Below are 576716 nucleotides of genomic sequence, written 5' to 3'. Positions count from 1 at the left end.
ATTAGCTCTTTTGGTTTTTCCTACCATCTGTATGCCGATGACACCCAGTTGTATCTTTCCACCCCTGACCTTTCTCCAAGGCTTGAACAGCAAGTTTCATCTTGTCTCACAGCTGTCTCGCAGTGGATGCACCATCGGCATTAAAAGCTCAACATGTCCAAGACGGAGCTTCTTGTCTTTCCTCCTAAGTCCACCCTTCAACACTCCTTTTCTGTCTCTGTGGACAACATTTCTATTCAACCAGTCCAGCAAGCCTGCAGTCTTGGTTTTATCTTTGATTCTTCTCTGTTGTGTATCCATCAGATCCAGACCACAGCCAAGGCTTGTAGATTCTTTTTGTACAATATTGCCAAAATCCGACCATATCTCTCCGCCTCTACTGCCAAGATCCTGGTCCATGCCCTAGTGGTCTCACGACTTGATTACTGTAACGTCCTCCTGGCTGGGCTTCCTCTTTCTCACCTCCGTCCATTAATTTCTGTCCAGCATTCAGCTGCATACATTATCACATCCGCCCAACACTCTGACCACATCTCTCCTGTGTTGGCATCCCTTCACTGGCTCCCTCTCCCTTTCCCCATTCAGTACAAGCTCCTGTTTTCGACGTTTAAAGCCCTCCATGGGCTGGCCCCTCCTTACTTATCAGACCTTCTTTCTCCTCACCTTCCCACTCGGGCCCTCTGTTCTGGTACTCAAGGTCTGCTGTCCCAGCCCAGGATTTCCTCTGCCCCATCTCGGATTTGCCCCTTTTCACTTGCTGCCCCTCACTCCTGGAACCTTCTTCCCCCGCGAGCAAGAGCCATCACTTCTTTAACCAGCTTCAAAACGGAGTTGAAGACCATGCTGTTCAGAGAAGCGTTCCCAGGCATTGCATAATTGTCACTTGCTATTTGATGTTCTTTTGTTGCCTGTTTTATTGAATCATTTCCTGTATTGCTATGTATTTATATGTATTATCCTACTAGAGAGACAGGCTAGCTCCAACAGGCCTCCCTGGTAGAAGATTAACCATCCACTAGAAGCCAAGCCCTCCCTCCAGTCCATCTCCCCTGATCCAGGCCTCAGAGGTAGAGAAGAACTGCTGGCCCTCATCCCCATCACCACTCTCTTCTCCTTTTGTGTCGTGTCTTTTTAGATTGTAAGCCTGAGGGCAGGGAACCATCTAATTAAAAGATTGTATGTACAGCACTGTGTAAATTTACAGCGCTTTATAAATAAAGGTTAATAATAATAATAATAATAATAATAATAATAATAAGTATAGATTGTAGGAAGCCAGGGACCATCAGATGGGTTAGGTTTCCAGTTCTTTTGAAAAAAAATGGAAAACAGGGCTGGCAACAGGTGGAGTTAGAGAGTATAGTTTTTTATATATATAAGCCTGTTAAATCTCTGTTTGTTTGGGTTTTTGGTTTGGTTTGGGGGGTTTTGGCAACCAGGAAAAGGAAATGGGGAAACTTGGGCTTTAAACCAGTTGAGCTTTCTTGTTATAACTACAGTTATGTTTTACTGTGTAATTTCCCTTTTTTTAAAAAAAAAACAACTACTACAGTTCATTTTTAAATGCATGATTTATTCCTTTAAGGGACAGTGAACGAAAAGCTCTGGTCTGATGTCTCCATGAACAGGACTACTAGGAACATTATCATTATTATTCTGTATTCCCAATAGGGGTAAGAGATGGGGAGTGTTGAGTCCTTCCACCCTCTGGAACCTGAGAAGGATTAAATATCCAAAGAAGGGCTCAGTGGCAGTATTACTGTGCCACTACACCAGAAAGAGGAGGCAAGCCTGGGTAGATTTTAGCCACATCTCAGGTCCCTTTTCACCACACGTGGGATATAGATATTTTTTTAAAAAAATAAATAAATAGCCATTTGTTGTTTTCCAATGTTAGTCAATGAGAAGCATGACATTTTAGATTTTAAAACTGAGATTTGAAAAAAAATGGTCTGTGAATCAGTCCAAACTGAACCTTTTCCAAATTGCTAAGTCATGGTTGGAACTAAATCTTGTGTTTGGTGTGTACTCCTAAGTGGCACTTCAGTTTGTCCTCCATATTGGCAGATTAGCCATTCACAGATTGGAGCATCCACAGATGCCCCATCATTGTCATTGGCAGTGTATGCCACACCAACCTGGTCACATGTCTATTGGCACTAAAGGGACAGGAGGTCCTGTGCTTTTTAGTGTCTGTGGAGGGGTCTGGAATGGAACCCCCACTGCTATAGAGGACCAATCTGTACTATATTCTTCAGACCTCATTTGCAGTATGGTGCACTTGCAGTCCCAGGCATTGTAGTTTAAGAAGAACCTCAAACAAACTGGAAGAAATCTGAAAGAAAGCAACAAAGACAGGGTAAGGTCATAAAACCAAGACCTATAAGAAAAGGCTGAAAGAATTCTGTAGGTTTAATCTAGACAAAGAGATGATCAAGCGGCAATGTGATAGTTACCTTCAAATATTTGAAAGGCGGACAAAAAGAACATTTCTTGTGGCTAAGGTTGCCAGATCAGCACTTGGCCAAGCCCTGCAGTTTGAGAGTCAAAACCTAAGACCTAGATATGACCACAGGATGTGTGCCCTGATGATGTTACAAGAGTGATGGCATAAGGGGCAGCCTGGGTGATATAATTAATCATGATATGGTAAGCACCAGCACCAGGCATACTACAGAATATGCCATTCAAATAAAAATCATCAAATCTAAAAATAAAGATACACACACACACACACACACACACTTTCAAGACAATGTTCTCACCCTGAGATTCCTCCCTCTTGCTCCAAGAGACTCAGGGCCCTCACAGACCCCATAAGAATCCAGATGTAGTAACTTCCCCAGGGCCACTTCAGTTGCCCAACGCCTGATTTAGGCTAAATAGTAAGAAAATCTTCTTGATGATACAAACTGTTCACAAATGTAACACATTGACCTTCATAGTGGTTGACTCTTCTTGTATTGATATTTTTAACAGAAGATGGATGGCCACATTTGGAACACCACAGAAGTGAATTGCCTATGCTGTCAGTAGTTTGGACAAGATTACCTCTGTGGTTCCTCCCAACTCTACAATTAGGTGAAATACATTAACAAACCTTTCCTGCAAATGTTTGTCATGAATATTTGCCAATCATTTGGCATTTGCCATCCAGTTAAAATCAATATGTAGCAATGTGTGACAAAGACATATTTGACATCTGTCATATAATAAATAATAATAAATAATAAAACTTTATTTATATCCTGCCTCTCTATCCATGACAATCGAGGCAGCTGACAGATTAAAAGATACATACAAACCCCCATGTCCCAATAATTCCCACCCTTCCCTAAAACATCAAATTAAACAATTAACTATTAAAAGCATAGATTAAAATAAACATGAGTGAGTGAGTAGGGCTACAGCATATTCAAATGGACAATTCAGTTGGTTGGTGGCCAGGTTAGCTATTCAGGAAAGGCCATATTTCTGCCATATTTGATGCACTAGTAATCAATAAAGTTGAATATGTGATTTCTGGTATTTCATTTCGGAGGGTGTTTGTGTGTGTGTGACTCAATATTCACAACATTCTACTCATTCTCAAGGTGTGTGGATGCAATAGGATTTCTAATACCAGTTCCCTCTTTGTCACTTTGTCTTCATTTGCAGCCATTTGCATGTGAACACAGCCGTGTGTGTGCATAGTTGCAGACAGATTTGGGGCCAGGTCATCCCTTTTACTGATTTATCATCTGCATGTGAGCTGATAAATAATTTCTATTTTATCAATATCTAACATAGGATTCAACCATTTTTCATAGTCTGACAAATAATAGTCATGTCAGTCATTTGGAGTATTTGATTTTATAAGTAGGGTTGTACTGATCCTGCAAAGTAGGAGCCCTGTACCTTCCTCCCAAGCGCATGTGGCCATCATTTACTAGCTCAGTGAGAATTCAGGCTTCAAGTTAACCGTGTCTTTGTTTTTAATTCACATGTTTCAGGCATGAACTGATTTTACATTCAGAATTGGGCTCAAATTATGGAACTTATCGCTTGGCTATTAAAACCGACTTACCTCTATCCAGTTTCAAGCTTAATGCAGGCAGCATCCTTATCTTATCAGAAGGTTTTTGCTGCCAAATTTGCCATCCAAATACAGCCTGGATCCATCCCCACTTCCAGGAGCGTTCCACCGGCCATTTCTTTAAATCAGAAAACTCTTGGATCCAAAAAGAGCCACTCGGAGCATTCCTGGAAGCACAGATGGACCCGGGCTGTATTCGGGCAACAAATTCAACAGCAAAACCTTCTGATAAGATCAGGATACCATCCAAATTAAGCTTTAAACAGGATAGAGGTAAACTGGTTTTAATAGCCAAGCGCTAATCTTATAAATCAAGCTGATATTGCTACTTGATATGAAAACTGGTTTGAAAGTTGCCATATATTGATTGAGCAGATATTATAGTATTTCCTAAAAGAACTAACAAAATTGGTCAAGAAATATTTTAACAATAACAAAATAGTGAAAATCTTACCAAATTTTAAGGGTTGAGAGTTGTTTGTTTTTTAAAAAAATCCTGATACTTGGAAATGTTGACGAATTCATGTCATAGAAGCAAAATCGATTCAGATACTCAGTACTCACACCTCATTTCATTTATAATCAGCCTATGAAAATCCTCCAGAGAGGAAATTAATTTATTGCTTTCTTAGAGGTTTTTAAAGGCCAACCTAGGGTCTTTTCTTTTAAATCTCTTTAGCTGCTATAATATTGTCTTCTCTGAGGTTGCTGTAAAATACTTCACAAAGGTGATATCTATCTGTTTAGAGTAAATTATAATCTGAGCATGCATTTCTTTTGTTTTAAAAAGCATTTATACTTTTAGAGAGCCAATATCTCATTAAAAATAGGATCAGATATACTTGACAAACACAAGACAAATATTGGGTCATATGATCATGTCTAGAAAAGCCTGGGGGGAATTCCCAGAATCCCCCCAGCCTTCATGGGCCACTAATGTGATAATCAGGGGGAAAGAACAACTACCCCTTAGACATTTTTTTTGGTTTAAATAATTGATAGGATGTCTATTTGTAACAGAGTTGAAGTACATTTGCTCCTAGAGAATCTCAAAACTACCCTCAGCTGACTGGATGTGGGACTATAAGAAGCAGCATGAATAAGACTCTACTGAACTAGAGGCAGTCAGCTGAAAGGAAAAAAAATGTATGCACCAGATGACACCCTCCCTCTTCCCCCACCCCCCCACATGCACTGAAATAAATCTACCACCAGCAGTGTTTTGCAAGTAGTAGTAGCAGTAGTTAAATAGGACTCTGCATGGTGTAGTAGTATGAGAGCTGGATTAGGGCTGTGGAAGACTATGGTTAAAATAGCTCAGCCATTACAAAACCATGGGCAACTCACACTCTCTCTGCCTTACATGGAGTCAGCTTGACAGCACATAATAACAACAGGGGACAGATGCTAGCATCCTGTTGGCACACTACAACAGCAGTTGCACTTTCTCCAAGCTCATGCAGCAGAGGTGGGGGAAGGCAAATAAAATCTGCTGAGTTCAACAACCCATTTCTCAGGCTGCATCTGCTCTGCAGAAATAATCCAGTTTGACACCACTTTAACTGCCATGGCTCAATCTTAAGGTATTCTGGGAATTTTAGTTTGTTGTGGCACCAGGGCTCTCTGTCAGAGAAGACTAAATGTCTCACAAAGCTACAACTCCCAAGATTCCATAGCATTGAGCCATGGCAGTTAAAGTGGTATCAAACTGGATTGTTTCTGCGGTGTGGATGCAACCTCAGATGCCTAATACATTTCATATCCACTGTGCCCATGAGCTTTTTCCTTCTGCTGCCACCACTTAATGGTGGCTGGGTGTTAACAGTGTAGTATACCAACAGAATTTTATGCCCTAAAAGTGACTCTCACTGGAGTCAATGGGAAGAAACAGAGAAGCAAAAGGAAGATAATACTTTAAGTCCCATTCCTCTAGACCACTAATTATGATATTTGCTCCACCATAGAATCTATGCATACACAAACATGCTTGCACATGCATGCATGTGCATGTACACATGTACTCCCATTGCTGTACCCATAAAATTTGATGTTGAATATTAACTGACTATTCTCTGTATTGTTCTCAACTGTTGGTACAATATTTGATGTTGCTAATAGGCAACATTTCACTTCATTATTTAATATATGCATTTTTCCCCTTTAATAGCTAACCAGACATAGTGCTAAATCCTCATACACCAGTATGAAACGTTTTAATCCTGCAGTCATATTTTATTGCAGAATGCATAAAGCAGCCTGCAATATGAGTGGTATGTGGTATTGTCTTCTTCACAAATGTAAATAGTTATAGCAAATTTCAGACACTTAAAAAAAATTCAAACAATAGTATCAAAAATCTATACCTTAGTCTCATTGGAATACCCATTGGGATATGTTACAGCCAATGTAACATATTTGGACCAAAAATTATGTTTCAGTCAGTGCAAGATGTTTTAAGCCCGATATATACAGGTTAAGGGTTGGCATTTGGAATGCAATTGTGTGGGGGTTTTTCTAAATGTATCTAAAAATTATAATAGAATAGCATTTTGATATGCTATTTGACAGGTGATATGTAATTGCAGTATATAGAAATATTCCAGAGATCATAGGCCATATTGTTTAGAATAAGATAGTTGACATAATACAAGTTTAAATCAACACATGCCAACTGTGAAGGGCTTGAACACTGAAGTGTTTTTTTTTTAATTCCAAATTTGAGATTTCAGTTTCGAGGGCAGCACAAAATTCTTAGTACTTGTGATTTCTTAATTTATTTATTTAAGGTGACTATATAGTTAATATTAATCTCAGAGCAGTTTACCCTGCAAACAAAATCATAATAAAACAATAAAAATAATAATACAGTGGTGCCTCGGGTTACGAAATTAATTCGTTCCGCTGTCAATTTCGTAACCCGAAAGGCTTTCGCAAGCCGAATCCCCATAGGCGCTAATGGGGAAAAGCCGCGATTCCGTGTGAAATCGCGCAGAAAAGCACCAAAAGTTTTTTCGTAACCCAAAAAAACTTTCTTAACCCGGAAAATTTTTTTTAAATTATTTTTTTTCGTATCCTGAAAATTTCGTAACCTGGGTATTTCGTATCCCGAGGTACCAATGTAAACCAAATAAGGGTAAATAACAATCAACATACATTTAAAATATCAGTTAAAACAAATGAGTAAAAATTCAATCCCACTGTTCAAAACTATAGCTTCCTAATGCCTAAAAGAATACCTAAAAGATAATTGGGCACCAGGGAAATCTCTTGGGAGGTGTACCACAAGGGACAGTGCCAAAGTTGGGAACTTTGCTGCTTTGCAGACCTTTTCTGCTACCCACTTAATCTCTGGTGATGGTGGCACTCAGTGGTAGATCTTAATGATCAGGTAAATTGATATGGGAGAAAACAATCTTTAAAATACCTAGGTCACAAGCCAAGAAGGTAAAACTGAAAGGTCAACACCAACAAAATGGGCTGAGAAATAAAACAAGAATCTCAAGATCTCTGAGATGTATGTGCCCAGAAGGCTAACTCAGTCAAAATCCTAGCTGTTGTATTTCAGACTAATTGCATCTGCTGTACCTTCTTCAAACAGTGCATCATTACAGTGGTCTAGACCATTTAGATCACCCATTGCTAGACTGTCCCCATGCAGTTGAGGCTGTGGTTGATACACTAGATCATGCTGGTAGAAATAATTTCTACTTACCTCTCAAGTGACAAAATGGGACTAAGGACTATCTCCAAACTACAAATCTGATCTTTCAAAGGGATTGTGACCCCATCTCATGCAAAAGAAACTGAGGCCCTAAATAGACCAGCAATAAATGCCGGCATCAGAGCAAAGTGGGGGTATCGTGACCACACGTCGTGAGTCCCCAACTCTGCCCCCATGGTGGCATGTCTGTAAAGCCTGAGTTCCCTCTCCTTCCTAAGCTAGGAAGTTATCCACCTAAAGTACACTCATCTCATTAGGAATTAGTTTCATTTTACTGTCCTTCACTCAGTCTCATTTAGTCCCTCTACGCTAAAACAACACATCTTCATACTCATAGATAAATCCAAATTCTATTTTTAATCCACTCTACCTTCTCCCTCATTGTTTTATCGATTTATCAGTCCACCTCATTAAGGTAGAATGAACATTTCCACAAAGGATGACACACTTATGTTCATTTGCATGTGCTGAGTCTTGATTTTGGTGTTTTTCAGGACTAGTAGCCAAACTTTGTTTACTTTCAAGGTTTTGTCTTCCCTGTTGAAGTTGTCCCAGTGTTTGTGGATTTCAATGGCTTCCCTATGCATGCTGATCTGATGACATACTTGTTTTTTTCTTCACAGTGACACTGTTTCCATGTATAAAATGCATCATGTGTAGCAACTCACAAATATGGGCATATTTTCATTTTTTTAAAAAAAATAAGCCATCATTTACTGTGGCTCAAGTGGTTAAAATGCTGACTCTGTTGATTGCAAGATTGGCAGGTTGGCAGTTCGAGGCCCGGGTGCTGCATGATGGGGTGAGCTCCCATCACTAGTCCCAGCTTCTGCCAATCTATCAGTTTGAAAGCATGCAAATGCAAGTAGATAAATAGGTACCACTCTGGTGGGAAGGTAAACAGCATTCTGTGCAATCATGCTGCCACATGATCATAGAGTAGTCTCTGATAAAGTTAGCTCTTCAGCTTATTCACAGAGATGAGCACCACCCTCTGTGGGAGAAAATGACTTGACAACCTTGTCAAAGGGGAATACCTTTACCTTTTACATCAAAAATATAGTTAACTAATTTACTAAATAATAAACAAAAACATGCAATCCTAAATATACTTGTCCAGAACAAAGACCCACTCAGTTTAACAAGACTTCCTCCCTAGTAATGTATTTAGGATTGCAGCCTATCCAACTAAATAAATACACAATTATTTTCCATCACAAGCATGTGCACAAGCCATAGTGTATTGCAATGCAAGCAATTGTATAGTCTTTACCTTGTGCTTTAAAGTGACCAGTAATCATTGTCTTTTCTTGTAACATCTCATTCTGGCTCCCAGGTTGATAGATTCCTCCAGAAGCAAATCAAGCATAATAATAATAAAAAAATGAATAAAATCCCCAAGGGTGAAAATGCTTCAAAAATCTTGAAAATCATACCTACTTTTGTTTGTAATGTGTGAAATTATTACAAGTATGTTCACTAGGAAGACTATTGATGGATGACTCACAATTTAGCTAAATTCAATAAGCTACACACTGTGCGTATCCCAGTGGGTGAGCCATGCATTTTGTATTTCAAGTATCGAGTGTTTGCCAAAAACAGTATTTTAAAAAGTAGGAAAAGAGCTCATGAATAGGGTAAGGCTACCCACAGGCAGCTCCTACTTGTCCTCTGACCACTTACATGGGATTTCATGAGCCTGCTGGAGTATTTAAGGAGAAAAGAGTGCTTACCACAGCAACCCTACCTCACAGAGTACACAAGCGCTTTCCTGGAGGCATTGTGCTGCCTTTAAATATATACATCCCAGTACTTAATGGGAACCTTTAAAAGACTTGCGCTTTAAGACCAAAATGCACAACAAACATTTCCTCCCAACAGGATCACTCTTTAATCATTCTTAAAGGTAGTCTCCATGCCATTGCCAAGTAGTAGCAGCACTTTTCTCAAATGAAACATGAAGGATGTTAAAGGGCTGTAAACCAAGGGGAGCACAAGAGACGTAGAGCCTCCTTTAAAACACATTTTAAAATGAGTTATTCTGACAGAGGTTCCTGCATGACGGTTAAATACTACAACCAGAGGTGTCCCAAATTTAGGATGGGCCTATGTAGGCAGGGTTCATGTGGGTGAATTTTATTAGTGGTTGTACTTTTTTCAGGGTTGAGGGAAAGCAAACAAAATCTGCTAGCTCCAAGCAGCCTGTGGGTTCCTCCAAATGGGGTGAATATGCTTGGAGGTTGCAGTATTTGTTCCTGTACTTCTCTCTCCCCCCCTCTCTCTCTCTCTCTTTATGTGTGTGTGTAAATCAACAACATTTATGTTGTCCCAGACTACTTTCTGACCATTCCTAGGAGCAACTTCAATGTTTTATTCCCACCCTCAGATGGATTTGTTTTTAATTCCAAGACATGTTGGTCCAAAAATCAATAAATCAATCAATCTACCTTCCTTCCTTCTTAGAATTATAATGCTATAGTGCATCACGGCAACAATAAAATGGTACTTTTGCACCATAGTACTATAACTAAGGAATTTTTTAAAAAAAAAAAAAGAAGCAGAGGAAGAAGATTTTCACTTTAAAAGATTGCAAATCATGCCTCAGTTTTTTAAAAATAATAAAATTGGAAGGGCCTTAGTGCAGACTCAAGATATCACTACAAATGCCCCCCTCCACACCCCCAAAAATGGAACAGTGGATATGGAGGTGACATTAATCAGCAAAACCGAATGAGCTATACTATGAAAATTTGAACTTTTTTAGACAAGTCTGTACCTCCAGTCCTTGACCTACTTCATGGAATCTGCATCAGCACAGCCTTTTCCTTTTGCTGCCGCCGTGTTGCTATAATTACACTAGAGTAGCCCAAGGCAAGATACCAGCCATAATATGATACAAAATTCTCTCATGAAAATATAGAGTTCCTTAGCCTGGGCTAATTCTGGACTGGAGCATGGGGAGTGGGGGGTACCCATCATTCTAGATACCCACTGTGTCCCATGAACTGGTGAAGACCATATAATAGCAGATAAAACTACAGGTATACCTCAGTTAACAAAGTACATGTGTTTCTGGGCATTACTTCTTTAACATAAATTGGATACCAGAGCTAGAAATACTATGAAAAGAATAGGGATAGGTTCCCACACCACAGAAAAGAAGAGCAACCCACCATGTTTCAGCAAATTTTTTATTGAAAACAACCAATATGCACATGGGAAAAGAACAAACTAGGTCAGGTAAGCCTTGCATAAGTAAAAGAAAAACTTTGTAGAAATCACTTGATGTTAAAGAGGAGCACAAGTCTAATTTTCACTTCTTTTGAATGTTCTTGTTATGCTGGTTTTATTTTAAAAAAATATCTCATTTGGTGGACTTTTTTAATTAAAAAAACCTGACATTTTAAAAATGAATTCTTACTTCAAGTCTGAAAATACAATATACAAATATCCGAATAAATAAAACTGAAATATATAAGGAGTGGTCACAGGTTTAAAGTCCAATCCTATGGTTCACCATTCTGTTTCAGCGGCATATGGGAATCTGGTAGTGAATGTCTCTGTCACTTCCAAGTGTTAGTGATCCAGTAGATAGGCTCAACTTTTCCAAAGGAGTGGCACTGTTGATATTGCACTGCACCTACATCTAACTGTGGTGATGTCTGTGCATGGGCCAGGATACTCCAGGAGCAACCTAGCGTATTCTGGCCCCAAAGCTTCTCCAGTTTCCCCCATTGCCTGAGTCCCTCTGTTCTATGCTGATCGGCTGTTTACATGCACATCTCATTATGCTGCCCACAACAGACATTGTCACCACCACAGCCTGAACAAGATACTTACCTCAGTCACATGAAGTGACTGACATGTGGTGGCGGTGGCAGCAGGTGGTACAGTGGGATGTGTTGCCCAAAATCACAATGCAGGGCTCTGGATCTTCCAGAAAGATCTGGAGCAACCAGGGAGTTTTTAAAATATGTTTTAAGAGAGGTATACCCCAGGACTGGCACTGAATGGGCCAAACATTGTCCAGTCTGCACAAGCAGTGGGGTTTCGGCCATGCATCCTTCAGACATCCCACCAAGAGGATGGGGGAGGCCATTTTATTTACCATGTGCAGACCAGGCCTGTGTCTCCCAACCAGGGATGAAGCAATGGGATTTACACAAGTGAGTCTATTTTACTTGGAACTAGCAGTTGGATTTAGGCATCGGTTGCTAGTTTTCTACCTCTGGACAAGACAGCTGAGCTCTGTGGGAGACCATTGCACAATGCTTCTGGGATCCTGATAGGTTGAGAGATAAGAGATAAATGTTTTAAATAATAGCCCAGTGTTGGGGTACTGCAGGCTAGCAATGACATTGAATCGGTCTTTTTGACTCCTAGATATTCTAGTTAATAGAATAAGCCAAGATGTGTCCTTTTCTGTGAGAATGTTATGCAGTTTCAAGTGAGTGTCAGTCAGCATTTACTATGATGCTGAAGCCAGCCTACATTAACATATTGCCCAGTTATCATCAAGAAAAAAATTACAAATAACCCAGCAGTAATTCTGGTCATGTTAACATGATCCGTGGTGTACCTCCTATTCTGCCTCAGCATGTTTGAATGAAACAGTAAAAATGCAACTCAAGCAGTCAGATTACACATTGTGATTTCAAATATGCTTCCAACAGAATGTGTCAAAAGCAGTAAATTTGCGTGTACAATTTTTTTAACATTAAGAAAGATGTAGACTTATTTGGCCTTCCTTTCATTATACTATGAGCCATTCCAATGTTAATATTACTTACAAAAGACTGCATTGCCTTTGTACCTGTGCAGCATGCCAGTAATTGTGCTGCTCATCACTGTTCAATATTTGTCAAGGGTGTTTGATTTAATAATATCTAGAACAACAGCCAGAGTATCCATTAGTCTGATTGGAGACCATATTTGTGTCTAAGCAAAGTTGTGCTTAGAAAGAACTGCTTTGAAAAAGAGATACAGTGTATGAATATTTCATTTGTACATGAATATCCATCAACACTTTATTGGAGAGGTTGTAAATATTCCCCCAAACACATTGTACACCAGCTTCCCCCAATTTGGAGTCCAGAGGTTTTGGATTGTAACATCTATCATCCCCAGACACCACGATCAACAAGGTGTCTGGGGTGGAGGAAGTTATTGTCCAACAAAAGTGAAAAGCACCAGATTGGGGAAGCCAGTTGTGTGCCCCTTTCTAAAACACAGATGTGTATAGAGCAGCTCTCTCCATCCTGGGGATTGTAATTTCATGAGATACTTTGATTTTCTATCAGAAAGCTTTAGTGTATCACCAAATCTCAGGGTTCTGTAGGATGCAACCATGGCACTTAAAGTGGTACCAAATTCTATAATTGTGTAGTTTGGAAGAGAATTTAGTAAAACAATTATAATATAATTCTAAGAAACGTAATTATATGTTCTTGGTGCCTTTAAATTGTGTCATCCTCAGTAATTCACATTAAAAACTCAATCAAAACAAATTAAATATCAAATTTTAAAGCAGATATTAATGATTAAGATTGCTTTTTCAAACTGAAATCATTATGATTCTGAATTCCACTTGTTAACAGGCAAACTATTTATTTGTTCTCTTTTACATCTGCTTTCCTACAGTCTTGTACCTAGTCCTCTGAAGCTGAAAAAGCTATGTATCTGTGTTATAGTGAATGTCAACAATTTGTGGAATGACAGTATTCACAGTGAAAAGTTTTACAAATATCCCAAAACATCAGCCATTAGCAAATTATCAGTGTGACTGACAGATTCACTTAATTCACATTTGACATGAATTTATACATCTGCACTTCAGTATGTGAAGTATTCATACTACTCCAGTATTGGGAATGTCTTACATGGGGAAAAGTTGCTTGTAAAAATGTTTGCATTCAGCAAAAATGTAAACAAAAGTGTGTGCTTTAGGAGGAATGCATAAGAAAATGTGTACAAAATTCTGTGCTGGGCTTTTTAAAAAAAAAAAAAAAAAGTTCACTAACTGATGCAGAAACAGGATGGAAATAAAAGGTATAAAAATCAAAGACCAAAAGATACCAAAATGGACAGATTTGTTCATTTCTATACTGATAGCCAAATAAACACTTATTCTGTCCATTATTATATTTATATCTGTCTTATTGTAAAAAAAATAGTACAGTAGTGAACAATAGTAAAAACAATTAAAATATGTCAGTAAAAAATATCTATAGCATCCAACCTATCAGTTTGACCTTTAGCTGCAGTGCAGCCCATTTTAAAAACTAGAGGCCAGTCTGAACAGAAAGCTCTTTGCTAGCCAGCAGAAGAAGAACAGAGAAGGGCAGTCTAATCTTCTGCAGCAAGGAATTCTATATCCTGGGAGTGATCACCAAAAATACTTTCACAGTCTCAGTAAACATGCTCTTTTGGGCAGTAAGACGAAGAGAAGAACCTCCCTTGAATATCTTAAATCACAGTCAGCTTTGTACAATAGAAAATGGTCTTTCAAATAAATTTTAGATAATAACCAGCTCTTGAATTATGCCCAGAAGTAGACAAATCGGCAGTGAAACTGTTGTAACAAGAGTCCAGGATCTCTATAACTGATGCTAGGTGACTGCAACATTCACTGGTAAATATGCAAAACATGCTAAACTGCATTTTTGTTTTTGTTTTTCAGAGATTCACAGTATTCATAATCCACCAGATTTTGAACAAAATCCAAGGACATATTGCGACAATAGCTGTATGAAGCCACCCATTCATCATGTCAGCTTTTACGTCTTAGAGCTTATCGCATTAACAAATAAGACAGTTTACCTCTTCCGGCTTGAATTCAGGATCCAGGATGCCCCTGGATTTTATCATACCTAAATCACTGCTAATCTAGCCAGAGTGCCACCACCCAGATGAATCCCGGGTCGAAGCCTCGTTCAGCTGGCCAATTTTTGAAGTCGGAAGCTCCCGGACTTCGAAAAAGTGCTGGCTGAGTGAGGCTTCAACCCAGATACATCCAGGAGGTGGCATCCCAGCTAGATCAGTGGCAATTTAGGTATGAAAATATCCGGGGGCATCCTGGATCCTGAATTCAAGACAGAAATGGTAAACCGGTTTATTTGTTAATTTGATAAGCTCCTTAATATTTTAGTATTATTAGTAGTATGTTTTTGTGATGGTTTATTGTTTTATTTTTTATTTTATTTTTGTTGAATGTGCTGCACTTGTTAAAACTGCAATGGCCATAGGACTGATGTAAGTAAAATTTGATTTGATGTTAATCATGGTTTCTTACAAAGCCCACCAACTTCTTTGTCTGGCAAAGATGGCCAAGAGATAATGGGGAGGAAAGGCAATGAAAATTTATTTCCCCATTTACTGCCATAAAGTAGCCCCTTTTGAAATCTGGGTCTGTCTCTGTTGTGAATGAGGCCCTTAGACCTCTTTGTAGGCAGGCACAAGGTGTCTAGATGTCCTCCTTTTTCAGGACATGTCCTATATTTCAAACATCTGTCCAGGAGGAATTTCAAAATGTCTTCCATTTTGACCATGAGTAAGAAACCCACTGAATAACACCATGTTTGTTGTTCTCTTTGGAAAAATTTGTCTCCTAGGCAGCCTGTCCTTGCTGCAGATAGGGGGAGAGGATGGATGAAGGTAGATTCAGTCAAGGGTTTGTTACTAGTAAAGTACAATTTTAAAGCATTTGTCTTGCTCAGAGTTCTGTAAATATATTGCAAACCAAAAAGGCATTTTATTGAAGCATGTCAGTATGGGCCAAATGAGATCACCTGTGCTGGAAGGAAGAAACTCAGTAAATAAAATCCCATAGCATGACTACTTAGTTCAATCCCTTAAGGTTAGGCCTCTTCTGTTCAGCTAAGAAGGTTTACTAAAATTTATTTAAGTTTCCACATGTAAACTGTAGCCAAGACCATATATAAAGTTTGCAGAACAAAATGCTCACCATCATGACTACACCATAATACTGAATATGGGGCAGTTAGAGGGCTGTAAGTCCAGATTGCAAATTGGAAACTTCAGTAGAAAATGCCAACCAATATCTTTTCTTTTTTTATTCAGAGACATTAAACATAAATGTCAAATTTTTGTAAGTAAAGAAATTCATGGGCTTATTATTTTGTTTTATGGAAAATTATGGGCTTATGGGAACATACCATAGTGGAGGGACTCACAGAGAAGCCGTCAAGTTCTCCATTTAAGAGGATCTCAGATAAGAGGATTGCAGAGTATCCTCCCTCTGCTCCTTCTTCCATTCTGGCACCTTCCAGATGTATGCAAGTACAGCTCCCAATGTCACTTACATTGGAATATGCCAGAATAAACTCAGTGAAGTAGCAAGTCCAATTTTCACGATGGTCAAAATAAAAATGGACTTGCTACTTCATTTGCATACACAAAGGATTTTGAATTTGAATTGACATTCTCACACACCAATAGCATATATATGTCTGTCCCTGGTTTCCATTCCACTAAGGGGCTGTGCAGACAGCCCCAAAAGGGCAGCCTCCAGCCAAACCTTTTAACAGCCAGATCAGGGCTGCTGCAACTGCACACTGCAGCCCTGAAAAAAGCAGCTCCTTTTTGCACACTGCAAAGGGTGCGATAGCTGTGGTGCCGCAGCTTTATGGCACACCTTCGGTGCTGCATCATGAGGATGCAGCGCCAGAGAAATGCTGTGATGCTGCACGCTCTGAGGTGTGGTGTGCGGTGTCAAGCTACCCTCTGGGCAGAGCCAAGGCATGCAGCATATAGACACTACACCCAACTCCGCCCCAACCCAAACTACTGGTCTGCACAAGACCTAAATGCATTTGAGGAAGTAAACTGAAATCTACGAAAGCTCATGCTGCCAACTTCTTTCTTTCAGTTATCTTTGAATTGAACCAAATACGTAAGCCACATTCCTTGCTTATACATCCCATTGTATAGCCATCACAAAATATAGAGGGCATGTCTGTCTGTCTCTCTGTCTGTCTGTTGAGGTTGTGGCTTTTTAAGATAGGTTGGATGATAAATTGGCATAGTGTTATTAAAACTGATACTTAGCTGTAATATTAGCATATTAGCTTAAAGTTCTCTTTTCTCCCTCCCCCCAGCCCCCACCCCTGGAAGCTACACATCTCCAGTTGTATAAACTGGAATGTTGCCTGGCTGCAGAAGGTCACAGAATTATGTTGAAGTGAGGAGGGGTGGGCAGGCTGGCTAAATAAATAAATAAATGCCCATTTCACTGTGAAAGGAATGATTACTTCTGGGCTGCTGATTATAGCTGGGTAAATGATACTCAGAGGCGCAACTCTAGCAGTGACAATTGTGGAGAATTAACTGGGGTTCTTTGGCGCACTCTTAGGAACAGGAATGACTCATGGAATGACTTGTAGTGGTCTGAAAACTGTTGCCATCCCTTTCGGAGGAGCACTTTACTTGATTTCCTACCCCTGCCCCCCCTCCCCAAAAGCTGCAGAGCCATCAGGTGCATTCACTACTTATTACCTGCCTCCCAAATGGATGGATCAAGCCAGCAGACTATGAGGAAACAGTCAAAAGAATCAAAATGCTCTTAAGAGAAATGTGTAGATTCTCCTAACATTCTGATGTAAAAAAAGAGGAGGGGGGATTTTCTGTTGCCAATTTTCTTTTACAGAAACAGTGTTTCTAAAATGGATTAGGACAGAGGAATACCCCAATGCATACTCACCATAAGCTTTTGGAATCTAGGGGCCCATTCCCACTACATTTTGATGTGAAGCACGATGCGGGCTATATGACCATCGTTCACATTTGAACCCGCTTCTGATCCTCATTCGATCAATTAGCAGAGGAAAAGTCCAGGGCAAACACAAATAGCCCAGTGTTTCCTCAAACTAGTTTTGCAGAAGTCTTTTTTGTAAAATGCAATTCTGAAGCGTGCCCAATAAGTGGGAACACCAGTCAGAATCGTGGGTTTTTTTTGGGGGGGGGATAGAGTTGATCGCAAAATCAATCTATTGCAAAAGCCACCACCGCCACTTCTGGGGCTGAAGGGCCTTCAGGCAGCGCCACAGCACCACCAGAAGGCCCATTAGCCCCAGGAGCGGCGGTGACGGCACAGCACAGACACTGCCACCACTTGGCTGGCCCCGGGGCTGATGGGACCCGTGATCCTCCCGGGACCAGCAGCACTTCTGATCGTCACCAGCCTAGCCCCAGGACTAGCTGCAGCAGCCGGGGCTTGTCAGGCTGCGAGGCAGCCCTCCAGAGCAGCGGCGTAAGCCCTCTTCTTCCATAAATGTCCTCGGTCAGCAGTAAGGAAGGAAGGGGGAGAAGGGGAAGGAAGAAAGAAACCCCGTCAGTGCCAGGAACCGGTGGCGGTGGCTGTCCTCGGCAATGGGGAACCCAGGAGGAGGAGGAGGAGGAGGACACAAGAAATTTTGTGTGTGTGTGTGAATACAATTGATCACAAATGCACTCTATTGCAAAAGCAAGTAGTTGCTTTTGCAATAGATTGATTTTGCAATCAATTTTACCGCCCCTCCCCCGCGGGAAGGGGTGGGGGGGGTGAAGAGCTGTCACCTTCCCTGGCTCCTCCAGTGGGAATGACCAGTGTTCCCAGCTAAAAAAGTGGTTCCAAGCAATATCCCTTTTCATAGTCTGAACGAGGGGCCTTTTGGAACCGCTTTCATTAGCGGAGCGGAGCCAGGTTCCAACACAGATTTTTCCACAAGTGGGAATGGGCTCTAAGATATTGATCAAAGAAATACCTCAGGTTTCACTTAAAAAGGAAAAGGATACACTTGAAGACCATTTGGAATGCTATGGGTAAAAGGCTTTCAAAATCCCTACAGCCAGTTTCTCAACCACATCATATCTCTTCTATTTTCAATTAACTTCCCTCTTTGGATAAGATCTTTGTGTACAGGTTGTTTTTTTCCCATCAGAACGAAGGATCTCAGCATGTTCACAACCAAATGTTGTGATTAAAGAACAATAGAAAGAGATCTTCTTTTTAGATGTCAATAAAATTAAATTTAACAACAACAACAACAACAAATAGCCTGTAGCTAGCAAAAGTTTATGGCAAAAATACATTTGTCTTAATCTTTAAGATGCCAGAGAGGATTGTGTTGGTTTTTCCAACAATAATACAAATGGCTTTCTGGAAAAAAAATAGAAAGGCAGACAAATACACTGGAACTGCAACAAACTTGGAAATAATGAGTTACTGCCTTGTTCATGCAGAACAAAGACCCATCCAGTGAAACGTTCTCTTTACAATCATGCCCAGCCAGGGATCTCTGGGATGCTTACCAACAGACTTTAATGGCAACCACCCTCTGCTGCTGCCTGTCCTCAGCACCTGGACTCAAAGATCTGTCAATTCTCAAAATAGAAATCCCATTTAGATATCAAAGCCCAGAGAACAGTAACTTTGGCTGTGATTCAGTAAGGTCAAAACACTCATGAAATGGATTGATCCATCATCTGTTTGACATTCTCATCTTCCAAAGAGGGAGGTAGCCAAAGCACCCTCTGCATGAGCTGTAACAGTGGCAACAATGTCAGTGGCAACAAACTGTGGTAGACAGCCCCAGGGACCCAATGCACTTGCACTCAATTGTTGGAGGAGGAAGCCATTTCCACACATCTCCTGGCAGAGGCTGGCTTTATCAAGAACTGCTTGATTGTTCAATGCCTCTGATAACTCCTCAGAATGAAAATACTATGGGATGAATGGCTTGGGAAATCGCCTGTGCCACGCACAATTTCACAGCTCCCTGGCAAACGTGCAGTGCAGCAGACTCCTGCAAAACAGTTGCTTTGTTAAATTTACAACAAATACAATTTGCTCAAGGCTTGAACACATAGAACTGAGCTAGTGGAGGAGGGGAAACACAAAATCTTACCCACTGATTCAAAGGGGAAGTTCAAGGTCATTTTACATTCTATAGGGCACAGAGACCCTCTTGCTGACACTGTTGCTGTCATGGTAAATGTATGTTTGTTAGGCTCAGCTCCAAATGATGCCAATAAGAGTGCACCCTTCCATAATTCCTAACTCATACACACTCAGAGAGTAAACCAGGAGTGGTATGACTCCAATTTTAATTCTCCAGTGTGCCTGCCACCTGACAGCTAGCAACACTGACTTAAATAGATACTTCATTACAAAGAAGCACATTTCCTATGGAGTATGTTTGCAGTATTTTATAGTTGGATTTAAGAGATCAGCAAATCCAGTTCAGAATAGATTAGAACCTGTTCTATTTTAATAAAACAAACCCTATTGTCATTAAGAAAAGTAAAACTAGGAATATTTGTTATGAATTCCAGATATCACTAGCAGCTTGAAATGGAGGTTGCGGCAATCTATAAAGCAATTTAACTGAAGTGCTGTGCTTGAAACCAGTTACATGTCAATCTGTTTCCATCACTAAACAGGCTTTATTCCAAATGCTTAACTGGGTTTATGTAGAAGCAAGCAAGACAGAAATAGGACATACATATTAAAAAAAAAAAACAAACCTCAGAAAGGCCTCCCACTCTTGTGTGAGATGCCCTGATATTGTCTTTCAGTTATTCCATGTCTATCACTAAAAATTAAATATTTAAAACCTAAATGTCCTCCTACTTTAGCATAACAAAGCAGTTTATGACATAGAACCAAGTAGGCTAGATTTCCTCCACTCTCTACATGTCCAGCTTCAGATTTATTTGGAATGGCCAAGATCCTAAAGCCTAGTATAGCATGGTGATGTAGCAACTAAATTGAGCTTGGAAATTACTTTTAATAAGAATGATTAGTAGCAGTACCCTGCAGCTGAGCATTGGCGAAATGCAGCTTTGGGGCCTACCTCCTCCCTTTCTGCAATCTGCAAAAACAAAAAGGCCACAGTGAGTTAGGCTTTCTTTTACAGAAAGAGCTCTACTAACCTTCTAGATGTCCACCAGAAGCACATGCAAAATACTTAGCAAAGCCTGTTAATTATTTATTCCCTATCTTCTAAATTTAAAGAATATGTTCTGTTTTGATTAGCTTTTCTTTATCCTTTTGTTTAATGGAAATATTGTCTGTGAAGCAGACACATGATCAATCTGAAATTGGGTTCAAGTTAACTGTATCAAGTGTTATTTTAATACTTTTACATTATCACATCCTCATTTTGTATACCTTCTACCCCCACCCCTAGAATAACTAATCCTTTAAAACAGAGGCTGGGTGAAATCCAATAGAATGCTAGCAAAGTGAAAGTCCCTGCTACAACAATTGTTCAGAATTACACTACTGCATAAGCACTTGTGGAACCAGCTTGCACAACAGCTTGTGGGACCAATTGCTTATAAAAAGTGTACTGGATGTTGGCTTTGCACTCAGTCTGAAAATATGCACCTATTTCCTCACTAGGCGTTGTGCTAGCACAATAACATTGTTGGATACAGACCCCTGACTTTTCTCAGTAAAAGTGTACTTACTTACCTACCCAGCTACCCACCTTGCTCTCTCTCACACACCCAAAGAATTCCCTATCTCCAGCCATACTAATTTTTAAATGGCTCCTATCCTTTAACCTTCTTGATATTAAATATCTCTTCAATGCATAATTCCAATTCTCCTGAGATGTTATTTAAATTCATTTTAATCCCTCTTTAATAAAACAAATAATTCCTTTCAAGAACCTTATTTATCTGTGGTCTCTGAATTGGAAGTATCGGGGGGGGGGGGGGTTGGTGGTTTTTTTCGGGCTATGTGTCCATGTTTGAGAAGAGTTTATTCCTGACTTTTCGCCAGCAACTCTTCTTGAACATGACCACGTAGCCTTAAAAACCCACAAAAAAAATCTATGAATGCCAGCCATGAAAGCCTTCGACTTCATATCAGTTTTTTTTAAAAACAAAATTTTATTGATTAAAGCCAAAATCATATTTTACATATATTCTCTCAGACATTCCATATATCCATCAATTGTTCAAAATTCTGAATGCAACTCATCAAAGTTCTTTACATATCTCAATATTATATTTAAAAAGCATAACAGTATCCAAATACATAACCAGCATCAATATATATCTTAATCTGTTGAATTTGTATTTGTGTTTGTATTCTTCTTTTTTATTATCCATTTATCCACAAATAATAATAATAATAATAATAATAAAAACAGAGATTTATTTCTAGCCTGCCCTATCACAGAGAATCCGAGCGGGTTACAACAATAAAATACATCAAAGCTACAATAAAATCCAAGAAGAAAACAATCCCTATACCCACCCACCCCCATTGCCAAACTGTTTTTAGGCAGTTTACAGATCGCCCCTTTGGGGCAGCCTGTACCCATCCTTTTGCCCGACGGATTGGGGCCTCAGCTGCCACAGCGGCAGCCCTGAGTGTCAGGACCATGGTAAACAGGTTTGATAAAATAACATGGATGTGGCCACTAGGGGGAGCTGTTGTGGAAGTTATTTACAGCTCTAGTGGCAGTTATGTGTGTCAGCATTCAAACAGTGCATCATTGTAATGTTGATGCAACTGTCAACTGTCGTTCTCAACTGTCACTGAATAGGCTGTCCCAGCTCCAACAGGGCTAGCCTGAAGAAAGATGCTCCTCCCTCCATAACTGTCATCCTTCGGCCTGTGAGGGAGAGAATAGGCTGGCCCAGCTCCATCAGGGCTAGCCTGAAGAAGAAAAGCCCTCCCTCCGGTCCATCTGCCTTGGTCCAGGCCTCAGAGGGAGAGAAGAATGCTGGACCTGATCCCCCCCCCCTCACCATTCCCTTCTCCTTTTGTGTCATGTCTTTTTAGATTGTAAGCCTGAGGGCAGGGAACTGTCTATTATCCCCTCTGTTGTAAACTGCTCGGATTCCCAGTGATTGGGCAGTATATAAATAAATCCTATTATTATTATTATTATTATTATTATTATTATTATTATTATTAGTTGGTCCCTCAGAGAGAGTGTGTCAGTTATGACAGTTGGTGTAAGAGTAACTGCCTCTGTTTTGTTGTTATGGTTGTTTGGTTGGTAAAGTAACTTATTTATTAAAGTAACTTATTTATTAAAGCCCTCGTGTAGAGTGAAGGCTTGAAGTGTTCTTGTCTTTATTTCTCAAGCCGGGAGCTCAAGGCCGTTTGCAGTGGTGAAGGAATATTTTCCTTCTTGGCCTTGATACCTTTGCAGACATCTCTTCAGATTCCTTCTCCCTGGCGTCCTGTCAACGTGGTTCAACTCTGTAGGTGGTCATGGTGGACACAGAGCGTCTTTCCACGCCCTAACATTGAGGCCCCGATCTGCCGTTTTTCCAGGCCGCGGGGAAGTGGCAAAAAGCCGCTTCCCCGAGGCCTGGAAAGGGGTGTCCTTAGGGCTTCAAGCCCCAAGGACACCCTGACATGGCAGGGAAAGAGAGAAAGGGAGCACTCAGCCCCTTTCTCCTTTGTGTCGCTGGAGCAGCCATGTAAAGGCTGCGCCAGCAACACAAAACTCAGAAGGAGCTCCAAAATGGAGCTCCTTCTGCAGTGCCAGGATGTCACATCTGCACCACTCCATTTGGAGGCAGCACAACTGTGACGTCCTAATGGTGGCGCCCATACAGAATGGGTGCTGCTATTTTGTATGTACTCTGTACGTACTAGGGTTCGGGGCGTCTGAAAGAGATGCCCCCGGGCAACCCTAGTACGTACAGAGTACATACTAGGGTGCCCCTCTATAAAGGGCCTTAATTCCCTTTTCCTCTTCTCTATACTTTCTTCTAATCTTTAATTCTATTTCTACATTCCTGTACCTTCTTCTGCTCATCTCTTCTCATTTTATACCTTGCTCACTCTATTTCTTCATTCTCATCACCGTCTCTCAAACCTTCTATATGACATACTTATAGGAAATATTAGGTTTTTGAATGACAACAAATACAACATATACGTGTTTAGTGGGCATGCAGGCAATACAATTGTATGCAGGCAAATGGGGCCATATTTCATAGCAAGGCCTATGAAAACAGTTGTGTGTGCATGTAGCTCCCATTTGCACAAATGGCAAAAATCAGGACTTCAGTGGCAGAGCAGCTGGGACGTGTGACATTATACGGTTGGGCCAGCGAGTTTGCTTCACTTCCCTCTTCCACACAAGGAAGAAATGGTTAGATTCGGTGGCAGTTGATGGCTTCCATGTTAGTGGAATGGTAAGCCCACTCTGGCGTTTAGTCTGAATTTTAAAGGCACTAGCCATGGTACTGAGTCTGTTTGGAAGATAGGTAATAAAAGCTGCAGCAGATTCACTTCCCCACAAGCCAGCAGAGAATAATATCATAATAATGTAATATCATATAATATTTCCATGTTCTACCTTCATCCCAGCAGCTTTCAAGCTCTGTGAGGGTTGCTGCTGCTGTTTGCGCTTACCAAATGGATGGGGGGGGGGGGGGGCTGAGTCCTCTATATACCCCCGCCACTGCTGCTTGTCATATCAGGGTGCCCTGAAGAAATGAGCAACAGTGGCGGCAGGAACATGTAGACTTGAATCCTCCCCAAACACCCCACTGTCTCCCGTCTCCACATTCCTGCTGATGCCATCACTTGATTCTTTGTGGCATCCCAAAAACAAGCAGCAGCAGCAAGAACATGAAGGACTTGGCCCTCCACACACACACACCTGCCACTGCCACTGCTGGTCTCTTCAGGGCCATAAATCTTTACTTGTTTTGCTTTCTACAGCTGTGTCCAAGTCATAGTTAGAATTGGTAAGAACTGGTTGTTCTTTCCCACATGGAACCCACTAATCAACACAGCCATTTATTCAGAACAGCAGTCACCATGATGCCTAAGTACTAGATCCAGGGAGGGATCTTGTGGGTAAAAGGGGTAGACGAGTGACAGGAGCCCTAGAGTTGGAACTGCAGAGCCAACATGGACAGGGATTCTGTCTCAAATTCCACTGTCCTAGCTCCTCATCTATTTAATTTATTTGTAGCAGATCTCCCAAATTTCATGTCATCGGTTGACACCCATCCTCCTATGTTAGGAAATCGCCCACTTTTAGTGTTACAATATGCTGATGACACTGTATTATTGTCGCGGACTCAGGTGGGCTTAAAGAGAGCCCTGAATAGATTCAGTGAATATTGTGTTAGGTTTCACCTACAGATTAATGTTAACAAATCAAAGGTCTTGGTATTTTCAAAAGGATTCACTCCAAGGAAATGGAAGATGAATAATCAATCTATAGAACAGGTAAAAATGTATACATATTTGGGAGTTCTATTCCATTATAATGGTCTTTGGGTAAAGCAGAGAGAAAAGGTTATACATTCTGGGAAAAGAGCGTTGGCAATGTTACAATCCTTTTATTATAAGAAGGGAAATCAAGATGTCCTTGCAGCCTTGAAAATCTATAAAACCAAAATTAGACCTCAAATATTATATAGTATATCTGTATGGGTAACAGCTTTCAATAAGGAGGTTGAAAATGTACAATCTCGGTTTTGTAGGAAATTGCTATCTATTCCGTCATGTGTTCATTATTTAACGCTATATGACGAGCTTGGTTTGGTTACACTTGAAACCACTGCCTGGTTGATGGCATATAAATATTGGCTTAAAATTCATTATAGACCAAATAGATCTAGTTTAATTGGGTTTCTTTTATCTGATAATTATTATACTAGTTGGTCTAAAGCCTTTGAAGACAATCTAAAATTAAAGGGTTTAAATCTGGACTCTTTACTCCTTTTGACGGAGCACGAGTGCTTCAAGACAATTAAGGATTGTTTGCTGAGTTGGGAACATAAGGAAATTTATTCTACCTCTCCCAGAGTATGCTCCCCTTTTGTATTTGGCATTTCCCCCTGTTGTGGTGAGATACCAAAATATTTTCAATCGTTGTCCCTTCAGGCTGCGAGGAAAGCCTTCCTTTTTGCAAGGCTGAACATCCATCCGTCATGTGTTACTAAGGGGAGATATATGAAAATCCCATTTGTCAATCGTCTTTGTATATGTGAGGCAGTTCCTGACACCCTCCAACATATTGTTTTTCTTTGCCCATTATATCAAAAACCGAGAAAGAATTTGATAAAGAAACTAATGGAAATGAACTTCTGTGTAATGGATATAACTTTAGTGCATTTATTGGAGGATAGCAATGAGCAGATTACACGAGTGATGGCAAATTTTCTAATGGAGGCAACAAAAATTTGGTATAAATTGAACAACTGTAATCCATAGAATTACATGTTATACGGACGGAATTTTATAGTATTTATGTTAATAATTTTAGTTTAAAATTTTAACTTTGTATGATGTTTTTTTTTATTGAGATGCCTAATAAAGGTTATGGTATGGTATGGTAAATTCCACCCCCCTTAGGATGGACTAAACCTCAGTTTAAAAGAAATCAGGTCACTCCTGTCACATCTTGAGTCTGTGATATTATCTGCAAAAGCAGATTAATAAGAAATTGTTTATTGGTCACTTTTTTCTCCTGCTTCCATATTTAAATTTGTCTATCAGCAGATTACAGTTCTCTGAAATTTATTCATCACTTTACAATGATTTGCAGAATAATGTCTGCAAACAAATTTTGCTCTGCAGCTTGATTGTGCTATTTTTTGAAGATACTACAGTAGTAGCAATTGAGCTTGAACTGAACCCCTTGTGAGCACACTCAAAACTAATTTGGTTCCTCTGACTACTTTATTGCCCTTTCATCACCAAATGTTAGTGAAGTTCTTCCATTATAAAGATGAGCAATGAAGCGGAAAGTGTTTAGCAGAAAATACCAACAAAATCAGCCTACACAGTTGTATAAGACCGTGAAGAGGAGAGATTGTTTTGCGGGGGGGCACAATGGAAGCCACAAATAGGGCAATACCCCAAACCCACATGCCTAAAATAATACCAGCACATTTGATATCACTTCTAAAGAGGCCTCATTTGGAAAGAGAAAAATATTGGACTGGATCTAAACTTAAACCCTACTCAGTCATAATTAAATCAGCATATGAAGAGGGATCACACTGGCCCTGCCCCCTTCCTTCTCTAGCTCCATTTTTTGTAGGCAGACTGGCTCCTGTTAGTGACATTATTGCTGTTAATAGCCATAAAGTTGACTTCAATTTACTGTGACCCTATGAATGAGAGACCTCCAAGTCTCTCTGTTATCAACAGCCTTGTGTGGATATTTCAAACTCAAACAGTGACATACACAGTTGTAAGTTTTGGAGAAATTATTCCCACATTGTGCATCAGATATATTGAGCTGACAGTGGCTGAGTAGAGCTATGCATAAAGAACCATTGTGTATGCAGATGTATAAAAGAGTACATTTATCTGTGGCTGTCACTGAACATTGCACATTCACAGTGGAGCCCATTCCTGAACATTTTTTGTACAATGGTGCTATTCTAATACCTTCCAAATTGTGATAATCTGTCCCCAAAAACAGTAGATTTACTTCTCTTGCCTTCAGGAGCCTCAATTCTTCCCACCCAAAACTAACAAAAAATCAGCCAACACTGAAAATGATTCCATAAAAAAGTGGTAGTGCAGCCTGCTATGGTCATATGAGAGTAAAAACTGGCCCCTCCAAAAAAATAGTTGCTGTTATGTTACTACATAGAGAAGCCAGCCAAGTGACCAATGCACATTAGGGGCAATACACATCGGTCCCATTATGCATCAAGACATCAGCTAGCAAGTGCCAGTGAGCACTGGGACATACTTGCCAGTGTCCCATTATACATTTTTAAAAATTAACTAAGGCCTGAAACAGATGGGCTGAAAAATGCAATCTACTCAACTCCCTGACCATTTGGAACAAATGGAGACCCATCCTTGCTTTTGACTCCTCCCCTCTCAAACCCCTTTTTTACATCCACATTTCCCAAGAGATGACCAATTTCCCTAAACAAACAATGGCAGCAATGTGGTATTTACCGTATTGCAGATGTAGTTTTTATTTTTTCTTTTGAATTTTATTTATTAAAATTTTCAAATATATAAAAACATATTCATGACATAGTTACCAGCTGATTATATATTATAAAGTATAAAATATAACACCCCCCTTAGAAATTTTTACTAATGATTTCCTTCTCCATTACCATGCCCCTAATCTACTTGTCATCTCCATTCTGATTTTAAATATAACTTAGGTTTTAAACCACAGTCTTTCTAGAACAATTTCTTTCTTTCTTTTTTAATACTAAAATTTTTTATTGGTTTAAAAAGACAAATACTACATAGACAAATAAACAAATAAAGATCAGCTACAGTGTCCAAAAGCTTTCTGAAAACAATACAAATATATATATAGTATTTACAATACATAAGAAACATAAAAATCTTCCTGCTATTACAGTCGGACCTGTATTATTCTCACACTTCTTAAGAGTTAGTTAAGTCTTCAAATATGTTCCCCCTGTTCTTACTTTCCTTTTCTCATGATGAGCTATCATCTTTTTTTAAAATTTCAATCTCATTTTGCTGAGCAGGGGTATCCACTTTTCTTAATGAGTTTCGCCTAGCAACAGAAAAATTTCTTTCATATCTGAAAATGTAAAATAATGAATTAACCAATGTGAAAATTAAATCGTATTTCACCTTCTTTAACTGTACCATTTATCTTAACATTTTTACAATTATGGTTCATCAAATCTTTCACCTTATCATTGTTTATTCCATTAAATTTTATTTCTTTACCAATCTTTTAGTATTTTAATTGTCTGTTTTCCCCAATTATTTTCTATATATTCAAATGTCTGTTTCCATTTTCCCAAAAAAATTGTCATTTTTTCATTTCTCATTTCATTTTCTTGACAGTTTATCTAGTTCTATTATTTCTTGCAATTTCAATACCCATTCTTTCACTTTTGGGACCAGTTTACTTTTCCAGGCTTTTGCATATACCATTCTTGCTACACATATCATATAAAATATCACACAACCATATTTCTTTTCTAAGTCATCATTGAGCATATTTAACAAAAAAATTTCTGGTTCGTTCTCTAGATTTATATTCAATATTTTGTTAATCGTTTTACGGATTGTTTTCCAAAATCTCTTTGCCTTTTTACACCCCCACCATAGATGAAATAATGTCCCTCTCTTTTTACCGCATTTCCAGCATTTGTTGTCATGTTTTCCATAAATTTTACAAAGTTTTACAGGCGTGAGATACCATCTATAGTATAGTTTGTAACAGTTCTCTTTTATATCTTGACACAGAGTATATTTCAATCTTTTAGTCCAAGATTTTTCCCATTGTTCCAGATTCAGTGGTTTCCCAATATCCTGTGCCCATGCAATCATATTTGTTTTCACTACTTCACTTTCTGTATGGTATTTCAAAAGGCATCTATACAATGCTGATATTGTTGTCCCTTTTTTTGCCCATAAGATTTCTTCTAGTTCTGATTTTTCATTTGTTATTCCCCTATTCTTTAAATCTTTTTTAAATTGTTCATTTAGCTGGAAGTACAGGAACCAATGGTTAATTTTCCCCTCTTTCTTTAATTCCTCTAGCGATTTCATTTCCCATTATGATTGTTTCATAGGCTTTAACAAATCTATATATTTTAACCATTTTTCCTTTCTTAGTGGGTCAGTTCTTAGAAGCGCCTCATGGGGAGAGCACCATATTGGGATTTTATTACAGATCAACTTCTTATATTTCATCCAAATTGTATGAATTGCTTTCCTGACAGGGTGATGGTTAAAATCTTTATTCATCTTAATTTTATCATAGAACAGGAAGGAGTGCCACCCGAATCTTAAATTTGTACCTTCCAGTTTCAACAATGGATTATTATTCAATTCAAACCAGTCTTTTAGCCAGATCATCCTACTAGTCTCATAATACAAATTCAAATTTGGCAACCGAATCCTGTAGGTATTTAAGTCTTATACGTGGCTTCTTTCCTTCCCACACAAAATAATTTATATCCCTCTGCCATTTAGAAAAGACCGCATTGTTTTGAAAAATTGGGATGCACTGAAAAAGAAATAATAATTTGGGGAGGATAGACATTTTAACAGCCGCTATCCTTCCTAGCAGCGATAGTTTAATATTTGCCCAGCTTTTCAACTCCTTCTTAACATTCGTCCAAGTTTTGTTGTAATTGTTTTTAAGTAAATCTGTATTCTTATTTGATAGCTCTATACCTAAATATTTTACCTTTTTATTTATCTGAAGACCAGAATTTTTTTTCAACTCTATTTCTTCTTCCCCTTTCATATTTTTGTTACTATTACTGTTTTTCCTTATTCATGTTCAAACCTGATATCATCTCAAATCTCTCTAATTCCTTTTGTAAGATTGAGATATCTTCTAATGGGTTACTAAGTGATATTAATGTCGTCCGCAAATGCACGTAACTTAAATTCGCTGCCTTTTACTTTAACTCCTCTTATGTTAACCTCTTTCCTAATATTCTGCAATAACAGTTCAAAAACCATAATAAACAAAAGAGGGGAGAGAGGGCAACCTTGCCTAGTTCCCTTTTGTATCTCTATCGGGTCCATTCTTTCACTATTTACAATAATTTTGGCATGTTGCTTACAATAGATTGCCATAGTCCATTCTATAAATTTCAGACCCACTTCCAGCTTTTCCAATGTCTGTCTTATCAGTGGCCATTTGACATTGTCAAAAGCTTTCTCTGTGTCTAGGAAAACCAGGGCAAGTTTTTTCTCATTGTGGATTTCATGGTATTCTAGAATATTTATCACATATCTGATATTGTCTTTTAGTTGCCTCTTAGGTAGAAATCCCCGTTGATCTTCATGAATCCAGTTATCTAGACAATTTCTGAGCTGTTAATATCGAGGTAAAGATCTTATAGTCCATGTTTAAAAGTGAAATCGGTCTAAAGTTAGCTAAAACTGTGTGGTTGTGCCCTTCTTTTGGGATCAAAGTAATGGTCGCTTCATCCCAAGTGTGAGGCAATTCTCCAATTTTGATCTTATTCATTGTTCGTTGTAGAGGTTCAGCTAAGATGTCCACAAATTCCTTGTAGTATTGGGCCATAAAGCCATCCGGCCCCGGTGCTTTCCTCGATTTTAATAGTTTTTATAGCTTCTCTGGTTTCCTGAATTGTAATGGGTTGATCTAACAGTTCTCGCTGTTGCGGTGTAAAAGGTGCAATGGTACTATTATCTAAGTAATCTTTTATATCTTTAGCATCGTTATTTTTACTTTTATATAAATCCCCATAATACTCCATGATCATTTTCTTAATTTCTTTTTTATCTGTGGTATGGTCTTCACCTTTTTTCAGTTTATTAATTACCAACATTTCCCTTTTCTTCTTTAGTTAACAGCCAGCCATTTCCTGGCTTTGTTTGCCTGTTGGAATTGTTTCACTTTTGCTGCTTTCATTTTTTGCTCTAGCTCTTTAATCCACTTTTGCGAAATTTGTTGTTTGAGACTTTTGATTTCTAATGTTAGCTTTTTATCCATTTGTCTTGTTTGCAATTCCAGTTCTTTTTTCTTGATTTCATCAATAATTTCTTGAGTTTCCATTTCCTTTTGTCTTTTTACTTCTGCTTTTTTCTGGAACAATTTCTATCTAGAAATAGTAATTTAATTTATACACTCATATATTGTATTTAACATTATAAAAGTTTCCACTTTTTACAATCACCTTGTTTTGCAATAGTCCATAATTTGAAAACTTTCTCTCTCAATTACATCTATATCCTTATGATTTAAAAGGAAAGTCAATTTATCCATTTCTATCATTTCCAAAAGTTTTAATAACCACTCATCTATCTCAGGCATTTCCTGTTTTTTCCAATATTGGGCTATTATCATTCTAGCCACTGATATAAATGTAGTAAAACTCACCAATATTTCTTTTCAATATCATGAGGAATTTTGTTTAACATATTCAATAAATATATTTCAGGCCTCCTTTCATATTTTATCTATAACATCTTCTCAATCCATATGTGGACTTGCTTCCAATATTTTTTTCAACTTTGGACAGCACCACCATACATGAAACCAAGACCCTCTGGCTGCTTGACATTTCCAACATAAATCAGAATCCTTCTTGTAAATCTTTGCTAGTCTCTTCGGGGTCAAATACCATCACTGTTCCATTTTCCAATAATTCTCTCTTAGATTTTGGAACTGTGTGAATTTCTTTGATTTCTTCCTTGCATAGTTAGAGCTTTCCAAATCTTTACTTTGTCCACAATCGGATGCCCACTTTATCATCATCTCGGATATAAGGTCTTGTTCTCGTTCATAGTTTTGTATACATTTATAGATTTTTGATGTTGTTTTATTTTCTTTACTGAAAAGATGTTTATCAAATTTCAAAGAATCTTCCCTAGCTCTTCTGTCTTTATGTCCATTTTGAATCACTCCTTCATTTGAATATATAGTTGAATGTAGTTGAATATATAGGAAAAAATGCACCTTAGGCAGATCTATTTTTAAATGGAAAGCTTAAATCCATAGACACCTTAAAATCCTCCCTTCAACCTATGTGCCTCACCTGGTTTCAATTATACCAGCTTACATCCTTTATGTCAGGTCTGGCTTCATCAGGAGAAACCCGTGTTCTCTCATCCCATACGAAACCTTCTGTACTAAAAATAAACCTCACATTAAAAACATAGCATATATGGACACCTCAGGGACCATATATATGGGCAAGGCCAGGCTGTACACAATTTTTGGCAGTCTGAAATGAAATTGGTGATTCCAGATTCTGTAGGGTTGCGCATCTGGTCCTCACCCTCATATAAATCCAGATCAGCATCTATAAGGGAAAATTTCCTTAAAATCATACACAATTGGTACCTCACTCCTGTCCTATTATCTAAAATGAATAAGAACACCCCACCAAATTGTTGGAGGTGTTGCAAAAATAAAGGGGCATATGTTCACATGTGGATTGAATGCCCCAAGGTAAAATAATTTTGGGACATGGTTTACATCAAATATCACCCACCAAGCTGTATATTTTTGTCCTGCTTTAATTTTGCTTTTGATATTTGTAAATAGAAATATTAGCCTCAGACATAGAAAATTGATTGCTTTCTTCATCACGGCTGTGTGATTAATGGGAGCCAAATGTTGGAAACATGGAGACTTAACTATGGATGATTGGTTGGGAAAAATATGGAATATGTGGCTGATAGAAAAACCTGCTAGAACAATGAAGTTTTGTTATGGACAAATGAGACCAGGCACATTTTAAGAGGACTTGATACTTTTTATTAACTATGTAAATGGCCATCCGCATCGATTTAAACCTCCAGACTCACACAACATCTCCTGGAAAGACATCTTACAAGTGGACATGGCATCCTTGCTAACAAGTGAAAGGGGTTAATTAATAGACTCTACTGCACAATACTTGTTGACCAATTCCACATCCTTTAGCTTTATTTTATTTTGTTCTGTTCTTTTATTTTATTGTACTACACCGATGTTATGTAATGTTATCTTGAATGGATTTTAAAATTTAATTAAAAATAAATGAAAAAACAAAAACAAAAAAAAAACCCCAATAATATTCAGAAAGTTGAAGGCATTAGGAAAAAGAAGAAGACCACATTACAGTGGGGTTGGCTCAGTCAAGGAAGCCAATTCCCTGGGTGTGTAAAACCTGAACAGGGCTGTTGATGACTGAAGCTCTTGCAGGCTTTTTAATTATATAGTCACCTTAAGCTGAAATGACTTGATGGCAAACAACAACAACCCTGTGTATTCTTTACATATTACATACAGATATAGCTAAATCAGTGATGTCTTAACTGCAGAAGATTCATAAGTCAATTACAGTTGGCCCTCCGCAATTGCAGGTTTGACTTTTGCGGATTTGATTATTTGTGGTTTTGATTAGTATGTTCTCTCTAGGAATCTCTAGTTCCTCCAGTGCAACTCTGGCAGACGTTGACTATAGAGTTGTGCTGGAGCACCTAGAATTTCTAGATAAAACATTTCTCCAGGCATTTGTAGGTCCTCCAGCATGATTCTATGATCAGCCCCTGGCAGATGTTCACCACAGAGTCGCGCTGGAGGACCTGGAGATTCCTAGAGAGGTGTTCTCTCAGGTAAAAAGAATAGCTTTTTTATTTGTGGTTCTTCCACATTCATGTGAGTCCTTCACCCCTAACGTCAGTGTATGTGAAGAGCCCACTGTACTGTAACAAACTTTCATTACATTTAAGCTACTTTTAGCTGCATATCAAGATGAAGAGAATATTTTCATCCCCATCGTTCTCTGTTTCCCATTTTTCTGTATGTGTAGGTCAAATTTGCTATGACTGAATTGTAGTATCATATTATTATTCTATTTACATATTCCACCATCCTCCCACTAGAGGGAATTAAGGCGGCTAACAAAATTTAAAACAGTCTAAGTTAAAGCAGTATGAAATATTAAAAATACAAAGCTTAAAAACAATATAACATATAAAATATGCATATAACATACACCTCTCCATTGACGCCCCCTTATCGTGGGGGAGAGGCTTACATACCCTAATGAAATTGTGAGCTATGCTGGCTGTGGTATAATAGCCACCGGTAGGGCCTCCCATGCCAGACAGGTCACAACCAAACGGTCTGACCAAGAGCGCCAAAGGGAAGGATGGGCTCTCTAGCCTTAGGGCAACCATCCTAGGAGAAGGAAAACTCTAATCCCAAACCCAGGCAGATGGTGCTCGTCTAACCCTGCAAGGTCAACCATATAAGAGAAGGAAACTCTAATCAAACCTACGACCCGAGGACCTCACTGCCATTGTCCATGCTTGTCAAGGCTTCAGCAGACGAAACTCTGGTTTAAAGGGTGAGGCCAGTTGTGTGCACGCTGCGCTCCACCAGAAAAATCCATTGCACAGGCTCGAAGGATACATCCAACTTCCAAAAAAGCCCTGTAGCAATAGGTGAGGGACAAAATGGCAGGTGTAAAGATGCACTGGAAATCGCAGACCCAACCCTACTTGCAGGCGGTTCAGGACTTTAGTCACTTGATACTGACCCAGGATATCACAGTCTTGTTCAGCAGCATCCTGAATGACCAAGCAGCCTTTTTTAAGGAGAGCACTACTTCCTCCATATGGAGAGGGGCCTAGAAAAGGTGGCCTAAAGAAAGCTCATCCCCATCTACCTGGTTGGCTAGCCGTGGCCAATGGGCATCTTCCAATGCGGTCAGTCAAAGACAAAGAAACAAAGGCACACACCAGCCTCCAAAGGTACAAATAGACTAACGCTTGCATGCTGGAACATCAGAACCATTCAAGGTTCTGCAGATAGTGGACGTCCTGAGTGTCGTTCTGCTCTGATAGCCCATGAACTGTCACGACTTAACATTGACATTGCTGTTCGTCTCCACAAGGAAGGCAGCCTTAAAGAACATGGTGCTGGCTACACACTCTATGGGTCTGGCAAACCCAAAACTGAAAAACATCTTTCAGGTGTAGGCTTTATGATCAAAAACTCCATTGCCTCCAAACTCGAAACCCTGCCAACAGGACACTGATCGCATTATCTCCTTAAGCCTCCCACATGTTGTTCTCTTTAGTATATATAATAAAATAATAAATAATAAAACTTTTATTTATATACCGCCCTTCCACTGATCAGGGCGGTGAACAGCATAATAAAAACAATACATACAGTAAAACAAAATAAAACAATCATAAAACCCCCGGTCAGCCTTCCAACTTGCCGTCAGCAAAGAGAGAGGGGCCATCTAGGACTTCACTCGGGGAATGCAGTTCGAAATAGGAGGGTCTTTAAATATGCCCCAACTATGCAAGCCAACCCTGTGGAGAAAGACAAATTCTACTCAGACCTACGCCACCTTATACAAAAAGTCCCTGCAGAAGACAAAATCATTATTTTGCCATGTAAAAAAAGCAGCCTTCTGCCTCACATATAGTCAACTCCAACAAAGACTCCATGACATTCAGAACAAGTGGTGGATCAATTTAGCAGAAAAGACACAACTTTGTGCAGATCTGGGTGATTCCAGAGGATTTTACAAAGCTCTTAAAGCAGTGTTTGGACCTACATATCAGGTCCAAAACTCCCTACACAGTACAGATGGTCAAACATAAATTACAGATAAAGCTTCCATTCTGAACCGATGGGCTGAACATTTCCAAAGCCTCTTTAGTGCCAACCGAGTAGTCCAAGACTCAGCTATTCAACATATGACACAACAACCGATGAAAAATGAATTGGACATAGTTCCCACTTTGGAAGAAACCCTTAAGGCCATACAGCAGATGAAAAAAGGTAAGGCAGCTGGGATTGATGGAATTCTACCTGAAGCTTGGAAACATGGAGGTCATGTACCCCATGCTAAATTCCACGAGCTCTTTTTGAGTTGCTGGGGAAAAGGTGAACTGCCATCAGATCTCCGAGATGCAGTCATCATCACCCTGTACAAGAAAAAAGGAGCAAAATCCGATTGCTCAAACTATGAAGGTATAACACTGCTCTCCATCGCTGGAAAAATCCTTGCAAGGATACTGCTGAACAGATTAGTTCCTGCTATTGCAGAAGAACTTCCCCCTGAAAGCCAATGCAGCTTTAGAGCTAAAAGGAGCACTACAGATATGGTATTTGCCCTTAGACAACTGCAAGAGAAATGTAGAGAGCAGAACAAAGGACTCTATGTAACATTTGTCGACCTCACCAAACATTCGATACAGTGAGTAGAAAAAGTCTGTGGCAGATCCTGGAACGACTAGGATGCCCCCCCCGCCAAATTTCTCAAAATGATTATCCTGCTACATGAAGGCCAGCAAGGTCAAGTCAGATATGGTGACGCTCTCTCGGAGCCCTTTCTAATAACTAATGGTGTGAAACAAGGTTGTGTTCTTGCTCCAACTCTATATACAATCTTCTTCAGCATGATGCTCCAAAGGGCTACAACAGATCTCGAAGAAGAAGACGGCATTTATATACGCTACCGTACTGATGGTAGCCTGTTTAACTTAAACCATCTGAGGGCTCGCACTAAGACTCTAAACTATCTAGTCCATGAGCTGCTTTTTGCTGACGATGCTGTCCTCGTTCACAAAAGAGTCTGGAGTAACAAACACCTGAGACTAAGCACAAAAATCAGTGTGTTTGGAGCCATTGTACTGTCTATTTTCCTTTATGGGTCTGAAATATGGGTCACCTATCGCCAACACCTACAACTGCTCAAACGCTTTCATCAGTGCTGTTTACACACAATTCTAAATATACACTGGACTGACTATGTGACAAATGTTGCTGTCCTTGAGCAAGCAGGGATCACTAACATTGAGGCCATGCTGCCCTCGTTGCCCATACAGAAGCAGCTCCTCAGCACCTAACATCTTGTTTTGCTACAGCTGCAGAGCTCTTTGGGCTGGAAGCCAGTCTGAAGAAAATGGACGTTCTCTACCAGCCTGCACCACAGGAAGAACACTACCATCCTCACATCACTGTAAGCAAATCTGTGCTTAAGTCCATCCAGCAGTTCACTTACCTGGGAAGCATAATCTCCTCAGACGCCAAGATTGATAAAAAGATTGATCACAGACTAGCAAAGGCATATAGTGCATTCGGAAGGCTTCACAAAAGAGTCTGGAGTAACAAACACCTGAGGCGAAGCACCCAAATCAGTGTGTATAGAGCCATTGTACTGTCTATTCTCCTTTATGGGTTTAAAACATGGGTCACCTATCGCCAATACCTACGACGCCTCGAACACTTTCATCAGCGCTGTTTACGCACAATTCTAAATGTACACTGGACTGACAATGTGACAAATGTTGCGGTCCTTGAGCAAGCAGGGATCACTAGCACTGAGGCCATGCTATTGAGGACGCAGCTGCGCTGGGCAGGACACATTTCTAGGATGAAGGACCATCGCTTCCCAAAAATAGTATTCTACGGTGAACTTGCAGCGGGTCAGCGTAAGAGGGGCACCCCAAAGAACAGATACAAGGACTCCCTGAAACAACATCTCAGGCTCAGCCAAACTGATCACCAACAATGGACCTCCCTGGCCTCACATTGGGAGGCATAGAATCATAGAATCATAGAATCATAGAATCATAGAATCGTAGAGTTGGAAGAGACCACTAGGGCCATCCAGTCCAACCCCCTGCCATGCAGGAAATCCAAATCAAAGCATCCCTGACAGATGGCCATCCAGCCTCTGTTTAAAGACCTCCAAGGAAGGAGACTCTATCACCTTCCGAGGAAGTGCATTCCACTGTCGAACAGCCCTTACTGTCAGGAAGTTCCTCCTAATGTTCAGGTGGAATCTCTTTTCCTGTAGCTTGCATCCATTGTTCCGGGTCCTGTTCTCTGGAGCAGCAGAAAACAAGCTTGCTCCCTCCTCAATATGACATCCTTTCAAATATTTAAACAGGGCTATCATATCACCTCTTAACCTTCTTTTCTCCAGGCTAAACATCCCCAGCTCCCTAAGTCGTTCCTCATAGGGCATGGTTTCCAGACCCTTCACCATTTTTGTCGCCCTCCTTTGGACACGCTCCAGTTTCTCAATGTCCTTTCTGAATTGTGGCGCCCAGAACTGGACACAATATTCTAAGTGGGGCCTGACCAAAGCAGAATACAGTGGCACTATTACTTCTCTTGATCTAGACACTATACTTCTATTGATGCAGCCTAAAATAGCATTGGCCTTTTTAGCTGCCGCATCACACTGTTCACTCATGTTCAACTTGTGGTCTACTTGGACTCCTAGATCCCTTTCACACGTAGTTTCATTCAGCCAGGTGTCACCCATCCTATATCTGTGCATTTTATTTTTCCGCCCTAAGTGCAATACCTTACATTTCTCTGTGTTGAATTTCATTTTGTTAGCTTTGGCCCAGCTTTCTAGTCTATTCAGGTCATTTTGAATCTTGATCTTGTCCTCTGGGGTATTAGCTATTCCCCCTAATTTGGTGTCATCTGCAAATTTGATAAGTATGCTCCCAATTCTGTCATCCAGGTCATTGCTAAAGATGTTGAATAGCACTGGGCCCAGGACAGAGCCCTGTGGGACCCCACTGGTCACTTCTCTCCAGGATGAAAAGGAGCCATTGTTGAGCACCCTTTGGGTTCGGCCGGTCAACCAATTACAGATCCATTTAACAGTTCCTTTGTCTAGCCCACATTTTACAAGCTTGTTTGCAAGGATGTCATGGGAAACCTTGTCAAAGGCCTTACTGAAATCAAGATATACTATATCCACAGCATTCCCTTCATCTACCAAGCTGGTAATTTTATCAAAGAAAGAGATTAGATTTGTCTGGCATGACTTGTTTCTCTGAAACCCATGTTGACTTTTTGTGATTATTTCATTGCCTTCTAGATGTTCACAGACTCTCTGTTTAATGATCTGCTCCAGAATCTTTCCTAGAACTGATGTCAGACTAACTGGACGATAATTGTTGGGATCCTCTTTTTTCCCCTTTTTGAAGATGGGGACAACGTTTGCCCTTCGCCAGTCTGCTGGGATCTCTCCTGTTCTCCAGGAGTTTTCAAATATGATTGCCAATGGCTCCGATATTACTTTTGCCAGTTCTTTTAATACCCTTGGATGGAGTTCATCTGGTCCCGGAGACTTAAATTCATTTAGATTAACAAGGTGTTCCTCTACTATCTCTTTACTTATTCTGTGCTGAAATTCCCCTATTCTGTCCTCTGCTCCATTATCCTCAGGTTGAGCACCCTTTGCCTTTTCTGAGAAGACTGAGGCAAAGAAGGTGTTGAGTACTTCTGCCTTTTCTCTATCTCCTGTTAGCATTTTGCCATCTTCTCCACGCAGTGGCCCTACCGTTTCCTTCTTCTTCCTCTTGCTGCGGACATATCCAAAAAAGCCCTTTTTATTGTTCTTAACCTCTCTAGCAAGCCTGATTTCATTCTGCGCTTTAGCTTTTCTGACTTTACCCCTACACATGCCTGCTATTTCTTTGAATTCCTTTTTTGTGATTTCCCCCTTTTTCCATTTCTTATACATGTTCCGTTTCAAACTTAGCTCGGTTGAAAGTTCCTTAGTCATCCAGCCTGGTTTCTTGAGACACCTCCCGTTTTTCTTTCTCACTGGAACTGTTTGAAATTGTGCCTTCAGTATCTCCCTTTTGAGAAAGTCCCATCCGTCCTGAACTCCTTTATCTTTTAGTATTTCTGACCATGGAATCGCCCTCAATACTTCTCTAAGTTTACTGAAATCCGCTCTCCTAAAGTCTAGGATGCGTGTCTGACTCTGCCTGGCTTCTCCTTTCCACTGTATTACAAACTCCAGGAGAACATGGTCACTTCCACCTAATGATCCCACCACTTGCACCTCATTAACCAAGTCATCCTTGTTGGTTAGGATCAGATCTAAAATAGCTGACCCCCTTGTTGCCTCTTCCACCTTTTGGACCATGAAATTGTCTTCCAGGCAAGTGAGGAATTTGCTAGACCTTGAGGATTTTGCTGAGTTTGACTTCCAGCAAATATCAAGATAGTTGAAATCGCCCATCACTACTACATCTCTCTTTTCTGACTGTGTGGTCATCTGTTCTAGAAAGATATCATCCAATTCCTCAGTCTGACTTGGGGGTCTGTAGTAGACTCCCACCGTAACATCCTTGTTGTTTCCCTCCCCTTTGATTCTTATCCAGATGCTCTCCACCTGGCTTCCAGGATTGATGTCCAGGATCTCTTCACTGGTGTAAATATCTCTGACATATAGTGCTATTCCTCCTCCTTTCCTGTTTGGCCTATTTCTCTTAATAAGGTTATATCCCTCTATTTCCACATTCCAATCATGAGACTCATCCCACCAGGTTTCAGTGATGCCTATTATATCATATTTGCTTTGTTGACTAGGAGTTCGAGTTCATCTTGCTTATTTCCCATGCTCTGTGCATTAGTGTAGAGACATCGCAGACCATGGTTCCCTTTTACTTGCTGCCTGTGCAAGTTTTTTTGCCTGCCACTGTTGGGTCCTTGCACTGTTTGCCTTGTTTCCTCTATGTCAGTTTGACTATTTTCGCCATCCCTTTCGCCTTCCTTAATATTGTCTCCCTTCCCCTCGGAACTCAGTTTAAAGCTCTCCTGATCAAGTTCTTGAGACTGTTGGCAAAAACATTTCTTCCAACTGGCATGAGATGCAACCCGTCTGTTGCAAGAAGTCCCTCCTCATGGAACCGCAGCCCATGATCGAAGAATCCAAATCCTTCTCGGCGGCACCATCTGCGAAGCCAGTTGTTCACATCTGCTATTTTCCTCTCCCTTCCTGGACCATGCCCTTCAACTGGCAGAAGAGACGAGATGACAACCTGTACATCCAGTCCTTTCAGCTTCCTACCAAGCGCCTCGTAATCCCTTTTGATGTTCTGAATGCTGTGTCTTGCAGTATCATTAGTTCCCACGTGGACCAAAAGGAAGGGGTATTGGTCAGTAGGCTTGACCAGTCTTGTCAGCCTCTCTGTCACATCACGGATCTTTGCACCTGGAAGACAACACACCTCTCGAGACATCTTGTCAGGCCTACAAATCACTGCTTCTGTACCCCTCAGCAAGGAGTCCCCCACTACGACCACACGTCTCCTCCGAGGCTTAGCAGCGACTGTTCCCTCGGGTGGGACTCTCAGGCTCCCCTGCTCTGTCCCTGAAGTCTGTCCATGCTGCTCTTCTTCATCCTCCTTGATAAGGGAAAGAGCTTCGAATCGATTCTCTAGCTTCAAGCTCCCCGAACAATTCCTTCTTGGCTTACTTCTCTTTGTGACATTCCTCCAGCTGTCTGCCTCCTCTGTTTGGCAAGTGACCTCTTCCACCCTAGCATCTTCCTCTGCGTGGTACTCATCTAAGATGGTTAGTTCTATTGTGTCCAGGAAATCCTCTTGTTCCCTAATATGCTGAAGTGTAGCTACTCTGGACTCCAGCTGCTGCACTTTCTCCTCCAAGAGTGCTACCAACTTGCACTTGGTGCATGTGAAGTTCTCCACTTCTGTAGGCAAGAAGAGAAACATCCCACAAGAGTTGCAGGTGACTGCAGCAGATCCCTCGTTGTCCATACTGCAAAGTCTTTAGTAATAAATATAACAGTCAATCTATTGGGAATACTTCTTTAAAGGTAAGTACTGGCTGCTATCTTACACTTAAAGGGAAGGTTCTGTTTCAATATCCGATTCTAACCTGATGCCACTTGAGCAGAGTTGTTGAGTTAAAGAAAACTAAAATTCTGGACTGTTCTGGAAGGCTCTGGAAGGTGGTATATAAAGCTAGTCTGCTAGCTCCGCCCCCTTGTGACTCACAGATGTGACTCACAGAAGCTCCGCCCCTTCAGCAACGAGCACACGGTCTCAAGCACACCGTCTCAAAATGGCTGCCAAGCAGCTCCTCTCCTTCTCCTCTCTCTGGCCGGACTGTTCTGGAAGGCTCTGGAAGGTGGTATATAAAGCTAGTCTGCTAGCTCCGCCCCCTTGTGACTCACAGATGTGACTCACAGAAGCTCCGCCCCTTCAGCAACGAGCACACGGTCTCAAGCACACGGTCTCAAAATGGCTGCCAAGCAGCTCCTCTCCTTCTCCTCTCTCTGGCCAGACTCTGGAGACACACTATCCACGATGCTGCAGCCTTTTTCAAAAGCTCACGCCAAATGAGTCTCGAAGAGAAACAACAACGCAGAAAGAACCACAACCCGGAAACATCACCCAAGGAGACTGTCTGCTGTGCTTTCTGCTACCGGACCTGTTTATCTTGGATTGGTCTTTTTAGTCATCATCGCGCTTGTAGAAAGTGTGGGATGAGTCCTTCCTGAATCTTCGTTCACGAAGAAAAGCCAGAGAGAGAGAGATAACATTAAAAATATTAAATGCTTATTTTAATTTTTCTTTTTAAAAAATCAAAGCTAGACCATTGCTTAGAATTAGCTTTCGTAAGCCTCTTCTCTCTCTGGGTTTTCTGAAATGATAATTGACTACACTAGACATGCACAGTCACAATCAAGCTTAAAATGTCATTCTTTGCTGTAGGCATATTTTGGAGCAAAAATATCATTCTAGACAAATATTGATTCCATGGATCATGTGGGTATGTGATACAATCCACACTTTCATAGTTGAATCCTGAAAACTAGGCATATGACAAAGAGATGCAAGGGCTACCATTACTTGTTTAAAGATAGAAATAAACAGGATCTGTACTGTAGTTTCACTTTCCTTCATCCTGCTTAAAACTGAAAATATCCCTGTCATGCAGACACAGAGATCCTCAAGACCCAATAAAGATTAGTGACATTTTCAATCTATGTTGGCAGCTCCCAGAACTGAAGTGGGTGCATTCGTGATGTACCTGAACAACAAAGATTCAACCCAAATTCATCCCGGATTATTTTCACCATCTGAATAAGGCCTAAAATCTGCCAGGTTCAGTCCTGACATCTCCAGGTGACACTGGGAAATGTTGGAGAGTCACTATCAGCCAGTTATAGACCAATCATCTGAGGTAGTGTAAAGCAGTTTCCTATTTTAATTTATTTCTGTATCTGAAAGGAATGTTGCATCAGTTAAAACGTGATGGGGCAAAAGTAACATTTTACTCATTGTGTTATTCTAACACATGCACATTCTGTTTCATTACTGCATCTAATTTGGTTGATACCACAATATTATTACATTGATCACTGTTTCAACTTAGATTAATTTAATTGATAAAAGTCTATGTCCTTGCTATTATAAGAGACAATTAGCTCTCATTAGTTTACATTTCACTCATTTTCTTCTGACTGATTGCACTACATACTGATACTTGCTAATATCAATATGCAATGCAATCAGTCTGAGGAAATGTTGGTACTGTATCACTAAAAACTATCACACTTATCATTCTGATTGTCTCCAAAGTACCAATATTTGCCTACAGTTTAATAGTTTCATAATGCAATATTTGGTATTAATAATCATCAACTGAAGGTCACATCCTTAATCACAGTTGCACTGAGCAAAAAATTAACTAGTGAGGATTACAACATGTTGATAAATTGCCGACAGTTTCTCTGTATTTTTCAGTATAACCTTCAAATAACAGAAATGGGAACTGGGCTTTGACTTAATGACTTTTTGCTTCCCTCCTCCTCTTTCATCAGTTTTCTTTCTGGGTTTTGAGCATTCCTCCCACCCCCATCCTTTTGTTAAGGTCCTGCAGCAACCATATGGAGAGCTTTAGCTGAGCAGGAACATGCAGCTGATGCTTTGTACTAGAGGTGAAGAGGTTACTCGAATTGTGCTACTGTTAATTTGCCCTTTAAGCAGCTACAGCAGGGAGTCTATAATGGCAAGAAACAGAGCATGGAGATTTGCCTATCAGATTATTATGTCACAAACGCTAAAGATTCAAAGGAAAGAAAGGGCAAATAGCTTTTGTAACCAATTTAACATAATCCACTGAGAATTCAAGGACACCCATTTGTAAATACAGTGTAGGTTTACTCAGAAAATATGCATTCTCTATTTACATTTCCCATCAGTATTCTCTGTCATTGGAAACGGAGGTGCCCATGAGCCTCAGCAAGATGCTTACCGCCTTTAACTGTGTGTGTTTCCGTATGTGTTTGCTTGAGAGAGAGGAGATATAAAGTCCTCTGACCATACCAAATATTATTTTTGCTGTAATAATGGCAAGAAACATCCCGAACTGTATTATTCTTGAACAATTCATTCAACAGTGGCAAGCTTAATGCAACCTTCACAGCTGGTTTCATGCAAAACCACAAAAAGGAAATATTTAGTGCTAGAAAATAAGAAAGCATAAAATAAATAGCTTTTAGTTGGAGCATTAAACACACAGTTTCAAAATAAGGACTCCTTTTTTATAGAGAGCAAGTACAAATTAGGTTTGTGATTCCACCCTGAATAAATGACAGGACGTTTGAATGCCACCGTTGCTAAAATAATCTATGTCTGAATCAGGGCTTCTGTCAACTGGGCTAAGCCTTTCGACAGAAACTAATTGCTGCAAACACTAATTTTCAAGTTCCTTTTGTCTCCTATAGTAGGCACCTCTGGATGCAGAAGGTACCCAATTAGTAGAATTCATGGGCCTGATTGTGTATTGTGGGGCAAGTGTGTGAATAGTATAAACAGTGCTGATTACTATTCCACTGTAATGGCTGATTTTTTATTTATTTATTTTTTTGATTGCTTAATAAGGCCATCTATTCTACATCAGTCTCTGGCAAAGCTGCTAGGGAAATCAGTTAGGTCACTTTTTCTGGTCATACTAGCAGAAGAAGCCTTGTGATGCTAACAGATGACTAAAGACATAATTACAGGCTATTTAATCACATCTGTTTCCCCACTTAACATTGTTTGCTCAAGTTAGAAGTAGTGTTTTTTAAAAAAAAACTCAAAAGGACAATAATGGCAAACAGACTAAAAAAATTACTGTTGCATGGTTAAAACTCTAGGGCTTATTATAATTACCGAAAACAGAGTTTACAGTGATTTTAAAAGGCATTAATTTATATTAGTGTGTTTCTATACACACATTGAGGACGGCTGGTTGTTTGTGAAGTAGGGAGAGGAGGAGTGTATTCCATTTACACACATGCACATGTGGGAGATGCCAAGTGAATTTTTAACTGAATGAATTTTATTCTTATTCTATAGATAAAGAGAGAGAGAGAATTGTTATCAAATGGTATATCAAGTTATGGTTCACAGATTTTACCTTGACAGTTATAAAGATGATTCCTTTTGCATCACATTTAAATCAACAGAGTAGAGCCATAGATTCTGTTGGTGCAAGAAATAAGGACATGCTCCAACTAGCAATGACAGCCACCACTGCTTCATTCAGCATAAGGGCTGTGCCATCAGTATGACTTCTGTGATGCATGAAAGCTTCCTATATACAGCTCAAGATTGCTCTCTGTGGGGCCTTTGCGTAAGAGATGTGCAAGTGGTGATCCAGAGCCAATAACACCACTGAAGCTTGCAGCAATTAGCTAAAGTAGCACAGTGATTGATATGCTCAGAGAATGGGATGAGATGAGATAAGATCCGGATACACACACACACACACACACGTATGTATATATATTATTGTGCCCTGTGAATACACCTCTGCTCTCTCTCCTTGAACTTGTGTGTGTGTAATAATTTCTTGTGTCTGGCAAACACATCTCCTCTTTCTCTGTCTGCTTGAACTGGTAGATAAAACCCCTTCCTGAGGGTCTTCTCACCCACTGAGCCAAACCAAAAACTCATAGGAGTTATACAGGCCACAACCTGGTGTGTTCTGACCTCAAAGGTTACCAGCATACTTCCTCCTTGCCATCTAACACAAAAGGGGAAAGTGGAGGAGGAGTGAATTATTCTCAGCTTGTGCTTGCAAACACAGGGTGAATGTGCCCAGTTCCTTGCTAGAACAGTAAGTAGTACACAGGGAAAATCCCATTGGTTATCTACAGTCACAAGAATTCCTCTCGCCACAGCCCACAGGGAATGTGGCTTGGGAAAGGGAGCAAGGGAGAGGGTGGAAGGCCTCTGTGAAATAAATTCTGACCTTCCAGGGCCTGGATTAGTCAGGCAACCTGGCCATCACCCACTTATCCTGCTATATTAGGGGGGGAAATTAAACAATATGGAATCAAATTAAAACAAGAAACAATTTTTAAAAAATCAGTACATCGTTAAGGTGCAGCCCTCCCCCCAAAAAACATAGCTAGATACATACTGGGAAAAATATAGAAATTTAAAATATTTAATATATATTACATACTTGTAAACTTAACAATATATGGTCTCATCCTGGAGTATAACACATAACGTTGTCCTGCACTTTGGAACACACCAACCTATACATTCTTAATTGCCACCTTAGATATAGCTCACTTTTATTTTGAGAGGCTCAAGGATACAGAAAAAGAATCATCTTGCTACATTGGTTCTGTTCAGTCATGCCCATATACTGTATACTGTAATGCTATTTTTTATTTTAATTTAATATACCATTGAATTCTTCCTGCTGTTGTAAATCAGAAGAAATTCAAAGAGCCTTGCTTTTGCAAATCCTCTGTAAGAATTTTGAGAGATGTAAAATAAAAGCTAGCAAAATTTGCAAAATTCCTTAGGTTTGTTTCTTTAATTAAATATTTCAACTGAATTTTTGCATAAAACAAATCCAAAGTAGAATTTAAAATGTCTGGCTGTGGCCAAATCTGCAAAAGCATTTTGATGGGGCTTTGGCTCCATCAAAATGGGAAAGAGTGAAATTGATAGACTCATATATCCCTTATTAAAAATGCTTGTTAGTAAGTAATGTTTGAGAGCCAGCATGGTGTAGTGGTTTCATTGTTGGAGACCAGGGATCAAATCCCCATTTAGCCATGAAAATCCACTGGATGACCTTGGGCTAATCATATTCTCTCAGCCTTAGGGAAAGGCAATAACAAACCTCCGCAGAATAAATCTTGCCAAGAAAACCATGAAGTCAACTTGAAAACACATAATGACAACAGAAACAAATGTGGTGTTTCATTCAGGGTATGGCATAATACTTAAGTTTCCTCCTGCTTTCCACTGCTATAATAAAGCAGTTGAGATATGAATCCTTCATTTAAAGATCATCTCAGTCATATACTGTGGATAGGTTACCACAGGCTGCTGCCACATTGCAGAATTAATGTAGTTTGACGCCACTTTAACTGCCATGGTTTAATGCTATGGTATCCTGGGATTTGAAGTTGTTGTGGCACCAGAGCTCACTGACAGAGTAGGCTAAATATCTCAGAAAAATACAAATCCCAGAATCCCATGGCAGTTAAAATGGTGTCAAACTGCATTAATTCTGCAATATAGATACAGGACCTAAGCAGAGCAGTAGAGGATAGGGGGTCTTGGAGATATGTGTTTTCCCACCAAGTTTTGTGTTCAGTGTCATTAAAAATTATTCTTGTTTCCTGTGTTTTCCCATTTTTAAGCTTAGGGTCTGCTCCAGCGCTTTGCAGAGACAAAAACACTTCAGACTGCGCATGGATTTGCTTATTGTTAACTTGGAGATATAGAAAGGTAAAGTGTTCTTTTTAAGGTTCGAAATCCATTCTGCCTTTGCAGTTTCCTCTGTTTGTATGCTCAGAATTCATTATGCTAGGTGCATGCATGTATTTGGAGAGTTTTCCCTCTCATTCTCCTTAGGTTTTGGAACTCTGGGAGCAACCTATATACACCAATGTTCCCCTTCTAGTTGGAACCCTCTATTGAAACACTATGGGGCTGTGCAGACAGTCCTGAAGGGACAGCCTCCAGCTGTCCCTTTTACAGCCAGATTGGGGCCACAGCAACCGCATGCTGTGGCCCCAATCTGGCCTTTGCAGGGCTCAAAAAGGAGCTGCAAAAAGTGGCTCCTTTTTTCACCCTGCAAAGGGCATGATTGCTGTGGCAGCACAGCTTTATGGCACTCTTTCGGCATTGCATCGTGCAAGCGCAGTGACAGAGGAGCGTTGTGACACTGTGCACCATGCGGTGCTGTGTGTTGTATCACACTGCCCTGGGGGCAGAGCCGGGCCATGCCAGTCTGCACAGGGCCCAAGTGACTGTTCACATGTGTTAGAATTCAAAGATATAGCCATGTTAGTCTGTAAACTCAGTTATGTAGATAGCTCTTGTAGCACCTTTGAGACTAACTGAAAGAAAGAAGTTGGCAGCATGAGCTTTTGTAGGCCTAAGTCTACTTCCACAGATGCATTTGGAGATATTCACATGTGTGTCCCACTGTGCCATCCAGCACAGCCGCCACCACAGTGAGTCATTTACTCTGAGGTCAGAACAACATATCCAGTGTCAGTCACATGGCTGGATCCTGGTTCTGCCCAAAGTGTAAGCAAGTCGCCATGGCACAGCAGGACATATTGTCAAAAACCATCTGCCATTGCAACAGAGGGTTCTGGATAGGACAGGATGATCTGGGAGAAATAGTAATTTTTAAAAACTTTTCTAAGGTGTGTATATGGTGGACTCGGTGCTGAACTGACCAGATATCATCCAAACTGTTCACATCAGAATTGGAATTTTGGCCAGGCATTACCAGGACTCCCCAATGAGAGGATTTGGGAGGGCATTTTGTTTGGCCTATGCAGACAACCCCAGAAAGGAAATGGGGATGGGGCTTGGAAGCTACTTCAAAAACATTAATTCCATCAACTTCAGCTACCACTAGAGCACTAACTATTTGTCTGAGGCTAAATCAGGCCCTTATACTTTTTAAATCATTTGATGCTCTGCCTACTTTAGCATGGGGTCCATTTGTCTCCTCAGAAATTTAATGAATAAGTAATTTGGAAATATCGCTTGATTAATGCATCACTCAAGTAAGACACAGAAATATCATGGTTCATTCAAAGGCAGAGTTTGAAATCTATTTCACTTTCCCAGCAAACATGACTGGGAGAAGAAGCAATTCAGACTCCCAAATCATGACGCAGATCCAGAGGATGGAGTGGGTCAGGTCTGGATCAATTTAGAATGGATCAGGGCATGATCTGAACTGAGGAATTGGCCCTTAAATCTGATCAAAGCCTCCACATGTAGCCTGTGCTGATCTCTTGAAGTATTTTATGCTTATAGGAAGTATTTATATTACTATACTTCAATAAACACATTTCTAGTGTTACCTTTTGTAACTTGTACAGTTTCGTACATATCTGCAACAATGATATAATGCATTTTAAAATACAACTGTACTCTGTACATGGAACGAGTGTTGCTTCCATAGGTATGACTGAATCATTTTAAATTTGCTGAGATGTGACTTCTCATTCTTTTTGTCAACCTGACTTTCACTAAATCTGGTTCACACTAAATTACAGAATTAGTTGTGAGAGAGTGCTTATTTGGCAATATGAACATTTGCTTCCACACATTTGGCTACATCAAAGAACAATCCTTGGGCCATTTCTATTTACAACTGACTAGCATATGAATAGCTGTTCAATTATCAGATATTAAAGGTTAAACTGCCCATTTTCAGTATGATTAAGAATCAAGCACTTGGATGAAGAAGTAAAATGCCCAATTAACAGAAATTAATATCAAGAATTTCTTCAAGAATATCTCCACAAAGAAGATAAGAGCTGGATTCCCACTGGGTCTTGCATCTTTGTAAGTGGACTCACATATGCAGGAATTAGATTTGGGCATTTTTGTAACATCCATATCCAGTAGAGGGCTGCCATTACTGTAGTACATAGCAGAGCTGGCAAAGTAGCCAATGTGCAATGGAACTGATGCACGATGGGATGCGCATCACATCAGTCACAATGGTCATTGCATCCATTCCAATTCATATCATAGCCATCCCAGTGTGCACCTCATCTGTCCCTCTTCTTGCTACTGTTCTGCCTAACAATGTGCTTAAACTCACCACAACCACTGTACTGGAACTACGACTGAGCAAAAGAGAAATTCTGCTTGTGTTACTAGATCCATAGCTGATGGAAATCATCAGTAGACATATGGCTTTTTATATACAGCCTTTGGAGTTGTATCTACACATGTCCTATAATCTAAATTATTTTAAATTATTTTAACTGGTCTTGTATGGGTTTAATTTATAAATGATTTAATATATTTTCCATCTTTTAAAATTATTGTCATTTATTATTTTAAATTTATTTAAAACTGCTGTAGGGAAGGTCATTGTAAAACTAGCAGAATGAACAAGATGAGAAAAATCCCACCTTTGATTGGTTCAGTAGCACTGAAAGGAAGATGGCAAATTATGGACTCAGGAAGGGGCTCTACAAGGTGGAGCACTGATACTAATGGAGGGCAAGGATATGGATGGAGGACAAGGATTACAAGACCAGAACAAGTAGGAAACAGAGATCTGGATAAAGACAGGTGAGGAAAGACAAACAGGAATTTACAGCCATCTTTGCATCTTTGTTGCCAACATTTAGTATATGGAGTGATGGCAAGCAGCATTAGAAATCACCAAAAGAGAAAGGATAATAGAGACAAAGAATCAGAAAGTATTAAAATCTAATCAACTCACCACCCCTACTTTAAAAACACGCAAACAATTAACCCTGAGGCAGTGGTTCTAAGGTACATACTGGACGTCTGTTCAGAGTGACATGCTCAGAGTGTTCCACAAAACAGAAGGAAATAGGAAATATAATGCATACATGATGTTTGATGAGATGTGATGATAAATGATCTCAGATGTTTCTGAGCCATGCAAGAAACTTTACTTTCTTAAGGAAAAGGAGCAGAGGGTTATCAGTGAGACTTCTTTCAGTGACGCCATTCATTTCCAGAATCAATACAATATGCATTTGTCATAGGAGTTGTGTAAGCAAACTCTATAATTTTCAAAGTCATTTGAACTCTCTTAAGTACAATAAAATACAACATGAAAAGAGAGGAAAATTACTTCATAATTTTTTACATTAAAAAAAATCTATAGAGAACACTGGTACCTGAGGAAGTAAAGCAAAGTTATAGTTTTGAAACCTATAACTTGGGAGTAGGATCACTAAAAACAATAAGGCTCCTCTGAAGCAAAGGGCTGAAGCATTACATCTAAGTCAGTTTTACATAACCATTGTTGAACAGAATAACTATATAGGTGGCACCCACAGCACCCACACAATCCTAAAAGCACAGAATGAATGCTTTCTTTTCTATGCTTTAAAAAAATGAAGAGAAAAAACCTCTCTCTCAATCCATAAACGGAGCTGAAGAAATACAAAATCCATTAAAAGCATTCTAGTAGAAATTCACAGCATGCCTTCTATTTAGCTGTTCCCAGCTAAATAGCTTTCAAATCATACAGCAGCCAAATTACATATCAGAAAACTTAAAATATTGACCTTGTTGAAGTTTATTTTATTTCACAAGTTTATCTCAAAATGTCTGTGAGAGCAAAATAACACAAGCCTGATTTTTATACATATTCCAAATAGGATTTGAACTATAAATGAGTAGAAATTTGGCCAGTATCAAGAATGAGATGGTCTATTGGCAAAGAACTGTCAAGAATCTGAAAATCCAAGAAGGCAGAAAGAATATAGGTCACCAAATGCCACACAGAGGCTCAAAATGAGATGATACCTCTGGGTAGGATTGAAAGCAGGAAAATATCATGCCTTTGACAAGGCAAAGAGCAAAAAACATACATGGGAGGAACATCACCATCAAAATGTGGAATTCACTTTGTTCTTTTCAGTTAGTTTTATTTACATTGTTATTTTTTTAATCCCACCTTCATACCCACCAATTGTACTGATTTGGCAGGGACAGTCTAATTAATCGTCAGTCCTCCCAATTTTTCAGATTATTTTACAATATCCCAGTTTTTCTTTCCTCTTTCCATTTCCTACAATTTTTCTCCCCATACTTCATTTACTTCAGTTGCTGCAAATTGATTTCAAAGTACGAAAGTAGTTAATTAACTCAGCACTTAATTAGCTCAGAAGAGGTAGGGGCAGAATCTTGCCCTTCCCAGGAGTCTCAAGCAAAAGCAAACTGCTGCAGCCTCTTCTAGCTTGTGTCCCCCCCCCCCCTCATTAATGTCTTCTGCAGTTTTCACCTCACTGTAATGTTTTCAATACCATTGACCATGGTATCCTTCTGGATTACCTCTCTAAGATGAGACTTGGGGGCACTATTATGCAGTGGTTCTGGTCTTTCTTGAAGGGGCAAGATCAGAAGGTGGTGTTGGGGGACTTCTGTTCAACTCCCTGGTTGTTGGCCTGTGGAGTTCCACAAGAAAGAGCCTTTTCAGTGGCTCTAGAATGCCCTTATACAGAAAGCTAGACTGCCCCCCTGCCTGTTTCCCTTTCACCAGCAAGCAAAAACATTATTATTCAAGCAAGTGTTTAATGCCTTAGCAGACAAGGCTTTTAATATAGATGTATGTTTTATCTGTTTTAAGTTTTTGTATGTAAGTTTTCCCATCCTGGAAGAAAGTTGGCATACAAATAATATTTTAAAAAAATAAATAAAAATAACACAATTTTAAAATGCTGCATGGCCCCATGGGTCCCAGGTTTTATCTGTGAAATGTTGGCGGGTATGCACCTTTCTCCTTTCCTCAGTAAACAGTGGGAGGCTAGCTCATTACTCTCTCATCATGGAGGCTGTAGTCCCAGGTGATACAAGTGACAAGGCAAAAATTCTTCAGACCAAATCTAATGCTTGGAATCACAGAATCATAAAGTTGGAAGAGACCACAAGGGGCATCTAGTCCAACCCCTTGCTATGCAGGATTACACAACTGAAACAATTATGAAAGATTCTTATCCAACCTCAGCTTGAAGACTCCCAAAGATGTAGTAGAGTGTACTACCTTCAGAAGAATTAGGTCCCCCACCCTCAGAAGCAATCCATTCCATAGTTGAACCATTCTTTCAGTAAAAGAGTTCTTGCTAATCTTTAAATGGAATCTCTTTTCTTGTAATTTCTTGTAATTTGAATCTATTGTTTCATGTTCATGTTCAATTCTATGATTCTATGTTCTAGTCTCTGGAGCAGCAGAAAACAAGCCAACTGCATCTTCTACATGATATCTTCTACGCTGACCTGCCCGTATGTCCACTGCTGCTGTAGGTTGCTTGCTTCTGATTATCATAAGGCTGGTGCCTCATTCTGACAGCGGAATGAGCAGCCCACAGCAATAGTGGACATGCTAGGTGGCTCAGCGGGATGCCCATGCAGACAGCTGCCCCAGCGTGAGAAAGAAGGGTTCTGGGTCTTCTTGGAAGATTCAAAGCAATAGGTAAGTTTTTAAAATATCTTTTAAGGCTGTTGTTCCTGGGTTCTGATGTGAAACATGCCAAACATCATCAGGACTGCTCACATCAGAACCAGGGTTTGGGATACAGATTGTCTGAACAGGATGACTTCATAATGAACAAGAAATAGGCCTTTTGGCCATGCAGACAAGGCTACAGTTATTCCTCATAAGGCTTGGTTCCCAGAACTTCTCTGGACACATTCCAGCTTATCAATATGCTTCTTGAACTGTAGTGCCTAGGAAAAGATACAGTATTCCAGAGGAACAGAGTGGCATTAATACTTCCTTTTATCAGGACACCATTCTCCTGTTGATGCAGTCCAAAACTGCATTGGTTTTTTTGGCTGCTGCATCACTGTTGACTCATTTTATTTGGAGATAGTTGGAAGGTATGCAGACAGTTTGTTGTTGTGTGCTTTCAAGTACCATATATACTCGACTATAAGTTGAGGACAGGTTTCGGGGCCAAAATTATGGATTTTCATATGACTCATGGATAAGTCGAGGATAAAACCTAGGGGCATGTAGCAAACAATGTAAAGGACACAGTTTACTGTCTTCATACAGAAATGTCTTATTCAGATCCTTCTCAGCCCGCTTCCTCTTGGCTCCCCTTTGAGACGAAGTATCAAAGAGGTGCTACCACTGCCATTTTTCTGCCCAAGCATTCAAAAAGGCCAGAAGTGGCATCATGGTGGAAAGAGTAGAGGGTGCTTCTTTTGGGTGCTCCCAGGATGGAATAAGCTCTTATCTTTTGCCATTGTACTCAGGGAAGGGAAAGAGTTAAAATCCAGTACTTACATTGACCCGTGCATAAGTTGACCCAGCTTTTTGAGATTAATTTTTGATTAAAATTTCTAGACTTATACATGAGTATATTCAATAATTCCTGAGTTATGGCAATACTATCATGGGGATTTCTTGGCGAGATCTCTTCAGATGTGGTTTGCCTTTGCCTTCTTCTGAAGCTGAGGGCAAGTAGGGGCCATAGAGATACCACATCTCCTAAACTAGCATAAGAGTTTCACAGGAGCAACCCCAGTACAGGTCCCAATTCATCACATGCCAGAAACTCATGGTTGTGCTGTGAGGGCCCTCAACAGTCATTCCATGATGGTGGGGGATTGGAAAAGCATCTACTATGACCCATAACCTGATTCAAGCCAATATCTTCCACCAGGTTCTACCAGAGACTCAGCAGACGATGTCATCAATCTGTGTCTGTTATGGAGCATACAAGGACACTTCTAAAATCCTCTGACCTCTCCACTAGCCACAGGATGGCCATTTAGAAGGCCTATTGCTGCAAAACCATGAGTCCTGGAAGCAGGGACTTTGGTTTTTGGAAGGGTGGAGCAGAATACCAACCTCTACAATGACCAAAGGATGACATATGCAGGCATAAGGTGGACTTATGCTTGCATATGTCTTTTATATTCTCTTCTGATCCATCCCCCATTCGTCTCACATACCTTCCTGATTGAGAAGGGCAGGGTTTAAGGAAAGAAGTGAAGCTACCCTCCGGACGGCATGGGCTAGGCCCCCTCATGCCAGAGCTTTCCTCCCAGTTGTACAAGAATTCCCTGTCTAAAATCTCAAGTGATCCTGTTTACAATATTTCATGTATGATTTTCAAGTTAATATGGAATAAGCTGTAATTTTAGCCGTAAAGCTTTAAGAAAAATAACATTTACTGATTAATAAATGTTTGCCTGATTAGAGATTCCTACAGGACTCATTTGTCTGTTTCCTTTTATACACCCATCAAACACTCTTCTGTGCTTATTGTCCTATGCCCTTCTCTCTCCTTTTAATCTTCTTCATATTTCTACAGCTAAAAGGCAAAATGGAGCTGGTTATTGAGACAGTAACATGTATTTGTGTTCTTAAACGGGCAGCAGCAGAGCCAGAAGATAATAGATGCCTCATTTATTCAGGCTTTCAATAAACATATTTAATTCCCAGTGACAGCTGTCTCTGCCACATTAGCATTGCAAATCATCCCTGTTTTGTAATGGCCTTCTATTGAACATGATTCAATTATGCATGATCCGTAGTAAGGCAGGACACGGTCTTAGTATTTATGGCTATATTTCTCTAAGCTGCTGCTCTTTACACTGCTCTCATTTAGCTGTCTGTTTACAACAGTGCTTTCCTTGAACTACACTGAACTCCCTGCACTTTCCAGCAAAATAAAGGAAAATTAATATAATTTGTAAAGCAATTATACGTGTAGACATTGCATGCCTGACATTCTTTGCATATCCATTCAACCCAAAAACACTTGTTAAACCAATTGTTTGTTTCTAGACCAAAAACATTCATAATTTGAAGCCAGTGAAGGCTTTTACAGAACATTAAACATTTAGCTTGCCCCAATCAGAGCCAGTAGCATGATCTCACACTAGATATAATAGACTGCCCCTTGCTCTGTGTGTGTATGTGTGCACACACATGTGCAACTGTGTCTGAAAATAGGGAAGAAGAGGAAATAGTTATTCAAAGAAAACACTATTGATGGACTTAATTTTTCCAATTCATTTCATTTTTTTTAAAAAAAGTTGAGACATTGAATAAAAAATGTTCAGTGTTAAAGAATAATTCTTTTAAAAAATTGTGCAGTGGAAAAGGCTAACTTGAACACAACAATACTGTTGTATGTGCTCTTTCTGTAACAAATCTTACTTGTTTTTTTGTTTTTTTGTTTGTTTACAGTATTTATACTCCACCTTTCAGCCTTAAAGGCTCTCAGAGCGGCATACAATTATTATTATTTTTAATTAGACAGTTCCTTGCCCTCAGGCTTACAATCTAAAAAGGCATGGCACAAAAGGAGAAGGGAATGGCAATGGGGAAGGGGGAAAGTCCGGCAGTTCTTCTCTCCCTCTGATGCCTGGACCAAGGCAGATGGACTGGAGGGAGGGCTTTGCTTATTAATCTAGGCCAGGCCCAATCGAGCTGGGTCTGCATCTCTCCCTCCATGATAAATTGGTCTGTTTTTGGTGATGGAACCCCAAGCTAACATCCTTTCCGGTCTCCATGACCTCTCACTGAAATCATGCTTGATCTGAACATAATATCATTCCACAGGCATCGTAGTGGTAACTGCCATCTTTTGTATTGAATCACAGGGTTGTTGTTATTTGTCATCATATGAAGGAGGTTATTCATCCCCATGTGAGTAATCATATACATGATGAATGCAGCTTTCTTTGGGTTCAGCCACATCGGTTTAGGAATATTGCCAGTATGATCAGCAGCATGAGCAAGATGGAATTATCCTCATATGTTCCTTGAGATCCCTTCACATGTTTGAATGATACCATAGGAAGACTACAGAGTTGCACACCACAAGTATACTGAAGGCATTAAATGCTATTCTTGTATTCAGTTACATATGGTAATTTCATCTCTTCATGGAACAAAAGCAAAAATCCACAGTAGTGACCAATTGTCTCTCTCTTTTAGGGACATCCTGCTAATGGGACCTGATAAGAGTGGAAAATTTCAAGAGTTCTTAAGATCCACAAGGTTACACAATTATGTTATCACTGGCCACAATTTGTCAGGGACAGCCCAGGATATCCTGGTCCACCAGCTGCCTCATTCTTCCCATATTACCTGGGCTTCCATTCCTATCCCATGGCAGCTTCTGCATGGGCATCCTGCTAAGCCAACTGCTGCATCCACCACTGCAATGGGTCACTTGCTTTTGTGGTCACACTCAGACAGCCCAAGGTGGTCACATGCTGGGTGTCTCATTCTGACCTCAGAACAAGCAGGGACAACACTAGGGGTTGTAGTAGGGCAGCCCATACTGGGTGATACCCAGTTGGGCCCTCCCACCTGCATCATCCCCACACATGCTCCCTGTCCCTGTGCCATCCCTGTGCACTGCTCCCTGTCCCTGCATGCCGGTCACTGTCCCCGTGGGCCAGTCACCATCGCCAGTCATATATGATATCACATTAGGTAAAATCATAATTACATTGGTAATTGTCTATGGCCTGTGCATACCTATTTAGAATCAAAGTTCAGCTATGTCTGGACCAGGAATTCTCAAACTATTTACTAGACAAATAAACACAAGTGAGCAAAGGCTAAAGATTCATTTATATCTTGGAAGCAGAGGTTTAACAAAACAAAACAAAAGGATAACGTTCAGAGACACATAGCTGAAAAGAAAGGGACCATCAGAAAAATCTGAAAATTTTAGCAAGAGTGGGAGATCACACTTCTCATTCAGGCCTCTAGGGACCAAATATTTTAATCCACTCTACCTCCCTTTTCAAAAGAATTTCTTATCCACTTTCTCTGTTGCCAAAATCTGAGTTCTGTTGCAGGATGGCCTGTTCCTTTGTTCCTGTAGTTGGAAGCACAGCACTTATTGCATATAACAGATAAAGGAACTAAACACTTCTCTGTGCCTCTCTACACTCATCAGTAAATAGCCATGGTGGGCATCGAAAAAGTGGGGCTGGGTAGAAAGGGAGGAGACAGGCCATAGTTCCACCTGATAGAACTATTAGTACAGCTTCCTGATCCAGGACCTGTTAATGATTAAAACTACAGGAGCCCTATCCTATATTCAATGTGGCAACCCTAGTTGTGGTCCATGAACCAACTACAAATCCACCTTTCAGCAGCAGCAGCAGCATCTAGCAGATGTTTTAACAGATAACACCGTAGTACTAGCAGAAAACCTCACAGACCTGGAACACCTACTAAGGAAGATCAAAGAAGAAAGTGCAAAGGCAGACTTTATGGTGAACATCAACAAAACAAAAATAATTACCACTGGGAACCTTCACAAGTTCAACTTAGACAATGAAGAAATAGAAATAATAAAAGAATTCCCATACCTGGGATTAAACAGTGAAAGAAATTGAGACTGCAATAAGGAAATCAGAAGATTAAGAATGGGGAGGGTGGCTATAAAAGAACTAGAAAAGATTCTAAAATGCAAAGATATACAATTGAGCACAAAAGTTAGAATCATACAAGCCATTGTATTCCCTATTACCATGTATGGATGCAAGAGCTGGACAGTTAAGAAAGAAGATAGGAAGAAAATCAATTTGTTTAAAATGTGGTGCTGGAGAAGAGTGCTAAGGATCCCATGGACAGCCAAAAAGACAAACAAATGGGTCCTAGAGCAGATCAAGCCAGAAACCTCCCTGGAAGCCAAGATGACCAAATTGAAGCTGTCATACTTGGGGCACATCATGAAAAGGAAGGACTCATTGGAAAAGACAATAATGCTGGGAAATGTGGAAGGAAGTAGAAAGAGAGGAAGGCGACATGCCAGATGGATGGACTCTATTAAGGAGGTCACAGGTATGGGGTTGCACGAATTGAGCAGAGCAGTGGAGGACAGAGGGTCTTGGAGATGTCTCATCCATAGGATCACCATGAGTCAAGATTATATTGGTATAATGTCTCTGTTTTAGGGGAGGGAGGGAATAATTGAGATATTATGTATTGTATGGATTCTTTTAATTGTAAGCTGCCTCGATTGTCTTTTTGACAGAGAGGCAGGGTAAAAATAAAGCTTTTATTATTTACTATTATTTATTATCATTATTTATTATCTTGTTTACTGAGAAAGAAAGAAAGAAAGAAAGAAAGAAAGAAAGAAAGAAAGAAAGTCTGGTGTGATCTTAATTTTAAAGTAACCCATTCTACCTCTGAGAGTGTTCTTTTCTAAGTGGTCAAAGACTGACTGTTCAGTTCTAAAATCTGTTTAGATTTTCCTAAATTGAGCAGAGGGTGGCTGCCTGAATCCTCTTTTGTCACCTTTTGAAGATGGGGATAATAATTCTCTGCTTCTGCTTTAGCATAAACTTACCTGTTCTGCCAGAATTCTCTAATATTATAGACAAAGGTTCTGAGATTACAACAGAATTTCCCTTGGATTGGATGCAATTTATCATGCTCTGAAGGTCTGGATGCATTTAATGTAGCCATATGTTCTCTTAACCAAAATTCTCTTAAACCTTAAGCTGCCTTGAATCCCATTTTGGGAAAAATGTGGGATATAAATCCCATAAACAAACAAAGAAACCACCTCTTTACCTACCTTGGGCATCATTCTGTTTATGCCAGACTGAGTGCTATTTTCTTTGAGATAAGAAAGAGTTATTTAGCCTTTATTTTGCTGTCTTTTCAAACACCACTGAAAAATTTCCTTTCCAGTGGGTACTATTCTTTTGTTGCTGCTGCTGTTGTTGTTGTTATTGTTGCATATTACTTTATTATGCCTTATTTTATCTATCAGACTAACCTTTGGTGATAATTTGCTTTTAAAAATCTTATATCTTTCTTTTATTTGGTTTTAATGATGTTTGATTTTTTTAATTGAATATTTTATTTGTTATATAACAATAACATAAACAACACAAAAATATCAAAAGGCCTTGAAGAGTCATATAAAAGCTGTGCAGAATAACAGTCTGAGTAGAGGCAGTATCAGTAACCAAGATTCTAAAATTGTCACTCAAGCTTTGCTGGTTGGTGGGTTCAGAGTTAGAGTGTCTTTCCAAAGGATAATCTGGTGGGCAGGAGGTCCAATGTTGGGGGAGTTGTTGTTAATGTAGTCAATAAAAATTGACCAGTCGTCAAAAAAGGTGTGCGGTTTCCTTTGTCCATTACAGAGTCTGTCAGTTATTTGTACATTCCCTGTTTTCCAGTTTCTCTTGATTACATTCCTAGCCGCTGCAACAAGAAATGTGATCCGCTTGCAATGTTTTTAATGGCTGTTTTCTTTACAATAGATGAACAACAACAAAGACTTGGACAAAATGTTACATTTTGTTTTGCAATAGAAGAAATTTTTGCTAGTATAACATTCCAAAAGTTTTTGATTTTTGGACCGTTCAGCCACATGTGCTCAAAGGAGCCAACAGTGTCACAGCCTTTCCAGCATTTTGGTGAGACAATCTTCATTATCTGAGATAATCTCACAGGAGTTAGGTACCATTTATATACTGTATTTTCTGGCGTATAAGACTACTTTTTAACCCAGGAAAATCTTCTCAAAAGTCGGGGGTCGTCTTATACGCCAGGAGTCATCTTATAGGGCGGGTGCTGAAACTTCCAAGCTGACTGGAGAATCTGCGGTTGCCGCATATGGTGGGGGGAACTCAAAATGGCCATGGCCACATCCCCTCTGTATGTGGCGACCATATGAAAGCAGGAAGGGAGGCGCTGTACAAGTACAGTAGAATAAAATCTTGGAGACAGGGAGGGCTGGGCAGGCAGGGAGAGCTGACCAATCAAAGCAGGCTTTGCATACAACAAGTTTTCCTGCTAAGTACCTGCATGACATAAGCATTTGAATTAAAATTACCATATTGAAACCAAATCTGATTTTTTAAATTTTTAATTGGTGTGCGTTGGAAGAGGGGTAGTCTTATACGGCGAGTATATCCCAAACTCTGTATTTTAACTGGAAAAGTTGGGGGTTGTCTTATACGTCCAGTCGTCTTATACGCCGGAAAATACGATATTAATTTTAGAGTCACCTCTTTTGATAATGCTGATCTTGATTTATATGTAGGTGAGGTCCAAATTATTCCCATGTGGCTTCAGAGATATTCAAATTCAGGTCCGATTGCTACATTATCCTGGCCGATTGACTACAGACATAAATAGATTGTATTAATTTTTTGTAAATTACAGTTGTCTCTCCCTTGCAACCACACCCCTTTTCTATGCAAAGAGTTTCGTAGGTCACCTTTGTTTCGTAGGTCACCTTTGTTTACTGATGTTTGTTTATGTTTTTTTAATATTCAAAACCATTTTTAATGACTAGGTGTATATGCATCTTGACATTAAAAAAAATCAAATTCTCAGATATATTTTGCCCTTTCTGAAAAAACATAAATAACTTTACTAAACATCACAATGTGAACATAAAATCGCATAAAGGGAGCTATACAGCATTCATGAGGGGAGAATTATTGTCACATTAAAATGACTGTTTATTGCCAATTGAGAAAGGAAACTAAGTGAACAGGTTTCTCAGTGTGACAGATACTAATGAAAACTTACTTGTACTAATTTGGCATAATTAGAGTAAATTAAATCATTCAGTGTGGTAATTGTAAAAAAATAGTCATAACTCGTGCTCATGAATACTCAAATGGTTTCCATATACTATGTTTATATATAGCATCTTATGCTAGCATTAGCATTACACATTCAGGCTGGGCCTCAGTATGAAAAATAATTCAGCAGTAGTAGAACTAAAACAATGGGGAATAACAGAACTGCATGTGCAATTCCGCGTAACAGAACTGTCAATGAACAAAGTCCATTGTCTTCTTCCTTAGATGGTCATATCAGAGATGCATTGTATGGCTTCTCCCTTCTTATTTTTAATATCCAGATCAATCCAAAGTGCTTCAAGCTGTGCTGTTTCTCTCTTCATTGGGCCGATGATTTGATCCAGAGATGATACAGTGGACCCTTGCCTTACGCAGGGGATCCGTTCCAGACCCCCCTCCTCGCGTAAGGCGAATAACACGTATGCCCAAGCCCCATTGAATATAATGGGGCTCACACACAGCAGCACGTGTGTGCCATGGGTGCACGCGCCATTCATCGTATTGTATTGGAGCAGAAATTGAAAGCCGTGTATAGTGTGCCCGCGTATGGCACGGGCGCACTGTATAAATCAATCTGAATCCATCCAGTTCATTTTATTATCTGAGATTTATCCAAACTGACTGCACAGGCTTAGATAATACTGGGCAAAATGGTTCATATGACTGCATAATTCAAAAATGATAGTACCTTCCCTGGGTGTTCGCTTCAGTACACATTAGGGATAAATGAAAATAAAACCTATTATTATTAATGAAAATCAGATCTTTATCCCAACAAGATGTGAACCAGTTGAATGCCTTGGGAAGCTCTCACCACAAAATGAAAGCCAAAAGGGAAGGACAATTCCAAAAACCATCTCCTCAGAATGGTATGCGAACACATTAGTGTTATCCAAAATGCGAGTGTCCCAAAAGGGCACCTACAATTGTATTAAATGGGGAAATTAATGTAGGTCAATAGGAAATAGCGAGAGCAGTTCAGGTAATACTTTAAAATCTGGCATCTAGCCTATGTACAATGGTTCCAAACCAAAGAACTCCAGAAAGCAGATTCCAAATACCACTCACACATTCATACAAGAACTAACGATGTTAAAGGTGGTAACAGAGAGCAAATTGGAGGGTTTAGCAGAACGCAATATTTTACTAGGTTCAGACATGGAACTCCAATTGAGAGAAGTGGTGAATAAGTCTGGCTCAGCACACAGCCTAGAACATGGGTTGGTCTGTGTGTGTTGAGGAGTCAAGGGAGAAATGGACAGGGTGGCTGTCTGAACTCAACCAAGACCAACTTGTGATTGCCCAAAAGAGCATATTTATAGGATGGAATGTATCTCAGTAGTCTGAGTGGATTTTTCCAGGAGGAACAATGGCCAGAGGTGTATAGAACTGGCAGGGCAATCAATTCAAATGTCTCAAACAAAGAGATGCCATCTCTAGAGGGAAGTGCCCTTTGATTCCCAACATTTTAGCAAGTACCCAGTGCATAGCCCACCATCACACTCCTATGTGAAGGGATTGTGCAGACTGCATCCTCAATGAGCCTATCCTGTCTACATGTGCTAGTGCTTCCAAGATGAGCCCACTGGATCTCCTTATTTGGGCACCCTCAGTGGCTATGTGACCCAAACATCCTTTTTAATTTTAAGCTAATACCAAAGTGTGACTAGGGTTGAAAGAGAGCTGTTCCATGGAGACACATCAGTCCAACTGTTACTCAACTGCACAGACTTGTTGTCAGTTTGCTGGCTTAATATTGTTGGTAATAAAAGGCTTTAATGACCTTGGTCCTGAATAACAGAAACATTTGCTCTCATATGTTCTTCCTTTTTCTTTCAGATCTGAAAATGTAACCTTGGCTTTCATACTCTTATTTGCAAACCCTTGATTCGTTCAGACTAAAAGCAAGGTCTTTTCAGTGGTGGTACCTTTCCCTTAGCACCATCTATTGTCAGTTGAATACTTGTAAAGTGTTATTTGAAGAGCTTGTCACCAGTGAATATGGCCTTCATACTTTAGGTCATAGGTTTTTCATTAGTTATTGATATATACTCTGGAAGCCAAAATGACTAAATGGAGGCTATCACACTCTGAACATGTTATGAGGAAACATGACAATTTGGAAAATACAATAATACTTGATAATATGGGAGACAGTAGGAAAAGAGGAAGGCCACATTACAAATGGATTAACTCAATAAATGAAGTCAAGGTCCTGAGTTTGCAAAACCTGGGCAAGGTTCAAGATAACAAGATCTTTCTGATGTCTCTCATTTATAGGATCACTGTGCTTTGGCAACAACTTGATAACAGCAACAGTATTTTTTGAATAAAATTTGTTAGAAAACATCTGGATGGATGGATGGACCAACAGATGGACATATACACAAGGCCATGTAAAAAAGATTTGGGATTGGTTACCACTGGTTAAATTATGCCTTATTTTGAAAAGATGTATTAAATGGCAGCTAGACAAACAGAGAGACTGACAATTATGTCTAGCTGAGACTTCAGAGGCAGTTTATTATTTTATCATCAGAGAACAGTTTTTATTGCTTTTCATTAACTTTTAATTAATTTCAGGGCAGTAGCTAAGAGGAACAGAAGCAAAAGATTCTCTGACTGCAGCAGGTACATTGTTAGCAGAATTGTAAATAATTTCTAGATGGCCTTGGAAGTATATGCTTCAGCTGCACCTTTCCTTCACCTCTGGATGATACCTCAGTTGGGTCAAGGTTCATGGTAACAGAATAAGCATAATTGAAAACAGATACAGGCTGCTTGACTTTGTGACTCCAAAGTGACTATCCAGAGTGGAAGGTAAAAATCCAGAGAGTAATTCAGAATGATACTTCTAGCATTATAAGCATTCCTTGGCCCTATAAAGGTAATCACTTGCTCTATATTTTAGACAGAAACCGACATTCTCAACATTCAAATATCTATTCTAGAATTTCATTGTTGCAAATCATGCAACACCAGTGTACAACCTGAGTTTGAAAAATGTTTGGGGAAAAATCCTATTTTAAAAAAAAGTCATATTTCCTCTGGAGTAATTATACTCCATTTTGCAGAAAGTCAAAAATGGGTGCAGGGTGAGAGTAATGGGAAGAGATAAAAACACCAAGGAAGATTTCAAGGATCTTTATTAACTATGTTAATCACCATTCCTATCGAATGCAGCCTCCTACTTTACAGATAGATCTCTGGACAGACACTCTACAGCTGGCCAAGTCAGATGCTCTGGCTCTTGCTGAGAACCAATTTCATGATTCTGGTGCAAAGTAATTATTAATCAGATGCATAGCCTTGGCCCTTCTAGTTAATTGTTGCTGTTGTTGTTTTTGTCATTGTTTACAGACTTTGTGTGTTTCATTGTAAAAACTCAATAAAAATTTAATTAGACAAAAAAGCACCCGAGAAGACAGAATATTGCAAGAATGTCCTATATCTGTGCCTAGAGCAACAAACAAGAAACAAGCACTGTCAAATATGTGTACTTAGCTGTAAATGCCTTATGCACAGAAGCTACCAGTCATCCCAAGCTGAGGGAAATGAACTTCAGACCTTCCAGATGTTTTGGATGGCAACATGGCTAATGATCAGGGATGCTGGGAGTTATAGTTCATCACATCTGGGGGCACATATAAGATACAGAATTTCTGAATCTCCTGATATACTGGATCAGTGAGAAAGTGGCTGAGAAAGCAAAGTTTGTGTGGTCTAGTGGTTAGAGTGTTGAACTGAAGTAGGAATGAGAATTGTGTACCTTCTGGATGTTGCTGGTATATGAATCCCGACAATCCCTCCATATATTATGCTGGCTAGGGCTGTTGGGAGCTGTAGTTTAACAACTGAAAAGCTACATGGCCACACATTCAGCCATGACATTCACTGGCTAACCTCGAAACAGTCACTATTTCTCAACAGTAGACATTCTGAGAGTGGGGGCTATACATTCTACTGTGAACTGTCTGAAAAAGCAAAATAATGATACAATTTATTAGTTATTAAAATGTATTTTAAAATAGGGAAGGGTACTTACAGGAAACAAGAACCTAAAAAGAAGAGAAAGTGGGCTATATAGAGAGGGTATCTATTTTTACCAGGAAACTTGGGGGCCATTCTTATTACAGAATTATAGCACTGTTATTCCCCTTTAACTGACATGGTTCCATCCAGAATGTTCCTCCCTAAGCTGCAAATCCCAGGATTCCATAGGCGAGAGTTATGGCAGTTAAAGTAGAATAATTGTGCTATAATTCAGTAATAGTGTTATAATTCTGTAGTATAAATGAGGCCCTGGACATGTTTTGAGAAGGAATCAGATTCAGTCTGTCCAACTTTATATGACTGTCATGAACCACTGGTGGCACATACTACTGATAGCACAAGAGGGAAGCCATGTGCAGCTGCAGAGAGTTCAATAGGAATGTGGGTTCTCTGGAGCCACATATTGGATTGGCTGCAAAGTTTTTATCTCTGCAACAAAGCCAGTCCCTAAACAGATCTGAACTTGAGATGCTCTGGCTGACAGTAAGGAGCTTATCACATCACTTTTAAAACCAGCAGTGGCGGAGTAGTTAAATGCCTGTACTGCAGCCATTCACTCAAAAACCACAAGGTTGCGAGTTCAAGACCAGCAAAAGGGCTCTAGCTTGATTCAGGCTTGCATCCTTCCGAGGTCGCTAAAATGAGTACCCAGATTGTTGAGGGCAAATTAGCTTACAGTTGTAAACTGCTTAAACACTGCTTAGGCAGTATGAAGCGATATATAAATGAAGCTCTTTGAAATGTTCAATCAGACAGCATCCTGATGTTATCAGATGGATTTGGCTGCCTAATCTGCCACCCAGGTGCATCCCAGATGCATCCCTGCTTCCAGGAGGGCTCCTCCCGGCTCTTTTAGGATCCAAGAGTTTTCTGATTTAAGAAAATAGCCGCCAGAGTCCTCCTGGAAGCGGAGATGCACCCAGGATGAACCCAGGCGGCAGATTAGGTGGCCAAATCCATCTGACAACATCAGGATGCTCCCAACTTTAAGATTTAAGCCAGCTAGAGGTAAGCGGGTTTAACAAGTGATGCGATAAGCTCCTGTATTGCAGGGGAGGAATTTTTACCAATCCACTCCTCCATCTCCAACCTTATATTCACCACCCCCTGGAGCTGATGGAGAAAGGGCAAAGGGCATAGAGGGCTGCAAGAGGAAGGGTAATGGAGAAAATCATGAAAAACAAGGTCTCCATCCAAGTTTATATCTTCTTGTTTGGATGATTGCTGCAAGAGGGATGGAAGCGTATTTGAAAATATTTAACCAGCAATTGAAAAGGAGTTTTGCTTAATATCAAAAACTCCAGCTAAAGAATCTAACATCAAGAATCTTTGCAGTTCAGGATTTTTCTTCATGAGAACTCCCAGATGGGGGTAGCAGTTGTACAAAAAACTGCATTTTCTGCATAGAATCCTTGTTTTCTGCACTGAAAATGTGCAGAAAACAAGATTCCTGTCTCAAAAATGTAGATTTTTTTCCAGAAGAAAAGTAGGGCTTCTCAATGAAGAACAAACGTTGAGAAAAGTTTCAATGTTTTTTCAATTTAAAACATTGAAAATTTCAAACTTCAGAAGTTTCAAACTTCAAATAACATTTGAAAACAGCATATTTTCCAACTTTCTTGCAATAGGAAAAAATTGCTAAGGTTGCTCACTGCTTCCTTGAAGAATGAAATTAGCAAAGGTTTACATCCCTATCCTGCAGCACTTTCATTTTGAAATTAAAGAGCAAACCAGGTGCAACACAATTCTCCTGCAGATCTATTTTTAAGTTGAATACGCTAGTCTGTGAAAGGAGATGAAATGCAAATATTTTATATACTAAAAGGTTTCAGGGTCATCTCAATTGTACTGCAGGAAAAATGACCCAACAATAATATATGAGTGTTCCAAGTCATATGCTTTGTGAAAAGCAAGAGAAAAACTCAAGAATAATGCCAGGATAACTTTAGCTGGAAGAGAGGTGAAAGAATAACACAAAAAAGAAATGACAGGTAAAGAAAATATTGTGGTTGAAACAGCCCCCGAGGAATGGAGAAAAGAGAAAAGATTCCATAATAATGCCTTTAAAGAAATATATTTTATTGACCAGTGTTGCAGTGTGAAGCTATGCCAGGGAAAATATAAAGAAATAAACCTAAAGACATAATACTACAGTGAAAGAGAAGGAATTAATATTTTTTTAATAATCAGAACTATCATTGAATTAAAAATAATAGTAATTTAATTGATTTATTAGTAGCTGAAATTTACATATAGGGGAGATACCAACCGTTCTAAAGAAATTATTTTTATGCATGTATCACAATAGAAAAGCCCCTCCACATCTCATACACAAAACAGGAACTTATCACTGGCAGTCTTTATAAACACTTGTGTTAAATATATAACTGTACCTGCAAATTTATTTTTAAATGTTCAATAAAATGGGGGCACCTAGAATCATAGAATCACAGAATCCTGACACTAAAAAAGATCACAAAGCCCATCCAGGCCATCCCCTTGCCATGCAGGAATACACAGTCAAAATACTCTCAACAGATTACCATCCAGTCTCTATTTTAAAACTGCCAAAGAAGGAGGCTCCACTACATTCCAAGGCAGCATATTCCAATGTCAAACAGTTTTTACCATCAGGAAGTTCTTCCTAATTTGTTGTTGTTGTTGTGCTTAAATTTATTTGTATCCCGTGATTTTCCCAGAACTGGGACTCAGTGCTGCAATGTTTAGGTGGAATCTCTTTCCCTGTAATTTGAGTCATTGCTTCATATCTGAGGACATTTTTACAAGAGGCCAAAAAACAGGATTTTAACAGTATAAAATAATAATAATAATAAATAAAAATTGTATTTTTACCCCACCTCCCTAACAAAGATAATCGAGGCGGTTTACATATTAAAACTCCATACAAAATCCCAAAGCCCCTTCCCTCTCTTCCCTAAAACAGAATTAAACAATGAAATATTAAAATAATCTACAATATTAAAATAATCTATAATAAAGTAATCCGATTAATATAAACAGTATGGGATTAGGCACAGGGCAGTCAATGGGGTAAGCATATTAGGTGTGTAACTGGGATTGTTATTCAGGGAAGGCCTTCTGGAAGAGATCCGTCTTGATGGTCTTTTTAAAGCTGTCTAAGGTGGGGTACAGACCGCCAGAAAGAGGCGCCAGGGAGGCGCCTCTCTTTGCTCCGCAGCAGCGCCACAGCAACCAAAATGCGCGATGCTGCTGCGCAACAACAAAGTAGCATTAAAAAGTGGCTCCTTTTTGTGGCGCAGTTGTGCTGCTGCAAACCTACAAAGACGTCCTGATGGCATCACAGCTGCACAGCACTGTGCACACTGTGTGGGTGGGGCTGCGCAGCTGCAATGTCCTCATCATGTGCTAGGGTTGCGGGGCATGTGCACACGCCACCCTGAGGCAACCCTAGCACATCATGGGTGTGCCGCAAAGAGCCCATCTGTACAGGGCCAAAGCTAGTAATAAGACAGAGCTCCTCCAGCAGGCCATTCCACAGTCTGGGAGTGGCAGAAGAAAAGGTCCTCTGGGTGATTGCAGTCAATCTGGTTGCAATAGTTGCCTCCCAGAGGACCTAAGTGCATGGGGTGAATTGTACAGAAGGAGGCGGGCCAGTATATAGCTTGGATCCAAGCCATGTAGGGCTTTAAAGGTCATAACCAACAGCTTGTACTGCACCCTAAAACCAATAGGCAGCCAGTGAAGTGATTTTAAGACTGGTGTAATGTGGTCACTTCTAGATTTTCCTATGATCAACATGGCTGCCATATTCTGCACTAACTGAAGTTTCCAGACTAAGCATAAGGCTAATCCCATGTAAAGCACATTGCAGAAATCAAGTTGTGAGGTTACCAGAGTGTGTACCACAGTTTCCAAGTCCCTTGGTTCCAAGAAAGGACGCAGCTGGCATATCAGCAGAAGCTGATAGCAAGCGCTCCTGACTGTCACATTTATCTGATTTGTCATCTGGAGTGACGAGTCAAGGAGCATCCCCAGACTGTGAATGCAATCCTTAGAGGAGAGTGTGACCCCCATCTAGGACTGGAGGTTGTATCATAGTACCTGGATTAGGACCCCCTACTGTGAGTACCTCTGTTTTGTCTGGATTCAGTTTTAGTCTGTTTTTCCTCATCCAATCCATTACCACTTCAAGACATTCATTGAGAAGAGAGACGCCATCAGACGTTAAAACTGAAGACCGAGACATGGAGAAGTATATATGGGTGTCATCAGCATACTGATAACACCCCGCCCCATGTCTTCAAATGATCTCTCCCAGTGGCTTTATATATATGTTGAATAGCATCAGGGACAGGATGTCAGCCTGAGGGACACCACAATTAAGCTACTTTGCTTTTTTTTTTTTTTTAAGGAACAGCTGTCCCCGAGCATTTGTAAACACCAGTCAATAATCCAGGTTTGCACCCATAATGGATGTAATCTGCATTACCAGGTGACATAGCTACAGACCTGTGTATAAGTTTCTGGAATGAAAAATCTGCAATCTTGACCAGGAAGCTGAAGGAACCAGTGGCCAGACATTTCAGCTGGGAACATCACAGCCTCTGATTTGTCTGTTTGATACTGAGGTGCCATCTCCTCCAGGCATTTTGGACAATAGGGAGAATATTGAAAATAGTGCCACACTGGATGCAGGTCAGTTTCATTTTTAACAAATGAAGAAAGTAAAAGCTGAAAGAGTTTTGGTTATTTTGTATTTTTTCAGTTCTGTTTGTTAATCACAGAAAGGGGGGAGGGAGAGAGAAAGAGATTAGCTACATTCTTCTGGGATCCAGGACAAACTTGGGATAAGGGCTACTGGTGTGCTTTTTAAACACACACACACACACACACACACACACACACACACACACACAGAGAGAGAGAGAGAGAGAGAGAGAGAGAGCATGCACCAATTGAAATCAGTGCAATTTAAATTAATTGTGACAAGCAGGTTACATAAATTTCAATGCATCTATTGAGTAGTGGCTCTTTTGTACAACATAATTATAGTGCAATAATGCCCCTTTAACTGCCATGGCAACATACAGTAAATAAATAATATATAAATTACATCCTGTGGAATCCTGGGCCTTATAGTTTGGTGAGGCACTAGAGCTCTCTGAGTTCTAAATGCCCCTCAATAAACTGCCCATCCCAGGATAGGATGCAGCCAAGGCAGTCAAAGTAGAATCTTAGTCTATTAATTAGTAGACCGAGAAAAGAAAAAGATATGTGGAGGTTGTCAGCCACCAGTCAAATGGCACAGGGTTCCCAGGACCTGTGGTCATTTAATCTCCCCCTCCTTAGCTGGAAAGCATCTAGCACAACAGAGCACAAGCCTCCCTCCAACACACACACACCTACAACATGGAACCTTATTAATACATAGCTGAATTCTGGAGAAAATACATGGAACTATTTTTTCTTATGAGTGACAAACATATGTGCAACAAATAACAGTTACCTAAATTGTTTCTAAAAGAGAAAAGTGGTTGGGTTAGAAAGGAAGAAGACAACCTTGGTATTCATATATGCAAAAATGTATTGACAAAATGTTCCAGTTCCCAACACAGCAATTTGGAAAGTTACTACTGACAATAATAACCCTGTGGGAACTATTTCAATCTATCAGCAATTTGTGTTTGTGCATTGTGTATTCTAAGGAAAAATCCAGTGCATTTTTGTCAGAAATAACTTATCTTTGCATTCTCCTTTCTAAAGCTCCTCAGAAGACAAAATAACCTAAAAGAAATTACTATACTAATTTATCCCCTTGCACATTCCAGTAATTGTCACATTGTACTGGCCACAATTAGACTGAATGACAGTCTTTTCTCTGTTGATCATAGGGATTTCTTATATACACACAAACTGCAGCACAATATCAATCTCGTTTGGCTGGTTTTTCAACCAACAACTGTGGCTGATTGCAAGTCATTTGAAAATACTGAGCCATGCATGAGCATGACAAAAGTCAATTTAGATGGATTTGCGGGAGCGCAAAGACCTACCAATGTAACACAATTCAAAATGCTGCATTTTGGCAGTATATGTTTCAATCCATAGCCCCTGCTATTTCATTAAATGATGTAAGGAGGTCAAAAGTTTAATAAACTTCAATTTTATGTGCATATTGAGTAACATGTTATATCTCATCCTAAATTAGCAAAGGTTGTGGTGACAATGATCAAGGTCAGTGGAGCAATTTATAAGGACAGTCCTCAGCTCTGCAGGAGCAAAATTAATCACTTGACTTTGGATCATGTCTTAGGACTATTAGATGACTTTGGGGATATAAATATACATTTGTGGGGTTTTTTTAAAAAAATCCTCCCTCATCTCTTACAGGCCCAATTGAATTCACTTCTCAGACAGACCATTAGGGCTCATGTCATGTTATACATCTCATTTAATTTTTGAAGTAGCTTCCTTTATAGACCTTCCCAAAACACTTCAAAGAGAGTGTCACCCACAGGAAAAAGAGAGAAAGGGGAACAGCTTAAGGTCACATTTAAATAGAACAGTGGTAAAAGGGGAAGACAAAAGGGAGTTCTTGATGGAGGAGGCAGTTCAGCAGAGATAGGAAACCATCAGCTATAGGAAATAATATAGAAAGAGGGGTCAAGTTTATAAGAAGGTAAAAATTACTCTGGATCAGATCAAAGGCTCATATAGTCCAATACCTTCCTATAGAATAAGATAGCCAGATTCAGAGTATGACGGAAACATAAGAGTTCTATTGGACAAGGACAAAAGCACAGTAGCAGAAGCATGCCTTCCATGCAGAATAACCCAAAAGATCCAGAGAGCAGGTAATGGGGGAAAAAACTCTGCCTAACATCGAGTATGCAAAGGGATCAAAGGGATCTAGTAGCACCTTTGAGATTAACAGAAAGAAAGAAGCTGGTAGAATGAGCTTTCATAGACTTCCTCAGATGCATAGGGTAGAATGGAGAGTTCAATATATGCTGGTTGTGTGGGAGCATTGAAATTCAAAACCTTGTTTTTATGGAGATGAGGTGGCATGTTCAGTTTTAATTATGGCAGGAAGAAGGATGTTGCCTAAACCCAAGGAGAGTAGATAACCATATGAATGAGTATTTGAATGTATCTGGGATCCAGAGAGCAGATGTGATGAACTGGACAAGGGCACTCTCATAAGGATGGGGAGTTACATAGTGTAGAAATGTGTGTAGTGTGCCTTGAAACCATTATCTCTGTTCAATCTATTGCCAATGGTCTGCTGATGGAAGAAGTAGGCTCAAGTCTACAAAAGCTCATGCTACCAGCCTCTTTTTTTCAGATAGCCTCATAGGTGCTACTAGATCCCTTTGCATACTGGTTTTCCACACTAACACTGCTATATCTTTGATATCTGCCTGACACTAAATGAACTGCTAGAGTAACTCTTAGGGGGCTAGAAGGACATATAATTTGACTTGGGGTAAAGTAACTTCGTATTTTGCTATTGTTTATGTCCAGCATCTGGTGAATGGAGTATAATGTCTCTAAATATGTAGATTCTATTTTTAATTAGCATTTGTCATGATTAGTTCTTACAGATGATTTACAGAATAGTTAAAAACAATAAACTATATATAAAAGTGACATCTCCCTCTAAGAAGAAATCAATTGCTCTGAGACCAATATTTTTATAACTAATCTATTATCCAACAAAAACTTGCCTGTTATTTTAAAATGTCAGCTAAAGTAATAGTTATCTTAGTAGCAAGGTTAACTTCTGCCATCTAACATAAACAACTATTACCATTTGAAGATGTTATCTTACACATAATGTAGCAAAAATTTTAAGTATAAAAAATTGGTTCTGATTATCTAACAGATAGCGTAAATAAAAAACATCAGTGTCCTAGAAATTTAGTTAACAGGTTTAATCAGCTGGTGACGAATGTCTTTATAAAACTGACAATACAAAATTACATGCACTGTTGTTTCTATAGCACCAGTATCACAAGGACAGACTCAGCAGGGAAGGGGGGGGGGGGGGTGTCAGTCAAAGTACTGCCACAGAATAGAGACAAGGGAAATCTATAAAGCCATAGTGGGAATGTGGATTGCATGAAACATCTCTTTTCACAGTCTCATAAAACCACTGCACAGCCCTCTTGATCAGTTTGTGTGGTGGTGTCTCCCGCACTTTGCCTGCCCATGCAAACCCACTTCCACAGTGCCATTTTAGGACAGGCAGACAAGAGTACATAACGGCAGGGGGAAAGTGGCAACAAAAAGTGGCTTTCATGTTTTGGACTGGGCTTAAGCTTTGTGAGCTTAGTTGCACCTTGGCTGGCAGACTGGAGCTGCACTTCTGCCTTTGCTTTCTTTCTGCAGGTAGGCCAAGAGAAGAGGTAGCAGAAGAATCATTGTGGGGAAGAGGGGGGGAGTATCAAGGTCAATTCTTGGAAAGGATTCTTTGTCTTTCAGCTGAGCAGGACCCCTTTTTCCTAATTCATTTCAAATTTCTCTGCATCCCACATCTCTATGGCAGCTCAAGCTTTTAACACCTCAATGACAACTTGCATCTACATTACACTTAGCAACACTTGTGTCTTCTCTACGACTGCTTTCTCCTTTTAAACTAAGAGGAAAAGGTCAACTTCATTTTCTTCTATAGAGAGGTACACATCCTGTGCTTTTCCAGTCATTGTCTTGTCTTTTATTTGGTTCTTTCTTTGCTAAAAGATAAATAGCCATTCCTCTAACAAAGTTGTCCTCTCAACCAAAAAGAAAACCATTTATGAACTGATTGTGAAAATACCTCAATACAGTTTTAATTAATTTCTGTTTTTACCACATGGGAGAAATCACCAAGTATAAAAAAATCAAAGACATGATATAGTTAAAGTTATAAATCTGTCTAAAATGATCCAAGGAACCAGAAGGCAGAGGGACAGCATTAGCTGTCTATTATCTAGACTGATACTTGCTCTCAGTTCCTCATTTGTGTCCTAATACTAGCAATGAAAAACACATTTTTCCATGAAACTAGCATGTCATGAATGCACTTAGCTGTCTTTATTAAACTGAACTGCAACAGAGGTGGCATCAGGATGCATTCTTGATATTGAAATCACACTACATTTTACTAGGATTTTACAGTTCTTGAGTAAATTCTAGTGGGACCTTGAAGGCAATTGCTGATCAATTGAAATAACCAACTTTAGCATAGTGTTAGAGAAGTAAATCAGATTATCACTTCAGGTTAATATACAATTACTTGAAACGGTTATCCAAAAAATCCTGCAACAACAACCACCATAACTTTGTACAGGGTGTCTTATATATAAATAAGTCAACTACTGTAAGCCATGTTATGTGAAAAATTACATATATAAGTGATTAACTTTATTTAGCATTTATTTTATAAATGATAAATATTACATATAAGATCATTTCCAAACTTTTACAGATGCAATCAAAATAAATACCTCATGGTCATCACTGGACACTCAGCAACTATTCCTTTTACTATTTATAACACAGTCCTTTTGAGTATCTACTCAGAAGTAAGCCCCACAGAGTTTGTGAGGCTGACTGGCAGGTAAGCAGATACAGCATTACAACCTTATTTTCCTGTTTTGGTATACACTAACTGCACAAACTGCTTTTATTGGTGACATTTCCAGTACATGAACACATATGCCTAATCATGCTATGCCTTGTCCCAAAATTTTGCATTTTTGCATATAACAAAATAACTGCAAATGTCAGATATTAGAAGAGTTGAAACACTAATTTCCATTTGGTTGTCTTAAGACCCCCATCTTTTATTCATAGCGTCTCTCATGGTGCTGGAAGGCAGACCGTGTTGCTATAGCAATGCCCTGCATATCCTTGTGGATAGCTTACAGTTTCACTTTTTTTAACAACAAAGAGCCATTGATAACACATGTTGCCAAAGGTTACAGAAGTTGAATGCTAAAATGGAAATATTTCTCTTTTATAGAGTTGCGCTATGGATGTGTCCTGCAAATTCAAAGAAACAGGTAAGGGTATGACCTCTTTGTGAAGAATGATGAATAGTTTGGTTTCATGACATTATTCAGAATGAAATGCAACCTTGGTTTTTATGATTTCACTGAGATACATTCTGTCTCTCAGAATGTACAAATACTGAAACATTTTTTTAAAAAAGGGAACAGGGATAAAATAACCCTCCATTATTTTCAGCCTCTCAGATAATAAAATGTTATCTCAGTATCCAAGGAAGATCTAATGAGAAACACACTCGGGTCTCAAAGCAGTCTCTTAAGAAATCTTGAACTATACAGAAGTAATATTAAACATGCCTGAAGTGTGTCCCCTTAGACCCTATGGTCTCTGAAACATTTTTGACATCCTAATTGATTGTTCTCCAGTCATGTTTTGTGAAACTGACAGCAAAATATTCTCCAAACTGGCTAACAATCAGATAAGTGACAAGAGAAGGTAAAGCATATCAGTTTATGACTGTGGAAATGAAAGAGGATGAGATCCAGGGAAAGAAGGAAAACAACTCTGTAGTACAAATATCGGGTAAATGCAAAGTGTGAAATCTTTACTAACTGTAGCATTTTGCCTGTTACAAATCAGAAAGGGAATGTGCAAACTAGGAGTTAGCAAGAGGTGTTCTTTGTCCTTGATCATTCTGTAGCACTCCAAAGCTGGGAAATGCTCTTTTACCTATTACCTGCCTGCCTCCCTCCTCTCTCTGTTAACTATAAGCAGTATATAAAGTCTGAGAAGAAAATTGCCCTGTTGGATCAGAGGAAAATACCATTTAGATCAGCTTTCTGTTCAATGGTAGGCAACAAACAGGATAGTAACACACCTTTTAAAAAGCTGGTTCTTTTCCAGAAATATGATATTGTGTATTGTATGCTTACAAGAATCACGAATCAAATCAAAAGATGTAAAGTTTATTACAAATAAGAAGCTAGGTAAAGAATATGCTGCATCTTCAGATAAAAGGGAAAAAAGAGTGATAATATATGTAAATAGTCAATTAAGCTGAAGGGAAATCTTCAAGGATAAAGATGAACATTTCATACGGGTTGAAATTAGTTGGAATGGAAAAAAATTATTGATAAGATTATATGGCCCCCAGGAAAATAAAAGTAATTTCTGTTTGAAAGTTCATAATAAATTATCAGATCAGGAGTATGATAACATAATTATATTAGGAGATTTCAGTGGGGTAATAGATCCCAAATGGAATAGAGAATTAACTAAAGGAATTAAAGAAAACCAGGGGAAAATACAGAAATCCTTTTTTTCAATCTAGTAGAAGACATGGTGCTGGTAGATGCATGGAGACAACTGTATAAACAAAATAAAGAATACACTTTTTATTTGGATAGCCATAACTTACTAGCAAGAATAGATCTTTTTGTAATTTCAAAAACACTGATAAATGAAATGAAAGAGATGGTAATCCTATCTAGGGCAATATCAGATCACAACCCACAAAGTTTATCATAAAAGGAGCATCCCAAAGGGATAAGATGGAGGTTAAATGAAAACCTGTTGAAGGACCTGAAAATGATAGAGAATGCAAAGGAAATGCTGATAAATTATTTTTTAGAAAATATAGATAAAGATACAAAGATGGCTATGATTTGGATAAAGATACAAAGATGGCTATGGTTTGGGATGCTAGTAAAATGGTCTGAAGGGGATTTTTCATTCAACAAATTCAATATTAAAGAAAAAGAAAAGAAACTTATTGAAGAAATTAATGAGAGAAAGTCTAAAAATAAATCCAAATAATAAGAAAGGCATTAATGAATTGAAGACACTAAAAAATTCAGGTATCAATAGAAATGGTTGATGAAATTGAGGAACAATTAAAAATGTGAAACAATATAACTTTGAACATTCGAATAAAACAGGAAGATGGCTAGCGACTAGATTAAGAAGAGAAAAAGAAAAGTAACAGATAGGATAAAAGAAGGAGGTGAAACATAAACACAATTAGATAAGATTAAACAAGTCTTCTATAATTTTTATCAAAAATTGTGTGCAGAATACTCCTTCAACAAGATGAAATTGGAGGAGTATTTAGAAAAAGAAGAAATAATAAAATTGAACGAAACTCAGAAAGAGAGAAAAAGAGGCAGAAATTACAGGTGAGGAAATTTTGGAGGCCATAAGTCAAAGTAAAGAGGGTAAATCCCCGGGGACCAACGAATTTCCAACATCCTATTATAAAATATTCAAGGAAGAACTATATATTCCATTACAACTAACTATGAAACAGGGCAAGGAAAGAAGAACTGCCAGAATCTTGGCGAGAAGTGGACATAACCAAGGAGAACAAAAACTCAGAAGATCCATCAAATTATCGCCCCATATCATTACTTAACAATGATTATAAAATTTTCTCAACAATGTTAGCAAACAGATTAAAATCATGTCTAAAAGCAATTATAGATGAAGATCAGAGAGGATTTCTACCAGGTAGGCAGTTAAAAGACAATTTGAGACATGTTATAAATATTATTGAATATTATGAGAAACATAATGACGAAAAATTGGCATTGTTATTCTTTGATCTAGAGAAAGCATTTGATTCAGTTAATTGGAATATGTTAATGGAAATTTTGGCCAAAATTGATTTTTTTAAATGGATTAGAGAAATATATGGAAAGCAAAGAGCCCAAATAATAGTTAATGAAGTTAAAACCCAGCCAATACAGATTGCCCCTTGTCACCCTTGCTTTTCATAGTGGTAATTGAACTATTAATTAGGAAAATTAAGAAAGATGATAAATTACAAGGCGTAAAAATAAAAAATATATATAACTAAAAAACCAGAGCATTTGTGGATGACCTGGTGGTTAATTTGGAAAGCCCATCTGAAAGCATTGAAATATTAATGGAAAAAATGAAAACATTTGGGGAAATGTTGAGCTGTAAAATAAGTAAGACCAAATCTGCAATTATTACTAAAAAATATAGATCCAAAAGAAGAAAAATACTACAGGAGAAAGTTGGAATTGAGATTAAGCAAAAAGTCAAATATTTAGGGATCCAAATCATGAAGAAAACAAATGAATTATTTGAAAATAATTATGTTAGTCTATGGAAGGAGGTAAAGAAAGAATTGATGAATTGGAAGAAGGCAAATATCTCACTTCTAAAAAGGATTTCGGCAGTAAAGATGTTTATTTTACCAGAAATATTTTTATTTCAAACCCTACTAATTATAACAAATAAACACTTTAAGGATTGGCACAGGGATATTTCCAAATTCATTTGGCAGGGGGGAAAGCACCTATAAAAACATTATAGAGACACAAAAAGAAGAGATGAAAATAAATACACAAGAGGAACTACAAGAAAGAGGCTTCGAATTAGGATGGTTTCAATATAGGCAAATATATGAAAGAGCCATGATGGACTTAAAACTTTATGGAATAGAAACCAATTAGATGGAATATTGGAAAGAGACAAGAAGAAAACAATAGGGTTGTTCCATAAATTATTATTAAAATTGGATATGGAAGAAGAGGTAGTTACAGATACAATGGTGGGGTGGGCAAGGTACATAGGACATCCAATAATTAATGAGAAATAAGAAATGAAACTGGAGAGCTATTTACTTGGAATATTTGAAGAGGAATTGAGAAGAGACATGGGAAATGTTTGTTCTACTTAATCGCAATTGCTAGGATTATTTATGTGCAGCGATGGAAAAAGAAAGAAATTCCAAGTAAGGAAGACTGGATGTGGAAATTATATGATATTATTGAAATAGATAAATTAATGTGTTTGATGAGAGATAATTCCCTAGAGAAATTCAACGATGAATGGGGTAAAATGATTAGCTTTATGCAGTGCTTCTCAATTATTTTCTGTCATGCCCCCCTAGGAAGAAGAAAACATTTCGCGCCCCCCACGCGACTGTAAATAGTATCATTTGTCTATAAAATTGTTATAAGTACACCTCTGCATAACAGAGCCTCACACCCCCCTTTACGGAGCCTCGCGCCCCCCCTGGGGGGCCCGCCCCACTATTTGAGAAGTACTGGCTTTATGGGAGTATAATGGGGAGACATAGCAACTATAGGTTTAACGCAATTAACAAGTTAATAACTTACAGGACAAAAATTATAGATATGGAATAGCATACGAAACACAGGAGATTCAAGGATCAAATAAGATATCATACAGAGAAATATAACATAAGAATTATAACAATGTGGGAAGATAGTGGACAAATAAGAAAGTCATTATAAATATAACAAGAACTGAGGCCACACCATTTTTTATTCATTTATTTTGCCCCCAAATGCCACCATAAGTCATATGGCAGGCACAGTTGGCATGTTGACGGGAGGGAACTGGACCATTTTCTAGAGCCAGGTGTGGCTTTGTTTCCAAAAGCGATCCAGGAGCTGACCTCCAAATCACATTCTTTTGGTAAATGGTTTGCCAAGTGCTTAAATGAATGAGAGAAGGTCCAAATGTGGTGAAACTGCCCCCATGTTTACCATTGGGGAAAATTTAGAGGAGAAAAAATCATTTTAGAGAATGTGACAGAAGGGTACACCACCTCCAATGTCCCTTGGGGACCCAATGTGGCCCCTAACCCTGAGAAGTTCATCCCTGCTTTATAGGAACATTGTCTGGCTGCCTTGCTGGCTGGCTAGCTTCTAAAACAGAAATTCTTGTGAGATGGCAATGATACACTACATCATTTTATTGCAGGTCTCCTTGTATTCTCTAAATGATGCAAATGGACATGATATATTCAGGCCTATTGTGTGTGTTGGAGTTGTTGCTATGTAAGGTGTGGGTTACCTCTATGCTGTTGTCAGCTGATGTCATGAGCTGCTTCCAGTCAAAATTAACAGTTATAGCACTGTGATGCCGCTTTAATTGTTGTGGTTCCATCTATGGAATCCAGAATTTCACATTTGGTGAGGTGCTCAGCATTCTTTGCTAGAGCTCTAATAGACTCCCCTGAGCTACACCACTAGAGCTCTCTAGCAGGGGATATCTCACCACACCACAATTCCCAGGATTCCATAAGATGGAACCATGGCAATTACAATGGGATCAAAATGTTATAAAAGTGTAGTATAGATACACCCCTCAGTATTGTTTGGATTTGCCTTTAATTGTTGCCCCATGTGGTGAGTCACCAAAGGTGTAGCTAGAAGTGGGCAAGGTGAGGGCTTTGCCCCTCTCAAATAAGAATTCTCTCTCCCACACACACAAAAAATTCCTTCAGTTCCTAAACTGCAGTAACTTAAAACATGAATTTAGCATTTAGAAATACAGTCTGAGCATCCAAAGAAAAGGGACAGGCAAGACAAACAAGAGAATGTGAACCCAGTAAATATATTCAGCTTCTCATTCTCTGCAATGCAAGAAATTTGAGGAAAATCTAATGGGGATAGAATTCTTATTGGGTGGGTTCAATGCCCAAGCAATGCCTTCATTTGCACCCTGGTTCAGGACCGGATTACTCTCAGGCCCTGCACTGACTCCACCCAACTATAGTGGGTCCTCTTGAGAAGAAAACAGGATAAGAATTTCAACCAGATGTTTGGCATCTGAAAGAGAAGTCACTCTACTAGAATGTGACTTCAGTTACCCTCACACAGAGTGGGAACTGTGTGTACTAGTCACAGCAAAAATACTCTAAAATGATCTAGAACCATTAGTCATGAGAGATAACACTGGACTTAATCCTGAGGAATGCCTAGGGCCTATTATGATGAGGCTCAAGTGTTCATGAACCAAAGTGGTACAAAGACTACAGTGTTGTTAAATTCAGCATGTAGTCGAATGGATACCTGCCAACACAATCACATCTGATTTCAAAAGAAGAGATTTCTTTGAAATGAAAAGAGTGATGAAAAGGAAGCAGAAGGAAAAGTCAAGAGGATCAAATCTCTCCAGGGAACTTGCTGGTTATTCAAAATGTTATAATGGACGTTCAGCTAGAATATATACAGCAAAGGTATCACCACATGGAAGAGGATGCTACAGTGGTTAAAAAGCAAAATCAGGGGTGAAATCAGAGGCAAGGGACTGAAAGTTTGCCTAGAAGAGCAGCACAAGCAAAAAAGAAAAAGAAAAAAGAAAAGAAAAAAAAGACAATAAGATGCCAGAAAGAATTAGAAGAGTACTTCGTTAAATCATTAAGGCCAACAATAAAACATCCATTAAATAGATCAGAAGTAGGAAATCAGTTAGAGAGACAGACTATGAAATGACAAAGAATTTAAGGTATCGTATGGAGGATGAAGAAATAGTAAAAACAGAATGAAATAGTGATGAAAGTATATTAAGTTCTAGGCCTCGTTGACATATTTTAAAAGTAACAGCTCACTGGATTGAGATGATATCAACTGAAATATAAAATTTGTGATCTGACAGAAATATTTTTTAAAAAATAAAAACATAAATGAAGTCAGTAAATTCAGTGGCAGCTGGTGGCTTCCATGTCAGTACAGTAGTGAATATGCTCACAGCCTTAGTCCTAATGTCATGCCACATCTGATTTCATTTTTGGCCCATTTTCTTACTTTTCTTCATTTGGAGGTTTCTAGAGGGTGGAGAATGCCTATTAATAATATCTATATCCACCAGGTTTTGTATACTTATAGCTGGCTGGTGCATTTTAGAACATACTTTTTCAACTTCCCATATACTGTATGCCGATAATAATAATAATAATAATAATAATAAATAAATAAAAACTTTATTTATATACCGCTTTTCCGCAGCAATCAAAGCGGCTCACAGTAGTATCAAATATACATAACATCGAATGAAATTACACAATATATAAAATACAAAATAAATAAAACCATGAATACATATGTAATTGAACAACTTTCTTAAATTCACATGTAAGGAACATTAATAACATCTGCCAGTCATAAAAGCATCTTCAACAGGGAACAGTTTCTACAAGGGGTCAGAAGGATATGCAGACCGGAAAAGATGGGTCTTTAAGGCTTTCTTAAAGGCATCTAAGGAGGAGCTCAGCCTTATCTCCTCCGGGAGCTTGTTCCAGTATGTGGGAGCTACAGAAGAGAATGCTTTTTGGCGAGTTGATGCCAATCTCGTCTTAGGGTATTCAAGTAAGCATTTCCCTGTAGTTCTGAGAGTGTGGGGCGGATTGTATGGGGAGAGGCATTCCCTCAAGTAACACGGGCCCAAGCCATGTAGGGCTTTATAGGTAATAACCAACACTTTGTATTGAGCCCAGAAGCTAATAGGCAGCCAGTGAAGAGATCTTAATACCGGAGTTATATGATCTGATCTAGAAGTTCCAGCAACCAGTCTGGCTGCAGCATTTTGAACTAACTGAAGCTTCCGAACCTGGTACAAAGGTAGCCCATGTAGAGCGCATTACAGAAATCTAATCGAGAGGTTACCAGTGCATGTACTACTGTTTCAAGGTCCTTTCGGTCAAGGCAGGGTCACAGTTAGCGTATCAGCTGAAGCTGGTACCAAGCACTCTTGGCCATCGCATCTACTTGAGATGATAACAGTAGAGATGAGTCCAAGAGTACTCCCAAACTGCGAACTTTGTCCTTTAGGGGAAGCGTGACCCCATCCAGGACTGGATGACAAATTTCCCTGCCTGGACTTGGTATTGTATGCTGATGTGTTTGCCTTACCAGAAAATGACACATGGGGTCATAAGTGGGTAGCTTAATGAATATTGAATGAACCCAGTGTGTGACTTCAAGGAAATCATTTGGAAAGAAACCAAAAGTAAAATAACAAATATTACCAATGTCTTTATTTAATTCTAAGGTGCAACTAGACCTTAAATACCATGGACAGTTCTGATAACTGAACCTCAAAAACTGTTATTGAGCTGATGAGGGCTAATCAGATGATCAAGGGGCAACTCTTTTGAGATAAGCTGTAATGTTTTAGCTTTACAAAATGTGAGTATGGGAGGACATGACAAATGCCTGTTAAATTATGCTTAATATGAAGAATGTGAGTAAGAAGATGTTTTTGTCCCTTTCTGATAATACTAGAATCAATGAATATGAATAGATGAAGATTCTGAAATAGAAGTATGTCAGAATACAGTTAAATGATGGAGTTTGCTATGAAAAGATGTAGATGGCCACCTACAGAGAGCTTTTTATAGGTTATTATAGACCAGTAGTTCCCAAACTTTGATCCTCTGGCTGTTTGGGACTTTAGCTCACAGAAGCTCCAGCCAATTATGGGAGATGAAGTCCAAAACTGCTGCAAGATCAAAATTTGGGAACCACTGTTATTGATAAATAATAATAATAATAATAATAATAATAATAATGTTTATTTATATTTCCCGCCTCTCCCAAGGATCGAGTAAATCCCAAGGATCCTCTCCCAAGGATCAGTAAAAATGATACAATAATACAGAATACGATCAATAAAACACTAATACTGAATTAACCGACATTCCTATTAATTCTCTAAAATAACAATTCATCAGTTCATCAATAGTGTTATGATGTTCCAATAAATACTTCCCAGATGTTCTAAGTGTGCAGAGTGGATTGTGTAGGGAGAGGCGTTCCCGCAAGTAACTTGGGCCTGAACCATGTAGGGCTTTAAAGGTAATAACCAAACACCTTATACTGTGCCATAAACATGAGGATTAGACTGTGAATGACTCAAAGGGAATAAATTGCCTCAGAAGGTGGTGGACTCTCTTTCTTTAGAGTTCTTTAAACAGATGTTGGATGACCAACTTTCAGGAGTGTTTGATAGCTGGACAATGAGACAATGGGCCTTATAAGGTAGTGTACTCTCCTTTTTTAGAGACCTTTAAACAGAGGTTGGATGGGTGTTCCTACATGATAGGAGGATGAACTTCATGACCATTGCCAACCTTACCAACTCTATGATACTAAGGGTGCTTCCAGAAAATGCATCCCCAGAAATGGTGTCCCCTGGAACTCAATGGGAACACAATGGGAATGCCCGGCGGCGGCGTTGGCATTCCGCTGTGCGGTAAAATAGCGTTCTGGGCCCCATCGCGTCCCGCCATTAGAACACACCGGGGAACGTTTTAACCCCGGTGTGATAATCTTCTAAGAGTAGCTGCATCAGTTTGCTTTTCCCTGAACCTACAGGGAAGGATAAGAATTCAGCTCTTCCTGTCCTCCCACCCAATTGTATTGAGTACAAACTACTTTTTTTTTCAAATTCAGTTTGCAGCAACTGAAGTAAGAGAAGGATAAATTGGGAAACTGGCAGGAGGAGAGAGAAACAGGGACATTTTAAAAGCAGCTAAAAGGAAGGAATTACAGACGATTAATCAGGACACTCCCTGACAAACAGGCACAGTTGGAGGGTATGACAATATTGGGCTAGCAGCCCATCTTCCTTTGAGAAGTACCTGGGTTCTCCCACCTACTCAAAACCAGGAGCTAGGATTTACTTTATCCCAAGTAAATGCACATATTCAAAATCCCTGAGCAGACTGATCTTGGATTAAGCAGGGCAAAGTGTTTTGCTGGGCTGATGCATGTGATAAATGGAGAGGAGAGGGGGAGCAATGCTGTTCAGAAATAAATTAATGCAATGTGTTTTAAAAAATCCAGTATGTTGCAAGAATGAACTGTGAAATCAAACACTTTCCTAATGGTTCAAAGTAACTACTATAATTAGAGACGGCAGGAGATGGCATACACCTCACAGTAGGCTATATACTGATGGCCTAAGATATCAAAGTCCTGACATTTAACAGCAGAAGTAAAACTGTGAAACACATGCTTTCCCATCGTTTTGAAGCCTGCCAAAGTATATATTTGTTTTGATGGTTATGCTTCAACTGCAGTAGCTTTACTGTATGTTTATAAGTGTAATTTTCATTGCTCTCAGAATAAAGTGTATCTGATGTTCATAATTTTGACCCCAAGTACTTCTTTTGATTGGAGTGGAATGTCCATAGCTGTGCCTGTTGAGTACTGGCTATTTCACCCAGTTCTATCTTTACCATGAAGCAACATGAATCAATTCACTTCAGGGTGTACATGCTGGAAGAGTTTTCATATTATTGCCTCAAATCGCTAGCCCTGTATGTCATATTGAAAACAGAACACCAATGGAGGTATCATTTGAATGTTAGATGGAAAAATCTTTTGAGGCCAGGACTGATTTCAGTCCTACACATTCCTAAACAATATAATTTTATGCATTCACCTAGAAGCATACTATGTACATAGTTTATGCTTTGAATACAAAGATTTTAAAGGAATTAACTTTTGTAAAATCTAGTCTTTTAGCCCAGTGAATCAGACCCTGTCTGCACGGGCCAAATAAAATGGCCTGCCCCATTGCTCTCAGCAGGGAGACCTGAAAATACACATCCCAAAGCCCAGTTCTGATGTGAATAGACCAGAAAACAGAAAGCACCAGAACCTGAGTATACTCCTCTTTACACATTAAAATAATCCCATTTCCTCTGGATCTTTCTGGAACATCCAAAGCCTTCCATTCTGTTGCAGGGCAGCTGTCTCACGTTGCTGCACTGCCACACATCACTCACTCTGAATTCAGAACAAAGCACTCTGAAGCAAGCAATTTCCTCAGCAGAATGCCCATGCAAACCAAGCCCCCACATCAGAACTGGAAGGCCAAGCTAACAGGGGAAGGTTGAGGCAATTTCACGGCCAGGATACTCCAGGCTGCCCCCAGAGTATCCTGTTTAGTGTAAACAGGACCTCAGTACAGAGAGTGAAAAAGAAAGGGACAAAAGAGGAAAGGAAAATACTGAAAAAAACTTGGGGACCAAACCACTATAGATAATAAAATATAATCAGTTATTCTGATTTCCTAACTGTAGCAGGACCTCTTTAGTAGTGCCCATCTCAGTTATGGAATGGCTTCTCAGTTTGCATGGGCATCCTGCAGAGGAAATTACTTCCTCCAGAGTGCTTTGTTCTGACTTCAGAATGGCTTCTCTAGAGAGCACCCATGAAGGAAATAGATAAGATCCTCAAGTGTGAAGAGATATCATTAAATACCAAAGTCAAAATCTCCCAGGCCATAGGACTTCTGATTTCAGTATATGGAGCGTATCATACAGATTTACCATTCCTGAATTGAATTCTAATTCAGGCTGCATCCGGATCCTATCACATGGATTTTTGCCGCCACTGCCACTAGGTGGATGCAGCCTGTGTAACTTCTGGATAGAATCCAAATTCAGCTGGTCAGTTTTCAAAGCTAGGAAGCTCCTGACTTTGCAAATTGGCTGGCTCAACTTGAATTCTATCTGGATGTTTCATGGGCTGCACTCACCCAGTGGCATCGACAGCAAAAATCAATGCGATAGGATCAAAATGCAGCCCGAATTAGAATTCAGTTTGGAAGTGGTAAGTCAATGTTTAAAGCTGCGCAATAAGCCCTTATGTCTGTGAAAGATGGATAATGAGTAAAAGTGGCAAAAGTAAAATCAGCTCATTTGAAATGGAGTGCCAGAGATGTCTATAAAATGGGGTGCTGGAGAGATCTCATTCATAGGATTACCATAGGTTGAAGTCAACTTGAAAGTAAATAACAAAAACAAATGTTTACCTTTTAAAGCTTTATTTTGTGAACTACCCAGAGAGAGCTTTGATTATCAGGAAGGAAATTAATAAATTAAATATTTTTTAAACATAGAGTGAATCAAGAAGCTGGCATGCTCTTCCACAACTCCCAATCATCTCAATGAGGTTTCAGACAGAGATTTTCCCAGTGGCGTAAGTGGCAAATTAGAAACTACAGGTTTAAATTCAACAGTCTGCCTCTTGCCTGTGATATCTGTGGAGAGGCTATTTTCCAGAAGTTCAAAGAAAAGTACATTTCAGGCTAGAATCATTTACAGAATTATCATGGGATTTATGGGGCTCAATAATCCAACCCTACTTGGACTCAGTAGGGCCTATTTCTGAATAAACATGTATAGGATTGTTCTGTTGTTTCTGTACAAATGTTACAGTGTTGTCTTTTTCTTCTCAGAAAGGGACCCTCAAGCAAATAACTATTTAAAAAATAGGAACAGCAAGAGGAGGAGGAAGAGCAGGTGGAGGGGAGAGAGAGAGAGAGAACAACAGCAGCAACAACAACAGAAAAACTGGATGAACATTTCCCTTTTAACCCTGACAGAATTGACTGATCTTACCTAGGAGAAAAATGTTCAAGAGGGGAAAAAAGCATGCCGATCAAGGATACTAAAAGTTATACTTATTAAAAACTCATTTAAAAGTAAACCCTTGACATGATAACTACTATGAGAGTACAGCAGGCCATCAAAAATGGCACTAGTAGCTTTCCGTTGACCACTTTTCACACTCAAAAGGAACACTCACAGACGTAATTAATTCAAGTTCTGGAAGCTTTATCTTCAGTTGCAATGTGTACAATATAATACAATACACACACACACACACTCGTTTCCATCAACTTCCAACCTACTACTCTGACATTTGCTCCAAACAACTCTCCAAACTAGCCCAACTAACCCACATGTGTGACCAGTCTCTTGGTCCACTTATGCTTGCTGTAACTTTGCCTCACGCCATGTGCTCCTGACTCAGCAGTCTGTAGCAGTCACACATAATATATGTCACCTGTCAATCAAAATATTTTTCTTTTGTTTCAAACACAATTGCTCCAAAACGTTCATAGTTCATCAGTAACATCATCCAGCTGTCTCATCCATGCCTTTATTTGATTCAGTGACACACAGAAAAAGCCTATTCTGTTGAGCTAAGACATTCACAAATGAATCGATTCAAAATGATTTGGTTCCAGCTGGCTGAACAGGAAATTTGAATCGATTCTGATTCACACGTGGTTCACACTTGCGCAGATTCGATTTATTGAAAAAGAAGCTGAAAAATCAGTGTCAAAAAGACGCGAGTTAAATGGGTCTAGCACATGGCCCCCCTCTCGGAGGGGATATAAAGTGATTCAGATTAAGTGGGAATCAGGGTCGTTTGAACCGGTTCAAACCAGTTCACAATCCAGTTTAAATGAGGCCTTAGATCTCTGGCAGGTTCATATCAGGAGATGCTGTCTTTCCAATAGTCTGGAACCAAGCTGTAAAAGAATTCTACACCCCACCTCCCCATGAAATGTTCTTTCTATCTGTACATTTGTAACAGTCCAATAACTAAAAAATTAATATGAGCATTTAGAAATACCATTTAGTCATCCAAACAAAAAGGGCAGGCAAAGTTGCCAAGTGAACACAGCAAATATGAGAGGTCTAGTTCTGAATGATTTTCAGTGTTTCATTCTATGCAGCATGAGAAGTTTGGGGAATGAAGAAAAATTTCATTTGGGGATCAGAATTTCTATTGTGGAGCTATTATCATTATTATTATTATTATTATTATTATTATTTTCTTATATCCCGCCTTTCTCCGAATATAGGGAGTCAAGGCGGAGAACAGCAGGTTTAAAACAATACAATTTAAAAGCAATACAACATTAAATTGTATAAATATAAAAATTTAAAAAACAAACCATTTTAAAAGTTAAAACAGTTAAAACAGAATATGTTAAAATTACAAACCTTAAAATTTCATTAGCACAACATTCCCAGCCCTTATCAGTTTGCAAAGGCCTGCTGGCACAAGAATGTCTTTATCTGCCGCCAGAAGGACAGCAGGGATGGAGCCATCCTGGCCTCTCTAGGGAGGGAGTTCCAAAGCTTGGGAGCAGCCACTGAGAAGGCCCTCTCTCTTGTTCCCACCAAATGCACTTGGGGGGAGGGGACAGAGAGAAGGGCCTCTCCCGATGACCTCAATATTCTGAGGGGCTCGTACAGAAAGATACCATCCTTCAAATAGCCTGGACTCAAGTTGTATAGGGCGTTATATATCATAACCAGCACTTTGAATTATGCCTGGAAATGAACTGGCAGCCAATTGAGCTGTTGCAACAAGGGAGTTGTATGCTCCCTGTAGCCAGCTCCAGTTAACAGCCTGGCTACAACTCTTTGGACTAACTGAAGTTTCTGGGCACTTTTCAAAGGCAGCCCCATGTAGAGCACATTACCGTAATCCAAAAGGGATGTAACCAAGGCAAGCACCATCATGGCTAGGTCTGACTTTTCCAAGAATGGACATAGTTGGTGCATGAGTTTTAGGTGTGCAAATGCATTCCTAGTCACTGCTGATACAATGACCTTATTTTGGCCCCTATAGCAAAACTTTGGAGCTATCTCACACTGGAATGAGGGCGGCTGTTCTTAAGAGAGCAGATGTTGCAGTAGTCTGATTGAAATTCAGCACATTTACCACCAGAGTCTTAGCACTGTCTGGGGAAGTAGGTTTCTGGACTTTAATTCCTAGAATCCACTAGCAATCATGGCCACTGGCCATGTTGCCTTGGGGATTCTGGAACTTGCAATCCAAAAACCTAACTTTCCCAAACTCTAATTCTTAATAGCTAAAAAGAGCCCTATGAGAAATGAGAAATGCTGAGGGACTGTGTGGGATGGCATAGAGTACCCTAGAAGAGGTTATGGTTGTTGACTTCTATATGTTTGAATATAAACATTCTGCAATGCAACATTTTGGGTGTATCTACACCTGCCACTTAATCTGGGGTCAGTCTACAGCATTTTGCCTTGGACAGGATTGAGACCAACCATGATGGTGACGACATGCATCAGACCAAATCAGATGCGGCATTGTGTACATAGGCTAGCCAGCCTTACTGGCCTATTCTCTTGTCCCCACCACTCCCTCACCAGCCAAGCAGCTCCCTCCAAAAGCTTGGCCAGCACCAACACTTCTGCTGAGGTCAGAATGGTGTACCCAGACATGTGATCAACAAGGAGGGATTTGTTTTACCCTTTCCCCATTGATCACGTGGGCTCCTCACAGGGAGCTGCTTGGTAGGTGAGGCAGGGGTGGTGCTGGTTCTGAAGAGGATCCATCCTCTTCCCTGCACTGGTCAATGCAGGGTAAGAGAGGTAACAGTGGTGTCCCTGACTGGAGTGTCACCCAGTGCAGAGAGGTGGGGCTTCCAGGGGTGGGGCCAAATGGGCACTCCCCCAACACGCTGCTGCGGCACATAGAATGGTGCCATGGGAGTATGGTGGGGGGTGCACTCAGCCCTCTCAGCAGCCCCCTGGCCTTCCGAGTGTCCCATGGCCACACAGGTCATAGAAGGCAGCCACCTGCTCCCCCTGAGGTGTACTACCCCACCAAGTGACACCCCCTCTGGAGTGTCACCCAGTGCAGTCCATACATACCCCACACCCCCTAGTGATGCCAGTGAGAGACGATATTGTATTTGCTGACAGAAAAACTGGATCAGGCCAAATTGGATCTGATCCAGCTGTCCAGATGGCCAAGAGAACCAGAGGCAGTCCAGAATTTCCTAGAAATTCTGGAGCAAATAGCAGGTCTTCTTAAACTGAATTAACATCTTAAAACAGTGGTTTTGCTGCAGTTGTGGCCATACATCATCTGGACAGATTGCACTGGGACCAGGGTGAATCCAGTGTATATCCTTAGTATAGACAAGCCTTTCATTGCAAGGCTCCATTGTCAATAGCTGTTATGATAATCTTGTAGAACTTCCTTGTTCTGAGGCAGGATAGCTCTGAATATCAAATGCTAGGCACAATTAACAATAGAAATCTTTTGCTGCCATATCCTCTAGTCCACTTCTGCAGGCATGTGGCTGATCACTGTTGGAAAAAGAATCCTGGACCTTTGGTCAGATGCAGCAAGGACCTTGTTGTTTTCTTATGTTCTAATGTTGTAGTCAGTTACACAGCCAAATATACTAGTATTCCTCAGACAAATACAGTATACTAATTTTAGAAACAGTTAAACCTGCAATTAAATATAGCACTGATTTCTTGCATTGTCCCAATATTTATAATCTGATCTTACATACATGACTCAGAAGCAAGTTTCATGAGGTTCATTGGGTTTTACTCCAAGGTAAGTGTATAGTGGATGGTGGCCTTATTCATTTTAAAATTAAATAAATACTTTCTGGCACCAATTTGGTAGAAATCTATAATGGCATATCAGCAAGCTTTTTTTTGAAAGTATGCTTCATTTCCAGTTGTTGTTGTTGTTGTTGTTGTTGTTGTTGTTGTTGTTGTTTGTACCCTGATTTTCTTTCCAAACTTGGGACTCATAGCAGCTTATAGTATAAAAACACAATAAAATTAAAAACCTAAACTGACTGATACATAAATGCCTAATTGTGATACAAATGTGGAATGGATCTTTTCAAAAATCCAATTAAAGGAATGTCTAGTGAATTTCTGAGTATCTCCAGGTAAATGCCACAAGATATGTGGTTCCTCTGCAAAAGAATTCCTGCAGCAGTTCTCCCGTATTTATAGGTATCCCGCTTTTCATTCAAGAATCAAATAGCTCTGGCTGGTCAATGTCCGCCTTTGTCCAATTGTGACCTACATGTTCCTGTGAGGGACATCTTTGTCTCACTTTTCTTTGGTCACAGAGTTCATGTACATCAATAGGCTGAGACTCACAGTCCATTAACAAGAGTTTTCAGCTCAGCCCTGGGCCACCCAGAAGCCCTGGTGCATGTTCTCATTGAATGGCTTCACTGGTGGCCCATTCAAATGCGCTAATGTCGGGGGGAAAGGCCTGAATGGAGGAGCCAATGTACACCATTGCTCAGGCAAAGTGACTGCAGCCTCCAACAAAGACTCCCCTGTGGCGATGTTAAGCAGAGTTATCAATAGTCCTGAGGCAGAGCAAGAACTAATGCTCCAATCATGTCATCAACAGGTGGCCCAGATGCAGCCACTTCAATGAAGAAACCACAGGACAACATTTACTGGTAATTCTATCCTCTTTCCAATTCCACTGTGCAGATGCCATCTCTCTCTCTCTCTCTCTCTCTCTCTCTCTCTCTCTGCCTCCGCCTCCCCTCCCCGTGCTGTGTCAGACCTCCTTGAACTGAGTCCCAAAAGACCTTTTTGTTCCTCTTGCTATTCACACAGCTTGTTGGGAACCGCTCATCTAGGATCGAGCCAGAAAATCTTACTTTAAAAAACAACAAAAACTGGAAGAAGATGTGGTTTCTCAAAATAAAAGTTGCCACGATATTCTTGAGTATCGGATGCACTCTCCTGATTAGTAAGGGGGGGGGGGGGGGACATCAGATTAACAGTTGAAAAAACCCTGACATTTAAAATCTAGCAAGCCAAACCAGCCATTTCATTGTAGAGCTTGTGAGAGTTACTTTTTAGAAGAATGTTGATCCCATTGCATTTTATATTGTGTAAAAGGTAATGCATGCTCCCCACCTTGATCCATGGGAAGGGATAGGTAAGATATTATTATTATTATTATTATTATTATTATTAGTTGTTGTTGCAGTAATACTAGTAGTACTAATCATAATGTTATGAGAGGAACTTGTATTACTTGTTAAATTGCTCGTTATGTTTCTGGAATTTTTTCAGTCTTTAGAACTGATATTGTACATCTCCCCACAGAAAGGGAGTCCTGTGATTTTATAAATTCCTTCTCCAGTGGCACATTCGGTTGCCATGTTACATACCATTCTTCAACCAGAGCTGTGAAAATTGCCTTTCAAAGGTAATTTGTAATATAACTTATTACAAGTAGCTTGCTGCATTTTTGTTGTATTTTTTTTAATTTTCTGATACTTTTTATTTACCTTATAGGGGGAAACCCCTTCAGGACTGAGGACTTGTTGGTGGGGGGAGGGGGGATCCTGTGAAAATGCTTCAAAAAGTTCCCTTCAAACATAATTTGGAAAAGTAATTAAAATTGTTCCTCACTGTGACAATGAAGTAAGTCCATTCCTCCTTGTTGCACTGCTTTTGAAATGTGTTTTAGACTTTGTTGTTGTTACCAAAAAGGGTAACTTGTCACAGATAATTATGCTGCATGTAACTTGTTACTTTCAGCCCTGCAATCTCTAGCAGCAGTTATCCAGTGATAAGACTCTGAGAAGTCCCACTAGCTAGCCTGAAGCCTCAGGTTGACATTCCTTCTCAGGTTAAGGTGAAGCGAATATAGGTCAGGCAACAATGGGAGGAGTGAGGTGGCAATGCAAGACTGTTGGGAGCTGAGGAGCTGGATGGATGGGGGACAGCTATTACGCAGAGAATAACTGGATGCTAAAAGAGAGAGAAACAAAATCTTATTTACAGTATGTAAATAAACTTCAGTCCAGTGGTGTCCCTAAAGTTCATGTCACTCAGTGCAGTCACTCATTGGGGCGGGGGACTTATGATGGCGAGACTTCCAGTGCATGACTTCTGGTGCACTTCCGGCATGTATGGGAGCATGCACGCATGTGTCTGAAAAGCTCCTGTGCACCCCATGGAGCAGCCACCACACCTGGGGTGGACTGGGGATCAGGGTTTCCACCCCGGATCCCCCCAGACAGAAGCCACCATTTGCAGGGTGCCTCTGTGCAAAAAGGCCCCATGCAGGATCTAGGTAGCCTGAAAAGGCCCCACACGGGGTCTGCACCACCTGAAAAGGCCACGCACAGGGTCTAGGTGGCCTGACCTCCCTTCTTGGGTGTCATCCCCTTCTGGGTTGTCACTCGGTGCAGCCCGCACCCCCCAGCGACTGCTGCTTCAGTATATTTCCTCAGATGCTTTTGGTGGAGGAAGTGGACTCAAGTCTATGAATGCTCATGCTGCCAACTTCTTTCTTTCAGTTAGTCTCAAAGGTGCTACAAATTCTCTCTACATACTGGTTCTATGGACTAATAAGGCTATATGTTTGAATTCTTATTTACTGTGCATAGTTTATTTTCCACCTTTCCATCCAAAATAGATTTCAGATTTACTACTGATAAATTAAAAGAGCCAGTATGGTATAATGGTTTGAGTGTTGGACAGCAATCTGAAGAACAGTGTTGGAAATCTGGCTCAACTCAACCCTTGGGCAAGTCACAGCCTCACAGCCCCCTCTGAACAAATCATGCCAAGAAAAACCTGTAGTAGATTCACCTGAAGTCTGCCTGAAGTAAGAAAAATTTTGAAGTTACACAAAAACAACAACAACTGAAACTGAAACATAAGGATTAACTGAAGGCAGCACAATTAACCCTTGGCCAAACTGGAAAAACTGTGCTACCCACAGACCCTTTCAACATATACAGAGGGCCTTTGTTATTCTCTCTGGCGTTTGGTTCCAATACTCCTGTGAATACCAAAATCAGTGGGTGTTCTAGTCTCATTAAATATAATGGATAGTAAAGTACCAGCATATTTGAGCTTAAAGCTCTTACTACTACTGACTAGGAAGAGGCATTTCAACCTTTTAAAATACATGAAAAACTCATACAAAGACTGGGAAACTACCACAGAGAAGAGGATGCACAAGGCCTCAAGATAGGAGATAGGACAGCTCAACATTGGCAGGCAGGTTGTTACTAATTTTGCCTACTTGCAGGCAGTTGCATGGGGGGCGACAAATTGCTTTTCTCATCCATTATCACTGAGACAAACTTAAGCATGAAGACTTCTATAAGTTCAGTGTGTATGTAGAAGTGTCCTCCATGTATTCAAGATATCTTACTTCCAAATTGCAGTCAACCTTTATTATCCCTGGGAGGGTTCAATGTCAATCACTGTTTTTACATTTCATATTGCTAAGTGCTTGATCATTAAGTGCACTTCTGGTTGATAATGCCTAGGGAAGTTCAGCTACATTGGTGATCCAATTTCATTTCAAATCCAGCCCTCAAGCCTTCAAGTCCCCTTATTCTGGGGTCCATGAAATGTGGTCATCTTGGGAATCTGAGACTCCCCACCCTTGCTCTGCAATCCCCAGTTCTACTGCATCCACTGATCTGAAGGGTCTCTCAACCTCCTAGACCAGCTTTGTATGGGATATAGGAGTAGGCAGAAGAGGAGGAATCAGCAAAGGCTGTCTTCACCCCCATGTAGTCATCTAAAAAACCCACTGGATAAAAAAAAATCCTACTAGTAGAAGGAGCCCTTCTGTCTGGTGGTGGGGGAGAGGGCTGTTGGTGGATTTAATTCATTGCCTGTGGGAAAGTGATGAAATATGCAAGTGCAAATTTAAAGAAGACAGTTGGAGATGCTGGAGTGAGTGGAGGGGTAAATGTGAAAGTAGATGTGAAAGCTATGGGATTTCATGAGGTCATGTAGGGTCAATAGGTAGAGGAAAAACAGGACAGATCCAAGGACGGATCTTGGAGAAACTGAAATGGATGATTGCTAGAACTAGTATGGATCTGGGTGGCTTAGTTGTTAGCCAAGAAGATGGTAGAGGAAAAGGAACTAAAGCTTTGAAAATCTGCATATTGTATTTTTTTCATCAGGTGTAAGGTTTTTTTTCAAGCTAAAAAAGTAATATATAATGCAAAGAACTTCTTCATTTTGAGTTTCCATTTCAAAAAGACTGTCTTTAGAAAGCTGGTTATTATTCCTAAGGCCTATTGAAATTGCATTTGTGACTTCAAAATGGATTTTTGAAAAACTGGCACAGTGGATTGACAGGAAAGCAGCTGCACTGCAACAAATGAGAGTGAAAATTAATAAGAGACCAAGGCAAAAGAAAGACTATTGGTTTTGCACAACCACAGCAAATTGGCTGGATTTAGAAGAGCACACTTTGATCTTTCCTAGACTAATTACTGCTCCATGTTTGAAGGTTTTGTGCATTCATTGCCCTTCATCGAAAAATGAAACTATTCTAAAGCATGGCTGCAATACAAATGAAAAGGTGACACCCAACAAATAAAGTGTGGCAGAGGTCACCCAGCACAATAACTGTATAATGCAACTTAAAAATACCCTTTCTATATAAACAATGACATATTTACAGCACTTTTAAATAAGGAATTGACATTAAATAGTGTGAGAGTAACAAGTAACGTAAGTCTGCTGAATGAAGAACCGTGAGCTAAATATTTCAAAGATAGCATTTGTAAGACAAATCTTTTAAATGTAGCAGTGCTGGAACATTTATTTTATGCGCATCTCCAATGTATTCCTTTCATTCACAAAATAAGAAGTGAAAAAACTTCCCATCTTGGGACTGAACACATTTAGATCTACTTAGCTTTAGCAAGATGTGATATGCTTTCCACACAAAAAATATTTTAGTTTTTTAAAAAGTTGTAAATATCCATTGACAAGTCAATTGTGACAATTTAGAATCATCTTTAGGAAAGTTCAGTAAATTGAACATATTAAGGTGAATATCAGACCATAAACCAATATAGGTATATGGTTGGGGAAATTACTCTCTGGGACTTACTGCTCTCAGAATCCTATGGTCATGTTAGCTGTGGGATACTGGAAACTGTAGTCCAAAAAATAATTGCCAAACTTGGAATTTAATCTACTTTGACTAGAAGTACAATGTGTTAAATATTATTATTTTACTTTTTAATCCCATCTTTCTATGACTGAATGAAACTCAAGACACTAATAACAAAAATGCAACATTCAGCAAAATAAAAGACAATTCTTTAAAAATTGTCATTAAAAGATCATCACAAAATAACATCATCAAAAACTCATATCAAGAATAATAGACTAAAATGCCTTAGAAATTAAACTATTCATTGGATTGAAATACCTATAAGAGCCTCTTTAAAAGCAAGGAAAGGAGTGGACTGATGAATCTCTCTTCAGATGCTGGTGTACAATTTAGCGCCACAACTGAAAAATCTCAATCTCATATTCCCACCAGTCGCTTTTTGGTTGGTGCTTTATAATAACAATGAATAGGTTGTCAGAAACTGGACACAGAATTCCAGTAGGTTCATATGAGAAAAACTATTCCCAGCCTTTTCCTCAAACACTTGCTGCCTGGTCTTTAACTGAACCACATCTATTGTCAACATATGATTTCCACAGGGCCACACAAGGAGGATTCCAGTCTCTACTTTCGCCTTTTTAAATATATATATACGTGTGTAGCTATTAGAGTGAAATGCCCAAAGTACTGTAAATGTTCTTTTATTGAGATGTGAATGTTAATCATTGCAAATCAATTATATAAACACCCCCAAGACGTATATTTCTTTCATGGGGTATACACCAATGAATGCTTGAAAATACATTCACGATCCTTTGTCTGTCTGCCCAGAAGTTTATCCCACTGGACTTAATTGAGTTTAGTCCTAGATAAATGTGACTGGGATTGCAACATTAGGTAATCACCAACATTCACCATTGTATCTGAGTTAAGTATTCACATTCACATTCACATAAATTATGTATGAGTTATGTATTCACATAATTAATCTGAGATTGTTGGCATTCCAACATGACTGGCAACATTTTGGTCATTCATTGTAATTTATGTCGTGAGCAAGAAATTTAGTGTGTTGGTCCCAGTGAAAAGGAGATACATACAGGTGAAATGATATCTCTTATTGGACTCAAGATGTTAAATAGCACAATTACTGCCTCCTGAAGGGCCAATTTTAATCAGTATGGACAAATTTTAATTGATGGGGTTGAATGTTAAGGGCATACTTGTGTATTTTTGAGGCTAATTGGGTTACACTGTATTACTGCAATGGGGAATAGATAATATTAAACATGTCCTTCCTGTCTAAGAGCAAATGGTATTTTGTTCGTAAAACTGCAAGTTACCCCATTTTATCTTTATCTTTAAAATGTATCTATATTGAGGGTTTGATTATATGCAAATTTCATTAAATTTAATCAATTTATTAATCAACGTATCTGCTAAAAGGTGGATGAGTCATTGGCTGGCAACGCTAGCTATAATCCTCCAGTACATCTTCAAAACTCCCTGTCCCTTAAATAACTTCCATACACAGGCTTTATTCAAGAGTCTAGCAAAATGGCTCAATGTACTTCATACCTCCCAAAACTGTGCTTTTATTAGGATCACCCTAGTGCAGCTTGTGATTTATTTATTTTTATAATGAATCAGCACAGGTACCTATGATGATAAAGCAAGAGCAAGTGAAGCAGGGCATACCTGATTGCTGGAGTGGAATTCCAAGCAGTTTCATCCAGCATGGCTAACTGTTGGGGAATGATGAGCTCTTCAGTTGAATAGCTGAGGGATCAGACCTTGCCCACTCCTCCTGTAGAGACTGTGCACACACTGCTAGTCCAGAATGTAGTCAATGCTGCATGGCCACATCACCTAGAACTGCTCCAGATTGTATGTTAGCCACTCAGATGCTAGACCCTATTCTGACAGAGATTCGGCACCAGGAGAGTTCCTGTACACCTGAAGTAACTGTAGAAGGAGCAGTCAGAGTGGATTTGGAAGCTCCACAATAACAGACCCACCAGCTGCCTATGGACTTGACACTGATACTATTTGAAGTGGCAAAATTGAGACTTGAGAACCTCACACCTCCCTGTTCATTGAAAGGAACATTTTGCCACTTCTATTGTTGAATGGCAAGGCCTCAGGGTTTCTATTGAATTAATGATCCATTGTCTGCTGGGAAACCCCTCCTCACCCTGGGTGGTTTTCATTTGCATTTATTGGGTCTTGATTTTGATGTTTTTCAGGACTAGTAGCGAAAGTTTGGGCCGAGACAGACAGCCCAAAAGCGGCATGGCCACGGTGATTTTAAGGTTAGGGATTGTGCACCAACCATACAGTCCTTAACCCTAGAACGTGGAATCATGGTGGCGTCCCATCCACACAGGTGCCACCATGATGACGTCACTCACACATCGCGTCGAAATGGTGTGGCACGGGCATGACGGCCATGTCAATGATGCAGAGGGGAAAGTCTGCAGTGCCGGCCCCACCGAGGTGCACTGGGCGCCTAAGGCATTTTGCCGATTCTCTTTGGCTTGGAAAAATGCCAGATTGGGGCCGCAGGGGCTGCTGGTGATGTTGCCCTGGCCCCAATCCGGCACGAACAGAGATAGCTGCAGGCTGCCCCTTTGGGGCGGTCTGTAACGCGCCATAGTTTACTTTAAGGGTCTCCTCACCAGTTTCCCTATTCACCACCTCCAAATGATCTACAGACCAACCAAGAAAATCCAGCAAATGCTGTGCTCAGTGAAGGACAGGAAAGATCTTCTCACATCCACAAGAGTTTACCACATACCATGCAGCTGTGTACAAGTCTACATAGGGCCCACCAAATACAGTGTTCAAACACAAATCAAGGAACATGAGAGACACTGTAGACTGAGTCAGCCAGAAGAATCAGCAGTAACAGAACACGTTATAAATCAATCCTGGACATAAAATACTGTTTGAAAATACTGAAATTCTGGACCATGCCAACATCTATCAGGTCAGAATGCACAGGGAAGCCATTGAAATCCTTAAACACCTGGACAACTTCAACAGGAAAGAAGAAACCATTAAAGTAAACAAAGCTTGCTAGACTGTGGGTCTGAACAGACATAAAGCTGCTTCGGGTCACTTTGAAAGTGTGCTCTTTAAATAACACACGTCTATTAAGAGGCCAGAGGCTGCACCAAAGCTGCGCTGCAGTGCTTAGGACTGGAGCATGACTTCCAGCCTCTTAGGACACATGCATCATTTAAACAGTACACCTGTACCTCCAAAGTGACCTGAAGCAGCTTTATTTTGGCCTGTCTGTTCAGGCCCATTGTCATGTAAACGTTTGAGACCCATCTTTCCTCATAGTCCTTCTCAATGTGTTGGACTACAATCCCAAATTCTTAGACAAACCTTGGGGGGGGGGGAATTGTTTGCATAATTAATTAACTTTTAGCCCAGTTAGAGCAAAATGTCACTACAATCAGTATCTGCCTTAATGTAGAACAAAATCCTTACAAGCATACTCCCATCTTTAATAGACATATTGGAAAATCTTTAAGTTAACTCTGTTTCCTTTAGGTTGCTGGAAGAAGAAAGAAGTCAGAACCCGCAAAAAACCATCTTCATTCTCTACTGACCCAACAGATGATCCTCTATAGAAAGGCTAGAAAGGCTGGGGGGTTTCAGATTGGAAAAAAGGTGAATAAGGGAAAATGTAGCAGGGGTGTATTAAATTCTGCATGATATGAAGAAAATGAATACAGATGTTTTTCTCTCTCTCTCTCTCTCTGGAAAACTAGGTCATGAGTTTGTCCAGTGAACCTGAATAATGGGAGATTGAGGGAAGACAAAAGGATCTGTATACAATGAATTGTTCAGCTATGTCAAAATTGCTTAAACTTTGTTTCTGCAGATATAACGACTGGCACCAACTTTGATTGCTTTAAAATGGGCATAGATAAATGCATAGGAAGTAAGTCTTATGCCCTATTGCTCATCGTGACTATATATTGCCTCCAATTTTAATATGACTATGCCTTTGTGTATCTATTCCAGTTGATGGGGAACATGAGTAGGAGGCTGTATTGCACTGATGGGCTCATGGGCTGCCAGAAAGCATCTGCAGGACACTGTAATAACTAAATGGTGGAGTAGATATGCCCTTAGTCTTATCCAGTGGGGCTCCTCTTATTGATAGCTGGCCAGAATCATAGAATAGTAGAGCTAGAAGAGACCACAAGGGCCATCCAGTTTAACCCACCCTGCCATGCAGGAACTCACAATCAAAGCACCCCTGACAAATGGTCATCCAGCCTCTGTTTAAAAACCTCCAAAGAAGGAGAATCTACCACACTCAGGGAAGAAAGTAGGTGAAACCACAAGCCAGCAATGAGAAACATTTAGCCTTCTAGATGTTGTTAGACTGCAAGACCCATTGTCTTTTACCACTGTCTATGTGGACCAGGTTGACAGGAGTTGTAGTCCAACAGTATCTGAAGAGCTACAAGTCCCCCACCCTTGTTATAGGCCTTGATTAAATGTTTTTGGCAGAAATCCTGCTAGAATCATGCAATACCATAACTACAGGTGTATTTTGTGTATGTATAATGAAGATACAGAACTCTCACCTATCTGAAGAAAAAATATTTACACATTGTCATGTGATATATTATGCAGAAGCTTATTTTGCCCTTAGTGCACAAGTCAGGATGCTTATTTCCATTTAGGAGGAACATAATTTATGGAGCTACCCTGAGAATTCAAGGACACTATGCATGTCCTCTGCACTCTTTCTAGGCTGCGTGGTCTTCAGCATAGTTTTGATCCGTTAGGATTAAATATTTAATGTGATAAAAAGAGCATAGGTTAAATCTGAATGGGAGATAATAGTTATTTATCAAGTTTAAGATTTTTTTCCCCCATTGGGATTTAAAGTACATTTCTGTTTGTTGAATAGAAATGCGAAATCTTCTTGCTTCTGTTCTGTGCGACTAACTTTCCTCTTTGATAGAAAGCTATTTGTTCATTTTAGAAAAACCTGCAAAACTTTGCAGTAAATAGGAACTAAATTTCATCAGACCACAGATTTCCTCCTCCTCCTCCTCCTCCTCCTCCTCCTCCTCTTCCTCCTCCTCTGTCCAGCCCCCTCCTCAGGAGAGGCTGAGAAGCAGAAGAGCCCTGAGGGGTGAACACTTGCTCATCCTTCTCCTTCATCCAGCCCTCTTGTCGGGAGAAGACCAAGCAGTGGAGAAGCCTTGTGGGGCAAACGCTCACCCATCCTCCTTCTCCTCTGCCCAACTCTCTCCTCAAGAGAAGGTTGAGTAGCGGAGGAGCCTTGAAGTTGTTCCACATCTTCATGGACCACCTGAAATCCTTTTGTGGGCTACAAATGGCACACGCGGCATATGTTGTGTAGGCTCAATTTACAAGAACCATTAACATACAGTACATTTCACAGATGAAAACTGGAACACATATGATCAAGCAACATCAGAATGGGGTCAGGAATGCAAAAGTTATTAATGAAGAAGCAAACACAAGCTAGGTGGAATTGCAACCCTTTGCTTTTGCCTAAGCCTACTGAGAAGGGCAAGATTCATCTCCCTCCTCTCCTCCCTGCTTTTGGAAGCTGAGTTAATTGAGGAGAAACTACTTTTGCATTTTGGACTCAGTTTGCAAAATGTCAAATGTTAGTAATGAGGGGGGAAACACAAGATAGGAGTGCTACTACAGTTTGCTTTGGCTTGAGCTCACTGGGAAGGGCAAAAGGCTGCCCTCTCATCTCATCTTCCCACGATTGAGTTAACTGAGTGCAAACTACTTGAGGACTTTATATTCAGTTTGCAAGAACTTAAAATAAGATGAGGACAAAGGGGGAAATGAACGGAAGACAGAGAAACTGGGATCCTTTTAAAACCAGCTTAAAAAGTGGTGCAATAGAGGTTTAATCAGGACGCTCCCTGCCAAATTCCAATTTGGAGGAGAAGCATTCAAGCTTGAGGTGTAACTTGTGACCTCTCAGTCAATAAAGAGGCTCTAATATGTTTCAAATTATTATCAATTTGAGCTGAAATTGGACATCCTCTACAGCAGGGTTCTCAAACTTTGACCATCCAAAACTTTGATTTGAAATTCCCAGAATCCCACCCAAATATCCACAAAATGCCATTCTTTGGTGAGCCGCCATGGATATGAAAGGCCAACTTTACTCCAAGTCCCCTGCAAGAAAGAAAGAAAGAAAGAAAGAAAGAAAGAAAGAAAGAAAGAGACATGGTGGTAACAAGAAAAATTGTCAAATGTGTATTAGAACAATCTCTTTATAGCCCAACTCGTCCCATATTAATTAATACTATTTTGAAATGTAGTATGTCATTCATGAATTTACAGGAAACACAGACACACTGTTTTATTCCAAGCAAACATATCCTTGCTTAAGACAATGTTGTTAGAGTGAGCAAACACCTGGTAAAAGGTACCACATGTTTAGTAGCTCTAGTGTATCCACTGCATTCATATACAGTATTGATGTGGATTACATAGTGCAAATGCAACATAACTGCCCAAAGAACCAGGCTCTTAGTATAACATATGTATTTAACCTTGGCATTATAAACCATTCAAATCCTGAATACAAAGCAACAGACTTATGCCTGAATTTTCATTGTCAGAATATCTTAAACGTGTTCATTTCACAACTGCCAGTGAAAAACAGTAAGCTGTAGTTCAAAGCCCTTTTACCATTAACTCATTCATAATGTTCAATATATTCTGCTTGGCAGAAATGCTGCATTTGTTATTTAAATGCCATAATCAATGTTGCCATTTAATCTGTCTGGAACTGCCTTTCAACAAACATAGTTCAGCAGTTTATTGATTTAAATCATACAGCCAGCCCTTCTTATACACAGATTTTTTATACACGGATTCAAGCATCCACGGTTTGAAAATGTTCAAAAAAAGTATAAATTTCAAATATCAAACCTTGATTTTCCATTTTTTATAAGGGACATCATTTTGCTATGTCATTATATTTAATGGGATTTGAGCATCCACAGATTTTGTTATCCACGGGGGATCTTGGAACCATCCCCCAGCGTATAACAAGGGTCCACTGTATTTAGATATAAACCCAAATCCATTTATTAGTACCAATCAAGGTAGACTCACTAAATCAATATGAATTTGGTAAGTCAGCAGTTATGCAATTTACATTTATTAAGTTGGTTTACTCTGGTTGAGTCCTAACAACATACCCTCCACTTTTCACAGATGAAAATTGGAACACTTGCAGGCAAGGAACTTAACTGTGGTCAAGCTGGTTATTAATAAGGAAGGAAAGGCTGCAGCAGTTGCTTTTGCCCAATCCTAGTGGAATACGGAACTAGGAATTCCTAGTGGAATCCTAAGGGATGCGCTGGCTTAGTGGTCAAGCTGATAATTGGAACATTGGAAGCTGGAAGTTCAAGGCCGAGTGCTTCATAATGGGGTGAGCTTCTGTCACTAGTCCCAGCTTCTGCCAACCTAGCAGTTCAAAAGCATACAAATGCAAGTAGATAGATAGGTACCACTTTGGTGGGAAGGTAACAGCATTTGGTGTGGTCATGCTGGCCACATGACCACCAGAGCAGTCCTCAGACAATGCTGGCTTTTCAGCTTAATAATGGAGATGAGCATCACCCCCTACAGTTGGTTATGACCAGACATTCATATCAACAGACTACCTTTACCTTACCTTTAGTGAAAAGGACAAGCTTCTTTCCTCTCCCCTTGCTGAGTTAATTGCATGCAGATACTTTTGTAGCTTGAATTCAGTTTACAGCAATTGAAGTCAGCTGAAAACAAGGGGGGAAAGTAGAAGGAGCAAAAAACTGGGACATTTTTAAAGCAGGTTAAAAAATGAAACAACAGATTAATTGGGACTGTCTCTGCCAAATCAGAGCAATTGTAGGATATATAACAATAGGATTTAAGCCTTTGGCAGAAAGGAGGCCAACTGAAACTCCTGTGGAAAGGAGTTCCACAGCCTGGTAACAGTTCCATTAGTAATGCCTAATAAAGATGATTCAGTGTTATGACTATAGTTTCTTTACCCCTGCTACCAACTATTAACCAAAATAGACTGAGAGAAAGCATGTTGGGGTGAAATTATGTTACATCATATACATTTTCCTTTATCAAAGAGGAGATGGAAGACAATGCGTTGTGGGACTGCTGTTGCAAGTGCCAACCATGTGCTATCTACAACTCCTATAATAGAAAACTCAGCAAGTAAATACTAACAGAATTATAAACAAAAGAGCCACTAAGAAATAGAAGGATGATGATGATATGCTAGGGGAAAGCCCAGAGTATATAGATATACAAAACTGTTTGTTTGTTTGTTTGTTTGTTTGTTTGTTTTGGGGGGACTAAGAGTATATCCAGCACCCAAATAATGCCAAAACAAGCCAATGAGGATAGTATATGTGGAGGGGCTAAGAAATTCTGGGTATCTGTTGTGGCAGAAGAATGAATCCAAGTGAATATCTAAACCAGACTTGGAGTGGGGAGGGGTGAGTTTTTTACTATCATCACTTTCTTTCTTTTCTATACACTGTCATATACACACTTCTGTTAATGGTGGAACTGTAAGGCCATGCCTGCCTAACATAACATATAGCAAGTGATAGAGGACTCGGGCTTATACTTGTCTTGTAATCAGTTTATTGCTTGAATCACTGTGTTCTACAACTGCTCTCCACCTTTCATACTACCTTTTTCGTGTGGAGGAGGTCTTCATCTCCTCTCATCTTCATCGCATCCTAGCACTCCAGATAGAAAATGTAGTTCTCAAGGGAACCTGACATTCATATTTAGGATTAGGGCTGGGCCAAGATATTTTGCTCCATATGGTTGAAATACTGTGACTGTGTTGCCCAAGTCCAGATGTATAATATACATGCATAAAAGCCTGAAGTAAAAAATATCATATGTGCCTATTCCTAGGAGTAAAAATAGAATAATACCAAATTAAATACTATGTCGTGTTGGACTAAGATACTGGAAAAGGACAGGTTGCTTACCTGTAACAGTATTTCTTCGAGTGGTCATCTGCGAATACATACAAATGGGTTTTACTGCGCCTGCGCAGTGCTGTTCGGAACCTTCTGGAATCACTGGGCAAAGTTTACTTTGCAACATATAGAAACTTTTTGGCGGTAACTCCGCCCACCTGTTATAAGGCCCCTGCCTTCCCGCTCTTTCCCCAGTTCCGCAATTTTTCCGCCAAGCAGGCGATGGAAAGAGCCAATAAGAGCAGGACACTGAGGGGATGGACGGGTGGGATTTGTATGTATTCGCAGATGACCACTCGAAGAAATACTGTTACAGGTAAGCAACCTGTCCTTCTTCTTCGTGGTCTCTGCGAATCATACAAATGGGTTTAGACTGACAAGCTTAGGTATGCGGCGGAGGGAGTGTCCTGAGACCATAGCTATGGTAAACCAAAGGCATATTTATTACAATAAACACCTTGAACCATAAAAGGAGTCAGTCTTTTTGTTGATGCACAGACCAAACATAGCAATATCATTGCTAAACCTGAGAAGAGAACAAGAGGTCGTGCAAGACCAATCCCATGGAAATTGTGCAAATTATCATTCAACAAATTGACACAGTAACATATGTACATAAGTGCTAAAACACAACCATCAGTAGTGCAATTAATGCAACCCTGAGACCAACACAGCCCTTCCGAAAGCTGCGTCTCGAATGGCTCTGGTGTCCAACCTGTAATGTTTTACAAAAGTCAGAGGTTGGGACCAGACAGCGGCCTTGCAGACATCCTCGAGGGGGATCCCTGACAGAAATGCAGAGGATGCTGCCACCGACCTCGTGGAATGGGACCGAACCCTACCAGGGAGAGGCTTGCCTAACAGTTCATAGCAGAGGTGGATGGTACCAGCCACCCATTTGGAGAACCTCTGTGCAGACACAGGCAACCCCCTCTTCGGTTCCGAGTAGCATTGGAAAAGTCTCTCAGACCGACTGGAGGCAGCAGTTCTGTCAAGATAGAATGCCAGAGCTCTCCTGACATCAAGAGAGTGCAGGCGCCGCTCTTCATCCGACGTCGGGTTGGACGCGAGAGTGGGCAACACAATGTCCTGGCACATGTGGAAAGCGGTCACCACCTTAGGCAGGAAGGTAATGTCCATACGGAGAACCACCTTGTCCCTGTGGAACCTCAGGAAAGGCTGGTCCCTCCGCAAAGCACAGAGTTCGCCCGCGCGGCGGGCAGAAGTGATGGCCACAAGAAAGGCGGTCTTCCAAGTCAATAGTCTCAAGTCCGCTGTGGCCATCGGTTCAAAGGGCTTGGACTGGAGGGCGGACAGCACCGACTCCAAGTTCCAAGCCGGTGTCGGCATCGAGACAGGAGGGTAAAGGTTGGCACAACCCTTTAGGAACCCCTTCACCAAGGGGTCCTTGAAAAAAGACACCCTCCCCCCGAACTGGTATTTGGCACAGATGGCAGACAGACAGCACTTGATGGATGCGAGGGAGAGCCCTCCATCCAAAAGCGCCAGCAAAAACTCCAGCACCACTGGAGTGGACACCTGTGCAGGAGACAAGCCCTTTTGTTCAAGGAAGAGGCAAAATCTCCTCCACTTGAAGGCGTAGGAACGCTGAGTAGAGGGTTTCCTCGCAGCCAGGATTACCGACCTTACAGCCTCCGGGAGGGAGGTCAGGGTAGGATTCTCCAAGCCACCAGCGGTAGGCAGTCGATGTCCGGATGGAGGATCCGTCCGTCCCGGATCGACAGCAGGTCCGGGCGAGGCTCGAGGCGAAGGAAGCACCTCCTGGAAAGATGCAGAAGGGATGCGAACCAAGGCTGTCTCGGCCACCATGGCGTGATCAGGATCGCGTCCGTATGGTCCAGCATCATCTTGGAGACGACCCTGATGATGAGGGGAAAAGGGGGAAAGGCATAAAGGAGCTCCCCCGACCACAGGAAGGCGAACGCGTCCCCGAGGGATCCGGTCATCGGCCTCCTGGAGCAGAACTGGGGACAGTGGCTGTTCCAGCCGGTAGCGAAGAGGTCGATCTGGGGGGTTCCCCACCTGTCGAACAAGACACTGACCGTTTCCGGATGGAGCCTCCATTCGTGGCACACCGAGGGTGATCTGCTGAGGTGGTCTGCCAAGTCGTTGTCCTCCCCTGGCAGGTGGATCACCTGAAGGAGGACCTGTCTCTGTATACACCAGTCCCAGATGCGCAGGGTAATCTCGAGGAGAGTCTTTGACTTGGTGCCACCCTGCTTGTTGATGTAATACATCACCGTCGTGTTGTCCGTTCTCAGAAGCACCACCCTGCCTGTCACCGCGGATTCGAACGCCCTCAGAGCTTTTTCGACCGCAAGCATCTCTAGGGCATTGATGTGAAGGAGACTGTCTGAGTCTGACCACTTGTCCTTGACGACTAGGTCGAGGAGGTGGGCGCCCCAGCCCTCTAGGGATGCATCGGTTGTTAACGTCACTTGTGGCTGCGGTTGGTGAAAGGGCATCCCCGCGCACACGTTGTACTCGTCCAGCCACCAAGTCAGGGAGGCGGCCACCGGCCTCGGTACCGTTAACCATCTGGACGGGGAATCCTCCATCGGAGAGAAGACCGACAGAAACCAAGCCTGGAGTGGGCGTAGGCGAAGCCTCGACCACGGTGTCACGAAGGTCGTCGACGCCATGTGTCCCAGGGTGACCTGGACGTCCCTGGCCCTCACTCTTCTGTGGGAGATGCAGGGGCTCAGTGATGTCACCAGTGCTTGGAAACGGTCTGCCGGAAGGAAGGCGGAGCATCTCTCGGAGTCGAGGATGGCACCGATGAATTTGACCTGTCTGGACGGAGTGAACTGTGACTTGTCTCTGTTGATGACCAGCCCGAGAGAGTTCAGCAGCCGGGCGGCGAAAGCAATTGCCTCTTGGAGGTCCTGCTGGGAGTCTGCGACAAACAGCCAGTCGTCTAAATAAGGGAAGACTCTGTAGCCCTTTTGGTGGAGATAAGCTACCACCGGGGCCATGCACTTTGTGAAGACCCGTGGAGCTGTGGCAAGACCGAATGGAAGCACATTGTAATGGTAAGCGTCGGAGCCGATGGCGAAGGCGAGGAATCTCCGGTGGGACTCCCAAATTCCGATGTGGAAGTAGGCGTCCTTCAAATCGATCGTCGCGAACCATAGGCCCTGGTATAGAAGAGGCAAAATGGAGGCCAGGGTTACCATACGAAACCGGCGATATTGGAGGAAAAGGTTTAAGTCTCTCAAGTCCAAAATTGGTCTAATGCCACCATCGGCCTTCGGTACCGTGAAGTACCTGGAGAAAAAGGCAGTATGGAAGAAAGCAGGGGATAGAGGGGAGATAGCCCCTTTATCCAGTAAGGCGCGCACTTCGTCGAGAAGGGTGTCCGAGGGTGGGGTGGAAATGAAAGCTCCGGTGGAGGGGAGCTCTTCGAACTCGAGGGTGTAGCCCCTTCGGACGATGTTTAGCACCCAAGAGTCGGAGGAGATGGAAGCCCATATGTTGACAAAGGGCCTAAGAATGTCCAAGAAGCATCTAGGGGAGGCGAAGTGCGCGGGGAGGTTTCATGCCCTCTTCTTGGATTGGTCAGGGTCTTGCCGTCGGTTCCTGCGGTACCGGGAAGACTGATTGCGGCGGCCAGAGGATGATGGGGACTGGGACGGATATCTCTGGCGCTGAGAGCCCTGTTGTTGAAACTGCCGGTCCTGGTAGGAGGACCTGTTGAATTGGCCCTGCTGCTGTTGCCAAGGGCGGAACCTCCTACGGAAGGGAGCCGGGGCGGGGGCAGACATACCATGCTTTCTCGCCGCCGCCTTGAGCCTGAACTTTCGGTTCAGCTTGTCATCCGTCTCAGCATGGAAGAGACCCGAATCATCTATCGGCATGTCTTCGATGGTGGACCTGACGCTGGCATTGAGGTCCGATCCCCGCAACCAGGCGTGCCTCCTTAGGGCGATAGACGCCGCCATGGCTCTGCCCGAGCACTCTACCACGTTTCTGGATGCAGTGATGAGCCATGCGCCGATGGAGTGGGTCTCATCCCTAATTTCAGTGAGGGTTCGCTGGGCTTCGTCCGGAACGTCGGGCACAATGGGGGAGATGCCTTCCATAAGAGTTTGTATATATGCCCCCATACACGCGGTGTAGTTGGTTGCCTTCACCACGAGCGCCGCGGCCGCATATGCCTTCCTGGCTAAGGCGTCGATCTTCTTAGCCTCCTTGTCAAACGGTACCGAAGCCTGGCGTTGAGTTGCGGTTTGTTGAGCACCCTCAACAATGGCTGAGTTCTGCCGGGGGTGGGAGGTGAGCCATGGTGCCGCCGGAGCAGAGACCTTGTACAGGGACTCAATCTTGCGCGGTGGGCCTGAGAGCGAGGAAGGACAGTCCCACGAGCGTCTGACCAGGGCCTCTAGGGACGGCATGAATGGGACCAACGGTGTTGAATGGGCCCGACTGCGAACCCTGCGCTCGAGGGGGTCTTTGGCCTCTTCTTCAGGGAATGCAAGGTCGATGTCCAGAGCCCTGGACATCTTGATGACATGCTCAAGAAACGACCTAACGTCGTCGGTAGGCGAGGCTGCCTCAGGATGATGCAGAAGTTGTGGGGAGCTCTGGGCCCGGCCGTCCTCATCCGAAGAATATTCTGAGGCTACGGGCTCTGGTTCGGAGTCTGACGCCACCAGGTCCACAGTGGTATACGGTCTGGAGTGTTCCACAGGTCTGTTTGCACCCAGAGAGGGAATCGCCGTCGACGGGCCTGGTCGATCGGCGCGCCCATGGCGGTGGCGTTCCTGGTCCCGGGACTGGTCAGAATCACGAGGACGGTCCCGACTTCGGGCGGGCTTGGCTAGAGCCACCTCTCTAGGGACTGGGAGGAAAAATTGATCAGTCTCCGAATCATAGTAATACTGAGGATCAATTTGAGTCGGAGAACGTGAAGCCAGCGAGGCCGGGGAAGGAGATCTCGGTGGATGGTCGGCAACGTCCTCGTCATCCGAAAGCAGAAAGGGAAGCGTTGTCGAAGCCGATTGCGCCTGGGCTGGCACAGCCTGGGCGGTGGCGTCCCGGTCGTGGGCCCTCGCCGGAGGGTGGTCAAGGTCCCACGCGGGCGGATGGTTGTCCACCATCGGTGTGGCCAAGGGATCAGTGAGTCTTGGAGAGCCGGGACACGGGCGGTCACGGCGGGACTCACGGTGGGGTTTCCGGGAACCGGATGCGTCGTCCGAGCGCTTCTTGGAAGGGGAGCCTGAGTGAGAGCTGGGCTTCGAAGTTGACTTAGCCTTCTTAGCCGAAGAAGATGAAGACGTGTCCGGCTGAGGCTGCCTCTTCTTGGCAGACTTGTGATGAGACGGCGCATCCGGAGAAAAAAATTGGATCGGGGACTCCGAGATGGTAGCCGCACGGCCGGCACGATCCTTGGCACGGGCGGTGGAGTCCCTCGAGCCCGAGGGTTCCTCGGAGACGGAGCTCTTCGGTGCGGGGTCATCGGACCCGACCGGTCTGGATTGGTCCGACGATCCGGACTTGGATTTGGGCCTCTTGGAGCCGGAGGATCCCGAAGAGGACTTCTTCTCCAAGGATGCCCGGGGCCTCCCCGATGTTTCGGAGGGAGCTCCCTCGTTGCGGCTGGGAGCAGAATCCGAACCCACCGACCCCGGCAGGCGGGGGTGTTTCGAGGGTTTGGAAGCGGCATTGGACTTAGTGGAGCCCCGGGCCGGCAGACGAGCAGTGTCCGAACTCTCGGAGTCCTGCGCCAGCGAAGTAGAAGGGGGCGCACTTGAAGGCCCACTACGAGCCTGGGGAGCTGGGGCAGAGGCCGAAGGGGCCGAGGCGGGCCGAGAGTCCCCTTCCCGAATCTTGCCCTGGGCAATAGCAGACGTCAGCCGCGATTCCCGATTTTTGCGGGCCTGAGACGACATCGACTTACAAAGGCTGCAGACCCTGGGGTCGTGGTCCCGGCCAAGGCAGAAAAGGCAAGACGAATGAGGGTCCTGAACAGGAACCTTTCCTCTGCAGATGTCACACTTTTTAAACGGCGGAGACATCCTGAGGGGTCAAGGAAGAAGCGAAGTCCAAAAACAGTCCGAGGTCAGATTAACGAGGAAGACGGAAAAGCCAAAGTCAAACAGTCCGAGTCAAAGTACCAGTGAAATCCGAAATGAGCACAAGCGAAGTTCCAAACAGCAACTAGCGCAGCGGAAAAAGGAACTGGGGAAAGAGCGGGAAGGCAGGGGCCTTATAACGGGTGGGCGGAGTTACCGCCAAAAAGTTTCTATATGTTGCAAAGTAAACTTTGCCCAGTGATTCCAGAAGGTTCCGAACAGCACTGCGCAGGCGCAGTAAAACCCATTTGTATGATTCGCAGAGACCACGAAGAAGAACCAGGGTTTGACTCTTTGTTCAGCCATAGTTACCCACTGAGTAACTATGAGCAAGTCATCCTTTCTCAGTCTAAAAGCAGAATGGCAAACTTCCTTTGAATAATATTGACAAGAAAACCCTGGGATAGGGTTACCATAAGTCAGAGTCAACTTGAAAATAATAATAATAATAATAATAATAATAATAATAATAATAATAGGATTTATTTATATGCCACCCAATCACTGGAAATCTGGGCGGCTTACAACAGAGGGGATAATAGACGGTTATAGTACAAAATAGTACAAAACAAATGATAAATTAAATAACAATTTGATGCACTTTGATAACATCACCTTATTCTGCCTAATAGTAGGAATGACATTTCTAAGGACTTAAATATGTATTTTTTAAAAATATTTTTTCTAAAATCCCCAAGTGCTATGTTTCTAAATCAGATGTCAAGATGACAGTAAGGAAAGAAGGGAGGCCTCACAGCCATCTCCCTGTGAATCACTCCCTGTGGCACTTTCCTTTCCCATCTGTTCTCAAGTACAGGCAGATTAGGGCTAGTGTAACAGAATCCCAGGTTTGAAGGGATGGGCGGGGGGGGGGGGGGGAGCAAGTGACTGAGCTCCCATAAACCCCTGATGATGTAAGCAGAAGTGTGATGGGATCCAAATTTTGGAACTTAGAAAGTTTTCAGGTGAGTTTACCAAGTCAAGGTCTGAATCAAACTGAATGCCCATCATTATAGACAACTGGTCTATTGCAGAAAAACTAGTTTTTTACTCTCAGTCCCCCCATGGTGAAGAGGTGGGCTTGGACTTGAAATAATCACACTTTTCAGTTAACCATTTTGAACAAAAGACTACAATTTATTTTAAAACCTATCTACTTCTTACAGCATTTTCTCATTTCGAAAGAAATTAAAATTTATCCTCCCTGTTTCTGGCATGTCTATAAATTTCATGACAAACAATTCAGTTTTGGATTGTTCTCTTTTCTCAGCTTCTTATATATTCACTTTCAGAAAGAGTTACTTATTTTTAACTAGAGTGCAATTTCAGTTTAAAGGCATTGGAATAGATTTTCTTGGATGAGTAAAATAGCAGTTATCAAGCTCAGAGACTTTAGAGATGCAAGTATTGGGAAAACCTGTCTGTTTAAGCTTATTACAGCTATGTAATTGTGATACAAACAATACAATTGGGGATTTTTAAGTATAGGCAAAAATGACAGCAGGATCCATGTTCAAAAAGCAACAAACGAAATGAAGCGATTCCTCAAAGGTGCTAAAACCCTGATATATGAAGTACTCCAGAAAGTTTTTCAAGTACTCCAGAAAGTTTTTCACTGCTATGTTTTGACTATAATGTAGCTCTTCAGCAGAGACAATGGATACTTCATATGTTCTCCATGAGTTGTTGTTTTTTCTTTCCTTCCTTCGAGAAATGTTTCTTTTGCCAGGCCTTTGGAAATGACTCCCTTGTTTGTTCTGCTGTCTCTAGAACTAGAGAAGCTGCCACCACCACGAAAAATGATGTTTATAAGAAGAGAAGTTCTTGAAAACCCTTCACACAGAGAATCGCCTCTGTAGAGGTGGATATATGGACAAAGATCCAGCAGAGGGCTTCTATCAACAGACCAGCAGTATCTAGCAGAATTGGGAAAGGGCAGTTGTCCCACCCCATTGCAGCTTTTTAACACATGCACCCTCAAAACCTGCTCTGGAGGACTTGGAAAATTCTTTGTAGTCTGATTTTGGGCACCATAGAGTACTGTGGAGGTGAGGCAATAGAAAGAACATTCTGCAATGACTGCTGGTGGAAAGCTCTGTTTGCATTTAGACCTTTCACCAATAATAGGTTCCGTGACTCTGCTCTTTAATTGTGCTAGCATTCTCTTTACCTTAGTAGCACCTTTCCTCTTCAATGACATATGTTCCAGCTGAGTTTCTGTTGTCATGGTTTTGAACAAGCCCCCGCCCCCCAAGCACTGATAAGAAATCTGAGCCATTTGTAAATATTAATTTTACTTTTGTGGTAACATCACAGAAATTAAAGGTTAATAATATCCTGTTGGGGACTTTTTGTAAGTCGATGTACATCTTCAGGAATTAGAACTTGGCAGTTCTGTAATAATGTGCCCAGTAAAGGGCTGCTTCTACATTATTATGTACAGGAACCAACAAAGTGACCAATGTGCATTAGGACCATTGTGCATCCATCTCATTGTGCATTGGGATACCAAACAGGGAATGCTGAAGCACATCAAGACATTTATATGTCCTGTTATGCATCCTGGTAATTAGCTAACAGAGTTTCTTAGTGTCTTTGCTATGTAGCTAAGTACAGTGGGCCCTCGGTATCTTCTGGGATTTGGTTCCAACCCCCCCCCCCCCCATAGATATAAAAATCCATGGATGTTCAAGTACCGTTATATAAATGGTGTAGTTAAATGGTGTCCCTTATAAAAAATGGCAAAAATAAGGTTTGCTTTAGAGAATTTACAATATGAATTTACAATAAATATTTTTAAATATTTTCAAGCTGTGGATGGTTGAATCAATGGATAAGGAATCTGTGGATATGAAGGGCCAACTATATATGTAAAGTTAAGTAACTTGCACCATGATAGAGGATTCTGGGCAACAATTCCCTAAGGTTTTTGTGGGTTTTTTTGGGCTACGTGGCCGCCCTGATCGTTTGGAAGGGCGGGGTATAAATAAAAATTTTATTATTTATTATTATTTATTATGTTCTAGAAGAGTTTATTCCTGACGTTTCGCCAGCATCTGTGGCTGGCATCTTCAGAAAACGTTGGCATGGAAGAGAGTTGGATATACACACACACACACACACGCACACACACACACACAGAGTGTGACCCTGGGTAGGGAGGAGTGATCTCCATGTTAATCTGTGTATTGTTCTGTTGTTGATGGCCAGGCCTCAAGGTGAGAGGGTATGCAAAGAGGATTCCCTAAGGTTTAACTGTATGTTATGGACTTGGCAGGGGAACATTGTTGCATTTATTACAGAAATTATGATAAAGTATGGAAATGTATAATAGATATAATAAAGTAAAGATCTGTTAGGGGGTGATAGTATTGAATGTTGTCAGTGGTGACATTGAGTGGGTGCAGAGTTGCAGAGGGTGACACCCAGAAGAGGAGTGCTACCTGGTTGGGCTCTCCTTCCCCTTTGGTGCAGGAGGTGCAAACACATGTCCTTCCCAGCTGCTTGGACCTTAGGCTTCATCCCAAGGGATAAAGCCCAGGGATGGGGAAGTGGAAGGAGTGCACACACACCCTTCCTGGCTGCTGTGTCCATGGGCTTTCTCCCAGGGGAGAAAACCTGGGGAAAGGGGAGAAGGATGGGTGCACATGCACCCTTCCTGCAATGGGTGATATCATAGTTATGATGCTACTGATGTTGGGCATGACTGGTGATTGGCTGAGCTTTTGAAGGGATATGTTAAAAGGCAGGTGTGTATGACTGTTGGAGAAAGAGCTGTCAATGATAGGATTAGGAGTCTGTCACAATTTGGAAAGGAATTAGGTATGAGGTAGTTAGGATATGAATGAAAGAGAGTGAAAGTTGTGTGTAAGAGTTAGTGTGAGTCAAGATTTAGATGTTTTAAATAAGTAATCTGCGATGTTGTGTTCAGTTTCTGCTTAATAGATCATTTGGGTATTATATTTTTCTGCCTCTGAGAATGCTACACAAGAGGTGTCTGTGGTGACAGAAGTTAAACAAGGGTGGTAATTTACAGTGGGGAGATTAAATGAATAAAGTCTTGCAGAGGAGCCACATGGGCATCTAGAAAGTCCTGACACTGGTTAGCGAAGGTGAAATAAGTTGAAGTACTCACAGTTGGTGACAGAGGTGGGGAAAAGTGGAAGCCCTCACAGTCCACTTTTTAAATAAGCAGGTAGGCTGGGAGCCCTTTGCCCCAAACTCCAAATCTGGAGGGGAGAGGAAGATATATGGTGTCCTTACACAAAAAGGCAATTGTGGAAAAGATGCTCAGGGAAGGAATCTGTCCCAAGGTATGGACACACAAAGCTCCAATGCATTTTGTCATAGTTTGTTTGATATTGGCCTCCCTTGAAATAGGAATGTTGAGAATAAAAGATGGTAAGCTCAAATGTTTTTATTTCGCCAACAAGTTCAAAGTGCCAAAATATTGGTGGCAGCTGCTACCCAGATCCCATATGCTCAGTTGCCTTCCCACTTGGAAAGATTATTGGACAAGATGCACACAAAGCACCGCTCATCTTGAAGGAACAATGCAGTTCAATGTTCAGCTGAACATCAGGGTTGAGAGGATGGCAAGCAGTCAAATTGCATCCTAGCAACTCCAAAATGCCAGGCTAAAAGCAACTTGGCAGTATATTAGCTTCCTAATTCTCGTGCTTAGAGGAAGACTGAGCTCAAAAGACTTATGGGGGGGGGGTATCAAGAGCCTGAAGGCTGGTATAATGTTTCTTAGTCTGACAAATACAATTAATAAAGTAACAAGGTAGTTAAACTTATTTTACTAAATTAAGGAAAATACCCTAATTTATATATTGTGGGGAAAATACTATTGATTACATTACAGTACTTTGTTTTATGGTTGTTTCTTTTTAAAAATCCAAATGTAAATTTCTCCCCTAACATCATTCAATATAATGTCATAGCATATTACTAGGAATGATACAGGAAATAATGTTTTCATTGCAATCTTATTTCCCTTTCTCCTTTGCTGTCTTCTTGCATTGTCCTCCCTGAGGGTTTTTCACTTTGTGGCAGGTAAGGACTGTGCCAAACAGTAGCCATTGCAGTGAACAGAACAAGGGACTGCCAGCAGCAAAAGGAACAGAAGGGAGGGAGGTGCAGAAGGAGGAAGTCCACGGTGCTGTTGATAATGCTGCTTCATCGTGCTACTGAGAAAGACACAGATCAAAAGGTGGATGACACAGACAAGAGGAGGAAAGAAGAGTCAAAGAAGATACTGGGAGAAAGAGAAGTGGCAGGAAAGAGGAGACATGAGGTTGATGAAGGGGAGAGAGCATGTAGAGCAAGGGGGAAAAGACAAAAGAGTAGACCAGTAGATGGACACACAAAGAGAATCTCTAAGACGGAAATGAGAAGAAGACTTGGAACTGTACAGACTGCCCCCTAAGGCATGGCCTGCAGCTGCCCCTTTTAGCACCAGATCAGGGCCGTGGCAACCGCATACGGTAGCCCCAATCTTGCCTTTCCGCAGCACAAAAAGGAGCCACAAAAAGCAGCTCTTTTCTGTGCCACAGAAAGGGTGCCATAGATGGCAGTTTCATGGTATTTTGATGCTCCTTTGGCGCTATGTCATCTAGATGCAGTGCCAGAGGAGTGTCGTGACGCTGCCTGCTGTACAGTGCAGTGTGCGGCATCATGCTGGCCTAAGGGTGGAGTCAGGGCATGTGTCGTGTGGATGCCACATCCCAATTGCTCCCCCAAGCTGGACAAAGATGCCGGTCTGTAAACCCTCTAGGACTTGGAAGGTCAGCTAGGGAGGACGAGACAAAATCCTGAAGTAGAAATATATGTAAAATACTAAAGTTAGGATTGTTCATGCTTTAGTATTCTCCATGGCTATGTATGGCTGTGAACACTGAACAGTAAAAAACAACAACATGCTGATAAGAAGAAAATCAACTCATTTCAACTGTAGTTATGGAGAAGAGTTCTACAGATACTGTAGATGGCTAAAAAGGCAAATGAATCCTAGCAAATAAAGTCTGAACTATTCCTAGAAGCCAGGATGATTAAACTGAGACTATCATACTTTGGACACATCATGAGAAGAGAGGACTCACTATAAAAGAAAGTATGCAAAGGCATCTTATAGTATCTTTGAAACTAAGAACTTTATTGCATTATAACAGTATAATGGCATACCAGTGCAACAGCACCAACTGCAAACCTACTGAATTGCATGATGCTGTATGTGTCCTAGTGTCATACCATCATACCATCGTGGCAAATTAGCATTTTTGCCTGTTGAAAATAATCTGTTAATGGCTACCTCTTGTGCTTCAAAACCTTTTTGGGGTGTGGAACTCTGATCCTGCTTCTTTCCATAAGAATCCCATGACTGGCTGGGATGTGGGCAGGTTGAGTGTGTGGCTAGCTAGTACCTCCCCCAGAATTCCCCAGGAGATTTGAGCTGGTGATACACAGGCTACTTCTGGTGATTGTTCCAGGAAGATCACGTCAGTATGTTGAAACCCCCACAATGGTGAAACACTATGGAGAATATCACACAGGAGACTTACCATGTGTAAACCATCAGGAAATCATCAGAAATCTTGGGAGACCCATGATCTGCATTTACATCCGTGCGCACTTCTCCCATGAGTAAATGTCATGGAGGCATTGGCGCTCCCTTGTCCCATCAGTAAAGCATTCTTGGAGCCCCCATTTGGCAATAACGGGATCTTCTGTTATTGCCAAATGGTGGCTCCAAGAATGCTTTACTGATGGGACGAGCAGGTGCCGATGCCTCCATGACATCACGGAGAAGCACACAGGGGTGTGAACGCAGATCACGGGTTTCCCATGATTTCTGATGATTTTCTGATCATTTAAATGGTAAGCCTCCCATGTGATATTCTCCTGTAACACTGTAACATCATGACAGCAAAGCATCCCCTGAAATACTTAAATATGCACTGTAAAAAATTTTTTAAAGAAGGCATTTACAGAGACATTCAAATGAAAAGGTGACAACAAATTCTTTCATGAAATAGAGAAGTGGTGGGGGCAACATGGCCACCTTCTTTTCATGTTCAACTTCTTGCAGTGAAACATCTCACACTGTACTAAGCATGCCAGCATGCTGGCAATAAAGTGGGGGGAGAACCAATTATGAAGCTAAGAGGTGGGATGGAATGGAGGCTATGACACTACTGTGTCTGTATTGCAGAAGAGAAATCTGTGTGGAGTGTTTTAATTGCGAGATTACTGCGGAAAAGAAGCAAGGTGCAATGCAATTCATTTCCATCCCATGAATCTTGGCAGTGGATCAACACACCTTAAAGGCAAAGTGTAGTAAAGATCTAACTGAAAGAAAGAAGTTGGTAGCATGAGTTTTCGTACATTTGGGCCTGTTTCTACAAATGAATGTTTTGCAGTGGAGACTCCAGAGGCAGATCTATATAAATCATTTGTGTGAGCGAATGTCAATTCAAATTCAAAACCTTTTTGGTATGGAGATGAGGTGGCAAGTACTGTTTTAACAATGGCTGTGGGGGACAAAGGCAGCAAGAAAGCTGTTGCCTACAGCCAAGGTAAGTAGATTGTAATGGAATGTAGTGTGGGAAACAGAGATGGGTGGGATGAATGTGCCTTCATAAAGAAGGAGGTTAGATAGTGTTGAAATATGTGTAGTGTGCTGGGAAACCATTATCTCTGTTCATCCCATTGCCGATGGACTGTAATCTGTGGATACAGTCCAGTTCTGCTGTTTTTCTTTCCAATATTCCTTTGAAGTTCTTTTGTTCCAGAACCGCTGTTTGGAGGTCTGAGATGCAATCCTCAGGGAGACTGAAGTGTTCTGACACCAGTTTTTGTGTATTCCCACTTATGTCCATTTATCCTCTGGTGCAGGGACTGGTCTGTTTGCCCAATGTTGGGTGCTAAAGGTCATTGCTGACATAGTATGGCATAAATCACACTGGAAGATGAATTGATGAAAGCGCCTCTAATATTGTGGATGATGTCATTAGGTCCTATGATGACATTTCCTGAATAGATGTGTGGGCAGAATTGGCATCTGGGTTTGCGGCACGACTTTGTACCAGTGTCCACATGTTTATTGTGTGTCTTCCTGTAGGTAAGTAGTTGTTTGAGGGTTGGAGGCTGTCTGTAGGTGAGTAAAGGTCTGCCACCAAGAATTTATTTATTTATTTATTTTACTTCATGTGGTGGGAATTGTAGTTTGAGCATGCATGTAATTCCATGAGTTTGGCATCCCTGTTTTATGGGACTGAACAGATGCAATTGTATTGGTGGGCTTAGCTGTAGACTATGGATCTGGTGATGTGTTCAGGGTGGAAACTGGAGGCATGTAAGTATGCGTAGTGGTCAAGGGGTGCTTATATGTCTGTTTTGTAGCTGTACTGTCGTGTTCAGAAAGTGAACTTGTTCTGTTGATCCAGGTAGAGACTGATGGTGGGGTGAAAGTTATTGAAACTTTAGTGGAATGTCTTAAGTGAGTCTTCTCCATTAGTCCAAATTATAAAATAATAATAATAATAATAATAATTATTATTATTATTATTATTATTATAACTTTATTTGTATACTGCTTTTCTTCAGCGATCAAAGTGGTTCACACTAGTATCAAATATACATACATCGAATAAAATTACACATTATGTCAATTACAAATAAATAGAACCATGAATACAAATGTAATTAAACAAACTTCCTTAAAATCACATATATGAACATTAATAACATCTGTCAGTCATAAAAGCATCTTCAACAGGGAATAATTTCTACAAGGGGTCAGAGGGATATGCAGACCGGAAAACATGGGTCTTTAATACTTTCTTAAAGGCATCTAAAGAAGAGCTCAGCCTTATCTCCTCCAGGAGCTTGTTCCAGTATGTGGGAGCTACAGATGAAAATGCTTTTTGGCGAGTTGATGCCAGTCTCGTCTTAGGATGTTCAAGTAAGGATTTCCCTGTAGTTCTGAGAGTGTGGGGCGGATTGTATGGGGAGAGGTGTTCCCTCAATAACACGGGCCCAAGCCATGTAGGGCTTTAAAGGTAATGACCAACACTTTGTATTGAGCCCGGAAGCTAATAGGCAGCCAGTGAAGAGATCTTAATACCGGAGTTATATGATCTAATCTAGAAGTTCCAGCAACCAATCTGGCTGCAGCATTTTGAACTAATTGAAGCTTCCGAACCTGGTACAAAGGTAGCCCCATGTAGAGCGCATTACAGAAATCTAATCGAGAGGTTACCAGTGCATGTACTACAGTTTCAAGGTCCTTTCGGTCGAGGCAGGGGCACAGTTGACATATCAGCCGAAGCTGGTACTGAGCACTCTTGGCCATTGCATCTGTTTGAGATGATAACTGTAGAGATGAGTCCAAGAGTACTCCCAAACTGCGAACTTTGTCCTTTAGGGGAAGCGTGACCCCATCCAGGACTGGGTGACTAATTTCCCTGCCTGGACTTGGGGTACCTATCACGAGTATCTGTTTTCTCTGGATTCAGCCTGAGTTTGTTTTCCCTCATCCAGCCCATTACTGACCCCAGACAGGCATCCAGAGGAGAGGTGCCATCCTTAGTCACTATATCAGTTGGAGGCATGGAGAGATAGATCTGGGTGTCATCAGACGCCTGCATCCACGGGGGAAGTGCTCGCCCGCGCCTGTGCCCGCGCGAGAGCACCACCTGAGTGCTGGGACTGAGGGCAGAGAAGGGGGAGGCACCGGTGGGAGCGGCGACCTTAAAAGCCGGCCTGCCAGCTCCTCGGAAGACGCCTGCATCCACGGGGGGTGCCCGTGTCCACACCCGTGCGAGAGCACCACCTGAGCGCTGGGACGGAAGGCAGAGAAGGGGGAGGCGCTGGTGGGAGTGGCGACCTTACATCTGTCGGTCTTTTAATCAATCCAAAAGATCTGGACTTTGACAGGATTTTTGCTGAACTGGTAGAGAGTTTAATACAACAAAGGCATTATAGCTCCTTAACCCTATTTAGATGCCTCATGGGCTTCTGGAACACAATCTATTAATTATGAAAATAATGTTAATGCACCTCAGGTAGTGAAGCAGTTTCTGGGTGCAGAAGTTAGGAAAGCATTGTTCTAGGTTGGCCATGAAGAAGTTGCCATATTGTGATGCCATGCATGTGCCCATGGTAGTACCATTAGCTTTAATGTATATGTTGTTATCAAAGGTGATGTAATGGTGTGTGAGAACAAAATGGCAGATCTTGGTGGCTAGGTCTGCTAAGGTCCCATCTGGAATGATGTTACATCATTAGAGGGAGAGTGGGGCCTGCCAGCTCCATCAGGCCTGGCCTATAGTAAGCGGATGAGCCCTCCCTCCAGTCCATCTGCCTTGGTCCAAGCCTCAAAGGGAGAGAGGAAATGCTGGACCTGATCTCCTTCCCCATCACCATTCCCTTCTCCTTTTGTGTCGTGTCTTTTTAGATTGTAAGCCTGAGGGCAGGGAACCGTCTTATTCAAATTAATAATTGTAAGCCACTCTGATAGCCTTTAGGGCTGAAGGGTGGGGTATAAGTACTCTAATAAATAAATAAAAATAAAATGTTCCTGATGGCTTGTAGTCTATCCTTATGTGAGATGTTGATATACAGGGATTCAGCATCCATAGTGTCTAAGATGGAGTTTCCTGGAAGGCTGTGGATGGATTATATTTTCTGCAGGAAGTCAGTGGTATCCTTCACATAGCTGGAAGTGAATGTTCCAATGCTAGAGACAATAAGTTAGCCAGAGTTGCCCTGTTTATGTATTTTGGGTAATAGAATGTGCCTGGTTCTGGCTCCTGAGGTGCGTCCATTAGGATTGGTTGTGCACATCCATGGGAAATTCCCTGAATAGCTTGCATAATTCCTTCCAGTGTTCCTCTGTGTGATCATTAGATAGGATTCTGTAAAATGTAGTGTTGAACAGTTTCCTCTCAGCCTTCTGTATGTGTTCAGATTTGTCCATGATAACTACAGTTCCTCCTTTGTCAGCCTCTTTGATGGCAATATTAGGATTGTTCTTGAGGCTGTGTATGGCATCTTGTTCCTTGAGACTGAGATTCTGTTGTAAATTGCATCTCTTATTGGTTATTTCTGTCTGGGCATGGTGGCAGAAACATTCTATGTAGAAGTCTAGTTCCATGCAGCAATCATAAGCTGGAGTCCATAAGAAGTTCTTTTTATGAGTCTGAGATATTGTTGTAGTGTCTACCGCTGTGTTGTGGAGACAGGGGTGATCCTTATGTGTTGTTCTCCTGACTGGTGTCATTATCCTTGAAATATTCTCTGAGATATAAAGGGAGGAAGAAGATCTCTAGATCACCACAGAAATATATCATTAGAAAAGACAATTATGCTTGGTAAGGTAGAAGGCAGTAAGAAAAGAGGAAGACAGCATTCCAGATGGATAAACTCAACCAAGCAAGCTACAGACCTGAGTCTGCAAGGTCTGAGCAGGGCTATTGGTGATAGGGAGACTTGGAGACCTCTCATTCATAGAGTTGCCATAAGTTGAAGTTGACTTGTTGACAGTTAACCACAACAATAAGGATGGAGAAAGGTGGCTGGACAAGATGAAAGGTGAAGAAGACACAGGGTGATGAAGAAGGGGAGGAATGAAAACACATGGAAAGTAGATGAATTGTTGGGATCATGATGATGTATTAATATTGTTGTTGTTGTTGTTTGAAAGATTGGAGATGATAAAGAGAAAAAGAAAGACCAGCTGGACTGGCTGATGAGAAAGGAATGAGGGTAGGTTTTTGTTTCTGTTTTTTTATTTTTATTTTTAATGCTGCATTTTACTGCATTTGGCCAGAAATACAGAACGGCATACTGAAATATTTTTTACAACCCAAGCATGCTGTCTGTTTGCAGCAGTTGAGTACCTCTTCATTATTGTGGGAGTGTCATGACAGATAAAAGACATAGTTATCTTATTACAAACTTGAGAACCCGGTTCTTTTGAGGCAAATGTGGCCTCTCGTAGAATTAATAATTTCGGTTTTGGAAGAGACGTCTAATGACTGGACTGATTGTTTCTTCAAAATATTTCTGAGAATTGTTCCATTGATAATTGTTCTACTTATCATTGTTGATGGGGTGGGCTGTGCTTCAATTTTTCAAAAAAAATTAGGATAAAAATTATAGATTGTTGTTGTTCATGAACCTTTCCTGCATGGATGACTTGGTTAATGGGGTGCAAGTGTTGGGATCATTAGGTGGAAGTGACCATGTTCTCCTGGAGTTTGTCATACAATGGAAAGGAGAAGCCAGGCATAGTCAAACACACATTCTAGACTTTAGGAGAGCGGATTTCAGTGAACTTAGAAAAGTATTGAGAGTGATCCCGTGGTCAGAAATACTAAAAGGGAAGGGAGTTCAGGACGGATAGGAGTTTCTCAAAAGGGAGATACTGAAGGCACAATTTCAAACAGTTCCAGTGAGAAAGAAAAATGGGAGGTGTCTCAAGAAACCAGGATGGATGACTAAGGAACTTTCAACTCAGCTAAGTTCGAAACGGAATATGTATAAGAAATGGAAAAAGGGGGAAATCACAAAAAAGGAATTCAAAGAAATAACAGGCATGTGCAGGGATAAAGTCAGAAAAGCTAAAGCACAGAATGAACTCAGGCTTGCTAGAGAGGTTAAAAAGAATAAAAAGGGCTTTTTTGGATATGTCCGCAGCAAAAGGAAGAAGAAGGAAATGGCAGGGCCATGGAGAAGATGGCAAAATGCTAACAGAAGACAGAGAAAAGGCAGAATTACTCAACACCTTCTTTGTCTCAGTCTTCTCAGAAAAAGCAAAGGGAGCTCCACCTGAGGATAATGGAGCAGAGGACAGAATAGGGGAATTTCAGCACAGAATAAGTAGAGAGATAGTAGAGGAATACCTTGTTAATCTAAATGAATTTAAGTCTACAGGACAGATGAACTACATCCAAGGGTATTAAAAGAACTGGCAAATGTAATATCGGAACCATTGGCAATCATATTTGAGAACTCCTGGAAAACAGGAGAAATCCCAGCAGACTGGAGGAGGGCAAACGTTGTCCCCATCTTCAAAAAGGGGAAAAAAGAGGATCCCAACAATTATCGTCCAGTTAGTCTGAAATCAATACCAGGAAAGATTCTGGAGCAGATCATTAAACAGAGAGTCTGTGAACATCTACAAGGCAATGCCATAATTACAAAAAGTCAACATGGGTTTCAGAGAAACAAGTCATGCCAGACAAATCTAATCTCTTTCTTTGATAAAATTACCAGCTTGGTAGATGAAGGGAATGATGTGGATATAGTATATCTTGATTTCAGTAAGACCTTTGACAAAGTTCCCCATGACATTCTTGCAAACAAGCTTTTAAAATGTAGGCTAGACAAAGTAACTGTTACATGGATTTGTAACTGGTTGACCGACCGAATGCAAAGGGTGCTCAACAATGGCACTTTTTCATCCTGGAGAGAAGTGACCAGTGGGGTCCCACAGGGCTCTGTCCTGGGCCCAGTGTTATTCAACATCTTTATCAATGACCTGGATGACAGAATTGGGAGCATACTTATCAAATTTGCAGATGACACCAAATTAGGAGGAATAGCTAATACTCCAGAGGACAGGATCAAAATTCAAAATGACCTGAATAGACTAGAAAGCTGGACCAAAGTTAACAAAATGAAATTCAACACAGAGAAATGTAAGGTACTGACTTAGGGCAGAAAAATAAAATGCAGAGATATAGGATGGGGGACACATGGGTGAATGAAACTACATGTGAAAGGTATCTGGGAGTCCAAGTAGACCCAAGTTGAACATGAGTGAACAGTGCAATGAGGCAGCTAAAAAGGCCAATGCAATTTTAGGCTGCACCAATAGAAGTATAGTGTCTAGATCAAGAGAAGTAATTGTGCCACTGTATTCTGCTCTGGTCAGGCCCCACCTAGAATATTGTGTCCAGTTCTGGGCACCACAATTCAAAAAGGATGTGGAGAAACTGGAGCGTGTCCAGAGGAGGGCGACTAAAATGATGAAAGGTCTGGAAACCATGCTCTATGAGGAACGACTCAGGGAGCTGGGGATGTTTAGCCTGCTGAAGAGAAGGGTAAGAGGTGATAAGATAGCGCTGTTTAAATATTTGAAAGGATGTCATACTGAGGAGGGAGCAAGCTTGTTTTCTGCTGCTCCAGAGAACAGGACCTGGAACAATGGATGCAAGCTACAGGAAAAGAGGTTCCACCTCAACATTAGGAAGAACTTCCTGACAGTAAGGGCTGTTGGACAGTGGAACAAACTCCCTCGGAGTGTAGTGGAGTCTCCTTCCTTGGAGGTCTTTAAGCAGAGGCTAGATGGCCATCTGTCAGGAATGCTTTGATTTGGATTTCCTGCATGGCAGGGGGTTGGACTGGATGGCCCGTGCGATCTCTTCCAACTCTATGATTCTATGATTCTATGTGTATGTATTGTTAACCTTACTTGTGCCATTTAAGTGAGTCAATGGGTTAAAAAAATTGGGTTTTAAAAAATCTATATAGCTGCTTTCTTATCTCCCAAGTGCAAAACTGGCACCAGAGAAAGTAATATCATGGAAATGTGTTTTCACTTCATTCTCATAAGGGTTTTAATGTTATCATATAACATAAATGTAAACTCCAACAATTATATATTATAAAGTCCAATTTTCAATGTAAATGTATTAATATATTTTCATTGTTTTTTAGTGATTAAGAAAAAAATTCCCACTAACTTTCCACTCTTGAGGTGAAGTTCAGTGATACTGATATTAGTAGTGCATGAGATGTCAGTGAGATGCATTAGAACAAGTCATTACAGAAATGAGGCAACAAAATTTCAAAATACAACACAGTTGCTAACATAATATTTATACAGAGAGATATCTGAATAGCAAAGTTACTATCAACCTATTTTTTCCATGTATCTTGATATGTTAGTGATTTTGCTGGACCTTCAGTTGACTACTTTCTCACATCACCCATAAAAATTCCCGAACATAATGTTTATTGGTTCTGCAATTAATTCAGAAACACTATAGGTCAAACTCGATGAGGTGCATGGCATACTTTGAGAAAAGTGGTGCAGGACACCTGAAACGTGAACTCATTCTTCTTTCTGTATTCCCTGGGAAATTGCCACTGAACTCAGGGACTCTTGCTCCTGCTGTATGAGTGGCAACTCAGCAGATAGTTGTGTTTCCAGAATATACATCTGCACAAACGATTGCATAAGTAACCTTTTGTCAAAAGACAAACATTCTCTATGCACAACTCCTGTCAAAATTTATGCTGAAGAATATCACTTCTCTCTCCCTCCTCCATATAAGATCCTATCACTTTGCAAGGGTTAAGCACAGTCATTTTCAAATAACTAAATTCTAATGCAAGTTGCTTTTAAATCAAATTAAGATCATGTTAGCCCACTTGATAAGATAAGACCACCATTTTAGATGAGAGATGGGCAATTTTTACACCCTCCTGAGTTTATTGGAGTGCAGTTCCCATCAGCCTCAGCCAGTATACCCAGCGGTGAAGGATAATGGATTCTGCAGTCCAACTTCAACTGATGGTCCACAAATAACCCACTTCTGTTGATGATGAAATTTAGGCAATATGAGCAAAGAAGAAGAAAGACTGGCATACAGTACAATAACTACTGTACTAGGAAATACAATTTAGCTGTTGAACATTGCACTACATATGGTCTCACAGAAGAGTATGAAAAGCTTGTAAATTTGTGAAAATTTTTCACAAGCATTTGAATAATTGAAAGAAATCTTACAGATCTACAGTCAGTTTTCTCACTCTTTGGCTAAGTTGAAAACAATTCTTAGATGAGCAGGAGAAGTCTGCTGTTACTAGAAGGACACCTTTGAATGCAAATCATACTTACAATCCTCACCAGTGAGCCTTCCCCAAAAGCTGCATCTCTGTACAAATAGAAACAGGAGATGCTATCAAAACACAGCTCTAGATATATTGTTGTTGAGGATGATGATTTGTATCCCACTTATTTAAAATGTAATTAAACAATTTTCAAAGTTAAAACATTAAAACATTAAAATTAATTAAAAGTCTATACAAACGCTATAACAGCATAACACATAATTAAAACCCCATCCCATTTACTTTCTAAAGGTCTGATGGCTCAAAAGATTTTCAATTGTCAACAGAAAGAGAACAGAGAGCCATGCTGGCCTTCCTAGGGAGGAAGTTCCAAAGACTGGAAGCAGCCACCAAGAAGGCCTCAGTCTGTGACCAATACTCAAATATATGCAGAAATATCACTTATAAAATCCACGGCAAAGACTTGAATGAGAACAGAATGCTTCCCAGAAGGAGAAACATCAAGGCAATTAATGTAATGTAAATAATAATAATAATAATAATAATTATTATTATTATTATTTAATAATTATTATTAAATTAGTTACACTCTAGAGATTTTTTTCCCTGCCCCTTCACTACTTGAGATAATTTTGGAGCTGTTTTTGGCTCACAATAAACAATAATTTAACATTATTATATTTACTGAGTATTCTGTACCCACAAGACATTTAATTGCTCTTATGGTTTAAAAAAATCAAAGAAGAAAGAACAGCAAGTATATTATTTGCAGACCAAAATACTACAGGAAGTTTTTTTTTTCTTTTAATAAATTAATTGTAGTAGACAGCTGAACCTCACAATGCTGCTGTAGAGAATTTGAGGTAAGGATCTAAAACCAGTTGTTTGTCCCAACAAAGGTAGACCTGTTGGAACAATGGGATTTACCTAAGAGTTGACATATTCATCAGTAGATTCAATGGATCTACTTCCAATGCAGAAGAAAGTTGTTCTGCCCTTGTCTAACTGTAGTTCATCAGAGCAACTCTTGCCGTATGTTTCTTTTTAATTACATACTTGTAGCTATGGTAACTATAAGTATCATCATTTTCTGTTCTTTAGCTTCACATTGTAATTTTCTTTCAGTAAAGAGAAGCAAAACTAATCCTTTTGTGGAACTCTGGATTTTCTCTCTCTCCTGAATATCCCTTAATTAGTATGCCGTAGGATTAAATCCAGTTATAAATTGTTTGCAACTACAAGAAGCCAACTAATATTCAGCAGATATGAGGGATGTGAGCATCCAACTCTGCTGTTCAGATATTCTGGCAGGAATCTGCTGCCATCTTCAGGCTTTCACTAGAATGCAACCATAGTCTTGCATGTTAGTATTCTGGTGATCTTGTTTGAACATGACAAATAACAATAATAATAATAATAATAATAATAATTTATTTATACCCCGCTCTTCAGCCAAAAGAGCAGGATTCTACCATACTCCAAAACATAACATAACATATGCCCAAAGAAAGCAAAACACAATCAAAATTGGCAATCATGTACCTTGTTTTCCATACTTTAAAAGCCATGTGCACTTTCTGTATATCAAGCAAATTTAGGGCAAAATAAAGCTGCTTTGAGTCACTTTGGAAGTATCCTAAGAGGCTAGAAGCTGCGCCAAAGCTGCACTCCAGTCCTTAGGACTGATTTCAACTGTCAACATTAGAGTTCAGTAGAATCGGTTTCTGCTAAGATGTATTTAAACCAAGGATGGGAAAAGTCAAACTCATGGGCTATGTTTCTGTGACTCTTGGTACCTCCAGGAGACCCCAGATGAATCCCAGACCTCTATATATATTGTTTTATTTGGAGAGGGATTTTTTTTTGTCCTAAAATTGTGAAAAGGGTCTCAAAATTTTGCTCTCCCCACATTTCTCGACCCCCAAGTGAACAGCCAAACAGAAAACAAGTCACATTACACCACCTACAGTTTTGGTGCTACACTACATCCTACCATGAAGGTGAAAAATGACCCCAGGAGTTAAGACAACTGCTGTAGCTAAATCAAGTGGGGATGCAACTGCTGAGGGTTTGTGGGCCAGATTGCCCCGCAACCCTTCCTTTGCCCCACACCATTTAATTTTTTTTTAACTTTTAAAATAAAACCCCAAATGCCACCCACTCCCTCTAGAGTGCATGGATGACAATTCTGCCATGTCCCTCTAGCTGTTTTAGAGGTGATTTTTTAAAAACAGGAAGTAAACCAGAAGTCAATGTACTGTTAAATTTCTTGTTTTAAATTTCTTGTCCATTAAAGAGCCTGGGCTATAAGAAACATGGTGAAATTGCACCCTTCCAACCTAGAATGGGTGGGGACAATTAAAGTGTTAAAAATTCCAAAAACATTTTTTTAAGAAAAAAATGGAGCCCTGCTAGAGGCTTGGGCAATATCAGAAATGGTATTGGGGAGACCATAAAGCAATTCAGGCTGCACTTTGTCTTTCCCTATACTAGAAAAATATTTTATCTAATAGCAAGTACATTTCTATACCACTTATTAGTGCACTTAAGCATTCCTTAAGCGGTTTACAATGTGTAAGCTAATTGCCCCCAAGAAGCTGGGTACTCATTTTTGCGACCTCAGAAGGATGCCAGGCTGAGTTGACCCTGAGCCCCTGGCTGGGATTGAACCATGCAGTTTGTGAGTGAGTGGCTGTAGTACAGGCATCAGCATCACTCACCTTTTTCTGCACTGCAAACAAGAGCATTAATCCTATTGGAAACTTTCTTATCTGGTGCAACATACAGTATAACAATCCTGTATAGGTAGCCAGATGTTAGCACTCCATAATGCATGTCTTGTAGTCTTCTTTCAGTTCTGAGAAATTTAGAATCTGAATCAGTGATCTTAGAATAAATTGGCACATTATCCTGTCCTCAGTCTACAGTTTCCAGATTCTGATTTTTATATACAGATGTTTGTACGAAATAGAGATGCACATATTTGAAGACTTCATCAGCTTTTCTGTTACAAACATAATACCTTGGCACACATCTGCTTCCTTAACTGAGATATACCTGTAAAATCAGTTTTGTTTTGTAAGAAACAAAAAGGTAACAGCCACATCCACTCATCCCTCCACATTTGTGGCTTTGACTTTTGTGGATTTGATCATTCACTGATTTTATTAATATGTTTTCTCTAGGAATATCTAGGTCCTCCAGAGCAACCTTTAGAGCAAATCAAGCCTGAATTCTCCCTAGAAACCAAGATGACTAAACTAAGACTGTCATAATTTGGACATATCACAAGACAAAACCACCTAAAAGAAACAACTCTCCTGTATTCATCTATTTGTAATCTTTATGGTTGTAAATACATTGATTTACAATGTGGTTTCTTCTGTTAGATTCAAGGAAACCCACAGTGTATTAATATGGTATACTAAATTAGATTATGATCAGACATGAACAGATTTTCTCTTAATTTCATTTGCAAACTCCAAACAAAAATGCTAGAACTAAGCTTTTTGGACTATAGCATCTTCTACACAATGTTTTCTTCTGAAACCCTACATCAGTGGTGGCGAACCTATGGCACGCGTGCCAGAGGTGGCACTCAGAGCCCTCTCTGTGGGCACATGCACCATTGTCCCAACACAGTTCACTAGAGTTTGTCACTAGAAAGCCAGAGGGATGTGGCACTTTGCGATAAATAAGTGGGTTTTGGATTGTAGTTTGGGCACTCGGTCTCTAAAAGGTTCACCATCACTGCCCTATACAATTTACTTAGAAGTTAGTACTATAATTGGCAACAGGGTTTACTCTAAAGAAAGTCCACACAAGCTTGCAGCCTTGGACTCATATGGCAAAACTGACTTGTTTCTCCATTAGCAGTCTATTATGGTGTGTGTGTGTATATATATATATATATATATATTCCGTTACTCTTAAAACTTCTACAGTCTAAAAAGAGCTGCATAATGACATAAAAAGCCTTCACAATTATCAAATCAAAATGCATTCAACAGTTTATAGCACAAGACATGCCACTTGCACTCATTTAGAAAACTCAAGCCAAGTTTTCTATATGGGTCTGCCCTGGGAATCTATTCATAAACTCGTTAGTGCAAAATAGCACAATTTGCCTGTTGAGTCTGTTCAAATTAACCTTAGGGGATTGATTGCCACATTGTGCAACCACCAAAATGGCATACATAAACCCAGTTTATGGGCAGACAAATATAGCCTCTGTACTTGAGGATTATACTTTTGACCACTAAACAGTCCATGGAAGAGAACATAAGAAAAGCCTTGCTGGATCACGTCAAAGGCCCACAGTAGTCAACTACACACTTCTGGAAAGTCCACAAGATTGTCTTGAGGACTATCAGATTCTACTGATGCTTTCCAGTACATTCTATTCAGAGCATTGTTGATATATCTGAAATTATTACTAGCCACTGAATCCGATGCTCCATGAATTTGCATAATACTGCTCTATTGCAATAGTAATAGCAGCTTCATTTATATACAGCATCATACTGCAGTAAGCAGTCTCTAAGTGGTTTACAACTGTAAGCTAACTGCCCCCAACAAGCTGGGTACTCATTTTAGTGATTTCAGAAGGATTCAAGCCTGAGTCGAGCCTGAGCCCTAGCTGATATTGAACTCGCAACCTTATTGGTTTGTGAGTGAGTTGCTGCAGTACAGACAGTTAACCACTATGCCACCAGGGCTCTATCACATCGTGTGGTAGTGAATTCCATCATTAAACTATGTACTGAACATAACTTCGCAAAGGCATTTTACCAATACCATGAACAATACTCTTGTCACTTTCCAATGATTTACAACTGTTTTCCAGCAATGGCCAGATACCACAGTAGCAGGAACCTGAGGCAACCATTTAATGCACAGTTCCTTGTTAAATGCTGATACACTGCAAAAACTGAAACAATCATACCCTGCCCATCAACACCTCTTTGCCACTTCTTAACATCAAAATACTAGATGCACCATATTTTGAGTCACAAGACATTTCTGATGCTGGAATTATGTGGAACCTAAAAGCTACTACCTACTTCAGACACTTAACAGCTTTATAAACTGTCAATTCTGACCTCATGGAATGTCAGAAGCACACATTGTTTTTTGGTAGCTAGATTTTAGAGCAATTATTCTCAAATTTAAGTGCTATCACAAGACAGCTGTAGGGATACCCAGAAGACTGTGACAAGCTAACATCTTGCCATCTTTCCCCTCTCCACTCATCACAAATACAAAATTGCTAAAGACTCAATACCACCTAAACTGAGCCTTATGACTTTACAGAAGATGCTGTAGTGCACTAAAGATCCTCAAGCCAAGAAGCTGAATTATTTGTGTTTCAATGGTCCAGCCTGTAGAAATCCTGTTCTTATCTCGCAGGATTTGAACAAAAGATACTGAGCTTCAAGAGAGTTCTGCTCCCAAATTAACGCTGACATCCTTTTAGAACCATAACTGCTTGAAAAATGACAAAGGATAATATTCCTGTTTGTAGCTGTCTACATATGCCCATACATTATTCAACTTTTACTCAATTATTCAAAGGTGTGCTGTAAATCAAATTTCATTCTGTTTAGTTTTCAGACTTCAACATACTTCTGCAATTGGAGGTAAAACAAAACATTTGCTTCCCATCTAAACAGTTTAACGAGATGAGCTTCCACTATATAGTTTGGTTCACAGAATCTTGTGTAAACTTCAAGATCTTGTAGGAACAAACATTTTCTTGGTAAAATCTCTAGTTGCTTACATACATTTGTTGTACTAGACAACACGATTGCAAGGCTATATTAGAAAAACACACAATATATACTGTTTGAAATCTCAAATTTTACAGGAAAGTTATATGACAGGTTCATTTATTTATACACTGGGTTAAAAAATACAAATATTTCATTACAAAAAAAGCTTTATCAAACTGTATACATACCATAGGTTTTGTCAAAACCAACCTGTCATATTTTTAACCTTTATATACATTTGGCTAACATAGGTGACATGCAGAGTAACAAGAGTACTGCTCCAGATTCATTTTAGAAGCCTAGAATTCTACAGGTTTTTGGCAAGTCAGTTTTTTCCATATCAGCACATACATTTTCACCTAAACATGTAAGCTGTTCATTTGAGCCCGAGGAATAAGAACCAATTAAATTGGCAAGCAAGAGGCACCAGTTCACTGACACACAGATATGTCAACAATCCCAGCCACAATGATGAGGGATAACATGAGTATATAATATATAATTTCAGCAGCAAGGGGAACTCTACGATTCACCCTCAATGTGCACCCCAACTGGGATGTAATGCATATTAATACAACATATGGTGGACAGCTACAGGACCACTGTGTTTCCAATCAATTGATCTATGTGGGGAAATACCCTGCTAATCCTTCATTTCCCAAGCAAAAGAAACATGCCATTACACATTAAGCCTTCTCCGCACAGCAACCTGTTCTCCTTTTCAAGGTAAGAATCTGAAGCAAGACCAAATTGTCAAAACCGAGGCCGCTGAACTTTCTTTTAGCACTCCTCCCATCCAAGATAAGGTGAGCTAAAATTGAAGGGATGAATCAGAAAAATATTTGCTTGCCATCTAAGCAGTTTAACAAGATGTGTTTCCACTATATTTGTTCAGGGCTCTTCCACAGGTTGCTCTTCAAGCAGAACCAGTCTCCAGTCTAAAAAGGCCATTTCTTAATAAAGTTGCCCATCAGTGCTCAACTGCAATTACACTGTTTGCTGGAAATGAGGTTGGGGTTACTGACAGTGGTTTGTTTTTACATATTGGGATTGCAATTAAGGATTTCAAAGCAGCGTATAGCTGCATAAAATTCCAGATTTAGCACCAACCTAACAAGCACATAAAACACTTTTGGCAGTCTTTTCCATGGATGCAGGCTTTCTTCAAAGGCCCATCCTAATGGATATTAAAGTGCACATAACCACCAAGTAATGTCTTCTGCCCTTTGCCTGACCCCAACCGCTTTATATGCTTTAGACATGAACAGTAAAACCTAAAGATTTTACACCTGATGCTAAGCTTTCAGATGCAAACATTCTAAGGATCTGAAGCAGCAAACATTATAATTCTGTATCCAATGTACAATTACACTTCATTTGACTATTGATCAATTTTGTTACCAATGGGTATGCAGTAATACTTTTGGTTACTGTTCCATGATTTACAGGACAGGTATTCTTACCAGGATTGGGATGGTGATTAATACTAAGAGAAACAGTGTCATCTCTTTTGCACCATTTTATTCCTAGCAATTTGATGCCCACTATTAACTGTGTTGTGTTATTAACATCTATATTAATAACAAAACAGTTATGTTTTTTTTTTATTAACAGAAATTTTTAACAGTGCTAGCTAGAGCAGCTACTGAGGGGATCAACTTTTGTTGCTGTCCATTTAAGAATATCTCACAATTAGAATACATCAAAGGAACATTTGCACAAATAACCTGTTTCCAGGACAAAATGTAAGAGGAACTGTTAAACATAATGATGAACTTCACAATTACTACACAATCTTATTTTTTTAAAAAAAGTAATATCACTTTGTTTCCATTTTACATTAATGGTTTTAGATTACATTCTTGGAAGCCTGTGTGCCCATATGGTGGAGAACCAGACACACAGCCAGACAATGTTTTTGACAGCATCCTCACTGTGCTGTTCACGTATTACCAAGCAATTTTAAAACCGCTATGTCCATTTAGCTGTAAGAACAGCTGCAGAAGAAACTGACGATTCCTGCTGCTTTATGTACACTTCTCTCCCATGCATACAGTTTTTTTAATGACTGCAGACTCTTAGTCAGATATTCCCAGACTCTCCAGTAGACTATTTTCTATCTTAGGCGGTGGATCCAAATTAGGGGCAAGACGTCATGTTCAACCTGATTATGTGTCACTTATTCTATGACATCTGTATGAAAATTACTTACACTACTACAAATACACAGATACTGCCACAAAAATAGATGAGACCACAGAGTAAATACATCTTTCATCTCATGGCACTTCAAGCAGGATAACACTGTCTGGTTGGTTTAATGGTCAGTTGTGATTATGTTTGATTGAATATTTTCCTTTTTGTAGCTGAGAAATATACAGTTTGGATTTGCTTCCATCAGGCCTCTTAAACCACACTTCATCATGGTTAATTGTTGTAATTATGGCACTGAAAAGAAAGGAAGGGGGAAAGAAATCAGGAGCACATTAGTGTCCATATAAAACTACAGTATCACCCTAAACTGCATTGCCATTTATAAACATTACTGTAATTATTGGTAATAGAACACACAAGCATTACAACAAGTGCCTCATTAAATTAGGGACAGTTAATAGAATACTATAACACTGATACTAGAGGAACACTAAACATTACTGCATTTGTTTATAAAATAGTCACTTCCTTTAACCGCTCATTTTTGTTAAGAAAAAAAGAAGGGAAGGGAAAGAAAGAGAAGGGAAGACAAGACAAGCACATTTTGTCAGAAGAGTGAGTGGCTGGAAGTGATTTACCCACTGCGGGATTCTCAGAGGCAGCTTTGGTCTATTATATTGCAGGTTAACAACAATCCAACCAAAAATGTGCAACTATATTAATCAGACAGGCTTTACATACCCAGCATAATTGACTCTGTGTTTACCATAATTCTTATAAAGTGGAACCTACGGGAAAACTTGAGATGTCTGGATAATTTCACCCATTTCAATCTTCCCCTTGGCCCCTCCCCAGTTCCATATATATGCCCATCACATTCCTGTAACTGACAACTGGAACCCAGTACATGGAAGCTAGAAATCACATACTCAAAGCCACTGCTGCTTCTTTTTACCAGGCTGTGCATTAATTATGGTCAGGTCAGCTGGCTCTGCTTCTGGTTCCATTACTGTATCAAAAAGAAGAGCTACAGCTAGAAGCAGACCCTTCACTGCAGTTTCCCTACATGCCACTCTACCTCTTAATGTCAAGGTTGCTTCTGCACCAGCTGTTCAGCGGGCCATGGGAAAAGGCAGTTTACACAAGGACAACAGTGTCCAGAAAGGATAGTTACCATGCATCTTTTTTTCTATCTCATTCCACCCACAGAGCACAGCTGTGCAGTGGGATTGCAGATGAAACTTGGGCAATGGCAGCAGTGTCTTGGACATACCTACATTCGCCCTATGACAAAATATGCTGCCTTGCAGTTGCAAGGACATACTTGGCCCTGATGAGGTTCTGCAAGGAGTGTAGTATTTGTTTTATTTAATTGGCTTTCAGAGGATTTGTTAACATTAGCTCTGAGAGTATTTCTTTTAACTGTATGTGATCTGTCAAGATGCTGAGGTCTCTGGAGAAAGTGGTCTTTAAATAGTTTTAAATAAATGAGGTACAACTTCAAGCAAATTATCTTCCTTGTGTGAAGCTAGGAAACAAAGTCAGGCAGGAGTTTATATTCTGGCAGAGACATCCTTGTGAGAAAGTAGGAAAGCAGGAGTTTCAATTCTGGGAGAGGCTTCCATGTGAGGAAAATAGGAAAGCAGCTGGCAGAGGCTTTCTTGTGAGGAAGTAGGAAAACTGGAGTGTACATTCTGGGAGAAGCTTCTTTGTGAGAAAGTAGGAAAGCAGGACTGTTCATTCTAACAGAGGCTTCTGTCTGAGAAATTAGGAAAACAGGAGTTGAAATTGTGGAAGAGGCTTCTATGTGAGAAAGTGGGAAAGAAGATGTTTAAATTCTGGCAGAGGCTTCCTAGTGAGAAAGCAGGAGTCTGAATTCTGGCAAAGGCTTCTTTGTGAGAAAGTGGGAAATGGAGTGAGGCAAGAGTTTAAATTCTGACAGGCTTCCTTGTGAGAAGGTGAGAAATTGAGTGAGGGAAGGGTTTACATTTTAGCAGTGGCTCTGTGATGTGAAGATGGGAAAGAGAATGAGGAAGAGGTTTAAATTCTGACTGTGGCTTTGTGGTGGGACTGAATCCTTAGGGGAGGGAGGCTTGCCCAGGCCTTGCCTCAGACTGCTAGGGTACACTGCATTTAGCACTAACAGTTGACATCTTTGGGTTACATGTTCTCTTACATAGTATGACAGACAGATTTAATGGATTAGAAGATGGAGTGTAGTGAAGGTGTAGTGTATAAGTGTTGGACTATGACTCTAGAGATTGGGATTTGAATTTCCACTTGGCCATGGAAAGCCCTGGTTAACTTGGGCAAGTCACAGCCTCAGAGGAAGGCCTCAAAGAAGAAAATAGCTGATGAAATGACTCTTCTGAACAAATCTTGTCAAGAAAATCCATTGGTTTGGTGACAATAAAGCAAACCTAAGTCAGAAATGATTTAAGGCACCCAACAGTGAAGACTTTGTTCACACTTTCAGAGGTGAAATGGCTGGATGCAGCCTTACTACACAACTTGAATGACAGAGCTGTAGCTTCAACCCACTATGTTACACTGCAACAGCACTTCTGATACTCTTGCTAAATATTCAATTATGAAGTCAATTACTAACTTACAAAAACTGCATCTACAGGAGTTAACGTTGACTAGGTGACTGGCAACAACAAACTAACTACCATTAGGTTTCCTTGAGACTTAGACTTTTAAGCGACTGAAAGTAGGAAACCCAAGAAGATGGTGTGTAGCAGCAAGAAAGAGAAGATTCCGCATAGATATAGCAATACATAACCCACCGCAACCACCCAGGCTATTTTCTTCTTTTAAGTACTGTTCTGATAACATGTTCCTGATCTCAGTCAAGACAGCAGCACGGGACTCTTATTTCTTCCCCAAGATGGGGGAGATAGCCTGGGAGATAGACACAGAAGATACAGAAAGAATTGGAAACTGCAGAACTTTGAACCCTTGCCCAAATAGACAGCCCTCGCAAACATGTTACATCAGTCTTCCCTAAACCGATGCCCTCCAGGTGAGTTGACATATAACTCCAATAAGTTTCACAACCAGCTATGTTACCCTATGGCATATAACACATCTGGAGGGTATTAGGTTGGGCAAGACTGAGTTAAATAATAGCTATGAGGATACCCCATCACATAAATAAAACAAAATCGAGTTTGCATTTTAAAAATATTTATAAGAAAAGTTGTGTGCACTACCTTTACCTTGTAGGGCACTCATCTTTCCTGTCAATACATATTGTTTGTCCACGGCCATACCATTCCCCATTGTAGTAGAGCCGTCCTTCTTCTGATCTTGTATTATGTAGGTGCTTTTCCAACTTGACAGGGGCTAAAAAGAATCAGTGTAGACAATGTTGATGAACCACAATATTAAATTTAAGATCTACATTTCTATCTATCTCTTTTCTTGTTCGTTTAAAAAGTCAACATATAGGTAGATTTTTTTTTCTGGAAATATTAAATAAATACATTAATTCACACCAGATATGAGGTAGCTAGGTGGTGGTCTAAACAGCACTCATTAATGCTTCAACATCATTGTTATTTCACTGGTTTTGTTATACATCTTAAATAACTGTGTGTCATCACCAACATGTCTGTAAGTGTACACAACTTCCCTTTTCAGGCTCTCATAACTGACAAAAATTCTTTCTGAGACACACAGGGCAAAACCCAAGTGTCTACCCAACCATTGTAACATAAGTGATTAAGAACTTGTCATATTCATCTCTTAGCATCAGAGCATTAGAATAATTGGATTGTGATACATAATAGATCAAGATAAAGCAAGTATTAAGCACAATGTTCTTACGTTCTGTTTTCACTCTGTGTGGCCCCAATGTAGCCATTGCCTGAAATTAAAAAAAAAAGTTTCAAGAAAAAAAACCTTTATCCTTTTAAGTAAGTCAACTTCTAAAGAAGCTTTGCTTTAAAGACCAAGTTCATGACACCTCTTACAAGAAGATAAATGGAAGTGCATACAACAGTCTCTTACAAAACCACTCCAAACCAAAGGTAAGTAGGTAAACAAATAGGGAACAATATCCATGTCTACAGTTTAAAAAGATACAAGTTTCTTTCTTTGTACGGAAGTAATTTTGTAACCAGTCATTAAGAACTCTTGCCTACTTTGAGACAACAAAATATAGCATTGTCAGGTATCTAAGAAGAAATACTGCATTATGTTTTCAGAATCCTCTATATGTCCCTCAATGAACTTGGCTTCCTCCATTGCTATGGGGCCTGGCAGCACGCAGCTACTTTCTGAACTACATGCTGAGTACCTTACCAAATGTGTCCTTTCTTCTTTAATGCAGGGCCTGCTTATTTCATATTGTATATGGGCTGGCAAAGAGAACTCAATGTGCTCCTCAACTTTAGGATAGGCTAACCTTTATTATCAAGTAGCCCGTATAATGTTTCAAACAAAATCACCATTTCAGTCTTTCTGTCCTACTGCTTACTTTTTTAGGACAATGGGCAAATTCCTACACTATTCTGCCAGCTGCACTTTTCTACAGCTTTCAAAGCTTCCCCAGTAAAAAGTTAGCAACAGCTAAGATGACCAAAAATCAAATCTCACACATGATGACATAAAGCATACAGTTTCAGAACTAGCCAGTAAAATGATTTGGTGACAGTGACCATTTTTGTGAACTACTCTTACTTACTAGCTAAACCATAAGGGTAAAGTCTGTACTAAACAAAGTTTGTGAATCCTATTAGAAATAATCTATCATATAAACATAATATAATCACACAAAAGCTACACCTTTCATCTTATTATTAGGTTTAGCCCCTTTACAAATTTCAGATCTTGGAAAAGTTTCATTTTTTGGACTATAGCTCCTGAAATCCTGCAAACTGGCTGGGAAATTCTGAAAGCCATAGTCTAAAAATGGAACTTTTCCAACTCTGTACTTTACACTCTACACAAAAGAAAGCTACATGGCCATTCTTTCTAGGGCTGTCCCAAGACATTTTGCACTTAAAATGAAATACAAAATAGTGCCTTCCCTCCCTTCTCCTTTCAGATCTCTGCTAAACACATGGATATCAACCCTTCCCTTTAAAAAACAAATACAAATAGAGACATTTAAGCATACCTTTCTTATTGTTGTCCAGTCTTCAAGTATATCAAGATCCTGTAGCATATACACTATATAGGGCCGTTAATATGTTAAGGGACTTGCACATCTTCAAATGAGATCAAAATATACATTCTAGCAGAACACTTAGGAGCATGCTTGGTTATAACACACACATAAAATTAAAACAGTGTTTAGGTCCCAATCACAAGTCACACATCTGCAAGTATCAGCAATGCCACTAATTTATACCATTTATTATAGCACTTTATACATTTCACAGAAATTGTCAAATATTTCCATAAAATGAAAATACAAATATAGGTAAAACAAATCAGATCATAGCATGCATTTTGTAAGTGGTCTTTTATTTGCTGAACTTGCCCAAGTTTAAGGCAGCAATCTTCATGTTCTATTGGACAGACTATATATGCATAGCACAGATAGATATCTGGCACCTGCATGGATGGTGCAGTAGCGTGCAGTTGTGTTTATGTTCTTATTGTGGCCTTTCCATAGGTAACTGGTTGGCTACAGTGATAAATGAATGTTGAACTAGAAAGGACAACGATCTAATTTGCAAGGCTCTTCCTATGCCATTATACAGATCACAGCCTCAGAAAACACAGCACACTTTTCCCTGCTGTCTAGCTGTCCATCTTACCCACACAAATTGCATTCTCTGCAGATGTGTGCAAGTAGCTGTACCCAGCTACATTGCCCACCACCAGCTCTGCACACCTGCATAGCATCTTGATGGATTCCACAACTACCAGAACAGTCTTTCACTCTGAAAAGACTGCCATCCCAATTCTCTCACAGGACTGAAATGTACAAGAAATCTATGTTTTCTTAACAAACCTAACTCAGGCTAAAGAGCAATACAAATAATTGAGATATACCAAAAAAAAAAAAATGAAGGTCAATTTCAGCATTTTTAAAGCAAGCAAGAATGCAGAATGAAACAGAACCTTAAAGGACATTTCACTATTCACTGCCATTGTTCTAATGTTCACTCTTCTTGTTTAGCTTATTCCCAAGTGTAATTGTTAGGTTATGACAAAAGACACACCCACGTGGCAAGTGTATACTCCTCATGATTTTTTGTCAGCCTCCAGACCATTGTTTTGTGTTGCTTAACTGAAGTTTTATGAACTGTCAATAATTAGTCATACTATAATTAAGTAAATTAACTATACCCATTCAGTAAACATAAAAGGATATCTGAAACAACAACAGGTTTCTTCTTATCTGGACTAAATGGATCTTTCCTTTTTTTCCTAGACTGAAGTTCATCATTCCATAACTCTAAGGAAACAAAAAAAAAATGCTGCTATTTAATTTTTTTTTAATAGTACAAAGGTCTACAAGTTCAGCATCATCAGGAAAAAGAGACCTACACATTTAAAATATATTTTAGCACTGCTACCACATTGACCAGCTGGTGTTATTTAGATTTCGAATGGATGTCCATTAATAGCATCAATCAAAAGCAGGGTGGAGAAGAAATAACTGGTGAAGTTTTGCAGTTGAGTGTTTAAACAGTATCTCTGACTTGCTTCACTTTAACTCATCATCAGCCAAAGGCTATGACAAATATATTAAAAATATACAAAGTATGCAAATATACAAATCCAGCAAAATGGTATAACAAACAACAGTCTTTAAAGCCACTAACTGTCAGCTCCCCTCACTCATCACTCAGATATTTAATTATTTGGGGACTTCCAGTGGTAATGGCGGCGTGAGAAGTCTCCTCTAGGAAGGCTCCGGAGGACACTTACGGCTTGTGGAGACGGGGGTAGAAGGGGTAAGGTACCTCTACCCAGAAGATTCTCCCTCTCTTGAAGTGGGAGGCAGAGGGGCTCGGCAGAAATCCCCCTAGACCCATAACGAAGCGACTTTTAGCCCAGCGATTTGAGGGCTGGGAAGCGCGCGGGGGCTCGAGCAGCCACGTCCGCAAGCAGAGGTGTCTCAAGCCGCGGCTTGAAGACAGAGGCGCCGCTGCCACTTTACACTAATTTGTGGAGAACTTACTTGAAAGAAAGAAACCTATCTTGGAGGACACTTTCTGCAGGAGGATCCAGCCCCACAAGCTTGAAGCTTGGTGCAGAAAGAAGCCGAGTTGCCGGTCTTGAAGGAGTCCAAAAAAAGAGTGGAACACTGCTTAGTGCAGACCTGCTCTGCTTCCCCTTTCTTTCTGTTTCTCTTCTATTTTACTTTGCCTCCCCTTCCCTCCCCTCTCCCCCTCCACCCTCTTTTTCCCTGGCTCCCTTTGTCTTTTTGTACGTGTGTCTCCTACAGGTGCTGTACGAAGACCAGGGAGACTCTGGTAAAGCGGGAGACAGCCCAAGGAGGGAAGCGAGGAGACTCGGCGTGGAGGAGAGGCGAAGGGAGAGGAAACACTAACCAGAAGCAACTCTAAAGCAACTTTAAGACAACCTTAAATTCAAAGAAGCTTTTTGAGAGTAAGTTGAGGAAAGGAGGAAATACAGGGGTGGTATCTGCTCAGACAACATTGAAGGGAAGGAATACCAGAGGGGAAACCTGTAAGCCGGTCTAAGGAATAGTGGAGAAAGAAGACGAAAATGGCGGCCATGCGTATCTAGAGCGTCTGAACTTGTGAGCGGGAGGGAGAAGAGGAGACAAGGAGAAACAAGAAATTCCCCTACTTGATCCCCAAACTTCATTTCTGGGACTTTTACAACCAATCAAAGCTATATAAACTAAGGGAAGATCTGTAAGAAAACTTAACTTTTATCTTCAATTTTGTTGGAAACTAACCTGTTTCCATTCACTGTTACATTTACTGCAATATAGTATCTATTCTTGTATTCATTAGTATACATATCAGTGTATCAACTCTAGTCTTAAAAACAAAGTTTACTGTAAAGCTTAAATGTAATGAAATGTGATTGAAGGGTGGGGAGATGGGGAAAACTGCTGGTGGGAAAGACTTAGGTTAAATCAACCATACAACTTTTTAACTGTCGTCTGGTTTGTGTTAATTAACCTATATATTTTTATTAATCAAGCTTGGCTCTCCTTCCCCCCCCTCCCAATCCGTACTTTTTTCTTTTTTCTTTTCTCCTTCTCCCTTTTCTCTGCTTTTTTCCCCTTTTCCTCTTCCTTCTGCCTTTAGCTGGAGTTATATTGGCAAAGATTTAATAGGGTTTTTAAAACAAATCCCTGATCTTACAAATGGGTTCTGTACGTAATTAAAATAAGTAACAAAGAGATCTATTTAACCCCCGAATCTAATTTAACTTAGGCTACCATATTAACGGCCCTCTGTTTAACATATTAAGGAAATTTGAATTAAATTAAACTAGATTAAACTAAACTAAATTAAATAAAATTAAATTAAATCAAAATTAAAATAAATTAAATCAAATTAAATTAATTTAAAATAAATCAAACTAAATTAAGTTGGACTGAACCAAATCAAATTGAATCAATTCAAATCAAATCCAATCAAATAGGAAAGGTTTGTTTTGTACTTTTAAGTTGCTATAAAATAAACTTTTAAAAATTAATTAACGAACTATCTATATAGTAACCATTTGATAATACTTATATTGATGGATTGACTGAATAACGTTTATATCAAGAGGCATTATCAAAGTGGGTGCTACAATCTAATTTAAGTATAGTCGATAACCTTTGCTATCGTCCTTTACTACCAATTTCTATTCTCCCTTCTTCCCTCACTCTTTAAGATGGCGTCAGGGACACGCAAAGCCTTAGCCTCCAATCAAGGATTATTAACAAACCAACGCAGACCATCGATGGAAAACACATCCAAATCTATGGATTCATTTGAGACCATGATGGAGGAAATGAAAAGGCTGCAGGCCGAAACAAATGCAAATATTTTTAGATCAAGTGAAGAAATAAAATGTGAATTTAAAATGGAAATGAGTGAAATGCGAAAATGTTCGGACAAATTAACTGAAGACATGAGTAAGGTAAATGGGAGGTTGAAGAATTTAGAAACACACTCAGGGAAAATGGAAAAGAAGATCGTGGAGGTAAAGAACGAAATATTAGAGGACCAAGGACAAATTCTTAAACTACAAGTTAAACAAAGGGAAAACTGCCTTAAACTGAGAGGCCTGCTCGAAAAACCTAACGAAAATCTTTACGTAGAACTAGCGCCAATTCTTGCAAAATTTGTTGGAGAACCTGAAGCCCAATTCCCTTGGGAGCTGGACCGTATCTACAGAATAAACTCCCATATAGCTAAACAAAGGAAATTGCCCAGGGACGTAGTCGTTTATTTTGTGCGGAAGCAGACACGAGATCTGGTCTTACAACAAAGCTATAAAGCCAAACTTTTAGTCGACGGTAAAGAAATTTTGATTTTAAAAGACATTCCCGGGAAGATCCTATGAAGGAGGAAGGACTACAACTTTTTAACTGACAATTTGAAGAAATATGGGATCCTCTTCAAATGGGAGGAGATTGAAGGAGTTCAGGTCTTTTGGAAGCAGAAGAAAACAAGAATTAACTCAGTGGAAAAAGCTAGAGATTTTTTAGAAGAAATTCAGAAGGACTTGGAGAGGGAGGGGGGAGGGGAGAGGGGAGGAGGGGAGTAGCAAATGAAAGACCACAGACTAGACGAGACATTACCTAAGAGGAAAATGTGTCAGAATCCTATCTCCCCGCCCAAACTAAATTAAACCAAATTAAATCAAACCAAACTAAGAGGTTTTTATCACTTTCAAATCATAATACACTTAATGGAACATTATTTAATGTAATAGAAAGCTTGGATTATCCAATATCTCTGATTTGTTTGTTTTTTCTGTCCTTTAATTGATACTTCACTTAATAAAACTTTAATCCTTTCTCATTTTTACGGTATACTGTCGTACTGGCATTCCATTCACTCGTTACATTATATAGTAGTGATAAGTAATGAAAATCTTATCTTGGAACATAAAAGGCCTCAATTCACCTCAAAAAAGAAATAAAGTATTTCTCTTTTTGGAAAGAAATCAATCAGATATTGTCTGTTTACAAGAATCTCATATAAGAACCAAAGATGTTAGGCTGATTAGAAACAAAAAATTGGGCAAAGAATATATCTCTTCCATTAATCAAAGTAAAAGAGGTGTCATCTTCTATATCAAAAATCACACAGAATCGAAAGAAATTCTCAATGACAAAGATGGCCGCTATTTGGGAATAGAAATCTATTGGAAAGGGAAGAAATGTCTTCTGTTAGGTATTTACGGTCCCCAAGACAATAAAAATAAATTCTATAATAAATTGCAAAAGACACTAATGGACTTAGACTATGAGAACATATTGGTAATGGGAGATTTTAATGGGGTAATCCAGCCCAAGATAGACAGATCTTCAGGTAAACATATCAAAGATACGCAGGGGAAATTACCAAAAAGTTTTTTTGAATTGATGGGAAATTGCGGCATGATTGAGGTATGGAGACACTTATATCCCAAAGAGAACTGTTTTACTTTCTTTTCCGACAGACACCAATCACTATCAAGGATAGACATGTTCCTGGTAACTCAAAATCTGCTAATAGAGGTCAAGAAAATGGAGATATTAAATAGAACTATTTCAGATCACAATCCCATAACTTTAAATTTGAATGATTGTAACAAGATCAAGAATTGGTATCTGAACGAAGAACTATTGAGAGATGAAAAAATTGTAGGAGAATTTAAAACAATGTTCCAGCAATTCCTAAAAGAAAATAAAGACAAAGAAGTTCAATTATCTACAGTATGGGATGCGGGTAAGGCAGTGATCAGGGGCTTTTTTTCACAATGGAACATAAGAGTCCAAAGGGAAAAAAAAACAGAAGATAACGAAACTTAATAATTTGCTTAAAGATAAGGAACAGGACTTACAGAAATTCCCGAGAGATAAGAAAACCCAAAGAGAAATTAAAACGATAAAGAAACAATTAGAATTGGAAGCAACGGAAGAACTAAACAAAAGACTTAAATTAACGAAACAGAGGTGCTTTGAACACGCAAATAAAACCGGGAAATGGCTAGCTTACAAATTGAAGAAGGAAAAAGAAAAAAAAGCCATAAATAGAATCAACTCAGGTAAAGGAATAGTTACCCAGCAAGAAGAAATCAAAAAAGTTTTCGTCGAATATTATCAAAATCTCTACAAAGAAAATCAAAAAGATCGAGAAGAAATCAGAAAATATGTAGCCTCATCAAGTATTGGAATTTTAACAGAAAACCAAAGGTCACAGTTAAATCAACCAATACAGATACAAGAAATTTGGGATGCAATCGATTCTAGTAAGCTAGGGAAATCACCAGGAAATGATGGATTGACGGCAAGATTCTACAAAACATTTAAATTTGAACTGGGACCCATTTTACAAGAAATTATGAACAAAGCTTTAGATGAGGCAATACCAAATTCCTGGAAAGAAGCGGAGATAATCATGCTCCCAAAAGAAGGGAAAAATAATTTGGAACCAATGAACTATCGCCCAATCTCACTCCTAAATAATGATTACAAAATTTTTGCCACAATTCTAGCAAACCGTTTGAAAACCTGCCTTAAAGATACAATTGATAAAGACCAAAGGGGATTCCTTCCACATAGATTTATGAGAGATAACTCAAGAATTTTACTAAACATCTTGGAATATTATGAGCGTCATAATGATAAACAATTGGGACTACTGTTTATTGATCTAGAAAAAGCCTTTGACTCGGTGAATTGGTATACCCTTGTAGAAGTGTTAAAGAAAATTCAAGTTGGATCAAATTTTATTAATTGGATTACTAAAATATATAATGACCAAAAAGCTCAAATCAGAATAAATGGTGAAAAATCTAAATTTATTGATATAAAGAGGGGTACAAGGCAGGGTTGCCCACTCTCTCCCCTTTTATTCTTATTAATAATGGACCTGTTATTAAAAGAAATTAAGTCAAATGACCAAATAAAAGGTACAAAAATCAAAAACCAGAGTTATAAAACCAGAGCCTTTGCAGATGATCTGATTTTATTTATGGAAGAACCGACTGGGAATATAGAATCGGTTATGGAAACTTTGGACAAATTTGGCGCAATGACAGGCTGCAAAGTTAATAAATCAAAATCAGCTTTTCTAATTAAGAATATGAGTGAGAGAGAACAGAGGCAACTGGAAGATAAATCAGGCATTAAAATTGAGAAGAAAGTGAAATATTTAGGTCTTCAGATTTCAAATAAATTAAACAGTTTATTTGAAATCAATCATAAAAAAGTTTGGGCCAAAATAAAGCAAGATTTACTCAAATGGAACAAACTAAATTTATCAATTACAGGAAGAATTGCCAGTATAAAAATGATGGTATTACCTAGAATTTTATTCCTGTTTCAAATGCTCCCTATTATTACATCCGACAAACCATTTAAGGAATGGGATAAGGATCTGACGCAATTTATTTGGAAGGTTAGGAAACCCAGAATCAAGTACAAAAACTTGCAAGATCTGAAAAACAAAGGAGGATTAGGCTTACCAAATTTTAAACTATATTTTGAAGCCTGTGGACTTTTGTGGCTTAGAGAATGGATACTGTTGGAAAATCCTAATCTTCTAGAAATTGAAGGGGATGGTAATAACTATGGTTGGCATGCCTATCTAATCTATGGGAAAGACAAATCAAACAAATCTTTCAAAACACATTGTATCAGAAATTCCCTTATTAAAATATGGAACAAATATAAATTAAGAGCTTTTCAAAATATTGAGGGCTGGGTTTCACCCCAAGAGGCATTTTATAGAAAGGAAATGGTGATAGACTGCAAGTGGTTTAGATATAGGGATGTTTTGGAGAAAAAAGGAGATGAAATATTCTTGAAATCAAGGGAACAACTGAACAAAGAGGGTTGGAGAATCAATTGGTTTGCATATAGTCAAATTGTTTCAAGATACAAAGAGGACCTTAAAGAACACAAAGTAGTAATAACGCAAGGGAACTCAGAATTAGGAAAACTCTTGCTGGAAGACAACCTGAAACTAATTGGGAAAATTTATAAAATTTTACTATCTTACGAGCTAGAACAAGAAACAGTGAAAGAGAGCATGATTAAATGGGCAAAAGAGATAGGCCACCCAATATCTCTACAACAATGGGAGATCTCTTGGAAAAACAATTACGAATTCACAGCGTCACAGAACTTAAGAGAGAACTACTACAAAATGCTTTATCATTGGTATATAACTCCAGCTAAAATGGCAAAAATATATAAAGTTAATAATAATTTATGCTGGAAATGTAAAAAGGAAATAGGAACTTTCTATCACTGTTGGTGGGGGTGCAAGGAGGCCAAGAAATTTTGGAAATCAATAAGTAATCAAATTGATCTCATAATGGGGGGAAAAATACAACTGATACCGGAAACAATGTTGTTAGGCATCGTGGACGATAAGGTGAAGGGCAGTGAAAGGAAAATCCTATACTATTTAATCACATTAGCTAGAATAACCTTTGCCCAGAAATGGAAGAATGCAAATTGCCCGGTGATAGAAGACTGGATATTAAAATTGTATGACGCTATTATGATGGACAGATTGACACAGACACTCAATAATATTGGTAAAAAGCAGAGAGAGGATGAATGGGAGAAGGTAATCAAGTTTTTAGAATTAAATTGGGGAGAGATAGCAGTAATATCACTCAAATAAGAGATCCAGACTCGGCTAGCATTAAGGAATATCTGCAATTGGTGAAATTTTAATACTAAAGGGATTTGGGATCCACTAACTAGGTACATCTACAGAAAGTCAAGAATCATGAAGAAGACAGGTAAAGAAGATAGGAGGAAGTCAATATATGTGTGTATTGTCAGGATGAGAGGAAAGTATGACTGGGAAGTAGAATAAAGGAGGACTGAAGTATAGGAAGAGAAGGTAAGGGTAGTAAGAAGTAGTTGAAGGGGTATGTAAGTGTGGAAGGTTCGAGTAGGTAGTTAAATATAATAGAAGGAAGATAAGGAAAGTAGAATAGGATAGAAGATACAGAAAGAAAAAGAGAAGTGAACTTAAGAAGGAAGTAACAAGGAGAGGATGAAAGAAAGATAAAGAGTGGGGAGGTAGGATGGTTTGGTATGAAATTATGGGAGAATATAAATCTGAAACAATCTGTATTAATCGATAAAGAAAAATTGTAAACAATTGTAATTAAGTTGTATGTTTGAGTTGGTATTATTGTATGATATTGTATTATTGTATCTTAGTATGTTTTTAATAATAAAAATTTAAAATTTTAAAAAAAAAGATATTTAATTATTTGTTCCCAATCTTGTATATATTTATTTGTACTTTCCCAATTTCAGCAGGCATATTATTTTATCCATTTTGGCCATATCTATCAATTTGATTAACCACTGAACTGTTGGAATTTCTCTATTTTTCCATACGTGGGCACATAAGGTCCTAGTGGTGACATGTAAAATATTATTTTTCCATTTTGTTTTAAAATTTTCTGTTCTGTTATTCTTAAAAAGTGCAATTTGGGATTCATTTGAAACTTTATTTTAAAAATATTTTCTCTATCATTTGATGATTTGAAGCCATTTTTTTGCTTTCAAGCGCATTCATCAAGTATGATAGAAAGTACTTGTTTCTATCTTACACTTCCAACATTTACCGTATAATTTCTTATACATTTTAGATTAATTTTTCTGGAGTGAGGTACCACCAATAGTGCATTTTGTATAAGTTTTCTTGAATACTTTAACTTGAGGTATATTTTATTTTATTTTTTTTTCCAAACTTTTCCCCATTTTTCCAGTTCAATTACATCTCCAATATTTTGGACCCACTTAGTAATCCTTTATTAATTCCTCCTCCATGTCCCATTGCAAAAGTATGACATATAGCTTTGAAAGTACCTTTTGATAAATCTTGAAGACAATTTATGGCAACTTTTATCTAACTCTTTCTAATATCTTTGCAGCCACAGCAAAAATTGTCACTTTGTCTCTTACACTGCTGTTGGTATTTTCTCAAAAGAAACTGAATCACTTCTAAAATAGAATTCCCACTTCGAAAGGTTTCAAAAATCACTTGTCTTGGGTTGCTATAAAAGTAGTAGACAATATAGCATCTAACACTGGCCATGGATACACAGGCTGATTTCAAATGGCACCTTACTGAAGTGTTTGTCTAGAACTACAGTTGGCAGAATTTGAAATCAGTTTAATTTAACTCAAATTTTGCTTTTATAATATGGTCTAATTTTCTATGTTGGCACAGCAAATTTCCCCAGAAACTGGCAAAAGGTTAATATCCATATTGTATTTCCTTTGCTCATCCTAATGTCAGAAGATTTAACCATTTTCCATCATTATCACTATCATCACCACCACCATCTTGCACAGCCAACCAGCTGTTTCTAACTGGAATTCTGGACTATCAATGATTCATATTCTATGCAAGAATGCAGGTTATCAGTGAGGGATCATCGAATAATTTGATATGTTCCAGTCCATGCTGGTTGTTTTACCAGAGATAAATCTTAATTCAGTATTTCTCTCTGACTATCTAACAAAGCCATATGTGCTTCCAACTGTATATTGGGGGAGCCTTCCAAAGCTTTTGAAAAGTTTTAGAAGGATCTTTCCATCTCAAGGCTACTGCCTAATGCATTTGCTGTTCTCCTCTAAGAAATGCACCCTATGCTATAGGGACAAGTGTTGACTGCTGCTCCTAGGAAAAGCTTTAGAAGTCTCCTCTAACGTGTAATGGGGACAGATTCTTGAACAGAAATCATTTTTATAAAATGAAATCATGAGAAATTGCCTTTGATATTTTTTAACCTAGCTTTGTGTGCATCTCTATTTTCTAGTTATTGAAACTACATACACCACCACCACCTTTTTTCTGTGAAAGTTGACTGCCATACTTGAGGCTCCACTTAAGACCTGAAGGGAGAAACTTGAGACTTGGAAGAGAAAAACTTGAATATATCCCTGGCTATGTTAGAATATCAGGGAAGAAACTACTGGAATACATGAAAACCAGATTAGTTACAACTTCCCATAAAGCTCTCACAGCCGCAGCCCTGAACTATGGAACAACTTGCCGGAAGAGATCCGCCTTATTACTATACTGGAAGCCTTTAAGAAGGCACTTAAGACAGATCTCTTCCGGCGGGCCTATCCATTTGATCTGCTATAATTGATCCTAAAGAACACCCCCGCTTCCGACTCAATAGTATGGGAACAGACGACGATTAGATATTTTAATGATTGGTAGCAATATTGCTGACCGTTTTATTGTTTGTATTTTTAGATAACATTGTATTTGCATTTTGTATTGTTGAATTATTTGTTGTAATCCCACCTTGATCCAAAGGGAGAGGTGGGAAATATAAATAAAATTTATTATATTTATTATTATTATTATTTCTCAGGAATTATTCAAGTGTGAAATTCTCACATGAACAACAGGTTGGACTAAATGCCCTCCGGAGTCCCTTCCAATTCCCTAGTTTTATGATTCCATGAACTAATGTAATTCATTATTTGCTGCCTATAATTAGTTCAAGTTATTTATAGCATCAACCAATAGAAAACAGAGATGAGTTTAAATCTATTCTCATTATGACTCTTCAAAGTGGTGGTGGGTTTTAACAAACACACCTGGAAGGCGGCCGCTTTTTACTACTTTAAAAAAAAAAGGCCCTTCTAATGGTAGATGGAGAAGGGCTCTGGCTGTTACCAGCAGTGCTTAAGGAATGAACTGCTACCCTATTAAAAAAATAAGCAGCTCCCTCCCATAGTCATAAAACAAGGTGAACTGAGATTTGATTTTTTGCCTGCAAAGTTGGTACACCTGGGGCTTATGACAGTGTAAATAATTTTTCCAATGTTACATATCCAGTACCTGTGAAATATCTGCCAAATGGTGCAAGCCCCACCCCAGCACCTTCCACAGCTTCTAAGCTGTCCTCCTCTCAACACACTCTCTATGCCTTTGATCGCAGCATAAGCATGTTAGCAGAACTTTATGCTTTGCCAGTTTCAAATGAGATTTGTACATTTCAGTAGAGTTACTAAAAGATAGGAGTGGCAAACCCAAGATCTAATTGTCAACAAAAATGAGACGGCTGACCATCTGCCTCAGGGAGATACTGTATTCCAAGGACAAACCTGAAAGTGTGTGGGGAGAGGGATTGTTCTGCATCCTGAGATGACAGGGTTGCATCTGGCAATTTATTGATCTGGACATTCTTCTATGCATTCACCCTCCACAAGCACTTAGTTACCTGAGGTAATGTCAATGCTATGTCGGTCTTCTTCAAGCCGTCTGATTTTCTCTTCCAGCTCACTCTGAACAGTGTCATACAACAAGAGCTTTTCACTCTGAAAGGCAAAGTTAACAATGTAGTCAAACATAAGCCAGCTGAAAGCATGCACTACATCTTCTTCTGGATTGGACACTCAAGATCTGTGCAAGCAGCTTCCTAAACAAAGGCCTTATGTACAAGATAGATTCTTTCATTATAGGTCAGAGCACAAGCAGCAATGTGGAAATGCTGGCATCTGATACTATGAAGAAAGGTCATCACTTCCGTTACATGAAGCAGATGCAAAATATACAAACAGGGGGCACATCTTTTTGCAGAAGATTCAAGTGGGTATGTAACACTGCAAGAGGGATGCGTTACAAGGCAAAGAGAGGAGTCTTTCTACAAATTGTTTTGAATCTGCAAAGCACACGTTGTAGACTGATACATGAGAAAAAGAACCCTCATGGTGAGTAAATAAGAGACGTATACGAGATGAATGTAACCAAAATACCCAGCCCTCTCAAATTGTTTAAATTGATTTTAATGTATGATGCTCACAGATTTTTAGATAGGATAAGTATTTTTTAATGATGGAGATTTTACTCCCAGAATACCTGGTTTTACTTTCTGAATGACATACAGCATACTCAGTCCTTGGGATTTTTAACTTGGGGGGGGGGGATTGTACCCTTGCAATTTTCTGAGTTTTCCCAAGCATGCAAATAGGTTCCTTCTTGGCTTCTTTTCTCTTAATGCCAGGCAAGGAACAGTGCTATTTTATTACGGTGAGCTACTACTGTGGGCTATTATTTATTAATTAAAATATTTACAGCCCACCCTCTATCCTAAGATTTCTGGCTGGCTTATAATAAAGTCAGTTTTAACAATTTAAAATTCATAGCAATACAACTCACTTAAACATTATAAAAACATGTTAATGAATTGAATAATTGAACAGTTAAAACACACGTATTCAGTTAAAATGCATCTAAAAGCATGCACCACCACTGGGGGGAATGAGGTGGGGCCATCTACAGATGCTCCAATCTGCAGGTGGCAAGCTTGGGGAAAAGGAGAGCTGACTGTATTACAATAACTATCAGTATGCACCATGGGAGTTGGGAATTATATAACTGTGTTAGAGACCAAGGTTCGGTTCCCAGGTCAGTCATGAAACCCACTGGGTGACATTGAGCAAGTCACATGGTCTCAGCCTCAGGGGAAGGTAATAGTAAACCTCCTCTGAACAAATCTTGCCAAGAAAATACCATGATAGGGTTGCCTTAAGTCAGAAATGACTCGAAGGCACATAGCAACAAAACCTTGTTTTGAATCAATACTTTTTGATTTTCAGGGCTTTGTGAAACTTTTGTATTCAGTTCTTCCTGGCTCCTCCGAGTAGCTTAGTGTACACCTAGTAAGTCAAGTATTTCAAGATCAAACAATTACATCTTGAAACTGAAAGTCTATACAAAGGATACAGCAAAAATATGATTCAGGAGGGATTACAGAACTGAAACACATCAGTCACCTGTCCTACCACCACTCTAAACGTAAAGAAGTTGTTTTGGCTTTTTGCGCCTTCATGTCATTTCTTACTTGCGGCAACCCTAAGGCTAACCTATGATAGTGTTTTGGGGCCTGAGAGTGTGTGACTTGCCCAAAGTTACCCAATAGGATTCAATAGCCAAGTGGGGAATCGAACCCTCGTCTCCAGAGTTATAGTCCAACTCTCAAACCAATGTTGGCTCTCATACAAAAATTAGCTGGAGCTATTTAGTTCATCTGCCTTCCCAGTGTAAAACTCAGTACAAAAATACGATGCTTAGTTTTCAATTGTAAACAAAGATCCCATTAAGCTGATTAAACAGGTTTCCAGCATATCTTTCAAGGCACACCAATAGTGAAAGCACTGCTCTACAGTTTTTATGGATCATAACCACATCTATGTTCAAAAATATTTGTCAGCTCCCCAGTTTGATTTCATATATTTCCTCATACATTAGCCCCAACAATTACAGACAAATGAAACCAGATCAGGATAAAAACAGTACCTCACAGTGTTGGCGGGAGGCTTGAATTTCACATTCATATTTGTTTTTCACAGACTCTAAACAGAGCTCTCTGTAGATACCTACAAACAAATAATTTTTTGTTTAAATTTTTTAAGAGACAAAAATAGGACCACAGACCTCAGTGAACCTGGCAATGCATTTCTCACTCCATAAGCTACAGCATATTAAACTCTGAACAGATTCAAAAGGCAAACATCTGATGTAGAAAGAAGTCTCATTCCTATATTAATATGTCTAATGCCTGGACAAGTAAAATTCTAACCCTATAGAAAAAATCTCCACAGGTTTTAAAGCATCCTGTATTTACTCAAGCAATGTGCAGAAATCTATAGAGCAAAGGCGGGAAATTGTGGTCCTCCAAATGCTCTAAACTGCAATTCCTATCAGCTCTAGGCCCAGCATAAGGATTATGGAAGTTGCAGCCCAACAATACCTGAAAGGCCACAGTTGCCCACCCCAGTTATACTCCTTAATGAATCTTACCCACAAAGAATGCTTGCAGTTATTACTGATATGACAGCATTGTTGTTGCTGTGTTCCTTCAAGTCATTTCTGTATAAGGCAAACCTATAACAGGATCTTCTAGTGTGTGATTCACCCAAAAGCACCCAGTGGGTTTCCATGGCTGAGCAAGGAATTGAACCAGAATCATAGTCCAATGCTCAAATCACTACACCACACTTATTTAAATTAATATCAACACAGTTTTCAGTAGTGCTATAGCAAAACGGTATTTCACAGCTGGCTGGATGCTAAGGGGAAACAGATTAAGCCTAGTGCTAGCAAAAAACTATTTTCCCTAGAAGAAGACTCATCTTCAGGGATGTTTTTTTTATATTTATATTTGGCATTGTTGGTGTTAACTACCCTCGAGTCGATCTCAACCCATGGCGACCCTGCTGATGAGACATCTCCGAGACCCTCTGTCCTCCTCTGCTCAACTCATGCAAACTCATGATCTCTTTAATAGAGTCTATTCATCTTGCATGCAGCCTTTCTCTCTTTCTACTTCCCTCTACCTTTTCTAGAATTACTGTTTTTTTCCAATGATTCATGTCTTCTGATGATGTGTCCAAAGTACGACAACTTTAGTTTTGTCATCTTGGCTTCTAAGGAGATTTCTTGCTTGATCTGCTCCAGGACCCATTTGTTGGTCTTTTTGACTGTCCACAGAATCCTTATTTTTGGAATCCTTAGATTTGGCATAATAAAGCATTTATGTGTATTTTGTATTAATATTTGGGATAATAAACCATTTAATAATGTATGAGCTGTAGAGATTTGTTCAATGATATCCCTATGCACTGCTGGTCCCCAAAGCTAACTCTTTCAAAAGAGCCCCTCAAGTTATCTCACAAGCTACACATGCCCCTTCTAAAAACCCAAACTCAAGCATGCTTCAGAGAAAACCTCCAATGCAGCATGAGAAGATACTAGCTAGGAAATCAGTAAAAATCCTAGGTGCACATGTGCAAGATACTGAAGATATCTCTATATCTTCAGCTGTGGCTGAAACCACAACATTTAGCAATGTTTATAAACAGTTTACCATTTGAAGGTTCTCCCTCAGCTCCAGAACTGCTTTTTAAAATGTGTATCCACAGCACAATAGACATTTGATACACAATCTGAGGAGACTACAAATCAAAAACTGTGTTTCTAGCTTCAGTGAGAACTACAGAGAAAGTCTGCTTTATATGTCTATGGCTGATGAGAAACATAAATGTGGCTTCATAAAATATGTATTTATTTTATGTGACTCTACTAAGCTCTTATAAATCCAGTTATGAAACTATTACTTCACTCTGGTATGAGTCTACCACACTTACCCTGATCCAATACCATCTGATTTTGGAAGCTAAGCAGGGTCAGGACTGATTAGTACTTGGACAGAAGGCAAGTATGAAACAGCATGTAGGGACAAGGAAAGAATCCCCCTCTCCCTTAAGACCGTGGATAATTAATGTCACATAAGAGTTGACAAAGCTAGGCAAGTTTAAAATGCCATAGGTTATGCTGCTGGAAATGAGAGGATTGGACCTTTGTGCTTCTCCCATCAATACTTCAACCCTGCCCTTCTTAATCCACAGTTGCCCATTCCACGTGAACCAGGAAACTGTATATTCATGTTCAACAACCATCACTTGATTTATACCCTGCCTTTTCCCCAAGACTGGGGCTCCACAATGATTTTAAACTTTGGTTGAATGCTTATTTAAGATTGTATTCAGTGAATGCACATACAAAGCCACAGTGCTTTGGACACAGTACCTTTGGACACAACTGGAAACTAAGATCATAACTGTATTAGCTAGTGTAACTACGCCTGTGGCGATGGTGGTGGTGCAGGAGAGACAGTATATGCAGCAGCCCATCACTGTAGCACCATAAGGCAAGGCAAGGGAGAGGACAGCAGAAAAAGCTATTTCTATCAGGAAAAGAAACTGTCCTGCCAGCTGCCTGCAAGGCACCTTCCCTTTGTGACTGAGGTGGTTTTAATTGCCATCCTACCCACCACTATGCACCCTTCAAGATGGTGCTGACGTAATCAACAGAATCCTGGCCTAAGACAGCAGAAGCCAGATGTCAAAGCCAACAGACAAGGAGAGGTTGGTGGGAGGTGAAAAATGGTAAACTAACATTCATTCTGAGTTTAACAAATTAGTTTATTATGCAAGGTAGAGTCCATCGGAAATGGCTCTTTGGGCAGTGAAGCCATAAGAACAACTGAAAACATATACAACATGTGTCCTTACGTCTCTAGGACACAGAACAAGCCTGCATCCTGGTATAGACCTCCATCTCTACCCTACCAAAAAGCTTACTAGAAGTTATGAAAAGAAGCATTTGAGAGTTTAAAATGAACAGATTTAAATGTTTTTGTTAGCATTTCACTTCTACCCAGGCCCTGCAGGATGCACCTAATTGAGTCAACAACAACCACTTCATGCACTTACCTGCCACTTTTGTTCGGATTTGCATGTTTTCTTGCAGAGCTGCCAGTGGTTCCAAGTACTCTGGTGCCTTTCCCGCAATGACCTCCTGCAGTTTTGCATCCACTTGGCTTAATCTCTCCTTGTAAAGTCTTAACATAATGAAGATGAAGATGGAGTGCATTATATTAAAAACACGCAGAGAACAGTGTATATTAACATTTCTAAGAACCCCTTTCCCCAGTTGCCACTGGCCATAACTCAGCAAATCATTAAGCCTGTCGAGACAGTAGAAATTAACCATAGTTAAAAACAGACTGTGCTGTACCATAAGCTATGCCCATTTACACATCATTTTGGTTGGATCCAGATTTAACACAAGGATAGCTGGAAAAGCTCCTTCTCCCTGAGAATGGCATTTGATCCAGCAGAGGGATTGTCCTGGTAGAATGAGATGTGGTGGTGAGTCATCCTTTTTACTGTAGTGACTTGACCCTCTCAAAACAAAACAAAACAAAACCCAACTCTAAGAGAGCATAAATAGCTCAGGAATGCTATATAAATAGCTTCCAACTAGCAAGAGCATCCTTTGAGCAGAATTCTATTGAGAAGATGCTCCTGCCACAAACAAACAAAGTCTAAATCTAAGCCTATGGCTGAACTACTGCATCAATGAGTCAAAGTGCAACTTTATATTCATGGAGCTGTACCTTGGTTATGCTGTATATCATGTGCCTTCAAGTCATTTCAATCTTATGGTGACCCTTAGGTAAACCTCACCAAGGTTTGTTCAGAAGGAGTTTGCCATTGCCCACCTCTGAGACTGAGACAGTGTGACTTGCCCAAGAGACCTAGTGGATTTTTATGGCTGAGTGGGGATTTGAGCCTTGGTCTCTTGGAGCCCTAGTTCAACCCTCAAACCACAATATGATGTTTGTTGACTCTCTTTGATTCTGCTAGACCATCTTGTTAAAGATGCAACGATGTACCAACATGCAATCAATACTCCGTGTGCAACAATGCACAATGATGTGCAATGGCACCATATGGATAATTCTACCTTCAGCTGAATATGGACTCAGCTAGGGAAGTACAACTGCATATGTAAGAATTTACAAACTGATAAGATGCCAGCCAGTTACTTGAGGCTTAGCAGTTGGTCTCAGGCAGCAGACATCATCAAGTGTCATCAGTGGGAATGGAAGTTTCATTCATTTATTTTCTTGGGTTTTTTTTTGGGGGGGGGGGGGGTTGTTTGTTTGTTTTGTATTTATTTATTTATTTTTGTTCTTTCAGGTAGGAAGATGCATTTGTGAGATTTTCTGCGTTAAGACTCAATCTAACTTGCCTGCTTATGGATATTTACACCTGGACTTGCAAAGTTAGGAAGGTATCATTTGCCACTTTGCAACACCTGGGCAACACCTGGAAATTAGATTATATGCATCTTCTAAGAGCAGAATCCTTTTTGAAGCATAAGGCAGATTGTGAATTTAAGCCTACAACAGAATTATCTGAGATATTTTCATGTGATCATTGTAATGTCATAGACTGGTGTTGGAAAATGTTGTTTGGTTTATTGATTATATATTAAACCATAAGGTAAGAAGCTGTTGGGGGAGAGGAAAGTATAATCTGCTGTGTTATGTTTAACTTCTGTAAATAAAAAGTTGTTTTTGTTTTATACACATTTGGTTTCCAGAAACACTATCTATCAGAGATCATGGATTCAGACAACATGTCTGTAGTGGCAGCATTCAATATAGAGGGGTGGTATAACCTTCATAGGTATCTTGAGGGAATTTAGATGGTCTCACACAAGGGGGACAGGAGGAAGTCATTGCCACTGGTGGCAGAAGTAGAGATAAGGAAAGTCCTCACTCTTGATAATTGTACTGAACACTATGGAAGTCATCATATTTGATGGGTTAAAGGGTAGACAAGCCACATTTGACCACAGTGGTGTGATTGCCTGAGAGGAACTCTCACAACTGGTGCCACTGGTAGGTTTGCCCAAGTGGAAAATCCCACAATTGGTGAGACTTGAAAACTCCCACAGTTATACTACATGGCTTGTGTAAGGTAGCAATTGAGAATGTCTGTAGACATTCCCACAGCCCTACAGCATGGGTATAAACATATGTACCAAACTATTCAGACATAGAGCTGAAACCAGGAATGGTCTTCTGCTGAAAGGGCTCTGCTCATAGATGGTTGTCCACCTGATTTCCAGAGATTCCCTAGAACTATACTTCAGTCTATTAAACAGGGAACACAATTATCTGTAGACCATTTTAGCTGAGGGAGGTGTCATGGGGGCAATGAGCATGAAAACTCCCTTCTGCCTGCTTGGTTGCATACCCCTAATCTGGATCAACCCACTGCTTCCACGGAGTTTTAGTTCTGGTTGAACACAACTGTAGTTTGCAAAGTGCTACAGTTCAAAGGTGCTTTGCATGCAAAACCTCCCAGACTTGACATGCAGTATTGCCAAGCAGGACCAAGAAAGACTCCTGTGTGAAACCCTTGAAAGATATTGATTGGCAGTCAGTGCAGACAATATTAAGGCTGCAATCCTATACATAACAACTTTGCAGAAAGTCTCACTGAGCGCAGCAGAACTTATGGCTGAGTAAACAGGCACAAACTGTACAGTTCAATTGTATAAGTCAGTTTTAATTAGCTTCCAATTAATTTTTTTTAAATTGAAATTTTAAGGTGCATCAAGCAGAGATACGCGTGAAACAACAGCAAAAGGAGAAGCAGTTATACTCTGAGAATTAAGAAGCAGGGTGCTTCTGGGAACATGTTTAGCCCAAGAATTTGTTTGTATTGCTCCAGAACAAACCTTGCAGTTCTTTACCATATGATCAATTTTATGGTTTTTCTCCAAGTTTTCAATGTTCCATAAACCAGAATATATGACTTATATTTGGGGAGGAGCCTTCATGTTGTAGATATTCTTAAACAGCAGGAAGTCAGAAACATTTCCAATTTTACATTTGCAGATCCAGAGATCTGCTGGTAGATTCCAATCTGCCATACACACTCTTGTTTTACAGAACAAATGGGGAAAACTATGGGCTATATGTTGAACTGGCCCCCATGGACCAATGTTTTGGGGACAAAATGCCCCCAAATACACCCAACATCTTCTAGAAAGTTTATGGGGCACTTTCTTCACCTTTCTGACCTCCCGCTGTGCTATTTTAGACACACATCCTGTTGGATAAAAGACTTTTCCCAGCCCTAAAATGGCCCAGAACAAGGTGAAACTGCGTCCAACACCTGCTAAGGGTTCTGGGAGTATCTTTGAGCAAAAAACATTGGAAAGAATGCGGGGCGGGGGGGGGGGGGTTGGCACTCCAAGGCCCCTTTGGGGTTTCATATTGCCCCATAGCCCTGACAGTTGCCCACCCATTTCATATACAATGCAATAATAAGCCAGAATTACAAATAGAATGGAATGCAAAGAAAATGCTAAGTCACTATCTTACTTACTGGTCTTTAAGATCTGTAAATTGTTTTTCAAGATTGGACATCTCATCTAAACACTCCATTCTTCTTCTTTCGCAGTCCTCATCATCCATTTCTGAGAAGAGAATCAGGCTTTGTAAGAATACATCAGAAGAACTGGTTTCTCTCTTTAAACCTATTTTGCAGAATTTATGGCCACACTGATCAAATTAAGACAGCTAACGTTCTGAATGATGAGGCTGCAAGAAGTAATCTCTGACAGCCTTCTTAAACTGTTGAAAAACAGATCTAGCACATGAAATCAAAATCAAAGGTTGACTTCTTTTATATAATTCATCTTGGAAAGGAGCTCAACTTGCATTTGCTCAAGTTTTGCACTTCATCTCACAACAAAATATTTTAATATTTTAAAGTATAGTCTAAAAGGAGCCATGTTGTTAATATTAGATAAGGTATTGGCCTTGGTAAATAAATTCATATCAAGACAATTTTAAATCTCTCTTTTAATATTAATGTTTTTTCTGAAAAAGAACACATACTAAATGGTTGTATGAACACTGAAAGTTCTGTATAACAATTTGCTACTAAATAATTTACTTTATAAAACCTAGGACCAGGATCCTAGTACCGTGGTGCTGAACCTATGGCACACGTGCCATCTCTGGCACGCAAAGCTATTTTGGAGGGCACACGGAGAGACGGGAAGGCAGGGCCTCTTCCTCCTCTCCCCCCCACCTTCCCAGGCCTTTAGCTGTCTCCGGGGAAGTCCCACCCTAGAAGTTCTGCCCCTGGAAGGCAGACGTCCTGATCCCAGAGCATGGAAGTCCCAGCCCCTAGAAGTCCCACCCCCCCTGGAGGTTCCACCCCCAGCTCCAGGTAACACTTTGTGTTTGGGCACTCAGTCCCTAAAAGGTTCACTGTCCTAGGACACAACCCCATGTGCTGTGTAAAAAAGCCTGCTTAGAAACAAGACACAAACTAGAAGATAATTCAATTAAATATTTTAGTGTTCAACACTTTAAAGCAGCATAATTCTGATATGTAAATATTTACTTAGTGTGTGTGACCTGTTTGTAGCACTGGGCTGGAAATGCCATCAACAGAAACGCTTTCTAGAGTTCCTGGACAAGAGAAGCACAATCCTAGCAAAGGCATACTATCTAGACTGGCTTAGGAGACTTTGAACAGAGGGTGGAATGTTACAAATACTCTGCACTGCACATCAAAATAGCATGATTAGAGAGAGAGAGAGAGAGAGAGAGAGAGAGAGATGCACATTGCATTTGACTAGTGGTATATATGTCAATGAATATTTGTGACTCATCATGACAACCTTGGCAGCCATTTTGTGACAGACTCGCAGAATTCCACATGTACCAACTGGTCTAAAGAGGTCGAGGATCCTCAGGAAAGTTGTTATGCTCTTAAAAGAATTGGTGCCCAGGCCTATGAACAACAAATCTAGATATACTTTAAATATGGTAATATATCTAGGTCAGAGCTTAGAGATTTGTGGATTAATGCTAATGCTATATGATGTTAGCATTGCTAAAATTGCTAAGAGCCCAAAAGTGGCTAGCACCTGCCCACGTATGCTGAAAAATAATATTTTAAAACAACATGAAACATTAATCATTACTCATCCGGCTAATAAAGCTGTCATTTAACAAGTAAAAATGTCAACTTTTAACATAATTGTTTAAAATAACTAATGACTACTGGGCAGGAAAATACTTTACTAAATATGCAAATAATTATTAGGGTTTATTTAAATTTCAGAGAGGACAAAACAATTTATTTTTCACCCAAATCTTAACAAATAAAATAAATTATTTTATTAACTTGCATCACACTCTGACATCATCTTAAACCAGTAATTCCTCTCCGGTTACAAATAATTTGCAATTTGGACTGGATGGCCCTTGTGATCTCTTCCAACTCTATGATTCTATGAATGGTTAATAGCTTATTTCCATTAGCCTCTCTCTCACACATCAAATATCAAATTCTGCTGCAAAGGCAAGTTACAAAAAAAGCAAGCCAACCAAGAACAAATGGGAGGGTCATCCCATCACTCCCTAATCCCAACTCTTATCCAGATCCAAAATATAAGCAATGATACTTTAACATGTTACCTTATTCTCTAATTAATATTACCACAGTGAATTAAAAATAAAAATGAAGTGATGCACAATTCCAGTGTGTGTATATTTCAAAACAGTAGGTGGATAGTAGAGCTGGAGGAGGTAAAGAGTACTGCTGTTTAGATATTGTAAAGCTGCAGCTCCCATCACTCCTAGCAAGTAACACAATATTCATCCTTGAGGTTGAAGAAGGGACAAGAAGGTTAGTAAGAATAATAAAAAGGAAGTACCCAAGTCATGGTCTGGGATTTAACCCAAGTCATGCTCTGGGATTTAACCCAAGTCATGCTCTGGACATAGGGATAAGAGGGAGTTAGGACTGGTCAATATGGACAGAGGTCAGAAGCAGGTGAAAAGGGAAAGCTGGCTTACTCCTGGAGTTTCCCAAAGGTGGGGAGAACCCACTGACCACACTACTGGCTCCCACAATGGCTGACAGCTGATACACAGTCTACACAACATCCTCCCCCCTGCTGTGAGGAATGACCTGCCAAATGGAGCATTCACTGCTCCACGATGCACCATTATTATTTTTTCAATTCTATTCCAAATACATACACAGGATTGCATGGATGCTCCACTGGCATGTGCCAATCAGCCCCCATGCTACCTAGCTGCCAGCCCACTGGATACCCCACACATAGCTGCTCAATCACACGACTTGACTGACTGACCTGCATATCCATGCACCTAAAGACACACAGGCATAGCATGATCACGCCACCCCCACCCCACCCCCACCCCCGTTACACAGACCCTGTATCCCGTCTCCCCATGGCCCCCTATTGGACCAGCCAGTTTGTTAATGTTTCTAGTAAATCCATTGTATTTTTGGTAAGCAGACTCTTTGTCATCATTTCACTCCAGCATCTGGTTCAGGATACCAAGGCGTCATACTTATGGTTCACAACACTATTTATCGTCTAGAACACCAAGGTGATATATGGAATGCACAGACTGGGTGACTTTTTTAACAGTTAGTAAACAAGTTAATGAAAGAAGGGGGGGTGGCTATCAGCCATATTATGATACTATGGCCTCATCCCCTGGCCAGAATAGAGGAACAAATGCAGATTTTAAGCTGTTACCCTAGATAACTACTTCATTGCAAAAATGCAGCTTCTGTTGTGAAGCAAACATTTTGTTCTGAATGACTGAGACATGTTGCTTATTTACTCGGGAGTAAGTGAAAGGAGATCACAGGATGCAGACAGAGAAATTTTCTAGCTTACTGCGTTCCACTCTTATAGTGCTGCTATTCCACTTTAACTGCTTTGGCTGCCTCCTGTTGCATTCTGGGATTTGTAGTTGAGGGAGAGGCATTTAGAATTCTCAGCTAGAGAGCTCTTAGGCCTCACTGAATTACAAGCCTCAGAATACAACAGCAGGCAGCCAGAGCAGTAAACATGGAATAACAGCACTATAAAAGGTAGTGCAGTAATGTGGTCTGTTGTTATTTTTCAAAAGGAGATATGCATGTGTGTGGCATATATGCATACTGAGCAAATGCTAACACATATTGGGGGCTGGGAGAGAAAAGGAAGAAAAGTACTGCAAATAACAATAGGTTTGTTGTGGGTTTTTCAGGCTATGAGGATGTATTCTAGAAGAGTTTATTCCTGAAGTTTAGCCAGCAAGATGCCAGCCACAGCTGCTGGCAAAACATAATAATAATAAATAAATAAATAATAAAGTTTTTATTTATATACCGCACCTTCCTCAGATCAGGGCGGTTTACACAAGTTACAATTACACATACAATGCATTAAAAACAAACACCATACAGTATACAATAAAATAAAGGGAATGGTGAGGGGGGAGGGAATCAGGTCCAGCATTCTTCTCTCCCTCTGAGGCCTGGACCAAGGCAGATGGACCGGAGGGAGGGCTCTTCTTCTGGCCTCTGATGGTACTGGGCCAGCCTTCTCTCTCCCTCAGAGGCCAAAAGATGACAGTTAGGGAGGGAGGAGCCTCTGTCTTCAGGCTGGCCCCTGATGGTACTGGGCCAGCCTTCTCTCTCCCTCAGAGGCCGAATATCAGGAATAAACTTCTAGAACACAGCCTCATGGCCCAAAAACCCCACAAAAAAGTAGGGATGCCAGCCATTAAAACCTTCGACTTCACAATAATGGGTTTGGCTAAAGTCCTGCAAGGAACTATGGGTTTTGTCACGATTAAAAGACTCCTCCTTTCAGTTGAGTAGAATGCAATCTAGTGACAGGTAATACGCAGGAGTTCAGATTTTTCACATGGCAAGTACGGAAAATTACCCCACTGAAAAGGGCTTCACTGAAAAGGGCTTCACTGGAAATCTGCAGAAATGTGCATTATTGCATGTGTGGTCATTCACAGGGAATGCTGTGGATATAGTATATCTTGATTTCAGTAAGGCCTTTGACAGGGTTCCCCACGACATTCTTGCAAACAAGCTTGTAAAATGTGGGCTAGACAAGGCAACTGTTACGAGGATTTGTAATTGGTTGACCGACCAAACCCAAAGGGTGCTCAACAATGGCACCATTTCATCCTGGAGAGAAGTGACCAATGGAGTCCCACAGGGCTCTGTCCTAGGCCAAGTACTGTTCAACATCTTTATCAATGACTTGGAGGAAAATAATTGGGGGAATACTTATCAAATTTGCAGATGACACCAAATTAGGAGGAATAGCTAATACTCCAGAGGACAGGATCAAAATTCAAAATGACCTGAATGGACTAGAAAGCTGGGCCACAGCTAACAAAATGAACTTCAACAGGGAGAAATGTAAAGTACTGCACTTAGGGCGAAAAAATGAAATGCACAGATATAGGATGGAGGACACCTGGCTTAAGGAGACAACATGTGAAAAGGATCTAGGAGTCCAAGTAGACCACAAGTTGAACATGAGTCAACAGTGCCATGCGGCAGCTAACAAGGCTAATGCGATTTTAGGCTGCATCAATAGAAGTATAGGCCTGTTACAGACAGGCCAAAATAAAGCTGCCTCAAGTCACTTTGGAGGTATGGTATTTCAATGATGCATGTATCCTAAGAGTCCAAAAGCTGCACCAAAGCCACGCTCCAGACCTAAGGACTGGAGTGCAGCTTTGGTGTGGCTTTTGGACTCTTAGGACTCATGCATCATTGAAATACCATACTTCCAAAGTGACTCGAGGCAGCTTTATTTTGGCCTGTCTGTAACAGGCCATAGTGTCTAGATCAAGGGAAGTAAAAGTGCCACTATATTCTGCTCTGGTCAGGCCCCACCTGGAATATTGTGTCCAGTTCTGGGCGCCACAATTCAAAAAGGACATTGAGAAACTGGAGCGTGTCCAAAGGAGGGCGACTAAAATGGTGAAGGGTCTAGAAACCAAGCCCTATGAGGAATGTCTTAGGGAGCTAGGTATGTTTAGCCTGGAGAAAAGAAGGTTAAGAGGTGATATGATAGCCGTGTTTAAATATTTGAAGGGATGTCATATTGAGGAGGGAGCAAGCTTGTTTTCTGCTGCTCCAGAGAATAGGACCAGGAACAATGGATCCAAGCTGCAGGAAAAGAGATTCCACCTCAACATTAGGAGGAACTTCCTGACAGTAAGGGCTATTCGACAGTGGAACACACTTCCTTGGAGTGTGGTGGAGTCTCCCTCCTTGGAGGTCTTCAAACGGAGGCTGGATGGCCATCTGTCGGGGATGCTTTGATCTGGATTTCCTGCATGGCAGGGGGTTGGAATGGATGGCCCTTGCGGTCTCTTCCAACTCTATGATTCTATGATCTTCTTTGCAGGGATTCTGATGATTGTATATTTTTGGCAGAGGGAGGGTGAACAGATGCGAATAGATGTGAATTTGTGCAGGAAACTGAAGACCATTTACTGTCGATGCAAGTGTGAGAAAATCCACAGCAATTCACAAAATACACTTAACGTGTAGACTAGCCCTATGAGAGAAAATATAAGGTGTATTATAACGTTCAATCCCTGCTTCTGAAGTAAGAGGAAAAAGCTTGCACAGGGATGGGAATGGAGAAACAAAACTACAAAACGTTCACTCTAAGAATAATAATAATTATTATTATTTTATTTATTTATTTATATCCCACCACTCTATGAAAGGATCTGAAAAATAATCTAACAAGTTCAAGAGGAATCATAGAATCCTAGAGTTGGAAGATAATACAAGCACTATCCAGTCCAGCCCCCTGGAATTCACACAATCAAAGCACTCCCAACAGATGGCCATCCAACCTCTATTTAAAAACCTCCAAAAAAGGAGACTCACCCACACTCTGAGGGAACGTATTTCACTGTGAAACAACTCTTACCATCAGGACATTCTTCCTAAAGATGGAATCTCTTTTCCTGTAGCGTGCATCCATTGCTCCTTGTTCTGTTCTCTGAAGCAGCAGAAAACAAGCTTGCTCCATCCCCAACATGACATTCCTTCAAATATTTAAATATGGCTATCATGTCACTCTCAAGGACATGGGAATGCCACTACATTTGATAGTCCTGATGACACACCTGTACTTAGGAGAAGAGGCTACTGTTAGAACAGAATCTGGAGAAACATTGGCTCCCAATCAGCAAAGCTGAATTTGCAGGATCTAAGCAGAGTAATGGATGATGGGGGATATTGGAAATGCCTAATCCACAGGATCACCATCAATCGGGGTCGACTTGGAGGCAGTTAACAACAACAACAACAACAAGATGTTGTGCCTTAACTCACTTTTCCAGGCTAAACAAGTCCAGTTCCTTAAGCCACTTCTCATAGAGATCTTACCAGATCTTTCACCATTTTGGACACCCTCCTGTGGACATGCTCCAGCTTGTCCACATCCTTATTGAATTGAGGTGCCCAGAACTGGACACAGTATTCCAGGTGAGGCCTGACCAAAGCAGAACAGACTAGTACTATAACTTCCCTCTACCCAGACATTAGTTGTGTCCCCTCCACCCACCCACCCACCCTAGAACAGCCATGCAGAAAGGGGAGGGGCCAGGTGAGAGCGGCCCCTCATAAGCCGGCTCGCTGGCCTCCCCGGAGATGACGCCGCCCACCCGCCCGCTTCCATCTGGGCTGCGGCCCAAGGGACTCCCTGCTGCCCCGGAGGACGCCGCTGCCTTTTTCCACCTGGCAGCAGCCCGGTGAGGACTCTTTGTTGCCGCCGCGGCAGTGTTTTTGAAAGGGGAGGGGCCAGGTGAGAGCGGCCCCTCATAAGCCGGCTCGCCGGCCTCCCCGGAGATGACGCCACCCGCTCGCCCGCTTCCATCTGGGCTGCGGCCCAAGGGACTCTCCTTTACCCCTATACCATCGGGGAGGAGCGCCAAGGACAATTGCCTGGCGCCGCCGTTGTGGCCTTTTTGGAGGGAGGGAATTTGAGAGGGGGGGGTGCAGGTTTTATTGTCAGGGGATTGTTTTTCTGCATTGTATTATATTGTTTTTTATGCATTGTATTATATTGTTTTTTATGCATTGTATTATGTACTGTAATTTTACATTGTTGGCATTGTATGGTATTGTGTACTGTTTTTTCCTGTGCATTGTTTGCTTTGTATTCTGAGATTCTGTTGTAAGCCGCCTTGATCACGCTCCTGTGGAAAGGCGGGGTATAAATAAAACTAATAATAATAATAATAATAATAATAATCCACAAGGAACAAGTCCCTTTAAACCTCTGCTATCCTGCCTGCCCACATATCCTTCTATGCAAAGTGATCATGTAGCATCTTTGAGCTTTTAATCTTAAAGACCTATTTGCACACTGCTATTCCTGACTAACAGGGCTGTGTCTCTGAATTCTACCCACACATCCATGTGTCAATGGATGTGAGGCACCCCCAACAGGCTGAACAATAATAATAATATTTACAGTTGGCCCTTGGTATCAGTGGTGGATCCATTCTGGACTCGTGTGTGGATACCAAAATCTGCAGATGCTCAAGCCCGCGTTGCCCCCAATGGCAGCATGTGCATACAGCCACCATTAGGGACAGCCATCACTGTCCTGTGGCGGCACGTGCATTGGCCAAGCTGTCATTGGGGCCAATGGAATTTAATGGTGGCATGGCTGCATGCACACACTACCACAGGACAATGAGGGCTGTCTTAATAGCAGCGCAGCTATGTGCACCCGCCACCATTGGGGACAATTGAAATGGTCAATTATGTACTATTTCATTGTCCTTTTTACAGTGAAGCCCATAAAGACCTAATCACCCCAATCTTTCTTAATAAACAGGGGCGATCTAAAATTTTTGTAGTTAAAATATCTTTTGTCCGACTGTAACTCACAAATACAGTGCGCCTTTTTTTACGCGGGGGGATCCGTTCCAGCCCCCCCCCCGAGTAAAAAAAATGCATATGCTCGAGCCTCATTGAAAATAATGGGGCTCGTGCATGGTGCGGTGGCATGGTGGTGCGGCGGCGCGCACGCACCACGGGCACACACCCCATTATTCTTAATGGGACATGTCGCCCCATGTGCTTCCACGGACTCCCTAGCGGCTTTCAGCATATGCTGAAAGCCGCATATGGTGCTTCCGCGTATGATGTGGGCGCACTGTAACTTGTAAAGTGGCACAATTTTGTGCATCTGCAATTACTTGCAGAAAAAGCAAAATTAATTCTAAGTTAGCAGAGCATATTATGCCTGGGTTACCTTAATCCTATCAACAGAAGTTGTTCCTTATTCTTATTTTAATTCATTTTATTGTTGACTTAATCTGTTTTATCTTCTCAGTGGGCAGATTTTATCCTCCTGTAACCAACCCTAAGAATGTATGGTTTTACTGTATTGCTTTTTAATTTAATACTAACGTATTATTATTAATACATTATTTTTAACCTTACTGTTTCAATGTTGTTATTTTTGTTTGTTTGTTTGTTTGTTTCTTTCATTCTGGTCTTTGACAGTAATAAAGTATATTCTATTCTAATGTGGGCTTGTCATCTGTGGATGCTTGAACCCACAGATGGCAGGTCCATGGATACCGAGGACTCACTGTATTTCTTATCCACCTCTCCCTACGGATCAAGTGGGGGACAACAACGAACAACAAACATCAGTTAAAACACACATGAATTTAAATAGACAAATAAGATGTATACATATTAAAGCAAACCACATTTAATATTTATTATATTTAAAAAGCCTGCCAGAAGGGATTGGCCTTAATGCTGGTTTAAATTCAGAGCATTGAGCTGTCAAAACTCTTCTGACAGGTTATTCCACAGTCTAGGGGTGGCTGAAGAAAAAGTACTCTGGCTGACATTTGACAACCTTGTCCTGGCTGACAAGAGCAAACGTCCGCCAGAGGACCTGAGTGTGTAAGGTGGATATTATGGGAGGAGATGATCCTGCAGATAACCTGGAAACAAACCATTTAGGCCTTTAAAAGTAATAACTGGCAGCCAGTGGAGTGATTTTGATATTGGTGTAATTGTTTGAGTGTGGGGCTTTGGTGGCACAGTGGTTAAATGCCCCCTGACCCTGGGTGTTTTCATTTGCACTTGCTGGGTCTTGCTTTTGGTGTTTTTCAGGACTGGTAGGCAAACTAGGGCAGGATACAGACCACCCAAAAGGGCAGTCTGCCGCCGCCCTAGTTTGCTGCGTGAGGGAGCCTCAGCAGACAAACCACGCGGCTCCCTCACGCAGCAAAAAGGACCCGCAAAAAGCAGGTTCTTTTTGTGGTGCCGTTGTGACGCCGCAAGGCACCAATGGCACACTTGTGGCATCATAAAGGCACCGAGACGTGCGGACACTAGGCGTCCATCACGTCAAAATGGCGGTGTCCATATGTACAGGGCGCCGCCATTTTGACGCCCTCGTCACATGCGAGGGGCGTCTGAAAGCGCCGCCCCTCGAATGTGACGACGGTGCCCCATAGGGCCCATCTATCAAGTGCCTTGGTTTACTTTACTTTCCTGCTGAAGTTGTCTAGGTGTTTCTGGATTTGAATGGCTTCCCTGTGCATTCTGACCTGATAGTTGTTGGCATGGTCCAGAATTTCAGTGTTTTCAAATAGTATTTTATTCCCAGCATGGCTTGTAACGTGTTCTGCTACTGCTGATTTTTCTGACTAACTCAGTCTGCAGTGTCTCTCATGTTCTTTGATTTGTGTTCGAATACTGCGTCGAGAGTTTATTCCTGACATTTCGCTGGCATCTGTGGCTGGCATCTTCAGAGAATGCTGGCATGGAAGTGAGTGGGGTATATATATGCTGTGTGACTCTAGGTTGGGAGGAGTAGTTTACATGTTAATCTGTATATTGTTCTGTTGTTCAATGGCCAAGCCTGAGGGTGGGAGGATATGCAAGGAGGATTATTGTCTCTTTAATTAGGGATCATTGTCTGCTGAGAAACCCCCTCACTCTGGGTGGTTTTCATTTGCATTTGTTGGGTCTTGATTTTGGTGTTTTTCAGCACTGGCAGCCAAATCCTGGGTGGTTTTTATTTGAATTTTTATTTGGATCAGGGCTTTTCCTAGCAGATAATGGACCACTAATTAAGCAGACACAACTCCTCCTTGCATATCCTCCCACCCTGAGGCCATGCCATTAAAAAACAGAACAAGACACAGATTAACATAGAAATCACTCCTTCCAACCTAGAGTCACACAGTACATATACATACCCAACTCTCTTCCGTGCCAGCGTTCTCCAAAGATGCCAGCCACAGATGCCGGCGAAATGTCAGGAATAAGATCTTCTAGAACAAGGTCACATAGCCTGAAAAACCCACAAAAAACTATTAGCACTGTAACATTGACAGCAAAAGATGTCAGGGATGGCTCTTTGGGGGGAAATCACGTAATTACACAAAACGATTCCACATGATGCCACACAACACCTGCCATTAAAGTGGTCATGGATGCCGGCCATGAAAGCCTTTGATTTTACATTATACAGTGATAGGTTTCCAAACCTGGTGCAGAGGTAGAGTGCAAGGCACAAGTCCAGTGTATGGCACAGATATAGGATGGCGGACACTTGGCTTAAGGAGACTACAGGTGAAAGGTATCTAGGAATCCAAATGGACCCCAGGTTGAACATGAGTCAATAGTGCGATGCGGCAGCTAAAAAGGCCAATGCGATTTTAGGCTGCATCAACTGAAGTATAGTGTCTAGATCAATGGAAGTAATAGTGCGACTGTATTCTGCTCTGGTCAGGCCCCACCTGGAATATTGTGTCCAGTTCTGGGCACCACAATTCAGAAAGGACATTGAGAAACTGGAGCGTGTCCAGAGGAGGGCAACTAAAATGGTGAAGGGTCTGGAAACCATGCCCTATGAGGAACGACTTAGGGAGCTGGGGATGTTTAGCCTGGAGAAGAGAAGGTTAAGAAGTGATATGATAGCCCTGTTTAAATACTTGAAGGGATGTCACATTGAGAAGGGAGCAAGCTTGTTTTCTGCTGCTCCAGAGAACAGGACCCCGAACAATGGATGCAAGCTACAGGAAAAGAGATTCCACCTGAACATTAGGAGGAACTTCCTGACAGTAAGGGCTATTCGACAGTGGAACAAACTCCCTTGGAGTCTCCTTCCCTGGAAGTCTTTAAGCAGAGGCTGGACGGCCATCTGTCAGGGATGCTTTGACTGAGAGTTCCTGCATGGCAGAATAAAGGGGGTGGACTGGATGGCCCTTGCGGTCTCTTCCAACTCTAGGATTTTATGATTGCAGCCTTGAAGGAAAGTTTGGACGGTGAGGAGGAGGAAAGAGCGCTAACTCTTTCCCAGTTTCAAAACCACATCTTCCCCCAGGGCTGTGCTTACAGACAGAGTACCCTGAGAAACCCACGCGTGGAGTGTGTGTTTGTGTGAATTGGGTGGAAAGGGCTTCTGGGGAAGTGAAAGGAAGCCTTCCAGCTCTGAGGAGAAGAAAAGCCCCTCAGTGTTAGGACTCCCAGGACAGGGCTTGAGGAGGAAAGCCCCCCACGCGTGACGTGACCCACTCGTGACGAGGGAGAAGGGGAAAGCGGGGCTCCAGGCGTCTCGGGAGAAGAAGGCAGGCAGCAGGGAGGCGGCTGGTGCTGCTCAATCCCCCCACGCACCCGCGGTCTCGCGTGGACCCTTTTCCCGCCTCTCACCGGAGCTGTCTCCCTCCTCGGAGACGGAGGAGCTCTCGGACTCCTCCTCCTCGGAGCTGCTGCCCTCGTTTTCCCCGTAGTCCACCTCCATCTCGTCGTGGTTGCTCTCCTTCTTCTCCCGCGAGTGGACCGGCATCGCGCCGCAGCCCAGCCCCTCCACGAAACCCCCGCCGCAACCTAACCCGCCGCCACGGCCACGGCGCTCGCTCATTGGTCGGCGGCGCCCCGGGGGGAGGGACGCGAACCCCGAACGACGCGCGGGGCGGGGCTTCTTCGCGCCGCGGAGCATCCTGGGAGCTGTAGTCTAGAGTGTGAGGCGGGGGAAAGGGAGAGGATGAAGCAGCGGTCCCCCAACTGCCCCCTTTAAGGGATTTTGGACTTCAGCTCCCAGAAGCCTCAGCCATGTTGGCCAATGGTATGGGATTGTGGGAGCTGAAGTCCAACAGCTCTTAAAGGGGACAGTTTGGGGACCATTGGGATAAAGGGAGGGAAGGCGACGCATGCGCTGAAAGGCTCCCTTGAATGAGGGGCTTGTTTAAAAGTGGCTGTGTTTTGTCAGGAGGAGTTGGAGAAGCCTTTCAGGGCTGGAAGAACAGTGAAGGAGGAGCCGCCTCGCCTTTCCTCACTGAAGTTCAGTGGTTCACAAAGTATAATGTTAAAACGATAAAAAGAGCTAATTCAAACACTAAGTACATTATGATGTTTTGCTTTGTTTTAAGTGGGGGCTGGAGAATTATGTTTAATTAATGCCATTGTGATATTTTATTGGTTGTTTTGCCCCTCGATCCTTCTATAAATAAATTATATTACTATATTATTATCATTATTATTATTATTATATAAAACACCCAGAACAACCAAAAAGAATGGCACAAAAGATAAGCTTGCATTCGTTTAACAGCAGCCTGGAATGACTGGGCCTTTATGTTGTTGTTGTTGTGTGCCTTCAAGTGGTTTCCAAATTCTGGTACCGAACATATTGTAAGGAAAGCAGGCTTGGACACAGAAGAAGGAGGAGTGAAAATAGGAGGAAGGAATATCAACTATCTGAGAAACACAGATGCAACCATAGTACTACAAGAAAACCTGTAACACCTGGAACAGCTACTAAGGAAGACCAAGGAGGAAAGGCCTGTTGTTGAACAGAAAGAAAACAAAAACAATGACCGCTGAGGACCTTCACAAGTTCAACCTAGGCAATGAAGAAATAGAAACAGTAAAAGGATTTCCATACCTGGGATCAAACATTGATAGAAATGGAGACCGCAGCCAAGAAATCAGAAGAAGATTAAGAATGGGAAGGACAACTATGAAAGAACTAGAAAAGATTCTAAAATGGAGGCTATACAACTGAGCACAAAAGTTAGAATCATACAAGCCATTGTATTCCCTATTACCATGTATGGATGTGAGAGTGGATGGTTAAGAAAGAAGATAGGAGGAAAATCCATTCGTTTGAGATGTGGTGCTGGAGAAGACTGCTGAGGATACTGTGGACAGCCAAGAAAACAAAGAAATGGGTTCTGGAGCAGATCAAGCCAGAAATCTCCCTAGAAGCCAAGATGACAAAACTCAGGTTGTCGTACTTTGGGCACATCATCAGAAGGCATGAATCATTGGAAAAAACAGTAATGCTAGGAAAGGTAGAGGGAAGTAGAAAGAGAAGAAGGCCACATGCAAGATGGATGAACTCCATTAAAGAGATCAAGAGTATGAGTTTGGAGGAGTTGAGCACAGCAGAGGAGGACAGAGAGTCTTGGAGACGTCTCATCAGCAGGGTCACCATGGGTCGGGATCGACTCAAAGACAGTTAACAACAAAAAAGGCAAACCTATCCCAGTGTTTTCTTGGCAAGTTTCTTCAGAGGGGGAGTTGCCATGGCCATCCTCTGAGGCTGAGAGAGAGTGATTTAACCAAGGTGTCACCCACTGGGTTGTTATGGCATTTCCAATGCTCAAACCACATCTACCCTGTGGTGGCTTTTGTTGTGTGCCTTCGTGTCATGCATATGGCCATCCTAAGGTGAACCTACCGTGGGGTTTTTAGAGGTGGGTTGCCTCTGCTTTCCTCTAAGGCTGAGGGGGGAGTGTGATTTGTCCAAGGCTGCCCAGTGAGTTTCCATGATGGAGCAGGGATTCAAACCCTGAGTCTCCTAGCCCAACTCTCGAGAAGTCTACATAGGGACCACCAAACGCAGTGTTCAAACACGAATCAAGGAACATGAGAGACATTGCAGACTGGGTCAGCCAAAAGAATCATCAGTAGCAAAACACATAAACCATCCTAGGCAGAACATGTTGTTTGAAAACACTGAAATTCTGGACCATGCCAACAACTATCAGGTCAGAATGTGCAGGGAAGCCATTGAAATCCACAAACACCTGGACAACTTTACAGGAAAGAAGAAACTCTTAAAGTAAACCAAGTTTGGCTACGAGTCCTGAAAAACACCAAAATCAAGACCCAGCAAATGCAAATGAAAAGCATCCAGGGACAGGAGGATTTTCCAGCAGACAGTGGATCATTAAGTAAATAAACACCCTACAACCTTGCCATTCAATAACAGGACAATGCACAGATTAACATGTAAATTGCTTTTTCTCAACCAACAGTATATATACCTCTCTCTTTTCCATGCCAGCATTCTCTGATGATGCCAGCCACAGATGCTGGCAAAACATCAGGAAAAAAACTCTCCTAGAACATGGCCACATACCCCGAAAACCCACAAAAAATTCTTGAACTACTATTTAGCACTGAGACTCCTTCTGTTAGAGAGTAGAGGGGAAGGATGCCAATTTCCCCGCTACGAGGAATCCTTCTGAAAACTTCCTCCACATTGATTTCCTTTCTGAGCTCTGCACATTCTGCAGAGAGAGCGTGGGAGAATTTGCCAGCAGGAGAAGGCAGCAGTTCCTGCCGCTTCCCTATTATATTCACTTTCTGTAGACACTTATGACAAATGGCTTTGTTGTTGTTAACTGCCATCAATATGACCTCAGCTCATGGCAACCCTATGGATGAAACATCTCCAAGCTCTCCGTCCTCCATTGCTCTGCTTAGGCCCTGTGAGTTCAGCCTATGACCTCCCTGATTGAGTCCATCCATCTAGCATACTTCTGCTCCCTCCTACCTTTCCCAGCATTATCATCTTTTCTAATGGGTCGTCTTCTCATGATGTGGCCAAAGTACGACAGCCTCAACTTGATCATCTTGGCATCTAGGGGTATTTCAGGCTTGATCTGTTCAACGATCCATTTGTTTGTCCTTTGAGCTGTTCACAGTATCCTCAGCACTCTTCACCACCACCATATTTCAAATGAATTAATTTTCTTCTTACCTGCTTACTTCACTGTCCAGCTCTCACATTTGTACATGGTGATGGGAATACAACGGCTTGGATGATTCTTGGACAGAAGGCTTACTAGAGGCAACATGGTCAAGGATCCCATGCATGTACTCAACTGTGATTCACATGCTGCCATGTGGTGTGACAATTGGAGCTAATGCACCCAATCCTCCACACTATCCAGTGAAAGAGGGAGGGTGAGAGCAAGTGGCCCTTTCTCTAAGGAGCACCTATGATTTCTTCTGTGTAACTAAAATCAATTAATCCAACTGCATTACACGAAGAAATAAAGCCAAACAATTTTACAGATTTCTATATTTCCTCTTGCCACTCACTTGTCCTCTCTTTGGCAGCAGTGCAAAATGCAGGTATTGCATTGATATTCAAAGGAGCATTTTAATTCTTACTCTGAGAGGAGAACAAACAGTAGTGGGGATTCTCCTCTGTGGACAAAATCCCCTTGCTATGCCAACCCAGAAAGACACCCCATTGAGTGAGAGGCATGTATCTTTATTCATTTGCCCTCATTTTGGGCAATGCAGCAGGAAGGCACAGTGGATCTATCTGGAGAAGAGAGCAAAAGAGGACAATGGCCTGACCATCCACCTTCTGTCTGCTGCCCCCAAATATGAGCAAATGTGACACTTCTATTCCTACAATGCCAACATAGCTTAGAGACAGTTGGAAACCTTTTGGATATCTTGATAAGAATATAATACCATCACAACATAATACCATCTCAACATAATTTGCTCAACTGAGGAGGAAATCAATACATCAAGTCCAGGGCAACTCCAGGGCGTAAAGTTATCCTCAATAATATAAAGCATGTTATCTGAGAAAAGCACTCATATCTCTGATACCTCTAGTTATGCATTGTAATTCCATCAAACCTTTTTTAAATCCTTTTTTTTAAAAGGTCATCCTCATTATTAAATAGACAGTATTTTAAATTTAGCAGTTTATCCATTGTTTCTGTAGGATTAATACAAATACATTATCATCTGTGTACAACACCTTGGTTTCAAATAGGACCATATTTACTTCTTGGAATTTGTTTCTTATTTACCTAAACCATTATGCTATGCTTTCCACACATACGTTAAACAGAATCAGCAATGTTGAATCATAACTCCATGTTGTAATGTTATTTTAGAGAAAGGAGCGTTCCATTTCAATATTCACAGCTGAGGCTTTATAAATGACCTGAATAAAGAATGGCAAAAACCAAATCATTTCAGGGTTTGAGATTATGAAAGTATAATCTATTCAATATAGTATGCAAATCATTTTGAAATATGACTGGGATAATAATACGATTACTATGCTTAATGGAATGAATACTCATCTAGCATTGAAGTCTCCAGCCAGTATAACATCCTCCTCCATCCAAAAATAATTTTTTATAAAAATTAAGGTACAATAAAATTGGGATTGGCCAAAGTATGGAGCATAAGTGCAGCCCATTGTTCATAACTGCTCTCTAAATTCCCTTTCAGCAAAAGAAAACTACCATCTTTGTTCTTAGTCTTTTTGCACTTTAGCAACAGATAAATTCATTTTTATTGCTTTTTGCACATTAGCAATGAAGAAATGCATTGCTTTATGCTTAATCATTACTTCTTTTCTCTTAACTTTGGGTGGCTGCAATATATCAAGATATATACAGTGGGCCTCCACATTTGCTGAGAATATGGCACAGGACCCCCATGAATGTTAAAATACTTTTTTTTTTTAACCTGAGAGAACACCTCTCCAGGAATCTCTATGTCCTCCAGCACAACTCTGTGGCCAACATCTGGCAGAAGTTGACCATAGAAGTGCACTGGAGGACATACAAATGTCTAGAGAAGTGTTTTCTTTAGAAATCTTTATGTCCGCGAGTGTGACTGTATGGCCAGCTTCTGGCAGAGTCGTGCTGGAGTACCTAGATATTTCTGAGAGAACATATTAATCAAATCCATGAATAATCAAATCCACAAAAGTCAAAAACCCAAATGTGGAGGGCCACCTGTATTGTTCTTTTGAAGACCATTTTTAGATGTACCAATTATATAGAGTGGTTAGAACAAAAGTGGATCACAAATTGTTTTTAACGATTTTCCAAACTGGGAAAACAGGCTGTGATCTAAGCTGACAGCAACAGACAAAATAAGGATTTGGGGGCTGTGGTAGATAGCTTGTTGACCCAGTGATGAGCTGCTGTGAAAAAGAAAGAAGGATAGGAAGTAAGTCCACAGGGGGTGGGGGGGCATAATTAGAAAAAGAATAAAACATAAAACTGCCAATGTCCTACAGCCCTTAGACAAGCCTATGATCATATGCGGAATATTGTGTACAGTTCTGACACGACGACAGGAAAAAGATATGGAAAGAGACAGGAATGGCCAAACAAAATGGTAAAGAGACTGGAATAATTCCTCAGGTGTGGTTAAATACATGACTAGAGAGACATATGATAGAACTCCAGGAGCAAAATCCCAGGGATGAAAATCCTGTAGCAATATACCGTTTCTGTAGTTCTACTCCAATTTCCAAAACACATTCTGGTATACAACAGAACAGTCTGTTTTGACCAAAACACATATCTATCCAATCAATAAGATGGTAATTGAAGTCATCCATTTTTATTTATGTACTTATTTGGTTTAGGGTTGCCATAGTGCCGGACCTCCAAACTGGGAAAAATGTAGGACAAAATTTTCAAATGTAGGACACACAAAAAATGTGTCCTACATTTGAAAATTTTGTCCTACATTTTCCCTCGCGATCACGGCGGGGAGCAGAGGCCAAGCGGCGAGGGAAAGCCTCCGCTTAAGGAGGCTTTCCCTACCCGCCTAGGCCCCGGGCCTCGCCGCGATCGGAGGCCAGGATCGGGGCCTCGCCTTGTTCCTGGCCCCCTCAGGGACCAGGAAGGAGGCGAGGAGAGCGCCGGCCATCGCCAGGGCCTCGCCTCGTTCCTGGCCCCCGCGGGGACCAGGAAGGAGGTGAGCAGGCTGCAGGGAGGCGGGGAAGTTGGCGCAGCTGCGCCCAAGAGGCGCCGCCTCCCTGCAGCCTCCTCTGCCCCAGGCCTCGCTGCCCTCCTTTTCCTCCGTGCGGCCATGCGCGGTGGAGGAGGAGGAGGGCAGCAAGGCCCCGAGGGTTGCCTAGCAACCCCACTGCAACCGGGCTTTTCCTGGTTTTTGGCTGCACCCGTGCCGTGACCGGGCAGGTGCCGCCAAAACCGGGAAAAACCCGGTTGCAGCCGGGTTATGGCAACCCTAATTTGGTTATATTTATATTCCAACTTTGCTGTTTTACCACTGGTTCTTTGAAAAGGAGTGTTGATTCTGAAGGCTGAGTGAGGATCTATTAAATCCAAAGCCAGCCCATTCCTTGATACTTCTCCAGAATGTGGCCTAGTGTGAGTATGCCAGCCCTGGAGTTAATGTATTTATTTCCTTCTTAATTGAGAAGATTGGAAAGGGGAATATTAATACATTTGACAAAGCAGCTTTCCCTCCAGAGGAAAATGCTTCCTATATTTCAGCCTTGCAGGACAAGGGAAGTTACTGTTTTATTTTATCTAGCTTTATTTCTCCCTCCCTTATCTACATGGGATTGCTTGGCAGTTCTTTATCCCTTCTCAATAATTCATTCACACCTTTTTTCATTTGCATATCCAACTATATCCCAAAAAGTTTATAATCTGAGTGACTAGTGTTCCCAGTTTGCAAGGCCTGGAACCTCTTTGTTGGTCCTCAGCACGAGTGGAAAGCATCTCAGAGTAAAAGTGCTACCTTAAAAAGTGCATTTCCTCATTTGTCAGACTTGTTTTGTTTTAAACTTGAACGGCATACACTGTGCAAATATGGCTGTTACTTAATATATCACACTCAATGACTTCACCAAGGTCCTACCAAGGTGACATCACAATGGGCCATTCTTAAGTCTAAGGTTTTGTCCCTAAAATCACAGAATATGGGATAGTCTTGACCTGGCCACCTGAATAAATACTGCTTTATTTAACCTTTAGAGTTATGGGTTGACAGCACATCTAACTTGAATAAAATAATATGTATGTATGTGAGAGAGAAACAGATGCTTTCTTGAGCTTTTTTCATAGGACTTTACCAGGCTACTAAGATGCCACAATCATGTTGGTGTAGGAAATGCAAACATACTGATTTGGGAATAGTTACTTTTGCTCAACTCTTTGAAAGTGCCATGTTGCTGCTATAGTCCCGGGCTCTGCCTTCTGCATGCTGGCCTTCGTAAGCCCTCCTTCTCAGCATGCCTGTAACATGCCAGTTGGGCAGTTACAGCGATTCAGCAAAATAAATAAAAGGAATTTTAAAAAGGAAAGAAAAACTGCCTGCTTGGGAATAGTAAGGGGGAGTGGGAAAAGGGGAAGAGGAACATAATAATACCCACTCACACTGTGTGACTGCCTGCATATGAGAACTGCAGCAAGAGAAACTTATCACATGTGATTCAATAATGGAAAAGCAGCATGACTGGGAAGTATTGATGGGGTTTGCCCATCAATGAAAAGGAGTGAGTGCTCCAGGAATGGATGGAAGACAAAGCAGCTACAGGGCAGCCATGGCCTCCTGTGATAAGGTACAGGCACAGCCCAACTATCCCTCTTTAATTCTGTTTTGGAAGCCTCATGTGATAAAATCCACAAATTACTTCAGTTCCAATGGTCCAAAACACACGGCAGAAATAATCCAATTTGAGACTGCTTTAACTGCCATGGCTCAGTGCTAAGGAGTTTTGGGGACTGTAGTTTTGTGAGCTAGAAGCAATTGCAGGGGTAAGAATTGTTAGTCCTCCAGATGTTTTGGGATTGCAACTCACAACATCCTTAACCATTGGCAATAATAATAATAATAATAAAATTTATTTGTATCCTGCCCCTCTGAGAACAATCGGGGCGACTAACAAAGTTAAAAATACAAAACATATAAAATCCCTGATACCCTCCCCTCCTTAAAAAAGTATTAAATTCAATGCAAATTTAATTTAGGAGTGCTAGAGGATACAGTCCAAAAGGAACTGGCCACAGAGCATCTTAGACAACCTGATTCCTTATTTTGTGTTGTCTTGCAGCACAGCTGGTGGGTGAGTAGGTATTTGTGGATCTACAGAAAACATAGGTGGAATTTAATGTATGTGTGTATGTTGTGTGCCTTCAGGTAGTTTCCGATTTATGGTGACCCTAAGGTGAATGTGTCATGGGGTTTTCTTGACAAGATTTGTTCAAGTGAGCTTTGCCATTGCCTTCCTCAGAGGTTGAGAGTGAGACAAGTCCATGGCCGAGTGGGAATCGAACCCTGGTCTTCAGAGTCAAATCACTATGCCATGCTGGCTCAGGACAGAAAATTGTTTGACATAAGATAGAGTGAATAAAATAGGAAAGGGGGCATATCATGTAAATGGGGAGAAGTGTAGACAGAAATGTATGCTTTTGGCAGCTATTAATTGAAATTCCAGATGCGTTAATCTATAACTATAAGAAATGCAATGGTACCTTAAGAGATCACCTTGGTTTATTTTGTTTGTTTGTTCTTGCAGGAGCTGAATTACAGTGCTAGATAAGCTAAGAGAAAAATGAAAGGCACTCTGGGTAGAGCATACACTCCGACTGCTAAAAAAGCACTACATTTCGGTGAAAACAAAATAAAAATGAAATAAAAGCAGTTATGTTTCTCTTAGTTGTGTGCCAATTGTCCATAAGTCTGACAAATACAATGTTGTTGCAGTTGTGCAGAATACACTGAGGTCCATTTTGAGCCCTCCTGTGTTTTTACGCTACTAGTTCTTTTTTTTTGTTTCCATGGAAAATCCAATATAGAGGGGGGGGGGGGGAGGGTATATGTAATATCTTCTAATCAATAGTGTTAAGGGCCCTCCATCCAGAAGCACCGTGCATGCAAGCTTCTTTATAAATATAATGGAATGAGAATCTAAGTAAAAAAGCATGCATGTAGGGATGGATGTCCAGAAAGGAAATGTAGAGGTAGTAACAACTGCTCAAACTACCTCTAAGTTGTAACCACATCCTTAAGACACAATGCTAATTTGCCCTTTCTCCCCAATCCTACAGACTCCCAGCAGTGAAATAGTAACTCAATAACTCAAATGTTTCCTGTTCATGACCTTAGCCTGACAATCATTCTGCTTCAAAATCCCTACAATTTCTGATTACAGGCATCATAAGCAATCTTTTTGTTTTTCAAACCCCAGGATGCATTTCTAAAAGCTGTACTCAAATTCCATGAATCGTACTAAAACAAGAGTCTTGCGGAGGAAAGTGTCTGACAAATATGGGGCCACGACAAGACACACAATTAATCTCTTCACAAAAGTGTTTTACTTTCATGGATGCAAAGGAATTTTGTTGCGCCTTCGAGGCTAACGGAAAGAACATAGCATTGTAGTTTTGTTAACCTTCTCTGTCAGAGCGCTCTGGTGCCATGACAAACTATATAGCATTGAGCCATAGCAGCTGAAGTGGTGTCAGACTGGATCATTGCTTCTGTGTGGATGCAGCCTCGTCTACCGAAACTGAGGCTACCGCCTTCTTTCTTTCAGTTAGTATCCAAGGTGCTAAAAGATCCCTTTAGTACAGACACTATTTCCCATTGCTATATGTCTTTGAAGTTCTACTTTCAAGGAGTTAACACTGACTCCTTATAATTAACACCCTTTGCTTAATCAACATTTCATCTCGGGCCAGGTGTCACTTTCCTCTGCGCTTTAGAAACAAACACACCCACAACAACCACCACTGAGGCTGCGCCCACACTGCAGAAGGAATCCAGGTTTCCAAGATGCAACAAGATCCCTTCACATTCTCATTTTCCAGACTATGCAAGAAATAATCCAGTTTGAGACCACTTTAACTGCCCTGGCTGAATGCTAGGGAATTCTGGGAACTGTAGTTTTGTGAGCGATGCAGCCTTCTCTGTCAGAGAGCTCTGGGGCCACCGCAAACTACCATTCCCAGAACTCCCCCAGCCCTGAGCCATGGCGGTTAAAGTGGTGTCAAACCGGATTATTTCTGCAGTGCCGCCCTCAGTCAGAAAGCTCCAAAACATACTGCAGAAATAATCCAGTCTGAGACCGCTTTAACTGCCCTGGCTCAGTGCTGGGGAATCCTGGGAGCTGTAGTTCCCTGCGGCACTAGAGCTCTCTCTCTGGCAGAGAAGGCGAAAGGCCTGACAAAGCCGCGTCCTCCCCAGCCAGGCTCCCCTAGCATTGAGCCAGGGCGGTTACAGGGGTCCCAAAGCCGGAGATTAGTGTGTTTGCGACCAAAGAGAGCAAGAGCCCGCTGGCCCCGCCCTCCTTCTCCCGAGTCGCAGAGCGATGACGTCGCAGCGACGGCGGTTGCCACGGCGACCGAGGCATCCGCGCTTGACGGCTGTCGTGAAACAGCCGAGCCAGAGCGGGAGGAAGGGAGGGAAAGAAAGAGGAGGAGGAGAAGTGCTGTGGGGAAAGGAGCGAAGGCGGCGGCGGCTGCTTCTGGGGGTGGCTTGCGAGGGCGCCGCTGGCTATGTAGGGAGCCCTCCTTCCTTGGCAGCCCGCCGCCGGAGGAGGAGGAGGAGGAGGAGGCGGGAGCAGCCGGGGCCCCGCGGGCGGGATGTTCTCCAAGAAGCCCCACGGCGATGTGCGGAAATCCACGCAGAAGGTGCTGGACACCCGCAAGGACCCGCTCACCCGCCTCAAGCACCTCCGCGTCGTCATCGGTGAGAGGGGAAGGGAGGGAGGCCCGTGGAGGGGAAAGGGCCCTCCGTCTCCCTTCCTTCCTTCCGAGGAGGCAGGGAGGGAGGCAGGGAGGGAGGAAGGAGCTTCCGCGCATCCCTCCGCATCTGGGGCTCTGGCATCTGATAATTCACTGGTTTTACTCGTCTGTAAGTCTAGAAACTTAGGTCAGAAAATTGACCCCAAAACCTGCGTCGCCTCCTTTCTCCGCGGGTCAATGCAGGCGCTCTGACTTAGCAAAAGGGAAGGTCCCTGGCGAAAGCGAGAGTGCAGTTTGTCCTGGAAGTACTGGCCTCCCTCTCTTCCCTCCAACATCCAGCCTTTAAAGTGAGCACAGAGTTGAATTTTGTATGTTCTTTGGCGTCGTTTCCTTTGCTTCATCCTTTACATCCCTTATTACATGCCCCTAAGTTTTACCCTCGACTTAGCCTCATATAAAGATCCACAATGTTGGCCCCAAACTCCCCCCGACTTATACATGAGGTCGACTTACAGTCAAGTATACATGGCATGTCCTCCCTAGGAATATCTAGGTCCTCCAGCACAACTCTATGGCCAACTTTAACAGTTTTAAGAAAGCAGGGCGGTGGAGGAGCCTTCCAGGGAAGCACTTGGCTCTCCTCCTCTGGACAAAGCTCATGCTGCCAGCTTTCTTTCTCTCAGTTAGTCTCAAAGGTGCTGCAAGATCTCTCCAGACTAAAAGATACAAGGCGGTAGCCTGAGCTTTCCTAGACTTGAGTCTACTTCCTCAGATGGATATTTGGAGTAAAGGGTCCAGAGACTCACTGGAAGAAAGAAGTAGGTAGCATGTTTTTTTTTTTTTTTGTGGGTTTTTCAGGCTGTGAGGCCATGTTCTAGAAGATGCCTGCCACAGCTGGTGGTGAATCGCCAGGAATAAACTCTTCTAGAACATGGACACATCATAGCCCAAAAAGCCCACAAAAACTATGAATGCCGGCCATGAAAGCCTTCAACTTCACATTGGTGGCATGAGCTTTCCTGGACTCAGCCCTACTTCCTCAGATGCATGGGTTGAGGTGGAACGTCCAGAAACTCACTGAAAGAGAGAAGCTTGTAGCATGAGCTTTCCTTAAGCTGACCAGAAATCCTCCTTTTGCAGGACGTGTGGGAACCAAAGAGATGATGATGTGATGAACTGGCCAACAGAGCCTGTGTGAGGTTGGGAGGTTAGGTAGTGTTATAATGTGTGAGATGTGCCAGGAAACCATTGTTTCCATAGGGCAGGGGGATCACTAAGGGGCATTTAAGGGACTATTGACTTTAGATAAACCTGAGCATGGATTCCTGTTGGGAAGGATATTTGGTTCATGTATTTTTGGTTCATGTTTTGGGCATGGCATCGAAGGCCCTGTTTTGCATAGTCTGGTGTAATGTTTCACAAACACAAGAGAAAACATGCCATCTCTGCAGTTTGTTTTCTTGTCCTGACCTCAAGAGTGTCTCAGGGAGAGTCTGCTCCTGGGAAATGAGTTGCATTCCTGCTTGTGCATTTTACCACCCACTAAGTAAAGACTAGAAAGTGGCCACTAGGATAGGTCCTTTCAGCGAGATTATATTTCAGTGTTAACTCCTTTGCTCTCCCCACTCTGTTTCCATAGTCCATTTTTATTAAAGTATGTGTTAATAACCTTGTTTAGAAGAGTATTAGTCTTTTCTAACAATATTTATAGAGGTTTATGGCACCTTAAAGGCATTTGTTATGATATGAGCTTTCTTGGACTAGAGTCCACATTGCTATTAAATCTTACACCTTAATGAATGCATTAATCTTTAAATTGCCACAGTATTTTGCAAGAAGGGGAATTGGAGACACATTGTAATAAATTCTGTATATTACAGAGCCAAACAAGTGTGTATGTATGTGTGAATTACCTAGTCGTCTGCCTTGAGGTAAGGAGTTATGCATCTGTAGCATATATTCTGATATACCTTTGGTATATCCAGTTATATGGTTTTTCAGGAAATTCTGAAATAGAAAAATTTCCACTGCTCTAAAAATGGTGCGTGGTCGATATTAGAATATTCATTTGACTTACATTTGCTGAGCAAAACTTGTATGTTGTCATGGCTCATAAATACTGAAGTATTCATTGCATGTGCTTCCCCATGTAGTTTGTCATATTCAGATAATTTGAAACCTTTATGTGGACATTGTTTTTATTAGAATATTTTTCTTTAATTTTTTGGATCAACCTGTGTTCATTTAAATATGAGCAGTGAAAACTGCTGATGCTAATTTGAACATACCCAATAATCAGTGCATGATATGCTTTGGTTGTCCTCTCATCCACTTACAACACAGTTTAGCTTTTTCCATTGAGGCACTTCTGTTTTCACTGGTACTGTCTTTAGAATTAGTTGCATGACTGTATAATGACTTTATGTAAGCATCAATTCATTGTTCCTAATAAATTTTATGAAGCAGTAAAACAAAATTTTACACTAAAAAAACCAAGCATTAGAAGGTTGTCTGGAAATTTTCTGCTCCATATCACTGGGTACATATAGTTCAGTATTGTTTACACAGACAAGCAGTGCCTCTCCCAGGGATTCTGACACTAGTCTTTCCTAGGCCTTTCTGGAGATACTAGAAGGTTTTGTATGTAGAACATATTTTCTGCCACTCAGCTACAGCCCTTCCCTACAATGTTGTGTCAATACAGTAACGTTTTCTTTTCTTTCTTATTGTTAAATAAGATTCCATAACTGTCCTTGAAAGGTATCCAAGTACAGATTTCCATATAGTCAGATTAAGGATGCTTTCTAAATGTACTTCACTGAAATAATTCCTTTGTTATTAGTGAATGTAATGTTCAGTGCTCCTTCATTCTGAGTTCATTTGGAGATAGAATATTTGTCAATGTATTTTCCCCAGTTCCTAAAATTAGCTTTGCTGGTACTTGTCTTTGCTTTCCCCTTATTTTATGTCATTGGTGGCATAATCTGCAAATTTTCACAAATATATTTCAATTACATTTATGATGGTAGTTGTTATCTGTGTGTCCTGCTTAAGGCACTCATTTAATGGGTAAATTATGTGGCCTTATCTTTAAATTAACAGGTAATTAAACCATTTAAATCACTCCTAATATGAATGCTGAATGCAGTTTTTGTAATAAAACATTACCATTGCTACCGCCCCTTTTTCTGAACTGTTTGACTTTTAGATTGTTCATAGAAGTTTGTGTATTTTGCCTTTTCTGTATACCTGATAGTTATTCTCATGTTAATAAGTGTATTGTGCCACATGTTTTAATATAAAAGTTAAAAACACTTATTTTGCAGAGGTCAAAATCTCTGGTGAAGGTACTGTGGTACAACATTTTATGATGACATGAAAAAAACCAAACAGACCTGATTGCCATACTGTCAGCATAAATTCTATCTATAAAATGTACATGTGTGCAAACAAAATTGATGTCATGAAAATTGCATATACAACCTTTATTTGTTACATTTGAACATCATTTTATAAAATAATCTGTAAGAGACATAAAAATACTACATTTAAAAAAAATTAACAACATGATAAACTCCTAACACAAAAGACTAAAACAAATGTTAGGGCCAGTGAAAGCCAATTACATAAATGAGCTCAAACAAAACAAACTGGCAGTAACCATCTTAAATGATTAATGAAATATTTAAAAGGTCTGGAAGAATTAGTTCAAATGTCTTAGTTGGTTGAATGTGTACTAGGTATGGGCTGAAACAGACCAGCCGCAAAAGTCATCTTCTGTGTGGCTTCGGTGGTGTGGTGTTTTAATGCCACATGCCCTGAAGACACCCAGCCAATTACATGGGAGAGGCTTCCAGATGCTGTCGGGGTCATGGCGTTTTAACCCACATACTGTCGGAGTGCCTGGAAGTTATGCCAGGGCTGCCTAAGGTGACCCAAACCTGGCTCAAATGGGACCAGATCTTTCCCACTCCTATTTGGGCTGGCGGCAGAGGGCACCTTTGGGACCGTGGCGTGTGTTTGCTGCAGTTGCAAGGCATCTTCAGCGGGGAGTGGCTTTAAGCCGTCCCTTCCTGCCAGTCTGTTCAGGCACTAATTCTGTTCTAGGAGAGCATTCCACAGTGCTGTGCTACTGAAATGGTCCTTTGGCTACGCTTTGGAGTTCAGGTTTAAGGAGCACTAGGAAAAGCACTTCTCCTACTAAACTTTAGACATGGATAGGTATATATAGGAAGTAGTCTTCTTTTAGGTCAGTCTTCTCTGATTTGGTTCCATCCAGATAGTTTAGGATACAATTCCATATTTTGATCACAGTCCATGCTGACTGGGAATTGTTGTCAAAGCTATTGAGTGTACTGGATGTAGTCTGCATACTTCACGTATTGAGGTACTAACTAAGCCATGTAGGGCTTCTACAACAGCTTGTACAGTACATTGTTTCCTTATCATTAACAAAATCTTAAACTATATCCAAAAACTATTCAAAGATATAGTCTTGTTTTCATGATTCAAGCTAAAAATATACAGTGGCCCCTTGGTATCCACTTGGGTTTGGTTCCAGGACTTCCTGTGGTTACCAAAATCTGTAGATGCTCAAATCCCATTAAATAAAGTGATGTAGTAAAATTATGTCCCTTGTAGAAAATGGCAATATCAAGATTTACTTTTTGGAATTTATACATTTTTTAATATTTTCAAGCTGTGGATGGTTGATTTGGTGGATAAGGAATCTGTGGATATGGAGGGTCAAATATGGAAAGGAATCCTGTGGCATCTTTTTAGATTGTAAGCCTGAGGGCAGGGAACCATCTGACTAAAAAATTTATGTACAGCGCTGTGCAAATTTACAGCGCTTTATAAATAAAGGTTAATAATAATAATAATCTTTGAGACTAATTGAAAAAAAAAGAAATTTATAGCATTCATTTTTGTGCACGCCAGCCAACTTCATCTTTATATCTTTTTATGTCTAAAAACATAAGAAATACATTGAAAAGGACTGTGACAGTATAATTTATCCATTCAGTATTATAATATCTGCTTTTATCATGTTGCTGTGTTTCTTTTGTGCCTTCAAGTCATTTTTGACTTATGACAACCCTAAGGTGAACGTATCATGGGGTTTTCAGGGGCTGAGAGTGTGTGACTCATCCAAGGTCACCCAGTAGATTTGCATAGTTTATCAAGAATCGAACACTGATTTCCAGAGTTGTAGTCCAAAGCTCAAACCACTGTACTGGATCATGGTATATCCAGCATGGTGGAATAGTGTTTTGAGCATTGGACTATGATTGAGGACGAGGGTTTGAATCCCTGCTCAGCCATGGAAAGTCACTGGGTGACCATGGGTTAGTCACACCCTCTCCCAGCCTCAGAGGAAGGCAAAAGCAAATCCTCTCTTAACACATGTTGCCAAGAAAATCCCTTGATAAGTTCAGTTTGAAGGCACATGACAACAACAAATATATCATATCACTAGCTAATTTAATTGCCTGCTTTCAGAAATCTTGGATGGTAGATTTACAAAGGATCTTTATGAAACAAAATGTTGTCCTCATGAATCCAAAGTGAATCTAAGGTTTGGCAATCGTGAGAGTTTTGGGTGTCAAATTGCACCTTCAGCACCTGCAGTAGACTTTACAAACCATAGAAAAAATGCAGCAGAGATACCAGAAGTGACTGCAGATGTATTCTGGTTTGGAATATCAGGGCCAGATTTGAACCCTCATCTGAGCACTTGAAGCACAACATGGCTGGTTCTGAAGGCCCCCGGAGTGGCAACCCCCCTTCCTATTATTAAAAACAAAAAACGACAGTGTTCAGAGGCTTGAAGGAGTTGGAAATGGTCCTCTACCTTCTGGTTACACTGTGATTGCTGTATTTCATCGATTCTAACAAATGTCTGCTTTCTATGGCCCGTTACAGAAGGGCATAAAGTACGGACTGGGTCCGTACTAGGGTTAGAAAGGGGTGTCCCTTCCGGATGCCCCTAACCCTAATACGGACCTAGTCTGTACAAAATGGCGGAGTCCGTCCCACACTGGGGCCGCCATCTTGACGTAGCGGACGCTTTGTGTCCGCACGTCATGCAGCGCATATGACGCCACGAGTGCACCATTGGCGCCTCGCGGCGTCATAACTGTGCCGCAAAGAGAAACGCCATTTTGGCACTTCTTATTTGCGGCGGGGAGGAGCCGCACGGTTTGGATGCTGGGGCTCCTCAGCGCTGCAACCGGCAGCAGCGTGAGACCGCCCGTTTTGGGCGGTCTGTAACACGCCTAAGTCACATTTGGGGATGTTGAAAATTTAATTCTTATTGTTAAGGTTTATTTTGTATTGTTACTTCTCCTATCCTGGTCCATGCCTTAGTGATCTCACGACTTGATTACTGTAACATCCTTCTGGCAGGGCTTCCTCTTTCTCACCTCTGTCCTTTAATCTCTGTCCAGCATTCAGCTGCACGCATTATCACATCTGCCCACCGCTCTGACCGTATCTCTCCTGTGTTGGCATTCCTTCACTGGCTCCCCCTCCCTTTCCGCATTCAGTATAAGCTCCTGCTCCTTACTTATCAGACCTTCATTCTCCTCACCTTCCCACTTGGGCCCTCTGTTCTGGTAGTTAAGGTCTGCTGTCCCAGCCCAGGATTTCCTCTGCCCCATCTCGGATTTACCCCTTTTCACTCGCTGCCCCTCACTCCTGGAACCCTCTTTCCCTGCGAACAAGAGCCATACCTTCTTTAACCAGCTTCAAAACGGAGTTGAAGACCATCCTGTTCAGAGAAGTGTTCCCAGGCCTTGCTTAATTGTCGCTTGCCTCCCTGGATGAAGATTAACCATCCATTATGAAGCCAAGCCCTCCCTCTAGTCCACCTGCCTTGGTCCAGGCCTTGGAGGTAGAGAGGAACTACTGGACCTCATCCCCTTCCCCCCCACCACTCCCTTCTCCTTTTGTGTGGTGTCTTTTTAGATTGTAAGCCTGAGGGCAGGGAACCGTCTAATTAAAAAGACTGTATGTACAGCGCTGTGTAAATTTACAGCACTTTATAAATAAAAGTTAATAATAATAATAATAATAATAATAATAATAATCTTATTCAAATGGTGGATGATTGACCATAAATAAACAAGTTTATTTGTCTATTTGCATTGTTTTGTATGTGTAGATAAAAAACTCCGCAGTTTGTTCCTTGTACTATGATTTCAATACTAACATTTCAATTTTGAGTTTTAAAGAAGCAGCTTATTGGGTAGAAACCAGAGGGCAGTTCTGGTGTTGTTGTTGTTCTGTAAACTGTGTGGAGGAGCTATTGGAAGACTTTGTACAAAGCATGCATCTTTGTTCATGAGACCTTGTGCAGTAGACTGCAAATTGCCTTGTGCTATTGTACTCTTCAGACACTGTTCAAGGGTTTGTACCAGCATACATCTTGAGATGTGCATGAAATGTCAGTACCATGTGCTAATAGGCTCTTGAGAACATTATGCAAGATACAGTGCCTTGTGCTAGTATTCCGTATGAGATGTTGAACAGGAAATTGCACAATGCCTGAGGCTACCTGCAGTATATCTCTGGATTTCAGTTCTGTTTTCTCACAAAAGAAACATGTCTTTAAACAGAGGCTGGATGGCCATCTGTCGGGGATGCTTTGATTTGGATTTCCTGCATGGCAGGGGGTTGGACTGGAGGGCCCTAGTGGTCTCTTCCAACTCTATGATTCTATGTGCTATATCAGGAGAAGCCCATTTGATGATTGAAAAACACCTGTGGATCCAGCCACATTGATTGTAGCTGGATGGTGGTTACCTGTTTTTGATTTATTTTATTTATATATTATATTTATATCTGGCCTTTCTCCCAAAATAAGATCTAAAGTGGCTTTATCACTGAGCAAATTACTTTTAAAACATTTCTCTTCTGCTCTTCAGGTGCAACCTTTCAAAGTAGTTAACATAATAGAGCCACAAAATATTTCACAAACTATTTTTAAAGCAGGAAATTTCAAAACCCATTTCCAGAGCAAAATGCCTGGGTGTGGGAATAGGTGAGGAGCAAATACCAAAATGTGCTCGGAACATGTATAAGAAATGAAAAAGGGGGGAAATCACCAAAAAGGAATTCAGTCAAACAGCTAGCATGTGTAGGGGTAAAGTCAGAAAAGCTAAAGTGCAGAATGAACTCAGCCTTGCTAGAGAGGTTAAGAACAACAAAAATGGCTTTTTTGGATATGTCCACAGCAAAAGGAAGAAGAAGAAAATGGTAGGGCCACTGCGTGGAGAAGATGGCAAAATGCTAACAGAGGACAGAGAAAAGGCAGAATTACTTAACACCTTCTTTGCCTCAGTGTTCTCAGAAAAGGCAAAGGGTCCTCAACCTGAGGAAAATGGAGTAGAGGACAGAATAGGGGAAATTTAGCACAGAATGAGTAAAGAGATAGTAGAGGAATACCTTGTTAATCTAAATGAATTTAAGTCTACAGGACCAGATGAACTACATCCAAGGGTATTAAAAGAACTGGCAAATGTAATATCAGAGCCATTAGCAATAATCTTTGAGAACTCCTGGAAAACAGGAGAAATCCCAGCAGACTGGAGGAGGGCAAACGTTGTCCCCATCTTCAAAAAGGGGAAAAAAGAGGGTCCCAACAATTATCGTCCAGTTAGTCTGACATCAATACCAGGAAAGATTCTAGAGCAGATGATTAAACAGAGAGTCTGTGAACATCTAGAAGGCAATTCCATAATCACAAAAAGTCAACATGGGTTTCAGAGTAACAAGTCATGCCAGACAAATGTAATCTCTTTTTGATAAAATTACCAGCTTGGTAGATGAAGGGTATGCTGTGGATATAGTATATCTTGATTTCAATAAGGCCTTTGACAGGGTCCCCCATGATATTCTTGCAAACAAGCTTGTAAAATGTGGGCTAGACAAAGTAACTGTTACATGGATTGTAATTGTAACTAATTTGTAATTGGTTGACTGGCCGAACCCAAAGGGTGCTCAACAATGGCTCCTTTTCATCCTGGAGAGAAGTGACCAGTGGGGTCCCACAGGGCTTTGTCCTGGGCCCAGTGCTATTCATCTTTATCAGTGACTTGGATAACAGAATTGGGGGCATAATTATCAAATTTGCAGATGACACCAAATTAGGAGGAGTAGCAAATACCCCAGAGGACAGAATCAAAGTTCAAAATTACCTGAATAGACTAGAAAGCTGGGCCAAGAGCTAACAAAATGAACTTCAACAGGGAGAAATGTATGGTACTGCACTTAGGGCGGAAAAATGAAATGCACAGATATAAGATGGGGGACACCTGGCTGAAGGAAACTACGTGCGAAAGGGATCTAGAAGTCCAAGTAGACTACAAGTTGAACATGAGTCAACAGTGCGATGCAGCAACTAAAAAGGCCAATGCAATTTTAGATTGCATCAGTAAATGTATAGATCAAGGGAAGTAATAGTGCCACTCTATTCTGCTTTGGTCAGGCCCCACCTGGAATATTGTGTCCAGTTCTGGGCACCACCATTCAGAAAGGATGTTGAGAAACTGGAGTGTGTCCAAAGGAGGGTGACTAAAATGGTGAAGGGCCTGGAAACCATGCCCTATGAGGAACGACTGAGGGAGCTGGGGATGTTTAACCTGGAGAGGAGAAGGTTAAGAGGTTATATGATACCCCTGTTTAAATATTTGAAAGGATGTCATATTGAGGAGGGAGCAAGCTTGTTTTCTGCTGCTCCAGAGAACAGGACCCGGAACAATGGATGCAAGCTACAGGAAAAGAGATTTCACCTCAACATTTGGAGGAACTTCCTGACAGTAAGGGCTGTTCGACAGTGGAACACACTCCCTTGGAGTGTAGTGGAGTCTCCTTCCTTGGAGGTCTTTAAACAGAGGCTGGATGGCCATCTGTCATCAGTGCTTTTATAGAGATTTCCTGCATGGCAGGGGTTGGACTGGGTGGCCCTTGTGGTCTCTTCCAGCTCTACAATTCTATGATTCTCTACAGCTGTATAATTCTATGATCTATGATTCTCTGTGTTTTCTGGATCAAAAGAACACAATGCATCTAAATCATGTTTATTTACTGGGACGTTTGTGCTGTTGAATAGTCTGAGATTTCATTAGAATGAACCATCTTGTTCAATTATATGGAGTCACAAGTTACCTTATCCATAAGACCTAGAGTGCTTTTTGCCAAAATCACATGATAATAGTGAGATACAGTTAAAATTGAGATAAAGTATGCATGGTCTAAAACTGTATTTCTGTTAGAGGATTAATATTGTTCATATTGGCGAGTTACAGACTGCGCAAAACGGGCGGTCTGCCGCTGCCGCCAGTTGCTGCGTCCGGGAACCGCAGTGGCCAAACTGTGCGGTTCCCGGGCACAGCCAGAAAGAAGCACCGAAATGTTGCGCACTCGCGGCATCACTTCCGCCACGTGACGTCCAGATGCTATGCATCCGCGACATCAAAATGGCGGCCCCCGTGTGGACGGGCGCCACCATTGTGTACGGACTCGGTCCGTACTAGGGTTGAGGGGCGTCAGGAAGTGATGCCCCTTCTCAACCCTAGCACACCCCTTTGGTGCGTCTGTAACTCGCCATTGTCTTTCAAAAGAAGAATAAAAATATTTCCAAAAGAAGCGCAGATTTTTAACATGTCACTGGAAGGATTTATAATATTTCAGTCTTCTGCAGTAGTTAAATTTTCCATTTTATACATAATGATCAAATAAGTAGGAAGTTACAGTTCTCAGTAGGGTAAATGTACTGGTAGTCAGCTGTTTTTGTTTGAATGTGACTCTTTGCTGTATGCACTGTTAGTTCAACTAAAGAATTGTGTTTTCAAATAAGTTAAGAAACATAGAGAGAATATAAAATGATTGTTTCATAATTGCAGTGTCACATATGAAGTATCAGTTTATGGGAAATACCACAAATATGGCTTTTAGATCAAAATAACAGACCAGTTGAACCACATAACAATATACTTACCAGTAGCTGTTAGCCAGATGCCTTTTATCATTGAGACAACACATAGTACTTCTGCATTGGGGCTATAGTTTCAGCTCAGAAGCTCCTGGTTTTGGATAATGTAATTATGAGCTATAAACAAGATTTTAAAAGTAATAAGTTTCCAAATTCTGCTAATGGATTTCTGTTGGGATCTTGTGTATAGATATTAATCAAGTTTATATATTAGGTGTTGGATCCTGGATTGCAATGAATGTGACCCACCTCACATTGCTGGATGAAAAAGGCAAAGATGTCTGGCAGTTTTTTCTTTTCCTTTATGCTTTCAGAAAATCTACTCCAGTATGGGATGTGGTGCTTGAAACAACCCTGTCTTTGAAACATCAGGTTTTTCTCCCTACATTTTGGGGTCACCTTTGTATCCCAGGTCATATTGTTCTTTACTGAATAGTATTTATTACTATGCTTAACCCACTGGGTTGTCTTGGGCAAGTCACATGCTCTCAGCCTCAGGCAATGTCAAACCTCTGAACAAATCTTGCAAAGAAAACTCCATGATAGGTTTGTCTTAGGCTTACCATAAATCAGACATGACTTGAAGGCACACAACATTTCTAACTTACTCTAGATTTCAGGAAATGGAAAGGCTTGACATAAGCCCTTTTAGCAGTGTCTTGGGAAATAGAATAGTGTTATATTTAATAATAAAATTTAGTCTGTCAGGCCTGTATTCTAGTTTTCAATAGACTACCACAGAGTCCAGGTGAGACATAGGTAAGGCGATGCTCACATGGACCAGAGGTAGGAGATACAGTACCAGATTTGGTGAACAAGTTCATAGGCAGGTGGTGTAACCATGAACAGGCTGGAGGTCACATACTTGAAGAGCAGGGCATACCCAAGAGTGTAGCTGCTTAGTAGGTCAGACTGGCCAACTAGCCATAAAAGAAAAGCATAGCTTCATATCTCCATGGGTTTGGGATATTAACTAATCATTAGGGTGTGGAATGAGCTGACTGTAGTCAGGTCTCTCAAGGGCATCCCTCTTTAAAACCTGATTGCCTTGCTGGTTGAAGTCCAGAGTCTTGGTGAAAGAAGAAGGGCACTGAAAGCTAGCCATGGGAGAAATGGCCTCCATGCCTTACAGTTAAGAACTTTTCCAGTAGTAGAAATTGCTAGTGATCTAATTTAGCATGTAAACATAGTTAATGTTTTATTAGCATGCATACATATTTACTGTTTAATAAACAAAACTAAAATAGTATGTTCATTTATATGGGAGTAAGTCAGAGGACTTAATTACTGGTAAACATGTTTTGTGTGTGTGTGTGTGTGTGTGTGTGTGTGTGTGTGTGTGTTCATGTGTGCACACCTTCAAGTCACCTGTTAACTTATCACTCTCTGAATTTCATAGGATTTTCTTAATCAAGAAATTCTTAGAGATGGTTTAGTCAGTTCTTTCCTTCAAAATGTAGCCTACAGCACCTGGTAGTTGTTGGCAGTTTTCCATCTAACTAGAGCTGATCCTGCTAAGCTTCCCAGATCAAATGGGATCTGCTGCCTTTAGGGTACTATCTTTTAAATGTTATGTTCAGAACCTTGGGGACTATTATTTTGGAACATGTTTTCTCAGAAATAAGCCTCATTCAGTTTGCTTAATCACTTGTACATATGCATAGGATTGTAAAGGAAGACATAACTCTGTAGGCACATTTCCTTTACACAGTTCTGTTGGGGATAGGTGGGGAATGAAAACCTGAAAATTTTACAAATGTATTTCCAGTGGATATTCACATTAAAAATCATACTGTACTTTGATGTTTGATATGAATATAGTGCACCAGTGCTATATGCGGGCACATTATACACAGCTTCAAGCTTACACTGAAGGCACATGACAATAAAGTGTATGGCGCATGCGGCACTGCAAGCATGTGTCCCATTGTTTCCAACGGGGCACGAGCATACGCAGAATTCCTCTTACGCGGGGGATCTGGAATGGATCCCCTGCATAGGGGAAGGGCCCACTGTAGTATCATTTCTAATTTGGCTTATACTGTGTTCGTTTGTAGTGATGTTAATTTTATGAAAAAGGACAATCTAAAAGTGGAATATTTCCATTTCAAGAACATTTTCCATCCTGTATCATTGGTCCAATAGCCTTTTGCTTAACAGTTCTGTGACTTGGAATAATTATTTCTGCAATAAAAATAAGTTGCTTCTGGAGCTTTCAATCCAGTTTTTAAAATTCTGATTGTTTAATCACAAGAATTATTTACTTGATTATTTACATATGCATGAGGGAAAACAGTATTATTGAAGCAAGAAGACTGTGATGGTTTGATTAACCAATGTAGCTCTAGTGGTGTCCCTTTGAGTGTCTTGAACTGTTTGTGATGTAATATTTCTGGCCTGTGTAGTGAAATGTTGTCACATTTTCCCTATTATTTGGACAAATTATGTAGACTTTATATGACAGAACAATGAAGTTTAGATATGAATAATTTGGATAAACAGAATGTTGACCTAATATACACCTTTTAGAAAATGATTTATTTTTGTGTTTCCTTTCCACTGGTGTATCTGTTTATGAACTGCTTTCAGTTTATCTCAGTAATTATTTAACATGATTGAGTTTTTCAAAGGGGAAATAATGCTGCAATGTTAATGGAACAATGTCATAATGTCATGGGGAATCTTTTACATTGTATAAGAATTGTAGGACCAGCTAAAGTTTTGTCTAGGATACTTTTGATACAAAAGGGTTTTTAAAAAATTAGGCTGGAAATGCTAAGTCATTGTGATTGTTAATGTGCTTGCTAAGTGTTCAAAGACTGTAAGACAATCCTTGCTTCTCTTACACACACTGGGTAGAAAAAGATGGAGGAAAGGAGTATCTTCAGTTGCATCAGTTGAAACTATGGTCTTATGCACTCTCACTAGCATTAAAATATTACTGTCTTTTGAATATGGGCAAAATTATTTACAGATGTACCTGAGTTAACAAAGTAGGTGTGTTCCTGGGCATTATTTCTTTAACAGAAAGTTTTATATCAGAGAAAGAAATAACATGGAAAAAATAGGGATAGGTTCATATGCCATAAAAAAAGAGCACTTCCAACATGTTTCAGCAAACTTTTTATTCAGAACTAACAATAGGTCAGGTAAGCCTTGCCTAGGTAAAGAAAGCCATTTTGAACCTTCTTTCAAAATGCATCAAGAGATGAACTTTTTCTTTCATCAGTGCAACTTTTCATATGATTTCCTGCTTGATGCCCAGACTTATGAACCTGTTCTTCTATAACATGCTGGGGGTAGCTGGTGAAGTAGGCTCATAATCTCTCCTTTTTTCTCTCTGTTTGACTGTTTGCACAGGCTCAGTAAGGAATTCCAGAGGCAGCTGCTGTTTACCTTGCCAATGGTAGACAAATGCTGTAGATTCAGTTACAGTAGAAAAGTCCCAGCTCAGGCTTTGTTTATTTCATTGTTTACTGCACACAATGCACTCCAAAAGTCTGTATTTCTCCAGATGTCTTTCACCATCCTCATAATTCTGTTGCTGCTAAAAAATATTCAGCTACACAGAGGATGAGTGAAGAAAGCAGGCTAAAGGGACCTAAAATCCATTGTAAAAAGGAAATTCACAGTCAGAAGCTTTGTTAAGTGAGGCATGTTTGTTTTCCAGTAATAAACATTGTATCTGTACACTGTACAGAGAGCAGGCATGTGATAATCAGACAAACATATAGTAGTGCAATAACAGTTTAGTATTTGCCTCTTTCCTTTTCAGAAGCAGTTTTCTCTACAGTTGGTCATGGGGAGCAGTTGCTGCTTCTCTCTAGATAACTGAGAAATTGATGTCCTGTGTTATTTGGGTGCATCTGTTAGGAACATTCTCTTAGGTTTGATTTTGATGTGCACTCTTTTGTGATAGACAAATGACTTTAAATCCACCCTTGCTTTACTGTTAATTGTCCTTTTGCCTGCTGGTGAAGGCACATTTTAGATAAAGCGTACAACTAAGGAAGGGCAAAAAGCATGCACATATTTTTAAAGTCTTAAAATATATTCCTAGAACATGTTTCTAATGCCTCCTAACATATTGAAATAAATGAAGGCCTCTGGTTGTTGCCACAACCTGCTTGGAACGCTAAAACACTTCAGTCTTTATTAAGAGCTTCATTTTCCTGTTTACCAAATTCTGAAGCCGCTTCATCAAAGAATAATAATGGGCGTGTTGCCATACATGCCAGAGGAGTGACGCCAACTATACCAGTCAGTTTCTGGAAAACATCGTCTGAATCTTATTTCGGGTTTGCTTCACCTTGTTATACAGGCAGACTGTTTTTATAGTTATCAAAACTCCTACCAGTCAGCAGTGATAGCAAATGGTAGTAATCTGCTAGATTATTTTTGCAGCAGTAAATTGCAGTCTGCCTTTCCCCTACTTTTTTCAATTGACATGATAAAGCATAGATAGAAAGCATAGGACTAAATACCCTAAAGACATCGATCCTGGTTAGTACTTGGATGGGAGATCGCCAGCAAATACCAGGTGGTGTAAGCTATATTTCCAAGGAAGGAACTGGCAGCCCCAACTCTGAGTATTCCTTGCCTAAGAAAATGACAAAATTAATAGTGTTGCCATAAATCGACGAACGTCTGGAATGCAGATACTGGGAGAAAGAGAGAGTGCATAGTAGCAAATGTGTGTCTGCTGTTTCACTTGCCGCTAGACAAGTATAGGCACACAGCTGTATTCCCTGGATAGTTATTAATATATGAGACTAATGTAAACACAGAGTGACTTTGCAGTATGGCTCGTTACTTGGCAAAAATGGAAAATGACAGGTTTAGCTCTATTTAATTTCTCCTCCTCATGTGATTAATATGTGACAGGGAGAATTGTCCTTTGATGAAGAACCCTGATTACAAAGAGCTCCCTGTTGCAGGGGAGTCCCATGCTTCTACACATTTGAATAACTTTCCGAGTACAGTCAGCCCTCCATATCCACAGATTCAACCATTCATGGTTTGTAAGAGCTGTTCAACAGTGGAATACGTTGCCTCAGGGTGTGGTGGGTGCTCCTTCTTTGGAGATTTTTAAACAAAGGTTGAGTGGCCATTTGTCAGAGGTGCTTTAATTGTGTCTTCCTGCATGGCAGGTGGTTGGACTGGATGACCTTTGTGGTTTCTTCCAACTCTATGATTGTATGATTTTGCTATTTCATGTAAGGGACACAATTTTACTATTTATAGTAAAATGTTACTCTCTCTATAATTGGACTTATAGTCACTGTATATAATGGGAATTGAGCATCCATGGATCCAGGAGGTCCTGGAACCAAACCCCAGTGGATATCAAAAGCCCACTGTATAGCAAGCTCCTTCACAAACTTTGCTTCTCACTGTAGGAGTAGCAAGGGTAGCTGACACTGGTATAGCTTGTTAATTGGGTGGAGAAAAAAAACATAAAATAAAATAAATATATACAATAGATAAGTAGTCCACTGAAAATATATGATCAGCTGACCAGTAATTCCAACTCTTCAAATGAACATGACAACAAAGTCTCACTTTTGTCAGCAGAAGCTAGAATAATGCAACATGATATTTAGAGCCTATACAGACAGGCCAAAATAAAGCTGCTTTGAGTCACTTTGGAGGTATGCTGTTTAAATGATGCCTGCGTCCTAAGAGGTTGGAAACCACTCCAAAGCCACACTCCCATCTTAAGGACCAGAGCACAGCTTTGGCACAGCATCTGGCCTCTTAAGATGTGTGTTTCATTTAAACAGCATACCTCCAAAGTGACTCAAAGCAGCTTTATTTTGGCCTGTCTGTACAGGCCCTTAGTTAGCTCAAAGTTGTATTCACATACCCTGAATAAAACTTTGAATTGCTTAAATGTCATGCTGCATTACACTAGCTTGTGCTGACAAAAGTGAGACTTTGTTGTCATGTTCATCTGAAGAGTTGGAATACTGGTCAGTTGATCAGTCAGATATTTTCAGTGGACTACTTATTTATTGTATTATTTATTTTATTTTATGCTTCCTTTCTCCAAATTGGACACAAGGCAGCTCCCAAAAGATATTTTAAAACCGTAACAACAATATGATTTTAAAACACAGTTAAAACGCCACATTAATATGACAGTTCAAAAATATAAAATTCTTAAAAATACTAAGGGAAAATTATAAAATCATTAAAAACACAGCAAAGCAAGTACTGAATAACAAGCTTCTCTGGGCACAATTTTGTGTTAAAGGTCTACTTTAAAATAAAAGTTTTTGCTTGCTGGTGAAAGTAGATACTTATTGTTTGACTGTGTTCAAATATTGTCCAATATTCCAGAAAGACAAAAACCAAGCTTTGTAGAGAAACAGCTTAACCTCCTTATTTCATTATGGTTTTATTTTTAACAAGTCTTGAAAAGAGGTGATAGCAGCCAGAAGCAAATTCACCATGGAGCACATCTTCTTCTAATGGTTATTGCTATAAATTGTAGACATCTTCAAGGAACACAAGCAGACATCAGCAGCAATTTCATTTAAAATGCACTCTGGTTTCCTAGATAAAAGCCAAAGGGAACTGTTCTATAGATAATCTGCCCAATACAGTTAAAAGTTACCCTGATTCATTATTATCCTCATTTTTTAAAAAAAAAAATTCCCCACATTATCGCTTAACAAATTTGCTGTAGTAATTAACATAGGTATAAAAGCTGTTCATGGTTAACCCATGTTTTTGAATAAGTAGAGTTACTGTAATAGTTTAAAATTAGCAGCCCATCAGTTATCCACTTCTCTTTCTCTTAAAACTTGTAAAATCTCTCACCCAAGGACAGGTTGAGTCCCCATTATCCACATACTTGGGACTAGACTTATTTTGGATTTCAGATTTATTTATTTATTTATTTATTTATTTATTTATTTATTTATTTATTTATTTTGGAATGCTGTACAGTCAGTCCTCCATATCCATGGATTTTTTATCCATGGATTCTAGCATCCACAGTTTGAAAAAAACCTTGATTGTGTTATTTAATGTAATGCCATTGTATTTAATGGGACTTAAATTTTGGGACACGGATTTTGTTATCCACTGGGGGTCCTGGAATCAAACCCCAGTGGATACCAAGGGCCCACTATATTTGCATATACATGTGATATCTTGGAGATGGGACACAAATCTAAATGTAAAATTTATTTATGTTTCATATAAGCCTTATATACGTAGCCTGAAGGTAAGTTTATACAATATTTTAAATAATTTTGTGCATAAAACAAAGTTTGTGATGAACCATGCCAAAACAAAGCTGTCACTATCTCATCCACCAAAGGGGGGGGGGGGGATTGGTTTTTACAATATTTTGGAATTCTGTATAATGGAGATTCAACCTATATATCAAAATAAGACTTAAATGGTAGCCTACTGGCTATTAGAAACATTAGTTCTTCGCCTTTGAAAGAAGAAGACTAAAAAGCCTTGACATTAGATATGTTTTCAGGAAGAGCACTGCCCTCCTTATTCTTATTCAGGGTTATGTAGTTTGATGTGGCACCAGACCTCTCTGACAGAAAAGGCTAAATATCTCACAAAACAACAAATCCCAGAATTCCATAGCATGGAACCATGGCAATTAAAATAGTATCAAACTGGATTCCGACAGTAGTTTTCATTTTTTAAAAATAAGCTACTGAACCTAAAGATGTGGGGGGCTAGGTTGAAGTGCATCCCTCACTGTGTGGCAATGGGAAAGGTTTTGGAAAACCGCTATTAATATCTACATATGCCTCTGGATTGTTAGGATAAACAAAAGTTCTTGCCAAATACACTGTGGAATCTTGTTAACAGCTCCTTAACACAACATTTCTTCAGCTTTGAAGGCCAGACCTATCCTTTGTATTGTTTATGGTCCTTGAGTTCCTTCCTTGTCATTTATGTCTCCTTTATACAGACTATTTTTAAATTAATTAATTAATTAAATAAAAATATTTCTACCCTGCCATTTAGTGCAAGTTTTTAAAGCGTCATTTACAATAAAAATGTTAAAAACAAATTAATTTACAGCCAGCCATCATGGTCCCTTGTGAAGCCTATGCAAGACCCCAATACCTGCTCTTATCCCCTCCTGACTTAAGAGAAATAAAAGAAAGGCTGGGGAGAGAAATGAACAAGCATGGGGCACCTCTGAGAAGGACGTGTTCATTGTGTCTCTGTTCTTGATCAGCCATAGTGGTGGGACTGAGAGCAAGGCGTGTGAGTTTACTTTTAGAGCCGTGACAGATTTGTAAAAATATAAGTGAACTTTCAGACTAAGAAGCTATAACATGCAAATCTTAGCTTAAATATTTAAAATGTTGGATTTTAAATGGAATAGTGTTGTAAATGAGCAGTACAGACATTCTTAAATACTGGAGATGGGTTATTACTAATAGGGTAATATCTCTTACGTTGCTATCCCTTGGTATCTAATTTTTGAGGGTTATCATATAATATCTTGTGTCATCCCATGCTATAGTTTTATTTTTAAGTTTTCTCCTCTTCTAGAACCAAGAGGTCTTTAGAATGTTTGGAAAAATAAAAATGGACTTTATGTGATGTAGTAGTTAGACAGTTGAAGTGGGACTTATGAGATCCAGGTTTAAGTCACAAAACTCACAGAATGATCTTGGGCCATTTACGTGACCTCTTAAGCCTACTTAACAGGGTTGTTGTGGGTGGTGAGGAGCAAGAGCAAGTTATAAATGTAACAAAACAATATGGCATTTTTATTAAAACATCACTTGCTGGTCAGCATTCAGAAGTCCTGATTTGTTACTGATAGTCTAAACACAACGTGTTATCTCTAGTTAACAACCATAAACCACCCAAGATAACTATGGATGTATTACTTCCTAATGACATGTGTTCTAGTATTCATAACTGATTTTTTGTATAGCCTAATTGTTTTCTAAAAGTATCTACTTCAGGAATAGATAGAATCGTGCAACAAAAAAGAAAAATGGCAAGGGTTTTTGGGTTTGTTTGTTTTTTACCCCTCAGTGTTGACTGAAATTTGCTTAGATTTGGAGGCTGTCTGTAGGCCAATAAAGGTCTGCCTTTTAGAGCTTGTGAGAAGGTGCACTATTTTCAGGAATAGGTTGCAGTTTTCTGATGATGTGTTTGAGTAGTCTCAGCTGAAGACTGTGGGTGACCACTGGAGTGTTCTGTCATTGGGGTCATGCAGATGGATCAGCACAGGACTGCAATGACAGCACAGTCACTATCCCAATCCAGGCTGCTGTCTTAGTCCCAAACAGGACACCAGCAAAGAGCAAACCTTCTCTGCTCCTTTTCCAGACGGCTTTTTGTGGCTGGGCACTCTCCTTGCACGCCTTCTGACCGCGTCATCGAAACACCCCCACAGCGACCAAAAGCCATGTTTTCCTGCCTGTCTGTTTTGGACCATTTAGTGTGTTTGGTCTGTTTTGTAATACTTGGTTGCTGGCTATTAATCTTTGTGTTACTTCAGCGCCATAAGTGGGTGTTGTAGTTGGAGAAATGCCTATTGTAAATCCAATGTTTTGAGTCTTTTGTCTTGTACGTCTGAGCAGATGCAGTTGTATCAGAGGGCTTCGCTATAAACAATAGATTTGGTAGTGTGTCCTGAGTGGAAACTGGAGGCATGTACAGTATGTGGAGTGATCTGTGGGTTTTTGATAGAGCAGATTTGTCCATTGGAAGTCCATTGTACAGTTCCATAGCGGTGTCAAGAAATTGAACTTGTTGTGTGGATTTTTCCAGGCTCAGGTTAATGAGAGAATGGAAGTTGAAGGAGAAGGGATAGGCCACGTAAAAGGACAGACTCCTCTGCCTGGCTGAGTGAGTGGCTGGAAATGTTTACAATATTATTGTCCAGGTTGGTGGTCTTTGTGCTGTGGAGCAGAGACAGGTTTTCCCCCTCCCCCTTTTCTTTAGAGAAGCAAAAAGTATCTTTAGAGAAGCAAACTGGTATTTCTTTCTGGAGAAATTCTGTCTAGCGTTCTGTTGTGCAGAGGTCTGTTGGCTTTGTATGTGTGGTTCCAGATCTGAGATTTTCTTTTTGGTCTTCCCATAAGTAAAGAGAAGATACAGTATAGGATACTCATGAGATGATTAAATAGGTTCCTGGAGAGGATGTTGTATAACTTGTCACTGTACTGTAATTTGTATATGTTGCCTGTAGTAAATTTTTCACCTTTAGTCACTTAGGAATGATGTCTTGATGCTCGCATTTACATGAGCACTCTGGTGGTTTCCATTCTAGTAGTTTTGAAAGATGTGTGTTAGTCTCTTGCAGCATAAAAAGAAACAGGGAGTGAGTTGTTTATTTTTGGTTGGTTGGATTGGTTTTAAGGCCAGTGACCAGGGATTTCTCATCCACTAGAATTCTTAATTTAATGTAGAACAAGCTTCCTAGCTTTGCCCTTTTTTAAACAATTCTTTACCACTGTTGTTAATGGTCACTGTATATATCTTGTGTTGTCTTGTATTGTAAATTGTTTGATTTTAAATTGAGCAGTCTTCCAGGTACAAATACAAGATGCTGTACCTGCCTTGTATTATCTAGAGCTATGCCATAGACTTATTAAAGATTTGCCTAAAGCATCTCATGGTCTTTCACACCAGTATGTATCCTGGATCTCATAGGAACAAACCTTTTTGTTTTACTAATGAAATTTAAATTTCCTGAACTTTAAAGTACTTTGTTTCCAGTACCATATGGCCAGAAGGAGGAGTGGCCTCCTATATAAAAATGTGTGTTATATTTTTATCTGCCCAGTGAGGCCCCTGATGTTCCAGTTCTAGTCTTTGAACAATATGTAGTGCATTGTGATATTTATGGATCTGTATTATTTTCATCTTTTCATTCTTTGTATTTTTGTGTATACAAAAATTGGATTTTTCTAAATTAGCCAAAGATGACACATAAGTAAAAGTACTTTCTTTCTGTATTGTTTATTACTCTTATGAAGCATGAAAAAGTTAAAATATGTCTTCTTAATTTATTCTTATTTTGTGCCATGAGTGATTTGCAAACTTAGCCCTTTCAGTATTTAGAAGATCAGATGAAACAGATAAAATGTAAATAAATAGATATGCAAAGGTATTATCTTTCTTCGATTAGTATGATAAATTTAAGTTAGTTTGGGAAAGGCAAGCAGCTAGTGTCTTGTTTAAGGAGTATACTACATAATTTTTGGATGATGAATAGAAAATAGTTTGCATCTGTTCTCTCTGTTGCCAGTGGACAACATAAATCTCCTGTCCTCTGCTTTCTGTTGACTGTTTGCATCATCATTTTGAATATGGACTTTGCAGTGCTCAGATGTTTCCCCTTCTTTCCTGTAAAGATAGGGAGAAAGTGTGGGCTCTGCAGTTCCCACCCCACCAGGAGTGGAAATTGCACCAATTAGATGTTGTTGAATTGCAGTAACCAACTGCCCTATCCAGCATAGGCAATGGTAAGCAGTACTGGGAGTTGCAGTTCAGCATCTTGAGAGAAACAAGATTCCCACCTCTCTTATAGCGCATCCTTCTAGCTGGACTTAATAGTGGTTATGTGCCATTGAAAATTGGGTGAAGGAAATTTTTAAACTGTTTCTAGCTTGGATGGTTATTGTAAGAACTATAAGTTTACATAGTATCTGAGGCTGCTCTCACACTGAAGAAAGAAAGCACTCTGATATCACTTTAACTGCCATGCTCAATGCTATGGAATTCTGGGATTTGTAGTTTAATGGGACACTAGAGCTCTTTGACATGGAAAGTTAAATAGTTAATAAAACTACAAATCCCAGAATTCCATAGCATTGAGTTGTGACAGTTAAAGTGGTGTCAAACTCCTTTGTTTCTCCAGTGTGGATACATGCTGAGCCTGAGGAGTTTATCAGACAAGGGAAATTGGAAGTTTAATCCAGTGGCAATCTGAACGCAATCATGGGGTTTAACGTTATTGCGTGATAAACTACTACATGCAATTTCGGGCAATGGGAAGTCAATCTGAATGCAATCACGGGGTTTCACATTATTGCATGATAGACTACCACATGCAATTTCGGGCAATGGCAAGCTATTTTTGGGCAATGGGAAGTCATTTCGAACGCAATTCCTCACGTGCGATAAACTCCTGAGTTACTGTCTTCCTTTGCCATCCCCTTCTCCTTGTTTGGTTTGTTCTTTCATTGTAAGACTGGGGAAGGGACTAGTAATTTCTTGTTATATGCCTTCAAGTCATTTCACACTTACAGCAACTCTGAAATAACCCTATGATGGGGTCTTCTTGGCAAGATTTGTTAAAAGGAGTTTGCCATTGCCTTCCTGTGAGGCTGAGGTTGTGTTACTTACCCAGGGTCATCCAGTGGGTTTACATGACTAGCTGGAGATCTGAACCATGACCTTCAGAGTGGTAGTCAAATGCTAGAACCACTACACCATGCTAGCTCTCTAATACCAATTTATTCATCTCCATAAACTATTCTAGGAGGTTTTTTGGCCAAAGATTTGGGTAATAATGCTCTACATAAATTAAAAATAAAGATATCACAGAATAGAATATTAATACAATCCTAACTTTAAAATCTAACTTTACAAACTTTAAATTCTAACTAGTTAGAGCATACTTCTCCTAATTTCATGCTTCTCAGAATTTTGCAATGCTCAGAAATTCAGTATAGTATAAATCTTTTATAATTCTGTTTTATATTTTTAGAAAACATGGAAAATAGATTCCCCCCCCCCCCCCCCCCAATTTTGGGTCTAGCATTGCTTCTGGGAGGACAGCTATACAATTTCCTTGCCCTGGCTGACAGTTTGCACCAGAAGGCATGTCATAGCTGTGTGCCAGAGGTGCATGTTCCAATGCAGGCTCTCCACCGGTATGGCATTGGTCTTACACCAGCTGCATCATGGGCTACCAGTTTGCTTCTGAACTCAGTTCAAAGGATTGATTTTGACCTACAAAGTGCTAAACTGCTTGGGGATGGAGCATCTGAAAGGCTGGCTCCTCCCATATGAGTCTGTACAGAATCTGAGGTCATTACTGGAGGCCCTGTGGAGTGTCCCACTACCTTGTAAGACTAGGTTGATGAAGACATGAGACAAGACTTTGAGCAGTGTTCTGGCTGTGGACATTGCTTCCAAGAGACAGGCTAGTTCCATCCTTCTTGAGCTTCTGGTGGTTCTAAACGTTATATGGTTTTGCATGGCTTTGGGCCTTAAAACCAGTTGTGCAGTTTTTAACTATTTTTAAAGAAATTGTTTTAATATGTTTTTAATTAATGCTTTTATCTTTTGTTCTATACATGGATAATATTCTAATTAATATTTTATTTATTGTACATAGATGGGATGAGAGGCCATAAATAAACAAATATTTAGTAGTAGCATCTTAATTTATTCAACCATCCATGGCTTGTAAAAGCTGTTCAACAGTGGAATATGTTGCCTCGGGGTGTGGTGGGTGCTCCTTCTTTGGAGATTTTTAAACACAAGTTGAGTGCCATTTGTCGGAGGTGCTTTAATTGTGTCTTCCTGCATGGCAGGTGGTTGAACTGGATGGCCCTTGTGGTCTCTTCCAACTCTATGATTGTATGAAAATGTTTTGAAAATGTTTCAAGTGCTGGCAGCAGCATTCCTCTTGGCAGCCACCAGGAGGAATACCATTACTTCCAGCAGCAAAACAAAGAGAAAAACTACTTCCACTACCCAGTAAACTTGAAATAATAATAATAATAATAATAATAATAATAATAATAATCTGTGAAATTAATCTCAGACGGAAAGATAAGAAAGATAAAAAGATCAAATAATATTACCCTCCTGATAAAATACTAAAAAACTGTTGCACAGATTTGCTACTGTAAAGGGCAAAGAGGATGCAGATTTATCTCAGTCCTGTATTTATTGTGAGGTAATTATACAGTTAGTCATTTAGTTATTTTTGTATGGGCCTCAAAAGGATGCCAAGTATGCTAGTAGATGATAGCTAGAAACTTATACAGAACCTTTCTTTCATTATTCTGATTTGCATATTGTTTGCAACATTCTCTTCTGATTTAATTCACTGCCATTTTGTTTTACATTTTGTTACTTTCAAAGTATCAATTTTTGCTTCATGCCCTTTCACTCACAATAAAAAACCCTGTCTCTTCCTTTGTTTCACTCTCATTGAAAGAAGCACTCATCAGGTCTTTTAACCATCTATTCATAGATAAATATAGAAACCATGTGTAATAATTTTCTGAAGATGAGAATTAAATGTTGTGCTGCAAAAAATACATTGATTAGATATTTAAGCCTCTCATGTACTGAGTACTCATTTAAAATTGGTGCTATTGTAGTTTCTTATCCTTCAGACTAGTCTAGTGAAGAAGTGCTCAGAAACATCAGTGGTTCAAAGAGTAGCAGCCAGACTGTTAAATGAGACTAGCTACAGGGAGCACATAACTTCCCTGTTGCAACAACTCCACTGACTGGCTATTTCCGGGAACTGGTGATGGCCTATAAATATTTATATGACTTGGGTCCTGGCTATTGGAAGGACTGTATCTCCTCTTAGAGTTAATGTGGAATCTTGAAGGGGAGAGAGGCAGGCCAGCAACAACAGGCCTTGCCTGCAACGACAAAGAGGCCTCCTTCCGACCACCATCTTGAAGGGGAGAGAGGCAGGCCGGCAACAACAGGCCTTGCCTGAAAGAAGAAGAGCCCTCCTTCCGACCACCATCTTGAGGGGGAGAGAGGCCTATGTGAGAGTGCAGATGAGCTGAACTTTCCCCCTTCCCTACTGTCATTCCCTTCTACTTTTGACCATCCATTAAGAACCCAAGCCCTTCCTCCATTCCATCTGCCTTGGTCCAGGCCTCGGAAGTAGAGAAGAACTGCTGGACCTGATCCCCTTCCCCACCACCTCTCCCTTCTCCTTTTGTGTCGTGTCTTTTTAGATTGTAAGCCTGCAGGCAGGGAACCGTCTAACTAAAAGGTTATATGTACAGCGCTGTGTAAATTTACAGCGCTTTATAAATAAAGGTTAATAATAATAATAATAATAATAATAATAATAATAGTTTGAGTGTTGGACTATAACTCTGGAGATCAGGGTTCAATTCCCCTCTCTGCCATGAAACCCATGGGTGACCTCGGGCAAGAGGCAATAGCAAACCTCTTCCAAACAAATCTTGCCTAGAAAACCTCATGATAAGGCCACCATAGGTTGGAAATGACTTGAAGGCAAACAACAACAATGCACCGAGCAGAATCGGTGCAAGTCCGAACTACAGGGTATTTCGTAATGTGAATGGGGCTGTGTACTGTGTATGGCTGTTTTTATGGTTTGAATATTTTTAATGAATCTTAATGTTTTTAAAGTTACAAGTTGTTTAATTGATTTTTATAATAAGATATACATACACTTTTTGAATTTTTTTTGTAGTTATCAATCTGTTTCATTTTAAAATGTTATTAGTTGCCTTCAGTCTCATTATAAATGAATAAATACATACCGATGAAGTGGACAAGATTCTTGGAAGTGTTAGGAAGACGACATGCTCTCTCAAACCCTGTCCTTCTTGGCTGACCGCCCAGGGTGGGAATCCTGTAACATTGTTGTTACAACGTATAATCAATGCATCCTTCAGGGAGGGAAAATTTCCATCAAGTTTAAAGCTAGCGACAGTTAAACCGTTGCTAAAAAAATCCCTCCCTAGACCCCCTGGCAAGGAATAACTACAGACCAGTCTCATTGTTGCCATTTCTGGGTAAGGTGATCAAGAGAGCGGTCGCCTTCCAACTCCAAGCAGTCTTGGATGAAACCAATTATCTGGACCCATTTCAAACTGGCTTCAGAGCGGGATACGGAGTTGAGACTGCCATGATCGCCTTAGTCAGTGATCTCCGTCTGGGCATCGACAGGGGATGTGTGACCTGGTTGGTGCTTTTGGACATCTCAGCGGCTTTTGATACCATAGACCATGGTATCCTTCTGGAACGCCTGAGGGAGTTGGGTATCGGGGGCACTGCACTCCATTGATTCTCTTCCTACCTCTCGGGCAGATTCCAGATGGTGCAGTTGGGGGACACTTGCTCCTCTAAGAGGGAACTCACATCTGGTGTCCCTCAGGGAACTATTTTGTCCCCCACTTTGTTCAACATTTACATGAAACTGTTGGGAGAGATCATCCGAAGACATGAGGTGCGGTGTTATCAGTATGCCAATGACACCCAAATATGTTTCTCTGTGTCTTCGACTGATGCAGTGACTAAGGATGGCGTCTCCCCTCTGAATGCCTGCCTGGAGTCGGTAATGGGCTGGATGAGGGAAAACAAACTCAGTTTGAATCCAAAGAAAACGGAAGTATTGGTGATAGGTTCCACAGGCCTGGGGAAGGAAGTTTATCCACCTGTCCTGAATGGGGTCACACTTCCCCTGAAGGACGAAGTTCGCAGTCTAGGAGTACTTCTGGACTCATCTCTGCAGTTGACATCTCAAGTAGATGCGACGGTCAGAAGTGCTTGCTATCAATTTCGGTTGATACGCCAACTGTGACTCTACCTGGGCCAAAGGGATCTTGAAACTGTGGTACATGCTCTGGTAACCTTTCATCTAGATTTCTGTAATGCGCTCTACATGGGGCTACCCTTGTACCAAGCCTGGAAGCTTCAGTTAGTACAAAATATAGCAGCCAGACTGGTCACCGGTACATCTAGGTTTGACCATATAACACCTATTTTAAAAAATCTTCACTGGCTGCCTATTTGCTTCCAAGCGCAATACAAGGTGTTGGTAATTAGCTATAAAGCCCTACATGGCTTGGGCCCGAGTAACTTGAGGGACTGCATCTCCCCATATAATCCGCCCCGCACACTCAGAACAACCGGGAAGAACTTGCTGGAAATTCCACCTTCTAAATATGTTGTTACTTCCCAGATGGCCTTTTCAGTGATGGCCCCATGAATCTGGAATAGCCTTTCCGAGGAGCTCCGTTTGACGACCCACCTAGAAACATTTTTAAAAAGGCTTAAAACCTTCCTTTTTTGTCAAGCCTTCCCCCCTGATAAATGAAGTTGTGTATGTTGATGCCATTGATTCCCTGCCTTACCTTGCTGTATGACTGTGTTTTAAATTTTGTATAATTGGTTTTTATCTAGAGATGTTTTGTAACGTTTTTTTATGGTTGTAATGGTTTTCTATGGCTGTAAACCGCTTTGATATGTGGAAAAGCAGTATACAAATAAAATTTATTATTATTATTATTATTATTATTATTAAAATGAATAAAATAAATAATAGTAGTAATTATTTATAGAAGTGATTACCTGAAATCCTAGACATTTTTATTGTTTGTTTTACAATACAGTCTGCTCTCGGTAATTACAGATTCTTCATCCATGGATTCAACCTTTCGCACCTTGAAAATACCCCCCACCCACCCACTCCCCACACAAAATCCAAAAAGCAAACTTTGGCTTTGCTATTTTATATCAGGACCATCATTTTACTAGACCATTCTATTTAATAGGGACTTGAGCATCCACAGATGTTGCATTGATGGGGGTCCTGGAACCAAACCCCATTGTAACTGTCATTGTCATTTATATATTCACTATTCAACAATGTTAAATAATAAATGTGTTGCAGTGTCATGTAATACTGAAATAATAATCTGTTTTTTTTATTTTGCAGAGAATGCAGAGTCTATAGATCTTAAGCAGTTTTTTGACCAACATTTTTCACACATATATTATGTGTTCTTTGAAAATTTTGTGACTATTGAAATTGGTCTCAAACAGAAAGGTAAGAAATAGAAACCAACCCTGTACTTTTGATTTGGAGTGGATTTTTATTTTATTTTATTTGTATATGTTATTTGAATTGCATCAGGGTTTTGGGTTTGCATTGTCCTAATTTCCTTAAAAATGTTTTTAACCTTGGATTTTTAAAATACTTTACTTGCAGTTGTTAACACATTCAGATATAAACTTATTTTTAAAAACAAAGTTTCTAAATTTTGTAGATGTGATAGTCAATGTGAAACATTTTTCATTTTGAGAATCATTTCTATTTGTTCTCTGTTATAGTCTTGTTTGAGCTAATTTCCAAACTGGATTGAATTTTTCATCAGCCCAGTTTAAAGTTGTACTTGGTGCATATTTGTTTGACAATATTGCCATGTCACCCAGATTTGGGTGCAAAAATTACATAGTTAAGAAAGATAGACAGTAGTCAGGCTATGTGGTGAACTTATTCTGACAGCTAGTCTTCAAATGTCATCTCAAATAGATCTGCAGATAATATTGTTGAAATGTATTAACCAGTAGTGAAATTGCAGTCTGTAGATGCATCACTTGAGAGTGCATCTTAATATTTTTTTTCATTTATTACGTTTATATAGTGATACCCCATCAATGCATTCCATTTAAAATAATAGCTAACAGTGGCCTGAAACGCATGTGCCAAAAAGGGTGGCTTCCGGATGCTTCAGGGATAGGATGTACAGACAATACATACCCACAGATTGTCTGGAAACTGCTCCGGGGCCACCCAAGGCTGCCTGAAGCCTCCAGAAAAAGGAGTGGGGAAAAAGCTGTCCTTGCTGATTGCCTGTTTGGGACTGCACCACTTTCAGACCGGTCTGTGTGGTCACCACAGTCCCCGGCCAATTGGGGGCCGATCCAAGATGCCAGTCTGCTTCACTCCAGTGTATTAGATAGGATCCAGAAGATAATAGTCAGGAAGGGAAGAAGAAGAAGAGGACGAGGAGGAGAAGGAGGAGGAGTAAAATCCATATTTCATTTACTTCATCCTGTTATAAAATGAATGGTCAGTATGGGGGACAGTTCTGCAAAGGACATATAAATGGCACTTCCTAGTCAGTCTAATGAGAAGTCCTTATTGTCTTTATTTTACCTTTGTGGCAGCAGGTGGCATGGTCATTAACAGAATCACCTTTGAAAGCGGAGGAGCCAGATAATACCTGGTCTTAACTTGGGCCTTATGTCACATTTCTTCCTTTGAGTCATGAAATGAAATGAACACATATTTCAAATCAAATCCATATTTATTATGAAATAACTATGTAAACATATCTTATTTCCTAAATTTAGGTCACAAGTCACAGAGGGAAGAATTAGATGCAATACTTTTTATTTTTGAGGTAAGATTCTTAGTTTAACAATTTCTCATTCAAGTAGAGTGTAAGTTGTTTATTCTCTTCATCGTCTTGAACATATTCTTGTTCTCTTAGTTCAAACTTGTAAAAGTAAGTTGGAAACTCCAAGGATTAATTTCTAATATGTCTACATTTTCAACAGAGCTCAGATTTATAGTTTAAGTTGATTCTCTTGCTTTATATTACCAGGTTTGGTAATGTGAAGTTTAGTAATATTAAGATAATCCTAGATCAAAGTACCAAACATTATACAGCATGCCTGTGCCATACACAGACTCAAAGTCATGCGGATGGCAAGCCCCCATAGAATGAATGGGTGTGTGTGCTTGTGGCATGTGGGGGCGCACCCCACAGGACTTGAGGTCCTGCATTTTTTGCCTTATGCGGGGAGTCCAGAACGGATCCCCTGCCCATGGCAAGAATGGACTGTATTCCCAACAGTCATTACTAGCTTGCCAAAAAGGGGGGGGGGACTGTGAAGGTGGCTTTAACTGTTTGTAACATGGATTTTCAGATACACCAGTGGTATATTCACAAATCCTATGGTTTAATTCCCTTCCATATTGCAAACAGTTGTTAATAGAATTTCCCCCAAAATTTGAAAAGCAAAATGCCAGGCAATATGAGAGAATAACATTCTTTATAATTGTCTGAGCAATATACACACAGATGTCAGGTGGGAAAGCTCCCATTCCTTTCAGGCATTAACTTCTCTAGATTGTGATTTCTTTCTGATGTTCAGACCATTGTCTGCTAATGGCTGGAGTTTAAATAAATGGAAAAATGCACATGTAATTTTTCTTGCTTACAACCTGCTGTATGTAGGTGGCATTTTAAAACATTATTTGGAATCTAACATCAGCTGAACATTCTAACATCTTTGAATTCAACAAATTAAGTTCTATAAACTTTTATAACTCTATGAAAGAAAACTTAGTGTCTGTCTGCACAATAAAACATGATTTTGCCCCGTTTTGAAGCCTACCTATTTAAACCTTACACATGGCCAACATGGGAGGAATCTGGGATAAAGCCATGCTTCAGACATATTTGCTGGAGCAAAATAACCCCTGGTTTGCTCCAGTTCTGGCTGGAAAATGTAAACTGTTACACCAGTGTACAGACTGCATGCTGGTGTGGAGACAGGGAATGGGCTGGTGAGCTGCTGACTCCCATAATTATTTTATTGCCTCCTGCAAATTGATTGCACATACACACAAGTGGTTAGCTGCACCATTGACTCATTGTTCACACCATGAAGCGGAATGACAATCAATATGAGCCTGTCGTGAACAGTACATTGGATTTAATCATTACACTAACAAACTGGCTGCTCCAGCAGGAGCCATGGGAGAAGTGTGGGGGGGGGGGGGGAGAAGGGGCATGTACAGTTTAGGAACACTTAATATTTTAATGTTGTCAGATTACAGTCAGCCCTCCATATTCATGGCCTTGAGACTCACAGTTTTGATTATTCGCGAGGTCAAGGCTGCTAATGTGGGCATTCCTCCTCCCTTTCCCTGCCTGATTTCTTCTTGGGCTGCCCAGAGAGACGATCAGTGAAGAGAAGGCAAGAGGTGCCTTGCCCTCCCCCCCACAAAACCCTTCTCCTCCCTGACCCTCTCCCTGGGCAGCCCAAAGAGAGGATCGGGGAGGAGAAGCATCTTGGAGGGGCCAAGGTACCTCTTGCCTTCTCCTCCTTGATTCTCTCCTTAAGCTGCCCAGGGAAAGGATCAGGGAGGACAAGGGTCTCAGAGAGGACAAGGCACCTCTGGCCTTTTCCTCCCCGATCCTCTCCTTGGGCTGCCCAGGGGAAGGATCAGGGAGGAGAAAGATCTCGGAGGGGCCAAGGCACATCTTCCCCATCATCTCCTTGGGCCGCCCAGGGAATGGGGCAGGGAGCCAATTAAAGGGACAGGAAAGTAAGAAAAAAGGAGTGCTCCCCTGCCCCTCACCCCCCTGCTCACTCTTCCCTTTAAATTGTTTCTAAGTGGGGGGTGGAGTTATTCACGATTTTTTCATATTTGTGAGGGTCTCATTCCCCTAACCCCCGCGAATATGGAGGGAGAACTATACAGTCCATCCTCGCCTTACATGGGGGATCCGTTCCAGATCCCACCGCGTAAGGCGAATTTCACCTATGCTCGAGCCCCATTGGAAACAATGGGGCTCGTGCATGGCGGCGCAGTGGCGCGGGAGCGCACGGGGCGCAACAGGCGCACGCGCCCATTCAATTGAATGGGACGCGCCACCCCTTCCTCCCCGCGTGTGCCCCGCGGCTTGAGCGCGTGTGCTCAAGGCCGCGTATGGCGTGCCCGTGTATGTCGCAGGCGCGCTGTATATTATTATATATATTATAAACTATATTAGATTGTAAGCCTGAGGGCAGTGAACCGTCTATTATTCCCTCTGTTGTAAACCACTCAGATTCCCAGTGATTGGGCGGTATATAAATAAATTCTATTATTATTATTATATATGCTTTTTTCATTCCTTATTATGTTGTGTCTTTCATTAGAAGTTACCTGACAGTGAACAATCCTTTTGTTTTAATAACTTCACTGTATGTCTGTTCATTTTTGCTTTCACAGAAAATATTGCAACTCCTTCCAGAAAGAATTCATCAAAGATGGCAGTTTCACAGTATTGGTATGTATTAGCAACAGTATTAGCATTTTTACTGATTACAGTCAGCCCTCGATATCTACAGACTTGACATCCACTGAGTCAAGCATCCACAGATGGCAAGTCTGGGTTGTCCACAACGGCGGCACATGCATGCAGCCACGCCACCATTAAATTCCATTGTTCCCAATGGCAGCACAGCCACATGCATGTGCCACCACAGGACAACAGATTTTGGTATTATTCTTAACTGTTAGCAAAATGATAATGGAAAATCTGCTTTATGAATGAGGAACTACCGTTTTTGTAATTTGGGGTGCCATGGGATTAAAGCAGAATGGAGGGCAGAATGATCCAGGGATTGGAGAGATTTCATGCCTTCATGTTTAGATTTTATTTCTAATTTTGTGACTTTGGCTGACTGCTTGTATTCCATGACTGTTATCAAACTAATGAACAGAACATAATCAGTTGTGGTGGGAAAGGGCAAACTTGTGTGGCAAAATGCACTTGTGGCTTGTGGGCTACTGGCTGAAAAACAGCAGCAGTGCAGAAGCTGGCCATTCATGGCTTACTAGAATGTTACTCAAAAGTATTTTTGTTTAGTGTTGATTAACAATATAATTTTACATATCTCTAGTCAAAAATAAGCCCCATGAAGTTCTTAGAAGTGTAGACCAATATAAATAAAGGAAGATTTTGTATGTATATTCCATGCATTAGTGTACTGTTAAACGACTTCTACACAATAACCTCATCAATTGTGTGAAGCCATTTAACAGTACTAATGTGTGGAACACACACATTTAATTTAAAATATTTTTTTTTATCAGAATCTTTCATAATTTACTAAAGTTTCAAATGGACAATTACCTTTTTGCTATAATCATGAATTATGGCTTTCTCTTGGTCCCACCACCACAATTACAGTTAGTGAGAATCCAGGAGAGAGATTTCTTGATTATTACCCCCAGGCTTGGAACTCTATACCAAGGGAGGCTGAATTGGCCCCTCTCTTTTCAACAGCAAGCAAAGACCTTATTTAAACAGGCCTTCAGCTTTTGACTGGTTAGAGCAGTTCAACATGTGTGCTGTTTCTTATTGTACAGAGGCTTTCATGTATTTTTAACTGTTTTAAAAAAATTATTTCAGGCTCTTTTAATGTATGATGTAAGCCACTTTGGTCCCTTAAGGGAGAAAAGTGGGGAAGTAAATAAATAAATAAATAAAGTAAATAAGTAAGTAAGTTTAATTTGGATTCTCACAAAATCCAGCCAGTGCTACAGTGTCTTCTACTGAAGATTTGATTTTTGATGAAATACTTAGCTACTATCTAATGCAGTGTGGTGTGTGCAAATACTTTATTTTTATAAGGAGAAGTCTTACCTGATTAAGTGGACAGAGTGGTGATCTTTTCACCCTTCTGGCATTGAGTCTGTTGCCAGAGGATATCAAGCTCACCAAAAATAATATAGAGATTGCCAAGGACTTGTTAAGAAGTCTCTATCAAGTCTGACCGAGAACTCTCACATTGTATATTAATGAGAAGCAAAAATACTGAACGTGTCATTCTCTTTTCAGGTTTAATTTTAAAGAAATTACTTCATACAGGGAATTCTTTAAAGGTATGATAACTTTTAGGAATCCAATATTTTAGGGGAAGGGGAGGTAGGTGGATAGCATTTGCAATATTGGGTCATATATTTTGATAGTTTATTCAACATTTTGGAAACTTACTAATTGAATTGATGGGAACTATTTGAGAGTTTTTAGCACTGAATTTGTACCACTGCTGAAATATTAAACTTTATCTTAATAAACGTAAGATTAAAATATTTTGTCACTTCTGTTTTCAAGATTCGTCGTGAAGGTGTACGTCTCTTCCTCTTATGGTTGCAAGCACTTCAGAATAATTGTAGTAAAGAGCAGCTCTGTATGTTTTCCTGTTTAATACCTGGATTTCCACCACCACAGTCTGAGCATGGGCCTCGAACTCTAGATAATCTCATAAACCCTGTACTGTATGTTCAAGAAAGTAAGTACATAATGGTTATATTTATGCAATGTATTTTTGATTAGCAGTGCAATTCTAATCATACTGACTGACTCAGGAGTAAACCCATTTATGTTTAATGTTGGGAATAGTGATCGAGAGCCCAATGCAGTGTTTTGCAGGTGCTTTTGACCCATGAAAGGCATTGTTCTGGAGTTAGTGAGCCTTTTGTAACAATGGTTCCTTCTAGGGGGAATTTTATGTAGCTCAGTTATTTAATGGGTTTTGCTATGAGCAACCCTTCTGGAATTGTTTCTCATTTTTATACAGAGGTTACTGGAATAGAAGAATGCAGGCAGAACTCATCAATTGAATTGTATTTTATTAAAGGAAAAAATACACACACACATTCTTACACATGCGCAAGCACACAGACATACACACATGCGAGCTAAGGAATGATAGGACAGGCTTCACTTAAGAGGATAATTACCCAAAGACATGGGTGTTCCAAAGATGTGATCTCATGATGAATGTACAACTCAGCTGCTTCTTGGAGGGCAGCATGATTTGAAACCAGTTTGAAATACAAGTAGACATGAGGTTACCCTGAAGCTCCAAGCTAGCTCCTTCCTTCTTCTTCTAACAAAGAAAATTTAGGATCTGTTATAGCATAAAACTAGTTTCAGGCAAAGATTGTCTATCATACATCAAAGGCCAAATCTGCATGGTAAAGGATTACTAAGGCCCCATTCCCACTGGGCTATAAATCGAAAGAAGAATCGGATTACAGGAACATCGTTCTCATTTGAACTCGTATTTGATCCTTGTTTAAGGAAAATCGTTCTCATTTGAATCCGCACTCGATCCAAATTTGACCAATTCCTCTAGCTAAAATGTGAATCAGCAGTGGATAACCCAGGTTATCCTGACACCACTTTTCCAGAGATTTTTTTTGCAGCTGCTGTGTCGGATCCGTGGCAAATTGATGGGAACGTCAAGGATGTCCGAATCGGGGGAGGAGCAATGTTCAAGGGGCTGTCCTGGGGGTGTCATCAGCTTTGTTCTTTCCTGGCATTCCCGGTGCCATTTTCCTCCATTCGCGTAGCCTTTCCTGGTGGTGTGTCAAAAAATTTTTAAAAAGAAGAAAGTTAAACTGGTTTTTTTTTTTTTTTTTGGAGAGGGAGGGAAAAAGAAAGGAAAGAGGAGAAGGAATATGGAGAAAGGGAGGCTGGCGAAAACTTTTTGTGAGTGGAAAGGAAAAAGAGAGAGAGAGAGAGAGAGAAACCCCAAAACCCTGAATGTGGCTCCTGCATCCAGCCTTGTTTCCTTTTTTGAGACAGAAAAGGGGTGATGGCTTCTGCATATTGGGGTGGTTTGAAGAGAAAGGGTCCCCCTGCTTGGGAGGACACCTATAGAGGCCAGGAGCCTCCTCACTCAGGCTCTCCTCAGCTTTCTGCGGGCTTAATGCGAAGGAAATGCCTTCCCCCAAATCCTCCTGAAGCAGGAATGCTGGACCTGAGGCTCTTGCTTGCGAGGAACACCATTGGGTTGCAAGTGGGCGCCTCTGCCTTGGAAAACCAAGAGGCTCCCAACTGTAATAAAAGGGCCTTAGGCTGTCTAAGCACCCCCCAAAAAAATTAAAGGGAGGAATGCTAAGAAATACAACTCCCTCTCTCTTTATGTACCTATCCAACCCCTCAACTTTTTTTCTCTTCAAATTCCCCACAGAGCCATCCTTCTCTCCCTCTCTTTGCAAATAATAATAATAATAATAATCGAGTGTGTAAAACCTTTTTTTTTTTTTTTTTAAAAAGAAAGTTAAATAGTTTTTTGGAGAGGGAGGAGAAAAGAAAGGAAAGAGGAGAAAGGATATGGAGAAAGGGAGGCTGGCAAAAACTTTTTGTGAGCGGAAAGGAAAAAGAGAGAGAGAGAGAGAAAAAAACAACCCCCAAACCCTGAATGTGGCTCCTGCATCCAGCCTTGCTTTCTTTTTTGAGACAGAAAAGAGGTGGCTAGCTGCTGCATATTGGGGTGGTTTGAAGATGAAGGGGGGATAAGAAGAAGGGGGGATTAGATGTCACTGTGACATCTAATCGCCTAAACACTTGATTGACAGCTTTTAAAAAAAAACAGTTCCAAAAAGGCAATGGGAACGGGGAACAAAAAACCCCCACGTACAACGGAGAAATATCAATGGGAACAAGAACATGAATCAAGAAAAACCAAGTCCGTTTGCTCCCTTTTGTAATGGGAACGATGGACCTGATTCGAATACGACTCAGAAACTTGATCTAATCCAGACTCTCAGATATATACGTTGCTTTATATGCCTAGTGGGAATGGGGCCTAAGATAGGATTTCAAAGATGGGGAATAGAGTTGTAACTTAGCCCTCTCTGGCTTGGGTGCAGAAAATAAGCTGTTGTAAATCAGTTCCGGTCTTCTGGAACTGTGAATTCTTCCCTATTGCAGCTCCCAAACTATCTGATCGATCTCTATTTCAATGCTCACTTTTGGGTCCATGGCAGCTTGGCTACGTGACCAGGTGGGATAAGCCTCATGGCTGCTTGCAGTCAGAGTACATTCAAGCCATGGTAAGGGAACACACACGCGCACGCACACACACACGGAAGACAATTTTCATAGCATTTCTCATAACACTTTTTTTCACTCACCTCCTCCATGGGTATTCACAGATTGCACTGCACCAGTTGTTCTGTAGGCTAATGTGTATGTCTTTTGTGATGATTCTGCCCACCTCCATGCCCTGGCTATCACTTCACTGGTGTCCAGATCAGAAATAATTTGAGAACTTGCACCTTATTGAACAGTTGGATTGCTACAAGGCACAGAGTCCTGGCTGTCAGTTTGTAACAGCAGTTTGAAACATCCAAGAAGAGAATGAGGGTGGGGCAGAAATAGGGCTCACTAAACTCTGACGATTCCTCCATGCTTGCAATGGATTGGAATGTATTATAAATATTTGTGATTCAGACTGCTTTATAGTGAGAACAAGGTAAAAATAAATGTCTTGTTTAATTGTTAACTGATTACTTATAGCGTTCTTCTCTGCGTAGTTTAGGGGTCACTGGGAATAAAACATTCTGAGTAAAGATAGTTATGTCATCATGCACATTAACTAATAGTAACAGTGTGTTTTAATGCTTTCCTAATGAAACATATGAGATATGGCAATCTTTATGCTTATTTTATAAACAGCACAAGTGACTGCAGAAGAAATTATTCCTCTTGTCCCTCCACAATCAGGAGATAAAGGACAAGATGATCTAACAAGCTATTTTTTAGAAGCACTTTTGAAATACATAGTAATTCAGGTATGTTTTCTTGCCTTCATTTTCTGAGATAATTGATTTTCTAAACAGTATATAATTTTATTATGAAATAAATAATATTTATTTAATTCCAGCCTGAATTCCAGTTGAGTTTTTTTCTATTGTCAAAGAAAGTCATCTGTTTAAAATTATTTTTATATTTAGGCAAATCTAGGCAAAGAAAAAAACTAGTTATGTTACTAAATACAATGAGTTGCATACAGTCTTAGGTGCATGCAACTTGGTTGGCTGAAGTTCCCTCTCTCGTCATGTCCTCATCAGTTCCTCCAGTGCTTTGAAAATGCTACACACAGGGCTGGAGAACTCTATTCAGTGGAATCACCTCTGGTGCAGGGCAAAGACAGATCCTCAAATAATCCTATCAGCAGGAATTTTGTAAAAATGCAAGAAGTCATGCAGTTTGTATTTCATGAGATTGGATTGGTGCTACCCACAATATTTAGAAGTGGTGAAAATCTTTTAAAATGTTTGCTTAAATTTCATAGAGAGGGATCTAAAATTTCTTGAAAGTCCCAAACATTACTGAATTAAGCCTTGCTTTAATGAACATGGCTTTTTACAGAACATTTCTCAGGGGAAGGGAGAAGGTGCAAGTAAGATAAGAGCAGAACTTCACTTCAGTAGAGTGGAAAGCAAGGAACAGTTCCCTCCCCCCAGCTCCCTTCCCCTTTTACTGCATTGCCCAGTAAAGTATCTATGTTGGATCCAGAACTGTTATAGTTTTCCCTGATTTTGGAGACATAATGGAATGCAGAAGAGCTTTGTATCATTTAGATCCACAGCCTCTCCTGATATGTCCCCTTTTTGTGTTGTCTGGTGGTGCTCTGATTAAATCCTGCAACCTGGAAGAGTGGGGGGTTTGTTTTTGTTTTGTTTTGTGCAAACTCTTTCTCCATTCTTTAAGGGAGACAGGAGAAAACCTCTAAGGTTCCTGAAATGCCCTTGAATGTCATGCATGATAAATATCAGATAGCATTTGTGATGAAAGGAGGAAGGGCACAAACATGTTTCTGTCTCAAAACTAAATTGACTGTTGGTCAAGTTTAATCTTCCTTCCTTTTCTGAAAGAAACAATATATATGTCTTTTTTTTTAACACACATATGTATACATATATGAAACAAACTGTCCTGTGATACTTTAAATTCCAATAAGTGTTATGCTGACATAATTTTTGTAGAAAAAAGGGCTGTAGTTCATAAAAGCTTATTCTGTTGTAAACTGTATTAGTCTTTCAGGTCGTGCCAGACTCTTTGTTAATAATAATAATAATAAAAATATTATTATTATTATTATTACTATTATTTATATCCCACCTCTCCATGTGACACATTAAAACAAACAGTCCCATATTCCAGTATCCCACCCCCCCTAAAATACAATTAGATCATTCAATTTAAAATATACCGTAAAATAACAAACAAACAAATAAGATGAACAGTGGCACTGGCAGAAACGGGTACAACATTTTTGGTGGCTGGTGCTCTATTCAGGAAAGGTCTACTGGAAGAACTCCGCCATAACAGATGTTTTGAAGCTGTTTAAGGCTGTAATGTGACGGATCTCATCCAGCAGGCTGTTCCATAATCAGGGAGCGAAAAGGTCCTCTGGGCAGTTGCAATCTAGTTTAAATGGATTGTAACAAATTCCTACCAGAAGACCTGAGTGCATGGGGTGGATTATATGGAAGGAAGCGGTCCTGAAGATAGGTTGGACCCAAGCCATTTAGTTGTGTTTGTTTCAACAGAGTAACACAGCTGTCTGGGAACTTCACATAATGCAGTGTGTCAGAGATACTTCTTAATATACTGTCTTTAGTTTTTTGTTAACTATAAAGTCACTCTTAGATTCAGGCATTTAGTGTCTACTCCAAAATATCTTCCTCTTGAATGGACCATAGGTTTTATAGGCGAGTAAAGCCCGGAACCTTTGCTGTATCCAATTTCCTTCCCCTTCTAATATTGAAGGAAAGAAATGACAGTAAGGTACATTTTACTATAACTTCTAAGTTCATTCTAATATTAATTTTGTAGAAGCAGGCAAGAAAAAAGATGATGGCGTATGGCACACCAACCTGCCGCAGCATTAGCCATTTCTCACATTTTCTCCTGTTTTGCCTTCCGGGAAAAGCAGGTGGCAGCAGAATATGAAATCCTCTGTCCCATCTTGCATACGAGATTTTACAAGAAGAGACATTTTGCAATTAAGCAGACATGAAATTATAATTACTCCTCTATTTCTTTTCTTCTTACAGTGCAAACAGATGAAAATGCAAATAGAAACTGATAAATGCTATGTGGATAAGAACCAGTGACTTTGGCCTAATCTAGTTACTAGTTCCAGCTAGAATAGATCATTGGAATCCGTTGTTGAATATTGAGACAATATTTATATAATTTATCTAATGTTTCTGTTCTAGTTGCACCTAGCACATGGATTTAGGCCATAATAATATCCTAAATAATTCATATTTTTGGAAAATACTGCCAAACTTTGTCTGCTTCTCAGATTAATCCAGAATTCATGTTGTAGGTCAAAAGTCTGGAATGGAAGAACAAAGAAAACCAGGAAAAGGGATTTTCATTCTTATTTTCACATTTTAAGAAATATTACTTGCCTTATATTTTTCCAAACACGTGCAAGGAGAGCAGCTTGTATAACCCTGTACTTGGTAAGCTTTTTTCACTATCTTTCAGTTTTATTCTCTATTTTGTAATGTAAATACTCTGGGGCACAGAGGATTAGCATTTCATTCTCATTCCTTCTTCATGATGTAGGCTGCATCTGCACTGCAGAAATAATCTAGTTTCACACCACTTTAACTGCTATGGTTCAATGCTGTGGAATTCTGGGAATTGTAATTTGTTGTGGCACCAGAGCTCTTTGACAGAGAAGGCTAAATGTCTCACAGAACTACAATTCCCGGAATTCCATAGTAGCAAGCCATGGCAGTTAAAGTTGTGTCAAACTGGATTATTTATGCAGTTATTTTGTATTTCTACTAGAATTTGAATTGAAGTGTTCCAACTTGTAATGTACAGCAACTTTCTACACAACATTTTTACTGGGCATTGTATAATATTGTACTCTTTTATACTGCTTTATGCTGGTCATTTCATTTCATTGTATTGTGCATTGTGGTAAAGTTTATAACACTGAGTTTCTTTAGAAGATAATTTTTTAGATCATACTCTTTCTGCTTGTGCTTGAGTAAATTCTCTTTTTCCATCTCCTCGCTTGATGTTTGTAGTTTTGTTTGCTTGATAGAGAATGACAGCACTGTGATGTATATAAAATGAGGCCACTAATAGAAGTAGCATCTACTCAACCACATAGACAAGGCTTTTTCTGTCTGCATTTGGGTAAATTCCTTACATTTCCTAGGACACAGGGCGAGGTATAAATATTTTAATAAAATAATTTTAATATTTAGGTAATGTTGGAGGTAACTCATATTTGAATTTTATTTTGCTTTACTTTTTCTTTTTATAAATTATGATAAAATGTTAGGATTCGTTGCACTCAGGTAAGAAAGTTCTGGGAGTTTGGGGACCATTTTATGAACCCCAGGATCCACTGGGAGTCACATCAGCTCTGAGAATTAAACAACTATTTTCCTTGCTTTTGGCTTTTTAAAACTGGGATTTTTCACTAAAACAAGGAATTGAGCCACACTTTAAAAAAATAAAGTAATTGGCCTCTTGAAGTGGAATTCTCCAGGTTGAGAAGGTTTGAAATTGGGAAATGGTTCTTGGTGCTCCAAGGGCCACAGAAACAGCTTGTGGCTTGCTGGCTGTAGGATTCCCATCTCTTGATTTACATATTTCCATTAATCTTATAAACGACAGTAAGTTCAGCCATAAATTGGTGTAATCAATGATAAGATATTGCAAATGAAATATTGGCTATTGTTGCTGGGAAAGGTATTTGATTTTCAATGAGAAATATCTTCTACCTCAAGTCAGAGAGGACGGCAGGTTGTGTATTTATGATATCAATAGGCCATGCAACTGATAGTTCTTAGAACTTTATAAACTAAAGATTTTTAAAAATTTGAAATGGTTTGGCACAAAATGCTAATTTCAGTCACCAGTAAGTGTAAACTGAAATGCTAACCTTAAAAAATCAAAGGAATGAGTGGGAAAACAATAATCAACACTTGTTCTAAACAGCTACTCCAACCCAATCAATGGAATTTGTGATTAATAGTTACAGGTGTTGTTTGAGAGTGTTGCACTTTGGACTACCTGTTTATAGGTTTATTAAATATTTTAATAATGTTTAAGTGGCCAAGAACCCAATGTAGGTGCTTGGACTTTGATCCAAGACCATTTTAAAAATCTTTTTTTTAGAAGTCTGAAATCTGTTTTTCTTCCCTACAGAGATACCACAGATGAGACCAAAGCCACATTACATAATGATCAAGAAAGATGCTGAAACCAATGAAGCAGTATATTGTACAAAGGAACCTTTCCTTAAAGCTCGTGTTATTGTCATCCGATGGTTGGTGTCTTTCTGGCTTGAGCCAAAACCTCATACAGGTCCTCAAATTCCTGGAATGGAAGGTGAAACTGTGCCAAAGAATATTCAGGTATAGCCAAGAAGGTGCTGTACGTGGCAAATCCTACTGCTTTATTTCAGTCCTTCTCCTTTCAAGGAGTTCATGGCTCTCCTCTGGATTTATAATCCCCTCAAGAAATGCTCTCTGAAGCCTTCCTGCAAATTGCCTTCCTGTTATTTGGAGGTCTGCTGCCTAAATTTAGAAGGGCAATAATCTCTCCAGGATTCAGTGGATGGTATATGGAATCCAAGACAGAACACCCTACTTGGCAGAGGCAGGACGCTGGTTTATAGATGACAGAGGACTGTCCCAGTAGTACGTGGTGCTTTAGTGCTTACTACAGAGCAGAACCTCTGCCTTCATTCTGACCTAGAAACCAGGGAGGGCAGGAGAGGATTCCTTCCTGAATTAGAATGTGTATTTCAAAACCACTTCTGGTGTCTCTGAATTCAATATAATGTCAAAGATGAGATTTCTCTCCAGGTTGAGGGATGGACAGGGTTTGAGTGACCACATAATCTTATGTAGCATATTTCATCTCCGTCTCCAATTTTTTTCCCTTGTGGAACTACCTACTTCAACCAGAGGTCTGTAGAGTTCTGTACAAGTAAAGTGATGTAGTACAGCTCTCACAGTTAATAACAGACATTTTCTCACAATACATTTCTCGCTTCAGAATAAAAGCCACCCAGCCATCCTGTTCTGTCCTTTTGGAAGCCACTTTAGAAACAGTGAAAATAATCTTAGTGTTTGTATGTGCTTTAGAGTGTTCAGAACATTCACAGACTTTCTCAGTAATCCTTACTTGGTCCTTGAACCTTGGTGGATAAATATTATTCCCAGGGGTGGGGTGTGTGTGTGTGGTGGGGGTGGGGGTGGGGGTGGAGCCATGCTGAGGAAACAATACTTGATTAAGTCTTCCACATGAATTCATACCTGGAGTTGGATTTGAACACTATGCTACGGTTGCTGTTTGGAGGGACAGCATACCAGCATTTTCAATGTTTATTTGCATAATTTGGGGAAGACTAATTGTATACTTTGAGAATCAGATGACAAATTTTTCCCTTCATTTCTGGTTTCAGAGAGCAGCTGCTAGTCTGGCTTCTAGAGAAGACAGCAAAAATGATAATACTGATAGACCTGATAGAAATGTAGAGCCAGAACAGTCTCATTCTAACACAAGCACATTAACTGAAAGAGAACCTAGTTCCTCCAGCCTTTGCAGTATTGATGAAGAACATCTTACAGACATTGAAATAGTCCGCAAAGTTTTTTCTTCTAAAAGAAGCAATGTTAACTTTCTTACAGAAATCTTTCGTCAGGTAAGTAATTCCTCTGTGTGTGTAAAACTTACTTTGGGCTAATAACTTAACATTTGCTTCATGCTGCACTTAATAAACTAAATGCAAACTTTTGGTGGTGGAACTAAAACTTAATTCCTTTCCCCCAACCTGGTCCAAAACATGCTTTACCACCTAGAAAACAGCTAAGGTTTTCTGAGCCTTCCAGCTTCTGCTACATTGCAGTGTTCCTGTAACACAGTGGTTCTCAACCTTGCTAATGCTGCGACCCTTTGATACAGTTCCTCATGTTGTGATGACCCCCTACCATAAAATTATTTTCATTGCTACCATCAGAAATATGTGCTTTCTGCTGGTCTTAGGTGACAAAGGGATCGCAACTTACAGGTTGAGAACCACTGCTGTAGTAGAAGCCAACTGTGAATCATTATAATGAATATAGGCTGATTTCACTGTGTGTGTGTATGTGTATGTATAAAATATTATATATTATATACTATAGTTTTCAATAATTTGTAATATAATATTTTGTCCTCGGTTCCACTGGTGTTAGTGATGAAACCTCTGACTTTTTTGGCTGAGTTGATCTGGTATCATGGAATTTACATCATTGTTACATGTATAATCATCCATATTAAAAACCATCAGAACAGAGGGTCCTTTAACACTTCTAACTGTTCTCTGAACTTTTAACTAGGGAATCCTAGTTAGTACTTGGATGGGAGTGTGCCAGTGATATTCCAGGTGTTATAGACTATTTTTCAGAGGAAGGAACTGACAAAAAACCCTCTTGAGTATCCCTTGCCTAAAAAAACCCTAAATAAATAAATAAAAAGTGGAGTAAGGCGAGGTTGTCCATCTCCCCCTTTATTATATATATTAGCAATGGAATTGTTTGCAAATACGACCAGGGAAGCAGAAGAGATAAAGGGATATAATATAAGTAAAGAAGAGATAAAGTTGAATGTATTTGCAGATGATGCTCTGATAGTGACACAGAAACCATGTCAAGCTGTGATCAAATTATTGGAACTATTTTAGAAATTTGAAAACATTTCTGGGCTTAAATTTAATATGGATAAATCAGAGATAATGTTTATGAACACAGATTGGCGGGAACAAAAATAAATTCAAACTGTATCAGGCTTGAAATTGGCGTTAAAATTTGAGATATTTCAGTGTAAATTTATCAGTTAAGTTGGATAATATTGTACAGGGTAATTATAATCAACTGGAAAAAATTAATAACCTAATCTCCAAATGGGCTAGTAAAAATTGGAAAATGCTAACAAAAATTAGGATGTTTAAAATGATTGTATTACCAAAGTTTTTATATTTATTTCAAACTATCCCAGAAATAATTCCTAGTAAAGTTTTGAAGAAACGGGATAGATCAATATTAAAATGGATATCAGGGAATAAAAAAGTCAGATTATCTAAGGCTTCATGAGAATGGAATGTTCCATCACTAAAACTATATTTTGAGGTGATTCAATTGCTAAGAATGATAAAGGTAGAATATAATCAAAATACAAAGTGGGTTAAATTAGATAGACAGAGCAATCAAATGGATTATGTCTCTATCTTCCAGGGCAAAAATATGGGGAAAGAAAGAAAAAGAGAAAATAATTGGTCCAAGGATGGTGAATTATAAAATATGGGAGAAGTGGAGTAAGAACCTGGGTATAAAAAACAGGAAGTGGTTACCAACTGAATATTTAAATAAAAGTAACAATGAAGACTTTGGAAAGATATTTTAAAAATTATAGATCACGGGATTTAAAATAATTGGAGACTTATATGATTCAACAGGGGCATGAATACAGGAAGAAAAATTAACTATATTAATTGGATATTAATACTGGATTCAAATAAAAGGGATAATAAAATTGTTAGATGAAATACAATTGAATATTATAGATCAAAATGAATTTCTAGAAGAAATAATTAAAAAAAATAGAAGGTGGAAAAGGACTAATAGGGAAAATTTATAAGATTATGTCAACAACCCAATTTAGAATGGTAGAGGGACTGATAATGAACTGGGAAAAAGATTTATTGATTGTTACAGACAAAATTAAAATTTGGCTATAAGAAATTGTTAATATTAAAAATAAAAATGTAAAAGAATAACAAATGAAAATGATTAGAAAATGGTACAGGGCACCACATCAATTAGCACTTATAAATGATAAATTTCAATCAAAATGTTGGCATGGATGTAGGGTTAAGGAAATTTACTTACATATGTGGTGGGAATGCCCATTTGTTCAAGAATTTTGGACAGAGATTAAGAAACTGATAAATATAATAATAGGGATAGAGATATAATTAAGCAAAGAAAACTGCTTAACTCTCAATTTAGGGGAATTAAGATTGAAGAGTAATCAAAGATATGTAATAAAACAATTTCTAAAAGCTGCTCATGCAGTGAATGCTTATGGATGGAAAAATAAATCAAATTGGAATAAGTCTTATTTGTTTAAATATATAAAAGAATACATATTTAATTTTCTTGGGAAAGAAGACTTAAATATATTGGGGAAAGCAATAAAGAATCATGGAAAGATAAATAGGAAATTGTGATTAAGAACATAGAAGGAAAAATGGGGTATGAAGAAGTAAAAAATATAATTAATGATATTTTCCACATCTCTGAAAATGATTGTTAACTTGATTGGAATGTATTTCCCTCAATGCTCTTTTTTGGGAGGGGGGAGAGGGGAGAAAAGTATATTATGAAATATGGATTGTACAATTTGTATTATGAACTGTGTAATAAAAAATAATTTGAATAAAAAAAATGTCCTGGAAAAAAAAATTCATCACTAGTGACTATAATTTCCCAGTCTGTGGACCCTAGCAGAATACCCATCATGTACCTTAATGCTTCAGCGAATTACATTGCTTACCTTTTTAATCCAGAGATCATTTCTATCTGCCATATGCAGCAGCTCATTTACACTTCCCCCATAATGTCATTCATGTTACATGTAAGTGGAACTTTAGATATTGCAGATAATCACAGGTAACATGGCACAGACATAAATGAAGGGGTCAGGACTCCTCAGTTTAGTTTTACCAGCTTGCTGTTAAGCTTACCCAGTTAATTTTGTTTGCTTTGTTTCCACTGCTCCAAGTTTCTTAGAGAAGGAAGCAGAAAGATCTCCTATGCAACTGCATATTAGACTGTGTTTGCAATTAGTATTCTGTTTTCCTGAACCCACATATTTTGGGGTTTTGGGTTTCTCTTTTTTGCTCTTACTCCTTCAGAAGCAAATTAGACCACATGTTCCTGCCCTCCTCCCCTTAATGGAATTCTTTTCAGGTACTTCCTTTGAAATAAAGTAAAATAAAGAAATACCAGTTGGATAGCTTCTAAATCAGTTATTTGTTATGAAACATCCCCCCAGGCATTTTTATTGCCCATATGTGAAGCAGCAGCCATGAGGAAAGTGGTAAAAGTGTATCAGGAGTGGATCCAACAAGAAGAGAAGCCCTTATTTATGAAGGAACCAGAAGAAATTGTGTCATCTTCACATGTAGACTGTGATGAAAACACTGGAGAGCATAATTCATCAGAGAAAGGAAAAGAAAGGGAGGAGGTAAAATATTGGAATTTCTTCTGTTTAATTTGTTTTCTCTTTTTCTAAAGTAATCAGTTTAAGTAATTTATTTCCTCACAACATTTTTAAAATTGTAGATGATGGGAAAGAGAAATGAGGGATGCAAGGATGCAGGTTAAAAACATTATTGTGGAAACCTCACTTGATTTTCCTTAAATATGTTAGAATACACCAAAGAAAGTTTCATCTTCCTCATAGCTTGTTGAAAACAAAGGTTATTTGGATTAATTATATTTTAACCTGGGAATCAAACTATATCATTGTTACCCATTCAGATTCTTAATCCCCCCCCTCACTCCTGCACAGTTGGTAGTGCCTACTCAGGTTATTCCATTAGCGGTTAAGACGCTGACTCTGATGATTGCAAGGTCAGCAGATCGGTAATTTGAGGCCCAAGTGCTGCGTGATGGAGTGAGCTCCCATCACTACTCCCAGCTTCTGCCAACCTAACAGTTCGAAAGCATATAAACATGCAAGTAGATAAATGGGTTACACTCCAGTGGAAGGTAACATTGTTCTGCATAATCATACTGGCCATATGACCATGGACTTACCTTTGACAATGCTAGATCCCTTGGCTTAGTAACAGAGATGAGCATCACCCCCTACAGTCGGACACAACTAGACAATCTTCCCAAGGGGAAACCTTTACCTTTAAAGCACACCACATTGGCATATGTCCAAATCTCAGACTTGTTGATTTCAAAGAAATGGACTCATAAACAGTCCTGCCTATTGGCTTCAAGGCCAAGCATCAACCATTTTGAGCTATGAAGCAGTGTCCAGTTTGATACCGCTTTAACTGCTGTTTCTCAGTGTTAGGGAATTCTGGGAACTATAGTTTGTTGTGGCACCAGAGTTCTCTGTCAGAGAAGATTAATGTCGCACAAAATGACAGTTCCCAGAATTCCCTGACGTTGAGCCAGGGCAGTTAAAGCGGTGTCAAACTGGATTATTTCCGCAGTGTGTTTTGGCCCAAAGAGCCCTAATGCAGACTGTTATCAATGGTTCACCTCCAAAATGGAACAAGTGCATACAAGGGATAGCAACCAGCAAAACCTGAAGTACTATATTACCTAAAGCAGGTAATTGATATTTTAGTTTTTGGTTTTTGTTTTGTTTTTGTTTTTAAAAGCTAGACCATCACACCACACCTCTAGGTTTGAGGAAAGAAACCATATCTTCATCTCCTGTTGGCATGTCATTCTCCATGAAATAATGAAAGGAGACAAAATCCCACATGCTATACAATGGTCAAGAAGGTTTATTTCTTGAAAAAGCCCAATGCCTTTCAGCCTTATCACCAATTGACCTTCTTTAGGAGTTGTTCAGTTCACAGAATTTTCTGGAGTTGCAGTCTGCATTCTCTATACAAGCAGACCTTTGATTATTACAAGAGATATTATACTCCATCAAGCTAGAAAAGTATACATGAGATTGAGAACATAGCTATGTAAATTCCTTCGTGTATGTTTTAGGAAACGATGGGTAATTCTGGACCTGTTCGAAACTCAAGCTGGACAAGAAATGGATGTTATCAAGAGGTTCCCCAGAAAATATCTGACTTTGATGTCATAGAGCAAGGAATACGAGCTGGAGTACAGGCTGTTTTGCAGGTAAAGAATATATTTTCCTTACATTGTCTTGTACAGTTGGCTCTCGGTATCCGTGGGGGATCTGTTCTGGATCCCTCTGTGGATACTAAAATCTGCAGATGCTCAAGTCTCATTGTCCTCAATGGTGGCATGGCTATGTTGCTGTGCCACCATTAGGAATCATAGAGTTGGAAGAGACCACAAGGGCCACCAGTCCAACCCCCTGCCGTGCAGGAAATCACAATCAAAGCATCCCCGACAGATGGCCATCCAGCCTCTGCTTGAAGACCTCCAAGGAAGGAGACTCCACTACACTCCGAGGGAGTGTGTTCCACTGTCGAACAGCCCTTACTGTCAGGAAGTTACTCCTAATGTTGAGGTGGAATCTTTTTTCCTGCAGTTTGCATCCATTGCTACGGGTCCTAGTCTCTGGAGCAGCAGAAAACAAGCTTGCTCCCTCCTCAATATGACATCCCTTTAAATATTTATACAGGGCTATCATATCACCTCTTAACCTTCTCTTCTCCAGGCTAAACATCCCCAGCTCCCTGAGTCGTTCCTCATAGGGCAAGGTTTCCAGACCTTTCACCATTTTAGTCGCCCTCCTTTGGACACGCTCCAGTTTCTCAAAGTCCTTTTTGAATTGTGGAAAAATGAGACTTTGCCACCCCGAAGCCCTGCTTGCCACACTCACTGTGGTAGGTGGCAGAGGCTGCCTCCTCCTCCACCTCCGGCTCTTGCTGCCGCTACCACCTTCTCCTCGTCCTCTTTCCCTCACCACCTCTTCCTCCTCCTTCCCTGCTCTTCCTTCCTCCTCTTCCCTGCCCCTGCCTCTTACTCCTTCTCCCTCCTCCTCTCCTTCCTCTTCCTCTTCTTTCCTGCCGCCACCACCTCCTCCTCCTTCCTTTTCCTCCTCTGCTGTCCCCCCCCCCCCATGGACTTTCCATCTGTGGATACTGGGATCTGTGGGTGGCAAGTCCGCAGATATCGAGGGCAGACTGTACAACTTCCAACATTTTCACAGTGTACTTGCAAGTCCTGTAGACATTGCTTAATTTTATGCATACAAATACAGGGACGGAATAGTATAGTGCTAGGTAATCATTCCATTTTGACTAAGTTAACTTACTGAGTTAATATTTATTTATTAAAGCATTTGAATTTTGTCTTTTGATAAGACATTACTTTGGATTTTTCTCTGCTGAAAAACTCTTCTTCGTTACATTGTACAAAGGGTATTGGCTACTTTGTCTTAAACAATAAAAAAAACCAAAAAATTCAGGTTGGGAATCCACCACCACCCACAGATAACATACTATGGAGTGAAAGAGGCTGCTATCAGAAACAAAAATGTGCAAACTAGTGTGCCTTTGCTTTGTTGGATCTAAGTTATTCTTTGTAAATGGACAAAACAATGTGACTAGGTGCAGGTAAATTGAAAATTGTAGCATATAAGTTATATTCAATTGGTGGTGTGGGAGGGGATGGTTGAACTAACCAGGACCATAGTCCAAGGATGCAACGGACCAAACTTCACCTTCTCAAATGGCTGTTGGAAGAAGGTAGGAGATATCCATCCAGTAGGGCTGTGTGCTCTTATATACAGTTGTTCTGGTATAAAAATACCACCAGTGGTATTTATGCCAGTAGTAGGCCATAATGAGCTGTTTCAGGGAGCATGGAAAAGAACTTGTTATTCTATTAGTGCTATCAATCCTCCTCAAACTCAATTGAAGGGTGGAATTAAAATTGGTCAAATTGGACAAAAGATGCAAGACATTACACACCACCTCACCTCTATACCTTGTTAGAATAAGTTGGACAGGATTTTTAAGTGGTGGAGAATTTACTTCACTCCCCCATGATTTTTCACTCAGTGTTCTTGTATGTTGTTGGTGTAAGTTATGATGCTGCATGGCATATTGCTTCTGAAAGTGAGGGAAATTTGCCATATGGTTGGGGAGCAAAGCTGCTCTTCAAAGTTCAACAGTCTTACCAGTCATTACTCCAATTAAAATTTCTTAATTGGGTCCCAAAAAATACAGTTCATAATGACTATAATATGACTATTTATATGTGATATCGTTAAAAAGTTTGCAGTAGAGATTACCTTAGATAAGTAGTTGTGCATAATTCAGTCTAGCAAGTAAGATTAATTGTAATGAGTGACTACACTCAACTAAATTCAAGTGGCCTCAGAGGGAGAGAAGAGGCAGGCATAGCTTCATCTTGCCAAGGCCCAGAAGCAGATAGAAGACCCTTCATCCCATCTGACACTGCCCTGCAATCAGCAGTATCTTCTGGACTTTATCCCCTCCCTCACTGCCGTTCCTGTTTCCTTGTATTGTGTCATATTTAGATTGTAAGCCTGAGGACAGAGAATTGTCAAATAACAATTTGTAAACCACTACGAGAGTCTTGTGGCTGAAGAGCAGGATGTGTGTGTGTGTGTGTGTATTCTTCTCATGTGCATCTAGGCAAGTGCTTTGTATGTGGTGGAACACAGATATTGTTCTTGCTCTATACATACTTCATGGTGTGTCACAATTGATTTCATTTACAAATTATACTTTATTCAGTTAATCCTTATTCCATTGTTTCTTCTTCAGTAGTGATATGCTTAATCAGTTCAGCAAAATTCAACTGATTTCTTAGACAAATGTTTCTTTTTTTTTAATTACAGGTTTTTATAACAAATTCCTCAAATATATTTCTTCTTGAGCCAGCAAATGAGATTAAACCTCTGTTGGATGAACATACAGACATGTGTAAACGCATTCTTAATATCTACCGTTACATGGTGGTGCAAGTAACCATGGACAAGAAGACTTGGTAAATGTTCTATATTGTAATGGTGTCTTACATACATATCCCACTCTTTCTGCAAGCATTGTGTAGGGGTTAGCCCTGCTTAACCAAGGAGTGTACCCTGTGCTTTTTGTCAAATTACTTCTGTTTCAGACCAATGTTATCGTGTATCATTTCAGAGGTTTGTTGTGGAGGGAAAATGTGATATCCCTTTGTCTATTGTTATACCACAGACATATTCAGTTTTCAGTCTCAAAGGACAGAATTTTACCTAATAAGAGCTAATACAGGTATCTCTGTATGAATGTCTGTGTGTTTTAGCAGAAAACTGCCTACAGTATACTTCAGTTGGAGAAGAATGCCACGTGATCTGGAACGTAATCAAAAGATAAGAAAATGCACTTGTACTCTGGAGGTGATTCTTGAAAATAAATTGATTCTTGAAAATAAATAAACACTGTGCATTTGTACAGTAGATGAGACAAGTACATTAGATGAGTCCTGACTACTATAGTATCCATAGGCAGGATTTTGGAAAGATAGATTTTTATTGAGTAAGAAATGGCTCACTACACATCTCTAGTGTACAGCTCCGTTGTGAGCTACTCAGATTTGATTGGTCACTTGATAAGCTGAGTGGGTATAGGGAGAAGTTAAAAAGAAGCCCAGATAGGGTTCTTAATTAGACTACCTTTGTGTATGTCTCCAAGGCAGGAAAAGAAGGCAATGACTTTAGCTTCCAGATAAGCTTCATACCCTGATAGACAGATAATTTGTCCTGAAATGCTGCCCAAAATGCTAATTTATGCTGGTACTGTTTGAGTCTCTCTTCTCCAAAATGCTTGGGACCAGAACTGTTTTGTATTTCAGATTGATTTGGATTTTGGAATACTTGTATTTACATATACGTATATAATGATGATGATGATGATGATGATGATGATGATGATGATGATGATAATAATAATAATACATATATAATGAAATATTTTGGAGATGAGATCCAAGCCTAAACACAAAATTTGCTTATGTTTCTTGAATACATTATATAATACTGTGAAGGTAGTTTTATACAGTTGGCCCTCTGTATCAACAATTTCGTTATCCATGGATTCAACTATCCACAGCTTGAAAATATTTTAAAAATAAATAGAAATTCCAAATAGCAAGCCTTGGTTTTGCTGTTTTATACAAAGTACACTATTTTACTACCACATTGAATATAATGCAGCTTGAGCATCTATGGATTTTGGTATCAACAGGGGGTGGGGTTCTTGGATGCCCAATGAATACCAAAGGCCCACTGTACAATATTTTTAGTAATTTTGTGCATGAAATAAAAGCTGTATCTCCACTGCAGAAATCCATTTTGACAGTACTTTAACTGCCTTAGTGGGTCTTTGTTGTAGAATTCTGGGAACTGTAGTTCGTAGTAGCATCAGAGTGTTCTGACAGATAATGCCACATTTCTCACAAAACTACAATTCCCAGAATTCTATAGCGTTGAGTCATGGCAGTTAAAGTGGTGTCAAATTGATAGATGTTATGAACGTTTGTGTACATTTAACCATCAAAAAGCAAAGGTAACTAACTCAGCCATCCATGAAAAATGTTTTGGTTTTTGAAATATTTTGGATTTCGGAATTCCAGATAAAGGAGACTCGACCTGTGCTGGTAAGAGTACAAGAAGATATTATTATTGTTTATTTTATTTTATTTTTGTTTATTCCATTTGTATGCTTCCTTTCTCCCAGAAGGGACCCAAGGCAGCTCACAGACAAAAATTAATTAAATAACTGTGGATGCTGTTAAGATTCAATAAGAGGAATAAATCAGTTGGCCCTTCCCTTATGCAGGAATCTGTTCTAGACCACCACCACCACCCCCACATAAGGGAAATACCACGTATGCTTGAGCCCCACTGAAAAGAATGGAGCTTGTGCATGCGATGTGACGTAGTGCACACGCCATTGCTACTTCTGTCGCATGGCTTCAGTGTAAGCTGAAAGCCACGTATCGTGCGGACGAACTATATACCTGTGTAAGTTACAGAAGCCTATATTGTTACAGATGAGAAAGGGTTATAAGTTAAGTTGTTTCTTTAACAGAATTATAAATATGATACAATGGATAGAATTCTGTATAAGTGTATAAGCCTTTATGAAATGTGTATACCAGGTGTCCTCTGCCTTTTGACAGTCAGCTTTTTAATCCACTCTTTCGACCCTTTTCAAGTAAGACCAGCACCCATACATTCAGTGTGTGGACCTCTCTTTTGAACTATTTTGTCATGTTTGTAAGACCTTCCATGTGCTTTTGCACATATTCACAAGTGATATATAGTGTGTCTTTTATATTTGTGGTTTTGTTTTGTGTGTGTGTGTGTGTTTTCTGTTTGTTTGTTTTTTTGGGTGGCCAAAATGCATTTACAAGACTTGAGTTCCGCATTTTGATGATTTCCGGTTTTTGACAGTGCTCTGATCCCTAACCTGTCAAACAAACAGGAAATGCCTACATAAAATGCCTTATTAGACACTAGAAAATTATGGAAGAACCTGAGGATGAGGAGGATAATACAGTGGGGCCTCGTTATCCACGGGCTTGCCATCTATTTAAGCATCAATGGATGGCAAGCCCCTGTTGTCCCCAGTGGCAACACATGCACACGGCCACACTGTCATTAGGGACAACAGCACTTTGTCTCCAAACAACTGAAATCCCATTGTCCCTAATGATAGTGCAACCGCATGCCCATGCTTCCATTGGGGACAGTGGGGGCTGTCCGTAATGGTGGCACAGCTACGTGCACACACCGCCATTGGGACAATGGAACTTGAGGTCCCATGGTTTTTGGTATCTGTAGCGGGGGATCCGGAACAGATCCCCTATGGATACCAAGGTCCCATTGTAATTATGGATAAGAAGCCATGATTTAGATAGAAGGATGATGTTCTTATATGTGTTGATTACTGTGAAGGACTTGCTAGGCAGGCTTGGCCTTGTGATTGGAATTGGCAGGGCTGACTTTGTTAAAGGAATTGTAATTGGCTTCCTGTGAGGGGGCTGTGGGGGGATTAAAATGCCTTCTTATACACTCAGGGAGAGTGTTAAAAGGATAAAAGCAGGGCAGGTGTCAGAGACTAGGGACCTTCTGTACATGAGAGGTAAAAGATAACCTCAGGCACAAAAGAAAGATCCTGTCATAATTACCACTACTGGTTGCGCAGAGATGACAGTGCAATCCTTATGAAAGTCCCTATGAATGTATAACATCTTGGTGGCCATACAATATGATGTAATGGTGCCTTATGTGAAGTATAATGTTATATAAGGAAGCTTGAGCATCTAGACATTGCCATGTCTGTGTTTCTCCCTGAGGGGAGTGTGTGTGCGCGCGTGCGTGCGCGTGCGTGCGTGTATGAATAATTAAAATAAATAGCCTAAAAAGTACTAAAAGGGCCTGCACAATTCCCATATAAATATCCTGAAATTCCAAGTCCTATAGAATGCTTAGGTAGAGAGTGCTGTTGTTCATTTGGCTTGTCTGGTTTAACCATTATCATGAGCCCTGGTGGTGCAGTGGTTAAATGCCTGTACTGCAGCCATTCACTCAAAACCACAAGGTTGCGAGTTCAAGACCAGCAAAAGGGCCCAAGCTCTACTCAGGCATGCATCCTTCCGAGGTCGCTAAAATGAGTACCCAGACTGTTGGGGGCAAATTAGCTTACTTGCTAATTAGCTTACTTGCTGTTCACCGCTATGATCTTTGGAATAGTTGGACACTCAGTGACTAGAGGTTGATAGAGATGACCTGTGAAAAAGTTAAGAATTAGCTAAAAATTGAAGAGATAGGGGTAGGGAACCATACCTGATTTCATGGAGGAAAGGCAGTAGAATATAAATAAGATATACAAACAAATGTACCTTGTAAGTAATATATTCTAATTTCCTAGCATATGAAGATTACCTACCATATATACTTGACTATAAGTTGAGAAATTTATGCTCCAAAATCGACCCTAAAATCCTGGGTCAATTTATATATGGGTCAATACACTAATATTACTTAGAAAGATGCTGAAACAAGCAAGCCTGATGTCCCTCGGGGTGCCTCTCTCTCTATGTATGTATGTGTGAAAGAGGTTCCTAGTCCTATCTGCAAGGCTTCTTTTCGCATGGAAGCAACTCCCCATTTAACACCACTTGCTTCCTTTCCCAGTCTAATCTGTAAGGCTTCTCTTCCCATGGACAAAACTCCCCATTTAACACTACTTGCTTCCCTTCCTAATCCGATTTGCAAGCCTCCTCTTCCCATCAAAGGAACACTCCTTTTAACTCCACTTGCTTCCCTTCTCAATCCAATGTTAAAATCTCTCCTCCAGCACCTGGGAATCGGTGTTAGTTGGTCGGGAAAGGTTCAGAGAAGGAGAAGGAGGGATGGAAATGGTATTTTCCTCTTTCCTTCCTTTCTTATAGTCCTGTAAGTTTTACCGTTGACTGATCCATGGGTCATAACAAAATCCATTATTTTGACCCTGAAACCTTCCCTCGATTTATATATGAGGTCAACTTGTACACAAGTATATATGGTATGTAGCACATTTTAAGAGAATTAAAACAGATTTTTAAAATTATTTTATAATCTCACTTTACATTCCTGTGCATACAAAATATGTAACATTTCAGAAGATAGCAGTGGCTGTAAACCCTAAGAGTAAAAATTGATTGGGCAGGCAATTCTGTTCCAAGTTGAATTTGTCTTGTTGCTGGGCATTTCTCCCCCTCCATTTTGTTATGAGCCAAGTACTTCATCTGTGCAACTTCTCTCTCCCCATTTCTCTCTTTCTTCCCCAGGCTTTTTGTAGCAAAAGAGAATATAAGGATGACGTTATTAAATACAATGTACCCCACATCTTCATGGTTAGACAGTGTTTTTCAGATATGAAGCCAATCAAATCTATTTTTAATGTTGAACTGGAGTAATTTCAAAGTTATAGAATCATAGGGTTGGAAGAGACCACAAGGACCATCCAGTCCAACCCTGTGTTCACAATCAATGCACCCCCAACAGATGGCCTTCCAGCCTTTGTTTGAAAACCTCCAAAGAAGGAGACTCCACCACTTTCCGAGGGAGTGTGTTCCACTGTCAAACAGCTCTTACTGTCAGGAAGTTCCTCCTAATGTTTAGGTGGAATATCTTTTCCTTTAGCTTGCATCCATTGTTGCGTGTCTTATTCTCTGGAGCAGAAGAAAACAAGCTTGCCCCATCCTCAATATGACATTGACATTACTATCAGTTATGGCTTTAAGGGGGTGTGTTGGATCCCAGTAGCAGATACAGTAAATAAAAATGGTGTGCATGGGTAAAAAATATGTATGAGCTGAATAGTATATTGTTTTGACTAATATTTGTTGCTTTGTCTAATACTGTGTTGCAGGGAACAGATGCTGCTTGTGCTGCTCAGGGTCACAGAATCAGTACTGAAAATACCATCTCAGATTTTTCTACAGTATCAAGGAAGAAAGAATTCAACTTTAGCAGGAAGGCTTGCAGGACCTCTTTTCCAGGCAAATCAATACTTATTAACGTTTTAGTTGTTCTGAGTTTTATGAGGTTGAGTTTCACATGGCTGAGATGACTTTCATTAAGCATTCTTCTCAGCTGAGTTAACTATTTGTTTACATTATCTAAATAAACTTTCAAACCAAGCTCTGTCAAGGTGGCTAGCAACAATATAATAATAATAATAATAATAATAATAATAGGTCTCATAATTATTAAAAACCTTTGGCATTCTGAACATTATTTTTGGCATTGTGAACATTTTGGTGATTCCTATTCTCATTGTACTGTCAGTTTCAGTAAACTGAGAATTAAAATTAAAAACATTAAAACAAAACACTGAGTTAAAATGTGCAAAAAATGATTTTTGACAATTTAGCAATGCAACTCTATTACATTTTACTAAGTCAAAAGTGACCAAGAATGATTTGAGTTGTGTGCCTCTGTTCTGTTGCTTTAAAATAATTTTTTAATTTTTTTTATATGTCCTTAGACTCTTATAGTAGCTTGGATCAAAGCAAACCTAAATGTGTACATCTCCCGAGAACTCTGGGATGACCTTTTGTCAGTCTTGTCATCATTGACTTACTGGGAAGAGTTGGCCACAGAGTGGTCACTAACCATGGAGACGCTGACGAAAGTATTAGCTAGAAACTTGTACAGTCTGGATCTCAGTGACCTACCACTAGATAAATTAAGTGAGCAGAAACAAAAGAAGCATAAAGGCAAAGGTAAGGCACATAGTATTCAGGAAGTGTGTGTGTGTGTGTGTGTGTGTGTGTGTGTGTGCGCGCGTGCACGCGCGCGTTATATGCCTTCAAGTCATTTCCGACTTACGATGACTCTAAGGCAAACCGATCATGGTTCAGGGGAGGTATGTCATTGCCTTCCCCAAAGTAATCTGATTACCAGTATGCTTGAGCATTTGTATTTCAGATTTGGATAGGGTAGAACAATACAAAAAACCATTTTCTTACAAAATATGTGTAGCAGAAATGCTGAATATTCCTTAACAATATTTCAATTTAACTAGAAAATTAATGTCGTTTTGCTACTTTAAAATTACTTTAATTCATGTTTGTCACCCAGTTTTATCCTCCTTGTCCCCATTTTTTTGAAAATAGGTTAAACTGTCCTAAGTGTTAGAAAATGTTTGCAATGTCTTCAGAATTTTAACCCTGAAAAAAATCATACAGATCTTGAAATTAAACAAATAATCATCAACATATAGTGCATCCAATTCAGATTTGGTTACCAAAATGAATTCTTCATTAAACTTAAATGAACATTTAAGTTGCCTATAATGCAGAATAGAGATGTTCAGAATAAGTTTGTATTCAACTGTTTTTATATTATGATTGTTTAATCCTGTTTTAACATTGGGATTGGGGAGTGGGCATAGGGATTGATTTTTTTTCTTTTTTGGATTTTATTGTAACCTTGATGTATTTTACTGTTGTAACCCACCCAGATTCTCCATGATAGGGCGGGCTAGAAATAAATCTTTTAATTATTATTATGACATCAAAATAGACAGAAAAAATATCTCTTACTGTGTTTGAATAGCTAAACATACTTTTCATACTGTAAAGAATTAGTTAAACCCTTTTTTGTAGTAAAGACAGTGGTAGTAGAGGGAAATCAGTTTTCTTTTTAGGCATTTGGTTTAAGAGAAGCAATTTAAACTGGTAAAAATATATACTGTAGTAATTTTAGTAGGAAAAAAGCCCTTGTGATATATCATTGGAATGGTAGACAATATTAAATAGTGATAAAATAACTTTTTCATTGACTTTACTTATTTTGGATCTCTCAATATAACTTGATTTTAAATGCTATTTTTGTTATAGTAGTATTTGTGTAGTGAAATTTATGGCACTGAGTAATGCCACTGTGTTAAAGCAGAGTAAAAACAAATCATTATCACAGTTACATTATCTTCTTGGATGGATGGTTTCATAATTACCACTAATGTGTTTTTTCCCCTTCAGGAGTTGGACATGAGTTTCAAAAGACATCTGTTGATAAGTCATTTTCAAGAGGCTGGAGTCGTGATCAACCTGGACAAGCGCCAATGAGGCAGCGCAGTGCAACAACTACTGGATCTCCAGGAACAGAAAAAGCCAGAAGCATAGTACGACAAAAAACAGTTGGTATGTTCTAAAGACGACTGATGTTGCATTGAAGGAAAATGTACAGACAGAAACATCTGTTTGCATATAAATTACTTTTTACATATACTTTCTTTGTGGTATCATTAGCAAAATATAGATGTATGTGTATTCATTGCTGACTGTTCAGACATACTCAAACATACAGCCACTGTGCTCTATAAGCCAGGGATGGGGAACTTGCAGCTTTCCAGATGTTGGACTCAATCTTTCATTATCTTGAGTCAGGAAAACTAATGGTCAGGGATGATGAGCACTGTGGTCCATCAGTATTTGGAGATTTACATCTTCTTCACCCTGCTCTAAAACATTAGATAAGCACCACAGAAGAGTTGATGTTTATTCTACCAAAACATAGATTTGGACTGTTAGAAGTACCTACCACAAAAGTATCTACATCAGTCACTTTACTGTTAGTTTGTAATTTGATTTTTTATTTTGTCTTATCCTTGATATAGTAGTAAGATACGATATAAGACAATACCATATCAGAAACAGAGACTAGCCATAGTAAAACTCATTGGTTGCTTAAAATAAGCCACAAGTGAAATTTATTGTAGAAGATGCTTAATTTTTAAAATTCCTAGTATGAGCACATGGTCTGAAATTTACAAACGTATAATGGTTATCTTGTTTAATATTGTTGAACTGCAACAATTCAGGAAGCCTAGTATTCAATATAATATTTGCTGATACATGGGAAATTACTCACATTCACAATTTCACTGATTCCATAGCCATTAATGTCTGCAGAAATTCTACCAATTGAAACTATTGAAATTTTTACCCATTGGGATAATGTCAGAAGTGTACTGTTCTTGTAGAAATAGGATAAATCCTGTTCTAGGCATTTAATTTTAAAGATATGGAATTGGTAGTTTATTCCAAAGCTTTCAAAAGATATTCATTGACCCTTGTGCCATGACAAGCTGCTGTCCACTCGTTGGACTCTGTACTCTTTTACTATTGTTCATTTGAAATTATTTTTAATTTAATTTTTAATAATCATAACATTTTAGCATAGGCCCAGTACATACAGCCCTTTGTTACGCCCTTGCCACGTGCTAGGGTTGCCTGGGGCAGAGGGCCCACATGCCCCGCAACCCTCGCACATGACGAGGGCGTAACAATTGTGGTGCCTCCATACATGGGCGCCGCCATTATTACATAAACGCCACAAGGTGCTTACATACTGAGTGCGCCACTGGCGCACTCGGTACGCCACCGCTGTGGGGTAAAAGGAACCCACTTTTCACGGGTTCTTTTTCCTCCACAGGGAAGCCGCGTGGTTTGTCAGCTGCGGCTTCCTTGCGGAAGAAAAACAGGCGCCGGCAGGCCTCCCTTTTTGGGAGGTCTGTACCGCCCCATAGTTGGACTTTGTAAGTTGGCTAGAGCCTAACATGATGATATGAATCTTATTTCTCTTGCACAGATTATTGCAAGATCTTGTGATGTAGTATAAGCAAATTATGTTTGCTTACCAGCTGTAGATATATACATTAAATCTTAAAATAGCTGTACTGTAGCCATATGAGGCTCATATAGACATTTGATTATCAACACCATTTGTCTTAGTCTAACACCATATCCACATTTTGGGCAGTTATTTTTTCATCAGTGTTGTTCCCAAGTGAACACCCAAGTAGTAAACATACCTTTGTCCTCCTTGGAGAGACACGCAAGGAGATTTAATTTATGTTAACATAGAACTATGCTTGTATGCATGGTGCATTTTTTGTTGTTTTTGTTTTCTAGCCTTAAAGCAAAGAGGGATAATGTGTGGCATTTCAGATATTATTCGACTGCAACTATCATCAGAATCACCCAGAATCTTTTTATAGTGCAATCTGCTATGTCCTGTCACTGTTCCGGAGGCTGGTGCAATAGTTTTCTTCTTTTCTTGGTGTTCACAGCTGAGACACAAATAAAAACCCTGTTCCTCTAAGTTCCATCTTTAAGACCTACTGTAGGCTTCCAAACTAATCTGGGAACAGCAGGACAGTGCAGCTTTGAATTCAGTAGATGCTGGTTCAGTCCTTAGTTTCGTCTGGTAGGATAATGGAGCAGAGGACAGATTAGGGGAATTTCAGTACAGAATAAGTAAAGAGATAGTAGAGGAATAACTTGTTAATCAAAATGAATTTAAGTCTCCAGGACCAGATGAACTACATCCAAGGGTACTAAAAGAACTGGCAAATGTAATATCGGAGCCATTAGCAATCATATTTGCAAACTTGTGGAAAATAGGAGAAATTCCAGCAGACTGGAGGAGGGCAAATGTTCCCATCTTCAAAAAGAGGAAAAAAGAGGATCCCAACAATTATCGTTCAGTTAGTCTGACATCTATACCAGGAAAGATTCTACAGCAGATCATTAAACAGAGAGTCTGTGAACATCTAGAAAGCAATGCCATAATCACAAAAAGTCAACATGGGTTTCAGAGAAACAAGTCATGCCAGACAAATCTAATCTCTTTCTTTGATAAAATTACCAGCTTGGTAGATGAAGGGAATGCTGTGGACATAGTATATCTTGATTTCAGTAAGGCCTTTGACAAGGTTTCCCATGACATTCTTGCAAACAAGCTTGTAAAAGGTGGGCTAGACAAGGTAACTGTTACATGGATTTGTAACTGGTTGACCAGCCAAACCCAAAGGGTGCTCAACAATGGCACCTTTTCATCCTGGAGAGAAGTGACCAGTGGGGTCCCACAGAGCTCTGTCTTGGGCCCAGTGCTATTAACATCTTTATCAATGACCTGGATGACAGAATTGGGAGCATACTTATCAAATTTGCAGATGACACCAAATTAGGAGGAATAGCTAATACCCCAGAGGACAGGATCAACATTCAAAATGACCTGAATAAACTAGAAAGCTGGGCCAATGCTAACAAAATGAAATTCAACACGGAGAAATGTAAGTTACTGCACTTAGGGCAGAAAAATAAAATGCATAGATATAGGATGGGGGACACCTGGCTGAATGAGACTACATGTGAAAGGGATCTTGGAGTCCAAGGAGACCACAAGTTGAACATGAGTGAACAGTGCGATGCGGCAGCTAAAAAGGAAAATGCAATTTTAGGCTGCATCAATAAAAGTACAGTGTCTATATCAAGAGAAGTAATAGTGCCACTGTATTCTGCTTTGGTCAGGCCCCACCTGGAATATTGTGTCCAGTTCTGGGCACCACAATTTAAAAAGGATGTTGAGAAACTGGAGCATGTCCAAAGGAGGGCGATTAAAATGGTGAAAGGTCTGGAAACCATGTCCTATGAGGAACGACTCAGGGAGCTGGGGATGTTTAGCCTGGAGAAAAGAAGATTAAGAGGTGATATGATAGCGCTGTTTAAATATTTGAAAGGATGTCATATTGAGGAGGGAGCAAACTTGTTTTCTGCTGCTCCAGGGAACAGGACCCGGAACAATGGATGCAAGCTACAGGAAAAGAGATTCCACCTCAACATTAGGAAGAACTTCTTGACAGTAAGGGCTGTTCGACAGTGGAACATGGAGTGTAGTGGAGTCTCCTTCCTTGGAGGTCTTTAAGCAGAGGCTAGATGGCCATCTGTCGGGGATGCTTTGATTTGGATTTTCTGCATGGCAGGGGGTTGGCCAGGATGGCCCTTGTGGTCTCTTCCAACTCTATGATTCTATGATTCTATGACTAAGGAAAACTCATTTCTAAAATCCTGGAGATTTGTTGTCAGTCAATAAAGGCAATAATAAGCTAAATGTAACAGTGGTCTGACTCAGTATAAAGCAGCTCCCTAAGTTTTACATATAATTTAATCATCCTTTTCCATCAATGGTCATCTTGATTGTTAATAAAAAAAAAATTACAGATTCTGAATAGGTCTCATTGCATATACTTATCAACGTACATTACTTTCAGTAAATATTCTTATAATTGTTCATAATGCTGATCTTTCTTCCAACTTGTAAATACCACATGTTGTTGTTATTATTATTATTATTATTATTAACCTTTATTTATAAAGCGCTGTAAATTTACACAACGCTGTACATGCAATCTTTTTAATTGGACGGTTCCCTGCCCTCAGGCTTGAAGCATGAAGGAAAAAAAATATTAAGGCATTTCTTCTTATTTATTTCTTTTTTAAAAAAAATTGTAATTGTTACTAATGAAAATCATCATTAGCATCATCATGAAATAATGCATTGATTATAAGAATAAACTGTATTTATAAAAAAGGGGGAAGGGATGGCAGGGATGGGAATTGTGGCAGCACCATTTCTAATGTCAGCTTTGTGACCATTGGTCCTCTTGTGTAGAGACTGTCCTGATTGTCTAATGTAGCATTTAGATTATCATTACAGACATAGGATAGCATATTGGAGGAAGAGAAACTAAATGCATCTCTGATATTGCTGTCAGAGTAGATGTGGGGACTGAGTTGGCATCTGGGTTTGTGATGTAAGTGAGTAATTGTCTAATATTTGGAGGCCCTCTGTAGGCCAATAAAGGTCTACCTTCCAGAGCTTGTGAGAGCGCTGTGTTATTCTCCAGAATAGGCTGTAGCTTGTTTTGAGTGGTCTCAGCTGGGGACTGTAGGTGACCACTGGAGTGTTGGGTGATTTGGTGTGCTTGGTCTGTTTTATAGTAGTTGATTATTGTCTATTAATCTTTCGCTTATTGATTTCTTTCCTCACTTACTTTGGTGGGTATTATAGCTTGAGAAATGGCTGTTGTAAATCGAGCATTTTGAGTGTCTTGTCATGTGGGTCTGAGCAGATGCAGTTGTTTCAGAGTCTTTGGGTATAAACAATAGATTGGTAGTATGTTCTGGGTGGAAACTGGAGGCATGTAAGTATGTGTAGTTTTCGATAGAGCATGGTATCCATTAGAAGTCCATTGTGCAGTTGCACAGTGATGGCAAGAAAAAGAATTAGTTGTGTGGACAGAAGTTGTTGAAAGCTTGGTGAAACTTCTCAAGTGATTGCTTTCTATGTGTCTAGATAACAAAAAGGTCATCAAGAAATCATAGGCAGAGGAGAGATTTTTGAGTGCATTTGTTGAGAAAGAATTTTTCCAGGTAACCCATGAAGATATTTGCATAATGTGGTGCCATATGGGTGCTCGTAGCAGTTCCACTGACTTAGAAGTACATATTATTCCAAAATGTAAAGAAACTATTAGTAAGTACAAAGTGGCAGAGTGTAGTGAGTAGGGTTGCTGGTTCATATTTTTGATGGCTTGTAGTTCATTCAGGTGTGGAATGTTGGTGTATATAGATTCCATATCCATAATGACTAGGTTGGTGTTTTTTTTGGGGAGGTTATGGCCAGACTGTATTTTGCTCAGCAGTCAGTGGTATCCTTCATGTAGACTGGCGTGTGGATGGCATTAGTTCTCAAACTGTTATGTTTACAAAGTGATTTAAAGTGTTCCAAGTATTTTACTTGTATTGTCTAGGTATTACCTCTATAATAATACTGTACGGTCAGTATTATTAAAGTTAGTGATTAATTGTTACCCTCAGTCATAAATGTAGAATATATATTTCCATTTCTAATTTACTTTTAACGAGGGCCAAGTCATGATTTTGAAGAAGCTTATGCCTGCTGTACTAAAGATAGCGTAGCTACCAGTGTTACTTGAGCATCCCAGCACATCCTAATTTTGTGCTTCTTTTCCTTGCCTGATAATATTTTAGGACTAAAAAAAACCTTAATCCGTCTCATTTACGTTTGTAGAACCTCAGTGATTGCCTTTTTCTGCCAAGTCACATTGCAAACTATGTATGTATGTCTGTGCTCATAACTTAGAATTATATTTATTCTTTGCACTATCTGTGCCTTACACATATTAAATTTTGTGCCTTTGTTTGGAACATTCTAGATCCAGGAGAGTCTGCTTTCTTTCTTTCTTTTTTTGTGTTGGGATGTATGCAGTAGAATGCTTTTTTTAGCAGAAGCTGGTTCTTTAGCAGGAGGGAGCTGCGCTTTCCATTCTGCAGCGACCCTCCAAATGCTAAAAACATGCCTCAGAAAGCTAGGAAACTCCTCCAAAGCAGAATTTCCCCCCTAGTTAAGACTATTCTCCCCTTCTTGAAAACTCTTGACATCTCAGTAAGGAAGTAGGGATTGATCAAGATCCTATTTTGCACTGAAAAGTGTGAAAAATCCTGCCATCATATTCAAGGCAAAAATACATTTCTGAACCTTTGTGTTGGCCTCTAGTGCACCAATAAGAACTGTGACATTTGGCTTCATTTCACTGAAGTATTCTGGAGATTTCATTGCATGTTAATTCTTTTTATAAATGATTGTAAAAGAAAAACTGGAAAATTTGAGAAGTACTTGATGCCAGCATGGTATAATGGTTTGAGTATTGGACTAGTACACTGGGAGACCAGGGTTCGAATCACTGCTCAGCCATAGAAATCCTCTGGGTGACCTTGGGTAAAACACACTCAGAGGAAGGCAAAAACAATCCCCCTCTGAGCAAATCTTGCCAAGAAAACCCCATGATAGGGCCACCTTAGGGTTGCCATAATTCAGTAATGACATGGAGGCACACAACAACAATAAAACTTGTTCTCATTGAAAATTTATTCTAAAAATAATCTCATCAGGAAAACTTGCACATTATTTTTATTCCTTCCTTATAGAGAAGAGTACATTTTATGAGATTATTCCTTATGATGTTAGAAAATTATATGTATAGTTCATTTTTAAACCCTTAATTCTATAGAATGACAGCAATTTTATCATTATATAAGAGTTCACCACTTCAAATTTGCCCTCATCTACACCTAAAATACCTACTATGAATTCTGTGGGTTTGCCATAGGTTGATGGGTAACTTGAAGGCACACACACACTCCCACATAAATTCTGTGTCCCAGTTATCCCTAAGGCAAGTAGTATTTAAGATCAGCATGACTTCTCAAAGCTTAATTTACAGCTTATCAGGCCATACAGGACAGCTAGATCACACAACAAAAACTATTATATGCTACTTTAATTGTATAAAACTATTGTTCACTGCTCTCTCTTTCCAAATGGATAGAGTAATTGTCAATCAGCAAGATTTACCAGGTCATTTTAATTTTATTTATTTATTGAATTTGGGATGCTTATGCTCTGCCTTATCAATAAAAAAAAAGTTAAATTGTTCATTAACATTATGTGATTCTATGCCTTGATCATAAGAGTATAAAATTCCTGATATGAAAACCCTACGACAAGGTACCAAACCATTATTTAACTTTGATTACCATAAACTTCAAAAGAGGAAGGGTGAATTCCATGATACAGTTTAAATCCGTGTTTCTCTGGTTGTCTGTTGTAGGGTGTCTGACAGTTAATTGGTTTTGCCACGTATGCTAGGGATTGGTACCATATTTTTGTCCATTGGCTATAACTGTTTGTTTTTTCCTGGAAACTTGCCAGGGTATCTGCAGCCAGTGACATGTGGGCTGGCACGAGTCCACAGACCACTACTTTGAGTAGCACTGATTTAATCTATGTTTCTCACGGTTTATCCTATTAATAGTTGGGTTAGTTGCACAAAGTGGGATGTGTAAGTTTTAATTATACTTAATCCGATCATGCTGTTTAAACCTAGCAAGCTTTCATTCAGGATTCAAGCAAGGTCTTCAGGCAGAGTTGTTACAATAAAAATGTAAGAAAAGATGGTTATAAAGGCTGAAAACAGAAGAGAAGAGAGTGGTTTGTAGATTATGAATGGTATTCAGTTGCAACACCTCCTTTAGCTCTGTGATCAAAATATATAGACTTAGTTACTAGTTCTTTTTCCATCTTGTATGCTACAAAATGGATTGTTGAACATTTTCCTTTTTGTACAATGAAGAATAATTTGAAATAGATTAATTTTGATCCTGGAGATGATTCATGAGATTGTTGGTGGGGAATATCTTTTGACAGTCATATACAGTCTGCCTGCCAGTTTGTGCTTAGATGGTTGTGTGTATCCACTATCTACATCTACATTTAATACCATAAATAAATGCATCAATAGTGTGGGTTTTGGTGATCCCTTCATTGTCCTTGGCAATAAATTTCACTATGCCAGCATTTCTGCCAGTGTATGCTGCTTGAGGTTTAGTTCTCTGTCTAGAGAAAATATGATCAATGCTTTCAAGCCATTGTTCTAAGTCTGTCTTGGTCTAGTAGTCATGTGTATGGCCCCTGAGTTCAGTTCTATGTAGTGATCTGAGATACTGTATTTCCATCTCTTACAGATGTACATACCTTAAATCGTACTTTTACACCTGACTTTTCTCTTTGTAGATGGATATATTTTTCAAAGAATACAGATGATCAAATTGTCAATACTCCTTGTATATTAAGATTTTTTTACTATCCCATTTTATTTGGCCCCTTAGCTTGCAAAGCAGGGGTAGGCAACTGTGCAAAGTTAGGGGGCCACATTAGCTCCACAGTGAAGCTCTTGAAGGAGGCTTTGGACAGTCATTTACAGTTCAGAAGGGTTTGGGGGATCAAAGTATAAAAAGTAGGAATGTGTATTTGGGGGAAGAGAGACAGGTTTGACAGCTGAGAGTTGACAGCCAGATGTGTCAGGGGAGAGAGTCAGTTGGAAGTGATTGTATACTGGGTGTCTGAATTGATTGAAGGAAAAGGTCTGACATAAGAGGCTGAATATTGTTATATGCATGCAACTAAGAAATGGAACCTGTTAAAGTATTTTCTATTATGCAGGATAAAATAAACCACATTAATTATCTTGTTATTTTGTTTGACTGGCTTCCTTAACTCTAAACCAAGTGTAGGCCACACTTACCAGAAAGAACATAAAACAAACACACACACTAGTCCAAAGGTAGGTCACCTGGAGGTAGGGTTGCCATAAGTCTGGACCTCCAAACCGGGACATATGTAGGGCAAATGTAGGACAACATTTTCAAATGTAGGGCACATTTTTTAAAAATGGGGGACACGCGAAAAAATTGATGATTTTTAAAAAATGTAAATATAAATGCATGTTTCTTAGGCATGATCAAAATACACTTTAAAAATACACTTAAGAAAAATAAATATTGCAAAAAATACACTTTAAAAATACATTTAATTAAAATTAATACTGGAAAAAATACACTTTAAAAATACATTTAATTAAAATAAATACTGGAAAAAATACACTTTAAAAATACACTTAATAAAAATAAAAATAAACACTTTAAAAACAGCACACTTAACCAAAATAAATACTGTAAATGGGCACCCACCTCCTCCTCTTCTTCCTGCTCCTCCTCCCTGGCACCAAAAAAGGGCAAAGGAAATGGCCCTTTCCTTCCCCTCTGGCTGCAGCCCGGCCCAACAGAGGAGGAGCTCCTCCTTCGGAGCCTGGCTGGCCAATGGGGGCAGACTAGGGCTGGAACAGCCCAGCCCCCTGCCAGCCCTCACAGGCTCCGGCACTGGAGGAGGGGCGGGCTGTTCAGCCCCAGACTCAGAGGAGGAAGTCCTCCTCATTAGCCCTGCACACGGCCCTGCAAGTGCAGAGGCCTCATCTTGAAGGGAGGGTAGGGCAAGACAAAGAGCCCTTTCCCCATCCCTCTGGCCCAGAGTCCTCCTCCTCCTCCTTTTCTGAGGCTCTGCCTCCTTAAGGGGCCAGCTCCTATTTTAGGCTGGCGCGCGGCAAGGGCCAGGGTCGCCGAGGAGGAGGAGGAGGGTGGCCGGCCAGCCAGCCACGCGCGGCCCTGAAAGGCAAGGGGGACGCGTGGGGGAGGAGGAGGTTGGAGAAGGAGGTGGAGGCGGGTGGCTGGCTGGCTGGCTGGCTGGCCGGTTGCATGGGCGGCCGCGGCCAGAGGGAGCGCGCAGGGGGCAGAGGAGAAGGAGGAGGCAGAGGAGGAGGAGGAGGCGGACGTGGAAGTGGGTGGCCGGCCAGCTGCATGAGCAGCCGCGGCCATAAAGAAGGCACGCATGGGGGCGGAGGTGGCCGCAGGCGGGGCAGACCCGGTTTTGGCACAAAACCGGACCGTGACCGTGCCAGCACCCCCAAAAGCGTGATTGCCCCGCCTACAGCCGGGTTATGGCATCCCTACCTGGAGGCCTAGTCACCCTAATCCAAGGAGGGGTTTTAAAGGGGACTATAAGGCAAACTGAGAGTGGCAGGCATCCAAGTCTAGGAACTGTAGGGCCAGTATAGGGAAGACTTACCTGTCTGATTCTGTTTGGCCTTTTAGCTTGTAAAACAGAGGTGGGCAACTGTGGAAGACTAGGGACCACATGAAATTCCCAGGAGACCCTGGAGGGCTGTGTGTCCTTGCAAGTTTTTAAAAATCCCTCCAGATGCCCCGCTAAGGACATGAGGGAGGGGGGCTTTGTAGCCATGTTCTTAGCCCCACTGAACTATTTGTAAGACCCAGAGGAAGCCTTAAATAGTAGGAATGCCTTCCATGCCCTTAGAGGGCATTTAGAGGTGAAAATTTGACCTTTGAAGGGCTCTGAGGCCACAAAAATGCATTTTGTCCACCCTTACTGTAGAAGAACTTCATGTGTTTTTAAAAATGGGAACATTACAGTGGGTAATTCTGGTTCTATTTGTTTTTAGTGTGGTCTATGTTAAATAGAGTGATTGATCTCACTCAGAAGTTGAAATGTTATTTGGTGGAAAGGTGATATTTGTTGCAGACAAGGACATTGAGGCCTGCATGCCAGTATCGTTGGAATTATCCTATTATTGGCACATGACCTCTAATGTGATTGATGTGCCCAGACCTGAGTAATTGATACACACATACAGCCTCCCACTCTGCAATGAGGCTTTTCAAAATATCCCATTAGTGACTATGAAGATTTCTAAAAGCCCAGTTGTATTAAGGGAGAGATGATTTTTGAGGGAGGTGAGTTGCAGAGCTGGGGCAAGCTAACTTTTCCCTGCCTAGCAGTCATTTCTTCCTCAGAAAATGTCCCCTGTGTTTCAGTGAGACTTTAAAAATCCTTATTTCACACTGTTAGACACTCTTTGCAAGCCTCATTGTGCCAAGATTAGAGTGTCACAGCTTTAACAGGAAGAGAGGCAAACAGAGCTGCAGTTTGGGGGGCATGCCATAGCTGCAGGAAGTGGAGGGTTAGACTTTATTCTTCCTAGAACATCTCTCCAAATAGTTTCCCCACATTGCAATTTGACCCAGTAGTCTGATACCAATAACTTCCCATGGTACCAGTAGACTTCTTGAAAGCCTTATTTTATCAAGGGAAACCAGTTTTACAAACCCATATTTATACAGATTGGGGTGATCTCTTATCATTGACTGGAGATAAAGGTAGTAAAGAAGTTGTTGGGTCAGATGGGGCCCTCCTGGGGTCTATATATGACCTGTAGCCCAAGGGGTCCCTATTCTTGATTTATTGTTAGATCTAGACAGCAGTTTTTTAAAACTCACTTTTAACCAGATTCTTTGTCTTCATTTCATTGTTTAGATGTTAACGCTCCAGAATCATTGTTAGATTAGTTAAAGAACAGATTAGATGGGCCTGTAGCAGCTGCCTTTTCACTCAGCATATTAAAGGCTATTCTTTAACCCAGGGATCTGCAACCTCCGGCCTGCGGGCTGGATCCGGCCCCCGGAGGCCTTCGTTGTGGCCCCCGGGGATGGTTGCCGCCGCCGCTGCCAGGTGAAAAAATAACGGCGCCCAGAGCGGCAAAAAGCCGCGCTCGGCACCGCCATTTTTTCGCCCAAAATGGCGCCGAAGTCTCACGCGACCCCGGAAGTTGAAAGCTCCACCCCGGCACGTGGCCCCGCACCAGAGGGTGGAAGCTCCACCCCCGGCACGCAGCCCCGCCCCTGGAGGGTGGAAGCTCCACCCCCGGCATGCGGCCCCGCCCCCGGAGGGTGGAAGCTCCACCCCGGCACGCGGCCCCGCCCCTGGAGGGTGGAAGCTCCACCCCCAGAATGCGGCCCCGCCCCCGGAGGGTGAAGCTCCACCCCCGGCTTCGGCCCCCCAGTCGCCTGAGGGACAACAACCCGGCCCCCGGCCCAAAAAGGTTGCCTACCCCTGCTTTAATCATTTCAGTTACATGAATAAAGCAAGGATGCAAACTCATACATCCTTTCATCAGATTCAAATTGAATTATAACGAAGTTATAAGAAAATAGGGAAGTGGGTTGTGCTAGGTTAGATGCATCATTAACACCTAAAATGCTACAGCTAATAGTACATTCTAGGTTCACCTTATTTGTTTATGGCATAATTAAGAGCTCTGATGTGTTGCTACAATAGTATAATTTTGTAATATTTTTAACTGCCAAGGCTCTATTTAGAATAGATAACTTTAGAGCAGTGTTTCCCAACTTGTGCTCTGTGGAGCCCTTAAAAAGTTGGGAGCCCATGCTTTAGAGGGAATAGGCAATAATTTAGTTGGGAAATAATTCATATTTTTAAAAAATATATTTGTATACCGGGCAATTTTAATTTTGTATTTTAAAGCAGCTTATGTTTGTTTTGCTGCATCATTCTGTAGCATTTCCATTTAGGTGGCATATTTTGCTATTTTGCTCATTGTTGTGGTGTGTTTTATTTTATGCTCCTCTATCATTTTGATTTGAATAGTATATTTAATTTTAGTTTACAAAGGCATTCACTTTGAACAAAACACAACTCAAACTGTTCAGTGTTCTAGTTTTGCAGCCAGTTATCTGTGCTGAAAGAGGTCTGGTAGGAATGAAATGGAATACATTATTTCTGAATACCACATTTACTCTTAAGATAACTGAAGTCATTCAGGAATTTTATTTGTGTATGAAAACTAATATCATAGGCCAATCATAACTAGCTATTGAGAAATTATTTGCACAATTATAGTGGCTGATGAATCTGCTGCCGTAATTGGTGAAGTCACCATCAGCAAATTTGGTTGTATTCAAACTAAATTTGTTGCCGTTAAACCCCACTAATTTCAGCTGCAACCAAATTATATCACAGGAACTAAGTTAAAGTCATGGGGTGACCTGTTGATTTAAATGGAACCTATGTTAAACTAATGTCATCTGTAGATTGCCCAGATCACACGTTATACTCCCGATATCAAGGATGAAGAAAGTATGGTCTTCCAGATATTCTTGGACTACTCTAGCCATAGCCAGTGATGAGGGTTGCAGTGATGAGACTACCTTAACTTCTGGTGGACCACATTTCCCATCCCTGTTGTGTACATACATGTATTCATATGGACAGATGGAGCCCGTAAGTAGTGAAGTATTTTTGAGTGTTCTCACTCTGCCCTTGAAATCTTGAGTTTTCATGAACAGAAAAAAACCAAATTGTTTTTTTCTCGCTCATTATTTAAAAGTTAATGCAGAAGATCTTCAGTTTGGCTCCTATAAATGATGCTCACTTTTAAAAAACTGTGATAAGATCAAGGACAGAATATGTGCTTTATTGGTGTAGAATTGCACACATGTAATTGCTGTGGCTGTGAATTTGCTGTTTTAAAACCCCAGTTGGTCAAAAAGAATATATTTTAGGTTTCAGTCTTCTACACACATACCTGTTAAGTTCCATTAATTTTGTGGAACTTTTTTCTGAACAGACATTCATAGAATTGGTTTGTTGGTGTTTTATTTTGAATGCAAAATACTGGTAATTGTGAAAATATAGGCATTATTTCTTGTCTTGCATTAAAGCTAATTAAAGTCAAAATGTTTTATGTGCCACTGATTATTTTTTCCTTACAGCTCTGCAAATATTCTGCCGTGCTGAAATGTTTTAATTTAAATTCTCTTCCTTTTTATCTTTGTTTTCTCTGTTGCTGCTTTTTTCTGTGACACAGCCTTTCATTATAGTCACTCTTCTTTTTTTCCTTCCCCACTTCTTTCTTTTCCCTTTTTTAAAGCCATGAGAAGCCGATCCATTGGTGAATGTGCTCTACCATCGGCCTATATACGCAGTGCTAAAAGTGCTCCTGTTCTGATCCATACTTCCAAACCCTTCTTGCCTGATATTGTTCTCACTCCCCTTTCTGATGAGCTTTCAGGTAGTGCCACCTCTGCTAATTTCTGCACCCCCTTTTCACTTTTTTAATCCTTCTGCTTTCAAAAATCTGCATAATCAATGCATTTTTCAAAGTAAAATATTTTGGGGTGGGGAGGAAATAGGGAAAAGATTAAGAATTAATATTTCGAATTATGTTATATGCTACATTTACAGCTCATTCTGGAACTGTGAGAAGCTAGTGCTGTGCCAATTACACTGAAATAATGCAATTTTCTGCCATTGCAGCTGAATTTTAAAAAGGTGATTTGACACAAGTATCTGATATTTTTGAAATACATTTTCTTCATGGAATGGCAGGACAGGAGAAGGAAGAAGAAAAGGTTTATCATAAAGACTCTTCCACGGAGATGTTGAGGATATTTTCTACATACTTTATGGTTAACATCATTGCTGTTTCACTATTGTTTATTTTAGTTTATCAGTATTGTGGCTTTTTTTCCCTTTGACTGCTTGTTCAAATTAATGTCTTGGGAAACATGTCAGTAAATGCATGGTAACTATGCATGGTAGTTATAAAAGAGAAGACTTGCATTAATAGAAATAAAATACTTAATAATTGAAAGAAATGTTGCTAAGAAAACCACAGTAAAAACTCAACAAAAGGGGAACTAATTATCATGTATGACTGTTATTTGAAAAGAAAGATATATAGGTTCCTTACATTGCTAGCAGTTGCTAATGGTGGAATGGGCAACTGCAGAAAAGGCCAATTTTTGCCCTTTGGTAGCACTTTCAATTGAAAATTAGCTAAAGAGTCAGCCCAGAAGTGACTGGAAGTGTCTTCATATTTGAACTTCTGAGTACTTTGGACAAATTTTCAGATTTTGATTATTTGGTGTGTTCTCCCCTCCTCCTCCCCCCCCCCCCCCCCGTTATAGTTAAGTCCAGCATGTTTGGTGTGTTTTATCGTTTAATACTGCTCCAGAAAGTGTTTTGGGGCATTTAATCATGATATTTAATCATGGGGAGTCTGGGTACTAGGTGGCCATAAAAAGGGGTTGAAAACATGTGGCCATTCTTTCCTAACATTTATAGTTATGAAATCCTTTATCATATCTAGAGATTTGCAAAGCTCCAAGTAAAGCATATTTCAGTAAGTAATTGTAACCAGTTCGCATTTAGTGTACTATATAGTTAACCATCTTGCTTAATGAAGAATTAAGGTGACCTCATATTTTTCATGACTGAATGTTATCTTTTGCTCCCTTGAACCCCCAAATCCATCTTACCATGACACCATTATTAAGCCAAACTAGAGGTCACAAAACACAGTTCAGCTTTTCAAGCTCCAGAACTCTTCTTCTGGCAAGGTGGTGAAGAAAGCAAAAAGAGAAGGAGGGGAAGTTGTTGATGTTCAAGCCCAGGAGATTACATCTAGTTATACAAGTGCTTTTAAAAAAAGTGTTTTCTCTTTACACACACTGACTTTTTCTCCTTGTCCTCTATCTAGATGGAAGTATTTTAACAGCATTGGTACTGAGATGTAAAGAAGGGCTGGAGAAACAAGTCTTTAAGTGCCAGGTTGCAGTAGTTTGTCTGCAGCAAACAGTGTTTTAGCTTGAGATAGTCCTTTTGACACAGACATGGTTCCTCCACCCCTGCATCATTTAGGAGATTGAAGGGTCTATGCCTTATACTTGTTTGTCTGAATCTATTCAGATTTTCTGGAATTCGCTGTACTAGGCTCCCAAAGTTGCAAAACCAGTTTTGTCCAATAGTCAGCGCAGCATCCATATTATTATTATTATTATTATTATTATTATTATTAATATGGATGCTGCGCTGACTATTGGACAAAATAAGTAAAACTTTTATTTATATCATGCTTTTTGTGAAAACAATCAAGCGGCCTACAGCATATTAAAAACATACAATAATATTCCCCTTGAGTATGCTTAAGCCTTGGTCTATCTGGAAAATTAACAGGAGAATGGGTTGCAGCTTTATGTTAGTATTCACAAATAACACAGATAAATGTGCTGTCTTCAGCAGCACAGCTAACATAGACACTGAACGGTCTGAGCACACTTTTTATAACTAAATGTTCACTTTTAGAACTATACCAAAGCATTATAGGTGCATTACAGACTGCCGAGAAGTGGCGGTCTGCCGCCGCCGGCGGTTGCAGAGTCCAGGAACCGCAGCAGCCAAACAGCACGGTTCCCGGATGCTGCCAAGAAGGAGCGCGAGAATCGCGCTCCTTCTTGCGGCCCAGACGAGACGCCGCGAGGCACTAATTGTGCACTCGCAGCGTCACTTCTGCTGCGCGACGTGCAGACGCACAGCGTCCGCTACGTCAAAATAGCAGCGGCCATGTGGAATGGCCGTCGCCGTTTGTTACGGACTCTGTCCGTAATAGGAGTAGGGGCGTCTAGAAGTTTTTCAAACTGGGACGTCCTGAGGATGTCCGAAATGGCGGTCTGTAACCCGCCATAATCACTCTTTTAGCTTGTCTCTTTACAGGTATTCCTACACCAACATTTCTTTGGTATTAGATAACTTAATCAAGAAAATAATACAGCTTACATCTTCATCAAGAAAATAATACAGCTTGTGGAAGTTTAGGTTATCAGCAGTTGCTTTGTGCAGCAGAAGCCAAGAGGGGGACTAGCTTTGTGAAGAGCAAAATCTGGTTCTTTACTGTCCCAAAGCTTCTGTTTGGCCTCCATTTGGTTAATCAGCTAAGAAATTTCCACTGTGCCCCATTTATATAAACAGCTGTCTCATCCAATCAAAACAAATATATTAGATATTAATATTACACATGACATGCCAAGTACAGTGCTGCCAGCACACATATTTTTCATAATATACTACTAATTAGTAAATGGGTTTCAGCTTAAGGAGTTCAGGCAAGAGTAACACCAAAACTAGCTAACTAGCTCTCTTGTTGCCAGAATTAAGTGACTGAAGCTGTGGGCAATGTCAGGTTAATCACAAACACTCTTATTTATACCTATGTCCACATGGTGTCTTGTGTATTGTAGACAGGTTTGTACATCCTCAGTATCTTTGCTTGGCACACTACATGTGGGTGGGATCATTTCATCATCTTCCAGCTAATCTGGCAGTGGAGCTCGGTTACAGTTGTCCACTAAAACTGTCGGTTCTTGCTTCTTCAGGCCCATTATAGCAATAGTTCTTGAACTAATCACTCTCGAAAGGGGTTAAGGTGGTAACTATTTGGTCTCAGTGGGTGTCTTGTCATTATTTTTTCTTGCACTACCAGAGTCCATGTGGCAGAAGACAGTTTCTGGATGGCCACAGTTTTCAGCTCCATTTGTGCCCACTCGGTTCTCATTTTTTCTAACAGGATTAAACACTCAGCATCATTTCCCGAGATAAAATGTCCTGAAAGGGGGTGATCATATGCATCTCATATGTGAAGTTATATGGATTTCTCCCATCATTGGGTCTATGTATGTTATTTAGTCCCAATTGAACTTCAGGAATAATAGTATACCAGTTTTTAGGCCAGTTGACAAACAACTTGGTAACAGGTAGTGGGTTTTTTGGGGCGGGGGATTGTTTTGTTTGTTGTTGTTATTTTGATCTTACTGAGTTTTTTTATTCCATGTGCCGTGGGTGCTCTAGAGGTGGCACCAGAAATCTGCACAGCCTGTAATGCTTTTTCTGACCAGAAGGTGAATTCTGGTTATCAGGAAAGGTCTTGCCTACCCCTAAAACAACCCAGTGGGGTAAAAGAAAAGTGACAGATGAACATATCCACCACCTAGAGGGGAGCAGGGAGGCATTCTGGGTGTTTTTTTTTTTTAAAAAAAACCACACCTTTTTCAAAAGGAAATTGGAGGGGTATTTGTAATCCATGGACTACAGTTTCACCACCTGTGCTTTATCATGAAGTGAGATGATTCCAGATTGCATATGAAACTATCAAGGGTTACTTGGAAGAAAACCCCATCCCAGTTGATCCCCCATTTTTAAAAATATAACATCAATGTTTTTGTTGTTGTTGACGATGATAATGATGTTATTCCATCCCAGTAACCATTGAGAGAACCTTAAACAACCTCAGGATATCACAGAGCCCAATTTGAATGTCCCAGTTTACCTTAAAATTAACAAGATGCAGATTCCATGGCTTGTACAACAAGCACTTTTGCCCTCCCCCTCTTGTGTATTTGCTTCACTTACCATCTTGCTTGATGGAAAATTAGGGAGAGCTTGGAAGCTTTAACAGTACTTTTTGATGCTTCTGTTGGCCTAATACAAATACTAATTTGGTTGTGGTTTTTCTTGTTGTCAACATATGTTCCTCTGCTTTCTGTTGAATCCTAAAATATATTGTATTTATATTCACAGTTCAGTTGCACTGAATTATGCATTGTACACTAAGATTCTGTGTTTGATCATTCCATTCAAAATACATCTGTTTATTAGTTATTTAATGAGTGGTCTTTTTTGGCTGCAGTGCATACACCTGAGAGCTGGGATGGCGCAGTGGCTTGAGTGTTGAAGCAGGATTCTAGGAATCCATGATTCAAATTCCTGCTCAACTATGGAAACACACTAGGTGAACTTGGGCAAATCACGTCCACCTAGCCTTAAAGGAAGACCATTTCAAACTGCTCTGCATAAATCTTGCCAAGAAATGCCTGTGAAAGGATTGCAATAAATTGAAGTCAACTCAAAAGCACATAACAAATCAAACTCTAGATTGAGATACCTAGATCATGATTACATATACTGTTATCAAGCCAAGTGTCACCCATCCTATATTTGTGCATTTCATTTTACATTTCATTTTTTTTATTTTTCCATGTACTGCTTTACATTTTTCTCTGTTAAAATTCATTGGATTAATTTTAGCTCACTCGTCTGCTTTTCTCTTTCTGTTAATCTTGGGCTTAAAGCAATTTAGAATAAGCTCTATAAGGTTTCATATAGGTTTCATGGATGATATCCAACTTTGTATGACAGAACAAGAAACTGCTCCTTTTCTCATAAGTGACCACATGCAGTCCCTACCCCACACCCAATGGACTCAGCGCAGTGCTTCTCAAAGTAGCGGATGCTGGTTTCTAAAGATTTTCAAGGAAAGAAAGAAACATTGTAGTCAGTGGGCACAGATATTTATCCTTGGCAAACTGGGGGTGGCAGAATTGCCAGACACATCAGATAATGTAAGAAGCACTATATTTGTTCCTTAGCCATTCAAAACAGATGGTGAAAGGGTTTCAGGGAGGGAAATTGTCCTGTTAGTCTTCTGTTAGTGCAGCGGAAGTGATTGCTCCACTAATACTTGCTTCTTTAGTTTTCTAATGCACTGTACAACTGTAGGACAGGGACTCTCTAGAACCGTAAGAAAAAGGTCACTTGGTTAACTTAATTGAGAGTCATCAGAATCATACCACATTACCCCTTGCTTTACTAAAACAGCAAGAGCAATATAGCTCCCTGAATAAGTCTCAAAGAATTCTAGCCTTTAAAAAGAGTGCACGATTGCTGAACACATCATAGTTTTAAAAATTCAATATGACAAGTGCCAAAAATATTTATGTATGCATTTATTTTTGCATGTAGGTTCTTTTTGTGCTTTTGCACAGATTTGCACTTTTCAGTTTTGGACATATGATCACAATGTTTGAAAATGTATTTTCACAAATATGTGAATAAGTTTCTTCATGTTGTTCATTTAAAGCAAATAATGTTAGTTTTTTCATTGTAGGGGCAGTATTGCTGAAATCATTCAGCTTGTGAGTGGAATCTTAGTTGCTGGATAGGGCCACATAGGAAAAGGCGGAATATAAATTTAAAAAAACACACATTAAAAATGCTTCCTTAGTTTGCTCTCCTGCCACTTTGAAGCAAAACTTTAAAAACACTTGAAAGGCACTTTCTTTCAAAATCTAGATTCTGAAGAAACACCTCTGTTTAAAGCTTTCATCAGATTTTTTAAAAAACTGTAATAATAAACATAGCAGGGACACATTTTCAGGATGGCAGTTTGAGTTATCTACTACTGTTGGGTTTATCCCGCAAATGCCGACTCGTGCTGGCAGAAGCCTATGTTCTTTTTCAGTTTTTACTGTTCAAGCTCTCTGCTGCCTCTCTGTCAGTTTTATTTTTCTTGCCTAACTGATTAGACGTACTTAACACCTCTCCATTAAAATAGGCAGTTAAATTAAACAGGCAGTATTGGAGAATCCAAGAATGAACTTCCTTGGTAAGTATAACTTCTCAATCTGCCACCATACAGACGTGAGTAAATGTGTGCAGATTAATATACCTAACGGTCTGTTTTTATTACTCCTCCTGCAGCAGCATCCCTACATGAACCATTGCTAAAATGGAAAGGTCCATGTTCACCTCTGGTGTCTGCACTCAGCCTGTTCCAAGGGCCAGATGGACATATAGCAGAGGTGGGGAAAGTGTGGTTTGTGCACCACCTGCAGCCCCTAGGGCCATTTTGGCACACACACCTGGGTCCCTTGGGTTCCAAAATATATTTTTTCCCAAGAAACACTTTCCCCATTTTTTCTTCCAATTACCTCTGTGCGGCATAGAGGCATTTTCACTATATTTCTGAACAGGGGCTCTATGTGCTCTTAGGCCCAGGAGAAGGCTTTTTAAAAAGTAAATGGGAGGTAACCAGCAGTTTAAAAATGGCTCCAGGAGCCTAGAAATGTGGCAAAAATACTCTCCCCCACCACACACACTGCCTAAAAAGAGTTTGGGGGCCAAAAACCACCTGATTTCCTATTTTTCAGGGGGATGCATTGGGGAAGTCTAGTGCTCCAGTGGCTCCTGGGGAGCTTCCTAGCCACCCAGTGTTGCTTACGTCTGGTACATAGCTTTCCATTTCTAGTAATGGCACAGAGACTGTTTGGTATCTGTGCAGAGAGAGCAATGCTGTTTGACTCCTATGATGATCCTTTCAGTGTATAAAATTTCAGAGGTTTGTATAATCTCATTTTACTTGTAAGAGTGAGAGCACACCCTCTTAGAAAAGAGCCATGCAATAAGTAATAACAACTTTTCCTCCCACATAGAACTAGCATATTTTAATAAAAATGATAGAAGTTCTCCTATGTCAGGTCAGGCAAAAGCTTTTTTTCAGTGTCTTAACCCCTAGATTTAATGTTGGCTTACTTGTACTTCTGAAGGTGCTAGAAAGTTCTTAGGCCAAATCAGGAAGTGTCTGTTAAGAAGAGAGGGAGTTACTACTTGATTAGAAGTTGGATACATAAGGAAGTGACATATATTGAGTTAGAGCATTGGCCTTTCCAGCTCACTATTGTCTACTCTGAATGGTAATGGCTCTCGAAGAGGTCATGCAGGAATCTTCCCAGTCTTACCTTGAGATGCATGGGATTTTTTGCAGGGAATACATGTAGTTGAGCATGTGTTCTATATTTAAGCTTTTCCCATAATAAAGTTCCCCAGGCTGGAGATCATCCTACAGTAGATATTCAGGTAGAATGACTATAGGGTGTTGAAGGTATCTCTGACTCTTCTGGATTAGAGAAACTTAAAACTTCTTCCTTCTGTGATTCCCCTCGCCCATCTGTTAAGAGTTACAATAGAAATAGCTGTGTGGAGTGGGCAGGAGTATTGACAAGCTTTTTTTATCAGGAAGGGGGCACACTGCTAATGGGGGCATTGTATTGCTAGATTATTTCATTCAGCCATTTAGAATGCTAAGCAAAAGTAGTTAAGGCTCTCTAATAGATGTTTTCCCCTCATCTCCTTAGTGAGTCTGATTCGTTGTTTTTCATGCCTTTCTGAGCTAGTTTAAGATGCTTAAAACAAATAATACATAAAGCAAGTTAAGATTTAAAATCCAAATTAAATCATAAAATTAAGGCATCATTATAATGATCCCAAAAAGAAGGCAAAGTGGTCCACCTAGTGAATTCACTAAGATTATTTTTAAAAATTGTAAGTACACTAACTGATGACTTGCAACCTAGGCATGCCTGATCAAAAATAGATGGCTGGCTCTAAATAGTTTACTTAAATCCTAGTCATTGTGGGTTGGAATAGGAACATAGCTAGCACCCATCATTGCAAGCTTAGTATCCAATGTGCTTGGTACCAGAAGTGTTGCGGTTTTTGGATTTTGAAATACGCATATATGTACATAATGAAATCTTGGAGATGAGATCAAAGTTGAAATATGACATTCATTTATCTTTCTTTTACACTTTATACACATAGTCTGGAGGAATTCCAGATAAGGGAGGCTCAACCTGTACAATCTGGTGATACACAGCATAGTAGGAAACTCATCAAAAAAAGGATGCAAGAGCATTATGCTCTGTGGGGATATTAATGTAATTAGAGCTTTTCTAAAAGTGTGTTTTGGAGAGGAAAAATATTTATCAGAAATAACCTCTTCTTCGTAGGGCTTTTATAGCCCGACGATTCCAGACAATGAAAACCAACTACATTGAAGGGAAATATAAAAAGATTCCCAAGGAGTAGCGTATTTGCATTTGTGGAAGTGGGGATATTGAAGAACCATACACTATATGCTACACTGTAAGATATATAAAACCCCAAGATATAAGTTTCTGAAGAGAAGTTTAGAACTTATATCTAACCAAAATGATATGGAGAAAATCACTTACTTGTTAGCTAATACAACTAAGTCTGTCATGTTCAACACTGCTAGATTTGCTGTGACAGCAGCTAAACTTAGATTACACTTTGAGGATAAAAACCTGCATGGGAATCTGCAGTAAACAGATTATATTAATTTGAATAGAATATGGAAAATTGTGATGTTTTTCTATGAAATATTGTTGTAATTTTAGGGTAAACATATTGCTCTATATGTTATAGATCTAACTGACTGTGGAAGTTTTAAAGGGATTTAATTATTTTTGTAATTTGATGACTATAACCTGTATTTGGTTGTCATGAATAAACTGAAAACTGATTTCTCTTATTGCAGATTATATATCTGATATGAGTTTCTTTTTAGCTACATGCCTTGCCTTGCCTTGCCTTGCCTATAATATGCAGATTATCCAGTTGTGATTTAGGGTGCCATGTTATAGAGGTTGAGTATCCCTTATCCAGAATTCCAGAATCCTCCAAACTCTAAAATTGTCCCCATGGGTGACTGAAATAGTAACATCCTTGCTTTCTGATGGTTCAGTGTAAACAAGCTTTATTTCATGCACAAAATTAAAAATATTATACAGTGGGACTTTGATATCCATGGGGAATCTGTTCCGGACCCCCCACACACACACACACACACAGAGATACCAAAATCCGTGGATGCTCAAGTCCTGTTATTCCAATGCTTGCACATGCACGTGGTTGCCCTGCCATTAGGGACAGCCTCCATTGTCTCCAGTGTCCATTAGAGGCAACGGAACCCAGCCAGCACTGGTTCCCCATGCAGGGGTACAGAGGACAACCCCCCCCCCAGAGCAGGAGCAGGGCCAGGGCCAGTGCTGTTCCTCCATGACACATCATTCCCTAGATCCAGAGCCCCCCCCCCCCCCGGCCCAACACTCAGGACTGAACCACAGGCCCAAAGAGCCAGACCCCAGCCCTGACTCCAGCTATGGCTCCCAGCTGAAAAGGCTCCAGCCTCCACTCCTGAAGCCAACTCCAGCCCAGAAGCTTCGGAGGGGAGGAGGGAGGGAGGGAGGGAGGGAGGGAGGGAGGGAGGGAGGATGGAAGGACTTCAGTCTTGTTGTCCCTAATGGAGGTGTGGCCACATGCACACGCCGCCATTGTGGACAACACAGGCTTGCCATCCTTGGATGCTCAAATCCCCAGATGGCAAGGCCACCAATACTGAGGTCCCACCGTATATAAAATTACCTTCAATCTATGTGTATGAGATATATACAAATCATAAATGAATTTCAAATTTAGACTTGGATACTATCTCCAAGATATCTTATTATGTATTTGCAAATATCCCAAATAATCCAAAATCCAATACACTTCTGGTCCCAAGCATTTTGCATAAAAGTGACTAAATCTGTACCTACAATGCCTTGCCGAAGTATTTACATACTATACCACCTTTGATTTTTCTACATTATGCTGTTTTACAGCCTGGATTGAGATGAATTTAATTGACGTTATTACTATATGATGTAATACAGGATATACCTCCACAATCAAAAGATGCAAATTATTTTCATTGTGGCGTAAAAGTAAAATAAAAATAGAATCTGTAACTTGCTTATTTCATAAGTTTTCATCCCTTTGCTGTGACACACCTACCGTAAATAAATGCCGGTGTAACCTACTAATTCCAGAAGTCACATAAGTATACACATAGGTTCAGTGGAGTTCACCTGTGTTCATTTCCAGGCTCAGATTAAGCGTGTGTTTCTGTAAAAAGATATTATGAAGTTCCAGGGAAGAATACTGAAACAGGAAAAGTCTCCTCGTATCTGCAAGAGCTGGATTGGGCAAATGTCCTGAGAATAGGAATCCTCATTGATTCACATATAATTAATGGGAGTAACTGCTGCTTCATTCTGAGCTGGGAAGAACAAGCTTGAGGAAAGTTGTTGCTTTGTTTTAATCATAGTCCCCTCTGTTTAGTTTTAGGATTTGATCAGAAAGTTCCTTTTGTCATGGCAGTATTGACTAGTTTCCAAGCCCCCAAATCCATATAAGGAGCATCAGGTGGTATACAAATAATGCAAAATAATTTTAGCACAGCTATCTTTGGATCACGTAATCAGTGTTGGGTTAGTGGAAGGATATGTGCAATATACACAAGTAAACTATGTCTTCTAAAAAAATTGATAGAGACAGTAATCTGTGCTGGCTTCCTATTCATCTTGTTTCTCAATTTTTTAAAGCTCTTGGGAGAATGTCTGTGTCCTGATCACTGACATGTAGAAGTAGGTCACTGTGAAACAGAAAGGACAATTAAAGATTTCTGATTTCGTGAAGAGGAAGTTTGACTGCTCTATGTGATCAAAATTTTGAGAGCAAGTATGCTCTTCAGGAGAGGTCCTTCTTTTGGTTTTACTCCTTTGAGAAATATGTTTAGCAAGGATACTAGAGAAGATTTTCTTGATGGTCACTTCCTGACTGTGGAACACTCTGACAAGAGAGATGAAGACTGAAAGCAAGACCATGGTAGCATGAGCTTTGGTAGACTTGAGGCTGCATCCACACTGCAGAAACAATCCAGTTTGACCCCACTTTACTGCCATGGTTCAGTACTGTGGGATCCTGGGATTTGTAGTTTGTTATGGCACCAGAGCTTTCTGACAGAGAAGGATAAATACCTCACAAAAGTATTGGTACTTCTTCAGCATCTAATCTAGGCACTTACAACCCCTTAATCCTCTGCTGTTATGTGAAGATGAAGTTAGTCTGCTCTATGTGATCAAAAATGTCATCTTTTCCTTATGTGATACGTTTTCAAAACTTTTAATCTGTTTTTAATTTATTTCCATTTGAAACATAATGGTTTGTTTCATTGTTTTGAAAACTTTCCCCAAATAATGAAAGAGGGGGACTATTGGTCCCAGACATTCAATTATATTACAGAGCAGCTAGTATCATTTGGATCCAGGATTGGTTATTACTGTATTAAGGAAAACAAAAACTATACTAATCGAACAACACAATTTATGCTATGGTTGGCACACTTATGCCTGGTATGACAGACACAAAATAGATAAGGAATTTAGTAAGCATATATTTAAAAAAAGCTTTGCTCACTAATTGGTTTAAAGTAAAATCAAAATTTTATAGGGGAATTCCCCATGGGAATCACCACAAGAGGCTTTCATAGGCCAATGAGACAAAGAACAGGGCTCACTTATAAAGATATTTTGGACTATGATATTGAGAGCAATATTATTTTAAGACCCAAAGAAGCGTTAGAGAATAAAGCAGGAAAAAATTACAATGCTTGATGATATTTAAGGAGAACTCGGTAACATTAGGTTTGGAGAAAGAAGAAAATGAGCTAGATCTAATATTAAAGAAGGATGAAAAAAAAATAAGGTCGATAAAATTTATAACGTATTACTAAAAAATATCTAGAAGAGGAAGAGATAAAGGACTAGTAAAATGGGCACAGGAGATGGGACATAATATAGATATTGAAAAATGGGCAAAAGCAAGAGCTAAAACAAAGAAATTTACCATAGTCCAAGACTTAAAGGAAAACTACTTTAAAGTAGTTAACAGGTGGTACTTACTCCATGTACACTAAATAGATTATCTAAACAAAGTAACAAAAATTGCTGGAGATGCCACAAAGAAATTGGCTCTTATCTGCACATGTGGTGGGAATCCCCAATTATAAAGACCTTTTGGACAAAGATTCACTCAGAAATGGGGGGGGGGGGGGGGAGCTAAACTTAGAATATGGTATGGACCCAGAACTATACCTTTTAAATATAACTTCAGTATTAGGTGTGGAAGGAGAAAGGAAATATTGGAGAATAGGTTTGTATTTATTAACTGCTGCAAGATTGATAGTGGCAAAAAACTGGGAATCTCCAGATATGCCATGAATGGAGGACTGGGAGAACAAAATATGGAAAATGAAAGAACTAGACAGGTTAACAGCAATTCTAAATAATAAAGATCTAGATAAATGGGAAAAAGAATGGTCAATATTGACAAAAGTAGCTGAAAATGATTAGAGATTTATAACATGCGAAACAGACCACCCATGTTTTTACTATAATGTTTATAATGCTTGCTTTTCTCTTTCTTCTTTTTTAGAAAAAGTCATTATTTCGACTTATTCTTAAGATTTTCATTAGGTGGTTGTGCCTGCTAAATGGAACTCTCTGTCCCAGACAAGAGATAACAGAATTCTCAATAAGTTTAATAGAAGAGTGGTAATAGTAAGAGGATAGGGAAAGATGCAAAATTGAAGCTGCTATAGTGACGGATTTCACGTTAAGTTGGTATAACTGTGTACAAGTGCAATTATTGTTATGTTGTATTTGTCAAATCTATGAATTATAATTTAATTTTTTTTAAAAGGGCCAAAAAAAAAAAAAAAACCCTTTCCCCAAATAGATTGATTTTAGTTAGATTCTGTTTTAATCAGTATTGTAAGCACCCTTGGTACTGTACTGGGAAAAAGTGGGATATAAATAAGTACTGGGAAAAGGGTGGATTATAAATAAGATAAAATAAAATGAGATAAATTGAAGGTTGGGGAAATCTTACCATTTGAACTAAACAATAGCAGAGTACTAGAACAAATCTACATATGATTGCCAGCATTATTCTGAAAGTAAACAACAAAAATACTTGCTCATAACCTTCACAGAATCTGTTCCATGCATGTATTTACTAACTTGCTAATTTTTGGCACTTAGACCCTGTCTTTCTGGAAATACTGAAAGTGTGTGTCAACTAACGTACTAAAACAAAATAATGTACAGGTGTGTGTGTATATAGTATAATATAGTATAGCATGTTGTTTTGCTTTAGTAAATTGCACGCACACACAATATAAAGAAGGTCAGCAACACAATTTGTCTGAATAATGGCATCTCAGTTGTGTAACTCCCTTCTAAGGAATGTCAGGGTGTTGCCATCCTTTTTGCACTTCTTTCAGGTACACAAGACAGTGCTGTTTTGTATGGCCTTTGGACCATAAAGCCAAGGATGTCTTATCTGCTTTGTAAAATCCGTTGTGCATTGTGTTGGAGGCCCTTGTGGGTTGAGGCACTCAACTAGCATTTTAATTTTTAAAAATACATAAATGATTGTATGGAGGAAAATACATAAACTGCTCAAGGCAGCAGCAGTATAAGAAAAAAAAGATTTGCTGAAATAATGAGGGTAACTGGAGCACTGGTACCCTTAATTTATTCCAATTCACCTCTTGGAGAATTGAAAAGTTGCTGGAATGGTTCACTCTCCAGATATAAAATTCTCTCTACATTTGCTCCTCCTGGACTGTATAGTTTAGAGATTGTGAATGGCTGCTAAAACACCTTGTTTGACCTTCTTTTGTTCATGAGATTTAAGACACTGATTTAAGACAGAGAATTTTATATTTGGAAAGTGAACCATTCCAGCAACCTTTCAGTTTTTCAAAAGGGCTTTTTCTGGAAATCATGTACTAGAGTTCCTTTCTCTTTTAAGTGTTTACCAATTTGTAAATTTAAATACGGCTAGTTCTTATTCTCTCCTTCCAACACTATTCTCTCCAAAGAGGGCATATTACTTTTGACTGGTATCTAGAACACCAGGGGAAAAGGAGAAATACTGTAAGTAATTCTTTTTTCTTTTTCTTTTTTTTTTGGGGGGGAGGGATGTTCTTCCAGTTGGTAGTCCAGGCCACCCTAATGGGGAACAGGGGCTACATTGTTAAATCAAGACATCGCTTTGGCCATTTACGGGGGGGGGGGGTATGTAATCAACATAAGCAGTAGGTTCTAGGTTTGTCAGATCTTTGAAAAACTGCCCCTGCACGACATAGTTCTAAGTGTCTGCTTTTTAAAATCAAATGATGCTAACTGGTTAATAGGATCCCACTTGAAGTCTGAAAAGTGTGTGTATGTTAGTGTTTCCTGCTTAGCTTTGTTGAATTAAGGGAACACTGCCTTCTGTCACTTTTATGGTTTAGCACAAACAATTAAAACAAACAGATCCATGGTTTTTAATGCCTATGCTTCCTGTTTTTATCTACATAGTTTCTTTATCTATCTGCCTCTGTATTCTGAATCATCTTAATCATCCTGCTACAATCTGCTGCCCTACAAATGTACTAGACTAGAATGCCCATCTTCTCCTAACCATTGGCTGGAGTTTATGGAAGTTACAGTCCAACACATATGGAGGGCACAGCACTGTGGAAGGCTGATGTAAATTGTGTCTAGAAATGTCAGTTGTTGGGTTAAATATTTCCCCAAATATGCAGAATAACAAGTAATTCTTTTTTAATGAATCTATCTGTGAATTAAATTTATATTTAGCAATTCATTGGCACAGCCCTAGCTTTAATAACATTTCCAATCTCCCATGATCTTGCTGTCTGTTTCAATGCATGTTAACATTTTAAGACTCTGTTCTAATGGTCTAACTCAGATATATCTCACACTATACTAGATACTTAATTTGTGTGTAAACATGAAGATGTGTATATGTTTAACAAAATTTTAGTTTTTGATAGAGAATATTTCCTTATACTTAAAGAAATATTTTGCCTTTCTTTTTAAAGCATATTACTACTTCTTAGCAGTGAACGAATAAAACTGATAGAACAGTTGTGTAGATATAATATATGCTAAGCACATGCTTTTTCTACAGACATGGATGATGCTCAGATCCTCCCACGTCCACCTCGCATCAGACATTTTTCACAGAGTGAAGAAACTCCTAGTGAAGTTTTTGATGCACTGAATGAAGAGCAACCACTTCCACGAAGTAGCAGTACATCTGACATCCTGGAACCATTCACAGTTGAACGAGTCAAAGGTGCAGTTCCTGTCATTGACGGTTCATCCCATCATGCTCCAAGCTTGCAGAGTTCCACAGAGGCCTCTTCAATATGTAGATCCACTGAAAGTCATGTTACTGATGCAAATAGCAGAGAGTCCTCTTTGGAAGTTGGGGATAGTATTTATGACCATCTCTGTCATTTAGTAAGCCCAGTTGAACTTTCAGATACGGCCTTTGAACAAAATGAGTATGTTGACCTTGAAGGTGAAGATGATCTTCTTTCCTCTCTGAAAGAATATCTTAAGGATAAAGAAGAACTTTGTAGTAGTGTTGAAATAGATAAACATGAGCCTTCTCTTCATGAAGTTGATACAGGAATAACTAGGAGTGATAAATTGCCATTGGATGGAATAGAATATACAGACCAGACTGTTACATGTACTAGTATTATCACTGTTGCAGAAAGTGCTGATAATCCAGAGCTGCAACTGGAGCAAAACCAAAGTGGCTTTATAAGTAATATTGCACCTACACAAGTAGACAGTTTTACAAGAAACCAAGCTGATAAAGCGAAACAGTTAAATATTGATAAACACATCCAAAATCTGCCTGACCAAGGTTCGTGTAGCCCCGGTAACCAGGAAAGGAAGAGATACCTATACCGACAAATTGCCACTGATGTAGATGTATCTGTGGAAACAGTATTAGCTGTAAAGAATAAAAATGCCCTCTTTAATGAAAAAATAACCAGCACAAGTGTTATGCATGCAAAGAAAATACCACATAAAGCCTTAGTTAACCCTGAAATGCTTCACGTTACAGGCATGAGCAAAGTCTCACCCACTAAAAGAAGTATATCTGAAACAGTAACCCATAAGGCTAAAATCATGAAAATAGCAGCTAAAAAGCGAAACAGTGTCCATGTTACTTTTAGGCCATCTACTGAATCAGTTCAATTTTATAATCCGCTAGAAAACAAAGAGGCCCCATGGAAAGCACGACTCCGTAAACTCAGTGGTTTCAGTAGTGGGAGCAGCGCCAGCAGCACCAACAGCAGCACGAGCACCAGCTCATCTGCTGTGGCTGTGACAATCAGACCTGGAATATATAGGCCTCTAGATACAGTCAGTGCAACTTCTGCTAATAATAAACAAATTAAAGAATCAGGAGACGCTCCAGCACCCACCTTGCAGAAGGAAAGTATTGGAATAAGTCAGATGCCTGATCGTAGCCCACCTAAACCATCGAGTCAGGAATCAGGACTACAGCAGGGCTCCCTGGGTGGTGTTTATAAATCTGTTGTACATGCTCTTTCGAAGCCGAAGGCAAATGTTTCCCCACAGAGGCAGAGCAGAGTGCCAGCAGAGGCTCCACTGAGGGATCTGTACAGTCATGTAATGGGCTATTTTGGAAAGAAAGCTGCAGGTGAGCACTAACAGCGTGCAGAGCACAAAAGGATAAGAGCAGCACAAGTTTGGCTTAATGCACCTGAAGCAAGCTCTTTATAAATCAATCAACTGGCTTTGGGATGATCAGTGCTTTTCCTGTTTGGTTTTGCATGCGCATATGGCCAGCTGAATTTTCCCCCCAAGCATAAGTTACAATTATAAACTTTTAAATTACTAATTATTCTTTTAAAAACCTTTAATGAACCACTTTGCTGCTGAACAATTAAGATAGGGAAGAGGAAGAGATACTAAATAATCCACCAAGGGATCCTGTCCATACCAGACTTTTCCTGGCAGGCTTTCAATTCAATCTTGTAGATATAATTGGCATGTATATGCTTTCTAATAATAAAAAAGTAGTTGTGATATATCAAGCATATCGTCCTACTTATCATTTATTACAGTTGAACCAATTACAGGTTCAATTAGTTTCTTCTTCCTCCTCCTGAAAACAAACAAAGAAAAAAGAAAGAAAAAAGAAAATTGAAGAAAATATTGAAATTTCAATATTCCATCATAACATTCAGGTTTCAATTTTGTCATTCTTATTTGAGCTATTTCAAAACATGCTTTAGTGCTTTCTCTGTGCATTCATTAGAATGGATGCGCTGTTTTTGTAGCAACATTTGTCACTGCTTTTCTTTCCCTGGGATCATGAAAGTGCATAAAGGTACCATGACAGTTCTTCTTGAGCTAACTATGAGGCCTCTATGTGCTAATTGAAGTGGGTGAGTCTGGCTGTCATTCTAATATCACCATCTTATTTGACATGTTAAGTAACCTCTTAAGAGCAGTAAATTAACTTTCAGCAGTGAGGTAGGTTTTTTGCCTTTTTTCCCCATTGTATGCTGGCATGATTAACGGAATGTTGTGTAATGCATCCTGCACTGAGATGTTAATGCCATCTGAACACAGCCTTTGTAAGCATATCACAGTGGATTGGGCCGTAATACTGTATACAAATTCTTTCAGACTGACTTACTTAAATATTATATTTATTACAGTCTCTCTGGGGAAAATGTGCAGTTTGGATACTAAAAATATCTAGATAATATTTTAAAATTAATGCCTCAAGATTTTAATATCAAAATCATATATCTCAGATTAGCATTGTGACTTCATAGTCCTTTGAGGGGGTAACTGTTTATCAATAAAGAGCAAATTGGGGAAAATTGGAAACTTCAAGGTTAAATTACCAAAGTTTTGTTTAAGATTTCTCATCGATCATTGATCATTTTAAAAGTTTCTTATTCATTTTTATCATGTCATTTTTCATTGTGTACTATCGTATTTCAATGTATTCTGTGTATACAGTACTGCAGTGAAACATATATCAGTGATACCTTCTATGTCTACATTTTTCATTAGCACACATAGGCATAGGTGTAGTGGGTATTGCACAATTGGTGATATGGAGGAATGAAGAATGTATGCTTAAAGCAAGCATTAACAACTTTAAATAGTGCTTATCTGTAAGCTTTCTTGCTCTTTTCAAGGTCACACTGGAAATTGACTAACACTTGCTCAGTGGTGATAGTGGGATGAATGGTTTAAGGGGTAAGGTAGACGTACTAATTCCTAAAAGTTTATTTAGGAAAGAAGATATTTTAACTGCATGGTTAGCAAGTAATATTTTGCATTTCTTAGCTTATTTCAATACGTTTACAATATTTGTTGTTGAAAATGTGCTTTACTATATACAGTCATTCATTTGCTTTTAGCCAATAGAGAGGATATGAGCCAAAAGCAGAACCCTCTTGGTAGTGATAATGGCAGTAGCAATACAAATATTCCTGATCTCATGGATGAATTCATAGCTGAAAGACTACGCAGTGGCAGCACTTTGGTAAGTTTTTGCCATTTTCCTTTAGGTTAAAATACATGATAATGATGAAAATGATGTTTTGATGATTAAATTGTAGCATGGGTATGCATTAATGGCAAATGATAAGGTGACATTTCTTGAGCAGATAACTGCCACTCTCCCTTCTGCCTATGTTTAATGAGTGCCAGGCCAAACTCAGATTTGATACTTGCTTTTTCCTGTTTTCAGAATTCTTCCATTCTCCTCCAGTTCTCAGATTTACTGATATGAGGGTGAACTGAACATTTCCTCACCTGCAAATCTCAGGATTCAGGGCTCAATTCTGATATAAGCATTACAGTGACCAGTGAGAGAAGAAAGCATGGACAATATAGATTTCTAGAAGGTGGAAAGAAGCAATTTACATAAAATTAGTGTCCCTGGCACTATCCAAAAGTAGAGATAAACATATTGATGAGGACTCCTTCCTCCCTTCCTTCAGTTTTCTGCCTAGAACAGAATCATTTCTAAGAACTCCCTATCTATTCCCCAATCTGGCCAACTTTCTCATCCCTTAATGTCTACTAGTCCACTGTACCGTTTATTATAACTTTCTTTTTATGAGGGATATTTCTCTTGTGTTTGCATATACAGTGCACCCTTCTTTACCCCCCCCCGCGTAAAAGAAATAGAGCATATGCTCAAGCCCCATTACAAGTAATGGGGCTCGTGCTTGCGGCGGTGTGGGGCGGTGGCAGCGAGCATGTGCCACAGGCACATGCAGCATTGTTTCTTCCGGTGTGTGCTGCTGCTTCTTTCAGCACTGCTTTCAGTGTATGCATATGCTGAAAGCAGCATTTAATGCACTCGCGTATGATGCAGGTGCACTGTAGAATGTTTCTTATCTTTTGCTCTATAATCTACCTTACTGAGAATAATACATTCAAGTCGGCAGAACAAAAGTAGAAAAAGTTTAATCATTTGGCTGCTTCTCATTTCTCATCTGTTTCTCATCCGTTTCTGAAGAAATAATTATACTGTAGCCACAATTGCATTGTATTCCACAAGATCCAGGAAATCAAAGGAAAATTCAAAGCAAGGATCAAGATGTTCTGTGACAATAAAAATAGCAATTCAAAACCAGGAAGAAATAAAAAGACGGTGGATACAATACACACAAGAGCTATATAAAAGAAATGGGGGGGAAATGAAAGACACATGGAATGAAAAGCAGTATTCTAAAAAGCAAAGTGGAAGCTGCAATAATAGAAATATGGGAAAACAAATAATCAGGAACAGATGATAATCCCAACCAAATTGCCTCAGTCTATTCTGACAGAATCAACTCTAGTGCTAACTAACATATGCCAACAGATATGGAAACAGTGGCCAACAGATTGGAAACGATCAATATATATCCCAATCAAAAAAAAAAAAAAAAAAAAGGAGACACAAAAGATTGCAGCAGCTATAGGACCATATTGCTAATCTCACATGCAAGCAAAATTATACTCAAAGGTCTGCAACATAGACTTCAACCATATATGGAAAAAGAAATCCCATAGGTCTAAGTGGGGTTCAGGAAAGGAAGAGGCACTAGGGACCATATCAGAAACATACCAAGGAATTCCAAAAGTAAATCAGCATGTGTCTTATAGTCCATACCAAAGCCTTTGACTGCATAAATGACAAAAGGCTATGGAATGCCCCTAAAGACATGGGAGTATCAACACATCTGATAGTCCTGATGAGAAATCTGTACTCAGGACAAGAGGTTACTGTAAGAATAAAACATGGAGAAACAGAATGGTTCCCAGTTGGCAAAGGGGTTTGGCAAGGCTGCATCCATTCACCCTATTTGTTCAACTTATATGCAGAATATATTATACAGAAAGCAAGTTTGGACATAGAAGAAGGAGTAAAAATAGGAAGAAGGAATATCAACCATCTTCTAAGTTATGCAGACAATACCATAGTACTAGCAGAAAATATCACAGATCTAGAGCAATTACTAAAGAAGACCTAGGAAGAAAGTGCAAAAGTAGGTTTACTGCTGAAGATAAAGAAAACAAAAATAATGAGTATACAGGATCTACACAAATTCAACCTAGAAAATGAGGAAATATAAATAATAAATGGGTTCTCCCACTTGGGATCAAACATTGACAAGAATGGGGAATGCAGTCAAGGAATCAGAAAAAAGCCTAAGAATAGGGAGGACAGCTATGAAAGTACTGGAAAAGATTCTAAAGAGAAAAAATATACAACTAAGCACAAAAGTTAGAATTGTACAAGCCATTGAAGCCCTGATTTAGCCTCTCTTCCATGCATGCTCGATCCTAATAGTACTGCTTATCCCTTTAACCTCTCTCCATCCTCCCAAAAGAGTGACACCTTTAAGTAGGGACAGTGGTCACTTTAGAGAGGATTATGCATTAGATAAAATATTGGTGGAAAAGAAACCCGGAGGGGACCTTACAAGCTAAAATTTTCATCCTTTCATCCATTCAGGGGTTTACATGGTCTAAAGATGATAGGCCATATAGACCTCAACAGAATAGGTATAGATTTTTATATAATTTTTATAGAAATTAGCGAGACACCGCAACTATACTGACAAGTTGACCGCTCTGGTAGGAGACTGATACCTGTTGTTTGATCATGTTTAGAGCATAACAACAACAGACCAATGGTGATGCAGACAGTCATCTGTGTTGTCTATTTACTTAAATGTTTATATCCCAATCTTTATCCAGAGATCTCAGGGCAATATACAGTAAAACCAATCTAACAAGTTTAAAACAGTATGAATAATTCAAATAATTTTAAAAGGCAAAAACACATAAAACAATCAACAGATTAAAATACAGATTAAAAGAGTCAAATAATTTTAAATGAATTCATGTACTTGGAAACATTTTTTTAAAAAAACAAACCAGTTACTGTATATACTCATGTATAAGTCTACAAATTTTAGGCAAAAAATTGACCCCAAAAATCTGAATCAACTTATCCATGGGTCAATATAAGTACTATACTTTAACTCTTATTTTTAAAAAGGAACCATCACCTGGTGAAAGTCAAAAGTGTAATCTGTTCTGGAAGCACTGACACAGAGCTGTGCCCGTCAAGCAGACCTGAAACTTCAGGCAGATGTATATATGGAGAGGTCCTCCCTCAAGTATTGAGGTTCTGAGACATTTAGGGTTTTAAATGTCATCACCAGCACCTTGAATTCATGCCAGAAGTGTATTGGCCAGTGAAGTTCCTTTAAAACCAGTGTTATATGACTTTTGTATAATCTTTCAATCAGCAGTCTAGCTTTTGTATTTTGCACCATTTGTAGTTTCTGAATCATATCCAGCTGAAGCTGCATATAGAATTCATTGCAGTAGTCTTAACAGGAAGTAACCAGTGCATGGAGTACTGTGGCTAAGTTATCCCTGTGCAGGTAAGGCTCAAGATTACAAAACAGAATCTGCACAAATATCACTAGATGTTTTTCTTTTCCATCCTCCCTGGCTACACTGGAGAAATAAAATGTGAAGCAAGCAATCAGATGCCTTGTGCACATTATTGCTGTTCAAAAAGTACCTCTTTAAAAGTTCTTGGGAGTTTTTTCAGTTTTTCTTGTCATTTCCAAGCAGCTGCCATCCTGCATTGGACAGCATGCATATTTGTCTCTAATTTCCATTTTCACAATTTTCATTTGTATTGGAGCAACTTCTTAGTTTCAGTAGTTTTTATAGAGGCTTACTTCATGTCCCAATGATTCCAAGTTGCAGAAGGTTCCTACAATTCACTTAAAAGAATAGCCACTGCCAGTTCAGAGCACATCTTGCCTCAGCTCACAATAATTTTGATAGGTCTGGCTATACACTTCTTTGTTCAAGTGATCCAGTTGTATTGGCACCTAGATAACATTCTTCTAATGTTGGGCAGTTCGGGTGGGGGGGGGGGGCGTGAATCTAAAACTGACATTGCAGTCTTTCCACTGCATGAGTTTCTGATGAAGTGGGAAAAGAGGGTGTTAGTTCCAATCAGAACACTGACACATTTGTGCCCCCCTCCTTTTTTTTTCAGGGAAGTGAAGCATATTGGACAATAATACTTTGTAAAGTCTAGAAGTGTTAACATGTAATGGTGGTCTTCTGACTGGTGCTTTCCATGATGGGTTTTCAGAAAACTATGCTAATATGATGCTAATGTTGGGCAAATATGGTAGCGATTCATAGCACATTGAGGAAAATCAGTCTACCGTATTAGCTTGAGAAGCATTGATCTGTTACATTTCTTGCATCTCCTCATTCCCACCATTCAGATTTTGCCATGGGGCTGTCATTATTAATTATTTGTCAGCTTGTTGTTCCAGATTTTCTCTTTTCTTCACACTAGATTAAAGTTGTGAACCTAACATATTAAAAAGACAAGCTCCTGCATTATCATCTGTCTTATCAACATCAAAACACTTGTCGTTCTTTTTACATCCTCATGTAAAACCGTTTCTTGAAGAAGCTGGTTTTACCAATCTGCCTAAAGTTCACAGATTTCTGCAGCATTTGTTTTGAAGGTACTGACCCAGGCTCCATTTGAACATCTCAGAGTCATTATTCTCAGACACTAACAATGAAAGTAATATTTCTCATTGCAGTAACAATGACAAAAACAGGGCCAGTGTGTCCACTCCATCAGTGAGGGATCATTTCTGCATCTTCAGTACAGACCAAGTGTGTATACATTTATGTGCTGCTTTTCTGCCAAAAGATTTCTCATCTTACCACATGTCTCAACTATTTTGCCTACTTTTTGTACCAAACTAACTCAATTTACAGAAAAATTATGGGATAATTAAATGTAAAACGAGGTTTAAAACTCTGGACCCCTCCCATGAGGAAGTTCTGGAGGACAGCTGTTTGAATCCTTTGCTCCTAATTCTGTAGGACAGCATGTACCTAAATTGACAAAAATTCCATGATATAACTTCTCTGTCATAGTAGCCAATTCCACACTTAAGGTTTCTGGATTATCAATTAAATAGATATAATTCCCCCTTGCATATCCCCCACCCACAACAAACCTCCAGGCTGTCCCATTGAACACAGGATAACACACAAACTAACCCAAACAAGGCCATCAACCTCTGAAGATGCCAGCCACAGATGCAGGTGAAACATCAGGGATAAATTCTTCCAGAACACGGCCACATAGCCTGAAGAAAACCACAGAAAACTGTGAAGTCAAAGGCTTTCATGGCCGGCATCCCTAGATTTTTTTTGTGGGTTTTTTAGGCTATGTGGCCATGTTCTAGAAGCGTTTCTTCCTGATGTTTCACCAACATCTGTGCCAGCCACAGATGCTGGCAAAACGTCAGGAAGAAATTCTTCTAGAACATGGCCACATAGCCCAAAAAGCCCACAGAAAACTATTTCTGGATTTTGATAGGCCCATCTTGTATGGATTGCATCTCTGCAGCTTCCACAAAATAGTGATTGCTGACATTACTATTTCATTGAGTGATCATGCTTTCTCTGTAGACGTGTATTCTCTACAGTGTATGTTTGTATGATTTGTCTTGTACTTATCTATGTTCCTCATAGGTTCTTTGCTTATTTTTGTATATGAAAACTGAAAGTTGTCAGAAAAAGTTTTAAAATATAATGTGATTCTTGACTCTGGGCAGTTTTGTGAGGCTTGTCTCGCTGCATCTTGAAATATGAGCATTAACACTAAGTGGCTAAGATTGTAGGCAGTGGACATGCATGGCAGTCTAATGTTTAATCCTGACAAGGCCCCCTCAGCATGGTAAATTTAGGAAACAAGACACAAAGGAAGGCTTCTGCCTCAGCCTAGAGATCATTATTATAATTATTATTTAATTATTAAAATATGTATATTTCACCTTTCTGTTACAGCTGAAATGCTGGTTTTCTGTTGTTGTGAATATCTGACTTTATCATGTACTATGGAAAACATATTAAAAGAATGAACTAAAAAGCAATTATAAAATTTTATTTAAGTCACAAAAAAACTTCGTGCAACTCTGGGAAGAGTTTCAGCTTCAGGGTACTCAAAACATTGCACTTCATTCTTAATATATATATGTTCCTGCTTTCTGCAACCATAAGTTGGTATACTTAAATGATTATAGCAAAAAAACATAAGGCATCCATTTGAAGTCTAATTCATTATTTGACATAAAGGAGATTAATCTGAATGCAGTAATATAGTGCATTGATTAAAAATAAAAATATTTGTAGAAGTGCATTTTAGGGGAAATTAAACTTGACTTAAAATTTTCTGCAGCCCATGTTTTTGAAATATAAATATGCATTTCTTTTCTGACCGTGAAAATATGTTTTTTTTAAATTATTGGAAATATTTCTTCAACTAGAATGTGACAAGACGAGGGAGTAGTCCAGGAAGTCTAGAAGTTCCAAAAGATCTTCCTGATATATTAAACAAGCAGAGCCAAATGCGTCCTGTGGATGACCCAGGTGTGCCTTCTGAGTGGACGTCTCCTGCCAGTGCAGGCAGCAGTGACCTTGTCAGTTCTGACAGCCATTCTGATTCCTTCAGCGCATTCCAGTATGATGGCCACAAATTTGAAAGCAAGTATTTCCCCAGTTAAGACCTCCATAGAACCATATATCTACACCATATGTCTACTGCATATTCATTTTTGTAATGAAGAGTTTTATACAAAAACCTTGAGAAGATTTAGAGCTGTAACCAGGTATGTGTCTTTGCTATTGGAAGACTCTTTGATCCAACAGAGGATAACCACTGGAATATGGAACAAGGCAATTTTTACAGATTTCTTTTCTCCTTAGAGCCCATCTCCCACTATTACAAAGTGTCTCCCAAACCTCAGGAGCGGATTTGGGGATGAAAGGAGCAGCAGAGCTCCGTAATCCTCCTCCTCCTCCTCCTGATTCTTGTGACAGGAGGCCTCTCTGGATCAAAAAACCTTCCATCAGTAGAGGCACATCACTGGATATAACTCTTAATATGAACAGATATTATTAGTACATTAATGAAGTAACCTGAAGCACACAGTGCGTGGACCATGGAGAAGCTCTTTGAATTTTGTGCATTGAACACAGAAATCTGTACAGGGACTTGTAAGCTCAAAGTGTATTTAGCTGAACATGTAAGTACATTTAGATGTATATTTGATGCACAGCTGTATAATGCAATCAATAATGCAAGGAAGGATATGCATGTATACCTGTGTCCCATTCCAAGAGACACCTGCATATGTCTTCAGGGTTATGGATATGTCACTTGTGCTGCCTTGCCTATAGCCACATTAGTTCATCTGCAAGAATTCTGGCATTTAGTTCACGGAACCCAACACCTCAGAATGATCTTTGACTATGGGAAAGCATTCCAGTCTGCTAATTTTATATGTCTAACGCAGTTTCAAACCACCATAATGCCTTGTTTCAACTTAGTTCCCTTGGTCCAGTTCCATTCCAGCCCACCCCCACCACATTTGAGGTAGTGTTGTTTGAATTTGCATTTGACAGTGATTGAAACTCACTAATATTAAATGCAAAATGAAAAGGAGCACACATGGCTTTTCTTTGAGAAATCTACGTTTCTGAAATATTTCTGAGCTGTGATTTTAATCTGAGCAATGGGCCTTACTGCTTATATCTGTGTTTTAACTTCTGCAGATTTCAGCTTGTGTCCTGAAGGTGGCACAACTTCAACAGAGTCTGATGCAGGTTTGGGACCTCAGCAAAGTGCTGAAGAGCAGGAAGTAGCTAGTCTAACTACACTCCATATTGATTCTGAGACCAGCAGTCTTAATCAACAACCACTGTCTGCTGAAGCAGCCACGATTACAGGTGAAACTGAATAGAGAGAACACTTAACAGCAGAAAAATCCACACTTCTCACAGTTTTATATATAATTCAGCCAACTTCCAGAAAATTAATCATGCTAGTTTGTTACAGTAGAAAAAACAAATTATTGTGGTATCTTAAAGATTAATAGATTCATAGCATAGTATTAATAGACTCATAACATATAGAATATGTCAAGGTGCCAGTTTCCTACTTAGCCACATTAGGTGAAGTTAACTAGGATGAGCAACAACCATGCCACCACCCCTTCTATTTAAGAACCAGGAAAGTTCAAATGAGACATTATGAGACATTTTTTAAATTTCTTCCCAACAAAAAGCAGTATTTTTTAATTATTTTAATTGTACAGTTTTTAATTCTGTGAAGCCACTTTGAGTCCCAGTCCTGGGAAAAGAGCAGGATACAAATAATAACAACAACAACAACAACAACAATATCAGTTCCTCACTGTCCCAAGCTAAAACAGTATTCAGAATTTAGTACTGGCAATCAAGCAGTGAGATGCTGGAGTCAGAACTGTGCTCTTCCTGTTATCATGTGCGCGCATACACACACTACATTATATGGAGGAAGATATCAAAAGTTCTGGGGGGGGGGGGAAATAGGAAAAAATAAGGAGAAACTATTTTTTTAAAAAAGAAATTCTCCAAAACATTTTCTCAACCCTCCCCCCCCCCCAAAAAAAAAGGGGGGTGAAAATGTTTTAAAATGCTTTATTTATCATTCTTTTAGAAATGATAAATAAAAGGTTTAAGATAAGGTATTCATATATTTATTCTGCCTAAATGATTTCTAAAAACTATGTAAGAGAAAGACATGACTGTGTTATGTAAGACAATGTATAGTATTTGATCTTGGTATCATTTTCTTACTTTTTTTTTAATTGGAATAAATGCTTTATGTTTGCTTGACAGTATCAAAAATTAACCAAATAATTTCCTTGATCTTAATAATGTTGATTTTTGTTTGTTTGTTTTGTTTTAACTGTGTAGTTTTTTGCTTGCTCCAAATAAAGTGACAAAACCAAAGATATTCCTTTACAGTTCAGGTTGTTGTATCTCCATTTGTAACTATATATATATATATATATATTCACTTTGGCGGGTTACACACCACCATTTAGTACGTATTCTATACGTACAAGATGGCGGTGCCCTGTTCATACGGGCGCCGCCATATTTACGTATCGGACACTGTGCGTCCGGACGTCGCACGGCATCTGTGACGTCGCGAGTCCGCCCCAGGCGCCTTGCGACGTCATAGAGGCGCCGCAAAAAGAAGCTCCAAAATGGAGCTTTTTTTTTTGCTCCGCGTGGGAGCCGCGCGGTGTGGCTGCTGCAGCTCCCTCACGGAGCAAATGGTGCCGGCGGGAGACTGCCACAAAGCGGTGGTCTATAACCCGCCTTAGTAACTACTGTCTGACAGAACTAGATTTTTAGTATACCTGTTACAATAATTTTATGCCAAACAAAATTGTATAATATACAATATGTTCCTAATATAACAAAGTAATTTTCAATCTGTAAAGATGCTTTTACCACATTTTCAACAATTTTTCCTTTTTAAAAAAACAACAAAAGGAGGGAACATCTAGGTTGTCCCCCCTCACCTCAGACATTTTAAATTTCTGTATGGAGACGCATTTAGTTCCAAGATGAAGAAATAAAGGAAACAATACAAACAAGGCAAGTAGAAAAACAGAGACACCATCAGGGATGAATACAAGACCCAAAAAAGCAGCATACCTTAGTTCTCATATTATCTCATACACACAGATCCTCTAGTAAAGGAATGCTTGCATCACCAGTGCAAGCAATATGGGAAATTCAAGAATAGAAAGGAACAAAGAAGCCATGTTTAGTTTTATAGGAAAAAGTGACCATAGTTAAGGTAAATTTGGACTCCTACTGGCTTTAAATATTCTAGGATACTAACCGCCAGATTTAAAAATGGCTGCACTACAATTTTTGATGATGATGATATAGTTGCCATTTTATATGTTGAGTTTGCTTCTTTTTTTTTAACTGCCGCAATGCAGTAAGTTCAAATTTTACTGACATCTACCATAAATCCAATATCTCTTTACTGAGTAGTCACAGATAATAATAATAAGAAAAAGAAGAAGTTTTATTTTTATCCTGCCTATCCCATAGGATCAAGGTGGGTTACAACAATAAAATACATAATTACATACAAATAAAATTACATAGTCCCCTTAACCCCTTTATTAAAACTAAACTACATAGTTATGACAACAAAATTATAAAATACAGTTAAAATCCCTTAAAATAGTCATAATTTGAGAGAGACGTCATGGGGCAATTCATATCAGTGGGACTGGGATGATCATTCAGGGAAAGCTTTCCGGAAGAGATCCGTCATGATGGCTTTTTTAAAGCCGTCAAGGTTGGTAAAATGTCGGATCTCTTCCAGCAGGCCATTTCAAAATTTAGGAGCGGCAGATTAAAAGGCCCTCTGGGTAACTGGTCTTTATTGGCTGCAGTAAATTTTTCCAGAGGACCTGAGTGCACAGGGTAGATTGTATGCTCCTGCAAATAAGCTGGACCCAAGCCATGAAGGGCTTTAAAGGTTATTACCAACACATTCCACTCAGCCAAGATACATACAAAGACTGGAATTTTTTTAGCTCAATGTATATAATTTATTTTATTTTATCTTTGTACTATAAAATTTATAACATACCCATAAAAACAGTTCCCAGGAAAGCTTAGAGCATAAGATAAAATACTGTATTTTCCGGCGTATAAGACGACTGGGCATATAAGACGACCTCCCAACTTTTCCAGTTAAAATATAGAGCTTGGGATGTACTCACCGTATAAGACTACCCCTCTTCCAACGCACACCAAATAAAAATTTAAAAAACATCAGATTTGATTTCAATATGATAATTTAAATTCAAATACTTATGTCATGCAGGTCCTTAGCAGGAAACCTTGTTGTATACAAAGCCTGCTTGGACTGGTCAGCTATCCCTGCCTGCCCAGTGCTCCCTGTCTCCAAGACTATCAGAGTGGTAGCTGCTTTCATACAATCGCCACATATGGCAGGGATGAGGCCATGGCCGTTTTGAGCTCCTCCCACTATATGCGGCAACCGCAGATTCTCCAGTCCAGCTTGAAAGTTTCAGCACCTGCCCTATAATATGACACCCGGAGTATAAGACGGTCCCCTGACTTTTGAGAAGATTTTCCTGGGTTAAAAAGTAGTCTTATACGCCAGAACATACAGTAATGTGTTTTTAATAAAATACAATTAATTTTAAAATGTATGTGAACATTAAAAACTATGTAACACACAGAAGTAGTACATGAGAACAACATTAAACCAAGTAAACTAATTTCAGAGCAGGAAAACTATTTGCAAAGCCTGAGAAAAAACATTTCCTGGTTGTGGAAAGGTAACAAAGCAGGCTATAATGATTCCTCCTGGGTAGAATATTTGACATCCAGGACACCACCATCAAGAAGGCCTCTGTGGCTTTGCTACCTGCCATACGTCAGGTGGCAGAGGTACTGAAAGGGAGGGTCTCTGCAGAAGATCTTAAAGTGCTTCCGGGGGCGGAAGCAAGCGAGTATCAGTGTGGAGTATGAGCTCGTCCCGCTCTGCTTGTCCATCAGCGGCTTACCTCAACAAAGGGAGAAAGCCGAGGCAGAGAAGAGCTGGGAATTATGGAAGGGGAGACGGAGGAGAGAGATGCTGAGGCAGGAAGAAAGAGAGAAAGCCAAGGCGAAGAACGGTAGAGAGAAAGATGGAGAAGGGAGATGCTGAAGCGGAGAAGAACAGAGCAGCCGAGGCAAAGATGGAAGGCTAAGAGTAAGAACAGTTGGGAAGGAGACGGAGGAATAAGCCAAGGCAAGAGAACTGCAGAGAAAGAGGTGGGATAGAGAAACACTGAGGCAGGGAGGAACGAAGTAAATTGAGGCCAAGAGCAGCTGAGGAGAAGACGGTGGAAAGAAACGCTGAGGCAGGAAACAATGGAGTAGATTAAGACAGAGTACATTTGAGAAGGAGACAGAGAATAGGAACGCTGACGTGGAGAAGAAAGGAGCGGGCTGAGGCAGGGAAATAGTGGAGAAGGAGATGGGAGAGAGGAATGCTGACACAAGGAAGAAAGGAGTGGGCCGAGACAGAAAAACAGCGGAGAAGGAGACAGAAGAGAGGAATGCCAACGCAGGAAAGAAAGAAGTAGACCGAGACAGAGAACATCTGAACGCCAATGCGGGGAGAAGGAGACAGAGGAGAGGAACACCAACGCGAGGAAGAAAGGAGCAGGTCAAGGCAGAGAAACAGTGGAGAAGGAGACGGAGGAGAGAAACACAAATGCAGGAAGAAAGGAAAATGGCATACAGCACAAAGCTAAGACACAGCAGAATCCACAAGGAGTAATTAGTTCTAGAGGAGGATCAATAGAATCAAAACAAACAGATATAAATGTTATAATATTGCAAGAACTAAGGCAATTTTAAAAAGACTTTAAGAAAGAGATGGGGGAAGAGATGAGAGGGGAACTAAAAGATAATAGAGAAGAAATAAAATCAGCTCTACAGAAGGAAATGAAGATAGATAAATTGACTAATGAAATGATGGGAATAAAGACAGACAGATGAACTGACAGCCAAAGCAAAAGAGTTAGAAAAAAGAACAGAATGGATTATAAGAGAACAACAGATAGAGAATCAGAATGCCCTCTTACAAGATAGCAGATACAGAGAAAGATGCATTAAGTTAAGAGGAGCGATAGAGATACAAAACAAACAATTACTAGAAAGGAAGATACCAATATTGGCACAATATTTGGATACGCCAGACGAAATGATAGCTCTGCAGATAGATTTTTTTTTTTAGGATTAATTCCATGATAGCTAAAGAAAGAAAAATCCTGAGAGATATTGCTATCTGTTTTACAAATGTAAGAATAAGAGATAAAATATGTCAACAAAGCTACTCTCACATTTTGACGACTGACGAAAAAGAGAGCGAAATTTTAAAAGATATATCCCCCCCAAACTCTGAAAAAAAGACGAGAGTACAAATTTCTCACAGGAATACTACAAAAAAATTATGTAAGATATAGGTGGGAAAAAATAGAAGGCATGACAGTTACATATAAACAGAGAAAATATAGAATAGACAGTGTAGATAAAGCCAAAGACTTTCTCAGAAAATTTAAAAGCAGGAAAAAAGATTTAGGAGAAGGAGGAGGAGAAAAAGAAGAGAGAAAAGGGAACATAGACGGGAAAGATCTAGCAAACCCTGAGGAAGAAGAAGAACAATTATCAGAGAGAGGGGAAGGATCAGATATAACTAATATTGATCGAGAAGAAGAAGACAGCTAGAAAGGGATTTAGTGAGGAAGAGAGGGAGCAAAAAATGAAACTTAAAATAGGATCATTAAATGTTAGAGGATTGAATAAAGCATATAAAAGGAAAATAATATTTCATTATTTGGAAAAAAATCAATTTGACATTTTGTGCTTACAAGAAACAAAAATTAGAGAAAACGAAATAAAATACGTACAAAATTACAAATTAGGGAATTTATTTTATTCAGTTGACCCCAAAAAAAGAAAAAGAGGGATTGCAATCTATGTTAATAAAAGATATGAAGCAAAAAATTATTTTGTAATGGATATGGCAGATATATAGCTATAGAAGTTGATATTAAGAGTGAGAAATTGGAAATAATTTGTTCATATGCACCCTTAGAGCAGAAAGAATATTTTTTTTTCTAATCTGAATAAGAATTTGACGGCAATGAATGGAAAAAAACACAATATTAGTTGGTAATTTCAATGGAGTAATTAAACCTCAGAGAGATAGAGAATCAATTAAAAAAATAGGAAAAAATCAAGGTAAATTACCTAGAAGCTGCTTTGAAATAATGGAGGAACAGGATATAGTTGATGTTTGGACACATTTATATGGACAAAAGAAAGGGTATACATACTACTCCGATACACATCATTCAAGATCAAGAATTGATATGTTCTTAGCAACAAAGAATATATTACCATGGATTAAAACAATGGAGATAGATCCGAGGCTAATATCCGACCACAGTTTGATAGAAATAGAAATAGAAATGAGACAGATAAAAGAATGGATTTGGAAATTGGATGAAAAATTAATCAAAGAGGAAAAATTTATAGAGAAATTAAAGAAAAAAATAAGACTGTTCTTTAAAGAAAATGAGACGAAAGACATACCTATAAAAACAGTGTGGGAAACGTATAAAGTAGTAATAAGGGGTCAACTAATTAAAAGGGCTTCAGAAATTAAAAAATTAAACAAAGTAAAAATCTTACAAGAGAAACAGGAACTAATGAGATTAGGGAAAAAATAGAAAAAAAATAATCAAAAATTGAAAAGGCAATATACAATATTAAAGCAAAAAAAATGCAAATTCAAAACGCAGAAGAATTGGACAAAAAAAACTAACAAAATTAAACAAAACAATTTCAAAGGGGCTAATAAATCAGGTCGGTGGTTGGCTTACAAATTAAAAAAAGAAAGGAAAAAACCTAATAACTGAAATAAAATATAAAAATGCTATAACGAAAAAACAAGAAATAAAAAAGTGTTTCAAGAGTATTATACAGAGCTGTTCAAAGAAGAATTAGAGGATACAGAGATAGAAGAAGAAAAAATAAAAGAATATCTAAATAAAAGAATGATTAATGAAATCTGCAGTGTAACATCCGGTCTGGGGGCTTTATTTTCTTTTTCGGCTTTTATTGTCTGCCTTATTTCTTCTTTGGTGATGGATTTGTTCAGTATCTCTTTCTGTTCTTGTGAGATTTCATTAATAATTCTTTTATTTAGATATTCTTTTATTTTTTCTTCTTTTATTTTATAAAACCATTGAAAATTATAGACCGATTTCCCTAATGAACAATGACTATAAAAAATACATGTGGATATGGGCAAATAGACTAAAGAAAATCTTGATGAGCTATATAAATAAGGATCAAAATGGATTCTTGACTGAGAGGCACCTCAGAGACAATATGATATTGAATATTATCACATAAGAAAACTACAATAATACTGTTGGATGCCAAAAAGGCATTCGACAAGGTTAGGTGGAAATTTATGTTTGAAGTTATGAAAAAGATGGGGATGGGGAATTATTTTTTGGACTCGATTAAGCACATTGATAAATAACAGAAAATACAAGTAATAGTAAATGGGGAAAAAAACACAAACTTTGAAGTAAGTAAAGGAACAAGGATGTCCCTATCCCCCTTACTGTTTATCACGGTGTTAGAGGTATTAAATAACTTGAGTAGAGCCAATGGAAATATAAAAGGAATTAAAATCAAAGTACATGAAACTAAATTAAGATCTTACGTGGATGACATGGCCCTGATATTGGAACACCCCTTAAGAAATATAGAATATATATTGGCAGAATTTAAAGAATTTGGACAAATATCAGGATTTAAGATAAATAAATCTAAGACAGTGATGATAACCAAAAATTTAAGAAATGATGAGGAAGAAGAATTGACAAAAAGATCAGGCATACAGATTAAGAAAAAAGCGAAGTATTTAGGGGAATGGTTGTCAGATAAGAACTCCAGTCTATATGAGTATAATTATAAACCAGTGTGGAAAAACAAATTGTATTAATCTAAGAAAATGGAACAAACTAAATATGGCGCGTTACAGACTGCCCAAAACGGGCGGTCTCGCGCCGCTGCCGGTTGCTGCGTCCGGGAACTGCAGCAGCCAAACCACGCGGTTCCTGGGCGCAGCAAGAAAGAAGCGCCAAAATGGCACTTCTTTCTGCGCCCCGTAAATGGCGTCGCAACGCGTGAGGCGCGCACGCGCGGTGTCCAAACGCTATGCATCCGCGATTTCAAAATGGCGGCGCCCATCTGTATAGGGCGCCGCCATTTTGATGCACTCGTTACGCGTGAGGAGCAAGGCACATCAGGAAGCGCCGCCCTTCACGCGTAACGACAGCGCCTCATGGGCCCATCTGTAACGCGCCTATATCTCTTTTAGGAAAAGTATCGGTTATAAAAATGAGTATTCTGCCAAGATTGATTTTTTTTGTTTATGAACTTACCTATTGTAACAAATAATGGAATCTTTTCGGAATGGAACAAAGAATTGGGACGATTTGTGTGGAGAGGGAAAAAGCCAGATTTAAATGGAAAATATTGGAAAAAAAAGACATCAATAAGGGGGGAGGGGCTTTAGTAGATATAAAATTGTACTCTCAAGTATGTGCTATGTTATGGAGCCAAAAATGGATAAATTTGATGAGAAAGATGTATTAGTTTTAGAAGCAGTAAAGCTAAAACATGGATGGCATGCATATATAGGATATAATAAAGATAAGAGTGATAGAGAATTCAAAAACTACAAGATAAGAAAACAACAGATGCAAATTTGGAACTCAATTAAGGGAAAGATATATAATGGTATTCCATTATGGATCTCAACACAGGAGGCTTTTTTAAAACAAGAATATAAGAGAAAATTGGATAGATTATAAAAACTTATTGATAATAGAATCACAGAGAAAGATTAGGATAAGATCTAGAGAAGAGTTGGAAGGATTAAGAAAGAAAGTAAGTTGGTTGGAATATCATCAGATCAAATCAAAGTTTAAGGAGGATATAATGAAAGAAAAATTTGACATACAACAGAACCTAATGGATAAAATCATTTGGATAAAAATATAGGTAAAGTGTCAAAATATATATAAAATACTGAAACAAAGAGAACTAGAAACAGAGACAATAATTGATGCAATGGTGAAATGGGCACAGGAATTAGGTCATGTTATTTTATTTGAGAACTGGGGGAAGGCTTGGGAACAATCAAGCAAATTTACAACATCACAAGATCTTAAAGAAAATTATTTAAAGGTTAATAATCGTTGGTATTATACACCCTTAAGAATAGCCAAAATTTATAATTTACAGGACAAAAATTCTTGGAAGTGTCACATGAAAATTGGGTCATACCATCATGTTTGGTGCTCATGCCCAGAAATAAAAAATACTGGGTTGAAATTCATTTATAGAATAAATAAAATTAGGACTTTCTTAATAGCAACAATGTAAAATGAATAGTGTTTTGTGGGTTTTTCAGGCTATGTGGCCATGTTCTAGCAGAGTTTCTTCCTGACGTTTCGCCAGCATCTGTGACTGGCATCTTCAGAGAATGTTTGCCTGGAAAGGACTTGGCTATATATATTGTCTGATCTGGAAAGGCAGGAATGATTTGCACGTGTATTGTTGGTTGCTAATGGCAGTCCTCAGGGTGTGAGGTTCTGCACAAGAGGACTAATGTCTGCACAAGAGGATTAATGTAAAATGAACTTTGTTTATAGAATGCTGTCTTAGAATAGTTTTATAAATATTATCCATTGTATTAGCATTAACACTACTTGCAAATCAAAACTGAGCAAATGCACATATTCTGATAGTTAAAATGTCATTGCAGGTTCTGAAAGTGCTTCGCCAGTCCAGTCTGCCGTTGGATCACGGTCCCAAACTCCATCTCCTGCTACTCTGAGTGCAGATCACAATGAACAGAAAGATCTACAGCTGGATGAGAAGCTCCACCACTCTGTTTTACAGACACCAGATGATCTAGGCAATATTTTAGATACCAAACATAAAAATACCTTTCCTTTCATTTTCTGTACAGGACTCATTTCAGTATTGGGTAGCCTCAGGAAAGGTGGTTTTGAATTATTTATGACAGGTTTTAAAAGTTGCTGGTTTATTCCAAATTGTCTTGTGGTATGTAAATACATGATTTAAGTACATGAATAACTCAGCACATAGCCTGTTTGCATGTTTAAAAAGCTAGGTAAACACAACACAGATTAGAAGAATGAGATCATTGTGGGGTTGTTGCAGCTGTCTACCCTGTATTTTGAATTATCCTATTATTGATGCATATGTGTATACTTACATTTACATCCAGAAAGTTGAATTAACACTATACAAGCAAGGGATGAAGATAACATCTGTTGAGTTTGTGCATAAGCTACAGCTTGGAAAAGTTATTCTCCAAATAATTCAGAACAGTGTTTCAGTATGAGTCCAAGATCACACAATTCCATTGCTCCTCTGCACCTCCACAGAGTGACCCTTCATGGTAAAAACTAATACCACATTTTCAAGGAAAATGCAGTTGGAGAATTCTTGGGTCTGTAGTGTTAATTAATTTTTCCAGGCATTGCCATGAGTTCCATTCAGGTGATCAAGATGAATACAGTATATAGAGTGGGATGCAATGCTGCTTACATTTGCACCAGTATCCCCATGCCTGTGAGACAAAGCGTTGAACAGAGATCTGAAGAAGATTCTGAATGTTTGAGTTTGTGCATAAGCCACAGCTTGGAAAAGTTATTCTTCAGACAAGGGAGTTCCAGAGGGTGGGAGCAACCAGCAAGAAAGCTCTCTTTCTGATGAGAGGGCAAATCTCAGAACCGTTTGAGTTCACCTTTGTCTCTGTGAATCATAGTTTGTTCAGCATTGTGCAAATCCTGGCTGATGAACTAGTGCTAGAAATTAAGTTTTACTTCTCATTAGCAACTTTTACTTTTTCTCCATCTATTCCCAGGGGAGTAATGTGCTGATGGTATGTTTTTCTCTGGTTACAGAAACTAGTGATTTCCCATCTGAATGTTGTAGTGTGATGGCAGGAGGAACCCTGACAGGATGGCATGCAGATGTAGCTACTGTAATGTGGAGACGAATGCTAGGAATACTAGGAGATGTCAATTCCATTGTAGACCCTGAAATACATGCTCAAGTTTTTGATTACCTTTGTGAACTCTGGCAGAATCTTGCTAAGGTATTTGGAGAACTGAGTGTTTTTGTTAATTCAGTCTGAAAAGTGTTTACTTTTGAAGTCCATTTGAAAATATCCTCATTTCAGTGTCCTTTGTGTTTCCAAATTATTTCAGATTAGAGATAATCTTGGAATTTCAACTGATAACATGATGTCTCCTTCTCCACCAGTTTTAATTCCTCCTTTGAGAATTCTAACTCCATGGCTTTTCAAGGTAAATTCAGGATGATCTGCGTTTTTAAAAAAAAGAAGAAGAAAAAGTAATTTTCTAAATTGGTTGAATAGAAGTATCAGTTTAGAACAGTGCTAATATTTCGGTTTCATTTTTTAATATTAGGCAACCATGTTGAGTGATAAATACAAGCAAGGCAAGTTGCATGCTTATAAACTCATTTGTAATACAATGAAGCGAAGACAAGATGTTTCTCCGAACAGGGACTTTTTAACGCATTTCTATAATATAATGCACTGTGGCCTGCTCCATGTTGATCAGGTAAGATATTTTCCTGCCCCCTCCCATTTCAGTGATGCTTATTGTAACACATATTATAAGTAATGTATTTCAGGATTAACAAAAGTAATCCTGGTTTGGGTTCATTGATTGTAAATTGTGTTATTTAAATCCTTAGTTTTCAGTTTTCCTGCTCTTAGGGAACCTTTTCTAAATGCATATCTTTACCAGTAAATTGTGACTTTTCAGAATGCATTTTGAAAACTGCCTTAGAATGGACTTTCATCATGGCTTAGCTATTGCAAACAGAAGATGAAGTGGTTAATCTGTGTTTGATGTGTGATATTTTGGATTGGTTGTCGGGACTCCATATCAGATACAATTTGGAAAATTCCTGCATATGAAAACTAGATATCTACTATAGTATAGTATTTCTTTTCCTAAGGTTTCATTTCCTATGTGATTTTTTTTTAAAAAAACTGGGAACTTCATTCAATTATGTGTGCTGCACCTGGTATCTATAAAGTAGTACAGTCCACATTGGGATTTACTGCCTTATCTGTTTGTGACAACTGGCCCAGAATTTTATAGTTGTAACTCATAATTCCACATTATACGTGACACATTTTATCTCATGCATACAATTTCTATTCCTTGAAAAACAATCTAATTACCAATTTATAACAGTTCTGGTAAAGCAATGCCTTTTTGGCCTAATTACCAAGAATCTGTCATACTGCTGAATAAGATAAGTTCCCAGAAATGTACAGGTCATTGGCAAATAATGAGACTTTGGTTCCAGTAATCCTATTCAAATTTCATCTTCTTTTAGAGAATGAGAAGAGATCTACATAGCCAAAGCTTTATTTGTGCTACATTTAAACTTCCTTTTGCTAACTAAATAATTATAATCTACAGGATGTACACTGTCCTGTGGCTATATTCCATTTATGCAAATCTATGAAAATATTTTAGAATTAAAAATATATTCAGGGTAATTAAAGATTATTCCATGCATAGGAATCTACATTATGGTTAGATCCTGCTCTTTCTGATAAATGAATTAAAACTAGAGAATGAAATATTCTCTAGCAGGTGCAAAAGAACAATCCACAGGATTAGAAACATCTAGAATAGTGCCAGAATAACATCAAAGCCTAGGATGAAGAAATATAGTTAGTGGCCCAAACCAAAGAAGGTTTGCTTTCAATTTCAAAAGACAATTTTTCAAGATAAGTCAGTGTTGGATAATGAACTACAATTTGTGGGTGACCACAAAGCACAGAATAAGAATTTAAATTATCACCATTAGAGGTCACTATAAAGGTATATGAGTTGCATCCTAATATAAAAATAAGCATAGGGCTGCTAACAGTAATTTAGCCAATAACTGAAAATATTCATTAGAATTCATTCCTGGTTACACCTGTAGTTATGTACTCTACACATTTGCATAAGGAAATATGAATCACATCCTTATACATGCAGATCTACATTAAGTGTGGGTAGCCAGCTAAAAGGCCAGTCAGCACATGGATACAGTAGGGGGACCAAGAAATTTTTCATGGACTACATCCAGAATCAAAATTGCACCGAGTTATAATCATGAAAAATTGCTACATCTGTGAAGATGTTGTGCCAGTAAGGTGGAATGGATTAACGTGGCATAGCAAACACACTCTATTTTAGCTTTTTTCTTTTTTTCACCCCAATTAATAAATTGATACAGTAACATTAAGAAATAAGCTTTTATAACATCTGGGATAAAGGGATGCTCTTATAATAATGTTATTGTATTATCAAACTTAAAATACAGAAATTGATCAAAAATAATTGGATCAGAACTTGGCATAGGCTTCGGGTGGACCAAAGGGGATGGTGTGTGCCATGGATATGTAATAAAAGAATGCCAAGTCAGGACAAATTTTGTCTGTTTGGTCATTGTTTGTAGAGGCACACAATTGGTATGTCAGCTTCTTTGGCAAAATGTCTTGTAGCACCTCTGAGTGAAAGAAAATGTAGCATAAGCTCGGATGTATCTGAGGAAATAAACTAGGAAGCTTATCGCACAACTTGAAAAGGCGACTTACTGCTACCGAATTGAATTCTAATTCGGGCTGCATCTGCATACTATTGCACATGTTTTGCTGTCAACGCTGCCAGGCAGGAGTATCCTGAGTAACTTCCAGATAGAATCCGAGCTCAGCTGGCCTCTTTTCAAACCTGGAAGGTTCCCGGCTTTGTAAATCGGCAAGCTGAGCTTGCATTCTAACTGGAAGTTACCCAGGATGCACCCAATGAGTGGCAACGGCAGCGGCAAAACACATGCGATAGTATCCAAATGCAGCCTGAATTAGAATTCAATTCGGCAGTGGTAAATCGCTTTTTTAAGCTATGTGATAAGCTCCCAAGTCTACGAAACCTTATGCTACAATTTTTTTTGCTCAGTTAGTCTCAAATGTGCTTCAGGGTCACTTGGCACCACAGAAATTGACCTTCTGATTAGCATTTGAAACAAATCTTGAATTATTTAGTCCCAAAATTTTTCAACTTTCACAATAATGAGAAAGGAGCCCTTCTCTCTACATTCTTTCCAGTAGAGTGGTGAAACAGAGTTGCTTCTTCTGAATAACATTAAAGAGAAAAATACCATCTATGACTAAGTGTATAAACATTTTATCTAGCTATAGCAGGGAAAGATTTAAACAGAGGGAAAAGTAAGCAATCTGTTTATTAGTTACATGTTTCTTTTTTTCCAAGGATATTGTGAATACAATCATCAAGCACTGTTCGCCTCAGTTTTTTTCACTTGGTTTACCTGGTGCTACTATGCTCATCATGGACTTCATTGTAGCAGCTGGCAGAGTGGCAGCATCATCTTTTCTCAATGTAAGTTGACTTTTTAAGTTTCAGCTATTACCATTATTTTATACAAAGACAGAAACAATCTGTCTTTGTTTAAATCTCTGAAATGTGTTAATATTATTACAGGTTTTTGTTTGTTAAGATCCCTCTTGGTAGGGAGGCTTTTGTCCTGTAAGCAACCCAGCATTTAATGTATTAAATAAATATACAATATTATAATTTAAAAGGTGTGTGAAATATATACAAATTACATATTCTCACTGATAAGTTTCTTAACACATAATCTTTAAAACATTACATTTTTATATTCTGTTGTCTCTTCGTATCCACAGATTCTGCATTCATGGATTCATTCATCCACAGCTTGAAAATATTTCCAAGAAAAACTTGATTTTGCCATTTTCCATAAATAACACCATTTTACTGTGCCACTGTATAAAATGGAACTTGAGCATCCAAGGGTTTTGGTATCCATGAGGGGGCCTGGAACCAAACCCCAGTGGATACCAAGGGCCCACTGTATTTGTCTGTATTATTATTTATAGAATTATCAAAGATTCTGAGAAAATGATTATCCAAAGGGGGGTGGGGACTAAATACCTATCCTGGGTACTTGCTCTCTAAATTGAAACAGTTTAGAAATCAGCAGAATGAAAGTTGAAAGCATTAGCAACAAAAGGGGCGAATTAGGAAAGGTAAACATTTTGGGGTGAGAACACGGACATGCAATTACGCAGAGAATTTAAGCTTGGTGATGGAGACAAAACTTAATTCATAGTCTGTTCATATAATTACCAAGATTTTTTTTTATTTTTAGGCTCCAAGAGTAGAAGCACAAGTTCTCTTAGGTTCTCTGGTTTGTTTTCCAAATTTATACTGTGAACTACCAGCTCTGCATCCAAACACTCCTGACATTGTTATGTCTCAGTTTACAGAAGTTAAGGTGGGTTTTCTAATGCTCTGAGATTTTTATTATTTTCTTGGTTAAAGACATCTGTTTCATCTGAATTACCAGTTCATAACACAATCAAATGCATGTTATGTGCATGCCTGCACAGAACTAAATCCTACTGACAGCATTTTGATGCAACAGTAAACTGTAGTTTATCATTACATGAAAGGTGGCAGGTTTTAATGTAATAAATACTGAGTTTGTGTTGTTTCTTTTCTCTTCTTTTAGAAAGGGACATTACACATTGGGGGTCGTCATTGCAAGGGAGAGAACATTTTTGCAGCTAGACAGTGATACTGTAGCCAGAGCTATAGCAGGATGTAAGGCTGAGATACCAAAGGATAACTTGTTTGCTAGAACAGTGCTTTTCAGATTACATGATATGGAAGGCCAGCAATTAGTACTTTCCAATGTGCGTCATATTTGTGCCCATTGGCTACAAGTACATCTTTCTTTCCGGTAAACTTGTCAGGGACCAGCACCAGTCTGGGAAGCACCACTTTAAAGTAACACTGCCCTAGAACATCACAGTGATATGAAAACTGAATCTTTCCAGTATAAACCAACCATGTATTTTCAGTCCTTCCATCCATTTCTGTGATATGATAAATTTTATAGTCCGTGACTGATTTTGAGCAATCTTACTTTAGGAACTGATCATCAAAACAATATTAAGTTCTGCAAGGGAGGAACCATCTGGACCTGCAAGGTATGTATAGAGGAGGATCACTGCAGAGAATTTGTTAAATAGTTTAATTCATGTGTTCAGTTAAATGCTTGAAATAAGATAACTTGAAATACATGGGTTCTAAAAATCATTGTGACATAACCAAACTTTTTAAAGAAGTCAGAGGAAGAATATATTTAATGAAGAAAATCACGGAAAAGTAGTACAGTCTGCCCTCTGTATATGCGGACCTGCCATCCGTGGACTTAAGCATACGCAGATGGCAAGCCCATGGGGGGGAGGGGGTTGGCTGAGGAGGAGGAGGGAGAAGGAGAACGAGGAAAGGGAAAAGGAAGAGAAGAGGAGGAGGAGGAGGGGAAAGGAGGGCGAGCAACAGGGCAATGGAGGGGGGTAAGAGGAGGAGGAGGAGAAAGTGGAAGATGTGGGGCGGAGGAAGAGGAGGAAGGAAAAGGAGGAGGAAGAGCAGAGAAGAGGAGGAGAGAGGGAGGAAAGGGAGGATGAGCGGCGGCAGGGCAATGGAGGGGGGAAGAGGAAGAGAGGAGGAGGATAAAGAGGAACAAACAGGAAAAGCAAGAGAAGGAAGAAGAGGGAGAGGAGGAGGAAGAAGAGGAGGAGGAAGGAGGAGGATGCGTGGAGCCCCAACCAGCCTCTCACTTGGTGCTACGGCTCTTCCTCTTCCCTCGCCTTCTCCGCCTTCCTCCTCTTTCCCCTCTGTCATGCTGCTGCCGCTCATCCTCCTTTTTCTTCCTCCTCGTCCTCCTCTTCTCCACTCTTCCTCATTCTCCTTCTCCTTCCTCCTCATCCCTGTCACCTCCTCCTCCTCTGTCAACCCCCCCCCCCCCCCGCAGGCTCTTTCTCCTCCTCCTTCCTCCTCTTCTTCGCTCTTCTCTGGGGAATGAGGGCAGTGGCTATTGTGTACTTTCAAGTCTTTTCCGAGTTATGGTGACTCTAAGGTGAATTTATCCTGGGGTTTTCTTGGCAAAACTTGTTAAGGTTTGTCCTTGCCTTCCTCTGTGGCTGAGAGAGTGTGTCTTGCCCAAGGTCACCCAGTGGAGGAAGAAGTGGAGGAGGTGGCAGGAATGAGGAGGAGGAGGAAGGAAAAGGAGGACAAGCGTCAGCAGCATGACAGAGGGGGGAAGAGGAAGAGGAGGAAGAGCCACAGCAGCAGCAATGGGGAAGAATAAGAGAAGGAGGAGAGGAGGAGGGAGAGCAAAGAAGAGGAAAGGCTGAGACAGGCTGCAGGAATAATCCATCTTAAAACCGCTTTAACTGCCTTGCTTCAGTGTTTGGAAATCCTGGGAATTGTAGTTTATTGTGGCATCAGAGCTCTCTGAGAGAGAAGGCTAAATGTCTCACAAAACTACAGTTCCTAGAATTCCCTAGCATTGAGCCAGGGCAGTTAAAGAAGTCTCAAACTGGATTATTTCCACAGTCTGTTTTGGTGCTAGGAGGAAGAAGGAGGAGGAGGCGGGAAAGAGAAGAAGGAGGAGGAGAAAGAGATGCGGCAGCGGCAGAAGAAGGGGAGGAGGAGGAGGCAGGGAAAAGGAGGAAGAAGAGGTACCTCTCCTCGGTGAGGGGGAGGGGGCAAAGTGGCATTGTTCTCAATGATGACATAGCCACGTGGTTGCACCACCATTGAGTTGTATAGGACTTGAGCATATGCTGATTTTGCTGTGTGTGTGTGTGTGTGTGTGTGTAATGGATCCCCCGCATATATTGAGGGACCACTGTAGTCTATATCATATATGAATGAAAGCTTCTGACAGTGTATATGGTGTCCTGTCAAAAATTTGCTCCAATTGAAACCTCTGACACTAGTTAGAAGGTGATTTTTCCTGCCAAAGTGCTATGATTGGGTTAGTCTTTGGATCAACAGGAAAGATGGCAAAGGGGGCTGGAAGAGGTATGGGTGAAAATCATATCCTTCTCTGTTGATAGTTGATATTGATAGAAGTCTTGAAGGACTTTCCATTGCTAGAAAGACACTATTAGATATAATCCTAAATATCCATATTAAGGGAAAACATCCATTATATTTACCTGAATGAACTCTTATATACAGTTAGTATTTTTACAGACTTTATATTATCAGTGTTAATCTCTAAATTGCTGTCTTAACACTGTTTTGTAGATGTGTTGCTCTTTGTAGCCTTGGCATATGGATCTGTGAAGAACTGGTACATGAATCTCATCATCCTCAAATCAAGGAAGCCCTGAATGTGATCTGTGCCTCATTAAAAGTAAGCATGTAATTTAGGGCTGGAATCCTGTTGCTGGACTAGTATAATGTTCCCTTATATTAGCAATTACACTTTACCCAGGTCTCACAGCAGCCAAGAAGGCTATAGGATAAATTGTCATCCTTGCCTGTAAGCTGAGTAGCCACCAGTTTGGAACAGCCTATTTCTTGAATGTGTGGCTGCGGGCAGGAAAATACAGTGTCTTCAAGGACACATGCTTGGGAAGGCTGGCCTGGACAATTGCCTGTTTAGGCATCTATGGTCTTCTCACCTGTCAGAAGTATGCTGCCACTGCCCATGTCCAATAGGATTTATAACGGGTTTTGCTATTGAAATACTTCTCCCATATTTGCTATAGTAAATACAACAAGTAATTTGGTAACTGTACCTTGATTTTCAATGCAGTTTTTAAAAGCAAGAAGTAGAATATTTAAAAACACCAAGTATTAAATAAACTGAATAATAAGCAGGTTTCATCAACATATTTCAATCTCATACTTGCATAGTTACATTTAATTTATGAAAGCAATGATAATTAACTCCAAACAATATACAGTGCACCCTTGTTTTATGCAGGGGATCCATTCCAGACCCCCCGCCCTGCATAAAACAAAAAATGTGTATGCTTGAGCTTGCGGTGCCACTGGAAGAAGCGGTGTATGCTGCAAGCAGCATATAATGCACCCACGTAGTAGTAGTAATAATAATAATAATAATAATAACATTATTTGTATCCCGCCCCTCTGAGAACAATCGGGGCGGCTAACAAAGTTAAAATACAGAACATATAAAATCCCTGGTACCCTCCCCTCGTTAAAAGAGTATTAAATCCAATACAGAATTTAAAAAAACAAACCATACAAGTTAAAAACTGACCAAAAGGTCAACAACATCACATCAATAATCAGTCATTGGGATCAGCAGTATCTTATTCCCAGATGTTTTTTAGGCCGGGTTCTCTATTCTGGGATGGCCTGCTGGAAGAGATCTGTCTTAACAGCCATTTTAAAGCTGTCTAAGGATGTAAGTAGATGGATCTCATCCGGCAGGCCGTTCCACAGTCTGGGGGTGACGATGGAAAATGCCCTCTGGGAGGTAGTCGAAAGCCTAGATTTTTGTGGCTGAAGTAGGCCTCTCCCAGAGGAGCAGAGTGCGCAGGGAGGATTGTAGGGGAGAAGGTGATCCCGAAGATAGTTTGGACCCAAGCCATTTAGGGCTTTAAAGGTGATAACCATCACCTTGTACTGGGTCCGGAAGCTAATGGGCAGCCAGTGGAGGGACTTTAGAACCGGGGTAATATGGTCGCTCCTGGATGTTCCAGAAATTACTCTGGCTGCCATATTCTGTACTAGTTGCAGTTTCCGGACCAAGCACAAGGGTAGCCCCTAGGTCTGCATCTGCACAGACATCACCAACAGATTCTTCAAAGCTGAGTAACTTGGCAGGAAATACCCCACTTACACTGCCTATTGCACATTCTGGAGCCCACTAAGCTACATCTTCTTCAGTTTCTTTCTGTCCTCCAAAAGAATTGGTTGCCTTGGATTGCTCTGAGCTGAGTAGCGTTCCTTTTTTCTTGCTCTTGTAGCTTATTTTTATTTCTTTTTTATTCTTTTCTTGTTTAGTTTCTCCCCACTGTGTATTAAAAAAAAGTTGAAACTCTTGTACAGATAGTTCCCACTGAGGCCACCCCGTGCTTCACCCTTCTGGGCCTGTATTTTTATTTCTTATGGCCTCCTCCTCATTATTCAAGCATTGCTCTTCTTGCGATGAGTAAATTTATTTTTCCAAAACACACTGAATGCCTTTTTTGTTTCAGTGAAGGGCATATTGTTGATCATTCTCCGATTTGTAAAGGATTTACTGCCCAAGCCCTTAAAAATCAGGCACAGTGCCTAAAGGTTTTTTCTTGGGAACAGTCCCTGAAAGTTTCCACTGAAGTTGTATCCACAAAGTCTCAAAGGGACTTGTGGTTGTAGGAATGGAGAAGGCGTAGACCATCCTCTTTGTCTACCATCCCACTCTCCAAGACTCAGTGGATGTTTCCTCACCAACATCACCTGTGCTTTCCACTTCGGTACCGACTGTCTCCTTGATACCCACTTTGGTACCATCATCCATATCTATCCTCCAACAAAGGACAAAAAGAAGAAAAAGAAACCGAACTCTCCTCAAGCTACGGTTTTTGCTCCCATACTTGACTCCAGGATTGATTTGGCACTGCTAGCTCCTACTTCTCAGGATGTCCAACTGTGATGCCTCCTGTGTTCTTGGTAGTCACTCCTCCAACCTCTTCCTCAGTTGTTCGACACCACTGTACACCTCAGGAATGAGCTCCTCATTCCATTGCTCCAAGACCGAGACCTTCCTGTCCACATTATATACGTGATCGCTCTCTCCACATTATATATATGATACGTCTATACGTGATCGTTCCCCATTTCCAAGGGAGCCATCTGTGTCTTCTTCTCTTTGATGAGATTGCTCATATTGAGAGGATTCTGCTTATACATCAGTTTCGTACTTAACTTGATACTGACATGAAGATCTGTGAAAGGAGTGTCATGCATCATACTAATCCTATTCTCCTTCCTATTGGGACCGATACAACCGATGGAAAATTCAATCTCAGCGTCAATACCCTAGCCTCATCTTGACATCATTTACTGTCCCTGTACTAAAGAGGACGACCTCTGCCTTCTCCATTCCTACGACCACCAGTCCCTTCGAGAGTCCCACTTTCTCCAGCATCTCGTACAATGATAACCATCTTTCACCTGCCGCCTTCCCCACCACCTGTTGTTTCATTGATACCATCCCCTTCAGTACTGTACTAGATTTCATCAGCACCGTTCATGCCGTACCTCACTTGACTTCATCTGTACCATCCATACCATACTCGACCTCATCTGTACTGTCTGTACCATCGTTACACCAGCAATGTCCGCACTGTGAAAGGCCTTTCTCACCCAACACAATCTCCGATTTCGACCACTGAACTTCGGACTCAACCCATCAACGCTGGATCCGATGTTTATGACTCCAACTCATCCTCACCTACTTCACCCTCTCCAGTCATTTCTTCTCTTTCAGCTGCTGCTGAGGAATCTGAATTCTCCTCTCCATCCAAGGACAAGTGCTGAGGATGTCCAAAGCTCTCAATATTGAAGTCAAGTCTCTTCCAGCCCAGGTGACTGACCCTGACTTTGAAATAGTGGACTCTCATGCTGCTACTCCTGCCATGGTTCCCCTGCTGCCTATTTTGCATGAAGTCATGAAACACTCATGACAAAAACCTTCTCTTCCTCCTGCATCACAGAAGTTAGAGAATCTGTATAAAATGCAGCCTGATAATGTATCTTTTCTGTTTACCCACACAGCTCCAAACTTCATTGTGGTAGAAGCACCCCAGTCTAAGTCCTCTGGGAAAGCCTATTCTGCACCAGTTGATAAAGAGGGTAGACACCTGGATGGTTTTGGGTGCAAGTTTTATTCTTCTGCTTCCCTCTCTATCTGTCATGGCCAGCCAAGAGCAGGAATCAGAGGATGAGGAGGAGGATGCAGCTCCTCTAGTGCAAGGGGAAATGGAGGCTGCACCAGGTGCTAATCCTGCTTTGCCAGGTCCCAGCTGCGCTCTCCCAGCCCCAGAGGAGGAGGCTCAGCCAGGTCCTAGTGCTGGTGGGATTCCTGCTGTGGTGCAACAGCCTAGCAGTGACTCTGGGGAGGAATCATGCCTGGACGTGCCTTCCTTTAAGCAAAGAAGAGCTGAGAGTGCTTGCAGGCATAGATCCAGGAGGATTGCAGAGAGGCAATTAGCAAATCAGCCTCAGGTGGCACGGGGAGAGTTTCCCTTACTTAATGAGCAGAGAGACACCAACTCAATGTCAGAGTTTATTGCATGATCCTTTGGTGTGGCTGCTGCCTGCACCTTGACTCTTGACTTTGGAACGGACTGGACTATTGCTACCTTCTGGCTGACCTGATCCTGGACTGGACTGACTATTGTGACCTCTGTTATCCTGACTTTGGCTTGGCTTTCGGTTTGCTTCTTCTCTCTCTTCCTGCAAGGTTTGTGGACTACTTCCAGCTCCATAGTTAATTGCCTTCCTTATTGGCATGTGTCTGTGTGTGCTGGCTGCAGTCCTGGACACTATCAAAGTAGCTAACATTCAGGCTTGCATGGCTGCCTGTCAAAAATTCCTGTGGGACAGAATAGCAGCCTTTGTTCCCAGTCCCCCAGAAGCAAGTGTTGGCTGCCCAGCAAAACCAGTCTGATAGACATGATGTGCTCTAAGGTACTCTCTGATCTCCCAGATGAAACTATATGCAGAGTTGAGGACCTTCCATTTGATAGAGATGGCCTATTCCATTCTACGACTGATGACTTTTATTGTATTGTTTTTAATGTATTTTAATTGTATTGATTGTTCCTGTTGTACACCGCCCTGATTTCAAGAAGGGCGGTATAGAAATAAACTATTATTATTATTATTATTATTATTATTATTATTATCATTATTATTATGACTCCTTGGATCACCTCTCCGAAACTTGCATCACAGCCTATATAGCCAGAAGCAACAACATCACTCCAAAAACCAGATTAGAAGCTTCAACTGTCTCCTCAACCTTTCTCTCGCTCCAGGACCCCTGCTTCTTGCCCTGGCACTCAAACCTCCTCCTTTCAAAGAAGGGCCTTCAAATCCTCAAAATTCCAACTCTTGGCCTCTAAGAAATCTTCCTCCTCTTCTGAGTTGCATTTTCCCCTTCTTCCTGAGGACACCAGCACACCCCATCCAGGACCTCCCATACATAGACCCCTTATCATTTTAGGCCCCCATGTTGTACCACCATTACTCCCACCTGGTTAGACATCACCACAGACTCTTTGGTCTTTACCATCATACACATGGGTTATTCCATAGAATTCTCAAGTATTCCTCCCATTGGGGCACACACAACATTTTCCCTCCATTATTTCCCCCCGTTATTTTACCACCAAGAGAGATGGTGGTATCCAGCCAATATTGGACCTTCAAGAGGTCAAGAATTGCATCAAACCCAAGTGATTCAAAATGGTCACTCTTCATTCCATTCTTCCCTTCTTGAGAGTCAATGATTAGTTTGCATCCAAAGGATGCATATTTTCACATCGCGATCTGACCTCAATATCACAAATTTCTTCACTTCATGATAGGTGATCCCCTGAATCAACACAAAGTGCTTCCATTTGGATTCTCCACAGCTCCAAGAGTGTTCACCAAATGCATGGCCATAGTGGTCTCACATCTACAAACCTTAGACATCCAAATCTTCCCTTACCTATATGATTGGCTGCTGGTGCCCACTTCCCATATGTCTCACAACATCCATACCACCCTCACCTTCCTTCACAACTTGGACCTCAGGGTGAACCCCAGCAAATCTGTCTTAAATCCCACAAGGGTAATTGATTTCATAGGGGCTACCTTGGACTCCTGATTGGACTTGCTTTCCTACCAAAAGATTGGGCAACCACTCTGATACACATGTACACTCGATACTGAGCTCTCAGCAGTGCACGACTCAGACAAGCAAATTAGGCTTAAACTCATCATAGGCTGTCATACTTTGGACATACCATGAGATGACATGACTTATTGAAGAGGGATAATAATAGTAAATGGAAGGCAGTAGGAAAGGGAAAGACTGTTCTACAGGTGGATTGATTCAGTGAAGAATGTCAACCCTGGATGTTGCAAGATCTGAGCAGGACAGCTGAGAACTGGGGTTCTTGGAGTGTCTTATTCATGGGTCAGCTGTGGTTGCCATCAAGTTTGCCATTAATGATCAACAACATAGCAAATAACTATTTGGCTCTGCAGATGTTTGACCTACAATTCCTGTTTCTTACTTTAACTATTCTGGATGCAGTTTCTTAAAGTTGTACTTCAAAACATCTGGATGGCAAAAGGTGATTACATTTGCATTGTACGGTAGACAGTTTCTGAAGAGCAACTTCAATACTGGGCTCTGTATTTGGCGCAAGAGACTGTGTTGAAATTTGGCTTGTGTGTTCACATATTGTTGTTAACTGCCGTCAAGTCAGCTTCAACTAATGGTGACCCTATATGAGAGACCTCCCAGTCACTCTATCCTCAGCAGCCCTGCTCAGAACATGCAGACTTGTCGCTATAGCTTCCTTGGTTGAGGAGGTCTTCCTCTTTTCCTACTGCCTTCTACTTTATCAGTCATTATTGCCTTTAGTGAGTCATGTCTTCTAATGATATTTCAAAATACAACAGTCTCAGTTTAATAATCTTAGCTTCTTGGGAGCTTTCAGGCTTGGTTTGCTCTAGGACCCATTTATTAGATAAAATGCAGCCTTGACTAACCCCTTGTCAGTTGGAAACCATTCCATTTCTCTGTGTTCTGGCCTGATGATAGCCTCTTGTCCTGAGTGCAAGTTACACATTAGGACAATCAAGTATTGTGGTGCATCCATTTCTTTAAAAGTAATTCATCATTTTTTGTGATCTACACAGTCAAAGGCTTTGCTATAATCTATCAAGGACAGACTGATTTTCTTCTGAAATTCTTTGGTGCACCCCATTATCCAGTTATGTTTGCAGTATGATTCCTAATGCCTCTTCCTTTCCTGAACCTAGCTTGGACAGCTGGCTTTTCTTGGTCCATATATGATAAAAGTCATTGTTGTAGAGTTTGGAGCATCCCTTTGCTTGCATGGGAGATTAATACAGTGGTATTGTGTTTACAGGAATTCCTGGTATCCCTTTTCCCAAGGATTGTATCTCAAGGATTGTAATGTATATTGAGCATTTCCAATCTTTGGGCCATTCTGTTGTTTTCCATATTTGTTGACAGATTTTGGTTAGAACCCGTTGTTGAGGTTAAACTGGATCGGTTTGAGCTTGTGAGTACCGATGATGTGGACAAAATCCTTGGAAATGTGAAGAAGGCGACATGTCCCCTCGATCCCTGCCCATCATGGCTGGCCATCCAGGGGGGTGATGCCTTGATGGCATTTCTTAGTGATGTCATCAATGCATCCCTTAGGGAAGGTTGTGTTCCAATTTGCTTAAAGGAGGCGGTTGTTAGACCGCTCCTGAAAAAACCTTTCCTGGACCCCCTGGATATGAAGAACTACAGGCCTGTATCCCATGTGCCATTTTTGAGCAAGGTGATCGAGAGGGCTGTCGCCCTTCAACTCCAAGTCATCTTGGATGAAACCGATTATCTAGACCCATTTCAAACTGGCTTCAGGACAGGATATGGGGTGGAGACTACCATGGTTGCTGTGGCTGACGATCTTCGTCTAGGCATTGACAGAGGAAGCATGACCCTGTTGGTGCTTCTAGACCTCTCAGCGGCCTTCGATACAATAGATCACAACGTCCTCTTGGAACGCCTGGGAGAGTTAGGAATCAGTGGTACTGCACTCCAGTGGTTCCGGTCCTTCCTCTCGGGTAGATTCCAGAGGGTGATGCTCGGGGACAGTAGCTCCTCGAAAACGGAGCTTAAATGTGGCATCCCTCAAGGCGCCATACTGTCCCCGATGCTATTCAACATTTATATGAAGCCGCTGGGGGAAATCATTTGCAGACATGGGGCAGGGTGTTATCAATACGCTGATGACACCCAAATATATTTCTCCATGTCCGGATCAGCAGCTATGACAACAGATGGCATTTCTCCCCTCAATCAGTGTCTTGAAGTGGTAATGGGCTGGATGAGGAAAAACAAACTCAGGCTGAATGCAGACAAAACGGAGGTACTTACAGTAGGGGCCCCCACACCAGGTATAGGGTTGCAACCTCCAGTCCTAGATGGGGTCACACTCTCCACAAAGGACTGTGTTTGCAGTCTGGGGGTGCTCCTAGATCCGTCGCTTCACATGAGAAATCAGGTGAATGCGACGATCAGGATCGCCTGTTATAAGCTTCGGCTGATACGCCAGCTGCGCCCTTTCCTGGAAGTAAAGGACCTAGAAACTGTTGTACATTCACTGGTACCTTCACGACTTGATTTCTGTAATGCGCTCTACGTGGGGCTACCCTTGTGCCTAGTCCGGAAACTTCAATTAGTGCAAAATATGGCAGCCAGGCTGGTCGCCGGAAAAACTAGGAGTGACCGAAGAACACCCATCTTAAAATCTCTTCACTGGCTGCCTATTAGTTTCCGGGCACAGTACAAATTGTTGGTTATAACCTTTAAAGCCCTACATGGCTTGGGTCCAACCTATTTGAGGGATCGCCTGCTTCCATATAATCCACCCCGTACCCTCAGGTCCTCTGGGAGGAACCTATTGCAGCCTTTAAATACCAGACTAACTGCTACCTCCCAGAGGGCCTTCTCTGCAATTGCTCCCAAACTATGGAACGGTCTGCCAGACTAGATCCGTCAAATTGCCAGCTTAGACAGTTTTAAAAAAGCTGTCAAGACAGATCTCTTCCGGCAGGCCTTTCCTGAATAAAAGTGCCCGGCCACAGAATGACTGCCCCTCACATCATGTATCAGCCCACCGCTCTGTCCTTGCTGTATTTTTATTGTGTTTATAATAGATGTTTTAAATTGTAACTTGTTTAATCCTCTTTTAAGGGGGGGAATTTGGGACATAAATTTGTAAATGTGAATTTTAACATGTTGTAAGCTGCTTTGATTGTCTTGTCACAGAAAAGCGGGATATAAATATAAGTTTTATTTTATTATTATTATTATTAGAACTAGAGTAGATTCTGTCTCTATAGACTGAAGTAGCTCTATTGATATGCTATCTGTTCCTGGTTGTTTATTTCTCCCTTGTGCTCTGAATTCATTTTCCAGTTTCTAAAATAGTAGGCTCATCTTCAAATGGTTCTTCCTTGAATGAATCTGTCATCCTTTCATCTTTTTTATATAGTTCTGTGTACTGTTTCCATTATCATTTTTATTTGTCCTTAATCATTTAATGTGTTCCTATGCTGGTCATCAAGCATCCCCACTCTTGGCTTAAATTTCCCATTGATTTGCCCAATCTTGTGGAAGAGGCCTCTTGTTCTTCCTTTTTTGTTGTGATCTTCTGTTTCTCTGTAGTGATTATTATAGTAGTTCATCCGTGTCTCTGGGCACATGTCACTGAACAATTGCATTAATTTTTGCTTCTCATCTGTTTAAAAAGTTTCATCTGTCATCCATGGAGGCTTCTCTTTCTTTTTGGCTGCAAATAGTGTCTTTTTACATTCCTTCCTGACAATGTCCCTGGTTTCAGTTCAGAGTTTTTCTGGCTCCCAGTCAACTAGGTTTAATAGCGCTTTTTTTTTTTTTTACATTATCTTTAAATTCTTCAGGTTGTGTTTTGGCAGGATGGTTAGTTTAGCATTCTTTGTTGTTGATGATGTTGTTATTGTCATGTACCTTCAAGTCATTTCCCATTTCTGCCGACCCTAAGGGAAACCTATCATAGGATTCTCTTGGCAAGATTTGTTCAGAGAAGGTTTGCCATTGCCTTGCCCTGAGGCTGAGAGCATGTAACTTGTCAAAGGTCACCCAGCGGGTTTCATGGCTGAGCTGGGAATTGAAGCCTGGTCTCCACAGAGTCATAGTCCAGCACTCAAACCACTATGCAATCTGCCACAAGCTGCTCCTGATCTTATTTGTACAGAGAGAGTAAAGGTTCTCCATGTTCTCCTTCCAATTATGTAGTCTATTTGATTTCTGTATTCGTCATTGTATGAGTTCCATGTATACAGTCACCTCTTTGATTCTTCAAAGAATGTGTTTGTGTTGCCCTCCAAAATTCAATCAATAGCTTTCCTGCTTCATTTGTTAATCCTAGGCCTAATTTCTTACATTCTTTGATTTTCATATGTTTCCTACTACTTCTGCATTTCAATTACCAATGATTAACAACAAGGCCTGTTTAGGTTATGTGATGGATTTCCTCCTGGACTCCAGCACACACTCTCAGTTTCTTCTTCTTTTGCCTTTGTAATTGGAACATAAATTGGATTATGGTTATATTGATGGGTTTTCCCTGAAGTCTATTGGCCTAATTTGGTCAGACTTTGCATAATATCCTTTGACTGTTCATCCTACATCTGTCCTCACTATTAATGCCACCCTATTTCTTCTTAGATTTTTATTTCTTGAGTAAAACCCTGTGTAAATTATGTGATTCAAAATGTCCCTTTCCTGTCCATTTTATCTCACTCACCCTGATTATGGCAATGTTTATGTATGCCATTTCTTGTTTTACTATATCTGGCTTTCCCTGATTCATACTTCTCACATTCCATGTTCCTATGTGTTGTGCAGCTTTGGACTTTCCTTTCACCTTTGAGCACATGAACAGCTGAATGTCCTTTTGACTTGAATCTGTTGTGTCATTAGCCACAGCACTACTTGTAATGTCTTATACTGTACCCCAGTGGCTCATTGAGTGCCATCTCCCTTGTGAGTTTCATCTTGTGTCACTATTTCTTGTTTCATTCTAGATTGTCTCATCACATGGTTTCCATGGCAAAAGACATTTTAAAAGAGTTTGCCATGTCTCCTTGTGCACAGTACTAACAAATGTTAACTGAGGTGCACTGCTGTTGCCTCTGAGAGATCCTCCACCAGAGTCACCCCTCACTACTGCCCAATAGCCATTTGGCACATTGCAATCCAGAGCTGCTTTTCATATGTACCTCTGTATGTTGTGTTGTATGCCTTCAAGTCATTTCCGACTTACGGTGACCATAAGGCAAAACATAATAGGTTGTCCACTGACAACATGAGTAAGATTGCTGTTAACTATTAATCCTCACAATTCCAGTAAATTTGTTAATTATATATAGGCCTACATTAATATTATTTGAAGGGTGATGTATACTGTATACACCAATTTTAGCTATTGTGTCTCTGGATCTTCTTATTTTGCAGAACTATATAATGGGTTCAGTAACAAAAAGGTTTAAGAACTCGCTTCCAGATAATGCTATTTGTGGGTTCTAACATTTTTGTTAGGTAAAACACCATGGTCTGTTCTATTATAAATGTTTTCTTTTAATAGAAAGCAGTTGATACTCCAGGTTGGTTTACTTAAGTCATGTCATGGAGTGAGTATGCTTTCTCTTGTCTAAACTTTCAACAGTGGTTCAACTTTACCTATTGCTTAAAAAATGATTCAAGCAATAGAGTCTTTCTGTACCATGGATAAGGTTTTGTAATAACTCAGAACCCAAGCTACTTTGGAGTGGCACATAACATAGCCTCTAACTGCAGGAATAATGATTGGGATCTTTGTGCTGAGGCTTTCAATATGGTCACGATACAAAAGTTGTGGCTTCACACTGTCTAGAGGAAATAAACACTGCCTGTACTTTGACAGAGCAGCTTGGTTGGAGTTCAGGAAGTGTTGTTGCATCTCTTATAGGTCTGCAATTTGCTTTTGTCAGCTATCATTCCATTTCAATAGTGTGCGTACTATACTTGTCAATAACACTGACATGAAACATAGCATTTAGTACCTATGCTCATTCATGTCTCTCTGCAAGAAAAATAACCTATCCAAGAGTCTCTGAATAAGGTGCTCTCTCTGGCTTCCAAACAAGAGACCAAGGTGTTTTTCTTCTGGATACATAACTGTATTTGTGAACTTTAAATCTCAGTTTAGAAAATGAAGGAAAAGGACCAGTTTTCCTCCTCGCTCTGAAGCATTAAAAAGAAGCATAGTGAACTAAACACTAATATTTAAATATCCTTATTTATACTACTGCTTTGTGAATTCTATCATAGAAAAATACCAGTAAGCACAAGTTGTTTACTGATGTTTTTTGAATGGTTGTCAGTTAATTCACATATTTATATGTCTTGTGCCTGCTCAGAAACACTATCCTCAATATGACATCTATTCAAATAATCACCCTTCAAATAATATTAATGTAGGTCTATATACTATTTGTAAATTTACTGGAATTATGAGGATGGTTAGTTAACAGCTTTTTGCTACTTAACCCATCATATATTTCTGCAGTAAGAAGGTCCAGAAACACAACAGCTAAAATTAGTGACACAAATGCCTAGTCATAACCGACTGTACAGGGCGGTGTTCATCTCCATTACTAAGCCGAAAAGCCAGCGTTGTCCAAAAATGACTCCGGTGGTCATGTGGCCAGCATGACTTTACGGAGCGCTGTTACCTTCCCACCAAAGTGGTACCTATTTATCTACTTGTATTTGCATGCTTTCAAACTGCTAGGTTGGCAGAAGCTGGGAATAGTGACGGGAGTTCACTCCATCATTCAGCATTTGGGCCTTGAGCTGCCAACCTTTCAGTCTTACCATCCTCAGAACTGGCATCTTAACCACTAAGCCACCTCATCCCCTAATTGTGTATAGGATTGCAGTTTTAAGAGTATTTGATAGAATGAGAAAGCGACTTGAAACAAAATGAAATTCAATAGACAGAAACAAATAAAAAAATCTCTACTGAAGAATATAAAATCTAATGCATTGATGATAGATTTACCAATGCATATCCAGAAGTTACAGAAAGCCATTGGTCTGTGACTGGAGATCAGGGTTTGAATTCCTGCTCAGCCATGAAAACTGCCGAGGTGACCCTGGGCATGTTACAGTCTCTGATCCTCAAATGTAAGTGGGATACCTCTTCTGAAGAAATTTGCAAAGAAAACTCCATTATAGGTTTGCCTTGGGGTCGCCATGAGTCGGAAACAACTTGAAAGCACATGATGACGACAATGCAAAAGTACAAATGAAAAGGAGCACTAGATTGTAATCAGTCATGAGAAACAATAGTTTATTCTACACTAATCCAACCTCTATTGCACTGTATCCAGTTCTAGGTGGCATGTTTTATGAAAGAGGTAGACAAACTGGAGGCAGCGAATGCAGTCAGTAATATAAAAAACAAGATGATATGAGGACAAGCTGAAAACTGGGTACATTTAGCTTACAGAGAGAATATTCAGTGTACACATGACAAAGGCCCAGTACAGACAGGCCTCGTGGCATGTCTTGATGACATGCTAGGGTTGCCTCGGGGCGTCTCTTACAGACGCCCCGCAACCCTAGCACATCTTCCATACATAGGGTTGCCATTTCACGGCAGTGGGCAGGACTTTCCCACCTTCTAAGGGGCGTGCACGGTCCTGCCCCACCCCGCCCTCCCCCCATTCCCGGGTGGCTGCCCGATTCAGTGCTACCAGCGCTGCTGCCTCCCTTTTATACAGTGCTGAACCCAGGAGTGCAGCAGCAGCCGGGCTGGAGCTAGCAGGGGGCGGGGTCTGCTGGTCTGCCCTGCCTCTATTGGCCAGCCCTCTCAAGGAGCCAGCCCTCTGCTTCCTTATTTGGGCATGCTCCAACTTCCAAGCGGAGAGGGCTTTGCAGGCAAGCTGCTTTTTGTTCTTTTTTGTCCCCTCTTTCCCCTCTTCCTCTTCTTCTTGTTATTCCATCTTTTTTCTCCTCCTCCTCTTCCTTTTCTTCCACTCTTCCTCCTCTCCTTTTTCTTCCTTTCTTCCTACTCCTCCTCCTCCTCTTCTTTTTCTTTTTTCCTATTCTTCTTCTTTCTCCTCCTTTTCTTTCTCCTTCCCCTTTTTTCTCCTCCTCCCCCCTTCCTCCTCTGCTGTTGTTGTTGGTATTGTTGTTGTTGTGTGCCCAACTCCTTTCTGACTTATGGCAACCCTGCCTCTAGCCCCCTTATTTACCCCTCTCTCTCTAAGCCCCCCTCCTCTTCTTTCAGGGGTCCAGGGCTTCTCAAGGCTTTGCCCCCATTAGAAAAGAAAAAATACTTTGCAAGGGATCTGACCCATAAATCCCTCCTAAGTTGAGACATACCTGGGGAAAAAGAGGGGGTGATGGGTTTTTGGGGGGGTTGGAGGGTGCAAGGAGAAGGAGGAAGGGGGGATTGCTAAGAAGGCTTGGGAGTGGGAAATGTAGTTTGCAGTGGCACAAGGGACTGCCTGTGGTCTTGCAAATGCTATGCCTGCTTGGGAGTGGGAAATGTAGTTTGCAGTGGCACAAGGGACTGCCTGTGGTCTTGCAAATGCTATGTCTGCTTGGGAGTGGGAAATGTAGTTGTAGAATTGGGTGGGGGGGTGTTTGGCCAGAAAGAGAAGTACATTTCTGCCATCTGTCTAGGAATAATGCCAAAATGTCCTCCATTTTGAGCATGCCTAAGAAACATGCATTTATATTAACATTTTTAAAAAATCATCTTTTTTTATGTGTCCTCCATTTCTATAAAAATGTGTCCTACATTTGAAAATGTTGCCCTACATTTGTCCAACATTTGTCCCGGTTTGGAGGTCCTGATGTATGGCAACCCTATCCATACATCAAAATGGTGGCACCCTGTACAGATGGGCGCCGCCATTTTGAAGCAACAGATGCCTAGCATCTGCATGTTGCGGTGCCATAATGACGTTGCGAGTGCATTATGGTGCTGCAAAAAGAACCTGCTTTTTGCAAGTTCTTTTTACTCCACAAGGAAGCCACACAGTTTGTCCACTGTGGCTTCCTTGCGGAGCAAATCAGGGCGCCAGCCAACTGCCCTTTTTGGGCGGTCTGTACCGGGCCTATATTTCTCAAATAGCTTTCACGTATAATAGTGTAATAGTAAGAGAAGCTTGTCGGTTACAACTGGTGACTGATTCTTTTATTTCAAGCAGAAGCTAGACAGCCATTGTTTGTCTTGCTCCAGATTTCTTGCATTGGAGAGTAGACTGAACAGCAAAATCCCATCTACCTATATATCAGAAGATTCAAGACAGATTATTCAGTGGTTTTAGAAACCTCCCATCATAAAGATTTATAGGGGGGAAAAAAGTGTAAAACATGCCACTCTGTGTCACTTCCTTATAGGATCTGCTACGAAGAAATACACAGTTGTCACATTTCTTTTGCCAGAAGAAGTCTAAGCATGTTTTTAGTTCGTCCACTACATTCACTACAAGATATGTAGCATGATTCTGCCCTCATGTGTGTTGTTGTTAGTTGCTTTTTAGTTGATCTTGACTCATGGCGACCCTGTAAATGAAACATCTCCAAGCCCTGCTATCCTCTTATCTCCCTGCTCAGACCCTGCAGGCTCAGGCCCATGGTCTCCCTGATAGAATCTGTCTATCTAGCATGTGATCTTCTTCTCTTTCTACTTCTCTCCACCTTCCCCAGCATCATTGTCTTTTCTAATGAGTCATGCCTTGTCATTATGTGGCTCAAGTATGACAGCCTCAATTTAGTTGTCTTGACTTCCCAGGAGAGTTCTGACTAGATCTGTTATAGGACCCATTTGTTTATCTTTTTAGCTGTTCATGATATCTTCAGCACGCTTCTCTAGCACCACATCTCAGATGAATTAATTTTCTTCCTGTCTGCTTTCTTCACTGTCCAGTTCTCACAGTCGTACATGATAACAGGGATTACAATGGCTTGAATAATAATAATAAATAATAAATTGTTTATTTTTATACCGCTTTTCCTCGAGATCAAAGCAGTTCACATCTACTAACACTATGACATATGTCATAATACAATATAAAAACAATTAAAAACATTCAATTAAAATTACAACTATTCAATAGAATTATCTAAAAAAAACTATAAACTATCAAAATATCTTAATCTAATTGGGGAATACTTTCTCTACAGAGAGTCAGGAGGGTATGCTTGCTGGAAGAGATAGGTTTTCAATGCCTTTTTGAAGGCTTCCAGTGTGCCGCTTAAGCGGATCTCTTCCGGGAGTGCATTCCAAAGATTAGGCGCTATCGCTGTATAAGCTCTTTGATGGGTTGTTGCCAGTCTCACCTTAGGGTGTTCGAGTAGCAATTTCCTCGTTGTTCTAAGGGTGCGGGGTGGATTGTGTAGGGAGAGGCGTTCCCTCAAGTAACTCGGGCCCAAGCCATGTAGGGCTTTAAAGGTAATGACCAACACTTTGTACTGGGACCAGAAGCGAATTGGCAGCCAGTGAAGGGATTTTAACACGAGTGTTATGTGATCCGACCTAGATGTACCTGTGACCAATCTGGCTGCAGCATTTTGAATCAACTGAAGCTTCCGAACCTGGTATAAAGGTAGCCCCATGTAGAGTGCATTGCAGAAATCCAAACGAGAGGTTACCAGTGCATGAACTACAGTTTCTAGGTCCTTTCGATCCAGAATGATTCTAACTTTAGTGTTCAGCTGTATATCTTTGCACTTTAGGATTTGGTTTAGTTCTTTCATAGCCCTCATGTATACAGCCCTATTTTAAGACACAACACAGAAGGAGAGAGAGAAAAGGAAGGAAGAAGTGTGCCCGCGTCATATGCAGCTTTCAGCATATGGTGAAAGCCGCGCAGGGCACAAAGAGTGGCACGTCCCATTGAAAGTAATGGTGTACATGGCGTGCGTGTGCACCACCGCACCATGCACGAGCCCCATTACTTTCGATGGGGCTCAGGCATACGCGGTTTTTTATGTGGGGGGGCGGAACAGATCCCCCGCATAAAAAAAGGGCACACTGTACAATGTTTCAAACAAACACAAAATAATAAAATAATATACAGTTTTATATTTATATTCAAGTATTGTGATTATTAAGTCCTGATTATTAAGCTTTTGAAAAGAGAAGGGGTTGTAAGGGGTTGTACACCTGTCTCTGGCCATTGCACGTCATACTCAAGTTAGATAACTGGATGTGGTTAACCTTTTCCTCCTATCAAAAACGTCTATGTGCATATAAAAGTGGATGTCAGGGAGAAGAGTTCCATATCTCCCCATATGAACCTGACAGAACTTTAAGATCATCAGGGAAATGCTTTCTCACAGTCCCACCACCATCACAGGCTCACTTGGTGAGGACATGAGAGAGAGCCTTCTGAATGGCTGCTCCCACCCTATAGAACTCTCTTCCACAAGAGGCTATGCTGTCCCGCTCCCTGCTTTCCTTTTGCCAGCAAGCATAGACATTTTTATTTAAGCATATTTTTAATGGTTAAGTGGGAAAGGTTCTCGTTTAGATGCATGTTTTATCTGTTTTTACCTTAAATTATTAAACTATTTTATACTGTTTCCATGTGGGGATTTTAAATTGTTTTTAAAACTTTTTTGTAAATATTTTTAATTTGTTGTTCTGGAAACTCCCTTGGATTCTGCCCTTTGAGAAAGGTGGCATATAAATTAATTAATTAATTAAGTAAGTAAGTACATAAGTAAGTAATTAAATAGTTATTCATGGAAATGAGAGCAACCTTTCCATTTGACAGACATTCTAGGCATCCGCAGTATGTAGCAACCAGTCTGTCATCTGGATGCTTCATGACCAAGCATTACCCTGTGAGTGTATAACTGAGAGGTATCTCCATAGAGTTCATCACTGCTGCAACTTTGGAATGATCACAGATACTGAATGAAAAAGTTGGCTATTGCATCAAGGGGGAAATTGAGTTCCGTTCTAGTCCAAAATGAATATATCTACCTCTATATGTGACAATAGAAATAGTAAATAGAAATAGTAAGAGAGTTCTCATATCTGGGATCAAACGTTGATAGGAATGGGGACTGCAGCCAGGAAATCAGAAGAAGATTAAGCATGGGGAGAGCAACTATAAAAGAACTAGAAAAGATCCTAAAATGCAAAGATACACAACTCAGCACAGAAGTTAGAATCATACATTCCCTATTACCATGTTTGAATGTGAGAACTGGACAGTTAAGAAAGAAGATAAGAAGAAAATAAATTCATTTGAGATGTGGTTCTGGAGAAGAGTGCTGAGGATTCCATGGACAGCCAAGAAGACAAACAAAATGGTCCCAGAGCAGATCAAGCCAGAAATCTCCTTGGAAGATGACAAAACTGAGGCTGGCATACTTTGGACACATCATGAGAAGAAATGAATCGTTGGAAAAGACAATAATGCTAGGAAAGGTGGAGGAAAGTAGAAAGAGAGGAAGGCCACATGCTAGATGGATGGACTCCATTAAAGAGATCAGAAATGAATTGCCATGAGTTGGACAGAGCAGTAGAAGACAGTGGGTCTTGGAGGTGCCTCATCAACAGGGTTGCCATGGGTCAAGATAGATGTGAAGGCAATTAAGAACAATAGCAATAAATATGTGACAAGTAGCTTTACTATTTCATCTGGTCTGATCCTGAAGATGTAAATTCCTGAATTGTGCAGAAAGGAGTTGTAAATCGCTAAATGTGTACTATTCTTTTCTACTCTCCTGTTATTTATTTAGTTGTTTACTTATTTCTAACCTGCCCTGTATCAAAAGTTCTGAGGATAGCTTAAAAGTAAAATGAATACAGACAGGCTAAAACAATTTAAACCAGTAGGAATATTTTAAATTAACTGAGAACATACTAAATATAAATGCACATTTAAAACAAATTTAATGGATTAAAACAATTTAAAACTCTCCATTAGCATTTGAGAGAAATCAGTGAGATTCAAAGGCTTTGATAAAATTTAACTATACTTCTTAAATATATTTGTAAGTCATTGCTTCAATAAGTCAAATCTGATCCCCTTGCAGGAGGGAAATAGAGGTTTTCATAAATTAGATGTGAGAAAAGCATGCATATTTTTAAATTAAATAAGTTGATTACTTGATGACTAAGTTTTTGCAAATGGTTAGCTGTAAAATTTAGAATATATATATAAAATAGTAAATACTTTTTCCTGGAAAACACATTTGCCTTTGACATGTAGCTTGACCTTCACATGGAATAAAACATCCTCTCCTCTCTTCCTCCCAAAGTGGAGGCATCTAATTGCTGACAATCTGGCTTCATAATGCTGTTTCCATTGTCAATATTTTTCTTATTTACCTTTAAACTCAGCAACACAGTATTGTTAGATATACATCTCCAGCTTCTTCTTTTATTGTCTGTGTTGTGTAGCATATGTTTGTTACAAATCCAGTTTCTGAAGGACACCTCCAGTTATCTACATTTGATTTTGGTTCCTGTGATCATGTTGTTTGAGCATCTGAGTTTTTTTCTTTGATGTTCATTGTAATATGTTGGAAGCCACCCAAGTCCTTAATGTGTATTCTGCCTGCTGCATTCTGCTTTCCCTTTTCTTCAGACGCCTTTGGTACAGCATAAGAGGCTTTGTCATTAAGACAAGTGTTTCAGTGTTAGGTTTACAATACCAGTTATGATCTTGTAGCTAAAAGAAGAAGAGTTAGATATTTTGTGTGTTTTTGTTGCAGTAGCACTTTCACATGTTTACTAATCACTCTCTCCATTTGCCAAATAAAAATAAAAAAATATAACATTTAAAAATGTAAACATTAAAAATTATTAAAAATTAAAGTTGAGTCTTGGTTATTCCATGGTATCAGTGGTACTATGAAAAAACTAACATTGGTTTGCAAAATGGTCTAATCCAGTGTCATGCTACCACTTCACCGTAGTGTGGTGGAACTTTCTTAGCTATCTGTTCTGAAAGTTTTTTCAGCTCTCTAGAGCAGGTTTTGAGGGCACACTGGAGGAGGCAGGAAAAGGCCCTCCTGATTCTCCTGTCTTAATGGCTCTTGCTCAGTGTGCTTTATGTTTACAAAAACCATGTTTTGTTGTTGTTGTTTGCTGTCAGGTCAGCTTCAACCTAGGGCAACTTTGTGAATGCGAGACCTAGAGAGCACCAGTTCTCAATTGCCCTGCTCAAGTCTTGCAAACTTAGGGCTGTGGCTTTCTTCATCAAATTGTTCCATCTGTATTGCCACCTTTCTCTTTTCCCACTCTTTCCTATTGTACTAAGCATTGTTATCTTTTCTGGTGAGTCATGTCATCCAATGATACATCCAAAGTATTACAGTCTCATCTGGCCTTCTAGTGAGAGTTCAAGAGTGATTTGCTTTAGGACTCATTCATTTGTCTTTTTAGTAGCCCATAGTATCCATGGGGCTCTCATCAAGCACAACATTTCAAATGTGTTGCTTTTCTTCCTGTCAGCTTTCATCACAGTCCAATTTTCACAACCATACATAGAAATAGGAAATAGTATGATATGTATTATTCCGACCTTGGTATTTAATTACATCTCTTTATACTTGGAAATCTTCTGCTGCTGCATCGACACTGTAGAAACAATCCAGTTTGGCCCCACTTTAACTGCCATGGCTCAATGCTGTGAAATTCTATGGATTGTAGTTTGTTGTGGCAACAGCGCTCTCTGACAGAGAAGGCTAAATATCTAAAAAAAAACAAAAAACTACAAATCCCAGAATTCCATAGCGTTGAGCCATAGCAGTTAAAGTTGTGTCAGCCTGGATTATTTCTGCAATTTAATGCAGCCTTAGTCATCGTCTGGTTTTTTGACTATGGTCATGAATTAGGTTAATAAGTGAGCCAAGGTATAAAAAAAAACTTTAACTATTTCTATATCTTCATTATCCACTTTAAATGTATGTAAATTATCTGTGGTCATTATTTTTGTTTTCTTAATAATCCAGCTGTAACCTTGCTTTTGGACTTTGTTCTTCAATTTTCACTAGGAGCCATTCTAGGGCTTTACTGTTTAATGCAATTGTTACTGCATATCTTAAAATACTGGTGTTACTTACCCCAATTTTTATTCCTCTGCGTCTAATCCTGCTTGCCACATTATATGTTCTGGATATAATTTAGATATGGTAATAAAATACAGTCTTGTCTGGGCTCTTGCCAATAGGTAAACATTCTATTTCACCATATTGTGTCCTGGCTGTGATCATTTGTCTAGAGTACAAGTTATGCATCAGGACAATCAGATGTTGTGACATGCCTGTTTCTTCTAGAGTGAGCCATAATTTGCCATGAGCTACATAATCAGAGACTTTGCTGTGTTTGATTTTCTTCTGAAATTCTTTGGTTCCATTATCCAATATATGTTTGCAATGTGATTCCCTAGTGCTGCTTCCTTTTTTGAATCCAGCTGTGACATCTGCCATTTCCCATTCCTATCTGGTAGAAGTCTTTCTTTTAAAAGCCTGATTATCTTTGCTTGAATGGGAGATCAATTCAGTACTCTAATGGTTATTGCGTTTCCTAATATTCCCTTCCTTAGGGATGGGGATGTATTCCAAATATTCCATGCAATCCATACACTATGAGGTTATTCCCCACATGCCATCTGACTAGGCCGGAGTCCAAGATTCTTTTTCTGTTATGTCCGTTGACTTCCTTACTTTCTCTATTAGTTTTTGTTATTTCCTTCTTTGCCAGCTCAATGTGTTTTTTCCTTCACCCACACACATTAAATTGAGGAGCAATTAATATTAAGAAATGGAGGGAAATCATAAAAAGAGAAGGGCTACGGGCAATGAGGCAAACAGATAGACATGGAGCAGCACTTTGGGCTGGCTTGGGGGCAGTCAGGGCATAGTGTCTACACAGTGCACACCCTGGCTCTGCCCCCAGGGCGGCGTGATGCATCACAGTGCTCCTCTGGCACCGCATACATATGGCACCGCATACATATGCCGCTAAGCTGCAGGAACACAGCTATAGCACCCTTTGCAGGGCACAAAAAGGAGTCACTTTTTGCGGTTCTATTTTCGCCCTGCAAAGGCCAAATCGGGGCCGTGGTGTGCGGTTGCCTTGGCCCTGATCTGGCTATAACAGGGGCGGCTATGTGTACAGTCCCTAACTCACTAACTACTACCCAGCACTTTGCAGGTCTAGAAAATAATAAGATTGCCCAAAATCAGATGATTGCTAGCAACTGGGTCTCTGAAATTAAAGAGGATGGATTATTAAAAAGAATTTTTATTACTTCAAGTGAGTCAGAGGACATGATAGTGCTTCCTCTGCCACAGAAAAAGAAAAGGGAAGGAAGCAGAAGCAGATGGCAGAGAATGAAGTACTTAAAAAGACTAAATAAATAAATAAGTTAAACAAAAATGTTTTTAAAAATCTGAGTATACACATCAATCAGAGTCAGGAACTCAGGGTTCTGTTCAAGAGAAAATTGGACCATCATTTCATGCTGCCATGTTGAGAATGGACTTTCCAAAACAGAGGAGGAGAATTTACAGGCAGAAGCACCCATTGGGAATGGTCAGGCAAATGGAGCTTCTGCGCAGTTGCAGCAGATGAGTGGCAGTTCAGAGCAGCAGCAGTAGACAGGAATAGAATGCTACAGGATTCTAAAGACACAACATTTTTTCATAGTACATTTAAAAACACTTCTAAGGTTGTGCTGCCAACTTCACAACCCGCTTCACTGAATCAACAGCAAAGTAATAGTGCACATTATAATTAGCATCAATTTACAATTCATGATTCAAGACTCAGTAAGCAAAGAAATTAATTCAGCTTTAATGTAACAAAATGAATTGCAATTTAATAGCAATAGCAAGTACATTTCTATACCACTTATCAATGCACTTAAGCACTCCCTAAGCAGTTTACAAATTGTAAGCTAATTGCCCCCAACAATCTGGGTACTCATTTTAGCGACCTCGAAAGGATGCAAGCCTGAGTCGAACTTGAGCCCTTTCGCTGGTATTGAACTCGCAAACTTATGATTTGTGAGTGAGTGGCTGCAGTACTGGCATTTAACCACTGCGGCACCAGGGCTCTTCATAATACTGTAGTAGGTCTAGCATCAAATATGATGAATTACAGTTTAATGAAATATCTAATGAATTTTAAATTAATTTTACAAATTAATTTTAAAAACCAGACTCAATCACATAATTTATTTACAATGAATTATAACAAAAACTTTCAAAAATTGATGAATTTAGTACCAGACAGTACAGAGGCTAGAGAGCAAGCACAAGTAATTTAGCAGATTCAAACAGGAAGAATAGAAGTAGTAAGGAACAAAGCATGAAATCAACAGTGATAGAGAAGTAATTGGGTGAAAAAGTGCATGAAAAAATGAAAACACTTAGGAGATGTTGAAGCCTTTTCAGTCAGAAATGTAAGATTACAATAGAAAATAAAGAAATATATCATTCACAAAATAGCAGTGAAGAAGGTGATACTGATGCAGATACAGATGATAAATTACATAGTTTTTTTGCGGTGAAGAAATTTAAGAGACTTTTAAAAGAGTGATCTAAAGATTAAGCATAGAAAGTGGCCAAAATGGAACACATGTAATCACACAGGATGACTATGGAATGCACCAGTTTTAAAGAAGCCATTGCCGAACATCTTTAGGGAAGTAATAGATTTAAAATGGGATACCCCATTAAATACTAAGGAATTCTATGTTACAGCCAAAAGTTATATTTGTATAAAAAGGTGGATATGAAATTCCCTAAAGTGTTCCTAGTGGATAGCCCAATCACAGTGCTTATTTGGGGGGCCATTGTCCTTAATTTAGAACTGAGGCAGTGCTAAAGAAGATGCACAAGGCTTCAGGCTTAGTGATTTGGAGTTCTCTGTGGACTCTATGACTCACATAAAGGGGTTATCCTGCGCTGTCACTCTGCCTCTTTTGGAGTGTTCTAAAGCCTTATGAAGAATTTTGGCTACAGCCCCGCCCACCTCTACCAGCCCTATATAAGGGGCTTCCCTTTGAAACCTGCTAGTTCCTTTTTGTCCAGCACTGCAGCTGCCTCATTAGGAACAGCATTCATATACTTGGATTATAAAATGTCTTCTGCAGTCAATTGTCGATGTGAGATTTGAGCCATGCTAGCTCTTGGGACTTTTTTTTGGTACTGCTGACTTATTTTAAGAAGTGCATTGAATGCAGAGCTAAGATTCCAGGTCAAGATAGGCATTTGAGATCCCTTCAGTGTTTGGTCAAGTCCCATGTCATTGCCTTATATGTACACAGTACAGCATTTTCACTGCAGGCCAGATGTAACAGAGACCATTGCCCTAAAGCTCGTCGATATGAGCAGGCCTTGAAACCACAAAAGCCTGTGTGTCATGAGTAGCCTTCAACCAAGAGACATAGCAGGCCCTTGGCATTGATCCCCAGCATTGAAGAAGTCAGAATTGAGTATGGAGAAGGAGGTCTCAGTCCCAGCGATGTCAGTACCACTAAACGGAAGGCCCCAAGTACATTGCTGTATGCATGCTGACACCCAAGATGTTACTGGGGACAAGTCATTTTATTGTTAGTCAACCATAAGTAGATCTCTCGAAACTGAAGAGCAGGCTGGCTTGAAATACAAGCATAAGACAAAGAAGAGATAGAAAACACTCTTCTCCTTGGCCTTCTTATTTGGCTGAAGCTATGGCTGTACCTGAGCCATCTACTTATCTTCAGGGCGTTGCCTCAGAAAATTTTTTTCATGGGGACATTATGTCTCCCTTGCTGGCTTCTCCAAAACTGAACTGTACAATGGTGTCAGAAACTATTTCCATTCAGGACAGAAGGTTGGATGACCATGTTTTCGAAGGAGAAATACAAGAATCGTTTGTTATTACAGTTACAGCTTTTCCTTCCCCAGCTCAAGTTTCAATTTGAGAGAAACCTCTGCCAGTGATTCCATATCTGTGTTAGCACAGACACTGGTACCATTCCAGGCTATGCTCTTATTCTAGATTGGACACTGATTCAGCTTCCTTCTATTGGTATTACCGAAGTAGATGACACCATCGGTCCCATCCACAGACTGTTCATAGCTGTTGATACCGTGGCTATAATAGATACAGGTCCACTTCCTGTGAATCCCACTATTCTGAGATAATAATAATAATAATACGTTTTATTTGTATTTTCCCGTTTCTCCCGATGGATCGAAGCGGGATTACAATCAGGGTATATAATACAACAATACAGATACAAATGCAATTACAAACAATTCCAGTAACAATTATTAAAAACAAAGTATAAAAACAATCATCTGTCTAAAAACATGCAATATGCAATCCTAATTAGCATCTTGAGGTAGGCTCCTGTTTGGGAATGATATTCTATTACAGAGAGTCAGGGGGGTATGCTAATTGGAAGAGGTGAGTTTTCAGCGCCTTCTTGAAGGCATCCAGGGTAGATATATGTCAGATCTCTTCTGTAAATTCTCTTTGGTAAGTAGTTGTTAGTCTAACCTCGGGATGCTTGAGTAGATACTTCCCAGTTGTTCTGAGAGTGCGGGGCAGATTGTGCAGGGAGAGGCGTTCCCTCAAGTAACTCGGGCCCAAGCCATGTAGGGTTTTAAAGGTAATAACCAACAGTTTGTATTGGGCCTGGAAGCGAATTGGCAGCCAGTGAAGAGATTTTAATACAGGTGTTATGTGGTCTGACCTTGAGGTTCCAGCAACCAATCTGGCTGCAGCGTTTTGGACTAGCTGAAGCTTCCGAACTTGGTACAAAGATAGCCCCATGTAGAGCGCATTACAGAAATCTAAGCAACAGGTTACCAGTGCATGTAGTACAGTTTCAAGGTCCTTTTGGTCCAGGCAGGGACGCAGTTGGCGTATCAGCCGAAGCTGGTACCAAGCACTCCTGGCCATCGCATCCACTTGAGATGATAACTGTAGAGATGAATCCAGGAGTACTCCCAAACTGAGAACTTTGTCCTTCAGGAGAAGTGTGACCCCGTCCAGGACTGGATGGCAAATTTCCCTGTCTGGACTTGGGGTGCCTATCACGAGTACCTCTGTTTTCTCTGGATTCAGCTTGAGTTTGTTTTCCCTCATCCAGCCAGTTCTTCTTCTATTGGTGACATTGTTCTGCGTTCTGTGTACTTGCCACTATAGGAACCAGGCTTCCTCTCCACGACCTTCCACGCACAAGAGACAGCATTCGGACCATGTGCACTCTGCTGCCCTGGCCTCCATTCAGCAAAGTTGAGCATCTGTTGACCAGAATCATACTGTGTCACAAGCCAGGCCTTGTCTCAGCCAGCTCAAGCCCAGGATACTAAATTGGGTATGAAGGGAATAGACCATCTGTCTTTCTTCAATGTATGGGACTGACAGCTCTGGTTCTGATTCTGATTCAGTGTTGTGCTAACTAGAAAGTATCCTCTGATTGAGTAAGGAGGCATGGACCCTTGCTCCCCAATTGATGATATCAAGTTGTTTGTCAGTCAGATGCTCCACATGGCCAAGTCTTTCAACAAGGTCCAGCAACAACTCAATCAGACTGAGGATCTAGTTTTCCAGCAGATCCATTTGCAGTGGAAACCCAATCCAGTTTTCTAGCAGATCCTGCAGCTTTACCAACACTTCCGTATCTTACTCAGAACATTTGGAAGTCTTGGTCAGCACTACCATCTGTTCAATCCACTTCCAGCAAGTTGAGACCTGACAAAAGTCATCACCAACCTGTGTCGGGACTGAGCGAGGTTATGACAGGACTTTCCTTATATGCTGTGGTTACCTTTACCTCTTATCCATTGAAGGCCACTAGTAATTGATATCTGCCCTGCTTTGCCCCTTTAACACTTTCTCTAAGTGTATAAGGGCTAGGGTCCCAAGTGTCTTCCCCAAACCAATTTACAGTTGGCCCTCCAAATTTGCAGCTTTGACTTTTGTGGATATGATTATTTGTGATTTTGATTAATATGTTCTCTGTAGGAATCTCTAAGTCCTCCAGCACAACCCTGCCAGAGGTTGACCATAGAGTTGTCTCTAGGCATTTGTAGTCCTCCAGCATGATTCCTTGGTTTATTTCTGGCAGATGTTGACCATAGAGTTGCACTGGAGGACCTGAAGATTCCTAGAAAAGTCTTGTCTCTGGTAAAAAGAATAGTGTTCTTTTATTTGCAGTGTTTCCACATTCATGGGGATCCTTCACCCCTAACCCCAGCGAATGTAGGGGGACAACTGTAATATCTTAGGTAGCGTGCTTGTCTTTGTTTATAATGTCTAGAATTCACTCAGACGGAGACTTCTATTATAAAACATAAACAGTAACTTTATTAAATAACATAAAGCAAGAAAGTATCTTACATAGACTACTTCATCTTAGTATGGTTACATTAACATATTCCTGCAGGCTTATCACAGTCCCTGCTAGACTTTCTTAAATCGCTCCCTCTCCTAGTCAGAATCCCTCTTTGACTCTCACTGACTCCCAGTCATATTCCTTATCTGATTCTAACTGAAGAATATCTGTCAGTCACTAACTCCCACTTTTATACATTCTAATTCCTCCTCAGTCCCTCTCACAGTCTCCCTGTACTGTGATTGTCTGCCAGGAAGCCGAGCCTGACTACTAGCTCTATCACGGAGGTGCATCCTGATTGCCTCATGGTGGCCAAGGCAGTAGTGGTTCACATATCTTGTTCACCTATCCCAAAGAGAGTAAATTCAGTTGCCACACAAACTAGATCTTCTGACAATGTACAACACCCAGGTCAAACACCCTGATCTCAATACTCTCCACCTGTTGGCATGGAGGATCCTGCCCTAGATGCACCAGTTGCAGAGAGAGAAGTTATTGGTGCTGCCCATTGACCTTCAACCAGGTGGTCATATTACTAGTGGAAGATATTTGTTTCCTTCCTACTTCTACTGTCTGGATGCTGTGGCTGAGACTACTGTCATGCATGTGTTGGACGTTTTACTGTTCTTTTCGATCAAGGTCTTTTATTTTTATTTAGTTGTTATTCCAGCACATTTTCAGTCTCTTGGTAAGACTTCTTGTTTTACACACCCTTTGATTAGTTTTCTTTAAAGGATACAAAGACCTTCATCCTCTGGTGTTGGGGCCAACACCCCATTGGGTTTTTGGACTTGGTGCTTGGCCAGCTTTGTGGGAGACCCTTTTGCTTCAGTGGTAACTTGTGATCTGTGGCTGCTGTCATGGAAGACTGCCTTCATATTTACCATTGTGACTGCTGAGAGAATTGTTAAGCTTTGGGCCCTGAGGGTGGATGACCTGTATCTTCAGTTCTATCCATACAGGGTTGTGCTGTGACCTGACATCATCTTCTTGTTAAAGGCGGTGTCATCCTTTCATTTGAACCAAGACATTGTTTTACCTTCCTTATTTCAAAACCCCACTTTGGACTGTAAAATACATTGGTGTCACCTTAACACACAGAGGGCATTGGCCTTGTATGTGGACAGGACTGCAGCCTTTCTTACTGATCCCAAACTAGTCTCTTCCAACTGTTATGATTCTGTGAGGGTCCTGGAGCCAAACCTTAGTGGATACCAAGAGCCCACTGTGTGGTGGTCAGCTTGAGATCATTATTTAGTTTTGTTTGCAACCCACAATTGTTAACTGTACTTCTGTAGACTTTGATGTCCATCTGTTTAGGTCTTAGATGTAAAATGAAATGATCAGTTTCAGATTTAAAGCTGTTCAAGAAATAGATAATACGTTTTATTTCTCTCTTGACAAGGGGCTGTTTTCTCTTTGAGTTTTTCATTATCTTCTGATTGTGTAACAGTAGTGAACTGGTAATCTGTCACATAGTGTATCCTAATATTGAGATCAATTTATTTCTAAACCTTTCTGTGTTTTTTACAGTTTCCAAATAAAACAGTGGCACATGTTGCTTGTAATATGCTTAATATGCTGATTCATTATGCAGATAGACTGCAAATGTACCAAGCTGATTCACCATTAAAAATTATTCAAGTAAGTAAAATAACTAATATTTGAATTTTATATATATCTAATGCTCTTTAGAAATATGATTCACAAGATTTTCAAGCTGGCAAAAGTTAAGTATGTATATCACAAATACCTTTTTGCAAATTCTCCTATATGGTTTGTTGTGATCAGAATGCATTTGCATTGTATGCATTTGTCATGTTAGCCCTGTCAAGTATGAATAAAGGAGAGAGTATGAAGAAGAATCTGGCATTAATTTTGAAAATATTATTGGCAGGCAAGGCTTCAATTCTAATAGGTTTCTTCATATTATATAATGCATAGTTTTATTGAAAAGCTAGTCTGTTTTATGAATCACATTCATTTTACCACCTAGGTTTCCGCAAACTTTAAATTGATTCAAAGGAACAAATACCTATAATTACCTGAAAAGTCACTATGTACAGAAAGATTTGCTGTTTAATTTTACTGCCCAGCTGAAAACTTGGGAGAGCTCCTTCAGAAGGAAGGCACAGTATGCCATTGGATATTCCTGAAACAACATTACCCTTGAGCAGAATTAAATGTAGTTCTGTGAATCTTTAAAGATTAGTTTGTTCATTTGTTTTACATAGTATAGCCTCTGTGGCTACATTCTGAATGAGGAGAAGAATATTTTAACCCATCTCTTTCCCTTTCTTTAAAAAGAAAAGAAAAGAAAATTGTCTGCTCCTAAGCTGGTCTGGGTGTTTGTATTGATCAGTAGTGAGGAATATTAAGCCGGGCCAGGGGGAATCTTACCAGAAAAATGGCATGAGGTCTTAGCAGAGAAATATTACGATTACGAAGCCTTTATTCCTCTTCTAGCTTTCAAGTTTGCAGTCTCATTAACTGCATTATAACTGAACCAAAATGTCTAAAAAGAATCACAATATTCAATGTAAGTCAATTACCTTCCGTTAGTTTTTATTAACAGTAAAGCCTATAGTAATTCCCTACGGGTCATGTGTCTGCAAATATTGGAAAGTCGTGTATATATGACCTCAAGTAGTGTAGGACAGTGAGGATAACTACACTTTGTCCTGCATTCTCAATAAAAATATGTCAAATATTTAGAAAGCAAGCCATAGACGTCCTTCATCTGTGGTTGTAAATACTGTTGAAGAGAATATATTAGACAGTTCTGATCAGAGTAATTTAATATAGTGATTCACATCCTCTAGCTCTCTAAATATTTTGAACTTCATCTTCAAAAAGTCGTAGTCATTATGGTCATGTATTCTGGGGTTTAAGTCCAAAACAGAGCAGTGCTTCTCAGTCTGTTCAGTGTGGGTGTCCAGCTATTTACAGTATTTCCCCCCTAATATGCCAGGGATTAGCACTAGATTTGTGCCCAATGGGTACAGCTGTTTCTTTCTTTCCTGCAACTTGCTAGGGACTAATAGTCAGTGGATCAGGAATAGGCACTTTGGGTAGCACTGTTCTAAAGGACCAGAGGCCCTATACAGACCAGCACTGTGTGCTGGCCTGTGGGCAGAGTTAGGGCGCAGCACCTGCACACTGGACACCCTAACCCCAGGGCACCATTTTGGCACACACCTGTCTACATGGCGCGCGCCATCATGATGCCCCTCTGGTGCTGCATCCACATGATGAAGCACTGAAGGGACGTCATAAAGCCGTGCCACCGCAGGTATGGTGTACCTTGGAGGGCGCAAAAAGGAGCTGCTTTTTGTGGCTCCTTTTTGCACTCTCCAGAGGCAATATCAGAGCTGTGGTTTGAGGTTGCTGCAGTCCTAATCCAGCCAGTAAAGCCCCAGAGTTTGAGAACCACCAGTTTAATACATCAGATAGCATTTTTAAAGTACACTTTAACTCTTATTTATATAGCTTTAAATGCAAGTAATATTTATGTAGCCTATAAATTGATATAAAATTGAAAAAATGAAAAAATTATAGTTTGCTACCATATTTGATTGAAGATAAATTTGAATAAGTGGACATGGAATTCAGGATGCATATTTTTATATGTATTCTTAATTCTGGTAAGGTGGAATACAGAATTAGAAGCAACAAGGTAGAATCCTCATCTGGCTAGGAGACTAAATATTACTTGTTGGGTAAAACCATTAAGATGATTGCATTAAAACCATCAACGTAATTTATTTTTAAAAAATAAATCCAATGGCATTTTATGTTTCCACTGTTAATATGTTGCAGGTAAATAATAATAATAATAATAATTTGTTTTATTTATATACCGCTGTTCCAAAGATCATAGCGGTGAACAGCAAGTAAGCTAATTAGCAAGTAAGCTAATTTGCCCCCAACAGTCTGGGTACTCATTTTAGCGACCTCGGAAGGATGCAAGCCTGAGTCGAGCTTGGGCCCTTTTGCTGGTCTTGAACTCGCAACCTTGTGGTTTTGAGTGAATGGCTCTGATTCTCCAATCTCCTAGTTTTCTGTGTTTCTCTGCTGAATACAGAAGACATAAAGCATCTTCCTGCTCACTCATCATAGAAACTAAGTGGTTTGGTAGACAATACAGAGGGTGCTCAGTTCCTTTACTGCCAGCTTACTGCATTTTAGCCTGGAAAATGTGTTACTAGCCTATTTTCTACTCATAAGAGGGGCTGACCAATGAAGCATGGAGTATTCCTATCTGTCCTTTCTTCAGTCTCTCTTATGAGTAAAAAGAAATGAATAGAATTGTAGACTACTAACCTTTCTGGTCTAATTTACCAAGTCATTGCAAACACATTCTGATGTAGCATCAAGCAAATAGATTTGCATAATTGTTGACATCTCCATGGTGGCTGAAATATCCTTTCTGTTCTGCATAATACTTTGCCTAAGAAACTGTTTTTGTGATGGTAGCACTACTGAAAGCCAGCATGCCATCATAGTTTGACTGTAACTCTGGAGACCAGGATTCAAATCCCTGCTCGGCCATGGAAACCCACTGGGTGACCATGGGCAAATCACACTCTCTCAGTCTCAGAGAATGGCAATGGCAAACCCCTCTAAAGAAACCTGTCAAGAAAAACCAGTGATTTAGGGTTGCCATAAATCAGAAATGACTTGAAGGTCCACAACACACACACACATCAATAGGGTTCCTCAAAAGTAACACTGGTTCTATAACGCTTTTATCACCCGCTGTTTTTGATGTTGTATTGTTGTAATTTCCATTATATTTTATCCCAGTGCAAGTTTTGCTGGCTTGCAGAGCTAATGTAGGGCATCTGCAAATCAGTAAGTTTCACAATAAATGTGGAATAGATTCCTCATTTAAGATGAAACTGTGAGTTGCAGCTACTTAATATAAAGTACTGCAAATATTCAGTTTTCCCAGTTACATAAATATGAAGCAAATAGCATAATAGACTACAAATAGTGACAACAATCATCTTGCTACTAGAAACACATAAATATGTTTGGATAAAACAAGTTAAATGCGGAGGAATATTTTATTATCCTTCAGGGGAATATTTCTAATTTTGCCATAGGCACTGGAAGCAACTAAAATAAAGCAGACCAATTCCAAGTACATATTTTGAAATAAATTATACTGAAATCAAAGGGACTGATGTCTGAGTAAATGTGCTTAGGATACATTTTACCAATACTGATAACAACTATTAAAGACTGCAATCCCAACATTACTGAGACTTATAAGCAGCTTCAAATCTGCAGCCTAAGACTTCCAAGAATTTAACATTATCAAATGACTTGCTAAATGTTGCTAGAATAGTCAGCACATTGAAAAAATGGAATAATTCTTCTAACAGTATAATTCTTCAAAAGTACAGAAAAAAATGGTTGTTTAATAGTACATGAAAAACACATATTTACATTTGTTAATTTACTAGCAAAGATTAAGTAAAACAATTAATTATGATTAATTAATTATAAATACCTGTAGACATATTCTCCACTCTTGTTGTTTTGTATGCCCACAAGTTGTTTCCAACTTATGGTCATCCTAAGACAAACCTATCATGAGGTTTCTTGGTAAGATTTGTTCAGAAGAGGTTTTTGTTAGCATTTGAGGCTGAGAAAGTGTTAATTGTCCAAGCTCACCTACCCAGTGGGTTTGCATGATCAAGTGATAAAGTGAACCTTGGTTTCCAGAGTCATAGTCCAAAACTCAAACTACTGTATAGATATTTTAAATTGATTAGCCCAAATCATAGGTAAATCATTAACTAGCGATTTAAAAATCTCTTTCACAATATGTTTCTATATAATACTTATTATCCACAGATCCTGATAGCTACCATCACTCATCTCTTGCCCAGTACCGAAGCTTCTTCATATGAACAGGACAAAAGGGTAACCAACATTTTATTTTATTCACTTCTATTCTATTCTGTTTTTATGGTCCCTTGTATATTTTAGATTGTGATGTAAAGGTAAGCAAGGACATATTGTTATAGTTAGAAGTATAAGCATATGTTTTCAGCTTTTTGTTGCTTATCTGTAGTACAGCTTACATCTCTGCTGGGTCCGATATTGGAAAAAAGGCAGGAAATAAATAAAATAAATAATATTTCTTATGTAAGTATTTTCCAGTGGCCTTGTGACGTCAAAGGCTTTCATGGCTGGCATCCATGGTTTTTTTTGTGGGTTTTTCGGGCTATGTGGCCATGTTCTAGAAAATTTTCTTCCTGATGTTTCGCCAGCATCTGTGGCTGGCATCTTCAGAGAATGCTTTGCCGGGAAAAAGTTGGGTGTATATATACTGTGTGATCCTGTGAATGTAGGAGTGATTTGCATGTGTATTGTTCTGTGCTGATGGCTGGCCTCAGGCTGGGAGGCTAATGCAAAAGAGGATTAATGTTTGCTAATTGGTGATCATTATCTGCTGGGAAAGCCCCTGACTCTGAATGGTTTCCCATTTGCATTTGCTGAGTCCTTATGTTGCTATTCTTCAGGACTGGTTGCCAAATTTTGTTCACTTTAAGGGTTTCTTCTTTCCAGTTGAATTTATCCAGATGTTTGTGGATTTCAATGGCTTCTCTGTGCATCCTGACATGGGAGTGGTTGGCATGGTCCAGAATTTCAGTGTTTTCAAACAGTATTTTATGCCCAGGATGGTTTTTGGCATGTTCTGCTACTGCTGATTTTTCTGGCTGGCCCAGTCTGCCATGTCTCTCGTGTTCCTTGATTCTTGCTTGCACACTGCGTTTGTGGTCCCTATGTAGACTTGTCTTCAGCTGCATGGTATGCGGTAAACTCCTGCGGCTGTGAGAGGGTCTCTCTCGTCCTTGGCTAAGCGAAGCATTTGCTGGATTTTCTTCATCGGTTTGTAAACCATTTGCAGGTTGTGCTTCCTCACCACTTTGCCTATTCTGTCTGTGACTCCTTTGATTTATGGTAAAAATACCTTCCCTTCGGGTGGCTGCTTGTCTTCACTTCTCTGGCTTTTCCTGGGCCTGGCAGCCCTTCTGATGGCCTTGTGACATTTGTGGCTTTCTGCTGAAATTGAATACCTGAATATACTCAACTATAAGTTGACCTCATGTATAAGTTGAGGGCAGGTTTTGGGGCCAAAATTATGGATTTTGCCATGGCCTGTGGATAAGTCTAGGGTAAAACTTTAGGGATCCTTCAGTGTGTGTATGTACGCGTGTGGCAAGAGAGACTCTAACTAAGGCTTTTTGCTTCAGCATTTCAACTTTGGCTTCAGCTTTCACCCAGACAGTGCTGACAGGAGAGGGACTGTGTTTATTTGTTTAACAGCAGTTAACCACTCAGGACTCTTTCTCCTTGGCTCAAGAGAAAAAGAAACGCTCTTCCCACTGCATGGGGAAATCTGAAAGAGCTACTATCATGTTACCATACTGATCTGTAAATAAGTCGACCTGCTATTTTGGGGTCAATTTTTGAGCATACATTTTTAGACTTATAGATGAGTACAGTATATACGGTTCTTTATCACCAACGATTCCATGCAGCAAACAAATCTTTGGTAAGATTTGTACATTTTTATCACTGTTACAAATGCTACATTGACTGACTTTGTCCATCTGCTAAATTCAGCACGTAACTGTATAAAAAATGGCAGCTGTTTGTAGCCTGTTTGTAGAAATAAACTTTGCCTTACTATAAACAATTTGAGACTGAATATTTGTGTTTCTCCAGCTCTCCACAATTCTCCTAGTGTTGGTGTTGCTTAAAATTTTTTAGCTAGGGAAAGGATGAGGAAGAAAGAGGGATGCTGAGTGGGTGTAAAAAGGAGCTTCACTATCAGACGCTTTATTAACGAGTATTCCTGTATTGGCAGTGAGCTTCAGATGTGATTGCTCCTGTAACTTGGCTTCAGTTTTTTTGAAAGAGTCCACACCCTAAAATATAGGATTTTGCCATACCATTTATTTGATATAAAATACAAATTTTCTGGTCCTCTAGCAACGAACATCCCTTAAAATAAGGAACACTTAGCAATCTAGTGTAATAAGATAGGCAAGCATCATTTAGCAGTTGCCCGTTCAGTGTGCTTACAAGACATTCAAAATTAGGCATATTTAATTCCAATTGTGCTTATCTCTCCACAGAGATAAAATGGGCTTAGGTTAATGTATACTTTGTATTTGTGCTCCTTCTTTCAAAACTGTAGGACAGAACACAAAACAATCCCATTTGGAGAGAAAGGTGGGATATAAATTAAGTAAATAAATAATGTGTCACTATTGACTCTTGAGATGGATTTCTCTTGAGGCTAAATTTTAAAAGGGAGGAAGAAAAATAGAGAGTAAAGTAGTCTGGTCTACATGATCTTCTGTAATTTAGGAATTCTTCTATTACAGCTGGTGGTATCTCTACTTCTGTGTCTGTTGGACTGGATAATGGCCTTGCCTTTAAAGAGACTGTTGCAACCTGTTCATAGTGCAGGATCTGAAAATGATAAAACTGAAAAAACTCTGCTCAACTGTATATATAAGGTACATTATTCTTTCTCCCTCCCCATTTTGAATTGCTTTGAAGTTGTAGTTTTTTAAAAACTTGTGATTAACTCTTCTAAATTTTTCCAGTGAGAAGAAACAAGAATTATTTTGAGTTAAAAATAAAATCATCTCATTACATTTTAAGCTTACAAAACATTATTTCAGAAGGCTTACACATATAAAGAGCATCTTTTAAAAAATCAAGAAGAAGCCACTATATAAACAAGACCAAAGGTACTGACAATGAAATAGAAGTATCTGTCAACATACTTTTTAACACTGAAATGTATTCTGTGGAGCCCCACCAGTATGACAATTTGATTGCTCAATAAATGGTGGTGATTTCTTAACATGACTAGAGATCTCAGATCTCATGGTCTGGAACCTCTTATCTCAAGAGAGGGAGGAATTTTAGGGCAGAAGCACTGCCTTAACAAGTGTGTGTATGCCTCATTAATTAGACATGGTGTTTTTTATTTGAATATCATACCCTCTCAAATTGTGGTTGATATTTATTATACAGTGCACCTGCACCATACGCGGGTGAGCTATGGAACAGATCCCCACGTAAGGGGAGGGCCCACTGTATTCTGCTTATTGACATCAGTAGGAGTGCCCTTTGTAACAACATCCTTGTAAAATCACCAGGAACTGCCCCTTCAGTCACATCAGAAGGGGTTGTTGCTGGGTCTCAGGAATTGCCCCTGAAAATACAGGGCCTGGGATAGTTTTTATCTGGCAACCCTAGATGTGACTCTCCCTGAATGTCTTCTACCAGACGTGTAGAGATCAGAAAAAGGATTGTTTGACTATGTGTCTTGCTTTGCAGTTCTTCTGAAGTCTGACAAAGCAAATTTATATTTAATTATTTATTTATTTAACATTATTTTTAGGTTACCCTAAAAGACTGGGACCTGCAGTCCACTTCATCTCCTCAAGGCATTTTTTGAACCCCTAGTATTTTTCAAAAACTTTTCCACTCAAAAAACTCCACACACCCTCCTAGCTGTGTATAGGAGAAAATACTGTTATATTTTAGGCCACTCGGAGGTGTTTCAGGCCCAGGAAAGTTCTTCAATTAACAAGGAAGTAAAATGGAGATTTGAGTTCTTCTGGTGCTAAAACAGCCAAGTGGAGAAGGTAGTGAAATTGTTCTCCACACTTTTCAGGATAGTGGGGGATATTAATCAGAAAAAAAATTAACAAAATTCTGGGGGAAATCAATTATTACCTAAAATCTGGTCCTCTGCACACTTCCTCTGTATCAATATCAAATTGATATCAAGAGGGATTTTTAGAATATGTAGGTGCATGGGCACCTCACTGTGGGAAACTAGTATTACCATATAAGGAGATCTGGGAGGCTCATCAAGGAGGATACCAATGATCAAGATCCGAATCTGCAAAATCTCTGCACTGATAGGAGACTTTGTATTTGCAAGTGAATAGAAATCCAAGTACAATCCCTCTGAGAGCAATACTCCCAGCATAGATGGCCAAAACATCATCCACTTCCCTGCTCATTCTTCTCTCCTGGAAACTTTACTCTAATCCCAAAATGTGCTCCAAGATACGTTTTGCTCTATAAGTATATCTGCTCAGGCACCCCCATTTTGGTCTCATTTGTGGCCAGACAGGCACTCTTTCTGTATGTCACCTGACTCCTCAGCATAGCTGGCCACACTATGATCCACAGGCAGCAGTTGAGCCATTTCACTTCACAGTGTCTCCCAGTTGGAGCTATGCTTCTGGAATCGGTACAGTATCACCCTCTGCAATCCCTTTAAGTAACTATCTGCTATCACCTTTTATATATCTAGTTCTTGGATATATTGTTGTTGTTGTTGTTGTTGTTAAGCTTTATTTACATACAGTACAATCAATTACAAATGAATAAAATAAAATAAATCTGCCAGTGGTGTACATTCTAGGTAAAAGAATTAAAAGTTAATACATATTAATACATATAAAATTCAAAACAATAAAATAAATGGATGTGTGAGTGAGTGTCTTTGCGTGAATGGTGATTCCCCTTGATTACAAATAAAACTATATTTAGTCTTGCACTCTGGAGTTCTGTTTTTCGGAACTTGTATACACAGGCCTGATCCCTACTTTAAGTTACCTGAGCTCTCTCATTGCTGTCTTTTGAGCTAATAAAACTCCTCATTTGAATATTAATTGTGAGTGCCCTCTTAGGACCCTTGCATTTTGGGTAACCCATGGGGCAGTGTGGTTCCTAGTCCCTGGTAGCTGCTCAACCTTTCTCTATAACAAGGAGTATTCTAAGAAATAGGATAAAAATACAATAAAGTGAAACAAGATAATTGAAAAGTCCTGATAAACTAGATTAAAGAAAACACAGCACAAAGAATGAAAATCAACAGAGCTTTTTAAAAGGTCTTAAGATCTACAATATGATTTTATAATCTTGTAATTATAAAAAAGTCTTTTTCTGCCATTGAAAAGACATTAAAGTAGTTACAAGATGCAAGTTCTTAGGCAAGCATTGCATAATCTGGGTGGCATTACTGGCAAATATCCTTTATTCATATGATGCCTAAAGAGGTAGAATATTTTTTCAAAAATTGAATCCATGGAAAAAAGATTTTTTCCTACTTTGTTTTTTGGGGCAGGGTAGCCAAAAATAGTTGGAAAATTGAAAAAGAAATAATATTGGCACTCTTTACAAACTGAATGACACTTTGTTATTTTACGAACATAAAATTAACTTAAGGGTGAAACAGTGGCTTCAAGCCACCCCTGACAAAGTCAGTTGGGACTGCAACAACTGCACACCGCAGCCCCAATCCGTCTTTTTGCTAGCCGAAAAAGGAGCAGCAAATAGCTGCTCTTTTTTTGCACTGGCAAAAAGCTAGCTTTTCCACTCTGCCATGGTGGGAAGTCGGCTTTAAGGTGCTATGGTGGTGTGCTGTGTACAAACGCTGTGTTGCTAGACTACCCAGAGGCCGGCCCCTGTGTAAACAGAGAGGCGGCTTGAAACCAGCTTCCAGGCATCTTAGGGACATGCATTGTCTGCACACCATGTGCCAAGCCGGCTGGAAGCCAGCTTTTTATGTCAGTCTGTTCCAGCCCTTAGTTTGGCATAATATGATCATGTTTGGTATATTAACAGAACAGGGCTTTTTCCGGGAAATAATTGTGAAATAAATTTATTTTTTAAATATTTATTTATTTATTTACAAATGGACTACAAGGTTTCGGCCTTTAAGGAGTATCTGTACTATAAGGAAGCTTTTTGGTTTTCCTTGTTCAAAATCAAGCCCAAAAAAAAAAGTAAGAATGGAAGAAACTATCAACACTAATAAAATGAAATGTGAAGCAGCCATAAAACACTCATTCCCATAAAAAGAACTGAGTAAAGAAAACCAAGACCAAGAGTTACAATAATGTACACTAGTGCTTATCAAGACTGTATGAAGTAGAGAACTGGCATTATTTTTTCTAACGTTAGAGAGCCTAATAGCACGCTTGTGCTCACTGGCTACAACTGTTTCTTTTTATCCTGTAAAATGAAGACTAGCAGCTGATGGCTTGAATACCAACAATGCTCTGTAAACGACCATCACTTTTGAGCAACACTGATGTACATAGTCTAAAAATCATAGAGTTGGAAGAGACCTCAAGGGAGATCCAGTCCAACTCCCTGCCATGCAGAAGTACACAATCAAAGCACTCCCAACAGATGGCCATCCAGCCTCTGTTTAAGTCAGACAGCTCTTACTCTCAGGAAGTGCTTCCTAACATTAGGTGGCCTTATATAAAAGTCTCTTCACTTCTTAATTTTTAGAACTAATGTGGGGAGAACAAATATTCTAAAAGAAAACTTTGCATAATCTCCCCCCCTAATTTTTCAAGAAAAATAAGGCTTTCAGGAGGGGGGGGGACATGAAAAACATCCCCCTTCAAAAAAAATCTATCCCCCCCCCCCCCAGGTTCACATGCCTCATGATGCCATTCTTCACTTGGCAGGAGCCCTTAAAGGGCCTCAGATGATCTGGTGATCTAGCTAGTACACATGGAAAGAGTCAATCTTAATTTCCAATGTCCAAGAGTCTTAAAGGTCAAAACCAGTGTTATGAATCATCATGAGAAGTTTCCTCAGTATGTACTTACCTGTTATTTGGAATAGAGTGAATAATTTCAAGTAAGTATTTCTTAAAAGGCAACAAATTTTTAAATCAATACATGTCTTTCAGCTCTAGGATTCTTGGATTCTAAATAAAGGAAAGCTTTTTATAAGATATTCCTGCCACCCCTGCTCAACAGATTGATGACTACTTTCTTTTATGCTTGTTGTATATGAAGCATATATGTCACAGATTAAATATTCTGTACTGTCTATATACATCCTGTATCCAGTATATGGCAAAATTGCAGTTGACCAAACCTTAATTTTAGCTTTCATACCTGTAACACTATTTCCCTGGGCTTCAGTGAAATTCATTTTTATTCATAGGTTCTTCATGGATGTGTCTATGGATCTCAGTGCTTTAGCAATCCAAAATATTTTCCTGTAAGCCTCTCTGATTTGGCATCGTCGGATTACGATCCTTTTATGCATTTGGAAAGTTTGAAAGAGCCGGAACCATTACATTCACCTGATTCAGAAAGGTCTTCAAAACTCCAACCAGTAACAGAAGGTTTGTTTGCCTTAACAAACTCCTCCTTGTGATCAAATTATGAGAATTTCTAAAACTGTAGTGTTTGTCTGAACACTGGATTTTGAATTTAATCGAATGCTTTTATAGACAATAGATAATATTAATCAATGCACAATAAATCAATTTAATTTTGAGTAATTAGTTTTTTCCTGAAATAAGTCCATTCTCAACCTAAAAATCAATTTATATAGATTTTTCCCCTTCTGTACATTGATAAACAAGTAACACAATGCATAACTTGTGTGTTTACATAAATTATCCTAATTTTACTTGTCCAAGCAACATACAGATACAGAATGATTGAATAATAATAGAACACAATTTATATGTGTATGTACTATTTTTTTAATCATTACAATTTCTCTTATGCAGAAATATTTATCTGAACCGTACTTGTTTGCTAAAGAGCTCTCTGTGCTGGCAGTTTGTTGTTGTTTTTTCCCCCTCTGGAAAACAACACTTTGAAATAAAGGTTTCCTGAAGTTTTAAGTTTCATTTTTCTTTTAGTAAATATGAAGTGGTCTTGGTGGAGGAAAATTTGGAGAAGATGGACTTTAATACAGATACCAAATATTCTGTGTAGTGTCATTCTCCTTCTATATTAAGCTGTTCCCTTTAGGCTTCCTTAAAGGTATTAAGGACTAGATAAATGCAGAACCTTTTTGTAGCAGCTGTGTGCTAACAGCAGGTGATTTTGTGGTCTGTAGTGACTCCGTGCTGTTTTTTTTATGTGGAGAAAATGGCTAATCATTGTGCCCTTGTCTAAGGCATGTTTCATCATCTTCAAGTACTTTTTTGGCCAAAGAATTCTGAACACAGAGCTGTCCTCTAATAAGCTCACTATTGGATTGAACAAATCTGATTTGAGAACTATTGGCAGGAGGAGCGGTAATTATTAAATTTACTGAAGAATGAAGAAAGGTACTGTAGTTGGCTTTTTGTCAAATGGCTGTGGTCTTATTAGCACAGAGTAATCATCTACAGGGTCAGAATGAAAGAAGCATTGAAGGATTCATTCTGCCTAATTACAGTTTCACCTATACACATTATGCAAAACTAATATTTAAAGTATTTGCCAAAATTAACTTCCCCTACATGTTCCATTGCAAGTGTAGAGAATTGCGGTAGCTTTTTGTGCTTTGCTGCTTTTGTATGCTGTAATAATGTATAATTATGGGTTTGCAGCAAATGCTGTGTGATTTGTTTAATCTCACAATTTGAAAAGACAACCTTGAATAGGTTTTTTTTCTCTTTTAAATGAATGTCTGTTGCACACAACCCTAGTATTGCTATCCTTCATTTGTACATTTCCTCACATGACTGGTTCTTGTGATTTCTTTTTATAATCCTAAATAACAGATTTCATTTATGCCTTGCTATGTTGTCTTAGACAAGTTAGCAACATCCCCTCCCATTCCCTTAAATTATTTCCAAGGATAATGCCTGTAAATCTTAAAATTGGATGAGACACTTCCATGACCAGTTGTTCCATGGATTATAGCACTGGCCTAGATGTACTAAATACTAAGCATTTTCCTTTCCATTATTCCATACCTCTCCATAATTGTGCTATACAGTGAATGGAGCTAGTTTCTTTGGTAATCAGGGGTGATATAATGTCAATAAACAAAACCCTGCCCTAAACATAAGGATACTCATGATGGGGACCTGGTTCTTTGATTTCCTTCCCTACCCTCAGCGTGTATGTTTTCTTCTCCCTTACTTCAACCAATCTGGTTGTCTAGCCATTTTACATATGTTAAACAGAAAATATGTGATCCTGAATATGTGCAAGAGTGGCTTTCACCAATTTAGTACTTCAGGTTCCTTTGGCAGATGTTGCATTGATAATTTGGATGGCCTAGTCCCAAGATTTCCAGTTCATACAGATTTATTAGATTTTCTAGAGCCCAGAATGCCTTCTCTGCAAAATACTGTTTTGGCTACAAGCAAGAAAGCTTCAAGTGTGGTTTCAGCATACAGGGATGTATTATGTTTGAGCCTATTATCTAGGGTTATATCACATCATCATCTGTCTCTCTAGTTTCATTCTACCTTTCATTTTCCTTTATCATCTGCAGAAGTTTCAGGACATACAGTGTTTTGCGAAGTATTTGAGGCTGTAAAATAAGAGTGATAATCCTCATCATCACCCCCATAAAATGATGCATTACTTTAAAATTTTAAATTGCATCTGTCTTTCTACAAAACTGGAAATGTAAATGGGGACAAACAGAAGAAAGAGCTTCAGTGGCTGCACTAAATAAAGTTTATGAGGAGATTGCTGTTGCTGCTTCTAGATTAGTGCTTCTTGAATGTTAAAAACACTTTGTAACTACTTTTGCCATTCCTATGAAGGACCCATACCACATTATTCCGTAGTTAGCATATCTATCAATCTAAACGATTTTAAGTATTTCTGACTCCTAAAATGATATGGGTGTAAATGAAAAGCACCATGGCAGTTCAAATATGAGAAGGCTAGGAGAAAACATTATGGAAAGACAAAAATGTGCTCTTTGAGTTGCTACTGATTTGTCTCTCAGTGTCACTGTCAGCCACAGAGTCTCAGGGATCATTATTCCATGGTATTTTGGGATCTTTTTGTTTTTTACTTTGAGCTGTTTGCATGTCAGACATGCCATGTGTGTGTGTGTTTTACTGTGTGCATATCTGGAAAAGAGAGATGAGTACATTATATTCCTTGAATGAAATCAGTTCTGAAAATGAAAAAAACCTTCTTATGGAATAGGCATGACAGTTTTGCCATTTCATTATCCAAATATCATCTTGTATGAATTTATGTTAGGAATATTATAGGGACAGTGAAATCTATTATGGGATAGATAAAAAAATGACACTGAACATTACCATTTTTAGCACATAAATGCTCACATTTAATTTAACTGTATACTCCCAGTGTTGGAAATGAGCTTATAATAATCTATTATTATTATTATTATTATTATTATTATTATTATTATTATTATTTTCATCTATATCACACCTTTCTCCCAATTATGAGGCCCAGGGCCGCTAACAACATTTTAAAAAACAAGACAGATTTAAAACTACAGTTGCCCCTTGAATATATGCGGAGGGGCGACCTCCCCTGTTTGCAATGGTGTATGCACCTGGCACACACTCCTGGCACACGCATCCTTGCCGTGCATACGGGGGCACTCACCATTCAAGCCTATGAGGCTTGAATAAGTGCAAGCCTCCATTTTCGCGTGGGGGTCCGGAAAGTATCCCCCACGAAAATGGAGGGCCAACTGTACATAAAAAGCTCATATGCTATTTTAGGAAACGATTAAGCAGTTTATAAAATTAAAAACATTAAAATTTATTAAAATAATGTAAACAAACTGTGAGAACAGTGCTGCATATTAAAAGCACACATCAGTCAGTTTTTAAAAGCATGAGGGTATAAAAATCTTTTAACTTGTCAGTAGAAAGAGATCAAGGATGGATCCTGAACTCCTAAGGAAGGGAATTCCAAAGTCTGGAAGCAGTCACCAAGAAGAACCCTCTCCTTTGTTCCTACCAAACAAACCTAAGAAGATAATGGGATAGAGGAAAGGGACAGAATATCTTAAAGCTCTAATGGATTCATAGAGAGACATGTATTATTATTATTATTAACCTTTATTTATAAAGCGCTGTAAATTTACACAGCGCTGTACATACAATCTTTTTAATTGGACAGTTCCCTGCCCTCAGGCTTACAATCTAAAAAGACACGACACGAAAAGAGAAGGGAGTGGTGGTGGGGAAGAGGCCTGTCTAGTAAGATAATACATATAAAATACATAGCAATACAGGAAATGATTCAATAAAACAGACCTTCAAATAGCCTGGATCCAAGTAGTAAACTGCACAGGTACAATCCTAATGTTGAGCTGGAATCTCTTTTCCTGTAGCTTGCATCCATTGTTCTGTGTTCTAGTCTCTGGAGCAGCAGATATCAAGCTTGCTCCATCCTCAATGTGACACTCCTTCAAATACTTAAACAGGGCTATTATATCACTCTTAACTGTCTCTTTTCCAGGCTAAACATACCCAGCTCCCTAAATCTCTCCTCATAAGGCATGATTGCCAGGCCATTCATCATTTTGATGGCCCTTCTTTGGACACGCTCCAGCTTGTCAACATTCTTTTTGAATTGTGGTGCCCAGAATTGGACACCATATTGCAGGTGAGGCCTGACTAAAGCAGACTAGAGTGGCACTATTACTTCCCTTGAGCTAGATACTATACTTCTATTGATGCAGCCTAGAATTGCATTGGCCGTTTTAGCTGCCACATCACACTGTTGATTCATGTTCAACTTGTGGTCTACTAGGACTCCTAGATCTCTTTCACATGTAGTCATGTTAAGCCAGGTATCCCCCATCCTATATCTATGCATTTCATTTTTTTCTGACTAAGTGCAGTACCTTACATTTCTCCGTGTTGAAATTCATTTTCTTAATTTTGGCCTAGCTTTCTAATCTATTAAGGCCATTTTGAATTTGGTACCTGTCCTCTGGGCTATTAGTTGCTCCTCCTAATTTGATGTCATCTGCAAATATGATAAGCAGGTTCTCTATTTCTTCGTCCAAGTCATTGATAAAGATGTCGAATAGGCCCAGGACAGAACCCTGTGGCAACCCACTAGTAACTTCCCTCCAAGATGAAGAGGAGCTATTGCTGAGCACCCTTTGGGTTCATCCAGTCAATCAATTACAAACCCACCTAACAGTTGAAATATCTAACCCACATTTTACTAGCTTGTTTGCAAGAATCTCATGGGGGACCTTGTCAAAAGCCTTACTTAAATCAAAATATGTTATATCCACACCATCTACCAAGCTGGTAATTTTATCAAAAAAAAAAAAGAAAAGAAAAAGAGAGATCAGTCTGGCATGACTTGTTTTTGAGAAACCTATGCTGACTTTCTGTGATTATGGCTTTCTCTTCTAAATGTTCACAGAATCTCTGTTTAATTATCTGTTCTAGAATCTTCTCTGGTATTGATGTCAGACTAACAGCGATAATTATTGGGATCCTCTTTTTTCCCCTTTTTGAAGATGGGGACAACATTTGCCCTCTTCCAGTCTGCTGGGACTCTCCTGTTCTCCAGGAGTTCTCAGAGATTATTGCCAGAGGCTCTGGGATTACATTTGCCAGTTCTTTTTATACCCTTGGGTACTGTAGTTCATCTGGTCCTGGAGACTTAAATTCATTTTGATTAACCAGGTATTCCTGTACTCCCTCTTTACTTATTCCATGCTGCATTTCTCCTATTGTGCCCTTTGTTCCATTTTCCTCAGTTTGAGCACCCTTTTCCTTCTCTGAAGCAAAGGAGATGTTGAGTAGTTCTGCCTTTTCTGTCCCTAGGGTTGCCATCCCTGAGGACCTCCAAACCGGGGAAAATGTAGGACAAGGTTTAAAAATGTAGGACTTTTTATTATTTCCTGGCTAGGAAATTTAAAAAAAAGGTCCTACATTTTTAAACCTTGTCCAAGGCCTGGCTAGGGCCTGGGAGAACTCCGCGATCGCGGAGCCGCTTCCAGGGCCTGGCTGAGGGGGGGGGAATCCTGGGGACTGAGCCAAACCGGGGCGGGACCATGCGGACCCGCCCCAAACTGGGAAAGTCCCGCCCCCAGGTGGGATATGGCAAGCCTATCTGTCCCCTGTTGGCATTTTGCCATTGTCTCCTCACAGTGGCCTTACAATTTCCTTCTTCTTCCTTTTCCTATGGATATAACAAAACAAAAAAAGCCTCCAAAAAGAATATGGATAGGTCCATGTACCACAATTAAAGAAGAGGAAGCCAGCAGGTTTCAGCAAGCTTAATACTAAACAATATGCACATGTGAAATGCAACTAGGGCCTGAAACACAGGCATGGATTCCGGCCGCATTCAAGACATAGCGTTCAGATTATGCACACCCCAAATGCAGCTGGAAGCCACCTCATCCAGGAGGAACTGGGCCAAGAAGGAGCACATAGGATCCTTTCCTTCCGGTGGTTTTGTTGAGGACCGTGGCAGCAGCCTGGATCAGGTCTGGGCGCGTGTGGTTGCTGTGGCCCTAGCACTATTGGTGGCAGAGCGGTTGTGCACCACTCTTTTCAGCCCATCTGTTTTAAGCTCAGGTCATGTAAGCCTTGCATTTGCCCTCAAGTCGATTTTGACCCATGGTGATCCTGCTGATGAGAGGTCTCTAAGACTTCTTGTCCTCCACTGCTCTGCTCACCTCCTGCAAACTCGTATTTGTGATCTCTTTCATGCGGCCTTCCTCTCTTTCTACTTCCTTGTACTTTATAATAATAATAATAATAATAATAATAATAATAATAATAAATTTTATTTATATACCGCTTTTCCAACAGATCAAAGTGGTTTACAAAGATGCATAAACAATGACATAAATAATTACATTAACAAATATACAACTAAAATTCAACCCCTTACTTTAACTAAAAACAGTTAAATTAATCAAAATACAATTAAATTAATAATATTAAAGTCTATTAATATATACTCTCAACTCAATATCAAATATCCAAATACAGTAACAGCAGCAAAATCTCATTACAATACAATAAAATATAAAATAGATAACAATTAAGAAAACTATCAAATATTATCAAATACTATCAAACAATACTATCAGATTCTAACAACCACCTTATACTACTATATTCTCCACCTGTTGTAATATTAGTTCATGTTGACTTGGAGGCTTCACCCGTGACCAGGCTGTAAAGGGTGCCGCTCCCACCAGTCGCTGCCTCCTCACACCTGCACATGATGTTTCTGGTGCTGGGGCTGGAGTGCTCTTGTGTCCTGCTGGCTTTTAGGGGTGCCGCTCTCACTGGTCCCCGCCTCCTCACAGCTGCGCATGGTGTTGCTGGTGCTGGCACTGGTCTTCTGGGCCATCTGGGGATGCAGCTAGCAAGCTGCTTTTAATGGTGCCACTCTCACCTGGCCCCTCTCCCTCCTCAGTCACCTCAGCTGCTCTGCTGCTGGCACTGGCACTGGTCTTCTGGGCCAAATGGGGATGCTGCTAGCAAGCTGCTTTTAAAGGAGCCGCTCTCACCTGGCCCCTCTCCCTCCTCAGTCACCTCAGCTGCTCTGGTGCTGGCACTGGCACTGGTCTTCTGGGCTACCTTCACTAGCATTATTATTTTTTCCAGTGATTCATGCCTTCTCATGATATATCCAAAGTACGACAACCTGGCCTCCCAGGAGATTTCCGCCTTGATCTGCTCTAGGACCCATTTGTTTGTCTTTTTGGCTGTCCATGGAATCTTTAGCACTCTTCTCCAGCACCACATCTCAAATGAGTTGATTTTCCTCCTATCCTCCTTCTTAACTGTCCAGCTCTCACATCCATACATGGTAATTAGGAATACAATGGCTTGTACGATTCTAACTTTTGTGCTTAGTTGTATATTGATGCATTTTAGGATTTTCTCTAGTTCTTTCATAGCTGCCCTTCCCATTCTTAATCTTCTTCTGATTTCCTGGCTGCAGTCTCCATTTCTATCAATGTTTGATCTCAGGTATGGGAATTCTTTTACTCTATCTAATTCTTCATTGTCTAATTCAAATTTGTGTAGGTTATCTATGGTCATTATTTTTGTTTTCTTTATGTTCAACAATAGGACTCCTTTGCACTTTTTCCCTTGATCTTCCTTAGTGGTTGTTCCAGAACTTTGAGATTTTCTGCTAGTACAGTGGGCTTTCCGTATCCACGGATTTGAGAATCCACGGATCGCAAGTCTATGGGGGGGTGACAGAGGAGGAAGAAGGGGGAAGAGGAAGAGGGGCAGTGGCAGTGACGAAGAGGTAGGAGGAGGAGGGGAAAGAAAGAGGCAGCAGGGAAGAGGAGGAGGAGGAGGAGGAGGAGGAGGAGGAAAGAAGGGGAACAGTGGCGGCAGCAACGGCAGGGGGAAAGAGGAGGAAGAAGGAAGAGGAAGAACAGAGGCAAGGAGAGGAGAGGAGGAGGAGGAAGGAAGAAAAGGAAAAGCAGCAGCAGAGGTGGGGGGGTAAGAGGACGAGGAATAGGAGCAGCAGCAGGGCAAGTAAGTGGAGGAGGAAGGAAGAGGAAGCATGCAGGCAGAGGCAAGGGGAAGGAGGAGGGGGGAAGAAGAGAATGAAGAGCGAAGGCAACAGCAGCGGGGCAGAAGAGGAAGAGGAGCAGGAGGAGGTGGTGGTGAAGAAGAGGAAGAGGCAGCCTTTTGCCATGGTGAGAGCAGCAGGGCGGACTTTGAGGGGGGACAGCAAAGTCCCATTGTCTTCAATAGAGTTTTGACCACGTGGCTGCACCACCATTAAAGACAATGGGATTTGAGTATCTGTGAATTTTGATATTTGTGAAGGGATCTTGAACAGATTCTCTGTGGATACCGAGGGCCCACTGTATGAAAGTTAAACAAGATATCTTAGTGCAGTTGCAAGTTATTGTTTTGGAAGCTATCATTTGGAAGTGTCCAAAGAGAAAGCCTTGCATAGGTCAACAAAAATATTTTGAACCTTTTACATACCATTTGAAAGTTTCTTCCAAATACACCCAGGGATGATTTCCCCCTCACCAGCTTCCATTTCCTTATGATTTCCATTTTGATGGCACAGTTTGTAGATCTGTGCTTTTTTTTACCATGCTGACAACAACTGATGAGGTAGGTTTATTTTCTTTCCCCTTTTCTTTTGTTTTGCTACTCATGCAGGCTCAAGCAGGCACACACAGTTACAGTAGATTTAGCTGGAGAAGCTTGCTCTTTCCCAGTAAGCTTTGTTTATTGCATTGTTTACCACCAGCACTGTTGCAATGCAACACAGAAAGGCTGTTTCTCCACCCTTCCTTCACCATCCTCCCAATGTTGATGTTGCTTAAAAACTGGGCAAGTAAAAAGCATTTGTAAAAAGGAGCTTTGCTGTCAGAGGCTTTGTTAACTGAGGTTATGCCTGTACACACAATAGAAGTTAAACAAGATACTGTATATTAGTGCAGTTGCAAGTGATTGTTTTGGAAACTATCCTTTGCAAGTATCCAAAGGGAAAGTCAGCAGGAAGTTTGAATTTTTTCTTTAATATTTTCTTGAATATACAGTGTGTAACTGATGGTGACACACAGACACATTTGATGGACTCCCTTTTTGAAAGGATCCATAGAAAAGAGTCACAATAGATCTGTATCATTCAGGCTGGTCCCAGGAAATCACTAGATTGTCTGACAAAGACTCTGCTCTCAACCCAAGCTCTAGAGGGATCTAAATTCTCAGTCACAATGGGAAATATCCTTAGAACACTCAGGATAGCAAATGTGAAAGTTTGCTGTAAAACTTTAAAAATTTTTAATCAAGGAAAACTATTCATGTATTTAAAACAGTTATTTATCCCCTCAGATCCCACCCAAGGCAATGGACAATAGACAAAAAAATTATTCAAAACATTAAATGTAAATAGATAAAACATTATTTATTAAGAGACTATTAACAGTGTCCTGGGAGAAAGACGGCATATAAATAAAATAAAATAAAATATAGAAAAACTTATCTTTAAATAGATTTTTTAAAATCCAAACTGCCAAAGCATCAACCATTGGATTTAAGGACCAAAGGCCATTCAAAATAATAGTTTGAAGCTCAACATGTCTAAGACGGAGCTTCTTGTCTTTCCACCTAAGTCCTCCCTTCAATACTCCTTTTCTGTTTCCATCAACAACACCTCTATTTGACCGATCCAGGAAGCCCGTAGTCTTGGTTTCACTTTTGATTCCTCTCTGTCTTTTATCTCCCACATCCAGGCCACAGCCAAAGCCTGGAGATTCTTTCTTTCCAATATTGCCAAAATCTGTCCATTTCTCTCGACTTCTACTGCCAAGACTCTGGTCCACGCACTGGTGTTCTCCCGACTAGATTACTGCAACGTCCTTCTGGCAGGGCTTCCTCTCTCTCATCTTCATCCTCTAATTTCCATTCAGCATTCAGCAGCACGCATCATTACATCCGCTCGCTGCTTTGACCATGTTTCTCCTTTATTATCATCCCTTCACTGGCTCCCCTTTCCCTTCCATATTCAGTATAAGCTTCTCTTGTGACCTTTAAAGCTCCGCATGGTGTGGCCCCTCTTTATTTATCCAAACTTCTTTCTCCATACATTCCCAGTCGTACCCTCCATTCTAGTAGTCAAGGTCTGCTGTCCCAGCCTAGGATCTCCACTGCCCCATCCCAGATTCATCCCTTCTCACTTGCTGCCCCTCACTCCTGGAACAGCATCACTTCTTTGACCACTTTTAAATCTGAGTTGAAGACTATTCTGTTCAGGGAAGCATTCCCAGGCACAGTGTGATTATCTGATTTTTGATTGGATAGTTGATGTTGATGTTTTTAATTGTTGCCTACTTATTTTAACCAATTCTATTTTAACTTTTACCTATTGTTTTATATGTATTTTGTAGATTGTACGCCATTGGCAGGTTTTATTTTTATTGATTTGATCATTTGTATGTACAGCGCTGTGTACATTTACAATGCTATAGAAATAAAATAAATAAAAGCCTGAGAGGCTCACCAGAAGCTCAAGAGGGTGGTAAACAGCCTGATCTCCCAGTATATATAAAGGAGGTTTCTTTAGAGAAAGGTTTTGGTTACAGTGGAACAAAAAGAAGAGAAAGGAAGGCAACAAAATCTCATATAGGTTTTCAAATAAATCAAAAAGTAGTTCTTAACGTAGCTAGTTATGCTTTAGTTTTTTAGTTTCAGAGCATGTGTAGAATTCTTGCACAAAGGTTGGTCTGAGACAACATCCAGAGAATATCACTGGTCACTTACGCTGCATGGGTCTGAAGGAGATATGGAACTGAGGCGAACTGAGGCGATACTTTATTATTATTATTATTATTATTATTATTATTAACCTTTATTTATAAAGCGCTGTAAATTTACACAACGCTGTACAGTACATACAATTTTTTTAATTGGACAGTTCCCTGCCCTCAGGCTTACAATCTAAAAAGACACGACACAGAAGGAGAAGGGAGTGGTGGTGGGGAAGGGGCCTGTCTAGTAAGATAATACATATAAAATACATAGCAATACAGGAAATGATACTGTACATATTTATGGGAATTTGAGATTAGTGGGAGTTGCTTTCTTATCTAAGATGAAGTGTAGTTTGGATCAAAGGAGAAACAAGCTGCATCCATTATATAAGATAGCCAATCATCTACACTTTAAAAATGGGTACATGGTTACATCCACACTAAAACTAATGCAGTTTGATGCAACTTTTAACTGCTATGGCTCCCTCCCACGGAATCATAGGATTCATAGTTTTGTAAGACACATCTCTACTCTTTGGTAGAGGAGGCTAAAGACTTTGGGGCAGATTGAGAGAGCCAGATTGGGGCTGAGGCAACCACACACCGCAGCCTCATTCCGGCCAGCTTCTGCTCCAAATAGGAGCAGAAAAAGGCAGCTCCTATGTGGGGAGGAAAAAAGCCACTCCTTTGCCTCTGAATGCCACACCCCCAAGTCACCTGGAAGCTGGATGGCGTGTAATCTCTGGCACTACTTCTGGGCAGCTCGGGGGCATGTCGTGTCTAATCACCACACCTCCAAGCTGGCTAGAAACCGGCTTTACCAGCTTCTATTTCTAATGGATATGAACCTCCATAACAAAAGATTGAGCCAGTTTAGAATAGTCGACTACTTTAAAAATGAGAGGATTAAAACAAAAAAAATTGAATGACGCAAAAAAAATTCTTACTAGGGATTTGCAGTGCCAAACACTCTGAGATCTGTGTTGGGGGGGGGGGGGGGGGATAACAAAAATCAACATTCTCCAGGGAACCACATATACAATTTCAAATGTTTACAATGTTCACTGAGTAACTTTAAAATTAAAATGTATGAACCCTTAGAAATACACCATTATTGCTGCTGTTTTCTTGCAGTTAACTGTTTTATTAATATGGCTATTATCATGAAAATGTTCTAAATTAAAAATTTCCCCAAAATGGACATTTCTTGACGTAGCCTTGCTTAGATCCATGTTAACATTTACAGGAGTCCTGGAAATATGTGTGTGGTGCCATTTCAAAAAAAAAGAAAAGAAAATAAAAGAAAGCCTCACCAATCATTTGTCAGAGAAAGAGAAAGAAACTGAATGCAGATCAGCTTGTTGTATGTTCATGCAGGATCAGTTTGTGCAAGCAGTTCTCCATCCAAATAGAGTCACTTGTATAAGCATGTTTTCACTTTCCTAATTCAAACCTTAATTGATTTGAAAGTTGTCTGTATGTTTCAGCATTTTTATTCTTGTGAATTTTGACTTGAGTAAATGAATGAAATTTTAATACTTGCTTTCCATGATATGGTTCAGTATGAAACTTTCTATTGCTGTACTTTATGTCATTATTTAATTTTACCTACAGGTTAATTTTTGTATGTAAGTTGTGGATTTTAAAAAGTGCTTCTCATCTTTTAGTCTTTCACAGTTTAAGAATTTGACATCTTAACAAAATAGTGTTCATTACTTAGTAATTTAATAAATGTTCAGAAAGAATCATAGACATGCAGGCTATCTATGGACTCCTGCATTCTTCTGCAACCTCTAAAACCCTACCACCAAAATCATTACCATCTTGCCAGCCTTTTCTGGCATGGCACTACATTTTTAAAATGTTGTTTCCTTTAAAAACAATAAACACAGATACTGTGCGTCTTATTTTAAAGCATGTTTCCACTACTGGAAAAGAAATCTGCTCTAATACAAGATATTATCATTCCAAGTATACTTTGTTTTAAAGGATGGCTTTACTGGAAAGCAGCAAAAGAAATCACTCTCAGTTTGGCATTGAATAGCAATCCATATTCAAATTGATGTGACTATTTTCTGGTTTACCTCTTACCTCCCCATGTATTTTTATTTCTAACTTTTGGGCAGATGATCTTATTTGTGGAGGAGTACTTTAACTTGTTTAGTTATATTAATATCCCATCCTTTTCCTATACACTTTAGGCAGCATACATTGCTGTCTTCCTCCCTGAATCATATTCAGAACAATACTGTGAGGTAGGTTAGGTTGAGAGAAAGGGAATGGCATAAGATCGCCCTGCAAGTTTCATGACTGAATGACAACATGAACATTGATCTCTCAAATCCCACTCCAAGACTATAGTTACTACATTGCACTGGCTTTCTTATAACACCCTGGTTCTCTGTGCTTAGTAAAAGCTAGCTAGTTTAGAAATAAAACATAACAGCAACTGACCTAGCTGCCTGTGAGGCAAATACTTCACAACAGCATGAGAATGATTCATATTGTAACCTCTGTGTTGTATGTTTTCCCCCCCAGAATGCTTATTACACTTAGGAAAGCACCATTTTTCATTGTCAGTCTTAGGTGTACTCTGATTTCACATGAATCATACTTTGATTCTTCAGAACTCTTTGCATTTAAATGTTTTCTTTTTTTTATGTAGCTGTTGAAATTTTTAATTGTTTATGTGTGTAACTTTAACTCTTGCCCTTTCCCCCCGCCAGTGAAATCTCATATGCAACAAGGACTGATCTCCGTGGCAGCTCGCACTGTAGTAACTCATCTGGTAAACCATTTAGGCCATTATCCAATGAGCGGAGGACCTGCTATGCTAACAAGTCAAGTATGTGAAAACAATGACAATCCTTATAGCGAAAGTTCTGAGCTTTCCCCTGATCTGTTTGAGAATCCCAACCTCCAATTTTTTGTGTTAAACAACACAACTTTAGTTTCCTGTATACAAATTCGAGCAGAAGAGAACATGCCTGGAGGAGGTTTGTCTGCTGGACTTGCATCTGCTAATTCCAATGTCAGAATTATTGTGCGTGATCTATCTGGGAAGTATTCATGGGATTCTGCCATTCTGTATGGGCCACCACCTCTCTGTGGGTTAACTGAGTCAACTCCCTTTGTGCTCTCATTAGCCCATCAAGACAAACCAGAAGATTCCTCAGAACCTTCTCTCTATGTAGAAGAATTATGTGTAAAAGATGGAACTGCACTCCCAGTAAAAAGGAAATTTAGAGAGACTGTGCCGACATGGGACACAATCAGAGATGAAGAAGATGCCCTTGATGAGCTCTTGCAGTATATAGGAATTACAAGTCCTGAGTGCTTACAGAGGACAGGTGTATCACTCAATGTTCCTGCTCCTCAACCTATCTGTGTCTCTGAAAAGCAGGAAAATGATGTCATTAATGCAATTCTGAAACAACACACAGAAGAGAGAGATTTTGTTGAAATGCACTTCAGTGACTTAAATATGAAAGCTGTGGAGCAGGATGAACCAACTCCACAGAAGCCCTGCTCAGCATTTTACTATTGCAGATTACTTCTTAGTATTCTGGGAATGAATTCTTGGGATAAAAGGTAAAAAGATAACCTTATTTGCTGTTTAGCCTTTATCATTCAGTAATGAACTACAATATTACAAGTGAAAAAGGGCTGCCACTGACAACAGCCACCACACATCCCTCTTTCATTCTGGTAAGATAGACTACAACAAAATACATTTATTTCGATTTAGGTTTTTTCATCCCCCTGAGCAGGAGAATGTAATGATATGTTATCACATTTTGTTCTTTGAAATGTTGCAGGGGTATGTGCATTCAGATCGCCAGATGACTTATGGTGATCCCGTGAATTTAAAGTGTTTTCATAGGAAAAGAGATTCCACCTCAACCTTAGGAAGAACTTTCTAACAGTGAAAGCTGTTTGACAGTGGATCACACTCCCTCGGAGTCTGGTAGAGTCTCCTTCTTTGGAGATTTTTAAACAGAGGCTGGATGGCCATCTGTCAGGGGTGCTTTGATTGTGAGTTCCTGCATGGCACGGATGGCCCTTGAGGTCTCTTCTGGTTCTGTGATTCTTAGGCAAGGAATACTCAGGGGTGATTTTGCCAGTTCTTTCCTCTGAAATATAACAGGGGACAAAGAGGCATATAATAAGAGCAGCCATGCTGGATCAGACCAAAATCCTATTTCCTCTAGCATCCATGTTCGCAGAGTCAGCATTATATCTCTGGGAGGCCAGGGACAGGATGCAAGGCAAAAGTGGGCAGCTTTGGTGGTTATGGGGGTGATTTGTCTCTAGAACCTACTGCAGACTGTACCCTTGTCAAAAATTTGTGGTTTTTTTTTAACAGAAATTCACTTCTGTTAAAAAGAAAAAAACACTTTAAAAGTTCATATTCATTAACATGAGGTTTGAGACCTTTACCACAATTCCTGGATGCTTCCAGAAAAATGCTCCTGCGTGTTTTGAATAAAATAATAAAATGGGGGATCTCAAAAATGGGCAGCAGGCAAAACGTGGGTTCTGTGTTACCCATTCCTAACAGAAGGACCACACAATTTCCCAACAACTGCTACTGCTGATCCTGATAGCAATATATATCTATTTTGACTAGTGGCTGGGTGGAGATAATCCCTGCAGTGCCGAGTATCTCATCATTCTGACCTTGTTAGCACTGCTATGAGCAGCATGAGCCCCATTTTTTGAAGTGCAAGAATATGAGAAGAAGAGTTACTTGTCTGCACCGAGAAAGGAAAGTTGTGTTACACTGGAAATGACATAAGCCACCCTCCATTTAGCCCTGAAAGTAACACATTCAGAGCACTTTGTTACTTGTAACAAGTTACTTTCAAACCCTATATTTATCCCTCCGTAGGGTTTTGTTTAGGATTTAGAAGGGGGGAAATCTATTTTTTTTTATTCTGTGTCCTCTCCCTAAACTCCTCTATGGATGCATCATTATTTCCTAGCTGATCTGATTTCTGCAGTCAGTTGTAACTGTTTATATCTTGCAGGCGTTATTTTTATAAGAAAGGGTGTGTCTAAACCTCTTCTAGAATACTGCACAAGACATTAAAATTATGCAGGTGTTCTCGGTTACTATATAACAGTCAACTGTCTAAAAGTAGACTTATTGGATTTGTAGTTGTTTTAACTGTGAAATGGGTCAAGAAGGCCATTTTTGAGGGAAATCTTTATTTCATTTTATAGTTATGTGAGCATAGTTTCCAAAATGAACATTGGATTTTTTTTCTGTTCACATACATTTTGCCTGATACTTAATTAAGACAGTCTCTTCTTCATGATCTCTGTGTCTCACATATATGGGTTTTGAGCCTGTGCAGAGCCCATTCAGAAACCTTTAGGCTGGTTTTAGTTAGATGATTTTAAATCCTTTTTAAATTTTTATTGTAACGTTTTAAAAGTGATTTTATCTGTGAGCTACCTTGGGTCCCTTTTTGGGTGAAAGGTTGCATGTAAATGAAATAAATAAATATAAAATAAATACAAGGTATATCCTAGCCTGCCAAGCTACCGTCCCATCAGTTTCTCTCCAGCCACCAGCAGAATGACATTGTTCAGATACTTCTTCCACTTTCATTTTTATGCTTTTCTTTGTCTTCTGCAGTTATGTGACCTCCCCCTTTAAACCTTGTTCCTCATGTAAACAAAAGGTTTCACTCACTGATTGTCATTCTCTCTATTTATTTTGTCTTGGAGAGGATCATATTGTAGAAAAGTGCAATATTTGTAAAGAGTTTACAACTCAAGTGCTGAAATAGGGCTTCTTGTCTGAATGCCCACTGTTGGGAAAGATGCTTGCGAGACTCTGAAGAGGGTGCCTGTAATGGGACTTCGGATACTGTTTCAGCTTTGCTCTCAAAGCTGCAAAAACCCAAGGCAGTATTAGTAGTGATGGCTTCCATTCCATCCTCTGTGGCATCTTTGGCATCTACTCTAATCCAGATCATTCCATCCATTTCAATTACTGTGTCCACCCCTGTTGCTTCTGCTGCCTGTCAGCTAATGTCTTTCAGCAGAAGGGGATGCATTGTTAAAACTGAGCAACAAAGAAGGCAAGTTTACCCATAAGAGACCTTCTGTGCATGGCTCCTCAGTACTGACTTCACAGTCACAGCCAGATAATTCACCAGAGAAACAGGTTAAACACTGCAGCCAAAGTCAGTTCCATCCATGACTTTGTCACAGGTGATGGTTCAGCCTCCCATCCTGCTTCCCACTGTGATTACACCTTTGGAATTCTCAGTACCAGGTGCTCATCCAGTTTCTCTGTCACTTCATTTGGTTGATCTTTTTCAGTTACACCCTGGTGTTAGGACCTCAAAGCCAGATCTGATGCTTATCCCTTTGTCTTGGGACAGAGACTCCCATGGTCATCACACTCCACTGCTGCCAACAGGTGGAAATTGTCTCCCTTCCGTAGGGAGCTTTCTTATGCTTCCTCCAGGCCCTGTTGTTCGACAAAGTGTACCGATACCGAGAAGATTCACCATACAGATACTGAAATGATCATTCATGGAGAAAAGTCCTGAGTTCATATCTTTCATGCTCATTCTCTTACCGTGACTATCGAGAATATTACACGCACTCCCCTTCTTACCAATACCATAGCCTCTTCAGGTCTCTGATCCATCTTGCACCTGAGCACCATTCACTTCAGTGTTTGTCTGTGGCCTCTCATCTGTACTGATCACCCTGTAATCATTCTCCACTTACTTGAGGCTTCATAATTTTCACCACACCATCACCTTTGGTTCCCACTCCCTCACTCCTCTTCAACTGTATTGCGTTCTTTGTCTCCAGTTTCTGCTGCTTCAGACTGTCCTCTGTTTTCATTATTGATGTTGCTGTGTGCTACATCTGCTGTGACTTGGATGTCTATGGTACTTAAAGCTCCAGTGCCAAGTGTTTTACGTGCTACGTAGGTTTAATTTGCCCCTTCCACTCATGTGTTTGCTCCTCCAGTGTCAATAAATTGCCTCTACTATTCCACCAGTATCAACTATGTCTGTAGCACTATGTTCTGTTGTTCTTGCTGCCTTGTTTTCTCAGCCTGTGTCAGCAGTTTCTACAATTTTATCAGGTGATGAATGTGCGTCTGGCTACTTATCACCACCCTCTTCATTTCCATTGACATCCTCACCTTCTGGAAATGTTGAAGACATTACTACTCCTCTTCCACCAGAGGATGCAAAGGTCTTTCCTGATAGTGTTCTCTGAATAGCTGAATCCATTGGCTTATCTGTTACACCACCTCCTGCACCAGCTGAAGATCCTGTTTTCCAGATGGTCGACTCTCTGGCATCTATTCCAGCCACTATTCCTATCTTACCTGCTTTAAAAGAGCTCATAATGCAATCCTGGTCAAAAAAACCACATTGCTTCCACCCATGTCTCACAGATAGGAGCACTTATATAAGATTCAACAGAAAGGTTTAACCTGTCTATTTACCCATCCAGCATCCAATTCAATAATAGTCAAGGTTTTACAGTACAAGAGTGGTACTGAGCACATTCCACCTCAGCCAACAAGGAAGATAAAAGACAGGATGCCTTCTTTAGGGTTTTTTTTTTTTTTAACTCTTCTTCTGCCTTAGCCAACCATGTCAAGTACATGCAGGCTTGTGTGGCAGCTTCCCAAAGGTTCTTATGGGACAAAATGCTGACTTTTCCTCCCACTTACCTGAAGAATAGCGTGATGCAGCCCCCATTTTCCTACAGAAGGCCCATACTCTTGTCACTCAACAAATTCAATTTGCTTGTCACAGCATTGACTGCACAACTAAGGTTATGTATGGGATGATAGTGGATGATAGCTCTTAGATATTACACTTGGCTGCAATGTGCAGGCCTCGTTGATGATACAAGATTGATGTATAAAAGACCTCCCTTTTGATGGTTACAGCCTGTTTACTGTGAAAACAGGTCAGTCTTTACATCACATTACTAAGGGTCAATTAGCAACAAGAAGGATGGGGTTTGGAACACAGCAACAACACAAACTGTTGCATTCTGGGTGGAAGTGTCCTCCCCCCACTTTCAGTCGAAATCCCCGTCAAGTGCTTCTTAAACACCTTCACAATGTTCTTCCTCTTCACAATAGAAATATCCCTATAAACAACAGAAGAACCAACATCCTTCTCTGAAAAGTCATCGAGGCTCTGTTTAAAAACCTCAACAAAAAGAGAGAGAGAGAGAGATTCTACTACATTCCAAGGTAGCATGTTCCACTGATATTCAGTGATGCATCTTTATACTTGTGATCTTGTCTAGTTTCTTCATAGCTTCCCTTCCAGGTTCTAGTCTTCTGATTTCTTGGCTGCATTCTAAATAATAACTGATGCAAGATATGGAAAGTATTTAAATATTTCATAGAATCATACAATCAGAAAGTTAGAAGAGACCACAAGTGTCATCCAATCCAGTCCACTACCATGCAGGAATGTTGGGAGTGCTTTGCATGTTGGGAGTGCTTTGACACAGTCAAAGCATTCCCAGTAGATGGCCATTCAGCCTCTTGTTTAAAAACCTCCAAAGAAGGAGAGTCCATCACACTTCCAGGCAGTGTATTCCATTGTCAAACAGCTCTCACTACCAGCAGGTTCTTCCTAATGTTCAGGTGAAATCTCTTTTTTTGTAGCTTGAATCCATTCTTCCATGCCCTAGTCCAAGCCTGCACAACATACGGCCCACCAAAGGATTTTTGGTGGCCCACAAGGATATGGAATGACTTCAAGGCTCCTCCGCTGCTCAACCTTCTCCTGAGGAGAGGGCCATGTGGAGGAGGAGGAAGGGCAAATACTCACCCTGCAAGGCTCCTCTGCTGCTCGGCTTTCTCCCAAGGAGAAGTTCGGGCAACGAAGTAGGAGGAGGCCAGGCAGATACTTGCCCTACAAGGCTCCTGTACTGATGAGCTTTCTCATGAGGAGAAGGCTGGGTGGAGAAGGAGGAGGATGGGCAAACACTTGCCCCCTCAGGGCTCCCCCACTTTGGGAGAAGGCCAAGCAGCAGAGGATAAGAAAATGCTTGCCCTCCAAGGCTCTGTTGCCGCCCAGATTTCCCCTAAGGACAGGGCCAGGCAGAGGAAGAACAGGATGGAATTATTATTAATAAGATTAATTATTAATTTATAATAATTAATATACTCAATTAATACATAGTTAATTAAAACATATGTGGCTTGAAGAAGTTTAGCCTATTTTAATTGGCCCTTTCCTACTGCCAAGATGTTCAGGTCTGTCCTAATCTATGGAGCAGCAGAAAACAAGCTTGCTCCATCTTCAGTATGACATCTTTCAAATATTTAAACATGGTTATCATGTTACCTCTTAACCTTCTCTTCTCCAGGCTAAGCATACCCAGCTGCCTAAGCTGCTTCTCATAGGCCATGGTTTCCAGACATTTCACTATTTTGATTGCCTTCTCTGGACATTTTACAGTTTGTCAATACAGTCGGCCCTCAGTATCCGTGGACTTGCCATCTGGAGACTTCAGTATCTGTGGACTGCAAGTCCTCATTGTTCCCAATGGTGGTGCATGCATGTGGCCACACCACCATAGGAACAGCCAACATTGTCCCCATTGGCGGTGCATGCACATGGTCACACCCCCATTAGAGTCACGACATTTCACCTGAAGCCCCATTGTCCCTAGTGGCAACATGGCCATGTGCACATGCCGCCACTGGGGACAACAGGGGCTCTCCCTAATGGCAGCGGGGCCATGTTCACATGCCACCATTGAAGTCCTGTTGTCCCTAATAGTGCACACACTACCATTGGGGACAACGGAACTTGAGCATCTGCGGATTTTGGTATCTGTAGAAGTGCAGTCCAAAACAGATCCCTCACAGATACCAAGGGGGAGCTGTATCTTTCTTGAATTTTGGTGCCCAGAATTGGATACAGTATTCCAGGTGAGGTCTGATAAAAGCAGAATAAAATGGTAATATCACTTTCCTCAGTCTAGTCACTACACTCCTATTGATGCAGCCTAGAACCATATGCGCTTTTTAGCTGCCACATCACACTGTTGGCTCATGTTTAGATTGTGGTCTACTAAGACTCTTAGATCGCTCTCACATGGGCGTCAAGCCAGGTGTCACCCATCCTGTATCTGTGCAGTTCTTTTTTTCATCCTAAGTATAATACCTTACATTTCTCCCTGTTGATACTTGTTTTATTAGTTTTGGCTCACTCTCTAATCTGTCAAAGTCATTTTGAATTTTGATCCTGTCATCTGGGGTACTGGCTACCCCTCCTAATTTAGTGTCATCCACAGATTTCATAAGCATGCCTTCTAGTCTTTCACTCACGTCATTGATAAAGATGTTGAATAGCACTGAGCAGGCAGAACCCTGTGACACCCTGCTAGTCACTTCTCTCCAGGAAGAAGAGGAGCGATTGGTGAACACCCTTTGGGTTCAGTCAGTCAACCAACTGCAGAGCCACCTAACAGCAGCATTGTCCAGCCCACTTTTTTTCAAGAATATCATGGGGGAATCTTGTCAAAAGCCTTACTGAAATCAAGATCATCCATAGCATTCCCTTCATCTACAAAGCTTGTAAGTCTGTGGAAAGAAAGAGATCAAATTAGACTGGCATGACTTGTTTTTGAAAACCCATGTTGACTTTTAATGATTATGGCATTCCTTTCTAAATGCTTACACATTGTCTAATGATCTGATGTAGAATCTTTCCTAGTATTGATCTCAGACTGATTAGGTGGTAATTGTTTGGGTCTTCTTTTCCCCTTTTAAAATGGGGGTAGTTTCCCTGTTCAGTCTGCTGGGATGTTTCCTATGCACCAGTAATTCTGAAACATTGTTGCCAGTGGTTCTGACATTACTTCAGCCAGTTCTTTTAATAGCCTTGGTTGAAATTCTGGCCCTGAAGGCTTCAGTTCATTTGAGTAGCCAGGTATTCCTGTAGTACCTCTTTACCTATACTACACTACATTTCCCCTACTGCATCATCATCTTCATTTTCCCCAGGTTGTGCACCATTCTCCATTTCAGAGAAGAACAAAGCAAAGAAGATGTTGAGTAGTTCTGCTGTTTCCCTGTCCCCTGTTAGCATTTTGCCGTTCTCCATACAATAGCTCTATCATTTCCTTGTTCTTCCTTTTGCTATGGAAATATCCCAAAAAGCCCTTTTATTGTTTTAAACCTCCCTTGCAAGCCTAGGTCCAAATCATTTTCCCCCTGCATATCCTTCTTTATCTGCATCTCTCAAAATGCATCTCTCTGCAGTCGTGGCTCTTCAACTAACCTCACCCAATTCAGCCACCCTTTTCACCAATTTAGCGGCTAAAAGATATCTCAGTGTCTTAGCTCACATGTATCCACCACTGGCACCCTCCACTCCTATGTGGTCACTGTACTTGATTCTTTCACAAACACTTTCAACCACTTGGGAGCATCAGTGATCATTTACTGACTCTCCAAGTTGCCTACTTGCAACTATTACCTCAGCAAGATGCACAAGTGAGCTCAGTTCTTTTGGATGAGCCGGTTTTGGTTTTCTATAAAGACAAGGTAGTTTGACAACCTCACATAGCATTATTCCCAAACTTGGTTTCACACTTCCATTTTAATGAGTATATAATTCTTCCCACTTTCTAGTCATATCCTATGTCTGATTTAGAAAGCTCTCTTCATTGCCTTGATGTACACAGAGCACTTGCATTTTATTGGACTAATATATTTTTGGTCTGCTACAGTGGATCTCACAAAAGACGTCAGATTTCTTTACAAATGTTTTGTAAATTGGTTGTTCAGACTATTAGACTCTCATATGCACTGGCTAAACTATTTGTGCCAGAGGGCTTGAAGGCTCATTCTACCAGTAGGGATGTAGCCAGGATTTTAGGAAGGGGGAGGCAGACTAAGTGCCACCATTATAATGGGGCTTGGGCTCAGCGGCATAGCAGCACATGCCATTCATTTTGCTAATGGAAGGGGGGGGGGGTTCGGACCCCTCGGACCCCCCCCCCCCCTTGGCTAAGTCCCTGCTACCAGAGCAGTTGTTTCTTGAGCTGCTTTACTATGTGGAGTGTCACTTCCTGCCTTAGCACAGCAGAGCTATATGCTCACAGCCATCCACGTTCATTAGATACTATCGATTGGATTGCAGAGCTTGAGCAGATGCCCCATTTGGATGTGCTGTCCTGTTTTCTGTTTTTCAGTGACTTGACCCGCCGTCCTACGGTAAACTTCACAGTTACCCATTTGTGTGAGGCACAGAGACTACAAAGAAGAAGAATGGGTTGCTTACCTGTAACTGGTTTTTTCCAGTGGTCGTTGTGTTATAGCTCCCTTCTCATAATTTTTGAACAGTGCAAGAACAAATAAATAGAAAATATTTATTTTATAGTAACATCATCAGGATTTTCAAATTCTATAGCTAATCTCTGCCTTTTATTTTGCCCTGCTATATTAATCCTCAATTTAGGGTTCTGTTTGATTGTTTGTCTTTCTTACATTTGCTCCTTTGGCTGGCATGGAAGTACCTTTTTATTACTAAACAGTTATTGCCTGGCCTACTAAAAAGCAGTTTTAAGCACTCCAAAGGGAGTCCTGTTCAGATTAAATGGGAAGATGTGGAATGAAGTGGAGATTATTTTCAAGGTACTAACAAGGATGCAGAAGACCACCTGGGATTTAAAAAAAAACCTGTATGTATGTATTATTTTTAAAAGATCTATTTATCTTTGATATGGAAAAGGCATACAAAAGGAAGAGAACCATAGGAGACTTCATGAATGGAACTCAGAGTGTGTTGTTGTGGTGTCCTATATCTGTTGTTACACAGGGGATATAAATGTTTATTAAATTTTCTTGTTTAGGAGAAGCTTTCATCTCTTGAAAAAAAATGAAAAGCTACTTCGAGAACTAAGAAATTTGGACTCAAGACAATGGCAAGTTATATCCTATATTCAGTCTTAATCAGTTGTTTGGTGTATTATTGTTTTTTAAAACATTTATATTTTACAGTATAACAAGTAAATGTTGTTTCTCATTACACCTGCTACTTTCTGTTGACATTAGTAGGATTTACCTCTGAGTGATTACCTGCATTCACATGTCAGTATATGACAGCATTCAAGAATTCTGGGTCATTGTCCTGTTGCAAGCAGAAACAGCTAAGTGAACCACAGATCTTCCATTCTTAGTTTGTTATTATTGTATATGAGCTAAATTCTGGCTTGTGGGAGAAAAAGCCAGCTAAAGTTCGCAGTTTCCATGATGAACAAACCATGGATAGAAGGCTTTCTTAGCTGCTTCTGCATGAAGCAGGGGCAATTGATCTCAGCTGAGATTCCCCTGGAATTTTGAATTATTGTTTTGTTCAAAATCAAGTCTCTGTTTTTAGGAATGAGAATTTAATTCTTTTTAGTCCTGTAGTTGATTTCAATTTAGTTTAGTTTGTTGTTTGTAAATACCAGTCTAAAAAGAGTAAACAGTTACTTGCTTAACTGTGTAGCAAAGCCATTTTTAAGATTGCTTTGAAAAGAATGAAGTAAATTACAAAGCAATCACTGAGGCTTTCCGAGAAGGAGGAAAAAAACGTCCCAATTTAAAAATCAAAAGACTTCCTTTGGAAGACATTTAGTCAAATAATTTTCTTAATTGTTAATTATCAGTTACCCTTGTTAATGAAGGTTTTAATAGATTTCATTAGTTTGGTTGTTTTGTTTTTTGGTACAGTTGTATTTATTTTTTTAGTTATGTTTTATTTTATTTGTTTTTGTGAACTGCTTTGGGATTAAATACACAAATCTTATCAATTGAAACCAGGTAGAATTTGAGTTTTAGCAATATACTTTACCTTTGATTCTAAAAACAGTGGTGGCAGCCAAGATGATTGACACCAACTCCATACCAGCAATATGTCTTTGGTAGCAAGCTGTTTAAATAATTTTGACTATGCTTTGAGACCTAAGATATTTCCCAACAAATTATAGACATCTAGATTGTATATCCCATTTCTTACTGACTTTAGAGTATTCAAAGGTATAGCCTTGTTAGTCTGAAAAATCAGTTTGCAAAAGGATTGTGTAGCACCTTTGAAACTAACTGAAAGAGAGAAGTTGGAAATATGAGCTTTCTTAGGTTTGAGTTTATTTCCTCAGATGCATGTGGAACTAGACTTAAGTCTACAAAAGCTCATGCCACCAACTTCTTTCTTTCTGTTAGTCTCAAAAGTGCTACAAGGTTGCTTTGCATACTGATTTTAGAGTATATTCTTATGCGATCATATTCCTGTGTCTTACAGCCGAGAGACGCACAAAATTGCAGTCTTTTATGTTGCTGAGGGACAAGAGGATAAACACTCCATCCTTACAAATACTGGAGGAAGCCAAGCATATGAGGATTTTGTAGCAGGCCTTGGTTGGGAGGTACCTTTTTTCAGTTTTACTTTTTATTAATTTTACTTTATAGATTGTAATTTTTATTACTAAGGAATTGAGATTGGAAACTGATGAGAAGAAACCCTGATTTCCAACAGGGTAAACCTTTTTGAGATTATTGGAGACCTGATAGAAGAGGACCTTACCACAGGCTAAGTGACATAAAAATAAAAAATATCTAATAGTCATACTGGTGTAAATCAGGGATAAACAACTTCCAAATATCTGGAATGAATATACAGTGAGAATGTGTCTGTTGACTTACCTTGTCAAGCTTCCAGAATTTCGTAATTCATATTGTTTTGGCATGAAAATGAGTGGTCTGGATGGGGAGAGTCATGGAGTACAAAACAGTCTTCAAGTCTACATGCAGTACATATAACTTCACATTTTGCTAACTCTTGTTGTAAAAAGTCACATAGCAAAAAGTCACATAACAATGTGCTAGTCAGCACAAAGATACCTATTGGACAAAAATTACAAGAATTATTGAAGCCAAGCCTAGGAGCAAGGAAGAAGGAGTAAAAGAAGGAACAAGGCAGCACCTTTAAGACTAACTGGTTTATATATTAGAATGATGCAGTATCAAGTAGTATTAAGTGCCTCAGGTTATGAAGCACATTTATACAGTTGTGGGAGTGTGATAGAACATAATAAAATCCAGAAAGATGCAAATCATGATCCTTAATCTTTTTATGCTGCAAGAGACTAACATGGCTGCTTCTTTGAAGACTACATGAAGAAATGGAATCTTCTGTTCAAGCTGATACTTTTTCTAACATTGTGATGATTTCTGTGTTTAAGGTGAACCTCACAAACCATTGTGGTTTCATGGGAGGGTTGCAAAAAAACAAAAGCTCTGGATTGACCACTCCATATTTTGCTACCTCTACTGTGGAAGTAATGTTTCATGTATCAACTAGAATGCCTTCTGAATCAGATGACTCATTAACAAAAAAGGTAGGTTTAAAAAAAAACAACTTTGTATCTTAAGTGACAGTAAGTTTAATTGCAAAGCACATAATTTCTTTACAAGTTTGCAGTTTTATTGAGGTTTTTGAGCTGATCATACCTTTCACAAGTTGAAAAGTTTTAATCACAGCACACATCTTAAGGTTCCTAGATAATAAAGGAGTAAGTTTGGTAGTCTATCAAGTGAAGTTCCATAACAGAAAGAATATCGTTTGCAAAGGCCCACTTGTATCTTCTGTGTCTCTCCCTTCAAAAAGATATTGTGCTACACTGAATTTGTCTCTCTGCCCTTCACATGTACATATCCACATACATAAATACATTCTTTCACTGAAGTGCCTTCCTACACAAAAGAATTCTTGATGTAAGTATACTTTCTTCCTGTAAATGTATCACACTTAGCAATGTATATCCGGCAGTTGGCTCCTGGTCTTCTTTGCCATCATAGTGACTCCTGCAAATAGGTTTGACCATCTTCTCTTGACCACTAAACCATTACTAAACTTGACTTGACTACTAAACCATTAGGCCTGTAGTAGTGACGAGCATACATATAAAGAACGGGGTTATAATCAAATATAGGCTTATGCATATGGTTAAGCCCTATTCAGGTATTCACTTGGAGGGATAAATGGATGGGGTGGGATTTGAGTATGCATGTGAGCCACATGCTCAAACATCTCTACATACTTGCCAGCCTCACAGTTAATCAAAAAAGAAAAAAAGGTTAACAAAGGCAAAGAGAGGTAATAGTGCAGCAGTTTTGCCTTAGGGGGTTAAGAAAAAGCAAACCACAATGATGGCTGACCAGCAGATTGGGAGATGAGATAACACCAAATGTGTAGATCAACGAGAGACAGGTTTTAACAGAAGAAAGATTGGGATGGAAAGAATGTAACATTCAAAGAAAGAGGAAACTAGATACAGATTAACACCTTAAGAACAGAGTAATAGAAGACAAACCAAAAAAGTATTTCAAAAAATCCAAGCATACAGAGAATTCACAAATGACCATTGATTTAGATAGAAGGACAGTGGTATAATGATATAGTAGAGAAGGATAACTTAATTGAAGAATATCATTTCTTGGAGAAGGAGAGCATAAAAGAAGTGTTTTCCAATAAATTTTTCCAAAGTGAAACATTTAAGAGTCTTTTGAAAAGAATATAGTCAGCCCTCGGTATCCTCATGGGATCCATTCTATATACCAAAACCCGTGGATGCTGGCAAAAGGGTCAGACAAAGCTGAATTATGTCGCCCTTTTCTTCAACATGTATGCAGAAAATATCATATGAAGAGCAGGATTATACTCGGAAGAAGAAGGAGTGAAGATAAGAGCAAAAAACATAGCAGACTTTAAACAATTACTTAGGAAGCTCAAAGAAAAAAATGCAAAGGCAGAATTACTCCTGCACATAAAGAAAACAAAAGTAACAACCACAGATGATCTACGTAAATTCAATCTAGACAGTGAGGAAACTGAAATAGTTAAAGATTTCCTGTACATGGGATCAAACACTGATCAAAATGAAGACTGCGATCAAGAAGACTAGGAATGGGAAGGGCATCCTTAAATGAACTAGACAAGATTCTAAAGTATAAAGATATACAACTGAACATGAAAGTTAGAATTGTCCAAGGCACTATATTACCTCTCACCATGTATGGCTGTGAGAGCTGGACTGAAGAAAGTGTGTAAGAAGAAAAAATCAACTGATATGAGATGTGGTGCTGAAGAAGAATGCTAAGGATACCATGGACAGTCAAAGAGACAAACAAATGAGTCTTTTAGCTGTCCTTGGAAGCCAAGATGATCAAATTGATGCAGTCATACTTTGGCTACATTATGAGTAGGCATGAATCATTAGAATAGACAATAATGCTAGGAAAGGCAGAAGGTAGTAGAAAGAGTGGAAAACTGCACACCAGATAGATGGACTCAATCAAGGAGCTCACAGGCCTGAATTCACAAGATCCCAACAGAGCAGTGGAGGACAAGGAGGTCTTGGAGATGTTTCATCCACAGGGTTGCTGTGAGTCTACCAAATTTACCTCCAAGGGGCGGGGTAAGTGAAGTTGGCCCTGGGTATCTGCAGGGGATCTGTACCAGACCCCTCCCCACGGATGCCAAAATCTGTGGATGCTCAAGTCCTGTTGTTCCTAATGGCAATGTGGCCAGATGGCTGCACTGCCAATTAGGGACAATAGGACTGAAGTCCTTTTCCCCCCTTCATTCCTTCCTTCATCTCCCTCCCCGCTTGAGGCTTCTGCCCCAGGCTTGGCTTCGGGGACAGTTCAGAGGCAGAGGCTGGAGAACTGTCAGCCAGAGGGAGCCAGGGCCAGGGCTTGGGTCTCAGAGCTGCCCTCCCCCTCTCCCCAGACCCAATACTCAGGATGGAACCTCCAGGCTCTGAAACCCAAGCCCTGGCAACAGGGGCTCCAAACCAGCCCCAAAGCCAAGTCTGAGGCAGAAGCCTCAGAGAGGGAGGGAGGGGGGAGAGCGAGGGAGGGTGGGAGGATTTCAGTCCATTTGTCCCCAGTGGTGGCGCAGCTGCATGCATGCACCACCATTAGAAACAACGCAGGCTTAACATCCATGAATGCTCAAATCCACGGATGGCAACTCTGCAGATATTGAGGTCCCACTGTACTTACCTTCCTTATGTTGACATCCAAGCCATAAATTACAATACAGGTGTCATACATTGGATGTGAAGAGAGTAAGAACAGTGTACAGTATTTGAAAAGGACATTGCAGATTGTACTGAGGCTTTATTTGTCTTTTTCCATCTCCAGACATTAGGATAGAAAGCTTCAAAATGAGTAATTGCAAGATGGATAAAGCATGCATTTACCTTTGTTATGATTATGCTAAGAAACCAAAATGTATAGCATACATTCCACCAGATCAGTGGCAGCAAGCACAGCACATGCAGTTTCAGCATCTCTGCAAGTTACGTATAATGCAGCAGGTTGGAAGAAACCAACCACATTTATAAAACATTACAAACTCGATAAATACAGATCTGCGTAGGCAGCCTTTGGTCAAATTGTTCTGCAGGCAGTAGTGAAGTAGAGTGTTACTTGTCTTCACCCCAAACAGTATGGGCTTACATAAGTCCCATTAGCGGGTGGATTGCTGTTCCGTGTCATCCTGAGAAAGACAGGTTGAAACTTACTGTAAATGTTCATTCTGGAATGGCAGGAGGAGCAATCCATGCCCTCAGTACTAACAGAAAATAATTTTGACTCCTGCCTCATCAATTGGCATGCAGGGATTAACCCATAAGTGGGTGGATTGCTCCTACTGCCATCCCAGAATTATCATTCACAGTAAATTCCAACCTCTCATTGTAACCAGCCATTTTTAACCCTCAACGCATTTAGGCAGATTCCTCAATAAGACTTTATTCTGAATTCCTTATCCATAAGAGGAATTACAATCTCTACCTCTGTTACCAGTGTGATTGTCAGTGTAGAACAGTCCGATTTTGAAGCTGTCAATGTAATATGTGTAAAGTCCCAGAGACCTAAAAGAATCACAAAACTGTTTTCAAGCTATCCCCCTTTTGGAAAGACTTCCCATAGTAGCCAGAGGATATTTTCCAACATTGATAGGTTTTTTTCTTTTTAAAATGTACATTTATTTTATTTATTAGCTATATTATTATTGTACATATAAATTTTGTTCTTTTAAAAAATTATTTTTTAAGACCTAAAACATTTGCCCTATTATGATTGAACAATTGGCTATCATTAGGCTTTGCCCCACTCTTATTCAGTACATGTATCTTGAGATGTACTAATCCATTCAACAGACACATTAATGAGTACTGGTTGAAGTGTAATATTGAAGGAAGTGAGACTGGTTGACCTCAGCATGAAGTTTAATGCTTGTAACTGAATTAGATTGCCGACAGTTAGTACAGAGAAATAGCTATGCCTCTGGCAAACTTCAATTATTAATGACTTTTGTTCTGTGCTCAACTTGTGTGTTATTGTTTAACAGACTTTATGTTCTAAATATTTTTGCTGTTATTTTAAAAACTTGAATGAAACTGCTAAGTGTCCTTTTTTCAAGATGACAGCCTAGATAACATTTCATCAAGAGCTATCAGCAGTTCTAATTAGAATAATAGAATCATAGAGTTGGAAGAGGCCACAAGGGCCATCCAGTCCAACCCCCTGCCATGCAGGAAATCTCAATCAAAGCATCCCCGACAGATGGCCATCCAGCCTCTGTTTAAAGACCTCCAGGGAAGGAGACTCCACTACAATCCGAGGGAGTGTGTTCCACTGTCAAACAGCCCTTACTGTCAGGAAGTTCCTCCTAGTGTTGAGGTGGAATCTCTTTTCCTGTAGCTTGCATCCATTGTTCTGGGTCCTGTTCTCTGGAGCAGCAGAAAACAAGCTTGTTCCCTCCTCAGTATGACCTCCCTTCAAATATTTAAACAGGGCCATCATAAATGGGACACAGGGTGAAGTTGCCTTGTTTTAACATATCAAATTTAAAATGATCTCAAGTTTGTATAGATTAATGATTCTGACATACATATTGAGACAGAGAAGACTGTGGTTAATAAGTCAAAACTTACAAAGTCTTTGTTACAACTCCTGAAACTTACTGCAGGCTTAAACTTTAGGCAGAGCTCTGAGATGAGCTGTGAAATTTGAGTCAGGAGTTGTATTAGATAAAATAGCCAAGGGGCAAAATCAGGAGTCAAAAACAAAGATCACACCAGAAGTTGGTACTAAATCATAACCAAAAGGATAAACAAATGCACCAAAGTTCAAGAAGAGCATGTTCAGACCTTGCTAGTCAGAAAAGGAAAGTTGTAAGTGGGAAAGGAAGTTGCCATATGTTCCTACTTTCCTTTGCAGAAGGGGTGGAGAAGCATATCCTTGGGCTACATGCACCCTTGGAACCCACTTTGCAGCCCCTGAAAAGCCTGGACCAATTACCCCAAAGCCCTCCCTTTAAAAAACAAACAGCATGATTGGGTAAAAATCACCCAGAATCACATCCAAACCCCTGCTAAATGCATGCAAAAAAACCTTTCTAAATGCCTAAGGACCATCTACCAACCCTTTTGAACACTTTCTTTTTCTTCCATTTCTTCAAAATGATGACTGGAATATAGCAATAGTAAGTACATTTCTATATTAGTGCACTTAAGCACTCCCAAGCGGTTTACATTGTGTAATCTAATTGCCCCCAACAAACTGCATATTTATTTTAGCAACCTCAAAAGGATGCCTGGCTGAATCAACCCTGAGCCCTTAGCTAGTATTGAAGTCACAACTTTGTAGTTTGTGATAGAGTGGCTGCAGTACAGGGATTTAACCACTGCGCCACCGGGGCTCATAAGACATCACTTCTGGTTATCAGTTTGAAGGAGAAACCAGGGTTCTTCATGGTCTCTGTGACACACAAATGGAGTGTGCCTGTGCAGTGCATCTTTCAGAAACTTGTAGAGCACTACATAAACATTTTGGCAGTAGCCCCACCCACCTCCAGCAGCCACATGTCGAGTCCTTCCTGCTGAAACTGTCAGTTTCTTTTTGTGAGAAATTGTGAGAACAAGGCTCACTTCTGCAGCTGCTTTCATAGGAAGTAGCAATAGGAAGTAGCAATAGCAAGTACATTTCTATACTGCTTTTCAGTGAACTCAGCACTCTCTAAGCAGTTTACAATGTGTAAGCTAATGTGTAAGAAAGCATGTTCATTTATCTATCTTCTTGTCATGGCCTTCTTTGAGTTGATCAGGCTCTTTGAATACAAGTTACTTAGTATTGGTGGCCGCTGCCATACTTGCCCTCTGAGCAGTACAGGGGTGGCTGCATGCCACCTGTCTGTACAGCCCCCAGGTTGCTGAAGGCCTGCTTAAATAAAAGGTCTTTGCTGGTGGGAGGATTTTAAATCTTTAAAACCTTGATAAAAGCAAAACTTTCAGCTATGTTATTGTAAAAACTACTTTGGAATAGGGACCATGGTCCAAGACAGTAAATTCTAAGTACTGTATATACTCATGTACAGTGCATCCACGTCATACCACCATCTTGAGGGGAGAGAAGCAGGCAAGAAACAACAGGCCTCTGCCTACCAAGAAGAAGAGCCCTCCTCCCGACCACCATCTTGAGGGGAGAGAAGCAGGCAAGAAACAACAGGCCTCTGCCTGCCAAGAAGAAGAGCCCTCCTCCCGACCACCTTCTTGAGGGGAGAGAAGCAGAGTCATGATGTGTTATGTATTGTTAATCTGATATTGGAAACCGCTTTGATCGTCCACCGAAAAGCGGTATACAAATAAAGCTTATTATTATTATTATTATTATTATTATTATACACAGCTTTCAGCATATACTGAAAGCCACGCAGGGAGAAGGGGCGGTGCGTTCCATAGGGAAGAATGAGGGTGCACTCATGTGCCGCCACGCAGCCACATGCATGAGCCCCATTCATTTAAATGGGGCTTGAGCATAGGTGGAATTCGCTTTAAACGGGGAGTCTGGAACAGATCCCCTGCATAAAGAAAGGATGTACTGTATAAGTATAGAAATTTTATTCAAAATATTGACCCAAAAAATCTGACTGGACTTATCCATGAGTCAATGTAAGTACTGTACCTTAACTCTCATAAAAATAGAAAACATCCCCTGGTGAAAGGCAAGAGAGTAATCTGTCCTGAAAGCACTGGCCTTCTTCTGTTCTCTCATCCAGCCATCAAGCCATCAATCCTTCACTGTGAACACAAACAATTATGGCCTTCTGTAATTTGTAAGTTCTTTGGCATTGTTTTCTTTTGCTTCATCCTTTAGATCCTTTGTAACATGACCTTAGGTTTTATCCTCAACTTCCCTAGGGGTTATATCAAAATCCATAATTATGGCCCAAAAACCTGCTCTCGACTTATACATGAAGTCAACTTATAGTCAAGTATATGCATGGCAGGGGTTTGGACTGGATGGCCCTTGTGGTCTCTTCCAACTCTACAATTCTATGATTCTAAGTATATACGGTATGTTGAAGGACATTCTTTTTTTTTTCTTTTGAAAGGTAGAATCCCATTTTATATTAAAAGGTATTTTGGAAATCATCCTCAGTTTCAAAAGTAATTTGCTATGAAGCATTGGCAGTTGTATAAGCAACACAAGCATGATCCCTTTTGTGCATGCATGATTTGTTTTTTGGTCCTTTGGGTCTCTGCCATGTATATTGTTTTTTCTTATTATTTTATCTTCCCCTCTTCTGAAGGTTTCTCTTCAGTATGATTCTTTTGCTCAGCAGGGTACACTGTTTCAGCCAGCTTTGTTTTTCCAGTACCCATTTCATCAGCCAGACTCCTTTTCCTCCTTGTTACCAAATCACTGTACTTTTAAAGCTATTTCCTCCTGATTTTTAAAGTAGTTTGGCCATTTTACAGAGGATAGTGTTGCTATAGTGGGAAGTGGTTGACAAAAGAAAAGCGTTCTGCTAGATCATGGCCTTCAGAAAGTTTCAATGCCTTTTCTCATTGTTTCTTTAGATCAGTAGGTTCTACACATTACTGATAATTCTGGCAAGAGTTCAAGGGTTAATGCAATAGATGAATAAAGGGAACTTTCTGTAAATTGAGTCCTGCATTATTTCACTTGTCTTTTCTTTCCAAAACTAACTTATTTAGTTTTTTTTTAAAGTAAATACTTGAATTCTTCCTGCCAGTGTGCTTTGCTTTTACTATTGTTTATTACTTCAATTATACTTGGTATCACTTAGAACAATCTGCCATTTGGAAATCTCAGTGTAGCCTGCAGCTTAGTATTAACTCTGGCTGGTATTGTAACATGTACAGCATATGACATTAATGTATCAAAATTAGATTTGATCATCCCTTCTGGTTATATTTATTTCACATTTCTTTTGTATTCAGTTAACCTAAACTTATTAGGAAAGCTGACACATGGTGATGGCTATAAAATAAGAATGTTTCAAAGTATTTTGATTTTTTAAAAATGAAATTTCAGTTATCTCTGCTTTTTCAGTTTGTTGTGTTTTGTAGTGATAGGGTGGAAGTTGTAATCCTGTGCTAAAAATAGTTTAACTAATCTTTATGCTGGTTTGCAATAGTTCCACCTACCCATATTCAAGAAGAATAAACTTTTATCATATTAGCAGTTCATTCTTTACGGGGAACTATGGCAGACCATATCTCTCTTTATGAACCAGCATGGGCTCTGGGATCCTTAGGAGAGGCCCTTCTCTCCATCTCATCCCCATCACAAGCACTGTTGGTGGGGACGTGAGAGAGGGCCTTTTCCTTGGCTGCCCTTAAACTCTGGAACTCCCTTCCCAAGGAGGCCAAAATGGCTCCTTCTCTTTTGTCCTTCCTCCGGCAGGCTAAGACCTTTCTGTTCAGACAGGCATTTAAAACAGAAGGTTTTTAAAGAATGGGCTGGTTGTTGTATTCTTTTAAATGTATGTTAAACATTTTTATCTTTTTAACTATATTTTATTCTTTTATATGTAATCTGTTTTAATATTGTAATAATTTAATTCTGTTTTAATGTAACACTTTTCTGTTTTTAATTGTACTGTTTTTAATCTTATAAGCCGCTATATGTCCCAGTTTTGGGGAAAGGGTGTGATAAAGGAAATGCAGTATTAGTCACATTCTGGGTAGTGGTTTTTTTTTAAACCTAGGTCTATACTTGGAGTCACTGGGTAGTCTCAGTTAAAATCATATAGTGTCTAGATCCAAACCACTAGCTTGATAGGTGATCATACCCAAAGTATTCTCACTATTGAATATCTTGTAAAAGGAATATATGTCCTTCATGCTTTGTTGTCTTGCTCATGTTATTGTACCAGTGCACCAATGTTAAGAGAGGTAATAACTTCATATACAATACCTTTATCTTGTAATTACCAATTAATTTCTTCCTCAGTATGACTAGGAGTCCAGGACTCATAGCAGCTTATAACAGTTAAACATAGCTAAAGATATACCAAGGCAAAAGTTAAAAACATCATTAAATTACAGTGGACCCTTGTTATACGCTGGGATTTGGTTCCAAGACCCCCATGTATAACAAAATCCGTGTATGCTCAATTCCCATTAAATATAATGACATAGCAAAATGGTGTCCCTTATAAAAAATGGAAAATCAATGTTTGATATTTGAAATTTATAGGGTTTTTTTAACATTTTCAAACTGTGGATCTCTGAATCTGTGTATAAAAAAATCTGTGTATAAGAAGGGCTGACTGTATCCATAAAATTAAAACCAGTTTTTTAAAAAATAATTATTTAAAAACAGGACAAAAGCAAAACATAGGCACAGCATCAGTCTGCATGACCCCCCCTGAGGCCTTCTGAAACTTGATTAAAAAGTCTTAACCTGCCTGTAGAAAGATAACAAGGAGGGGGTCAGTCTGATCTCCCTCAGGAGGATTTCCAGATCCTGGGAGCAACCACCAAAAAGCTCCTGTCCTGTGTTCCCACCATAGAGAGAAGGAATTTTACAGAGGATCTCAAAACACTAACAGGATCATATGGGATGATCACATTAGTGGTTGCATCTTTTCAAGGCTTGTGCAAGGAGGCATCCAGAATCATATTGATCAAGTAGATCTCTGTTCCAGCTGGCACCAAAGGCTGGCTGATATGCAGTTCAGTACACACACTCACATGTGCTGAAAAGGGACAGAGCAACAGAGAGAGATGGGTTAGAGAGAAACAAGTTGAGATGCTAGAAAGAAAGGTTCAGTAAGTTGGAACATGCTTGTAGTGTGACTGCCTTTCAACATAGTGGTTCTCAGACTTTGATATTCCAGAGATTTTAGACTTTGAGCTGGTACAGACTGGCATGAAAAGCCAGCTTCCAGCTGGCTTGGCAGCATGCCGTACGCACAGTACACACCTCCAAGATGCCTGGAAGCCAGCTTCACGCCGCCTGGCTGCCCATATGGCAGCCAGCTTCAGGGCACTCAAGTGGCATGCCGTTTACACACTGCATGCCACAGAAGCACTGTAAAGCCATGGTGGGGCAGGAAAAAACAGCTTTTGCTGGCTCAAAAAGGACTAGCAGTTTGCTGCCTCTTTTAGGGCCAGCAAAAAGCCAAATTGGGGCTGAGGCGTGCGGTTGCTGTGACCCCAACCTGACTCTCTCAGAGGTGGCTTCAAGCTGCCCCTTTCGGGCACTCTGTTTCGCCCCTTTGACTCCCAGAATCCCCAGCCAGCTGAGCAAATGGCCAGGGATTCTTCTGTTTCAACAGATGCTGCCTTTTTCTTCCCTGACCTGTGTGCAGTGGAGCTTTTTGTTCTACCAGGTTACAATGGATCTCCTCCTGTTACAGGCCATTTTAGTTAGCAACTCCTGAATCTATGCCTATACCATTAAAAGGTTTATATATCCTTAAATGAGGATATATAACTTGCTAAAATCTGTAGATGGTGGAATATAAAGTCTAAGATTCTAAGATTCATATCACTGTGTGCACATTTTCTGTCTTGAAATAAAAGAAAGGAAAAAGCTTGTTTAGGTTTGAAATCTGGGAAGACTGCCAGATTAGAATATGTAAACAAAAACCACAAAGGATTACCTCAGGTCACCTTGCGAGCTAGTACATTAGAAGATACCTGACAACAGATAATAGGGTATAGTTTGGAAATGGAATGCGCACTAGACCTGAGTGTACAAATCAAAAAGATAAGATGTAAACCTTTGGTTGGCTAACCAAGATGCTGACGAGAATAAAAGATCTAAATTAGAAATGTGTAATTAGGCACGCCTCCAACACAGGAAGAGAAGACACCAATGTTAACTTCTAGATATGAAGTTCCTGATAGCCCTAACATGCTGCCCCAAATGCTGATACTGATAAGGTACGGCTAGGATAGATATACCCTACCTACTATTAATATAGTAAGAGTGGTTCAAGAATTGCTTAAGCAGATTAACCCTTTTTGTAACAGATGAGATTATATTCTGTTATGGTTAATTGTTTGAATATTAAGAGGAAAATCCAGATGAACATATGGCTATATGACAATATAAGATGCCTTGCATATGATACTATGCAATATAAGGAAGTTGGTTTTGTATTCTAGCTTAGATATTTTACAGGTATTGTCTTAGCTGCTATCCTAAAGCCAGTCAAAATCAGATGAGGGGGCATTAGGCAGTGTGAATGTGTTTCTGTTAGTGGAGGTCTGCTAGAAAGGTGGCACATGGACTACTGGAATCCACCAAACCAAGGTGGAAAAATCCTCATAAATAGATGTGCCAGCTGTAATATTCTACTAGTGGTAGAGGGGCATCTTTCCACGACTATGACAATTAGATTTCTCTGTTGACTAATATATATTTATATTTATAAATAAGTTACTTCTCTTCTTTTAGCTAAGACATTTGGGAAATGATGAAGTTCACATTGTCTGGTCAGAACATACTCGAGACTACAGAAGAGGAATAATTCCTACAGAATTTGGAGATGTGCTCATTGTTATATATCCAATGAAGAATTTTATGTTCAGTATTCAGATAATGAAAAAGCCTGAGGTAAGTTTTTAGAATTTTCCTTTCATAACACAGTTCCAGGTTATCTAAGGTGTTCTTTGGTTTTGTTTTGTTTGGTTTTTTGTTTGTTTATTTGTTTTTTGTTTATTGTAGTCACGTATAGATACCATTTTCTCTAAAGTTTATGCCTCCCTTTTCTCCTGAACTACATTTTATAATTTGAATTTTGAGAGGAAACAAAATAATAGTTGCTTCATTTTTTTTTACCTGACTCTTGTCCCACAGACTTTTTTCCCCTCTGAGTGTGCTGTTGTGCCAAGCAGCTAAAAAGTGTACATGTTGAGAAGCATAAAAAAGGGAGAAGAAACAGAGAAATTCTAGAAGAATATATCTCTGTATTTGCACCAAAATTCATTTGAAGCATACTGCTACAAACAGTAATAGTTAGAATTAGAAATGTATTTATTTTTTTTACTGCTTCATTCTGTTTATGTACCCTCTTCATATATGAAATCACAACTTTGCTAAAGCAAAATAAAGAAATGAGAGAAGATTTTCATATGGTGAAAATCAACACATACTGAAAGCAAGAATCCTAGATTAATTTTGTCACCATGGCCCTGTTCAGGCATATATATTTTGGCTTGCTAAACCATAATTTAGAATGCCAGCTCTATTCTAGCTTGCATCAATAGAAGTATAGTGTCTAGTTCAAGGGAAGTAATAGTACCACTCTTTTCTGCTTTGGTCAGACCTCACCTGGAATACTGTGTCCAGGTCTGGCAGCACAGTTCATGGCAGGGGGTTGAACTGGGTGGCCCTAGTGGTCTCTTCCACCTCTATGATTCTATGATTCTTTAAGACCCTCCTGACAGTAAGAACTTTTCAACAGTAGAATACGCTACCAGGGAATGTGATGGAGATTCCTTCTTTGGAGGTTTTTAAACAGAGGTCCAAAACACTCAGCAGAAAAATCCAATTTGAGACGGTTTTAACTGCCTTGGCTCAGTGCTAAGGAATCCTGGGAATTGTAGTTTATTGTGGCACCAGAGCTCTCTGGCAGAGAAGGCTCAGTGTCTCACAAAACTACAGTTCCAAGAATTCCCTAGCATGGAGCCAAGACAGTTAAAGCCATCTCAAACTGGATTATTTCTGTAGTATGTTTTGGACCAGAGTCTGGATGGCCATCTGTCAAGGGAGCTTTGATTATGTGTTCCCACATGGCAGAGGGCTGGACTTGATTCTGTGATTCTGTGATCAACTTAAATCAGAATTCCACATTTCAAACATAGTTAAGAACCTGTAGTTTAAGCTAATGAAGAACTGCTGATCTCATAAAGAAAGCAAGGATATGAGAAGAGAAGTAAGGGAGCATGAAGCCTTTATGCTCCTACCAGGCTGTTAAAAGATGCTTTAGCAAATCAAGAAATATATGATGGGACCTGGTCTAAGTGTATGTATTTGAAAATATCAAGAAGGAATGTTGAAAAGGTGAAAGAGTGCAAGTGGCTGGTATCATTGCTTTCACCCATTTGTCCTAGCACCATTCTCCTTTCGGCTGTATTATTGACCTAACCTTGCAAAAAAGATAGGCTTATACATTCAGATACTCTTGCTGTATCAGGATCATCATGAGTAACAAGGAGTTGCACATACAGATCTTCCAACCAATTACAATATCTGCCAACTGGGATTTCAGTTGGTGGGCCCATTACTGGACTGAGATTTCAGAAAACAGTGCCCAAAAAACCTGTGTCAACTGTAAAATGGTAGAAATCAGCCACCTTTTGAATTGTGAGGTGGATATAGTCCAAAACTGTTTGTGCATATCCATGGATCTGATATGTAGTTAGCAAATACCAAAGGCACACATTTGTGCAGTATACAGTATTTAATCATGTACTTGCCTTTAATCATATATCTGCATCCTAAAGTATTCTGATTACTTTTTCATTAGCTGCATGTTAAGAGTGCTCTAATGAATGTGTGAACATAAACTATTAACAATTTTATTTGTCAAACTAATCATATCCTTTCATCAAATTTGCCCCTAAGCTAATCTCATTATGACTTTGACCTTCAGGAATTTGACATTCATGACCATTATTAGGTTTTAACCTTAAACTCTGCCTGAATTTGAGACATTATTCAAATCATTCTTAAAATAATGTTAGAAGAAAAATTATCTCGCTAAAAATATCAGGCAATCATATCATCATACCTCCATAAGGCACACCATATCTCAGAATATTTTGAATAGCTGTTATGATTGATTAACTGGAGGTAAGAAGAATTATCTAGTTGAGCAATCCTTTGTTAATGTTGATTGCTAATTGCAGTATAAGAGACTAATTTACAAGCTGAATTTCTCTATTTTCTGAACTCAGGTTCCATTCTTTGGTCCGTTGTTTGATGGTGCTATTGTGAATGGAAAAATTCTTCCTATTATGGTTCGTGCAACAGCTGTAAATGCAAGCAGAGCGTTGAAGTCACTCATTCCACTATACCAAAATTTGTATCCTTTTCCTTAAAAAAAGACTCTGCTACTTAGAAGTAAATCTAACTAAATGCAGTAGGACTTTACTTCTAAATGAATATTATAAATTTGCCCAGGATCAAACTGCATTACATTATTGACATTGAAGGTTTCAATGAAAACTCTAAAAATACAGTGAAAGATCTGGACCAGGAAGTGGAAATATTCAATAGAAACAATGTACAGAACCCCCAAGTGTGTCTGGTTCCATCTTTATGGCTGCTTGAAAAACCCAAAAGATATCATCAATGAGCTGGCCTTTAACATGGGTCTAAACTTCAGTTTTTGCATATATATAAGTGGAGCCAGTGTGCGTCCAAGATAAGAGAAGGTTAAGAGAAGGTTAAAAGTTAAGTCAATGGAGCATGTGGCTTCAGATTCAACTCAAGAGCTTGATTTGGGCAGGAAGGAGTTCTGAGGGACAATTTAAGTAGATTGACCTTTGCAGCAATATCAAAGGTATGGGGGATTTTCAGCAGGGAAATCCAAACAAGCCTCAACCCTGTTTCTCTCCTGCAGTAGTAACAATAACCTATGGTGCTGCCATAAGCGATACTCTGTTGGCATGCTTTCATACTTGCATTAGAATGTAACAGTGAACTCCACTTTAGGTTTGTTATTTATACATCACTCGTCTCTCTTTGTAGCCTGGGGATAAAAGCGATCAATAACATTACTGTACAGAGTGTTGTACAGTCACCTTCCATATCCATGAATTCTGCATTCACGGATTCAGCCAAACACAGCTTGACAATTTATAAATTCCAAAAAGCAAACCATGATTTTGCCATTTTATATAAGGAATACCATTATACTACACCATTTAATATAAATGGGACTTCAGCATCCACAGATTTTGGTATCCACAGGGGGTCCTGAAATCAAACCCCAGGAGATACCAATGACCCATTTTATTCTTGTTAACGTGTAATAAGATTCTAATAATGCCTGCTGGGAGGAAGTACAACCCACAGGGGGCATCTTTGGGAAACATGGGACACATGCAATTGTCTAGCTCTTTCCAGAAATGCCCACACAAAAAAAATTGTGCAGTAGCTCACTAATGGCTACTACTAATTGATTTTGGCTGATTTTGGAAAGGGTTGTTATTGTTGTTAAATGCCCCCAAGTTGACTTTGACCAGGGGCATCCTGTTAATGAGACGTATCCAAGATCCTCAGCTTCTCTGCTCAGATCCTACAGGCCCAGGTCCATGTCCTTCCTGACCAAGTCTAAGCATCTGGCATGTGGTCTTTCTCTCCTTCTACTGCCTTCCACCTTTCTTATTGACTTTTCTAATTATTCATTTTCCCTCATGATGTGGCCAAAGTATGACCACCTCAACTTAATCATCTTGGCTTCCAGAGGGAGTTCAGGCTTACTCTGTTCTAGAACCCCCCCCCCCCTTTTTTTTTCTTTTTTTTTTTCTTTCTTTTTTTTTCTTTTTGTCTTCTTGGCTGTCCATGGTATTATCAGTACTTTTCTCCAGCACCACATCTCAGATGAATTGATTTTCTTCCTATCAGTTTTTTCCCTGTCCAGCTGTGACATCGTTACATGGTGATGGGGAATGCAGTGGCTTGGACTGTCTTTACACTTTATGATCTTGTCCAGTTCATTCGTAGCTGCCCTTCCCAATCCAAGTCTTCTGATTTCTTGACTGCAGTGCAGTCTCTGTTCTGATCAATATTTGAAGCAAGGCATGGGAACTCTTTAACTATTTCACTTTTCTTGTTTTCTAGGATGAATTTCTGTAGATCCTTCGTTGTCATTATTTTTGTTTTTTTAATGTTCAGCGTTAATCTAACCTTAGCGTTTCCTCCTTGACCTTCTTCAGTAATTGTTCCAGGTCTTTGTTTCTGCTAGTAGTATTTTGACATCCGTTTATCTTAATGTTCCTTTCTCCTATCTTCACTCCTCTTGCCTCTGAGTCTAAGCCTGCTCTGCCTACAATATTTTTTGCAAGCAGGTTGAATAAGTAGGTGATAGTATGGAGCCTTGCCTAATGTCTTAGCCCAGTGGTTCCCAACATGTGGGTCGGGACCCCTTTGGGGGTCGAATGACCCTTTCATGGGGGTCGCCTAAGACTATTGGAAAACACCTATTTAATTACAGTTATGAAGTAGCAACGAAAATATTTTCATGGGTTTGGGTCACCACAACATGAGGAACTGTATCAAGGGATCACGGCATTAGGAAGGTTGGGAACCACTGCCTTAGCCAATGGGAATCATTCTGTTTCTCCATAGACTGCAGCCTTTTGTCTTGTCAAAACAATCAGATGTTGTGGCACTCCCATATCTTTAAGCGCAAACCATAGCTTTTTGTGATCTATGCAGTCAAAGACTTTGCTGTAGTGAATAAAGCACATGCAGATTTTCTTCTGGAGTTCCCTGGTGTGCTCCATTATCCAATGTATGTTTGCAATGTGATCCTTAGTGCCTCTTCCTTTCCTGAATCCAGCTTGCACCTCTGGGACTTCACACTCCATATATAGTAGGAGTCTTTGCTGCAGAATTTTGAGCATTTCCCTTGCTTGCATGGGAAATTAGGACAATGGTTCTGTAAATACTGCAGTCTTTTGTGTCTCCTTTTTATGGGTGGGAATATATATTGATCACTTCCAGTCTGTGGGACACTGTTTTGTTTTCCATATTTGTTGACATATTTTAGTTAAAACTAAGCTTGATTCTGTCTCTGTGGGTCCTAGCAGTTCATTTGATATGTCATCTGTTCCTGGTGATTTGTTCTTTCTAATTTCTTTGTATGTAGCTTTCACTTCATTTTCCAAAATTTGAGGTTCATCTTTGTAAGTTTCTTCTTCCCATGTGTCATTCAACCTTTTTTGTGGAAAGGATCCCCTTACCAATTTGCCCCTCTCCCCATTCTTTCTTTCTGTCTATCCATTGTCAACTCAAAAGAGTGTTGCAGCAATAGCAATAGCAAGTACATTTCTATACCACTTATCAGTGCACTTAAGCACTCCCGAAGCAGTTTACAAAGTGTAAGCTAATTGCCCCCAACAAGCTGGGTACTCATTTTAGCAACCTCAGAAGGATGCCAGGCTGGTGTCAAAGTCACAACCTTGTGATTGTGAGTGAGTGGCTGTGAGTGAGTGGCCTTTAACCATTGAGCCACCGGGGCTACTAATGTCATTAGTAGCCTCAGCATGAAGCTTAGAACTGTAATGGTTAATAGGAAATAGAGATCCAGTATCTGCACTTCTGCAGGAATGTTCATACTCTCTAGGATCTTCAGAAATGGTCTCTTAAGCCATTTTAATTTATGAAACATAAAATCACCCCTGTATTGATGTAATCGTTCTGTATGTTTTTGAAAGAATAGATGTTCTGTGGTGTGTGCTTTCCCCCCCCCCCCCATCCCCATTTTATTCAAGTTACGGTCACAGCAACTGCCAGAGCAGTTGTGCGGGGTAGGAGATAGATAGCTGAAAACCAGAAGTCCTATTGTGTGAGGTCTGATTTTGCAATGCTGAATGGAATCCTAAAACCCTTCTTTTTACAGGTTTTGTTGAGTGTTTTGTTTAATTCTTTGTATTAGTTTTTGTTTCTTTTTTATTGTCATAGCTACACTGTAAGTAAACTAAATGAATGCTGAAGCAAACTAAAGTAATTAGGTGTTGAAATCACAAAAACAGAAAAACTGTTGGTAAACACATTGTATGTTAAACCACTGTGTAAAATATCTTTTTACCAGATCTTTAAGAATCGATAGAACTTGAAAAATATATTACATGTGATACAGTAATCCTCAGAAGAATGAAAAAACTAAAAGGATTTAAATTCATTTTGTAGCTGTAATGATATAAGCTGTCAACTGCTTTAGACTCGCTAAACAGTTCTGAGATTCCAAAGCATAAATTGTGTGATTTATGTACATTAAAAGTAGTCTGTGGTTTGAGCACGTCTTGGCTAACTATGTATCTAATGTTCAGTAAATTACAAGAATATTGATTGGCATATGCTGCCTAAATCGATTGTCCTGACAGCCTGAATTACAGTAATCTGTCAGTATTGATGAGTGTCTTTCAGGCTTTCATACCTCTTCTTCGTTTGTCTTGTCTAGTCTTACTTTTTTCTGAAGTGCATTTTCGTGCAACCTCCAGTTTTGTCATACTAAGCACTTGATCATCCTTTTTTGTCCCCCAAGACCAATTTATTGGGTTGATCATGCAATTAGGGATAAAATACATCACTGGGGAACATGAGTAGGCACTGTTCTGCCTAACACTCAGACCTTAGGTGTAGTGTAGGTTTGTTCTCGGTCATTTATTAGTTAGCTACTGAAAGAGTAGGATTGAGGTGGGGTGGGGGTAATGACTCATTCCAAAGCATCACTTTAAATGCATTTTATTTTAGTCACTATAGAGTGCTGATTGAGTAGACATTTGTGATTGATTTTAAACTCTTATCTTAATGTTTGTTATATAGATTGTTCACTTATTATAATTATTTAGGGATTTGTACATTGATTATCCATATGTGTGTGCATGCTGCTGTTTTGTGTAAGGGCCATATAAATATGTTATGCCTTCTCTGCTTGTTCATGGGTCATACTCAGAGTGGAATAGTTTAGAAAAATAGAAATAGAGTCATCCCAGGGTATTCCCAGCTGTATGTTGAAATTCTGTTCTTTTTCTGTTTGTGAAAACAACACTTATTGGAAGGATATGAAAGATTAAAAAGTAAATGAAGTGAAATTAATTTATTGTACCACCAAACAGATTTGCCATTCACAAGCTCTAGGTAGCATGTAGTCTTTGCTATATTGCCAGTCTTATTTTCTTTTTTTATAATGCTCAAACATGTGCTATGGTATTTTAAACAATGCATAGAAATATTGCTAGTTTGCCTAGCAAATTAGCAAAATTTCTGAGAGGAATGCACAAGATTTCGAGTTTTATGAGGTTAATTTCGGTTTGTAGGAGAATAATACAATATTTACAAAATACCAGTTACCTGAGACATTGTCAACTGTTGTGTCACAGTGTTGATGCAAAGAAAAACAAAATATTTTATGAGGAATGCATTCTATTCATACTACATTTAAGATATTTTTTTAAAAAATTGTAATAATCTAAAATATATAATGGGGCTATTTAATTTTCCTGTGAAAACCCCAGCAAAATATGAGAAATTCTAATACTGTGGCATCCTCATTACTGCCATTGTTTTTGAGGCTTTTAAGATAAATAACATTTCTTATAATTGTGTGGTGTGTGAGTATATGTATTTGTAGTTGCAGAGCGTGTGAGTCTCTGCGTGTATCACAAATTCATCCATTTTCTTTGGAGTACTTCTACATACTGTGAGTATGGGCTTTTTAAAATCTTTTAATTTCTGTTGCCAAGCCACAGATTCCATCCATCTGTTCTTGCCAATTGTGAAAAGGTTCAATTTTCAGTAAAGCCATGCATTTCACAGAAGGTGTGTGAGGTGAAATTTCACAGGGGACATGATGAATCCTGATTCTCAGCGATAAACCTTTGGGGCCAGCAGGGTTGGCATATGGTTCAGCATGATATGAAGGCTTGGGTTCCTTGGCTTTACTTTTTTTGGCGTGGAGCTGATAAAACCTGGCTGCATATTGTTTCACTGGACACCAATCATGGACAACAGGAACTGCCCATTTTAACTCTCTGTGGGAAGGAAGCCCAGACACTGTTCACAATAGTACTATTGTCATGTTACAAACTACTATGAACAGCTTGACAGCTTTGGGGAGGAGGGGGGAAATGGGTTGTTTTGCTAATTGGTGTTCAGAAAAGGGATGGGAAAAATCGCTCCGTGTTGATATGTTTATGCTATTTTCCCCCATAAAGATGATTAGCTGTTTATCATAAACAAAAGTGAAATATTTATATAGTTATCTTCTGGGGTCCTAAAATTATAACAATCATATTTTTAATTTTTTAAAAAATAAAGTACTGTATAATACAGTGCGCCTGCATTATACGCAGGCACGTTTTACGCAGGCATGGAAGGAAAGGAGGAGCGCGCCGGAAGGAAACAATGGCATGCGCTCCCGTGGCATCGCCACGGGCACAAGCCCCATGTTTTTCCCTTTACTTGTGGGGGTCCGGAATAGATCCCCCGCATAAGGGAAGGAATGACTGTAATACAGAGAACATGAGGCAAAAAGATAGAGTGGAACAACTTTCATGTATGTGATTGCATTTAAGTTCATCTGTAAATATTTACTATCTTTTGTTTTATTGTAACATCTACAGAAGGATCCGTATAGCATTGTAATATATTTAACAGAAGATGCGAGTTTTGTTCCCCTAGTACCAGTGCTGAAATTCAATGTCTCGATGTCCTGTCTTTCCTGATCAATCCACTGTCACTTTTTGTAGTTCACAAAAATCATGGCTTGACACAAAAGGCATTCTCTGAATGAGAATGTTTAAGTCCTCATTTGAGTTGGAAATCAAAGGAGGGAGGTATTAAGGATTTTTTTCTTTTCCCATATTCCTATAATATGGAAATATTAAAACAGGCCCATCTTCCAGGTTGTTAAATCATTAATGTGGTGTGTGAAGAAGTGACATCCTGAGGATGGGGTTGGGAGGCATATGATATGCATTTGATATGCATAAACAAGGGTATTAGTCAGGAAGACAGGGCCATTCTGCAGTACTGAAATTGTCGCCCTGAAATTAATCCATAATAATAGTGGTTATTTCTTATTTAAAACATATATCTGTTTACAGTTTACATATATTAGTTCAGAAGCTAAGAAACACTGGTGGACGTAAAATATCCGACAAATGTGAAGAGTGCCTTTCCTTCATCTGTAGTATATCTCTATAGATATGGATTTAGAGAACTGGAATTACAGGATAGATAGCATTTTGGTAGATGAGAGAAAATCACTACCCACATTCAAGCATGACACAATTCTGTCTTGTATGTCTTTTGGACCCCAACTGAATACCTGGTTAATCTAAATGAATTTAAGTCTCCAGGACCAGATGACCTACATCCGAGGGTATTGAAAGAACTGGCAAATGTAATTTCAGAGCCATTGGCAATAATTTTTGAGAACTCCTGGAGAACAGAAGTCCCAGCAGACTGGAGGAGGGCAAACATTGTCCCTATCTTCAAAAAAAAAAAAAAAAGGGGGGGGAGGATCCCAACAACTACCACCCAGTTAGCCTGACATCAATACCAGGAAAGATTCTAGAGCAGTGGGCTAGACAATGTAACTGTTAGATGGATTTGTAATAGGTTGACTGACCAAACTCAAAGAGTGCTCAGCAATGGCTCCTCTGCATCCTGGAGAGTGACTAGTAGGGTGCCACAGAATTCTATCCTGGGCCCAGTGCTATTCAACATCTTTATCAATGACTTGGATGAAAAAATAGAGGGCATGCTTATGAAATCTGCCGATGACACCAATTTAAAAGGAGTAGCTAGTACCCCAGAGGAGAAGATCAAAATTCAAAATGACCTTAATAGATTAAAAAGCAAAGCCAAAACTAACAAAATGAATTTCAACAAGGAGAAATGTAAAGTACTGCACTTAAGTAGAAAAAGTGAAATGCATAGATATAAGATGGAGAACACCTAGCTTAACAAGACTGCATGTGAAAAGGATCTAGGAGTCCTAGTAGACCACAAGTTGAACATGAGTCAACAGTGTGATGCAGCAGCTAAAAAGGCCAATGCGATTTTAGGCTGCATCAATAGATGCAGTTCTGGGCATCACAATTCAAAAAGGATGTTGACAAATTGGAGCATATCCAGGGGAGGGCCACCAAAATAATAATAATAATAATAATAATAATAATAATAATAATAATAATTTTTTATTTATATTTCCCACCTCTCCCTGCGGATCGAGGCAGGATTACAGCAATAAAATAATTCCATATAAAATACAGTCATTAAAACAATGACATTACTTGTGATGTCCTGCCAGGACTGATTGAAATTTCCCCTGCGTTTTCTTTCGTGTTGGTTCAGGCCTTAGATTATTTTAGTGTAGAAAAGTCATTGTATTAGTTTGTGGGAGGAGCTGTAGGTTTCCCCTGCATTATTTCCAGGTTTGGTTTGCCTTTTCCCAACATGCTCTGCTGTAGCTAGAGGTTTTTAGTGGGGGAGCAGTTTTTGCTGAGAGCAAGCAGAGAGCTGTATTTTGGTGGCAAGCAGGCCCAGACAGCCGGAAAGGGCATTTCTTACACCTCAGCCGAATTAGTTACCATCAGCAAGAAAATAAAGGAGTTCAGGAGCTGAAAGACCCTGCACCAGCTCCATTGAGTGAGGAGAGCAAACCATCAGACCCAGAAAGATGACAACCTGAAGATTGCTGCAACTGTAAAGTACCTTTTGTTTAGAGCTGGGGAGGAGAAAACTCTTTATTTTGTCCTTTAAATTAAATTTCCCCCCTTTTGAACTTTACATTCAGCTTCAGAGCCTTTTTTGGGTAGAAGAGTTTGATCTCACCAGGGTACTGGCGTTGCACACCCAAACCTGCCACCACCTTTAGTTGGGTGTGTCTTCATATTACTATTAATTCACTAAAATAACGGATCATCAACTAACATTCACACTAACATTCATACAATCAGATCAGAAGCAGAGTATTTAAGATCTCTTATAAAAGATCAGGTGGGTAGGCCCACCAGAAGAGATCCGTCTTTAGTGCCTTCTTGAAGACATCTAAGGTGGTGATAAGACGGATCTCCTCTGGCAAGCTGTTCCACAATCTGGGGGCCGTGGCGGTGAATGTTCTGTAAGAAGTTGTTGTTAGCCTGGTTTTTGAGTACTCCAATAGGTTATTTCCAGATGTTCTGAGAGTGCGGGGCGGATTGTGTAGGGAGAGACATTCCCACAAGTAACTCGGGCCCAAGCCATCAAGGGCTTTAAAGGTAATAATCAACACTTGTATTGCGCCCAGAAACTAATCAGCAACCAATGAAGGGATTTTAACACCAATGTTATGTGTTCTGATCTAGATGAAGGGTTTAGAAACCATGGCTTATGAGGAAAGACTTAGGGAACTGGGTATGTTTAGCCTGAAGAAGAGATGGTTAAGAGGTGTTATGATAGCCCCGTTCAAGTATTTGAAGGGGTGCCACATTGAGGATGGAGCAAGCTTGTTTTCTGAACACAGAACAATGGATGGAAGCTACAGGAAGAGGGATTCCACCTAAACATTAGAAGGAACTTTCTGACAGTAACAGCTGTTCAACAGTGTAAAACACTCCTTCAGAGTGTGATGGAGTCTCCTTCTTTGGAGGTCTTTAAACAGAGGCTGGATGGCCATCTCTCACAAGTGCTTTGATTGTGAGTTCCTGCACGGCAGGGGGTTGGACTGGATGGCCCTTGTGGTCTCTTCCAGCTCTATGATTCTATGAAGTGTATGAAAATGAAGCAAAATGATCTTAAGTTTATTATAGTCAGCCTTCATTCAGCCTCAAATCAATTGGCTTCCCCTACACATGTTTTGTGGCACACCCTTTTACTCAGATTTAGGGATCCATGTCCTCTAAATCTTCCTTCCTTCTTTTTTGTGGCCTACAGTCCATTGTTTACAGTGCACACAGATGTAATGCTTATTCACACAGTACTTTAAGGCACTACTGCATGTGTCCCACATGCACAAATTCACTTTTGCCCCTGTCTACTGGATATAGCAATTAGGCCTTGTCCCAAAAAATTGTAGCACAATTTATGCCTGTTTATGTCACTAACAAGATGTTGGCTGTCATGTTTCTGCTGTTGTACTATTGTAGGTCACAAATCCTTGCCAGTCAATTGCAGTTTTGAGCTAACTTTAAAGTGTTTTTGATGAAAACTATTAACAATTGCATTGATGAGCCTTTTTAGTGTAGTGTGCCCTTAGTATCCACAAGGGTTTGGTTCCAGGAACCACCACCCTCCGACCATAGATACCAAAATCTGTAGATGCTCGGATTTCATAATATACAATAGTGTAATAAAATGGTGCCCTATATAAAAAGGCAAAATCAAGATGGGAGAGGGTGTTTTGTTTGTTTATTTGTTTGGAGGGAGGGATATTTTCAAGCTGTGGATGCAGAATCCATGGATCAGGAGTGCTAGCTTTAGCTGTTGACAACGTATATGAGTGCAAAACACCCATCCCTGTTGAAATGGAACAGCATGCACTTCTACTAGTGATTGCTAATGCAAGTGAATGTGTATAGTATGCTATCATGTAAGACTTACTTTAACTGATGGAAACATTATTAATTATCAGTTGTGTTGGTCTTCAACAAATTCAGTTCTTGATTCACAAACACCCCAACTCACCATTTAATTTAATGTGAATATGACCATGGAAACCCACTGGGTGAACTTGGGCAAGTCACACTCTCTTAGCCTCAGAGGATGGCAGTGGCAAACGCCACTGAAGATAGGGTCACCATAAGTCAGAAACTACTGGAAGGCATACAACAACAACAAATGGTCCACTGATATTGGCTAACACAAGATGCTGTACACAACTTGAGAGAAGTCAGGTGTATGAAATTACCATCTGATTAAACCTGTGTATTGACTTAAAAACTGTAATTCACATGAGCTCATATTCAAGTTATTTTGAGATAGAAATCTTTTTTCTTTCTCTTTTTTAACCCTTCTTCCTATTTGTACTGGAAGATGGGCTTTGAGAACTTGTCACCCACAAATGGGTAGAACTGATAGGTTAGCCTTTTTTCCCACTGAGAAAATAAATTTCTTGTCCACAATGCCATGATCTTGCTCAAGTGTACAGGGCTCCCTTCAGTTAGAGTGGATATTCTGTTCAGATGTTTGGTTTTAGAGAATTAGAAAGAATAAGCAATGGTCAAAGTAGAGTCTGCTTAAATTATTGAGAAAATACATTAATGTTCTATTTCATAATGGTAATTCATTGAATGCCCATTCTTCCTCTTACAGCAGGGCAGATTATATTTAAGTCAAGATTAATGGATAGATTTTGATGTTAAAATCCAGTCTCTGAACCTGCCATTCCCTAGAGGCATATAGTGCATTAGTTTAAACCAATATTCAGCTTATCATGGATACTGTGACACAGTCTTAAATGACGATTTGCTGTGCATTGTTGCTGCTTTCTCAGGTAATAAAATCACTATTATGTATTCTTGATCATTACAATATTAAATAGAAATGTAATCAAATTATTGCACATTTAGATACAGATAGCTCTTAAGTAATTGTCCACTGTAAAATTTCTGATTTCCCCCCCTCCTCTTGCAAGGACTGTCAGTGTGTATGTTCAGTAAAACTGGATACGTAACTTGGCTCTCATTAGATGAAGTAAAATATCTGTTTCTTCTTTTTTAAGCTTTAGTTTTTAATCCAAAAATTCAGATTTCAAACACTTGCTTTTTCTCACCATCATCCTTCATTCACTTACTTAGAGACTAGTGGGAACAACTGTACTGCACTATTATAGCACTATTATTCCACTTTGTTGCTATGGCTGCCTCCTGTAGCATTCTGGGGTTTAATGAGGCCTAAGAGCCCTCTGACCAAGAATTCTAAATGCCCTTCCCTAAATTAAAAATCTCAGGATTCCACAGAAGGCAGCCATAGCAGTAAAGGTGGAATAATAATGCTATAACACTGTAGTGCAATATTATATGTTGACTGCTGGGTTGGGAAAGGAAAGAAAGGGATAGGCTCCCTACCTGTGGGAAAAGTGAAAGCAACCAATACATCAGTCCTATCTGTGAGGATTTCAAGCATGCTTGGGCTCTAGGCAGGCAGCATTATTTTTATTTATTTATTAAAATACTTTTATCCTGTGCTTTATCTAAAGATCTCATGGCAGCAAGTTTAAAAAAATTAAAGATATAGTAAATAGTTACTGAATTAAAAAACAATTAAAAAACAATTAAAACAAACTTGAATAATACAACCATAAAGTATGTACAGCCTGGACATGCATTTTAGCTGGCTTCTCCACAAAAGTTGAATTTATCCCTAAGAACCAACCAGACACATGGTATAAGCATGTGGTGGCTGCTAATATATCAAGAGACTAATCCAACCATTCCATACTCTGGTCATATTATACCTGTCAATTTGCATGTCCCTAAAGGGCACATACATGCTGTACTTCAGCATGATTGAACAAAGTGCCAAACGGCTATATGTGTGTGAGAGATAGTTTCACATCAGCAAGAGAAAGTACATAGTAATCCTCTTTTGCATTAGCCTCCCAGCCTGAGGCCTGCCATCAGCAACAGAACAATACACAAGCAAATCACTTCTGCATTCCCAGGCTCACACAATACATATATACCCAACTTTTTCCAGGCAAGCATTCTCTGAAGATGTCAGCCACAGATGCTGGCGAAACATCGGGAAGAAACTCTTCTAGAACATGGCCACATAGCCCGAAAAACCCACAGAAAACTATGGATGCCAGCCATGAAAGCCTTCGACTTTACATAGTATTGTTTTTGCCACTTGAAAGCCAATGCCAAACTTGAAATTCAGTACTGAGATCTTAAAACAATCTCCTCTGAACTAATATTAGCAAAATCATGTTGTATACTTTGAAGTAAATATGGCAAATTAGCAATTTGCAACATGTTCTAAAAGGTGTCATTTAAACTGCTGGACTTAGGGCTGGAACAGACAGCCTGGTAAAGCCAGCTTCTAGCCGACTTGGTAGTGTGGCGTTTAGACACCACTCACCCTGAAGCCGGCAAAAAGCCGGCTCCAGCAGCAAAGGAATGTTTTTTCCGCCCCAAATAGGAGCAGATTTTTTTCCTCTCCTATTTGGGGTGAAAGCTGGCTGGATTGGGATGCAGCATGCGGTTGCCGCGGCCCCCACCCAGCTTACTCTGGTACCCAGCTCCTCTGGTGAAGGAGCCTGGGTGGCGCAGTGGTTAAATGCCTGTACTGCAGCCACTCCCTCAAAACCACAAGGTTGCGAGTTCAAGACCAGCAAAGGGCTCAAGCTTTACTCAGACTTGCATCCTTCTGAGGTCGCTAAAATGAGTACCAGATTGTTGGGGGCAAATTAGCTTACTGTTGTAAACCGGTTAGACACTGCTTAGGCGGTATGAAGCGGTATATAAATGAAGCTTGTTTGTTTGTTTGTTTGTTTTACTCAGAGGCAGCTTGAAGTTGCCCCTCAAAGCCATCCGTTTCGGCCCTTAGTTACACACCCATTCCATGAACTGGAATTCATGGAACAAGTGGTACTTCCAGTGGTACTGGACCACTTTTGCTTACAAATGCTGTCAGCACAATAATTCAGCTACTCTTTCAAAATATAAACTCATTTTCATTCTGTTTGTCAGTGGATTATGTAAATTTTGAAAAGTGCTATGCAGGGTTTTGTGTTTAGTAGAGATGGAATGGAATGAAAATTCATCAATTTCTTTATTGAGGTTGAATTGGGAAGAAAAACAGCACTTCAAATGTTCCTGAAAATTGTGCACTTTTTGAGAACTGCACAAGAGTTTGATAAATTGCTGCTTTGCAGTATTAACTTCCATTTGCAGACTTTACTATGCACAGAAAACTGCAGCTTTCTGAGGAAAAATCTCTCACCTGCTTAAATTGTTTTTTGCTGGCTTCTTGGTGAAATTGCAATATATACAAAATTAAATTGCATGCTATACCCCAGTACAAACAACATGGTGAAAAATTCAACATTATCGCTGCAACAGGGAAAGAAAATCAGACCAGCTGAAGGTTCAAACATGTAGTTTTGTTGGCCAAGGGGACTGTTTTCTGCTCAGAATTGTTTTCTTACAAAGAAAACAACAATGTTGCATGACAAAAATCTTGCAAGAATGCAGTAGTTTTACCCAAATAAATAGGCACATGGTTTGTTGTTCAACATTGCACAACATTTTATTGTGTCAGATTTTTGTGCAAGGTAGCTATTTTTAGAAACCAGCAACCTTGCACAATACAAATTTTGTGAAAAATACAATTGTACCCAAAAAAGGAACATGGTTTTGTGTACAACATTTCTGTTCCCTGCACATTTTTGTCATGTAATACTTTTGTTGTTCAACATTGCTATTTGTTGTGTAAAAATGCAGTATTGCAGAAATCATACTTGTGGCTATCAGGAAACAGTCTTTTTCTTCAAACGCCACTATTTGAAATTTGCACAATTTCATTTCCATTCCAAAAGCAGCACAGTTCTCAGGAGACTATGAAAACTCCTGTTTTCTGAGCAAGATCTACCATGGAAAAGTTACATTATTTCCCATCATTATTAGGGTAAAAACATCTGGAGTATCTTGAACTTACGGGACAAAAAATTGTTTCATTGATTTCAATAATCATTGGGACTAGAGGGGGGGATTAGATTTACCATCCCTAGTCCTTAGGATGCACTCCTGAAATTTGCTTGTTCAAGTGGTTCTAATTTATTAAATTTATTTCCTTGTGGTTGTAATTTATTAAATCAAACTACTGTATATACTTGTCTATAAGTTGAAAATTTTATGCCCAAAAATTGAGCCCAAAATCTCAGGTCGACCTATTTATGGGTCAGTATGGTAATGTGATAGCAGCTCTTTCAGATTTCCCCATGTGATGGGGAGAGCATTTTCCTTCTCTCTTGAGCCAAGAAGAAAAAGTCCTGGGTGACTGATTTCTGTTAAACAAAGTCCCTCTCCCACTGCACCGGCTGCCACTGTCTGGGGAGTGAAGGCTAAAACCAAAGCCGAAACAACTGAAGCAAAAAGCATCAATTAGAATCCCTCTTGCTGCATGCACACATACACACACTGAAGGAGCATCGAAGTTTTACCCTCTACTTATCCATGGCTCATGGCAAAACCCATAATTTTGGCCCCAACTGATACATGAGGTCAACTTATAGTTGAGTATATACAGGTAATTTATTTCCTAGTTTATCACTTCTGATTGCCGCTCGTCAATAATCTTAAGTCTCGGTGAAGTCAAGTTCTGTGGTATTTATGGCAGTATTTTATTTTAAAAAACAAACTCTGGCAGAGAAACTTGAATATTTCATATATCCACTTTCTTCATGCAGCACTTGTAAATTACATGGCTAAGTCTGTAATGTACTCTATATTTTATCTCACTCCAGCTTCCATTAATGGGTTTCTATTTGTACTGATGCACCACCTGTTATGGATTTAGAATCATCTGGCAGCCCGTGGAACTAAGATAAAGAAGTACCAGGTGTCAGTCCTGTTTCTTAATTGATACTCAATATAAACTGCATAGCCTTGGCAATATGGTTGTAGGAATGAATTAAAACCCTGTATTATTTAATCTTATTGATCACAGGCTTTATTGAACCAACAGTAATTGACTGTATGGAAGAATTCAGCCCAAGAAAACAAAACAAAAACCTTGTGTTGATTGTGTGATGAAGGGTATCCTTAAAATACACCTTAAAATTTTGGAGCCAGCGTGGTGAACTGGTTGAAACACTGGAATGCTGGAAACCAGGGTTCGAATCCCTGCTTGGCCATGGAAAACCTGCTGGGTGACATCAGGCAAGTCATACTCTCTCACCCACAGAAGAAGGCAAAGGCAAACCCCCCTCTGAACAAATCTTGCCAAAAAAATTCCATGATGCATTCACCTTAGGCTTGAGCAATACCAGTTTATTCAAAAGTAAACCCTATTGAGTTAAATGAAACCAATTTCCAAATAAGTATTCCTAATATCGCCATATTAAATCAGCAGTAATAAGTATATATTCTCCTATTTTAACAAATAATCTTGCAGCTGTAGAAATAATAACTAAACCTTTAATATAAAATAAAAGTAACCTATTGTTCTGTCACATATATTGTTTAAATATATGTATGTGTTCTTAATTTTAAAAAAACAATAAAAATGACATCTGTTAGTTGGATGCAAGTGGTTTCTTCTTTTTTCAACCAGTAAAGTTTGGACTCAAATCTGATGTAATTAAAAATTTTAATTAAATATTGTCAGATTCTGTATAAGCATTATGTTAATTCTGCTGCCTTTAACTGGTTGAATGTTTTAATTGTGTTCAGGTGTTAATGGTTTTATTGTGCATTTTTTAAACTTGTTATTGCTTTGGAGAGCACCTTGAGATAAACATGGTAAAGGGTGATAGATACATCCCTTAAATAAATAGTTTTGGTGGTGGTGGCTGTATGAGAACCAAGTCACTTAGGTGCAAGATACGTAGATCAAGGATGAGAGAGTACACACAAAAGTCTTGGTCAGGCATTTCCCCACCAGGACTTCCTGGACACAGGGGCCTCAAATGGAAAGCAGCATGCCTGAAAAGGAGAAGTTCCCATTTGTGTGGAAACATTTAACACAGTCAAGTTCCTTGGTGTTCCAGGGTTCTCACTTACAAGGAAATCTGCCTTGTGAACAGGACCTTATTTTAAACATGTCACCTTCCATTGGACAAAAATGTTGCTGGAGGGGATGGACTTAGATGCTCGTTTGTTCCTGTGTTCAGGAAGGTGTTGGGAGTAATACCTGAACAGAGCTAAACGGTTGCAAAGAAGAATCTGTAACAGGCTAATTTTCACTTATCACCATTTCATCTACAAGATGTAATGAAGCTTCTCAAAATAGTGAGGAACTGGCAAATTAATGTAGAATAAAATTACATTTAGGGAAAAAGACAAGATACAAATTTGATAAATAAGTTGGTGAGAAGCACGTAATGTGAATTCCTCAGTGCTTTTCTTTTGGAAATCCTTACAAGCCTGCCAGTGCCTTTGAATCTTTGAAGTATGTATGTATCTACTTCAAGTCTTGTACTTGAAATAGATGTTAAAAAGGCAGTCTCAGTGTAGTCAAGCCCACACTTGAAGGTCAAGGAAGTCAGTGCAAGCACTGTTGTAGTGGTCTGTGTTCCCACCTCATTAACAGACAAGCAGACCCCACAGAGCATGCAAGTCAGTAGCCAAGCACTGAACATAAAGTCACCTTACAACTGATGATTTGCAATCTTACTGCCAATGGTGATGTTTCAGTTGTAATTTTTGACGAATGTGAGCTACAGATTATACTGACTTCAGCTACTATGGTGTATGTTCAGTCGATACAGTTATGATGCTGAAATGAAGTTTTTACAGAATGACTGACAAAAGTTTTGTTGGATAAACACGGAATGACTTTGCAGGTGTGTTCTGACTATAGAGTTCTTAGATTTCTTGCCCATTTTATCTGGTTGTGTGAAAGGAAGATCTATATTTTGATTATTTTCTTTAGGTAACCTTCCCTATGCATTCCACTTTTGTAAGAAAAGATGGATCTTTCAAAGTTAGCACCTCTTAAAATGTTGTATACTTCCTTTCTTTGGAACTTACTCATTTAAACTGCAAACATCAAAAGCATTAACTTTGCTTCATTTCTCTCCTATTTGTGTATATATGGTATATATAATAAAATAAACCTCAAAGGTTCCATTTAGAGACCTCTGAAACAGGAACATTTTTTAAAGCAGGTAGGTGTCTCCACCCTGCTTTTCATAAAGCATTTTACCCATTCAAACAGACTTTTAAAAACAGCTTGTTTTGATAGCAGGCTGTTCTCCTGTGGGCCTTCAGCCTTTGCTTCCTGGCAGCACCTTTGGTGCGAAAAGAGAGTGCTCAATTGGGAGACTATCAGTGCCAGCATGCATAGAGTGATAAGTTAACACACCACTGGGAATTTCTGGGGCCCACCAAGATACTTCACTTCTAATGTGCTAACAAGCTCATTTTTCTACCTCTTGCCTCTTCAGTTATTTTTTTTCCTCAGAAGAGCTTAGAAGTTGAGTGCATCAGGCATAATGAAAAGCTCTGTAGGAGGGAGAAGCAATAACCCAATTTTTCCCTTTTCAGCCAAATAGAAAATTAGTTTCTGGTAATACACAAAGGCCAGTATTTTTTGTGCAAGGGGCACTGCTGTGAATCAAAGGACTCTATTAACTGCAGAAAATTCAGCAGCTGTGAATCTCCCCCAATGGAAAAAAGTGCTTTTCAACAAGTTGTGAGATATGTAGTATTATTTAGACTTCAACCATCAGTTTCATCCTCTACCACTTATATACAGCCTCTTAAAAACTGTGCTATATTACTTTCCTGTGTTAAGGCTCAATCTTGTGTATGTCCCACAACCTAAGAACCTTCACAACAAAGGAGTTTTCTATTTGTCCTTGTCCTAACGTTGCTGTTTATGATATTTTCGGGAGCCGTTTTTGGACTGCTATACTGTTTTAAGAGGACAGACAAGAATAATGAATGAATATGATGATGATCTGTGATACGAATGGCCTTGATATGGCTACCTATTGAAATTGAAAGCATGTGTATTCACACTTGTTCGTTGTGGGCAATGAACATTGCTGAGTAGTCCACTTAATTATTGAAATAGAGTGGAAAAACTGAGGGTTTAATATGTGTTCTTCTACATTTACCCCTACAGTCATAAGATCTTTGTTGATCCTAATACTTTGCACTTCCCTAAGCATCCAAACTGTTTATACTATTTCATATAGTGTGTTAGTGATGAATGTACCTATAATATTCCAAAAAGAAATGCAATAGTTATGTTCAGCATTTAAAATAGATCAGTTAAAGACTAAGATTTTTTAATAATTGAAAAGTAAAGCTTAGAATAAGAAGACATCATATTTTTCAAAGACGATATTTTTGCAGGGTATGGGAATGGGAGACTTATTCATTAGGAAGCAAGGGAAGGTAATGAGTGTAGAAAGTGTATGCTCTTCAGACAGATTAGTATAAATATTTAAATTATCCCTGGCTTATTATAAGATGGAAGAATAGTACATATACTACAGGATCACATTCAGCAGTCTAATTGTAGATTCTTAAAGATGGGAAAGGGGGGGGGGCACAAATTAAGAGTGTTAAAAAGAGATAGTCAGAACTGTTCCATGCTGTCTCCCAAAACCAAAGTAGGTGAAGATTATACATATGGAAAAAGATCTTGGAAGAGTGGAATGGGATAATTATCCCAATGGAGTGTTTTGTCCTCAGGAGAGATAATAGGTTCTGAAAATAAAAAGGTATGTATTCTTGCAGCTCAGTTTCTACTTTTCCACCCTAATATCCTGTTGGTGTTGAAAGGAGGCTGCCCAATCATGTTTTCCATTCAGCAGATATACATTCAGAGGGGCAGTGTTGTTTGTCTCAGACCCAAGTACACCTACATAAACACACACACCACAGTGGCTGTTGTCAAACATCTGGAGTGAAGGGAAGCTAAAAGTGCTTAGGACAGCAGGAATGGTGTACCAAGATTCTTAGACACATACCCATTATTGTTTCTAGAGAAGCATGATAGCCTCTCTTTTTCCAAAGAAATTACCATGTATTTCTTGTGACTTTCCACATATTTCAACTTGTAATTTTTTGATAAGATGAGAGAAAATGGAGGTACTCGTGATAGGTTCCCCTGGCCCAGGAATGGCGGTAGTTCCACCTGTCCTGAACGGGATCACGCTTCCCGTGAAGGACTCCGTGCGCAGTCTGGGGTGCTTCTTGATTCGTCGCTTCACCTTACATCTCAGGTGAATGCGACGGTCAGGAACACCTGTTACCAGCTTCGGCTTATTCGCCAGCTGCGCCCATACCTGGCCCAGAGGGACTTAGAAACGGTGGTACATGCTCTGGTAACCTCTAGATTGGATTTCTGCAATGCGCTCTACATGGGGCAACCCTTGTATCATACCCGGAAGCTACAGCTGGTACAGAACATGGCGGCCAGGCTGGTCACTGGTACTTCCAGGACCAGCCACATAACACCGCTGCTCAAAGACCTGCACTGGCTGCCTATTCGCTTCCGGGCACAGTACAAGGTGTTGGTGATTACCTATAAAGCCCTACATGGCTTGGGCCCAGGATACCTGAAGGACCGCCTCTCCCCATACATTCCGCCCCGCACCCTCAGAACTTCTGGGCAGCAATTACTTAGGGTACCTGGGGCTAAACTCTCCTCGACATCGAGGAGGACGTATTCCATCGTTGCCCCGACCCTTTGGAACACGCTGCCCACAGAGCTCCGCTCGGCCACCTCCCTGGCTCAGTTTAGGAGGGAGTTAAAGACCCTCCTATTTCGAACTGCATTCCCCGAATGAAGTCCTAGATGGCCTCTCTCTCTTGCTGACGGCAATTTGGAGAGCTGACCGGGGGTTTTATGAGTGTTTTTAAAATGTTTTACTGTATGTATTATTTGTATTATGTTGTTCACCGCCCTGATCAATGGAAGGGCGGTATATAAATAAAAGTTTTATTTATTATTATTATTATTATTTATAAGCTTGCAGAGTGATTCCCCTGAGAGAAATAAATTTCAATGATATTGTAAATCATTACTCATATATAAAATAAAAACATGTTTGCAAAGATTTATGTTATTAGATTAATAATTAGATTAAATTGATTAGATTCATAATTGGATTAATTCAGTGAGTTGTATCACACAATACAAATTGTATGAGAAAGGTAGCTGATTTTTCAACCAACTATATCCGCCTATGACACTAAGCCAGCATGGTGTTTTTTTCTTGATAATTGTATGTTGCTGCCTGCTGTTCTACATTTTGACAGCCATTTCCATAGTTGCTTTCATGAACAGCAGAAATATTCTCTCCCTTTCCTGCTCTCTCTGTGTTAACAGTAAAACCAGATCCTCTGGAACAAGAAGCCTGGAGAGGGTTCTTCAAAAGCAATAGCACTTCAAGATACCAGTCACTTGTCAATAATATCAGCTGAAAAGGATGTATAAGACAGAGGAAGAAATACAGTGCTTTGCCGTTGATGTCCTGTAGATACTTTCTTTACTAATGCTCAGAGATGCTATGAATTTTCTGTAAATACACCTGCTATTTTCAGTGGCATAAATTGACTGGCTATTTTCCCTTATATGCTGTTTTATTTGTTTTAGAATTATGTAAAGAGCCATGTTGAAGTCAAAGGGTTTTTTTTTTCATTCTGAATTACGACCCTTTTTATACTTAGGATTTAGACAGCAAGGCTTCAATCTCATACTCACTTACATGGGAATTAAATCCCAAAGAAGTAAGTGCTTTTGTTTTGAGAGGACATACATAAGACTCTTAAATCTAACACTCTTAAATCTAACACTAAGAATGCATTGACTTTTAAAATATTTTTTGTTTAGAAGATAGCATACAGTCATTTAAGGTTAGTATGAGAGAATCAACATTAGCATGAAATGATATTTTTAAGTACTTTGCCTTACCAGAACTCTGATATGTAATAGAAATACATAGTGTCAAAAAGCTTGTCATTGTTCAGGTCAAACCATAAATAGTTTTCCTTTCCCATAGGTTCAGTGAACAGATTTAGATTTAGTCCATCCCAAATCACATTATAATTCTGTGAAAAGACTATTAAATATTGTCTGTCACATTTACAACTGCAGTTGCTTCCAAAGAGAACCATGAACATTATTGGAAATATGGCCCAGCCATCTCATAGATGGAAGAAAGTGGATCTTTACCTGTTTAGACATAACTCACTTCTATCAGAGCCCAAAGATACTCTTCTTGTTCCTGCTGTGATTCGCATTTTTGTTAGACAAGTATACAAGAACTACCTTTTGGGCAGCTTCAGAAGATTGGTGTCTGTTGATCATTTAGAAAGATCTCACATTAAACACTGGGGTATTTATGCTTTCTTTACAGTATGGGGATTTTGAGTGGAAAAAATGTTTATTTAACAGAAGAATGTTAACAGAGTCAATACAATATACTAGGATATTCTATGTATTTGGGTTGGGGAGATGTAAACTGTGAATTGGAATACTGGCACAATGTATGAATCTGGCTTTCTAAATATACTCTTATTTTTAAGTGTAATAATGTTTATATTTTAGCCTATCTAGAGCAGAGAGAGGGCTAAACATCAGCATTAAAAACATTTAAAATATTTTATGGATTTGCTAAAAAGAAAAAGAGATTTATCATTGATCAAGATTTTTGCTGTTTGCTTTATTCTAAACTTTACATTGATCCTTAACATATACATAAAACTAGCTATGAGGAAAGAGCCCGGTATCTGCAAACAATTGTTCAGCACCATCTAGATCCATCAACTTTTGAAGATTATGCAGCTCAGGTTTACTGTCCAGCACCATGCCACCATTTATCCTCTGAAAATGGTAAGAAAAAAATACATACATTTCTCTTTCAGTCCAAAAAATGCAGTATTTTTAGGTAATATTTTGACCATGTATATTTTAAATATATATATATTATTTTTGTTTCCATATTTAGGAAGTTGCATTTCATGCTATATAATTTGATCCTTTGTCTACTAAATCAAAGCCATCTTTGGTTGTTGATCTATGAAAAACCATCATCATATTTACATTACTTGTGAGTGTTCCTAAATCTGTAGATTGATCTTTGTAGCTATTAGAGCTACCATAACTGCAAGAAAAATGTCTTTTTCTTCTTCGTGGTCTCTGCGAATCATACAAATGGGTTTTACTGCGCCTGCGCAGTGCTGCTCGGAACCTTCTGGAATCACTGGGCAGAGTTAACTCTGCAACATATTGAAACTTTTTGGCGGTAACTCCGCCCACCCGTTATAAGGCCCCTGCCTTCCCGCTCTTTTCCCCAGTTCCTTTTTTCCGCCGCGCTCGCTGCTCCTAGGAACTTTCGCCTGCTTTGAATCACTCTCGTTTTTTGACCTTCGGACTGCTTTTTGACTACTCTCTCTCTCCCGCCCCTGGTAACTCGGACACTCGGACTGTTTTGACTTCGGCTTTGGATCTCCTTGACTCGCAAGATGTCCCCTCCTTTTAAGAAATGTGACATCTGCAGCGGAAAGGTTCCTGTCCAGGATCCCCATTCCTCTTGCCTCTTCTGCCTGGGCCGGGACCACGACCCTAGGGTCTGCAGCCTCTGTAAGTCCATGTCCTCCCAAGCCCGTAAAAATCGGGAGTCGCGGCTTACTTCTGCCATTGCCCAGGGCAAGATCAGGGAAGGGGACTCTCGCCCGGCGTCAGCTCCTTCTGCCTCGGCTCCACCTGCCCAGGCTCGCAGCGGCCCTTCCAGCGCTCCTCCTTCTACTTCTCTGGGGCAGGACAAGGGGAGTTCGGACCCTTCTCGCCAGCCGGCCCGAGATGCCGCTCCCAAACCCCTGAAACATGCCCGCACATCGGGGTCAGTCGGGCAGGAAACGGCTACCAGCCGTACGGAGGGAGTTCCATCTGAGACACCGGGAACGTCCCGGGCAGCCCCGGAGAAAAAGAGGTCCAAGTCCAAGCCTGGTTCGGACCCCACTTCGAGGAACATCGCCTCCGAGGAACCCTCGGGCTCGAGGGATTCCGTTGCCCGTACCGAAGAGCGAGCTGGTCGGACGGCTACTATCTCGGAGTCTCCGATCCAGTTTTTCCCTCCGGATGCACCGCCTCGCCACAAGTCAGCCAAGAAGAGGCAGTCTTCGGCCCCGGAGGCGACCTCATCCTCTTCGGCTAAGAGGTCCAAGTCGACCTCCAAGACTAGCTCCCATACGGGCTCACCTTCCAAGAGGCGCTCGGACGATGCTTCCCTCCCTCGCAAACCGCACCGGGAGTCCCGCCGTGACCGTCCGCGTCCCGGCTCCCCGGGACGGGTCGACCCTCTGGCCACGCCTACGGTGGACAATCCTTCTCCAGACCTTCACCATCCGGCTGCGAGTCACCTTCGGGACACCGCTGCCCAGACCGTGCCAACTCAGACTCAGTCGGCGACAACGCTCCCTTTCCTCCTGTCGGACGACGAAGAGGTACCTGATCAGCCGCCGAGGTCTCCTTCTCCAGTTTTGCTGGCTCCACGCTCTCCGACCGATCCGCAGTATTATTACGACTCGGAGACGGACCAATTCTTTCTCCCGGTCCCTAAAGAAGTGGCCCTTTCCAAATCCTCCCGAGGTCGGGACCGTCCCCGGGATTTGGACCAACCTCGCGACCAAGTGTCCCATCGTCGCGAACTTCCTGACCGGCCAGGCCCATCGACAGCGGTTTCCTCCCGGCGTGTGGACAGGCCTGTCCAACACCCCAGACCGCATGCTGCGGTGGACTTGCTAGATTCTGACTCCGAACCCGAGCCTGTGGATTCGGAATACTCTTCGGGAGACGACGACCCGGCCCGGAGCTCTCCACAGCTCTTGCACCACCCGGAGACGGCCTCTCCTACGGATGATGTCAGGTCGTTCCTCGAGCATGTGATCAAGATGTCCAGGGCTCTGGACATTGACCTCCAATATCCCGAGGAAGAGGCCAGGGACCCCCTTGAACGCAGGGTTCGCAGCAGGGCCCATTCTACACCTCTGGTTCCCTTTATGCCGTCCCTGGAAGCCCTGGTCAGACGCTCGTGGGATTGCCCTTCCTCCCTGGTGGGACCGCCGCGCAAGATCGAATCCCTTTACAAGGTTTCTGCCCCAACGGCCCCGTGGCTGACCTCCCACCCTCGGCAGAATTCCGCCATTGTCGAAGGTGCCCAGCAAACTGCGACCCAACGGCAAGCCGCTGTGCCGTTTGATAAGGAGGCTAAGAAGGTCGATGCCTTGGCCAGGAAGGCATACGCGGCTGCAGCACTGGCGGTGAAGGCAACCAACTACACCGCTTGTATGGGTGCATATATTCAGACCCTTATGGAAGGCATCTCCCCCATCGTGCCCGACGTTCCGGATGAAGCCCAGCGAACCCTCACTGAGATTAGGGATGAGACCCATTCCATCGGCGCATGGCTCATCACTGCTTCCAGGAACGTCGTGGAGTGCTCGGGCAGGGCTATGGCAGCTTCCCTTGCCCTGAGGAGGCACGCTTGGTTGCGGGGTTCGGACCTAAACGCCAACGTGAGGTCTACAATCGAGGACATGCCCATAGACGATTCGGGCCTCTTCCATGCCGAGACGGATGACAGGCTAAACCGGAAGTTTAGACTGAAGGCAGCGGCGAGGAAGCACGGTATGTCTGCCCCCACCCCTGCTCCATTCCGTAGGAGGTTCCGCCCTTGGCAACAGCAGCAAGGCCAATTCAGCAGGTCCTCCTACCAGGACCGGCAGTTCCAACAGCAAGGCCCTCAACGCCAGAGATACCCTTCCCAGTCTCCGTCATCCTCTGGTCGCCGCAACCAGCCTTCTCGGTACCGCAAGAACCGACGGCAGGACCCTGATCAGTCCAAAAAGAGGGCATGAGACCTTCCCGCGCACTTCGCCTCTCCCAGATACTTTTTGGACATTCTTAGGCCCTTTATCAACGTGTGGGCCTCCATTTCCTCCGACTCTTGGGTGCTAAACATCGTCCGCAGGGGCTATACCCTTGAGTTCAAAGAGCTCCCGACCACCGGAGCTTTCATTTCCACCCCACCCTCGGACACCCTTCTCGACGAAGTGCGCGCCTTACTGGACAAAGGGGCTGTTTCCCCCCTAGCCCCCGATTCCTTCCATGCGGCCTTTTTCTCCAGGTACTTCACGGTACCGAAGTCCGATGGGGGCATTAGACCAATTCTGGACTTGAGAGATTTGAACCTCTTCCTCCATTACCGCCGCTTTCGTATGGTAACTTTAGCCTCCATTCTGCCTCTCCTACACCAGGGCCTGTGGTTCGCGACCATCGATTTGAAGGACGCCTACTTCCACATCGGAATTCGGGAGTCCCACAGGAGATTCCTCGCCTTCGCCGTCGGCTCCGACGCCTTCCATTACAATGTCCTTCCTTTCGGCCTGGCCACGGCTCCACGAGTCTTCACAAAGTGCATGGCCCCGGTGGTAGCTTATCTGCACCAAAAGGGTTACAGAGTCTTCCCTTATTTAGACGACTGGCTGTTTGTCGCGGACTCCCAGCAGGACCTTCAAGATGCAATTTCATTCGCAATCCGGCTGCTGGACTCTCTCGGACTGGTAATCAACAGAGAGAAATCTCATTTCACCCCGTCCAGACAGATCAAATTCATCGGAGCCATCCTCGACTCCGTAAGATGCTCCGCCTTTCTTCCACCAGACCGGTTCCAAGCACTGGTAACATCACTAAGCCCCTGCATATCACACAGAAGAGTCAGAGCCAGGGACGTCCAGATCGCCCTGGGGCACATGGCGTCCACGACCTTCGTGACACCGTGGTCGAGACTTCGCCTACGTCCGCTCCAGGCTTGGTTTCTCTCCGTCTTTTCTCCGATAGAGGATTCCCCGACCAGATGGTTAACGGTACCGAGACCGGTAGCCGCCTCTCTGGGTTGGTGGCTGAACGAACACAACGTGTGCGCCGGAATGCCCTTCCACCAGCCACAGTCAGAGGTCACCCTGACAACCGATGCATCCCTAGAGGGCTGGGGCGCCCACCTCCTCGACTTGGTCGTAAAGGACAGGTGGTCGGACTCGGACAGCCTTCTTCACATCAATGCTCTCGAGATGCTTGCAGTCGAGAAGGCTTTGAGGGCCTTCGAACCCGCTGTGACAGGCAAGGTGGTGCTCCTGAAGACGGACAACACCACCGTGATGTATTACATCAACAAACAGGGTGGCACCAAGTCAAGCACACTCCTCGAGATTACTCTCCGCATCTGGGACTGGTGCATTCGGAGACAGGTTCTTCTTCAAGCAATCCACCTGCCGGGAGACGACAACGACTTGGCAGACCGTCTGAGCAGATCGTCCTCGGTGTGCCACGAGTGGAGACTCCATCCGGATACGGTCAGCGCCTTGTTCGACAGGTGGGGAACCCCCCAGATCGACATCTTCGCGACCGCTTGGAACAGCCATTGTCCCCAGTTCTGCTCCAGGAGGCCAATGACTGGATCCCTCGGGGACGCATTCGCCTTCCTGTGGACGGAGGGATTCCTTTATGCCTTTCCCCCCTTTCCTCTCATCATCAGGGTGGTCTCCAAGATGATGCTGGACCACACGAACGCGATCTTGATCACGCCGTGGTGGCCGAGACAGCCCTGGTTCGCATCCCTTCTACATCTCTCCAGGAGGTGCTTTCTTCGTCTCGATCCTCGCCCGGACCTGCTGTCGATCCGGGACGGACGGATCCTCCATCCGGACATCGACAGCCTACCGCTGGTGGCTTGGAGAATCCTACCCTGACTGCCCTTCCCGATGCCGTGAAGTCGGTGATCCTGGCCGCGAGGAAACCTTCTACTCAGCGTGCCTATGCCTTTAAATGGAAGAGGTTTTGTGTCTTCCTTGAACAAAAGGGCTTATCTCCTGCACAGGTGTCCACTCCAGTGGTGCTGGAGTTTTTGATGGCACTTTTGGATGGGGGGCTTTCCCTCGCATCCATCAAATGTTATCTCTCTGCCATCTGTGCAAAATATCAGTTCGGGGGGAGGGTGTCTTTTTTCAAGGACCCTTTGGTGAAAGGGTTCCTGAGGGGTTGTGCCAACCTTTATCCTCCTGCCTCGATACCGACACCGGCTTGGAGTTTGGAGACGGTACTGTCTGCCCTCCAATCCAAGCCCTTTGAACCGATGGCCACAGCGGACTTGAGACTATTGACTTGGAAAACCGCTTTTCTTGTGGCCATCACCTCTGCCCGCCGTGCGGGCGAACTCTGTGCCTTACGGAGGGACCAGCCCTTCCTAAGATTCCACAAGGACAAGGTAGTTCTCCGTACGGACATTACCTTCTTGCCTAAGGTGGTGTCCGCTTTCCACATGTGCCAGGACATTGTACTGCCTACCCTCGCGTCGAACCCGACGTCAGAGGAGGAGCGGCGTCTGCATTCTCTTGATGTCAGGAGAGCGCTGGCATTCTACCTGGACAGAACTGCTGCCTTCAGTCGGTCCGAGAGACTCTTCCAGTGCTACTCGGTACCGAAGCGGGGGTTGCCTGTGTCTGCGCAGAGGCTGTCCAAATGGGTGGCTGGTACCATCCACCTCTGCTATGATCTGTTAGGCAAGCCTCTCCCTGGCAGGGTTCGGGCTCATTCCACGAGGTCAGTGGCAGCATCCTCTGCATTCCTGTCAGGGATCCCCCTCGAGGATGTCTGCAAGGCCGCTGTCTGGTCCCAACCTCTGACTTTTATAAAACATTACAGGTTGGACACCAGGGCCATTCGAGACGCAGCTTTCGGGAGGGCTGTGTTAGTTTCGGGGTTGCATTAATTGCTACTGATGGTTGCTTTTCACACTTATGTACGTATGTTACTGTGTTTATCTGTTGAATGATGATTTGCACAATTTCCATGGACTGGTCTTGCATGACCTTTTGTCCACTTCTCAGGTTCAGCAATGTTATTGCTATGTTTGATCTGTGCATCTACAAATGACTGACTCTTTTTATGGTTCAAGGTGTTTATTGTAATAAATATACCTTTGGTTTACCATAGCTATGGTCTCAGGACACTCCCTCCGCCGCATACCTAAGCTTGTCAGTCTAACCCATTTGTATGATTCGCAGAGACCACGAAGAAGAAGGACAGGTTGCTCACCTGTAACGGTATTTCTTCGAGTGGTCATCTGCGAATACATACAAATCCCACCCGTCCGTCCCCTCAGTGTCCTGCTCTCTTTGGCTCTCTTCCTTCGCCTGCTTGGCGGAAAAATTACGGAACTGGGGAAAAGAGCGGGAAGGCAGGGGCCTTATAACGGGTGGGCGGAGTTACCGCCAAAAAGTTTCAATATGTTGCAGAGTTAACTCTGCCCAGTGATTCCAGAAGGTTCCGAGCAGCACTGCGCAGGCGCAGTAAAACCCATTTGTATGTATTCGCAGATGACCACTCGAAGAAATACCGTTACAGGTGAGCAACCTGTCCTTATCTGTGGTTTGGGAACTGTGAAAGCTTTTCTGTTGCCATTAAATTTATATAGTTAAAAATGAATGTCTTCATGGTCATTTCCCGCAGGAAATGTTTTGAAATCTTTTATATAAGATACTGCATTTTCAGTTACTAATAAAACAATAATCACTGAGAATATAAGTAACTCTCAAGGCCTACCTGTACAAATTATTTCTTGAACTCTTGATGATTATTTCATTTATTTCCCCTCTTTAGATCATTAAATATCAGTTCTGTTTATCAGAAGGTAAGACAAAGTGTCCAAAAAAACCTCTATTCTTATTAATCTATTACTAAAGCACTAAGCTTATAACCATGTTGTATTCAAACTTTCCTGATTGCCCTTATTTTTACTACTAAAAGGGAGATAAATTCACACTGATTGAGAAATTACCACTACATTCTCTTCAAGTTTAGTCTTTACTAACCCCAGGTCTGCATGAAACACTAACACTGTGGTTCTGGGATTAAAGTAACTAATGGGAGAGACATCTGTTGATCTAGTAACCCTTGATTGTGTCTGACCTTTTGTTTCTCAGCATGAACAAATAGTACTGGATGGCAGTTGTGTGCTTTGTACCCTGTACTGTCTGTCTTTGATGTTAGTAGATACTTTATAAATTCAGTATTACAGAGAATAGGACAATAACTTGTTTGTGGCTGGTTACTTTGCACTGTCAAAACATTTTTTAAAAAATTAAAATATTCCCACTGGTACTACTTACTCACCTCCTTGCAATAGAGAAAAGTCTCAAAGTTCTGTTTGGTTTTTCCTTGAAAACAACAGATGGAAATTCAATGACACCAAAAGAAAAAAAATGTATGTAACATTTCAATTTGTACTGAGATTTAAATAAACTAAATTAATAATGTGAATAGTCCTAAGAGGAGAACCTAAACCCATTTACTTTCTTTCAGTGCTAAATGCTTTTACATGAAAAGTAAATAGAAATAACATAATCACACAATATAAGGAATGTGTAAATGAAAGGCAATAAAAGCCTTTGAGAATGGCATATTTAAAAACAAGACAAAAAAAGTTAAATACTTTGAAGATAAGTACTATTAAAATGTTAAAATTATTTGTTTAGAAAAACCTGTTTGGTCTTCTTCAGTTAGGTCCACCAGCAAGTAATGTTAGGTCTTTATATTGGGAAATGATTTTCTTTATTAAAACATCCTCAAATAGAAATAGAAAACTGGTTTATTAAATCTAGAAACTTTAAAAAAAAAACTAAGACATATGAACTCCATAAAGGGGTAGACATTGTTTGTTTTTTATGTGGAGGAATAACTGGAAGCCAAAACAAATCAGCCAACAGCTAAACATTTGGCATTCATAAAATGTTGGCTTATATAGTGTTAGCCTGGTGGCTATCATGACAAGTATTAACTGGTAGCAACCGTTCATGGCTCAAAATTGAGTCTTCCATACTTGTTGCCTAATATCCATTAAAAGAATGGAAATTGAATATGGCATCTTCATACATTATGAGGGATATCACTTTTCCTAACAGACAATGCAGCTCTCTGAACAGGGCAGTCTAAGAGAAGTGTCCATAGTGAAGGGCATGATGATAATGAGCATTAGGGTATTTAACACTAAAGGATGCATTTGTTTGGTTGGATCCAGATTTAGTCATATTCTCAGTAGACCACTTAATTCAATGGGACCTGTGTTAAGAATCACTAATGTAAGTCCTATTAGTTGCAATGAATTTATTCGAGAACCTAGATGGTAGGTATAACTAAATCTAGAGCCAATGAATTAGGTCCATGCCTTTCTAAACTTATAAATACTTTTTTCATAATTTTTTTTATCATAATGGGCTATTTGGAATTGCAGTACATCATCTGGAGAGCCACATGATTCCCATCCCTGCTTTAAAGAATATGTTTCTTGCTGTTCATTTAAATACAGTGGACTCTCCCAATCCACAGGGATTCAGTTCTGGGGCCTATAGCAGATGGGGAAACCATGGATGGTCATACATGGGCAGTGACATGCACATGTTTGCATCATCATGTCTGTGCCTACACTCTGCCATTGAATAACATGGGGCTTGACAGGCCATGGATGCTATAGTCTGTGGATCACTAGCCCACCAATGCAGCTGCCCACTGTAATTCCTATTAGTAAGAGTGCCAACATCCTGTTCAGACTGCTCTCCAAAAGACAGATTCTTAATTTTTGTTAATTGTCTTAGATATAATTAGAAGTGCATATTCAGAATGGAGAGAGCTGCATAAAGTAGCCTAGTGTATTGCAGCACAAAATGACAATATAGTGTGTCTGCATCATATGCGGGCACGCCTTATGCGGCCTCCAGCATATGCTTGTAGCCATGCCGGAAGAAGTGGTGCTGTGTGCCGGAAAAAGTAATGGCTCATGCACCCATAGCGCACGGTGCGTGCTGCCATGAGCACAAGCCCAATTACCATTAATTGGGCTTGAGCAAACGCAGAATTTCCCTTACGCAGGGAGGTCCGGAACAGATCCGCCGCATAAGAGAAGGGACCACTGTATAACTATTAATGATATATTGTGTGGTGTGAACAGAGGGTAAGTGCATAAAACATCTGGTCACTTAGAAATACAAAAGGTTTAAAACTGGTGTCAAAATTTGGATAACATGAGATTTGCATTTGAACGTTCTGTGTAGGGTTTTTAATGAGCTACTGGGACAAATTTCAAAACAAAACAAATGGGTCATGCCACAGAAACCTAATCTCTTTTTTTTATATAAAATTACCAGCTTGGTATATGAAGGGAATGCTGTGGATATAGTATATCTTGATTTCAGTAAGGCCTTTGACAGGGTTCCCCATGACATTCTTGCAAATAAGCTAGTGAAATGTGGGCTAGACATAGTAACTGTTACATGGATTTGTAATTGGTTGACTGGCCGAACTCAAAGGGTGCTCAACAATGGCTCCTTTTCATCCTGGAAAGAAGTGACCAGTGGGGTCCCACAGGGTTCTGTCCTGGGCCCAGTGTTATTCAACATCTTTATCAATGATTTGGATGAAAGAATTGCGGGCATACTTATCAAATTTGCAGATGACACCAAACTAGGAGGAGTAGTTAATACCCTAGAGGACAGGATCAAAATTCAAAATGACCTTAATAGATTAGAAAGCTGGGCCAAAGCTAACAAAATGAATTTCAACACAGAGAAATGTAAGGTACTGCACTTAGGCAGAAAAATGAAATGCACAAATATAGGATGGGGGACACCTGGCTGAATGAGACTACATGTGAAAGGGATCTGGGAGTCCAAGTAGACCACAAGTTGAACATGATTCAACAGTGTGATGCAGCAGCTAACAAAGCCAATGCAATTTTAGGCTGCATCAATAGAAGTATAGTGTCTAGATCAAGGGAAGTAATACTGCCACTCTATTCTGCTCTGGCCAGGCCCCACCTGGAATATTATATCCAGTTCTGGGCACCACAATTTTAAAAGGACATTGAGAAACTGGAGCGTGTCCAAAGGAGGGTGACTAAAATGGTGAAGGGCTACAGGAAAAGAGATTCCACCTCAACATTAGGAGGAACTTCCTGATAGTAAGGGCTGTTCGACAGTGGAACAAATTCCCTCAGAGTGGAGTGGAGTCTCCTTCCTTGGAGTTCTTTAAGCAGAGGCTGGATGGCCATCTGTCGGGAATGGTTTGATTGTGAGTTCTTGCATGACAGGGGGTTGGACTGGATGTCCCTTGTGGTCTCTTCCAACTCTATGATTCTATGATTCATCATTCAGAACAAAGATAGGTAGTCATCAATATCCTTCTGAGAAATTAAACCACTAACAGCTCAGTTGCATGCTGGTTTACACTGATGTAAATCTCACTATTTTCAGTAGGGTGTTGTCATAAGTAAGTATGCCTACGATTCCAGTTTAATTTATACATCTGTCATCATAATAATAATAATAATAATAATAATAATAATAACCATGATGCCCTCTGAACTATTTCTGGTTTGCATGCAGTAATGGGTTCCCATGCCAGCAAAATTGTTTGCATGCATAAATAATGTTAACATTTTCCAGAGAATGATAGATAAATACAATTGTAACCATACTTAAAAAGAGAAACAAAAATGGACCGAGGAATTACTGTCTTATAAATATCTCTAGAAATATTATCTATATTACTGGGCCAATAGCTATTGAACAAACCGGAAGGTTGGGCTGAAACTAATGAGATTATAGGAGGAGAACCAGTCTGGCTTGAGAAGAGGAATTTCATCAAAGTATCGTCCTTATTAGCAAGTACATGCAAGGTTCAAATACACATGCAAATGCAGCTTTTTTAGGTCCCAAAGCCCTTTCTGTACAATTAATTATGATTGGCAGCAGCATAAACTGTAAAATACCAGTTTTAAAATGTTTTATGCTGACAGACAATTCCTTTTACCTTGTGGAATGAGTCGAGGATTTACTGACACTTGTCTGATAAGTTTTGTTAACTATAGATTTTTAACTCCAATGACCACCATATTTTCCTCATTTCTACTGTCATATGATTTGCCCATCTTACTCAATCATAGTCATCATGGTAGACTGTTATCTACAATAAAAACTGCCACTGAGGCTGCATCAGCACTGCAGAAATAATCCAGTTTGACACACTTTTTACTGCCATGGCCCAGTGCTATATAAAATTCTGGAAATTATAGTGTGTTGTGGCACCAGAGCTCTAACGGAGAAGACTAAATGTCTCATAAAACTAGAATTCCATGGCATTGAGCCATGGCAGTTAAAATTGTGCCAAACTGGATTGTTTCTGCAGTGTGGATGCAGTCTGAGGCATTTATTCAAGCAGTGTGTAACTTTTTCTCAAATAAGGTATTGAAATGTGAAATATAAAAAGGGGTTTTAAAACTGACCTCTTTGCCACAAATATTTTCTTCAAATAAACTGTTCTAGGTATTTGGGCCTCTGGTTTTCACACACATGCATGCACACACACAGAGGCATTGCACTACAGTCTAACTCTAGTTAAGATGAACACTGTTATTTAGGCAAGGCAATACTGCAGTATTTCTAACCTCAGGAATAAATTTAGCATTTCCTTTTCTTTAGGATGTTCTTGGGGAAAATATTTCTGCAAAACGCATATAGTATAAGAAATGGCAATTCAGCTACTGGTCATACTCCAAAATTATTTTAGATCCTATGTTATAAGTTCATAGATCTTCAGATATTAATAGGTAAACTTCTAACAAAATGTAGTGAGGCAAAATATGACAATTTTTTAGAAACAATTCTTAATTTAGAAACAGTCCCTGATGTACTATTTTAAACGAATGCTTTGAAGAAATAGGCTCTTAGACTGCAGTCCTATAAGCCATTCGGTTGGATATAGCCCTGTTGCTTGTGACTAGAAGGGCTCCTCCTGTTTGCAGAATGGGCTAAGATGCAAAGGAGTTAACTGTGTAGGGAAAGGACTGTGATTTCCTTCATTGCCCGTTGCCCTAAATGGCACTATCTTTCCACGTTCTTCTGAAGTGGCCTCCAGCCCCACAAGGTCAGTGTGGAAATGAAGTAGTGGGCTAAAGAAACAAGCAGAGAAAAGTGCGGTCCTGTCCCCACTTCCTTCAGCTCTAGCAGAATTGTGCTGAATATATCTCTGGATTCAGCCCAGTGGGATTTGTTTCTGAGTAGACATTTAGTATTGTATTACTAGAGCTGGTGAAATCTGGAGTCTGAAACACCTAGCTAATTATTTATGCAGTAGGAAGTATACGTTCTTTGTAGATCCTCAAATTATTGGTTAATATTCTAATAAAAAGAAGCCTTAGCCTTATTCCATTAACCCTTTTGGGTTTTACAAAAATAGTTGATGGTCTGGAAAAAAGGTTAATTTACCTTTTACTTGCTTTTTAGTTCTCCTCACTGATTCCTTTTGGCTATAAGATTACAATATACCATCACTGTATCTTGAGAGATGGTATTAAAGGTTCCTTGTATTATTATTTTTTTTTGCTCCATATGGTCTAAAGTCAATGTCTCACTACCAGCTGTCTGTTAGTGCAACAGCAGTCCCCCCACTCCCCTCCCACAGCCTTCCCTCTTGTTGAAACTCTGCTTCATCAGGGTTCCCAGAACACAGAGGGCTATAGAGGGGGAAGGGCAATCATGCTTCCACAGCATGAGATTCTGGTCTGTATGTGGGAAGTTTGTATGATCACTAGTTCTGTTTTACTCTGTAGAAGGAATAAATATGTAAGTGGACAGTGGAAACATGTGAAATGAAGATGATCGGTTGAAATCCTTTTTCATCAAGAATGTTGTCTTTATGATAGTTCAATGTGCTGTAGGACCATAGTGCAGGAGGAGAAAAATTATGGGACTAAATGTGGTGGCCTGTAAATTTTCTTACTCTGGAGATTTTGGACACCTTATCTTGCTTTTAGAAATATGTCTTTTTGTTTTATATTGTTTTATGCTACTTTTAACAAAATTAGTTGTTTGTGACTAATTTTTGTATATTTTATGTTAATATTGTTACTGTTTTAACAGTAATTTATTGATTGAATTAAACAGTTATCACTTGAATTAGACATATAAGCAGTACTCTGATATAAACTGTGGGATATAAATTATAATATTTGTTACTTTGTGTGTGCCCAGATTTTTCTGACTCTGTGTTTAAAACAGTCTGCATGTTAAAACAGAGACATCTCATGCTTTCAGTTCCATATTAGTAAAATCATACATCAATTTTTTGTCATTGCCATCCCAATTCATTACATTATATTTGCACAATTTTACTCTTTCCATTTTGAAAGAGGTATTTCAGCTTCATGCTATATATGCTCATTGATATTTTCCCAATTTTTCTCAATTGCTCTAAGGCAGCCTTCTCAGTCTGGAACACTCCAGATGTTATGAACTAAAACTACCATCACTTCACTATTGATCATTCTAGCTAATGCTGATGGGACCTCAGATCCAAAACATCTGGAGGTTACCAGGTTGGAGAAGGCTCATATAAGGTAAACATATTAAACCAATAAGAACCATAGCAATATCCAAACATTTAGGGATTTGGTGGAAACATGCTAGCATATTTCCAGATATTTTCACTTTTAATGAATTCAGGCATGCCTACATGCCTTCTTCACCCCATGCCCCCCTTTGGACTGTCTGGTTGGTGTATGTTGTAATTACATCCATTGAAATTGTCACAATTCTTTCTTTCTTTCTTTCTTTCTTTCTTTCTTTCTTTCTTTTTTACTTTGCTGCAGCCCCGCATTCATGTTGGGGCATTTATATGCAGGTGAGCATGAAGATGTGCATTTTCTGGGCTAAGCCAGAGCATCCCAGCTTCTTTTTGTGCTCGATTTTAGCTCTGGAGCGTGACATCATTTTGGTTTCCACTTTGGAGGCATGCGTCATCTAAACAACTTGCCTTCAAAGCAGCTGGAAGCCACTTTATTTTGCTTGTCTGTTTCACCCATTTTCCAGTTCTCCACATTTTCCCCCCAAAGTTGTGATCTTGTTTTCCTGCATCTAAACACTCATAATTGTTTTTAATAGGGGCCTAAATACCCACTTACAGCTAATGTTCCCAGGAACTGTTGGGAGTACCATCTGGGGCAACTGAAAGGAGTCTTCATTCTCTGTGCAGGGGTGCAAGTGTAGGAGCAACATTGTGAAGTGACATTCCTAGAAGGCAACTCGGTCCCAGGCCAGGATTCATCTCCACAAAGAGGAGAGAGCATGAAATGGAATCCACACTACCAAGGATGTTTGAAGCTTGATGTAGGAGATAGACAGGAGAATCACTGCCGTTCTCCTATTTTTGAACAGAGATAGCATGGTCTCCCCTCTCTCCCAGAAGACGCAATGCTCTTGTGAGGGAAGAGGTCAGCTTGGCAAATCTGGTGGCCCAGATTCTGACGGTCTGGATTAGGCCTGGGGTCAAAAATTCCTTTTCCATACCATATTGCTTTCTTGACGTAAAAAATCCATGGAAAATCTTTCCATATTTGCATAACTAAACAGCTGAAAGCTTTTACTTTGCATATACACCTTCAGTCAGCCACATAAATCAGTAAACTTCCTAAATATGTATCAACCATGCATTCTAACCAATTTGTTATCTTACAATTTAAGTCTTGTCCCCAAAACTTTAATCTTTAGTTTGAATATTTATCAATAAGGAATTTGTTGACCAAGGTCTTGCATGATCAGAAGGAATCACAATTAAGGAGATTGTCATAGTTATTAATATTGTTATGGATACATCTGATGATGCCACACCCTGAAAGTACTTATTCAGCCTGGCAGCATTCTAATTAAAGGATTTCCAAGGTGTTGCATATTGAGGGGCTGAGAATTGATTCCTTCAGCATTCTTCTGGCCATAAAATGCATTGAGGGCAGATGGAGAGACAGTTTGGGGTCCGGCTGCAAATTGTTGTCTCAAGGCACCACATGACTGGGAGAACACTGCAGACATCATTTCCCAGGGCCCTGATCTACAGCACCTTAGAAACCCTTTGACTGGGGTACTGCCAGAAAGCTAGCATGATATAATGGTTTGACTATGACTTGAGACCGAATCCCCATTCAGCTGTGGAAGCCCATTGGGTGACCTTAGGCAAGTCACACACACTCAGCCTCAGAGGAAGGCAAAGGCAAATCCCCACTGAATAAATCTTGCCAAGAAAACTGTGATAATTGCCATAGGTCAGAAGTTACTTGAAGACACACAACAAGAAGAACAGGCTGAAAAAATATTATTGGGATTAATGTTTGATCATTAATGACTGTAAATGTCAATCACCAGCAGTTACAAAATTGTATGTCTAGTTTAGGGTCTCATAAATATAGAACAGGATGCCAGCCTAAATGTCTATAGGATTTGTGTTTTTTATGAGGAGGAGGAGGAGGAGGAGGAGGAGGAGGAGGAGGAGGTTTCATATCTGATCCCTGGATTGCAATGAACTTTTATTTCATGGAAATCTAATAAACCCAAATAGATTACATATAAAATTTAAAAAGAAGCAAAAATCACATTGGTTGCTATATAAACTACTCATCCATTGTTATCAGACAATCTTTTTAAATGATGCTGCTCTGCCACCCTATGTACAACACATACATGGGACTGGAGTGGACTCCTCAATCTGAACACCTTTGGATTTCCCCCTCTGTGAAATAGGATTATTCTGCACTTATCTTGCTACTGTTTTCACAAGCACTAAATGAATTACCTTTTTAAAAATTTCCAGTTCATTTCCAATATGAATAAATTATTATAAGATGTTTTTCTAGCACTTAAACTTCTTTTGCAAGTTGGTGAATTTTACTATTGAATGTTCTCAGTGGAATATGTTTTGAATTACAGTGAACAGGCAGAATTTTAAAAGAAACTTCATTTATTTTTCACGAGACCTGGATACCTACACAAATTGTTGTCATTTTAATGATTTATCCTAGGTTTTTTTAGTAGAAACAAAATAAATTATGTTTATGTCATAATGGTTGTATCATATTTATAGCAATTAGGCTTTTGGATCAGAACTATTTTTATACACATCTTCTTTTCTTTTTCCCCTTTTCTTTTTTGTTTTTGTGTTTGTTTGTTTTTTGGTTTTGGTTTTTTGGGGGTAACTTCTAGTTGGTGAGTATTCTTCCTGACTTGAGCTGCTGGATCATTTTGACTACTAATGCATCCTTCTTTCACCTTCAGCATGCACGTTAGCAACATTAAAAATTCTAACTTTCTCTTTTCTGTACTCATCTGTAAATGCCCTCCAACCTCTGCTATTCGTGTCTCACGTCTCACACCTGTTATCTTTTTTTATCTTTCTTCCCTTTTCCTCACTTCTCTCCACCTCTCCTTCATCACTTCTTCATTCTCAACAAAGAAAGAAATGGTGTGATATTTCTTCTCCTTCCCAAGCCACCACTAGAAAGCATGGGCCACTTCAAGGTAAAGGGCAAAGGCTTGAAACGGAAGGTCTTTCACGCTAGCTGTGAATGGTATGCTGTGCAGAGCACCAACGATTACTTTTTATGCTGTACTTATCCCATCATTTGGAATGCTTTGATTCCTTGTAAAACTAGAACAAGACAGAATTCCTGGGTGCTCATTTACACAGGGAGGGACATTTTTAAAAACCACCACCACATACATTACCTGTCCCTGTGTAGAAAAGAATTTTGTTTTTCCAAAAAGCAAAATAAATATTCTGCTATCACTGTCATTCCTTTGTAGATTGTTTGGAACTGGTGAGCCTGGATAATAAAGAGAAACATCCCTATTTGGAGAAGAAAGTGAGAGATTTTGCCAGTTCCAGGGAATGTTTGGCTAAAGCAGACACAATAGCATTTGAGTTATTAGATCAGGCTTGTGGCAGTGTGCTTTTGAAAGCAGTGTTAGACTTCTGACCCGGCCATCATAGTTTGCAGTAACCTCTTTAGGAAATCTAGCAGAATGAAAGCAAGAAATGTGTCCTGAGATTTATTTGCCTTCAGCAGGAGCCCAAGCAGTGAGTGAGAGGGAGGGGGAGTGTTACTGCAATATTAGTGAAAATGTTTTCTTAAGGTGATTTTCTGTGTTGTAAGTATTTTTCATTAAGTAGTCGTAATACAAATATACAATATTAAAATATCCCATTTTAAATTGGAATTTGTGTCCAAAAATAAAATTAATTTGTTTTGCAAGCATTTTTTCATAGGCTTGTATTATCCATTCATAATGATATGGCATCCAGAGAGTTCACATATGGACCCATTATGTACTAAAAATCATTTCTGGGACAGGTTTTCCATTACAGCCCAACTTGCCGCTAAAGTGACCTCTGAAAATTAGGAGAACCTTTAGAGCACAATTTAATAGAGAGCATAGGGCAGTGCCGGCAAGTCAAAACTAGCAAATTCCATGTAAATGGGAGACCTTTATATTGCACATGGAGTTCTTTGAATCTAGTTTATGGATCAGTTAAACCAGAAAAAATATAGTTAAGCAAAAATGTACTGATTGGTTTTGTAATATGGAAGAAAATATTTTACCTAAAATATTGCAATATACAAAATCACTGACACAGTATCGAACAAATTTGATCCACTGATTTCAGTAGGGCTTGTGTGCTTTCCTTTGACTCCTAATCCTAAGGTAATATGTGTATGAACATAAGATCCATTCAGAACAATGTCAGAGTGTGTGCACTTAGTATCAAAATACACATTTGTTTCTAAGAATGGATTATTTATTTAACGGCAGCATTATCATATATTCTTCTGATGAAAAACAAAATTCAGGAAAATATTAGAAGTAGTTGTAACTAATTATATCTAAAGTAGGAATCCATCTGTCCTGCAAATAATAAATCCCCATTCAGTTTTGCATTTGTCATAGGGAAGTAGTAGAATGCCTCCGAAAGTGTAGTCAAGTGGGTCTGAAGGGAAGGGTAGAATTGGCAGTGTACAGGTTCAGAGGCAGGTGGTACAAATCTCTCCAACTATTGGTGCCATCTCATTTTTAAATACAAAAACAAAAGGAATGGTGCCATTACTATTTGAATGAAAGTATTTGTTTTCTAATCTACAACCTTTTTCAGTAGGCACAACAAAGCAAAAAATTACATTTTTTCTGAGAGCTAAGATTTGTACGTAATGCAAAGGACATTGTGCTTGTAAATAAATGCTATTTCTATTTTGTATCTCATAGAAATTTTATCAGTGCAGTAACTCTGTTTAATTCCTATGCCCCTTGTGTTTTGACCCTATATATTGGAAAAAACTCTGCTTTGGGTATTAACCAGGATTCTTCTCAAATTCATCTTGTTCCTTTTACAAAGAGAGCATATCATGTAGTGCATCCAACTAGCATGCTTTGGCCACATTGACCCCTATAGGAATTTGTATGTTGAAAATGTAGAACAGGAAATAGTTGCCACCCTGGATCCTTTTTAGTGCCTTCCCAACCCTCTTGCATTGTTGTTACAAACTAGTTCCTTTGGAGTTTAGCACTGGTCTGTACTTTAGCTACAGTCTTTGTCTGACCACATAGAGTGCAATGTGTTTCTTCTTTATACTGGCAACTGAATTAGTGTTTTTCCTTTTACACCAAACAAGGAGAGGGCAACCATTTCCTCGGGGCTTGATCTTTCCTAATCCTTTGCCGTAATAGGCTGATCTAATATGTTTTTTTTGTTTTGTTTTGTTTTGTTTTTTGCGGTAGGCTCCTACCCAGAGACTCAGGCGTCCGAAACTCCAGCAGCAGCGCAGATGGACGGGCCCGATCTAGCCTTCCCCATTTCACCCCGGACTAGCAAGAGTCGCATGTCTATGAAGCTGCGGCGATCGTCTGGCTCAGCCAACAAGACCTGATAAGGGGTGAAATCTAAATCTTCTTCCCTCAAGAAAAGAGCTTTTCTATTTTGAATATTTGTTTTGCATTCTTCCATTCTTGTGTTAATTTTAGAGAACAATGTGGAACATTTTATTTCAGACTGAAAATATTTTAGCTTTTGTTAGAATATTTTTATCCAACTTCCTACTGCCATACTTTGCCAGTGCAAGTTCCTTCTTTGCACTTTTTAAAATCTTTCTTTGAGATGTGTTCAGCAGTTAGGTAACCACTCTGTTTTAACCTCTAAGGCTGATTGCTAGCCACCTTGGAACTGGAGACTGCAGGCATGTTCCAGTCTATTTATTGTGCTACCCTTTCAGTAATAAAAATGTACCATTTGCAAGCAAATGTACTACTTTTCAAATGACATTGTATTTCTGAAGTTCTCTGCAAAGCTCATTACAATACTCAGAATTGCGTACTGATTGTATGTATTAAGGACAAACCCTTTAAAGTAAACAGTGGCCCATCATCAGCTCTGATACCGTCATTCACTGCTGGACAGAAACAACAGCTGAAGTACTAGTGCTGAAGTGCAAACAGCTTTCTACTCTTGCAGTTATTTGCTTTCCATATGGGACTTATGGCTACAGTCAGTCTTTCCTTTCCAAAAAGTGAAACTGTCCCTTGATCTAGCTGTGTAAGATAGACACACATACACACACATGTATTTTCAAGCACTTTGCCGTGTCAATCATTTGCTCTGAGCTGTGTCTGTTACAGGGAAGGAAAGGGACTATGCCCTTGTAGCGGCAAATATATATGCTAACACATTCCACTCCAAATTCCCACTACCCCCCCCAAAGGTATTTTCATACCGAAGAAGAAATACAGCTGCGTTGTTTGCCATATTATGCTCTAACAAAATGTAGCATGGCACCGGTACTAACTGCATGTGTAAATATCTGCCTTCACCCAGGCAATTATAGAAATATATATTGATGTATTTGTTCACCGTGTAGTATATACAAATTTGTAATGGTTGGAGAAAAGACATGCTATTTAATAATACAATAAAATTATTCTTACCACTTTCTGTGTGATTTGTATTCCCCTACAAATACTGATTTACAGAAACCTGCCAAATGACAGGCAAAGATAGCCATGGAATAAATAGTGGATCATTTAGTTGCAAGATTGCTGAACCTATACAACAAACTCCTTAAAACAGTTTTGTTCACAGATGACTTTGTTGGTTCACTGCCTTTAGTACCACGTAATTACAAATGTGGTTTTCCTAAAACGTGGTTAATTAACCAGGTTGATAAAGCTGTACAAAGTCAAGCACTTACTGTCACATTAAGTGTGTTGAAAACATCCTTTAACTCTTGCCGAAAAAGCGGCTCTTTTCTTGAGGGTTCATACATACAACTGTGAGTTTGTTACAAATACATACATTGTACAGCTTACGGTGAAAGCATTTGGCAATTCTTTTGTCATAAAATAACTCTTCCAGAATATTCTCAGAAAGAAGGTTTTTTTTCTTTTCTTTTTCATAATTAAGCTAAAAATATTCCTTAACTTGATTCTTATAAATTATATGTATAAGTCGTTGTTCAGGTGGCATGCTAGTGTCAAAATGACACTGGGAAAATTACCTTGGTAGGTAAACATGAAGTGAAAAAGTAGATTCCTTTGATTGCCACACTTCCTTTTAACAACATCTTTATACACATGCAAAATATATTTATAAAAACTATCCCAGATTTAGAACGGGTTGCTTGAAAATGCACGGGGGAAGAAGTTAGAACAGGTAGACTCTCGAAAGAGCTGACCTTTCTCAATCTCAGAGACTGGAATTTAAAGGCTGGAATAGAAAGAGCACTTCCGCTCACTACTGATCAATACAGCAGCCACAGTTTGAGGGGGCAAGACAAGTACAAATAAAGGTAATAGTAACATCAGGGCCATTGTTATTTAAACAGCTGGTCCCTATGCCATCTTGTCAGCTGCTTTTGACATTCTCTTTGATTTCAAAAGCAGTTTGGCCATGTAGGATGGGAATGGTTGCTGGAGAAAAGCCCAAACCCCCTTTCCCCCTTAGACTCACACTGAGCACAGAATTTGATTCTGTGGAGCTTGGCCAAACATGAAGAATTTGAGCTCGCCATCTCTGTGTGTGTGTGTGTGCAGGTACACCCCTGTTTACCATCTGTATTTTTGTAGCCCTAGTGAATTGTAACGCGAGACACTCAGAAAAGAGGACCCATAACTACACCAATCCAGCCTTTAATAATAGCCAGTCATGAGCAAGAGCAGACAGAAGAAGAGGCATGTATTTGCAGGGGCTTAGCGAGGATGGGGGGCTGACTTGCCAGTGAAGCTCCGACTATCATCACACAGGGCACAACGAGGAAAACACTTCACGCAACGGAAATGGTTTAAACCCAGAGGCAGACTCCAGGAGTTAAGGAGAGAGCGGCTCTCTCCTCCTCCTCCTCCTCCTCCCTCTGGACTTCTTGGTAAGTGTCGGATATATATGTCGACGACCCCAGGGACAGGAGTCACTGAAATGAAAGAAGTCCCAGGTCCCATTCGCCCCGACAGCTGACCAGTTAGGCACACAGAGGGCTCTAGGCCTTGGCTATAGGATTAAGCACATATAGAAAAGTTTCTTTCCTAACTTCCTTCCCACTTCCTTCCTTCCAACCTATTTCCCTCCTTCCTTCCAACCTCTTTCTTCACTTACTTCCCACCTCTTTCCTTCTTTCTTTCCCTCCCAACTCCCTTCCGTCCTTCTCACCTCTTCATTACTTCTTTCCTTCCCTCCCAACTCTTTCTTTCTTTCCTTCTTTCTCACCTCTTTCAGTCCTTCTTTCCTTCCCTCCCAACTCCTTCCTTCCTTCTTTCTCGCCTCTTTCATTCCTTCTTTCCTTCCCTACCAATTTCCTCCTTCCTTCCTTTCTTTCTTTCTCTTTCTCTCTCTCAATACAGGGCTCCCCCCACTGAGTCCTAAGGCGGAAGGGTGCCTTCTCCCTAAAACCTGACCGGGAGCTTGCTTTCTCTTCTGCGGGGCTGAAACGAAGAGAAGGCAGGAAAAGAAAGGAAATGCGGGGCAACTTTCCAACGTCCTAGACGCCCCCCCCCCATCCTAACCCCTCTTTGATAAGGCAGCAAGGCTCATTTAGGACCATGTCTCCCCCCCAAAAAAACCCCCACTTACCCACCCACCCCCAAAGCCCCTCACAGCCCCCATTTGGCACGGCGCGCCCTGCGCTTTTCCTTGGGAATGACAGAGTGGGGCTGCATCCACACTGGAGACATAACCCGGTTTGGCACCACTTTAACTCTGTCTGGCTCAAGGCTATGGAATTCTGGGAGTTGGAGTTTGTTGTGGGGCCCACAACAAACTCCAGCTCCCAGAATTCCATAGCAAAGAGACAAAGAGTCAAAGCGGTGCCAAACCGGGCGATTTCTGCAGTGTGGCTGCAGCCTGAAGGGTCCTCGGGCGGAGAAGGCGAAGGCGAAGGCGAAGGGAGGCTTCCAGTCGAGGGGTCTCCCGGGCAGTCCTTGCCTGGTCCTGGGGCAGCCTAGCATCCCGGCCGGAGGGGCATCTGCAAGAGGAGGACCTGCCTGTTCTCGGAGGGGTGGCACTTGTTGATGTGGCGGGTGAGTCCCGGGGAGCTGAAGAAGGTGGCGGGGCAGTGCTTGCAGGAGAAGATCTGCTGCGGCTGCTGCTGCTGCTGCTGCAGCTGGAGGGTCTGGGCTCCTGCGGCTGTCTCCCCCGGGGGCTGCTGGGGCTGGGCTCCTCTTCCTCCCAGGGGCAGGAGCAGCTCCTCCCGGACGGCGGCGGCGGCGGCGTGCCAGAGGCGGTGCTTGTCGCGGAGGTCGGCGGAGGGGAAGGGCGCCCCGCAGAAGGGGCAGGGGAAGCCCAGGGGCTGCGGGGGCCCGGGCGGGGGTCCCGGCTGGTGGGTGCCCAGGTGCTTGCGCAGGTAGGCTTGGCGGCGGAAGGCCTTGCGGCAATAGGGGCAGAGGAAGAGCTCCCCGACGGAGGAGGACGGGGAGGGCGCAGAGCCCTGGAGGGAGGAGGCCTCGGGGCAGGAGGCAGGGTCCTTGCAGCAGGCGCCCTCCGCTGCTCCCGGCTGCTGGGCCCCGTTCTCCTTGCCCGGGGTGGCGGCCCCAGCCAGGGGCCTGGGCTTGTGCCAGCGGCGGTGGGAGGCCAGGTTGGCCGGGCAGCTGAAGACCTTGTGGCACTCGGGGCAGCGGTACTCGACGCGGACGATGCGGGAGCAGCGGTGCTGGGCCAGGGCCAAGGGGTCGCCGTAGGGCTCCTTGCAGAGCTGGCAGACGAACTGCCCCCCCAGCAGCAGAGAAGAAGAAGAAGAAGGCGAAGGCGCAGGGGCCCTCCCCCGGCCGCCCTCCCCCTCCTCCTCCTCCGACGCCGCCTTGATCCGCAGCCCCAGCACCGGGGAAGTCGTGACTTCGTCGGCGAAGCTCAGCCTCCGCGCGGCGGACCCCGACTTTTGCTTCTTGCTCCGAGGAGGAGGAGGAGGAGGAGGAGGGGGCCTCTTCGGGGGCGGCTGCGGGGGGAAAGGCAGCGGCGGAGGCGGAGGCGGAGGCAGGGCCCGGGGAAGGAGGGCCGGGGGCTTCTCCGGGGCCGGGAAGGACTCCGCGGAGGCCGGGGAGCGCAGGAGCAGAGCGGAGCCCCAGACGGGCGCCAGAGGGGAGCCGGGCCGGGGGCTGCCGGCAGGGCCTCCCTCCTCTTCCTCCTCCTCCTCCTCCTCCTCTCCCTCCTCTTGGTCCGGAGGGGGCTCCGGGGGCCGTCGGGGGGCTCCCAAGAGGCTTCCAGGGCGCACCCGGTGGCAGCCTCTCCGGCTGCGCTTGACCAGGAAGCCCCGGGGCATCTTCGCCAGGGAGGGACCCCGAAGTGGCTCCGGCAGCAGCCCTTCCCCGAGGGGCCTTTTATCCCTCCGGCTCCTCCTCGAGCAGCCAATCAGGGAGCAGGAGGGGCAGCGGGGGAGGGAGGGAGGGAGGGGGAAGGCGGGAGGAGCAGGGAGGGGGCCCACCCTTGGCGGGAAAGGGGCGACGAGCCTCAGCCCCCCCCCCCCTCTTTTACCTCAGGACCAAAGCTTCTCAGGACCTATTATTATTATTATTATTATTATTATTATTATTATTATTTCAGTAACGTCCAAAAATGGTCAAAAATGTGTTTTTAAGTGTCAAGAAACAAGAACTGAGAAGAGTCCTGGATAGAGGAGAATCTTTACCATGAAAGATGTATCCCAGAATCACAGAATCATAGAAGAGTTGGAAGAGACCGCAAGAGCCCTAATGCAGTCCAACCCCTTTATTCTGCCATGCAGGAACTCTCAGTCAAAGCATCCCCTGCGACAGATGGCCATCCAGCCTCAGTTTAAGGACCTCCAAGGAGGGAGACTCCGCTACACTCCGAGGGAGTGTATTCTACGCACAAACAGTTCTTAAAGTTCCTCCTAATGTTGAGGTGGGATCTCTTTTCCTGCAGTTTGCATCCATTGTTCCATGTTCTAGTCTCTGGAGCAGCAGAAATCAAGCTTGCTCCCTCCTCAATGTGGCATCCCTTCTTCAAGTACTTAAACAGGGCTCTCATATCACCTCTTAACCTTCTCTTCTACATCAGATTCGCACAGTAAACAGGCCGCGTATTTCTATGCAGAACAAGCATATTTTACGCAGTTTTGTTTTCTGCACAGAATAGGGCCAAACCGATCTGGGGAAATTGAAATTCTCCTGAAAAAGTCACTGCCCCGCCGCCTCTCCAACAAGACCCAGGCGGCTTACCTCAGTAAAATATAAACAATACAACAGAATAAAAACCACACCGTCCTCCTCCTTCCTGAAACCCAAATCAACAAGGAGAAGTACAAACATAACTATAATAAAATTACAAAGGAAAGGGACCAGACAAGAAAACTTCTGGGGGGGGGGGGCATAAAGGGGGATGAGGGCTTGAAAGGCACACAAGAACAACAACCAACAACAGCAACAACTGTATGTAGTGGCTACATCCCCATTGCAGAAATAATCCGCATTAAGTGGCCTGGCTCAAGGCTATGGAATTCTGGGAGTTGTAGTTTGTAGTGGGCCCAGAGCAGAGCGAGGCGAGGAAACACTTGGCCACCCTTCCCACTGCGAGGCTCACGGGGCTTGGCTTCCAGCAAAGGCCATCCTATGGGGGTGCAGGGCGCCTCAGGCAGCACCCTAAGGGGGGTGGCACCAGTGCTCCCCAGACATCTGCCTTATAGTAGAAAGGGGCTATATGGCGTCGCTTTAAAACGCTGAAGTGATGGGGGGAGTGGGGCTAGGGTCAGTAGCAGAAGAAAAGAGAGTCCTCAGATAGAAAGAGAGAGAGAGAGAGAGAGAGAGATGGACGATAGAGACAGGCAGGCAGACAGAAAGACAATACAGATAGACAGACAGATAGACAGACAGACAGACAGATAGATAGATGAGAGAGAGAGAGAGAGAGAGAGACAAGAGAGACGAGAGAGAGAGAGATAATAGAGATAGATAGATAGATAGATAGATAGATAGATAGATAGATGATAGATAGATAGATAGATAGATAGATGGATGGATGATAGGATAATTAGAGAGAGAGAGATGATAGAGACAGAGATAATAGAGATAGATAGATAGATAAGATAATTAGAGAGAGAGAGATGATAGATAGATAGATAGATAGATGATAGATAGATAGGAGAGGGAGAGAGAGGGAGCTATTCTTTGAAAACATGCCATCTTTCCAAATTCTCACTTGCTCCCCATGAAAGGTAGACTGAGGCTGTCTGATGTTGCAATGTAAAGATCTAGCTTTAATTTTGTGAATGCGTCAAGAGTGTTGCCATTGCATCCAGTCACATACAGGGATTGCCACTGATGAGTCACATTAGGAGCCAACACATTACGAAGGGTTCTGTGCGGAGCCACGTGGAGCCACCTTGGAGTAGTGGTTTGCGTGTTGGACTAGGACTCTGGAGGCCAGGGTTAGGATCCCACTCAGCCATGGAAGCCCACTGTCACACTCTCTCAGCCTCAGGGGATGGCCAGGGCAAACGGGGAGACCTGGCCTGCTTAGCAGTGTGGCGCCAATCCCTTCCCCCTTTCTTCAAATTCTGCCCAAGAAAAGGACACACACACAAACACACAAACACAAACACACCCCCTTCCAAGCTCCAACTATAAGAGGAGGAACCCACTGGATGCAGCTGCATGGAGATTTCTGCTGGGGTCTTGGAGAGAAGGTACTGCTTGACGAGGGATGTGGCAACAAGCAAACGAAAGCCCTCCTTTTCCAAGTGCTGCTGGACAGCTCCTAGTCTGGAAAAGCCTCCAGTCGAGGCAAGGAAACTCAGGTAAGCGCCTAATAGGGGACTTTGCCTTGACTGGAGACGCTGCCAGACTAGGAGCTGTCCAGCAGCACTCCTTGCTGAACCTTTCAGGAGAGGAAAGCTTACTTTTGCTCTCGCCACGTTTCTCTCCAACAGCATCTCATCTCCAGTTCTTCTTGCTGAGTGCCTTCCAGTACTTTCCTACTCTAAGTCGGACTCTATCCTGGGGTTTCCTTGTCTAGGTTCGTTCCTTGGCCTTGGCCATCCCCTGGGGCTGAGAGAGTGTGACTTGGCCAAGGACACCCGGGGGGGGGGGTTCCAGAGAGTTGGTCTTCTGGCTTGTTTTTGGATCTGAGGGAGTTGGTTTAGGGAAGCTGTGTCCCTGAAACTTTACACATTTGTGAGTCTCGAAAGACTCCAGATCCACAGATGTAGAAGTGCTTTAAGCTGAGGACTTTTGTTTTCCAGGGAATACTCTAAATCTGGAGGGGGGAGTGAGGGGGAATGCTTCTCTACTCAGGGTGACCAGGTGTCCTCCTTTTCCAGGTCCCTACATTTCAACCTTCTGTCCAGGAAGAGTTTCAAAACGTCCTCCATTTGGAGCATGGCTAAGAAACACGACTACATTTCTATTAGTGTTTTTAGCATTTATTTGGTAAGGCCCTACATGTTTCTTGGATGCCCTACATTTTGCAGGGCCTTGTCCTCCTTTGCAGTTATGACATCTGTGCCTCCACTGGCTTGACCTGCCATCCTTCTCTTGAATGCAGCGGTTTTGCCTGAGAATCTGGCTGCCGGAATAGAGACTCAGCCTAACAAATGCAAAGGAAGACTGAGTGAAAATATGTACATAAGTATGTAAGCTGCTTTGTATTACCATGTATATCTCCCCTTTCCTCTTTCCACTTTGTGATTCATTTGGAGAACTACCCTTACTTTTACCTATTACAGGTACTTTCTGGGCAACCTTCGACTGGAGGATATTTCATCAGAAAACAACAACAACACAAACTCTGGTCTTCATTATTAATCATTAGCACTTCCGTTTCCCATCTTGTTCCTTCTCTTTTTCCATCAGGTCTTCATTCTCACTGCTGTCCCAAACTCTGCTGTGAAAATGTTTCTCCTCCCACATCAGTCAGACTCCATCCTCAAATCTGTACCTTATCTTTGATATGGCTACACAGGCAACCCCAGGAACTGCTTTTTTCCTAGCTTATCAGTGATAGAATAATGCAGTATTTTTCTTCTTTTTAGCATGGAAGCTATATGTGAAAAGGTAATGGCAATGTTCCCAACAGACTGCAGCATTGCTATTAACCCTAACTTTTGAATATAAGGGCTGCAGCAGACTGGAATGTGTACTCGAATAAGCTTGGCAGGTGGCATGAAGAATAAGGCAAGATTTTAATTTGTAAACAAGTAACAAAGTGTAACAAATTATGGTCATGATCCTGCATTTTGTGACTATTGCAGAGTTCTGCAAAATCGAAGTGTAATGCATCTCCCGCAAACATTCCAAAACTGATTAACTGAGTAGCCTTACTGAATGGCAATGGATGGGAGAATTTGCCTTCCTGCTCACTGTTTCTTCAAGTGTAGTGATGGCTTGATTGGATAGTAGAGATCATAACAGGAGGTCAGCTGCCCTGTCCTCCATGGCCCAATTAAACATCTATTCTCTCTTTAAGAGCGGTTTCACTGGGCCACAGGTAGGCTTACTCTTGGAGTAAGAAAATTGGGGGGGGGGGGGCTTGCAGCCTCCATTTTTACCTCGTGTGCTAGAGAAAAACCTGAAGGAAAAAACCTCCCACACAGAGCTGGAAGAGCTCCTAAGGACCATCTAGTCTAATTTCTGCCAGGACAGGAGTCCAGAGTAAAGCACTTCTGAGAGATGGCCCTCTAATCTCTGCATGTTCCAATGAAGGAATCCTCAGTGCTACCGCTCTCAAAGGCAGGCTCTGAGTGACCTTGTTGTGCATAATACTGAAAGGAGAAAACTGTACTGTACATTAATAGGTTATGCACAAGCCTTGAGTTTCTGTAAAAAGTAAAATTCATTTCTGGTCCTGTAGTCATAGTGATAGCCTGATGAATTACCACAGAAGCAATATTTAACTAGGACAAATTACATCCACAGTAAGACAAAACCAAAGAGGTTGCGGTAGAAGTCCAAATGGTCATACAGGCTTTTTGTATTAAGAAGAAACACAAATATAGAGATGTTCTTTTCCTTCTTTATTTGATCGTCTTATGGATTTTCTTTTATTTTTATGATGTGTGGAGCTTATCCCATAGAAAAGAGGGAACTCTGTCTTTTGCTACTCATTGCCTAAACCAACAGGAGTTCTGCTCTCTTCCCAAAGCTTTGAGGTTTTCCCCCCATAAGCTATATTTTTCAATTTTTTAAATTTTTCCATTTAGTTCTTAAGAGTTCTTTTTGCACTTCACAATTTTTTCCCCAGTTCTTCAACATTTGGTTGATATAGGGACATAAGAAGAACCATGCTGGAGTAGAGTGAGGAACTTTCTAGTCCAACATTGTGCTCACACAGTGGCCAGATCACTGACTAGGGGAAGCCCACTAACAAAACGTTAGCACAAATGCAGCGTCCATCTTCCCTTCTCCAGCAGCTAAAACACAGAAGCATATTACCTCTAATACTGGAGGTGACCAAAAAATAGTCATCCTGCTTAGTAGCTTCTGATTGACCCACCCTCCAGGAACTTATCTATTTCCCTATCAAAGTCCTCCACACTGCCAACCAACATTAAATCGTGTGGCAGAGACTTTCACACTTTATGCACTGTTTAAATGTGCTCTGTACATTTATTTGCCCTGACTTCCCATCATTTAGTATCAGTGGATGTCATTGGGTTCAAGGATTATGAGAGAGTCATAATTTTGTATATCTCCATCATGTCTCCCCTTGTCTTACACTAACCAGCAAGAAACATTGCAATCAGTCCTCACAGTTGAGTTGCTCCAGTTTTCTGGTGATTTTGGTTTCCCTTTTCTGCACATCTTACATCTCTGCAACAGGCTTCATGACCGCAGTGACCAAAAGTCTACACAGTATGTCAGTTACAGTTACAATATGTGTATTGATCTGTTGTTGAATAGCAAGGCCTTGGGGTGGGAGGATATCCAAAGAGGATTTGTGTCTGTTTAATTAGAAATCCACTGTTTGCTGGGAAAACCCCTCACCCTGAATGGTTTTCATTTGCATTTGCTGGGTCTTGATTTTAGTGTTTTCAGGATTTGTAGCCAAACTTTGATAACTTTAAGGCTTTCTTCTTTCCTATTGAAGTTGTCCAGGTGCTTGTGGGTTTCAATGGCTTCCCTGTGCATCCTGACATGGGAGTGGTTGGCATGGTCCAGAATTTCAGTGTTTTCAAACAGTATTTCCTGCCCAGGATGGTTTTTGGCATGTTCTGCTACTGCTGATTTTTCTGGCTGGCCCAGTCTGCAGTGTCTCTCGTGTTCCTTGATTCTTGCTTGCACACTGTGTTTGGTGGTCCTATATAGACTTGTCCGCAGCTGCATGGTATACGGTAAACTTCATTGGCTGTGAGAGGGTCTCTCCTGTCCTTTGCTGAGTGCAGCATTTGCTGGATTTTCTTGGTTGGTTTGTAAATTGTTATTTCTGATTATTTTTCTAATTAAGCCCATCTTGGAATCTGTCATTTGCTTGCCTGCTTGCCTGCCTACTTGCTTCTTGTTTTATTTACAGCAGCCACACACTGGGTGACATTTTCAGTCCCTTGAGCAGTTGTTGGCAGCTCAGATCCCACTAGTGTTGGTGTGAAATAGAAAATTTTTGTCCCAGTAAGCATCATTTTATACTTGTTTTTACTGATTTTTCATTTACCATTTTACAACCCACTTTCCTAGTTCAGAGAGTCTTCTCTCTTTTTGTTCCAATTGCCCAAAATAATTTATTGTAAACAGCAAATTATATTCTCCTAACTCTAGTCTTTGCATCAAGAATGTCTTTAAACCTTAAGCTTGTAAATATACACGTTTTGCACTTTCCTTTGAGTACTATGTGTGCAGTCCAGTATCCTTTAACATATCTCCACAGCTTTTGCTTTTAAAGTAGGGTAGTAGAGGAGCATATGTGTGAGGAAAAGTTATAGGCATCTTTGCATTCACTTAATAGGCTCATACAAATTTTCCCCTTTGCTTGACTTGTGTTTGTATTTACTCAGGTTATTATGCATTAATTATTTTGTCATTGCTTTCATAGTCATCAGATTGTTACCTGCTTCCTTTGGTTGCTGTTATTTTAATGAAACATATTCCGAATGTTCATTTTTTTTAAAAAACAACAACAACAACAACAGTCCAGCATGTAGGTGAAATTAATAGCGACTTCACTGCCAATGTTGTGCTCCCACTGCACCTTATATATTATTCCTGAGTCCCTGAGATTACTGCAATTAAAAGCTCCACTTCAGAAGGATTTTGTTGATAGACTGTCCTATCACCCAATCAAAGGCTTTTGACAGTGTGCTGCCAGACACAAAATGTACAGTTCCAAGAAAAAACGTGCCATTACAAATGAATATTTGTGCAGTTAAAAATGCAAGTTATGTTTCCTTGTCTATACTGTTCTGAAGAGACCAATATTTTTCACCTAATTTCTCCATGATGGTAGAAGTTTTGCACATTTCCTTATTCTCTGTATATGATTTCTATGAAATAAAAAGGTTAATTTAGAATAAAAAGGCAAGTCAAACAAAAGTGTGATTACATGTAAAAACTGACTGCACATGTGCAAAGTAAATTCAAAGCTCCTCTAGAACTCTAGGAGCCCCAGTGGCAGAGTGGTTAAATGCTGGTACTGCAGCCACAATGTTGTAAGTCAGCCTTCCATCTTTTCATCAGTCGGCAAAATAAATACCCAGCTTGTTTGGGGCAACTGGCTTACACACTGTACATTGCTTAGGGAATACTAGTTCATTGATAAATGGTATAAAAATGTACTTGCTATTGCTATTGCTAGACCCTGCTCAAGTAAACCCTTTTTGCCTCCTTCTTCCTGCCAAAGACACTCTGCATGGACTTTACAGCTTCTCTACTCAGAATAATTATCAGTATTTCCAAGATGAAGGAAATAATTCTGGAATATGAGGACCCTTTCCTGAGGAGTCAAGTGAAGCTGTCAGTGATATGAGAAAGCCAGTGATGGCAGCAAATATTCAATAGAGCATTGTTAATATGGATGCACAGGAACAGTTCTATGTGGGCCTTTTGCATCTTTAAGTATCACCACAGCACCCAGTCTGATCCCCAAGGAAAAACTGTTTTATTTAAACACTCTTTCAAATACAAGACTCTGCTCAAATCAAAATTATTTAATTTTATCAATTTAGTTTTCTCAATAAGAGAAAATCCTTGTCAAGATTTATCATTGTAAAAAGGCTAGCTATATATTAATCTTGATGATGCACTTGGGAAGTATGTGTTCTCAGCTCTCCCATGATCCCTCCTCATTCTAGATTCAGGATGGATAGCATGTAGATCAGGATCTACTAATATATTTCTCTGTCAATGCAGTCCTTTGATAAGGATTTCTCACTTTTCATTATTTAGTAACTATAAAATAAGTAGCTAAAGGTAAAGCTATTCCACTTAGACCAGGTTGTCAAGTCATGTCCATCTGTAGGGGGCGGTGTTCACCTCCATCACTAAGCTGAAGAACCAGCATTGTCAAAGACGACTCTGTGAATATGTGACCAGCATGACTGCATAGGACGCTGTTCCCACCAAAGTGGTACCTATTTATCTACTTACATGCTTTTGAACTGCTAGGCTGGCAGAAGCTGGGACTAGTGATGGGAGCTCACTTCATCGCATGGCACTTGAGCCTAAAACTGCTGACCTGCTGATCTTGAAATTGTCAGAATCAGCTTCTTAACTGCTGAGCCACAGAGTCCTGTTTATGGCTATTCCATACTAAATAATATTGTTGAAACAAATGAAATTTTGGTGGATAAACAAGAACTAATTTTTTTGAGCGGAACAAATGTGAACTCTGCTGATTTCTGGTACTTGTAATGCAAATTTGTAGATTAAGCCAGACCAAAAAGCCTATGCTTAAAATTCTTTAATTTTTTTATGGCCACACCAGACTCTAGTTGGTGGATTTCAGGGTTCTGGTAAAGGAACAAAGTGGGTCCCACAAGCCAGAATTTTTTCCAGTCATCCAACAGTAGTTGAAAACGCACTCTGTTCCTCCCCAATTGGATAGCCTTCCAATAAAATAGAGCAGTTCACTTGAGTAATTTTGATAGACACACCAAAACTTCCAGAGAGGTCCAACTATCATATTCTCTGAACAGTGAAAACCATAGTCATGTGGGTTATCTTTCCTTTGTGTCATTTCCAGAACCAGGAGTCATGTGATTCTCAGATGTCCAACTTTTGAGGTTATTCTCTACCTTTCTAATAAAAAAAGGAACTTTTTGCATTTGGTAATAAAAATAATAAGCTAAGAGTCTCTACTTGCATGGTGTCTCCAGTCCAGTTACTTGGGGCCTCGCAGAATCTGGAAGAGACAAGCAATCAGCAAAACTCTCCAGTTGAGTAATAAATATTTGACCTGAATATCTTTGGCAGTTATTCTCTGCCCCCTCTCACCTATTGCGTCTGTCCAAACCACCGTTATCTCAGTTTCGTTTCATCAGTCCTAGAAACAGTTCTGGTTTTGGTGCTCTCCTCTGTGAGTAGCTTCCGCCTTCTAATAACTTCATTTTATTTCCTCTAAATCCCTACTTCTAGTTCTGAACCACTCACCTTCTCTCCGTCTGGAGTTATAAAAGACATGACACCAGCATCACCACCTGAACATATTGAACTTTTTCAGAGACCATGTGTCTCATTTCTCTGCATCTTCAGGGTCTCCAGAATCTTTCCAAGAGTTCGCAGGGCAGAATTCCAAGTAAGTTCTCTACAGTCAATTAACTCTTGCCATTCCGATTTTCTAATTTAAGTTTTAAATTTTAAAAGTAATAATTGTCAAAGCTGACACTGATTTAAAATGCAAATTTACTTCAATATAATTTCAAATGGTTTGGATTTAAACTTCTAGTTTGATATGTTAATATAAATTACATATAGAGTTAGACTACTGAAGTGATTCATCAGAGTCCAAAAAAAAAAAAAAAAAGAATCTTGTAACTCAAATTAACAAAAGTTACATTAGAAGCAGTGCGGACGTTGCTTGCCCTTCAATCACCTGGAACCCCCTGTCCAGTCATAGTCCAATGCTCAAGCCACTACACCACATTGGCTCCTCTTGAATACAAGACTCTTCAGAAATTAGTGCTGTGAAATTGCTGGCCCTTAGGGTTTGCTTCCATTCTGTATTGCATAAATATCATATATTTCACCTTTTAACAATTCATGTAGCTACACACAGAGAAAACTCATGGACATGGTGCAATTTCTCTGTGCAGTTTCTCTTTTCATTCACTGTATGAAATGCTATACAACCATATCTGAAATTCCTTGCATCCTCGGATACAGAGTATGAAGAGGAGGACTATTTGCAATCAAAATAACAACAGAATGTTTCCCCATACATATGCAAGGAAGGAGATAACACAAGTTGGCAAGAATATACACTAAGTGCATTTGCTGGAAATCTGTACGGTGACATGCATTTCCCCAAGAAATCTATAATGTCACCATCAATAAGCCAATTCATCAACAACTGGGGGTGTAGTGGGTTTAGTTAACATAAGACTGTTGGAGAATGGAAGTTCCCAACTGCCACCCCAAATGCCACAGACCTTGAAAATATTTCACATGTACTGCAATTCAATCAAATGAGGCTTGAAAGGATTTTTTGTTAAAATCCAGTAATAATTCATAATTAGAAAATACTCTTATTTCAATAATTTGAATATATTTATTTAGCTATATTTTAAATATGCTATATACCATGTATACACTTAGTACGTCCACAGATGTAATGCTGTCTTTGCCTTCTCTGGAGAGGGTCACAGCACCCCATCAAGTGCACCATTTTGGCCAATCAGAAGTTCTGTTTCATCACTTTCTGCCATCCCTTAAACCCAAATTAAGGCTGGTTGGGCATATCTAGTTACAAGTATCCTAGATGGCTGTTGTTATGGAAAAGATGTACCATATATACTCAACTATAAGTCGACCTCATGTATAAGTCAAGGGCAGGTTTGGGAGCCAAAATTATAGATTTTGATATGATCCATGGATAAGTCAAGGGTAAAATTTAGGGTCACATAACAAAGGATTTAAAGGATGAAGCAAAGGAAAACAATGCCAAAGAATGTACAAAATTCCAGCAGGCATAACTGTGCACACATTAAAGGCTGGATGAATGAAAGAATAGAGGTGTGTCAGTGCTTCTAGGACACAGATTATGTTCTTGCTTTTCAGTAGGGGATGGTTCCTTTTCTTAAATAAGAGTGAAAATACAGTACTAACATTGACCCATGGATAAGTTGACTTTGGCTTTTGGGATCATTTTTTGACTAAAATTTCTAGATTTATACATGAGTATATACAGTATCTGATCTTCTGCCCATAAAAGCAGACAAGATCTACATAGACTCACCTGAAAGCATTCTATGATACATCTGCACCATCTCTTTGAATGACTTGGGTTTTTTCCTTTCTTCTGATAGGTGAGGAAGAACCACAACAAGAGGATGGAGGACTAATCATCTTGTTGTAGAGGTTTAGAAATCATGTTATGGCATAGTATTGTTTGCCAGCTCACTTAGTGACCCAGATGTTTTATTGGTTGCCAAAGTGCTGGGTGTCCTCAAAGACATTTGGCCCTGCCAAGGCTCAGGTGATTGCAGGTAGGTTCTGTCCTCCTTACAAGGAGCACAGCACAAGCAGGGCGCCTCTCCATTCTTTGATGTTTGGGAACAAATTTATTTCCTCATTCAAGATATCAAACAGACAGAGAGAGCTTAGTTGACATGCATCCACTCACTGAGGCTGCAATATTAAGCACTTATTGGGGTGTAGTCCCCGCTGAACACAAGAAAAAATTACTTTTAAATAAACATGCATAGGATCCTGGTGCCTATAAATAATATGTAGACATCCTACATACAGCCTATAGTCAAAAGATTTATAAGTGTTGTTGCCCAGTTGGTTTTCTATTAATATAAAAATATTTTAGAATGTACTAACAGTTAACACTCCGGTTTTGAAATGGCTTTGACTTACTTGTAATTTTTGCTGGTACAGACTGTACAAGGAATTTTTAATATCTCCTTCAATGTAATTCTTATAACAGGAATAAGGATTGACCCAGATTAATTTTCTCTCAAGGTATCACTCCTAATGTTGTAAATGAATTCTACCATCATTACAACAGAAGCATAAATACTTGGTATATATTTTATTCTGTTCTCTTTCATCAGATTTCTCTTCCTGTAATCTGAATTGTGTCAAAACCATTTGTATTCCGTATGCCCCAGCTGCTTCCCTTTGATTTTTCAAAAAGAAAAACATCTTTTCAATACCAGTAGCTTTGTTTTCCCACTGCTACATCACCTGTCCCTTTTTCTTGTCACTGGATGGAAGCTTTTCAAAATGGTTAGTGTGAAAAGCATTAAAACTAGTTAGCGGTGATTTTCTTTGCAATGGTTGTTTTAATCTGGAGAGAAAACTGTAGAATGTCTGTCCTCCACAACTTCTCTTCCATCTCATCTGTGACTACGTCCTTATTGACATACAAAGCACTAAATTAGACAACAGAGGAACATCTTTTTCTAGTTATAGGAAAAACAGGGGGGGAAAACAAAGGTGAAACTTCTTAATGTGATTTCAATGCAATTAAATGATTGCCTCAAATTAATTTCTAGCTTTTTTCAATATTTGTGATCTTCACCTTAAAACATGTATTATGTATCCAAAGGATAGTGGCCAGTGGTTTTGTGTTGTTTTGTTGCTTTGTTGTTTTGTTTTAGTAACTAGTTACTCAGAATGCAAACTAACCCAAATGCAATTAGTTCACTTGCTAAAACCTTTTGTATTAACAGATATTGCAAAAAGGGCCTTAAAAATCAGTTTAGTATTTTGCAACAATTCATCCTAAGGAAGGCAGCATTCTTCTCTCTCTTTGGATTTTTCTCTATACCATTGCTTGCAATTATTTAGGTATAGTTGTCTGCTAAGGAAAAAAAAATGGAGAGGAAGAAAAGGAAAGGGGGAAAAAAAGAGGAAAACAGAGTGGCATTGTGTACCATAGCTTTACAACAAAACCTTAATATGGAGACTTATGACTACATGAAGTTGCAGAAGGAAAAACATAACCTCTGTATTATAGAAAATATAAATGATGCAGTATGATTGGATGCATTACTAAAACCTCTGATGTGTAGGGGCTTAAAATATGAAAGAGATTTTTTACTATCTACTACTGAAACATTTGCATTCTGGCAATCAGAATGTGTTTTGTTTTTTTACTGTAATAATTTCTAATTGGTTCAATTTATTCCCCAATACTTCAGCCTCTACACACACACACACATATTCGGTCCACTCCACACATACAATATGGTGAAGAGTTGGATGCCAGGAAAAGCTCATGTCAGAGGAATTAGCTAGTCTTCAAGGTACAACTATAGGTTATTTTTTTAAAAAAAATTATATTTCATAATTTATTATATTATATTTATTATAATTATAAAATATTTCATATGTTAAGCCCCTACACAAAAGAAGTTTTAGTAGTATGTACTGAGGAGCAAGGAGAAGTCCTATACATCTACTCTTTACTATCTGCATACAGTATACAGACATATGGCTTCGAAGAATCAGTAATATCTTCCTGGTCTCAGGATTACAGTCTCAGTGACACAACATAAAAAGTACTGGATGTTTAAGGGGGGAAAGACAAACTCTGACAACAGCTATAAAGTTTAGCAATGAAAGCAGCAGTGCATAGGATAACTCAAGGAGAAGAGAAGTCAGAAGTCACTGGTCTCTCAGCAGAGCCAATGGGGTGGCCCTGCTTCCTTTCTCTCTCTCCTGGCTTCAGCCTAATGGAAATGATGCTGCCAGGTAAGAATTGTCAGTTAAGCTGTAATGGTTTCTCTAATGGTGATGGATTTCAGAAATAATGGTAGAGCACAGGTTTTCTTGGTAGAATACAGTTTAGCAGCATGTGATAGAAATATCCTGTGTCAGGTTCATTTGTTTAAAGTAACAAAGGACTGTCTAACTATACTGAAAACCATAACTGAAGAAAATATCACAAAACCAATAATCTTAGAAAGACTCATATGCTGAATCCCATAGCCCTTGCAGAAGCAACAAAGGATTATGATATGTATGGATAACATGTAGCCCATTGGTGACACAGGACCTGTTGCATGGTTTTTGTGGGGCCCTGCCACCAATGTCCCACCACTGAATTTGCTGTTGTGGTCAACAAATGTCAGGGTAGAGTGGCTGTGACTCCCACCCACCTTGCATTTTCCTTAAAGTCTCTTTCACACTGCAGAATAATAGCACTCTGGTCTCACCTTAACTGGGATGGCTCCATCCTATGGAATATACTGGGATTTATAATCCGATGAGCTATTTCAAGTTTTTAACCACAGAGTCCTCCTAGTGCAGGGGTAGGCAACCTTTTTGAGCTGGGGGCCGGGTTGGTGTCCCCCAGACAACGGGGGGGGGGGGGGGAGCCCAAAAGGAATAATTAAATAATTAAATAATATAGGACAACATTTTCAAATGTAGGACACTTTTTTAAAATGGAGGACTTGCGAAAAAATTTGATGATTTTTTAAAAATGTTAATCTAAATGCATGTTTCTTAGTCATGATCAAAATGGAGGACATTTGGGCATTATTCCTAGACAGATGGCAGAAATGTACTTCCCTTTCTGGCCAACCCCCCCTCCCCCCATTCCAAACAGCACATTTGGGCATTGAACATTGCTTTACTTAACATGGCCTCTTGCATATTTCAGAGGCTTATTCCATAACCAAACCCCTTGGGTTTAACACTTAGCATGGTTTAACATGGCTATGCATATTGAACATGTCAAGGTGGTTTCACAGTTCTTGCACCAACTGTACTTCTCAGAAGTGTGTACTTGGTCAAGGGACTGTGGTTTTTCTTCACTGCACATGAGTTTGTAAAAATCACAGCAATTTACATTGGCCGTGCCTCTGAAGCTGGCTCATATCAATATCACCATCATCATTATCATCATTGTTAAAACAAAGCAGACCTGTAAAAATGGAATGGAAATCCTCCTCCTCCTGCTGCTCCTCTTCTTCTTCTTCCTCCTCCTCCTCCTCCTTCCTTCCTCCCTCATCCTCCTCCTCTTCCTCCTCCTTCCTTCCTCCTCCTCCTTCCTTCCTTCCTCCCTCCTCCTCCTCCTCCTCCCCGCATGCCTGCACTGGAGGCCAATGGCCCCGCGCGCTTCCGCAACAGACTAAAGGCCCCACGGGGCCTTTGGCAGCAGCAATCGGCGGCAGAACTAAGCTGGGGCCAGTCCCAACAGCTTGGCGGGCCGCAGGTGGCCCACGGGCCATAGGTTGCCGACCCCTGTCCTAGTGCCTCTTCAAACTACAGCTCATAGGAAGAAATCAAGGCAGTCAGATTCTAGTGCTAGAACTGTGTAGCACACACAGTGAAAACTTTATAAGGGACTACCTTTGGTTCATTTCAGCAGCACTGAACAGAATCTTAGCCAGTAAGTCCAAGCCTTACTGGAGCACATAACTCTGGGTTGTGTCTAATGAAAGAGCAGATCCATTAATTTCCTAGCATAAACATTCAGGACCCAGGACTGTTCAGGTTCCCCATTTCCCATCCAGGACAGGCTTTCAAATGTTAAGACTGGGAGAAGACTTACACTATGTGTCAGCGAGCTTCCAGATGCTTTGGACTTACAACTTTCAGGCACCCCAGACAGTAAGGCCAATAGTAAGGGATTCCATGATTTGAAGTCTAAAACGTCAGGAAGAGCAGTGGTTCAGAACCTCTGTTCTGTGCCATCTATTGGGGTTTTAAATTACAGGAAAAATACCTGCGTGCAATTTAGTTTTAGCCATTTGTGGGGCAGGGTTAAGTACACTGGATGCCTCTTTTAAAATTCAGTTCTAAAAACCAGAGCAGGTTTATTACCTACTGATGTGAATGCCACTAGCTGCCATTGATGACTGTCATAGTAGTACAGTACACTCACTATTAGAAATGAGTTATTGCAGATCCCATATGAACATCTTTATGTAAACACCCTCCTCGCAATGGTGCATTTCAGGTACTGTGGGTGTTTAGAGGTAAAGCCCAAACCTAAGCTTATTGCTAACCAACTTCTGCCCTCCATCTACAAATATGTTTTGCAGTAAATTACTGGCACTGTTTCTGTTGATAGTCAGTGTAATCAAACATTTGTAAGCAGGCTGTCTCTTCAATCTGTTCAGTTGATGCACTTTACCTGATCTTTCATTAAAGTAATCAAAACACTTGCTGTGCTGCATCTAATGAATGTTGCATGTATGATTAAGTACTTTCATTCATATTGCAAGTTTGATTTAATGTAAACTGCCTTTCAGACAGCCATTAGCTTTGCTCCTGTGTGAATTCGATTAATTGGCTGAATTCTTCCAGATGTCCATTAAGTATTACAGGAATTTCTATGTAAAAACAGCAGGGACTGTCTAGCAAAGAACTAAACAATGATATGTTATATTACTGTCATGACTTACAAAAAGCTGGATTCATTTTCATTAATAAAACATCTGTACTCCTGCACAGCTATGCATCAAGATGCATTTATTTTATGTTTATGCCTCTTATGACTATAAATAGATAGTTAAACAGAAGCACAGTGTGTTCTGCAGCATGGCACAAGTGAAATTCATTTCAAATGGAATAAGGGGGGAAAGAAGATGTGTTAATACCTGGAATAAACATTTTAGTGCTATAACAATAAAAGTGGCTGCTTTCAACTTAAAGCTTTTGAATAAGCCAGTTTGTGGCAATAGCAAGACAATCACCCTTTAAACTTAAGTGTCTGAACCTTTAGCCACATGTGGGTTTATTTAGAATATCCAAGCAAAGTTACTACCAACTTATGGTGACATTAAGGTGAACCTATCATGTGGTATTCTTGGCAGATTTATTCACAGGGAGTTTGCCTTTGCCTTTCTCTGAGGCTGAAAGAGTGTAACTTGCCCAAGGTCACCCAGTGGGTTTCCAAGCAGGAATTTTATCCCTGGTCTCCAAAATAATAGACCAACTAGCTATTTCCCACTTTCTGCTAAACTAGGAGTGGAAATCCTTTACCCTACCAGATGTTTTTGGAGAGCAAGATCCATTGTTTCTCACTATTCTCAGTGCTGGCTAGGGCTGGAGGGACTTGCAGTCAAACAAAATCTAGAAAATCACATGTTTCCCACCCCTGGGCTAAACAAATGCTGCTATATACTTGGAATGACTTTTCAGCATAATCATAAGAACATACTTGCTTCAGCAGGCCTTTCAGGGATCTGGGGAAAGAGTCCTTCATAATCTACTACATGTGTTGTTTTTCTTTTTAGTGGCCATGCTTTAAATTGCTTGTATGTCTATTGATAGTTTCATTTCATTTTTATATTTTATATGATGTGAATTTTTAGCTGTATTATTTAAAAAAATATATGGTAAGGCAACCTTCCTTCCCAAACTGGGAAGAAGGCAGTCTGGTGATAGCATTTTGGACCAACTTACATTTCCAAATTGTTTTTAAAGGCAGCAGTATGTAAACTGTATTGCAAAAGCTGTCACTAGAGGTAAATAAAATACAGAAACTAAAGTAAACCTTGATTCCTCCAGGAGGAAAAGTCTCAGCTGGCATTTCAATCAAATCTGATAAAAGACATTCATGGCAACTGCCTCCACTTGAGTCTCCAGGGAAAGCAATTGTTTAAGAAGTATCTCCCGGCTATGTAAACCCATCCAGAGCAGCCTGAACCAACTCACATAGATCACCAGCATTCTTGACTAGTAGTACATCCTTGACTGGATTCAGTTTCAATTTGATAATCCTCATCTGGCCTATCAGGGTAATATCCTCCTGATCAGGCATTCTATTGTTCACTTTCCAAGGTCTGAATGTGTTCATTGAAAGGTGGGGATCTGAGACAGATTAGGGATTTGCCCAACCTGAGCTCAACAGTTTCCCTCCCTGCAGGGACGTAGCCAGGATTTTAGGAAGGGGGGGGGGGTCCAGACTAAGTGCCGCCATTATATTGGGGCTTGGGTGCAGCGGTGCAGCAGCACACACCATTCATTTTTCTAACGGAAGGGGGGGTCCGGACCCCAAGAATCCCCCCGGCTACGTCCCTGCTCCCGGAGCTAGCTGGGGTAATCTCTAGGGTGGTTTTGGAGTCCCCAAGGCTTATGATGCTGGGGGAACTTCAACATCCATGCTGAGGCTACCCTCTCAGGAGTAGCTCAGGACTTCCTGTCCACTATGACAACCATGGGTCTGTCCTGTATGGTATTGGGCCTGACTCATGCTGTTGGGCACACATAGACCTTATTTTCCATATAGAATGAAATGATGGTGATCTGGGAATGGAAGACAATTGTTCCGTCATCATGGATACATTATTTCTTGGTCAGGTTTAGACTTGTTGGATCTCAAAACCTCTGCAGGAGTAAGAGAGACATTAAGATGTTCTGCCTAAGAGGCTTATGGATCCAAATGGATTCCTGATAGCTCTTGGGAGGCTTCCTGTCAACTTGGCAGGTAATCCTGTTGAAACCCTGATTGACCTCTGGAATGGGAAACTGGTTAGGACCACTGACATGATCATTCAATAACACTAGCAAGTACATTTCTATACTGCTTATTGGTGCACTTAAGCACTCCCCAAGCAGTTTACAAAGTGTAAGCTAATTGCCCCAACAATCTGGGTACTCATTTTAGCGACCTTGGAAGGATGCAAGCCTGAGTCGAGCTTGAGCTCTTTCACTGGTATTGAACTCGCGACCTTATGGTTCTTGAATGAGCGGCTGCAGTACAGGCATTTAACCACTGCATCACCAGAGCTTCTCTGTGAGAACCATTCCTTCTCACAGAATGACACTAAATTACCCCCCTGGTTTTCTAAGGAGCTGGCAGCAATGAAACAGGAAAAAAGAAGACTAGAGTGACACTGGCAGAAAACTTAGAACAAGTCAGACCACAAATGGGTTAAAGTCTATCTGAAGAGCTATGGTGGGGCAATAAGGGTAGTAAAAAAGACTTTATTGGCTGCCATCATTTCATAGAATCATAGAATCGTAGTGTTGGAAGAGACCGCAAGGGCCACCCACTCCAACCCCCTGCCATGCAGGAAATCTAAATCAAAGCATCCCCAACAGATGGCCATCCAGCCTCTGTTTAAAAACCTCTAAGGAAGGAGATTCCACTACACTCCGAGGGAGTTTGTTCCATTGTCAAACAGCCCTTACTGTCAGGAAGTTCCTCCTAATGTTGAGTCATCTTCATAGAACCACCCAGTGGAGCTGTTTTGAATGGTCAGGGATCTGTTACAATCTGGCCAAAGGCATATGAGGAAATAGACTGAAGTCTACGAAACTTCATGTTGCCAATTTCTTTCTTTCAGTTAGTCTCAAAGGTGATACAAGATCTCTCTACATATTGAATCTGGCCAAAAGGAGAATTTAAACCACTCAATAACCTGTTGTGAAGAACGTATGCACCACTTTGCAAATAAATTCACTCTGATCTGCTCCAAGTTGGATGCTGTAGACCATACTGGTCTGGTGGATGTATTCTTGGGTTTTGTTTGTGATATGTGCAGCCCAAGAATGTGAACAGGATCATTGGAGAGGTGAGAGCAATTACATGAGTAGACACTTGCCTTTCTTAACAAGAGGAGACTGTTTGAGTGGGTAAGTGGAGTGATTAATGCCTCTTTACAACAAAACAGCTGAAGGAAGTGGTTATAGCACCTCTTCTGGGGAAAAAAACTTTCCCTAGATTCTACTATTTTGGATAACTATTGTATAAGCCTATCTCCACCATTCCATTTGGGGGTAAGGCACTAGAGCATGTGGTGGATTCTCATCTTCAGGACTTCCTGGGTGAGGTGGATTATCTAGCTCCATTTCAGTGTTTTCAGCTTACTTATGGGATGGAGACAAGTTTGGTCACCTTGACCTATGCCAGGAACTAGACAGGGAGACACGTCCCTGTAGATTCTGCTGGGCAGCTCATTGTCCTTCAGTCTTGGGTCTCCTCACCTCCTTCAGAATGTCTGAAATCAATCAGGGGCCCATGCAACTCCTACCTTGCTAGCCTACATGTGGGGACTATTTCTTGGTCAGGCATCCACATTTGGGGTTGCAGAAAGGTCTCCCAGCCTATGTTTTATCACATTTCTGATATCAAAAGAGGGGGGGGGTGTCTAGAGATACCCATGGGCACTAATATGACTGCCTTTGAAAAGTGGTCAGAAACTTCAAATGGCCCAAAGAGATGCAGACAGGCTGGGGATGACTACAGGGTACATACAACTCCATTGTTGCAGCACCTCCACTGACTGTCCATCTATTTCTGGGCACAATTCAAATTGCTAGTGATGGCCTTTAATGTCCTATATGGCTTGGGTCCAGGTTATTTGAAGTACCATATCTCCCTATATGAGCCCATTGATGTTCTTAGATCTTCTGGAGCAGGGTGACCGAATGTCATAACTGCAAAGGAGGACGAGATATGCAGGATATTCAAGAAAAATATAGGACATTACAAAATAAAAGCTAAAAACACTAATATAAATATAAGTTAATTTCATATGGTTTATTTACAGCTATATTACATATACTGTATTTTATTATGTAGTCAACCTGATAAACTTATCTTCATTAAAATGCCTTGTTGGCTTACACAATACTTATAGAACTCTGAGCAAGACAAATGCTTAAAATTGTACTTTACTAGCAACAAACCCTGACTGAATTCAGTCCACCCTACCTCACAATCCGCAGAGAGGACAGTCTGCTAACAAGACAGATTTCTCAAAGGGGGAACAGCAGATGTAGTGTTACTGAGTGGGCACCCTGTTCTGGAGATGCCCTTCTCTCTGACCTACCATCTACTCAGACTCATTTGGTGGGAACAAGGGGGAAGACCTTTTTGGTGGCTGCTTACAGACTTTGGTATTCCCTGCCTTTGGAAGCCAGGATGGCTTCATCCTTGCTTTCCTTCTGACAGCAAGCTAAAACAATCTTGTGGTCATCTGGCTTTTCAAAGCTGACTGAGATTGGCTTTTAATAATATGCTATGCTATTTTATGGTTTTTTTTTATAGTTTTTAAATGAATTTTATTTTTTAAAAAAACTTTATAAATTATAGAATCATTGCACCATAGATTTGGAATCACACTCATGGCTATCAGGCACAACCACTGATCAATGCAGGATCTCCAGCTAGAGCATCCACAGCAGGTAGCAGTCCAGCCTCATTTGAAGACACCCAGAGAAGGGAACTCCACTCACTCTCTAGGCAGTGTTCCATTGCCAAACTTCCCTCACTATCAAGAAGTTCCTTCTAATGTTTTATCAAAATCAAGCCTCCTGTAACTTAAAATCATTAGACCTAATTCTACCCACTGAGGCAGCATGTCAACCTTCAATTTTCTTTTCACCAAACTGAATCAGTCCAGCTCCTTCAGCCTCTCCTCATACATTTTGTTCTCCATTCCTCTTATCATCCTCATCGCCCTACTCTGAACTCATTCCAACTTATCTGTATCCTTCTGAAAATGAGGTGCCCCAAACTGAATGCTGAATGACTGTATACCTTGTGTTTTCTACACTTTGAGCTTCCCTCTCTCACATTACTCTGCCTCCCCCATGCTACTTTTGCCTCCTGAGATGTACACCAATATGATTCTATGCATGTTTCCTCAGAAACAATTTATGCTACTTTCAACAGGCTTTATTTCCTGGTAAGCTTGCATAGGATAGCAGCCCAATAATCCATGCCTGAAGAATGTGGATGATTTTGACAGGTCTTCAACTACAAGAGCATTATTGTTGCACAATTCAGTTAATGAATGGAGGAATATCAATTAAGCTTGCACATGACAACTTTTTTTCTATATGGTGACTTGTATTAACCTATCAGAGAAATTAACCTATACATTAAGACGAAGCACTGATAGACCAAATTAAATTTTGGATCAATAATTAGGTGAATAAAATGTAGAACGGAAATTGCAGACATGAGTTTTGGCAGAGCAATATTCCTATTGTGCTGTGAATTAGGGAAGGGATGGGAAGGTGTGGGTTGTTTGTAACAAGGTGGCAACCTATTGTAATACTGAGATTGTACTACAGTCAGCCCTTCTTATACACGGATTTTTTATACACGGATTCAAGCATACACGGTTTGAAAATGTCCCAAAAAAGTATAAATTTATCTTGATTTTTCATTTTTTATAAGGGACACCATTTTGCTATGTCATTATATTTAATGGGACTTGAGCATACACGGATTTTGTTATACACGGGGGATCTTGGAACCAAACCCCAGCGTATAACAAGGGTCCACTGTATTGTTAAATATAAATTAAAAACATTTTGGTTTTTGGAATATTTCAGATTTTGGAATTTTATAAGGGAGACTCAACCTGTACTTAACTGAGTCGCTGATTTAGAATACTGAAAGAGACAAAAATCAGAGAGGACCCAATGGCATCCATAAGAAAAAATGGAGAAGTATCTCAAAGTGCTTGACAGGTGGTTGTTTTATTGCAGAAAAACCCCAGTGCTTTTCAGTCTATATGTATGTGTGTGTTTGTGTGTATTTATATGTGATAGATATTATATAAAATATAAAAATAAATATAAATATATAAATATAAATATAAAAGAGCAACTCATAACTGTATGATAAAACATGCAGTAAATTTGACAATCACAGTTTCCAAAATGGGAAGGGAGAGTACATGTGTCATATGTTGTCCAGCTCTGATTTAGAGCATTTAGGGCATACAGCCCAGATATGCAGTCATTTCCTGTTTTGAAAAATGTGCTTAAAAATGATCAGAGGAAGAGAATATTCCTCGTGTAGCAAAATGGCCAATAGCACCCTCGTTTTAAAGAGATAAAGGCAAATACCATGGCCTATTTCTGCCCAAATGCAGATGTTTGAAGAGCAATGGTGTTATCCTCCCTTAGGGTGTCACTTGGTGCAATTCGCACTCCTTGCACCCTGATAGTGACATCACTGGGACCTGCACCAGGATCCTGGAGGCAGGGCATGACATACAGACCAGAAGAGCCTCCATGGCCTGTCTGCATGAGCCTTTCACAGATCCATAGGAAAGCTGTGCTATGGCATCAGGCCCCATCTGTCTTGCCCACCAACCACTGTATTTGTGGACCCATGAGTAGTGGCCTGAGTGGCTCCAGTTGCCATGGTTGTAAAATTTGTGTGATGTGTTCAGAACTCACAACCCCATGAATGTAATGTGGAGCTGTATTTTCCCACCATGTCAGATTTGAAAACATCTTGAAAGGCTTACCTATGTATGACACATAATAATAATAATAATAATAATAATAATAATAATAATAATAATAATAATTTTATTTATGTTTCCCCGCCTCTCCCAATGGATCGAAGTGAGGTTACAGACTAAAATAAAAGCACGAAGTATTTACATTAAAATTCAATTACAAACAGCTAAAAACAATAAAATATCTAGCATCAGGAAATAACAATAGCATCAACAAGCAAGGCAGGGATCATATCAGGGGGGTATTCATATCAGGTGGGGTATGCTTGGCTGAAAAGTTCAGTTTTAACCGCTTTCCTAAATGTCTCTAACGAGGCTGCCGAACAGTCTCCTCAGGGAGACTGTTCCAGATTCTTGGAGCTGTTGTTGAAAATGCTCTTTGCGAAGTAGCAACATACTTAGAGGTTGCTGTCTTACCTGATGTTCTAAGAGTGCGGGGCGGATTATATAGGGAGATGCGGTCCCATTAAGTAACTTGGGCCCAAGCTATGTAGGGCTTTATAGGTAATAACCAACACCTTGTACTGTGCCCAGAAGCAAATAGGGAGCCAGTGAAGATCTTTTAAGATAGGTGTAATATGGTCAAACCTTGATGAACCGGTGACCAATCTGGCTGTCATATTCTGCATTAACTGAAGCTTCCGAACTTGGTACAAGGGTAGCCCCATGTAAAGCGCATTACAAAAATCTAGACGAAAGGTTACCAGAGCGTGTACCACCGTTTCAAGGTCCCCTCGGTGTAGGTAGGGTCGCAGTTGGCGTATCAACCGAAGTTGATAGCAAGCACTTCTGGCCTTCGCATCTACCTGAGATGTCAATTGCAGGGACGAGTCCAGAAGTACTCCTAAACTGCAAACTTCGTCCTTCAGAGGAAGGGTGACCCCCTCCAGGACAGGTTGGAAAATTTCCTTCCTTAGACCCGAGGAACCTATCACAAGTACTTCCGTTTTCTCTGGATTCAATCTGAATTTGTTTTCCCTCATCCAGCCCATTACCGACTCCAGGCAGGCATTCAGAGGAGAGATGCCATCCTTAATCCCTGTATCAGTCAGAGACATAGAGAAACATATTTGGGTGTCATCAGCATACTGATAACACCGCGCCCCATATCTCCGGATGATCTCTCCCAGCGGTTTCATGTAAATGTTGAACAGCATGGGGGACAGAATAGCTCCTTGAGGGACACCAGATGTCAGTTCCCTCTTAGAGGAGCAAGTGTCTCCCAGCTTCACCATCTGGAATCTGCCAGAGAGGTAGGATCGGAACCACTGGAGCGCAGTGCCCCTGATACCCAAGTCCTTCAGGCGTTCCAGAAGGATACCGTGGTCAATGGTATCGAAAGCCGCTGAGATGTCCAAGAGCATCAACAAGGTCACACTTCCCCGGTCGATGCCCAGATGGAGATCATCGACTAAGGCGACCATGGCAGTCTCAACTCCATATCCCACCCTGAAGCCGGTTTGAAATGGGTCCAGATAATCAGTTTCATCCAAGACAGCTTGGAGTTGGAAGGCGACCACACTCTCGTAGCCAGGTTTGGAAGTATGTAAAACAGAGATCACTATATGCAGGTGGATAAATCTCTAGATATATTGTGAGTTTTGTTTTCCCCTGGCAGTGAGACTGCTCTGTACAATTTGACCTGTGGTCCTTCTCCCGCTCCCCTCCCATAACTTTTCTATTTTCCACTTTCTTCCTTCTTCCTTTTGTTATATTTTCTATGGCATATTTGTTATACCCAAGATATACAAAATATCATGACATATGTACAGTTGGTGGAATAAAACATTATTTCTCTTATGCAACAACAAAATCCTCTATTTAAAATATTAAACAATAGTGTCCAAGAGTGAAGCAAGAGTTATAATGGGGGAAAGCATTCTAAGCCATTATGATGAATATGTTAAATGAATGCATTTGAGGACATAAATAGTTTTTAAAAATCTATACAACTATTAACTGAAATGGTGTGTAGGGGCTGCTGTCTTAATGGACAACTCCATGCATTTTGAATGGCTACATTCATCTTTACAAATTGTAGGTTTTTGCTGTGTATTCAAGCTTTCATCTGAAAAGCAACTGGTGGAGCCAAGAATGCTTCTCCATGTGAAAAAGGTGAACATCAGATCAGAAGGATATATAATATACCTCTGTTTCATATCACACCATTATGAACTGGTGTATTCATCAAGAAATTTAAATCAAAAACTATTTATTGCATTTTTAGGGTTTTAAAATAAAACAAGTTTTTGCAGTTCTCATGCAATGCATTTATATAAATTAAATAGAGCCAAGCAAGGCAGGCTATGGGTAATCCGTAATTTGAACTATTTCTGCGAGCAAATATGGACAAATCGCAACTTCCTTTGAAGCCTGAGCTACTGAAAAATTAAATCAGCAGGCTTTATTATTGATGTTTTTTCCTAGCACAAATGCTTGGAAATCCCTGCCTTTCACATGTTTTTGAGGAATAAACAGAATTGTGTGATGAATAGTTTTAGCTATTAATTTCTCCTCCAGAGTCATATTGTGCATTCTTTGTGTCCTGTGTTGGTCATTTTTGCCTCAGAAACTGATGCAGGGAGAGATTCAGAGATTACTATAGGAAGCCCTGTTTACTTGTGGTAACTCACCTGTTTATCACCACATCTTTAAAGATACCATGTTGTAAAATCATAGTAAACACAATTGCTGTATCAAATGGCCCTAAAGTGAGGATTGAGAAACAGATACTCTGCAGGCCAAATGTGACCAGCAGGTTCTCCCCAACCAACTATCCATCTTTCTCCCTTTCCTGAAGCTAACAGACTTTTTGAAAAACTGCCAAAAATGGTTCCAATGCAGTCAGTAGAAGACCCTTTGCCCAAACCTAACTGCATTATGAGTTGGTGGGATCTGGTGCTGAGCATAGAATATGAGCATATGATGCCCTGCTCCCCCAATCGCCCCACCAGGAATTAAGCTTTAAAAGTGCCTCCTGTTAGCTGAAATGGGAGAGTTCCTCCAAGCCCAATTGCTCAACGAGACATGAGCAAATGTGTGTGCATGAATTGTGGGCACACAAAAATGTACATGCTATCTACAGTGCTGCAGAGTGTGTGGGGAGTCTTTTTTCTGCGTATGTTTTGCTGGAACATGGTTGATTTTCATCTGCAGTTATGTTTTACATTTTAGTGCTATCTGAGTTGGATATTTTTATTGCTGGAATTTGATGTCATTCATTTTTGCTGTTTTGTCCTGTAAAGATTTTACTGAATGGGATTTTATCATGTAGGTCACACTGGATGGTCTAGAAATGTACGGTATATTTAAATGTAGCAGATAAATATTTTTAGGGTGTAGTGGTCTGAGTGCTAGACTAGGACTCCAGGAGACCAGGGTTCAAATCATCACTTCACCTTGGAAACCCGCTGGGTGACTTTGCGCAAGTCACACTCTCTTGGCCTCAGAGGAAGAAAAAGGCAAACCCCCCTCTGAACAAGTAAAAAGCAATATAGCAATAGAGAGCACATTTGTATGCTGCTTATCAGTGAATTTCCGAAGCAGTGAAGTTCCAATTTGAACTGTTACCGAGTATGGATTTATATAAAATTGACGTAAAGGCGAGGAGACCACGTAGACAGCTGCCCTCATGGTCTCAGAAAAAGATAGAATTAAAATCTTCCAGAGGAAGTTTGGGGAGTTGCAAAACCAGATCCGCAGCAACCAACACCAGGAAGACAATAGATGTGGCTTCCTTCTTAACGAGCCAGTGATTAGCTTAATGGCTCAGCCATCAAGGTAGCTGCTCTCCTGAAAGGTGTCAGACCTTGTGTATAGTGCAACTATTGTTTAGCTTCTGGCTTAACAAAGCCCAAGCAATCAACGTCTTTGTTTAGCAAGTCCTATAGCCTGGGGATATGTTTAGCCCTATATATACCCTGAGTTTTCAGCCCCTCTTTGGGCTTTTGAGCATTAAGTTGTTTGAGCCTGAGATTTCGGAGCACCCTGCTCCTCTGAAATCACTGAGCGAAGCCAAGCTCACTATCACCGGGCCTCTAGTTAGCTTTGCCCACCGGAACTCAGCTCCTAAGCCACCGTGGCCGCTCTTTCTTTTCCGTTCTCTGCGACCGTGATCCACTATCCACCTTCATTGCATCCGGTCTACTGGAAGAAGATTTCTAAGGTAATATTCCCAGCGGTGCCTCTATCTTTCATCTTTTACTCCCCAAACTCTCCCCTTCCCCACTATAGCACTGAGTGTGTGTGTGTGTGTGTGTGTGTGTGTGTGTGTGTGTGATCCCTTTTGTTGAGTGACTTTAATAAATGTTTATAGTTTAATTGCACCTTATTGGTATCCGAGTCTCTTTCTTTTGGGGGGTGGACCAGGCGGCCTCTGGTATACACACAGGGACACGATCCCGTGCGTGCTTTGTTAGGACATGCCTCTTGCAAATATTTCAGTTAATTAAAAATTCCCCTTAATTTGATCCTTCCTAACAAAACCCTGGTCTTCAGAGTCATAAGCCAATGCTTGAACCACTGCATCATGCTACCTTCTGTGCTATTTATTTGTAGATGTGTACAAATAGGTATGGGGAGATGTGTATGACAGAGTGTGGTGATAGGTCCATCCACTTTTTACTGCAGCCTATTCCCTCCTGGCTTGTGCCCCTTCCCTGAAGATTAGCCAACAAGGCATAAAGCAATCAGATTAGTCCTTTGTTAATTCTAAATTTAAGGAACGGTTATCACTTTGGGTGGATAAACCAGATGATTAGTGACATAATGTGTCTTTGAAATCTTTCTGTGGGTTTGTTTAGAAACATTCTGCAGTAGTATTGAAACCAGAATCCTTTGCCATCTCTACTCCAAGGTGCCTTAAAACTGTAAGGATTTTTCATCATCTCATGAATGTAAGATATTGAGGCTTACCTGCTTTATACCAAAGTGAAGGGTTTGAGGTTGTTGGTTTTTTTTTTACCAAGCTCATTACAAAGCTATATTTTTTAAAAAAAAAAATCAACAACACTAGATTGGCAAATGACAAAGGGGCAAAGGTTTGGATGTATGACTGGAAAATTTAAAGAGCAATTCAAGAAGGAACTGCAAAAGGGAAAGATTTTTAAATTAGAGTGATGGATAGAAGGTGAAATATGATGAGGTGGTTTACAAAAAAGGGTCAAAAGATAACTGTAATTAGTGATTCAAAGATAGTAAAGCACTTAAAAGGAAGTAGTTAGGAGAAGTTAATGCTTTTTACTACTGTGAAAGGCAAAAAAAATCCACAGTAGTAAATGGAAATGAATAATGTCAGTAGTGAGCTTAAAAGCTTGAGATTACGGTTAAAAAAATAACATAAACGGAAACAGATATTTAGGTTCAATATCTTTGACTGATCACACCCAGTACTTCTAAGTTTCTAATTTTGCTTGGCTATTGTTTTACATTATGTTTGTGGTCACAAAAGATCAAATAATAATGTAAGCATTATTAGGAAAGCTAGAATTTGTGAGTTTTGAAAATGTGTTCCTTCCCATTACTTGTTTTGTAAAGAACCAGATGTGAAACAAGAGTTTGAACTACCCCAGACTTGAATTGTCTTTATATGTAGGAATCCAAAGGCAAATGCCAATTTCTGTTAGGTTGAATTCATGTGAATGTAGCTCTCCTTTTGAACGCTAGTTTCAATCACATTTTCATGGGCTAAATTGCAAGGCTTTGTATATGCAGCTGAAACCGTAGTGTGCACTACCTTGAAAAATACAAACAATGTCATCTATCTGACAATGCATTTCTTACTATGTTGATCCCAGAAATTATGAAAGATAAAAGAGAGGAGGTTATTTTATTTTATTTTATTTTTAATAACATAAAAAGCTTGTAACAGTGTCCATCACACATTTGAAAGGGTTTGACCCCTTTCTTAGTGTCAGAAGATACACTGATCCTAATCAAAAACTTCCAAGTTACTTTAAAGCCAGATCTCAACCCTGTACATTGAATTCTCTAGCTACTCTTTTTTTTCTTACTTATTCTAGTTATTTTCTTGTATCCTTGAAGTATATTTACAACAATAAAACTCTTGCTAATCTCCAACTATCTATGTCTATTACTATGGCCGAAATCTGATGCCCATTTTATCATTGTATTGGTAACAGGTTCTTTCTCTTGTTCTAGGTTTCTAAGAAATTTATGTAATTTTGTGGGTTTTTTGTTACCTGTGTTCAATAAAAATTTTGAAAGTTCAGATGTCTCTTCTTCAAAGCCTTGAATATTTTGATCTATTTTGAATCTCTCTTTAATCTGTAGGTAAAAGAACCAATGTACCTTTGGGTCCAATTGTTTCAGTGCCTCAATAGGTTTCAGTTCATACTTATTATCATCAGATTTGTATAAAAGGTCTTTATAAGATAGCCATGTATCTAATTCTTTCCACCTCCCAATGAATCCTGAGGAGATAACCAAAGGGGAATTTTCTGATAGATATTTCTTCTAGTCTTTTCCCATACATATAAGAGAGATTTCCTCACCAAATGATGTTGAAAATCCTTATGAATAGTGGCTTTCCCATACCACATATAAGCGTGCCAACCGAATCTGTTATCAAAACCTTCCAAATTTAGACGCTTTTCATTTTTCAACTCCATCCAATCTGTCTTCCAATTCAAGACGTTCACTTCATAGTACAATTTCAGATCTGGGATTCCTCCTCCTCCAACTTCTTTTTGGTATGTCATAATCTTCTAATTCTGTCGAGGTTTTTTTGCCAGTCCCTGAATATTTTATCGTTTATCCAGATTGGGATTGTTTGAAACAAAAAGTTAATCTTTGGCAACACGGACATTTTAATCGCTTCAGTCCTACCAAAAAGAAATAAATTTAATTTGGAACGTTTTTTCATGTCTTTTTTTTATTTCTGCCCACTTTATCTTGTAATAATTCTCAGAGAGATCCATATTCTTCTGGGTTAACCATACTCCTAAATATTCCACCTTCTTTTTCGTCTGACAGTTTATAATGTCCTCCAGTTCTTGGTCTTCTTTTTTTTGTTAAGTTCCTAGTTAAGATCACGGTTTTCTCGCGATTTACTCTGAATCCGGCTATCTTCCCAAATTCTTCGATGATGTTAAACACATGCTGCACTTGATTTATCGGGTCTTCTAATACAATTAGCACATCATCCGCATAGGCTTTCATCTTGTAATTATGGCCTTTGATTTTAAGACCTGTTATCTCTGAGTCATTTCTGATTTTATTGGCCAATACTTCTAATACCAGAATAAAAGTAATGGAGACAATGGGCATCCTTGACGTGTTCCTTTTTGAATCTCAATGTAGTCTGATTTATTCCCATTTATTATAATTTGTGCATTTTGTTCTTCATATATTTTTTTTATCCATGCTTTAAAGTTTTTCTTGAGGTCCATTAAAAGAGATGAGGTTAATTTTTAAAACAAACCAACCAATGGAGCAGTTTCTGTTGGCATAAAACGCTGTAGAAACTTGCACACTGTAAACTAGGGAGAGCCACCGTCCGTATTGTTAGAGGCCATTTTATTCTCCAGACAGTAGTCTATAGGCAGAGATCCATTACTGTAAATTCATGGGTTTTTAAGTGCTGTGGCTCTCTCTTGTTTTAATGTAAGCTACATGGATGGGGAAAATGGAAGAAATGCTATCAATTCTAAAATAGTTATTTTTTCTGTGTTATTTGGCTCCTTTCATAGATGTCCAGGCTCTTTTATAAAGTAGGTGGAACCTAGTATCAAGCACTTGGCATTATGAAGCACATGTATTTGGGCCTGATATATCCATAAGAGATAGAATATCACATATCTCTGTATCTTTTTGAAAACAAAATGGCTTCGTTTCTTAGTGAAATGGTAGGCAAACATTTCACCCTACTTGGTCTTAGAAGTCTGTAGGGTTATCAAAGACAAAAGGGAAAAGGATTTGCTCCAGCCAACTGGGTTCTATCCCACTCTAGACCATTCTAATAATAGTTTCCCATAATGTCTTCATGGCACAATCCCTTTCCCCATTATTGTTTTACCATTTAATTTTCGATGGTGATGGGACATGAAGTCAGCCACACAAGAACGGCCTATATGAATTTATTTGCATAAAGTTGTGTTATGTTATAGAAGATTCATGCTCTGCTTTGGGATCTTTAGCCAAAAGGCAGAATATAAATCTTCAAAATAAATAAAATAATGTACCAATAGACTTCCAGCTATGTTAAATGGATGCAAGTGCCCCCCGAAGAAATTAGCTGGAAACCTGTTGGTGACTTAAGATGCTGTGAGTCACCTTTTTAGAGTTGGACACTGCAGAGATGGGAAGATGTTAGCCTCTGTAACTCCTTTATTTCTGCCACTATATCGCTACCTCTGTTGCCTGTTTCACCAGCACAGTTACAACAGACAAAAAGATCTTGGCCACAGTGATCCCAAATTTCAACTGACACCCAAAATAATAGGACAAAGTAGCATGGCCTGCCTTATATAGTTTCCCTCATACTCTACAGCTTGTATCTATGTAGTCATCATGCCTGCCATCTTAGATATCCCTCCGCACCATCTCAACTCAAAACAGCACCAACAACATCTTGACAAAATGGAGGCCTGTGACTAACATCATCATATTTTTAAAAAATTTCTCCTATATAATTTTGAACACCTTTGCTTGATGAAGAAGCCAGAGGAGCTTAAAAAGCTTACATCATGTATTTTGTGTATTTTGTTTGGCCCAATAAAGGTTTTGTGGGGTTTGGATGTTATTGTATCATGCCTGCATGGAAAGATTTACAGTCTCATTCACTGACAGGTTCACATGTTATTATTCACATATTATGGATGACAACCTGCAGTTAAGAGCTGGTGAATTGCCCAAGGTCAACCACTCTGTTTTGTGGCTAAAATGCAATTTTAATCTGATCTCCACTGAAGCCAGTGCTGAGTCCACTGATCACCTTGCCTAAACATCTAAGCTTTGTTGCCATTTTCCTTAAATATGACATCAGTACAGACCCAAAAAAAAGAGTGTAGGAGGAAGAGGGAAAGGAGTAATAGTAGCAGCAGCAGCAGCAGCAAATTAATAATAATAATAATAATAATAATAATAATAATAATTTTCTACCTCCAAAGAGTTAATAAAGCCTTAAAGAGTTAAGGAGTACATTATCTATGATCACTCAGACCAATGTAAAGGAAGTCTTACTAGCACTAAGTGCTGTGTGAATTGCACTATTATCTGGCACAAAGACCTTAAACACCATAAATCACAGTAGGGTGCATCTCCTTCTGGCTGCTGATCCATAATCTCTCAATGCCCTGAGCTTTCAGAAGGTAATCTTTCAACAATGGGATGAGTCAAGAATTGTGTTCTCCTAAGATCTGTGTTGCAATTTAATGTACATGGCTTTGGGGAAGACAAGACTTGTGTATATATATTCTGTTCACAATTTGCAAGAATTTTTAAATACTGCTTTTTGTGGGAGAGAAAGCAATCTGCTGAAGTTATTTCAGAATGTACTATTTATTTAAGAATTTCTATTCTGCCCTCCTATACAAATGTTATCAGAAGCACAAAATGTGTCTCTTCACTGCCACCACCACAACTGGTTATTTAACTTTGAGGTGTCTCCAGCTGAAATATTTCAAGCAATGATGGGATAAATTGAGCTCTGTCACATTTCACAGTGTCCCAACATAGATGAAGAATCCAAGCTACTGGAAAATTGCTACTGCTACTACTGTTGTTACTCACAGTAAAGAAGAAGAAGAAGAAAAAACTCAGTTTTCATGCAGTAAGTCCCAGGCTTACGCTGCTGGTTACCTGTGTAGCTCTCCTTTTTCCTCTTAAAGGTATCTTCTACCGGTTGCCTGGTTACATTATTCCTTCATTGTAAAAAAGCAGAGCATACAGGGATTTCAACCACCTGTGTGATTCCTACAAACTAGAAAGAGAGCAGGTTCTCAAGTTACCACACTGTTGTCCTGCAGCAGCTCGACGCTTCAGTACTCTTGTTCTTGGCATGGTTTCTGTTGTTGTGTCTTCTGATGTTTCTTTCTTTTCTGGAAACTAGCCACATATCAGTAGCCAATGGCTCAGGGATTGGCAAAGGTCCAGAGACCACCACTTTGGGTAGTACTGCAAACATACAAAAACACACAATGAAGTCTCCAGGCAGCTCAGCCAAACAATCAGCTCAAAGGACACAATCTCACCTCCTTCAGTCTCTTCCATCAATCCCATACTAAAGACCAGTTTTCTTCATCCTGTTAGCCAAGCTCCCATTGTTGGGCCATGATGCTCATAATGAAATCAGGCTAAGCTATAAAATCATCTTTCTCTCTCTCTCTCTTGAAAAAGTGGAGGAAATTCACTTCCTTCCCCACCCCCACCCCCACCCCCACCCCGGCCACTTTGGTCAGAGACAGTAGGTAATAAGCTGGGGGCAAAAATCTTTGCAAATGGAATCCCTGAGAACTGTCTCTCCACAAAAGGATTGACTGTTTGTGTTTGACAGGAAAATGGACTAAGAAGATGGAGTCTTTTGAACAGGTAGTTTGAGCACCTCAGCATATGTGGCTTGCTTCCCAACTTGCACATGAGCAAGTTATTGTGTATAAGAGAACAGTCATCAGAACCAGCTAGTTCCTAATAAAGGCCACAGTACCCAAACCCTAAAGAAGAATGACTTCAATGTCCCAAACAGGCAGCCCCCAAGAGGGAGAGGATACATCCCTTATTGTTGATTAGCTGAAGGGGATGAAAGCAAGAACCAAAATTTACAATAAATAGTACAATGGCATTGGAAGTCAATGGTATAAACTTCTGTCCATGAGTTTCGAACACTGCCGACCTAGCTAAAACAGCACTCCAGTTAGCTTTAGTATGCTGCTTATTGTCCCTGTTACATTTTTTAGTCCAGTGGGAAATAAGGCATTCTTCTCAAAGGACTGTTTTTCCCTAAAGCCTCCAACTAATTAATTAATTATCCTACTTTTCTCCTGAATAGCATTCAAAGTGTCTTACAGTATAAATTGAGGCTTTGTCTGCACAGTCCAAAAGGCCCCATCCCCATCCCACTCCATTCTGGCATCATTCTGTTCAGACAACACAAGACCCAAACCTTGGTTCTTCTGTCAGCAGCCTGGTGTAGCAAATACATCTCTCTCTTCATCCTCTGAGTCTTCTCCCATTTGGAATGAAGATGAAGAAGGCAAAGGAGGAAGGAGAAGACATCAGGACTTCTTGGCTGACAGGCCCTTGCTCTTACCATTTTCTCCATTCTGTCCAATTTCGGGAGCCATCCCTACTCAGTACTGATAAGAAGTACACAAACTAAGGCATACTGGAATAATTGGGCTTTTTGGAATGAAGAACTATTCTCTGCCAGAACAACAATACTTTACGCACATGCATTTATTGACCACAAAGCCCTGATACTCAGATTGCTAGGTCCACCGATTCAAGGGTTGCAGGGCCTAGATTCACAAGGTCCAAATGTATGCTGATTGTGAGGCTGACCCTCTTGTGTCATTGAGCCTAACTGACTCATGGGGCAGTAGCCTTCCATCTCTAGGGAGTACTAGGCCTTGACACCCATGGGCGTTAGATCCCATGAAAGCCACTATGTCCCAACCTAAAAGGAATAGCAGGTCCAATCACTCCAAATGGAGAAAGACTCTAAACACCAAGTCAATTGCTCCAAGACACAAATGTCACCAGGCCCAAATTTATTGTCTGCTAGGCCAAGCACCCCCAAAAACTACACCTAGCAGCCAGTGAATTGAGGCTTGATTGCATTTGTGTCTTTATCCACTGCCCTGTTCTCCCAGATGGTCCTTCACAGTCACCAGGCAAAAGAGGCCTGAAATGAGGCAGAGTTTGTTTCAAACAGCCTAAAACCCATCCATACCCAATGTGGCCTTCATCAACACACTGACATTGTGTGTTGACATTTTTCTTCTTAGTCCACTGCCCAAATGTATCCCTTGGCCAGAGAAGATTTGCCAGTCAAGGAAACAGAACTAATTCTAACTCCACAGTAGGTGAACCTCTGGTTATACAAAAGCTTTTCTTGACTAGCAACAGAGACAATAATTGCTCAGAGTCTTTCTTATTTTTAAAAAAAATATGCAGTGAATCATCAGCATTCTGGTGGTGTATTTTTATATAGTTTTTGTAGTAGGGAGGGAAAGGAAATGTAGTTTTTGTAGTAGGGAGGGAAAGTAAGATGGTTGTGGATTGTATGTGTCTCTTTAATCCATAAGATGGGAATGCATTTCGGCTCCTTTCTGTGTCTTCCCCTCCATTCCCTTATGTGCCCCGATTTATTTTATCTTTTCCATCCCATCAGAAGGTTAATTGTGTTAACAGGAGTTGCTGCCACAGGGGAAAATGTGATTGAATGCTGAGTGCAGTTTTAGTTGATAACCTCAGAGTGACTGAAAGGGCATAAAAAGGGGGCTGATCTCCATTGAAGGGGCTGTCAGTCACTCAGGAAAAATGTGACAGTGGAAGAAGCAGCCTTATCTCCCAGGCCACAAGGAGGAAAAGCTATCAAAATAATCTCAAAGCTGCACTCATTCTGGCTTCTATGTCTCTGCCTTCAGATCTGGCAACTCAGCTACAAATATATGAGAAACTGGGTCTTTCCCTGTACATGAATCATAAACAAGCAAGCACAATGGTCCCAATATTCTTGAGCATGATTAAAATAGCATGACAGTGGCCAGCATCCTGTTAACAATTTACACATCTGTAAATGGCACCACACATGCAGAGAGATTTTAATTTTTGGACAATGCACAAGATCTATATCCAGCTGACATGTATACAAGCAGAATTATACTTTTGGGACCATTGCACAGGTGGTAGTGCATTAAAATTCACAAGACAGCATGTGAATGCACATTGGCCTTGCACATTGTCCACTACAATTTCACAATGAGTGGCTAGCCATGTTCATTGATCATTCATCTGCATAGGCTGTGCTACATTAAAGTAACTCCACCAGCAGATATTTATGCTGTGCTGAAGTCTTGGCTATTATGTGATTCATGAGAAGCCAGCTATGTTTTGCATAGTAGTAAATTACAAGTGTTTATTTTAAAAATACACATACACACACACCAAACAACAACCCTAAACACTTTACATTCCATTCCAGTGGCAGCAGTTTGCACGCAGAGGTCTCCATCTGCCAAAGCAGTAAAAACAGTGACCTGTTTTAGACTTGGGTGTTGAAAAGTGTACAGTTGCAGCTAGTGCAAAATTCAGCAGTCATTGTACAAGGCAGTGGGTGTGGATCATATGATAGAATGCTCCACCTTGCACATAAAAAGTAAGCTGTCAGGTAGAAAAGTTCTGATACTGACTGCTCCATGATGTGCTAGATTTGTATGGATGCTTTGCAGAAAAAGGATAATTACATATCCATTCATAACATTTTGATTGCTTGGCTCGCTCTCTCTCTCTCTCTCTCTCTCTCTGCATCTCATTCATTTATTTATTTTAAAATTACATTTGTAATATCTCTAAAGAGGGTCCAATTCTGTCTTCCCCACCGGCTGAAGAAGAAGAAGAAGTTCTGCAGTGATGACACTAACAATACAACTTGAACAAAACAACCAAAAATGCTTATTGACTTGATGGCAGGGTAAGTCAGTTTGAAGTATTTGATTCCTGGCACCAGTTAAACAAGTATGTGCAAAGTGTAAAACCTGCACTTGTTGATTTCTGACATAAAAATCAATGAAGCCATCCATAACCTCCATCTCTTTGGTTTAACTCTCCATAGTAGATCAGAAAAGAGTAATTAGATTTCTGCCTGACTAGCGGGGGTAGAAAGCTGTTTCATTTTGCATCAGAAACCTTCCAAGTTGATTACACCTCCTAACTGCTGCTTATCAACACTTAACAATTGCTTTTGTATTTGACTTTGACAGAACTACCAGAATGTTACTCTCTAATTTCCAGGGGCAGATGAATGAAAGGTTTTGAAGTTTCGCTTTTGATCCCTATTCTAATATGTGTTTTCTTTATATTACACATTTTGCTGTACAAGGAGTACTGTAATTTCTAGCCTCACTAATCAAACAAATACTGTTTAGACATTTTAGTCCAAAAATTGACCTCAAAAACCTGGGTTGACTTATCCACAGGTCCGTGTAAATACTGCATTTTAACTTTTATCAAAAAAAGGAACTATCCCCTTCTCTGAATAGAGTGGTGAAAGGAAAGAGGTTAGTCTGTCTTGGGAGCACCTAAAAAAAGCACTGCCCCCTCTTTACTATGGCACCGCGTGTGACATTTTTGAATGCCTGATGGGAAAATGGTGATGGTGGCAGCTCTTTGGCACATCCCCTCAAAGGAGCACCAAGAGAGTGTCAGTGCTTCTTTTAGGTGCTCCTGGAACAAACTCCTCTTCTAATTTCTACTTCTAATTTCTGAATTACTGAAGTTAGGTCTTTTCTGGCAGGTGTATCCAGATAATTTTAAATTGTGAATTAAGATACTGAATTTTAAATATATTCTGTTTCAAGGTGTATGTGTCTTAGGTCTGGTACAGACTGGCGATTTGTGCTGGCCTGGGGCCAAAAGTAGGGCTCGGTAGAGAGGAGCGTCCGCACACTCTTGAGCCCTACCACACACTGCAGGCACCATCTTGGCACACTGCCATTTACAATGCGCAATGATGACATCTGCCATGTGCAGCACCCAAACGGCACGGCACATGAAGCATGTCATCATGGCATGTGAGCATGCTAATAGCACCCCTTTGAGGCTTCTTTTTCTGCCATGCACAGGCCATGCCATGTGGTTGTTGTGGCCTGCTTCTGGGCAGAAAGGGGCGACGTCTCACCACCCCTTTCTGCCTGTCTGTTGAGCCCCATACTTTTTCTTTTAAACTGTTGCATTTTTTAATTAATGTGATTTAACTGATGTTATCAATTGCTGATAAATGGTATAGAAATGTACCTGCTACTTGCTATTGATTGTTGTTGTTCACTGCCTCGATCCATAATAGTAATAATAATAATAATAATAATAATAATAATTGTTATTGTTATTGTTATTCTCCAAGCCACAGATGGTTCCTTTTTTGATAAGAGTTAATATTGACCCTTAACTCTTGCTTTTACATCCTTTATGACATGTGCACATTTTCTTAGCCTCATCCATGCCTGGCTGCCTCCCTCACACATCTCACAACTACCATTTACTGTAGTTCCCTTCTCATCCATCCAGTCTTTAGAATGACCACAGTTATAGCTGCCAGGATTTTTTAATTTGGCATTGTTTTCCTTTGTTTTGTCCTTTACATCCTTTGTTACATGCCCCATGGTCATATCAAAATCCATAATTTTGACCCCAAAACTTGCCCTCAATTTATACATGAGGTTGACTTATAGTTGAGTATATATGGTAATTAAAATAAGATTCGGTTAATCTTAATCTTAGACTTAAAGCACCTGTCTGTGGTCTCTTCCAACTCTGTGATTCCTTGATTCTATGATTCATATTTCAATTAAATCTAGCACTGTTGCATATATTTTCATCTAATCTCATTGTTTAGTATCACCAGGATGCTGTTTCCTGCTGCTGAAGTACATGTTTCCAATACAGTTTGTACTTCTTAGAAAACCATATAGTATTAAGTGGAATGTATATGGAAAGCTGTGGCTATAAATGGCCTTTGTATATAATACTCTAACAGAGTAATTGTAACTATGAAAAGATTAAACTCTTCCATGAAGGCAAAATCAAACGCTAGAATAAGAAGAGCTTTGAAACATCATGAGAGCATTGGGGGGAGGGAAAGAACCAAACAACCACAAAAACAGGTAGCACCAGCAATGTACTAGATGGGAAGTAATCAGCTGGAAAATATGTGACAACTTAACAACACTGATAGACAGATGCAGCGTATTCGTGTGTGAAGGCTCAGGGAAGCTGCTCAGTGAATTCCAGACCACAAAAGGGAGCTTTAGAGGCAGATTCCCATCATGTACACCATCTGGCAGCTCCCATTATAACCTGTGGGAATGCATTGTAGTATTCCTCTGGTGGTTTTTTTTAATCATTTACAATGGTGCAATTTAAGTTTCATTTAAACTGGAATCAAGTATGAAGTTAAATAATCAGATTTTCTTTTTCAAAAACCAGCTATGATTAAATCTTATTCATGCAGTAATAAAAATAACAAGGGAAAAGAGGAGGAAAAGGGGACTTCCAAGATCTTCCTATACAAGCTGCAATAGTATATGGTGCAGCTAGTATCTGAGCTCCCAACAACAATATTGTTTATTTACAAATATTTATTTACAAATACAATATTATTTATCATCTCAGGGAATACCCCAGGATCCTGTTGGTGCTTTATGCTAGTGCTTACACTATTGCACAGGGTGAGACAGTCATGGTGCAGGAAGGTAGAAAAAATGTAATAGTTATTAACAATCTAATTCTCTTTACTTCCGCTTTTTTCCTTCTGTCATTACTTCCCACACTGGCCTAGTTACCAGCAGGATTCCAGCCATAATCAACCCAGTGTTAAAGTACAGGTTGAATCTCTCTTATCCAGAATCCTGACATCTAAAATATTCCAAAATCCAAAACTTTTTTCATGGGTGGCTGAGATAGTGACACCTTTGCTTTCTGATGGTTCAGTGTACGCAGACTTTGTTTCAAGCACACAATTATTAAAAATATTGTATAAAATTATCCTTCTGGCTATGTGTATATGTGAAACATAAATGAAGTTTGTGGCGGGATACAAACTGCCATATAGTACGTATAGGATACGTACTAGGGTTAGGAAGGGGCGGTGCTTCTGCACCCCCTAACCCTAGTACGTATCCTATACGTACAAGATGGCGGCGCCCCTTCTACATGGGCGCCGCCATCTTTACGTACTGGACGCATAGCGTCCAGACGTGTCGCGGCGCCTATGACGTCGCAAGTCCGCGCCAGGCGCCTCGCGACGTCATAGAGGCGCCGCAAAAAGAAGCTCCGAAATGGAGCTTCTTTTTTGCTCCGTGCGGGAGCCGCGCGGTTTGGCTGCTGCAGCTCCTGCGCGGAGCAAACGGCGGCGGCGGGGAAGCGCCACAAAGCGGCGGTTTGTATCCCGCCTCTGTTTAGATTTTGGTCCCATCTCCAGGATATTTAATTATATAGATATATGTACATACAGGTATTCCAAGGGATACACAGTATGTATGTTTCAATGCTAGGGAGAGAGACTTCAGCATATAAATAACTCACTCAAATCTAATAGGACTAAAAGGGCTAAATTGTGGCCAGTTCATGCCCTCATTCAAGTTTGTGGTTTTATACTTAATGGAACTCGCAATTTTTCATGTTACAAACCCTAATGTTTTATCCACATAATAGTTATACTTATATTCCTAAATGAATCTGCAGAGCACTAACAGCTTTTACATAAGTAAGCAGTAGTAGTACAACTTGGAGGTGCTTCCAAAATCACAGTCTTCCTCAGGAGATACAATAATAACTGTGCTGGACCATCAAATCAATCAAAGGCAAAGTAAAACCAACCCTGGGTAGGTAATTATTAATATTCCCATTTTATAGAAGGGGCTACTGAAGCCTAAATGTGATTGTTAAGTCCCTCATACTAAAGCAGGTCCATTGAAACAACTGATTCAGTGAGGGCTGAAACAGACTGGAAGTAAACGCTGACTTGGGGGTGGCATGGAGGCATGGTGTTTAGATGACGCATGCCCCGATGATGTCCCCAAGTTGGCATCACGCCACCCGTCTCACCAGTCAGCAGGTAGCATTGTGGCGCTCCAGCGATGTAACATTCAGAAATGACATGCCACAGGAGTGCAGGAGAGCCATCCCAGCAGTGGAAAGAGTGGCTTTATTCTGCCCCAAAAAAGAGTGGCATTTTGCTTCTTCTTTTTGAACTGGAAAAATTCCAGATCAGGGCCACGACATGCGATTGCTGTGGCCCTGATCCAGCACTCAAAGGGGTGATGTCAAGCCGCCTCTTTAGGGCCATCTGTAGCAGCCCTGACTCTCTTCCACTTGGGACTAATAATTGGGTTTATGTCTAAAAGTAAATAATGATGGCCTTACTCCTAAAATGGCATTTGAGTGCAGTTCTCCAATATTCCCTTTATTTATTTAATTTCACAGCACATTTACACATCTAGAAACATCTTTTAAAACAAGTTCTTTTTAAGCAAGTGGTCCTGACTACACCTTGTCACAGAAATACCCAGGTTATTTTTCCCCATTGTAAAATCTGTCTGTTTTATCTGTCTGAAACAGAGGACTTTTACTATACAATAAGAAGATGCTCATACAGAAAAACTATAACAAATACCAGAGAATCAGGAGACTCAAAAACAGAATGGCTGATCTTGAAGAAATGTTGAAAGAGACCTGAAATCAACCTATGTATGAACACTATCATCTTTTTGCATAAAAAATCCATACATATCCATTGGTCATTTTATCTCTTGTCCATAAAAATCTACCAGCTATCATATTGTAAACCTCATTTACTTGAAAGAAAGCCCCACTAATTTCAACACACTGAAATGTGGAAATACAGGATAGTATTTCTGTTTATGATTACAGCTTGGAAAAAAGAGATATTAATAATTTTGGGCATAGAGTTATGTACCTATGATATTTGCATTCAAATCATAAAGACATTTATGTTTTAAAGTATCTCCATACTAAACATGGCTTTTTAAAAACAAACTTTTGAAGTATCTTTATCTATTTGTCATACCAGTGTTTCTATTATTCTATAGCAAATGTGTGTTCATTCTGTTCTTGTATTTTTCAACTAGAACATCGGTTAGAAGGCTTAGATCGTAGCTTCCCACAGTGCTGGTTTGCCACATATTTGGATTTACTGCATATTCGATCTTTCACCCTTTTTCTAGCTTTACACTGGACTCCACAGTGTGTTTTAATCTATTTGTCCATAGTATTGCTTTTCTCAGATCAATATTGCAAATCTAATCTGTAGCATTCACTCAGTTCTTCTTGGTGAAGTTCAAAATTATCCAGCAACACAAATGGTGACATGAAACATTTTTCTTACTGAGAGTTTGTAAAGGAAGTGAAAAATATAAGCAATTGGCTCCCCAACCCAGCCCAAGGATGCTTGAAAAAGGTGTTCTGCTGACTATACTGGGGTCAGTCACCAGACTGAATCTTGTCTGGGTATGTAATGTACATTATTTACAATAATTGAAACATTGTATGGGCTTCATTATAGCAAAACATATTTAAATAATTAATTTCTTTCATTTGCATAACATCACCAATGATATTTTCTTAAAAGTGGATGTTAATTCTTAGATGCCCCTTCTTTCAGGAAACTGAGGATTATTAGCATACTTTGTACTATTCCACATTGCCCAGTAGTTTTTGGCTTTTTGCATGTTTTGTTTTGTTTTTAAAATAATAGTTTCATAATTTCCGGGGTTTTTTTCCCTTTCTTTCTTTTTCCATCTCTATATGAGAGGCACCTTTCTGCCTTTGTGAAAATCATACCTGTGTATGTGCTTTTATGGCATGTAAGGGGCTAAAAAACAACAGACTTGTGCAGTTGTGCTTTGTTCTGCATTTTTCTTTTCTTTAGCCTCCATGTTGTGAGATATATATATATATATATATATATATATATATATATAGTGATTATGAAAAAGATACATTGAGTTTTACCTCAGTCACACGGGCATAGGAATTGCACATAAGCTGTTTCCAGGCAGGCAGTGTTCTTAGACCTTTCTCTATAGATGCCAATTAGAAGATTAGCGTCTTTTCTCTCTCCCCCCCTTTTCCATTAAATAGTCACACAAAAGCCGAGCTGACAAATTGCTCTCTCCATGGTGTTGCACAAAGACAGACAATAGATGATCATCATTTACTATACTCAAATCCTATTAATCAGAGATTAATGAGAACATGTCTAGCGGGGGAGAAATTACCAGAATGTGGGCATATTGGCTTGTTACTCATGTAACATCTGCTCAAGCTTTACCTTTAGTGTCATGTCATCTTTTCTTATACTGAAATAATGTTTGCTTCTGAAACATAATTAAGATAATGGGGACCTCCCTTTAACAATTACCTGGGCTCAGGGAGAATTTGTACTTCTTGGACATTAAAAAAAAACAAGCACCCTGTATGCTGCCTCAGTTTTTCATATTAAATATTGACAAAGGTACTAGCCATTTTATAGTGGTCATTTTGTTTAGGAAAATATGGCAAAGGTATTACGGTTACAAGAAATTCTAGTCTTATTTCGGGGAATGTTGAGCTGTAAACTTTAAGCAAAAATGATGAAGAATATGCTTTTGAGCATGGAGTTTTCAGAGTTCACCCTGAGTTTAGCTATGTGTTGTGAAAAAAATTATTTGCATCTGAACCGTGCATCTTTTTGGTTCTAAGAAATTCCATTTTTATTGCTAGTGTCATTTATTTAAAGCCATTTTTCAATGAGATCATCTCCTGCATGCTCAGGTGATTAATAATGAGTCTTATTTCAGAGCTGAGGTATTACCACACCTTATACCTTATTACATCTGAAGTGCTATTTTCTATAATAAATGCACAGCTTGGAAAACGAATACTCCTAACAATGGAATTGTCATCATAATGATCACCTTGATCACCACCACCATCATCAATGTACCACTCCAGTAAGACATGCATGCTTTCTTATGCCATAGTGGGGTGGAGAAGGGAGGGAGCAAAGTATGAAATGGCCCTAAATCCTCAGTTTGCTTTTAAGACCTGAAATTTGTCAATCTGGGCTTAAGTAATTAGTATTCTTTCGGAAACCTCTTAATGCTTTCATCCTTCAAAATGATGGAAGCTATTACCAGGATAAACAATAAAGCAATTACATCTGTATTCAGCCGTTTTATTAGGAGGGATTGCAATCTATACATTTTATGTGCTCTAAACATACTAATTGGCCCGGCCAACTCATGCCCTGGGTAGATGCTTGTCTCTGTTGGCTACACTGATTAGTGAGTACAAGGGCAGGCTTGCTGGATTAGCTGTGATCTAAGCTTTGTGATTAAGCCGTGATTCAGCACCACAGGGATGAGAACAGCTCTTGCATCTCTGCACTGCCAGGCGAGGGTAGGGAAAGGGGATTGCAGAGAGCTTCTTAATTAATTTTTAATTATTGCTAATTAGAAGTACTCAGGGTTTTTTAATATCTTAAAGAGGAGAAACAAGAGCAGACCCTTCTTCTTCCTCTTCCTCCTCCTCCTCCTCCTCCTCTTCCTCTTAATTAATTTTCCCAACAAGAGATTTGAGAACATTGCTTCAAAATGATGACAACCCATATTGAAGTGAAGCAAAAGGTTGAATCTCGGAAACAGTTTATTTGAATCATTGTCTTGACTGACAGCAAGGCCAAATTCAAGGCACCTGTACTCACCTAAGCCCATATTGTGGAGCTCTTGTCTAGAGAAATCCAAAAGTAATGCATGATATAACACATAAAATCATAGAATTATAGAGTTGGAAGAGACCACAAGGGCCATCCAGTCCAACCTCTTGCCACGTAGGAAGACACAATCAAAGCACTCCCAAAAATGACCATACAGCCTCAGTTTAAAACCCTCCAAAGAAGGAGATCCAGATGTGTGCACATGATCATGTCTGGTATCTCACACCCATGCTCCTTTTATATTTTGTTTGAAGACAAAGGCCTGAGGGAACAGATCTAATTATACTGACTTAATGTTACATATTGTTCAGGGTTGGGAGATGATTGCTGTGTGGTCATAGTATACATTCAGTACATCTTGATATGGTTTGCATGAACCAGCCCTAACATTGACAGGAAATTTGTGGAAGGGAGCTATTTCAAATATAGATTTATTTAAATATTTGTTACATATTTGAAGGGGGCTATGTACTCTCCCTGAGTATGTAAGGGGATGGGGCTTCTGCTGAGTCACTGACTTGCTTGGGAACAGAGCTAGCAGCCACTATATACAGTAACTACTGCCTCAGTCTTTGGAGCTCAGTCTCAGAAGGCCAGCGGTGCATGCTACACACATAGTCACATCAGTAAGAATTATTACATTCTGAAAAGGGTGGGGGGAATCCTGCAGGATTGGAGGAAGAAGGATTTGTTGTCAGCTGTGATGTGTGTGCAATGTTTGTCTTCTTGTCAGAAAGCCTCACTCACTATACTTGCAGCAAGTGCAAATTGGTAGCTTTCTTGGAAGAGAAGGTTGTCAACACACTGCGGTTATGTGTTGAGATTCTTCAACACATCAGAGAACGTGAGGACTTCTTGAACAGAAAGGAAGTGGAATCCAGAACTAAACTATTCATGAAAACAAAGAGGGCTGTAACACTGAGGGAGCACTATCCCTTCCAGCTCTATGATCCTATGATTCATTTCCTGGCCCATTCCAAAAATAATGAGGTTAGGAAGTGTATGGCTTTTTTTGTTGAACAATTCCAACATTTGTAGAACTTCTACCACTTGTAAACTGGTGAAAAAAAATATTTCCCACAAATTTCATACAGTATAGAAGTGTGATTCAACTACTGTTGCCCATAATCTGTAAGCAAACTGGGTTTCCCATAATGCCTGCCCAGGTAAATATTTCCTGGAGAGTGAATGTCATAACCTTACAGTACCATCACACATTCATGCCACATTTTCCTAGTTTACTTGGCATATATTCAAAATGAGTGATTAACCCTGCACTCAACTAGTTGTTCATCAGTGTTTGCATCCATTCTTAATATGTACCAACAAACTATGAAAACAAAGTAATGGCCCACAGACTGGAAACACTCAATATACATTCCTATCCCCACTACAAAAAAAGAAGATGCAAAAGACTGCAGTAAGTACAGGGCCATTGCATTAATTTTGCATGCAAGCAAAGGCATGATCAAAATTCTGCAGCATGGACTCCAACCAAACACGGAGAGAGAAATCTCACAGGTGCAAGATGGGCTTAAAGAAGGAAGAGGCACCAGAGATCACATTAGTGATGCAACTGCTTTGGACAATCTCCATTGGACTTCCTCTGTACCGGGTTTGGAAACTTCAGTTAGTGCAAATATGGCATCCAGATTGCTCACATGGGATCATATCATTCCAATATTAAAATCACTCCACTGGCTGCCAGTTAGTGTCCAGGCAAGGTACAAAGTGCTGATTATTACTTTCAAAGCCCTACATGGTTTGGGCCCAGGTTACCTACAGGATCCCCCTCCTCCTATATAATCCATCTCATACACTCAGGTCCTCTTGGGGAACGTTTACTCCAGTCAGCCAGGCCTAGGTTGCCAGCTGTCAGCCAGAGGGCTTTTTCTTCAGCCACCCATAGTCTGTGGAATGACCTGTCACAAGAAAGGTGAAAGCTAAATGCACTGTCCAAATTTAAAACAGCATTAAAAACCAGTTTCATCCAACAGGCCTATCCAGCTGATTTTTACATTGTGAATTTTATTGTTTTAATATTTGTCTTATTTGCTCATTTAAATTAATATTGTATATTTTAACTGATGTTGTATGATGTACGTACATTGCTTGCTGTTCCACACCTTGATCTAGGGAGAGAGGTGGGTGAGAAATAAACCTTGGAGGTTTTCATTCCCACGGTTGCTATAAGTCAAAATTGATTTGGGAGTAGATAACGATGGCAAGAGCTCTCTATTTCTTTCATAGATTATGTGATAAAGAATGTTTCCTGTAACTTTCTTTGGATCATTCCTGGTCCCCCGAATGAAATCTCTGGCTGCTGTATGATGAACTGTCTGTGAATATCTGTATCAGGTCCTTCAATGCCTTACTTTCATGGCATCTCCTCTTCTCCTTCCTAGACAGAATCAAGTGAAGTGTGCAGATGCTGCTTTCCCACCATTGAGTAGTTGAAGGGGTTGTTCTCATCTATCACTTGCACTAATTTCTTGCATCATGTTTCAGCCACAAAACAGCATGGGGGCATCTTTTTTATTGTTGGTGTTGTTTCAGCACCATACATTACAATGGCAAAAGGCAACAGGTTTGGCAGAATACTTTATGTCTCAACAACTGTTTTTGTCTGCATGGGGCAAAAAAACAACAACCCTACGTGGCAGGTATCTGAAAATCAGAAGCATTATTTAAAACTCTTGAGGTGGCAAGCCTAGCTATTTCTGTGGGAACTCTTCAGCAAAACAATACTCTGAAATACTAAAATTTCTTATTGGGGAAGGTGACAATAGGATGAGAGTAAAATATCAGTACTGGATTTACTAGCTGAAGTTATGAAATCAACATACTTTTGGTGACGTAATTAAAATTTGATATTTTTATTCATGACAAAGTCTCTATGCTCAGTTGCAGAGAAGACAGAAATTCACTAGATCCATTTTTCTCCACTAGAAAGAAATAGCAATGGAAGAGCTTCAGCTTATGAATTTCTTCCAATTGTGAAGGTATTAAGCCCTTTGGGTTCGGCTGGTCAACCAATTATTAATCCACCTAACAGTTGCATTGTCTAGCCCACATTTTACAAGCTTGTTTGCAAGAATATCATGGGGAACCTTGTCAAAGGCCTTACTGAAATCAAGATATGCTATGTCTTTTTTTAAAAAAATCCCTTCATATACCAAGCTGGTAAATTTATCAAAAAAAGAGATCAGATTAGTCTGGCATGATTTGTTTCTCTGAAACCCATGTTGACTTTTTGTGATTATGGCATTCCCTTCTAAATGTTCACAGACTCTCTGGCATTTATCAGACGAGCTCAGATCTGGGGCTTCTGCAGATTGGGTCATTCGCATTGACGTGATAACGAGAATGTATTTTCATACCTGGTTGCTGTTACATTACCCTTCCGGACTGAAGGGGAATCAAATAGAAGGAAGTCACGTGATGCGGACTCAGGCAAAGCGGAGTGAGTGCAAATTGTAGTTCCACATCGGTGCATAACATGGGGGTTCCAACGATTCAAATTGGGACCCTTGTACATGCCCAGTGGGGCCCTGAAGGCATCCTGAATCTTTGCACTTCCGGGGGCAAGAAGGGAGCCTGCCTCCACTTTCATGCGAATGTTAGCCTCACGTCAATGACAGCTTCCCCTTTTTTCTTTCTCCCTTCTAGTTTCCCATCCCTGGCAGCGAAATTCAAAGGATCTACCATGTCAGAGCCCCATCCTGTTCTTCAGGAGTTCTCAAAGATTATTGCCAGTGGCTCTGAGATTACATTTGCAAATTCTTTTAATATCCTTGGATGAAGTTCAATTTTAAGCCCAGGGAGCACCATTTTTTCAACAGAAAGTGGACTGGTTCTGGTTGACTTTTTGCTTTAAAAAAAGGTCTGGGCCCAAAATGACCATTTGTGACTATTTCCCCTCAAAAAAATTTAATTTTTTTTTTGTTGGGAGCCCTGGGGACCTCAAAACAGTCTGAGGGTGCATGCAGCCCATGGGACACAGTCTCATGCCTTTAACAGAGGCTGCCTCCACACTGCAGAAATAATCCAGGTTGATGTCACTTTAACTACCATGGTTCAATTCTATGGAATTCTGGGAACTGTAGTTTTGTGAGACATTTAGCCTTCTCTGTCAGAGAGCTCTGGTGCCACAACAAACTACAGTTCCCAGAATTCCATAGCATTCAGCCATGGCACTTAAAGTGGCATCAACCTGGATTATTTCTGCAATACTAGTGCAGCCAGTCTCCAGTCTCTATTAAAGGCACAAAATTTGAGTCAGGAAAATAGCAGCCTTAACAATGGGGCTCACCACAGGATATGCCAATCTGCAGGAAATGCAATCTCTAGTTGGCAAATGTTGAAATGAGACAGTAGTTTATTTTCAGGTTTACATTTAAGCCTTCAATTTATATTCAATAACTAGCATTATGTGGGCAAAGAAAGATGTTTCATATTTCCGAAATATGATAGCCATCTGTTGAGGATTATGTATACGCAAGCCAGCCACACTCACCCTAAATATCACCGTACCTTTTGAGTGCAGAAAGAAGAAAATTCACTCTGATCAATGGAAGAAGATCAAAATAGGAAGTAAACCTGGTACTATTAACATTGAAGAAATTAACAAAACCTGTTAAGATTCAAAAACGTTCTACCAAATTTAAATTACATGTTAAATGTAGATTTAATTTCATAATTTGTTTTCCTAGTTAATAAAATTAAGAGTCAGGCAGTTACAAATCCCTGTGTTAATTATAGTAAAATCCATCAAATCAAATTAAATGTCTAAAATCAATAGTGGTTATCCACCAACCATTCCTAATGACAATCACATCCTTGTTTTGATGTGTGTTTCCAATGTGCTTTACTTTTATCACCTTCTCCAACTTCAAGCAAACTCGTTGTATGTTAGTTCACACCTGAAAACGACTGGCGTTTTTCCTATATTGACCCAGGAAACCTGATGATAAAATGTGACAGCAAAGCAGCACTAAGTTCTTTGAAATTACTAAAACAGTCTGCATTCAGCAATCTTGACTATAATACACAACAACATGAAACAAAGAAAAAATATCCCTGTAATATCTGTGTATTATTGACACTCAACCTCACCACCACATTACATTTGGTATTATGATGTGCAGTCTATTACCACCTTTCTTTCCTCTTTTACTTAACATTTGCTTTGGAACTTGCAATCTCTCTTTTCTGTACTATTCAATCATCTTTGCGTGTCATTGTTTATCTTGTATTTTCAGAATATAGGGACATAAGGTTTAATGCTCTAAAAATCCCTTGATACAGTTATCAATCCAGATACAGTTTGATGCAACATTAAAGCATCACCATGAGTGGATGTGGTCTGCAATGACATACATAGCACTGGATATGGGGTGTGTGAATGGCAGCCATGCAGAAAGGCATGGGAAGGAGGAAGCTTGCAAAAAAGAGCACCATCATACACACATACATCACATTCTGTATTTCTGATGGAAACCAACTGCCTAAGATGAGTTCTGCTAAATCAAACTAGACCAAAAAACCCTTTTATCTTTTATGAGCTCCTCAACACCCCCTGCCTGTCCTCATATTTGGGGGGAATCCACATTTTGTGTAAGTGCTGTAAAATCCATGAAGCATCACCAATCACAATCTCATTTCCCAAATACTAAACAAATTCTTCACTTTAGAGACCTTCTCAGGTACCGTCAAACTTTTGGTTTCTTACTGAACTCTCATGGGTTAAGGGTATAAATATTACCCCCAAAATTAAACCTTCTTGTGACTGTTTCTGCAGTCTGCTCCTCCTCCCCACACTTACACCATGACTGTTGTCCTTGGGTCTCATTCTGAGTTCCTTTGTCCCCTCTGCTCCCCTCCAAAACCTGTTCACTCAAGCTTCATGGCTTGAGCCTTTCTACTTTCTGTCTGTCTGTGGATCTTTCCTTCAAGATAGGTAACTGCACCCCCTTTCCTAAATCTTTAAGTCTGCTATTCCATTTCACTCTTTCATTTGATAGTTTTCTGTGTTGGTTGTTACCTGGATGTGTGTGCTCTTTATGTTTCTTCTAATAAAAGTTTATATAGATTCACATGCTTGGGGTCTCTATCAGTTATTACTGGTATAGCTGGCCAGTGGAGTCCCCTGGTGCGGGGGCTGGGCTTCCAGGGGGCTTGGTTTCCAGAGGCTATGCATGCTTCCGCCCCTTGTGCTGCCCTGTCCTTTTCCTGATGAGGAAAAGGACAGGACAGTATGGAGGAAACAGGCATGGTGAAGTGCAGGGTGGGAACCTGGGAGAACTCAGGGATAGAACTGTGCACGGGGGAACACGAGATGGCATAGGTTGTGGAAGCACACACAGGAATGATGCAGGGGGGCATGCGAAGGCATGCAAGGGAAGGCCTGATACCTTCTGGGGTGTCACCTGGTTCAGGCTGCACCACTGCACCCCCTGGTGATGCCACTGTAGCTGGTATTGCATCCTGCATATTATGTTACCCCCTCTTCCATAGTGTTCTCCAAACAAATTTAAGATAATTGCTACTCTCTGTGGAAGCTAGCCCACACATTTAGTGTAACAAAGGGGAAGTCACACTCTTTGTCTATCTAGGGAGCTTATCCCATGAACAAATAAGCCGGTTTACATCTTCTGGTTTGAATTCAGGATCCAGGATGCCCCCAGATGTTATCATATCTAAATTGCCACCTATCTTGCCAGGATGCCACCACCCAGGTGCATCCTGGGTCGAAATCTTGCTCAGCTGGCCAATTTTTGAAGTCGGAAGCTCCCCAGCTTTGAAAAAGTGCTGGCTGAGCAAGGCTTCGACCTGGGATGCATTCAGGCAGCAGCATCCCAGCTAGATAGGTGGTGGTTTAGGTATGATAACATCTGGGGGCATCCTGGCTACTGAATTCAAGTCAAAAGAGGTAAGACAGCTTATTTTTCATGGGCTAAGCTCCTATATCTTGTTTGTTCTGTCTAATGCAATATTCTGCTTAATCCAGAAGCTCTTTGGGCAGAGATGTTTCCCATCATTTCCTACCTGATTCTTCTAACTGGTGATACCAGATATTCAATCTGAGATTCCGTACTCTGCTACTGAGCTAGGTGGCTAGAAATTTAACCCCTTGGTTTACTAATTGTGGATTGAGACTCCCCACTGATCTGCAAGTGTTCTACATGGAGTGATGTCATACTGCTGAAAGAGAAATAACATAAGAGAGTGTCCCTCATCTGAGACTGCAGCCTGCAAGCAGCACATGGGGAAAGGTATTCCAATGCTTGTAGCAAAGAATCCCTTCTGTCAATCTTTCCTTTGATTCCAGTTCCAGCAGGTGTCTCCCTCCATCAACTGTAAGCTGGCAGCACCCATACCACCAAGTTGGGGCAAGCAAGAGAAGGAAAGCATGGTCACCCCATCAGCAATCCTGAGCAACAACATTTAGCTCTTCTTCTCCTTGAACTGTTCTCCATTACAGTGAGATGGTAATTGTAAGAATTTTAAAACTAAGAACTAGGGCTTTTCTTTTTGCTTTTGTTCCCCTCTCTTCCCATCTGTTTCTCTTGTGTGTTTAATCCAGAAATCTGTGAGCAGGGCCAGCTCAAAGTATTTTACATTTTTTTAAAAAAAAAAAAAATCACATACACACACAAGATGGTGCCCCTTCCTATACAAGTAACCAGACTGACAGGTGACTCTTACTTGCTAGTGACTGGAAAGTCTTCTGAGTTGCACCAGAAGGCATCAGGCTTACTTAGGGGACTCAGGGACCCATGTGACCCACACATTTCCACCCTACAGCACCATGCCAAACTTCAACATTTGGTACCCAAGTAGCTGTCTCATTCAACCTAACGCAAGATTAGGCAACTACCCCTTGTCCAGGGGGCATGCACACATGCACAAACACACATACACGAGTCATGGGAGGGCTCCATTCTGGCACATACTCTACACTACATACTTTTTTGTAAAGAAAATATATTGGAAGAAGATTGAAAAAGCATCCTCCTTGCATGTTCTAGTAACCAGGTGGGAAAATTTCCCCTGGTCTCTTTGTAGTCCTACTGGCTTATTTTAGAGGCTTAGGACAGGGTTTTCACATCAGAATGTGACCACAAGTCACTTACAATGTGGGGGAAAGCTCCCTCGCTGCTTAAAATATGTTAAAGAGCCTCTGAATCATGGTGAAAATCCTTCTCGCAGCCCTTAAAGGGCTCTTATTCTCTTTCTTTCTTTCTCTCTTTCAAGGGCTGAGATCCTCTAAGTGGCAAACTGCTCACATAGCAATCTGTTTTGCAAGTGCTTTGACATTCTTTGTGCTTGCAGAGATGGCAGTAGCAGCAGCAGCAATGGGAGAAGGCAACAGTGACCTAAAAATTGTCTATTCATTGAATGCTAAGGGAGGGGTGTCCTTGGAACAAAACATTTGGGAGGTTAGCAACTGCCAAATTCTCAGGGAACCTTGGCTTCAACATCCTCCTCCAACCCCTCAAGGAATAGGTAGCTTGCAGGTGGCGAACTACTTCTCTTATCATCATGGCCACCAGTTGCTTCTTCTTTTCCTCACCACTGCTATCAACCACTATGAGTTCTTTGTGATGCTAACATCACGTTCTACATGGTCTTCGTAATAATTACACCTTTTAAAAATAGGATCTTGATCAAAAAATTGGGGATGTAGGTTTTAGGGTCCCTGGAGGGATAGACCATGTTTTTCTTATGCTGACCTAATTGGTGAGGCTGCCTCTGACCATCATCATTCTCCCTCTCAGTGTAAGCAATTCCAGTATGTCTTTTTTAGCTGAAGAGCAGAGTAAAATGGCTGAAGAAAACAAAGCAAAGCAAAGCAGTCCAATTATTAGCTACCCCACCAATCCAAATGCCTTTGTAATTAATGTTGTTTTGTTTTGATTTTCCTTATTTTTTTCACTGCCACTTTTATCATACCCAGAGGATGATAGGCTGTTGACAGAGAACTCTGATAACAATTTGCTCCTGATGCCCACAGGTTCATGAAATAAACCACTAATGTAATGTACTTATCATAATACACAACAAAAGAAGAGCATCATGCCATGGCAAGAAAATAAATTCACTTTCCTTAGAGGAGAAAAAACAGATTCACATAAGATTATGCCCTTCTTGTTGTATATTTGATGTGATTTTACTGGATGTTGAATATGCAAAAGAACTTTCTTGCAGTTCCATGGGAGACATGAGTCAAAAAGAGAGATTCTGGCTGCAGGTTTGAAGTCTACACCATGATCGTGCAAGTAAAGCATTTAGACAGATGTAGGTTTACCATATATTCTCTTGTACAAGTCAGCCTCATACAGAAGTCAAGGGAAGGTTTCAGGGTAAAAATCATGGATTTTGATATGACTCATGGATAAGTCAAGGGTAAAGCTTAGGGGGCTATAACAAAGGATAGAAAGGGGAAAACACCACTTCCATTCCTCCTTCTTCTCTGGACCTCTCCCAACCACCTGACACCAATTCCCAGGTGCTGGAGAAGAGGTTTGAAAATCGAATTGGGGAAGAAAGGAAGTGGAGTTAAATACGGTGTTTCTTTGATGCAAAGACAATACTTACAAATTGGATTTGGAAGGGAAAGAAGTGGAGCTAAAAAGGATGTTTCTTTGAGAAGAAGAGAATTTTTTAGATTGGACTGGGAAGGGAAAGAAGTGGAGTTAAATGGGGTGTTTCTTTGATAGGGAGAGAAGGCTTTAAAATTGGATTGGGAAACTCTTTCACACATTCACAAAAACTCCTGCCTCCAGGCATGACAAATAGGGAAGAGTGGGGCATCAATACAGTGCTTATTTCAGTTCCTTTCTACGTAATAATAGTGTATTGACCCAAAAAGGATGTTGAGAAACTGGAACGTGTTCAAAGGAGGGCGACCAAAATGGTGGAAGGTCTAGAAACCATGCCTTATGAGGAAAGACTTAGGTAGCTGGGTATAAACATTTAGCCTTGAGAAGAGACGGTTAAGAGGTGATATGATAGCCCTGTTTAAATATTTGAAGGGATGTCATACTGAGGATGGAACAAGCTTGTTTTCTGCTGCTCCAGAGAATAGATGGATGCAAGCTACAGGAAAAGAGATTCCACCTCAACATTAGGAGGAACATCCTGACAGTAAGGGCTGTTTGACAGTGGAACATACTTCCGGGGAGAGTGGTAGACTCTCCCTCCTCAGAGGTCTTTAAACAGAGGCTGGATGGCCATCTGTCTGGTATGCTTTGATTGAGAGTTCCAGCATGGCAGGGGGGGTTGGACTGGAAGGCCTTTGTAGTCTCTTCCAACGCTATGGTTCTATGATTCTATAAGCTGACCCAAGATTTTAGGGTGTTTAGGGGGGCATAAATTTCTCGACTTATAGTCATAGAATCATAGAATCAAAAAAACTTGAATGTGTAGTCTTTTAAAAGAAACTTTTCGAAGCTCTGGGGATGGGGCAGTCCTGTGGGACCTGGGTCTCTAGCCATTTGGATAACTGCCAGCATTTTAACAGAAACTGTCTTCATAGTAGATTTTTTTTTCCATTGGCTCACATTTTAATCTGATCTTGAGTTTAAAAGTTCAGAGTTTTAAAAGTGAGGTGCCTACACTGGAGAAATAATGCAGTTTGACACCATTTTAACTGCCATGACTCCATCCTACCAAATCCTGGGACTTGTAGTTTTGTATGGTAGCAGCATGCTTTTGCACAGAAGGCTAAAGACATTGTAAAACTATAGTTCCCAAGATTCCACAGGATGGAGTTACAGCACTTAACATGGTGTCAATCTGCATTATTTCTACAGTGTAGATGCACCTTTAGTCTCTCTTTTGAGGTGAATGTCTATAACCCCAGAGGTTCTTCTCTGAGTCCAAGTTTAGACAAGTTCATTGATAACCTTGGTTTTTAAGCAGTGCTAAACTGCTTGGTTTTTAAGCAGTGCTAAACTGGTTCTTGGGCCATATTCTGCACAATCTGCATTATCTTATACTGCAAAGTACAAGATTAGATAGCAGAGAACAAGCCAAAATAAAAAGAAAGAAAGGAGGGAGGGAGGGAGAGAGTGAAAAACAGCTGGCTACTGCCAGCCATTGTGAAAATTACAGCCATATAGTATGATCCCATGGAGAAATAGTGAACGCAACAAAAGGAAAAGAGAATTTTATGGAATCATATAAAAAGAATGTTCTGTCCCTGACAATATTTGTGCCATAAGATACTGTGGTATTCCAGGAATGTTAGAGTAGACAGTGGACACTGAGATGGATGGTATAGGTTAGGAATAATTATTTATTCTGTACATGTTATGACATTTACTGCAGAGAAGCATCTTTAGAAAAAGGAAGGATTCGTGAAATCATGGCTGGATTCCATGTGATTTCATCATCTACTAAACCTGATCTAAAAACATTTACTTGGAAATAAGGACCTATAATTTCATTGAAATGAAGTTCACACATTTGTACATTCAAGATTAAAGTACTAGGAAAACACACAAATTACTAAAATGCTGATTTCAGTGGGCTAACTGGTAAAGGAAAGGCAGTGCAGAAGAAATATCTCAAAGTGCCTATCTTAAAGTGTGGGCAGCTTGAAATGGCCACGCCAAAGGATCCAGATTTGACCAGCCAATGCAATTTTGAGTCAAAAGCAGTGGAAAATAGGCTAGTGAAATGTTTCATAATTCAAAATGTCTCCTTCAAAATCCTAGAAGCTCCTGTCTCAAAACAAAGTTTCCTTAAAGGACTCAGACCTATTAGATCAATTGATATCATCCTCTTGAGGTGGTTTACAAACAAAAACACCAGTGTGCAATTTCAGGCCACTGTTGGTCATTGTTTCTTTTCATTCAGACAATGGTTTCAATCAAAAAATAAAGGGGAAGAAAGGGGAAGTTCTGCAGCATATAAAGCAAAATTGAGCTGAAATACTACAGGGATTATTTTCCAGGTCAATTCTTTCATTGCTATCAGTTTAAATCCATAAAGTGGCAAGAATTGGAGAAGTTAAAATGTTATAAAATAAGAAAAACAATGGGCAAGAGCTCCAATTAGCTCCATATTTAATTTAAAAAAAACTGCAGCCAAGAATACTCAAAATTAGTGAAAGCTAGGAGTGACTCCCAATAAAAACATGGGCTCACAGCAAGAGAAAAGGGATAAAAGAAGAGATAACACCTCTGTTGTTGATATTTGCTATCAAGCCAACTTCAACTTATGATGACCCTAGGAAGGAGAGACCTCCAAGATCCCCAGGCGCCAACTGCGCTCTTCAGGTCTTGCAGATTCGGTCCATGGCTTTCATGATTGAATCAATCCACCTATACTATGATCTCTTTCTTTTCCTACTACCTTATACTGTACTTTACTAATCACTTTTCCATTGATTCACATCACCTCGTAGTATGTCCAAAATATGACAATCAAAATATTTGATTGAAACCATTAGTAATCAGTTTCGTCATCTTTACTTCTCTTGAGAGTTCAGGCTTGATTTGCCCTCCGACCCATTCATTTGTATTTATTGCAGTATCCATGGAACTCTTCTCCAGCATCACATTTCAAATGAGTTGAAATTCTTCCAGTCAGCTTACTTCACTGTCCAACTTTCACACCTATAAAACCTCTAAGCTCTCATTATGTCCAGAGAAGGGAGAAATAAAACAAAACTAACTGCACAAGGTCAGTAACTTACAGGAATTCAGCCAAATGCAGATACTTTGAGAAATTAAAACAATTCTGAAAAAGAAAAGGGAAAAACTTTAAATGAGCTGTGGCGCTCCAAACAAAACAACCTTATAAATCATTATCTTGTTCCTCAGAATGCAAAAAAACAAAACAAAACAAAACAAAACAGCATTTATTAAAACAGGCAATAGTATCCCCCTCCCCCCAAAAGACAAATGTAAAACATTTCCAGATCAATTTCATATTGGAACATGCTGAATAAAAGTAGAGGGCTGTGATGATTTTGCAAAATTTGCTCTTTCTTGGAAATTCTTTACAAAATCTACAGTCAGACTTTTTTTAAAAAAAATAAAAGAACAAACAGGTGCAGTTCCTCTAGGGATATGGTCCTTGAGTCTCTTGCCTGTATTAAGCTGAACAGCCTCAAGAATGAATCCCAAATGGAAGAGTATTAGGAATTCCACAGACTATTCCAGAAAGTAAAAGTTGTTTTACACTTCTCGCTTGTGATGAAGTGGCCTTTCTTGCACTATAAATACACTTGCTGAAAAGGACATGGAACATCTTATCCTGGCAGTTGTGTCCAAAAGAGAAAAGAAAACCCTCTTTCCCAAGCTTTTATGCTATTATGATGAGAGTTTGCACATTGAAATTTGACATTATACCACCAGTGACTCTAAACTATACATTTTGTGTAAGGGAGGGAAAAATTATGTCCACATTCTCCTTACCACATCAATATTGTCATATCATAGGAAGCATTATGGAAAACGTGTGGATTTCAAAGGTGAGGTATGTATTTGTGAATGAGAAATAACAGAAAAGCTGAAATTCCCACATTCAAGATGTCTTTTGAGAAGCAAGGACCCTGTAAACACACACCTTCCAATTGTTTGCCATAAGACCGTCTTTCCATCACATCCCTAATAAAAGTTTCACTTGCAGCCCTTGAAATGAATCATTCAGTAAAAGCAATTAGCAGTGGAAAGGCACTAGACACTTGTAATTATCTAAATGCTTTCCCATTATCCATGTGTGGGAATAAATCTTCACAATTAAATTTGTTGGTGAATGCTAATTGCAATCTAGCGAATAACATTTCGTTTCATTTGATTAGGTACAAGAATTCGACTCGGTCACAATTAGATTGCAGCAAATAGCTTGCATTTATTTTATTTTATTTTTTAAAAAAGATTTTGATCATGGCTCAAATGTATCATGACACTGAGAAGCCTGAAAAAGAGACTTGATTTCAGCGGTGGAAGAGTTGTTGGAGACTAAAGCCACAGGGGCTCATCTTGAGTGTGTGTCTTAGTGACACCTGCTGTGTTATGATGGATCTACAACAGTACAAGCCTTTTTGTCAAGCTGTTCTTTTAAAGATAAATAAGTGTCAGCAAATTAAGAGCTTCTTCTAACTCTGAAAACTATCAGTCTTAGACCCATACAGGCAGCTTAAGCGATGAGTCAATTTTATAATCTGAAGTTCTTGAAATTTTGAACTCTAGATCCTCCCCTCTTCTTATAATGTTACTATTGGTCTAAATTATATTGTGAAGTTGAAGGCTTTCATAGCCAGCATTCATAGTTTTTTGTGGGTTTGGGGGGGAGGGTATGTGGCCGTGTTCTAGAAGAATTTATTCCTGGCTGGCATCTGCACAGAATGGTGGCACAGAAGTGAGTAGGGTATACAAACTGTGTGACCCTTGGTTGAGCGGAAGTGATTTACATGTTAATCTCTGTGTTAGTTTACTCTTGAATGGCAAGGCCTCAGAGTGGGAGGACATGCAAAGAGGATTGTGTCTATTTAGTTAGTGATCCACTGTCTGCTGGGAAACCCCCTGACTCTGGATGATGTTCATTTGCATGAACTGAAATTTTGGTGTCTTTCAGGAATAGTAACCAAACTTTGTTTACTTTCAGGGTTTCTTCTTTCCTGTTGAACTTGTCTAGGTGTTTGTGGATTTTAGTGGCTTCCCTGTGCTTTCTGGCTTGATAGTTGTTGGCATGGTCCAGAATGTCCGTGCTTTCAAATAGCATTTTATGCCCCAATTAGTTTATAACATGTTCTGATACTGCCGATTTTTTGTGACTGGCCCAGTCTGCAGTGTCTCTCGTGTTCCTTGATTCGTGTTTGACCACTGCATTTTGTGGTCCCTATGCAGACTTGACCACAGCTGTACAGTATGCAGTAAACTTCTGAGGCCTTCGCTGAGTACAGCATTTGCTGGAGTATGTAAATCACTTTTCAGCCAAGGGTTACACAGTATATAATAATAATAATTTATAATTTGTTTTATTTATATACCGCTATTCCAAAGATCATAGCGGTGAACAGCAAGTAAGCTAATTAGCAAGTAAGCTAATTTGCCCCCAACAGTCTGGGTACTCATTTTAGCGACCTTGGAAGGATGCAAGCCTGAGTCTAGCTTGGGCCCTTTTGCTGGTCTTGAACTCGCAACCTTGTGATTTTGAGTGAATGGCTGCAGTACAGGCATTTAACCACTGTGCCACCAGGGCTCACACACATATACCCCACACACCTCCATGCCACCATTCTCTGAAGATGCCAGCCACAGATGAAGGCGAAACATCATGAATAAATCCTTCTAGAACATGGCCTGAAAATCCCACAAAAAACTAGGATCCAAAACACACTGAAGAAATAACCCGCTTTGAGACTGCTTTAACAGCCCTGGCTCAATGCTAGGAGATTCTGGGAACTGTAGTTTATTGTGGCCCCAAAGCTATTTCTGACAGGGAAGGCTAAGTGTCTCACAAAACTACAGCTCCCAGAATTCCCTAGCATGGAGCCAGGGCAGTTAAAGCAGTCTCAAAGTGTGTTATATTGTTAGTCCTAGCTATAGCTGACCCATTGAATTTACCCATTGAACTAATGGGATTTACGTAAGTTTTGATTCACCCCCAACAATTAATTCAATATCTCTAGTTGGAACTAACAAAATTTCAGACATCATCTATATTATTATTATTATTATTATTATTATTATTATTATTATTACATCTTTGAGACAGTAGATTGGCTCCAGAAAATGGACACAAGTTGACACAACCTAGGCAAAGGCACTTTCTGGGAGCAGAGCCTCCTACAGACAAAAAGAGTGCTTCTCTCCTCAGGAGACAGAGTCTGCATCCACCCTTTACCATTTCTGGACAATGTGTTTACTAACTCTCAGGTGCTGGAACCCACTTCTCACTCTGTCCTAAAAACATGTACCCACCCCAAAACAATGTCCACAAACCCTGGGGGTGGGGAAAGAAAAGATAATTTAAAAATAAAACACATTTTTGGTCATCCAGAATGATCCTATATAGCAACTTTGTCTACCCTGCTGCCCCCCCATTTGTGTTGGCGTACCACATCTATTATCCTCCACCAGCATATCCTGTGATTTTGTTGTTGTTTACATGCCTTCAAGTCATTTCTGACATAGGGCAACCCTAAACTGAAGCTCTCACGGGATTTACTTAGCAGAAAATTTCCTCTGAGGCAGAGAGAGTGTGACTTGCCCAGTGGGTTTCCATGGCCAAGTGGGGATTTGAATCCTTGTCTCCAGTGTCCTAATCCATCACTCAAACCACTACATCATGTTGGCTCTTTATGTCTTATGTCTACAGGAGTCCAGTACTTCTGAAGGATACTAGTTTGGGGAAGGTCACCCTGTAGTAAACATATGAAGGCAAGTGTTACCTTTTACAACACCTGGGAAAGCATGTTTCTACAAAGGCTGATTTCCTTCCTGGAGTGTAATTCGTTTCATGCAGTCTAATTAACCTCAAAGGTCATTATGGTTTAAATGCCAGGTGCACCGCTGATTATGAGAATGTGGCAATCTAAAATATTTCATGGGCATTTCAATGATTGCAGCTATCTACTGACACTTCTTACTTAATATGTTCTGTTTGTGTGTATGATTTAGCAAAAACCAGTGAAAATTCTGTGTGGGACCAATTGCTATATAACTCTGGTCCGTCCCAAATAAGACATAGTTGGCTTTGTATGGAACCATAGAATAGACTGGGCCTAAGAGAAAATGCTGCTGTGGTGTGGTGATTAAGCAAGATAACTGGGAAATCTTATCAATCTTGGAAGCCATCTTGGGTTATGTAATGGGAGAAAGCTGTGATACAAATTAAACAAACATCCAAGAAAAAAGAATCTTACAATCACTCAGAAAAATTCCTTCCATGTCTGAACTGTTTTTGTTGTAAGGGAGTTCCCTTTAATCCACGCCATAGCATTCTCAAGGTTGGATTAAATTAATACCATGCATAAGGCAAACTTTAAAATGTATGGAAGTATCTGCAATTCCAGGGTGCAACAGCTAAACTATTGACAATTGTAAGCCAAAGGAAGTGTATAAAAACATACACTGAAGGATTTCTAACTAGTTTCTGGTTCTATATCAAAGTGCTAGTGTCAATCCTTAAAGGACTAAAAAAGGAATGGGGATTTTTTGGTCCTCTGGATGTTTTGAGCTACAGCTTGAACAAGCTGAACTGATCACAGTCAGTGGTAAGGGATTGCAAGGTTTCTAGTGACTCTGGAGACCAGAATTTAATTTTTTGCTTAGCCATGGAAACCCACTGGATGACCTTGAGCAAGTCACATGCTTTCAGCCTCAGTGGAAGGCAATGGCAAACCTCTTCTGAACAAATGCTGCCAAGAAAACCACATGATAGGTTCACTTACTTGAAGGCACACAACAACCAAGTTCAAAACCCTGGAGAGCCAAATGGCTTGAACGAAACATGCATCCATTTGGCAATTCCACTTTCTCTTTCTGTCTTCTTATTGAGGCCAAACAAATGATCTGAACCTTATCCTCTAGTCTAAGTCCCAAACATCAGGCATGATGGACCTCTTTGCAGCTTATTGCATGCACTTTACTGCAGGAGCTAAATGTTTGTGGCAAAGGGTGCTTCTACAGCCCTGTAATACCACAAGGTGGCACTGCTGAAACAATGTGCAATGTCTGTACACTAATGGATGGTTGCTTCTCATAAACCTCATTAAGTACAGTATTCAGTGAAATTTAGGGGTCATTCCCACTGGCCTATAATGCAGGTCTGGATGCAAATCATGGGTGCATCGTTTCCATTTGAGCGCAAATCCGACCTGCATTGCTCCGAAATCGTTCCCATTGAGATTCAAATCTGATTCGATTTATCTAGGAAAATCTGCATTATAGGTCGATAAATTGGTTTTAAAAAACAGTGGTTTTAAAGCAAGTTTTCCTGTGCCTCCTGAGTCTGATTCGGGGCAAATGAATGGGAATGAAAGGGTGTCTGATTCGGGAACCCGGAGATGGGGCTCAAGGGGCTGGCCTGGGGGTGTCTCCCTCTTTGTTCTCTTTCTGCATCGCCAGCGCCATTTTCTTCTATTCGCATAGCCTTTACCCTGGGGGATTGCAACCACCCCTCTGTTCCACAATCATAGACCAATGTGTGAGGAGACCCATTGAACACCATTTTTTACTATTATTTTTTTCTTTTTTCACCTTTGCCTGAGCGCCTGAGCACCTGAGCAGCAGATGGGATTGCAGTACATGCCTGCTTGATCGCCTCCCCAGACAGCCCAGGGAGCAATGGGGGAGGCAAAGGGATTTGGGGGAATGGAGGCTCCTTTTCTCTTTCCCAGAGGAACTATGTGAAGACACAGGAGAGCCTGGACACCCAGGGATCTGAGGGCGGAATCGAGCCTTCTCTTCTCTCTTTCCCAAAGGGAATCTGGGAAGACACAGGAGAGCCTGGACGCCCAGGGATCTGAGAGGGGATCGAGCCTTCTCTTCTCTCTTTCCCAAAGGGAATCTGGGGAGACACAGGAGAGCCTGGACACACAGGGATCTGAGAGGAGGATTGAGCCTTCTCTTCTCTCTTTCCCAAGGGGAATCTGGGGAGACACAGCACAGTCTTTGCAGCCGATTTTCATTGGCTGCCCAAAAACCAACAACAACAAACAAACAGAAATGGGAACAGGGAGCAAAATAACCCGTGTCAAAGTGTTTCGAATCAGGTGATGACACTTGTGACTCGGAAGCCTACGCGCTTGATTGACAGCTTGCAGACACAAATGGGAATGGGGAGCAAATTAATCCGCTTTAAAATACAGCAATTTAAAATAAATGGGAATGAAAACAGAGTCTAAATAAATCGAGGTAATTTGCCCCTTTTCGTAATGAAAACAATGGAAAAAAATTGAATTAGTCTCGGAACATAATCCGAATCAGAATCGCGCCAATATAATCCATTTTATCTGCCAAGTGGAAATGGCACCTTAGTTCAGGCCCCAGGTCTTATGGTATCTAGATTTATTTAAAGTGTAGTTGCATGGAGGCCAGGGGCCAGCTTCCTACCCCTGACCACCCCCTCCACTACACTCACCAGACAGTACCCTCTTTTCAGTACCTCTATAGGCCAAAATGGCAACTGCAAGTGACACAGTGTCACTTCTGGTTGTGATTTTGGCCAGCATATGTCCAAAAATTGAGGGGGAGCATGGGATCCTTGGGGTACCAGGGAAGAGTGTTTTTGTGCATTTTCACGTGTGTGTGGGGGGGGGGGGGGCTTTGGATACAGTTTGCAGAGACAAATTGCTCCAAAGTATTTTAAAATGGGGTGAGCTTGGAGACTTTGTGGGATGGCAGAAAGTGGTTTCAGAGCCACTAAAGTAATCTTTCAGGGTGGCACGTGGCCCCACCCCTGGTTTATAACAATTCTAATAGTTCTTTCAGACAAGCTTATGCTCAGATGCGCTTGGAACCAGTGGTTACTGCTTTACTTTGCTGCTTTGCAACAAAAAGATCATCACTTTTGGAATGCATTTCAGAATGGGGTTACCTTTTTCTTTGGGGCAGGCCTCTTGTACTTATATTCCTGTTTGGGCTTTACAAGTATGACAGAATTCACTTTGCATTAGAAAAAATGCTGGGATTAGATTAGATTAGATTAGATTAGATTAGATTAGATTAGATAGATGATAGATAGACAGATGAGTGCCATCAAGTCATTTTCCAACTTGTGTTGGCCCTATCATGGTGTTTTCTTGGCAAGATTTCTGTTCAGAGTGGATACGTCATTATCTTCCTCTAAGATAGTGTGACCTGCCCAAGATCGCCAAGTGGGTTTCCTTGACCAAGCAGGAATTCAAACACTGGTCTCCAACACCCAAACCACTACTCAACACTAGCTCTCTGGGATATTGTACATTCATACATACACACACACACACACACACACACACACACACACACATCCAATGATTAGCAGCTTTAAGATATGCATTGCCTAAAAATGATTTCTCACTAGCTGAAATGAAGTATGCCATCTTCTGAATGCTTCCCTGGCACCCCTGGCAGAATGCCGTGGGGAGACCAAATGGGCACGTGAAGCTGCCTCTTCTTCTTCTCTGTTGGCTGACCCGCCTGGCTCTTGAGATTAACTGGAAAGACAGAGTTAACAGATCTCTACAGGGATAATTAGGTAGATCTCAGGAGGTAACAGCTGGGGGAACCCTCTGGTAAATTAGATGCACCGCAGTAACACTCCCAGGCAGCTCTTTCTATTAGAGTGGGAAAATCAAGAAATCCACCCTCTAATTCTTTTGCTTATAGAAGTGGCACGAGAACATTTCATCTTCCCATGTAGCCTCTTTTCGGTGCTCCAGGACCCAGACTGATTTTAAATTCTCTCTCAGCTGCTGTAAGATAGTTTGAGTCAATATAGAGATACAGTTTCTCTGAAGCAACACAACTAAAAATTGAGATCTCAGGCTATTCAGGGGTTTTTGCAGTTATGGGGTGTGCGCACGTTTAAAAGAAATCGACAGCTCAGGCAAAAGTTCTATTTCCTACTTCAAGTTGAGAATTTTCAGGTGAAATCCTTCATGGCAGTCACTGTGTGTAGTCAGATGAATGGCAACTGGAAACCAGCAAATCTTCTTCCATCTGTTTGAACCTAAAAGTCTGCAGAAAATGGAATATGACAAATGGAATGCTAGTAGTTAAGCTAGAGTAGCATGTTTAGCAGTGGTGTCATTGATGGTAAGCATGGGGTGCAAATTGCACCAGGTGACACCCAGAAGAGGGGTGACACTCCTCAGTGAAAGAAGGGTGCGTGTGTGCCTTTGCCAGCTCCTCTATCCCTGGTCTTCCTCTCCAGAGGAGAAAGCCCCGGAATTGAAGAACAAATGTGCACCATTCCCACACCAGGCGACACCATAGTTAGTGACACCACTGAAGTTTAGCCCTTTGTACCATTTGTACTGATTATATCTGAGAACAGACTGGCCCATTTATATCAATATCAGTAGCAATTAATATGGTTTTACTAGATATGGAATATTAAAAACCAGCTACGCAGGTTGTTTTTCCTCTGCCTTTTACAACTGTTAATCACCTGGGTTATTTTATTTTATTATTTGCTGCCAAATGTACTTCAACATATGGCAACCACATGAATGAGAGACCTTCATGAACTCTGATCATCACCTGCCCCTCAAGTCTTGGAAACTAGGGGCTATGATGTCTTTGACTGAATCAGTGTTCATGTAGTGCAGTCTTCCTTTCTTCCACTTTTCCCAACATTTCTCTCTCTCTTTTCCAGTGAGTCATGTTCACTTATGATACGTCCAAAGTACAACAGTCTCAGTTTAGTTATTGTTGTTTCTAGTGAGAGTTTAGGCTTGATTGCTCTGTGTCAGGCTCTGAGATGCACTCATTTGCCTTTTTAGCAATCCATCGTATCCTTTTCCTTTGTGAAAAATTTCTGTTGAAGCTCTACTATTCAGAGCAGGGTTGGACAACCATGGGAGGCTAAGGACCCCATTAGCTCCTGAGGAGACCTTATAGGGCCACACTGTTTCCTTTAAAAAAAAAAACCACTAAAAAAACCACTAATAATCTTCCTGATGAAATCCGAGCCTGTTCTACTTTAGACGCTTTTAAAAAGGCTCTGAAGACACACTTATTCCGACTGGCATATCCGTCTGACTCTTTGTAATAATTATTTCTAATAGATTTGCATGTCATTGACCGAAGATTTTTGGCTGTATGTTTTTTATGTATTTTTTACGTGCTTTATGCATTTTTATGTAATTTGAGATTTGCGGTTTTATTTTAACTTGTATGTATTAACATTTTTGCTGTACACCGCTTTGATCACCGGAAAAGCGGTATAGAAATAAAGACTTATTATTATTATTATTATTATTATTATTATTATTATAGTGCTCCAAATGTCCTCTACATTGTGTGGGGAACATTTTTGCTGTGTTTTAGGCCTTCCTGGCAGTGGCGTCACTAGGGGGTGCAGGATGTGTGGACCACACCACTTCTCCTCAAACACCTAGCTTTGGGCAGCAATGGGCTGTGGCATTCATCTGCTTCCCTTTTGAGAGATGGTGAGAGTGTGATGAAGCTCAGTGAGAAGAGAAAGGAGAGGGCCCAGAATTTTTTAAAATTAAAATTTCAAATTTCAAAATTTTAATTTAAAAAATGAATTTCTTTTAATTCTTGTAAAATTTCCTTTACAAACATCATATTTTAACCCAATCTTCACTATGTACATGTAAATATATTTAGGTTGCATGTATGATATTGTAATTTGAAGTCCTAATTTTAATTTTGCTAGTTGTTTATGTCACAACTATTAGCATTACATCCAGTGGTATTTCATTATTTGCTGCCAAATTTACTTCAGCTTATGTGGTATATGGGAATTACGATTTATGAGTAACATGAGTGCAAAAAGCATTGCTAAGGATTCTGTATGGTGCAAAATGGGAGGTGGTCAATTGGGGGCTGACACCATGAGTTTCCACACCAGGTGACACCAGCCCTAGGGACTTCACTACTTCTTAGGGCACATTATGCTCAGGCGTGGGTATTTGAGCTCACATCCTGTTTTAGACAAAGGCCTCTCCTGGGTTTAAAATAGCCTGGGGAAGCAAAAATGGCTAAAATGCCCCTCACACCCTAGACACCATTTAGAGGCAATAAAAATGTTCTCGGGGCTGCATGTGTCCATCCCCAAGTTTGAGCAAATGGTTATGATGGCTTCTTATAATGTGGGAAAGGTACCAATGTCTTAAACCAGTTCTACCAAATAGTGGTTTATCCTTTGGAAAGAACACAGCCAAGGGATGCAAGAAGGGGATTTTTTTTTAACCATATTCTTTCCTCTGTAGTTCCTGTGGAGCTATATTTATTTTTATGTATTTATTCAGTTCATTTATATATCTTCCTGGAACAAGACTTAAGGTGCCTTCCCATACATGGAAACTGGCTGTGTTAGATATTGGTGGGTTTTTCCTCCAATCACGATCTCTCATGGAACTCCTTGTGTCCTCTTGCAGAACCCTCAGCTTCCACCTTCCAGGGAACTCTGGTTGAGCAATCCTAATTTAAGAGTTTAAATGTTTCACTTTCAGAAATGCTAGAAATTTGAAGAATGAGGGGGGAGGATCAGCATTCTTATTTGGTGGGGCAGTGTTCACATTGCCCCTCCCTAGCTACATCCCCTGACACGAAGTAATTTATGAACAAGTTAAAAACCACTCGTCCCATTCCTGAAATACTTCCTGTATTGCAAGAATTGAACATTTATCCCTGCTGGCTGTTTCCTAAATCTAACATCATCTATTTATTTTATGACTGGTAAATCAGCTGAGGATGTCTTTGGTCAGAAACTTTATCAAAAACCTTTGGGTAGTCCTTGTGAATCCAGATGGGATAATAGAATAACTTTTTCCATATTACATCTCAGCTACAAACTCAGCTACAATCTCTCTCTCTCTCTCTCTCTCTCACACACACACACACACACACGTGACTTCAGTCTGTACAACAAGGATATTAGTCACCTACTTCAGTGAAGCATCATGAGGATGATGAGATGGAGATTACTGTAACTGCACAATTAAAATGCTCCATGCCTATATAAATAACAGCATATGATGTCAGACAGACAACCTGGCAGTTAAACCAGAAAATCCCAACCTTGCACCCTGCTGGCAGCCTGAAATAGGAATGAGAGGGTATGACAGAGGGAAAAACAGATAGAGGAACTACTTTGCCCTGAGCTCTGTTAGCTTATGTCATCAGGGCAGGTGGGAGAGCAGCTGTTTCTCCTTTTCTATGGAAAGGAGAGCTTCAATTATTTTCTTTTAAAAAGTCCTTTCTCCTCCCATTTCAGTGCAAGAAAATAACTGCACCAGCTTCTGGAGCTATTTTATTTTATTTTTATATACAGTTTTTATGCCCCACCACATATCATGCGATCTCTGTGTACCTTACAGTAAAATCATCTGGACAATTTGAAATGTAGAACACAAAGAGTTTTATCTCACCGTGGTGTTATAGTGTAATAGCGATACATTACACACACACATACGCACTTGTGAGAAAACCAAAAACAAGAAGGATTGTAAATACACACTTCTATATATTGTTCTATATATTGTATGTATGTTGAATACCTCATTCTAAAGTTTGAGTCTCACTTATCTGAATTGCTTGGGACCAGAGATGGTTGGGATTTTGGGTTCTTGTTGGATTTTGGGATGTTTGCATATACTTAATGAGATATCTTGGAGATGGGACTCAAGTCTTAATACAAAATTCATTTGTTTCATATACAGTACACCTTTATACAGATAGTCCAATGGTAATTTTATACAAACTATTTTTAAAATGATTGTGTGCATGAAACAAAGTTTGTGGACATTGAACCACCAAAAAACAAAGGTGTCACTATCTCGGCCACCTGTGAAAAAGGTTTTTGGATTTTGAAGTATTTTGGATTTGGGAATTCTGGATAAGGGAGACTTAACCTGTATCTGCAAGACTATCAAGATTGTGGTGAAATCATGGCACATTAGTGTCAGTTTCATAAAGGTAGTCCTCATTAATCCTGTGCCATGCCACTTTTCCAGCTGCTTTTAAAATGCCCTAGTTTCTCTCTCCTCCTGCTGCTTTGCCTCGTTGGAAGCTTCACAGCAAAGTTTATAATAAAAATGCATTAATTAGGATTATTTTTCTCATTAGCAATGAAAACCTTTATTCCACAGAAAAATTCTTTTATAGTGACCAATGCCCAAACCCTTTTGCTATCTCTATTTTTTTTCCTCCCCCAGCCCAAGAAAATGGTTTTGCTACATTCCTGCAACTGGCCCTTTGTATTATCAGTTAATGAGTAGCAAGTTATTGTCTTGCTTGCCTTTGGCTCTAAGGCTCCAGGTGATACAGAAATTGATTTCTAGCACATCCAAGACTTCTTCTAAAATGTAGAGAATTAGAAGTTCTAAAACTTACTCCACTCCACTCTATTTTAAGGGAGCTTGCATCCATTGCTTTGGGTCCTAGTCTCTGGAACAGCAGAAAACAAACTAGCTCCCTCCTCAATGTGACATCCCTTCAAGTAATTAAACAGGGCTATCATTTCACCTCTTAACCTTCTCTTCTCCAGGCTAAACATCCCCAGCTCCCTAAGTCTCTCCTCATAAGGCATGGTTTCCAGACCCTTCACCATTTTAGTCGCCCTCCTTTGGACATGTTCCAGTTTCTCAACATCCTTTTTGAATTGTGGTGTCCAGAAATGGACACAGTATTCCAGGTGGGGCCTGACCAAAGCAGAATAGAGTGGAACTATTACTTCTCTTGATCTAGACACTATACTTGTATTAATGCAGCCTAAAATTGCATTGACCTTTTTAGCTGCTATATCTCACTGTTGACTCATGTTCAATTTGTGGTCTACTTGGACTTCCAGATCCCTTTCACACATATTAGTCTCGTTCAGTCAGGTGTCACCCATCCAATATCTGTGCATTTCATTTTTCCACCCTAAGTGCAGCTTAGAAAGCCCAGCTTTCTAATCTATTAAAGTAATTTTGAATTTTGATCCTCTCCTCTTGGGGTATTAGCTACTCCTCCTAGTTTGGTGTCATCTGCAATTTTTTTAAATTTTTTATTAAATTTTAAGGAGAAAAAAAACACAGCAACAATATCAAATATTCATCACAACACAGACTCACCCACCCCCTTATCAAATTTTACATTCGAAAGGATTAAACAAAACGCAGGCACAAAGACAAAACAAGAGAGAGGGGAAAAAATTGCGTAGCCTGGTAGAATGCATATTCCATAAATACATAAGTGTTGTGTCTCATTTTTTTTTCTCTAATACTATTTATTTTCTTTATCTTTCATTTCTTTTTCCTTATATCTTTATATCCACCTTCATTGTTCTGTCTTTAATTTAAACTCGACTCTACAATTACCTTCTACTTCTTGTATCTTCTTTCTCTTAATTCCTTCTTCATTTCTCTCTCCTCAACTTATCTACTCCGCGTCTCACTTCTCCTAACTTTACTACTTTCATTGGCCCAGCTTTCTAGTTTATTCAGGTCATTTTGAATGTTGATCCTGTCCTCTGGGGTATTAGCTATTCCTCCTAATTTGGTGTCATCTGCAAATTTGATAAGTATGCCCCCAATTCTGTTATCCAAGTCACTGATAAAGATGTTGAATAGCACTGGGCCCAGGACAGAGCCCTGTTTGATCCCACTGGTCACTTCTCTCCAGGATGAAAAGGAACCATTGTTGAGCACCCTTTGGCTTCAGCCAGTCAACCAATTACAAATCCATGTAACAAATCCATGTTACTTTGTCTAGCCCACATTTCACTAGCTTGTTTGCAAGAATGTCATAGGGAATCCTGTCAAAGGCCTTACTGGAATCAAGATATACTATATCCACAGCATTCCTTTCATATACCAAGTTGGTAATTTTATCAAAAAAAGAGATTAGATTTATCAGGCATGACTTGTTTCTCTGAAACCCATGTTGACTTTTTGTGATTGTGGCATTGCTTTCTAGATGTTCACAGACTCTCTGTTTAATGATCTGCTCCAGAATCTTTCCTGGTATTGATATCAGACTAACTGGACGATAATTGTTGGGATCCTCTTTTTTCCTTTTTGAAGATGCCCTCCTCAGGTCTGCTGGGACTGCTCCTGTTCTCCAAGAGTTCTCAAAGATTATTGCCAATGGCTCTGATATTGCATTTGTTAGTTCTTTTAATACCCTTGGATATAATTCATCTGGCCCTGGAGACTTATATTCGTTTAGATTAACCAGATATTCCTGTACTATCTCTTTACTTATTCTGTGCTGAAATTCCCCTATTCTGTCCTCTGCTCCATTATCCTCAGGTTGAGCACCGTTTTCCTTTTCTGAGAACTCTTCCAGAATGTGGCCACATAGACTGAAAACCCCACAAAAAAGTATGGATTCTGGCCGTGAAAGCCTTCCACTTAACAATAGAAGTGCTTTGGCAACATACAGTGCACCCGTGCTATAGGTGGGCGCCCCATATGCGGCTTCCAGCTTACACAGAAGCTGCGCAACGGGAGAATGAGTGGGGCGAGCACTCTCCCACACCACAAGCATGAGCCCCATTCAATCGAATGGGACTTGAGCTTTTGCACGATTCGTCTTATACAGGGGGGTCCAGAACGGATCCCCACATAAGCCAAGGGAGCACTGTACTTCCAAACAGCTAAGAACAATGGGCTGTACAAATGGCTTACTGTATTTTTTCACCAAACTCAGATGTTGCAGTTGCAAAATTTTCTGCTGTTGACTGGAAAATTCCAAATCCCTTGTGGGGTAAACACAATACTGTACAGAGCAAAACAAAACAAACTCCACCCTATAATTATTAATTAGCTAGAAATCTGAAGCCAAAATAGACTTGATTTTCTTGGGTTTTCTCCCTTCTAAGTGGCAGGCTTTGTTTGTTTTTAAAGCAGATATTCCAGCTGCATAAACCACCTTTCCCCATCTCCAAAGCCACTCTTATTAAGCAAGCTTTGGTTATGCCCTGCTTCGGTGGCAGTTTCTACAAAGGAATAAATAGCTCTTACTACTATAAGGGAACAATTCGCTTATGAATTGCTTTAGTTATGTAGCTAATATGGCAGTCTAAAGGCTCCTGCACAAGTGTAAATATTAGCTGGCAGACCAATACAAGAGCCATTCCTATTGCCTTGTCAAATCTATACTGTTAAAATTGGCACCTCTCCAAGACTGGGCTTCTGTTTTCATTAAGATTGCCTGATAAACTTTGTCATTTAAAGATTTCATGTGCCTAGTTTCCAACTTTTTTCCCAACTGACATTATTGGTTTTCAAACTGCACATTTTTCCCAATTTCACATTTTGTTTCCAATTGCACACTAACAAATGCAGTGGGGATTTTAAAAAAACATTACCACCACCCGCAGCAAATACACTCTCATTAATTTGTAATTAATTTCATTTTGTTTATTTATTGATTTCAGTATCTATTGATTTCAGTGACACACATTTAAACAAATGCTTACATTTCTTATCGAAATTAACACATCTCTGACTAAAACTTCCCCAGTGTTTGTATAAGTTATATAGCAGGAAAATAATATTAAGTTTTTTTTCGTTTTTTTTACGTTCCTTTTAAAACAATAGAAACCTGTGGTAGGGAAAATAAGCCCTGCAAATTTAAAAATAAAGGTTTTAGAGGGCTTGAACAGACTTGAATGAGGATCAAAGCCAAACAAACCTTGCATTATCTGAAAATCTGACCTCCAGATATCTACAAGATAAAGATGAGCCTTTGCATGTTTATTGGCATAGTTCCATTTAGTGTATCAAACATGGAAACCACATGGCAGGTGTGATGTTTTGCCTTAGTGTAAGCTATCCTTCTTTCCTCCCAGATTTTGCAGCTAGAAGAGTCTCTGACTTAACCCTTGGTTCAGAGTTTACCTATTAAGTGAAGATGTAACACAGGCTGCCTCTGACCAAACTGCAATCCACTAGTTTCATATAGTTATCTAAGAGTGGCTCCAAGTGGAGGGCAGGATATTTCTTTTCTTTTTACTTACCAAATTCCTCCAAGTGTTCATACAGCACTTTCCTTTTCTTATAATTGCTAAAGTGACCAGATGCAAAGGAGGACTGGCTGAAACTCTCATTGTGCACAACTGTTAAGGGTTCAGAGTCCTGTCCTCTTCTGCATCTAGTCATCCTATTTATTGCACATTTCCAGTTTTCAGGAATGTTAAAATAAAATGGATCTGCCCAGGAAATCTATGTGGGCATTTTTAAAGAAGTGCACAAATTACTTATTTAATTTAAATCATGGGGAAAAAATTAAAAGACACCAAAATATCTGGTCATTGTTAAAGGCCTTCAAGTTGAGTTGACTTAATGGTGACCTCATTGTAGAGTTTTCTTTACAAGTTTTATTCAGAGGTTGGCTGTTGCCTGCCATTCAGGTGAGAGAGTGTGACTTGCCCATTACCCAGGGCATTTCCATGGCTGAGCATGAATTCAAACCTTAGTCTCCCAGAATCCTAGTGCAACACTCATACCACAACATCACACTGGATTTTTGGATCAAAATGTTATTAGATCAGTAAGACAATTCCACAAAACCACACCATAGCCATCTTCACCCATTTATATTATGACAAATTTCCTATAAGTGACAACTGTTCAAATTCCCTCTAAGTGACAACTGCCCTTAAGTAAAGACATTTAAATAAGGGTTTGAGCCAGTGCATACTATACAGCTATAGTATTATGATCCCACTTTAACTGGCATTGTTCCATTCTATGGAATTCTAGAGTTTATAGTTTGGGGAAGCACTAGAGCTCTCTAGCTGGCAGTTTTAAATAACCCTCCCCAATTTGCAAATCCCAGAATTCCATAAGATAGAACCACAACAGTTAAAGAGAAACAATAGTGCTATATAATTGTGTAGTGTGAAAGGGCTCTTGGACAGCAATTTTCAGAGATGCTGTAGTTACATTCTGCTTTTCAGAACCTGCTCTGAGGAGGAGACTGAGCTAGTCACCTTCCAACTCTTTCAAGTTATGATTTTGTGGCCTTCTCTTCCACATTGAGCAACCAAAAATTCAGAAAAGGACTATGAGGAACTTTCAGTTCAAACGGTAACAACCCCTTTATTTAAGCTGAGGTGGGACTCACATGGCCCTCCAGAGGTTGTTGGACTACAACTCCCATTAGCCTAGTCAGCAGAGCCAATGCTGATGAATGAGAGTGGCCTAAATATGCCAAAGGCACCCAATTCCCTCTGATCTTGGAAGCTAAGCAGATTCAGCCTTGATTACTACTTGAATGGGAAACCGCCAAGCTGCCTTGAGTCCCTATACCAGGAGGAAGGCGGGCGGGATATAAATAAATAATAATCATAATCATAATGTATGGTAAAACATGCAGCCCAACATCTGAAGGGCATCATGATTCCCATGATCCCACTTCTGGAAGGCTAACCCCTAATTTAAGCCAACTACTTTTTAATATGATGAGTTAGTCTTAAGTGTTTGAGCTATATGCTACTCAGGAGCAAACTCACTAGATGAATTGTTACACTGTAAGTGTAAGCTAATATTATGAAACTGTCTTAAATACCCCAAAAGCACCAAATCCCTTCTGATCTTGGAAACTAAGCAAGGTCAGCTCTGGTTAGTGCTTGGATGAAAACCTATGAAATTCATGGGGTCACCATAAATTGACATGATTTGAAGAGACACACACACAAACAAACAAAATACTGAGAAAATATATATTTTACATATGTCCACTAGGTGACACTACAGACATATTTGCTCCAATTCTTTCAATCCCCCCCCCCCCCCCCCCAAGCTACTGTATCTTGTTCTTTGAGGCTGAACAGACTTGGCCTTCACCACTCTGGAACCAGTCTCCTTGTTTTAGACTTGCCCAGATTCACTAGATAGCACAAAGCATGTTAACTGTTATGTGGTTTAGTTTATAATTTACTTTTAGAACAGAGCCAGCATTTTACAAGTCTGGCCATTAGGGCTGCATTTTCTCAGTACTCAGGTTTGCAAAGCCAATGAGATCCAAAGTCTGCCAAACTCTGGGTCCTACCTCTGTCCCACTAGCTTCCACCAGTTACCACTCCTAAACTTTTAGGGGTGCTTGGATTTTCATGGGTGCTGCACCCACCAATTTGCACATTGCAAGGAAAGATCTGTTGTCATGGGCATCCTATGTTTTGGGGAAACTTGTCCATCGCTATTGATGTCCTCATTATCCAGGAACATACAGTTTTCACTAAAGAATGTGCTTTGAAAAAAGGCAGAAAAAGTCCCTGACTACACAGAATATAATCTTCTGTAATCTCCTGGGGGCAGAGATTCAGGTTCTTGCTGGGCTTCATTTATACAGTATGGTTGGTGCATGACAAAAAGTTGAGGCAATCCTGACAAAAAGTTGGGTGTTTTTTAAGGCTGCCGGCTCAAGTGTTTATGGAAACATGAGGAATACATATTTGAAATAAATTGGCCTATGGTTGGTAACTTCCCCCCATGCTGGGCTCCTGTGCATTTAAAAATGAATGTTTTTATTGAATTCTTAAGTATTTTGCCACTGTTAGAGATGGGGCAAGGGAAGGAGAAATGAAAACCTGATAAAAACTTGTAAATGTGAGCCAGATTTCTTTGCAGGGATTAAATTACATCAGATCAAAAATGCTGCAGTACAGAATTGTGAGAAAATCTCTCTGTGTGCATATGTGTGTGTCACGTACATTGCAAAGCAACAGAATGTGTATATGTCTGTATGTATATAGCTAGGGGTGTGTATGTGTGTGTGTGTGTGTATCTGCATATGTCCCATCTTGGCCATGGAAACCCACTAGGTGACCTTGGGCAAGTCATACTTTCTCGGCCCCAGAAAATGGCACTACCCCAAGAAACTTACCAAGAAAACCCCATGATAAGGCATGACTTGGGGTTGCAATAAGTCGGAAATAACTTGAAGGCACACATCAACATATATTTATTCTATATGGTATCACGAGTGCACGTCTGTACATATGAATGTTATATATGTATACATACACACGCATATATTCTCTCTCTCTCTCTCTCTCAAGAGTACATGCAGGGTGTGTGTGTGTGTGCGTGTGTGTAATTGCTTTGCAATGTACTATATATTCTCATGATTCCATGCTGTTACACATGACTATATACACATTCGCACTCACGAGTCCATGCACATATATTCCATACACACACACACACAGTCTATGTTCCTTGAAATGTGCATGAGGAGGGTGTATCTTTTGAACAGCTCACTCAAGGAAATGGGGGCAAGGAGGGTGCAGCAAAGTCCCAGGACCCTCCTGCAAAGTTCCTTCTTGGGTGCAACAGGTGCCTTCCAACCCCCCCTCCCCCTCTGCAACAAGATCTCGGGAGTCCCTGCAAAAAGACCAGAGGCCATTGTAGTTAAAGGAGGGGGGGACTTCCAAAACAAGGAACTGGAGGAAAATCCCAAGCAGTGGCGCCTGAAAGGAATGGTGGGGCTTTCCCTTGCCCCTATCTTTGCCTGCCCCAAGGAACTAGCAAGGGAAAGCGCCTCAAGGAGTGGAAGGCAAGGATGGGGGAAGGAGGAGAGTTTGCCCTTTAAGGCTGCATCTGCATGGCAGAAATAATTCGGACTGAACCCCCCTTGAACTGCCATGGCAGAAGGCTAAGGAATTCTGGGCATGGTACTGAACTCCCTGGCTAGCCTATAGATAGATAGATAGATAGATAGATAGATAGATAGATAGATAGATAAGATAGATAGATAGATAGATAGACAGACAGACAGACAGACAGACAGACAGACAGACACACACACACACACACACACACACTAGGGAGTTCAGTACCATGCCCAGAACTCCCTAGCCTATATATACATAGATACACACACACACACGTGTATATATAGGCTAGGGATATATATAGATATATAGATATACACACACACACGTATATATAGACACGTGTGTGTGTGTGTGTGTATACACACACATACATTCATATATGTGTGTGTACTATATATATATATATATATATATATATGTGTCTGTATATATAGGCTAGGGAGGTCTGGGTATGGTACTGAACTCTGTGTGTGTGTGTGTGTGTGTAGGCTAGGGAATGCCCAGAATTCCCTGACCTATATATATGCACATATGTATATACATAATTATATAAACACACACATATATGCATATATGTATTATGTGTGTGTGTATGTATATACTTATACACACACGTGCGTATGTATATGTATATACACATGTGAAGCTGAAAGATAGAAGAAGTTCCTTGGCTCACCCTTCAAACAAAGTGTATGTGTATGTGTATATATATATATGTACAGACACACAGGTATATATGTTGCTATGCGTAAGAACCTGACAAAAACAAAGCCCCCCTGCCATGTGCCCGGCATCCCCTAGCCTTGGTCCATGGCACTTCAACTGGGTGAGGATGATGAGGATGATGATGATGCAGGCTCCTAAAGTGCCCCCCCCCCCGCCATCCAGTCGAGTGGGAAAAGCCCCTAAGGCCCGCTGCTTTGTGGGAGAGAGAGAGAGAGGAGAGAGCGAGGGAATTCCTGGCCTTGCAGGGCTGGGCTGGGAAATTCCCCGGCGGCAGCCAGCCTCTGGCTCCTCCCTGCGCAGAAAGCCCCAGCCAGAGCCAGCAGGGAAGAAGGAGGGCCCTTGCTCCAGTGCTCAGCCTGGGCGCCTGCAGTGTTGCTCTGGCTCTGGCGATGCTGAGAAGCCCCTGCTCCAGCAGCGCCCTCGCCTCTGCCTCCTCTGCCTCTGCCTCTGCCTCTGCCTCTGCCCTGGACGCCAGGAGGACCAGGATGATGGAGCCCCCCAAGAAGGACCAGCGCCAGCTCAGCCTCCTCCAGGACGATCGCCACGACAGCGGCCTCGACTCCATGAAGGAGGAGGACTACCAGGACCTGGTCCGGGAATTGGAGGACCTGCGCCTGCTGCAGGCCAGCCAAGGCCCCCCGGGAGAAGGAGAAGGAGGGCCCCCCCAGAGCCCCTGGAAGCTCCAGCTCAGCCCCGAAGGAGACACGTAAGGCCAGGCAGGGGGGGCAGCTGGGGGGTCCTTTGATAACTGTATCCAATGTAGATATAATGTTATATATATATATATATATATATATATGAGGCAAATGATAAGTTGTTATTTTTTCAGAGATTATTATCATTTAAAAGACTTAAAAAAGAATACCAAAGTTAGCTAGAGCCTTGGAGGGGGCTGAAAAGCACCGTTTCCCTCTCCTTCTGGATGGTTTGCGTTTGATCCAAGACCTCTGGATCTAAACCTCTGAACTTGGTTTGGAAAGGTTTACTTGTTGATCTCAACAACAAACAAAAACACTGGTTAGTCTTTTAAGCTGAGCCAGTCAGTCTCAACTTTGGCCAAGGCTTGGTCTCAATGGCTGTTTTCCATCTCCTTTTGCATGGTTTGCCTTTGATCCAAAGCATCTGGCTCTAAGCTTTCCTCTTGGGTTTGGAAGGGCTCTGTTTGGGTCTCAACATGAAAGTGCTCTGGAAATAAAATGATCTAAACTTTGGTGGTGGTTGTTTTGTAAAGGTCCTTTTGAGCCGAATGGCTCCTGGACTGCAAGGTGATCAACACCCCCCCCCCCAAAAAAAAAAAAGGCTGCCCTTGCCCTGCAGCCTGGCTGCCCCTCCCTCCCTCCCTCCCTCCCTGGAGGCCAGGGTCCGGGGGATTTTGGCAGAGCCGGGGTTTTCCCAGCCGGCGCCCTGCCTCCTCCTCCTCTTGGCCATCTGCCAGGCCTTGGGGGCGTGGCCTGGGCGGAGGGGGAAGTGAGCGGGGCGCCTGGAAAGTCCCTGGCCCCCAGCCAGGAACACACGGCTCTCTCTCTCGCTCGCTCTCTGGCTGCGGAAAACCCCCGGCGTCGCAAAGGCGCAGCAGGCCGCCTTCCAAAAGCCCAGGCTTTCGACATCGCCCTCTTGCAGTTGCAGCTCAGGCTGAACGACAGAAGAAGAGGCTCCGGGCTCACCCTCCCAACAGCCCACCCAACAGGGCCCTCCTTTGCCAGGACCTGTCCTCCATGATGGCAGCCCAGGAGGACTTCCTGCACTCCAGCCACTCACTCCCAAACCCTGTCGCCCCTCTCCGACTCACTGGAAGAAGGAAGGAGTCAAAGATCCAGCCCTCTTACTCTGTAGGATCAGCATGTAGACAGAGCTTGGAGCCCCTTAGAGTCAAAGATCTAGCCCTGTTAGTCTCTGGGATCAGTCTGGAGAGAGAGGTCTTGGGGGGCCCCTGACACTCACTAGAAGAAGGAATTCAAACATACAGCCCTGTGAGTCTGTGGGGTCAGTATGTAGAGAGACCATTCCTAGCCCATTGGACACTAAGGGGAAGGAAGAATTCAAAGATCTAGCCCTGTTAGTCTGTGGAATTGGCATATAGAGAGATCCTGTAACTCTTTGAGACTAACTGGAAGACATAAATTGCAGCATGAGCTTTTCTAGACTTCAGTCTACTTCCTCAGATGCATCTGAGGAAGTAGACTGACGTTTATGAAAGCTCATGCTGCCAATTTCTTTCTTTCAGTGGGTCTCAAAGGTGCTACAAGATCTTTATGTACTGATTCCACAGACTAACATATCTTTGGATTCTACCACTATGGAAGGAAGAAGGTGGCAGCTATGAGCTTTCCTAGGCTTCAGTCTACATCTTCAGATGTATATAGCTGAGTGGAAGCCAGGGACAGACCTATATATGCCCTAGGTGTGTGAGAATGTCAATTCAGACTCACAACCCTTTGGGTATGGAAATGAGACAGCAAGACCAGTTTGGCCTTGGAGACTAGCCTGCAAGTGAAGAGAATAGGTGACAGTAGGACATCCCCCTGAGGATGGGGTCAGATAGGGTTGAAATGTGTGTAGTGAGCCAGGAAGCCATTGTCCCTGTTCAATCCATTATTGAGAGACTGTAGTTTGTGCATGATTTCCCATTCGGTTGTTTCTCTTTCCAGTCTACCTTCATAGTTCTTTTGTTCAATGAGGGCTGTTCTGGGGTCTGAGATGGAATGCCCAGGGAGATTGAAATGTTCTGCCACCGTTTTTTGTGTATTCCCATTCCTAATATCTGGTTTATATCCATTCATCTTCTGGCGCAGGGACTGGCCTGTTTGCCCAGTGCTGATGACAGAAGACTGCATAGATGACTTTGGAGGATGAGCCCATAAAGGCCCCCCAGATATTGTGGTGATGCCATTTAACTGCCCTGGCTCAGTGATATGGAATTCTAGGCATGGTAGTTGGCTATGGCACCAGAGGTTTAGATCAAAGATAAATCATACAAAAGTGAAAAAGACATAAAAACACACAATCAACTGCAATTCCCAGAATTCGATAGCATTGAGCCAGGTCAGTGAAAGGGATCTCAAACTGGATTATTCATGGCCTGCAGTGCAGATGCAGCCCAAAACACGTGAATTTATGCTTATATTAGGGTTTTTACTTTTTATTTTGGAATGTCCTCCATTTTTCTGGAATTCCCTACATTTTACGCTACACTCCTTTGCTGGTAGCACTTCTGGTCACCCTGACAGAATACATGATGCAAGTTTTCGAAGCACCATTGGCTTCTTCATTATTATTATTATATTATTTTATTTATTTATATCCTGCCTTCCTCCTGGCATAGGCAAAGATGTTAGGAATCATTTCTTGTTGTGTGTGGCCAAGTTGTTTCTGGCTTATGGCAACTCATAAGTGAACCTTTCACAGGGTTTTCTTGGCAGGGAGTTTGCCACTGCAATCTCATGGCCAAGCAGGGATTTGAACCCTGGTCTCCAGAGTCACAGTCCAGTATTAAAACCACTACACCACAACGGCTTACTAAGAATCATACAGGAAGAAAAAATTATAGAATGACAGCGTTAGTCACAGGCTTGCATTTTCTCAATATGTTGGTGTGGAGGCTTCTCTTGAGAAATTCTGTGTTTTCTGCCTAACAAAAGGGTCTGTGAGTTGACAAAGGATGGAAACATCAGAAGTACCATTTTGCATTGCTAATGGTATTCAAATTGTATCTCCTGGACTTTGGAATGCTTTGTTGCCAGTGCCACAGGGCCAGAAGGAGGAGGCTTCCATAGATATCCCTACCAACACAACTTTGAGAAAGTGCAAGCCTGTGACTAACATAATGATTTTATATATATATATTTTCCCTTTCTGTGTGATTCTTAACACTTTTGCCCTTGGAGCTTCAAAAGGCTGCATGATGTATTTTGTGCATTTTAGTTGGTAGAATAAAGGTATCATGGTTTTGTGGATTTTGGATGTTATTGTACTTTGCTATATGGCCAACATGGCTGAATATATTTCTTGGATGACAAGACTAAGTAAGCAAAGAGATCTTGTAACACCTTTGAGACTAAATGAAAGAAAGAAACTGGTAGTATTCGTAGACTTGAGCCTAATTCCTCAGATGCAGGTTTGGAGTGGAGAGTCCAACAACAGATGATAAGTAGACTCAAGTCTACAAAAGTTCATGCTACCAGGTTCTCTCTTTCAATTAGTCTCCAAGGTGCTAGAAGATCCCTTTGCATACTGGTTTTCCAGACTAACATGGCTAGATCTGTGATAACACTACTGATGCTCTTCCTCTGTGAGATTCCATTGGGCATGTTGCCAAAGAGGTGAAGAGTAAAAGAAAAGCTGATCTTGGGGCTTTTTTTTATGTGCTTGTCTGTGCTCATCACTGGGTTTTTCCCTCTGCTTAACTTTGGCAGATTTCTCCATCTGGCGATTATTCATGAAGAAAAATCCTTGAGTTTGGAAATCATTCGCCAGGCAGGACGAGACATGGCCTTCCTGAATTTCCAGAATAACCTCAACCAGGTACTTAGTTGTGTGGGCCTGCCATTCATAGGGACTTGGAAAATTAGCTCAAAATAAAAATGAGGAAGAAAATAAAAGAAAGATAAATAAAGATATAATAGAGGGTATTATAAATGGCCTATGGAATTGATCCTTGGTCACCATCCCTGAAAGATGGGTGCCTTTTGTTTAGAATTCAACCTAATAGGCCACTATGATCCTTTGAGCATTTACTGATAGGCCACCATTTAGGTGCCACAGATTCCAAGGGGTTTGTTCATTGTCACATGGCACCCAGGAAGACATAGGAATCATGTGAGAGAATCCCTGGTCTACACATTCATGGATCCTGCTGAGCACACTTTATAATTGCTACATTTATCACACTTGTTTCTTCTAAGTAACTCAAGGTGGCATTGATGGTCCTCATAGGATGGTTCTCCTTCCTGTAAAATATGTTAGGCTGAAGGAGAGTAATTGGCCTTAGATCATTTAGTGAACTTCACAGCTGAGTGATATGAATCCAGATCCCTACTTCAGGGGCCTAAATACCTTAAAGGCACCAAATCCTGTCTGATCTAAGAAGCTAAGCAGGGTCAGCCCTGGTTAGTATTTGGATGGGAGACCACCAATGGATTTCAAGTGCTGTAAGTTATATTTTAGAGGAAAGAAATTGCAAAACCACCTGAGTATTCCTTGTCCAAAATAACCCTATGAAATTAATAGGACCACCATAAGTCAACAGGCAACTTGAAGGAACATACATACACACATATTTTTACTTCTACTCTACCACATCACATTGACTCTCATTTGGAGATGGCAGGGATACAATCTAGGGGCTTTCTACATACTGTCAGTGTATACCACTGCGATTTGTCCAAAACTCCATAGTATCCTGGAACCAGCCATTTGTTTTGATGGATTGAATGCCTCAGGGCAAAATCAAAGCACTGAGAAAAGCTTACAGAGTTTAAGAGGTTTTTGTAAAGGGGTGTATCCTAAATGTGAAGACTCCTGAAAAAAAAACCTACATGCTTACCTAATATTTTCCCATTGGAAAGTGTGCTCAAAATTCTGAGCTTGAAGTTACTAAAGGAGGGTTGTATAGTCAGATGCCTATCTAGGGGATTTCCTTGCTTATCAGGTGTTCTACAATACTTTCTCACTTTGAATTTGTAGACTCCACTCCACTTAGCTGTGATCACAGACCAACCAGAAATTGCAGAGACTCTTCTGAAAGCCGGATGTGATGCAGAGATTAGAGATTTCCGAGGAAACACACCACTGCACATTGCTTGTGAACAGGGTTCTCTCAGAGGCGTTGGTGTTCTGACACAGTACTGCCATAAACAAGTCCATTCCCTCCTGCAGTCATCAAACTACAATGGTAAGCCCATACCTGAAATAATAATTGGGATAGTTTGCCAGTTCACTGCATACTTCAGCTTGTGGCATCATAGTTTTGCCATATGAACAAACTTTCTTGATTTGCTTTTCAGAAAAATTGTTATTAGAAGTGTCAGTTAGCTAAGAGGAGGCATGTAGGATTTTTTCCCTGGTCCACAGATAACAAGGCCCCCCAGGCATTTTGGACTGTTGTTGTTATTAACTGCTTTCAAGTTAGCCCCAGCTTGTGGCAACCCTGTGGGTGAGACATCTCCAAGACCCCCTGTCTTCCACTACTTGCTCAATTCCTGAAGATTCAGGTCTATGGCCTCTCTGAGTCTAGTCATCTGGTGTGTGGTCTTCTTTTTCTGCTACCTTTCACCTTCCCTAGCATTATTGTCTTTCTCATGATGTGGCCAAAATATGGTGGCCTTAGTTTTGTCACCTTGGCTTTCAGGAAGAGTTCAGATTTGATCTGTTCTAAGATCGATTTGTTTGTCTTTTTGGCCATCCATAGTATCCTTAACACGCTTCTCTATCTCCTTTAATATAACTTTTAGCCATAACAGGCTAGGTCTTATGGGAACTGGAAGTCCAAAACATCTGAGAAGCCAAAGCTTCCCAGCCCTGTGCTGTGTAGGATTATTTGTCCTTTTGAATTAAGAGTAATTAAGAACCCATCAATGTGAGTGAGATAGTTATGTTATTATACAGTTTGAAAATCAGTGTGTTGGATTGGTTTTATGTTAAGTGGAACAAATTAAGTGTTAATATCCCCCCTTCGTTTATTTCACAGGCCACACATGCCTCCACCTGGCTTCTGTTCAAGGTTATCTGGCCATTGTGGAACAGCTCCTGTTCTTGGGAGCAGATGTGAACGTTCAGGTGAGTATCTGCAGTTGGAAATAAATAAGCAGGTCTCATTACATGATGTAAGAAAAATATTTTAGCATGTGCAATGCTAACAAAACATACCTTTCTGTTCTTCTGTATCCAGGAACCATGTAATGGTAGGACTGCCTTGCATTTGGCTGTTGATCTTCAGAATCAAGAACTGGTGTCACTTCTTTTGAAACATGGAGCAGATGTGAACAAAGTCAACTACCAGGGCTATTCTCCATATCAACTCACATGGGGAAGAAGCAACTTCTTCATACAGGAGCAGTTGAGACAGTTTACCACAGTAGACCTGCAGATGCTACCAGAAAGTGAAGATGAAGAGAGTTGTGAATCAGAATCAGAGTTCACAGAGGATGAAGTAAGTAGCTGGTGGTTCTGTGTAGTTAGTCAGAATTCTCCCATAATTTGCACCCATGTTCAAACTGCGGTTTTAGGACACAAGTGTAAATGATCTGTCTGATCATTTGGCATTCTTTGTGCTGGGTCATCTTCTAGCATTTTTTTTTAAAATGTATCAAAGTAAAATATAAAGTTAGAAAAAAGAGAAGCAAATACATCTCCCCCCCCCCCAATACTATTTCTAGTTCAGTATTTATTTTCTAGGTTAAGATAATATCTTTCAAGCCTGAGACAGATTTGGATGGTCTTAAGTCATGACATCCCTATTAAGCACCAAGACAAAAAGTTAGCACATGTGAAGTACAGTACATCCCCCCAAATCTGTAGGGGAATACATTCCTGGACTTACTGTAGAAAGGCAAAACCATGAATAAAAGTGAACTCTATTGAAATGAATGACTTCCAGTGGAAGCATACCCTAGAATCATGCTGGAGGACCTAGGGATGTCTAGAAAAAACATCTAGGAATCTCTGGGTCTCCAATATGACTCTATGGCCAACATCCAGCAGAAGCATACCATAAATTACAGAAAATGCCTGGAGATAACTTTTAAAAAAATGGGTTAGTGTACAGACAGTGCTAATGCACTGTGCTGGTGCCTTACTAGAGTTAAGGGACCACACAGCACCTGCACGGTCCCTAACCCTGATATGGTGCAGCACCGTAACAATGACGATGCCCTGTATACACAGGCGTTGCCATTGTTATGCAAGCGCTGCGCGGCTTACATAACCGGTGCGCCAGTGGTGCACTTGTTACGCTGCTTCTGCGGGTTCTTTTTCCTCTGCAGGGAAGCCATGCAGTTTTGCAGCTGCGGCTTCCTTGCGGAGGAAAAAAGGCTGCCGCCACTCCGGACCATGAATAAGGTATGTACTGGGCCCAGGTAAAAAAAAATTGTAGCTACTAACTTAGAGCAAGCACACTGATACTTGATCTTGTTAAAAGCAACAGCTCCCAGACCAGTCCTCCACTAACCTTTATTTTTCTTTCCCTAGCTTCTGTATGATGACTGTGTTATTGGTGGACGACATGTGCCTTGTTAAAAGTGGAAGGCTTGCAGAAAGAACAAGTGAACAACATGTGAACAATTACTGAATTACACTGCACAGCACACTGTTAGAACAGCAGGTGCTACACACAGTCCCATACACTGCTTGAGCATGAATGAATTTGGGTTGTCAAACACCGGAAGAAGTCTGGGCCCCTTTGCACTGAAGAGTTGATTGTCCAAATAAAGAAGCAGAATGAGAACTGGAAGACCTGCCAGTGTATGCACTGCATGCTCTGAAGAGGGGGAAAGCCTAGATCCACCATCTGCTGTGTTCTTTTGGAAGACATTCCCTATATTTCTGTCTGACTGTTCATTCCACTTTTCCAGAGACTGTGAGGTTAGGAGTTCTTTGTGCTGTACAGCAGACAGACTTATTGCATCTCCAGTGGGTCTCTGCTTGTCCATCCATAAGGAAGATGCCAGTAACATTGAGACTCTATATTGCAAGCCCTCACGCTTTGCAATATTTATATCATGTATATATTGTACATTTTGTAAATACCTTTTTTGCTACTTGTGAAGTGTATATTTATTATAAAAAATGTATTAAGAAATGCGGTTGACTGTTGAAATTATTGCATCCTAAAGAAGAGTATCTTTTTCATTTTCTCCATGTTGATGTCCTGTTAGTTGAAATCAAACATCTGAAACAATTACAAATTCATTTTGTATGTCCCTTCACCAGAAAGAACAAAACCAAAACACTAGACCAAAATCCAGCTGTCAATCTCCAACTAGAGTCAGACCCATTAAATGAATGGAACTTACAAGGAAAGTTCTCCTTGATTCAGGGCTCTACTCCATCTGGATTTAGGCTCTGCATTACTTAGCCAGGGCAAGGGACTGGATACAGAAAGCCAGGTCAAATGAAAGATCATTTAAGACTGTACCACCAGATTCTGGATTGCCAGCTTTCCTTCATTTAACTATTAACCTTTGTCAGGCACCAATAGCATGTTCCCACCAATGTTTAGCCTTTGGAAACTCTTGTGAGAGAGAGATAAGGAAGTACATTGCAGTCTCCAAGTAACATCTGACATCCTCTCAATGTACAACATTTCCTAGCTTAAATAAATAAACACTTGACCTTCATAAAAGGAAACTTCCTTCGAGGTTATCTAGTCTAATTCCCTGTTGATTTGTTACGTATATAGCTAACTCATGTTGAAGTCATCTAGGTGTCCCACAAAACAAATACAGTATTGCAGCGTTTTGAGTTAGAGCCATCGTCATTAGTGAGAACATTCTCTGAGCAGAGATCCATTCAGAATGTCTGAAGAAGAGACTTCCTCTGCAATCCTCTGTTCAGCAATCTTCTTATTGCTGAACAGGCCATAGATTTATACCAGAATTCTTGGATCAGAAATTTTGTGTATATAGAAGGAATCCTTCAGTCCATGAGAGTAAGATTCTGGATCTAATGTGCTATAAATACACAGATTATATATAATCTGTGTATTTTATATATATATTATTTTATATATAAAATCTATGTATTTATAGCACATTAGATCTAGAATCTTACTCTCATGGATTGAAGGATTATATATATATATATATATATATATATATATATATATATATGAGCAATCAAGACACATTTTAAAAGCCTGGGCAGGTAAAGGAAAAATCTTAGTGGGTCGGTACAGACAAGCCAAAATAAAGCTGCTTTGGGTCACTTTGGGGGTATGCTGTTTAACTGACACACGCATCTTGAGGCCAGAAGCTGCACCAAAGCTGTGCTCAGTCATTAGGAATGGAGTGTGGATTTGGTGTGGCTTCCAGCCTCTTAGGACGTATGCATCATTTAAACAGCATACCTCCATTGTGACTCAAAGCAGCTTTATTTTGGTCTATCTGTACGGGCTCTATGCTTGCCAAAAAGCAAATGACAAATGGTATCAGGTGAAGCTCTGGGCTGGCTTTTCATAACAGGTGCTACTAAAAGGGCTGTATACTTAGTATCCATTTGGAACAAGCCCTTGAAGATTTTAAGATTCAGTTTAGCTATATAAGTGTGCTTTTTGGTAATGCAGGATGCTACAGTGGCATCCCTGGCCTCTTTTTTAAATGTCTTCAGCAAAGCAGCCTGCATCATCTACTGACAGACAGCTCTAAATGGTTTCCTACTATTTCCACCCACTGGCAATAACATAACTTCTAGAGCAACAGGCTGAGTCTGCTTTGTCCTTTGTTTGAGAGGCTTCAGTCTCACTGACCCTGTGTTTCACATGACTTTATGAGGCACTTCTGGTTATTAGATCAAATGCAGGGTTATGGGACTGAGATCTGCATATGTGCAGTTCCTCTGAAGACCTTGCTCTGTCCCAGGGGTGGAGAAAGTGTGGTTAATCATATATGTAGCTTCAGAATCCTCCTGGAAAGCCCCCAATTAATTTCAATATATATTTCAGCGCAATTTGAGGAGATTTTCCTCCCCTAAATGGTATCATTGCCTTGAAGCTATCCACAAATGTGATTTGCTTTTCCCCACAAAAGAACTTATGGCCCAAATTTGTCCAAAAATGGTGACTGGGGTGATGTCACTTCTGGTGCACCAGATGCACTGGTGTAAACTACTTGTAGAATCTTCTAGGGCTGAAAATTGGCCATCACCCCTTAGGCATTTGTTCATTTCTGCTCTGCCCTATGAACCATTGCTGTGGCCTGCTCAGTCCTCTTCTAATAAGTGCCTGACATCTGTGGCACGTACTTTCAGGCAGGTGTGCCTAGGATTGTAACCTCACGTAAGAAGCATCATAGGAAATAATTAGGAATCATCCTGCATCATATTTCCCACGCCTTCTTTCAGGTTTTCCTTGCATGAGATCACATGTGACATAAATAGGTACTGGTAACCATTCACACCTACACATACTGGGCTGTCTGAAACATGAAAATAATCATAGCAATCCTGTATTGGGTTTTATCACAATGAAGTGCAAAGGTGTTACTCCCTAAACAACAGTGAACATAGTCATCATTATTGGATCTGCAGTGATGGTTTCAGTGAACAAGCTCTTTTCGTGGGTTATTTTTGCCAAGTCCACTGAACCACAGATTTGCAGTTAACTTTTCAAAATATATTTCTATACATCTGTAAATGATAATTGAGCCAGCATGATAGTGGTTTGAGTGTTAGACTAGGACTCTGAGACCTCATGGTTTGAATCTCTGCTTGGCCATGGAAACCCACTGGGTGACCTTGGGCAAGTCACACTTTCTCCACCTCAGAAGAAGGCAAGGGCAAACCGCCTTTGAACAAATCTTCCCCCCCCCCCAAAAAATGTGATAGTTTTGCCTTAGGGTTGTCATACATCAGAAATGCCTTGAAAGCATGCAACAACAATAAATGATAAGCATACCCAGTAAATGGGGTAGGCAATGTGACCTAGAACATAAATGGGAGTAATGGATTGTTCTTTATAGTGTGGGCTTCTCCATTGCAAAAGCAGGGCCCATTCCTAGGGCTGGGAATGCTTTGGCCCTCAAGATGTCTTGCCCTACAACTCCCATAAACCATACCAGTGTGGTCAATGGCAATGGGATGGTGTAAGCTGCAGCTCCAAATTTTCACCATTCTATGTCTATGTTCTTCTACCACAAGCCTTGTTTTCACACGTCCCTCTATTCATATTAGTTGCTTTATTTTATTTGTTAATATACATAGCAAATATCATCATCATCACCATCACCACCCCCACTACTATTAGGTGAAGTACAAGCAGGGTGACCAGATGTCCCTTTCCAGGACATGTCACACATTTCAACCTTCTATCCAGAAGGAATTCTAAGACATCCTCCATTTTCAGCATGACTAAGCAGCCTATTGAGTAGCACCACCTTTGTTGTTCCTCTTTGAGCAATGTATCTACTTGGCAGCCTGTCATTGCTGCAAATAGGGTAATAGAAGGGATCCATCTAAAGTTATTTGTTCTAGGAATAACAGCACAAGACTTTCTCCCATAACTCAGAGCACATTTGTTTTTCAGAAAGGAAAAGGAAAGCAAACATGTTAGGCAGTGGGCTGCTTGAGGACTCGATGCAAATGTTGAAAGTTTTTTTGCCTTAATTTCAGCACAATGGACAAATAAAAGAGATCATTTAAATGTAGATTCAGTCAAGGGTTTATTGTTAGTAATGTACTAGCACTGGTCCTGCTCAGTGTGCTATAAGTATATTGCAAGCCAACAAGATATTTCAACAAAGATAGGTTCATGGGGAAATGTGGTTGAGTACGTAAAAAAATACAGTATATTTAATATAGCTGTAAATAAATCATATGAACTGAATTTGTAAGCCACTCTGATAGCCTTTTGGCTGAAGAGCGGGGTATAAGTAAATAAATATTATTATATTATTATTATATTATCTATATTTATACTAGTATTTTTAGCTCTTATTTTGTAAGGGCCTACATTTTTCTTGAATGTCCTACATTCTGCAGTGCCTTGTCCTCCGTTACAGCTATGATGTCTGGTTACTCTTAGTACAAGTAAAGTGAGAGCAAAACCCTTTGGAAATATAAAAATTCAGTAATTTAAATTGACTCAAAACATATTGAACAAATGGACATGTTAAAATTAGGTTAAGGAGACTACAACCATTTCAGTCCACATGCATAAGCATCTTGAAGTAAATCAGTTAGGCCACAAAGGTTTCAGTAAATAGCCACACTTTTTCTTGATGCCTAATGAAGTTAGCAATTACATTAATTGGACATCCATGAGGAGGGCATTCCACAATTTTGGTGCCATATCTGAGAAGGCCTTTCCCACATCCTCACAAAGTGCATTGATCTCACTGGCAGGACACAGAGGAGAGTTCCATTGGCTACCTCAGTCCTTGAGTAGCCTATACACACCCACATAAAAACAGTGAAACCGATGGTTTCAGAGGGTGATGGACTCTCCTTTGCTGGAGTTCTTTAGGCAGAGATTGGACAACCCTTTCCTATGAGTGCTTTAGCTATGTCATTTTGCATGACAGAAAATTAAACTAGATGGCCTTTATCCTTTCCAACTCCCAAAATCCCAAAATTGGGAGAAAGGTGAGATATAAATCCAATTTAAAAATCATCCTTTAATAATTACTTTCAGACATTTTGCTTACTTCAGTGTAGATTTTTCCCTCTAGCAAGTTTTGTTTTGTTTTGTTTTGTTTCAATATATTGCTTTTAGTTGGATGCTGCAATGGAATACCTGTGTTCCATTCAGGCTGATTATTATGTGGTGTCTAGCTGTTTTTGATGGCTGCACAACACAGGAACATTCAGATCTTTCATTGGGCCATTGGGCAAGTCCAATGAAAGATATGGAAACATTTCACTCACTATGTATTCCGTACATATGCAGCACTGTGTAATCTCTAATTTTATTGGGTATGTCCCTATCAGGGATGGGGAATGTGCTGCATACTATATCTTTTTGGTCTGCAGTTCCCACCAGCCCCACTCAACTTAGCCAATGGTGAGGGATGATGAAATTTGTAGTTTAGTAACCTCTGGACCACTACAGATGCCCTCACTAGGTTATAAAGTAGATTGACTATGGCCCAGTACAAATGAGATGATCTTCTCCAGATCGTTGCCACAGCAACCGCACAGCTGCAGAAATGGTCCGCTGCCAAAAAGAGCTCTAAAATGGAGTTCCTTCCCATGATGCCGCCAAGGCACATTTGTGCCCTGGGGCATCGCGGTAACGTGTCTTGTGTACCATGCTGTTTGGACGCATCACACAAGACACGTCATTGGTACACGAGCTGTCTAAACGTGTGCACACCAAAATACATACTAGGGCTCGGGAATATGCAGTTGCTGTGTGCTCCCAAGCCCTAGTATTGGTGCAGCCACACCGCTTTTGGCCCATCTGTTGCTTTTAGGACCATGAGGTTGGAGTTTAGGGTTGATAGCAAAAGCACAAGAAAATGACATCATAAGGCATTTCAACTGATCTTGAGAGAATGGGTCTTTTTTATATCTGAAAAACGGGTTCTTTTCAGACAAAAAATGGAAGAATGCTGATTTAGGTGGGTTCCCCAAAGCACTGCATGCAGTCCACCCATGCACCCAGGTCTAGCTCTTGCAAAAATACTTTGGGGAGTACAAGTCCATCCCCTCCATTTGTCCTGATTTCACAGGGACAGTCCCAGTTAGTTTTCTGTTGTGCCATTTTTTCAGCAGCTTTTTAAATATCCAGCTTTCTCTCTCCTCCTCCCACTGTCCCTCTCTGTGTTCGGCTTACTTCACTTGCTGCACACTGAGTTCAAAGTGCAAAAGCAGTTTGGATTCAGTTTTACAGTGAGGGGAAGAGAGAGTGTAATCTTGCCCTTCCTTGTCAACTCAGGCAAAGCCAAACTGTTGCAGTCTCTCCTAGCTTGTATGTCCTTCCTCATTAATAACGTTTGCCATTTTGACTACACTCTGATGTTGCTTGGCCATGTGTGGCCTGGTTTCTACCACTGGCCATGCTGGCTGAAGGATATTGGGATCTGTAGTAAACTAAGCTTTTCCAAACTCTTCATCTTTTCAGCAAGGTCAATATGATTTAGAGATGTTGGTGCCCTAGGCCTGTCACCCACTGTCTAATGCACCCTGTGGAATTCCCCTATTGATTTCAAGAGGGTTTGTAACCGATTCTGTGGTTTGCAGGAACAGAACTATCACAGGAGATCTCACAGTCTGTGAGTTAACTCTTAGGCCTCTTCATCTAGTTAAATAAAATCTCCCTCTCTCCATGCCAATGCCTGTAAATGCCAGCCAGGCCTCCCATTCTGGAGGGTACACCTCTGCTGAATCCTGAATCCAAAACTCCTTTTTGTCTGCTAGAGATGTGTGAAGTGTTGTTGAATCAAAGGCTTGTATTATCAGGTTCTTGGTGGCCCATTTACAGGTTTCCAGCAAACCTTGCCCCTGAACCTGAGCCAGGATAGCTTTACATAAGTTATACTGATTAAGCCAGAGGGAGGCTTAAGTCCCTACTACTTTGCATTGGATCTTGGTCGTATGGAAATGATTACAGACCATGTCATTCTGAGTCAGGGTTATTCCCGTTCTTCCCTTTCTTTTCTTTACAATGATCAAAAGTCATGCCTTGACACTTCCTGGTGACAGAAATGAAAATGATATGTCATGGTTCAGTACAAGAACTCATTTAACTGGTGGACTCTAATCAAGGATCTCTCCAATCTGGTATTTGATTTGAGGGGTGGGGTGCTAGGGTCTTTATTGGTAGCAAGAAATTGTGTGACAAGAGGAGGTAGAGATAGGAAGGTAAACAGTGTGAAACAGAAAACTGGAGCAAGATCATGAAAGACAGCTTGCACCTGGTGAGGAATAGATCCAAACCCTCCAACTAACCTGAGACAGTCACAGTTAATCTTCTGTCACCCCACTTTTCAGCTGCTTTTAAAATGTCACAGTTTCTCTCTCTTCCTGCCACTTTTCTTCTTCTTCCTGGCTTATTCAGATTTTGCAAAGTGAGTTTGAAGTACAGAAGTAGTTAATACTAAACTAACTTGCTGGGAGTAGAAGGAGAGGAGAGGAGGGGGAAGTTGGAATCCTGCCCTTCCCAGTAGGTTCAGTTAACAGAAAACTGCTGCACCCTCCTCTAGCTTGAATGTTCTTCCCCATTAATAACTTTTGATATTATTTTGACATTTTGATTGCACTCTGATATTGCTTGTCCACATGTGTTCTGGTTTTCACCTGTGAAATTTTGCAGGGTATGTACAGTATCTAAACCAAGGGTCGAAATTGTGTGGTGCTTCAGATGTTCTTGAACCTCAGCTTCCAGAATTACTTACTATTGGCTATGCTTACTAGGGCTGCTGGGAATTTTAGTTCAGCCACGTCTATAGGCTTGAACACCTGCTTTTAAATACTATTTCTAAATAACATTAGGAAAGCATTATAAATTCAAAAATACAGTATATTGAATCCCAAAAGTCAGACCAGAAACTTTTAATTAATTCTCTCCACTCAAAGAATTGTATCTCACCTGAGCAATAGACCACTTTTATAAAGACCATCAGTAGCCATTTGAACATGAATGGTCAGTAAGATCTTGTTGGGGAGAAATTAATTATCTCAGTCCCACAGCTGCATATTTGGTGGGGACATGCGAAAGGGACTTTTTGGTAACTGTTCCAAAGTTGTGGAATTCCCTGACTAGGAAAAATAGAGTGATCCACTCCTTTGTGTATTTCTGCCAGCAGGCAAAGAGGGTGATGATAATTATGATCATTCAGACAAGCTTTTAGCAACTGAGAAAGGGTCTTTTAACAAACTGTACTTTTTAATAACGTTTGAGGTACTTTGTAAATGTGTTTTTAATTCCTTTTCAACTCAGTAATGGTCATATTATAATTCACTTAATCACTTTTTAGCATTATAACTTTTGTCTGTTTTTATGTTGCTGTTTTATATTTAGCATTGTTTGAACTGTACAATGTCTGAGTTTCTACTCAGCAACTGAGGTACCCTAGCAGGAATTTACTAATAAGAAAAGGTTCCAGTCCTATAGGACTGGAAGATGGGCTGATCTCTGGCAACCCTTCCAACTCAGTGGTTTTGACTAATTGAAATGGATCCATGATGGCTGTAGATTGCCTGAGGCATACTTGTTAACAGCCTAGGCAGCATTGCCCAGTGCCTCCCATTCCGTAGGGATACAAAATATTCATGTAAGAGCAGCACTAAATATAGCAAGTGTTGTTGCAAAGTTCTGTGCTCTCCCATCAGATTACTAGGTGGTCAACCATAATCTCTGAGGTTATTTCAGAAACAGCTCAGCTCCCTGTCTCTTGGTTGTATGTACAATATTGTTTAGTCTGCTACAAAATATTTCTCAATCTAACCTTTTACACAGAGAGAGTCACAATTTCATTCCCAGCCAAGGGAGGAAGGATGACAATGGCATACTTCCTTCTCCAAAATAGTTCTTCTCTTCCAGAATGGTCTCTGAATACTTTCTTAGCCACTGTCAACAACTAGCTATTGAAAGCCATCAGCTAACCTCTCGAATAAATAGTAGGCAACTTTGTCTAAATCATTAACATGTCCAATGCTGTATCTACATTGCAGAATTAATTCAGTTTGGCACTGCTTTAATTGCCATGGCTCAATGCTATGGAATTTCAGGGATTTGTAATTTTGTGAGATATTTAGCCTTCTTCTGTCAGAGGATGGAGCCATGATAGTTAAAGCAGTAAACTGCATTAATTCTTCAGCTTCTAGTTTAGAATGCTTCAGACACTCTACTATGCTGGAAGAAAATAATTCACAGAAATCTGAATGGGATTATTCAGATGGTAAAAATAAACCCAGTAGAATGTGGGTCAAATCTTTGTTGTTCACGTGTATTTCAAATGCATGCGAATATTTTTTTTTTTGGGGGGGGGGGGGCTGCCAAAAATACCACTTAACCTGGGGTTAACTGATATCTGTTTTTTCTGAGTTTTCCTAAAATATGTGCATTGTCAAATCTGAATAATATGAATAACAGATGCAAATAGGTCTAGGATAACAGATGCAAATAGGTCTAGGATAAATTGAAATAAACTCTGCATGCCTTGAACAAGTTTTGAATACATCTGCATCATTGACTTCATCTTTATTTGCAGCGCTGACACGTGTGGTGTGAGCAACAGAACTCGCAGAGATGTGCAGAGATGCAATTCTGATAAAAAAATAGTGGGAACAACAAAACTGGAACTTGTGAGTAAGATTATTTGCATAGTCCCATTAAAACAAGCAACATCTGAATAACCCCCAGAGATGAAATTAACTGAGCTGGAAAAGATCCTGAGTTGAAAGAGATTTACATAAAAGCCCTGTCTTGCAGCAGTACCAACAGACGAATTCAGCTTTGCTAGTACTGTATCAAAATCCTTAGTCCTAACCTATACCTTTCTCTTCTCCCTCATCTCTTTTTCTTGCTTGCTGGTCTTCCTTTCTCCCTCTTTCTCTCTCTTCTTACTCTCTTCCTGTCACACCAGAAGTAGGACTTCCCTCCCTCTCTGTCTCACCCTTCTCCTTCTCCTTTCCCTCTCTCTTTTTTGTTTGTGATTGAACTTTCTGAGGAATTTAAGGCCCTATAAAGAATGCAGAACATGGAGTTGTCTGAGCCGACATGGAGTAGTAGTTTGAGTGCTGAATTATGACTCTGAAGACGAAGGTTCAATTCCCAGCTTGGCCATGAAACCCACTGCGTGACCTTGGACAAGTCACATGCTCTCAGCCTCGGGATGACAATGGCAAGCCTCCTATGAACAAATCTTGCCAAGAAAACCCCATGATACGTTTGCCTTAGAGTCTCCATAAATTAGAAACATTTTGAAGGCACACAACAAAAACAACAACAACAACAAAGAGTTGTCTAGAGCTGGTTTTGATATGGGTGGTGTGAAACATCTTGAAATGGGGAGTGGTAGTATATGCACATGTGGTGAAGAACAACAATGGTACCACTTCCTATTCCATGTACAAAACCTGGTTATGATGGCAATTGTGGCTTGTACTTACTAGTGGTTGGATGTCTGAATGGAGGGGAGGAGACTCTTTTGAGGCACTGAGGAGAGCTGCAGCATGCACACAGCTCTGTCCTTCACACCCTTCATAGTTTGTTGCCTGAGGTGACTTTCTCCCATTCACAACGAAAGAAAGGTCTCCCTTCCCACTACCATAGAGCTAGGGAACATGAAGACCTCCAAATCTTGTCAGAATATAATCCCCATAATATATAACTCTTAATTTTGCTAGTTAGGGGTGGTGTAGTTCAATAATATCCACAGAACCATAAATTCTTCATCCCAATATGTCTTCCTTTCTACTGACATATTTGTGTCTGTAAGCAGTGCTCAATATGTCTTGTCTTTCTGTGTGTGGGCATCCACTAGGTAAGGGATAGGCAACAACTGGATTCCCAGAGGATGTTAGACTGCACCTTCCATTCCCTTCCCAATTGTCTATAATGTCTAGGACTAATGGGAGTTGCAGTTCAGTAAAACATGGGGGATCACAAATAAGCCATTGCTACAGGGAACTGAGGATTCCCTGTAGCAAGCATGGCTCCTGGGAGATTCTGGAGATAAGGTTAGAAAAGTACCTTTTCCAGGCTCTGCAGATTTCCTGACACTCTTTCCGAACCAATCTCTGATTCATGAAGATTATAGGAACCGCCTATGTTGCCAGAAATCTTTCCAGCATAGTTGGCACTATAAGAGGCAACTTGTACATGTGATGTAACTGTTCTAAGAAAACCACTCATGTCTCTTTCAGATTTTAAGATGCAGTGACGTGAATGGAAAGCCTCTGGTAGCTGCAGGGAATAGGAAATGAGCAGCAGCAGGATCACAGGATGAGTCCTGGTCATGAGTTGTTGCTGGGGATTTCAAGGAAGTTTTTAACGTCACTGGAAGACGTGGGACCTGCAACTTAGTGTGACAGTGTGGCCTGCTTCTGTTCAGAGATTCTGCCACTCTGTTCCAGGAGTGGGTTTACCAGTTTTTCATCAGTATGTAGAGTGATCTTCATCAGTCAGTTTTTCATCAGTCAGCCAATATTACATAACCATTGAACATAATCAATGGGCTGTTTTCAGTTTTGTTCTTCTATTAGGGCTTTTTTTTAATGGTAATGTTTTCCTAAGAAAAACAAATGAAGTGCTCAAAAACCTCAGTTAGTCCAAATAGCTGTACTAAGATTGTTAACTGGGGCTGGTTACGGGGAGCATACAATTTTTATAGATATTTTAATACATATATATTTTTATTAATACATAAGAAAAACAAACAATACCAGCATCACAGATCTATTAATATGATAAAGCAACATACAAGGTTAACAAATCTAACTAAACAACTAAGCTAATCAACTACACTGACTGCAAAATAACTAACATGTTACCAAAAAGAATAAGAAAAAAAGACGGGGAACTGTGGCTTCCAACTTGCCTGTCAATGGCTATATTACTTAACTATGGTGGGATACACACTGCCAGAAAGAGGCGCAACCCTGACGCCTCTCTTTGATCCACAGGAGTGCTGTAACAACCAAATTGCGCGGCGCTCCTGAGGAGCAAAAAAGGAGCGCCGGGAAGTGGCTCCTTTTTGTGGTGCACTTCCAGCGCCCCAAAGCATCAGCGACGGTGCTGGGATGTCGCATCTGTGCTGCCCTGTTTGAAGGTGGCGCAGCTGCGACGTCACCAGTACGTGCCGCATCTGGTGAGCACGCTGCAGCTGTGGCACCCTCGTCACAGCGAGGGCACTCCACCCACCAGGCAGCCCTCGCACATGACGAGGGCACCGCAAAGACTCGTCTGTTCCAGGCCAATATCTACTTTCCCCCTTACTATTCAGAAATTAATCATATACTGTATCATAAAAATTACGAAAATCCTATCCAAACTATTACAAAATAAAACATTTATTATTAATCAAAAACCTAAAGTCATCACAAAAGCCCACTTAATTTTCATATAATCTATTAATAATTTCTTTTTTTAAAAAAAAATTCCAGTAATAGTAAGAATCTTGGGTAATTTTTTTTGTACTAATGTTACTTATGTTACCAAGTTTGGTTTTAATAAAATTTTGGGTACATGCGGTCTGTGCTATGACCCCTGACTGACCCCAGAGAAGACCCGCCATTTAACCTAAAAGCAAGGAGACCACATAGGCAACTCACCTTGCAAAGGCAGAGTTCCTAGAAAAAGATAGAACTGGAAAATTCCATAGGAAGTTTGGGAGTCGCCAAACAGAATCGCCACTGCTTGCCCAAGAACGACAATAGACTTGGCTTCTCACCTGATGAGCCAGTGATCAGCTTAATGACTTAGTAATCAAGTCGGATGCCCCTCCAAATTGTGTCCAGACCTAAATGCATTGTGCAACACATTACTTGCTCTCGGCTTAACAAAGCCCAAGCAATCAACACCTTTGTCTAGCAAGTCCCCATAGCCTCCAGATACTTTTCGCACTATAAGAACCCTGGATTTCTGGACCCTCGTTGAGCTGAGTTTGTGCTATCACCAGGTTGCAAGCTGGTCCATGCCAGCTTGAAGTCTGCTCTTAGCTCCTGCAGCCCTCTTCCCCTGCTCCTGCGGCCATGATTCACTGTCCACTCAAGCTTTATCAGACTTCCCGGAGAAGACTTCCAAGGTAGTATTCCCTAGTGGTGCCTCTCTTTCTCAAACCTATCTCCCTAACTCACCCTCCCCTGCTGTAGCATTGAATGTGTGTGTGTTTCCCTTTTGCTGTGTGGTTTTCCCTGTGCTTTAGTAAACGTTACCCTTTTAATTGGACCTAGTTGGTATCAGCATCTCTTTCTCTTGGGGCTTGCTGGCAACTTCTGGTATACACTATTGGGACCCGATTCCAAAAATTCCCCTAATTAGATCCTTCCTAACACTTATTAATTGTAAAGCCTGTATATCACTAAATGTAATGGTCATAGTTGTGACATAGACAACTAACAGAATTAAAATTATACCTCAGGGACGTAGCCAAAGGGGGGGTCTTGGGGTCCGGACCCCCCCTTCCATTAGAAAAATGAATGGTGTGTGCTGTTGCGCCGCCGCATCCAAGCCCCATTATAATGGTGGCGTGGCACTTAGTCTGGACCCCCCTTCCTAAAATCCTAGCTACGTCCCTGTATACCTCCAAATTGCAGTATCATATGCACAGCCTAAATGCATTTGTATATACATAGTTTCATGTGGTTGAAGTTAAAATTTTGTAAAAGGTGAAGTTTTTAAAGAAAAGTTTAAAAGAACAAAATTTTAAATTATAAAAAAATTAAAAATTAAAATTAAAATTAGAAAATATGTTTTAAAACTTGGGGCCTCTCCTTTCTCTTCCCATTGAGCTTTGCCCCACTCACACCATCTCTTCAGCATTTTCAAGGGACATAGGCAAATGCTATAGCTTGTTTCTGCCCAAAGGCAGGTGTTTGGAGAGCAGTGGTGTCACCCTCCCTTAGGATGTAACCTAGTGTGGCCCACCTTCCCCACACACCCCTAATGATGCCACTTGCTGTCAAATCTCTACTGGCAAGTCATTCTACAGTCTAGGGGTGACTGAAGAAAAAGTCCGCTGACTGACAGTTGCCAACCTAGTCCTGGCTGACTGGTCCGCCAGAGAACCTGAGTGTATGGGGTGGATTATATGGGAGGTGATCCTGTAGATAACTTTGACCCAAACAATGTAGGGCTTCAAAGGTAATAATCAACACTTTGTACCTTGTCTGTAAACAGTGGAGTGATTTTAATATTGGTGTAATGCGATCACTCCTAGATGTCCCAATAATCAATCTGGCTACCATGTTTTGAACTAACTGAAGTTTCCAAACTTGGTACAAAGGTAGCCCAAAGTACAGTGAATTGCAGAAGTCCAACCTTGAAGTTACCAGTGCATGCACTGCCATCTTTAGGTCTTCCAGCTCTAAGTAGGGGCACAGTTGGCATATCAGCCAAAGCTGACAATAAGTACTCCTGGCTATCACATCAATCTGAGCTGTCATTTGGAGCAACAGATCCAGAAGCATCCCCAAGCTGTGCTGTGAGCACAGTCTTTCATGGAGAGTGCAACCCCGTCCAGGACTGGTTGACACACCTTAAAACCCAGGTTAGGATCCTTGACAGTATGCACCTCTGACTTGTCTGGATTCTGCTTCAGTTTGTTTTTCCTCATCCAGACCATTGCCTCCACCAGGCGTTCATTCGGAGGAGACACACTATCCTTAGGCTATATTTGAAGGCATGGAGAAACATATTTGGATGCCATTAGCATACTGATAGCACCACGCCTCCAGATGATCTCTCCTAGTGGATTCTTGTAGATGTTGAATAGTATTGGGTATAGGATTGCCCCTTGTGGTCTGCTATACAACAGCTCCTCTTTTTTTCTTTTTCTTTTTCTTTTTCTTTTTGTTGTTGTTGAGGGGCAGCTGTTCCCAAGCACCACCTTTTGGAACATACCCAAGAGATAAGACCAGAACCACTGAAGCACAGTGCCTCTGATTTCCAAATCCCCCTGGTGTTTCAAAAGGATATTATGATTGATGGTATTGAACACGTCTGAGAGCAGCAGTGAAACACTTCCCCTGGCAATGCTCAGTCAAAGATCATCCACTAATGTGACCATAGCAGTCTCGACTCTGTAGCCTGCTCTCAAGCTGTTTTGAAATGAATGATAATTTGTATCATCCACGACTGCCTGGTTTTGGCTCTCAAATCTCAGGGCCTGAGAAGATACTACCCTGGCAACCCTAACTGGGAGCTGGAGCTCCACAACTTCTGGAGGCCTACAAAGTTCCCATCCCTGGAATATGTACTACCAGCTGATTTTGACAAAATGAATCATTCTCATTTTGATAATTCTGTCAAAAATCGCTTCTGATTTCCTTATTACTGGAGAGAGATGTAAAAGGAAAGGAAAGCATGGCTATTTCTAGGGAAATATAGTAAGTGAAAAAAGGAAGCAGCAGAATCTTCCAGTCACACTAACATAATGGCTCCTAACCTTGTTTGTTAGTTTGTTGTTATTTAGGTCATGGACTCCTGTGAGAATTTAATGCAAGCTAGCTGGGTGACCTTGGACAAGTCACACTCTCTCAGCCTCAGAGGATGGCAATGGCAACCCCCCTTTGAAGAAACTGGCTTAAAAAAACCATGATAAGACATGCCTTAGGGTTGTGGCGTAAGTTGGAAATTGCACACAACCACAGAAAAGGAATGTCCTCCCAAGGAGAAGGTGGGGGAAAGTAAGCAAACACTATTTCCAAAGTAACAGGAAGGAAACTAAAGGGGGGAAAAAGGGTCCCCCCTCCTCCTTGCACGTGGTTCATGTAGCCCCTGAAGCCCACTCTGTACCTTTTAGGAGTCTATGGAACACAGTATATATAAGATACTAGCTCCTGGAAAACAAGTGTTTTATGATTACAGTGATTGGAACGAGCCCAAATGTACCCCAGAGGTAGAAACTCAAACAGGAACTAGGCAGACAAAACCAGCCACCCTAGGAAGTAGGGAAATCCCCCTGGCCCTCTCTGCTCTAAGTTCAAACTAATAAAGAAGCCCTGTTAAAGGGCAGCCAATGTAGCATTCATCATCTCTCTGTTCAAATTGCCTGTATGTTACATTCTCTATATGTCTGTGGTTGCCAGCGATGCCAACAAGCCTCAAAGATATTCCCTGGAATGTTTTACGAAAATCCAAAATCCCCAGAATTCCCCATATTTTCCAAAATATTCAGGCAAAATCCCTGGAAAGAAATTAATTCCAGGAATTCCCCGGCAATTGGCAACGCTGGTGATTGCTCATCCAGCTCCCCATTCCAGTGGAATCTTCCCACTCCACCTGTAGCCTTTCCGTACTCCAATGATTCAGGGAGCGGCATCTCAACGACCAAAAAAGGTATGAGAAGGTCAGTGTTGGAAAAGTGCATGCTCAGAATCTTACTTGAACCCAAATTTGTAAAGTAATTTTGAATTCCAAAATGTTCTTGCACTTGGAGGCTTGTGTCATGAGGAAACAGGCATAAGCAGCTTGCAAATAGCTACACAACACACATTGAGCAGAAAGGTTCCAGATCTGAGAACATGATAGTCCCACTCCTCCTTCTTTAAGAAGCTGGAAACATTACTTTTTTTTAGGAGTTATAACCTTTCCAAAAGCGAGGTTTCCAAAAATGTGGGAGAAGGGGATTGAGGGAATTTGAAAGATGTACTCCAAAAAAGGAAAGTTTCCAAGCTGTAGAAGAAAGGGATCTGGGGATTCTGGACATGTAGTCCAAAAAAGTAAAGTGAAGTCAAAGGCTTTCATGGCCAGCATCCATAGTTTCTTGTGGGTTTTTCAGGCTATGTGGCCACTTTCTATAAGTTTAATCATGACATCTCGCCAGCATATGTGCCCATACAAAATATAAACCTATCCTAAGTACAAATGGAGATATTTTAAATACATTCAGAGGGCAGGAAGCAACTGATTATTGGAAATAGTAAAGAATTGAAATAAAAGTTTGAAAGCAGTATTCAGCGGTGAAAAGTGTGCTTATAGTAGGGAAAGTTTCAGCTGAAATGTAACCCCAATAATAATAATAATAATAATAATAATAAAAAATTGTATTTGGATTTCCGGCCTCTTCCTGTGGATCAAGGCGGGATTACAACAGAGAATAAAATCAACAATAAAATACAAGATACAGTATTATCTAAAAATACAATCAATAGAACAAACAACAAAACTACTACCAATCACTAAAATGACCAAATCGTCGTCTGTTTTCCATGTAAAAAGTGGGAGTGTTCTTTGAGATCAGTTATAGAAGATCAGATGGATAGGCCCAGCAGAAGAGATCTGTCTTAAGTGCCTTCTTAAAGGCTTCTAAGGTGGTAGTAAGACAGATCTCTTCCAGTAAGTTCCATAATTTATGGGCGGCATGGCTGTAAACACTTTATGGGAAGTTGTAATTAGTCTAGTTTTCGTATATTCCAATAATTTCTTCCCTGATGTTGTGAGAGCGCGAGGCGGATTGTGTAGGGAGAGGTGTTCCCTTAGGTAACTTGGGCCCAAGCCATATAGTGCTTTAAAGGTAATGACCAACACTTTGTATTGCACCCAGAAGCTGATCTCCTACCTTCAAGTAGCCAGTAGATCCCACCAGTAAGCAACTTCACTATCTTGCTGCTGATTCTGGAAGAAAACATGCAACAGTTTTGCTCTCAGATGGGGGAAAGCCACTTTCGGATGCAGACAAAAGAGAAAGCAATTTAATTAAGAAATTAAGAGGAAAAGAATAAGCCTTCCTTTGTGTCCCCTTTCATGACTTCCATTCTTAACCAGTGCACTGAGATTGGTTGAAAGAAAATATACCCTCTCTGTGTTCCTAATAAACTGTGTTCCAAAGGAGATCCCCCTCCCCCCAGAATCAGCAGCAAGATGGTGAAGTTGCTTACTAGTGAGATCTACTGGCCACTTGAAGGTAGGAGAAACTCTCACTCTTGTCGTTGTCAAGAAGTCATGGTCAAGGTGAGACATTCATCAAGCAAGCGACTGGTTGTTGATCTGCAGTAATGGCTACTGGCATCCATCTCACTGGATCAGTAAGTATACTCTGAACTTTTAAGGCAATGACCCTTTGGAAGATAGGGTTCAGATCTTGGATGGCTTCTTTAAAGCCTGAAATAAAATCTAGAGTAGATTCACTGCTCCCCTGACATGGAAGGCACCAACTGCTACTGTTGGCTGGTTAGTTGTCCCCACTTCTATCCTCAGCCCATACCAGAGTACCAGAGTCAGTGAGGCAGTCTGCAGCCATGTGCTTGCACTGTGCTGAATGATGCCACTCTTGCCTCCAGATATGATTCAACACTATAAGGCTGGGTCTTCCTCTCCCCTTCTGAGCACCCCTGTCCCTCTCCCCACAATTGGTCTCCTCCTCCTAGCAAACAAATTGACCTGTCATGGTTGGTACCCTGGTAAGGAGTCTAAACAAAAGGGACAGTAACCCCAGAGGGGAAAGTTAATTGCAATTTGATTGACAAAAGGTAATCAATTTTAAAGAGAAAAGACCAACTCAATATACCACCACTACTACCTCTTCTTCTTCTTCTTCTTCATCATCATCATCATCATCAAATCTGAGACCACAAAGGTATTTTCAGTGTTAGTAACTGATTAAAATACCTTCAAAAGTAAAATCAAAAAGTTTGCTGTCCCAGCAGTATTATGGAATAGCCATAGCTAAAACCTACATTGATATGAATTTCACCATCAGCTTTAAGTATTTATATACATTTTTTGTAGCTGGAAGAAAACATGTAACAGTTTTGCTCTCAGATGGGGGAAAGCCACTTTCTGATGCAAACAAAAGAGAAAGCAATTAGTTAAGTAATGAAGAGGAAAAGAGTAAGCCTTCCTTTGTGTCCCCTTTCATGGCTTCCATTCTTAACCAGTGCACTTCATGGCCAATTTGAACCTGAGATTAAACCTTTACAATGCTCCAGAAAGTATGTTTAATTGAACTTAATAGGACCTTTTTCTTTGTATAAATATTCCTTTTATTAATTAGAATTTGCATCCCTACTTGACATTAAAAATAAAAATTCTCTTTCCTAGGAATGAAGATTCTGCTGCTATGGATTCCTATCTCAGCTCAAATCATTTTAGAAACCACTGAAAGACTTCCAGAACATTTGCATAAAAAACACCAACAGCACTGGAAGTGGAATAGACATCCCCCCCACCACCTTCTCAACCATTTCTGTAGCATTTGCTTTATAAAGTAATTTCCCTATATTTCTCATGTCTGGTATCTTTCTAAATATGACTTTACTGTGAATATTGGGAAGAATGTTGGGGGTTTCCCCACTCAGACACACTATCTAAATAATTCTCCCAGCCTTCCAGTGCAGATGACCCAGCTGTGATTGCAACATAGCCCACAAACTAGCTTACTACTAAGCACACACATTCTTTCTTCCACTTTTTGCTGTGGCAAATGCTGCATCATGTACTCAATTAACAAACCCTTGTGTTGTTTTTTTGTGGATTTTTCAGGCTATGAAGCTATGTTCTAGAAGAGTTTATTCCTGACGTTTCACCAGCAGCTGTGGCTGGCATCTTCAGAGAATGCTGGCATGGAAGAGAGTGGGGCATATATACTGTTGGTTTCCTGTAAGTGAGGTCAACTGAAGGAATGTAATGAGGAACGTAGTGTGGAATGCATTATGCAACATTCTGTGTTCTATCAGTAGGGGAAATATATGGAGAATATATGGGAAGGAACCTTCATGGTCGTGCCCCACCATTTATGGAATGCCCTCCCCTTGGAGGCTCAGTTGGCATAGAATTCATTTCATGAACATATGTATTTTTATTAAACCCTATGGTAATCTAATTATTGTATCTAGTTTGATATTAACTGTTTTAACTTGTTTTAATTTGCAATATTGTTTAATATGTTTTTAGACTGTAAATTATATTTTACTGGTTCAACTGTAAATTGTTTTGATTGATTTTGCTCTACACTTTCCTGAGATTTTTTGAACATAGGGCAGGATATAAATAGTTGATTATGTAAAATCAAATAAATATTTCTCTTTGGAGTGCTTGGCATTGTCTGGGTCATGTTGATTTTCTTTTATCCCCTCCAACAGCAATATCCATCAGTGCTTGACTGCAAGAAGTAAAAGAAAGAATAAACATGAAAATGTTTGATGGCATTGCTTTAGCCTCTAAGATTGTTTGTTTTGGTGTAAAATAAATACTGCAGAGAGATCTTTCAAGGAAAAGGTGAAAGAGTTAAGCCATGTAGAAACAACAGCAGACTTGCTGAGCTCATGCAACACTCTCCCTCACATGAGCAAATGAGCAAATGGCACAGGAAGAGAGATTAGTCTGGAGAATTGGTTATAAACGTGGAAACTCTCCTTTTCTGAATATTGAGGAGTTTGTCGTGAAAAGCCACACCAGTGCTTACTAAGCCACATTGCTTACCAAACCTGCTACACAATATTTCTAAAGGGAATTCACCTTTCTGCTGAGACAGGTACAAAGCCACAGAGTCTATGTGTCATGAACAGAGATTGGAAGTTCCTTTTTTAGACTAAAACTCCCAGAACACCCACCCACCCACCCCCAGTTACACTCAATGGGTGATTCAATTTTGGATGTTGTAGTGTAACATGGCAACTTTACTAAGCTATGTGATAGACATGTTGCAAGATCTATCCATCTAGTGGAATGGAGCGAACAATTCAGTTTATCAGCAGATCTCAAGTACTTCTAGGACCAGATAAGTCTCTAGAGTCACTCAGGGAATAAGTGCAATAGACACCTGACTATCTATGGATCACTACATGCCACATATTGATAGGGTGTTTTATTGTATCAAAAACCATGATAAATATTCAAATACTCCAGGTCCTACATTGGACACATGTCAAAGGCCTGACTATACCAAAATAGTTTGATAAAATATGGGGCTTAGTAATGAGAGGTGGGTGCAATATCTCAACAAATTAAGGCTGCAGTCCTATAGCACCCCAAGAGTCAGATAATAAACCAGATTTCTCCTTTGAGGTTCAAATCACAGCTCTGACGCTAGTGGATATTTCATAATGTACCCCCCCCCCCCACATATACACACATACACACACACACTCTTCTTGCTTCAAAGAGTTCTTTGTCTATTACCTCCTTAACAATTAAGTTCCAACTCTGGCAGAGGTAAAAAGTGGATGGATTCATAATATGGCACAGGGGATTGGAAGAGGCCCCCCACATATATAAGATGGCACTCTGTTAGTGGCATACAGACATGTAAGTTTTTCCTACACATCTGCATGTCGGGTTTTTTTTTTGGGGGGGGGGGATTCTTTGTGCAGCTTGGCATCCCCTTCCTCCCACCACAACATCCAAGGCCCACCACTACACAGATTTACTGAATGGCTTCTGAAGTCCCCCCCCCCCATGGCCATTCTATGCCTTGTGGGGAGCAGACAGGATGAGAGAAGTGTCTGGTTATGGACTTGTACCCAAACGTGAAAATATTACAGCAGTGCTGAAACTTCCAAAGGACCTCAGCAGATATCAGCACTGATATCAGCATTTTCTGTCAAACTAGAGGGATTTAGTCACATCCTTGTGCAGTGCTGCCCCCACCTATGAGGCACAGAATAGCCATGTGGTGGGGGAATCATGGAAGTAAGTGCAGGGGGTGGTATATAGCTCAGTTTAGCATAGCTCCATGGGCCTAAATACCCTAAAGGCACCAGATTCTGTCTGACCTAGGAAGCCAAGCAGTTAGCTCTGGTTAGTACTTGGATGGGAGACCACCAATGAATATCAAGTACTGTATTGCAGAGTAATGATCTGGCAAACCCATCTTTGAGTAGTCCTTGCCTAAGATAACCCTACAAAATTCATGAGCTTGCCATAAGTTGAAAGGCTATTTGAACGTACATAAACAACATAGGTCCATATGCTGAACTACTATGCTATGCTGAACCATACAGGATTGCAGCCATTCTATCCCAAACCACTGGTCATGCTGGCTAGATGATTGTGGGGGAGCCATATTGCAAGAAAGTAACACTTCCAAGTTCTGTGAGCAGGGCAAATCTGTTTGCTTCATGCAGCATGGTAAAGGAGAGACGGGAGAAGGCAAATGAAAGCAAGAGTTGGTATATGAATGGTGCATCAACATTAGAGTTTGGATATCTGCTTCAGGGAGGACAATGAGCTGGTCTAGCAGTGAAGCAAAATTTGAGAAGATTAGTTTTGTGGACTGCTGCTCTCAGAATCCCCATAGAAGCTATGGCTGATTCTGGGAGTTGTAGTCCACAAAAGGAAATTTCCCTTGTTCTGCTCCAGTAGGGATCCTTGAATGCTCAGCAGTCACATGTTCTTCTAGATGCTGCCAATAACAAGATGGTTTCTCCCACTTAAGAGTTCACTGAGCTCTTGAATGAAGGGGGAGAATGTAACTTCACAATAATTGCACATGGATTGGTTTTGTAGTGAGTGATGAATGGTAACATTTTCTACATATTTCCCTTCTGTATCTTTGCTCAAGAGATTGAGGACATGTCTTTTCTAAGTTTACAGATCTGAATACACAGATAACAGAGGCATACAAACATACAATTAAAATACTCAGTAGAAGCTTTTCTTTCCCACGCAGCCTGAGACCAACGTCCCTCTATACTTACAGCAGGTGGATGTCTCCAGAATTAGAACAGTGGTTTGGTTATCTGTTTTGCTACCTCTGTTCCCATGCTTCAGCCAGATTTTGGTGACATAAATATTACATTCACCCTATCCCCCCATTTTAAAAGAGAAAATGGTTTTTAAAATAGGAAAAGCAGTCTGAGGTGGGGCACATTTTAACAATCATCCCTGAATTATCCAAGGTCTAGCCTTCATTGCAGTTTGGTACGGCTCTTCACTCCACCCACTTTCCACCATACCATATTTCCAACTCCCACACAGTTGCCCATGCATTAAGTAACGGTATTAGGCTTGCTCTCAGAGGAAACCTTCTATTGCACAACAGTTCAATTAGCCCATGGCCCCAACCCTCGGGTATATTCACATAACAAAGTCTGAACCTCAGGTTAGCTAGCTATGGTGAAGATTACATGGACAAAACAGGAGTGCATTTTAACTGGACTTGTGAGTTTTTTAAATGTCATAATAACTGGATATATATGTGCTTGGGAGAAATTATTATGTGTAGCCTGACCCAGCTATGAATCACACATATACAAAAGGATGTTTTTCTATGCCTAAATCTCTATCAGGCTGATAAAAAAAAGGGCATCGTCAGTAGATCAGTGGTCAGTTTAAAGGCCAGGTGCTCTTCATGACAGCCACACGACCAAGGAATGTCCAAAAATGAAGTCATACGGACTGATCTCTGAGTGTGCAGTGATTGCTAGCCACTCTCACTTGGCAATAAAACACTTTGGATTTTAGTCCAAATTTTAATGGAGCTACTTAAGATGCAGAACTAATTTTCAAGATAGGTATTATTTTCTACCTGGAATATATTTTCTCATGTGAGGAAGGGAAAGAGGGATGCAAAGACAACAAGTTCCAGTCAAAAGAAACTGGCACCTCTGCCTTGGAGCCCAAGAAGTCTGGTAGCCCTGTCCTAGAAGCAGAACCTGGACCATCTGAAGTAGGTCCTGAAAATAGAAAATCAGAGACAGAGTCATTTCATTCTGAGTGTTATAGATGAAACAGCAGCAACAAACACTCAGGAAAGACCTTGGCCTGCTTTAAAAGAATAATGCTGAGCTAATTAGGTCGACTATGACAATTTACAGATGGCTATAAATTAGCACAGCTAAAGTCATTTTTTTGTAACACAATAACAGCTTCACAACTTCCACTTAGCATCGCGTGAAATTCCCTGTTTTCTTGTTTTCTGAACTTCTTTTTTTCCCTTGAATTATTCTTTTGATGATTTCCTGACATTGCTGAATTTTGTGATTAGATTTCAGATTGTCTCAAGCATGCTTATACTCTTAAAGAGCCTCTTTGTATGATCCTGGACTGTCTTGATTTCATTATTGCTTGGCCCTTGGGCCACAAGTGCATTCCACTGTATACTTTCTATTGTGAAAAAAGACAATATTCAGCGCCACAGATATGTCCCTTAAATGTTAGACTGAAATCCAGAGCAAATGGACCATCTCACTGACATGAGAGCTATAACAGTGTGTGCTTGTCTGCATGTGCATGTGTATATGTTTGTACTGCTACCCCCAAATACTTTCCAATACAACAAGGAGAGCATACAGCAATATATGGATGCTGAGAATAATCATCCCCATACTGCAGCTACTATAAGGACTGCAGTTATGTTCAGAGGAAAGAGAGAAGTCTGAAAAGCATAACAAATTATGGTATCAGTGCTAAGCATAACTGCCAGTACTTCACCCATGCAAGCTTTTGCCCTATTACACCACTGGGTTTCAGCTTGCTGCCAACATCATGGAGAATGATTAGGAAAAAGGGTGAGAGCACCAAGCAGCTTTTCAGAATAGGAAGGAAGGTAAATGTAACCATCTAAGGCCTGTTACAGACTGCCAGAATAAAGCTGCTTCGGGTCTCTTTGGAGGTATGCTGTTTAAATGATGCATGCATCCTAAGAATCCGGAAGCTGCACCAAAGCTGCACTCCAGTGCTTAGGAATGGAGTGTGGCTTTGGCGCGACCTCCGGACTCTTAGGACCCATCTCTCCCCTCGTGGCCTGTCTGGAGTCGGTAATGGGCTGGATGAGGGAAAACAGACTTAGCTTGAATCCAGAGAAAACGGAAGTACTCGTGATAGGCTCCCCTGGCCCAGGGATGGCGGTGGTTCCACCTGTCCTGAACGGGATCACGCTTCCTGTGAAGGACTCTGTACGCAGTCTGGGGGTGCTCCTTGACTCGCCGCTCCACCTTACATCTCAGGTGGATGCGACGGTCAGGAGCACCTGTTATCAGCTTCAGCTGATACGCCAGCTGCGTCCCTACCTGAGCCGGGGGGACCTAGAAACAGTGGTACATGCTCTGGTAACCTCTCGGTTGGATTTCTGCAATGCGCTCTACATGGGGCAACCCTTGTACCATACCCGGAAGCCGCAATTAGTGCAAAATATGGCAGCAAGACTGGTCACTAATATACCTAGGACCAGTCATATAACACCGGTCTTAAAAGACCTACACTGGCTGCCTATTCGCTTCCGGGCGCAATACAAGGTGTTGGTTATAACCTATAAAGCCCTAAATGGCTTGGGCCCAGGGTACTTAAAGGACCGCCTCTCTCCGTACAATCTGCCCCGCACACTCAGATCCACCGGGCAGCATCTGCTAAGAGTTCCAGAGGCTAGATTGGTTAATACCACCAGAAGGGCCTTTTCCACCTCGGCTCCTACCCTCTGGAACTCGCTGCCCATCAAGCTCTGTTCAGCAACCTCCCTGGCCCAATTTATGAAGGGGCTGAAAACATTCTTCTTCAAACAGGCTTACCCCTGATTTTCTGCCCTGAGAGCCTCCTCTTCCCCCCCCCCCCCGTTAGTAATTTGTGATTTGGCACAAGTTCTTTTATTGTGTTATTGTTTTTAACTGTATAGTTTTAATCTGTATCGTTGTATATTATTATTATTGTTGTGAACCGCCCTGATGTTTCGAAGGGCGGTATATAAATAAAGTATTTATTTATTTATTTATTTATTTATTATGTCACCATAGCAATTAAAGTTTTAGAGTGCTTTAATTTAGTTAGAGTGCTCTAACTGTGATGTATGCAAGGGCCCCTGATCAATATCAGCCAAAGTTTTAACAGTGTTAAAAGCATGATTGGATAAAATCATTAAAAAAATTATTTTATCTGATTGTTAACATACAGTTTACAAACTAACCATTTAACTTGTTTTAACCTGTTATATTGTTTAATATGTTCTTGGTCTGTAATTAGTTTTTTTACTGTTTTACGTTCTAAATTGTTCTAAATTGTTTAATTTTACTGAGTACCATCTTGAGGTGGGATGGAATATAATTTCTTTTAAAAATACACTAGTTAGGAGATTATCACATTGCTTTTAAAGCACACACACACACACACACACACACATTTAAATTGGGGTCATGTTATTTGAAGCACAATACAAAGGGAGGAAAACACACAAGTGGCTTGTGAAGTGACCAGAGAGGCACCTCTCCTACATGTCAGGATGAAATGTATCTCTCTCACACCCAGAGTCCTGCCACTTGCTCAGTCCCCAGACACCAGTGGGGGATGAGATGTGTCTTTCCCCTTCTAACCTTCCCAAATAGTATCCTGATACATTATCCTAGCATAATAAACATGTGGAACTTTGTGGGTGCATCTACAGTGTAAAAATGATGCAATTTGACACTGCTTTAAGTGCTATAGCTCCATCTTATGGAATCCTGGGATTTGTAGCCTTGTAAGGTCTTTAGCCTTCTCTGCCAAAGAGTGCTGATACATCACAAAATTACAAATCCCAGGATTCTGTAGGATGGAGCCATGGCAATTAAAGTGGTGTTAAACTGCATTATTTCTACAGTGCAGATGCACCCTATGTCTGTGGAAAACTAACATAATATATATTTATATTAAATAAAGACTAGTTTCCATAGGATTGCAGAAAACATCTAGTTTGAAAGGGGCCTTAAATGTTATAGTGAGCTAACACCCCCTAACAAGGTCCAGGGGCTCTTGACTTTACTTATATTGTGTACAACAGTAAGGTTGGCAGCAAGAAGTTCTTTTTCCTGCCAGCAATAACATCCTGTAGATAACAATCTCTGAATCTTGTTGATGTACACAAACCTTTACTCTTGCTCTTGATTCAAACCAGTATAATTCATTGCTTTTCTGATTCATTTATAGTCATTGTTAGAAGCTGAGGCACAATAGTAAAATTTGTATGAAGGGGGTGCAAGGTTCCTCTTCTACATTTCCATCCATGGGAAACTTTAGGGATGCAAAAGTTGGCTAATTTTATTCTTGAAGGAAGGAATGAGTAATTTTAGCAATTTTCTTCTCACTCTTAGAAAATGCTTGAGAACTGTACGGTTTTCAAAGACTATTCACAATTTTGGATTTTGTGTGTGAGAAATCCCATGTGGTTTGTTTGTGCTTATAACTGCATTCTTTCTGCAGAAATCTTGGTTTCTGTGGGGAAAAAATTCTGTGCAAAAGAACAAAAAAAAAATAACCCTCATGTCAGATTTCTGATGCAAAGATTTTCAACACAGTGGAATTTGCTTTGTTGGGGTGTTATAACATTGAGGAGACTCCTTTCTCAACCACTGATTAAATATTTTCAAATATTATTTCTGTTCCTAGGAGACCCATATCACAGATAATCTTACAGCAGAGCAATAACTGTTCAGACATGTTTGCATGCATGACATTTTTTTCTGGGCCTCAGCATAGGCAAACTGGCTTCCACAGACATCTGACATAAGCATGGCAATAATTGGAGCACTGGATCCAGTTCTGAGTGCCCAAATTTTACAAAGCACATTGGCTTAGAGAAGGGGTAAGCAACTGAAAGGGGTCCAGGGACACAAGTGTTTGCCTTGGTACCTTCCATGGCTCGACAGACTGCCAAGTATTTTCTTTAAGAATGTGGAGTTAAGCATTATACTGTGTGTATATTGTGTTTGAGTAGCAATGCTGTACAATTGAATCTACAACCAGAGGAGTAGCACTGCTAATTTCAGCAGGAACAGATAGAACATATGTGAGCTGAAAACATGCCTCTCCGGACACAACAGGACAACATGAGCAACTTTGCTTCTGCAGCCTTCTATTGAATGAAGATGCTGTCAACTACCCAAATTCATCCAGGCACTACCATAAGAGAATGTATACATGTGTGAGACTCTGGCAGGATCCCAGACAATGTCACTGAAGCACCACTGCAGAAGCACTCTACCCCAAAAGCCAGGTCTAGAACCTTCTCTCTCTGCATGTCAAATATGATCCCTATTTCTTAAAAAGAAAAATTACATTTGTCAGGCAAAGGAAGGGGGAAAAATAAATTAAGTACAGCTGATAAACAAATGGTTAACTATGTCAAGGGCTGATGCTCCAGAAGAAAAAAGGAGACATAGGAAATCTCCAACAAAAGTCTGTTAAAATCACCTTTGGGTTTTCTACTGGAAAACATTTAAGTGCTGTGTATTTCTTATGTGGGCCTTCAAGTTATACCGAGGTCTCATTCCATTATGTAGATTTAGTCTGATCAGAATCTATTGTGACTAAAAATTCTGCCCAACTGCTCAGTCAGAAATTATCCATCATCATATATCTGCTTCATATGTGAGTAATTTTCCTTTCTGTATCAGACCTGTAGGTAAAAGAGACCTCTGCTAAAAGTTAAGAGATTAGAAACTACACAGCCCTCCTTAGTTTTCCTTTTATAGGCCCTCTTTGTGAGTAAATGGCTAAGCCATACAACAAGGAAATGACAATGTTTAGTTTCCTTCTGAAGAAATGCCTGAGAGGGCAGAAAACGGAAGTCCTATTTACTGTTTTACAGCCAGCTGTGTTTGCAAAAAGCAACTGTACCAGGGCCATTCCTTAAAAGGGGCTGTCTAGGAAACAGTACTACTTGTAGTCACCAAGTATGAGATACCACTGAAGAAAGTGTGGATTCTAGGAAGATGTTGGCTGGCATTCACAATTGCAATTATGAATGTGTAACCCAGAAAAACAAATTCATAAATTATTCATATTCACAATCTCTACATGTTCAATAGTGTTTGGAATAAGCAGAGATAATAAAAGTCCCTCAGTCTTGACTGATGGTGGTCTGTTCTGTGGTTAATTGTGATGCAGCAGATTGACGTTTCCAGTGTGAGGAGGAAGATCCTGTTTCTGACTATCACAGCAGAGATCACTCATGGAAGGGTGTGGAAACGTCAGCCGGCTGCATCAAGATCAACAGTAGAACAGATGCATTTTCACAGTAGCTGTTGCCCAGTAAGTCAGGATTGAAAATGGGTTGGGTCAGGCCATGAGATACTACTTAGCTACTATACTCATATTTACATAAGGTATAAGTACCTTATATAAGTATATAAGGTACTTATATAACTAAGTGGTGCATGTAGAATTCCCCACAAAGTGTGCAGGCCCTCTGATTCATTCCCTTTGTATGCAGTTGGTGGCTTTCATGGCAGTGAAGGGTAACAAATCTCTTCTGGAACTTGGACATCTCCTTTAAAATTCAGACTAAAACACAGTGATGTTTACTGCAGCATATGTGTTTCAAGATTCTAAGCTACCAGCTACTGTATATCCTATCCAGAATATTCCATTCCATTCTCCCTCTTACCCAGGTTTCCAATTTTTCCTGCTCTAACACATAGTAATCTGTGCCAGCTGGGCATGTTCAGCTCTTATTGAACTGTTTGGGGATTTCCCCCTTTTTCCTTCTTTCCCTTTTGGGGTTTTCCCTTAGAAATGTCCCCCCCCCCCTTTTGCACTGCTAGTTTTGTTACATAAGGATCTATACTTGGATAATGAGTTTTCTATTCATATATTAAGAAAACCCTGCTCTAGTTGTGAATTACCAAGATGATAGTCAATAAGGGTTAACCAATCCTCATTAAAAAAAAAAGTGTGACTTCTTTTGTCTTTTACAAGAGTTGATGGTATAGGAAAGTTTTAAATGGCCTTTTATTTTTGATAGTACTTATAACAGCATACAGACTTGATCCACAGAGAAGTATGTGCCAAAGCATGCTGCTGTGTTTTGTCATGTGTGGGAATGTGCAAAGTGCTTAGAAGTCCACAATACAAGCTGAGAGGGTTGTATCCAACTCTGGTTGAACACAGATAGAAAAAAACATGCCAGCCAAATCTACATGAACAACAGCAGACCCACAGCGTGAAGGTTTCCCATTCCTCTTGTATAAAAGCATATGTTGTTCATATTAGTTACAGCTAGAGACTAAAATCCTACAACCCTATCTCACTTCCTTCTCCCTCCAAACCATTTGTGAACTGTGAGAGAAAATAATGTCTCTGCTTGTTAGAGTGGATGGTTTTGTCCAGGTTCCAGATATCGTCTTCAGCTCTATGTAGAGCAAAAGAATGTTTGAGTAAAGACTGGTATGCAACTCAAAGGCTGTCCTGCGTGCCATTATTTCCAAGGCACTAGCAGGAATTCCTAGATTGTGATCCCATTTTAGATGTACCCTGCCAGTTCAACCAGACCAAACTAGATGCAGAATCATGGAATCATAGAGATGAAAGGGATTCCAAGGACCATTGAGTTCCATCCCTGCCTTTATTGCCCTCCTGCACTTGTGTACGAAGCCACAGCAGAAGGATTTATGATAGATGGCAATCCAACTTCTGATTTAAAAATAATAATCACAATGGAAAAACCCAACATTTTCTGAGGTAGGTTATTCCACTGTTGAACAGCTCCTATAGTTTGAAAATTCTTACTAATATTTAGTCACTATCATCTTTCTTGTATTTCAGATTCATTGGTTTGGATCCTGGGGCCTGGATCAGCAGAAAACAAACTCAGTACATCTTCCACATTACAGATTTTCTGATATTTAAAAATCGAATTCATATCACTCCTCAGTCTTCTGTTCTCCAGGCTAAACATACCCAAAGTAGTGCTTGGTTTCCAGATTTATTACCATCTTTATCACTGTCCTCTCTCAACTTAAAAAAAAAAACAGCGGAAGGAGGGAGGAATTTGGACAGGGGTCATGTTGTTGAAGAAAGGCCTTTAACCTTGTTTTTCCATACTATTTCCTCAGTTATTATACACGCCTGCTGCAATTAACTGCAGAAGGAAGAAACATACATTCTTGTTACCGCTCTTATTTTCTCTTTTGTAAGTAACGGAAGTGGGGAGAGGATTTAAATAGTATTGCAGTGATACACTGAAGCAATTATCAAAAGAATAGTTGTGTTAGTATGTTCCAGTGTATCAACAAAGAATCTTGTACCACCTAAAAAATTATAGAAGGATTTGAACACTCGACTGCAATGCTGGAGACCAAGATTTGAACCGCTCTGCAATAGGATTGCCATAAATCAGAAAGACTTGGGGCAGATAACAACAACAAACAAACAGTTTGCAAAGAAGACCACAAATGCAGATATAGCTTTCTAAAATTATGACTAAACTTTCTTTTGGAAAATTTCTGACATTCAGTTAAAAAGACACTCAAAGACAGAACATACATCCAAACAGAAGTTATGGGGTCTCCCCACAACAAGCTATTTGGATTAGCTGCTAGAATAATTCTCACAATTTAAGAGTGTAATGAATGATTTACCATTTAATCAAGAACTAGCATTTATTAACTTCAAGTTGACATGAAAGCCGATAAACCTATATGTTTCTCTGGGTTGAAGGCATTCTAAAGAGAAAAAAACTCAAATTGTTTCCCAGAGTTTGATCAGTTTTCCAACATTTAAATGTCTTAAACCCGCACACACACACACACAATGTAAGACAAAAGCCTGCAGGACCTGTTTCTGGGCTTCCTCGGTTCATACTGCAGGTGAGGGCTTACATTACTGAATATCCCTCTACACACGTCTACTTTCTCTTTCTAAAAAACACCAAGGGGTGTGTGTGTGTGTAAATAAGATAGCTGGTTGATAGGTCTGAGAGGATTTGTATTTTGTGCTTGTATGTGAAAACAGCTGCATACACTCTGATGCCAATTAATCCTGTCATCTCACTTTTCAACTGCTTTTAAAATGTTCCCATTTCTCTCCCACTTTCCTCCTTTGTCCTCAGCTTATTTTAACTCCTGTAAATTGAGTTCAAAGTGGGAAAGTAGTATGTACTTAATTAACTCAGAGGGAAGGAGAGGTAGGGGTTATTCAGATGGTGAAAATAATCCAAGGATGAATCCAAGCTGAATCTCTGTTGTTCACATGCATCCCAAATGCACCCGATTAATGGTGTTTGGGGGGGTTGGGGGGGGGGCTGCCAAAAAACCCACTTACCCCAGGATAATTGATATCAGGATATTTTCTGTTTGTTTGTTTGTTTGTTTTTAAGATTTGCATCATCGACAGTGTGAATGACTGATGAGATTAAACCCAAATGGTTCGCATTGTTCTGGTTAAAAAATGATGTCTGAATAACCCATGGGGCAGAATCTGGCCCTTCCCAGCAGCCTTTTCTAACTTGCATGTTCTTCATCATTAATCACTTTTATTATCAACATACTCCGATGTTGCCTGGCTACATGTGTCCCAGTTTTCATCTGTGAAATGTTGGAGGATATAAAGAAATGCAAGATATATCGGAAACTAATTATCCTTGTGTTCCTGAGTTTTACTTATTAAATATGATTTCCTTTTTGGGATCAGCAACAGAGAAGACACATTGTATTTAATATCTGCCACCAGACTATTGCTTGCAAAAAAAATGGAAATTAGAGAAAACACTTACCGTGGAAGAATGGTTAGAAAACATCTTAGAACTTAAAGCAGGGGACGGCAACCTCCGGCCCGCGGGCCGGATGTGGCCCGCAAAGGCCTGGCTACCGCCCCCCAGCTGCTGTTGCCACCGCCGCCGCCCGTCACGGCTTTTCGCCGCTCTGGGCGCCGCCATTTTGGGCGAAAAAATGGCGGCGCCCATAGCGGCCTCTGGGGCTATGGGCGCCGCCATTTTGCCGCCCAAAATGGCGGCGCCCAGAGCGGCTGCTGCGGCTGCTGCGGCTGTGGCGGCAGCGACGGCGGGCCTCTAGGAGGCCCGCTGCCGTCTCTGGGACCCTCCAGGAGGGCTCCCAGGGCGGCAGGGGGCCTCTGCGGGGCCCGCTGCCATCCCTGGGGCCCTGCAGGAGGGCTCCCAGGGCGGCAGGGGGCCTCTGCGGGGCCCGCTGCCGTCTCTGGGGCCCTGCAGGAGGGCTCCCAGGGTGGCAGGGGGCCTCTGGGAGGCCCGCTGCCGTCTCTGGGACTCTCCAGGCGGGCTCCCAGGGCGGCAGGGGGCCTCTGCAGGGCCCGCTGCCGTCTCTGGGGCCCTGCAGGAGGGCTCCCAGGGTGGCAGGGGGCCTCTGGGAGGCCCGCTGCCGTCTCTGGGGCCCTCCAGGCGGGCTCCCAGGGCGGCTGGGGGCCTCTGCGGGGTCCGCTGCCATCTCTGGGGCCCTGCAGGAGGGCTCCCAGGGCGGCAGGGGGCCTCTGCGGGGCCCGCTGCCGTCCCTGGGGCCCTGCAGGAGGGCTCCCAGGGCGGCAGGGGGCCTCTGCGGGGCCCGCTGCCGTCTCTGGGGCCCTGCAGGAGGGCTCCCAGGGCGGCAGGGGGCCTCTGGGGGGCCCGGTGCCGTCGCTGGGGCCCTCCAGGAGGGCTCCGAGGGTGGCAGGGGGCCTCTGGGGGGCCCGGTGCCGTCGCTGAGGCCCTGCAGGAGGGCTCCGAGGGCGGCAGGGGGCTTCTGGGAGGCCCGGTGCCGTCGCTGGGGCCCTCCAGGGGGTCCTCCAGCGCTGGCAGGCCCCCCCAGCTTTTTTGCTGGTCTCTCTGTTGTTCACATGCATCCCAAATGCACCCGATTAATGGTGTTTGGGGGGGTTGGGGGGGGGGCTGCCAAAAAACCCACTTACCCCAGGATAATTGATATCAGGATATTTTCTGTTTGTTTGTTTGTTTGTTTTTAAGATTTGCATCATCGACAGTGTGAATGACTCATGAGAATAAACCCGAATGGTTCGCATTGTCAGGGGCCAGCACAAATGGGGAGGCCTGGCCCCCGGAGGGTGGAAGCTCTGCCCCCGGCATGCGGCCCCGCCCCTGGAGGGTGGAAGCTCCACCCCCGGCATGTGGCCCCGCCACAGAGGGTCAAAGCTCCACCCCCCGGCTTCGGCCCCCCCAGTCGCCTGAGGGACAGCAACCCGGCCCCCGGCTCAAAAAGGTTGCCTACCCCTTAAAGAAATGGACAAACCATCTGTTTGGAACAACCAAAAAACAACAGACTACTGGGAAAAGGAATTTAAACCCATGGTAAAATACTTCAACAGGACTTGGAGGATAAAGGAAACTCAGTTATAGACAAGACAAATGGAAATATGAAGTTATCAAGTCAAGGGAAATAGTTACTAATGAAGGCTAAATGTAAAAAGTGAATGAAAATATATTATCTGTGAAGAGTAGGCAATCATTAGTAGAACTATATAAATCCAAATATATGTACAAAAACAAATATAATTTAATTTGGATAGAGGTACATAATTTGAGTGGAGATACACAAATTATAATTTATAATTTACAAAAAGGATAAAAGTAAAAACTTATGAAATTAAAGCTATTAGATAGATAAACATAAGTAATGCATACTGATACAGGTTTTTAAGTATTAAGAAATGCTCTCTTTTATACTTTGGTGGGAAATACGATATATAAGATGTAAATCTGGAAGATCATGAAGCTTATGGAATGTGAATTAACATGTTGTGTTATGAATTCTAAAAAAAATTAATAAAGATTTTTTAAAAAAAGAAATGTTGGAGGATTTGCATTCAGGTTATATTCAGCTGAAGCATGACACACCAGTGTGGGTATAAGCCAGAGAGAAAAGAAGGGGAAGCAGATAGGCTAAAGACAAAGAAACTAGTTTTGACAGCTTGCTTATTGCTTATTGATGCACATGTAACTCTCCCTTACCTACAAGTAATTTCAGATTTTTTGAAAGGCGCTATACAGACATACATCAACCATCCTTTTGTACATGACAAGCTGTCACTTTTCACTGAATGAGGGAAGGAATTTAGTGGAACTCCATGTGCCCATGAGAACTCCCACCCTGGTTCAAAAATGTCTGTGACTCTTGACTGTGCCAGCCTTATTATTGGCCAGGAGGAACACAGTCGTCCAAGTTGCATTGCAAAAAACAAAACCTGTCTCCCTTTCTGTGTTCAGCCTCCATTTTAGAGGCTGTAAACCGCAATTAGGACGGCATCTGGTTGTTGCCCAGGGCATAGGATGTTTGCCAAGTGTAAAAAACCAAACAAGAGAAGAACTGGGAAGTGAGAAAGAGTGAAGAAACACTGCCATGCTCCATTAGAAAGGAATTAGCCTTGGGCCCTCATGAGTGTGAAAATATCACCTGCAGAACCAATAGTATTGTCTGGTAATAATAGCGGCTTCGTGACAAAAGAAAAGGTAATTGCTTCTTCTCTCATACCTTAAGAAATTAATGTTTGGAGGGTATGAAATGCTTAGGACATTATCACATGAGCCGCTTGTCTCACCGCAATCATGTTATTTAAGGAAGCAAAAACATACAGGGTTGGGAGCATTTGTTATTGCACATCTCTGGAATAGTGTGAAGGTGCTGTTTTTGTGATCAGTGGCCCTACACTCTCTTCCATATTTCCTCCTTAATCCCACCTTCCTGCCCTATGCCCAACCCAGTGTGCCATTTAGGGTGTGTCATTTTTATTTTTATTTTTAACACAATTGCAGAGATATGTGATTTAATGTAAAGAAAAGAAAAGGGGTAGATAGACAGCCTGCTTGAGAGCCAGCATGTGTAGTAGGTTGACTATGACTCTGATAATCCGGATTCAGTTCCCTGCTTGAGCATAAAAACCCACTGGGTGACCTCGGGCAAGTCACACTCTCTCAGCCTCAGAGGATGGCAATGGCAAACTCTCTCTGAAGAAACTTGCCAATAAAACCTTAGGGCCACCATAAGTCAAAAACGACTTTGAGGCACATAACAACAGCCTGTTTGGGAATAGCAAGGGAAAGGAGGAAAAGTGGGAAAGGAGAAGAACCATTCCTACTGGCACCACATAACTGTCTAATATTGGTGCTGCAGGAGAAGAAACGTATCATATCACACATGAGGAATAATGCAAAAACATCAATATTGGGAGCTTATTGACAGGTTTTCCCATCAGTGAAAAGGGGTGTTCTACCAGTGCTTTAAAGGCAGCACAGCAATGAGAGAGAGATGATAGGGGAAGAACTTGCTGGAATCAAAAACGACCAGACTAGCTTCAACTTCCCTAAGAACTTTCACTGTAGCCGCTCTTAGATTATGGAACAGTCTCCGGAAGAGATCCGTCTTACTACCTCCTTGGAGACTTTCAGGAGGGCAGTTAAAAGGGATCTCTTCTAACTAGCATACCCACTTGACTCTGTATGAGATATATGGATCCTCTTTGATTAGGATCGAAGTACCTTACTCCCACTGTCACTTTCGATAATGTGTTTTTAATTGTTAAACTGTTTAATTGTTATATGTTTTTATATCTTATTGACTAGATTGTAATTGTATATTTATACTGGGCTGTAATCCCACCTTGATCCACCTGGAAGAGGTGGGAAAGTGTAAATATTTTTTTTATTATTTAGTTATATATCATGTGATAAATATGGCTAAAGATGCTATTCTCTAGCTTTAATTTCAGTTTAAAAGCCTTGTGTGATAATGTCCTTAGATGGTACAACTAAGCAAGGCGAAGAACAGAACACCCGAAAAGGGTGGCCTAATTTCCTCCAGCGGGAAGCCACAGCCACCAAACCTCACGGCTTCCCTACGGAAGAAAAAGAACCTAGAAAAACCGGGTTCTTTTTGTGCTGCAGGGCTGATGTAACGAGTGTGCCAGTGGCGCACTTGTTACGTAAGTGCCGTGCAGCAACGTGCAGATGCCACATGACACTTACATAACAATTGCGGTGCCCGTCTACATGTGGCATTGCCATTGTTATGGCACTGTGTCGTGTTAGGGTTAGGGACCGCACGGTTGCCACGCAGTCCCTAACCCTAAAATCAGCACCAGCATGGCAGTTCATGCCCGGTTGTATTGGTCCCAAGTCAACATTAGCACTGAAGCACTTGACTAATTAAGGGTCTCAGGCTCCCAGGTCCCACACACTGGAAACTAGGGAGATGATGTATTCTCAAATAGCCTGTTTGTGCCTTTGGCTGAAATACATCATTCACAGCCTGATAGTTGGGAGTTCACATTGGTTCATGGCAATGGCTTTAGAAAGGTATACCTGCTCCTACGATCCTTTCACACAACACAATTATTGTAAGCCCCCCCCCCCTTTTAGGGTGTCACTTGGTGTGGTCTGCACCCCCTGGTGATGCTCCTATTAGGTAGGGTTTGGTTTTTTTACTTCAACTACCCATATCCTTTACCACATGTTAAGTGGCCAAAAAAATAACATTTACAAGCTCTGTCCCAGTGAAATGTTGCCTCTTCCAGAGCTTGAAAAAGTTACTTTTTGGACAACATCTTTGAGAATCCACCCAGCCAGCAACAAGGGCTTCAGGAAACAAGGGAAGCCTGTAAAGGGACTGAATCCCACATAGGCCCAAAAGGGTTCATCTATCAAGAGGCTTTTCCTGAGAGTGTGTGGGTAGGGTATTTCTCTCTGGTGAGAATAGGATTGTTTCAAATCCCACTGTTTCTCCCCCTTTCCTCTCTAAAATTAGCATTTCTGAGCTCACAGGGAGCCCAAGGTTTTGCCTTTTGGAAATTACCTCAGAACTTCTTAGGACCCAAGAAATCACTAGTTTTCCACTGCTTTTTTTCTTTACTACTGGTCTATTACCCAGCTGATAGTGAGACTATTCACACTACAGATTGATAGTGTTATTATTCTACATGATCTGCAAAGCCCCTGGTCCCAGAGATGTGAGGCATGTAAGTTACGCAGGCATACCATCTGGCCACTGGGCTTAGAGCATGGAAAAGTTACTTGTGGACTACAGTACCCAGAAACCAAGGATCTGTAGGCCAGAAGGTAATATTTCTAAGTTGCAGCTGGAACACCTTGTTTGGAAATGCTGTCCTGAGGGCCATTCCTAGCAGCTATCTTGTTCACTGTGGAGTTTATCAGACAAGGGAAATTGGATGTATAATCCATTGGCAATCCGAACACAATCATGGGGTTTAACGTTATTGCGTGATAGACTACCACACACAATTTCGGGCAATGGGAAGTCAGTCCGAACACAATCATGGGGTTTCACATTATTGCGTGATAGACTGCCACATGCAATTTTGAGCAATGACAAGCTATTTTTGGACAATGGGAAGTCAGTTTGAATGCAATTCGAATTCACGTAAATTTGCTGAACTAGAGAGTTCACATGAATGTATTCTGGCCCCACTTTCTTTTCATCCGAAATTAAGAGAAATTCCTCCCATATGATAAACTCCTGTGTGAGACATACAGAATTGATTCAATGACGAGGCATATGAGAAGACATATGAGGCATATGCTTTCCTATGAGACATATGAAAAGGCTTCACTGTTTGATAGTCGCACAGTTCATTTTATTCAATACATAGAATGACAATTCTATTTCCTTTTTGTTCATAGAAATCCCCCATTCTACTACATGCTGCCTCACTCCCACCCATCTCACTGGCAGAGTGGCATAAATACATTTGGGGACTTTGTCACAGAGGCAAATGAATGACTGGGTCTCAGCAATGGAATGACACATGACTCATCCTTGCCCATTCTATAAAAAGGAAATGCAGATTAATAATGCTAGAAACTGGTTTCTTTAAAATTCACAAGTGCTTTCCTGCTTCCTTCCCATCACTAGGAGCCAAAAGGGTTATTCTCTCAGAGTTCATGAGCTCAAATGTAGCTGTTCAGTTTTTTAATACTCTTTCATGGTTTTTGAATTACATTGTTCAACACTAAAGCATTAGTCACTTTCTTCGTACTGGGCATTTTTTATTCTGAGTGATTTGATGTGCTCATTATTATTAAAAGTGTGATTCTTATTTGCTTGAACAATCTCAGTGAAATCACTAGAGGTTCTCACATAATGGGAGAGTGAGAAGAATTACCTTTTAAGGGAAACCTTGGGGTTATTATTCAGACTGTGAAAATAATCCTGGTAGACTGCAGATTGAATCTTTTTTATTGACATGCATTTCAAATACATGTGATTATGTTTTGGGAAAGCTGACAAAAAAACCACTTAACCCAGGATAATCAATCTTGGGTATTTTCTTGAGTTTTTCTAAGGGCCAGAGCAGATGTGAAGGAAAAAGCACCTCAATCCTGTTTTTTCTAAAAGCAGATTGAAACCCCGCTATCTGCATGTCCCATTTCCAATGCAAGCCGAAAACCCATCAGCAGACTGCATGGCATACTGTCAAGCTGCACCGCTGGGTAATGTTTTTGCCTCCCCACTATGCATGCACACCTTCATCCAAACACACCATCTGTGACGTTCAAGTACCTCCCATGTCTGCCGAGATGCCATCCCATTGCATGGCCATCCTTTGATCAGCCACACAGTCGCATGTTGCAATGTTCAGGGCATCAGTGTCTCAGTGTGTGAGTTATACATTGGCAAAGAACAATCATGGAGGCCCCCTTACATGACTGTTCAGTCCCCCTTCACCCCATGCCTCTCCTTGGACTATCTGGTTTCCATATGATGTAATTATATCTATTGAAGGCTTTGGCTTTCATATTTTGGCACTAGGATGTTTATATGCAGCCGTAAAAGTATGCATTTCGCCCACGAATCCGGAGTATCCCAACTTCTTTTTACCCTGGTTTTTAACCCTGGAGCACAGCTTCATTTTGGTTTCCACCTGCTTTGGATATATAAATGCTCCACTTTCAAAGTGTCTGGAAGCTGCTTTATTTTGCCTGTCTGTTAAAACCCCTTCAAGATTTGCAATGTCGGCTGTGCGAATAGACCTAGGATAAACTGGGATAAAATTCTGCATCCCTTGAACGTGTTTCAAATACATCATCAGCTCCATGTGAGAGCAACAGAACTCACAGAGATGTGCATAGATGAGGTTCTGATTTTAAAAAATTAGTGTGAACAACAAAACCTGAATGCATGAGTAAGATTATTTGCATAGTTGCGCTAAAAAAAAGTCTGAATAACCCCTTAGTGTGCCAAGCAGAACAATTTGAAATAGTTAATTTTTATTCCCATTGTAACCCTGAGTATTTAAGTTTTTAAATTTCCACAGCAATAGTGCTTCTTGCTACCTCTGCTTCTGAATATGCAGCATCACTAAACCTATGGTAGTTTTAGTATGCTCTAGTTATGTTTTTGTTTTTGTTTGTATACTTTATGCAATTTATGTAATTTGATACTGTTTTGGCTAGGTAATTTTAATTGTTTTAAACTTTTGTTGTAAAGTTTTTAAAATTATTTATCTGTGAGCTGCCTTGGGTCCCTTTCTGGGAGAAATGAGGCATAAAAATGAAATGAAATAAATATAATATTCCAACTGGACTATTCTTTTAAATGTTGTCTGCCAGTCTGTCTGCATGTATGTATTTTAGAATGTACACAGGGTGACTAGAGGTCCTAATCACCAAAGAGGACAAGGCACAGTGAAATGTAGGACATTCCAGGGAAATGTAGGACATAACAAAATAAAAACTAAAACCACTAATGTAACTATAAATTCATGCTTCTTAGTCATGTTCAACGTGGAGGACGTTTTTGAATTTCTCCTGGACAGAAGGTTGAAATGCAGGACATGTCCTGGAAAAGGAGGACATCTGGTCATCCTGAATGTACATCCATGACACCAAAATGAATCTCTGGAACCCTGAGAATGGCTAGTGGGCTGACCTTTGAAGATATATTCTTCAAAAGATCCAGCAGGATTTCCACCAACACATGCATAACCTTTTTAAATGGGAAAAGTAGTTCTATATATCGTATTGATATTCTTATATCAAATGACATATATCATATTGTATTATTATTGTTAGGGGTGGGAATCTTTTATCAGTGTATACTTAACGAGGTATTTGCCTATTCAGAAAGAGCTTTCTAAAATCAGCAAATTGTTAGAGATGTAATAATGTCAATACTTCTTTAACATTTATGTTTTGGAGTTGTCCCACAATAGCTACACTTTGGGAGGAAGTAATCACAGAAGTAAATTTGGTTTTGGAAAGTTCCATGATATTCAGGGGCGTGCATGTTCTTTTGAATTGTTTACCTTTTCGGAAATTAACAAATGGACAATGGAAGTGGATTTTTCACGCCCTTTGGACTGCTAAAAGATTGATACTTTATTACTGGAAAGATAAATTTCCCCCACCTGTGATCCAATGGATAGAAGATCTGTCGTTGCTTGTAATATTTGAAAGAATGATGTATAGTCAACATTTACAAATGAACTTATATTTGGATATTTGGTCAGCTTTTACATAAACTTATGACTAATGTGGTTATTTCCCCTACTTTTGTGTTTCTGTTTTCCTGCTTTTGTTATACTGAAGCATTATTGTATGTAACTGAGGTCCCATATCAATATAAATAAATTCTTATTAAAAATATATATTTTTAAAAAACTAGTAGTTAAGTAAGAAACTTCTCCTAACTTGCCTGAATACACAAATAAGTGCTCATTGTGAAATATGAAACTGTTAGATGACTGTTTTATATTCACAATCCTTACTTAGCCATGAATTTGACACAAATATCATGATAGTAACTCACTCCTCAAGCTACTTTACCAGGCATAAGGTGCATAGGGAGAAGAAAGTCCATTCTGTCAAGAATCAGAGCACAATTGAATGATGTTGCCAAGAGGTTAATTAATACTTAGTTGAGTATAAACTGATACAAGAATCTGGACACAGTAATTACATTTCTTAGACTTTTTTTAAAAGAATAATTCAAAGGGACATTTGAATGTAGAGAAGATGATATGGAATAAAATGCCATGCTATCAAAATGCTAAAAGAAGCTGGGTGAGAGCAGAGCTTTGAAAATGCAGAGTTTTGGATTAGAAGACCCAGAATACTCTAGTGGCCATATTAACTAGAGGATTCTCAGAATTGTACTCCAATAAGTAACTTTTGCAAGCTTTGAGTGAGTCAAGAGCCAGGATCACTGACTAAGAACACATGAACCTGCCTTATCCTGAAAGAGTCCTGTTTTCTCACAACTAGTTTCCAAACCTGTCTCATTGGTACAAAACTCAACATCTCAAGCTTTTGTCGAGTGCAGCCTTGCTTGCCACTCGACAAATGCTGGAAACATCAGGGATTGAACCTGGAACTTTCTGAATGCAAAACATATTTTAACCCCTGAATTATGTGACTGCATAATGCAAAATGCATGTACTGCTTTAAAGAGAAGCTTGGTTTTGCATGAAAAAAAAATTGAAAAACAGTCATGGTTCAGTTTGATAATGGTGCAAACTGTTCTCTTCCTGATGGGAAGTGAGGCCAGCAGCTGATGACAGAAAAAGCTGCTGGCACAAACACACCTATTAAATTTGGTGACTTCAGATATACAGCTTCCTCCATTTCTGAAGGTAGGGCCTACCATTATGCAAAGCTAGATGGACCCATCAGATTGCAAGTTTTGGATTTTGTGAAAGGACAGAAAATTATGGGTTATGTTCTTTAGGGTTTTTACTGCATTTTTACTGATATAGTCAGAGAAAAGTATTCCTGCTCTGTCTTGAAAAATAACTTGTTTGGTTTTGGATAACTAGGATTTGTCACTCTGCCTCAGGCAACAACAAATATTGGGTCAACAAGTGGCATCATTAGGGTTGGTGTCACCCAGGAGGGTGGAAGTTTCCAGGGAGGCGGTGAGGAAAAAGTGGGGCAATGAGGGGGAAAGGGGGTGACAGGGGGGCTTCAGTCAAAGAATTGGTTTGCAAGAAATACACGGGGAACCAGCAGCCTTTAGGACTATGGTGGGGATGAGGATTGCATGAAACTTCTCAGGATCCTCAAAAAGCCATCACACATCTTCACTGATCATTTTGTGTGGTGCTGTCTCCTACTCTTTGCCTGCCTTTGTGAGCTCACTCCCTTACTGGTGTCTTTCACTAGTAGTGGCAGTTGGGAAACTCTCATGAGGCTTGGGCACAGGGCATTGCTTCTGTGGCTCATAGTGGAACCATTTTGGGACAGGCTGGAGCAAAGAGTTAGAGTACATGGTGGTGGGGGAGAAATGGCAGCAAAAAGGAGTTTCCAAATTTGGGACCCAACTTAAGCTTTGTGAGCTTTGTTGGGACTTGGCTGGCAGGTTGGAGCTGCACTACTTACTGCTCCTGCTTTCTTTCATCGAACAGGCTGAGAGAAGGGATAGCAGAAGAAACTTTTGTGTGTGTGGGAGAGTGGACACTTGAAGCTCTCTGGGAGCATTTAAGAGCATTTCTAAAGAGTGAGGTATAATATATAATAATAATAATAATAATAATAATAATAATATCATCTCTGGGGAAGGTGTATCTGTGTTCAATTATTGGAAAGAGTCCTTCATCTTGGAGCAGCTCCTGTAGTTAAAATCTCTCCCCTTTCTGGTCCACAACAGTCTCCAGTCCAGAACATGTGGCCTCTGTAAACCCCCTACATGTGCACTGGCCGTTCCTTTCTCTGCCCCAATGAAGGATTGAGAGTCCATCCCCTGTGGGGAGAAGCTTCTCCCTTGCACCTGGTCATCCTGGGAGCAGAAACTGAGCAGCTGGCTGAACAGCAACCAACAGGCCTCTTGTCTGCACTGGCCTTTGCTGAAAGGCTGGCACAGGTGAGAGGCTTCTCAGTAATTGCTTAGCCAGCTGTTCAGTTGCTGCTCCCAAGATGACAGGACACAAAGGGAGCAGTGACTGAGCAGCCAGTCAAACAGCAATCAAAAGACTCTTGCTTGTGCCAGCCTTTGTTGCAAGACCAGCACAAGGATATATCTTTTCAGTCGCTGATCAGCCAGCTGCTCTGTTGCTGCTCCCAAGGTGACAAGGTGCAAAGGGAGCAGTGACTGAGATTGAGTGTTTTAAATTTGCAGTAGAACAGTAGACTTAATATAAAAAAATATGCCAGGGCAGGGGCCAAGAGGAAAGGGGGTGGTAGCCTGAAAAAGATTGGGGACCACTGATTTATGGTAACAGAAATCTGGTACAGTTGCCACCCAGGATTCTTGGCTTTGCTGTGAAACATTCACACACCCACACAAATAGCAATTTTGTAGCTGTTGTACAGTGGAGTGGGCATCAGAGTAGCATCTTCCTATGTTCCATTGACATACACAGACCAGTAACATCTTCCACTGAGATCCACCACGGTCTCCACAATTCCCTTCTCCTATTCTAAGAATGATCTATGAGGGAGATTCAGCTGAAAGTGTGTAACTGACTAGATGTCACCTAATGAGCCTCATGGCTGAATAAAGATTTGGATCTCTCAGAACCCAGTTTGTCAGAACATAACAGGCAACCTATTAGTGACATAGTCAAGTGTAAGTCCACCTTATGCTTGCATATGTCTTTTTTTGGTCATTGTGGAGACTGATATTCCTTTCCTCTCTCTGCAACAACTAAACCCCTCAAGGCTCATGAGTTTGTTGTGATAGGCCCCCGAATAGTCATAGTCATCATCATCATCATCATCATCTTCATCATGGTGGGTTACAATAAAAAGAAATAAAAATACATAACACAATATAATAATCAATACACAACCCAACAAAATAACCAATTGAACAATCCCCAATTGTTGAATTGTTGAACAGCTGCTCCACTGCTGATGGAGAGTGCAGGGGACTGAAGAAGCATTTGGCTATGCCCCATAGCTAGACCACAAATCAGTGTTTATCTTTTTTCCTAAGTTCTTTGTGGAGGATTGTAATTTAAAAAGGAGGATGTTGCCTTCTTTCAAAGGTTAACATAACTGCTTCTCTCTAATTTGTATGTACAGCGCTGTATAAATCTACAGCGCTATATAAATAAAGCATAATAATAATAATAATAATAATAATAATAATAATAATAATTGTAGGTGGAGAAGGGGTTCCAATAAACATAATCATAATGCATAATGCAGCATAAATTCAGTTGACCAGTTCTAAACTGGAGAGTGCCTTCTTTAATGGAGACAAAACACTGGAATTGCACTATATTCCATTCAGGAGTGCTCATCCCTCTGCAGCTGGTAATAGCCCTGTAACACAACCTGTCTTTCCACCTGCATATAATTACCATGCTCTTTCTTCAACACACTCTTGCTTCAAGGAATGGAATGAGAGCATCACTGAACACTTGCCAACTTATTCCTTGGTGTGATTTTAAAGGCATCTGCCAAAGTCAAGAGAGCATAATTAGCATGCTAGTTCCTATATGAGAGTATTTATGTGAGTGATTTGGCAGAAGGAATGGAAGCGTTCTAGTTATTCAACATGGTCAACGACTATGGAGCCTGTAGAGACTTCACACTTGTTGAATACTTGACTTTAGCTTATCAGAACAATGCTTTATATTTGAAAAAAAACACCCACTATTAGCCATGGCAGAAATAAGTCAAAAAAGAAAAGATAGATAAACAAATATAACCTGGAAAATTCTAATTGTAATGCTCTCCTTAACTTATATCCTTGTTAATTTCTCCCTACTGTTAATGATAAAACCTTGGAAGATATTTAGATATTCTCCTTCCAATGAAATATATTATTCTTTCGACCAATGGCATTGACTAGTAACATGCTTATCACATTATTATTATTATTATTATTATTATTATTATTATTATTAAGATATACTTGGAAAGTATTGGAGGAATGCATCTGAGGAAGTAGACTGAAGTCTACGAAAGCTCATGCTGACATTTCTTTCTTTCAGTTAGTCTCCAAGATGCTACAAGATCTCTCCATGTATTGATTCTACAAACTAACATGGTTATATCTTAGAATTCTGTGTGGAGCTGATAGTCTACTAAAGAAGCATGCAGCTTCCTCATGCATTTGAGGAAGTAGGTTCAAGTCTACAAAAGCTCGTGCTACCAACTTATTTCTTTCTGTGAGTCTCAAAGGTGCTACAAGAGCCATTTGCGTATTATATTTTCTTAACATTGCTGGAGATGTTTAGCAGCCAGAGCCATTTACAATATGGTGATACTCAGTGTGGCCATGGGCAATTTAATTCACGTGGCATCAAGCAGCCACTTGTACAACTAACTGGGAGCCCTACCAACCCTGGTTCTTGGATGAGTCAGAGCTCTTGTGTGAGCAGTGCTGATTCAAGATTTTGGGAGTCCCTGAGACACAATGCTCTCAGTGCTCCTCTTCTTCCTCCTTGCCACTAATATTGCTTCCCATTCACTGACCTTTCCCTTTGGGCAGCACCTTCCGGACAGACAGGGGGGCTGGACCATGTGCACAGAAATTACAGCAACTGTTTCATCTTCTTTCCAAAAAACATTGAAAAGGTTACTTTTTTGAATCACAACTCTTAGGATCCCCTTGTATCACACACCAGAACAACTTTCAAAACAGCTTTTGATTTTTTAAAAAAAGTGTGGGTGTTTATTTCAATTAATTATTAAAACATTTATATCCTGTTCTATAACATAAGGCCACTATGTGGCTTACAATATGTTTAAATATTGTAATAATTTAATTTTGTTTTAATATAACACTTTTCTATGTTTTTAATTGTATTGTTTTTAATATTGTAAGCTGCTCTGAGTCCCAGTTTTGGGGAAAGGGTGGGATATAAATAAATATAATAAAAACAACAACAATAACATCAGTTTAGGCAATTTAAAATGTAAAACAATAAAAATAGTTTAAACATTAAAAATATTTAAAAATTATAAAATAAATGAATAATGCAAAAGTTAAATTATTTGAACAGTTAAAACAGTATAAAACCCTGTATATGTATAAATTGGGATAAAATCATTAGACCCCCCCAAAAATTACTAAAAAATAAAGTTTTAATTTGAGACCAGAGTGAAACCAATGTCAGCACCAATCAGACTTTGAATGGGGGAGCATTTCATAACTGGGGTATCACAGCAGATAAGATCTTTGCCCGTGTCCTTCCACAGTATACTGTTGCTATTGGTGGGACACAGAGGACAACCTCTCCAGCAGATGCCAGTCCTTGGGAGTCTCAGTACCTTAAACTTGGACCAGAGCCGTACTGGCAGCCAATGCAATTCCTTTAAAACTAGTATTATATGGTTTCTATAAAATGTTCCAGTCAGCAGTGCAGCTCTTATAGGAGATTATCAGATGGGGACGTCCCGTACTTTTCCCATCCTTGTCCTGTCCTTCCAGCACAATCTCAGAAAGGACTTTCACATGACGTCATGCTTATTCAGACATTGTCCCATCTGGAATGCATGATTGACCGTGATTGTGCAAAAGGCTTTCAGATGACATTGCGCTTATCCTGTCATTGTCCCGTCATTGAAGTGGAATCGTCCTGGCATTTTGTATTAATGGGAGTTCACTTCAGTGACAGGATAAGTGCAACATCCCTGAAATGCTTTCGTGTGATTGAGACAAGGACGGGAGAGCGATCTGCTTCGCTCTTGACCACATCCCGTCCCCAGTCTGATAATCTCCGCATTTTCCAAGTCATCTTAAAAGGCAATCCTACAAAGAGTGCATTGCAGTAGTCTTATTGGGAAGTTACCAACACATGAACTACTGTGGCCAGGTTATTCCTGTCCAGGAAAAGGCCTCAGCTAACAATCTAGACAAAGCTGGTTTCAAGTATTCTGTGCCACAGTCTGCTTCAGCCTACAGTGCTAGAGAAGGCTATTTCCAAACTGCACACCTGATCCTTTGGGGGGATGTTACCCCATCAAGGGCAGGTTGTTTACCCAGTTTCTGGATCTAGGCATCATAGGTTCACAGAGCTCTCATCTTATCAGGATCCAGCTTAAGGTTATTGGCTTTCATAGCATCCAGGTACTTAACCAGCATCTGCACAGCCCCAGCAGATGCCACAAGATGAAATAGTGTCATTGTATGCATATGGAATCTAACCCCCCAACTCCCAACAGCTAATGACATCTCTCACTGGTCTATGGTACCTCACAGCTTCATAGCCATGGGGATGAAGAGGAATTCCTCAGTGCCACTCTCTGGATGTGATCCTGTAGATCCATTATAACACAGTGCCTCCCACTCCCATCTTACAAAGTCAGGATAGTATGACCAATGGTGTCAAAAGTCTTTGAGAGAGCCAGGAAGCTCAACAGGGTAACCCTTCCCCCAAACTTTCACCTGGATGAGCTACAATCTCAGCTGTTTCAGTACCATACTGAAAACAGACTGAAATGGGTTCAGATAATCTGTCTCCTCTGAGACCATCTGAAGTTGCCCAACCACAATATGGTTGAGCACCTTGCCTAAAAGGGAGAATATTAATGATAAAGCAGTCGTTTTCACAAACCTGTGGGTCCAGGGACATCCTCTTCAGGATAGAACACACTATTGCCTCCTCCAAGGGAACAGGGATCTCTTCCTGACAAAGAAGTTTATCACACTGGGGCTAATTTTGGCATTAAAGAGAGATTAAAGCGCTTTTAAAGCATCCCACAAATAAAGCGAAAATGGCTATTAATTGTGTGAATAATTATTACATGAAATTGTAGAAATAAAGTGATATTGAAAATGCCTTGTCACTGAAATCCTGAAAGTAAAAAAAATGCATGTCAGTGCTTCTTTGGTTTTTTTTAACGTTTTTATTTATTATTGAAATAATACAAATATATATGTAATATTTAACATAAGATATCTCTTATTCCAAAGGATCTTGCACCCCAATATTTATACAGAAAGCTTATTTTCCCATAGTTTTGCAACCTCTTTCCATTTTGCTTTATATTGCTGAACCGTTCTATCATTTTTGGACATTGAGATCATGTCCAAGATTGCTAACTCATTCAATTTCAAAATCCATTCTTCTAAGGAGATTTCTTCTAAGGATAGAGTTTCCCTTTCCAGTCAGTGCTTCTATGTGACCACTTTAATGGCGGGTTTTGTGAGACAGCATGAGAAATCGTTTTGTGTAATTGTGCATTTTTTTTCGGGGATATTCATGGGATAAACTCCCAATCTCCCTGCAATAAACTCCAAAAGGAGACACTTACCATCCTCTGGACCCACATAGTCAATACGTCTCTGCTAGGTCTTGGTAATAGTAAAGCTTACATGTGGTAGAACAGACTGATTAAAATATCTTGTCTATATTATCAGGCTGCAACAACTGGGGTGGTGGTGGTGGTGGAATCTAACCACAGGTGGAGCACTGGACACTTCCTCAAACCCTACAATAACGATAGCATCATGTGAATGAATACAAGCAACTTTTTCCTCAAAGTGCCCAGAACATTTGTCATAGAAGGTAACTGAGACTTCCATTGCTGGTTTCTCTGTGACTCCCCCACACAGTGTCAGAATAACTCTGCTGGGTGGCATATTGAAGATCAACTAACATAGGCAAATAAGGGCATTTTAACTGACCTGACTGCCTCATAATAGGCACAAGAAAGTCCTTACTGATCTTTGGCTGTCTTCACTGTATTCTGTACACCACCTGCTCTCTACCCATTGTCCTAATAGGTGTCATTTTCTTCAGCTGTTTCTCAAATCCAGTTACATAACATTTTGAATGGTTAAGTTTGGTATTTGCATTAAAGTTATTTGCAATGAACCAGGAGGAAACATTAAAAAAGGTCTGTTTCGCTAGCTTTGGAATTCTGCTGACTGGACTGGCAGAATGCTTGGAACAGATGATTGGGAGTGAAACCCTTCCTTCCCCCAGTCTGCACCCACCCAAAACTTGAACATGTTCATATGTGAAATTCTGATATGGCTCATTAAATTTGACAGTGATAGCTAGATAGATCAAAGAAGGTCTCATTCTGTCAAAATGAGAGCCAAGACAAAGAAAGTGGATATGGCAATTGTGCTGTTGTTTAGGCTAAAGTGAATACAGGTCGTACTGTTAGCTTGAACAGGAAGTCCCAGGCAAGCTGTCTAGCAGATGGGTTGCAGAGAGCTCCAACAGGAAATCAAACCTGGTATCATCAAAGCTTGTACTGTCAAACAGAATAGGATTCTAAAGATGGGAAACTTGCCGGATGATACTTGGAGCTTAATCATCAAGGGATGCTGGAAAGTCTCAATAGCCACGTAATTAACACGCCACTGCATTTGAAAATGTTGCATGTTCCAATGCTTACGGTGGCCTGGCTGTGGCGCGAGGAGCTCCAAAACCGAGCTCCTTCTGGGCGTGCGCCTCATTCCCACAGCCACCAAACAGCTATGGGAACAACGCCGGGGAGAAAGGGCTGAGCATCCCCTTTCTCCCATGGCTCTGGCTCCCAGAGTGTCCGTGGGCATGAAGCCCCAAGGACACCCCTGTTTCACGCCATGCAGAAGCAGCATTTTGCCGCTTCTCCATGGTTCAGAAAAACTCTGGATTGGGGCTGCAGAGCTGCTGGTGAGGCTGCTCTGCCCCCAACCCGGAGTGAAAAGCGGCAGGTGCAGGCTGCCCCAAAGGGGTGGTTTGTACTGGGCCTAACTTATGCCCCACTGAATGTTAATAAACTATCCTAACAATGTTAATAAACTCTATCAATACTGTCTAGGCTAAAAGGGGCTGATTAAAGCCCAGGATTACCATTGCACTGTCAAGTGTTAGAAGTAGCAGCTTTAGCATTCCTGTTCATTCCACTCACCCCAACTATGGGCTTTCCATCTACGGATTTGAGCATCTGCAGATGGCCCTGCCTTATTCACCCCAGTGGCAGCGCATACATGCAGCCATGTGTATGGCGCACCACTATTAAGACCAATGGGACTTGAGGTCCTGCAATTTTTCGCATCCATGGAAGCGGAAGGGAACACCCACAGATACGAAGGGCTAGCTTGTTGGCAGTTCTGATAGCTGCTCCACCCTGTCCAGAAGCATGGGGCTGCTGTGTGCACATTCACACAGCAGCCCTACACTTCAGAAGGTGGATAAGCAATCACGGCTGCCAACTGCTTCCTGAAGCCAGCTATTATGTGCACATTTACACAGCATCTAGCTTTGGGAGGTGGTTGGCAGCCATGATCACTTGGAGTGGGAGAAGAGCAGAATCATGCCCACTCACATCATGTGACTACCTGAGAAGTGGAACTGCAGCAGAAGGGACCTATTGCACAAAGACAGTATTGGAACAGCAGCAAGACTGAGAGGCTATTGATGGGTTTTGCCCATCAATGAACAGATGCACTACAGTAACAAATAGAATGCAAGACAGCAACAGGATAGACATGACATGTGTGATAAGTACTAAACAAAGGTGTTTTTATCCTGTCAAAATTCCGCTTTTATGTAAAAATAATAATAATTAATAATTTTTATTTTTACCCTGCCTTTCCATAGAGATGATCAAGGCGGCTTACAAAGGTTAAAAACATTACAATACAACATTACAATATGTGATAAAATTCTCAAGGCACTTTCAAATTACACAGCTATAGTACTATGATTCTGCTTTAACTGGAGTGACAACATCCTATGGAATCCTGGAATGTTCAGATTAGAGAAAGGAATTCTCTCTAAGGAATTTAAAATTCTCAACCAGAGAGCTCTAATGCCTCACCAGACTGAAAGCCCCAGGATTTCATAGGATGTTGCCATAACAATTAAAGTGGAATCATGGTGCTATAATTGCGGAGTGTGGAAACTCCCTAAGAGTTTAGGCATACCATGTATTCATGTCATTTCTTGTTTGTTAGTGTTAGCCACACCCTCTCTCTTCCTGTATCAGATAGAATATGGTCAGTCTGAGTTTGTTCTTCCTTGTACTCTACAGTCTCTCTCTCTCTCCACACCATGTTTGAACAGCACATGTTACAGACACTCTTATAATGAAGTGATGCTATGAAGCCTCTTTATAGTTTTAAGCAAAGCTTGTTTTCACAGTGAAGACTGAGCCTCTGCTAGATCCTGTCACCTTCAGCTTGTGGATATTAATTATTCTGCTTGTGAGATATGCTGCTGTCTCTTGCACTCCCCAACATGCAGGCTTCAGAGTCCATTCTGACTGATAGCAACTCTCCCTAGTTTCAGACAAGAGTTGTTCTCAGTCCTGCTTGGAGATGATGGGGTATGCTTGTGGGATGTCTTTCTTGGAAAGCGTATATTCTACCACTGCATTATAGCCAGACCCCTTTACAGTGTGGTGGGACTAAGAACTGTTTGAAAATACTGTACCTCTTACTCTGAATGACAGGTAAAGTGATCAGACATAAAAGGATATGGGAAGCTGTTTATCCATAACTGTGCAGAATTGGGTTTTTGTTTTTTAGCCAATACAGTTTTTCTTACCTTGATAGGAGAAGCTGTACTTGGAAATACTGGCCTAGGAGACCTTTATTTTATGATTATCTTAGGCCCAATACAGACAGGCCAAAATAAAGCTGCTTCGGGTGTCTTTGGAGGTATGCTGTTTAAATGATGCATGGGTCCTAAGAGCCCGGAAGTCGCGCCAAAGCCACACTCCAATCCTAAGCTCTGGAGCGCAGCTTTGGCGCAGCTTCCGGACTCTTAGGACCCATGCATCACTTAAACAGCATACCTCCAAAGAGACCCGAAGCAGCTTTATTTTGGCCTGTCTGTATCAGGCCCTCGTAACAAGACAGCACTTGATCTGAACTGAGGGTTGTTGTTTTTCCAATTACTGCATCCTTAAGCATCCATATTGTCAATGAAGCAAAAAGTTGGACTAGCTTGAAAAGTTTTTTTGTATTTGGTAATCAGCCTCAGCTTGCAAGATTTTCATCAGTCAAATCAGTCAATTAATCAAATAAAACAGCTTCTGGCTTAAACTTCTTCAAATGGATCAGAGAATGTGTCAATAATTCCAACTAGCTTACAGATAAGCAAAGGGTTAGATCCAAAGCTGTTCAGATGGGAATTTCCAAAACCTCTTCAGTGAATCCCCCTTTTTCTTTTCCTTTCAGTGATTTTATTCTTTGGAGAGGTCCATATTCAACTTGTAAATAAAACCACAGCAAAAGCCAATGCAATATCAACAAAAGTGCCAAAAGATTCCTTGTTTGCATTTGTATGTTGAGTGTTCTTTGGCACAGATGTTTTGCATAATGCTGATTCTGTGAAAAGGACTGAAGTAATGGGTTGCAAATTTCATAACACTTGCATAAAGAATGAGGAAAGAATTCATACTGTGAGAACTAAAAAAATGCAGGTAGTTTTAGTCCATGAATTTAATGGCCTCATAGTGGATTCCTCCTTGGGTGACTTTGGCCTGTTACAGACTGCCAAAATAAAGCTGCTTTGGGTCTCTTTGGAGGTATGCTGTTTAAATGATGCATGCATCCTAAGAATCCGGAAGCTGCACCAAAGCTGCACTCCAGTGCTTAGGAATGGAGTGTGGCTTTGGCGTGACCTCTGGACTCTTAGGACCCATGCATCATTTAAATAGCATACCTCCAAAGAGACCCGAAGCAGCTTTATTTTGGCAGTCTGTAACAGGCCAATGTATCTTATTTTATTTCCAATGTGGCAAGCCTGCCCTGTTGCATTTGAAGACCACTTTTCCATGCTGAACACATCTGATTTCTAATTTTGGAAGCTAAACAGTGTTTGAACTAGTTACTACTTGAATTAAGCAGCACCAAGGAATGCCAAAGATCTCCAGGTAGAATTAGGAAAGAATCAAGTTTGAAATCCTGGAGAATTGAGAGAGTCAGTGTTGACAATACTGATCTAGATGGACAAATAGTCTGACAGTAGAAGCCAGTTTTCTATATTCTTTTTTCCTCCTTTTCATTCTGCTGAGTGAGGCACTAGGCATGTGCCCTGAAGTTCTTCTTTCTGTACTGAGCTATAATGTATATTTTGTAAACCAGTAGTTCCCAAACTCTGATCATTCAGATGTTTTGGATTTTCAGCTTCCTGACTTTTGGCTAAGCTGACCAGGGCTTCTGTGAGTTGTAGTCCAAAACGCCTGGAGACTAATGTTTGGGAACCACTGCTCTAAACTGAAAGAAGGAAAGAATAACCTCTCACAATACCAGTAGTTCACCTGTTGGAATGTTGCATGCTTCATAAAGATAACTGGGAAGGGTGTCATTATGGATGTGCGGAATGAAGACATTGCTCTCCCACAATAAGTTTTTCCTCCCCCACTCCCCATATTTCTAACATTGTGGAGAGTGAGCAATTGATAAATGTTACATGCAAGCTACAGGAAAAAGAGATTCCACCTTAACATTAGGAGGAACTTTGGTGTGATACAGACCACCCCTTTTCTTGCCGGGTTGGGGGCAGGGCAGCCTCACCAGCAGCCCAGAGGCCCCAATCTGGCATTTTTCGGGACCACGGAGAATCAGCAAAATGCCGCTTCTCTTCTCCATGATCCTGAAAAGGGGTGTCCTTGGTGCTTCATGCCCCAGGACACCCCGACAGGCGCAGCCATGGGAGAAAAGGGGCCCCTTTCTCCCATGGCTTTGTTCCTGCGGCCGTCTCGTTGCAATGCAGGAATGAAGCTTGCAGTGCTGCAACAAAATGGAGCTGTCTAGAGCAGCTCCTTTGTTGCGGCTCTGCAACCAGGAAGTGGCACCATCATTACGCCACTTCCTGTGTGCCATGTTTGGGTCATGGCAGCCCGTGGGTGGATGAGAGGCCACCATGATGCCGCTGCTGCCACAGACTAAGGTTAGGGAACTGCGGATGGTGCGCCCTCCCTAACCTTAGTATCGCTGCCACCATGCCCTATTTTGGCCGTCTGTATCGGGCCTTTCTGACAGTAAGGGCTGTTTGACAGTGGAACACACTTCCTTGGAATGTGGTGGAGTCTCCCTCCTTGGAAGTCTTTATACAGAGGCTGGATTGCCATCTGACGGGTATACTTTGATGGAGTGTTCCTGCATGACAGGGAGGTTGGATTGGATGGCCCTTGTGGTCCCTTCCAACTCTATAATTCTATGAACATTTATAACTTTTATGTTTGTTGGACTCACATTTTCTTGGTCATTTTGCCTGCCCATTTCTCTGAAGGCCTAAACTGGATTTCTAAATGTTCCACTAAAGTTTTAAGTTGTGACAATGCTACAAATTTGCTGACTGAAGCAAAGTGACTTGAAAGGTGCACCACTGTTTTGAAACCCTCATACACTGCTCCTGCTCTCTCTTTCCACCCATTCACTTGTGCAAGTGGTGATGACGTGTGGAACAATAGCTGCCACTACAATTGAGTAACCCAGGCGAGGATCAAATGGCATCCCCTTAGATTTCTACATGAAGGGGGCTGCATCTGTACTGCAGAAAGAAAGCAGTTGAACATCACTTTAACTGTCCTGGCTCAATGCTAGGGAATTATGAGATTAGTAGTTTTGTGAGACATTTAGCCTTTTCTATCAGAGAGATCTTGTGCCACAAGAAACTACAAATCCAAGGATTATATAAGATGGAGCCATGACACTTAAAGTGATGCCAAACTGTATTACTTCTGCAGTGCAGATGAAATTGGAATTGCTTTTCCTTGGAGGAGCACTTCATTATGTAAGCATCCATCTGCATGCAGGCTGAAGTGGCGCAACATAAAGACTCACATACAAACATCTGCTTTTGGTGAGAACTAGGCCTTAGCAGAAGCTGGGAAATCCCAGAACATCATGTCCTTCCTCTTCAGAGAATGCTTTGGATGAAGAGTTATAACTTTGACATTATAATGCAATAAATTTTTCTTCAGGCAAAAATGTCCTATTTTCCTCTTTGGTGTTGCAGCTGTTACTGCTGGGATTTGCAACAAAATTCTTTCAGTGAGTGGGTTGAATTAAGACATTTTTTTCTAGCAGTTGACAAAAAGATAAAGATAAGCATTGCATCAGTCAGCCATTTCTGAGGTAATGTTCCATTTTTTTAAGTAGCAGGTATCTCTTATTTTTAGCATAAGGCTCAAAGGACAACTTAGTTGATACACATCAGCAACATGTTATTTAAAACTCCTGGATATCAATAGATATTCACTGATAATTAATGTAACTTAGAATTGGTCACGGACACTCCAGTTCAGACTAAAATCTTTATTTTCCTAATAAATGAATAAGTGATGTGAACACCACACGCCTTGTCCTTTTGTGAGCAGTGAGAAAGTTGTGACACCCAGATGCGTGATACCATGGTAGTGTATTTTGTAAGCTTGCGAACAAACAGCTGAACAGTTTCGTACAGTTGTTTCATAGATTACAGCTCCAAGAATCCCACAGCCAATATGGCCAATAGTCATGGCTACATGTGCAACAAATCACTTATAGATCTATTAAGTCCATCCAGGTCTTCTTTTTGCCCACACCTGCATGGATTAGTGAAAGCAACGACTTTGCTAATGGCAAGCAAGAGCTACAAGCTAAACTGGCAATTTGACAGCCCACTGGCTCTTTCTTATAGGCAGTGTGTTATTGAGAATTGTTTCCTTCCCCCAGAACTGGACATTTTCTGTCCTCACTTTGTATGGCAAGAATTGTTCTGAATATCTCCAAGATCATAAAGGTTAGCTCTCCCTATGTCTCACAATTAACAATGGGAAATAGCTTGAAAACATAGTATTTTGTGGGGTTTTCGGGGTATGTGGCCATGTTGTGGAAGAGCTTATTCCTGACATTTCACCAACATCTGTGGCTGGCATCCTCTGTGTTGGTCTGTTGCTGAAAGGCCAGGCCTCAGGGTATCTATTTAAGTAATGATCCATTGTCTGCTGGGAAATCCCCACCCCTGGGTGGTTTTCACTTGCATGGGCTCAGTCTTGATTTTGGTGTTTCTCTGGACTGGTAGCCAAACTTTGTTTACTTTAAGAGTTTCTTCTTTCCTGCTGAAGTTCTGACCTGATAATTGTTGGCATGGTCCAGAATTTCAGTCTTTCCAAATAGCATTTTATGCCCCAGATGGTTTTTAACATGTTCTGCTACTGCTGATTCTTCTGGCTGACCCAATCTGCAGTGTGTCTCGTGTTCCTTGATTCATGTTTGGACACTGCGTTTGGTGGTCCCTATGTAGACTTGTCCGCAGCTGCACTATACCAGCAGAAGGTGGATCATTAATTAAATCGGCACCCTGAGACCTGGCCTTTCAGCAACAGATCAACACAGAGATTCACATGTAAATCACTTCCTCTCAACCAAGGTTCACATAGTATACCCCATTCTCTGAAGATGCCAGCCACAGATACTGGCGAAATGTCAGGAATAAACTCTTCCAGAACATGGCCGCATAGCCTGAAAACCCCACAAAAAACTATGGATTCCGTCCATGAAAGCCTTTGACTTCAGCTTGAAAACAGCTTGAGGCAGTGGTGTCATGCCAGTGTAGTAACTCATGCTCTCACCCCCCCACCCCATCCCCCACCCCAGGCTGCCAAGCAAATATAGCCCCAGCCAAACCAATGGGCCTGCCCTGAAGGAGTATATTGGGTGCTCTGTGGAAGAGAAAGGCTCCAGTCTACTAACACCAACAGCTGATGGAGTGGGACACGCAAAGGAACTATCTGTGTTCCAGCCCATTCTGGTCTACCCACCTTGCCTGTTTTGTTCACAACTCTTGAAGAGGTCCAGGCACTATTCAGTGAAAGAGAGGGCCTTCAGATTTTCACCATGGCATGCTACAGTGTCCCAGACATCTTCCTTGCTGCCTGTGGAGGCGTAGACTGGGTCCTTCCCAAGACATTTACTCTTTGGAGTTCTGGCTACCCATGGAGAGGCACAGCAGTACACAGTGAAAGGCAGTTCTTTTCCACGAGAGAACCAGGGAGCACCCCCATCCTCTGAGATATCATCCAGTGTGGTCAACACACCCCTAAAATGCACCTGACATTTGCAATACTTTATTGAGCGTAATACAAACAATGCTAGGACACATCAGTATTACCTGGGCATGGTCTATCCTGAAGGTACCAGACTGTGTCTAGTCTTGGTAGTTAAGTAAGGACAACCCTGGTTAGTACTTTGATGGGAGACTGCCAAGAATACCAGGTGTTGTAGACTATATTCAGAGGAAAGCAACGACAAACCCCCTTTAAGTATTCCTTGGCTAAGGAAACCACATGGAATTCGTGAGGTCACCATAAGTCAACAGGTGTCTTGAAGGCACATACATACATGCACATGAGGCCCTGCACATACCTGCTGGTTATGGTCCCAGCTACCAATTCCTGGTTGCCCTACCAACACAGGATAATTCAGGAGATTAAGGCAGATTTGAGGCCATATCTGTTTTACCTGTTTGGCATCAGAGTGCAAATGCGTTTTCTGAAGTGCCTGAGACAGTTGCTTCCTAACTATTCAGACTTCAATTTTCTTACCAAGGCACAATGGATAAATCCCTGTTCTTAAACCAGAGTATGAGAAGTAAAGAAAAGACAAATATTTGTACCACAATTATGAACTCAACCTATCTCAAAGTTTAAAAAAAAGCACAGTAACAAACCCTTGTTATATATTCCATGAGCCTACAAAATGCAGAATTGAACAATATCTTTTCAACCAGTTTCATTATTGTCCTCAGGTTTTACTGATTTCATTACAATTCTAGGTTGCAGAATCAAATATGAAGTGTTTGTAAAGTCGAAGGCTTTCATGGCTGGCATCCATAGTTTTTTGTGGGTTTTTTGGCCTATGTGGCCATGTTCCAGAAAAAACGTTTCTGGAACATGGCCACATAGCCCGAAAAACCCACAAAAAAGTATGAAATGTTTGATTATAGGATAGACTAAACCTCAGACACAAAGGGAACACTAACCATTTCAAATCCAAAACAGAGGTAGCATTAATTAGGTCAGGCTTCAGTTGAGTATCATACCCATAATAGTGGTCTGAAATCTGACTAAACGCCACTTATGCTGCAAGAAAAAAACTATTGGTTTGGACAAAAAATATAGATAATATTGTTCTGAAGATTGCTCTCTTTTCCTGTTGCACAATCTTACTTTTGCTGCTTAAAGAACCTTATCAGTGATGGAACATCTCCTACTAAATTTGCTAGATTTTTTTCCTAGCTTAATTTGGCTTCAGACATTTTCCATCACTATGTGCCCCCCCCCCCCCCCCAATTATCTACCACAGAACTGCTCTAAGCAAAGTGACCAAACTGGCTAGTTTGTACAGAGTAAACAGCATGCCCATTAAACTACACCCTAGATAAACCAGTTTGGCAGCAACAATATTTAATTGTTGTTTAAGAAGCTTGTGCACCAACCAAATCAAGATAGAGCAGACTGAGTAACACACCCACAAATTTCAGGATTTTTAGTGTTGCTAGTAGACTTCTAGGACAGCACATCTAAAGGGTTCCTTCCGGTTTCAAGATTTTTTTCATACACAGCAAGGATAAATACACAATTACCATAAATTGTCACAGGAACAGAATGGATTAACAGTAAGAAAAAGGGGCAGGCAGGAGCATCTGGAACACCATTTCCCTTTTCAGAATGCAGTTTGGAAACATCAGAATTGAAATGAGGATGGAAGATCCAACCTGAATACTTTTAAGATTGCATTATTAGGGGTTCTTGAGAATAAGCCTCAATGAATTTGGGGGGACTTGCTTCTGAGTGGAGATGTATAAGATTGCACTTTCAAGGGTATAGTTATTTTTAGGAGTTTCAAGGACTCTTGAAGCAGAGGTTTTAAGGAAATGAACACTCTGTGAAAGCCAGTATTATTAAATATATTAAAATGGGACTTGCTATCTAACCTAGTGATTAATTAAGTATATTAATGGAGCAATCAAAAGAAACTTTTAAAACTGGGTGAATCACTTTTATAAAATCAAATTACTATTGCAAGTTTAAACAGTATCATTTGTATCAGTTGAACTGAGTGGGGGAGGGGGCAATGGGCAATATTACCCCCAAAGTGCTTTTTAATTTTGTGTTTTAAGGTTTTGATGATTAGATTTTTATCTTTATTCTGTTTTAATGTTGCACCTTGAATTCCATGTTAGGAAAAAGGTGATATAAATAAATAAGCAAGCTACCCAAACACAATCAGTTTGTGCAATTACCTTTCCCCTTCTCTCTTCCCCCCAAATATATTCTATAACTTATTTTGGGGGTGCAGGGGGATTGCAGGGGGAATCTGTTTTGTCAACCTTCTCCATTCTCTTTTCAGATGGATACTGTTATATTTCACTAAAAGGTTGTCACTATACATTTCTACATTCTAAAAGCACCCAATAGCTGCTGTTCTCAGAATGCCACGATACTGATTGCAGTTTTATCCACACTTACTTGGAGGTAAGCCTCTGAACCTAAAAGAAATAGTTTCAAGTGTGACTGCATTTACAGGTAGCTAATTTAAGGTTAGCTTTAGCTAAAACAGCATGGAGCAGTGGCATGAGTGATGGATTGTGACTCTGGAGACCAAAATTTGATCCCCCATGAAGCCATGTAAACCCACTGGGTGACCTGGGCATGTCACATGCTCTCAGCCTCAGGGGAGGGCAATGGCAAACCTCCTCTAATCTTGCAAAAAACAACCATGATAGGGTTGCCATAAATCAAGAACAATTTGAAAGCACACACCAATGTAAGAAACATTCATTTTAACAGGTGATACAAACATAAAGGTGAAACACCACTAAATAAGGTTTTTCCAATGATTTTCACAAGCAGTAAATTTGTCTGAAAATAGTTTCTCTTATCAATTGGTATCAGCTATAATTGAGATGTGTCAAGAACCTTTGACTACCTCTGAGGGCTAAAGTAAATTGTAGACAAATCATACCAAGAGTTTAAATGGTCACTAAGTGGGAAAGGAAAGTGTTTTCTGTTCAAGAATGGATAAGGACAAAAATAGAACACATTTGGGATAATGGTTATTCACAGGAAAACATGTAACCAAAGTAACATATGGCCGTTACAATTGGAAATCTTTGTGTCTTGCAGCAACAAGCATGGACAAATTATTGCAATTTAATTGATTTCAGGTAGCATTTTTGTTGCTGTTACAGGATACAAGTGGCTTAATCTGTGATTAATATAGAATCATAGAATCACAGAGTTGGAAGAGACCGCAAGGGCCATCCAGTCCAACCCCCTGCCATGCAGGAAATCCAGATCAAAGCATCCCCAAAAGATGGCCATCCAGCCTCCGTTTGAAGACCTCCAAGGAGGGAGACTCCACTACACTCCTAGGAAGTGTGTTCCACTGTCGAACAGCCCTTACTGTCAGGAAATATAGTTCAGTTCAGTTCATCTTTATTATGGTCATAGACAAGCACAGGTAAAGAGGGGCTACAGAATAAAAGAAGGTAAAAGCAAGGTAAAAACACAGGTTAAAAACAATATTTAAAATATCCTTTGAAAACCCAGTGTGGCTGAGCAAGATTGGTACTGGTCTACTGTGGAGGTCATTGTCTGATGGATTTTAACTGCAGCTGCACAGAATCTGGCAACATTATATATCAGGGTTGGTATCCGAAAGCAACAAAAAAGTGTAAAATTGACTGATGCATCCTTAATGTTTATACAATAAAGGTGAAATAAGGCTGAAGTGGCTATCCCTGTAGTACAAGCATTGGAGTAATATGTGCTTTGTTTTCTCTGTTTGGCCAGTCACAGGGGCATAATCTGTCTGGGAAG

At 40.4% G+C, this 576716-nt stretch overlaps 4 protein-coding genes across 19 annotated transcripts; 2 read left to right on the top strand and 2 right to left on the bottom strand.

Moving 5' to 3' along the window:
• Positions 1-133840: 133840 nt before the first annotated feature.
• On the bottom strand, positions 133841-174160 carry LOC149314914 (breast cancer metastasis-suppressor 1-like protein). Of its 2 annotated transcripts, none has more exons than XM_089522130.1 (10): positions 173983-174160; positions 161791-161881; positions 158314-158441; positions 155336-155415; positions 153258-153354; positions 142219-142302; positions 141013-141077; positions 139719-139758; positions 139109-139235; positions 133841-136181 (listed from the first exon to the last, which is right to left on the bottom strand). In XM_089522130.1, the coding sequence occupies exons 1-10, from the start codon at positions 174116-174118 to the stop codon at positions 136058-136060; spliced, it is 972 nt and encodes a 323-aa protein (XP_089378256.1). In that variant the 5' UTR covers positions 174119-174160; the 3' UTR covers positions 133841-136057. The 2 variants fall into 2 exon arrangements, with proteins under 2 accessions (XP_089378256.1, XP_089378257.1); XM_089522131.1 differs by having other exon boundaries at positions 136095-136181; positions 139103-139235.
• A 10602-nt stretch (positions 174161-184762) lies between these two features.
• On the top strand, positions 184763-425846 carry RALGAPA1 (Ral GTPase activating protein catalytic subunit alpha 1). 15 transcript variants are annotated; one of them, XR_016280989.1, is made up of 43 exons: positions 184763-185064; positions 213749-213859; positions 215170-215219; positions 217826-217883; positions 219441-219484; positions 219717-219894; positions 223074-223189; positions 225739-225877; positions 227589-227797; positions 228853-229092; positions 232485-232676; positions 234176-234313; positions 236976-237124; positions 242539-242668; positions 243157-243394; positions 244655-244816; positions 258682-258822; positions 274092-275648; positions 277393-277517; positions 283867-284083; positions 285155-285328; positions 294834-294986; positions 296005-296198; positions 296311-296409; positions 296533-296688; positions 299407-299535; positions 300329-300454; positions 301114-301172; positions 303283-303391; positions 331732-331842; positions 336064-336132; positions 338610-338744; positions 343228-343411; positions 356976-357840; positions 367132-367203; positions 368562-368685; positions 369502-369657; positions 381050-381208; positions 383554-383681; positions 405708-405832; positions 419697-419728; positions 422327-422391; positions 424645-424681. XR_016280989.1 is itself a non-coding variant. In XM_089522121.1 (42 exons), the coding sequence occupies exons 1-42, from the start codon at positions 184959-184961 to the stop codon at positions 424733-424735; spliced, it is 7719 nt and encodes a 2572-aa protein (XP_089378247.1). In that variant the 5' UTR covers positions 184763-184958; the 3' UTR covers positions 424736-425846. The 15 variants fall into 15 exon arrangements, 11 of the variants coding, with proteins under 11 accessions (XP_089378247.1, XP_089378244.1, XP_089378246.1 ...); XR_016280992.1 differs by lacking the exon at positions 419697-419728 and adding an exon at positions 412658-412688 and having other exon boundaries at positions 424645-424663; XR_016280991.1 differs by lacking the exons at positions 422327-422391; positions 424645-424681 and adding exons at positions 412658-412688; positions 422077-422090.
• Positions 425847-428345: 2499 nt separating this feature from the next.
• On the bottom strand, positions 428346-429659 carry LOC149314912 (insulinoma-associated protein 2-like). The gene is made up of 2 exons (XM_089523158.1): positions 429612-429659; positions 428346-429422 (listed from the first exon to the last, which is right to left on the bottom strand). Exons 1-2 carry the CDS (start codon positions 429657-429659, stop codon positions 428346-428348), a joined length of 1125 nt encoding a protein of 374 aa, XP_089379284.1.
• A 77795-nt stretch (positions 429660-507454) lies between these two features.
• Positions 507455-515898, top strand: NFKBIA (NFKB inhibitor alpha). The gene is made up of 6 exons (XM_089522117.1): positions 507455-507805; positions 511512-511620; positions 512782-512989; positions 513785-513873; positions 513986-514246; positions 515284-515898. Exons 1-6 carry the CDS (start codon positions 507489-507491, stop codon positions 515329-515331), a joined length of 1032 nt encoding a protein of 343 aa, XP_089378243.1. The 5' UTR covers positions 507455-507488; the 3' UTR covers positions 515332-515898.
• The last annotated feature ends 60818 nt before the right edge of the window (positions 515899-576716 follow it).

Source organism: Sceloporus occidentalis, unplaced genomic scaffold (genome assembly GCF_023333645.1).
Source record: "Sceloporus occidentalis isolate IW3139 unplaced genomic scaffold, rSceOcc1.0.p SCAF_4, whole genome shotgun sequence".
NCBI classification, from domain to species: Eukaryota; Metazoa; Chordata; class Lepidosauria; order Squamata; family Phrynosomatidae; genus Sceloporus; species Sceloporus occidentalis.
The sequence above is the reverse complement of the archived record's forward strand: the minus strand, read 5'-3'. Positions and strand labels throughout refer to the sequence as shown.

Excerpts from the sequence above, each read along its gene's own strand:
- NFKBIA (XM_089522117.1), top strand. The coding sequence starts at position 507,489 with ATGCTGAGAAGCCCCTGCTCCAGCAGCGCCCTCGCCTCTGCCTCCTCT. Across the intron at positions 507,806-511,511 it reads CTCAGCCCCGAAGGAGACAC|ATTTCTCCATCTGGCGATTA; the intron begins GTAAGGCCAGGC and ends TAACTTTGGCAG. Across the intron at positions 511,621-512,781 it reads TCCAGAATAACCTCAACCAG|ACTCCACTCCACTTAGCTGT; the intron begins GTACTTAGTTGT and ends TTGAATTTGTAG.
- LOC149314912 (XM_089523158.1), bottom strand. The coding sequence starts at position 429,659 with ATGCCCCGGGGCTTCCTGGTCAAGCGCAGCCGGAGAGGCTGCCACCGG. Across the intron at positions 429,423-429,611 it reads GCCGGAGAGGCTGCCACCGG|TCCTTCCCGGCCCCGGAGAA; the intron begins GTGCGCCCTGGA and ends GCCTCCGCGGAG.
- RALGAPA1 (XM_089522118.1), top strand. The coding sequence starts at position 184,959 with ATGTTCTCCAAGAAGCCCCACGGCGATGTGCGGAAATCCACGCAGAAG. Across the intron at positions 229,093-232,484 it reads TTACAGAAATCTTTCGTCAG|GCATTTTTATTGCCCATATG; the intron begins GTAAGTAATTCC and ends ACATCCCCCCAG. Across the intron at positions 343,412-356,975 it reads ACTCCAACCAGTAACAGAAG|TGAAATCTCATATGCAACAA; the intron begins GTTTGTTTGCCT and ends TCCCCCCGCCAG.
- LOC149314914 (XM_089522130.1), bottom strand. The coding sequence starts at position 174,118 with ATGCCGGTCCACTCGCGGGAGAAGAAGGAGAGCAACCACGACGAGATG. Across the intron at positions 158,442-161,790 it reads TTTACAGATCTTAAAGACCA|ACTTTACAAGGAGAGATTAA; the intron begins GTAAGTAAGATA and ends CATTATGTTAAG. Across the intron at positions 155,416-158,313 it reads AATCCGAACAAAAGTGGCAG|GTATCTACAGAGAGCTCTGT; the intron begins GTAAGTGCATGA and ends ATTTGTTTGTAG.